The sequence below is a fragment of the Falco cherrug genome, chromosome 5, assembly GCF_023634085.1.
Source record: "Falco cherrug isolate bFalChe1 chromosome 5, bFalChe1.pri, whole genome shotgun sequence".
Taxonomy (NCBI): domain Eukaryota; kingdom Metazoa; phylum Chordata; class Aves; order Falconiformes; family Falconidae; genus Falco; species Falco cherrug.
This window is the reverse complement of record NC_073701.1, coordinates 90442358-90899747: the sequence shown is the minus strand read 5'-3', so window position 1 is coordinate 90899747 and position 457390 is coordinate 90442358. Positions and strand designations below refer to the sequence as shown.

The following is a 457390-nucleotide window of genomic DNA, read 5'->3' as shown; positions in this document are numbered from 1 at the left end:
GTTATGAATGGCAATTGAAAAAGCTGCTGAAAGAAAACACAGTAAAAAAACGATTTGTGATTTTTGTATCGTCAGGGAGCAGATTCTGTCTTTGAAATACCTCTGGCAGAGCTGAGACCCCAGCCAAGAGCCCCAGGGCCCCGCCGCAGAGCTATCGGGGCCTCTGCCTGCCATCCTCCCCTCAGGACATCTTCCAGCGTGGGGGGTCTTCCTTGATGGACATGCTTCTTCCTTCATGCATGCACGCTGATAGATTAAGCAGCTTGGCCCTTGCTGTGCTTCGCAGCTGGCTGAGATTCCCAGATAACTCTGCAAAATGATAAACTGGATTTTTAGGAGGTGGCTGAGACTGGCAGGGCAGGGTGCTGTGAGAGGCACAGGCTTCAATGGCAAGGAGGCAGGGCCGCTTCTCAGCCCCGCACAGCTCCTGAGGGGCGAGGAGTGCTACTGAATTAACACCAAGGACATTCAGAGTCCCCAGAGACAGCAGGTGGTTGCGGGTGTGAGTTTAGGATACTCTTTACTTTTCCATCTCCATAAAAAGAAGTTACTGCTGGAGAAACCAAGGACAGTCAAATGGTACTGCACCCGCTTTTTTGATGAAGCTGTAGAAGCGTGAGGGTTAGGGGAAGGTGATACCAGTTGAATGCCAGTCCCTGCCAGAGCAGCTGGCAGCAGTGCTGGTGCCTGAGCTGATTTGCTCCCTGCGGGGCTGGAGGCAATGAGGCCCAGACCCCAGGCGCATCCCCGGAGCTCTGCACTGGGGAGCGGGGCGGTGACCCCCAAACCTCCCCGCGCTGGTGGCCCCCAAGAGCCTGCACGGGGCCTTTGGCCACTCTTCCCGAGCCCCACTCGCCCCTGCAAACCCCCGGGAAGCCGCCAGCGAGAGGTGGCAGTGGGTTGCTGGTTTCTCCTGGCTTTCGCCTGCTGCTTTTTCCTGCAGGTTCAGGAGGAAAAGGCAAAACAGCAGAGTTGCCCTGCACGAATGGTGCTGGCAGCTGCTCACAGAGGGGAAAGGCCAGGCCCTTTTCTGGCCTTTTAATCAGTAGGAAGGACTTTCTGCGGTAGGCCAGGGTGCAGCTTGGCTGAGCTCTGCACTATATGGGATATACGCATTAGCTGCAGCTCCTTCCCAGCTGACAAACACCAGCCCTGCTCTGATGTCAAGGGAGCCAGATGAGTGTTCACAGGACAGCACAGTGCAGGAGGGATTTTCTTTGGTTCACAGAGGTAGCTGAGGGTAAGTCTACGTATAAAATATGTAAGTGCACCAAGCTCTGCATTCGTGGTTTGCAGGTAAAATTCCCCAGGTATGCAGGTAAAATTGGAGGCAGCGCTCTGCGACACAAGCCAGGACTTCCCAAGGGCAGATGTACGCTTCAGCACTGTGGGATGCTCAGGCTGCTCTGGGCACACACTGGGGTGACCAAGGGCCTGCAGAGAGGCCCAGCCAAGTCCGTAGGAGCTGAAAGACGTGCTGTTGCCTCCAGCAGCCACTAGCTTTTGCTGTGTGCTGGGCTGCTGTGTGCCACGAGAGGTGCCGCCGGGCGGCCGGGGCACTGAGGTGTGGGCTGCAGGGCAGTTCTGTCTCCAGTCGGCACGCTTGGCCAGCGAGGACAGCAAGGCACATTTTATTGCAAGATAGGATGGCAAAGCTATATTCCCAACAGAGCAGGACAGGGCCTGCCTGACTGCCGTGTTGCAGCTCATCAGGCCTGACAAACCAGCAAGCCATTCCGGTTGCCATTCCCTTCTTGCTCTTATTCTATTACAGAGCATCTAAATTGCGATTACTGTACAGAAAACTGAATGATGCTGTCCTCCAGGCGTGTCATTACAGCTTCTATTAGAAACAAGCCAATGACAGGTGGAGGAAGCTCCAGACATCTCAATCGCTTTCTAAAACTTGCATGAATTTCATCAGGAGCCAGAGTGCAGGAGCTGGGGGGATGCACTGCTCTACCTTCCTGCCAGATCGTGCCTGTGCCCACTGTCCTCGGGCAAGTTTCACAGGAGTGGAGGAGGAGGGAAAAGTCCTTGCATGCTCTGAAAACTCTCCCACCTGCTTGTTTAAAGTTTCTGTGCTGTGTTTAACCTCAAATCAGAGCTTCAGTGCAGACTCAGAGCAGTGGCAACTTCCTCTGCTGCCTGCTTCTGTGGTGGTTTTCATCCCTCCACCCTCATGGCTCATCCAGCACCTTCGCCTGTGCCCAGGGCTGGAGCGTGGGGACATCACTGTGACAGCCACTCCTCAGTGCATCACAGTCACCTACCTCAGCCCCACATGCAGATGCCTGAAGGAGCAAGCCCTGGTGGGGGTTCGGTGTGCTCCAGGCAAGGGGAGCAGGGCTGGCGGGGACCCCCTCCTGGACTCCCATCTGGCTGGTACATCCTTCTGCTGCCTCTGCCCTGTCCCAACGGGTTGGTTCAATTCCTCCTCTCCTGGGTTTGGGGATTTTTTTATAGAGATTGAGTCATTATGTACAAAGACTCTCTGTTGTATGGACGGTCATAGAAGTAATAGCCCTCTTTACCCAGAGCAGCCAGCTGTACCTAAAGCTAGACTCAGCAGGAGCGTGAGTGACACATGGCTGTTCAACGCCACAAAGGGAGGCACTATTTTTGGGAAAACGTTTGTTTCCTCCATCATTTCCATCTGGCAGAGGCAGGAAAGCTGATGTCCAAAGACCTGTGGACTGGGTGGGGGAACGGGGCAGGTCTTGCTCTGGCAGCGGTTGCAGACAGCCCAGGATGTAAGGGAGCATGAGCAGTCATCTCCCAGATTTCGGTTTTGAAGCTCCTCTTGAGAGGGGTCTCTGACCTCCCAGCCCCCCTGGCCTCAGCTCTGCCTCCTGGGAGCAAGAAGTCCGCACCAAAGCAGCCGAAAGGAGCTCTCGCCAAATGGGATGAGATATGGAGATTGAATGAATCAGGCACGAAACTATTTCTGATTTACACCTGTGTAGCTGCTGACAAACCTTCCGTTAAACCCAAGTAAAACCTAAATAAAATGAAGGCAGAACCAGAGACCTGATGGTCTTTGGAAAGGCACTTTTCTCTCAAGGAGATCACCATTGTCCCAGTTGTTGGTGGGAGGTGACTGGAGAAGAAGGGATAACCCCCCATCCTGCCACGTCAAAGGGCAGGAGGCAAATTTCACAAGGATCAATCCTATCAAATGGGTAAAATTCAACAAGGTAAGTCTTACCTGCTGCCAGAAATCACCAGTGCTGACATTTTCCCTCACAGGAAAACTGAGGGGAAAAAACCCCGAACACCCCAAAACAAAGGGATTAGCCAAATAAGTGCTTCCCTTAGGAGGCTTCATATAGTAACGATAACCATGAGAAACTGTCTTGTTCTGAGCCACCTTCAGTGGGATCATGCCTGGAAGCCTCTGCTCAGTACAGGCCGTCCTAGGACGTGGCGCTCTGCAGAGCTGGGGGTTGGTGGCTCTGAGGGCAGGAGCACCCACAGTGGCCCCAGGTAGGCAGGGACAGGGCCGACTTGCATTCCTGCCTTTAAAAAGTGTTGGAGCAGAAGGCCCCAACATCAGCACACCACTGCTGTGCAGCTGACAGCCCCAGCACCGCTTGGCAGCATTCCTGGGAGAAGACCATACCCTAGCTTAAAAAAAAAAAAAAAAAGACTATAACATTTTCTCTTCTCTCCACTGTTCATTTTCAAACTGCTATAGGATCACTGCGTTAATATTTGTTGTTTTCTTATGAAAATAGGTGGGCTCGGCCAACTTTGTAACAAAGGCCTATGCCAAAAGGCAGTGAGTTCAAGATGTTACACACACACCTGAGGGAAACTTTCCTTCTGATTTGTACACTCATGGGGCTGCTCCGTGCCTTGTCTCCTCCGGGTATGTGGTGAGACCTTTGGGATCCTGACATTCAGCCAAAGCTGCCTCTGCCCTGATGCCATGTAAGCCCACAGGAGCATGCTCTCTGAGGGGAGTAACGAGACAAATATACGTGGGTGACTCGGGCTCCCCATGAGCCTCAGCTCATCCCTGAGTACCACTCGGCACAGCACCCCTGAGTGACACCTGGCACAGCATCGCTGGGTGACACCTTGCGCAGGTGTCGCATTTAAGTGCCTGGTACTGAGCATTTTACAGTGGATCCTCTGAGCAGAAAGGTCCTACCAATGTGCTTTGCCCCTGTGGTGTACCCCGCTGCGTGGTGTCCAGCGCAAGCAAGGCTCTGCACCGGCTGTGTCCTCCTGGAAGACTGAAGCTGAGGGCTCCTAGACATGCCTTTTACAGGGAAGAAGAGAAACAGGTTTGCATCTCTCTGGGTGGGATTTATGGTGTTCTGGACCTGTACTGCACTGTGTCGTGGGAAACACTGGCAAGCTCTGGGGCTGCCAGAGCAGGGTCTGGGGCCAGTGATGGCACCAGGGCAGGCTGAACCCCTCTCTTGAGAGGACTCTTGGCCAATGAGATTTTTCTCAGTTCTCCACCCAAGCCTGGGAACATGAGTGTGACAGCCATGCCAGGCTGAAGGGAGACCGATGCCCAGGCTGGTCTGTGCAGCAGTTTGGAGGGGACCAGCAGGCTGTTCGGGCTGTTCACAGACTCGGGGGTAGCCCTGGGCTTGAACAGTCTGGGAAGGGTGAATCACAGTACTTCAGGTCTGTCTCAAAGCTGAACTGATGGGATGTGTCAAACTGCCATTGAAGGCTGCATCTGCACCGGCATCTTCAGGAAGGCTCAGCAGAGCCTGCTGTGCATCGTCCCCTGAAAAATTAGGGCCAACAGTGTGCATTGTAGACTGGCTTTTCCACATGGAAGACCAACTGCCCCCTTCACCTGGAAGGGGGTGCAGGTATGGAGTCACATTGCCACTTCCAGTGACACCAACAGCTGGAGGCCACCAGTGTTGTATTTATATTGCCTCTGCCACCCAAAGGCCTTCTGAATCCATACCAGCATGGTACAAAGCCTCCCCTTTATTTCAGTCTTTCAGTTTTGTTCCTCCTTCCCTCCCTGCCTGTGCTCCCTGGGAGCTATATAGCACATGGAAACCCTCACACACCCCCTCAGCATGATAAGGGTAAGTGTTCCCATCAGCAAAGTTTGTTGGCCCAGCCTCAACCCCCAGAGAAGTGAGACGAGGAACCCTATGCCACCTGCAGGTGCTCCCCGCCTTAACCAACTCCCACCTGTCCCCCCTTGGCTAGGAAGGGAACCAGAAGATGCTACGAGCTGAGGAACCTGTATCGGTATGGCTGGCAACCAGGATTTGCACTGGTCCTCCTCCTGCAGAGGACCTCAGCATTTGCATGACCTCACCGCCTTGCATTTGCAACGAGTGGCTGGATGCTCAAGTGCCTCGTGGTGAAGCAGAATGGTGGCTTTTCCCACAAGGCATGAATAGTGATCCCTGTGATCGTGGAGCAAGGAAGGGCCCCTGGGGATGGGGCAGGAAGAGTGAAGGTGGCCTATGCCAAGCGACAGCACCTCAAAGCTGTGCACCCCACGTGAGGCGCTCCGAGGCATTTCAGAAGCAGCAGCAGCGCTGTTCAACTGCCTGTGACAGGAGACTCTGCCTGGAGCCTCGACTGCTGTCCAGTTGTCACTGGAGGGTCCGGGAGTGATTGCACAGAGAGCCCCGGCCTGCAAAGAGCCTCTCCAAGGAAGTCTCCGGGTTTAAATTCAATAGAAGCACTTGGCACTTGAAGTAATGCTGTAATAGCGCTCTGTGAAGCTGATGAAAATTCCTTCTCGTGTTGACCATGATGCAAGTAGATGTTGTCTGGAGGGTTTCAGCTGTTGTCATGGGCTCTAGTGGAAGAAGCAGGACAGAGCAGAGGTGCTTGCACTTATGTGCACACGAGCATCTGTCTTGGGCTTAGAGGAGGGCAAGGGGGTTTTCAAACACAGTCGTGCCTCCAAAGGGACACAAGTACTCCCATCACTTCTTTCCCAGATCAGAATGCAGGGTTGCAACCAGAGGGTGTTGGGTAAGACCGGCTGCCAGAGCGGTGGTGAGCTGGCAGCTGGCTGGGTGCATGGTCAGGGGGTGGTGGCAGTGGGTGCTGCGGCAGGGACGTGGGAGGTGACAGAGGAACAAGCACGGCACGAGGACAGTGGTGCAGCCCGGCCACCGCAGTGGCTGGTGGGCACTGCAACACTGGTGACACCAGATCCCACAGAGGCTAATGCTGGTGATGCCATTGCCCAGTGACCCCAGCCTGCAGGAGAGCAAGCTGCTAAGGGGGGGTCCCTTAGGGGACAGGGGAACCTGTGAAGGTATGAGTGCCTAAGTCTTTGTAGTGCCAGGGAAAGCAATTGAGCACAGCCCCCGTTCCCAAAAGGGATAGCAATGCCACAGAAAGCTGTGAGGGGGGTATTAAAGGGAGAAAACTGATGACTTGTCGCTGATCTAAAACCAGTGGTGGGCAAGCTGCTGTAAAAATGGGTCCTCCTGGTGCTTGCTGTCTGGCCAGGGATGTGTTCCTGCTGCAAGGGCAGGAGACACCCAGCTGAGAAGCAGATGGCTTGGGAAGAGCAGAAAACTGTTCAGGCAGATTTTAAATTTCAATTAACCATGTATTTTATATTTTGGGTTTTTTTCTCTCTTTCAGCATGTTCACGCTTTGCTGAAATCAACACTAGACTCAAAGAAAAGAAGCCTCCATGTATTAATTACATATATCAGTCTATATATTTATCTATAAAAACAAATGAGGATAAGCTGTTCTAATGAGTGCATTTTCAGTTGTCCAAGGTTGGCAGAGGGTTCAGTAAGTCAGCAGCTGGCATTTATCACACTGATCATGTCAGTGCTGCTTATCTTTTATAACCAGATCTGAAAGGAAGATTGTGTACAAGACATTTCCCCTGGCAGCATTGCTTGCTCCTGCCCAGGAGGTAAAAGGCTGCGCTCGTCTTATGCAACAAGTCCAGGCATTTTCTTAATTAAGAATAAATAAAAAAAAAGAGAAAAGAGCCTTCTTTCATCTCATTAAGTAGATAATAAAAATACAGACTGCCCTTAAGCGCAATCACTGATTAAACACTTGGATGCCAAACAAATAGACGGAAGAAAATTTTAACATATAAACAAAAGAGTCATCTACTAAGTAGCCAAAAAACTTTCACTAATTGGGAAGACTCTATACAAGCCAAAAGGGAGACCGAAGGGGAAAGTGCATCGTTTCTGTAAACAGCAGCTTCCCTGAGGGTGAGGGGGCCAGGGTTTGGGCTGAGGACAGGTCCCCAGTGCCACGGGGAGGAAGCATCCCCATGCACCCAGGAGCAAGCCTGGAGGACCTTCCCACTGCTGAGGCAGCTGGCGTGGGTAGGGGTCTGGGGGTACCCCTGGGCCAGCAGCCCAGCTGTTTGAGCAGCAGGACTGGGGAAGGGGGAGCTCAGCACCTTCGCAGCCCTGTGGTGGGACTGCTGGCACCGACATCCTTCTGCTCATCGTTCACAGGGGCGATTTGCCAAAGGCCAAGTCTGGTTTTGCAATATTTGGAGGAGTTTAGGTGGCAGTATTAAAACTCTTCTGGATTTCAGTCAGAAAAGAGACCTCCACCGCTAATTTGTCCCTTAGTGTAGTGCTTGTTTGGGGCAAGTGCGGCGGGATTTCCAGCATGCCGGAGAGGAGCACTAAGCCTTCTGAACCGAAGATCTCTGTAGTATTTATCTGCTCGCAGCACACTGCATTGCCATTCACCCAGAAGGCTGGGATGCACCAGCAAGCCCTTTGCCCTTTCCTTGATAGCACTGTTTCATTGCCGAGCTCTGGTTCCCATTCCTGCCCCCCTTTCAGGTCCTGCTGTTCCACTTTTAAGCACAAGCGGTAGCAGATGTTACTGGCACCAGCAGTCGCCATCCTGATACAGCTGTCAGCAACTGCAGCACCAAGAGGCTCGGGACTGAGAGGCTGGATCCCAGTCTGCACCAGCAATGCCATGAATCATGTGGGCAGTGATGAATTTGAAGGCAGCCATGGCAGCCTCCTGACCAGAAGGGCACAGAACAAAACCTGCAACCAGGGGTACATGACAAGGCTGAGTGTAAGGGCTCTTTCTAAGAACAGGCTTTGTTCGTTGTCTGGGTGCCAGGCTGCAGAGTGATTATGCCTTAAAATGCAGCGAGGAAGCAACTAGCACTAAATTTGGCTCTCTGAGCTCACCTGCAAATCAATCCTGGGCACACCTGTCTGCAATGAGGGGCTGCCCAAAGCCTCCCACAGCTTAAATCCTGATCTGGGAAGCAGAGGCCTCCTCAGATGAGCATGGAGGGAGTAAACAGCTCCGTAGGGTGTGAACTGGCTGCGAAGGTGCTTTGCTGCACGTAGGCACCTTCCAGGGCAGAACTTGGGTGGGTAAGTGATTGTATATGACCAGCAATTATGTAGGTAATAAAGGATCTTACTTGGGGTCTGTGCCTTCATATGCCACAGCTTAGCTCTCACCTAGCTGAATTCAGGATGGCATCCCATGTTTCCAAGTGCTGGGAAAACATTAGCTTTCTGTTCAATTACTAATTGTAGGTTTTGTTCATTCTTTTAATGACTGAGCTTAAATAGGAAATTTGGAGAGTGTGGGATAACTGAGCAGGTACAAACCCAAGCCAGTGACTTTGCTTAGCTTATTCCAAAGCGTATTTGCAAGGACATTAGCCAGGACAGATCAGTTCAGAAAACTTTACCTTTCACCTGGACAACAGCTAATGTACACCAAAGAAAATATTGTCTTGCTCTCCTCTGCATATTGCATCTCTTAATTAGTGTAATCTATTTAATCTGCTCTGATTGATTTTACACTCGTGGAGGCTACAAAGCATCTGCTCTTAAACTTGAACTTGTGATCATCTCCTCTGGGTATTAGCGAGGTCCCTGTGCCACAAGGGCCTCTCTTCAGAGGAGATGGGAGCAGCAAGGGGAGCACCATACCTCACTGCCTGCCTCCTGCTGACCTCACCGTTCAGGAGAAAGGGCAGTGGGGTGATTCTTGCTGCAAGCAGGTCAGTGCTAAGGCAGAGAAGGGCTCAGGCAAGGGGCATGACTGTGAATATGTTACTGATAACGGCCACGTCCCTTACATGTCTGTGGCTGCTCTTTGTGTCTCAAAGTTTTCACTTTATCCTCAGTGAAACACTGGAGGAAGCACTGCTGCAGTTTCCACTTGGTTCTACACCTTTGTGGCACATCCCTCCCTGGTGCAGGAAGGCAGAGCCCTTTCCATTTGGAGGTACAAGGACAAAGACTAGCTCAGGTAACTCTGCAAGAGGTTTCTGTATGAAAGAAGTCTCTTGTCTGCACAACTTCCATTGCTACTAAAATAGTTGTTAGAAGGCAACAAATGTCCTTCGAGTGTCCTCTACCTTCCCTGTTCATGTTGCCTTCACTTCTTGTACTTGTCTCTCTTCTGCTTTGTCTTGCTGTCATGTCCTATTTCAGCTCACAGCTCTGCCATCCCTGATTCCTCTGTCCTTTAGCTGTTCATTCTTAGAAAAAGCAGAGTAAGTATGTCAGGAGAGTGTTTGCTTCAGCGTGATGATGCAGTCCTGCTGAGAGTGGTCCCTAGACTGACATTCAAGAAATAACTGATGTTTCATAGCTTTGGTGTCTCTCTTCTCCCAGCAGTCATCAATGCTTGCGGAGACAGGTAACTATATGGGTACCGTGACTGCTCACACGGGTTTCTCACCTGCATGGGCTGCGTGACAGCCAAAGCAGCTGAGGTCCCATCTCTGCCACAGCATTTCAGGTGCCTTGCCCTCCTGCTGTAGGAGGTAAATTTAGGGTGGAGCAATGGGGGCTGATATGATATGACCATAATCCCTGCACATGCCATAGCAGCAGCATCCCCCTTTTCCAGACTGGGGAATGGATCTGCTCCCAAACTCCCTTCTGGGCTGATGAGAAAATCTGTTTGCTTGACAGTGACTAAGGAAGTGGGGAGGAGCACTGAACAGGGTAATATGTGGAGCTTGCTCTACGTGTATCAGCCAAATTTAAGAAACCCTGGTTGGGTATGCTCATGGGAGCTCCCTCCTCTAGCCAGCTCTTCAAGGGGGAGCTGAGCCCACCATATGCAGCCCTGGCACAACTGTGTTATGCTCAGAGCCGGGGCTGGGGATGTCTTTGAGACAGCAATGTCATGGCCTTCTGAAGCAAGCTCCAGTGATGAACACCTCTTTGCCTGCAGGTGGGAAAGCCAAGTGACTTCAGTGTGTCCCTATATTTGCATCACATCTGGAAATCATGGACATCTGGTGACCCTCAGGTTCTTGCAGGCCCTGTCACAGGGCATACACCAAGCACTGGGTGACTTGAGCACTGCAGTGGGACCAGCTTGCTGGCTTCAAAGGCCACATTCAAATCTCGTGCCTGTCCTCCCTACTACACTGGAACTGTGCATTTCTTCCAGTGAATGCCATAGTTAGAAATCCAGGATCATTATGTATGGCAAAATTCATATATGGTATGTATGCTGTGTAGTTTTAATTGTGATGAAAAACACGTCAAGATAGCAAGCATAAGGTGCACAGATGTTGAAAAGTGCAAGTCCTTGTACACTCAGGCAATGGAGATGAGAGGTAGCAGATGTGCTGGGGCTAGTCACACCTTACCGCCTTGTTCATCAGGTTTCACTGGGCATCCTGAAGCCCTAGAGCGAGCTACGTTATTTCGAACTGTTTTGAGGCTGAATTTCAGATACACTACTCCCCTTTTCTTTTAAAACCTGAATACTTGCCAACAAGCAGCCAAGTGTTTTGACATGGTTACACAGGTGATAGTTGCATTAGTTATTTAGAAAGTGGACTTTGAAAAAAAACTAAGAGGGGGAACTGTTCTAGCAGCAACGCTTCAAATATTTCAGCTGTCTTACTTCAGCGTTGTTGTTTCTTTTTAAAATAATCTATAAAAATGGCCTATTGTTCTTTCATCTTTCTGTTCCTTCTTGCCAGATTTACTCAGATTACAGGTCAATACAAGTTTTTTTTCTTTGGTTCTGTGGAGTAGCTTTGCTGTCAGAGAAGAACAGGCCTTCCTCTCTGTTATAAGTATTGTAATAGACAACAGACAGATGGTAATAAACCATGTTGAATTTCCAGTGACTTACTGGAGGTGCAAGAGCTCACAGCTCTGTCTGGAGAGCCAGAAATTGGCCAGGAGTGGAAAGGTTTCAGGTGAGACTGCACTTTGTTGCTCTGGTTTTGGCCATCACCAAGTATTTTGGTTGACAGAGCTGGTTCTTGGCTCATTTTCTGAGCCTTGTGGGCCAGGCCAGGTTTAATCTCTGTTCTGTTTTCCCGTCTGTGCCTTGCACAGAGCAGGTCCTTCAGCTTGAGGAGGAGTCCTTTGGTGGAGTTCATGAGATGTTCATCAGCCGGACCTGCTATAGGTTCATGTCTTCTCCTCCAAAGCACTTTCCCTGCCAGAAACACTGCCAAGCAAACAGAGCACGGAAAAGAGTTTGGGAGCAGATTCTTTCCCAGTCTGGAAAATGGCAATGCTGCTGCTCTGGCACGTGCAGGGGATGTGGTAGAGCACGTGCCAGACACCACTGTTCCATCCTGAATCTGCCTCCTGCAGATGTGGGGTCTGTCAGCAGTTTGTCCCTGCTTCCACGGGTACAGTACTGGCAGCCTGTGCCAGAGCAGAACAAGCAGGACCAGGAGCTGACTGAGCAAATCTAAAGCTCACCTGCATGTCCTGAGCTGTGTTGGTTTATGGCTGAACTAGGGTGCTTGCAGTCAGGAGGGTAAAAATCTGCACAAACTGGGGAGTGGACAAGGGGATACTGGAAATGTGGGCTCAATCCAGTCCCTGCGTAAGCAGCGTGGGTCTTGGTGGCACACGTGTGACTTAGTGAAATTGCCACTCAGATCACATTGCACTCAAATCTGTGCAGAAAATGGGCTGGAAAGAGCCTCTGGAGGCCACCAGGGTGATGACTCTGTGCCTTTGCTGCAGCCATTCCCAGCAGAGGTTTGTCTAACCCATCAGGAATAACTGAATATTAGTTAAAAGTCCAGATCTGCTCCGTGTGATTTCCTTCAGACTGCAGGCAGAGAAGGACACCAGGCTCGGGCTGTGTCCTCCTTGGCTAGTGTCACAGCAGGCTCTTTTCCCTGTGTTCCTCCTCACTTCTCTGACATGAGTACATCAAATACCAGGTGAGCTCTTCAGGGATGCCGGCAAACACGTATCCTCTGAGCAGGCAGGGCACAAACTGGCTGTAGTTCAGGGCTCTTATCTGCATCTCTGACCAAGGTGTTGGGTGACTCCTGGGCCAGCATTGCTGCAGCTTGGCAGCACACAGGACAATCAGGGTCACATGTCTTTTAGCATCTGGACGTATGGCTGGACCTTCAACAGCAGCTACCTGATTCATGTGTGTCTACAGGCATCGTATATTCCTTAAAGCCCTTTCTGTTACTGAAATACAAGGTACCATCTTAGCTTACCCAGGCCATGAAGTAGTGATTTACTTGGGATCCTCAGAGGTTAAAATGCAAACAGAGCAGTAGGGTAGATGCAAAGAAGAGCACAGACTCAAAATCACCTCTACAAGTCTGGGAGGGAGCCGGTAACCATCTGGTCTTCCCTTTAGCATGGCCCACATCATAGTACTTCCCTGTGCTAATTGCTAGTTTCAACTACAAGAAATAATTTTTAAAGTATGCAAATGTGAAGGGTGTGTGTGTGTGTGTGTGCCAGTAAAGGAGATTTCCTGCATAGATTTAAAGACCAGAAAAGAAATTCAAGCATTTCGCCCCTGTGGAAGGGGGGATAACTGATCTTCAGTAGACACAGAATATTCAAACATGCCAACCCAGCCATTTTACTGATTAATTACTCCGCTGAAAGTCCTGATTTTCCTGCTAGCTTAAAGTTATCCAGGGTCAGCTTCTGGTCACTAAAGCCCCATTTCTATGTCATTGCACAAACTGATAGTACACATCTTCTAGATTATTGTACCTTAGGCCTCCCACTGGACCTCCAAAACTTTAATGCCAAAATATAATTTGTTCTCATTAGCAATATCTTGGGACTGCTGTGTGAAGGGACCAAGAAGGTTGGGCCTATTAGGCTTTAACTAAGACGAACAAGGGGATGCAGCAGTAACCACAAAGCAATAAGTGCTGAAGGGAAGATAAATTGGGTGCTTCTCTGAGCCTTCTCCCCAAAGAAAAGGATGGTACAGTGACAGCACACAATGCAACCACTGTCCAAATTAAAACTGATAACGGAAAACGGGCCTTACAGGCTAGATAATACATCTTTGCGGCTCACTGTTCCCAAAGGGCTATCAAGACTTTGCCTGCAGCCTGGGAGCCCTGCTGTCCCCAGCCGGGTGATGTCTGCTTAACCCCCTCACCACGGCACGTGGCCCCACTGCAGGAGGAGGTAATGGTGTTGTGGGCCCCACCAGCTGCCATTGGCACCAAGCACAGGGGTCTTTTGGTGTGAGGACTCCATTAACTTTGGATTTTTTAAATTATTTTTTTTTTCCCCCGACTGCAACTTTTGGGTCTATATCCCACCAGGCTCTGAGCGTTGAGCTAAATGATCTATTCCAGTCCTACCTACTTTGTGCCATCAGTCAACTGTAAATACAATTTTCATGCTTGTGGTCAGCCATGGACAACATGGCTTTTCCTTCATCTCTCAAGCCTGTCTTTAAATTACTGATTGAATCCGGTCTTAACCCAAAGCCCTGTAAAGTTTCTTTCTGACTGTAATGGACCAAGGAGCACAGACCGCTTCCTCTCAGTGTTAACTGTTAAGCTGTCTTCTTAAAAGCTTGGATCATGTACCACACACTATTCTCTCTCTCAACTTTCAGTCCTATCATGTCAAAGCAGTCTGACCAACAACTCGGCATCCAGAAAGAAAAGAACTCAACTGCTAGAGAGCCACCAAAGTCTTTACCTAACATCCTTCTGGACAAAGACGAAAGCCAACAAACAGCAGAAGAAAATAAAAAAATAGGAAAGCGCTTGTATGAATAGGGTATTCTGCTATATTGGGTCACTGCCTCTTTAAAGAGAAGTTGTTGGCTGGGAAATTCAGAGCATGAACACTTTTAAAAGATCATTAATACCAGCCTGAGTGTTCATTACACTCGAACCTCCAGAGGAAAGGAGCTGCTGGGAGAGCTCTGAACACTGCGACTGGGAGCCTGCTTCAGCTGCTACTTGAGTGGCTTCAATTTTCAGGGCAGTCAACAGGTTTTCTGGACCCTGGCACCCCTCCAAAGATCAATTTATTTGATTGCAAAGCAATTTGCATGTCTGCGGCATGGTAGAAATCAATGGCTGCTAATAACAGGAGCAAGGGGGCACTTCTGGATTCTACAGCAGCAGACAGGCTGCAAATTAGCACAACTGTGCCAAAATTATCCATTTACAAGGCCTTTAAATATTGACAGGTTTTCATCTATTTCATTTCATCCAAGTCTATTTGTTGCACCGAGAGGGTATGGTTCATTTTTGATCAGTTTTGTTTGTTCTTTCCCAAGAAAGCTTATCTTGTAAGTCATACAATACTTCTGAAGACAGGAAAAAAATACACATAGTGGCAGGAGGTGTTGGAACAGAAGCCATCTAAGCTGAGGAATCAAAGAATTCATCTGCCTTAATGTTAGATGTCTGTGGTGCAGATATCTATAGATGAGCCCATCACCCGGAGCTCCCTTTCTAGTGAAGAGCGAGAAATGTGCTTTTACAGAGCAGCTTTGTTAGGATGAAGGGAGTTTTCACACAGGCTGTGCCTGTTTCTTTCTGGGGACTATAAAGGAAGAGCAACTCAGATGTGGGTATTTACACATGCAGACTGCCGTTGGCCTCTGACACTTCTGGGTCTTTCATCCCTGTTGAGACAGCTTGTGTCATTCTCTTTCATCCCCAATTTTGGTTTAGAAATAGTGACTCCTAAACCTGCCATCCCGATAATGCAGGATGTAGGAGGCTTAAACCTTCCCTGCAGGTGCATGAGAATGTGGGCTGTGCTGCAGGGTGAAGGGCCCGGGATGAAGTGAGATGCTGCCTTTGCCTGCAGTGCTGGACCTTTTAGTAGTGCAGCTCACTGGGCTCTGCCTGCAGGCAGTGATACAGGCTCACAGAATCACTGAATCCTTTAGGCTGGAAATGACCTTTAAGATCATCTAGTCCAACCATAAATCTAACACTGCTATTCTACCGCTAAACCATGTCCCTAAGCACCACATCTACCCGTCTTTCAAATACCTCCAGGGATGGTGACTCAACCACTTCCCTGGGCAGCCTGTTAAATGCTTGACAGCCCTTTCAGGGAAGAAGTGTCTCCTAACATCCAACCTAAACCTCTCCTGGTGCAACCTGAGGCCATTTCCTCTTGTTCTATCACTTGTTCCTTGGGAGAAGAGACCGACCCCCCCTGCCTACAGCCCCTGTCAGGGAGTTGCAGAGAGCAGTGAGGTCCCCCCTGAGCCTCCTTTTCTCCAGGCTAAACACCCCCAGCTCCCTCAGCTGCTCCTCACAGGACTTGTGCCCCGGACCCTTCACCAGCTCCGTTGCCCTTCTCTGGACACGCTCCAGCACCTTGATGTCTTTCCTGTAGTGAGGACCTAAAACTGAACACGGGATTCAAGCTGTGGCCTCACCAGTGCCCAGTACGGGGGGACGATCACCGCCCTGGTCCTGCTGGCCTCACAATTGCTGATACAAAGAGGACTGTTGGAAGCTGGAGGTAACATGCACTGAAAACAGTGTCAAAGCTTTTTAAATAGTTTAACTAAAAACTTCTGCCTCTCCAAGTTGTTCAAATGCCATTCTCTTGCAGAAAAATTACTTGCATGATCTGACTATACATGCACACACCTAAAACTACATAAATGCATAAATTGTGCAAATCGATTAGAAATCTCCAAAGGACAATGAAGAACTAAAAATAACAAAAACAACAGGAAGTCTTATACCCTTGTGTGTGACGTTAAAAAAAAGATTGCTTACTTGGTAATGGAGCAGAAGTGGTAGAGCTTCTTTCCCTTTCAGGCCATCATTAAAGATGCCCTAAATTGATTTAGTAGTTTTTAATCACTTGAAATTGAGTGAGATCACAAATTAAAGCAAGGAAATATGTTGCTGAAGACCTTAATAGGAGATAATTGTTTAATACAGGAGGCAGAAGTTTGCAGTATTCCTCCAATGTATTTCCTTTTGGTCCTCGCTGCCTGATAATCCATCTAGAATGTTTCCTCTTTTTCTTCAGAGATTTGTTTTCCTGATATGATACTTTAACTTACCCATTCTTACACGCAGTTTCCTAGTATCTGTACTTTCCTATTTTTCTATGCTTTGACGTTATTTTTCAACCCCCCAAAACCTCTGCTTTTTGATCAGCACATCTCTGTAGAAAATGCTGTATCTTTTTCTGCAGACGGGCCCCAGGGATTTGGCGTTGCTTGGGGGGATCTGCATTTCTGGGCAGGAGAATGTTACTGCTTTCTCTTCTATATCCACTAAGTGAAAACACTGATCTCCTGCCCTGATCATGTAAGCACTGGACTTAAGTCAATACAAAACACACAGCCCAAAAGCCCAAAATCTGCTGAACAGACTGTACAGTTTGACTCCAATACAGCTGTAAGAAAGGGGCCTATGAAAATGTTAATAGACTTAAAAGCACTGGGAGCCAATTTGACATACTTCCAGTAGAAAATAGCAGCGTTACCATGTAAGCATCAGGGAAGATAAAGTAAGATATTTTGCCATGGTTACAAATGCAAGGACAATAACTATGTCTGATCCTTTCCCAAGAAAACAGGAGAAAAATAACTGGCAAGGTGCCTGCTTGTAAAACCAATTTCAATATATAAAGGGGCTTGCAAAAAGGATTCTGGATATTACACTGCCAGGCAGAGAGAAGGAAAAACCACTTCTGGATGCAAGACGCCTTGAAAGAGTAACGAGAAATACAATAACAGTGCCTTTTGAGCTTTTCAGGACTGAGACGAACCCGATAAAACTGATAATGCCCCTCTCCAGCTCTGGCATCCAGCATGCCAGACAGCCTCTGTCCTTGCTGATAGCCAGAAAGGGCACTGAGGATGAAAGAAACGGATTAAGTAGATGAAGCAAGTGAGCGAATTTTTTACTCTGATTTCCAACCTGCATTTCATACCACTGGCAAACTCCCTTAACACCATGCAGGAGCAGCTTCACTGCTGATGTGACCCAGGAATTGTAACTTTGGTCACCTAATTCCCTCCTGCCTGGGAGCAAGAGGATTCACCTGGCGGCAGCGCAGGCACTGCTGGGAGCTCGTTTCTCCTTTCCTCTGAAGAGCTTAGACTTAATCCCTGTCAAGAGATGCTTACAAGAAGGTTATCTGTTGAGGTAGATCATTTCCTTTGCAGTTTCTTTTGGTTACATAGAGAGGAGATTGCTGTAACTGTGTTCTGTGAAGCTGACACGCTTACTAGTATAGAGCTCCTCGCAGGTAGCTGTCATACCTATAGATAAACCCTGCGACCGTGCTCTTTTGAGTCATCTGCTCTCAGTTTAAGTCAAAAATACAGACCGAGAGCGCCTCTTTCTCTGCATGTTCCCTGATTCCTCATGTGTGGTGGGCTGTAATTCTCCGCAGGGCATTCAGTTGTGTCTGCCCCAGCACGTTGGGGACAGTTTAATACTCTTACCTCCAAGGAAGGATCAGGACAGCCACTCCAGGCCTCTCGGCTCAGCTCTTTGTGACAAGGCCAGACCTCGCATTTATCGTCCCATCCAGGTGAATGTGGTAGAGACCACCCCAGGCTGGTGCTTCTGGCTACCTGCAGACTCAGGGGGAAAAGAGTACATCTTTCGGAGAACTCTAAATTTGCCTTGCAGACAAAAAGGTCGAGAAACACCATTTGCCTTACACAAAAGATATGGGAAAGGATTCCCCATGTCACTGATGGCATCTGGGTGCTGACACTCATTTTTAAGAGGGAAAAAAAAAAAAGAAGGCTTTTTCATTCCCAGATTCCCCAGTTGAGCACCATGGGACAGGCACAGCTAACAGGTACTTTAGGCACTCTTGTTGGATTAGTTGCAATGGATAAAGTGATTAAAAATAGCAGCTGTGATGGTAACCTCTAGGTCTGAGCAGCTGAACAGCTGCATCCTTTCAACAGGTAGATGGTGCGGGAGCCTCCTCAGACACCTTCCGTCCCTCGACACTCGTGTCAGGTGTGACAGTGCTGCTGCAATAGCTCCAGCTGAATAGGCCAAACCAGAGCCACATCTGCCCTGACACATTCAGGCGTGCACTGAGGAGTTGCACAAGCACTGGCTCTCCCCGGCCTTGCTGCAGCTGGCAGGCAGCAGGGGTGCAGTCACCAGAGCTGAGGACAGGGTGGATGAGCATCAGTGAGAGCCATCCTGCCAGAGGGCTTGAAATTAGATAAACATGATGGTACTTCCCCACTTCCTGATGTAAAGGCAGAAAAAGATAGATAGGTTCCTAAGAAATCCTTCCTGTTACTAGCTTTCCTTTTAACTCAGCTGGCTGATTTCCACCAGGGGTACTGGGCAGCTCTTCCCCAACAGCACAGGGCAGTTTAGAGAATGAATCCTGAATCCTAATTCAGCAGCCAATTACCACAAATACTAATGTAGTCATACTTAAAAGGTGGGATGAAGTGGGATTTTTTTTTAAAGTATGTCTCCCACTGGAAATGTGCAGTTTGCACAGCAAATCTGGGGTGAGGTTCATCATCTGTCTCATGATACAAAGGCCGTTGCCACAATTTTTTGACTAAGTGCCAGGTACCATTGTGGGTCGGAACATGAGCCTCAGTTGCTTGTGTGCTCTCATTTGCAGTCATAAATAATGCAGTGTTTGGAAGCAGTCCAGAGTACTGCTGCAATCAGATAGCCTCAATATTGGCTGTTCAGTGCCAGAGATACAGTGATTGTGTGAGTGTTTAGAGCAGCAGGGGTGAGAAATGCTGCGAGCTCAGCCTCTGTACAATTTCTCTGCAACGAAAAATGCACATTGTCTCTGATCACTCTACTTTCCTGTTATTATCCACTGATCTTAAATGTCTCACATATTTGACCCCATTTACATAGGCATCTATCCCAGGAATAATTCCCTAACAGTGAGTGCAGGACTGTGTTTTCTGAGATCAAGAGAAGCAAGACAGTAATTACAGAGATAATTGCTTTTAATGGATTTTGCACCTACAGAGTCCCATTAAAATGTTCTTTGCAGAAGAACAGAAAGGAACAATGTTTTAATATCAGCCAAAGAAAGGTTTACAAGAAACACTTTCTTCCTCCTTTATTATATCCAAGTTCCTTGACAGTGATCATTAATTAATTTTCACATTGCACAGTCTGATATTTTGTGGAGCAGGCTTTGCTAGCTGCACCCGAGTAATGAAACTTGGAAAACACTGACAGTGTTTATGGTAATTAAAATCAATGAAGAACACTATTCAGTACTCTCTAGCTAGGGTCAAAATTACTTGTGTCTCTCATAAAAATCATCTGGAAAGAAAAGGCCAAAGTGTGAAGACCTCTTGGAACATGATGCATGTAAAACTTTTCCTCTGTCTTTTTATTGATGGTGTTTGACAGCCCTCTGAACTAATTCCGAGTCAAACGCTGTCGTGGGACATATAGGTGTCACTTACTTGCACATTGAACGGCTCATATTTTGCTTGTCTAAACTCCAAAGTGTCTCCAGGAACAGAACTGCTCAGGTCACCTGCAACCATGATCCCACTCATCCCCATACCAGAGAGGGGAAGGAGCTCTTCCCATGCCTGCTGGAGCAAGGGGTGGGAGAGCTGGTGGCTGCCTGCTGCAGCCAAAACGGGGGCAGGGGGGTGCCCCCTGAGCACCCCTGGGTGCACATGCAGAGGGAATGCAAGCAGGGGATGAGCCGTGACCCCTTTGAAGTCACACTTGCATCAGTTGGTGAAGAGACCAAAGAGTTGCCACCCGCCCTTGCTGATATCTTGGTAATACCCACTCTGCAGGGCAGGAGACATGTCTGGAGCTGAATTGGAGCTACCACAGGCTCCTTAGCCAGGAAACACCTTGCTGGGGCCCAAGCCCTTTCCCATACTCACTCAGGGCAGGCAGCAGGGTGGGATGTGGTCTGATCCATTCCCACTGCCCTCCTCTCCCAGCAGTAGCCTCACTGCCCTGCAGCTTTCCCAGGCAGCACACTATGGCTGGCCCTTGCTTCACTTGGTCCTCTGAACACCGTACAGCCTGTCCTGCATGACTGCCACATACTCAGGATCATGCACCATCTATTCACGCAGTTGGCTGGACATCCCTGGACGTAAGACTTCCATTTTGTTGAATTGAATTAAAAATTTCAGGTCACTTTCACAATCTGCTCAGATAACACTAAGTCCAGCTTCATTCCTTCAGTAACTCCTCCACCTCCGTGGAATTTTGAAAGCCTGTTGCACAAACCCTTTATTCACCCAAGCTGCGGATGAAAATGCAGATGGGTCCCCTGTCCCAGCAAGACTCCTCTGAAACTGTGACTGATGCATACAATCCTTTGGGCAATTGACGTACTGACAGCTGCTGATCTCCACACCAGACTCGATAGAATCATAGAGTATTTTAGGATGGAAGGGACATTAATGATCATCTAGTTCCAACCCCCCTGCCATGGGAAGGAACACCTTCCACTAGATGAGGCTGGTCAAAGCCCCATCCAGCCTGGCCTGGAACACTGCCAGGGATGGGGTATCCACGGCTTCTCTGGGCAACCTGGGCCAGGGGCTCACCACCCTCACAAGAAAGAATTTCTTCCTAATACCTAATCTAAATCTACCCTCTTGCAGTTTAAAGCTGTTGCCCATTGTCTTATCACTACATGCCCTTGTAAAAAGCCCCTCTCCAGCTTTCCTGTAGGCCCCCTTTAGGTACTGGGAGGCTGCTGTAAGGCCTCCCCGGAGCCTTCTCTTCTCCAGGCTGAACAACCCCAACTCTTAGCTTGTCTTCATAGGAGAGGTGCTCCCGCCCTGTGATCATCCTCTGGACTCTCTCCAACAGGTCCATGTCCTCCTCCTGCTGGGGGCCTCAGAGCTGGACACAGTCCTCCAGGTGGGGTCTCACCAGGGTGGAGTAGAGGGGGGGAATCACCTCCTCTGACCTGCTGGCCACTCTCCTTTTGATGCAGCCCAGGATGCAGTTGGCTTTCTGGGCTGCAAGCACACATTGCCGGGTCATGCTGAGCTTCTTGTCAACCAACACCCTGAAGTCCTTCTCAGAGCTGCTTTCAATCCATTCCCTGCCCAGCCTGTATTTATGCTTGGGATTGCCCCGACCCATGTGCAGGACCTCGCACTTGGCCTTATTGAACTGGAATTCCTTTGTGCTGCTCTTCAGGTCCTCTTCTGCTGCCCTGCGATCCCTCTCCAGGCTCTGGGCATCTCTTGCTGGCATTGGCACCAAACTGGTAAGAGTGGGATGGACTGAGGTTCCCCTCCCCTGGCAACTTCAGTTTAAAGCCGTTTTCACCAGCTTGGCAAAGCAAAGTGTGAAGAAAAACTTAGTGAAGAAGCAAAGATGCTCTTCCCCTTCTCTGTCAGGTGGACCCTATTAGCACCCAGTAAACCAGGTTTCTCAGAGCGAGTCCCATGGTCTAAGTAGTGCCCCTGGCTGCGGCACCAGTCCTGTAACCATTTGTTGATTTGCCAGATTCAGCTGGCCCCTTCCCTTTGACCGAGTGGATTGTGCTCACCCTCAGCTTTTTCTAGGCATTATCCAATGAAAATCTCATGTAAGATGGTATCAAAACCAGCAATACACATTGTTAGTGTATGACAGGTCTACAGGGGCTATTACTTATATATTGAAGCTCTTACAAATAGGACATACATTTGTTCCACTACTACTTCTGGGAATCAGAATTGAGCTGAACAATGCATTTACTGGAGCTTCCTTCTGCCCTTTCTTAGCCAGAGATACAATTTCGTTTTATGAAGTTTCTTGGTTCCTCACTGGCTACTGTGAAATTGTACAGCCAGTTCTGAAGTATCCTTGGAGACCGTCCAACTCTCAAATTCAGCTCCAACAATTTCAAAATGTTTTAGGTATTTCTGTACATTCTAACATTTTTCACTTTCCTGGTATTTCCTTTAAGTCTGAATTTGTACCATTTCTCCTCTGTTACGTTAGCTGTTTGATCATTACCAATATGCCACTAGTGAAAACTGAGTCAAAAACGTATTCTGCAGTTCAGCCTCCTCAGTACTGCTTGACATTAGCTTCCCTTCTGCAGTGAGTAGTGGACCAATGTGTCCTCTGATATTTCTCATTCCAATAATGCCTCTATAGACTCTGGTTTGCTGATTTTCCTTTTTTACTTTAATTTGATTTTCTCCCCTCCAGCGCATGCTGTCCTTTGATATTCATCCTTACTCACTTGACCTCATGCCCGTTTTCTATGTACTTCTTCCTTATATGAGTTCACTGAAGAGCTGAAATTTATCCAGACTGGTCTCCTGCTGCAATTTCCAGCCTGCCTGCATGCTGGTAGAGTTTCAATTTGTATTATAGTATCAGTTTCTACAAGGAACTGACAATTCTCCTAAACTATTTCTTCTTTAAATTATTTTCCCGCAAACTGTTATCTATTATCTTTCATTGGTTACTGAAATCTGTTTCTTGAAGCCAATTGACATAATTCTCATTTTAGTTCTCCCACTTTCTTTGTCTAAGAGAATATTCTGTCCCTTAGTAGTTACCATCAGCCTATCAGCTGCACACTCACAATGCTTTAAGCGCTCTAGGAGGGAAACAACAATGAAATGAAAACAGCCATATTTGTTTGAATTATGAAAAGGAAACCTAAAAGATTTCAGAAGTACATGAACTGTTAACTGACCTCCCACACCTACCTTGGGTTTATGTGGCCTTCATGATGCACTTTTTCTCCCTGACATTTCACTGACACAGCAGGAGGTAAATTAAAACTTAACCTACTTGCACAAGATACGTTCAGGTAATTAATGGTAACAACTGCAGCTTTAGCTTCTACTGACATTAAGGGGGGGAAGGCAGTATCTCTAGGCCGTCTCCAAGAGCCGTGCCTCCCAACGGCGGTGCAGAACAGCTTTAGCAATCAAACCCAACAGCAGCTCGCTATTCAAAGCACTGGAGCAAAATCCCTCCGTGGAGTGATCCCCACCTCCCCCCTGGCAGTGGTGCAAGCAGTGGTACCACCTGTTCTGGTGGCAGAGGACACATCAGGCCCCAGAGCCTGACATGTCACCTGTGGTAAGGCCACACTCTCTTCATCAGAACAGCAATGGAGAGGTTGCCCAGGGAGGCAGAGGCAGCACCATCCATGGAGGTCCTCAAGATTCAAGTAGACAAAGAGCTGACAGGCCTGACTTTGTCTTGTCCCGCTTGTTCTTGAGGGTGGGCTGGACATCTCCAGAAGTCCTTTCTGACCAGCACACCTATGAAGCTCCTAAGCCAGTTTCCCACGCTCTCCGAGCCAGCACAAGACTGGGATTTAAGCGGAGAGAGGTGTTATCAGCTTCCTCCCTCCAGAAACACTAGAAGCTAGTAGTGATACGTTTGCCCTTGGGAATAACTCATGCTTCCAAAATTGGCGTGACGCTGTGGTTCTTCTTCCTCCTCCTCCCTGCACAGCCTTGCTTAAGCCCCTTTTTGAAATTTATTCTTCACTGATTAGGTGTGATTTTGTGGCTGAGACTTCTAGAGGTCAAGTCAGCACTGAAGAGAACTTTGTTGAGAAGCTTCTCTGGAAAACGGGGCATGATCTGAGCTGCCATCAATCAGGACTTAGCATAAAGGTGATATATATACATAAGGTGGTCCCAGAAGGTGCAGGGTTGTACCTGGTCACCGAGAAACATCTTTGGGAGGTCACGTACAGCTAAGGCAAAGACAAGCTCTGGGTTTCTCCCTTGCTGTTGCAGGGCATGGGGGATGCTTGAGCCCCTGAGACAACCTCACTGACTGGCATAGCACCCTCTGAGCCCCTTCTTTCTTGACACCTTTCCCTTCCTGCTGCTGTCCCTCTCCTCTTGAGACGCTCTGTCCTTGGCAGGCTGCAACGGTGAGCATGTGTCCCAGGATCTCTGAAAGCAAGGCAAAGCCTGGCCTTTCTCCTTTCCGTACCTCTATAATCACTGTACAAACCCATTCTTCAGCTACCACCAACCCTTTGGACCCAGCCCTTTCCCAGCTAAACCAATTCCCATTTCAAATGGCATCACAACAACGCAGAGGCAGAAACACTGCTAGGAAGAGCTCTGTCATTAACTCACCAAATATTAAATGGCATCAAAGCAGCACAGATAAAATTATTTCAAGGACTAATTACTATACCAACCCTTCTGGCTTTAATTCTAGACCTGAAATATTGCAGTGCTAATAAAATAGGATTCATAGTACATGAGACATGTGAGAGAAGATTCAATTTGTAATATAATTTGAAACATTTTAATAGGATTTCACCAGCAATATGAAGATTGGCAGTTTAATAATTTGTGGAAATTAAGAAGTAAAGCTCTGGCAACATATACAAAGCCTTCCTAAAACACCCAGAAGACAGTGCAGAATAAGCCAAATACCTGGCAAATTCCTGATCTCCCTTTTCAGAGTAAGGCCTACCCCAATTCCAGCATTGTGGCTCTTGCTGCAAGAGCACAGAACCTGAAGTTGACAGGGGAAAGGAACTGTAAGTTTAAACTCTGTAAAGGCTGCCTACAAAAAACCACTCAGCGTTCTGCCGTACCTGCAGCAGGTTTAAGCTGGTGTTTGAAGGAGCTGCTTGGGTACTGGACTGAAAACCTTACAGGAGATGGGCAGTAATTCTCCTTAAAGACATCCTCACTTCAACAGAAGAGCAGCTGAAATTATCACATCAACAACCTGAACTTGCAAGGGAAGTGTCTTGAAAAGCCTTTAGTTTAAGGAAAACTTTACAAATTGCATGTGAGGAATAAGCTGGGCCTGGACATTATTTCCTATCATCTGCAAGAGTCCTGTGTGCCACCGAGCCCCATGCTGGCGCTGCGATCTGCTCGCAGGGTACCTTAAATTTCAAGAGGGACCCTTCTCTACCCCAACCACTTTGCAGATGCAAAGAGGGATGAGGATTTCTCCTTCTATGTTTAGCCAAGTCAGGACACCTGACTGCTGCCTTGCAAACTGGTGCAAGCACCAGCTTCACCCTGACAAGCTGGTCACTCAAACTAGGCAGCTGGGATCAGTGGTACCCCAGGAATCAACAGTGGTAGGAATAATGTAAGCATGATCATAGGCACTGCCAGCCACTCAATTCTAGTTAAATTTTGTTTTCTGATGGCAGCATACACGCCTGTTTACATTCTAATAAGAGGCAGCAAGAAAGAGAGTGCAATCCTACTTTCTGCCATACTTACCAATAAAAAAGCACAGTAGTTTTTTGCCTGTATTGCATTAAAAGATGTAAATGAAAAAGACAGTCTGGATCTATGACAGGTGCAACAAAAGTACAGGGCATGACCTTGCTGCTGTAAAAGGATATTATTCATCAGTGTGCTGGGTTTGGCTGGGACAGCGTTGATTTCCTTCACAGTAGCCAGTGTGGGGCTGTGCTTTGGATTTGTGCTGGAAACTGTTGATAACGCAGGGATGTTTTCGGTGCCGCTGAGCAGCGCTTGCACAGAGCCAAGGGCTTTTCTGCCCCTCACCCCACCCCACCAGCGGGTGGGCTGGGGGGGCACGAGGAGCTGGGAGGGGACACGGCTGGGACAGCTGGTCCCAGCTGACCAAGGGATAGTCCAGACCATATGATGATGCTGTGCCCAGCATATAAAGCTGGGGGCAGAAAAAGGAAGGGGGGGCGGTGGGGGGGTGGGGGGAGGCATTCGGAGTGATGGTGTTTGTCTGCCTGAGTAACTATCACGGGTGATGGAGCCCTGCGTGCCTGGAGGTGGCTGAACCTGCCTGCCCGTTGGAAGCGGTGAATGAGTTCCTTATTTTGCTTTGCTTGCGTCTGCAGCTTTTGCTTTACCTGTTAAATTGTCTTTGTCTCAACCCATGAGTTTTCTCACTTTTCCTCTTCTGATTTTCTCCCCCATCCCACTGGGCAGGGAGTGAGCGAGCAGCTGCATGGGGCTTAGTTGCAGCTGGGGTTAAATGATAACACAGAGGAAAACCAAGCATTTGAAGAAATCCCCTAACTCTGTACACTTTGCCAGCCTAACAGGAAAAAGGTACTGTGTGAGCGAGACTGTAGTTCAGCTGGTGATACGATACAGGCTTTTAGGAAAGAAAAGGGAAGAAATGTCTGGAACTAAAATTGTTAAGAAGTTACACAAGAAGGTTGATAAGAAGCTATGCTACATGCTGCTCATCTGGTACCAGTAGGTTTGGTAAATTTGCTGGGGGGAAGAAAGTTTCCCATCTCTGTTTTGACATTTTCTAAAAGTGAGTGTAACAAAATTATAGCCTTGCTGAAATGCATCCACCACCTTTCAGTTCTGGCTTTTCAAACTATACAACATGAGAGACACCCAGCTTAATTTATGCAAAACGCCCTATGTGAAGCTATCTTTTCATACACAGAAGTTAGAAAATAACCTTACCTAAGAAACTGTATTTTCTGATTAGTTTTTCAGATGTTGTTGGCACTGATTAAGAGCTTATTCCATGCAGCTGGGAGACAAGGAGCACGAAAAAGCCTGCTCCACTTGTGAGAAGCAGGAGGAAAGAGTGGATCAGGCTTGGCTGGGGTTTGCTGGGGTTGTTCGTGCTCAGTACACATTTGCAGCCCATCAGTTGTGTGGTAGAATTAAGAGCTTTGTGTCTGCAGCTAGCAGTAGCCCAGCAGTGGCCACCACCTCCCACAGATGCCCGAACACATTCCTTGTGCTGGAGAACGGATGGAAAGTCCACAGGTACCCCACAGCGAGCTGCTGAGACTTGGCATTCACACCAAAGCTCTTGCGAAGGATGGGACTGTGATTTGATTTGTAAGCCTAATCAGATAGTAAAATAAAACCAGAGAATCAGCATAATTAATTCAAATCTATGTTTGGCATACAGGTTCTCTGTATGAGCCATCTTTCAAGTCAGCATAAATTGAAGGTTAAGCTGGCCTGCCCTGTTGTAATCAAAGCAACCTATGGTCGGCTTAATTTTAATTACAGCTCCTGGGGACCATTTAGGTGCTACTCTGGATGCTGCCTGGGCTTCATAAAGAAGATTATTACAGTTGTCAGTCATAGATCATGAAAGTTCATAAGCACCGAAAGAACTGATTGATACTGGTTTAGTCCCTAACCAGAGTGTAAGGAGGATTAAATAAAAAGCAATGTAAATAGGCATCTTGGATCTGTAAAGCATTTTACACTTCTGCCTGAAAGTTGCTACATAAATGCAAGTGATTATTCTTGATTTGGCTGAATGAAGAGGAAGAATGCTTGAAAATGAGGCACTAAAAATATTGCATTTCAGATGTGGAGGTTAAATGACAAAAGTAAGCTTCCTTCCCCCGCCTTGCCCTGATTTCCAGGCTCAGGGACAGCAAGTGATCTTCTACATACTTACAGAGGCTACCCTGTAGGTGTGAGGGTGGCCTTCCTCTGCACAGCCTAACCTTCATGCTAGATCACTTAGATACCTAAAAAGTTAGACATCTCTCCTGAGCTAGTCAGTGAAGTCGTCTTTGTTATCACCAAGAAAGACTGGAGAGCAGCTCCGCCCTCCATCTAATAGATTAATAAATAATCTATTTACTAACTATTCAGCCAGGCAGGATGGAGGAGGGATGTAGGCAATCAGATTAAGATGTCTAAATTGTAGGTGTCCAAACTTGCCGAGATGAACCCTGCCCCATGTCCCAAGCTACCCGCAAGCCAGGACAGAAATCCCCTGTTGGGGATGGGAGTGGGGCTGCCCCCACAGCGGTGGGGCAAGGGAGCCATTGCACCCCTTCCTGATCCCCGGGCCCACATGCCCAGCCCTATGGAACTGAACGGGGACCTTTTTATTACCTGGTGCCCCTCAAAGCCTGTTCAAACAAAAATCCAAGACTGCTGCATCGTTGATGGAGGGAAACATTTCCACAGGAGCAAGGGCTGTAACACGCGAGAGGGATGCAGCATATGCCTCTCTCTGCAGTCTAAAAATCAATTATTAATGGCAAATCGGAATCAAATAATGTACATGATATGCAATATATATTAAAAGCTGTACACGCATGAGATGGCAAATGGATAACGTTTGTGATTCTTTGAGAAGATGATTGCCTGGCACTCTCATTTGACATTGCCGTGGTTTTGCACAGCCCTCCAACGGGAGGAGGTTGTTTGTTCTTTGTGCTTCAAGGAAAGGAGAGGAATATTTTTCTGATACTTTCTGCTCACTGGGTTTCCTCACAAATTTCAGACACTCAATAATTTCAGGTTAATAGGAAGTGATAACTCAGAGCCCAAGTCATTCCTCTTGAAAATGCTAACGTTAATCTATAAATAAAACATACATTGTAAAGAAACAACTCATGTGTGGTGGAGGGTAGCAGCCAGCCTGCTCTTAAATCTTTGTAGCTGGAATGTGGTGCTGCGTGAAACCCTTAGGGATGATTTGCACAGGAAGGATGCCATACCTCAGTTGTCCCCATGCCAGCATGGGGAAGGGGCTCCATCACCCCATGCCCACATTCCTTTGAAGCACAAGGAGAGATGGCCTTCTTTTCTCACTAGCTTTCTGGGTGCCTACCACTCCCGCAGTACTGGAAGCAGCTGGTTAACCATCGCGGGTAGAGAAGGGTGGCTGAGGGCCTTCTTGTGGCCAGGGTTCAGCCAGGCAGATCACCCCAGGCTCTGAGCCCAGAGCCAGAGGAGCAGCTCACTGTGTCTCCCAAACACCCTGACCCCCTCTCCAGGCAGGAGGTACCACCGCTGGCTCCAGCCCCCATGTGCACAACTGTGTGGCCTCAGCCAATGCTGCCTTGGCTGCCAAGGTGGGCAGAGCAGGCAGGAGAAGATACCCAATGCTGTTTCCCTCTGCCTCCCTGGTGTCTTACTTCAGTGCCTGGTCTGGCTGTCCTGGTGGAGAGGGAGGTTGCTGGCAGTGGGTGAAGACAGGGATGCTGCCATCAGAAGAGAGGAACAAGGGGTTTTAGACACATTTTTCCCAATGCTGAGCAGCAGAGGAGTTCAGACACCCAGACCCCAACTTGCAAAGTGGCTTGGCTGGCATTTTACCTTTTCAGGTTGCCTTTAAAGATTTAGAAAAAGTAATAAAATGTAGGTAGCAAAATGTAAGGTGCATGATAAATTGATGAGAACTAGTTCTGAGAAAGAGCAAAGTGATAAATGTTTAAACAATACATGGGCATTACTAAATGAAGCTTTTTTTCTTTTTTCACCATGAAACAGAAATTTGCATTACTGCCTTTTCCCTAATGGCCACATAAATGCTGCGAGATGAAATAAGCAAGTTCAGCTGCAAAACCAGACCCTAGCTTATATGTAATGCTATTGAGGAGAAAACAGCATCTAAGAGCTTTAGGTGCTCAGGCCATGAATCAACATTATATAAGCATTGTCGCTGGTATAGAGAGGCTAAGAGCTGTCTTTGGACCTGAGCATTACACTGCAGGTGGACATTGTCAAATTAATAAAAAATTCTGACACATGGTCTTGCAGGAAATTTTTTGTCTTTGTGGAAGACTGCTTTTCTTGTTGCTAGTTTAATTGCTTTAGGGAAACATCTGTGAGGTAATAGGTGGTGAACAAAGAAGAAAAGAAGAAGAAAGACGAAGAAGACTACGAGGACAACGATGATTAAGAGGAAAAAGACAAAGGCAAAGACAACAATGAAGATGAAGACAAACTAGAAGAAGAAGAAAAGAAGACGGAGGAGACTAAGGTGAAAAAAAGGCAGAGAATACGAAGAAGAATAATAAGACAAAGAAGATTAAGAATAATAAGATGAAGACAAAGTATAGGATGATGAAGAAGATGACAAAGTCAGAATAATAAGGAGAAGATGGAGATGGAGAAGACAGAAGATTAATAATAATAAGAAGACAACGAAGAAGACAAAGACAAAGTAGAAGAAGAAGATGAAGACGACAAAGAAGACGAAGAAGATTAAGAAGAAAAAGAAGTAAAGAAGATGAAGACGACTAAGAAGAAGACAAAGAAGACAAAGAAGATGATGAAGAAGAAGATAACAAAGATGAAGAAAAAGAAAGAAGAGAAAGAAAAAAAAAGAGAGTCAAACAAGGCGGACATCTCCCCACTAACATGCTCCCACTTCAACCAGTGCTTGAGGTGGCTTATTGTTATTTTCTAAGTCCCATAATGGCCATTCTACAACAATATTAAGATCATCACCTCATATTTCAGTGGGATCTTTCCTACTAAGATCCATTACTCAAATGAACAGATTTTAATTATACTATTATTGCAATCTTTGCCCCTAATGTGGATTAATTAAGGTAAGACACATTTGGAGATCTTGATTCCACAATCATTTGGGCAGCACCTCTATGAGACAAGTAGCATATGTGGGCCAAGGTCTTGAAACAGAACAAGGTCTTAAAACAAAGATAGATTAGTCAGGATGAGTTTGGTACAATATTCTGGGTGATGCTCTGTTCGTGTTGAGGAAGGAATGTACTCTGAATAATTAGAAAAGGTTCCACTGAATGTACTCTGAATAATTAGAAAAGATAAGGTGGGCACATGAAGGAGATAAGGCGACCATCAAGTCAGGAAATTGTTGAACAAAGAAAATTGAAAGGTCTACTCCACCTAGATCCCACCTATTGTGAATGGAATGATTAGGTGTCAGAATCAAATGAGTACGTATGTAAAGATGTTGTGTAACCCCTCATGAAAATTGTATAAAATACCTGACTTTTCACTGAAAACTTTGGAGCTAGTTTGTCCGGTCCGAATTGGCTAGCACCCCAATGTTGCACGAAATAAATACCTTTGCTGCTTAAAGACAAAATTTGTCTCTGAGCAGTTACTCTGTGCCGTTTTGGCATCACTCTGGAGCTTAGTTCTTGCAATGAAATTTTAAAGCAATTCATATTGTTTGTCTGCTCATGCTGTGGAAATTTTTCCCTTCATGACACAGCTGTCTCTAACATGCCAGTGCCTGCCCCAGAAGTGCTGTCAGTCACCTGCGGTAAGTCACAGGAGGGCATCAGAGAACCGTCAATTAAGTAAATGGCTCTCTGGTACCCACAGACATTGGGCACGGGGATGAACCTCTGCAGGAACCATGGCCTGGTACGTCTAAACCAAGAAACATCCTCTGACATGGGAGGCTGACTCGTTTGTGTGACACTTAACAGCTCCATCCCACTCCCCACCTGGGGGTATGTGTCATTTTGTGATTTTTCTACCTTTTGCTGAGATCTGCAGGGACAGGCCATGCGAGTGCTGCAGTCTGAAAGCCCCAGGCAGATGCAGAGTGCTGCAGGCATTGGAGCCAGCAGCCACACGGGTCACGGTGCACGCTTGGCTGAGCCACCTTACTGGGCAATCCCATACTGAACTTTACAGCAGGGAAAGGGCTACCCAGGCCAGTCTCTGCTGCGGGGCACTTAAACCGTGAACTGCAATTTTGCTCTATAATTTGAAGAGGGAGGGCAACACAGCCCATTTTTCTTTCATGTACTTTACAACTTCAGAGCATGTATCTCCTGCAACAGTGCTCCCCACTTTGGCAGCAGCATCCTGAGATCGACACAGCAACTTTCCCAGGGCACAGACAGTATTACAAGTGTAGATACAGCCCCGCTCTGTCACTAATTCTCACTTGTTAATCTAAACCTCAATGTGACCATACAAGCCCCCCAAAAGCCACCAGCTACTCTCACAGGTTGGGAGATTTACACTTACAACAGCTTCTTCATGTCTCATGGACTCCTACAAGAATCCTGCCTAGGCTAGTGTTATGGAATATCTTTATCAATAATCTGGGAAGTGAAAGAAATATTTAAAAATAAAAATATTTTAAAATACCCAAAACATGAGATGCATTCCTGGGAAAGTCTGCATTTAGCCCTAGTCTGGTGAGCAGAGGAGAGTCATACCGAGCTCGCTACACCTTCTGACAGCCCAAATTCACTTGGTAGACTACCACCATGTATACTTAGATGAATTCTGGGTTCAGTGCTTTTAAAAGCCTGCTGGAAAATTACAAATATCTTTCCAAGAACAGCCAAAAATAACCCCAGTGTATTAGTGAGAGCTTAAAATTCAGTTTTAAAAATTATTTGATATAAGTTTAAGGGAGAACATGGTCTTTGTTTACATAGACTTAAAGACTTTTTCTCCTCAGCTCCTTTCTCTTTCCCTTAGGAAAAGCCTATCGGAGAAGCTTCTGAAAACCACGGGAGGAAAACCACAGAACCTCTGACCATGATTGTCCCCTCTAGAGTGGGGAAAGACTGACTTTGGTCAAATCCCTGGAGCAGCCAAGGTTCTCTCTGAGAGGACAGCATAGCTGCCTACTCCCAGAGGAAGCCTTCAAACAGAAGACGTTGGGACATGGGAGGAATTTTCCCCAGCTCAGCAAAAACAATGAGCAGAGTGAAAGGGCCAAGGACCAGTGACATCCCTGGAGCAAAGTGATCAGTCGCAGCTCTGTCAGTACCTTGCTCCTGGCCTCAGCATCAGATATTTCCTCAGGCAAGACACCATGTGTAAATCTTTAGGTGAAAATAATTAGCCACTGGAAATGTATATCTAGGAATACTGCAACATCCCTGTCAGCAGAGATCTTTAAATCAAAAGCGAGTGTCCGTCTACATGATATTTTCTAGTGCAACGAAGGACACGGAGCGGGCGCAGAAACACTTTGCTGAAACCCCATGGCTGCGTGTGAAGAGCACTGCACATGATAAACATGGTCCCTCGTGGTCTTGAAGGATGTCTTTCCCTGAGACCAAGTGATAAAAATTGAGCAGATCAACATGGATAGTGCTGGAGGGAAGGAGCAGAGTTCAGTGTCCAATGAGCTCATTGCATGCCACTTCTCCTATCTGCCACTCCAGCATCAGGTCAGCCTTCGGATAAAAAGGGAGCAAGGAAGTTCTTTGACCTGCTCAGTCCAAAGCCTTAGGTGACAGAGCAGCTGAGATGATGATTGGGAGATTTCAAAGCTTCCAAGACACACAGGAGAAAAAAAATCACAAATTAAAATCCTTTTGTGTGCAGCAACTACACTCTCAAAACCATCACAATGAGAAGAACTAATGTCAGAGGACAGATTTCAAAAAATATTTAAGCATCTGAAGAGACAGCGAGGCTCTTTGTGTTACTTTTTGAAAATCCCATTTAGGTCCCTGCACCCTCACAGGTTCCCCAGCACACCTGCTCATGGACAGCCAAAGCAAGCAAGCCAGTAGACATGGCCAAGCCCGATGCTAAGGGATGCACAGGGTTTGAGCCATGTTACCATATGAACTAACTAGAACTTAAAGTACAACAAATCAGCTGGACGTGGCAAGGTACCGCCAGAAAGGGACTTGACTTGAATCATCGCAGAAGGAAAGCTATGATGCGAGGGATAGATGCACATCAGCGCTGCTACTGCCTGCTAAGGAAAAACAAAGACAGAACCCAGGGTGAACACACAGATAGGTCCAGAAGCTGTAAACAAGACAGCAGCCACAATAAGAACCGAATGTATTCAGCAGAACGGGCAAATTCTCCTATATGCAATCAAAGCAATTCACTTTATGAAAGAGGTGACACTTCTACCACTTTAAAAAAAAAACCACCACCAACAAACAGAAAGATAACAGTAGGAAAAAGCTCTCATGAGAGCTTTTACCTCAATAAACTTGCAAAGCAATGTTCTCCATGAGATTGGTTTGTGACACAGGAAATAAATGAACTAATATCGTGTTTCAGAACAGATACTGGAAATGAGGACAATGTAATCATAACAACCACATATAAAAACAATTAGTGACAGCCTGATGCCAAGGCAGAGAATTCAGCTTGCTCTATACAGTGGGCACATCATAAGCTGATCTAAGAGCCATTACTTTTGAGTGGGATTTTAAACAGCAGAAGAATTCTTCTGTGCTCTGGGGTCGAGAGCAACCTACAAATGATGATACACAAATGGGTGCCTCTTCTGAGCAAAGGCAAAAGACATTCTTACAATATGCGTTAAGGTACTTAATGAGCTGAGATACATTAGGGATATAGAACATCACATTGATATTAATCCCATGGAAACACACATCATGTGAAATCCTGTAGCACTGAGAAATAGAATAAAAAGCATAGCTGGATGGGAAAGTTAGTTGATACTGTGCAACTTTTGCTAAAAAATATAGCCACCAAAACCAAAACAAATGCATTCTTAAGTGGGAAGTTTAAATGTGAGCTGTGCTGCAGAAGGACAACCGTGTCTGTCACAGCACTCTCCAAACTATCGTGCTGCAGCAAGGTCTTTTACCATGACATACCAAGATACTCTTCACACCATTCCATCTGCTGCCTTCTCCTAGTTTCTCCTCATCCAGGGCACGCACTCTCTCTTCTGTCAGCTTCTTCCCCATCTCTTCCTCGGCTGCCCTCTCTTCTTTGGCTGCCCAACCACTTAACAAACCAGCCACAGCTGCACCTTGTCTACATCAGCCAGCCCTCCGCCCCTGAAGCCAGCCCACAGCTGGATATTATCAATAATAATTAACCCAGCTTCATTCCTCTACATATGTCCAGCTTGGGGAAAAAAAAATAATATGCATTTTTGACCCTAAGGTAAAGGTTATGCAAAGTGGAGCATCTTCAGTCCCCTGCTCAGAAGACAGATGCCTGGGACTGCCACCACACTCAGCCTGGCTGTCACAGCCCCTGTCGGGGCGGTCCTAGAGAGAAAGTGGGAGGCAATGGCAGATCTGTTGACTTATGTACTGCAGAAAACATTGGCATATTTCAGGAAAGCACTTTCAGCCTACAATAAAAATTCTGCATAGATGAAATAATTCTGCAAAAGAGAAAATAGGCAGTTATACATAAATACAATTTTTTAGAAATTACAACATGATGTAATTCTGGGCTAGGCACTTTATGCTATATAACAGAGCACAGAAATAGAAGTGTATTTCACAGGCTCACCTTGTTCTGGAGGTTTGTAAAAAGAAATCACAGTTCTAACCAAGATAATTAAGGTTTCAAAAATCAAATGTTCATTAAGTGCTGGAAACAACAGCACAGCATCTTCGAGCACAGCACCAAGAAGCCTTACTTCCAAAGGATGCTCTTTGGTTCAGCTGCAAGTTAGTGACCTGCTGGTGATCAGTTATGGAGTAAGAGGAGCATTTTTATGCGTTGCTGATACTAAGTGAAATTGTGTCAAATAACAATTAGGTCGACTAACATCAGAGTGGTCCCTTCTGTCCCCAGATTTACAGGATTATTGAATCCAGTTGTCAAATTCATTAAATCCCTCTTCGCTTGACAACAGCTGGAACCGGTGGGACGTGTTGGTGTTTTGGCATTTAAAGCCCAGTGATCATACAGGTAACTGAGCAGCACACAGTAAATCACTGCAGATAGTACTCTGGGACAAGGAATGTGGAGCCCACAGTTTGAGTGTGGCTTATCTCTTAGGAACATGTCAAAGCTTCACAACACATTGCCAAATGGGTTTGCAGAAAAATTGGTGCAACACATAGCTTGATTTAAGGAAAAAGTCCATATGATGCATCATTGTTTTTCGTCATTCTGACTCATGTCTTGTGTTTGGGACCAGAGAGAAAAACCACTCTGGGCTTCATGTCATGTCACAAAAGAGAAGGACCTATTCTTGTAAAAGGTACATTCAACTGTGCCTGACGAGTCTGGGCTCCGCTCTTGGCTCACAGGGTGAGCAATAGAGTGTCATTTACTGTGTTCCACTTCAGCTCCCTTGCCTGTAACACAGGTCTCAGGCTCCCTTTGTAAAGCTTTTTGCAACACATTAATGAGCAAACTCCATACAAGTTCATCACAGATCATCTCAACTGCATTATGTGTGATTCTTCTTCAGCAGCTTTTTGGTGCCTTTTTTTTTCCACCGTAGCCTCACCATCATGTTCAGCCTTTGAATCTTGTTTTTCCCTCCATCAGAACAGTGTGTTTAGGCTTTTCTCACTTCTGCATGATGAAATGATTTGCTAGGCAAACCATATATTAAAGTGATTCTGAATGGCGCTCTCTAGTACATTGGTACTATGAAATCACTTATTAAAATTAATATCTATATAAACATTTTTCTATCAGGATGTTTGAATTAAAATGTGTGAATTACTGCTCAGGAAAACAAAATATCAATCTTTTGAAGAAATGACAAAAAGATTGTCCTATTATTTTTGTATTGTATGTAGTCCTCTCATTTTGTCACTTTTTTCATTCCAAATTAGAACAGAGGAATAAATGCATCAGACATTCCCGACAAAATGTTTTCAAATCATCGGGCATTAATCTGACTTTCCCAGTGGACATCATATTAGATATATCATAGTTTGGGATCGCATACTCTTTTTTACTCCCTTTTCACACTAGCATGCCATGGGTTTAACTCTCATGTCCCATTTCAAGATTTTCCCTGTTGCTGGGCCACTGCAGTGGAAGGGAAATGAATCAAGACTATTTCATGTTAACTGACCAAGGGATTTTGGTTTTCAGTGGAATATTACAGGGAAAGAATCATGTGGAAAATGTCCGTTTCTCTGAAACATTTTTGTAACCCCTTTTGTATTATAATGTCATTTTTACATTTTCTCCTTGCTTAAGATTTTTTCATCTATTAACTGTAACTCTCGATAGAAACACATCACAGAAACTGAGCGTTGTGCAGCACGTCTCGGCATCCCACCCGTGCTGTGCAGAGCAGGCTGGTGGAGGCTCCTGCGGTGGTGATGGTGGGCAAGGACAGCCAGAGCTCCGCGGAGCAGCCCCTCTCCTCTGGCACCTGTGCCAGCCTGCCCCTGCCCCTCTCACTGCACAAGAGTGCGGCATTCTTCATACTCAGTTATCTCCACTGTTAGGCATTTTAGTCGCTTCCTCAACTGCTTTGCTATCATATTAATTAACAGTTAAGGCATTAGCACTGCCTACATTTTCATGACAGCCCCCCAGGGCTGGAAGCAATTAGTTCAATGCAGAACTACTACAAATACCACACAGTGAAGGCAGAGGCAGAGCAGCTCCAAGACAGGAAATAATAATAATGCCAAGCAAGTTCCACCCTTCTCCTTTCCTATGGTGTTTACCGAGTGCTCTTTATGTGCACTTTTTCTTTTCTTCCAAATAATGATCTTCCTGAGGGAACACTACTGATTTAAGTTTCATATTCTGCTTCAATTCATATTCAGTTCATATTTTTATATCCTGCTTCATATTCATATTTGCAAGAACAAGAACTTCAAGTCAGCCTTCTCAGCTTTTCCTTCCAAGGCTTGGAAAACAAATTATTTTATTTCCAGAAGTGCTGAGCACCAGCGCTCCAGCTGAAGTCAGCAGAAGATATGAGATGCTTTACAGTTCTGAAATCACATCATTTATTTACTGACATCTTAAAGATTGAAGACACAATGTTAGTTTCCTGGGTTTTCTTGACCTTAAATGATAGAGCTGCAAAACTCTTTGGAGACAGTTCTCTTGGTTATTCGCCTCCAGAGTTCTTGAAAGTTCCCCAAATGTATAAGCACAAAGGGAGCCTCCCTGAACTCACTGCTCAATGCTCTTCCTTAAAATGCGCTTGCAACCTCTTCAGCTGCTGCATTTGGCTGAGGCCTGGTGTGATGCTCTAATCTACTTCCCCTGGGTGTACTCATACCTTGGACACCTGGAGGATTTCTGTAAATTGTGGGGAGCCTCCTTGTGTTTAAAAATCCACAGGAAAACACGTTGGTTTCCTGCAGGTTTTAGATTCCCAAAGGGTCATTTCCATCATTCACCCTTCCATGGCAGGCAACTAATATCTTTGCTCCCTAAGCTGCACATTGATATGAAAAATACTTTTTTTTCACAGGAAAAAATCTCTGTTGTGACTTCTTGGCCCTGGTTCACATTTATGTGGCACATGCAGAAGGCAAGGTCTGTCTCTTGGCTTCTCATCCTCCCTCTGTGGCTGAGGCTCTACCCTTCTGCCTCTGCTCTCCCAGTCCATCACTAGCTTTATCCCCAGCTCCCCCTCCCTTCTGCTTCCCAAAGGCTGGGACAGCAGCAGTGGCACAGCATGGGCAAAGGGGATAGAGGTGCTGTGGGTGGACCAGAGCCCCACAACCCCATCCATCTGTCCTCCTGTGCAAGCCAGCCAGGGTGGCAGCACAGGTCAGCATCTCTGCTCTGGCCTCATTGATGGACAGGTTTCTCTTCCCTTAAGTTCGCATCCTAAATAGGAGGAGACAGATGGGGGGGGGGGGAGTGGAAACAGCTGGAAAAGGCACATGCTGGAAGATGGCTTCTGAGATGCTCATACTGCCTCTGTAACTATGGGGCTTGCCTCACAACCAAGGGCTCAGGCACCTGGTTTTTCATTAGATTAAAAAAATGTCTTATTTCAGTGTGCCACTGAAGATATTTTCTTTCACTGGGAACGTGAAAACTGAGAGGGGGGAGAGCCACTTTTCCTGACAGTGAAGCAGGGAGTGCTGTGCAGCTGACTCACCGGCAGCAGTGCCTCCACCGAAATGAGATGCAGCAGCAGAGGTGTGGAGAGGAGACTGCTGTGAAAGGGAGGCATACTGTGCATGATCCTAAAATTGGGAAAATTATTATCTTGTCAATAATGATTAAAAATCAGATTCCAGCAAAAGTTCAGTTCTACTGCATAGTTCTTATCCTGGGAAATAAATGATAGGGGTGGGCCAAACTTCCAAATTTAATGTAAAGCATGAATAAGTTCTTAGACTTCTGTTACACTGAAGACTTTTTATGCATCCACTTCAGGCTTTCATTCCTCCATCGTTTTGTAAGTCTAGCTATATGTCCAGCTACAAGGGCTAAAATGCAGTTAAACCCATGCTAGTGAACTGCGGTAGCATCTATAACAGCGAGATAAGACAAAACTGGAGTGTTTTTATCCTCACCACTGTTGCAATCCCCAACCCTTTCTATTACCACAGATCTCTTTTTCTTAGCACTGTCATCACCACCTTGTGCAGAGAACAGTGGGAGAACAGGGGAACTGAGCAGGCTGAGTGATAGAAAAGAAAAGAAGGCTTAAGTGCCCGCAATATCCCGCAGTTTCCCTTCAAAGCCTTCTGCTATGTCAGGGCAACATGAATGTGTTAAACAGAGTGGGCAATGAGATACAAATCTGAATGCTCCAGACTAGTGGAAGTGAGAAAATAGAGGAAAAGCATCCACAGCACCTTCTTCAAGTCTTTCCATACTGATTGTTGGAACTATGTCTGCCGATATTTCCTAGCTCCCACTGAGGCCACTGGTTGCATTTACTCTCTACAGAAGGTCTTTTTCAAAAACGCTTTATTTTAATCCAAAATGGCACTTGCTGATCCTTCCTTCAAACCCATAGTGTGCTAGTTTAAGAGCAGTACTGAACCACCACAGATGCAAGTGCTGACATTTGGGTGCTGATGCTGCCTTCCTCATCTAGCATCAGTCAGCTGTTCCCTGGGCAGCACTCCCAGCATGCTGCCAAAATGCCTCTTTATCCTGCAAATTCCATGGTCATCTGCTGATTTTTAACCCCCTTAAATGAGAGCCCGTTATGGCCACGAAATCCCTCCTGTAGGAGATTAACAGCATATAAGTGATTAGCTGGGCTATATGTGCATCCTTGGACAAACACAGACATGAGCAGATGGGGAGGTCACACTCCTGGTCACAGTCACACAGCTGGACTGGAGTGGTGAGAATTTCCCCAGGGGAACCACAGGGACAGAAGAAATACAGCACCCTGGAAGTGGCCAAGCCCACCCTGAGAGCAATCAGCTGAGCATCAGTGCTTGGGGCAGCACCTGCCCCTGCTCTCCTGGCTGTTACAGCATGCAAAAATGGTTTGGATCTGATTCTCCAGCCCTTTCTCTCTTGCCTTCAGTCCATCCTGTTCCTGGTTTGTAGAAACAACAGCATCAGCTTATTTTTCCTCATGGCTAGGTTTCCTGTAAACCTGATGGGCATAATGAGCATGAGAGATCATTTATCTGATGCTGGAATCACAGCTAATGTGCTGTTCTCAAACATTGCAAATTGCTGTATTTGGTACAACTGTTTGGTGTCTGGTGTTGCAGCATACTGAAGATTTATATGCAGACTTTTGAAGCTTAGAATGCTTACAGGTTTATTTATTGTAATAGTATTTGTTAATATTAAAAAACATCGGTGCATAACCTGGATGGAAGAGGATCCAACAGCTAAGAAATGATGGTCCTTTTCAACCTCTGGTCCTGGATCTACCTCCAATTACTCCCTAGCACATCATTAATATACTTACTGTTGTTATCCTCACCATTACTATTAGTGGCCAAGATCCCTTTGCACAGTGTGAAATTTAACCACTGTAGGAGCTGTAAAAGGGGGGGGGGGGGGGGGGGGGGGGGGGAAGAGGATATTCTGTGGGCCACAAGCCCTAAGGTGGATGGCGAGGAGTCACAGACAGAGCCAAGAGGGGATTCCAGGATGTTATCTTGCAGGTCAGTAAGAAAAGGAGTAGTAATAGTATAGGAAAAAACCACACTAACTCGCGCGCTCACTTGCATTAGCCAGTTCTTAAATTGTTAGCAAGAGCTCAGTTGCAAGAAAGTGGAGAAACGTGCAAGCAGCAGTGGCTGCCTGTTCTTGCTTTGCCTTCCCAGAGGAATTTCACTGCTGCCAAGCCCAGGAGATACCTGAAGGCACAGAATAATTGCACCCTGCAAAGTACTGGGTCTATGTTCCAGGTTAGTTGGCCAGAGCACTGGGCTGTAATCTTCTAGTTGGCTGATGAATAATTAAACAATACAGCCCAACTTTACTAATGTTTAATAAAATAAGTAATTCCTCAATGGAGTAAACCTCTGCTTTATTAAAACACTCACTCTTTTCCATTAAGCCATCTGTATATTTTTATGTTTTTCATTTTAAGAGCAATTTTACTGTCAGTAAAAGTATGTATAGAATTTGTTCAGCAAATGAATTGTTCTCTATTTGTTACTGATTAAGATTTTATTTACAATAAATACAGTCTCCCCTAGCAATATTTCCCAGGCAAATTTCTCACTGACAGAACAAGAAAATCTAGAGGGGGTGATCCTGTCTTGAAACAAAAAGAAAATATAAAGTTAATTTCATCAAATTTACAGCTGTTTCACCAGCTACCTTAAGCAGCTCTTTTGCAGCCATCGCACTAGGCAGCATGGCACAACCCAGACCACTGCCCTCGTAGGCACAACGTTCCCAGTGGTTTCAGTACAGGGGACTGGGGACCAGCGATACAAGCAGATCTCACAATTGTTTTACCCCAATCAATAATGTCTTCCTCTGCGGCCAAAACCTGTTCCTGAAAAGGAAGTCAAGGAGTCATCTGAACACAGTTTCATGTACTTAGATGTCGGTGCGGGCTATAGTGCTCCTCCTCTGCATGTCCTGTACCTTTCTCACCGTAACAGGGATGGACTGTTTTGTGTGTTGTTATTATTACAGATTCTGCACTTCAAAACTTCTTCAAAAGCCTCTGTGATAGTGTACTCCAATGTCCCAGAGAGCAAAGCAAACCTCTTGGGAGCAGAAGCCTAAAAACTCCAACTCTGAGGGGTCTTCAAAGTATTTCATACCCACCTGGCAAATGAACTGACACCAAATTTCTGATTATGGCAGTGACCATGTCCAGCTGGGACACCTCCCACCCAGTCCCAGCGCCTGAGGCAAAGCCCATGCACTTTACATCCTGACCTGCTGTTTGTCCCTGAGGGGGAGCCTCTGTGGAAACCTCTCAAGAATGGGGTGGTTTGCTGTGTTATAAAACACCTTTTTAGAGTGGGATTTGAGATCTTGTATGTGCGCACTTATTACTGATGCTGATAGGCTGCCATGTTTTCCAACGAGACATACTGCTTCTTTGGAAAAATGAGTCTGCCACATAACTAGAGCAGGGCTTACAGGCAGCTCAGGAGCAGATGTTGTGCCAAGGAGGAGGTGCAGTACTGAGCAACGATGGCAGGAGAGGTAAATAAGCAACGATGGCAGGAGAGGTAAATGAAAACATGTTGCACCCTTTGGCTTTGACTCCCGGGTGTTGAACCACAAACCTGGGCCTACCTCCCTGTTTTGCCTCAGAGTAACATATAGAAAAGGCACTACATGCTATAAAGGCCCCCATTGCGTGAGTTTGCATGAATGGGCTCTATAGGTACCTGTGAACATTTGTGGAGAAATAGGAACCACAAAACAAGAGGCTGAAGAAAGGACAAGGAGGACAAGTCTGCGGAGGTTTCCCAAGGACCGATGGGCTCTGGAAACCGGCAGACATGCTGAATCCACAAAACCAATGAACTCAGGACACTCAGCATCCACCAGTCCATAGAAGTCCACCAGCACATGCTGGCATCACCAATGGGCTGCATCCCTTGGTCTGTACCCAGAAGGGTGGTGGATCCTTAACGTGGGCAAAATCCACAGGATCACATATATACTTGATGATGAAAAGGGCCTGCTGAGGTGATCCACCAAAAGCAGCCCAGAAGCTGGCAATGCCTCTGTGTGACACCTCGGTCTTGAGGACACGGCTGGGTTGGTGTCCCATCAGACCGCAACTTCCATCACTGCCCATGAGGATGGGCACTTGCTGGGTGAAAGCCAACAGCTGCTAACAGCAGCACCTCCATGGCCAAAGAGGACTCTAAGAAATGCTGGCTGCAGCCTACATCCCCCATCACGTAAGGGGAAAGGGATTATACAATAATTTTTATCTTGTTTGAACATAGAATTCTGAAAATATTGAATTGTTAATGGCATGGCCTACTTGCCCTCCTAAAGGTAATCACATCGTGCAAAAGGCATATGCTGCCTCAGCAAACACATCGGCTAGAAAAAAAAAAAATGGTTCCACTTCAGTGGGGAAGAGGAAAACCATATGTTACTCCTCAAATTAAGAAAACATTGTATTATTTATTAAGGTCAAGCTCAAGAATCCCAAGACAGCTGCGGAATAGCTGCTTGTTGTCTGTCAGTGCAAAAATGAATCTTTTAAAATTAATTACAGGGAAAGCAAGACATTTGTTTAAAAAGTCAACATGTTTCTAATCGGCAAAATGTCCTGAAGTGGTCTGAAATCTGTTAGCATTTTCATTTTTGTAATTACATTTTAAAATGACTGGAAGAAAAAAAAAAATAATTTCAAGAGCACAGATGGGGAGAGAGGCAAGTTTCTGAGAAAACTGGAACGCCCCATGCAGAAAACCCCATAGCAATAGTCTCTCTTGACTCAGTAAAAGCTGACAGCAAGCTGTGCCCTCCTGTTTTAACATATCTTGATGAAGTGTTTAGTACAGTGTTTAGTCTTGGTTCAGATACTGCAGGCCGCTCTCTTTGTTGCTCGATATCAGACTTCCATTTTAAATGCATCCTGACAAGTTTCCTTCAGCTTGTGAGCTATATTTAGCACACAGCTTTATTTTTGGGAATGGACATTTATACTTCTTCAGAAATAAGCATCAACCCTGTGGTATTAAATTTCGACCTTGGGGATTTGGGATGAAAAAGATGGGGAAATTACAAATATTTATATAACTGAGGTTTTAGGAAGCCTTTTGCCAGAATTTTTGCATAAAGAAGGGAAATCTGTTTTTTCACAGATGATATACAAGAGGCCCTCAAGGCAGCTTGGTAATGTGCACTGCTGTGCAGCGTTTTCAGTGAGGATGGGTAGCGCTAGCAGCCGTTTGAATGACGTATTTCCCCTAATGCAAACTAAGCATAGGCATGGATTTTTAACCAAGTGCTCATAATTAACAAAACTGTGGTTTCTAGATAGAAGGATAAAGGGACTAAATCTTATTCTGAACAGAAATAGTAATGAGCAACTGGAGAGTGTCTTCTGGACGTGGAGTATGTCCACCCTGAGCCCATGTCCAAGTGCTGGGCATATACAAGAGTGTTGCAGCCCTGTCCTGGGACTCAGGGGCCCACAGGACGGTGCCAGCCTCTCTGGGTTCAGAACAAAGCGAAGATGAGCTGGTGTTCTCCTCACTCATGTCCCCAGAGAAGGTGTGGCTGTGCTGGCATCACTGTGCTTTGCAACCAGGGGATGGCCATGAGGTGCCATCTCAGCTAGGACCACTACTTATGGGGGGGGGGGGGGGGAGGGCGGGGGCAACAGCAGAAATGCCGTTACTGCTCCAGGTTCTCTCTGTGCCATACCCTTCTGAGAGCAAGGTGAGGTGACCAACATGCTGTCAGTTGCTTGTTCTTCTATCTTCTCCCCAGGAGAGAGGGATGTTTCAGTTTAAGTTGTTCGTTTACCTGGTTGAGTTGTTTATTTTCCAAGTGCTTGTTAATGGTATTTATTACTGTTATTTGTGTATGTGCTGTGCTGAGGAGGACAGGTCAGAGAAGCGTGCTCTGAATTTGTAATGGCAAGCAGTGTGATCAGCATGGTCTTTTCCACTTTCCAGCAGCCCCTGAAAAATTGTGTTTGGTTCTGTGATAAGCTTTATCCTTCCTGCACAGAGCAGGGTTGTCTAAATGACTGATTTTTTAGGTCAATAGTGGAAACTTAATGTTAACAAAAAAATCACTTCAGGACAACTCAAGATTGAAATCTTCCAAGTTTGCATCACATTTAGAAAATTTATTCCAGGGCAGCTTGGAAATTTTTGATTAGTTCCATTTTTCTAAAGAATTCATAAAAGCACGAAGCAGCTTGGCAGGCGGAGCAGAGCCCAGCTTTCCTCCCTTCAGCTCCTGATGATGGCAGCTTTGCAGCGGCATGCTGGGTCCAGGGGTGCACCCCTCTGCCATGGACCTGGGCAGCTGCCCACCATGCACAAACTTGCCACTCAGCAGAGGAGACAGCAATAAATGCCCCTGTAAAACACACAGATCGTGCAACTCCAGGCACAAGTAAAAGTCATTATTAAATATACTTAAATCTGCATTTTAAGATGCTCTTCAGGCTCCACTGAGTCCCATGCTAGGGCCGTCCCCATGGCAGCGGGCTGGCTGCGGGACATGCAGGGCTAATAGCCCCTCCTGGGCAAAGGACCTCCCACCGCAGGGGCTGCTTGGACATGCCCCATCTGCAGGACCCCTGTGCAGCAAAGCGAGCTCGCAGGAGACCACGCTTGGTCGTGGCCATGCTCATTCCTTGTTGCATGCTGACCGTGTTGCAGGAGGTGAGAATCTCCATGCCCTCGGGTCAGCTGGAGAGGGGACTCAGGTGGTCAATGGAGAGGATGCTCCTCCTGCATGCCCAGGTTTCCTCAACAAGGGCACTAGCCAGATCATTGCCAGGTGGAGGTTAGTTAGCAGTCACGTGTGCCATGTGGCTGATCAGGAAGCTGAGGTCCTGATGTAAACCAGGTGTCGGCCAGGCTGGTAGTGTAGGTACCCGTGGGCAGGAGTTGGGGGGCAAGGTGCTGAGCCCACTTTGGCTATGAGCCATGTGCTGAGGCCACAAGGAGTTCAGCAGGACCCAGCAAAGAGACCTTTGCCTTCAATGCAAGCTTGGTGCTTGGGCTTTTGGCACAGCAAGGCCGCCCCGGTCAGCTGTAAGGCATTATAGAAAACACATCTCATTTTGCCAACATGATTTGCTCAGTCAGGACCATTCTCAGATCTCACCCCACCCCCCAGTACACTCATGACTCTTCCTAGCTTTCTGCTATTTGAATATTGAATAAACCTGATTCTTAGATTATCCTCCAAGTCATCAGCAAAAATACCAAGTCACATGGGGCCCAGGAAAGGTGCCCATGGAAACCACAGCTGGTGTGGGAGCACCAGCTACGGAGCTTGGACGAAGGTCCTGCAGCCAGCTTGTGAAACTGTAGAAACAGGTGGCCAGTGTCACAGCCTTTCTGAAACTCAGTGCCTACCTCCTTCCCATGGTCCACGGTGCAATTGGAAATGACCTTTGTTAAAGATCGTATGTTCCCAGGAAATCCCTGCTAGCTGTTACTTACCCTTCATTATCTTCTAGATGTTTACCGATGGTTGGATTATTTTTTCCCATTCTGGGAGGACAAGGTAAGCTGGCAAGTCTGCAGTTCCCCAGTTCACCCTGTTCCCCACTGTAAAGCCTCCTAACCTTACTGATCCTCCTCAGTTTTCAGTGATAAGCTTCTAATTGCTTTCAGATTTGCATCATCTGCTTTTCAAAATTCCCTGTGGAATTTCATTGGTTCCAGAGAAATTTTTTTGGAAAAAACACAGGTTTGTGCTCTCAGCTGATTTTCTCTTCTAATCTGAATTTATACCCTTTCTCACTGGCCTTCCAGGGAATGCTGAAGCAAAAAGAAACAAAATGCTTGAGTCTTCTCAGTATCATTTATAAATAGATTTTTCTCCCTCTGAATAGAAGACCAACAATTCCTTTTGTAATCCTCTCACTATTAATCTAAACATAGGTATTTTCTTGTTACTTTTCATGTCCCTTGCTAGCTGTATGACATTTTATGCATGGGTTTTCTAATTTTCTCCTTGTATGCTTGTGCTATTCTTGTATCCAGCTCCCTAGACATGTGACCTAATATCTAGTTCTGTATACTTTCAATATGCCATCTATATAAGGCCACTGAAAAGCTCACTGTTTAATTGCATTGTCTTTATGATGCTTTCTATTTCTCATCCTTTTTTTTTAATATGCAGATTTATCTGGTGCACTGATTAGTAAGCACATACCCACATTAACTCTTTGCTAAAGTATTGGCTAAAATAGACTTCATAGTCTGAGTGGAGTACAAACTGTTTACACAGTGGTAAATATGTTAACAAGGTCAACAAAGTGGTAAATATGAACATCTGCTGAAAAGGCAAGTAATGGAGAAAATCTTTCTAAGGCTTGCACAGTGCTCGTCTGGTAAGGGTGGAATGTGACCATATAGATAGAAAAGTAATAAGTTGCTTGTTTTGGTCAATGTATTAAAAGGAATTGAAAAACTTCATACATTTGTATTGACCATGAATATGCTGGTTTTTTGGAGACAACGATATCCAGATGATGCTGCATGGCTTCCCCTTGAATCTGGGCTGTGTTGCAGACTCTGTGCCATTGCAGTAAGATTCAGAGGTACAGAGACAACATCACATCCACTCATGTGAATTATGCCCCTCCAGATTCGCAATTAATGATCGTCATGATTGCAAATTAAGCCTTCAGTGCCTCCTGGCCATTCCTCACAAGTTCTGCCTCAGTGGTTCAACAGCTCCAGCACCAGCACCAAGCCTCCTCACGCTTCCTCCTCCCATGAGCTTAGTGAGAGCAAGCCCATGTGTCCCAGTTGATAAACCATTCCTTGGCCCATGCTTGTTCACACCGGCAGCACAGCATCTCTCTGCCCAGCTGAAGGCACAGAAGAAAATGTTAAGGAGAAATAATCTTCCTTAGCTTTTACCCTGTAGTTCTAGCTACTAGTTATAGTTGTTAGTTGTAACTGTTATATATGTGCATATCTTTTATATATATATTAAATATATATATGTATATGAGCCTCTTTTGTCTGGCTGTACATTTCCATCACAACACCACAGGTCTCCCTGGGCAGTGTGCTTGCTGATTTGCACCCATGCTCTACAAACTCATTCCCCAGGTACAGTACAGGGAAACAAGGTGCCCAGCCCAGGGCAGGGCTCCACACCAGGGTCGAGACAGATGCAAATTCACATGGGTTATGTTCAGTAATAAGCCATGATCACCCAGTTAATGGAGGAATAACTGGATTGTTTGACTCATCTTCATTCATCAGTGGGAATAACCCATTAAGGAAAAAACATTTGTCTATACTTCTGATATGAGACATTCATCGCACTACCTAAAATTAGCAAAGTGATTATTTTACTGTCATTTGCCCAGGTAACTGAAATGCATTATTCTTTTACTCTGCTGTAAGCAAAATAAAGCTTTAAAATATCCCACTTCTCCTTATCCATTATTATGCCTTGTCACCATTAAATTGTACTCAATAAAAGGGCCTAACAAGGATAATCTTGATGCTTTCTACTACGCTGAAGATATTTGACCTCCCATTCAGCTCAACAGAAAGTAATCTTGGAAGGAAAGCTCGAGACTGTATTAACTGTATTCATTATTCAGCTTGCTTCCATTACTCCCTAAGTGAAGACCTAAAGTAACAAAAAGAAATGCAGAATAAGAGCACTCAGAAGTTTTCTGTCTGGATTTTTAATGGTGTCCTGTCGTTATGAATCTGCTCATTTAATTAGATGGTGGCTTACACTGACTCAGTGGGTTTTATGTTTCATTTCTAAGGATTTCCCATGCCATCTAGCAGTATATATGGATAATAAAAGCTCTTCTTTTTTGAAGAGCATTTAAAATTATCTTCAGATCTTCTTAGAATCTCTCAGAAGTGTAGGAACAAGCATAGGGGTTAAAATCCAAATCTATTTTCACATCTTCCTTTTAAATATGTATAGTTTTTCTTTATTTCAAGAGTCACAATGGATTCAGAGGTTATAGAGAAAGTGAAAAGGGTTGTAAAGAGGTTTGCCTCAAAACGTACAGAGCATAGTAAAAAACCAGACACTGTCTTTGTAAACATCTCCGAAACTGTGTAAAATGGTTGAAAAAAATGTATAGGGAGTATATATAATCTCCTACATCATATAAAGCTTTTCTGTCAGGTCAATAGATCAAACTGTGATCCCTCTGATCCCATTGCCGGCTGGATATAAGCCAACTGATAGCTGTGCTTCGCTGCATCCACCTGTTAAATTGGCATGTATTCTCCCTCCTCCTTGCACTCTATTTCAGGCCAAAGTCTTCTGTCTCACAGACCTAAAACTCAGATGACTGGAACCTGGTCTGGCATTGTCCCACATGACTGGAACACAAGAGTAAGTCATCTCCTTGGTCCCATCCTCTAGGAACTCAGCTTCTTCAGTCTGGGACACTAAGACTGCAGACAGAACCATGTTTAGCCCTGAAATCAACAGTGTTCTGCTGACCTTACAATAAAGGATCCAAAGGAAGCAGTTCTGCACTTAGTATCAGTCTGATAGTTATTGCAAGATTTATAAAACTCTCAAGAAGACAAGCAGGCAGATTTTAAGGGGAAATGATACCAGGTAATTACATCAGAAGTCAATTAAATTCAATGGAAACAGCACAGCTGTAAGATGTCCTTTGGAAAATCACTTCTACTCCAGCAGCTCACAATATTTAATCTATTTAGTTGCATCCAGGCCTGCCCCTCCACTGATCTGTTTTGTGAGGGTCAAGTAGATTGTGTTGTAAAGCTACAGAAAGACGAGATGCCGTGTGGTAGGGAGCACAAAAGAATGTTCACATTGGTCAGCCTAAACTGAGAACCAGGCAAATCAAATAACACACACAGCACAAGCTGGCCACAGGACCGCTTTTCCAGTCTTTCCAAGGCTGGCTCAACCACAGACATTTGAGCATTTTCATATTCCTTCTCTTCTCTGTGCCCAAAATCTGTGTTTTTCCTAGCACCCCAACAGCCAAATCCATTTTTATTATATGCCCTGCTACCAGTACCAAATGTCTCCTCCCTAGAGTCACAGACACACTTAGTTCCCATATCCTCCAGCACTGACAAAGGGTAGGAGCACAGTGTTACACTTGTTCATAGAAAGGACATGCATTTTCCTACCCTATCATTTAAAAATATTCCAACTGAAATGAAGATTAAGTTTGGTATTAACCTTATTTGCCTAACTGATTTCCCTATTTTTTTATACTAGCCTTAGAAGTCAGCATTATGGCTTCAGTATTTGAATCCAGGAGGTCTACTAATTCAGACCTAAAAGTTCAGGGGATCTGCAGTGCCCACAACTGGTGTGAGAAAACCCAGATTTGCAAGGTGGAGTCAAATTTAAAAAAGCAAAATAGTAAAATGTAAAAAACAATAGAAGAAACAAATTCCAAAACAATAAAGAAAGCCCATATCGCTTGCTGGGAGGCTTTCTAACAAGTTTTGAATCTGGGGAACACACTTGTTTTATCTTTCTGCAGCCTCTCTCCACCTACCCTTCCTGGCAGAGTCCCCCTGGATTGTATCAGGCTGTTGAGAGTTCAGATAGATTTGCATCAGTTGCATCCATATACTCCCTTATACAGACAATTTCCCTTCACTTAGGTGGGAATAACCAGCTGCACAGGATGGGGAAGAAGTGTCGGGGTAACAGCCCTGCAGAGAGAGTCCAGGGTGAATCAGAGCACAGCATGAGTCAGTTGTGCTGACCCACTGCAGAGAAGGACAGACACCCTGTGGGGGTAGACAGATGATTTAGCCTGCAAGGCATAAAGATTAACCCATCCAAGGTCCCCAGTGCTGCCGGTGACTCTGCTGCAGCCCCGTGTTCAGCTGTGAGTAACGTGCCCCCCGGAATACGTGGTGCAGATGAGGGGGAGTTCAGAGGATGGAGATGAAAGGTCTAAGGTCCTGTCCTGTGAAGAAAAATTGAAAAAATTGGAATCGTGTAGCCTGGAGGAGAGGAGCATTAGTAACACGCCTCAAGGACAGAAAAGGCTGTTGTGAAGAAGAACGTAATAAACTGGATTTTGTGTCCTAAAAATATCTGTACTGCATCAGACCGAAAGCTTGCCTCCCAGGATCACATCTCAAACAGCAAAAGTGGATGTCTGGGGAAGTAAGGAAACAGGGTAAGCATATTAAAAATACTTTCCCCGAACACTCCAGCCTTCAGTCATCTTCAGCTTCGAGAGTTCCCAACCGGCACCTTCATGTTTGCTGTGAGTAGAACAAGTAGCCACAGACCTGCCCTGAGGAAGGGCATTTTGGGCTGGTATCAGGAAATCTTTCCAACACAAGGACAGCAAGGCATGGAGGCAGGCTGTCTTGGGGAGAGATATATTTCTTCATCAATGCAAAGCAGAGCTGTATCATATCTTGAAAAGCCAACAAGCCTCCATTTAAAAATTAATGTCACCAAATTAAAAAAAGAAAAAAAAATGACAGCAGAATAACATGGCACTTTCTTTTCCCCTAATAATCTGATTTTTGGCCAGAATGTGGCTTGGCCTCTGAATTTACCGACCTGGCACCCCTGTTCTGGAGGAAAGGAGCACAGCCACAAACACAGAGCAGGCTGTCGGGTGTTTACACACTGCCAGCTGTGCCACAATTTGGGGCAGGAACAAAATTAAACTTGCTGCTGTTTTGGCAAGAGACAGAAGGAATGAAGCTTAGACAATCTGTTTACTGAAAGAAGATGCCATGAAAATAACCACTGAAAAAATATGTACAAGGTGGGTCTGAGTGATATGTCATCATAGTTTAAGCCCAGCTGCAACTAAGCCCCGTGCAGCCGCTCGCTCACTCCCTGCCCAGTGGGATAGGGGAGAGAATCAGAAGAGGAAAAGTGAGAAAACTCATGGGTTGAGATCGTTAAACACGTAAAGCAAAAGCTGCAGACGCAAGCAAAGCAAAATAAGGAACTCATTCACTGCTTCCAACGGGCAGGCAGGTTCAGCCACCTCCAGGCATGCAGGGCTCCATCACCCGTGATAGTTACTCAGGCAGACAAACACCATCACTCCGAATGCCTCCCCCCACCCTTCCTTTTTCTGCCCCCAGCTTTATATGCTGGGCACAGCATCATCATATGGTCTGGGCTATCCCCTTGGTCAGCTGGGACCAGCTGTCCCAGCCGTGTCCCCTCCCAGCTCCTCGTGCCCCCCCAGCCCACCCGCTGGTGGGGTGGGGTGAGGGGCAGAAAAGCCCTTGGCTCTGTGCAAGCGCTGCTCAGCGGCACCGAAAACATCCCTGCGTTATCAACAGTTTCCAGCACAAATCCAAAGCACAGCCCCACACTGGCTACTGTGAAGGAAATCAACGCTGTCCCAGCCAAACCCAGCATATATGTGTAAAATTTTACATGAATTCTTATATAATATGTATAATATTTTAACATGTTTATGTTTTGCATTAATTGTTATTACATTCCAATTTGACCTTACCATAAAAAATAGTATTAGCTATTCATCCTTTTAAAAAACATGATACGTGACAGTATCAGTCACTGAGGTGATGATTCTTGAACAGCTTTGGGAAGCTTTTTTAGTTGCATAGATGAAAACCAATAGTCAAAAATGCATGTATATTATGTGTATGCTATACAGAGTTAAATATCAAAGGGAGCTGCCTGTCCTTTTGATAAATCAGAATTCACAAAGAAACTCAGAAGAAAACATTAAAGCAAGGCTTGAATTCTCAGCTCACTGCTCCCCGTTATTTCCACTAGCAGCGTTTGAGCTGGGCTACCACTTTTCTGTACGGTCCCAAAGTTACATAGTCATTACTGGAGCTGACATTTGCTCTCACTCCATCCATTTCCTTAAGATTATTAACGTCAAACAAAAAGTCGGTTTTACACAGTTGATCCTTGACCTTCGCTCACGTTCCCTTGGAGCAGGCTCCTTTTTCAGCAGCTCCAGCCCCTGCTTCTCTCTGTGAGTCATCCAGCAAAGAAACACTTGCGTTACTGAAGTTATCCTTTGGATCACACTGCGATGATTGTTTCTGTGGCATATTGTTTGCTCCTCTGTGCTTCTAATTATCTCCTGGAATTGCTGTGTCTGAGGTACAGCATTTGATTGCTTGACACTCAAATAATTAAAACACTTTTGGTTTGGGAAAAAACTGGTGAGAAACAACTGAGATCAATTTATTCTCACGGATCTGTAAAATTCACATACTAGCTTCCCATTGCTAGTGATCAAACCTGCTCCCACTCAAACGGAGAGAGATGGGGGGGAGGTTCAGCCCATGCATTGCTGATATTGCTTTGACAGGACCACACATCTGAAATGTACCTGGGAAGGAATTACGTGCATGCTTTTTTTCTAATGGTTTATAAAGACACCTGTAGTAAACAAACACACTTCAAAAAGGAGCCTTGTTCTGATGGTTCAGTTGGTCTGTGGTCCAGTAGCCTTGGGAGCTCAGAGGCAGTTGAGTGAGGCTAAGGGTCCAGCTGAGCTGCTAAAAGCATCAACATTTCCTGTCCCCACCCTGGAATACTTCTTGATTATGATTTTTTTCTCTGCTTAGTCACATAGCCTGAACAGCACAGAAGAGGGACAGAATCATCCTAGTCTTCAGCGTATTTGGACTTTGCTTTGCCACCTACGTGTCAGTTTATTGTGGAAAACATCTTAGGGGGTTTGAAACAATTCACAGAGGACACAGGGGTTTTCACTGCATACCACAGTAAAGAAACAGCTTTCATAGTTGGCAGTGGAATCAGTGGTGAACAGAGTCAGGTAACCGCAACGGCTGAATCTCCCCCTTATCATCTGGTGGCACGACATGATGGAAGAGGCATGTGCTCAGTTCCCACATGCTGAGACCACCTGGGGTCTTGCTTTTTTCTAAGCCTCATAACAAAACCAAAGCATTCAAACAAGAAATCTATGGATTCTTGTTTAGGAAGACAGCAGAGAGGACTCAATCAAAATGAGGCATAGGTACCACAGCACTGTAAGATCGAATCATCTCAAAAGAGATCTGACCCAATGCTGAACCCAGCCACCCTCTTCAAATATTGGACAACAAATTATAGGGACCTGTGATATGTGAAAATGCACCTGAAGAGTCTTTATGTAACTTGTTTGTGTGTCACACCAGTATCAAGGTCAATAGGGCTTATATATATGCCAGAAGAAAAAGAAAGGTGTGTGGCAACAAACGCCAGACATGCTGCTAATGGAATCAAGTGGCCCAGGGGAGAGAGAAGGGCTATCGAGCGATGGAGAGGTACTGACAGCAGCACCGAGGTGCCAGGATATGCCACCACCAACACCTCGTCTTTCATATCCAGCACCTTGGAAGTCCCTCAGGAGGAGCTTTCTGTGAAACAGTGGGGGACACGGTGATGACTGTGCAGACTGTTCCCCCCTGGATAACCACACAGTCCCCAGGTGCTGGGCACTCCTGACCTTCCCCCTCAGGGTTTATTCTGTTATTTTTTCTTACGGAGTCCCAGGGCAGGATCACGCTTTTTTTCCAGTAGCCAGTGTGGATGTGGAAACAGTACTTTTACATTTCCTTTCAGCTCAGGGTGAGACCCTGAGAGGTGTTTTTTCACTTGTATGTTTTCTATAGGTACTAAAGTGTTTTCTCCTTGTAATCACATCTTCTAAGGATCAACTGCTGCCTGCAGAACTCAGAGAAGGAAGAGAGAGTAAATTTTAAAATATCCCAAAAAGTAGATTTGTGAGAAGCCAAACCAGTAGAACATATTTTCCTATTAATACAAATCCTTTGTCCCCTAAATCTCCATTCCTCCCTTTGTCCTCCATGGCATTCCCACTTGGCAGGACACAACACATGCTATGGTTAGTCCAAACTGAAGTGGGTACTGTGGCCTCACACTTACTGCTTGGCTGGCTAGGAGCTGACAAGCTACGGGTGATGCTCGAGCTTTCTGTGCTCTTTCCTTGATGGCAGAACAAAAAGGTGGTGGGTTTTTTTAAAAAAGCAAAGCTCTGTAAAAACCTCCCCACCAGCTCTCACGGAGTCCATAGGGAAGACTGACCTTTGAGGCTTCTACTGTCTGTCTCATGGGGGTTAAACCAGTTGATGGGCTCAGTAGTTCTGAGGAAAGGGAAAGAAAAAGAACATGCTCGGATGGTTTTGTTTCCACAGGAAACTGGGCTAAAGTCACTAAAAGGAACTAAATAAATGCCTTCAGGCGAGGTACATTATGTTGTGTTTTTCTAGGAGAGCTAGGATGGCATGGACCAGGGAACCTGGGCACGGCCCATGGATGGTGATCACACTGAGGGTTGCTGGTAACAAAACCATGGACCCAAATGACTTGGTATTACAAGCAGGTATTTTTAAGGTCCACTTTTTCTGGGATTTCCATGAAATGCATAATCTTATGGCACCAAAATCAATCATTAAATATAAAACTAAAAAAACACCAAACCATTAAATAAATAGAAGATAATTAAGTAAAAAGACAATTAGCTGTGGTAATATAGAAAGTCCTCCCTTCTGGCTATTTATCAGTGCAAAGCTTTTTCAAATAATTTGTACAGTAAGTCAGCTTGTCTCCCCACCAAAACCCCTCTTGCAGTATGAAGTGAAGGGCAAAGTGACTCATGTTGCACCACAGGAGGAGAGAAAGCAGAGAAATTCCAGAGTCACGGGCCTTTCATCAAAAGTTGCGACCTTCCAGGTAAACAAGGTAGCATCATTGCAGATGCAGCAGCTCCTCTTCATTTGCTGCTTGTTGAGAGAAAATATCCCATTTTCCTGACCATTTACTAGACCGGCTCCACTTCAGGCAATGCCTGTGCATGTTTTTTCATACGGGGGCAGTGGGGCATGGCAGGTAATGGTTTACAGGTGGTTCTATTTACCTCTGCAACTCAAGCTCTGAGATCAGAAATAAATCTTTCACTAGTGAACATAAGTGGCTATTTCAGAGTTATTTTCTGCTGTATGCCTCAAAGTGTAGTGGGCAGGTAATTTTTCAGTTTGTTTAGATTCAGTTGGCAGGGCTAAATGAAATGTGGCTGACGATTTCAGCCTCCCTTTCGGGGGGTGTTCCAAAACCCTGCAACGGGATGCAGCAGGCAGCCCTCGTGCAGAGAAGCTGCAGCGATTAAGGCAGCATATTGACTGAATTTCCTATTACCCTTTAGGCAGGTAAAACTGAACATGTACACGGCACAGAGTGTAGAAAAGCTCAGGCTTTGGCACTTACACTGTTTGTCTGGCTGTCTGCTGGAATAGTCTCTTGGCTTTTGTGAAAACAAATATTTTCTCAATTTGTCATTTTCTCCTATGAGCTGTGAACACATGCAAAATTAAGATAAACATCAGAGGGCAAAGCAAATTCTCTTTGCATGTTGCAGCGCAAAGTAAACTGAAAAATGTTGCTGCCAGACTCAGGGGGACTTCTGTTAGTGCAATTCAGTTGCTGCAGCACCGACCATGTCAGGGTTCACTTTACCATACACCAAAAACCTGCAAGCTGAGGTTAACACCCCAGCTACATTAGCAGGACCAACCTTTGGCATGAAGGCTTCTGGTGGGATTGGTATCACTTTTCACTTCCCCGTACAGAAACGTGTAAGTCAGCCGATCTGTCACAGCTCCCTTCAGCTGAAAAGCATTTTATTGACATCGATATATTTGCTTTGGGACACCATAGCGCAGGGCTCGACTGGCTCCTTGGTAGGATGGGATGGTGGTTCGGTCTCCCACGTCCCCAGGATGGCCACGGCTCTTACCTCCCTCTCCCCAGCGTCTCCCCAGAATGCACTACCTGCATTACGGTTATGTCTCAAAGCCTCTTTCTCTCTCTACTTTTTTTTGCTTGTTTAAATTTTCCTGGGCTCCTTAGTTGGGCTGCTCCTTGGAACAACTCGTTCTGATCCGTTTTTCAGCCAATAAGCCAGTATTTCTTCACCTCTACATTTTTAGCCATTTTCCCTACTGAAGCTTCCCTTGTTCAGGAGAGCGACTCATTGCAGATCTTCCATCCTCAGTATAGAAACAGCCTGTGTTTTCCATGCTGAGAAAAGGGAAGATGTTTGCTCTTTTCTCATCTCAGATCTCTCGCTATGGTGCTCCCTCAACCCATCTCCCATGAAGTCTGAGGACATAAGTATTTATTTCAAGTCCTTACTTGGTTCTTCTCATTGCAGTACCTAATCTGCTTCCAGAAAGAGAGGAAACAAAGTGACTGGCACCTGTCACATCTCCACACTTCCCTGCTCTACCCTGGGGAAGAATTGTGTGCAAAGGAGTATCTTGGCTTTGAGCCTGTTTATTTTAAGCTCAGTTTTTGTAACACAGGGCTTATGCATGTCATTTCCCCACCCCAGACTCTACCAGACCATCTGCTCACTTTCAGTCTATCTTGGCAGAAAGTCTTGACAACAAGGTGCTAACTCAAGAGGCAGGCAGAAGAGAGAGACACGAGTGTCTCTTGCCTCTGGTGTCAGGGAGAATCTGCAGCAGGACTTCATCCCTGTTCAGATGGTGGAACCCTGGCTCCAGGATGCCAACTGTTGGTAAAGAAACTTCATAGATCACCTTACCGAGGTCTATAACAGCCCTTATTCCTAGGAAAACCCTGTCTACAGTTTGCCACACAGATGAGTCCTTTTATTGCTGCCATGGACTGCCTCAGCTCAGCGGGGTCACTGTGGTCTTCATCCGGGTCCTCTAGGTCATCTGGTGTCCACATGGACCTCCTCATGGAGCAGCCTGAGGCTTAGATACTAGGAAGCTGATGAGCAATTCCGTGGGAAGGCATGTCAGGGATAATGGTGGCAAGCCATGCCATGGCCTTCCGTGCCAGATGGCCTGCAGGGATTGCTTTAGGCTTCATACCAGGGACGTTGCATTGCTATAGGCGAGCAAAGAGGCCCGAGTTACTGAGGCCAGGTCACTGCTGTGTAAAGTCATTTGCTAATGAAAGAGGAGGGTGTTGCTCCTAGGCACTGCTACAGTGCTGGACAAGGACAGCAAACACAAGAGAAGTGCTACAGCTGAGGCTCATACCATGAGATGTACCTTCAGACAAAAGTACTGTGTGTGGACAGATTTCTTTCAAAATACTGCCCTATGCCTGTCACTTCCATCTTGCTTAGACCTCCAAGAAGATAAATCCAATTGCGTTGGCTACCCGTGTCTCAAGACCTAAGCAACTCACTTGGGAGACTCAAGACCTAATTCCAAGCTTTTCTTCCCAATGCTGAGAAACAGAAACATACTGTTTTATGATAAAGTTGAGGCATGCAGCCAATCGCAGAGGTCTGAGCGCTCCTTCAGGAATGCACCCGGTGCTGGATGGCTCACTCGAAGTAAGGGCATTTGCCACCACCAGCGTTTTGTTTCTGGGTAGCCCTCAAAGCAAAAGTGCTGCAGTGGTAAGTGTGTGCCTTACTGGCAGCATAGGACGCAGCACGGGGACAACTTTCTCATGCCACATTTTTGGCAGCTGGATCACAGCCAATGCACAGCACACAGTGACCAGGAGCACCTCTAAGGCGGCCATAGATCAAGGCAACCGGCACAACTGACAGCTCCTCCGACTGCTCTGTTACCAACCCCAAACATTTTGGCAGCAAGCGGAGGTGGTTGCAGGAATGGGAGCAGCAGGGGGCTGCCTCTGTAACACCCCTCCTTGCCCTGCCGCAGTGGGGAGCAGCTGCGGTTCCTCCCTGGGCTGCTGGGGAAGACCCGTGGGATGTGATTTAGCTAAACGTTTTCTCTCTGATCTGTTCTCCATTCCAAGCATTACTTCTGTCAGGAAGGATTAATGAAGCATTTCATTTATTAAATGGGAGCATTTGGCTTCAGCAAACTCATCTCGTTGTTTACTATTTGCTTTTATGCACATTTTTTTTTGACAAATGTTTCTGGTTTAATCTGTACATTTGCTATAATATCTTCCTTTACCTCAACATTTTTCAAATTAAACAGCATTAATAAACATTTATATACCACATGCTGAACATAAACACCTGCCCACAAACACTATTTGCTTAATTTGCTTAAGCCAGGGAGTTATTTATTTACCTGGCAGACAGCTTTCTAGATTAACGCAGTGCTGGCCTTTTTGCCAGCACTTGACTTAAAACTTACACATAATGCGTTTGATAGGAATGAAAAGAAACTCTCTGAAATAGTTCTGAGCTCCCGAATACACTTATTACCTTATCTCACATTTTCGATCTTTTATTTGCTGGGGGGGTTGTGTCTTGGTTTTTTGGTGTGTAGAGAATGTAGAAAGAGGGAAGGAAGCCTTCTTAAAACTCCAGCTGATTGTAAAGAGCACTTAATATGTGTTTTGGGTGAGGTTTGGTTGGTTTTTTTTTCCTTTGTGGTGTCCCTAAGAGCTATTGACAAGATGGGAAAGTGAATTTATTGGATACACTGGACTGTGAATACTTGCCTATGTTTTATTTAAACAGATATAGCTTGTATTACTGATGTGAGCAGACTAAGGGGGGTTGAGATGATAAACGAGTACCTACGTTTGCACCCACCATTTAGTACTTGCTCTAAGCTTTCCTTTTTTTTTCACTGTCTTTCAAAATAGATGAGTTTTATGAGACCAAAGAGCTAAGATATTTGGGATATCTGCCTGTTGTCTGTTACAAAGAATAATGCTCCCTGAGCATAACTTCTTAAGGAAGCAAAGTGTTGTCATCATATGGATGTACTGGATCTGAATCCCATATTAAATATTTAAGAAAAAATATAAAAAAATATGTAGGAGATATCAAGAAATTAAAAGAAAGGTGGGAGTTGTACAACCAAGATGCTGAGATGTTGGGGACACATGGGGTCCTAGAGGTAAGCCACAGTTAAAAGCTACCTGTTATTCAATACATGGCAACATCTTGCCCACCTGCAAAATATCATTTATCTCCTAAGTTCTGACTGTTTCTGGCCCCAGCCATCAAGACTGTTCATGTAGTTCATACAGCACATTTGAAAAAATGTCAGGAACTGAGAAATCAAGAGCAAAGCTCAGGTCTGCCCTTCCCCAGTGAGAACTCTGCCAATGAGGTTAAAGTTTTACCCCTAACATTTTCCCATTGCACATCCTGTCGCTGGATACATAGTTTGGTCAAGCTCTTCTGAATCCACAATTTTACTTTTGCACTTGTGTCTTTCCACAGAGAGGCACAGGGAGGCCAAGGTCAGCTCTCTGAATTACCTTGCTGTACATTGTTTCATCGTGGAGAATACAAAAATATTGCGATTCATATGCAGTAAAAAAAAGGCCTCTGCATTAAGATGCCTTTTAACTATGTATCTCATGTGGTTTGCCTCTCAGCAACAAGGTAGAAAACACTTCTTTCTTGTCTGTAATATGAAGGTGCTAAAGGTTTCTCATGAAAATCAGAGCAGCTCCGTACTAATCATGGCAGAAAGTCAAAAGACGGCTCTTGCCTGAGGAGCTGGGGGAGCAGAAGGATGGAGCAAGGGAGACCAGACAGGGGAAACGGCAGAAAGAAATAAAAAAAGATGGAGCAAGAGAAAGTTTGTTACCTTTTGTATGAGAACAGAGGGAGGACAGGTCAGAGGCAAGCTTTGCACACACTGTAAGCCAAAAGACGGGAGCTGAACAGAAATGATGCACCAGCAAGTCCTGGGGCAGGCTGGACACCAGACTTTCTCCCACATCGATCACGTTGCTGGCCAACAGCAACGCAACCAACTTCTGCTCCCTTTTTGGAAGCAAAGACATTGTCTGTTACCTTCTCCATTTCTCTGTTGGAGTTGGAGAATCACCTGGAAAGGCTGTGGGAGATGCTGCAGGAATGGGGTTTCAGCCCCCAGCTGAGCGGCTGCTATTACTCTCAAGGAACTCTGTGCAGGCAATGTAGGCAGTCGTGCCTCCCAGCAGAGGTATGGAAAGCCTCAGAGCATGATCCTGGGATCTGGCCATCCTCCCTATGTCTTACAGCCACAAAGATTTAGGCATCCACACCTCTTTAATCTGCCTCAGATTAGTAAAAGAAAAAAAAAAAAAGCAAAGAATTGAATTTAACACTGCAAGTGTGAATCAGACTAACTGCCTATGTCCACCTTTGAATGTCACCTACTTCCGTGACATCCAGAGATCCAGGAACCTTTTTTACATGAAATAGTGAATTCATGAAGACATTCTAATTATTTTTTCAGACAGAAATTGGCCTAACCAGACTAAAACCTTAAAAAATAAGTTTCTTTTCAATTTTTTTGTTCTAGCATGTTCTGAATTTCATTACAGAATGGCATTTCTATTCCAAGGGTGAACTGAAGTTTAAAAACACCCTTAAAAAGTTCAGTCCTCCAAAATGAACCGTTTTGTTTCCCATCAGATTGAATGGTATCTACTCAACTCTGTACCCAAATTTTGCTGATGAATCTGGGGTGCAGACTGTACTGTCACCTGCCAGAGCAAAACTTTCCATAACAATCTGATTCCCTAACACCGACAATGCTTGAAATTCTGGTGTTGAGAATTAGTTTAATTAGCTTATGTTTTCCCACTTTCTATTGCCTTAAACCAGAACTGCCCTTGTCTAATAATGAACTGAAATATTTGTTCTCTGAACTCTTTATGCAAATTTCCCTCCATTTTAAATTAAAATTTGTTTCAAGTGGAAATTAGGACACTCTTTCAGAAATGCATTGGTTTGTTTTAACAAACCGTGCCATCTGGCGAGGTAATATGTCCCTGTCACTGTGCTTTTAGTTTTATTACATCAGAAACTTTTCCAGTACCTAAGACAGAGTCTGGCTTGTATATTAATCCATGCATATTAATTAATTGCAAAGCTTTAAACATTTCTTAATATCATGGTCATAATTTCTGAAGATCTTAAACATGCACTTGGGTGAATAGATTGCTAATGAGTTACTTTATGCTGACATCATGTGGTGCCTCTTCGGTCAAAATACACCGGCACCGCTTCCATGTGCTGTAACCAATTCAGTGCTGGCACAACAGCAAAGTATTTGTGTTCCCAGCGCAGCTGAGGCAGCACTGAAAACTCACCGCGTGCTTCTGTCGGGCCAGAGCTCATCTGCTCAGCAAAGCTGGGACTCCAAAGCTGATGCAGTGCATCTTCCCTTTCCATCACCATACCAGTGTTTCCCAGCATAACCAGGCCCTGTGGTCAGCACCGGTGGTCTGAGCAGGATGTCCCCCATGCTTGTAGGATGCTCTCCTGCACAACTGGCTGACCCTGAGCGAAGCAGGGTGGGAGGGGGCCTGTCGCAGCACTCTCCAGACTATCAAGCTGCAACAAGGTCTTTTACCATCTCATACCAGCACACTCTTCACGCCAGTCCCTCTGCTGCCTTCTCCTCGTCTCGCCTCATCCAGGGCATGTGTCCTCACCCCTCTTGCTTCTTCCTCAGCTGCTCTCTCTTCACTGACTCTCGACCACTTAACAAACCAGCCACAGCTGCACATTATCTACTTTGGCCAACCCGCCAGCCCTGAAGCCAGCCCACGGCTGCATATTATCAATGATAATTAACCTGCCTTCATTCCTCTACAGGGGGCTGATGCCCGTTTACATCCCGGTTAAGACTTCTGCTGCGAAAAAAGTGCTTCACCTGGTGAAGGGAATCAGAGGAAAGGGAAGGATGGGGGTTTGCTACTCTGTGCCCACACCGCCATGTAGCTGTGCAGCGCAGGCAGCTCTGGGGCTTAGGTTTGGGGGATGGGCTCATGCTGAGGTCCAGCCTCTCACTTCAGATCATGATGAAGTTGTCATCGCTTGTTGGATGGAGAAATATGACATGCTTGAATTTTCTGTGTAGGCTTCATTTCATCAGAAGAAACTGGGTCCATTGTACTGTTTTCTAAATGGCTTGTTACATCACTCCACATCACTCTGTCTCTCTTGCAATTTAGAAAGACAGTATTTTCTACTTGCCTGAACTTTTAGACCAGTCTGGAGAAGCAGATCTTTTGCAGCACAACGATGAAAATTGGGAGCAGTGTGGGGTGTCAGCATCAGCTGTGCTGCTCCTGTACTTCGGGCTGTCCCCCCCCAACTCCCACCGCTGCAGTTCCCACCATGGCTGAGGTGGTTCGGTAGCTGTGAGGACAACCTGGCAATAAGAAAGTGACAACTGGTACCTCGTAGAAACATACTCCCTGCTTCCTTTCTTTTTTTTCCCTCGAGATGATTTATCTGTGCCTGGAAAGATTGGGCCAGGGGCAGGGTAGAGGTGGTTAATGAGGATTTCACCCAAGGCTGTGCCACTGGTTGTGAAGCCCTCTCATATCTGGCAGGTTTCCCTGTGCTCAGTTCCAGCTGCAAAGCTGGCACGAGGGCTCAGAGCCCAGTTAAGGCTGAGATGACGTGCTCAGCTGGAGGGAATCAGCTCTCAGAATGCCGTGACTCAGGCAGCCCTCAGCACGCACGGACTCGCTGAGCCACCCTGCATTCATCCAGCCTTGTTATAGCCCAACACAAAAATAAAATCATTCATCATCTGTGATTAAATTAGTGCCCCTATAAAACTTTAATATGCCTTCTGAAAATCAGCCACATTCAGAAAGCACTCTCCTAAATATTTCATCAAAATCTTCCCATGGCAGTGGCCACACAGCAAATCTTTTTTTACTTACAAGGACAATATTTTAGTTTAATTGCAGTGTTTACAGACAATGCGCGTTCTCTGCTGAATTGCCTCTCACGAGGAGGCTCACACCTGCATCCTACCCCTGCTTCCCAACAAACATTTGTGCAGAATGTGCCTCATTGTGTTTTGAAACACACATTTCTTATGTAAAGATTCATAATTTGGGGAAGTTATTTTAAGTAGTCTAAACGACACTGTGGGAGCAGTGCAGGGATGATTAAAGGCATTTGTGCATTGCACAATGCCGTTACCGAGGCACCTCGGGCAGTCACTCGGCAGCTTAGACTTATGTAGGAGGATATAATTCCTCTCTGTGTAATGATTTGGATTCATGGTTTAACACTGGGGTAAGGTCTATGGTGCAACACAATATAAAGAGAAGCATAAAGTTATTAGTGCAGTACACGTGTTACCATTAGCGCTATTTGTTAAGCGTTAATTAGACTCCAGGCTTAATGCAAGTCCTGAAACAACAGCTCCTGCTCTGAGCTGTTCGCAGACTTGGCTAATGCACGGTCTCCAGCGGGCTGGCCGGTGGGTCTTCTGCTGCTACGGGTTCTTCGCCTTCCTCTGGTAGGGTTTGCACCACTTGGCCCTCATGGCCAAGCACTGAGAGCCACACGTGTGCGATGGATCTCATGAGGAAAAAATTGCTGCTTTGGCAAGTATTTGGTAAGGGAGAGCAGGGATTTGGAGCTAGGGGTTTCATGCACTGGCAAATAACATCAGAAGCAAATTACAGGACAATTGTAAAACAGGGATGTCAGTTGTCTTATCAAATTGTAAAGAAACCTAAATTTGCCCTCATGTGGAAAGGAAATTGTGGTATTATTAATTTGTAGTGATCAGTGAGGACTCTGAGTTGGAAAGCAAAGCTTGATGTGTCTTTACACAGGGCACAGCAACAACATTTTAGGACTTGCTCTTTGTTATGCTGATAGCAGCAACCAACACTGTTTTTTCTGAAACCGGGATGTTCCCCAGGGTGCCTTGTGTTCCAGCCTTCTGAAGAACTAGTTATTCCTTTAGAGTGACTTTGAAATCTCAAACACTTTAATGCTTTCTCTTGCCTAAAATTATTAAAAATATGGCTCATTTCCTAAAAAGAAAGCTGTCTCCTGAAAGCTTTGTTATTTGTTATGCTTAGGAAAATACAAGTGATTTCTGATTCATTTTTTCTCTGGGGAACTCAGTTACAGAGCTCCAATAATGAGAGGAACTTTCCAATCTTTTAATATAAATAGATGAGTTTCTTAGGCTCAAGACACCAACCAATCCTTCAACAGACATCCCTACTGCCAGCTTTACAGGGAAGAAAAGCTCTCAGTTAAAAGGCAAAACCACATTAGCAAACATGACACATGCAGCACTTGCATTTTTAAATGAGGTTAATGTGTGCTTGGCAGTAGGATGAAAAAGCCATTTTGCAGCCTCCCATTTTCTTCTAAAAATGCTCTCAGGCTGCCGCAGTTTCTTCTTCTCACCTTCAGAAGGGGCTCCAGGCAAGACATGCCATAGCTAAGAAGAAAGAAACAAAATGCTGCTTTGCTGGTGACAAGCCTGGGCTGCCCCATTAGATGTGGGTTTACCCAGGGGACTTGGGTTTACCCGGAGACACGTCCCAGCTGCGGCAATCAGCCATCCGCATGGGCAATGAGCCCCATGCCCGATCTCTTGTGGGCACAAGCTGCCGGGCCAGATGCCATAGAGCTTTCCAAAAGCAGTGCCACACTGCTGGATGTTGGTGTAACCATGGAGAAGGGTGACGGGCCACCAGTTCACAGGAACTAGAAACATCGCTATGTGCTCATGCAGAAAAAAAAAAAAAAGTTATCGCTTTTGGGTGGTGTTATGTAAAAAAGAGCACAGCAGCAATAACTCTGAGAAGGAAGAAAGCTTTAGGGAGTTACCGAGACAGGCGCTGCAGGGCTTCATAACCCAGGAAACAGAACAGACCTTTCATCAGAAGGAAATACAAAGTGCAAAGGATTTGTGAAGCACTGATAGCACTGCTTAGGGATGATGTGCTGTAGAAAGGCCGTAGCTCCAGAATCTCCTCACCGCTCAAGCTGTTGCCATTTGTGCACCAGAAATGAAGGGGACAAAATTAATGGTGTAAAATACTGCAAAACAGATTGTCCATACTCTGAATATGCTGAAATAGAAAATGCCAAACAAGGAGTAGTTCCTAGTCATCAGAAAGCTTACTAACCCAGAGGCAGAAGGAATGATAGACCTTGCAAGACTAATAGTTGCACCTTTGAAATTACATGAACACAGTGCGATTCAGTCACGAGGGATATCTATCGTAAGGCAGATGCTCAGTTTGGAGGCCTGCTCCCCACCACACATGGATGATGCTAGGAAAAATGTTTCGGGTATGCCAGCCACTTACTATTCCTCTAGCTAACCGGCCAGCCTGCTGTAGATCGCCAGGTGCTGACAGCTGAACCAAGGGCAGCAAACAGCCCAGCCTCCAGGCAGCCCCCGCAGCGGGTGAGGAAACCTCCACGTACGGGATCGCCGTGAGTTAGCGCCTCGGCGCCCAGAGCTGCAGCAAGGTTTGATCAATATGCCTCCTTCAGGCAGACACTTCTGTATGATTTCAGCTGTACAGAAAGAAGACTGAGCTCATTAGCTAGGCTGGAACAACTGATAAACTCCTCTGCCGGGATGTAGTCTTTTCGGTTACACACGTAAGAAAAAAAAAAAAATAATAAATCTGTCCAAGTATGTTCAGGTGCCCTGTGCTTTGAAGTCATGAGCAGTTAGCGTGGATCCCATTCGAATTCTAGAGAAGCTGGGAGACTGCATACTTTGTTCAGTTGCTGAAGAAACTCATAAGGCCCTTTTCCTCCAGAAGTTAAAATGAACCTCAAACCACCATGTTTCCGGCCAGTAAAGATTCACTCCTACACGCACTAGTCTTATTTGGGGAAACATTAACAGACAAGTAGAAAAAGACTTTTTGTTGCATGTGGGTGGTATTACCCACCAGTCTGCTTTCCCTGGATCACAGGGAGATGGCTGGGCATCTACCATGTGTGACATGAAGAAGACTCTGGTGTGGACCCGCCATATTTAAACACCAAAACAAACTCACACAAGATGGGGTTCAATCAAACTCACAGCAGTATCTCGGACGCCCTGTAGACCCGCCTACAATCAAGTCCTCTTAAAAATATCTGCACCCAAAGAGACGACGCAAAGCAGCCATTGCAGGTCATGAAAATACAATACTTCCCAAAGCCCTTTTGAGGCTGACCCAGCTCTTCAGCAGGAAAGGCACAGAAAGATAACGCGTTTCAAAATCTTATTTCCAGGGCACTGGCCAGCTTGAACCAACCCGGTGCTTGACTGCTATCCAGGATTTCCTGCTTCTCTGCCCCACTCCGGTTTGCGCGGCTAAAACTTAGCCCTGCCAAACCCCTGCTAGCTCAAGGCGGCAGATGAGGCTCATGCACCAGCTCAGCCGGGCGAGCAGGGACGGCTGCACACAGAGCCCTGGGGAAGGAGCACAGCCCAGCCCAGCCCGGCAGCCTCCAAGCAGGACCTCAGCATCCTTCTGCCTGCAACTTCCCATGTTGCCAGGGCTGAGGTGTGGGACAGCTATGGGTAGGGTGCTGTGCCCTTGTCCAAGTGCTATCCAACAGATGAGGAAGGAACATCATCATAACTGTTTTGGATTGCTCTACAAGGTTTCTTATGAAGGCCTTCTTGCATTAGCATGAAAAGCATTACTTCTCTGGCTACGGGATAATTACGCTGCCAAGCATCCTATCATCGCTTGCTGGAAGAAGTGTTTAAGTATTTCAGCAAAGTTTGTGACAACATCTGCCAGGCACAATTCAACTCAATCCTTTTTAATGATTCATTTTCATGAATTGTGCATCTATTTTAAGTGCATTGCAGTTACTTCAGAGGCAGTGGTAATGAAAACTTAACATTTTGGATTCCTTACACTGGCATGGTAAACATGAGATGCGGACCATTGCAGGCACCGAGGGTAAGTGCCTTACCAGAGCTCTAATATGCTTTTTTGGGAAATGATCCAGATTATTTATGGTATAATTAAAGGTATGGTATTATTAATTTGTAATTCTTCACTTGCAGTGCATTTATCTCTTTTTTGATTAGTAAACATGTAATGCTTAAGTGCTATTATGTAAAAATATATTTATCATCAGACAGAAGGGGTGTCATCATTAAGTACATAATTAGAAATCTATAATTATAGGAAAAGCTACGTAGGCAATGTCTAGAGACACAGGCATCTTCAAAAACATCATTATAATTTGTGCTCTCAAGGGGCACAGACAGCTGAAACGTGGACCTTTGAGTGCCTGGCAAAGCACTGTGTGCCCGTCAGGAGCAGGGGATGGCCCGTGGCACACGACTGTGGTTCAGCTCCCTGTGACACCCACCTTCTCCACCAGTCCTGCCCCTGATGTAACCCCGAGCAGCTACCCAGCCCCAACCCAGCAGAGCACGGGGAAGCACCCATGAGCCACCTCCCCTTCTGCTCTTCCCAGTGGCACTGGCTGGAAATCACGCTGTGAAATGGGCTTGAAACAGAACAGCAGAAAGTGAGGACAAGTCTGCTTGGAGGGCTCACCTTGCAGGTCATGCGATGATTTACGTTCTACACCGGGGAAACAAAACTGGTGAGAACTGCTTCTTCTCGAGGCAGGTCACATTTCAGAGCAACTTTGCCCTCCTTCTAGAGAGCCATAAATCATTGTAAGGCATAAAAACCAGCATAGAATCAAGCTTTGGCTGTTTTGTTTAGATACTCAGGGTCACATTTTTTCCTCTGTAAGGTGGGTGTTGAAAGTGAGCTGTAGAGTGTGGGACAGATAGTTGAAATAAAAATGTCAGGTGCCAGACAGTCCTTCACTGTATGACACCAAACTGCTTCTCTACTCCCTTTTGCTGCTCGCACATTGGTACTTGTTCGGTGCATGCTGTTAGTACAGCTGTATAGTAACCTACTTCAGCCTTTGAGACCTGAAAACTGGACTTCAGGCACATAAAAAAAAATAATATTCAAATGCTTAAACATAAGCATGAGAGGCTTTCCAGATAAAAGACACTAGCTGCTCTCCTAAACCTTCCAGAGATTTCTGATACTTCTTTTTAACATTTTGTCTGTCCAGCCCTGCTGTTTGCGAGGAAGCAGGGATAAAGACCATAAATAAGGTCCATGGTGCGTGATCTGCATTTTGAGCTGGAAGCTATTACTCTGGCACAAAGGATCATTCGAGCTTCTCTAGCTAATATTGCAGAGCGCCATGTGTTTGACTAATGGTAACAAATGTGCTCACTCCCCTGATTTTGTAGAGCACAGAATGTATGTGAGTGTTCATCTAGAATTGGAAATGATTGATTTCTGTGCAAACTTTTTAACTGGGCTTCTCTAATTGGTCCTGAAGGAGGTATCGAATATTTGTTCTTGCATCACAAGTGTTCACTCCAGATATAAAATTTTCAAATGTTTATTAAGAATAAATTCTCATTTACTGCCTACTTTTCAAGGCTAATTAGTGGAGCTGCCCTGCGGGTTCTGAAGAATAAACCTCACTTACAGTAAAGAACACCACAGAATGTCACTCCGAGGGGAACGCCTGAAGTACAGCTGGAGATGTGTGTTCCCAGCAACAAACAGCCAGAGACTGCTTTTTTGTCGGCCAGCCTCTTATAAAAAACCTGGCCTTTGCTTTTATACCCATCATAGAAGGCATTTTACAAGTAACGGGCCTTAGACCAAATGTCTAATAAATATTTCAAATTAAGTCAAGCAGCCCTGCAAAAGCGTGGGTAGAAGAAGCAGCCGCCACAGGAGCGGCGGCAGCATCTCTATCCCAGCAGAGCCGCAAGGACAGAGGACAACCAGGGGGGTCAAGGGGCTTCCTTCATCTGCAGCAAACCTCCCCCAGCAGAGACTGCAAAGGTGCTGCAACAGATTTCTGTTGCTTGCCTGCATCTCTCCCCAAGGAGAAATCTGTAGTGCACAGTTCCCCATGTTGATGCCAGGAAGGCTTTCACTCACATCCTCTGGCCCTCTGCCAGCCACCGTGGCCGAACACCACTGCACCCAAATGCATGACAAAGGGACCTTGTCGCAGCACTCTCCAGACTATCAAGCTGCAACAAGGTCTTTTACCATCTCATACCAGCACACTCTTCATGCCAGTCCCTCTGCTGCCTTCTCCCCATCTCTCCTCATCCAGGGCACATATTCTCACCCCTCTTGCTTCTTCATCTCTCTGCTTCTTCCTCAGCCGTCTCCATCGGCTCTCAACCACTCAACAGAACCAGCCACAGCTGCACATTACCCACATCAGCCAGCCCGCCGCCCCTGAAGCCAGCCCACAGCTGGATATTATCAATGATGATTAACCCAGCTTCATTCCTCTGCAGGACCCCAGCAGCTCTGGTGAGGGGTTGTGTGATTTGATCGTCCCAGCTACCTGCTGCAACTCCCTGGTGTCTTGCTGGAGTTGGGGAAGAGCATCACTTTCATGTGAAATGCTGAACAAATCTGCTTTAATTCGATTCAGTGTTGACCATAATATTGATTAAAGTTGGAAGATAGCCTGTGCAGGATTCTTCGTGCATACAGCCAAGACATATTTGGATGAAGTGAAGTCATTTACAGCTACCTAGGGGAGAATAATTCTAGCTATAAGTAACGCTTGCCAAAATACATTACCTGGCATTATAGACAAAGGGGATAAATTAATACAATTATTATTTTTTTTTAAAGCTAATAAATTATCCAGGGCTTGTGATAAGGTTTTGTTTATGCACAGTCAGTGCAAATGAGCTCGGAGATATACAGTCCCTGACCCAGTTCTTATAGCAAAGGAACGTCCCTAGTCATAGGATACGGCTTAACATGTTTAGGGTTTTTTCCATTATTTTTCTTTCTAGGGCTATATTTAGGAGTATGTAAGAAGCAGAACTGAATTCTCTTGCTCTCACTTTAACTAAGAACAAATCTGATGCAGTTACTACTGGTATATGATAATACAAGGCTCTGGAAATGATGGGTCGATAAGAAGAGACAGGTTTCTCCCACATAATATCAACAAGCAAAACAAGTGCATTCTCAGTACTGATCTCATGGGAATACAAATTAACTCTGACGCTGCAGCTACAAATTCTGAGGTGGTTTCCACCACACATTTTGACAACTTTTTAAAGGCAGTTCAAGGAAACAGAGAGAAGTTTAAGGGCTATTATATGCTACAAGATGGTAAATGATTAAAGACTCGTGATATTTTTCTAGGTGCAGGAATAGCACTATATACTAGAGGTTATCCATTTTTCCAAGGGAGGATTAAGGTAAAAGTTAAAGCTATTGGTCATTGCCTACCTGTTTTACCAACTAGCAGCCACATTTGGACCTCATCAGTACTGGGGCTGATCCTGATGACTTTAAGTTGATATTAGGTAAGTTAAAATGATGAGTGACAATCAGTCTCAGCATGAAGATTCTTCTGGGTGGGTTCAGACTGGCTGGCAAACGTCTGGGGCTGGGAAGAGAGAAGGTTGTCAATAACATTTAGAGGCATGAGGTGGGATTCATCCCACACCATTCAAGCTTCCAAAGCTGCCAGGGCATGTTTGTATTGCTAAATAGAAGTGGGTCTGGTTCCTGGCTCCAAAGCCAAGCAACACAGATTATCTCAATTAGTTTGCTTTGGGCCAGGTCCTTCTGCTCCACATCAGCTCCACGTCACTCCAAGCCCCAAGTCTCTGCTGGACCCAGTGTCACGCACCTGTGGACCTAAGACATCGTTACTCTTGTGTCTGTGGTTTTTTCAGTTCAAAGGCTCTGAAATAATGTGAGGATTGTACTGCTGCCTGGTACACCCTAGTTGCTCTATTCCAGCACCATCAATACATACTGCATGCTCTGGGGATGCCGTAAGACATGCAGGGTATTTGAGGTTGCAAATTCCACACAGCTAGCACTGGAGAAGAGTGGAGGGTAGTGGGAGTCAGGCCTTCTGCAGTCTTGTTCAGTTTGCCACTAGGAAGCTGCTCCTGCAGGGAATTATCCAGCATCCATGTCTGGCCTGTCCAGGAAAGACCTGACAGAGTAGCCCAAAGCAGAGCCAGGGAGTGAGCCAGAAGGTTAAGGAATGTTCCTGATGGAGAGTCAGTGATCGTCTCTTTATGCCAATCAGTTGGCGTCAAAGGCAGAGGATGATTCTAAGCACATTTCATTTGCTACCACGATTCATTCTCAAGTGAATCAGTCCTTATCAAGCAAGTACCTAACTCCTTGCTAGCCTCCAAAGGAAGACATTCTTCATCAAATTTCAGGCAACTAAATGGCATAAACCTGGCCCTACGCTTATAAATAATAGGAATTCTAAATAATTGTGTTTAATGTCTAATATATTTAAGTTATTAAGTTTAAAATGTTACATTTTTAATAGTTTTTAAGTTTGCAATTCCTTTTGAAGTTGCAAAATGATTAACTATGTATATGTGCATATAGAGAGAGGTACATAATTACAAATATTTTACATTTATATGCACACACACGCAATGTTGTTGTTGCTGTAGGTAAGTAAGTGTCTGAGTAAGCAGTGATAAAGCAGATTGTAGGATACCCAACTGGCAAGCATGTGATCTACCAAAATGTCTGAATGTCTTCCAGGTCCTATTAGATCATACACAAAGAAGAAGACAAAGCAGCTCTATGCGCTGAAAGAAACAACAGATTTTCTTACTTCCAATATGTTGAGTACTGACAGCGTGCTCATCTCTGAAAACAAACATCTTACCAATGAAGGACTGTGACCAGATCTCAGTATAAGAAATAAGTCACAGGGCTAACTAGTAGTAAGACACCACTTTGACTGTGATATTTTTATTTTTTTTTTAATATGGGGAGTGCTAGACATCATTGTTTCTTGTTTTCTGTGTTTCTTGGTTACTATTCACCTGTTCTTCACAGCTAGTTTCTCGGACACGATTTTCCGAACAGTAACTAAGACTTCAAAATGAGTGCCACGCTTTAGAAACAAATAAGCAAAGGGTGTATTCATACAGATTTCATTTGCCTTTCAATATGCAGAATTGTTCAACATGGTCTTTTTACAGGTCACCATGGGGTATGTCTCCTGTTTATTTTATTAATTAGTCTCATGTGTTCTTCTGAAAATCAAGATGAACAGTCGTCAGACAAAGCCTGAAAAAACCCTCAGATATTTCCTTAGTTCAATCTCTTCTTTTAAATGGAATGTAATTTAAATAGCATCTGGAATAAAGGTGTGCAATTGGCGGGGTGTAGGTCATGATTCACAAGCCTCTCATAAACAGCAGGGAAATAACAGCTATTCTGACTGCTATTGTATATATTTTTGGCTTTAAAAATCCATCTACCATGTCAGTTAATAGTAACTATTTGGGCCAAAAATAACTGTCACTTTTTCATTTTTAATTACTGCATATTATCCCACTCAATCTTGGCATAATAAGACAATGGGACATTACCAAAAATAACCCACAAATTATTTCCAGCCTCATGAAGGAACCGCCAGTGCATAGCAAGAAGGCAGACCCACAGAAGGGTTTGTAGTGGTAAACAATGCTTTTTCGTGTGCGTGAATGTTCCTAGTGAATTACCAGATGCTTCTCTAACTAACTATGCCTTTCTGGCATCCCTAATTTGCTGCAGTCACCACCGCTGCTCTGCTTCACGGTGGGAGGTGGGATAGGAGCTGGCAGTGTGCCTGGGCAGCTCATGGTGGCAGACGCACGGTGCTGGCATCCATCGCTAACTAGAGGCACTAATGGCACCGGTGGGATGGCCAAGCCCTTGCCTGGTTCTCCAGGAGGGAATGGTTGCATTTTTGGAATGAGTTCCATCCTGAAGTGCAACAGGCCCATTCAGCTGATGTTGCATTGCATGTACATGGAGATGGGCTGGAAAGGCTGATGGGATGGCAGAAACTGCCAGGAGTCCAACCTGCCCCGAGGTCCAACCAGCCACTGACCATGAAGAGGTGCAGGCAACATCCTCCCTTCTCCGATCGGCTGTGGGAGGGCCCCAGGAGAACTGGCAGAAGCGGGGAGAGAAATGCAAACCCTTGGGCTGGCATTGCAGCTGCATCTAGCAGCCTGTGGTAAGGCAGTGTTGAAATGCTGTACCTAGAAGCACCACAGAAACATGCCTCACCGCAGACAGACTGTGTGCACGGTGTCCTGTCCGTGGGCGAGCTGGCTGAAAACAAATGACACAATTTTAGCACAGGGCTAGGCTGGAGAGAGAAGAACCCATAACAAAAAGCAGTTCAGTGGGTTCCTCCGATTTCTCTACAGTGTTGCTATTGAAGATCTTTCTATTCGAGGAAAATTTAGGAAACCTTTCCCTTTGGTTTTCAGCACATGAAGACATAGCAGAGTGCTTGGGAAGGGTGACGGCTGTCTTTCCTGGCAACTTAAAATTCATTTTGACAGAGCAAATACCAGGAGTATTGTAAAATTTTCTAAGTACAGTTTAGTTTATCAGTATTTGCTGGGCCCTCCTTGGAGTTTTATGTCATTTTAAATGAAAAAAATTCCTAGAATAATTTATGGCACTTTTTGTTTTCATCTGCCTTGGGGTGTTTGGAAGTTAATAAAATCAACCTGCATGTCTCAGTAATTGAGTTTACAGAAAGCTGTAAATTCAGATTTCTAGCTTAATATTTTAAGATTACTGTTTTTGGTTGCTCGTTATCCATCCTAAGCATTTTCTTTTTGCTGGAGACTTTAAGTTCACAGATCGATCCGCATATATCAAATACATTAGTTAAAATGTTTATTTTCCTTCCTTTTAGGATATTAAAGTCTGTGGGGACTACTGGAAGCTGTTTTTTGAGATGCAGCAGAGCAGAAGCAATAGGGGGTAGAGAAAGTAAAACACTGAGAGCACAGGGAGGAAGAGAGACTGAGCTTCATTCAAATAACTGGCTCCCAGTAGCAAAAAAATTACAAAAACCACCCAAAACAGAACACTCTTGCTGACAATTTAGTGGTAAAAGCTGGGAGAGAGTGAGTTGTGCCTTCATGCAGTCTTGATGTAGGTCCCTGGGTGCTGAAACCAGCTGAATTATATGGCCATAATCCCACACGAGCAACACAGCTGTATCTTTTGCTGAGAAGTGAACTGTAATAAGTTGATGTTGCATTTGAATGGGCTGCTGTAAGGTGGCAACATCACAGGAAAATAAAACATCCACTAGCAACCAAGGCTAGTATATCTGACCCAGTCTTGCTTTTATAAATGTTCTCCAAAAATTCTTGTCTTGATTCACAGCGATTTGAAAGCTGCATTTTCTATTCATCAAATAAATTATCAGAAGGAAACTACTTCAGCTAAATACATCACTTCAAATGCTGATGAGTGCATTTCTGGCATTCGGGGAGCATTTCAATCAGGCATGAAAAACATGACCCTTTTGGGTATATTACAGGAGAGATTACAAAACTCCTCTACCATGTCATACCAAGAAGACAACTAATATATATTGGATCATCTTTGAGGGTATTGGCAATGTTATAGACTGGAGAATAAATGGAAAAAAATTATTTGGTAAATACTAGAGGCTGTGTCTGTTTCAAGAGAACAACTTTAAAAAAAATGAGGATGCGTTATGGAAACAAGATGCTCAAAAAACTCATTAGTTTTGAGATAAATTGATCACCTGCTACACCATAGAGTAGCTGACTGGAACTATGCCATGGATCACATCCTGGCACCCTCAAAGCTTAGGGGAGTTTTGCAATTCATTCAGTGAACCGGGACAAGCTCTCATTTTCTTGTTGCAGCAGAGCGGTGGCATGACTGGAGAGCAGCACCCAACAGCATTGCTGGGGCAGGGGCTGGTGGCCCCAGGCTGGGCTGAATAGGGTCCTGAGCCATGGGCAGCGTGTCAGGAGGCCCCAGAGGGATAGGCAAAGACATGAGTGCCCTTGGGACTGTGACGCATACTCAAAGTCCCTGCCTGTCACCACAAGATTATGAAAACAGGATAGAAAGCATGATCTTCTGCCTTTACCATATAAGCAGTGCCTGCCCATACTTCCAGGACAGGAGGAAGCACAGAGGGTTATGGAGGATTTTGCAGTGATGCTACCCTACCTGGTTACCTCTGTTTTCCTTCACCAACTGATCCCTTCGTAAGTTCTTACATTTCATTGATGCATCTTCACAATTCTCTCATGTGTGTCCCACTGTTTCCTTTCTTCCTTCTGGCTCAACTGTTTGATCCATTATTCTGACAGTTCAAACTAGAGGGTCCTTTGTAGCATCCGAGTCAAAAATGTGTCTGCTCACAGAAGAAGTCTTTGCCAGGCTTCATCCATCCCTATAAGCTGGCTGGGGTTTTTCTCTGCTTGCTAGTCTGTGTAAGAACGACTTTCATCTGCATAATAGTTACTAATCCTAACCCATTTCCTACCTGGAAAAACAACAAGACTTAAAAGCCACAAGTTGCTTCCACAGCATTTGCGGGGAGATTAAAGAGCCCAGGCAGGTGGGTCCCTCTGCTACAAGACAGTTTCTCAATAAATTGATGACAACTCTGGGAAAAGCCAAAGCTTAGAAAAGAAAGGCATTAATAAACAGCAGAGAAAGCAGGGGATTCTTGATGTAATGAAATCACTGGTTTCATTAACAGGTATTTTCCTTGGTGACATTTCCCACATTTTGTCCAATGTGACATAAATTAATCTAGAGGAGATGATTTTTTTTACAAAACCAACTAATGGTCTGAGGCATAAGAAAACAATTCATATTACTTTAAAAGGTTTAAAAAAATACTGCACTCAAAAGCTCAAACGTTGATTGAGGGGCCAAACTCCTGTTGTATCCTTACCAAGGACCTACAGTATAAATATTCTAATTACTTAAATGATGGCATTTATTTTGCGGGGAGCAGAGCTATGGAGGACATAAACATACTGCCAATTACTATGTCTATCATAGTGGAAGGACACTGAATGGTGCAAACATAGACATACAGTATATATTTTCTGGTCTTTTCACCTCCTCAGCTTCTACATGGATTCTGTCACAGAAATAATGCCAGCTTACTTTTTGCATTAGGTTTCATTCCACCTGCTTTTTTTTTTTTTTTTTTTTTTTTTGCTTTTCTCTTTTTTTCTATGACTTGTTCAACTGAATGCCATTTTGACTAGCAGCTGTGAAAGCACAGGCATATTTTCCCTCCAAGCCGACGTCACTGCTCACCCACCCAGCCAAGTCAACTGTGGCGCATCGGTGCCATCACACCACAACTGCTTGCACAAGTCACACTGTTCTCACCAGCAGTTACTGTCACAAGAAACACAAAAGGGAGCTTTGAAGTGTCTTGCACAGGCTGAGTTGATGGACAAAGCTGTCAACAAAGTATTTTATTTTCTCAGAAATATGGTGATTTCTCTCAAAATGGTGATTGTTGAAACTTCAAACTTGTTTTTCGTTAAATTGCAGAGAGGTGTTATAGCTCCAGTAAAAATAGTGTATAATACTACTGTTAACATAAAATAATTTAAATGGTAGTATTACCAGATACAGGTGTGACTAGACTGTAGTACTACTAGTACCAAGGGATTTAATTAGGTTTCAGGGGCAGCCAGACTAGAGTGCCCTCGGACTAGATGACTCCGTCAGAGTTCTCAGACACATCTTCCTGGTCATCTGGACACTACCTATTTTAACAAAAGATTGCTTTCAGAGTTTAGGTAGAGGAGAAGGAAATTAAAGGCAATAAAAGCAGAGGAGGAAAGGCAATACAAGGAAAGGGCTGATGAACAAAATGCTGATTTTCAGTCCATGCAAGTGCATCAATATGAGTCCAATTGTTGAATTTTTAGGCCAATGGGTCAAAACAAATTAAATTATTCCACTTTTCTGCATGTCCCAGAACTCAAAGATAATTTTAAGATTTCTTGGACAGACCCTTGGATAGACTTCTTGGATAGTTTTTGAATTTGTTTTAACACAAGGCGCTTACTGTAAGGTCTATGAAATCTTCGCATTGTGTACAAACATGCTTAAAGGAAATCTTCCACAGAAGCATGCTTATAGTCTCAGATGCACACTGGCTTGTCCAAAAAGTACTTGTAAAATCAAAATTCATAAAACCTTGGAGCTAGTCAAGCACAGGATGTGAAAAGTTTGAAAGCCAGTAGCTACTCAGGTTGTCGTGTTAGCCGTCACTGAGAGCCCCAAGTGGCCCAAGCACCTGTGGCTCTTTGGGAGAAAAAGGGACCAGAACACAGTAATCAGGGTGACCTTCTTCTCTTATACACCCAGAGGCAGCCAAATATTTGTACAAATACGCACCATGTGCAGCTATGCAGGGAAAAACGCAAAATGAAGGACACCCAGGTTTTCAAAGCGTTGTGATCAAGGTGAAACAATGAGCACTGCATGGGAAAGAGGAGGCGGGGGCAGCATCTTAGTGTGCTCTGCAGAATACTGGAGTCAGCTTAGAAACCGAATTTTAGTAGGATCTGGTAAACCTAGGAGATACCAGTGACAAATGATGTCCTTTTAGGACAAAACACCCAGCTCCGAGTCACCAACTCAATTACTAAGTGATCTGTCTTAAAGCATTTGTAGTAGAACACGCTCTTAGGAGGAGATGCTGAGCAAGTAGGGAGGGAATATGAGGGAATGAAAGGAGCACACATTCGTGTCAAACACAAAGGCTCAAATTGTTCGTTATAGTTATCTTGAGGTGAGTGATTAAACCATGTTAAAAACTGTGATTTGTAAATGGATGGCTCTACAATCCCGCTGCCACTGCCTGCAAATAAACACCACCAAGTACCAACATCAGCAGGAATAAGTTTGTTTCCCTGGTCATCTTAATGGAGGATCTTCACTAGAACAATAACAAGTGGCCTCTTGGTATATTCAGCCTTCCATCCCCCATATTACTTAGAAATCTGATGCCACTCTTCAATTTGTTTATGTTTTACAAAATTTTGACATGTAGCCTTTGACTCTAACTGGAAGAGATGCCCTTCACTACAGAGAAAAGAAAAGCTGTTTTTGGAGTGCTTATTTTAGATTTGTGACTCCAGGCTCAACTAGCAAAACCCAAAAGCAGGAGGAATGGCTTTTAGCTGGCCTTGAGTAGGTACCTCATCCACAGTATTCAGCTGAGCATCATAATCAGGCAACGCATACCATCCCTAGAATAAAAGCAGCTAGATGTTCAGGGTGACACAGACAGACGGTCTTAGAAACAACATGTGTATGTTTGAAGACACTTTCAAACGTTCAGAATTTTCTGTAGTCACATAAACAAGGGCCACTAGGTTCCTGCCTAAAGCGGATCTGCTTTCCCAGGTTTGCAGAGAGAGATCACCGTTCCCAAATGCAGGTTGCCCTCTCTCTCCCCTTTTCCATCCAACTCTTCACAGTAAAATGCCACTTTCAAACTTTTTAATAATCCAGAAATGCACTCACTGACTCAAGTGTGCTCAATGGCCCCAAGGAAGGATCACCCTGTCCCTGGTGACCACACCAGAGCCCACCAAGACCATTTTTCCATCTCTTTTCCCGATTTGGGACCCTAAAGACAGAAAGCATGAAACCCCGCCTAACTGTGCTGTAGCCTCACACAAGGTATTGACTCATTTTCCCAAAATGAAGGCTATCTGTGCAAGTAGATGTTTTTCCTGATCTATTTCTGCTCTCAGTTCACTATCATCATATTTTCAAGCCAGTGCTCGGGGTCATGGCTGCGTTATTCCTGTCTCAGCCAGCAGAGAACACGAAGCGGCCTTTAGAAATGAAGCCACTAAAGTGCCAACATCAACACAGGCTTATTCCATTAGCCTGTATAAGCTGCATGATGCTATTTCAAGCTAATTTTGGCAAGATGTACAGACAACAGGCACGCTTGCAAGGGGAGGTAATTTAAAAATACACCTTCCCTGCACTCCCTCTTTCACCCAGCAATCCTGCACCAGGAAAGCCCCTGCCTCTCTCCCCTGTCCCTGCGGGGCAAAGCCAAGGTGGTCCTCAGAGCACTGGGATGAAGGCCAGGAGGGACTTTCAGCCCCCATGGCCTGGGGAGAGGACAGTGCCTTCTCCCATCCCAGCCAGGACCTCACAGGAGATACCCCCAGGGCAGGAGCCCTGGTACAGGGGCGACAGGCAGCACCTCCTGGACCGTGAGAGGAACTGGGATGCTCAGCTGGTAAACACATTAGCAAGAATGCTAAAATGAAAAGCAAACTCTTCCCTCCATCCTTATTGCAAAGATTAGGAAACAGAGATATAAAATCAGGTCTCTCTGATACAGCTGCCCACCTTATTCACACATTCCAACCAAACCCAATTCTATTTTCCTCCACTTCATGCTTTGAAAAATAGCTCTGGGAATGTGGCTTTTAAGTGTTGTAGAGTTGGTGACAGGATACAACACAGGGCGCTTTTTCCACTGTTCTGTGGATGATTAAAATAGAAGATACAGAGTGCTACTTACTATAATTTTAATCTCCCACTCGAAGACTATTTGTCTCTCTTCCCCCAAGGTAAATTACAGGCTTTGTTACTAAAATAGTGAATCAATTTGTAGCTATACCAGAGTCACTGATAACTTCACAATCTTCTAACCCAGTTAGGTTTATTTGGTGTGTATATATAGGCTCCTGGTTACTAAGCAGCATTAATACATGAATTCATATTTCTTGCAAATCTTTGTTATTTCATATTAGAATACAATTTTTAGACTTATCCAAGTCTTCCTTTGGGATCCTGATGCTATAGGCAAATTCTTTATTATTTTGGGGAAGGTGTGCCCTGTAGAAAAGGAATACTTTGGCAAAGTTTTGGTAAAAAAAGAAATCTGTTTTTTAGTAAAGAGAAGTTATAGTTTTGAAAGAGAAACAAAAATGAAAATACAATTATTTTTTAATTATAGAACGTAGAGTTTCTCTTTGCACTACGATTGGTACTAGATTTAAGGGTCCCATAAGGACTTGAGATAAAATAGATAAATTAGAATTAGATACAGATTGAGCCAGATACGGCAATATCCTCTGAATCCTTACAGGTGAGCCTTCAGTGAATTGATTCTGATGGATGCTCATAACATAAACAGTGAAACTCTAGGACTTTGTTGATCACTGTGTCACCATCAGCTTAATTTACAACAATTTGTCTCTGTTTGGGTGGATCAAAATCTGAGCAATTTTAGCTATGAAAAATGTGCATACATTCAACCAGCTGTAATTGAAATTCTAATGAAAGCTTGAGTACAAGTATACTCTTTTGTTTTAAATCCCATGGGATCAGAAAGCTCTTTCTCCCAGAGCTGGATAATCACAATTATTTGTGAGAGATGGATATACTTGGAACAGCTTCTGATCCATTGGTATGTCTAATGTATCAAAGGAGGAACCAAATAAACACAGGGAGGAAGGAGAAAGTTAAATTATCCTTTAAGATTAATTTCAAGGAACCTAATATCGATTGAACAACTTATTTAAAAACAAAATCAAAACCAAACCAAAGCTTTTGGAAACCACTTAAGTCATCGGCTGTTATCTCTCCCTGATTCTGACCACAAGAATATGACAGATTTTCCTGTGCATTTTGTTTAATTAACATGTCTTCGGAGGAGCAGTGGCAGTGGCAGTAGGGACCACCCCTGACACTCACTGAATTCTAATAAGCATCTTCTGTCCTCCTGCAGACAGGCTTTATTTGACAAGCTCTTTCTGGCTGACTAATGCGCCTTGGGTCATGTTTATGGTTAGCATAGATACTTGTAGAGCAGATATGACTTATTACAACATGTGCCACTTGTAATGAAAATCCCATACTCTGTAGGAGAGGCAAATAAAGAAGAAACAAGCAACAGCTTTATAAAGGAACATCTTTCAAGATGTTCTGCTTAGGCAATACCTAATTCCAAGCATACCAGCATTTTATTTTCATTCAGACAGGAAATTATTACTTTTTGAGGCACAATTGCTCAATTTGATCTCCACAATTGTTGGAGAAATGCTATAATAAAATGCAGTGTTTCTAATAGTAATATACCATAGAAATGCTGGGTATTTAAGAGCAACACAGCCCCTATTTGCAATGAAGTGAAAAACTGAAATGACAGAGTCACTGCTAAGGTCTCAGCTTTTTCCTTGTTATTTGTGTTGTACAGTAACAGGTGAGGTGAACAATGAAAAATGTCATTGTTTGAATCAGGAGCTCTCAGAGCTGTGGTTTTCATCAGTAGGTCACTACCTGCTTTCAGGTTTTAAATTGTCAGTAATTATTTTACTTTTCCGTGAAGGAAAATTGCCCCAGGTAATTATGGAAAAGGAAAACTTTACGTTTGCTAACACTGCATTGTACGGTTTGGTGAGTTTCTTGTATTCGCTTTGACTCACATCAGATTTAGGTTATCCCTGTATGGCCATTAAAAAAAACAACCGGACGGGAATCCTCTTTTTCACTGGTGGTTGCATTCTGGCCTAAATGAAATCTTCACTTACACATGAAATTTCTCACTGAGGTTTGTACCGCTGCCATATTATCAAGGAACACCACCCCTCTTACTGCCCTGCGCTAGAACTCATTTCCACCCCATGACAGCCTGTTGCCCCTCAGCCTCGGCCACAGCCCTTGTGAGCAGCAGCAGAGCCACCTCCACCCCTCCGTGCCACCTTGCCACATCTCCACGCTGCCTCCCCGAGCTGAAGCAACTGCGGTTGTACCTCGCTGCACAGAGCTGCAGACCCGGCGTGCCTGGCGTGCTCCCAGCTGGCTGCCTGTGGTCTGTGGGGATGATCTCTGCAGTGTATGGAGGTTTCCAGCTGGTTTCCAGCTGGTTTACCAAGTGGGCTGTAAAGCACCTGGAAATCCCATCTCATTCTTCCAAATCCTCTAACCTATGTAAGGCAGACTTTCAACTGAGGAAAGACGACATTCCTAGGAAAATTCAGGCGTGCTCTGTCTCCTCATTCGTCTGGGCTCCTGCATGAACAACAGCCCCTTCTGAAAACATTTTAAATTTCTTATCTACAACTTGACTTGTGTGAGGTGAGCGGTGATAACAGGTAGATGCAGCTACCCATACAGCAGCAACAGGGGTAGCTCCTGTACCCTATGGAGTAGCTATGTGCTTTTATCGGCAGGCAGCTAGTGTGCCATCAAAGCAGCAGCTCGGGAGCTATTGCAGCATTTTTAGGTGACCATTGTAAGAAATCCGTGCCAGAGCTTGTAATAATGATAGGGTTTTAACAGGGAAAGGCTGGGTAACAAGTCCTCCTAGAGAGGAGGAGCACAGGAGGGAGCAGAATACATTCCTCCCCTCAGGCTGCCACCAGCAGCTCCAACATCTAGTTCAAACCACAGCAACTGCCAGGCTCCCATTTCTTCTCCTGTTGTATCTCCCACTTCTACGTATAGTTATTAGCAAACGTCAGTCTAGGTCGGTCTTCTTTTCTTGTGAATATTCGGGGTCTGATGAGTTCTAGTTACCAACTTATTCCCCCAGTCTTTCTAATTGCTGCTACACGGTCCCCTCGCTCTGCAGCAGGCTGGTGTGGTTTGGAACTTGGATCTTCTGCTCCTCCCTGGGCTGCAGGATACTGAAGGCAACACCCGTTTCTGGGATGCTCTGATGTTCTTCAGCAACATCAAAGGTGCAAAGAGCAACTTTACTACCTATGGCAGCCTTTTGCACCTATCTTTTGCCTTATTATAAAAATGCATTGCCTCCAGTTGCAAGGTCTTTCATTCACATGGATATTTACATGGTACATTTTATATTTCATTACAGCGAAGCGTAATGAATTTATAATTCATTACATCATTAGTAAGAATTGTCATTGCTCATTTTTGCCATCATTTCAACAAGTCCAAATCCAAGCCTTGAAAGTGCTGTCCTCCTAGCAATGTTCTTCAGGCGTTTTAACATTTTTTTAACCCTTTTTATAGTTTTTCTTTTAACAAGTCTGGATAGCCTGGGTGCTCATTCGTTACTTTAACTTCTAACAGCCAAATCGTGATTTACTGTCTGCCATCACTGCAATGGGTGTGCCATGTTAGTAAATACAGATCTCATTCTTGAAATTGCTTATTTACTAGAGTACTTTCCAGCAGTTATTTCTGAAAAGTAGGAAAACCAATCCAGAATAACTATTTTTCTGTTAAAAAAATCCATGACAGCTTCATTTCTGATAAATCTGGAATTCCCACCAGAAGCTGCTCCTTTTCAGTAGCTTCATTCACCCATAAATGGGACCAAATACTTGCCTGAACCTTTCCAATGGTTTGCTGCACTCCGTACCATCCTCAGCTGTTGTAGAGCCCTGGTATGAGCCCCAGAGTCATGTATGAGACCCCACCACCAAGTGACTTGTTTCCAGGTGCTGGTTTTGCCCCAGTTCCAGCAGCAGATTATGTTATTGACCAGTGCTTCGCTACAATGGCGCAGCATGCCAGAGCAGAGCAGGGGCTACTATAAAAAAGCCAGATGGGTAACCTTCTGGAATTGGGGTGAGCGGGAAGCAAATTGGGCATATGGCCAGAAAAGCCAAAGTCTGGGCTCAGCTGATGGGAGCTCAGCTCTTCAGGAAACACAGGCAGTATGGAAATGGATGCCTTGACTTCTTGAGCACCATCACGGCACCACCACCACTCTGTGAAGGACCTCTTCAGAGAGAAGGAAGCAACCACCTCACTAATAATTTGGAAACTTAAAGATTGCTGTTGATAAACACTTAGTACCCTGGCTTCTCCATTTCGTTTACCCTCTTTGGGTTTTTCATATTCTAGAAAAGTTACTTTTATTCATGTTTTATTTTCAAATTATTTATTTAAATTGAACAATAAAGGGGAGGTTTAATAGCAGCAGCAGCAGGGATTAGAGGACATTGACTCTTGCTGTCCAAAATGGGAGTAATACCGATCTGTGCTTTGTAAGGGGAGCCAAAATGTAAAGGTTAATTTTTACAACAAAGATTTTACAATTTTTACATCACTAATGATAAAAGATTAATTTTCAGTTTAATGTATTTCCTTCCATGAGGACTTCTATTTTTTTTAAAAACCTGCAAAGAACAAAGACTATCCAACACAATTTCTTCAGGAAACACTGGTTATAATACTTTGTTGGGTTATGTGGATTCAAAATATATTTATCCAAAACAATTTTTAAGTATTGCAAATTATTTGAAGTATAAAATGGGAGAACAAGGCTGTTTCCACATAATTAATTCTTATCATCTCTTCATAAAAATGCTTTTTTGACACAAGATGCAGGGAAAAAATAAAGACAACACACGCAAAATTGGAAAAATATCCTTATTCAACAAGAGGAAAGCCAATGAGACTAGTTTGCCACATACCACAGATTCAGTACAATAAGAAGAAAGCAATTGGAAATGAAAGAAAAAAGCCGCTCACCAGTGCCACTTCATCACTAATGCCAGCTGCACTCATCCATTTTGAAGGACATCATAAGCCACCAGAGAACCTGTCTCACCAGCAGAAACCAGTGTAAGGTCTTGTAATCTTTTACAGGGATACATGTACATGGAAAGCAGCAGAAAGTGAATTTTATTCTGTTGCCACATGTCTAGCAAAGACTATCTATTTGCACATTATCTCAACCAGTCTCCACTACCTTCAGTGGGAAACTACATGACAAAAACAACGGAGCAGAGCAAGAGCGTTACAAGGTCAGCCGGGACACTCTGGTTTTTCCATATCCATTTCACTTCTAACAAAACTACATTTAGTGCACCTCTGAGTACGAGAAATTAGGAAAGCATGACAGAACTTGTCCCTTCCCTTGACTTTAAATCTCAGAACTTCTGGAGCCTGAATCATAATACTTAAGTGCTAGTGACTGGCAGGTCTGTATTTGTGGCTTTGAAAACATCTTCCACAGGTGATTTAGCGACAGATTTTATATTAGCTCGAATAATAGTCAAATAGTTTATAAGTTCAGAAAACATCAAAAAGCAACCTTTGGCTTTTGGGTTGCTAAAGAGCCACCCGTTCCCAGGTTGAGCAGATGCTGATACTGCAACATCTCAGACGAGGAAGCCAGGCTGGGCTAACAACTGACACGTAATTTTAGTGCTCTTTTTAACACTTCTTGAGCGTGGAGCAATAGTCTGCTGAGCTTAGTGGCTTTGTAATCCTGACCTCAGGACAAGGCAAAAAGGTCATTAGCTCATCCTATCCAAAAAGGATCATCATCTGAAGAGGCCCTACTATGGCTATGAAAATCAGGACAAGCAAAAGTCCCCCTCTGCAAATTTTGCATCTGACAGGCAGGGTAGGATTATCACACACTCCTCCTTTCCCCAGGCAAGTCTTTTTGGTGCCATCATACCAAGCTGATGATAAGTACAGCCTACATTTAGAATTCTTAAATCCTTGCCTGAACGAGCACTGAGTTTTGGTTTTCAGCAGCAAGAATGAGGCAAACGACGAGTCTCAGCTTCCCAGGGTAGCCAGGACAAAGGCAGTTACAACTGTAGGTAGTCTGGCATGTGCTTATGTGAAGAAGAGAGGATGGCACCAAAGGAAGAACAGCTAAGCAAGAAGAGGAACAGTCTAGAGTGGGAGGGATGGGTTCATCCACCTTAGAGAGGGATGAAAGGGGAGGCTGAGGGGCCAGGCTGAAGTAGCGTTGCCATCACCAAGGAATTTATTCCTGGCCCAAGCTCTCTGAAAATGCACACAGCATTACTCTTAATCTTTACTCTCCTCCATGCGACCCGTCAGGCACAACCCTCACTTTGTTCTCTTATTTTTTAATCAAAATACAGAAGTCCTACCAAAGGTTCAAACAAAAAGATCAGATTTATAACAGTATTTAGGACCATAAAAATGCAGATGAGCACCTGCACGACGAAATTTTACCTTTTCAGATTTGGTGCATAGCTGCTTTCTACCTTATACAAGCTGGCAACAGAAAATGTGTTACAAAAAAACTTTTTCAGCTTTGTATTTCCCTATATTGTTTCACTGTTGCAAATATGAAATGGTAGCTTGGCAAAAAAGTAGTCACTGGTGTGAGGGGTTTTTGGTGGTTTTTTTATCATTATGAATTCTACTGAATATACCAAATCCAAAAATCTGTAAGGTCTTTGTGTCTGTTCTTTCAGGTTGTAAGATTGAAAGCATGCAGCTGAAGTGTTTCAAGAGGGCATTACTTCTTTAGTGTGTAGTTCCTGTTGATTTAGATCCTCTAGATAGTGTCTTGGAGAATGCAGGATTGAAATGAAAATAGATCCATCTCATGAAGTTGTCCCTACTACATTTTCAATTAACTTAGTGTGTGGGTAATGGAAAAGAGAGATTGTAATTACTTTCTTCAAGTCTGCCTTGGAAGTAGATGTTCAAAGCACCGAAGAAATTGTCAATATCTATATACTTGCAGAGTAACACGAAAGGTTAAATCTGATACCAAATTATCCTGTTTATGCCAGATTTAATGAGAAAATAAAGTATTGAATGTATTCCATCAACACGTACAGTTTTCTGCATTTTGACTGCAGAATATGTCTATTTGGTCCTAGTACCACTCACTACTCATGTAAATGTATACACTTTAACTTAACAAAAAAGATATCCAAATCAATTTTTCATCTCAGAGCCAAGTCCAGAAAAGAGGATCTTGCATTGTGAAAGAAAACACAAAAAGGGCTGAAGAACATGAGATCCATCACAGCAAAAATTACCAAAAAACTTGTAAATCTCTTTTAGTAAAGGAACGGTGTTGACTACAAGCTGATTTTGATATGCTTGTGTTTTGCCAAGTAACTGCAGACTATCAAGATGTTATAACTGACCTTAAAGGCTTTTCTCGTTTGTTTGCTTGTTCTCTGACAAAACGGTGGGCAAGAAAATTCAAGAGCATCATGTACTCTGTTACATGTGACTTAAAGAGCAAGGTGGAACCTTTGCAGGTGCGTAACATCTTTGACTCAGATTCAATCACAACTTACATTAACTGACCATTGTCATAATTGTATGCTAAGGTTTATAGAAGCCTTAATTGCTAGTAGGATTGACATTTGTTTTCCAGAAAGGCTCTTTATTCACAGATTAGTTTTAATTATAAAGCTAGGATTTGAAAATGCAAGAGGAACGCGCCCACCAATTTTTGTGGCGGTGTTGGTGATTCGTTTTTAGCAACTAAAGGCTTCCTGCAAAGTTAGCTGATCTGATAGCTTACTAAAACAAAGTCTAAAGCCTTCCAAGTCCTCAAGCAGATGGATTCCATAGATTAGAGAGTACCTGGAGCCCCATCAGGGCAACTGCAATTTGGCTTAGTCAGTCTGAGGAAAATGAAAGAAGGCCTCCTTGCACAGCCACCCCATTTTCACTATCTGGATACCTCTACTTCAAATTGGACAGAAAAGGAAAATTCTTGTGCTCAAACTCCACAAAGAAATCATGTCTCAAGGCAAACAGTGCCAACCACTCAATACAAAAGCAAGCTACTGAAGGTAGCCCTGACTTTACAGACTAAGACAGTAGTCAATCAACCAAATCTACCTCCATAAGCATTTAACTTCAAGGAGCACTACAGGAAACAGTAAAAATCATAAACTGCTCGGCCAAACTGAAACTTGACATACCTTGAGGCTGCTTGCTTCTCCCTGGTTATTCCTACAAACTGATGTGTGTATCTTTAGCCACTTCACTGACAAAGATGAAAGCAGTTGTTATGGGACTTGTTAACATTTATTTTTGACTGTTTTTTCCAATAGTGTTGCTTCCCTATATAGAATATATATATATAATAGAAGTCAAAAAGTGATGCTTCACCTACAAGGTAGCCAGCATGCTCTTCAAATAAAGGGTATCCATAAAAGGTGCCACAGAGCTTGTTTTGCCACAACAGAGAAAGGCACATAGGTCTCGGTAAATGATACGTCTTCCCTATTAAAAAAAAAAACATAGAAGAGCTGAAAAGTGTTCAGCAGTCTTCAGTGCCGGTGATCATACTACTTTACATGCTGAAAAAAAGGCCAAAGAAAAACTGCAGAGCACAAGAGCCCTCATGTCTCTGTAGGTCGGTAGGTTGAAAGCCTGTTGGGTTCTGATCTGCACATACCAATACAAATGGTGTGTATCTGCACACGTAGAAGAAAATGGGGAGAATCATCTTTGTGCAGATGAAGCGTAAAGCTCATAACAAGAGAAAAAAAAGTTTCCTAAATGTAATTAATCTCTGAAAAAGCTTGTCAAAGAATATGGCAAATTCATCACTACTTGATGGCTTTAAACAGAGTGTATTTTCAGATGATGTGCTCCATTTAACCTACAAAATACTAAAACCTACAGGATTCACTTACATAACGTCAAAACAAATTCCCTCCTCGGTGGAAGTTCCCAGATAAGTTTTGTGGCCTCCCACCAGGCAAACAGCCAGATCAGGACATTGCAATGCTACCCCCTCCTCCACCCCCACCAAAACTTAAGCAGTGTATATTTTATAAGCACTAAAGGAGGGTGGAGGGAAGTTACTAGTCTTGAAGGCAAACTTAAAGCTCCTCTCAGATAACAGATGGATCCAAAATCCCAAAAATATTTTTTTTTCTTAAGAAAAGTGCAAGCACCTAATTTCGTTTTGGTTTTAAGTGAACTATCATTCCTCCCTGTTTCAGAAAAGAATGCAGAAAATTTCATCTTAGTAATAATTAACTGAACAAAACTCACTTTTTTTTTTTTTTTTTTTTTTTTTGAGGCAAACATGCATCGGTACCTTTTTAGCAAGGATGCACACAAGTCATTACTATAGCCAGCAAATAAACTCCTTTTCCTTTGACATGTTCCTGGTTCTTTTCCTGAGGGACTGGACCTGGGCGGGAAAGGTTATTCCACAAGGCTTATTGAGTCTTTAAAGCAGGTTAACACGTTGTATCGGGCTGAAACTTTTCAAATTTAGCTAGCAGAGTGGCTGCCAGGAAAATCAGCTCAAACACTGGTCATTTTGGCCTTAGTTTCAGATGATGCTTCCCCGGCTCACCTGAGTGTCCTGCTCAAACAGGCTGTGCTCCAGCCAGCAGATGACCCTAGAAGGTAGTTTTGACAAAATGTCTGGCAGTTGAATTCCCACCTTCACAACAATCTCAATGGACTCCTAATATTTTAAATAATCCTCTCTCTAATGATAAGTATATAGTGCTACATACAGAGAGAGAGCGTGCACAGGAGCACACAGAACAGCAAGCGAGGAATCCTACACACAACAAAGAAAATACTAGGTATAAAACACCCACACTGCTCTTCACCAAGACTACAGTTATGATGTGCTTACTCCCACCTACTAACAATGTCGTAGCATTTGCTCAGCACTGACACAGAAGGTGAAGCGGTATCTCTGAAATTGGTGATATGTCCTGACTGCACCTCCTTTGTTCTTTTGAAGCTTGTCATTAAAATTACAGTTCAGCCAGGCAACGTTTTGCTTGAGATTTGATGGCAACAGAAAAATGCAGCATGATTTACGTGTATTAGACTTGTAGGTCTGAAGCAGTGCCCTAAAATTAGAGACTCTTGTCAGCGATAATCTCTGTAACTATTCCTTTTGCATTGTACATTCACAAGATTATTTATATGACAATACTTTTAGGAGGGCTGATATGAAAACACGGAAACCTGATCTCATTAGAATAGATCTGAAGGTAGCTAAGGACATGAATTTTTGCAATTACATCTTTGAAAAGGCATACACTGCTACTATTAATACAAGTTCATATCAATTTGAATCAAAATGCATTGGATATTAATTTACATCTACTTAAAACCAGGATATAAAGCGCATTGGAAGACATTGCTTTAAAAGTGTTTATTTTTTAAGATAAGACAATTTTTGATTTATAAAAACACTAGAGTATCTGGGCAACTAACAGTCTGAAAATGAAAGCAACTCCTTCCCTATTACCGACACAGCTGCAATTCAAGTAAGCTCATAACATTTCTTGAACACAGAAGAGTTTTTATTTACAGATCCACAGCTAAGTACTAAAACATCTTTCAATAAACCAATTAGCTCACAAGTATCAGCAAGATCATTCACACAGTGATTGGCCCAGCTCTAGCAACAAGCAGCTTTCTCCTTCCAGCCAAAGACATTCCCACTCAAAAGGAGGCTCTGGGGGGACCTTATCGTTCTCTACAGCCCCCTGACAGGAGGCTGGAGCGAGATGGGTGTCGATCTCTTCTCTCAATGAACAAGCAACAGGACAAAAAGAAGTGGCCAGGCTGTGGCAGTGGAGGTTTAGATTGCATATTATGAAAAAGGTTGGATGTTAGGAAAAAAATTCTTCACCAAAAGGGTTGTCAAGCACCAGAACAGGCTGCTCAGGGAAGTGGTGGGGTCACCATCCCTGGAGGTATTTAGAAGACATGTAGATGCGGTGCTTTAGGGACATGGTTTAGTGGTGGATTTCACAGTGTGGGTTTATGGTTGGACTCTTACGATCTTAAAGGTATTTTCCAAACTTAATGATTCTGTCTATGACAAAGAACTCTCTCACATCACCACATGCTTTAGCAAGCCATGGTGCACTGCTAAATACAGCCATGCCCAAAAAACCCCCCAAAGCACCCCACTCATTTCTGCTCCTGGTAGCATTGCACACTCCTAAATATGGCAGCACTGCAGTATCTGTACAAATATTTTTCCTCTTGCTTCAAGCTCCTCATACCCCAACTATCCCTGAAGCTGAAGGAACAGCATGAGATCCTCAGCATATTCAGATCAAGCACAAAAGACTCGCAAATTATGGGCATTTTAGCTACATGTTGCTAGCTAGGCTAGCATTTCTGTCTCATGCAGAGAGACTTTTTGATTGCAAAATGCTGTTTGTTAGTAAACCGAGTTACCTGCATCCATCTAAAGCATACTTTTAAGAAGGATGTTTTTCTGCAAAAGATGTCTCAGCTGTAATACTAATGTCACCGAATAGAAAATGAAAACATATCCTATCTAACAAGAGAAGCCAGGAAAGCAAAGCTTTTCAGGGGGAAAAAAAAACAAAACATAGGACAATGAATATAGACAATGGATTTGAGATAATTGGAAGCAGTAATTTTCACGGACTCTGGCTTTACACTTTTTCATCACACAAAAACTAGATGATGCATTTAGAGTGCAGTATGTCAACTACTACAGGGCTAACAGCCATCTGAGCATTTAAATTTCATACGTGCATCATCCAACTAAAAAGAGTGACTATTTCAGAAAATCACCATGTGTCAGTCTCAAAAGTATAATTACTTTGGTTTCCTCAGTTTGTCCTTTTTTAATTTCTTTTTAGAGAGCAATGAGTAGAATGAATATGTGAAGAAAATGAGAATTATGTGAAATTTACTAATAAAACAGCAGAAGGGAATCTGCTAACTTACTAAGCAACATTGCTGTTTAAAACAATGACATCATTTCAACAGTAAGCTTTCAAGTTTCATTTTGTTCTCAGACCAGATCTGAGAATTCCACAATACCAAAAAATGTCAAAATGAGACCCTTCAAATATGAGCAAAACTTGCTCTTCTTCTAAAACTTAACATACAATAAAATTACATACAAGGATGTTTTAGCTAAACCAGTTACTAAAACAAGGAATCAGTCATAAGAGAAACTGAAGTTTTCTAATTGTGAAATAGCCTTGCTAAACACCGCATCGAGCAGCTGGCCACCTCAAGAAGATGGCATAAGACTACCACCTTGTGGGGAGGGGTGGGGGAGAAGCAGCAGCAGATCTGCATGAACAGTACAAAAATCAACTGTCAGTGCCCAGAGACTATGGAATACTTTTTTTGTAGGAAAAAGTAACAGATAAAAACATATTTCAGCATGCACATATTGCTTATGGTATAACATTCATCCTAATTTTGAACACGAACATGTGTTGTCAAAGAACTGAAAAGGAATGAAATACAGAATGCTCATGAATAACAGAAAATACAGTTCACAGCATATAGGATTATCAAACTTCCTATCTTCCCAAACAACTTATTTTTAACTAAGAAAAAAAACAAGTGTCAATTATTTGTCTTTCCCCACAACCACCTCAAAACAATTCAGCCATGCTGTGGTTGTTCAGCTCTCTATTTTTATTATTCTGACAGCTATTGAAAAATAATCTTTCTGTCTAAGAGAAACTGAACCTGAGCCTTTTTTTTTTTTTTTTTTAAACAGTGACTATAAATATGCCAGTTACACTATTTTTGTTTTCATCTTGGACATTTCAACAAATTAGTGGGTTTTTTCCTAAATGAATAGCTGATTAATAAAATTTACAATAAATTATCATTTCAATGCTCTTGTAAATAATTTCATTGCCAAATGACACCTGCTGATGAATTAACCTAAAGTAAGCAATTATAGTTCTACTGAAACTAGGTGTTGGCAACATAAACCAGGGTAAATACAGACTTTTCTGCAGGTCTTTAAGACAAATAGGTAATAAATTACTAACAACTACAATGGAAATATTTCAAGAGCAAAATACTAAAATCCACCTACCAAAAGATACTTGAGTTCCAAGATTATAAAGTATGTTTGAATTCTTATATCTAGATTTAAACAATGCAACTACTACTGATATTTGTCAAATTTCTAAGATGTTGATGGAATTTGGAGACCTTTCGTCAAGACTATGATACAATTACAACCACCTTGATTTCTAAGACTGAATCAGGCTAACATTGAATATTACCTGCAAACTCCCTGTGGTTCATCAGCAAAAGTGAAAACATCGCCTTACTCTAAAAATTAATTCTTCTTTCCTGTTTTAGTAATTCATGGACTTTCCTCTTTAAATTAAACTTATATCAACTCAGCCTACTTTTAAATTAGCAAAGTATGTTGAGAATAATTGTACTCAAATTAAAATACATAATTATACTGATAAATCCCATGATAAAATATTATGACATCTTATAATACTGGTTAAAAAAAACCCAACAGTTCACAGACATCTCTCTACATGTAATTGTTCTAGTGTCTTGTGATGTGGAGCTCATTAGAAAGGTACTGTGTTCTAAGTTTGGGTGTTTTTGCACACACCTTTCTTTTTAAGAAAAATGCATTAAAATTGTATATATTTAAACTCTGTTCTTTTCACCTGAAACATGGCTGCTAACTCCGTTAAGAGTAAGTACAAAGCATAAACACTGTCTCTTAACAGCATTGATAACTGAAGGCATTTGGATACCAGTAGCAATAGACATGATGGACAAAATGAAAGTATCTGTGGACTATGTAAGCACAAGTATTCTGGCATCTTGTCAAGCAAGTGAACACCTGCTCCCCTACATAAAGCCAGAAGAAAAAACCAGATCTAGAAGATAATTTGGAATTCTAGCCAGAGACCCATCCCTTCCCATATTATCATTCCAACTCACTCAAGTACTGATGTTTCAGGACACAAATGAAGTTGTGCTAAAACACATATGCTCTTTACCTTGTTTACTTTTTTACAGGCATAGTATACAAAAACAAAATTGGAAGCAGAAGGCATGCAGGACTTCCTCTCCCAAATCTGTCATACTAAAAAAATCACAAAACAAGACAATATCCTGGACTGAGAGAACCATGCTGGACTTTTGAAAAAGCAGCCCTTTTCAGGTTTCTCTTGTCTCTTCAACTTGATAAAGCAAATAGAGAGTGCTCGAAAACGGCTCTCCCTGTGGTACACACATTATTAACAAATTACCATGCTGGCAACAGGCCAAGAAGCAAACAGTGACCTTGCAAACATCTGGAATTCAATACAAATAAACCTGCTCACTGAAGAGTGGCTTTACAATTTCCTTAGAAGAAACAGGGTTGCAAAGACATTGGACAGGAAAATCTGAGTTAACCACACTCTTCATAGTGTTAGTACAGAGAAGGAATCAGAGCCAGGACATTGATCTGCATACTGTAAAAGAAAAAAAATCAACACAGTACCGATGTGAGTAAATAACTTCACAGTACTGACCTTTTGTGAAACAATTCCATTTCAGAGTGACTGGAGTGGCAATCATATGATGTGTTTGCACAGGTTTGGCTGCAGCATTTTCACTACAGAACAAGAAAGAACTTAAAGGTGCTACACAGTATGTGAAGTTTTGGATTCCCACCCCCCACCCCCCCCATAATTTAGTTATATTTATAAAACGGCTTAATGGTTAACTTTAAGCGATCAAATATTTTTGAGTCTAATTAAAGTCATTTACTGACAGGAACCATTACAGTTTTCTTTTATTCTGATAACAACGCACTAGATGCTTTAAAAAAAAATTATATATATACACATTGTATTTTACCTTTGTAAAACAAAATATATACTTCCTAGTTCCATTAGATTTGTAGATATGTGAAAAACATTTTTAAGAACAATTCAGTAATGCCATTTGTATTTCTTTAAGATTACATGTCAAAGATCTTAGAAACACTCAGTGCAACTTGGGAGTGCACTCATATCCTACCTCAATACAAACCTGTGAACACAGAACCCTCAGGACATAAAAGCCTGATTATTTAAAAGGATATTCATCAGACTGCATTCCACTGTGTAACGACACCTTTCAGTCTGACACAGAAAAATTACTCCCTTTCTAATAGGTCACATTATCAACTGCAATTTATCTTTTGTTGTACAGTAACATTTACTCCCTCAAAGAAGGTACATGCACACAGCCCCCACTGTATTTTCTAAATATCAGTTTGAAATAAAATTTTCAAAAGGCTCTAATGGTTTAAGAGCCTACACTCTATTTGCAAAACTAACATAAGCATTTATTGACAAAAAACCCATGAAAATTCGGTGGGATATAGGTGATTTTGAAAACATTGCATGTTAGTAGTGGTTCACACCCTGACCACTAGCAAATCTACATGGAAGTGGCTTGATCTGAGTACTAAATATGTACCCAGAGGTAAAAAAAAAGGTTAAACACTGAAATACTTTGTTTTAAAGAGAAACCCCTTAAACATACTTACAAACTGTCAAACCTTCAAGGGCATTTTATTTGATATTTTATTATAATGAAAAATGACTGTAAACATCTCCCTTATTTCACATCAATTACAGAAAGGTGTTCTCAGAGTTCCCCTCATATTGAATTTGTTAATTCCAGGAGCTCATAAATTCAATATGTGGAGGATCTTCATGTTACAACATATCAGAACTGACATTCAGTTGCAAGAATATAAGCAAACAGCTTACTTCCCCAATCACAGCTGGGGAAAAAAAAAGTCCTTAAATAATGCAAAACATATTGCTTCACTCCAGAGTTTACAGTCCTTAAACGGAACTGGGTTTTCCTAAGGGTATGAAAGATTAAAAAACAAAAAAAAAAACCAACAAAACAAAACAAAAAAACCCACAAAAAACCAAACATCACCACATAAACCTCTGGATTTCATCACTATTTGGCCATTGGAATGTTCTGTTTAGAAAAAGATAAAAAGTTACAGCATTCACAACAATATAAAAAGACAACTCCAGAAGTTGTCTATATAGAGATGGAAATGGAATATTAAGCCTGTATATTAAGAATGGCAAAATAAAGTAACGAAATTCTAGCAATTTTTGAGGAACTGTGACTGCTAATAAACATGTAAAATACATTAAGATCCAGAAGATTGATTTTGATTTTAGCATATCAACAAAACTCCAGCCCGCAAATATGTAGACTGGAACTAGTACATATTTTACAACCTCGTGTCTTTGGAAGACTTTTCTCCAGACGTAAAATGTATAATGTCTGTTATCTGCTAGTAAATACTTATGAACATAGGTAAATTTCCAGATCAGGAATAAAGAGATGACAGCCATTAAACAGTAATGCACAGGGTGCTTTCTTAATGACAGAAAGAATTTCCTGATTTTAGTAGGTGTCAATAAATGAGGGAATGAAAAAAAGACAGTAAAGGACAGAAAATAGAACAGCTGAGGAAAGTGCAAACAGGCTTCGTGGCTACTTCTGTCACCAACAACTATTCCACCATTGATGAAGACAAAACCAAAGAAAACAGTTACTAATATGATGTATGGCCATGTTAAACCAGTAAGTGTAATTAAGTTTTTAGGTGATATGAGATATGCGATAAGAAACTGCAACAGTCTGATAAAATCTGAAAATGATCCTTTCCGGGAAGAAATCTTTTCATCTTTCTTTTTCTGTAACTCCGTCTTCCAGGCTTCATTTAGCTTCTCTGCAACAACGTTTCCAGCACAAAACACTGTCCACACAATATTTGTCTGACGAAACATGAAGCCACAAAATCCAAGGAGAGCTGAAGTTTTATGGTTACCATAAAGGCACATTAAATAGGCAAAGAGAGTAAAAAATACTGATCCTGGGTCCGTATAATAAAGGAACGTAAAGAAGTAAAGGGTGGGAAACATTGCAAGAGTTAATGCAGACAAGATTCTCAGGAAACCAGACACTGCCTAGAGAAGAAGCAGAAAAATGTGGTTAGCAATGTTCAATACAAAATAAATAAAAACTCAAAAAGTATCATTTTGAGAATTCCATTAAGACAATATAACATTTCTTATGTTCTTTGGCTGCATTCTGCACAAGCATGCATGCTATATTTTTGACAACCTCCGGCTACATTAATGCAGAGTGTCCGACTACACAATGTTAAAATGCAAACAAAAGTATGGAACATTATTACAGGCAAGTTAAAAATATGGCAATGAAAATACACCAACTTCTTCCATATGTCAGGTGTTCACATATTTGTGGAATTAAAATCATTGTGGGAGTATAATTGCTTCCGTACCTAGGATGAGAGCTGCACTAATGGGCAAAGAAAAAAAATAAATAAATGTTTTATAGCCCTGCAATCTCATCATCAGATTCTCTTTTATTTGTGAGACAGCAGAACACATCATTCTGTGCTTCTATTCTTGCCTCTTTTGAACACAGTCCACAGAGCAACCAGTTCCAATTTTCTAATCTTTGGTGCAGCTTTTACTCTTTAGTTTATCTACATTATAATTCATGAGTTAGAAAAAAAAACGTTAAAGACTGTAGGAAACAATGCAGTTAGTAACTCCTCCCAATTATCCCACCCACTACACGATACAATGCAATTCACAACATTAAAAAATATTGCATGATGTTTCTGAATGATGTAGCATGGGGTGAAACCTCCAGCCACCAGCTTACAGAAAAAAGGAACAGAGAAAATGCTGAATTCAAAGAAGTACCAACAATACAACTACATTTTCTAATGCTTAGACTATAGTCATGAAACCTTTTGTTTTCTTACATTTTTATTTCCACCTCCAAGCATAAAATTAAGTGTTCCAAAACTGGAAACAATTTATGGAATTCGACCCAATTCTGTATAGTCTTATCATGTGCTTAAACATGAAAATCCTCCTGTAAGAAAACACATCAGAAAAAATTTTCTTTATAGTAAAGGAATCCTTCCGTTATCAGGGAACAGGAAAATACGTTGTTATGGTTAAAAGTAAAAGTAAAGAAATTTACTAAACTGAAAGATTTTGAATAGGCCATTAACCACTGAAACAATTTACCGACCACAGTGGTGGATTCTCCACCGCTTTAAATATACAGTAGTCTTGCATCCAAGTTGAACAGTTAAGGACTGGATAGGTGGAGAGCTAGACAGGTCAAAACTGGCTGGATGGTTAACTTGTCCCACTCTACCCAAATGAAAGTAACAACCAGAGTATCACAGGGATCTATACTGGGACCTGTCCTGTTTAACATCTTCATCAATGACTTGAAGGCAGCGAGAGTACACACTCAAGACTGCAGGTGACACTACACTGCGGGAACCAGGCAATATGCTGAAGAGCAGAGCTGCCATCCAGAGTGACCTAGACAAACTGGAGGAATGGGGCAACAGAAATACTAAGAAATTCAACAGGACAAATGCAAATGCCTGCACCTGGAATGGAAGAATTCCCCACGTTGATACAGGCTGAACATGGGAGTAGATGAGGAGTTGCTGCTCTGTGGAAAAAAGGACCTGGGGATCTTGGCAGATGGCGAGGTGAACATGAGACAGCAGCATGCCCTGTGACTAAGAAACAGCAATGCCCCCCTGGGCTGTATTAACAGCACAGCAGCAGATCAAGGCAAGTTATTATCCCTGTTAACTCTATTTGTTAGGCTGCACCTAGAATAGCACGTCCAATTTTGTGCCCTGTGATACAAAAAAAAGCATTAGTCAACTGGAGCAATGGCAGAGGGCCACCAAGAGAGCTGGGGGCTGAAGCGCATGCCCTGAGAGGCTGAGGGAGCTGGCCTTGTTCCGTCTGGAAAATGGATGGCTTGAGGGGGCCAACCCCCAATAGGTGGCCCCAACCCTGACCAACCTGATCTGACATCCAGGCTGGCCTGGGTTGGAAGGTGGACCTCCTAAGGTCCCTTCCAGCCTGAACCATTCTCCAATTCTTTCCAGCTTGAATTACTCTCCAGTTCTAAATATTGACATCAAACCTGGTACATTTCCAAAGAACAAATTTTAGTTTAAACACTGCTCACAGGGCTTCACTCAGGATTCAGTGGTTGAAATTCTGTGGAGAGTGTTAAGCAATTCCAACAAAATGAGCATTCAGACCTTTGACAGTAAGTCTATATGCGTACTAATTTTCAATGGGACTAGTTATAGCTGTGAACAAGAGTGTTTTTAGATAATTGCACCCTGAGGAAAAAAAAAAAAAAAAGACATAAAAAAAATTTAGAGAAAAGGAATGCGACTCCTTGGACAAACTGGGAGTAGTACTTGCAGTTAAATAAAACTGCGGACAGATCACATATGTAGTGAAGTGAACATACACTGAGCCATCAAAATTGCTTGTACAAGCACATACAATTATTCTCCTTTTATCGTACCTTATTTCTCTGATGGATCTTGAACAGAAGTAAATACAGTAAATAGAAGTTCCCAGCACTGAAAAGGAGGTTAATAAACCTAAGCATCCCCGCAGAGCACACCACGCTTCCCGTCCACCCGAAGAGCCATGCCGCGGGCTTCACTACTCCCACTGAGACCAGGTACAAGCCCGGGAGCGTGGTGATCATGGGGTCCCACTGGAAAACGGAGAGAGAAACAAGGTTATGGAGGTCCTACCACACAAAAAAGGGACCAGCAGTGGGTTACAATACACCATCCCTATCCATGCCCCTTTTTGTTAGCTTGGATGTTTAGCGAATTTCTGGCCTTTGGCGGAAGATTTTGAACACTTTGCAATCTGCCCAGTGCACCCCTGAGCCACCAAGTAATGGAAAGCAGAAACCACTGCTTTCAGTGTACAAGGTGTTTTCAAAGAAAGCACTTTGTACAACAAGAACCACAAACCATAGAATCATTTAGGTTAGAAACGACTTTAAGATTATCAAGTCCAACTGCTAACCCAGGACTGCCAAGTCCAACACTAAACCATATTGCCAAGCACTGCATCTACACATTTTTTAAGCACCTCCAAGGATGGTGATTCCACCACCTCCCCGGGCAGCCTGTTCCAATACCTGACCACCCTTTCAGGGAAGAAATTTTTCCTAATATCCAACATAAACCTCCTGTGGCACAGCTTGAGGCAGTGTCCTCTTGTCCTGTTGCTTGTTATCTGGGAGAAGAGACCGACCCCCCCTGCCTACAGCCCCTGTCAGGGAGTTGCAGAGAGCAGTGAGGTCCCCCCTGAGCCTCCTCCTCTCCAGGCTGAACCACCCCAGCTCCCTCAGCTGCTCCTCACAGGGCTTGTGCCCCAGACCCTTCACCAGCCTTGCTGCCCCTCTCTGGACACACTCCAGTGCCTCAATGTCTGTCTTGCACTGAGGGGCCCAAAACTGAGTTATCTTTCCAAAGCGCCCAGGCCGTTCACAGAAATCGCCGACCCTGACCGGCAAACGCGAGCCGGGCCGGCTCCCGCGCAGCACCTGGAGGAAGCGGCCGTGGCAGTAGGCCTGCGCCTGGGGGACGTGGAAGGCCTCGTCCATGTAGGGCCCGCGCTGGCGGCGGTTGATGGCCGCGAAGAGCAGACACGAAAGCAGGAAGGCGCCGCTCATGGCGGCGGAGAAGCCGTAGGCCTCGGAGCGATCCATGCCGCCGCCGCGCCGGCCGGGAAGGGCCCGCCCTTCCGGGAAAGGCTGGGCGCAGGGAGGCGGGGCCTGGCAGCGCGGGGCCGCGGCGGAGGCGCTCGCCGAGCGGCGGCGGTGAGGGCCGGGGGGGGGCGCGGCGGCGGTGAGGGCCGGCCCGGGCCGGGCCGGGCGGGAGGAGCCAGGCGGCGGCGGTGGCTCCTGGCGGCGCGGAGGGGCGAGCGGCGCGGGCGGAGGGCCGGGCTGCCTGGGGCCGCCGTGTGCGGGTTCCCCCTCAGGAGGCGTTGAAATCCCCCTGTGCAGGGTCACCGCGGTCGTGCCTTGTGCGGGCGAGGGGCGGGTGCGCCTGTGTGAGCGCCGCTGCGGCGGAGGCCGCGGGCCCGGCGCGGCGCCATGGACCTCACGCACCGGCTGGAGCTGTTCCCGGGCTGCAGCGTGACCCTCCTCCTCTTCAACCACGTGAAAAACGCCGCTGCGCTGAGGAAAGGAGCCATGGACGGGTCCATTGAAGGCGCGTTAATAAACCCCGCCATGGTGAGCGAGTGCCTGTGCCGGCCGGTCTGCGGTGCTGCGGTACCGCGGCGGAGGCGGCGTGGAAATCCTCCGCTGAGGGACCCTGCGAAAAACGGGGCGCAGTCCCCTCACAGCAGCTGCCATACACCTGCTTCGCTTTCTCTGCACAAATGCCCCTGCTTCGACTGCATTACGGTGTCCACAAGGCGAGGGCTCCTTCCTCTATGCAAGGGAAGGAGCCTTGGCAAGGTTGGCCAGAACAACTGTCACCTTGATTGCCTTCACGCCCTACTTGGTGGAGCTGTTTGGAGCTTCCACCTGTAAAACGTAGTACTAATTGCTTAATGCTGTCCAAAATATACTATTTGGAGCCTTTGTTCTGGTTTAAACCCGTAACTAGTTTTTGAATGTAGTCTTATTTTGTTAGAATCAGCAAAGCGGTAATGCAGGAAGAGGGGGGAAAATAATCTGATCAGACAGAGGATTCATTAAAATGATTCTTTTTTCAAAGATTTCAGTAACCTGATTGAGAGAGTGTAATCTTTATGTCACGTTTTACCCCATGCAGGAAATAATCACATTGACTTTGGAAGAGCAAGAATTGCTAGAATAGCTAGCAGAATACTGTTTTGCTCACTTCTACGATTGCAGACTTGGGCTATCAAAATTATGGGGTCACAATTTTTTCAGAGTTCAAAATAGTATGTTAAATTTCCATTTAACTTACTTTGTTGTGTTTTACAGGTTGTAGATCCTTTTCAAGTTCTTGTGGCGGCCAACAAAGCAGTTCATCTATACAAGATAGGTAAAATGAAGACCAGAACTCTCTATGCAGAAATTATTTTCAGCCTTTCACCAAACAACAATGTAAGATTTACTGATTAAATGTCTTTTTTTGCCAGAGAAGCTTATTAACATCCATGCAGCCAAACTAAATACATGCATTCACTTTACGTGGCTACTAACAGAAGCTACTGTTAGTTTAATAGCACTAACATGCGGTTCTCTCTTGTAGCTTGTCAGAATTCCATTAATGTAGAACATGTGTCAGTTTATACTCCTGCTTTATTTTGATCCAGTAACTGAAAAGGTTGCTTATATGTAGTGAGAAAGTGTTTTGTAATATTCTGATGTTTTCCATCTTTTATTAGATTTCAGATGCATTTAAAAAGTTTGGCATTTCAGACAGTGACACAGCAGTACTCATTGTTCTGGTTGTGGACAGAGAAAAACCTGTAAATCTGGAAGATATTGCATCTCAGGTAGAAGGCCAACAGGTTTCTCTAGATGAACTCCCCCAGCTAACAGACACTGCCAAAGTTAAAAAGGTATGTAGCCAAAAGAAATGACTGGCGTAGAGAAAACAGATAGTTTATTTAGTTGTCTGATGAAATATCAATGGACATAAGAAACTTAGGGTCTGTATTTCTTTAACACAACCGGAAACTTGTTTTAAGTGAACCTTGATTATTTCTTTCTTAAATATTTTTTTTTACTTGAAAAAAGTTCTAGTTGCCACACCCTGACATCACAAATTTTAAGTCTTCAAATTCTTAACATTGTCAGGAAGTCAGAACATCAAAATAAATTCCAGATTGCTGCCTGCCATTCAGGCACTTCTGCTTCCTGTTTTCTCAAGCGAATATCAATTTAATTAAAAATAACATTTTTAGTCCTGAACAGTTTCATAATCTTAAGCACAGAAATAGTCCCAGCATGGGTGGCTAAAATAAAAATGTGTTGATTAGCTGCTAGGAGTGTGTTAGGGAATGTGTGCTTTTAATAGATTACCATATGCTAGTTAGGTATCTTGAAGCATATGTGTTTCACTTGATAAAGTTCAAGTAACTTCAGTCATCTTGATCATGTCCTTCAAAGTAATGATGGGAGACAATCAAATTGGACAAATCATAGCATATTACATGTGGAGCTAAAAAGGCTGCTTTCATTCAATTTCTTAGCTTTCCTTTATGTCTTGCAGTTTCAGAACTTGCTTCGTTCCTTAGTCCCAATTTTCTCTTGCAGTCATGCCAAGACAGGAATTTCCAATTTAAAAAGTGGGGGAGAGGGGGAAATCTTTTCTTGTGTACACGATTTTGGAAGATACGTGATCACTTTTTTCTTCCTTATATAGCTTTTATTTTTTTCTTGTTCTTTTTTTCTGCAGATGTACAAAATTACTCCACAAGAAGAAAAAATTGGCACCTTATTGGATAGTATTGTTTGCAGAATGTCAACTAAAGATGTTTTATGAAAATGTGGAAATAAATTCTTTTAAAGGAAAAAGAGGGCTTTTTAAGATGTAAAAACACTTCATTGCAGTTCGTCTTGTGTTTCAGAGAAAGTGGTACTGAGTAGTTTGATGACATCTGAGCTTTAACCATAAATGAGCAGGCTTTGATACGGGGGCAATCTGAGCAGTGTTCTAAGCACAAGAGAGCAACTCTGCTGTGCAAAGCAGAATTTGCCATTGGAATTTCTGTCCAATTTCTTAACAAGAACTTTTGCCAGTACCTTAAGTTGACCATAAACAGAAGGCTTGGAAATGTGTACTTATGTTGCTCCTGCATCCGATGTCTTGCTAGTCCCAGATAGGATTCAAACATTGTAAGTCATTTTTACTAACCTTGCCTTGATTTGTTTTGTTTGGCACCCCTGATGAATACTACTGACGATACTACTGCCGAAAAAGGTGTCTCTGTGGCATGAAGTATTGCTGATGGACTACAAAAAGGAAAGTTTCCATAAACTATCAGCAGTGCCTCCCTCTTCCTGCCAATGGGATAGTCACTGCCCACCCTTTGGGAACTGGGAGGGGCGGGAGGGTCACCATGACAGCCAGGTGCAGGCAGAGTGGAGCTGGGACGTGTAGAACAATGAACAAGGTCAGCGTGTATGAGACGATGCTCTGGTGGTGGTAGCACCTGACAGTCCGATATCATCAGTACAGTGTACTGCTGGGGTACTGGTGTTTTGTTGTGGTGCTTCAGTATTGGCATTAAGGGATAATGAGAAGTGCTTTTACTTTGTAACACTGAGTTATGCATGATGATGTTGACTTCCTAGGACCGTGTTCCAGGTACAAAATTCACAGAGAAATTTGCACCATAGATCTGTTCGCTTAAATTGTTGATAAAGCTTACATAGCATTCTGAAAGGATCATTGCAGTCGTTAAAGCAGTGTCAGGAAAGGCCATCAAAGGGAACTAAAAAGAATATTGATTTCTAATAGTCACCAGGTCCAACAGCCCTGCGTGAGTATCATTTAATCACATGCAGGCATCTTGTTTAAGAAAAATTACTGTCCTAATTAGGTAGAAATCCATACTGATTGTTACTGTTATGCGGTATTGTTTTTCTGGTACTTGTGTAAAACTGTGTATCTGTGCCCATTTTTGGTGGTTTTTTCCCTAATGTTCTCTGAGCTATTACGATTTGTGTACTTAAAAGATATTTGGAAGAGTACGCCCCAGATTCTTACACATAGTGTTTGGGAACACAAAATAGATTTTGGGGGAGAGGCAAGTCTGAGTTAGAGTTGAAATGTTCTCCGCTACAGCAAACAGACCAGCAAACTGATACATAGACCTAGTATTGTCTGTGTTTCTGTGTTTAATATGGAAATCCCTAGCTTTTGTTTTGCATTTTGATTTTGGTTGTATTTTCCCTTGATTAAAACACAGTAGTACAAATACCGTCCTTTCCCTTCATTAAAGCATAGTAGTACAAATACCGTCCTTTTCTAACCAACCAAATCAATGGCAAAATACTTGCCAAGTACCAAAGGCATTTACAAGGTTTATCAAAAGAAATTGTTCAGGAGAAATGGCTGTGCTGATTTCTTGTTTTAAAGGTGGTTTTACAGAATGTATCATCCTCTCCGAAGGGAAACATGAAGCAGTAGTAAAAAATGGAGCTTGGAAGGGCGTGAGCCTTTTGAAATATAATGTGTAACATCAACATGTGAGAATGACCATGGAAAATAAAAGACTTGCTTTCCTTTTCTGATAGTCCATTCGGTACATGGAGAATATCATCAGATTTGTTGGCTGAACTGCTGACGTTAGTTTTGGTAGCTTAAAATAACAGCAGACGGGTATGCTTAAACCACAGCCTTTTTTGAACATGAGTAAAACATCAGTCTGTTCTGTTTAATATAGGAGAATAATAAAAAGATCACTGTGTAACAATTGGTACAGAAGTTACAAACAGAAATAGTCTGTTTCATCAGTGTAGAGACAGTAAATAGTTTGTTACTGTTGACAGGAGTTAAATTATGAAATTGTGATTTACTGTGCCACCCAAATGAGCTGTTTTCATGGGTACTGTTACTGGAAATTGTTTCGGGAGCTGAAGCCTCCATAGTATCATTCAGTCAGGCAGATGATTTGGGTCTGTTGACAGTGAAGACTATGCCATTGCCCTGCCAGACCACAGTTTTCCCATAGTCCTAGTTGCATCATCTTAAGTTAAACAAATTATTTACAAAAAAATGGTAATAAATGTAGATTTTTTTGACCCTCCAAAGTTATGCTTGTCTTTCTGAACACATTAAAAAATAGTAAATGTGGACCTACAAGGTTACTGTTAAATCAACCACCATTGTTTCCCAGCAAAGCAAAAGTTTAGGGCAAAAAGACAGGTTTTTCAATAAATTTGTTCTGCTGCTGTCTCCTCTGAGCTTTCATACCTCATCTCCTCTATCACAAGGTGGAAGAGCGGAAGCTGAAGCATTTTCAATACCTTATTTGGATCTCCAGTGCTTCAGAGGCTTGATTATACCTGCAGGATTTATAAATTTAACAACCAAGTCCAAAAGTATGATGTGTGGTCAGTTGTTCTAGCTCTTTTTTGGTTGTTGGGTTTTTTTTTATTTTTAGATGGGGTCATATATTTGGGGGTTTTTTGCCTGTGATGCCTTTTTAACATTGTGTATATGACAAAAATTGAGCAAAACCAGCAGCCTGTGCTTCTGAAAGCCAATGACAAAAACCTCGTCCACCACAGAACTCGCTCTCCTGCTTGAATAGTTTGCAGTACATTAGTTTCTTATGAAAAAAGCCACAAACAAACAAACAAAAAAAACACTCCAAAAAAAAAAGAGACCAGGTCAGCAAGGAAGAGACTGTACAAAGCTATCTTTTACAATGGACTTTGTAATATGGAGTAAAGCCAGCAGGCTGTTGCTGTTTGAGTCAAAGACAGTCTGCAAGCTTTCAGCTCAGGTAGTTCTGATGCATGTCCAAACTGCTGGCCTGTCCATCACAGAACAGGTATCCCTCTGGGCGTGCCGCAGGAATGGGGAAATGTACTCAAGGAAAACTTGCCCACCCTGTCATGACGGAGGCAGTCATCCTTCCCTCGGGGTGGACATCCAGTAGCACACCAGGATTTGCCAGCAGCCCTCAACTGCGGGCTGGTGCGTGTCTCCCGGTTGGGGGAGTATATGTTTGGCACATGGCAAATCTCTACGGTGATGTGAAAGGGACAGTCAGAGGTTCTGCAGGGAAAAAGAGAAGCAGAGGGTAGGCTGCCTGGCATCAGGATGAGTCCTGAGTGCTCTGCTGCCACATCTGCAGGCCACCATGACGAAGGTGGCAGCAGAAGCGATGCAAGTTCACTGATCTGGCAGCTCAATTTATGAGCTGTAGCCTGTGCATCTCTGAGCTGTGTGTTTAGTATTAGTGAAATATGTGTTTCTAAAAGCTATGTACGTTAGAACAAGAGCCAGTCCGATCTACAAAATCTTAAGCAAAGGCAAAGTCCACGTTAGCACCTGTTGCAGGAGTGAATTCCCCTCACTGTTAAGTGTGCCTCCCTCCCCAGCTCTGTTCACTGGCTTCCTTCCTTCTGTCATCCTGAGATGCTTTTACCTGTCTGCTTTTACTTCCAAAGCCCTTCACAGTTCACATTGGTCTCCTATAGCCTCAGCTTACCCTTTTGCCTTGTGTTTTCAGAGCAGCATCTGCAGGCCTCCTTCTGTGCCTACTTCAGCTAGGGCAATCTCCCTTTACCCTTTTCAAAATGAGTGATTATTCAGTACCGCTCTTTGATCCATTGTCAAAATTCCCTCTCTCCTGCAAAAGCTTTGATGACTGTAAGTTTCCAGCATGCTGAGGACATTGCCTATCATGCAGCCCCAATTGCCTGGGGTTTTTCGTACTACTGTCAGAATGTCTAAATCCCTTTCTCTTGTTGTGCACTTCAATGATACGTTACAAGGGAGGGACCATCCTTTTGCTTTCACTTGCAGTATTAGTTCATGCTATATGGTTTATGACTGGGGTCCCTACCTCCTATGACAACGTATTTAATGTGCTAATCATCCATTTTTTAATTATTATTCCTTTGTATGCTGTTCTTCAGAGAGCATCATCAAAGCTTTGCTCCCATGTTAAAGCATGACGAGGAGGTATCTTAGCAAGGGTGTGTGCCCAAGTCAGGTAACACTGGCAGAGTGCTGCACAGATACCGGAACGCTGATTCCAGCACCCACACCTGCCCATGGAGAGCTGACACAGGCATCTCTGGTGCTACCCTGTGCTTTGTAAACACTCCTTGAGGTATGCCACGTAGGTCTTTCCAGAAACATTTCCGTTTATGTAGCCCTCCTGATTATGGATGGATACCAAAATGGGGTACACGACACTTACAAGGATTGTGTTGCCCACAGGTACTTTGTAACTACAAACATATATCTGTCTGTTCCTAAGTGTTCAAAATGTCTTGCAGCTCTTCTCTGTTGGACATTGGGTTTTAGTTTAGGCAATGATGAAATTTGGGTTTAAGCTGAGTTTAAGCTCCAAAGGCTTGGACGACTCTTCCCAATGGCCACTGCCCCTCAAGAGTTGCCAGTCCATTAACCCAAGCTCATCAGGAGTAGACAACCATATAATTAACAAAGAGTTTAACAGAGACTGCCAACTGGCAGTATTTCCAGCAAGTTTGCAGGTTTTCTGATTGGAGTTACTTCCCTGAAAAAGTGAGAGTATGGAATGTCGCCCATCAAGGTTGGGCTGGTGTATGTAGAGGTTGTTACTGCCATGAGGTATTAATGAATTACGGAAAAGCAAGCAGCACTTGAGGATGAATTAAATATATTGGTACAAGATTGAAGACTGAGCCAGGTGGTTCTGCAACAAAGGATGCTTACAAATACAGTTTATTTCATGGTTTTATTCCTGAGTTTATAAAAGCATTACTGTAAGTTAAAAATACACAGATGCCAGTCCCACATAAACTCTCTTCAGCAACAGAGATGAGAATTTGACTTGTTCGGAGGTCTTCCTTTGCCTGAGGGACAGCTGCTTTTATTGACTTTCTTCTTCCTATGTTGTTGTGACATGGCAGATTATTTGCCTGCTTACAGTGTGTGTTTTACCACGGACAGGTGATCTTAGCAGAGGTAGAGACTGGACAACTTCAGTTCAAAAATGGAAAGCTGGGGTGGATATACAAAACACTGACCAATAAAAACATAAGTTGAACTCTTCTTACTAGCATATTGTGCTTAAAGTTTCATATACATGCGAAGGGTAATCTAAACACGTGTACAGTGCAAACAGGTATATTCATGTTCTGTACATTCCCTATTAAATTACTTCACAGATTCAGTTCCACAAGTAGCAATAGTTTAAGCAGTTAAGGACACTGCAATATGCTGAGACCATTATTTTTTTTACCTCCTGAGTATAGATAATCGACACAAATATTCCTTTAAATATTTGACAAAGAAAGCACGTTGCTGCTAGAAGGACGAATCCTTTCTTGACCAGGCTCCCCAAATTGCCGTTAGAAGGATCATGACAATCACTGTGTAAAGGGTATGGACTGTAGCAAGATCATCTCCGTGCTGGTGCTTGAACGCAGAGGTGCTGTGCCAGTTCTCACTTTTGTTCCCATGGGTTTTCTGTCTGTGAGCACGGAGAGAATGTATCCTGCCATAACAACAAGCAAGATCAAGATTAAAATTTATTCTTTTTTATTAACATTTCAATAGTGTTTATAATGAAGTCCTGAGTGTGCCTTGTACCATTGACTAGATTTGGGAAAAAGCTCTTCAAACTGGATGGGGCTAATCAAGTAATTTCCATAATTGGAAATGCAAAACATCTACCAGCCATTTGGTATTTCTCTCCCACTGACAGGCAGAGAGACTGGGTATGGGCTTGTTAGAGGACGCACAGTGCTCTTACTCTTCACTGTTGATACAGATCAGTTGTATGAGAAAAAACATACCCTTTCATTTCACATATTATGAAAGTGGCAGGGTTTTAAAAAAATTAGTAGTTTCCAAAGCTTTAATCCATGGGAATAAGCACAGTATATGCTATATGAACTTCGCATCCTGCTCCGATAATGTGTTTATATCTCTGCTCTTCAGAGGGGACTTCCCTCGGCATTCTGTGTCAAGGTGAAATTCATTATCCAAAGATAACAATCAGGAGTAACTACACAAAGTGTATCTGCAGAATTCTCTGGAGTAACATTTTACATTGCTTTGCCACCTTTCCCAAATGGTTTGAGAGTAGAAGTGTAAGCCTGTGGTAACTGACCTCCAGTTACTGTTAGCTCCACTGAAAATTGCCTCCTAAGCCCCACTGGGCCTGCTGCTTTTTTTTTTGAAGAGAAAAAATTGTTGAATGTCCACATTTTCATCTGGACTGGAATGCCAAAAGGAAATCAATCAGCTTGTGATTTTCATGTAGCTTAGGAAAAGGTCTGAGAAGTATTAGATGTATTACAGCCTGGTTCATACATATTCCTGCTGTTATTATCACAGAAGAGTAAGAGTTACCAAAAATGTTACCACAGATACAGCTTAGAAGTAAAGAGCTTTTAAACACAAATTATATTTATATACTTATGAACATTTGGAATAGAGCTGTCAAAACCAATTCATTAAAAATGAAAGACTACGAAGTGCACTCTGCAAAAGGGAATTAATAAAACACAAGTTCTGCAGCTGAGATTTTACAGAAAGTAGTTGCAGAATTACAAATACACATTTAACATTCGTATCAGGACAAGGGCTACCTTCTATCTAGTGTAACTGCAAATCAAGTAACGCAGTTCATGGTCATCTGGCAGCACCATGTGAAGACCATGACAGGAATATTCTGTCAGTAGTTTCCTTTCCTGTTGCTACCTGAGGGGAATGCAGTATGTGCAGCTTACCTCCTGGAAGCATTCATGGTGTTTTGGTGATTGGGTTCCCAATGCGTCAAATTTCTTCTTGCAGAGAGGAAAAACTCCTTTTTTATCCTCGTTTCTGTGCACAAAAGAGGAAAATCTTCACTCAGTACCAACAAAAATCATCTTTCTTCCAAGCCCACCAACTTGACCAACGCTATCTGGCAGCACTTGATATGTGTCAATCAAAGTTCTCAAATTACTGGTTTTCTAAAGCTGATTTTGACGTAGTTCTTCAAGAAATTCCCTGGAGCAGCTCACAAGGCAAGTAATGAGTAATCCCAATGACTGGCTTCTTTTAGATGCTGGGATCCCTTCTTATAAACAGTAGCTCACTGCTAAAGCGTTGCCAAATTCATAGCAACACAAGTAATGCACAGATGGAGGGTGCTAGTGATGAAAAATGCAGGATGAGCTGTAACTCAGAACTACTTTCTATTAGATCACAGGCTATTTTGGCATAAAACTTAGTTCCTTTCTACAATTGAAATTCGTTTAACTTGCCTGGAGTGAAATTTCAAGCCACCATCACTTAAACGAGCTCTAATGTTCCAACATTTCTATGAAAAAGTAGATGACTTCTGCAATAATATGTTGAATTTTATAACATAAATCATATTCAATAAGCAGTATATCAGCACAAAAGAAAGCATTTGGACATTTAGGGTTAGTAAGAAAGTCACATCTATCCTATTCTTCCCTGACCATCTGGAGCCATTAATTAACAAGAGGTTGTGCCAATGCAGAAGTTCTCTCACAAGTTGGGCATTGCATGATTAGCTGGGTTAATGGTGGTTTTAGTATAATAATTTCAATGGTCCAGTAACTATTTGTAGGGCTCGTAAATAAACATATTTGTAGTTTAGAAAAACAGGCCAAAGCCCTTCTTTCCCAAAACAAAAACATACTTGCATCATCTTTAAACTGTCAAAAAACCTAACCCCAAACCCAACATTATTTCTCATTTAATTGTTACTTTAAAGTTATTGTCACATATAATTGCTGTTAAGATAAACCTGAACTTGTAGTCCTGGTGCATTTTGCCTTTTCTTCACATACCATTATGTTTTTATATAAATACATTTGGTTCCTTTAGTTTAGTAAAACAATTAGCAATTTCCAAATGTGCCTTGGGATATCACTTACACTCCGGAAAATTAAGACTGAAGACTAAGCTTGTTTACTTATACTCTCAGCAGTCTTTTAATTTCATCAACATCATGACTGTTTTACAGAAACTGATTTGAGTCTCCATTTCCATTAAGCAAACTGGTTCTAAGTCTAGTACGTCAGTATGCATTTCAGTAGAACTGCACTTGCTGTTTACTTCTAATGGCTAAGTAAAACTGTGTCAATGAAATCAGTGGAGCTACTGAGGACGTGATACCATTCTTCATTATTAGTAATATATTAAATATAGAAAAATAGAAATATTACAATGACCTGGAGGAAGAAATTTGGACATCAGTAAAGAATTACTGACTTGAATCACTTCTAGCTTTTTCAGACCTAATCCTTAGAATATAGGCAGCTACAACTTTTGGATTCTGTTTTCTTAAATAACATCTACAGAGTGGTAGGTGGTGCAATAAAAGCTGTCCAGTGTCTTTTTCCTGTATTTTTTTAGTTTTCTTTATACAGCTCTTCTGTTTCAGTCCTAGGATCTGTAGCACTTACGGCCTGTTTGCTCCTTTCCCCATTAGTTTCATCTTGTTTTTCTGTTTCTTACAGACACTTTTACTTTTTGACTGAACTAAGCAAAAGGAGGTATGTGCAAGCCTGATCTCAAAAGTATGAGATTGTAGATTTTTGGTCATATAATACACTCTTGAGATCTCCCAACTTTTATTCTTCTAGCATTATTTTCTTTGTGGAATATGATCCTTTATCATGCACATGGACCCTTGCTCATCTTACTGAAAAAAAATTGCTGTTGAGCTATTAGTGGGACATTCTATAGGATAAAGCCATGCTAGAAAAGAGCAGTAAAAGTATAGAATTGAAATTTTTACATCAGTAATAGTAATTGAAGGATCCATGAGAAAAACACAGAAGAGAACAGCTTTAAAATCCTGAGATAAAAAGCTGGAAGATAGACACCCTGTAACAATGACAGTTGGCCTGTTTTTCCAGCAATGAAGTCTGACGCTTCCCCACTGGACTGACCACTTCCAGCCAGGAGGGACACCTGGGGTGATGGTGAGGGAGGAAAGGTGGGAGGTGAGCATGTTAATATTCAGCCTAGTAGCCTATTTGTCCCAGCCATTTACTGTGCATATTAGCCAATAAATGGGATACCTGCTATATACTCAAGTTGCATATATACTGCTTGCATAGCCCCATGACAGGTACCATAATATGTGGCCAAGTAGAGAAAGGGTTACAAAATATTTTGTCTATACGAAAATAGACAGGTCATTTTTAACGATTCTTATCCAGTGGCTAAATTCCAATCCAGTGATTGTTAAATCATCCCAAAATACCCACAATACATCACTCAACTGCAGTTTCTAAGGCCACGCATCAATTAAATGGAAACCTAAGCACTGCCCAGCATTAAATGTCAGAAGAAACGTAGAGGAGTAGTGTTTTCCTGTTGTTGCTTACTGCCATGGGTCTACTTTAATATCTATCAGTCAGTCCTTATTAATTCACAGTAGTGATTTAAAGAACGTAGTCAAAATTTCTTAGTGACTGAGTATCCTTTATTGGCAGCGCTGGATGCACGGGGGATCCTTCCACCTAACGTGCATGTCTAAAGTAACTAATTATCTTATATTTATACAATGAAACAATTAATATTCAATTAATGCCTATACATATTCATTACACAACCCCGCCTACTCTCGCTTCATATGTTAATTAACTTTTCAGTCCTTTGTGCTTGCGCAAATTCCTCCAAGAATTGTGGGCAGGGGTCTTCAGGACGTGGGCAGTGGGGGACACGTGGGCCGTGGTCTCTGGGAGGAAGGCCGTAGGTCTTCCATGTCATGGTGTACTTTTCACCTTTTGTCTGGTATGTGATGATCTTGCAAGTTTGCAGTGTTCTTATCAGTCTGAGCTAATTTATGACCTTGTCGACCATCTGTTTCTTCTGCTTGTTTCTTTTAGTCGCTCCCTCTGGATAACTTATAAACAGGCCCCTTGTTAGAGAAAGTTAAAGAAAGAGAAACAGACTCCTTCTTTCATCAGTTATTTCATTAATTATTTCTTTCAAACTATGGTCACATAACCCAATTACTATACCTACATCCTTTGAGTAAATATAAGTTCCTAGCCTTGGTACAGGGCTGTACGGAGAATTTCATAGTAGCTTTTGTTGTGCAACTACTAGTTTCATTTGAAGATATTTCTTATATTCATTATATTTGAACTATAAGGTTTATTCCATCCAAAAGTGAATTCATACAATATCAGTAGCTGGGACTGACATCCAAGAATCTTGCTATTAAATATGTCAGCTGAGGAACCACTACATACCCCTTTCGGTGCAGCTGAGTTACTATTGACAATCACACCCAGAGAAGGAGTGGAGGAACCAAACGGAGCCGTCTGCACCCTCTGCCGCAGCCAGCACGGCAGCGGTGCCAGCAGTCCCCGCGGGGCCTGCACACTGGCAGGGCCCCGAACCCCAGGGCAATGTCCAGGCGCTCCAGCTGCCGTTCCCTTCCACTGCTGCCCCCACCGCGGCACCCAGGTCTGCCAGGCAATCCCGGCTCCGCGGCGCCAAGCAGCGGGGAATGAAACAGCCAGGCTGGAACCCTCCCTTGAGGCGCGGAAAGCGCCGGAGGAACCCGAGGGCGCGGGAGGGCCGTGACCCCCCCCACGGCCACCGGCAGCCACCCAGGCCGCCTGCGGCAGCCTCTGATGGCCCTGGGTGCTGCGATGCTCCGGAGGCTCAGCTCCTACCAGACCGCGAGTAACCACATATATTTAATATATCAAAAAACCGGCCACGGTTCGCGAGTGAGGCCTCTTGGGGCCGGCGGTCCTTGGGGAGACCCAGCCTCACCCGGCGGCCCTTGGGGAGACCCGGCCCACTACAAGCCCCAGCATGCCCCGGGGCAGGCGCGTGAGGGGTATCGTTCGAACCTGCCAATGAGGGCGTGCGGGGCGCGTCACGTGAGCGGGGCGCGATTTCAAACGTCCCGGCGGCATCACCGCGCGGCTCTGCGCTCTGCGGCCTCGTGCAGGTAATGCAGGTAAGCGGCGTGGGGTGGTGGCTACTGGTCTGGGCCTCTGGTGGTCCCAGCCGCTTCCCCCGCGCTGCGGTGTGGTGTTCGGAGGCCTTCCCTCAAGGTCCGGCTGCAGGGGGGCCGTGGCGGTCGGGGGAGGTCTAGGCGAGCCCGCCTGAGGTGGGTTAGCGGGAGGTCGGCGGGCGGCTGCTCGCGGGGCTCTGGGTGGTTTGTGGGCGGTTCCGCGCACGCCGGGCCGCCTCTCCCCCGGGAGTCTGGGGGGGGGGTGCGGAGCGGCCCTTTTGGCCCCGGTGGGCTCTGCTGAGCTGTCCCGCGAGGGACCAGTTCTGGTGGGCCCGTGCTCCGCATTAATAATCTTTCTAGCCTAGCGGCCCCGCAGGCGCTACTGAGGGTCTGCTGGCAACCTCATGGCAAAGCCTGGGCGGGTCGTGTTAAGGTACAGAAGATCGGGTGTGATGGGTTTCTGTCCGCAAGTGAAAGGCCCTGCCTTTAAGTACGGCACGTATTTGCTCTGCCGGAGGACGCCAGTCTCGAATTAGAGCTGTGAAAAGTTGGGGGTGGCAGTGTTCTGCTGCAAATGGCTAGCTGTGTTGCCCATTGCAGCTATGCTCATATGATGAATTTAGTTGCTGAACACAGAGTTTGTGTTAAGGAATTTAAGAAATCCTAGGCATCACTGTTTTATTTGAAGGCTTTTTACAGAGGTTGTAATGCCTCACATATACATAATCTCAGGTAATTTGATGGCATGTTTCAAGAAAGGATGGTGAGATGCGTGACATCCCATAGACCATGTTTGCATAGCTGTCCCTAAATGTAAGCCTTCAAAGGCAATGTTTACCACCTTGCTAATTTGGCAGTATCTGAAAACTCTGACCTTATTGTTGTATTTTAAACCTACTGCATAGCTAATAATATATTTTCCAGACACTCCAGATGGAGGAAGGGAAAGAAATGGCAACACATTCTCTGAGTCATGTGATTGAAGAAAAAACAGGTATTTGCGTGAGCAATGGTAGGTGGAGAACATGCTGGGATACTCTCTACCTGGTGTATCCCTTATTAAATGTTAAGACAGTTCAGATCAGTAGGCATTCTGTATCTGCTTTATATCTTGTTCTGTGTACTGGTTTCCTTGGATGGGCTGATGTTGCCACTCTCAGACTTACAAGCCTAGCCTCCTCGAGTGCTTGTGGAGCATTGGTGTTAGAGAGCATGCCTAGCAGCATCATGATGTCATCAGCCTCTCTTCTGTATATCTAATCCGAGCTCATCCCTTTTCCTTATTTGTCTGCTGCAGATTTGATTAATATTTGGTGTATACATTGGTTAACAGGAAAACTAACCTTTCTCACTGACTCCTGTTACTGTCCTCTGGTAATCTGAACCAGAAAAGAACTGACTTATAGGACAGCTGCATTGTCATATAGGTCTAGATTATATAGTCTCACTTTTCTTCATTGGAGGCTTTCCCACAGTCAGATCCCATGTTCCTATTACAGATGCACAGAAATTAGCATTAAGATCTTTCATGGTATTTGAGCATCTATCAAAATTATGGTCAGTCATAGTTTACCTTCAATTTGCTTGACCTAAGACATGTTTTTATTGCTTTAATTATTTAAACTAATTAAACTTTTTTTGCCATCTGACGTTAGCTTCACCAAATTGTCAAAGTATAGTGCAGTTGTTTTTATTGCAAATCCCTGCTGTGACAAAATCCTTGTTACAATTTCAGATTTTCCTCTTCTGTCTGATGAAAAGTTTGATTTTGACCTTTCACTGTCTCCAGCAAGGTAAGTGAAGGGTTTACAGGTAAACCTACCTTTAAAATGGACACATGTAAGGTGCTGGGCTGACATGTTTTTCTTTTTAGTGGAAGTGAAGATGAAGTTTTTTTTGGACCTTTGAGACACAAAGAAAAATGTGTTGCTGTCAATATTGAAGCAAATCAAATTGCTAAAAAAGAGAATGTGTCTGCTTCTGATGATAAACTCGCGTGGAGCCCACTTACAGGCGAGAAATTTGTGGAAATTTTCAAAGAAGCTCATTTATTAGCACTGCAAATAGAGACTGGAAGCAAGAATGAACAGACTAAAATAAGCCAGTCAGAAGAACGAGAAAACAAGATTATAGAAAAATTTGTGGAGGACTCAAAGTCAAAATTGAAAATGCTGAGAAATCAAAATATAGCGAAAAGTCCCAGGGCTGTTAAAAGGGAGACATACTGTGTGCAGGATAGCCCAGCATGTCAGCTGCCACCTTGTTTTCAGAAGGAATCAGATAAACTTTTGTCAGGTGACAATACATATGTTCCTTATACTCCTCCAAACAGAAGCCCTGTTAAAAATTGTGTATCTCCTATAAAAATAACTGATTCACCTCTGACAGAAGAACAGAAAACTAAGGAAAGAAATACGAAGACAACTGGTGAACTGTCAATGGCAAAACCTTCATCTACTCTTGACAAAAGCAATTTGACTATTGGAAAGGTAAAGATAGCTTCTGGGCAACAGTGTTTTCTTTAAACATGGCCTTTGTGTGTTTTAAACTGTCTACATGCTTTTATTTTTAAAAGTGAACTTAATCTTCTGATGCTTATCTGTGTCATAAGATCCTTAGGAAGCAAACATTATTGTATATAAAAAAGAAAAGACAGGGTAGATACTATGGTATAGTAGCCAACTTGTTTAACTGTTAAGACAATGAAGAGCATCTGCAGGCAAATTTCTTTTCCACTGCATTCTGGTTTTGCGAATACCATCATTCCGGCTTCAGTTTAAACACTGATTTGTTGCTGCTAAAATTACTGCACTATTCTTAGTGACTTCATGTGCAAAAATGGCTTTGTTTACTGTTAACCCTTGTCAATGGAGGTGGTGGTGGGGGGAAACCCACAATTATTTCAATAGGACAGGAGAATCTTTTAACTCTAGTTCTGTCTGTGACTTGTCTCAATCATGAAAAGCACTGATTAATGGTGTTACATTTAAGATGTGGCTATGTGACCAGCTGGAAATGTTATCCTAGGATAGCAAGGACACGGTTGTTAGTGACCTTGTGTACTCAAATCCCAGTCTCTAGATATCTTCTGGATTTTGTTGCTCTACATCTTATGGCTTAGGGTCCAGTATGTACTGCAGGCGTTACTGGAAATGTGATATTAGCTCCTTGGAAACTTATCACCTACAGAAAATAGAGGACCCTCTGATTCCTGTATGACATAAATCTCCTGATTTTTTGGGTGCTATAAGAAAAGGCAGTCTTAATGTTTTAACTAGACAAATTGTAGCCCACTGTCTAAATAGACAGCTTGGATGATTCAGTCTGCTATTGTAACATCTCATAGTTTGGAAAGCTAAAGTGAAGCAGAAGAATATGAATTAAACTATGATCTCGTAGTTGTAAGGAACAGCGGTTACAGTATGTAGATAAACATGATTGTATGAAATCTGTGCTGATGAATTGTTGCAGTGCTGTCCTTAGGTTGATGCTCAATATCTGGGTTCAAGTATGTTCTAGTACTTCACAAATATACTCGCTAGACTAACCTTAAACTATATTAGTGTAAAGACTAAGGACTTGTCTGGGTTCAAAGGCTTCTTCATTGACTGTTGTTGTTTCTTAACAAAATTAACTTGTGTAAAAAAGCTTTATAGCATTTTCTAGAAACACTAGTAATTTTTAAACTGTTGCGTTGAAATTTGCAGCCCAAACCAGGGAAACATAGTAGTATTTCTACAAAAAGAGACTTGAACAGCATGGGATCATCTGAAGATCTAATTTCTGATAAATCTAGTGCTGCTTCAGATGTCTTTGAGTCTTCATTCAGTGGCAGTTCCTCAGTGCAAGGCAAAAAAGCCCTTCCTGCACCAAGTAAGGTAATGGCAAGCATTATTAATAGGGAAATAATTGTTGTGGTGTTCCAATAAAAAGAAACTGAATATAGTTTACCTTATAATTTAAAGCTATATCTCTGTGTATAATGGTTTTAAGAAAAAGTAGTTTCTGTTCTATAATTGCTGTTCTTGAATGTGTTCCACGTCTATAATAGAATGAACATAATTAAGAGCAACTATAAATGTACTGGATTAATAAGCATTACCTTTGTTTTTAAAGCGCTAGCTGAAGGTCAGTGATCAGCAGTTTTCTGTGGGGAACAAAGCTTTTGATGTGTGTAGGTAACTAAAGCATATGAAAAAGCTGCCATAACTTGTATGAAGGTAGAATACCTGTAGCTGTCAGGAGTTGTTTTGAAGCATTAGAAACCTGCTTCCATGCTGCGTGCCACTTCAGTGAACCACAGGATGGTGACTGGTTGGAAGGGACCTCTTGGTTTGGTCCAACCCTCTGCTCAAGCACAGCCACCTAGTGTTGGTTGCCCAGGATCACGTCCAGACAGACCCTGAATATATCTAAGGATGAGGCGGCTCAACCTCTCTGGGCAACCTGTGCACAGTGCTTGGTGACCCTCACAGTAAAAAGTGTTTCTTGATGTTCAGAGGCAGAACTTTCTGTGTCTCAGTCTGTACCAGTTACCTCTGGTTCTGTCACTGGGTGCCACTGGCACTGCCCTTTCAGATACTTGTTTATATTGATGAGACTCACCTTGAGCCTTCTTTTCTTTAGGCTGAACAGTCCCAGCACTCTAAACCATTTCCTCAAATGGCAGATGCTTTGGTCCCTTAATCATTATCATCTTAGTGGCCCTTTGCTGGACTCTTTCCAGTAGCTCCAAATGGTTCTTATACTGGGGTGCCTGAAAGGTAGACACATCTTCATGTGTGGCCTCCCCAGTGCTGAGCAGAGGGGAAGGGTCACCTCCCTCAGCCTGCTGGCAACACTCTTCCTAATGCAGCCCAGGATACTGTTAGCATTCTTTGCTGCAAGAGCACATTGCTGCCTCAGGTCCAGCTTGTCCGCCAGCACTCTCAAGGGCCTTTTCTGCAAAGCTGGTTTCCAGCTGGTTAGTGCCTAGTGTACACAGGTGCCTGGGGTTACTCCTTTTATTCTTTAATCTCTTTTAAGTCCATACTCAAGTTTGTGGCAAGAATAAAAATAACAGTCTACCTCTTAGATCTGATGTTCCAGTCTGTATAATAACCCAGATGTAATGGAACTAAGAAAATCTACTTTTTAAACTTTAATCTGAGGAGGGAGATTCTCTAAAATTCACAAATAAAAAGCTAAAATATCAAGAAAAAGCATATCAAAGTATTATGTTAAATAGTGCTTTTGCTTTTGAATAAACTATATTCTCTGACTCAGCCTGGCTTGAAGAAGATAACACATATGAAACTTCCTGGTGTTGCCAGTGGTCTCACAACAAAGACTACTTCATCTTCTTCATCATCAGTTTTCAGCATGAACTCAAGTCTGGATTCAAGTTTACCCTTTTCTCCCATAGGAAAAAATGGTAATCACTCTTAATACCGATTTGTGCCACAAATCCATTTTGAATTGCTAAGCATATCTTGGACTGTGGGTTTGGATATGTTTTAATGGTGTCCAGTATATAGAAGCAGTAAGAAATGCTTTGTATGGGGAGTAAGATTTTGTAGGCTAGCCCAATAAACCCCTGTGGACTAAAGATAAATCTTAGAATTCTATGATTTGTAGAAACTAGATTCCTGTAAGCCTGATGCCTGTGTGGGAGGGTCTGACACAACTAGAAAGTAAGCAATGCCTCATGAAACCTGTTCTTCTTGCACATGATCTCTGTTATAGCCAAGCGTGTGAGCTGAGTGCTGCAAACTTGTCTAACTTGAATTAAAAAAAAACCCACAACAAACGACCACCACCAAAACAACTGAAATGGAGAAGGGAGGTGGAAGTCCTAGTTTGAAGTTTCTGTAAGCCTAATAAAATTATGCGACTTACTCAAGCAGACTGGAAAAAACCTCTGGGGAAATAACTGAATACAACCAAGAGGCTTATACTATGAGGAGGACATCAATTTGACCCTCTCAGTAAGCATGAAAGGATCAGAAAAATAGTCTCCTAAAAATACTGAGAGATGTAAGCATCACAGTTCTTGTAGATCTATCAAGATACCAAGTTGATACAAACTTTTATTTTGTGCTTTGTTTCTGGATGGATAATGTATTAGTAAAAGTTAAAGCTTAATAAGAATTATTTTATATGATTAGAAGCATCAGGATTCATCCTATTAATGGAAGTAACATACAGACTAAAAGCAAGAACCATACAGAAAACAGAAAAGCATGCGTGGAGTATTTCAGCCCGTGGTGTTAATCCCCATAACTTGAACTATTACCTTCTTGAATGCCTTTTTAAGGGAACAGAGTGAAACTATGCTGGGGGAAAATGTTGAAAATGTAACTTGAATCTGCAAGCTGTTCTGGCATTCCTTGAAGAATATTCTTTTCACTGATTGCAGTGATTCAGAAATTTGGTGAGGAGGCTTTCTAAAACAGACAAAACTGGTGGGCAATTCAGGGAGTAAGTTTTCAGTAGTTATTTGTGTTCTTAAATTTTTTGTTTGAACAAGAATTTAAATGCTGTAATTTGCTGGGTTTTTTTCCTATGTGAGCATAATTCCTCTAGTCAAAACCTTAGCAATAAGTGATGATTCGGAAATAAAACTTAACTTTCTATTTCAGGAAAATCAAGCACGTCTTCAAAAGCTAGTGTGAATGGTTCTAAGATTTCATCCAGTACAAACAGGCTGGCCCTTGTCAGACCTACCAGCGTGTCATCTCTGCAGGCTGCCAACACTGAGAAATCCAGGAAGCAAGCAAGATCTGTTAGTGCTCCCAGAATATCTAGACCTGTAAGCTTGTCTAAATCTTCAGCTTCTGCAATATCATCTGAGGCTGTAGGCAGTGGAACTCAGAGGCTAAGCTCTGTTCCCAGTCTGCAGAAGTTACGTCTGCAGAATAAAGATGGAAGTGCAGCAAAAGGAAGTCAATGTCCAAAGGCCAAGGCTACAGTTTTGTCCTTTCCTACAAGTCAGACTAAGGTTCCAGTGAAGACTGGAGGTAGGTGCATACTTTGCATGACCTGTGTTCTAGCCTGGCTGTTAAAAGCAAATGTTACTTTGAATGCTTTTTATTTGTTTCATTACACTCTTTTCCATCTCTTGAAAAGAATTAGTATTGTAAGTGCAAGGTATGTTACTAAAAAAAATATAATCTGGCTAGCAATTAACAAAACTCTTCTCTTTAGATACAGCACCAAAAGCAACATCATCTCTTGGATTAACATTTTGTGGCACACTTGGAAGGTAGGGCTTAACTGAAAATTGAACATGGCATACTTCTTTGAATGCAATGTGGTTGGGTGTTGTAACAGTTTTTAGAAGTTCTAACTTCATTATCTAGTCCCTTGAGTCTCTCCAGGTGAGCTGCGTTAATGCTTATTGGAATGGATTTAAAACAAAACCTCAAAAGTAAATGGAACACACAACACCCCAACTCTCTTCAGAAGAAGAGGGGTTTCTTTGCAGTGCTAAATAGACTAGAGCCATTCATAAAAGAATTATTGTGAAATAAAAGCTCTTGCTATGCTGTGTTTAAAACTTTATGATGATTACAGTTCTCTTACTGACCAAAGGGAAACTGATCTCTTTTTTTTAGTAGAATAGTTTGAATAGAACTGTTTCTAGAAGCTTTTGGCTAATGCATGTTCCTTTCTTAGTGCCATGGCAGTTAGCACTCCTGTGAAAGCCTCAGGAGATGACATCTTTCAGAATTCTTGTTTTCTGGAGAGTTCTGCCTCTGTGACTCCTGCCAGTCTGAAACAGTCTGGCTTACCTACACCTGTTCATCGTATCTCAGGATTTCCAGCAGTGACTCCTAAAACTGCACCAAGAATGGTGTTTTCTCCACATACTGTATCTGTTCACCGAAGTAGCAGCTTTTCTACCAAAAAGATGCTTATGGCTGGGTAAGACAGAAACCTTCATATATGAAATTAGTATTGTAGGCCAACTACTTCTAAATGAGTTTTAATGATGGCTTTCAGGTTTCAAGGACCTCTGCTAAATGTTAGAATACAGCATTTGAACATAGATGTTGTATAGGACTAATAAATATTTATATTTTTATGACTAGTAAAATACTGTAAGCCTTACTGAGATAAGTTGATATCTAACATTAAAGAATTATAACCTCTAACGGGATGTTATTTGTATTTATTGAGCTAGCAGACAGCCTAAAACTTGTATCTGTTGCTCTGACTGAAATCAGATTTGGTGTTTGTGTTGTTTTGCTATTGCCTCCTGATGAAGGAAGTAACTGGTTAAAATACGTATTACTGTTAACTTTGTCTTAGACTGTTGCCAATGCTTCTGCAAAATTATGCTTTAAAGCATCAGTCAAAAAGCTAAGGATAGTCAACTGAAGTTTAGTTTCTCAGCAGGCTTACCTACATTTCAATTGAATTAATTGCTTGCAGAATGGGTGAATCCTACACTGTTAGTTACATTTGTTTTCTGTGAAAATAATGTTGCCTTCATATCATCAGCACAACAGCTTCTCACAGGTACCATATATATGTATGCAGGCTTGCTTCATGGTTGGTGAAGAACAACAATATGAAAGTAGGAATGATTCATGGCTAGAAAGCTCTTCCTGTATGTCATGTTACTTAGGCTAAGTATCCAACATAGTGTTTTCTGCCAAGGAAAGACTCAACTTTACAATGATTTATCATATATCACATTACAATGCCTGGTCCTCCAGCCAGCGTCAGTATTTCCTCTCCACAGGGACTCAAGTGGGTTGCTCAGTGATATGCAGTATCAGTACTTGTTTGCTATTTGTTCCTTAAAAGTCTAAAAAAATCCAAAATCCTATGTGTGAACCTTGGGCTGCATGCATATTTCACTTAAGATTAAAATCTTCGTCATCCCGAAATCATTAGCTCTTGGGTTTTTTTGCATGAGTGGGCTATAAATTTATTGCAGCATAAAATATCTTGTATTTTGTAGGTAACTAGTATACTTTGGGATGAAAATATGGGAAGCCTTTTGGTCACTAAAACTTAGGGTAAAAAGGAGAAAATGATGCTAGGGTATTAGCTTGTGTGTCTTCTAACAGAGTTCTTTAATCAGTGTGAACTACCATTGCCAATGCTCTTTTCCCTAGCTCTAAACAGACAAAGGAGAGTAAGACACAGATGTTGTCTTCAGAAGATGATGTATTTCCTCCACCTGTGCTACCTCTTGTGCTTAACTTCTCACCAGACAAAACTGCTACAGAACTAGTAGAAAATGAATTAAAAGAGGTTGAAATACAAAAGCAGCTGGCTGAAGAGAAACAGACTGAGGTAAGAGCTAACATTACTTAGTAGTTCTGTAGAAAAGTGTAAACTGTTTGAAAACAGAATTATTTCAAGATGAGGGGTAAGTAGGAAAACCAGTTCAGTACACCTGAAGTTAAAAATGGATTAAGCATGGGCACCCTCTAGTGTCTTTTTTAGCACTGAACTGTTTCCATTAAGTTTGTTCCTATATCAAAGATGAATGGTCAAGTATTTGCAGATTTCATATTAAATTTCCACTTCTGGGTAAGTGCTGTGGAATCCTTGTGGATTTGATTAGAAAAGTAACATGACATAATAACTGTAGTCATTTAAATATTAAAGGATTTAAAATTTTACTTTAAGTGAAAAATTGTTTTATGCCTCAAGGAGCTTTTTTCTTTGTCTTGCTATATTTTCCCTATTTGTGATGTTCTCCATTGGCAGAGCAAGAGCTGAGGTTTTTACACTGTTTGCAAACAATCCTGCATGAAAAATACCCAACCTATACATTAAGCCTTTCCTGTAGTTATTACAGCTGTATAAGCTAAACTGACTGACTGCCTAAATGTTTATGAAGGAAACATGGAGAACAGGGGGGAAAACCGTAACTATGTTGTTTTTTTTTTTGAGGCCTTACTGGTAGATATTGGAGTAGACAAATCTCTCCCACATGCTCTAGAATGTGAATGTAGACCTCTGATTGACCTTTCCAATACTCCCGAAGTGAATAAGATTACTCCTTTAAAGCCTACACTCTCGGGGCAAGTAAAGGTAAGTTATATTCAAATCTTCTGGTGCAAATAGGCTAGCAGAAAAAGTCAACTGGCTCCACATAACTTGCCTGCAAAGCAGCTCCCAATGCTGTGAGAATTATTTACTATTAGCTCAATATGTTCAGTATGATACTACATACTAAGGTGCTTGTAAGGAACGAGAACATGATGTTTCAACTCAGTGTGTTCTAAACTGGAGCTCAGTGAATCTGCAAATAGGAAGAGGAGGAGGATGAAGAAAGAACCTAATGTTTAAAGCAGTTCTTAAAGAATGAAACTCTTCTGAAGAAGGAAGCGAATGCTGTCTTCGGTAGAGTAGGCATGCTGACTCTTGTTTTTGTTTTCTTGCAAATTTTCAGTTCTATGTTTGACAAGCATTTCTGGGCAAGTGTTTTTTGTACACTAGTGGGTTGAAGGTAGATGCCTTTAGATGTTGTCAGATGAATGGTGCTAATGATGAGGATGTAGCCTTTGATGACATCAGGTGTAGCTGGGATCAATTTAGTATCGGGTCCTTCAAAGTTCCTCAAAAGAGGATCACAGAAGTCTGGCTTGTGGGGGCATGTTCAGAGATGTTCAGAAGTACTCTGCTCTGCCTGGATGACACTGTCACTTGAATATGCATAGTAGTGAAATTTAGAAAAGGCTTTTAGGCTTTTAAGGTGGGTACGGGCAATACCTTGTGAGAAGCTTGCACTTGTCTAAGAATGAGCTACATGTTTAAAAACCTGAAACTAAAAGTTTGAGTGTGGTGCTTGTATCTGTCTTCTGGATACTAATAGGAATCCTAAACAAAAAAGGTACTTGAAGGCTAGCAGTGGTAATATGTTATTATAGTAGTTATGTACAATGGCTGGCTACAATACCTAAATTTTAATGTTTTTCTTTCAGCTGATCGATTTCAGTTCGCCTCTTATCACTCTGAGTCCTGATGTGAACAAAGAAAATCAGGATTCCCCTCTACTCAAGTTCTGAACTAGAGATGAAATGAAGAATGCTTGGCATCTGTGATCTGTAAAGTGTTTAGGTGCTACTCTTCTCGCATACAGTTTTTTTTTTTGAAGATGGCTATTCATTATCTGATGAGCTGCATTAATACAATAGAATTCTAAGTCTTGATATAGTCAAGCAGAGTCTGATTAATGGTTCTGTCTATGGATGTGCTGCAATGGATGTACTTAAACTGTCTTGCTCTAGGGCAGAAAGGTATGTTCTCTGTAATGGAACCTTCCTACCAATTGTGTTTTGATTCTGTATCCCCTGTGTGCAACAAAGATTTAATTTAAAATAAATTAGTTGTTTAACAAACTGTTGTACAAAATAGCAACTTTTTTTTACAGGCTTTGGTTAGCCTACTTTAGCATTTCACTTCCAAATGTTAAGATGCAGGTAAAGGCTGGTAGACTTTTGGGCTAGTTTTGGTATGTAAAAATGTAGCAAGTTTGGAAATAAATGTTTTATTCCATTGTTGGAATAATAACATTCCATTGTTGAATGCTAGTGGAACACACTTAACAGCAAGAGCTGAACATGTGATTCAAAGGAGAAACAGCTTGTTAGTGTTGATATTTGAAGGTTAGATTCATCCTTTCTCACTGTCAAAGAACAGAAAACCACTTTCTTACCTGACTGCCACGCATAGATAATACATGGAAGTTAATGGAAATGAAAAGGCACACAGTAGTAGTCCATAAATGTGGAAGCAACAAGCATGTCTTGGAGAGCAGAGACTTCTAGCATAATATATTTATGAAAGTTTATCAAGAAAGGGAAATGGATTTTCAGCTGTTTAATTCAAAAAGTGGTGGTTGTTGGAGATGCTTGGTTGTTGGTGTTAAGTAGGAAGAAGTGTTCAGATGAGTTTGTCAAACATTTTGATGCTGAACAAGGCTGCTGCCTTGGCTTTATCTGAAGGCACTTGCTTTCTTTGCCAGCACAGTTGCCTTTTCTGTAGTTGACTGCAGTGTCAGACTGTTCTGAATGAAGGCCTTTGGCCAGATGGTGAAGACTCAAACTCAGAGGAAACAGCCATGTCACCTGATCCTGCCAAATGAGCCATAAAGATGTGTAATGTCTATGCTTTCTTTGTTCCTGCTTTCCTTCTGTGAAAAGCAAGAGGGTTGCTTCAACTGAGTGCTGTGCAGTTAAAAGCAATACTCAAACCAGGTCCTCAACTAGTCTTTAAACAGGGGGGAGAAATGAGCTTGGTCATATATTTAATTGAAACAGAGGGAGACACTTAAGAAAAAAGGTCATGTCTTGTGTGATGTATTTGTGATATCTTAAAAAAGAGGTAGATTAATTTATGCCCTAGACTTCAAGGGCTTGCAGAAGCGTCAAGAGTTCTGTGCCCGTTGAACTACCTTTTTTGAATGTATGCTTTTGCAGGCAGCAGATCTAAATCCTGGTTTTGAGTGTGACCATGACAACTTGGGAACCAGCAGGTGTTACCTGCCAGTTGAAACACCTGAATGTGGCAGGTGGGACCTGGCTGGCTCAATGCTTCTGGGATTCACTACTTCTATTGACTGGTCTGACTGGTCTAACTGCTTGCTGGAGTTCAGACACTGGTGGCTTCATGTGTCCTCAGCTAAGAGCCAAATCCCAACCTTCAAGGTATGAGTCAGTTGCTTGCGCAGCTGGAGATGCCTGAAGCGCGTCGGCCTGGGCCACAGGACTGCTCTGTGGTAGCAACTGGGCCAGGGGGACAGCCTTTGGCTTAAGAAGTGATAGCGCCCTTGAAGTGATCAAAGGGAGACGGATGTCTGGGTCTTCCTTTTTCCGTTCAGTTTTTCGAGTCCTGTTGTTCAGGGTCGGTTGCAGGGGTCGTGGCTGGAGGATGTGTTCCAGGGCTCTGGCTGCCCTGAAGCGCAGCGGCCGCTCCGGCGGCGTTAGCAATGCGGCGCTCCCTGCCCCTCCCCTCCTGCGGCCGCGGGCACCGGCCCCGCTTCCCTGCTGCGAGGGGCGAAGGCGGGAGGCGCCCCGGGGCGCTCCCCGGTACGGGCCTTTCCGAGCGGGCAGCGGGTAGGCGCCCCGCTGAGGCCAGGGCCGGGCCCCGCCACCGGAACGCGGGTGCCGCCCCGCGCCGCGGCCGCCGGAAGGGGCGGGGCGTGGCGGGCGGAAGCGGCGGCGATGCTGGCGGCGGGGCGCAGCGTGGCCTGCGCCGTCTCCGGCGGGGTGGACAGCGCCGTGGCCGCCCTGCTGCTGCGCCGCCGGGGTGGGTGGGTGCGGGAGGGCGGAGGGGCCGGGCACCGTCCTCCGCCGGCGCTGCCGGGGCCGCGCCTCCCCTCTCGGCCCTGCTGCCCGGCCGCTCCCCGCTCGCAGCCGCCTCCTGCAGCGGGCAGGGCGCCCCGCGGGGCGGGCGGGGAGGGAGGAAACCGGGGGGCAGGAGCTGCGGGGTGGGGCTGCCGGGGGGCTCGGGGTTGCGGCCGCCCTTAGCTGGCGTGCAGCGCCGCGCTGTGAGGCGAAGCAGGTTGTGGTACCGGGCTGCCTGCACCCTGTGAGGGAGGAGGTTACTCGGGTCTTGGGAAACACGGGCTGTAATAATCCCGCTTTATATTAGTTCTCCCCTTCGTTTCGTAGGCTACCAGGTGACAGGCGTCTTTATGAAGAACTGGGACCCTCTGGACGAACAAGGAGCTTGCTCCGTTGACAGAGATTGCGAAGATGCTTACCGAGTGTGCCAGAAGCTCGATATTCCTTTTCACCAGGTTTCCTACGTGAAAGAGTACTGGAATGAAGTATTCAGGTAGAAACACGTTTAAAACGGGTGGCGTTTCAACATGTTGGTGTGGTACTGTGTTCTTGTGAAAAGTAAGGATGGACAGATCCTGGGCAACAACGATTTATTGCGGTGTTATCAGTGTTAAGAGAAAGTGCTGAAGCCTGAATCGTTTTTTCTTTCACTCATGTTTAAGATCAGAATTTATGTTCGTTTTAATATGTCTGTTATTTTTGAACTTAAGAGACTTCTCCCTAGTTATGAGCATGTAGCAGTTGCTTTGTTGTGGCTCATTTCTTCTGCTTCCCATATACTGGCCCAACCTTATTGTAACTTGAGAAAAAAAAAATGTAACGGGGTGCTGTTGTTGTCTCTGTGTGTAACTTACGCAGTGCATTTTACATTAATATATACTGAATCCAGTTTATCACAAAGCAGTTGTGAACTAGCCTTGCTGCTTTAAACTTGCAACAAATTTGAAAATGTTCTCTGAAGAGGGTGTCCAGATTTTCTGTTCCATTTTGAGGGAAGAAAGTTCTGCATAGAAAAATACGAGAACTTTTCTTGGGAGGTAGGAGAAGGGGGGAAGTAGTGGCATAACAACATAAATGTATCTTTTATGCACTCAAGTACATAAAAGTTTTTCCCTAATATCCGTCGTTCCCCTTTAAGTAATGCTGTTGTTACCTTGTCTTAGAAGAAACTGAGGAATAACCTGGTCATGCTAATTCTGCTTAATGTTGAAATGATACCAGGTTGAGCACTAAATTTTTGTATAGTCAGTGAAGCAAACAGCTCTGTTCTGGGAACATTCACTCAATTTTCCCTTCTGGTGTGACAGAATGAGTGAATGTTATCAAAGCTCCTGAGGAGTGTGGGGTGTCTGATTATAGAAGATCAGCTTTTCTTTTGCTTCTTGTCGTTTAATAGTACAGTCAGTGTTCCCAGACAGTCTGTTGCAAGTGTCTTGGTTTGTTTCAGACTCCCTTTTTCTTAGCTGTCATCACTGACCTTGAATTTACTACTCCTCTGGATCTCTCTTTAAAGGGTTATTAATCAAAACCACCTTTTATCAAGAGAACTGTTCCAGGTCTTGTCTTTCCCATGGTTTGTGCAAAGTCTGTTTCAGATCTTTACGTCAGAGAGAGACTCAGTAGACATCCTTCATTGCCTTTTCTCTGGTTCTGTACTTCACTTGAAGTTCTGAACTGATGTGAACCTGGCTTTATGCTGAGTATTTATTCTAAAGCTTTCAGTGTACCCTTGCAGTATTTACAAAGGAGTACAGTACTGAGCCAGCAACAGGGAGGCAGCTCTCGGTGGTGGAACCAGGTGATCTAATTATTGAGTTGTTGAATTCAGAACTTCTTTTTAAAAGGAGTTAGACAAAATAAAAGATAAGTTGCTTTTAACATGGCAAGCAAGAAGCAATTGATTCTGTTTCAGAAGGTGAAAAGTAAAACCACGTACTAGGGTTGCTGATGTTCTTTTGTATCCAGTCTATGCCCTCAGTTCACTTTGACTTCAGTGACTACTGAGGACAAGCAAAATAATGCAGTCATCAGGCCTTTTGGTATCTCAGTGCATCGCTATATGCTGATTTAATTTCATTAGTTATGATTCCAATGTTTGCAAGCAAATAATGCTAAGCACTTTAATCACACAACAGTGTAAAACTGCAGTATGACTTTGAGAGACTACTTGAGTTTCTTGAAGGAAATAAAAAAGACAGGAAAAATCTATAAAATTAAGCTACATGACTGCTTATGGTGGCATTAAGTTATTGTACATTCAGCTGAGACACTGGTAACTCCTAGTATGTCCTCTGTAACTCCACTGCACTGTCACTTTGAAAAATTAAAAAGGGTTTAATTCTGAAAGTAAGTATTTTGTAACAGATGAGTGAGATGGTCACAGTGGGCGGCCGTGTCTCCCCTGAGGGAGTATTAATTTAATCAAACATGGTTACAAGATTGTGAGTGATCATTTGATCATATCCTCAGTGCACTTTGGAGAAAATCTTCCAAGTGTTATGTTTACAGGTTAAAATTGAATGGGTATTTTATTTCTAACATGGAACACTTATGACTGGGTCTCGGGTTGTCATGTTTAAACAGGTTGTTCAGTCTTGGATAGTATCATGCAGTGTTAGTAATGTTACACATTTGAATCTTTATTTTACAGTGACCTCTTAAAAGAGTATGAATTGGGAAGGACTCCTAATCCTGATATTGTGTGTAACAAGCACATCAAATTCAACTACTTTCTTCATTATGCTATGGATAACCTTGGTAAGGCATTTTCACGTGTGTCAGTACAGACTGTGTGCCATGGAAATGCTTAAAGGATACAAACTCTTGAAAAGGTGGGGAAAAACATGAGTTCATATGCATGCCTAATTCACATGTCTCTGTGGCAGTATTTGCAAAGTACTTGGTTTTAAGTTTGCTTTTCCATATGAAAGATATTCATAGAAATGGTTCAGGTTGGAGAGGACCTTTAAAGGGCATCCAGCCAGTCCAGCTGCCCTGCTGTGGGCAGGGATGTCTTCTGCTAGATTAGGTTGCTCATATGTAGGAACAGATTTAATTCAGGGATGTACATTGACCTGACCATTCACTCTTAGGTGGTCCTTGAAGTACAAAAGCACAAGTGCTGGCATGCTGATGAATAGTTTACATTATTTAAATAGCAGGAGTATGATTATTGTCATTATAAAACTTCTCTCATTGCTTTCTGTTTTTCTTACTGGATGTTTATAATCCTGTTTTAAACTGAATTTCAAGTATGTGCCTTTGTTGTGTTTTCGCTTGATAGGAGCAGATGCAATTGCTACTGGGCATTATGCTAGGACATCACTAGAGGATGAGGAAGTGTTTCAACAGAAGCATATTAAAAGTCCACAAAGGCTTTTCAGAAACCGTTTTGAAGTTAGAAATAGTAAGTGGTTTCTTCACTTAATATTTCAGCCTAGATATGAAAGAGAAATTTAAACTATATTTGGTGTCACAGAGTCAGGGAGGTTTGTGACCTTACACACAAAGATTACCATTTAAACCCCAGCCTTTGTGGAAGCTTGATTGTGCAAAACAGGGGGTTGACATTGCTGAAAATATACCCTGACTAGTCAAGTATTATATTTTCTGTGTTAAAAGAGTTCTAAGCCAGGTGCAGAGGTAAGAATAAGCATTTCAGTAGTAATCAACATGCTGGAGGAGCTGTAATGTGGATTAAGGAGACAGGGCTATTATCTGTACCCTGGAGAAGGTATTTCAAGAAATCTTTATCAAGTATCCCTGTGACTTAAATAAAATTTTCTTTTTTAATATTTCTTTTATTTTAGGGAATGTGTTCTTTGGCTATTCAGTATATAGTGTAGATAACATTCATCATGGGAATTTGCTTAAGTGGAATTTTAGAATTAAGGCTTTGAAACGTTAAAATTAATAACATACTTCTGTACAGTAGTTGGGCTGTATATTATTTTAGTGGAAAAATCAGGTTCTCATTCAGTAATTCAACTGTTCTGCCTTATTTCTCTGTTCTCCTATAGAAGCCTGGTTTTCCCAGGCAGGTCAAGGTTCAGCCTACACTGCAATTGAAAAGTCCAAGTGCATCATGGGCAGATATTTTTAAGGCTATGATTCTCAGGTCAGCAAAGGTACTAGTAGCAGTGCAGGTTTTGCTCGTCACTTTAATAAGCCTGCCCGTAGCTGTACATAATTGGAGGTTGTTCTCAGCACCATAGTGGTTCTCTTGTCACTACCAGAGGCAGCTTGATGAATGCTGTTTTGGATTTCTCTTTTCATGGCACTATCGCAGCTTGGATGGCAATGGAGAGATTTCCCAAATAGCTCTGCAGTGGACCATAATGCAGTAAAGAAACTCAGATGAAGCTCTGATGTATAATGAGAAGTGTGAGGGAAAGAATCTTGCAAACTACTCCTATGCAAAGCTGCTGCTGTGATGTTTTCCTGTTACAGCTTCCCTCTTTCATTTGTTTGTTCTGGACTTAAAGGGATTTATTCATTCCTTTGTTTTAATTTTATTTCTGAAAAGTTGGAATGGCCCCAGCAGGACCAACAGTCTGCCTGTGACGAGCTGTCAGTCAGAGGTTTTGTGATGTTCAAAACAGGCTTCCTGCCCTGTTCCTGAAGTTTCGTATTACTGCTTGTGACTGAACTGTTGGCCTGTGGTTAGTGTTTGTTTGAGTCAAGGAACAGCTAAGTAGAGTCTGTACAACAGCAGAACTATTGGCTCTTTTAAAAGAGTGGGCAAAACATAACTGGAAAATTATACCAATTTTATTTCATCTGGGCAGTCAGGAAACTTAGCTATTTAAAGAAAAATAGGTCAAACTCACTCAGATCATTGATTTATAGCAGTGTGATTTCAGCAAAAACCTGAATGTCTTTTTGAAGAACAGTATACTCTAAGATAATTTGAGTCTTCATTCTCTCTTTCATGTGAAATGTGAAAGTTGTTTTTCATGTGGAAGTTCTTGCCAGTGACACAAGCAGTGTTGTAATAGATGAGGCAGCGTAAGACTTTGTGAGATTCTTCATTGCACGAAGTCAGTATCTTCCTTGATGTTTTTTAGTGGTGAGAAATTACCCAAACATTTTCAATTAGATTTTGAAAAACCTGATGAATACTGTCTTTAAACGTGTATTTGGAAATAATAAAACTAAAATGTTGTTTGTAGGAATTATTAAAGGGGATTATGTTGTGATGCTTTATGTTTTCTGCACTTTGCAGCGGTGAAACTCCTTCAAGGGGCTGACCTCTTTAAGGACCAGACCTTCTTTCTAAGTCAGATCTCGCAGGATGCTTTGAGGAAAACCATTTTCCCTTTAGGGGGTTTAACAAAAAGTTTTGTAAAGAAGATAGCAGCGGAACATGGCCTTCATCATGTGCTAAAGAAAAAAGAGGCATAGTAACACTTACAGTCTTTTGATTTTTATTTTTCTCTGAAGTAGACTTCCCTGAAATTTTTGAACTTTAATCTGTGACAACTTGTCTGTTTCTGAGCAGCATAACAGAATAGGTTGGGAAGCAGTTTTATAGCTACTTGTTTATAAGTACTTTTATGAGCTTGTGGTTAGTTGTGTATTTTAGCTTGCAGATAATTTGTCTACCATTGTATCTCAGAAGAACTAAAGGTGAAGTTGTGAGTGTGTTAGGGTGCTGTGAGCCTTAAGGAAAGCATTTTCTATCACAGCAGGTGAGGAGCCCTTGATCTTTGTTTTCCGTAGCTTTTAAAGGCTTCTTCACTATAATTGGTTTTTGGTATTCTTTGCAGAAATTGGATGTTACTGTTTTTCCACAGTTACTCTTCATTAAAAAAAAAAAAAAAAAAAAAGTTGTTTCTCTGAGAACTAACACTTTGTGAGTTGATCCCAAAAAATGTAATACAGATAGCAATTGTATTGCTTACACTGTTCTGATTGCTTTCAGTGTTTATATTCATCCACTGTAAATGTGTGTTTGAAGAAGGCAGGCAGTAACTGAAAGGAAAGGAAAGCCTGTTTGTTTTTAAAAGTTTTTAAGGGATGATACCGTTACTATATAATTTGTGTTACTTTTGTACTTTAATCTGAAAGTACTTCTGTTTTTAATACACATACAATAGAGTCACCAAGGTTAATGTATTTATTCATTGAACACGTGTTCTATTTCCTGTTATTTCTCTTCTGTGCTTACGACTCACTGTTACTGTATAGAATTAGTTTACCTATGTTTGAGCAGCTGTTGTGGATTTGTTTATGAGATGCCTAGCATAGTTTATGATACATGGAGTAAGGGATCCATCTTGGACAGATTATTACTAGACATTATTTCAGATGTTTTTCTCTGCTTTTATGGATTCAGTGCCATGTTTCCTTTTCAGAGTATGGGAGTCTGTTTCATTGGTGAACGAAACTTTGAAAATTTCCTTCTTGAGGTGAGCAACATTACATCTACAACAATCTTTATGTTCTGTTCTGGTTTTCAGTAGTAATTTATACCACTGTCCACAGAAAAATCTCTAACAGCTTGTGGCCACACTGAGTAGCAATGCCCCATCTGCCTTCACAGTCCCAAGCCTGCCCAGAAGCTGACGCCAGCAGCCCGTGGGAGGTGTCTTGCCCCTCCACCAGCAAACAGTCACTTTCTGTAGCAAAAGGAGTGCGTGACTTTGTACCACTCCTACGCCTGCCGGGCTCTGACAAGCGGTTGGGATGTGAGAGGGACAAATGGCTGAATCCTGCTGTCCCCTGCCATAAGTGAGGATGGGGTGAGTGAAACCCAGAATTACTGCTGACAGGGACTGCCCTTCATACTTTTCTCTCTAAAGCAGCATCAGGGAAGAGGCAGTAAGCTGCTTGGGCGGAGTTTGCTGCTTGAAAAGTTATTTTCCAACTTCAAGAGATTGTAATGACAGAACCTGAAATATACTGAGGTTTTTTTGGGCCATCTTGTGACTTAAACAATCTCTTCCTATTTGGTAGTATTTAGAACCTCAACCAGGTAACTTTGTTTCCATTGAAGATAAGAAGGTGATGGGAACACACAAAGGTAATTGGCTAACCCACCTTAATAACTGCTTTTAGATAAATGGAACAACACTGCTTATATTTGGAGAGACAAATTTAGTGAAATTCCAAACCAGTCTACAGGTTTTTCCCAGTTTGATAACTAATAACCATGAAAAACCTGCTTTATGCAATAGTAGAGCCTTGACCTAGAACTGATTCTCGATTATTTGTTCTGTGTTGCAAGAAAGTAAATTATAATTATTAGGGTTACTTTGTTGATACTAAGTGGCTGTTAATTTAGTACTGAGACACCATTGTTCATTTAATTCTTACGAAATGACTGTGCTTCAGTTCCATATTCTTTAGTACCTAAACTTTGCAGAAAAAAACCACCATGCACCTCAGTGATGCTCAGTAGGACATCACCAAACATGGGCAGCTTACCTTTTCCTTTACTTGTGTGTGTCCTTCCTTTGCTTCCCTCAGTTGTAGCTGCCAGAACTGAGTTCCTCTCCCAAGTAATTCATGGAAGTAGGGTGTTCTACTGGTACATAAAAGTAAGGGAAACTGGTTAAGACTTGAGTGGTAGCAAAACCACAAATTGAAGCTGAAATAAAGAAGTGTTTGTCTTTTATAAACCCTAAGAATACCGTAATTGAAATTAATTATCACAGAATGGTTCGGGTTGGAAGGGACCTTAAAGCTCATCTTAGTCCAACCCCCCTGCCATGGGCAGGGACACCTGCCACCAGACCAGGTTGCTCCAAGCCCCATCCAGCCTGGCCTGGAACACTGCCAGGGATGGGGCAGCCACAGCTGCTCTGGGCAGCCTGTGCCAGGGGCTCACCTCCCTCACAGGAAAGAATTTCTTCCTAATACCCAATCTAAATAATGAAAACTTTGAAGTAGATCTTATTTTGTAATTGACACACCTCTCTAGGATAACTTAGTTCATTATTCTTTTTTAGTGGCAAAGTTTTAGGGAAGTGATGTTAACATTTTTCTGAAAGTAAAAGATGAAAAATTGCTAGCAGCTTTGCATTGTCCTATTTCTTTAGGTTGGTTCCTCTACACAATAGGCCAGAGGGCTAGATTAGCAGGCCTGAAGGATCCTTGGTTCGTTGTAGACAAAGATGTCAGCACTGGAGATGTCTTTGTGGTAAGTTTATTAACACTGGTATTGCAAATAACTAATGCAAGCATTTTGTGACTCCTGCTATACAGAATGTGATTCTAACCTGGGCAGAATTCTTGGCTTTCCTCTTGGGGAAAACAAGACCCAGCTTGTGTAGCATCAGCAGATTTGAAACTTCTTGTCCAGACTGGCTTCTCTTGAGTAGAAAATTGTTCTAGATCTTGGCATAGAACTTTTCCAAACAAAGGGTGAATACTGAAAAGAATCAGCCAATCTACTGAGCTCTCATTTTCTACTCTAAAACATGAGGGTTTTTTATTGTAGTTATTACAACACAGTATATAAAATATGTATATATTACACACAGCATATAAAATGTGTATTATCTTGGTTTACGATGTATTGCTACTTTTTTTTTCTAGAAAAGTAGTAGTAGCCAGTAATAGGTTTATCATTTTGAAAACTGATAATACTGCAAATAATTGATGTGTTAATGACTAATCATATGAGAGGACTGAGAGTTCTGCAGCTTGCTGGCATTGTTAATGTTTCTTGCTGTTCATGCAGCTGTTACTCTTATTTGATATTGATGTGATTATAATGAGGTGTTCTGCTACTTGTTAATGTGCCTGGGGGGGAAAAAGTCATAATCAAATGAGAGTTGAGAGGAAACAGGCAGGACTTCTAAGAAGTGGGGTTTATGCTCTATAGTAAGATTGTGTGTGCAGCGCCTTTGTTGGGGAGGTGCTGAGCTGGGAAACAGGAGAAGAGGGAGGTAGCATCTTGTTGAGGTAGGATGAGGGCAATAGCTGTCTGAACTCAGCCTGAAGAAGGCAGAGATATGATTGGAGGGAAAAGTATACAAGTAACACGATTCTGAGATGTAGAAGACTAACAGATAATTCAGGCTTGTTTTCGCCTATTTTTTCATTAAAGGCTTCCACCTGCAAGCTGAGTAAGTGTTACTAAATGCTTGCTTTCTTACTTATTTTGCCTTTGTTTTGATGTAGCTTGATGCTGCTTCTGTATTTCATGCTTTACAAGTTATACGCTCTCTGGCAAAAACATCAGCATTAAATAAACGTTGTATTTTAAGGCACCGTCAACAGATCACCCTGCTCTGTACAGAGATCTATTGCGGACAAACAGAGTGCACTGGATAGCAGAGGAACCTCCTGCAGAGCTTGTTAGAGATAAAATGATGGAATGTCATTTCAGGTTTCGGCACCAAATGGCACTGGGTAAACAAATCTTGTTTTATTTTTTGTTTTACTCTGTTTGTGAAACTGTAGCAGTGTGTTCAGTGTAGTTTTGCAGGAATGGTTGAAATATTTTGGCTGCCTTTCTGTTTCTGTACTGTCTTTATAAAGCAGTTCTGGGTGGTGGTATCTTAACTTAGATCTGTTTAACCTAGCCATGAAGGTTTTTCTTTTTTAATGCGAACATAAGGATTAACTGGCAGGTGTTTGGCCATTTTCTGGTCTAGTGCCTTGTGTGCTGACTCTAAACCAAGATGGGAGTGTGTGGGTGACACTAGTGAAGCCAGCAAGAGCTATCACACCTGGACAGGTGAGCTACTATAAGTTATTTTCTTTCCTTTTTTGTGTTTTGGCTTATCTGGCTAATAAAATAGCTGGAGCAAAATAGTTAATTTGTTTGCCTGTGAGAGCACTTAGCTCTATTTTGACTAATCATCAGCTGTTTTGAAGGAGAACATTTAAAAGTAGAAACTGTTGTTATTCATATAGTCTGAGAAATTGGCTTAAAAGTTTTAGAAGCACATGAAAACATCTCTGATAATCAATTGTATACGCAGAAATGGAATCTGTTGTTGTCTTCAAGAAATAGATTTTAAAAGACATTAGTTTGGTAACTGGCTGCTTGATACGGTTTTAGTGTTCAAGTTTGTTTAGTGAGGATCTGTGTCCAGTGAATTTCATTGTCCCGGAACAGTACTGAGGGGAGGTACTGTGTAGTGATGTATTTTAACGCTGAGAATATATAGATACTCCATCACGTTGTAAACCAGCGGTCTCAGACATTTTCTGCATGCCTTCTCCCAGCATACATTCTACCCTCGCTCTCCCTCCCCAAGACTTGAGGGCCTGTGGGATACATCAGGAGGGAAATTTTCTGAGAACTATTTGTAACAGAGAGAGGGATACGCTTCAGAGGAGTGAGCTGAGAAGACTCCAGCCAGAGCTGGTGATGGGCATGAGAAGCCCCTGACTGCCAGGAGCTGCTGAGCCTGTAGCCAGGCTCTTTACTGCGAGGTAATGAGACAAAGCCAGGAGGTCTCTGCTCCTGCTCTCCTGCAAGAACCTGCTGAGCACAGCAGGGAGCCTGAGTCGCTTCCTTCCAGATGGTCTGCTCTGGTAGTCCTTGGTCCCTTTCCTATTTTGAGAAGTGCCGCTGTAGCCTGGGCACAATTGTCTGGGGAAGGTCCAGTGAAGATGCAGGTGACGTTACGTATGTCATCCCCTTTGGGAAAGGAAGCTTTCCAGCACAATCCATTCCACCTCAGTAACTGAAGAGCTCTGAGATAATCTTGTAGAAGTTTATGATGGAATTTCCACCGTGTTTATATTTACACTCATGTGAGCAAATGAATCCCCTGCATTTTTGGGGTTTTTTTTGTCTTTTTAAACTTCTAGTCAGAACAAATATAAATTAATACACTTGCTGTCCAGCAGGTCTTGAACAGTGTGCAGTTGCTCACCATGCCATTTGCAGCTGCTGAGAAGACTTCCTGTGCTTATCTTCTAGTTTGCCGTGTTCTACAAGGGTGATGAGTGCCTGGGCAGCGGGAAGATCCTAAGGATAGGCCCATCGGTGTACACCATGCAGCAGGGCAAAAGCCGAGAGGAGGGTCCGAAGAAGGAAGAGGTTGACAAGATAGAACCAGCAACATAACATGTGGGTTTGTTTATTGAAAGACTTCAGAGAGTTTGCTGCCTAAGAATAATGAAAACAATAAACTTTTGGTGGTGTTGTTGTTGATCTGTATGTTCTAAAGGTCAGTTGAGCATTGAGTCACAGCTGTTGACTGTTAAAGCTGGACAGGTTTAAAACTAAAGCCAGTTTGGTACCATTTTATTGGACTGGGTGGTGATATTTATGTTAATACATATGAAGGGATGTCTTAAAGTTGTTCTGTAATAGTAGTTACACATACAAGAATTATAATATAAAAGTCCTGTCTGAAATCTTTTATGTGTAACTGAAATACTTTTTCTTACTTGAAGACACCTGTCCCTAGGTAAAGTACATATGTTGCTTTACAGTAAATGTATGTTTGCGCTTTGAACTCTGGAAGAGGAATGAATGATATTTAAGTTTAGCGTCTTGAGTGAACTCCAAACAACAGATATTTATTTTTCATCTGAAATAGTTTTATAAGAAATGCTTTAGACTCTTAAGCTGTATTAAAGAGTGGGTTTAGATGTTTACGTAATTCAGAATTACAAATCTAGGGGCTTAAAAACAGTCTTGATTGTGAAACTGACCTAATTTTTTCTTAAGTGCTGAGGCCAGAGGCTGTTTGGTTTGTCTCCTGGAGAAGAGAGTGCATTGTTGGGCTTCAGAAAAATGCAAATTCATATGCATTTCCTTACTGTGTAGCTAACTTAATATAGACTTGAGAATAATTGGATCTTGCCAGGTGTCAAAATGGAATGTTATTAGGAAGAGCTGAATAACCTTGTCCAAATTATCTATGTTTATAAGGATTGGATGCATATTGAGGACACCCTAAGGTTGTAATAAAACTTTATGACAGCAAGTCAGCAAAAATTAATTCCTGTCTGTCTCCATGGTAGGAGAAGGTAACTGTCCCTGAAGTACAGCTGTACAAGAGCAGGACTTGCAGATGGATGTAGAATTTTGAGACTTGCATTCAATTTAGGCAGTAGGAAAGCTGTACCATGAACAGGTAGGTCTTTTTAGCAGATCTGAAGGCTTGGATTTTATGTACATCCTTCTCTGTTGTTTTAGTATCTTCTAAGAACTCCTTTTATATATAATCAGGATTCCTGGAAGTGTTTAAAAAACCGCGTAGATGTGGTGCTCAGGGACTTGGTTTAGTGGTGGACTTGACAGTCCTGGGTTAACATTTGGACTTGGTGATCTCAAAGGCCTTTTCCAACCTAAATGATTCTATGATTCTGTTTCTTCTGGTAAGAAAAGTAAAAGTTGGTCTTTTTTCTTCAAAGTGTGGAAGTAAAAGGGGGAGAAGACACTCTTCAGTGTCTACCTGCTAGTCTGGCAAAGCTAAACACACAGTTCAGGGAGCCCTGTGGAAAAAAACCCTAGACTATTAAAATCTTATATATTTATTTGGCATTACAGTAAATGAGCTTGAGAGGGGAAAAAAAGCCATCCTTTTTCACTGGTGCCAAAATCAATTCAGTGTAAAAGTCTGTCTTCAGAGTGTCTATCCACATGCAGGTTAACTGTAAAGACTGTTTGTGCTTCACATAGGCTCCTGATTTGTGTTAGGTTAGTTTGTGTTGCAGGTCCTGGTCATTACTTTTATGTGGTTTTCCTAATATTTTGCTTATCTTTCCTGAAACTTTTGTCTTTGCAAAATGTAGGATTAATTACCAAGGAGTTAATGCTCCATGTTGTCCTCATCTGAGTTTTCCAGTAAATGTCCCAATTAAAATCTTCACAAATGTTTTCTGTTATACTAGTGTGGTATTTATTACTACTTCATCTCTCAATGGTCTCAGGTATGTTTATGTTTGATGTTGTACTGGCAGCGGTAGGCTCAACTGTGAGGAGATGAAAAAGGACATAGCCACTTCTGTGTCTTCAAAATTCACTTTCTTTTTAAAATTGACAGAATTGCAGAGGTTGGCAAGGACCTGTGGAGACCATCTAGTCCAACTCCACTGCTCAAAGCAGGGGCAGCTGAGCAGGTTGCTCAGGGCTGTGTTGTCAGATTTTGAGTATCTTCAAGAACACAGACTCTACAACCTGCATTGATAAGATTCCCATGAGCCTCCTCAAGGCTGAACAGTCCCAGCTCTCCCAGCTTCTCCTTGTATGACAGATGCTCCAATCCTCCCTTATCAGCTCCTCTAGGAAGCTTCCTCCAGGAAGTTATCAGTGCTCCAGAGACCTCCTGGGCTCTTGTGCCTTTCTGTGTTGTCCCCTCCAGCAGGTATCAGAGTGGCAAGTCCTCCATGAAGAGCAGAGCCTGCAAACATGATGCTGCTTCCAGTTGTCTTTCTTCCTGATCACATGGGCTGCAGCAGACACGCGTCATCCATGTAGGTTGTCCTCATCCTAACCCGTGTGCTCTCAGCTGGTCACTACCCACCCCCCGGAGGGCTTCATGCTGTCCTGCTGCTCCCTCGCACCCAGGATGACACCCCTGCCTCCCCTTCCCATCCTGTCTGTCCTGGAGAGCCTGCACCCATCCGTGGCAGCACTTTGGCTGTCCCACCATGTCTTCCTGATCCCAGTGAGGTCCACCCCTGCAGCTGCACACGCTGCATGTGTAGTGTATGAGTGTTTCAGGGGGCATCTAGGGAGGGCTCTCCTAGCTGTTTTGTTTTCAAGGTCTCTCCTGCCCAGATCACTGCTGCCTTAGCTTGCCAGCCCACTGGGTCTCCCCACGATATCCTGGCTCCAAGTGCCCGGTGAGCAGCAAACCTCCCTGGACACCAGGTCGGGTCAGCAGCTGGAGCTTTTGTCCCCCGTGGCAGGGAGTGTGGCACGGCTGGTGCTCTGCCTGTGCCTCCTTTGGTGCAGTGACTCGTGTGGGCTCTCAAGGCTGCAGTGTTTCAGGACTGCACCCTCCCGCAAAGAGCTTGGTCTGAATTGAACGTGCTGTTAGCGTTTCCTCATTCTTCAAAAGAATGAGTTAGCATTTTTTTAAGTCCTGATGTTGCTGAGTAGGTACTGTTGCGGTTGCTACCACCTGGAAATGAAAGTCAGATCCTTAGAGCTGGTAAATGACTGCAGAACCAGCACCCCAGCCGGTAATTTTGTTCAGCTTTAGGCTCTGTTTGACACCGGTAGTTGCCAACCGTTAATACTTCTCTTGTATAAGAAGTCTTTGCTTCCTCATTACTTTCCTGTTTCTACCAGGCAGTGTTTCCTTTGTGCCTCCGAGGATACAGGTCTTCCGGCTGTAAAATTCCGAAATTTAGCTATTGTATAGCCTCCTGTGACCCCCAGACTTTAAAGCGCCCACAGTGTAAGTTCTCAGAGCTGCCTAAAAATGTCTGCTTCTGGGCCTGCCCGAAAACACCAAAATCACATCAGCTTGGGGACACCGAGGTACTGAGCTCTGCTTGGAGCGCAGACTGGAGGAGCTGAGATCCGTGTAACTGCTTCCCCTTGTCCTGGTTTTAAGCTCACTCGCTCTTATGACAGTCTTTGAGCCTGCTTGCAAAAAGTTTTCTAGGGAAAAAACTAGTTGATCAATTTCAATAGGCTTTGAAACACTTTCAGAACAACAAAAAAATCCCGCAATAATTTTGCTAAATTTGCTGGATTTTTTGCAAGAAAATGTTCATCCTGTACTATAGGCTTAGTAGTTACTTGTGCTTTTCTGAGTGTGAGCATTACTTCAGTGATGGATGGAGCTGCTGGGTGGTTTGAGCTCTGCTTTACCCATGAGTAAAGTGCTGCTGGCTACGAGCACAGTGGGAAAGCACCGAACTCCAGGGGATGGCTCATGCCAGCAGGGTGATGTGTTCCCTGCAGCCTGGATGCGTTTCCTTAGCCTTTGAAGGAAAAAAGACTTTTTTCACCCTTCCTCGGCTGCTTTTTTTGGGTTTTTTGTCTGTTATCAGATGGGCTTGCTTTTTATTAATCCCATTCTGAGGACAAATTTTCCCAGTTCATTATCCCAGGAGAGGCTTTGCTGCTGCATTGCTGGTATGATGCCAGGCACATCCCAAGGCCAGGTGACTCGGTGCTCGCTTGTCTGGCTAAGGCACAGTCGGTGCGGAAGTCGTTAGTGCTTTTAACATTGTTACGATGAATTTAGGAGTTCTGGCAATGAGATCCCAGGTTTGCTGAGAGCTGCTGAGTCAGTGCCCCATAGCAGGAAGGTTTAACCAAAGCTGTTTGTAGCATAGCTGCACGGGGCTCAATGAGCGTCTGCTACAGCTCCTCTAGGATGGAGGCTTTTTAACAAATGCTCCGCTTCCCTCTTTTCTTTAAGCATCCCTAAAACTGGATGCAGCAGCAATCCAGGATGGCTAATGCAGAAAATTCATAAGCTAACATGCCGCTCTTCACTGGAAACCTCTCTAGCAATGGTCTCAATTCACTTTTGGGGCACAGGGACTTTGATTTTATCATCAGAGCTGAACCTCATGGTTCTACTGAAGAAACCTCATCTGAGGAAGAGGTGAGTATGGACAATTTCTTAGCAGAGGCTCACTGAGGAAGGATGGAGGCTTCTTGGCGTCAGTGCAGCTCAGCCTCTTGCCATGATGATGAGCAAAGACCTTTGACAAGATAAAGCAATTGCTGCTGTTGTTCCCGGTGAATCTTGCGGTCCTGCTGGGAGCTAGGAATTAGCAGGCATTTGTGAAATTCAACTTGCAAAGAGCTTCTTGCATGGGATGTTTTACCGCAGGTTGCACAGATCTGGCGACATGGAGCTTGCACGTTTAGAACAGCGTTTCCAAATAGTTCTAATGTTCAGAGCAGGTAGTATGTTTCTCTTTCATCCCATGTGTCTCTCCTGGGTAAGGGTCTTAACTACTGACCTGCTGTGTGAGACCCTTGCTCCTCTTGTACGTAGAGCCTTTGGCAAGGGGAGGTTTATTCTGTCCTGCACAGGGACACGGCTTCTCAGGGGAGTCTGGCAGAGCAGCCTATATAGAGGCGCGTTTCTATTGCTGGATCTGGCTGTTACATGCAAGACGAGCAGCCCCACCACCAGTTCCGACTGTGTACGTGAAGAGGACGGTGGTTTCAGTAGCATCAGTCCCACCCAGCCAGCGCGCAGTAGTGTTGAGTTGAGAGCGGTGCCTGAATCCCACGCTGCAGCCTGCCCTGGGGCTTGCAGCCCAGCCCATCACAAATGCTTCTGAAATGTTTGCATTTTGCGCAGGGGCACACCTGTCATAGCCTGGAAACAGGGAGGCAAAGGGGCGAGGTGAGAGCGGAGGTCAGCGCCTGGGGCTGGGCAGTTGGGCTGCCCGCGGGGGACCATCACTGACACCATCTCTCGTGCAGCCTTTGCCAAGGCTGGAATTTGGCCAAGATTGGGCTTGAACTGGGTAGGAGCAGTCTGACTAGCAGGTGAATTTTCTTTTTTTCTTTATTGCAGAAAACTAGCGTCGACATGCTTTTAAAAATTCGTTGGCTTTTCAGTTTGTTGTCCTTTTTCTCCCACTTTGGGCAACAGCTTGCAAGCAGCCGATTTCACTTTCAAGTTGTCATTAAGCTTTTCAGGTCTTGAAATATTTGGTTTCAAAGGCTGAGGTGAACAACTGTTTACAAAAAAGGACTTTTCCCTTCAAAAGTAGAGAACGTGGTAACATGATTTGGATCATGTAAGTGAAAAAGTATGACTCATGTCAGCTAAAGGCTGGGACTGAATTGGCATTTCTGTTGTACCCTGTGAATATGTTTGAAACCTTTGTCGCTGAGTGTATAATGGCTGAAAACTTGCACTCCAAGTACGGTTTTATTGCAGAAGTACTTGTGTAAAACCTGTCTTAATTGCTCTCCTGGTTTAGTTTCTTCTTGGCAGTGTTCCTGCAGCTGGTCTGGCAGAGCTGGAGGACAGGGCTCCCCCCGTGCACGGGGGGGTTGTCGCAGGGTTGTCCTCTGATGCTGTTTGCACTTGGACAGCTGCTTCGGGAGAGGTGAGGTGTTGCACAGGCATTGTGAAGGGCTTCATTCGCACTGCGGCAGGTCGATGTTTATGGTCTGGCAGTAAAAGCATTGGCTCTTAGTGTTCACATCGGCTTGTAGGACTGAAGGAAGTTTTCATCCTCCAGCTTCAAAATTAAGTGTTCATGTGCTTTCTCTCTTTAGCTGCAAACCACGGGCAACAAAGCTGATGTGATTTTATGAAGCTTTCTTTTCTTCCTTTTTAGAATAGATTTATCTTTTCAGCGTAATCATAAATTAGTAAACAACTTTTTTTTTTTTAATGCAACAGTTCATACATATATAAACACACACACATAGATATTGCAGTTCAGCCCCTGTGGACGAGGCTGAGCCCTCCCTGGAAGCTGGGCGAGGGCTGTGTGCAGCCGCCTGTGCTCGCTCGCCCCACAGGTGACGGGATGGGAGCGGAGTGAAGATTCGCAGCACAGAGTTTCACAGCACAGCCTCCCCCACCTGCATTTCAGGGTCACGTCATTTCAGCGGTAAGGGTACAACTTCCCCGTCCACCGTTATTCCCAAACCAGAATTTTCAAACCCCTCTTTGATCAAAAGACCCCTTTCAGCTCGGAGAGTTCAGCAGGGAAGTCTCTGCTGTCCCTTCTTTACCCAGGAGGGTGTTGGGTCCTGCAGCCGGCGGTGGCAGTGAGCTGCAAGGGGCATCTGTTCTGCCACCGAACAGCCTCGGGGTCAGGCCATGGGAGCGTGCAGCACTGTCCGCTCCGTAGCAATGGGGGGTGCACAGCAGGGTCTCCTGGTTGCTCTCCACAAGCATGTGACCCTGTTATCGGTCACATTTATGGTACTGTCAAAAACAACCCCCCAAAAAACAGCAAACAAAAAGAGGCCGAGATTTCATTGCAGCTGTAAACCAATCTTGGTGGGAACTGTCAGCAGAGATGAAGCCCTTCTATCCGCTGCCCACTGCTTCTGTGGTTCGTCAGCTTCTCCAGAGGTCTGGTGAGCTGGAAGGCAGGAGGAAGCTTCTGAAGGCAAGAGGCTGTTCCAGGGAATGGGGCAAATGTGAAAAGTTGATGAGTGAGGCTGCGGTGAAAACATCGTGGGTGGGCTGGGGAGGTTGGAGCCGACTGATCCATCAGTAAGGATGAGCATGGATCAGAAAAGGTCAGGTTGAAACTGCAGATTTCTCGGAAAGCCTTAGGAGCTGGTTTCTTTAAATCGAGGTAGTTTAATTTCTCCAAGCAAAGGAAGACCAGTAGCCCTGACTACTACTAAGGCCAAAAAAAAATAATACCCAAACCCAAACGGGTAAATGAATCAAAAAGATTTGTTTTCTGTGTAAGAAACAGGGAGAAACATGAATGAGGGGATAGGTACTGGCCGCCTGGCCTGGGAAATGGGGGGGTTATGAGCACGGCGGCAGCACGCACAGCTGGGAGATGATGGTGACAGTAGGTGAGGAGGATGTCCCGCTGATGAGGAAAGTACTTGCAACACGCACAGTTTATGAATAGCGTTTCAAAACGGCTTGCTCTGCATTTCTACGTCTTTGCATGCTTTAATGAATTAAACATAATGAAATTATCTGTTAGAAATGCGGTAATCGCCCCAACGTTGATGCAGCCAAGGGACATGCCGTTTCCAGCTTCAGCACCAGGAGGCACCAGGACATCGCGCTCACCCCTTCCAGCGGTGGGCATGGTCGGTGGTTGTGAGAACAGCAATTTACACATCCCTAATTCTGAAGTTTTCCCCTTTTATTTAGATTTTTGCTGAGCCAATGCATCGGAAGAATTGCCACTCAGTGGGTTTGCTCAAGGCAGGGGTAAAGCCACACTGCCACTGCAGCACGCTGATGAGCCAGCGGAGAAGCAGCAGCTTTTTAGAGGCCAGGGCAGCGATGGTGGGATGGTGGTACGTGGTGGGAGCCCAGGCAGCAAGGCAAACACACGCTTTTTATTTAGAGCTCAGGCCCTGCCTATCCTCCATCCCTGCACTGTGCTGCGCTGGTCATTTGCTTTCACTGTCAGTCTTAAACTTCATGTAGTTCTTGAATGGCTGGAGGTAAAAAAAATTGTTGTTTTTTGAGAACTAGCACCATATTCTTACACTTACTTGAGTGTGTGTGGGGTCTGGTGAACACTTAACTCCTGGGTTTGGTTTGCTCGATCTCTAGGATGTTTTTTTTTCTAAAATGTGTTTTACTGAACGTAATGCATCAGTTAGAGAAACTTGAGAATGGAAAAAGTTAACGTACTCCTCATTCTATGCAATTTTACAGCATATAGAATAATTTCTTCAACACAAAAGAGCTTCAAACTCACTCTGAAAGTTTAAGGTCCTAGAAAAAATGAGCTACATGGAGATGTTCCCCTTAATCAGACCCTACCTGCAGAAATGAAATTTTCCCAGGGGACTGCCCCGCTCCAGAGTTTGACAATTCGGTGGCACCATTTCCATTCAGTAGCATCATCTTTTGAAGATGCTCCCAGGAAAACACCAGCCTTGCAATTGCAGCACATCCATTCCTGTGGGGAAAAGCAAGAGGAGGCCTACTTCCAGCAAAAAGTTTTGGCAACTGAAAACTGACCTGACTGCTCTGTCCTGGATTTTTCCAGTGGTGCTGTGGAGGCTCGTGGTGGAAATACCTCTGCTACTTGGTGTCCCTGTGGGGCTCCTGGGTTTGTCTCTGGGGTTGCAGTGAGCTGGACTTGCTCTGCCAGCAAGTGCTGGTGGTGGCTGTTACCCAGCAGTTCTGGCTGGCGGATGGGTCCTGCCAAACTTCAAGTTGGACTCTTGGAGAAATGGTGAATTCTTTTTATTCTTTTTTTTGCTCTGAGAAAACCCCTAGGTAGGAAAGAGGAGACTCAGAGTTATGTAGCGCTGACTTGATGGGAGCCAGCTGTTTCATCCCTCTGTGCATCCAGTTCTCTTCTGATTTTAATGAAATTTGGTCAGAACAGAGAGGAGAGGGTCCCCCACATCCTCTGCAGCAAGGAAGGTTCCCCGGTGTGTTCTTCTTCCCTGGGGCAGGTGCTGTAGAGATTCCCTCTCTCTGTTTCCCAGCCTGCTGCTTTCTGCAGGGCTGATGAATGCCAGCACAGCAGGAAAATCCTGGGCTGTGCCCACTGCTCGTTGCAACCGAGGAGGGGGGACTGAGGAATTAGAACCAGCAGAGGAACGCTTCTTCTCTTATTTGAAAGCCTTCAGGGGAATTTGGATCTAAATAGGAGATGAGTAGTAGCACACATCTCTTTTGCAACCTGTACATCTCAGAGGCTTCGTACCCAGCCCTGCTGCAGCTCCTGCCTGATGGCAAAGCAAACTCAGCTGGTCTGGTACAGCTTCGTTACACTGGACAAGGCTTTGTATAAAATGATAAACATTAAAGAAGGATGGATTGTAAACATAAAAAGGACTGGTATACAAAAATGAGATAACTAGATATGAGGCATCTGGTGGATTTAAGATCTGTAATGGATTAAAGGTAGTTTTTATTTTAATCTAGCTACTTAAGGTGGGGTTTTCTGCTGTTTGTACATTTTTATCTATAGTTCCTCACTAGGAGTACTTGAAAGGCTCCTCTACAGCTTGTGCCACACCAACCAGCTCCATGGCAGGGGAGAACTCTGTTAGCAAATCTGCTATATGTAGTAAAACTGTGTGATGAATTTATTACAAATTTGAAAAGTTTCAGGCATGACTGAAGATCACTCATTTTATGTGCTACTAGTGCTTATTGCTGTTGTAATACCTAGAGAAATAAATCGGAATAGCCTACATGTGTTTTAAGAAGGTGTTTTATGGTATAAGATTTTTACACTGAGCCAATTTTCCACCTAGGTTTTAGGGCGAAGGAGATAGCGCCAGAAGAATATCTGTGAACTGATTAGTAGCCAGGTCTTGAACCTTATTTAAACCACAGGGCCATTTCATGGAGCAGTGACTGTCCTCATCTGGCTCTGCAGTACTACAGCAGTACTTGAACTGCAGAGAAAGCAGAAGGGTTTGCTACTGAAAGGGGTTGAGACTGGTGACTTCTCAGGTAGCTCCCTGCAAGTTACCTCCTTTCTGAGTCCAGAGGGTGAGCATCACTGAAGGATCAGGAGGTAAATACTCTCTAAGTACAAAAGGTTTATCCTGGGAATTGGAGCAGGCAACTCCACTTGTGTGCTGCTTGCCACGACTAACGCCCTGACTGCAATGGGCATCAGCCGTAACTCATCCTGGTAGCTAATGCTGCTGTACTGAGCACCTGCCGTGACAAGCCAGCCCAGTGGAGGCAAGGTTCCTCTCCAGTTAGAAAGAGGCAGGCTTAACGCAGATGGAGCTTGCAGCAAATTCCAAGGGATGCACCGCACGTATCTGCATCGCCCGCAGAGGCAAGCTAAATACTCTGCTAGAAACAGGAGCATCCTGCTGCCGGCGTGCTCCAGCGAGAGGAACCAACATCAACAGAAACCTCTCTGGGGCCACCTCGGTTGCGCTGGCTCTGCTGCAGAGCACAGTGCCGCCGGGAAGCCATGCCCGGGGCAGGTGGCTGCCCGGGAAGCTGGCGTGTCACTCGAGTGAGTGAGAAAGAAAATATAGACGCTGCTTTTGGTTTGTGCTTGGTGTAACCCAGGTGAGATCAGCCAGGAAAGTTGGTCGCTTCCCTTGGACAACCTGGTGGAGAAGAGCCGTGTCAGGCGTGCCTTGTGGGCACGGCAGCTCAGCCCCTCCTGACCGCCCGCTCGCTCCCGTTCGTTTGGCCATTTTGTGCCAGTGGAACAAACCCTAACCCTTACCCCTAAAGCCAGCAGGGCTTTTCCCTGACCCTTTCCATCCCTGAAACCTGTGCCCTGTGCAGCTGGAAGTGAAGAAATTAACCATTCCAGGCTTTCTCATTTGTTTTATCCAGAAAATTGAACCATGTAAGAAAATGTACCGATTTTTCTCAAAGTCAGTGTATGATTTACTGCTTCACCTGGAAGCCTGTTCCCTTCACTAGCTGCCAACCACAGCAGCTGCTGTTCTGCACTTGATTCAGCAGGACGTTCCTAACATGAAGGGAACATGTAGAACAGGTCCAGGTGAAAGGGATGTTTAAGGATATTTATTTACTTTAAAACCAGGTATTCTTTCCCCTCAAAACATCCTGGCCTTTTGGGAGCTGCTTTTATAACTAATGAAGTTTCTGCACAGCTTTTTTATTACAGGTGGGTTAGCTCGTGCCATAAACGTGGGGCTTTGCTTTTCTTTCTGAGTAATGGTTTCATTGCAGATCCTGCCCGTTTGCCTTTCCGCTGCAAACCCTCCAGCTGGCTTTGGTGGGTGCTCACTAGCACTGGGAGTTTTGCTGCTGCTGAGTGATTTTCCAGCAGCACCCAGCAGCTCGGTGCAGGAGCTGTGGGCTGTGGAGGCTTCCTTGGCGTTGCTGTCCCCATGGGAGCCCAGCTGGGACCTGCCTCCTCTCGCCAGTGCCCTGCCTGGCCAAGGATCATCTGGTGCATCGCACGTGGAGCTCATCTCACCACTGTATTTCTCTCATGCTGTTACTCCTGCCAAAGCTGTGCTGTGCCGGCGGGCTCTGGTGGGGGACTCTGTGGCTGGGGTGGAAGCACCGGCGTGGGCTCTCCCTGGTTGCTTTTCTAAGGTCTTCCCTTGCCCTGCCAGTCACATCCATCACTTGCTGATGCAGAGGGAACAGCAACTGGGAAGCATTTGCTTGTGGAGGTTTTGGGGAGACCTGTTCCTTCCTCTGCTGCTCACCCAGCAGAGCTGGTGCTGGAATCACTTGTACTTTATAAATACTTTCACTGCATTTAAAAACATCGCACGCAGGGACCCCCTGTGCCAGTTGCCCTGTATATACACGCACAGGACTTCACATGATCATTATTTCCACAAGCATATGAATATCTAACAAAAACACAGACACGACTCAACATTCTTCACTTGGAAAGTGTCACGTAGGCTTAACATGTGAACGAGGTCATTCGAGATGGACTTCCAAAAAGCTGCCATCAAATGACCAAAAGCTAGAGGTTTTCCTGCACAGTGTGTGCGTGTGTGTGCGTGTGTCCATCTGTCCACCCCGAGCAAACCCCCCATGTGACACAGCTTGGGGCTGGAAGCATCCTGCAGGGAGCAACACTAGCAGCTGATGTTTTACAGCCTCTGCTTCCTCCCGATGGGTACCCATACTCCCCGCTCCTGCTGCTGCTTTCTAAATGCTGGGAAATGCCATTTGGACCCTCAGCATCTGTACTGCCCTTAACATACATGACCAGAGGAAGAACACGAGTTCAAAAAAAAAAATCTTAATTTATTGTAAATTCTCCTTTCATCTGTGCTGCAATTCCAGTGTTCTGCACATTAATAAATATACATTTGTTAAAAAAAAAAACACAAAACCTCCAGTGTCTAATCTGCCATAAAGCTTTTACAAAGTCATAAAAATAGGTTTTAATTTTTTTTGTCATTAATACAACTGACCCTCATTTACTGCAACAATTATGATCAAAATAAAAACTACCTACATCTCACTGGGACAAAATATACATACACAGATGTAAAAACAACTAGCATGGGTTATACACAATGCCTGAGCACACAGCCAAGTGCCAGACCCTTAAAACATTCAAAACATTTTTCCATCAGAAAACGTCACACAGTATGTTGCATAATTTTTAAAGGAACAGCATCCTCCCTCCCGCTCCACTTCTAAAGGCCTCCTTGATACATTTGAAAATGCATAGGAATATAATGAAACCAAGATTACAGTATATATTATCTCATTTTTTCCTCGACTCCTGCCTTTCTTTTAGCTTGATTTTCTGTTTTTTCTCTTTCACACACAGGGTTACACACAGAAAGCCAGTATTTTCCCCAAGGGGCTGCTATGGTGAGCAAGGAACTCCTGAGAGGAGGGGAGGTCACAGCTACACCACTGCCGCCCTTTGAGTTGCGTATTCCCACCCCGGGGAGCCACCAGCAGAGCTCTGCCCCATGCTGTTGGATGCAAACTTTTTCACATCTTGCTTTTCCTTCTCTTGTAAACATCTCAGGAAGGTGAGGACAGCAGACAGGCTATGCTTAACTTTCCTATACTTGTGAAACCAGCACATTTTGTGGGAAATACGAAACCTTAACCCTCCCAGGTGCTTTTTGAAACACCAAGGTCAGGGCTTTGTCAAAGAGCTGGATGTCCTTAAGGACTCGTATTTCTGCTTTGATCGGCAATGTGCTGACTCTAGCTGGAAAGAAATTAACAATAAAATAAAATACTGTGCCTGAGCAGAACTTGCCCCGTGGGAGGAGGACCCTCTTCTTGGGACGTGCAGAGCACTGGTTTGTTGCAGAGCCAGACCAAAGTCAAAACCTATCATGCAATGACACCACTTGTTGGGGTTTTTTTGTTCTTGGTAAGGGAAATATAGATTTGACTTCTTCCAGACAAGGACTGTGTTGAAATCAACTTATTTTTAGTCCTGAAGTTCAGTTGCTGAACATTTCAGTGCACTTGAGAGAAGAGGTCAAAACACCAAGAAATGAAAAAAACAGAACATTTTTTGTGGGTTTTAGAAGAGGTTACAAAAAAACCACCATACTGTGTCCTTAAAGTGTTCCAAGATCTGTCAACAAAGCTTATATAGTCGTGGATTTCGGTGTAATCTTTACTGTATTACTCTGAAAACTGCATTGTGTCTAAGGTGGCTTCCATGCAAACCTCAGTTACTTTATCAAATGCCAAATTCAAGTAAAATTGTGCAATGTTCATATAAAAAATATCAAAACCTCTTTTAATTGATTTCCTATTATCAAATTAAGAAGATCAGTATAAATGTAAAATATACAAAGGAACTTTTTCTTTAGCAACACCATACAAAATATATAAAAGTATCTACACTTTTTATATATATATAAAGTTGCTTTTTTTTCTTAAGACAACAGGTCCATAGGGAGGTGGATAGAGATGCTGGCATAGAAACGAAAGGACACTTGTTGGGATATTGCTCCCTAGAGCCCAGCAAGCCGAAGGGTTCACACTGTAGCCGGACAAAACTCCACAAGAGACGTCTCCTGGTGCTCGTCTTAAAGGCTCCTGGATTGACTTGCTGTAGGTCCGCTGTGATAATAACAGGTTTTTCCTTGGTTCTCCCCAGTAATAAGCAACCCCTGCAGCACTGTCCGCGCTGCGAGCAGGTATCCGTCCCTCACAGTGCGTCCTGTGGCCATTTCCATGCGTTTTGGCATGGGTTCATGTCGTGTGGAGCGTACCGCACAGCAGCCTTATCGCAGGCGCATCTGGGCACTGTGTCTCCACCATGAGCAGTCAGGAGTCTGCCATAACGTGAAACCACGCAGGAATCGATGCCCACCTTGTCCTCCTCGCTACGTGGCCGCTCTGATGAAGTCTGAGGAGGGCAGGCAGCAACCCCGCAGCAAGGAGTCCAGAACCGTGCAGCAGTGATCACAGTTTCCTGATGGTTCAAATTGAAGTTTCATTACTGCCTCTGTTAGTGAGAAGAAGCAATCATGCAGACTCAGGGTTAAACAGGCACAGGCAAACACTCCACTCGAAACCACCTAACCCCTTTTAGTAAGGGCTCATGCTCCCTAAAGTTACCATGCCTTGCCAATCCAACACTTGCAAGGGGGATGCTGCCCTGGAGGGGAAGACCCGCCGAGAGAAAGAATTCCAGGTAGTACACAAGAGATGCACTCTTCAGAGGAAGCCTATGGAGGGCTTGTATTTGGCTAATGCTTAGGTGAAGATGCAAGGTTCACACAAAAATCTTACAGGCTGTTAGAAACCTGGTATTTCAAAGACAGATTCATGTCATCTGCCGTCCAGAGTTTTACATTAAGCAAAAGGCACGGAGATGAAGCAGTTGCCTGGCACAGGTTGGCTAGTTATTCTCCAGTCATGACAGTATCACCTGGTAGCAGCAAGTAGTTAATGCTTGTTAAAGGTATCTCTGTTTCCTAACTAACCAGGATATATTTCATCCACCAGTTCCCAGCTACCCAAAGACGTACTTTTACAGTGAGCTGGGAATGGTCTGTGCATGCAGACAAAATGGGTGTCTAAAGCACCGTGGGACAATGTCAGAGTTAAAACCGGGTGAGAAATTTTCTCAGTTTGGAGAAAGAATGAGGCTATATACATAAAATGTATGCACAGACTTTATGTATGGCTGTTGTCCTCATTTTAAATGCAAGAATTACGATGAGTAACAAGGTTTCTGAGAATACCCTTTGACTGAGAGCTTGCTCAGCCTTTTGTTAATGTTTGATTTAGTTTACAATGGCAAATATGCACATCGATCATCACGCGGCAGGTGGGAATTGTGCACCTGGTAACTTAGGGTCAGTAGCTTGATGTGGCACTTTTCCTGCAGCCTCTGGATCCCCTGCCCCAGCAATGTTTTCCCTCTGCCCAACCGGACACCCACACCATGCTCCCCCCAGGGCTGGAAAGTGGAGGCAGAGGCCAGAGCCATGGGAGGCCTGCCAGGGCATCCTGACGTGGCACTTACTCTGAGTCTGAGGTGTCGGCATGTCCTGTTCCCACGTGGACATTCATGGCCATCCCGTTGAGCTGGTCTCGAGACTGCTCCCTTCGAGCATTTTTTACTGTCACCCCAGAGTCTGAGGGAGAGCGGACCCCATCGTTTGTCCCCAGGGAAGTAGTCCTGGATGAGATCGTAGTCTGGTTGTAATCTGATAGCTTTTCCCGCAGTCGATTCTTCATATTTTTATCCACCAGGGGGGGAGGGTAGGTGACTTTGTTTTTTAAGATGCCTGTTATGGAAAAGAGGGAATAATGAGAATTTTGAAATGTATCAGTAATTTCCTATATGAGGCTGAACACATCCAATAAGTGCCTTTTTATATTCCTTAATTAGACTTCTAGTTTGTCGCTTTATTTCAAAACCAAAAGATTAGGCTTCAGCCACTACCTACTAGCTTCCCATGGCGTATTGAGTTACACGGGCTGGAGCCACTTGGAAAGCGTTCTTTCCTGACAGAGCTACCATATGAACTAATTAATGACCGTTGACCCCCCAGTCCCCCCATCCGGCTGTGAGGCTAGGCTGGCTGTCCTACCTTTCCTCTGCTCTGGCTGCTGGTTATTCTGGTGGGACAGAGGTCTGTTCTCCTTCTGCTGCCCTTCATTCTCATTGTCCTGCGGTACATCATTGCCGTGGTTCACCTGGTTTTCCCTGTGAAGCTCTACGTTGACCTTGGTCTCAACTTTGAGTTTCTGTTTCCCGCTGGCGTCCTCACCATCGCTGGCCGTTACGCACTCTGTGGGCCAATAGGGTTTCACATGATTGGGAAGGGTATCAACTGCAATGCAAAAAAACACTAGCTCGAAAACCACTTTTGATATGTTTTCTCAACCGCTGCCCGGCCAGACCTGTTCTCTTTGGCTGGGGAGGAGCTGTGTGTCAAACCAGAGCAATTCTTCAGATGATCCTTGCTGGACTGCACTGCCCTCGAGGTGCAGCAGCCCCCACAAAGTACACCTGGTAGGATGGAAGGGTGTCCAAACCCTTTCCAGAGCAAGGTCGCTGTGGAGAAATGTGAGGCAAACGACCTCTCAGCTCTCCAGAGCTGGCAATCCCGCTGGCTCCTTGAGGAGGCTGGTTTCTGAAGGGTGAGGGCACCGAAGGCACCTTGTGCTGTGTCTGTGCCAAGCACCAGCACACAGCCTGGACATTTGCCAGTCAGAGCTGACTTATCTTTAGGACAAGATGAACTGTGCCTAGAAATGCCTGCACCCTGCTCATCACCAGTATTAATATTAACGGCCAGTGATCTCCAGCTCTTTAGGACAAGAAACTCCCCAACACCACTAAATCCACATGCCTGTATTGCATGAAGAAAGGTGGGTATGTCTTCCTTCAAAAACATTTCTGCACAATATTTCTGCCTTCAAAACAGCCATCTTCTTCCTCCTCTTCTTCTTCCTTCATATGAGACTTTGCTGGCGGGGTAGCACCATTTCCAAGTGCTGTGGGTACCCACCTGCAAAGGCCACTCTCTGCCTGAGCGCCCTAAGTCGCAGATTTGCTCAAGCATCCTTTTACTTGTGCTCAGTCACCCCTGTGAACAAGCTTTTGGGAAGAAGAAAGGTCTCTAAGCTGGAGACGACAAGGATCTCTGTAGAAGCACAACAGCAAGGATGCTGTCTAGGCTGTATGGTAGTCTGGCAAATTTGTCCCATCTACTCTAAAGATATTTTATAGACAGGAATAAACCCATTGCTCTCCCCTTGCACTGGGAGTACCTTTGGGTGTGCTGTGGACTGGGCCATGTTCATTGGTTTTGGAAGTAGATGTGTTCCATTTTTTCTCTGTCTCGAGTCCATCTTCCTCACTGTCTGATGAATGGGAGGAGGCATAAGAGCTGCTGTGTTCATCAAGGGACAGTTCGCTGTCGGAGTCTGAATCATGCTCTACGAATGCAGAAAAAGCAAGCACAGCAATCACAGTGTGGACAGGAGCTGAACGAATCAATTTCACAAACGCACAAGGAGAAAGAAAAGGCGGGTGTCTGGTTCAGGCCATGCCAGGGATGAGCTCTTACGTCCCTAGGTGTACACAGGGTTAAATCACAAAGCCTGCGGCATCAATCTGAGTAATTTTAGGAAGCACAATCGCTTGGCTCAGCTAGTGGGCAGGACCTTTTATGTGCAGGGAGGGTGCAGAACAGAACGGTGACACTTTTTTCCTTATTCAATGTGCAGAACAGCACGTCGTGCTTCACAGGATCCCAACCAACACGACACACAGGCAAACCAAGGTACCTAGAAATATCAAGAATCTGCAAATGCACTTAGAAGACTTAAAAACTGCTGCAAGGCAACAAAATTTATCAATGTGACCCAAATTAAAGGAAAACAGACAGAAGACGCTTATCATTTTCTTGTACAAAACACAGGGCAGTAAAGGAGGATATTGCCTCAAGGTCTCAAATGTTAAAACATCACCAATTAAAAATGAAGAGCAACAGCACATCATTTGTGAGGAAGAAAGGGGATGCCAGAAACTGTCAACAGCTGTGACAGCTGTCAGATTAAAACTGAACCATCACAAGAAGCAGATACCTGATATCTCCATTTCAGGATTCCCTTGTAAGGCAGCCATTGCATAGCTTGTTATACCAAGAGCATAATGAGAATGAGATACACCAAGTCAGAATAACTATTCTTCCTGTTACAGAAGCCTTTGAAAAAAGTGCTGAGAAGGAGAAGGTGCACAACTGGGCCAAAGCATTTAGAAATCATTCTTACCATTGGATTTTGATGGATTCCTATGAAATATGGAGGAATCTGCTTCAGTCTGACCAGCCCTTGCTTGACTTAAGGATCCACTGAGCTTATGAGCAGCCTCATCCCTTTGGGAATAAAAACAGAGGACGACTTTCTTGGTCACTTTACTGTTCTTAACAACAAGGCAGACAGGCAGATGAGATTCGTCTGGTCAAACGTAGACAGCTGCAGTGGACACTAGCCAGCCTACGCTTGATTGGCAATGTGGTCAAGCAAGACATAGGTTATCCTAACGTCTTTCTACAGCAAGCCATAGGTTATCCTAATGTAGCTTCTGCCTTTGGCCACACGAATCACACTCTGAAAAAGCCTGAAGTTAATAAGCTAAATTGCACTCCTTGAGACATGTCTGAATTTTAACAGGCAAGCAGCACGGCCAATGTAGTTATGTTAACCACTGCACTGTTTGAACTCCCCGCTGAAGACGCATGCAAAAGAAAATGCATGACAAATTACAGTCACATGAAACAGAACTGTTAAGACATAAAAAAAGTAGCATTTGAACCACAACATTTCTGTTTTCCACAAGAGCAATGAAAAAGGGAAAGGCAAGCACCTGAAAGCCATGCACCTGCCACCTGATTACCTGAGAATATAAGCAAGGTAGCTATTGTGGCTCTTGGCTGACCTGACGGTGCTTTCTAGGGAGACAGTGGATTCCCCAATAGTTGTGCGATACATATTTGGCTCTTCTATATATGTGTTGTTACAGTTCAGAGATCGCTGAAGGGAAAAAAAAAAAAAAAAAAAGACACAAAGCAGTAGTGAATGATCCTACCCAAAGCTCATGTTACCCACAAATGTACGTAGTTTTGAAGGGACCAAGCGGGTTTTGATGTTGACAAAAAGAATTCTTTCCTCCCAAAAGTTTTAATTAAAATAGCAATCAAAATTTTTGAGAGAGGCCATCAGTAATCTTTATACAAGTCACTGAAAGCAATCAGACAATTCACTTAATTACAGACAAGCCCCCTGTAAGTTTATTTTAGGTAACTTCTACCAGCAAAAGGATGTGGTTTTTTTTCCCCAATGTTTTTTCCTTACAGTTAATAATGTAGCTCTTGTTGCAGTGGAATCGTCTGGAAGAGGTTTCTTCCCAGTTAAAGTGTTCTTCAAGTGCTTCCTGACTTCTTTGTTAAATACGCAGTGGAAGAAGAAAATGAACAGCCCCTGGATCATTTTAGAAAGAGGAATGATTCATTACTACCAAACTGCAAATACAGATATTAGAGAACAGCCGTTTTGAAACAACCCCTGAATTCTAGTTCGTAGTCCATGATTTCAATAGCAATAACTGCTTTATGTCTTTGACTGAAATGGCATTGACTGATCTTATAAGGACTTCTTTGTAATTTGCTTCCAAGTTCAAATGTGCATAAAAAGCCTGGGAGAATCTACATAACAATGTGTTCCTCTAGGATTTACAGAGCAGAGCTTGTGGTAGGTGCCACCTTCCCTCGTTATTTGGGAAGAAACCCAAATATCAAAAAATCCAACAGGGACCTCAGTGTCCCACTGGAAGACATTGCAGGAAGTTTCAGCGTTGTACTGGCACTAAGGTTTTAGAGCTTTTACACCGATGATGAGACAAAATCAGTAGCAGCACATAAAAAATAGCATAGCCTTTAGTGAAAACCTCTGGAAATGGGGAACTTCTGTGGTAGTTATTCTTACTTCTGTTGGTTAGAGAACTTTAGAAAGCCTTGTGAGATGTGGAGAGGTACTGGAGGCAGAGAGGTCCCAACTTTTGCCCCATACATTCCTTCGTTCAGCAATACCTCCTGGTGGGAAAATCACTAACATTTCCAGAGCCGGGCAGTTGTTGGCTGCCAGGAACACACATTAACAGCTTTCACTAGGGGCAAGGAGCACGCACGTGCGTGCCTTCAGATGTATTTTCTCTGAGGGAACTCACGCAGCTGCCAAATCGTTATCAATTTTGGTTGGAGATACAGCATATAGAAGCCAATCACTCATGAAGTTGCAGCTGTACCAACATCACAAGATGCCTGCATTTCATGATTTCAGCCAAAGCAATTGACTTAGAGTAACTTTAAACTTCAAGCTCACTTTCTGAACATTCAGTCAAACACAATCTTAGCTGGCATTAGCACTTTGGGATTATTCATTAATAAAATTCACATAAATGTCTCTTTAAAAATACAAGTTCAAAGAAAGCAATGATATGAAATGCCACATACCACTGTGCCTCTCTGGACAAGTTTGGAGAATTCCAGCTGCCGACTTTCCTTCCTTTCATAAGGTTTACATTTAATTTAGTTTTATTTTAGGCTTGTGGAAGCCTGGTTTTACAGCCTGCGTAGGTGTATTCATTTCAGAGCACACCAGCTGACGTGGCAAAATGACCTTCTCCAGTCTGGCCTATCTCATGTGCTGCCAGGGCACGGACAGTCATCTCCAGAGGAGACCCATCAGACTTCTTTTTTTCCTTTGGCTGCAATTTGTGGCTGTGGTGCTGCAGTTGACCAGAGTGTCCTGCTAGCAGTAGCTGTTTTAATACTGCAGGCACTTGCCATGACAGTTACGGCCATCCTTGGTCACATTCAGATTGTGACCAGCATGAACCTTCATGCCTACTTCCATGCCAGTCTTCTACAAATAACTATTTTCTGCATCTTTAATCAATAAGTGTATACCAGGACGGGCTACCCAGTAAAACCCTAATGCAATGAGTTGTATTTCAAAATCATTATCTGACTTACTTCCTTAAACAGTAACTTAATTTGTGAAAGCCTTGAATTTGGAGCCGTTCACTCTGGGTGAAATAGAAGTCTCTTGTTTGCGGTAGCAACAGAACAACCGTTAACAACGAGCACACAGAAGATTAACAAAGATTTTGTCTCTAGGAAGATAGAGGTATAATTGCCTGCTGTTATTTAACCGTCACAGGTTACAGTAGTAGAGCACTTATCTTTAGAATGACTACAAGTGAGAAATGCAATTACGCAAAGTTATGGTTTTGGTGAAAAGAACCCTCTCACTGAGAGAAGAGAGCAAAAATTGTGTTTGACGTCTCTGTCCTTCTTACGTTAGCTCATGTTTAGCAGGTTTTTGGAGGTCTGGGTGCAGCAGCACACTGCCATCCAACTTACCTGCAGGCAGCTGAAAACTGCAAAGAGATAGTGAAATGTCATGACATCACTGTTCACTGCCATCAGCCCCAGCAGCCACGTGGCACTGATGAGCACCAAGAGCAGGAATGCTGTTCGCAGCACAGAGCTGTAAAGCAAACACAGACAAGCATTTGCAGTATGACAGGATACAAGATAACAGCCCGACCACGTGCCCAACGATTCAGCAACTGGAAAAGCCCTTTGGGAAAATTAGGGCAGTGTTCACCAGCTCCCAGTTCCCAAGTCTCTTATTGCACTACTCAATGACTTATCATATTCAGGTAAAAAAAAAACGTGATTTCTTTTCAAGTTTGTTCCCAAGGTTTTCTTCAAACACACCAGGCTGTTTGTCAAGCCCATGCTGTTCACCCTTGTTGACTCTGGGGAAGAGATCTGGGCAGCAAATGCCCCTGTCCGTCTCATTTCTGTTTTTCAAGTTCACTCTCACATTCTTTTTCAACATTACAGCCCAAGGTTTTGGATTGAGGGCACTCGGGAATATTTGTTTGCTTAAATACATTGTTTCTACAGACACTTTCAAAAGATGGTCACAATTCTAGTGGCAAAAGTGTTCTACTGTGTGTAAAACAGCTGCCGTTAATTAGCAAATATACCCCATTTGTTTAGGGAGATTTAAAAAATAAACTTAAAAAATTTACCCAACAGCCAGGGCTGAATAAATAGTTAGAAGACGACTTTCAAAATCTCATACAGCTACTTATTTGGGGAAAAAAAAAAAAAAAAAAAAAAAAAAAAAGGCTGTCTCGCCACTAGCTAATCACGTTTCAGTTCACAGATAAATTCTGAGCTTCGGTTAAAAGAGACGTTAATGGGAACAGGCTGCCACAGGAGGCAGAAAGTTGCAGTTTGTGAGGCTTTCTGCTCATCCCAGAGGAAATAGGATGGGAGGAGGCTGGCCCTCAGCACAGGAACCTCAACGAGTCCCTGCCAGGACATGGCTGGCAACCCAGGCATTCAGTGAGGGGAACCCTTCTGAGCCACGGGTGAGAGTGGGGATACCCAGAATTATGCCTACCTGGGCATGCCACAGGCGGAGGTGAAGTGGCAATGTAGTAGGGACTATGATGAAAGACCCGGAAGGACTGTAATGATACCATCTGGAGGCCAGACCTCTCCCTCTCCCCTCCCTTCTCCTGCCTACACTTGGTGGTGGTGCAGAGCACCATGGTGGAGGTTTTACAGAGCCTCCAAGGGAACCCCAGGAGTAGGTGGTGAAGCAATCACCAATCATCTTGGCCAAGGTTTACTGTTTCCTCTAAATATCTCTTTTATTTCCTGCTCCAAGACTTGCTTTTAGGCAATTCTGCCCCTTTATTATTCCTAGCCAGAACTTTTTCTACAGGTTTTTGAATCCAAACTTACACGACTCCAGTTTTTTCAAATGAACGTTGCCTTCGTCTGCACGATGCTTTCATTGCTAATATAAAGATGACAGTGTTTATCTGAAAGGGAAATTGAAATAACAGCATGAATTCTTTCTGTACATTTGTTAGAGCTCAGTTTTCAATTAAAATGTGATTTTTATCCTAAAATGGTTCACGGTGCCAAGAATATTTTTCCTTCAATGTACAGGTCTCCAAGTTCCGAGATCCACCTCGTTTTAAGCTGACATGGTCAAGAACATCCTGGGACTTGACCTGGATAAGACTCAGTAAGATGGCCCTAGGCAAAGAGGCTTGAGTGAAAGACAGGAACGTTTGTCCTTGTCCAAACCAGAGTCCACTCAGCCCAGCATCTTGTTTCAGCTGAGTCAAACCAGAATATAAGAATACAGTAACAGAGCAAGCATACTGAGCAACTGATAAGTCCTGTGAATAAATATACTCCTCCAGCCTCCACCAATTTCCACAGCTGGGATGTACTAGGTGAGGTGGTGCATTTGTACTTAATCACTCATAGTGAATATCGATGCCGAGAAATTGTCTGGTCATTCACTTTCCAAAACTGTGCAGAGCTTTACCACCGCCATCGTCCTGTTTCTGGGAGTTTCTAACTTTGCTCTCTGTGGTGAAATGATGCAGCTTGTCTAGTTTGTTCTGAATCTGCTGCCTCCTGCTACCACTTGTGTTGGAAAAGTCACTGAATGGTTGCCTCCACAGTCATTTTCTCCAGGCCACCACACTGTTACAGGCTCTTCCCTCTCTGGTTCTCTGCAGCTTTCTCTTCTCTAGGCTGAAGGCTGCTAGTCCACTTAGTTGGACCTCCAGCGGGGGTTGTCCCATGCCTTTCATGACTTGTGACCCCAGCCTATACTGCTTCCCAGTTTACTTCATACTTTTTGAGATAGGGAGACCAGAACTACACTTTGGTATTCAAGAAGGAGTCACATCACAAATATTTATCTTCTGGTGCTCTGATACTGAGGGAAGCTTTAAGGCAGAAGTTAAACACCAGCCCATTCTTTTAAATTTCTGAAATTGGAATTATTTAATATTTCTTTAGGACTTCTGGATGAAGTGACTTGTTATGGCTCGTTTTGCTGATTTGTTTAATAAGCTCACTGACCAACCCTTCAAACATGGAACAAAGCAAATGGGAAAAAATAAATAGGTTTCTGGCCATACAGCCATTGTTCCACAAGCAATCTTTACACTGGCAAGCAGCCCTCTGATTTTCAGGAGCTTACCTCATGCCTTATCTGTTTTAAGCAAAAGAGGCAAGTTTGAGTAAATCAGCTTCAAATGCAAAGAATACAGTTGCTTCATATTATGACTACTGTTTGATAAAACAAGAGAAAAAAAGGTAGCAGTAAGGAAGAGACAGCTCCAGACGCCAAGTCCACCATACTTACAACTACAACAATTACAATGGGCCCAGCAAAACTCCAGATAAGGGTGTCATGAACAGAAAGCCAGCAGAAATCAGGGTTCCCGTAGCCTTGTGGATCCAGACCAACAGCAAGCCCTGCGTCAAAAATGTAGAGAAAGTACATCAGAAAGGTGCTTCTGAGATCTTCTGTACAACCAGGCACGTTTTCAAATCACTGTCTGGCAAACAAAATGATTGTGGCAAAATGTGTTCAGCAGCAGAGTCCTGGAAGTCAAAATCAAGGCAAAACCAAAGTCTTTATGCTGGTGACTCCATATCAAATGATACTATGAGTTTTGCCCACCAGAACAAAGTTCAACTGCATGAAAATGACAATAAATTCAAGTCCCAAAATAATTCTGTTTCAGCACAGTTTTATAGTCATGTTCACACAGTATGATGAAGCCTTGAGGCGGAGTGACATGTTGAGGAATTTCAATAAGCCTATACAGCAGAATAACATGAATCATAACTGAGGTGACATCTATATTACAAAAAAAAGTGCATTCTTAACTGCTGTGAGGTTGCTGTTACTATAATAACACCAGAGACAAAGGAACCTGGGAATTCACAGGAGTTAACCGCTTGAGCTCAGGTGGGATTCATTTTAAGCTGCCATCCCAGGTACCTCATCTTGGTTTCAGCACTGTTTGAAATGGAGTTTGCTAACGCCCCCAAGGCAACTGAGTTAAGAACACACATTTTATTGTGTTATTTTTAAAGCTTGGACAATTCCAAGGGAGTCCAACCTCCACCTGCTGATTTACAGAGCTGCCTGGTTTGGTGACCTACACAGTTTGCCCATATGGTGATGGACTGGGATTCCTACCTTTGACCTGAAAAACCATAGAAATGTAGAATTATTTTGCTTGGAAAAACCTTCAAGATCATCGAGTCCAACCGTTAACCTAGCACTGCCAAGCCCACCATAGGCTGTGTCCCTAAGCGCCACATCTACACCTCTTTTAAATACCTCCAGGAACAGTGACTCAACCACTTCCCTGGGCAGCTCATTCCAATGCTTCACCACCCGTTCAGGGAAGAAATTTTTCCTAGTATCCAGTTTAAACCTCCCCTGCAGCAACCTGAGGCCATTTCTTCTTGTTCTATCACTTGTTCCGTGGGAGAAGAGACTGACACCCGCATCGCTACGACATTCGGTCAGGGAGTTGCAGAGACTGATAAGGTCCCCCCTGAGCCTCCTTTTCTCCAGACTAAACAACTCCCGCTCCCTCAGCTGCTTCTCACAGGGCTTGTGCTCCAGACCCTTCACCAGCTCCGTTGCCCTTCTCTGGACACGCTCCAGCGCCTCAATGTCCCTCCTGAAGTGAGGGGCCCAAAACTGAACACGGGATTCAAGCTGTGGCCTCACCAGTGCCCAGTACTGGGGGACGATCACCGCCCTGGTCCTGCTGGCCACGCTGTCCCTGACACAAGCCAGGATGCCGTTGGCCGCCTTGCCCCCCGGGCACCCTGCTGGCTCATGCCCAGGGCTGTCACCCAGCCCCCCCCGGCCCTTTCCCCCCAGGCAGTTCCCAGCCCCCTGCCCCAGCCTGTCGCGCTGCGTGGGGCTGGTGTGACCCAGGGGCAGGACCCGGCACTGAGCCCTGTTGAACCTCCTACAAGTGGCCTCGGCCCATCGGCCCGGCCTGCCCAGACCCCTCTGCAGAGCCTCCTGCCCCCCAGCAGATCAGCGCTGCCCCCAGCTCGGTGCCACCTGCAAACTGGCCGAGGGTGCGCTCGGTGCCCTCGCCCAGGTCATTGATAAAGGCATTAAGCAGGGCTGGCCCCAGCACGGAGCCCTGGGGACACCAGCTGTGACCGGCCGCCAGCGGGATGTAACTCCGCTCACCACCACCCGCCGGGCCCGGCCGGCCAGCCAGCTTTTAGCCCAGGGTACAGTACACCCACCCGGGCCATGAGCTGCCAGTTTCTCCAGGAGAATGCTGTGGGAAATAGTGTCAAAAACTTTACTAAGGTCCAGGTAGACAACATCCATTGAGCCTTTCCCTCATTCACTAGGTGCATCATCTTGTCATAGGAGATCACATTAGTCAAGCAGGACCTGACTTTTATGAACCCATGTTGATTGGGCCTGATCGCCTGGTTGTCCTGTATGAGCTGTGCGATGGCACTCAAGGTGATTGGCTCCACAACCTTCCCAAGCACTGAGGTCAGGCTGACAGGCCTGTAGCTCCCCGGATCCTCCTTCCAGCCCTTCTTGTTCACAGGTGTCACATTTGGTAACCTCCAGTCAACTGGGACCTCCCTGGTTAGCCAGGGCTGCTGAAAAACGATTGAAAGTGGCTCAGCGAGCACTTCTGCCAGCTCCCTCAGTACCCTTGGGTGGATCCCATCTGGCCCATAGACTTCTGTGTGTCTACCTTATGTAGCATGTCGCTAACCATCTTCCCTTGAATTATGGGGGCTTCACTCTGCTCACTGTCGCTGTCTTCTGGCTCAGAGAGAACAACTGGTATTACTATTAAAGACTGAGGCAAAGAAGGCATTAAGTACCTCAGCCTTTTCCTCATCCTTTGTCGCTATGTTCCCCCCCCCCCCCCCATCCAATAAAGGATGGAGATTCTCCTCAGCTCTCCTTTTGTTGCCAATATATTTATAGAAACTTTTAAAATTGTCTGGCAGTAGCCATATTAAGTTCTAGTCGGGCTTTGGCCTGTCTAATTTCTTCCCTGCATAACCTCATGACATCCTTGTAGTCACCCTGAGTTCTCTGCCCCTTCTTCTAAAGGTCATAAATTCTTTTCCCCTGAGTTCCACCCACAGCTCTCTGTTCAGCCAGGCTGGTCTTCCCCACCAGCTCATCTTTTGGTACGTGGGGACAGCCTGCTCCTGCATCTTTAAGATTTCCTTCTTGAAGAATGTCCAGCCTGCCTGGACCCTGTGGCCCTTCAGGGCTGCCTCCCACAGGACTCTGTCCACCAGGATCCTAAACAGGCCAAAGTTGGCCCTCTGGAAGTCCAAGGTGGCAGTTCAGCTGCACCCCCTCCTTACTTCTCCAAGAATCAAAACCTCTATGATTTCATGATTGCTATGCCCAAGACAGGCTCCAACCACCACATCACCCACAAGCCCTTCTCTGTTCACAAAGAACGGGTCCTTCCCTTGTTGGATCACTCACCAGCTGTGTCAGGAAGTTATCTTCCACACATTCCAGAAACCCCCTGGACTGCTTCCCCTCTGCTGTATTGTACCTCCAGCAGACATCTGGTAAGCTGAAATTCTCCAGAAGAACAAGGGCTAGTGATTGTAAGGCTTTTCCCAGCTGCTTATAGAATATTTCATCTGCCTCTTCATCCTGTCTGGGTTGTCTATAATAGACTCTTACTTGCCTTGTTGGCCTTCCCCCTGATTCTTACTTGTAAACACTCAACTCTGTTGTCACCATCACTAAGCTCTAGACAGTCAAAACGCTCCCTAAAGGACAGGGCTACTCCACCACCTCTCCTTCCTTGCCTGTTCTGAAGAGTTTATAGCCATCCCTTGCAGCACTCCAGGCGTGTGAGTCACCCCACCATGTTTCTGTTATTGCAACTATATCATAGTTTTCCCACTGCATGATGGCTTCCAGCTTCCAGCACACTACACCAGTGTGCATTGGTATAGATGCACTTCAGTTAGGTTATTGAACCTGGCACCTTTTTTGGGGGGAGAAACCCCAGTTCCTACATGACCATTCTCAGGTGCTTCTGTGGTTTCTGACACATCAATAACCCTTGCCTTTGCCATCACATGAATCTCCGTTCCCTCCCTCCTCTGAAATGGCAGACTGAAGGACCTCACTAGCACATCGCCTCTCAAACACTGGCATGCTGCCCCAGGGCTTACCTCCAACAAGCCTCATTTTATCCCTTTCCCCCTTCAAATCTGGTTTAAAGCTCTTTCAAAGAGTCCTGCCAACTCCTGTGCAAAGATCGTTTTCCCTCTTTGAGACAGGTGTTCCCTGTCTGCAAAGGTCTTCCTTCTTCAAGACACGGAAATTGATGCCTATGAGGCTTATGGCCAATGACATATGGTAAATGGCTACAGCATGTTGTCTGGGCATCGGGGGCACCTATTGCATTGAGCGTATGTCCTGACTGGAGCAGGAGGCCAAGGCTGACGGCAGTGCTGCTCACCGCGAGAAGAATTCATGTGCATTAATAAATGCCTTGTTTGAATTGAAGCCCATGTGCGTTGGTGAAAAGACACTGAAAAAGGGAAAGGTAGCTGCGTTTCACTCTCGCTGCTTAAATCTGGCCCAGAGCCAATATTCACATCTGGTACAGGCCTACGGTCTATGAAAATTAAACTGGCTATTTGGCAAAGCAGTGGATATTGGATCTGTTTTCTCTGCAATGTGGAATGAGATAGGACTGGTTTCCCTCCCTGCTCTCACTGGCCCTTCCACCACCCCCTTCAGCAGCTGCCATTCAGAAAGAATTAGCCATAAATGATTAAAGGACCATAAAGTATTTTATACAGATGTGATTATATAGACAAGGTCTGTTTCCCAGGACTTGATTTCCCCCATTAGCGGGACTTAAACTACAGTTTGGCCAAACATCTGGCTCTAAAAGTAATTGGCAGACAGCAACATTTTTTCACTCTCAAAATCCTACCCTGAAGTTCTCCATTAAACAAATAGGGCAAATTGCAGTCTTTGGGTACGAGGTTCAGATTTTACTGCAGTCAACAATATGTTCAATAACACTACCCAAAGGCAGAATTAAGCCAATGCAATATAATACAGAGAATCATTTTGGCACATCAGTTGAATGCTGCAACCTGGCTGTCCTGAGCAGACCGAGTGTGTGGGCTGTGTGACAGCTCACTGACGTTTGCAGGAACTGGGGCTGGCCCTGTGGCCAAGTGTCCTGTGGGGACCAGCACCTATCCCAGGAGCGTGCCAAGAGCACGCTGTGGGGAGGTGCTGCCAGAGGCAATGTTTTGACCCTTCTGAGCTCCTGTGGGCTCAGCGGCGCGTCTGACTCAGGCAACTGTGGGTCAGCCTCTGCTCTCTTCTGATTCATCGCCTTGCTTAGTATTCACAGCAAAGAGTAGATTTGGGAAGTGCCATTTTCTGGGGGATATTGGTTTTAGGGCTACGTAAGAACCTGTTTTAACATAAGCACTGCAGTCTCCATGGCAAAGCAGTTGCTGCACACATATGCCAACGGGTTAGTGCGTTGCCATGAAGACATGCAGAACGGGAGGGGTCTTGCTTGGTGCCAAATCCAGCCCTTTGCTCCTGAGGCAAGGAAGGAATTAAAATCCCTCTCCTAGATGGATCAAGCCACATTTTAAAATAAGCAATCTTAAAGCAAATTTAAAATGTTACACTATCACTCCCCATGGAGAAATATTCCAGAATCACACTCTTTTGAGGGCTGTAAGCCTTCTCCCAACTTCCATCCTATTTTTATTCATGGCAATTTGCTTTTCTATGCTGTGACCAAATTCGGCTCTTCCCTGTTGGAGTGTTTGTTATGTAAACATTTTACTAAGTTTCCCCCCATCCCCAAAGGTCAAGGTTCGCTTCTGCCAGTAGCCTGGTCCCATCACAGATACCTTAGGACCACTATGACCGAGCCTGAAATGAATGTCAGTTTGAGCATGGAAAATAGAAAAAAATAAATAAACGAAACAGAATAAGGCCACTGCTACTGTAGGTTCATATATTTTTTTTTTCAGGATAGTTGTAATAAAGATGAAATGGCATAGATATTTATCTTTCAAATGAAACAAAAAAGTCCTTTGCATGTCCAAAACTAAAATTCCTTCCCATATCTAGACTTTTCCACTATTAAGAAACATATACAATCCTTCTTTCATAAAGCAATTTAAAAGAAACTGTGTTTAAGATGCATGTTATGAAGTTCGAACCTTTTTCCTGTTTAGATATTAAAATTTACAATCTATAAAAGAAGCTTATTTAAAAGATGTATAGTAACAAAGTTATCCAGGCATAAGAAATCACACATTGTGTCATTTATGATTAAATAACTTTCTCTTCAGATGATTTCTAAATCTGGAAGGGTGATCTAAATGCTTAGTTTTCTTTATTCATCGTTTCACAAAATCCTCTGACTTGCACAGTAATAGGGATCTGACTTTTCATTTAAATGGATGGCAAATTCAGTAGATTCAGAAATTAAATTACAGCAGACAACCCAGAACCAGAACTTGAAACTTCAGAAGCACAAAATAGTTCCAGAGAACAATATCTAAGTAGAAAAATGTAAAAATGGTGTACATGTAATATTCAGACTGCATAATACTGCTGTTGAGAAGGTCTGAATTAATTTAAAATTCAGGAGAGAAGCTAAACATGAAACAGAAGATCCTTTCAACAAAATTCTTCTAGAGAGTTATGTGTTCTGAAATGCAAATTGTTTACTGCTATTTAATGATAATACTTATTTTCTACCAGAAACGATGCTGCCAATTGTCTGATTGCACTTAAACGTTCCTGAACGTCCTACAGTAGTACTGTTTGTGCTGATAAAAGTTACACAGGTCTGAAATTTTTTAGAAGTTCAAGGACAATTTCTGTTTAAGATGTCAGGAATGTATCTAGAGTGGCAGAGCCTTCTGGGCTGCGCCTTCCATTGTGTTCTAGGTAAATTGATAGAAGTAGAATTTATGCACAAGGTGATATGGAAAAATGAATCAGCTCTCCAGAGAGAGAACTAATCTGTACTAACCTATGCTATGTTTTGGCATTACACTTTTTCCACACAGGAAAAAAAAAGGCATATATTTAAAAGTGTAACTTGTTCCATAATATTTTTCCATGTGTATATCAGTGATAGCTATTTGTTTGATCTGAGAGGCATCTAAATCTCTGCTATTGCTGACAGTATGTTGTTATCTGTAAAAATAAAAGTTATTGGATAAAAGTTAACTGTCTGCCTATGATCTGATTTCCCATATGACAACACATACATGCTCAAATAGCTGAATCAAAAAATCCGGCTCCAACTGTTCGGCAAAGTGTACTTCCCAAGGAGCTGTCTGCCTGAATTAACACAGCACCATGTGCTTAGGGTAGCACTGGAAACATCTGATTACAAAAAAAGACAAGGTGAGGGCAGAGATAGATGTGCCTCTCTGGATCACCTTGGAACAGTTTAAAAGATTACTGTCTCCAGCTTTTCATCACTTTTCCTCAAGTGGCAGTTACTGCCTTTGTATCTGAAACGAAGTAAAAGGATGCTTGAGTATCCTCAGCTTGTTTTTATGCCAAGCAAAACAGAACTGCTGAAATCCTCTTCAGGGAGCATTTACTGCTGGCCGAGGGTAGGCAATGGGGACACGTAGTGAAGGGCAGTAATGTCCTGTGGGCAGCACTGTTTCTGAAGCCGCTGCAGCTACCTCCCTGACAGACTGTGTATCCATACCCCAAGGTACCAGCACATGGAAGGAAAATTTCTGAAGGCTAAGTTGTTAAAACAAAAATACTGTTATTCCTAGGCAATGTTATCAAGTCCTGTTTTAATCTGGGTGCAATTAGGTTTACATTATTGTAAAACTGTAAGTATCTCTTCAGCTGGGGCAACAGGCGTTTGGTACACAGACCTGCCAAATTCAGGCTGACTTCTGCTAGACATGATTCGTTGTTGCCTTTGTTCAGGAAAACACGCAAGTGACAGCAGTAGTTAAGCGCATCCACAGCTGTCTCGGATGGGGTAACTGGACAGCAAAGACGGCAGGGAAAGGAAAAGAAGCTGTTTTGGGGTGGTTGAGTCTCAGTACCTGTTATGATGGCAGGGATGCCCCAGCCAACAACGTAGTAGAACCGCATGTGCCCGAAGTTGATGTTCCTCACTTCAGTCAGCATCCGGTAGATGTGGAGCTGCTCCACGAACATCCATGCAAAGGTGCTCATGTAGAAATAATGCAGGAGGATGGCAATCACAGTACACACGAACTGCAGAAGGGAAAGGGCAGGGAAATTAGAGTTGCATTTCTGAATCACAACCTGGTGAGCCACCAGCTCCCCCGTGCAGCTAAAAGCAAGTGTAATAAAAAGGTTTTGGCAGAACAAATATACTGTCACTAACTAAATTTTTCAGAGTTTCAAAAAAGCTGTTCACATTGTGAAAGCTTGTAGTTTTAGGTTTGGGGTTTTTTTAATTGTGTGGCCTGTTCTGAGTCTGGTTCACCTTTACCCTATTAACCCAACATGCTTTTGGCAACTGACCTTGCCCTCCATGTTCTGTGGCTAACTTCTCTGTGCATATTTGCTGCAAAGGTGAGCATTTTGGCTATTCTGACCAAACTCCTGCTTGTGGGAGAGGCATAGCTGGCAGAGCTCCTGGCTCTTTCTCCTATGAAGGCTGTAGACCCTTTGCCCTGGCTGCTGTATGAGTCTCACATGCACAGTGCCACTACACTGGATTCAGCCACAACATGTTTAACTGCATCAGCTAAAGCAATTTAACTGTAAAGCCAACAGATGGCTCCTGAGAATGGCCACCCTCAGCCCTGCACTGACTCAGTGTATCCCATTTCCATATCAAGGGCCATCCTATGGGTTTTTCTGCTACTTGAGTTTTTCCGGAAAGAGAGATATATCTCTCCAAGGAAGTGTGCCATTTTGGTAGCTTTGTTTTGTTTTAAAGTAGAACATATTTTGTGTCTGATATTAGTAGATACAAAAGTAAAAGAAACTCTCCTTGTGTTTGGCAGAGGTGGAATGGAGGTCTGAGAAGTTCTTAGGCCTTCAATTTAGGACCGGGCCCTGAGAAAGTCCTTTCTGCCTGAAAAAACTTTACTTCTGGGCACAGAAATCCAAAGTTTCAGCACAGGAAAAATGATTGTGCTGAACATGAGCAATGGATGATCTGTAGACTTTGAAATCCAGCCTTTCTTTGAGGAACTTTCTTACCAGTTAAATGAAATGTCTTTCTCACAAACAGGAAAAATTTGACATGATCTTATGATCTAATGTAAGATCAGCAGACCATTTTTCCCCTATGTGTCTGTGTCATAGGTCTGAAAAGGTCTGTTCCATCTACACCTCCTTTCCTGGGACTTTAAAAAAAGCCTGAGAAGCAAAAGCATGGATGCATCCACGGGGTAAGGCAGTGGCCATCTCTTCTGTCCTTGTAGCTCTGCCCCTTCACTGATGAACCCCACAGACCTTGCACATCTATACTTCAACAAGTCACGGAGGATGCCTGGCTGTTACCACTGGACTAAAATGATGCAGCCTGAAGTAGACCACCACCAATTCCACAGATCAACCTTTTACCTGATGTTGAAATCAGAATATTTGACTACAATGTGGGAGAGTGGCTTCTAGGCAGAAGGTGGCTTCTAAGGGTTAACCCTCTTCTTGTCCACTGCAGAAAACCACCCTAACTGCCAGGCTGTAGGACATTCTTGTCCAGAAATGCTTGGCAATACCCTCCCCTCTTGAGGCTGTGCTACTTGCATCAGGCACAGAAGTCATGAGGACAAACAGAAAGCAGGCTAGTGCTGCCCAGGTAGTTCATGTCTCGGGCTAGGAACAAGCAGATCTGGAGCTTCCAGTCCCAGATTTTTATCCTATGTCAGCAGCACAAAGTGGACTATTCAGCTCTGCCAGGCTGAAAGCAGCAAAAATGAGGGCCCTGCTAAAACCAAAGAGACCGGGCCCTTAGGGTGAATAGGAGGAACAGCTACAGTAGGCAAAGTGGTAGCTGAAGTCATATTTGTGACCAAATGGCCACCTTGAAACCTCTGACTTTCACAGACTTGCATTTCTGCAGAACCTGCTAACCAGCCTTCCCTCCCACCTTAAGTCTGATGAGTGAAAACAGTAATGACCACAAGCATCTGACACCTGAATTGAAATCTTGCAATTAACCTTCTTTCAGAAGCAAAGCAAAGATTTTGCCAAGGATCTGTTGATAAGCTTGAATTAAGGGCACTTTCTGTAACCATTTGATTTTTTTTTTTTTCTAAATACTTTACATTGTGTTTTGGAACCTTTTGTTCCCATGCAGAACTGACCCTGCTTTCAGACTTTGGCATGACTTTTTAGTGTTTTTTCATGATATAATGCTCAGAAATGTATATTTCCCTGCTTAACTTTGCTGAGCGAAGGAATCATACAAAGACTGCCAACTTTCTGGATTCACTTACTGCATTGGTGTTGTTATAGCACCAAGTGTTATTGAAAATGTAGCTCACCAAATAAAAGACCTTTCTTTCCTCTATGCAAGCAGGCCTTTTTTTGTTACTGCTTGCACATGCATATGAGTAGGCTGCTGCCCTGAACACTACCTTTTTCAGGTAAGAAAAAAAAGACAGAAAATAAATCACTTTCTATCAATAGTCCACGGAAAGATTAAAACCTCACCCAGAAATGTGACTTAATTTACAGAAACCCATAAAAGCCAGGCTGAGTGCCAAGCAGTGCAGCATTATTTGTGCTCCAGCATTCTTTACCTCTTTATGCTCATCAGTGCGTGACTCGTTAGACAACTCTCATTCCATACAGACAGATGAATAATTGTCTCAAGCAGACATGGCTTACAGCCCCCCTAACTTCTCAAATTGACTGGGTATGGTGTAAGGAGTGGCTTTCTGCTGTATGAAATATATTCTGTTACTTAAAGATCTTTGTAAGTGGGTTAAAGGTTTGGGGTGTTTTACCGAGTCCTGGTAACTACAGGACACGATCACACCATAAGCCCCAAAGCATGACAATGAGAAGGAGCAAAAGAGAACAAACTCATCAAGTACGACTGTTAGTATTTGCGGTATTGCTGTAATGAACTGTTTTACTACTCATAAACTTTTGCTCGGTGCTTCATGATATTATGAAAGGAATCTGGAAATGAGGAGCCGTCATTTATTACATAATTTTTGGTAAGATTCTGCAGGGATGTGGGCTTGGCCCCTTGTTCCTCAGTATTCGTGTCAGAGAACTGAAAGAGTATAAACTCTTTGCTAGTGAAATGCCGTGAAAAATGAGTGGTGTGCTCAAGAAAGCATGGGAACGGTCAAGTTACACAGTGCTGTGGATCAATTGGCAAGATGAGTTAATTTGAGCAAAGTTATTTAAATATGCAAACTTGTATATTATAGAACAAAGACAACATGGGTCACACAAGACATGAGACCTTATCCCAGAGGGAGGTCACTGCAGAAGATCTCACCATAGCAGCAGGTAAGGGACTGGAGTTCCTGGTGCATGGGAATGTAGGAACGCGGGACTGGAAATGACACTGCCAGCTGGAAAGCTTTGTCCAGTTTAGCATTCACAATTTTTCAAAAGGTAAAGTGGGGGAAGAAAGCCCAGAAAAAAAGGCAACAGAGTAACCTGAATCTTAGAAATTGAAGAATTTAAGCAGCTTAATTTTATTTAGTTTTCAAAAAGAATTACTATTGAACAGAGGCTTCCTGGGAAGACAGTTTTTATGAGAGGGCTCTCAAATTTACTAGGAAAAGGTCTTGACAGCACTCAGTTACTGGAAGCTAAAATTATTTAAGGTCAACGCATGTTATAGTTCAAATTGATACAAGAATCCAGGGTGACACTTTGGGCTATACAGCAAGTGAGGCCGTGTGGTTAGGCACCAAGGTGTCATTACCATAACAGTGATGATACTCAGTGAATGTAGGCATATTCTCCAATTTCTGCTGCTTGGACAATGTGGAATCAGCATGGTTATCTCTTTTGTGGTGTGCGTTTTCATGTCAAGATTGTACTTCCCTCTCAAAATTTAGATTGAAACACGTACAGTAATGAATTTCTAGAAGATAAATTTTCTTCAGAGTGTTCAGGTAATCCCTACACCAAAGTTCTGAATATTCTTCGTATCTGTTAAGGACATACTTTTTATTGCATGTCATCCCCATCTGTCTGCTGCCTGTTCGGTACATGCAACTGTGAAGCTTGGCAGTGCTGGAAGCCTTGCCTGCTTGTGTCCTACCTGTCTGCACGGCAACCATGACTTTTGAGATGCGTGCTACTAAGAATCAGCAGCAATACTACATAAAATGCTACACAGTTAAGATAGCAATGATGTCCTAGAACATACACACTTCATGTGTGGCATGTATCTCATATTCAGACCATTCATACCTTGCAGTTCTTCACATGCACAATGCTGGAGATACCTGCACTAAGCTTTGGCAACAGATATGATGGGCTGAAGCCAACAATCACTGTGGCTGGAAAGCACAAAGCAAAGCAACAGGTTTCCTACTGATTCTTGGATGTAGCAAGCTGTCCCATGCCTGGCAAGTGGCTCCTCCAGAACGGCCATGATAGGTGTGCAACATGCATATTAGCACCTGCACAGGAACACATAGTTGACAACCTACCAGTCAACACCAGGAGCTGTTTGGGCTTGTGAGGTACCTGCTGGAGGAGAAACTGGAGAGCCTCCTACTGAACAGACAAAGCAAGACAGAAAACATACTGACGGAAAGGAAGGAAGAAATCAGTATTCAGGGTTCAGTTCCTGGGATAAGCCTTCAACAGGGCTGCTGTTATATATTCTCTGAAAATAAGATATAGTCTTAACTCCTGGCACTGCAATTAATCACATAAAACACATAAGAATATATTAAAAGTCTGATGTTTTTCAAATGACTGTTGAGGCCAAGCAGAATTAAAAAAGAATAGATGGGAACAGGTAAAATTTGCAATACGAACCCCCTGGTTTAAAACTTGACAACTCTAGCAACAAGCACAGAGTAACTCTTACCGGGTTTTCAGTCTGGTTGATGCCAATAAGAAAGACGAGCTCAGAAAAGAAAAGGGCAGCCACCAGGTTTTTGTGGATACTGTGCAGGTTGGAACGTAGTGTACGGATGAGGACCAGCAGTATGAAGGTGACCAGCAAAGCTACCAGCGAGATGGATACGGTTGTGTAAGTGACGATCTTCAGAGGAAGCACCTCCCCATTCTGTAGAAAGACAGATTGACAGAACCTCTGTGAGTTTCTCCTTCGTTTTCCTCCAATCAAATTTACTACTCGGAATGTCAATGTTTTCACTACTACTGAGCCAACATACGGATTTGCTTTAGGACCAACAGCAGCGGATGATGTCGCCTCTTAAGTCACTCAACATGCTGAGTGTGTACGGGCAGCACCCAGAGAGTGCACCAACCAGGTAAGATACCCCTTTCAGCAGACCCGATGGTGGGTGCTGTCAGGCATGGGGCAACACGTTCCTGACACACGGCAACATGGGATCAATCTCCTGCTGATGCTCCGAGTCATGCTCATAGCTTAAGTTCTGAATCAAAGCCCTCGAAAACCATGAGCCTGACATCACACACCTCTCGTTTTGAAATGTCCATCAGGACGGCAAAGCTGGTTATATGGTTGCACTGGCAAGCGATATGGCTCTGGTTTCTGGAAAACAGCTCACATCCTCTGGAGGACCAGGCACCTGTCCCGCCAATCCTGTAGGGAAAAAAAGGCATTTCTGAGAGCCATCCTCTGATCTCCCTTTGCCTCCTGCTGCTGTTGCTCTCTGGGGCTGCTCTTGCTTCGCAACCACAGAGGGCTGTAAGCACCAAGACAGAAATATTTATAGCTGTCACCTGCATCAACTTAAAAAGCCTTCAGCTGAAGTAATTTCTGATTTGACAGCTGGCTTTGCTGGCCAAATTTTGTGGTTTTATAAGAATCTAGTTTTGAGTTTAAAAAAAAAATATAATTAAAACAATTTGCTTTTGGGTCAGTGACCACACAAGCAATATGGGGAAGTGACTGCACAGACCAAACTCGTCATAACAAAGGTAAAAAATACCAAAAACACAGAGAAAGAGATATGTTTTTGAGTCATGTCTATTTTCCTAGATCTAGACACTGCTAGCAGAGCTCTTATGCGGAATATAATATGCAATAATATGATTTCATTATATTTTTCCACTGAAAAGTGAACCCAGTAAAAAATATATCATATCAGCAGATTTCTTGTATTAACATTGGGGAGCAATTGGTCCCTTAGAAATTCTTCTCTGTGCAGCCTTGGTTAACTCCAGTGACTTCAGAAATTATTTTGTAACAATATTAATTACTCTATTCTGAAGTTAATGAGTAATAAAAACAGTCTTGTAGTTACTGAAAGAGTTTTTAATTAGATATGACAGGACGTGTTTTTCACTCAGCAATAAAATATTTGTTGAACAGTTTTAGTATCACTTTCTCTTAAAAAATAATCTCTTTAAAAACTCTTTCATTACATGCAGTTTAAGAGCTACTTTTCAACTGTGGCTCTAGGAAGATGTAACAGACAACAATTGCCATTGAATATGCCAGCAAATAGCTAACAGATGAATCACTTCAGAGCTAATGAGTTATTCAAGCCCACACAATGTTAAAAAATCTATGAAAAAGGACTTGCCATTCCCTTATAATTGGCAGAATCCTCTTTACATACAAGCAAATACACCACTTTAAATGCAGGCAAATGGAGTTTATTATTGCAAACATAACAGATTTCTGTTGCATCTTTGATCCTTTCAATGATATAATCTCCTGAAGCTTTTGATTAGGAGGCAAACATTTCCTAGGTTAGTTTGCTCTTTTACTTCCAGCACAAGATATTGCCTTTTAATGGATTCTTCCAGAGGTTTACTAGAGCTTTTTGGTTATTAGTAAACAAATAACAGCTATTCCTCTTACCCCAGGCAGACAATATCCTCCTCTCACTACGTACCTGGTTTGATGGTTGAAAATTGCATTATATATATTATAGCTAGAATATTGTGAAATCATAACATGCAGAGCACGTAGCTACCTCTCAACACATTTTCTTTTGTTTTATCCACACTCTTGAAATTCATCTCCAACAGGACTGTTCTATTTCCACAGCACATTAAACGCAACAAAATACTTACGAGCATAAACAGTTCTTAAGATTTTTCAAATTTTCAAGAAAAATGTCTGTATCCTTAATTTTACTAAATACAAAAGACCCAAATGAGCCATCTGTAGCAGAAGATCAGGTTTGAGACCATCTAAGGAACCTGAAGGTGCACAAGTCCATGGGACCTGAAGAGATGCATTCGTGGGTCCTGAGGGAACCTGTGGATGAAGTGGCTAAGCCGCTATCCATCATATCTGAGAAGTCATGGCAGGCCAGTGAAGCTCCCATAGACTGGAAAAGGGGAAATATAACCCCCATTTTTAAAAAGGGAAATAAGGAAGCCCTGAAGAACTGCAGTCCGGTCAGTCTCACCTGTGTGCCTGGCAAGACCATGGAGCACATCCTCCTGGAAAATATGCTAAGGCACATGGAAAATAAGGAGGTGACTGGTGACAGCCAATATGGCTTCACTAAGTGCAGAGGAATGAAGCTGGGTTAATTATCATTGATAATATCCAGCTGTGGGCTGGCTTCAGGGGCGGCGGGTTGGCCGATGTAGACAAGGTGCAGCTGTGGCTGGTTTGTTAAGTGGTTGTGAGTCAGTGAAGAGAGAGCAGCTGAGGAAAAAGCGGAGAGAGAAAGAAGCAAGAGAAGAGAAAGTGTGAGTGTGCCCTGGGTGAGGAGACTAGGAGAAGGCAGCAGAGGGACTGGTGTGAAGAGTGTGCTGGTATGAGATGGTAAAAGACCTTGTTGCAGCCTGGTAGTTTGGAGAGTGCTGCGACATCTAAGGGCAAATTATTCCTGACATCTGGTGGCCTTTATACAATGGGGATATAGCATCAGTGGCTGAGGGAAGAGCAACTCGTGCCATCTACCTGGACTTGTGCAAAGCAATGAAAACTGCGACATGTTTGTCTCTAAATTGGAGAGACATGGATTTGACCACTCAGTGGATAAGGAATTGGCTGGGTGGTCACATTCAAAGAGTTGCAGTCAACGGCTTGATGTCCAAGAGGAGACCAGTGTGAGTGGTTTCCCTCAGGGGTCAGTGTTGGGACTGGTGCCGTTTAACACCTGGCCAGCAACATGGACAGTGGGATTGAGTACACCCTCAGCAAGTTTGCCGATGACACCAAGCTGTGTGGTGCGGTTGATATGCTGGAGGGAAGGGATGCCATCCAGGGGAACGCTGACAGGCTTCAGAGGTGGTGGGCCCATGTGAACTTCGTGAAGTTCAACAAGGCCAAGTGCCAGGTCCTGCGTGTGAATTGGGGCAATCCCAAGCATAAATACAGGCTGGGCAGGGAATGGATTGAGAGCAGCCCTGAGGAGAAGGACTTGCGGGTGTTGGTGGATGTCAGTCTCAACATGATGTGGCAATGTGCACTTGCAGCCTAGAAAGCCAGCCATACCCTGGACTGAATCAAAAGAAGCATAACCAGCAGGTTGAGGGAGGTGATTCTCCCCCAGTACTCCACCCTGGTGAGACCCCATCTGGAGGACTGTGTTCAGCTCTGAGGCCCCCAACAGAAGGAGGCCATGGACCTGTTGGAGCGAGTCCAGAGGAGGGCCATAAAGATGATCAGAGGGCTGGAGCACCATTCCTATGGAGAAAGGCTGAGAGAGTTGGGGTTGTTCAGCCTGGAGAAGAGAAGGCTCCGGGGAGGCCTTACAGCAGCCTTCCAGTACCTAAAGGGGGCCTACAGGAAAGCTGGAGAGGGGCTTTTTGCAAGGGCATGTAGTGATAAGGCAACGAGTAACAGCTTTAAACTGCAAGAGGGTGGATTTAGATTAGCTATTAGGAAGAAATTCTTCACTATGAGGGTGGTGAGCCCCTGGCACAGGCTGCCCAGAGCAGCTGTGGCTGCCCCATCCCTGGCAGTGTTCCAGGCCAGGCTGGATGGGGCTTGGAGCAACCTGGTCTGGTGGCAGGAGTCTGCCCATGGCAGGGGCTTGGAACTAATGATCATTAATGTCCCTTCCAACCCAAAAATTTCTATGATTTCTGAAATATTTCTTTTCCCTCACACCTCCCTCCTAGAGTTAATTATACTCTCCCTGTATGTTCTGCTTATGTATTATGATTGCCTCCTAACAACTGCAAGAGGTCTAAGGTTCCAAAGATGGTATTTCCTCTCCCTCCCATTTTTCATTAAAATAAATGAAAGCAAATCCACAAAAGTTGATGGACTGAAAGGTAAGTTGCTTCTTACCACTGCAACTGTCTTTGGGTTGAATTTTGATTTAAAAACTTGAGATTCAAAAATTCATTATCTTTACTCGTGTAATTTTATCTGCAAAATCTCAGTCCTCCTTTTTACCGACATGAAGACTTGGGTTTGTAAATTTTTTGCACTGCCCCTGGCTAAGACGTCAAGGGTGGGAGGCTGCTTGCCATGTACTCTGTCCATAGTCACTGGGGTGTAACAGGAGAAGATTCAGCCCATGTAAGAACTGAATCATCTCCTGAAGATGTCCCTCTTAAAAAGAGGGCACGGGGCATTGAGAGGCCTTCAGACAAATCAAGAATTCAGGCACTGAAGTTAGACTGCCTGTCCAGATACACATCTGTGGGCAAAAAGCATGAGCAAATACAAGAAAATTGTAAGATTTATTATTGCTGGGTGAAAACGAACCCTGCAGAAAGACATGATGACGCTGTGTTTGTTAGAAACCACATGGCTAATCCTTTGTGTGATGAGTTATGACAATTGTTTTAATTTTCCTCAGGCTGGTGGGAAATGACTACATGGCTCTCTTCCACCAGAAATCAGTTGCCATTTGAATAAACTGAGCAAAAAGTGTTTTCCCCCAGAATTATCTTCCTGGGCAGAGCCTCTCTGCTACTGAGACAGTTACCGTGCACAGCTCTAAAGCAAGCAGGAGACTTACGTGATGGAGTGGTTCCAGAAGACACAGACGGGCTTCGTTCTCTCCTCTGTTTCCAACATGGCATACTCCACTATGATGGGCTTTTCCACCAGGTTGGGAGGAAGCTCCCTGTCACTGTGAATGGCTGTGCTTACTACAGGTGTGTTAATAATAGGGCGATTTGGCAACCTGCAGAAGGAGAAAAACTGCACAGTGATCTAAATGCTAAAATGCAAAGCACTGATTTGGTAGGTCCTGCAAATAGAAGATTTCCAGTCGCTCCCACTCAGAAAGCAGAGCAGATGCACCATAAGCCTTCCACACAGCTGTGTTTCCAGAAGCTGCTAGCACTACTGACATGGTTACTCTCCCATGGTGTCCCAGAGAGACAGTACCGTAGTGACAACTGCGGCACAGATGACATTTGGTCAGTATAAAAGCAGTTTTGTCTCCCCCGCACACTCAGAGCAAGTGGAAGAAGGGATCTGCGCAATTCACAAACAAGTCTGAAACTTACCTCAAGCTCCTTCGGTCAGGATCGTAGTTTTCAGGCAGGAGGTGTCCCAGGGATCGGTATATAATGACCATGGCAACAGTATGATGTGTTGAATCATCTGGGTGTCGCTTCTTTCTCTTTGCAAAAGCACTCTCAGGGCTTAGTGCATCACTGCTCACCTTAGAGGATAATTTTTGATTTGAAGGCTTCATTGTAGGCACTGCTACGGAATTAACAGAAATGTTAAATCCTTTCACACAGCTTTGGAGCTACCATTTAAACTGGTAGTTTTGCTTTGCAAAGACAGAGAGATGCTACTGTTGTTATTACTCTAGGCTGACAGCACTGAGCATGCTCCTAATGTGATATTTGATATTATTAATAACATTTTAGCACATTCCATAGTTGTATAGCTGATAATCAAATAACCATTGAACCATGAATGGCCATGTAGTCTAGCTAGAAAATAAGCCATTGCTAGGTTAGAAGATCTGTAAGGATATAAATAATCTGTGCATGATTTAAGGAGAACACTAAAACAATATGCATGGTATTAAATTGCATGTAACTTTATATATGGCAAAACTATTGTTATGCATATACCGATTGGTCATAGGGGACTTCTCCCTGCTAATTCTGTCACATAATGAGCTTTCAATTTTGGCACTATCTCTTAAAATTCACATTCCTTTTTTTCTTACAGAAAAGACACAAGTCATATAAGCAGATGCCCTGTTTCTGAGGAAAAAAGTCATGAAGTTGTATTAGCTTATTGTTATTTTCACAAGTATTACTATTTCCCCGTTCAGAGGATATTCAGCCATGGTATGTGTATAATTATCGCACTTTGAGTTATCCTCTCTCTCTTCATTTGTCCAAGGTAACTTGTGATTCCTCTCAGCGGTCTCAAGGTACTTCAGAGACACTGGGAAGCAGGTACTTCCCCCTGCGTTCTCCCGCATCACCCATCTTCCTGCGCAGCTCAAGACCTTTCCTGTGCTGTCTAGTGTTTGCGTTTCTCCATCTCTCACACTGTCTTCTTCCATCTCTGCAGAGACTGGGGGAAGATGGCTGTGGGGCTGCGGGCTCTGGGTGGCTGTCCCATCCCATCCTGGTGGGAACAGAGGCAGAGCATTTCTCCCGCTTTGACAGGGCTGTTTAAGGGGCTGCAAGTGAGACCTGACAGACAGGTACAGCCAGTTAAGCAGCCCCCCATGCTCCCATTGTTGCCGGCAGGCAAATGCCTCAGAAGTATGCACAGCTGCTCCATCCCTAAATAATGTTCGCTTGTGTAGATGGTCACCCCACTCTCACTCTAGCACCATTCTGCTCCACAAGGATCAATCATGCTTCTTGGGAGCTAGTCAAAATTGCCCTTGTAACGGCAACAGAAGGGTTTTACCTTTCCTCTCTGAAGGTCTGAACAAAGTATCAGGGAAGACAACAGATGACTCCAGATCTTTTGGATAATCTTCTTTAATCTCATGAAATCGTGGTATTCTAGCTCCCGTGAAATTAGACTTGTCAAAGATGTCAACAGCAATAACTGGGGGGAAAAAAAATTTCCCACAAAATTAACTTCAATGCTTTCAAACGTGATATTGCAACACAATGAAACATGATCGAAAGGTTAAAATATCTGCACAATGCAGAGAAGAAATTTAAACTTGAAAACACAAAGTCAAATCTAATTTCTGTCAGTTAATACCTTAAATGGCAGCTAAAAGCTTACGTGTCATCATTATTGTACATTTATCAAATTATAAATTCATTTTGCAGTGGAAAGGAATTCACAAGACAATATCTCATACTAGGAAAACACTACTGCAAACACTGGAAATACAGAAGTGGCATGTTTCAATTGCAGACTTGCTTCTTGTAGGGAAGGCTAAATCTTGCTGCTTCACAAATATACTTCTACATCTGCTAAATTGCAAAGTCAGCTAAGCAGAGAAAATAACCTGGATTTTACCCTGGACTACTCCTCAGTCCTCCAGTTCTCCTTCCTCTACATTAGCAATTCCTCTCTGGCTCACCCCATCAGCTCTGCCTGTTGTACAACTGCCAAAATATTTAAAAGGAGCTGAGTTGGCTTGAGCTTTCCCGTTTAAGAGAAGTCATTGAGTGCCAATTTACATATTCTAATAAAAGTGAAAAGCTGGAAGTCCTGGGGGTAATGCTACAGTTAAAGCTGTGATCCACTGCAAGTTTCTATATGAAGAAAAATCCAAGCTAAGATCTGCAAATTCCTATTTCTTTCCTAGTCTCTAAATAACTCCCAGATGAACCATTAGAAAAGTACATTAACACCATGTTCACCTGGAAAAACTGTTCAAAAGAAAACAGACCCCTTTCAGGCCAGAGCTGCCTCCTCCCTCCCAAGCTCAAGCCTTTATAGTCAGGAAGAGCTGGTCAAAAAAAATCATGATTTACAACCTGCAAGAAATTCTGGGTTTTGTTTTCATCTCGGTTCAGTGGGGTTAAAATGCCGAGTGTGAAGATAAAAATATTTTAATTCTGATAGTCTTGAATCAAAAGAAAATATTTCAGTTTTGGTTTATTAAACAGAAATCAAGGTGTTTCAGTTTGGCTTAGTTAACCATTGTCTGTCCCCTCCCGGAGTTGATGCGGGATGTTATAAAATTTGTAGCTTGACTGTCTCATGCCTTTGCTTTTTATGCCCCTGTGAATGTGGACGTGAAGCACTCTCGGGACGAGGTTTGTATACAAACGTAAATTCACTCCTTATACCCACGGGTGCAGTTGAGAAAATAAGACAAGCTTTTGGGCACGTAAGCCCTCCTTCACGTCTGAAATAAAAGCAGCAGCTTGAAAAGCTAAATACAAGTTCAGGCTGATAATTTAGACCACCTCTGAAGGCAGCAATACTGCTTGGGAGGGACCTCTGATGGTCACCCAACTCAGTCGCACCTCCTGCTCAGAGCAGGACTATCACCAGCACCCGATCAGCTCTGCCTGCTGGTACCTGGGGAGAAAGTGAAATAGAGAGGGCAGGGGAGAAAACGGGGAAGAAGGCTGACCAGGTTGTGGTTGTTGCGCTTCACTTGCACGTGTACTACAGGGACACCTGTGAAGTACATCACGGTCCTGCAAGTGCGGAGGCTGCTATTTGCTTGTCAGAGGAGGCCTTTACTGTGACAGACGGGGAAAGTGTCTTGGTACATCTGATGTTTCCCTCTCGTTTTAGACCCATTCTGGATATGTTGGACCCTAAGGATTTTGCTCTGATGATGGGGTTTGCAAGGCTGGGAGGTTGTTTGAAGGCTTGGATGGGTGATTCTGAGAAAATAGCTCTCAGCACAAGAATTTTTATAGATGATTTTCTGCATAGGTTCCAGGCTGCAAAGCCACGTGCAAGTCAGAAGTGCACGATCAACAGTAGGGTATTTTTTATACTGCAGTAACTCTTCAGGTGGTGGTGGTGTAATTCTTTCAAAACCATGATCTGCTATGTAGGTAGTCTCAAAAGGCATTATCTTTACTTACAAACTTTGTCCTTCCTGCCAGCTGTACGCTACTGTGGCTGCAACAAAATGCCACACAGAGCAGTGGCACAGCTCAGAGGGAAAACAGATCAGACACCTACCTCCCAGGAGGCCACCATGGCAACTGAGAGATACGGATCAAGGCTCAACTGACTTGAAATGAAGGCACCGATTAGATTAGAAAATCCAAGTATGTTGTTTCTCAGTGGGCACTACTAAAACAAATACCTAGCACCCCTGTTCAGCACATTTTGAAAGCACCAATACAAAATGGCAGTTTTCAACACAGATACTCACTCATGTTAGTGGCAACAATGACAAAGGGTCTCATGTAGGTTTTTTTCATGTTCTGGGCCACATTGTTGAAATATTCCTCATAGTGCCTGAGCAGGTGAGCGGTGCCACCCTCTGTTCGCTGAATTTGCTCCCAGTGCTCCTTGTTGCTGGGGTCCAGTAGAGCACTACCCACTTTGATAATATTCTGAGAAACAAAAGTACAAGCCCAAATTATGAAGCAAACAAAGCGTTGGGTTTCAAGTGAGGTATAGTGAAAATGATTGGCATTACTGCCTCAGGTGAGTGTATAATGAAATATTTTAATGCAGGCATGTTCTACTGCAGCCGTATGAAAATATGCACACCAGTTACTCACCCTGAGGTTTTTTGTTACATAAAGCAAATCCCTCCAAACTTTTTATGAGCAAAGTAAGCCAAAATTGGAGTCTGTAAGAGAACTGCCTACTTTCTTTCCCCTTTATGACAGGAAACCTAGCAAGAAAATGCAGAAGGAAAACCTAATCATGTTTTCTTTGTCTTGGAGAGATGAGAGACAAGAAAAGCAGAGCCCTTGGTATGTACACTGAAGAACTCCTCCAGAGAAATCAAAGTAATGTGATATGTTAAAAATCAAAAGAAAGCCATAGATAGTAATACCACTTTCTCTTTTACCTTGATTTTATTTTTTACTTCGTTGATTCCTGGATAACTAGGGCAACTTACACGGTGAAAAATGACAAGACTGAATATTAACTTGCACATACAAACTTGAAAATACGTAAGAAAACTTAAATCATGTTGTTCTCCCCGCATTTTTATGTTGCTTACAAATGCTGTTAAAAAGGAAGTTCTACCTCTCGACCTGCCCCTTCTGCCCCATCTTACAAGAATATGCAAAGGGACCCTCAGGGTGAGTCGAAGATGACCCCAATAGAGAGTGTTCAATGGCTTAAATGGGAACAGTGCTATGAAGTTTTTAATCTTGGTGTACATCTGAACTAACTACATTGTTGTGTCAAAACCTAATTCCTAACCAAGGTAAAATCTGCATTAATGATGATTGGAATTAATCACCTCAAGCTCTAAAATAGCCAAGGTAAATACTTAGGCTTCATTTAGAAGCACATGTGGAAGATGCTATATTCTCTAAGTATTTTCTGAGGCTGCAAGTGTGTATCTGAGATAAGAGGCTGCCAGCATGACTACCTTTATATTGGGTGAGAAGCAAGCACTACATGGTTCCCCAGGAATGCAGGACACATGCTGTACTTGGTACCAGACCTCCTCAGTGTTGGTGAATGTTATTTATGTTTTTTTATTATCTGTTTTTCAGGCTTTACCTGAGACTATAAAAAGAAAAATACTTCCTTCTTCCCTTGTGCTCCCTCACCCCCGGATGTTACCTCCTTTTTTCTCATAAGCTTTACTGATAAGTTTTCAAAGCCCTGACCTATTCAAAAACATTTAGGGAGTTCTAAAAAAAAAAATCGTCTGTATGAGTTTCAGTGCCAAGTGCAGAGAATAATAAATGAAAGCAGAGGTTTCCAAACCATTTTTTCCTTATTGTTCTTGTTTCTACTTAAAGAAAACATGCTAAAAATGAAGTTCCTTCTCAAGATCTTAATGGGGAAATTCATTCACTCCACAGCCTGCAGGAGTTTGAAGTTTCAAGTGAGACACAGTTTGTCAGCAGTCTCTCCTTAGGAAAGGAAAAACTGAATGTCTTAAAATCTGGTCTATTTAAAATGTTAAATGTTTCAAAAGTTCTCTGCTGCTTTCTGTTGACTGAAAAGCACAAGACACTTAGGAATTTTCTCATCCAAATTTCCTCCTGCTCCCACCTCCCCAGGTACATCCTCTCCTGGTGGAGCTTGGCCTTGCACAGGGTCTTCAGGTTTACCCCAAAGTCTGCCTGACCTGGCTGGTCCTCTTGGAGTACTGTGAGCAGTGAACTGGGTGTAGCACACCTTCAAAGGGAGCCAGACCACCTTTGGCCAGCACAGAGGCCAGTCTTGGCCCAAGGAGGGTCGGTCCAGCATCCCTAATGCTGGTGCCTGAGCCCTGGGCTCTGCTAGCAGAGGTACAGAAGGATGTTTTAGCTTAGACTCTGTGCTGTGTCATGGTCTGGATCTTGGAAATAGTATTGGCAAGCATGGACAGCAGTACCCTGCAGCACACATGGCAATGAGGAGAACTCTATGAGCTCATGGCTCATTCAACCTTCATATTTTCAGACACAGAAAACTCTCAACTTTCTCCACATCTCACATTCTTCCACCACAACACGTTTCCCACAGACAAGGAGGGTGCTACAGTTTGTTCTCTAGACCCGGTCAGGTTTTTGGTAATAACTAGGTCTTTCATGGATGCTCTGACTAGCAGAAGCCCTCTGGCACACATTTTCATATGTGCCTGCATCACTTATATCAATATGGTATGGAATGGCTTTCAATGCACCAACTCTTTAATAAAGATGACTCAAGTGTCTCCAAACTGAATTATAAGAAACCTTCAGTCAGTAACTGGCTCAAGAGTTAGTTCACTGCACATTTAAATGAAAATGATCACATTAGGCAGGTTTTCCAACAAAACCGAGTATGGTACACAAAGCTGTTTTATCTGGGAAAAACACATCGGCTTGGTTGGTTTTTTCATTTGGGGAATTTTGCTTTTGGCTGTTCTTATGATGATATTTATAACAGCACTTTCTATGATATTTGTATTACACACACTTATGTGTGCATACACACATGCGTAACCAATTTCCATTCTAAATTGAGAAGACTGACTCATTAGTGAAACAGATAAAGGAATTACATGATATTTGGTCCACCATGGTCAAAGAAAAATTTAATTATCCATTCCCATAAAACTTTTAAGGGGAACTGTAAAGGCTCAGCATAGTATATAGTATCTCTCTTACCTCATTGAATTCCACATCCCTTGTAGCTGCCAAATCAAACCCTTGCTGCTGACTCTCATATTGAAGGACCCGGATCATCATCTGGTAAGCTGTCCTCACATCATTGCCATACAAGCTGTGTGTGTATTTGGTGGCATTCTGCAGCGCTCTCACAATCCGTATGGTTTTGTCTCCATCCAACTTGGTCTCATTGTGGTGCAACTTCTCATTCTGAGTCAGAGACAAGGAGGAAGAAAAACCCCGATGATATATCTTTATTTTTTTCATTCTACTTAGAAAGACAACCATCATTTAGGGATTTCTGGCACAAAGGAGTTGTTCAATCAAAATGGTGTTTGTCTTGAGAAAGAACAGGACAACTCAATGGAAAATGTAACAGAGCCAGAAATGCACAAGGGTCCTGATGGGAAATGAGGAGGTTCAAGGACTCAGTCAAAAAATGGAGTGCAGGGATATCAAACTGAACTGATGATAATTTACAAAATAAAGGCAAACTCGAGAAAACAGAGCTTACCATGATTTTTAGATCCACAAAAGTGCTGGTGGTGCAGTTGAAAAGCTCAGGAGGCAGCCAGCCCTTCTCAATGTTACAATGGCGAACTGCATTTCCTGAAGGAAACAAAGTATTAATGGTAAATAATGTTCTGAATTATGCTGGGTAAATCTTCATAGATTTCAAATATCCTAGACTTTCAGATTGCCTACATTTTCAAGTTTCTTAGAGCTACGCACATATTTCACTTTCCAAACTGCGGATCCCTGTCTGAGAAATGTTGAAGACTACTAATCTTCGTGAATCATTTTCCTCAGGCATTAGAGTAGCCTCACAGCAGAGTTGCTAGGCCAGAAATGAGACAGAGGTTTCATTTCCCATAGAACAGCCTTTGAAAAAGACTCTGTGAACTCTGTTTTCAAAAATCTGATAAATGTTTTCAGGGACATGCATGAAAGCAGGTTATCATTTGCTTGCTGTACAAAACAATACATTTTTCAGCCATCTGACTTACGGGTTAGAGAAAAGGTGTTGGGTGAAAAACACGAGTTCTGTTGTAATGCTTAGCTTTATTAGCCTGCAACACTAGTAAAACAATCATCATGTTAATGATCTTCCTCATTTTATCTTTGCTCAGAGGAGCTGTACCGCTAAAGAACAAGTACAAGTCATTAGAAACTAAGTGTTACATGTACAAGAATTGCCTGATTAAACAGAAAACAGAAAACTGGGCTGTGCTTTTTTGACAATACAGATACAGAATTTCTGTTCTTTATATGTGTTTATCTGGTGCACTTTTGTATTTATTTATTGCTACTCCTCCAAATATATTTTAACAGTTCTTTAGTTTCACCTAGCTAAACTGTTCTGCTGCGATATGCATGAGCTATACTGTAATCTCTGGACCCAAAGAATTAATGCAATTCCCTATGTACACAATCTTTTGCTCTTTCCCACCCCCCCCCCCCCTTCAAACAGGCAGGTAGATAAAGTAGTTAATGTTTTACCCAGGAAACTTACCCACTGATCCCTTAGGGCATGGCACAGCGGCTGGCTGGCCAAACTTGGTCTGTGGCCACCAAATACCAGCCTCAAAAGCTTTGGGACAGCCATTATAAATTACTGAAAGCAGAAAAAGAAATTATGCAATTTTTACGACAAGATAAAAATCACAACAAGGAGATATTGCAACCTGCTTAAAGGACTTTCCTGTAATTCCCAAGCCCTGTCAGGATACCTGTCCTCTGCAGTGCATTCCAAGCTGTAACCCATCAGCTGCTCCTTATCCAGCAGTGTGGGCAGACAGGTACAGGCAGAGGAAAGCTCATGATGATTATGGGGCTCCGGGTTTTGGCTCTGCTTATCTCCGCCTGCTCCTTTATTGTGGTAAAACATTTCTCCGTCATTTCACCCACACACTGTGGTGAGGTGGCTGCTGCAGCAGCTTTGCGCTGATCACAGAAGGAAGGCGGGTGGGTAGGAGGAAAGGCAGGATGGGCAAGACGAGGCCGAGGGCACTGGGTGCAAGGCACAGCCTCTGTGGGCAGAAGTTGTGGGGGATCTCGCCAACCTCTTCAGCACAGCAATACTATGCCGCACTGGCACCTGAACTCAGGTTTCAAGTAAAATTGGGATTATTGTTTTGCTGTCCCCCCTCCAAGCTTGCTAATCTCCATTTGATGACAATTAAAGAAATATCAGCTTTCTTTCTTCTTCCCTGGCCCCCTCGCGTCACACTAGCACAGACTTAGGAGGAGGGGTGCATATTTAGGCTGATACAGCTCCCATTGCTCCTGCTAGAGCCACCCACTGGGCTGACATGTGCCCCAGGATGCAGCTGCATGCCCACTGCTGTGCAGCCCCCATCTGCCCACTGCTATCAGCTCTGATCCTGCAACTACAGCCCGGTTGATCAGCAGCACTTGCTGGACAGGAGGTACCTTCACAGCCCTTCGTGGTAACTTCAGCAAACGGGTTGTCGCAGCGGTTGCACTGCCGCCCTATGACGCCAGGTTTGCAAGGACACTGTCCTGTCTCCATGTCACAGGCGCGTGTGTGGGAGCCGGATGGGAAGCAGTCACAGGGGTAGCAGGTGTCACTGCTCTGGGGCCTGTAGTAATTTGCCTAGAAAAAAAAAAACCGATGAGACACGAGGTACTTGATTTATATTCCAAGTTGCTTGCGTTTCTGAAATGATGCTCTAGCAGCACGTGCATCATAAAAGGGCTAATTTTGCAAAGCGCGGGATAATAATGATACTAACAGAAAATGTAATAGCTATGGGAAGTGTGCTGTGTTAGCCCAGGCAACGCAGAGAGGCAGAGCTGAGTGCTGGGGGCACGGCTGGGCTGCCCTGTGCCACAGAGACCTGAGGTTTGGACCACCATTTACGGTGGGAGCAGAGGGCCCATGTTACTCCTCAAGTACTTGCTGTCAGTGCCCAGCAAACGCATTCTTGGAGGATCTGCAGTTTCTCTGCTTTGCAATTCCACTCTTGTATGGCATGAACAAGCCAGTAAGGAAACTTCTTGCACCATCCATTTGTGTTTCACGTATAGGGTGGAGAGGAACCAATGATCATGTATTCAAATCGCATCTGTAAATGCTTTTGATCTGAGGCGTTACATGATTACACAAGAGCATGGTGCTGGCACCCCACTGACTCGATTTAATGCAACAGTTGCTGTGTGTCCTGCTGGGATTTCGGAAAGGAGCACAGGGCCAGATTCACTGCTGCCGGTCTGCACAGGCCCAGCTCCTCTGATGTCATTCAAGCCTGTTGTAAAACCTACTGTGAGAAGTTCTTTGTAAAACCTTCAGGAGGGAGGTGCCTCCCCTCCCATGTCCCCTGTCTGTCCCTGCCTGTCCACAGCAAATTCTTAAACTCAGCAGAGCCGGCACTGAGGAAAAAGCACTTAGCCTCTCATATTATTTATCTCTCTCCAGCTGCTAGGCCTTTTGCTGGCCTTTGCACAGGGGAGAGCTTCACCCAGCTGGCCCGAACTCTTTCATGGCTATTACTCACTTGTGATGCACAAAACACCACTGGTACTCCTCTGCACCCTGGTCTGATCTCCCCTGATAAACCAGGCTGCACTTCAGAGAGATCAGGGCCAGGCTTTTGTCCTCTAGTTTTGCTTTCCAAAGAAAAATAAGATAAGAGCTGCACAGTATGATTTTGTCAAGGGTGGTGCCAGCAAAACGTTTCAGGTAAAGATTAACTACACTGTGCATATATATATATATATATATATATGAATGATACAAAGCACAACTCTGTGTACTTTGTCTCAGATACTCACTTGTAGTAGTTATCAGTGGTATAGGTACTTTCTCAACTAAAGAAATTTTGACTTAAGAATGGTTTCTTTTGCTTACCTTGCAGTGGCATTCTCCATTGGTCTTATTGCAATCAGAATCAAACCCTTTACTAGTCTCACAATTACAAGGGCCACAGATGGGATTTCCCCACCAGCCTCTAGGGCAAGGCAGGTCGATCCTATAAAAGAAAATAAAATTAAAAGAAAGTATTTTAAAGCTTCCCCTTAAAAAGTGGGATGAAAGAGCTTTGGGCCAAATCTGCACTCAACTCCATAAGCTTATAGAGTGTAACGTATCTTACTGCAGCAGCCAGCAATCAATATGTATATAAATACATATATACATACTGTAATAAAAGAAAATAAAGAATATCAGTGCTATAAAACCCTAGAGGGAATTCTTCCCTAAATGTTTTCAAGACCAGCTCCTCTTTATAAGGAGTATACATCTGTACAAGCAAATAAAGTGCTTTTTCCTCTGGGAGAGGACGATGGGGCCCACACCGCCTAGTAGAAACAGTCGTGCCCCCACCAGCCCCTCATTTTAGGAAAGTTTGCTGTCTGTTCTAAAGACCACGCCAAATTTTGTTTATGGTAACTGCCAGGTTTGTACCTTTATGCTTTATAACACAAAAAACCACAATGCTGCACTTGACATGATGTCAGCAGATAATGACAAGGGGCAATGTCTCTGTGTTGCCAATCCAGAGGAATGAAAGATGAATCTGGCAACAGCACAGCCAACATTTGCAGGCCCACACAACAAAAGGTGGAGGAAGAAGCTTGCAGTTTTCAAAGGGAAGGAAACATCACATGAGCTATTCCTAAATGGGCAGACAAACGCACTTCATTTGCACATCATGAATGGCCCATATTACAGTAAACCAAAGCGCCGTCTCTGGGGTAAGACTGATTGCTGAATGCTTATCTGAGACCAGGCAGCCAGCGACGAGGGAATCGGCACGTTTCTCCTATACAGCAATGGGACATAGGCCTCCCAGACTGTCCAGAAGAGATGGCTTTTTGCCAGCCCAGGGTCTGGACCCAAACTGCAAAGCCATTTGATCTGGCTACAGGCCACCTAACTGGGGGCACTGTTGTGTGTATGGGCTGGGGCAGCTGAAGGAGAGACACAGAGCAAACTCAGGCCAAGCCCACTGCAAGGTACAGGTCAGCTGCAGTGCAGTGTAACACACACAATTGGTTGAGTCCCTGAACTGCTATTGAAGAAAAGCGGCCCCTGAGTATATGGAAGTTTGCCTGGTCTCTGGAAAGAGAGCTCAGGAGTGCCAAAGGGCAGGGAGCCTGCAAATACCATCCACTATGAACACTCAAATCATAGCAGGAAAGCTAACTGAAGCAGAAAAGGGAGTGGGAGGACTGCTGCCTTAGGAGAAGAGCTACCTGGAAGGACCAAGAAGCCAAGAACAGAAAAATTCTCTTACTTGCTCTCGCAGTACTGTCCATAGTAGCTTTGTCCACATTCACAGGTGTAGCCATGGGATGAGCTAGGTTTGTGCACACATGTGGAGACATGCTCACATGGGTTCAAGTTACATACATCAACACAGTCTCTTCCAAAGTACCCTGGGGAGACAAGGTCGTAAAATTACAGCAACCATTGTAATTTATGATTTTCATGTCTCCAAAAGACCATCTATTTTAAGCTTATACACTAATAACACATCTTCAATAACCAGTAGATTCCCCCTGAGATACTGTCAGAAATAAGGTTCTCTTTTTCCCTCTCAGCAAAAAAGATTGTGGGCTGTTCTTTTCAACAGTCTGTTAACATGCTTGGGGCACCCTTGTGCCTTTAGTTCCCAGTTTTATATTCAGGGCATGTGTTAACAAATAGTTTTGTATTCTCTCCCTGCATGTATGGGAGGTGACTGTGCTGGGTGCTGACAGCATGTGCCGGCTACATGCACCAAAACAGAGAAAACATTCTAAGTATCTCAATTAGGATGCAGGGTGTGAGACTGAAATTCAACAGCAGAAAAGGCTGGGAAAGAAGAAGAAAAAAAGAAAAAGAGAACAGACAAAAAAAGAAAAGGGGAGGTGGCCGGAAAAACCCTTTGGACCAGAGACTGTCTTTCTGTTTGGTTGATATGTTGCCTAAAACAAATGATCCTTAGTCCACAATTGCAGTTTCAAGGGTGCTACAGTAAGACTGAGAGACAATACTGATAGGAAAAGGAAGAATCAGAAGATGAGCACTTTGCAAGCAGGCTGCTGCCGCTGCCGCCACTGCTACTCTTCTGATGAGAACATAAAGATGTGATCCAGCTCCTGGATGAGTGGATGGGACGATCACTGAGTTACCTGGGTCACAGACACAGGAATAGCTGTCCCAGTCATCACTGCAGTAGCTGTGTTGGGGACATGGGTTGGAATCACAGGGATTATCCACTTCGCAACCCTCCTTCACATTGATCTTGATAGCCTGCTTCATGTTGAGTGTAGCTGTATTTGTAGATGTCTCTCCCATTCTTACTCCCTGTTGACAAAAGAAAATTATTTTTAAATTAGAGTTTTCATTCAGAATACAGCACTATGTGTTTCACTACTGTTAATCCATGAGTCTGCATTTTAAGGAAACATCACCTGATGGGCCAAATCAGATTATTTTTTTTTAAATGTTGCTCCCCTGTGAGACCAGATTTGTACTTGGGAAAATGGGCTGACTTCAATATTTTGATTCTTAAGATATTTTGACGGAGGTAATGGAAATATCTGGGGATAGATGAAAAAGAAACCCCCACATTTTCACATGTGTATTTTCTTAAAAGTTCAAAGTTTGCTGCTAAACTTTTCATTTCATACCTGCATACAGCCATAAAATCCCTGCTGAACAGAGACTTGGTCTCCAGAGACACCTCCCACAATGATGCTTTTCATTTTCAGTCCAGGCAGTTGATTTCCAATCTGCACAGTGCTCTGTTGAGGAAAAGTCAGTAAGAAGCACCGTCATCCTCTGTGACACAGATAGCCTATTTTCGGTAGTGATGGAGTCAAGCAGTAGCTGACAGTAGATTACAGAAAAAAAATATCAAAGCAGTGAGGAGCTAGACATCTGAATGTAACATTTTTACAGACTTGTTCATAAGAAATCTCATTATTTGGCTTAAAAAATTAATATAACTTCATTAGGCACAAATCACCGCAGAACATGGTTCACAGCTTAAGTATTAGTCCACAATCTTTTATCCTATTTTCTCCTAAAAACATTTCTGTAGTGCCTAACGGCAAAGTTGTGAAGCTGCCTTACCTGGTACATCCCATAGTCCAAGGACATGACAGCAAGGTACTTGATGTCTTTACCATCTTTAGCACTCTTCAGTTCTATTAATAAATGATGCCATTCCCCATCACTGACTCGTGACTGGCTCATCTTCAAACTAGCAACCTGGCTCAGGCCACTGTACACCTCAAATTGCACATAGTTGTTCAGTATCTGTTGAAAAAAATAATTTCTGTTTTTTGCTACACATTTGTATTTGATGTGGAAGGGGGCAGACGGCAAGACAATAATGTTGCAATAACTCCTTGCATAACTTTGGACATTCAGACACTAGCTTATCCTACCGACAAAAACCCCCAAAACAATCAAGAGACACATTTTTTGCATCTATATTAATGCACACTACCTGTTTAAAAAAATAATCTTAAACCAATGAATCTGAATTTTACAATCATCTATATCTTTCTAAAAGGTTGAAGAAATCATTTGTATTTACTGATGTGCATTTAGCTAGGTGGATGAAGCTATGTAGTTCACGTGGCCGTATCCACTGATAGGGCAGAATTTCTCAATTCTTTTCTCACCAAAAGCAGTCACATTTTCACCTGAATGTTGATCTTGGATGCAGTCCCAGCATTGGCTTGCATTAACATGCCATTGACTTTCCGGGTTCTGAACATCAGCCCAATGTACCATGGCACAGAGATGGTAATGTCAAGGTCACTCCAAATGATAATGCTTTCACCACTGAAACGCTGAGGAGAAGGCATTCCTGTAAATCAAAAGACAGGACAGAAACAGTTGATACCCTTCAGGCCAAAGGTTAAGAGGAGAAATGACACTATGTTGCAGTGATGGCACAAGGTAGCTAGTCCCTCTTCCACTGAGCTATTTTTACATCTACATATATCTACTATGGAGTAAGAGCCAGTCTAGTGGAGCTACTATGAAGCAGCTGATAATACCGTAAATTCACAACCTACCCTTGTTGCGGGGTAGGCACTTTGTCTCAGTGTCTGCACTCAAAGGCAGAACCTCCACACTGCTATGGCGTTACACATGTGAAGGATCACAGAATCACAAAATGGTCAGGGTTGGAAGGGACATCTGGAGATCATCTAGTGCAATATCCTGCTAAAACAGGTTCTCCTACAGCAGGTTGCACAGAATTGCATCCAGGTGAGTTTTGCGTGTCTCCAGAGAATGAGTCTCCACAGCCTCTCTGGGAAGCCTGTTCCAGTGCTCTCTCACCCTCACAGTAAAGAAGATGTTCCTAGAAAGGTAAGCTCAGGATCTCTGCTGATACAGTTTTGCTGATGAGTGGGTGGACAGAACAGGAAGTATGAGGGCAAGAGTTGCTGCAGATGTTTTCAACATATCCTTGATTACCTGCTTTAATTAACAGATTAAACACACAGGAGAAGGCTGGGAGGCAACAGGAAATTATTTAATTATAAATACTGCAGGGCCAGACTATTCAGCTGTCTCAGCTACACAGCCTTTTCACAGGGAGAAAACTTGTGTGGAATTGCTTAAATCACCTGCCTTAAATATCTTGAGGTGACAGCTGAAGAGCTGCCCTCCTATCTAACCTTGCACAAACACAGCTCCTACAGGGAGACACTGATGACGGCCTTCAATGGAAAGCAATTTGCTGATGGAAAACAGAGGAATAGCCACCCTTTGGACTTTTAAAGTAGTTACCTCAAGTAACAGAAGCTACAGTACTACGGATTAGTTGATCCCACCGTTTAGAAGCACAGATTAAGCTGTGGGAGCTCTGTGCTGTTTTGCAGCACCTCATACGGCACCTCTACCATGCATGGCACCTTGTAGTGGGATCTGCAAGCAGTCCCTGCCTGATGTCCTCATTCACAGGCATGTCGGTGAAGTTCACGGCAACTTTTGCAAGTGGAAGCAGGCCTTAGAGACTGGGTACAACCACCACAGCCTGGCACCCAGCCTTGTATCTTGTCGTGCTCGTGAACCCATGTGCATGTTCAGTTGAGATGACAGGGCTTAACAGTCTCCTTCCCCTTCTGCTCCACGCTACCATATCTGCTGACTCTTCTGGATTTTCTTGTAGTAGGAGCGATCATGTATATACAAATGCATGTGTGTTACTGTCAAATGACAAGTCCTTAGAAAAAGGTAGAGAGATGACATCATAGCAGAAGATGGAGCCAGGCTGATGTGAAGTTGCATTTTTTTGAGGAAAAAAATCCAAACCTCAAATTCTGATCTGTCTGCCTTGCTGGTGTCTATAAAGGGAAAGGCTGTGGTGGGGGGAGTGCAGGGGTTGGAGGAAAGTGCAAGCCTTTCAGCTGCCTGTTTGTGAGAAATAAGATGTCAGTGACTAGTGGACTACCACTAGTGAAGCCAGAGGTGTAACTTGACTTACCCTTCTCTAAGGTGGGCTACCCAACCACTCCACCCCAGGGTAAGTGCAGGCAGACCCACAGGGCAATGCTTCTCCCTCCTGCTCCAGACTGTGATCTCCCCTTTGCAGTCATACTCAGTCCTCCACGAATGCTAGTGGGGGCATATGGTGGAACAACTGAAGCTTATCCTGCTCTCGAAACCCAGACAGAAATTTAAAATGCTTAGCCACCAGACATAAATGTGCCCAGCCCAGTGCTCAAGCTCTGGCTGTCTGGGCCAGGGCACGATTCATCAGCCTGCACTGCACCACATCAATGTAAAAGTAACCAGGACATTGGTGCTGAGCAGGATCATTTCCTCCTCCTGCTCCAGCTGTGCAAAAGTCAGCCCTTTCCTTCCTCCTCTACCCTGCTGACTATCACCATGACTTCAACTTCCAACATTTTGTTAGTGGTTTTCTAGACTGTTGCCGAGATTTTTAAGTCTGCCTGCCTCTGGAGAGCAGAGTCAGGATGCAAAATTTGTGGGCTTCCCACCTGCTGGAGGCTGGGAATGCTATTTGCAAGCATTTCAGCTCTGCTCCTGGGAGAACTGGACCGGCATGGCAATTACCCAGCTTTTTCCTTTTCTCACCAGTGGTGACTTTCTGTGCTTGCAAATACCATTCCCTTCCCACACCTCCTCCCAGCTCCCCTCCCTTCCCTAGGGCCAGGGTGCACCTTCCCCTGCTAGGATAATAGAAATCCCCATCCATCAGCCCCCTCTGACCTCCCTCCTCCCCCCCAGCCCTTCCCCATGCCGGGGACCAGGAGTCTCCATGGAAGGGCTGGTGGCCACATTCAATGTACCCAGATGGGACCTGACCACCCCTGCCACCACAGAGTTGAGCACACATGCTTCCAATCACAGCAGCTCCCTGTGACTGGTGATGCAGTGATGCAAACTAATTGTCTTCTCAGGGTTTGTCACTTTGAAGTGCTGTCTGTGTATCTACATGCGGTTTTAAGAGACTCATACATTTAAAAGGCCATCAGAAAGACATGAGGGGTATTCACTGTGGAGACAGAAGGCCTGGGGAAACACGCGGCCAACACTGGGATGTCACCTGCAGTTTGGCTGTAGGACATGTGACAGCTTACGTCCTACGAGGATGGTGAAGGCAAAACACTCCATCCTCACTAGTGCAGACTAGTTTCCAGAGTTTCTGAAGAGTGGGCAATTAGAAAAGCTGGATTTTTAACCTGTCAGAGTCTTTGCCTTCTGTGAGCCTGAAGCAGATCCAGCACTGCCAAAGGGATTCAAGAAATGCATCAGCCAATCACCCCTACAAAATAATGCAAATATTCTCACCAAGACCTTTTAAAATATAGCTGCCTAATAACAGCTAATGCTGTCAGGATCATACCTGTGCATGCAAATGAGCAACCTGACAACCAGGAATATTGTACATCACTGATGTCCTCCTGACTTTAACTTCAGGCACCTGAAATCTTTGGTCACATTTCAGAAAAATTCATTTCTTTCTTGGCTTGCAATTTTTCCTTAGGGACACTCTGCCCCACAAATACCATCAAAGCAGCGAACAGCCTGCTACACTCAAACTGTAAAAAACCTCCACATATTGAGGCATCAGCGGGAACACAGGGTTACTGAATGGCAAAGGGGACGTGCAGGAGTGTACAGCACTGGAGGCAGAGGAGACCACTGGGGCTAGGGGGAGACTGATGCTCTGATTGTCTTCATCTGTATTAACTGAACTTGAAATGGGTTTCCAAGTATGGATACAGGGCAGTTCTGAGGTGGTTTTCTAAATCCCAAACTTCACGTTTTGGTCTTGAGTTTGGGATATAAAAATGATGAATAAAACACACATTTGATTGAATGTTGAAATTCCATCTCAAAACTAAGATAGAGGGAAGGACAGCCTTTGCATGTGATAGCACTGCTCCCCATTTACCCCAGTATAGGCAACAGAGTTGGGCCCTGACACTCTCTTTCAGGAGGTATCAGTGTGGGTTTGTACCACAGAGACTCAGCCTATCATGAAGAAATGAACCTCTCCATGACATGAGGCACATGAAAAAATTAGATCTTCATACAAACTTGGGGAGCTCAAAATATTTGAGGAGCTGCTGCCGAAAGCAGGTACATCACTGGAGGCAGTAATAGCAGCTCAGGGTTCTCTGTGAGGTGGAACATAAGAAGAAGCCTCCATCATTCCTCTGTCTCTCACCCTGCAGACCCTTATTTCCAAGCCAGAAACGTGTCGTCTCCTCCCAAGCTGCTGCTTCTCAGGCAAAGGAAGTTGCTACCACCGAGATCTGGCCCAGGCTGAGGCATACTGCGCTGAAGCCATTTGCAAATCACTGCGGTGTGTGCACCTCAGCTGAGAGACCTGCTATTCCAGGGTCCACGCCCTGCTGCAAGTAATCAAGAACATCTGGTTTGAGGTAGATACATCAAAAGAACAACTTCCTTGATCACACTGCAAACTATTCTGGGCTAAGTGTCATGAGGGGATAACGGAAACGAAGACCTACCACACCTGCATCAGAGACCAGAATTTGGCCTCCTGCTTCTAGAAAAGCCATGCCTAGTTTAAACAGGTTTTCTTTTCTGGAAGCCTCCAGGAAGACTCCAAATGAGAAACCCCCCACTAGACGTGGAGGTGGCACCATACAGCAGGCAGCCTGGAGCTGCACTGACCCCACGGGACCCCTCCAAGCCGATGACTCCTTGCTTCCTTGGGAAGAAACTAACTGCAAGTTCTTCACGCCCTATAAAACACACCTGCTGCTCCTTTCTCATCCTTTATTAATAAGGTTTTACACATATACACACATTGTGTTCAATCAAAGAAAAATCCAATAAAACTGAAAGTGCTCGTATTCTGCCGAGACTGCCTTCTTGCCAAGAAAGTAGTGATTAAAACTGCACATTCATCCTGGTTTGAGTCAAAGCCCAATAAAGTCAGCGGGATTCTTTCCACTGATTTAAAGGGGCTTAGGATCAGGCATTTTTACTATACACAAATTACTACATACTGCCAAGTTCTGTGGAACTAGTTTGCTTATGTAAGTAAATCAATGAAAGCTGCTGTTACTCATGGCAGTATGCCAGCTATCACATTTACTATATAGGTGATCTCCAAAATTATTTCAAATATATAATGGGTGACTTCTAGTCTTAATTGCAATCTTCTGTTACCTGTTCCTTAAGAACCACAGTTTGACATATGTGCTATGAGATGTTCACGCTGGGTAATGAAACATGCAACTGTCTGCGAATGAAGAGCTCTTTGCATCCTACCTTGCTCACAGTTTTTCCCTCCATAGCGTACGGGGCACTCGCAGATGTATGTGTTCCACTTGTTGACACATGTGCCTCCATTCTGGCACCAGTTGTTTTCACAATAGTTCCTCTGCGCTGCACAGCCTGAAATTCAGGAAGACAGTTATTTTGCACGGTTTTAACAAGAAAAAGGCTCTGAATGATTGTATCTGAGGTTTTATGTAAAAAGAAGACATGATCAGTATAGGGTTTTTTGTTGTTTTGGGTTTTTTTAGTATTCTTAAAGTCAGTGGAGCACAATGTGGATGGCAAAAGTTTACATGAACTGAGCAAGTGTCAGATTCATAAAGACAAATCTATCAAAGGCTACCAGATACAGTCACTGAGTTGTAAATCTCTGGGGACTAAGCGAAAATTTTGGGCAAGTATCACTGCATGCTCTTCCCCTGGCATCCACCGCTAGAGACAGGCAGATCGACTGGTGCTGTGACTCAGCACCACTGTTTGCAACTTGCTGTCATCTAACCAAGACACTAACCAGGGAAAGCCAATGTGCAGTGTCACACAGTGGAATAACACTACTATACACCATTGTTTTAAACTCTATGGAAACACATTGCCAAATGATGAAAAAAACCATCTATCCTAAAGAAAACACTTCATGGCCTCCTGATGTATGTTACCATAAGATAAAAGCTTGTGTTTAAGTAATATTAGAGACATAACTGTTAAAAAAGGGCTCCAAGGCAAAACAGCAATTTGAAGGGTATGCTATGAGTCCTTTCTTAATCCGTGATGAGTGCAACATACCTAAGAACTGCAATTTAGCTCTCACACAGACCGTCAGCAGCATGGAAGGAAGAGACTTGCCATTCTTGCATGTAAGAGACAGTTTTATGATGATGAGAACATTTTCTACATCAGAACTAATCCTGATCGGGGATCCGAGGACTGGAAACCAAATCAGAACCTCCAACAGGCTGCTTTACGAAGCAGGTTTCAGATTTGGAGGATTGCAGAATTTGATTTACAGAATTGCAAACATTATTTGTGGAAAAATCATTAAAAACATTGCCTTTTTCATGAATGAATCCCACCAGCTTTCAGAGCAAAGTGGCATTTAAAAGGTAGTTTAAAAAACCCCACAAACCAAACCAGGAAAAGTTAATTTAGAACTAAATTCCTGGGTGAAACTCATAGCAATGCAGAAGGTCTAAACATGCCCGGTCCTTTTCTGTGTGCCGGTTAATCCTGTAAGTGTGCACTGTGCCATGGACTATTGTGTGCATCCCTGGCATGGGCATGGGCTGCACCTTGCTCAAACAAACAAGGTCTGGATGCAGCCATGCCGGTGACAGCGATGGTGGCAGCATGGTGCCCAGCAGCACTTTGATCCCCTGCCATGTGGCCTGGGGCAAATGCTTTGTGTTCTGCAGTGCCAAGGGGGGGACGGGGGGGGACGGGGACGGGGGACAACAGGGCCTGTTTCAGACCCCTCTGTCCCCTGCCCCTTCGTGGGGTTCCTCCCAGTGCCAGTCCCTTTGACATCGTAAGCCCTGTTACACACATCACTCATACCTGGCAGAGTGCCATTATTGGCGATGAAACTAGCCATGTCGATGGGCTTGCTGTCGATAGAGAGGTTCCTCATGCAGCCAATAAACTGTCTGTTGTGCACCGGGAAATCTTCAGGCAAGTTTGGGACACCGCCAAGGAGCAGAGGGCCAGTTAGGTCCAAAGATCTGAAGAAATAAAGAAATGCTCATCATTTCTTGCATATAGTTTGTTTTGTTTTGTTCGTTAACTCACTGCTTCCATGTGCACATTTGAGCTGTTCAGTCTACCCGTGTTGCCAAGCACTTCCCTCTGCTAATTCCAGAGCTTGTAATCAAAGGACCTTCCAGAAACACCGTAACTTTTAACTTCGGAGCTGTCATACACATACAGAATCCAATGACCTGTCCCTAACAGTGGCCAGTATGAAGAAGGAAATGAAAATTATGGAAAAAACTGCAGCTGCAGGACACTTCTTTCAGACTCTAGTCACCCAGGGCCTGTCTAATGCTCCTCAGCATAAGGTTGAGATGCTGTATATTTTGATATAATGTTTTAAATATTATACAGTGCCAACCCTTTTAAAATCCTCTGAAGATCTTAGTCTTAATGACATTTAGTGGATGGAGGTTCCGCTGAATGATTCCACTCTGTGAAAGGTATATCATCTGGTCAGTTTGAATTTGCCCTAATTTTTGTGGTGCTCCCTTCTCTTGGGTTTTTAAGAGCAGCATGTGTTTTTGTCAATGGTCTTTCTGCTATCACTCATTATTTTATATCCCTGCTTGCTGTTCCTGGCTGTCCATCTCCTCTTTAAACTCAGAAGTGCTAATCTTTCTTGGTCTTTCCTCACAGGAATTTTTTTTTTCATGCTGAATGATTTTCAATGGCCTTTTCTCCTGTATTTTATTTCTATTTCCTTTTAAGACAAGACTTTTAACTTAAATGATGGAAGTAATAAGCTCTTCAGTCATCCCCTTCACTAATAAAGTCTAACATTTTATTTGCCCTTCTCTCTACATTTTCATACTAAGTAGATGCTTTCTGGGGGCTATCCACACTGACCTCCAAGTCTTTTCTTTTTCCATTTTACAAGCAATTTGGGCACACGTCTGCATTACACAGAATTTGTGCATTCCACTCAGTGTACTGACACTTGCAGTAGCCTCTAACAAATTCCATCTACCAAACTAAGCCTTGTAACGTCTTCTTGTTAAATAGACCTGCTTTTCCAACTTGATTTGCTTAGCAGTTAATCACATACTGTTGACTCTCCCCTGGAAAAAGGGAGTGAGTGGAAAACAGAAATATAGGGAATCCTTACTTCTTTGAGCCAGTCTGAGTCCCCTGGGCAGCGCAGGTGTAGTTTCCAATGAGGCTCCCGAAGCGCACAGCCACTGCTGTGTCACAGTCGTCCACAGTCACCACGGCCACCTTCTCTCCAGAAGGCCCGTGGGGAATTCCTAATCGCCCAATGTTGGGCTTCAAGAAATAAATGGCACATGTCATACAGTGCTACATACACATGGGATTTAAATGCTGGTTCAGCCAGCTCAACAACATACTTTCTACCCCTCAAAGGGGACTAAAATAGGATACATAAACAAAATAGCAGAAGTTAAGTTGACCTATGATATCTAGGTGAGAAAAAACCCCAGTGGATGACTTCAGAGAGTCCACACGTGCCCAGTATGTTACACAGCATGGTCAGAAGTAGATTTGGTCTTTTCTACTGCTGAACCACTTTGGCCTAAATCACTTCAAAGAGGCATTTTCTTACTTCTGCAGAGCAAACTAATAAATTCCGCTCATTTTGCAACTCTTCACCTACAGTGAATGAAGTCACTTGAATTTTAACATTGTTTGTGCCCAAAGACAGAAAACCATAAAATGATGTCATATCACAAATCAGGCTAAAGGCTTAAATCAAATTTTCTCTGATGGGGGTACTCCGCCAGGGCCACCAGAAACTGAGTGCAGGTTCCTATAAAGGCCATAGTGAAAGGTTGTCTGATGAGCAGGAGGGAGCTTAGGTGAAGACTGCGTATTCCAACTACGAGATGGAGGGCATGGAAAACCACCGCCCATTGCTGAGCCAACTGAGAAACCACCAGTTGCTAGTCACAGCAGAATAGAGACCAGGATCTGATCAAACATGCAGTACAACTGAAAGCCAAGAGTTATTTTTATAGGTGCTGATCAACAACAGTTTTAAGTATACGAAAGCAGAAGCTGACTGGGCATCACACTACAGTTTGCTGTACGCTCACTTTAAAAGATATATTGCTCAACTGTGTACTGAATTCCCTTATTTGTACAACAAACAAGGAAGCAGTAGGGGATAAATGCCTATTCTTTCTGTTTCACTTGCACACACATAAATTTGTTAAATTTATTACTAAAGGTAATTATCCCAACGTATAAAAAACATTTTTAAAAGATGTTTCCTGGTGTCAGTTCCAATTGGAAAGTATTTTCCATTTCTGCTACCAAGAACTAATGTGATCACATAGTTTGGCAGTTAACAGTATAAGGTTTTGACCTCTCTTGAGGGATATTAAGGCAGATTTTTTTTTTTTCCAGTACTCCCTGGACTTTGCCACTACGTAGCCTGGAAAGACAGGAAACATACATATTTCCAGTGCTGAAAATGCTATTGCATGCAATGACAGCAATATTAGTGAGCAGCTTTTCAAAGTAAATGAAAAAATACATAGAAAATTAACCAACCAACAAGCAGACCTTCCCTTCCAAAATTAAAATGTTTACATTCTGGGTGCTACTTCTATTCATTTGGAGGCATGGCTCGATTAACATTTATGTTCTTGTGCTCAACTGAAATAACCTATTGTTTCTTACATGGGAGCCTTGACAAAGGCGGGGTATTTATTCTCACAGCAGGGGGGATCTGCCCAATGTTAATCAAGTTTGCAATCTGATGAAACTCAGCAGCTTGCAGCTGCTCCTTCACAGTCAGCTAGCTGCAGCAGCGAAGTGATTTTTTTTCAACTTTTATTTAACATAGAAACTGCAAAGTGTTTCTCTAGATGTTGATTTTCATTGCAGTGCAGTTCTCTGGCACCTCTTTGGCTCTGATGACCACACAGAACCATAAGCCGAGGAGGAAGAAACAGAATATTCTGGCGAATGAAAAGAGACCTATTGGCAGTTCAAATCATACTTAGTTCAAATACATAGTGATTTTCTGACCATGTTAAAAGGCTCATTTGACAGAACAGGCTTTTCCCAAAATGGAAGAATATGTTGCTGGGAAAGGAAAGAGATTTTCTGAGTGATTTAATGTGACCTGGACTCTTTTTTCTTTTATATGTGGCAAGTACTACACTACTCATCTTCTCAGCACCTAGCATGGAGAATGCTTTATAACAGAAATAATGTGAATTTAATAAAAGACTGGAACAGAGGGAGCCCAAGTTAGGATTTCCTTCAGAATTTAATAATGAAACTGATTTTATTAATTTAATATGTTGATTAATACTAAATATAGTTCACTGCTGATGCAAAGGATATTTAGAGCATCATGAATTATAAAAAAAGAATCACTTTGAATAGCTGAGTACTAGAAAGAGAATTAATCACACAACATGAAACTTGGGATCTAATGACAAGAATTCCTGTTGCAGGCCCAGAGACCATCAGCTACGCATGATGAAAAAGGAGAAACATGCCCACACACCCTATTAACTGACTATAAAACAATTATGAACCATGGTGTTACTAAAAGGTAAAAAAGGCAATACGACAGTGGGCTGTTGTGAAGATGGGCATGAGGGAAATTTTATGACACTGAACAGGCTAGAATATTGTGGGCAATTTTGATTTAATTTATGAAAAATAACTTCCAAGTAGAACAGATGCACAGAATCACAGCCAGGGCAATGGAAAGCCTACCTTATCAAACAGACAAAGCAGGCTTGGCCTATTTAGCCTAGCAAAGTATAAGCTGGGGAAGGGGTTTGGAAATGAGAAGATGCTGTCACTGCAACAGACACACTATAAGAACATGGAGTATAAGATGCCCATGAGTAACGTAGTCTGGAAATCACCAGGTGATGCTCAGCCATAGCAGGGATCACCTTTGGGAAAGCAGCACGGGCAAAAGTTACAAAAAGAACTTAATTTGTCTGTGATTATAGAAGCTGGTGTTAGCAGAGGACTGGCCTACATTTGGAAGAAGATAAATAACAGTAACTAGTACTTGGAAAATACACAAGAAAGCAAATGGCCAACACTAAATGATATCACACACATTTACATTTACAGCATGTTCTTTGCTTCAATGGAATCCTCAATAGCGTAAGACTTACCCCTAACAGCAGGAACAGCTAACACTAACCAGCATTAACTCACACTATTATTTTCTGGAAGTATGTTCAAGGAGTGAAAAGCCAGACTTTCATCTGGGTACTCAGCAGTCCTTTCTGCCTGTCAGACTCATCTCTTGAAACACCATGCTACCTGAAAGGCAAGTTTCATTAGCTGTGCCAATTCTGCACTCATTAATAAATGTGCAATGTGGTGTACACGAATTTACCAGCATGACCACCCATTAATGCTAATGCAAGTCACGTAACTGAGTTCCTGTTCACGGGGCTGAAAATTTACCTTGTGCTGCCTAACTCTAAAGGCTGCCTTTTTACTTAAGTGCTTGTCCAGAAAGGGATTTGGATTCAAATTTCAAAGACCACATGCTGTAAAAGTGAGTAACAAGAAGAGGTACCTAACAGCACCAGAGAGAGAACTTGGTCTCTCTTAAACTATGAAAGATGTGGATTCCTCCTGGACTCAAAAAAAAAAAAAAAAAAGGGGGGGGGGGAGCGGAAAAGCAGTCCTGAGTGTCGCAGTGTATTATCACCACCACACAGTGAGTGATTCTTCAAACATTCTGTGCACTCTGTATTAAAGTACATGTGTTTGTTGTACTGACCCTTATGTTTTCTCATTATAATGGCAGAGTCACTTGGAGAAGTCAAAGAACCATCCCTGACTCAGGATCCACACATGAGAGCAGAACCACCTGCCTTCCTCGCTAACTGTAAAACAAGATGAACCACGCCTAGGTTCCTCAAATAATGGCAATTGGTTCCTAAAATTGTACAGAATGTCATTAAACTTAACTTTGCCTCACTGGGCTTTCATGATGGAGATTAGTGGTTCTGATCTATGGGTGGCCATTTTCAAGTCTCATGTCTAGCCCTGTAACCCATGACATTCTCCCTTGCCCAGACACAGTCACAGGCAGACTGCGATTGTAGGAATGAGCCTCCCAAGGCTGTCTTTTGAAAACTGCAGATCCCTTTCTGACCATTGCAGAGTTAACAGTGTGACTCAGCTACTGTCCTCAGTAGTGACCTGCAGGAGTGACCTTCTCAAACTGCAAAGGTTCTAGTAACTCCCTTTGGCCACCTGCAGTGACTTTCTCAGGCTGCAGGGAGAGAACGCCACCGTGAGGGTGTTTTACTAGCAATGCCAAATCTGATTTTCGTGAAACACAAGTCCGGAGCAAGGAACCGAAAGAAATACATGTAGATTATCCCAGGTGTATGTAAAACCCTGAGAAGCTTAATCTGTGAACGTGTTTTAAAAATGGAGACCAGACAGAGGACAGAAGGTCATCAACACACATCTGTTTGTGAATCTACTGCACAAATGTACTTCCATTCCACTTAAAAACATCAGACGTGGATATTCGCATGTATCTCAGTTTCATTTGGTTCCTCTATTATTTTAAAGTAAATATTTAAACTGCGAGAGCCCACACAGTTACTTATTAAAGACACAGATGGTGTAACGATGCAGTGTGAACAGAAGAGACACATGGATTAGCAGACAATGGAAGCCTTGTTTTAAATACTTAACCGTTACATTTTTACATTATAGATACTATTGTTTTCAAAAGCCACGATGCAAAATTGTTAGAGAGGTTTAAGGAAATATTCCAATATTCTGTAGACTTATTTTGCAATAAATCAGACTAGATGCTGTACATGTAACAGGAATACTACAAAGTGCAAATGTTTATTTAGTCAACCAGCAGCAGCGGTGACACTCAAGATTCCTGGACTCACCCTTTTACTAGTTAATCTGCAAGATAATAAGCCTTTTTGAAAGGCCCCACAAACATCTCCTCCACCAGAAACACCTTTTTCCAACTTCCATTCTTAGATAAAAAATTGTCACTTGACTATTTGCACAGATGGAAAGGGAGAGTGGTTCTGACTGGTCAGGGGAGAGTGTTCCAACATGATGGATATTCCCTGAACTCAAACTGAAAGCTGTGCTCTCCAGCCGGAACCCCAGCCACGAGGGCTTCCGCCTGCTTTAGCCACCCCATTGAGTCTTTTGAAGGAGCTGAGGAGACGGTTCAGCAGCAGACTCTAAATATGGCCAAGACTTTGAGAACACAAACTGGGAACCCTTGCAGATGAGTCACAACCTACCTCGCTACGTTTGGCACGAGGAGACCTGTTTTCTCAGGGGACAGATACAACACTGCAGATCATAAACGCTGCATTTGCTCAGATCACTGTACACATTTAAAAATGCATCTATTGTAGAAAGTTGATCTTTTAGCAAAATGCTTTGTATGGCATAGCTTAATATGCAGAGCTTGGCTTGTCTGTCTTTTTAATAAGTGCAAATGTGTAAAAAGCCATCCTGAAGTCAGTGCCAGCCTTTCAGTGCTTCCAAGAGTTTGCTTACTGGACAATAAGTTACCCTTCTGTTTTTGTTAATCAGTAGCTAATGATTTACTGACTGTTTGGAGCGGTTAAAGGTTAAAAAGAATCTGTTTCCTAGTTATTTTTAATACAAAAAAAAGCACTCCCCTGTATTGTTAAAGCACTGGTTCAGCCCCCACCGCCCCCAAAAGCGCTGGGTGGAAAACGCCTCATGTTCATATTCATATTCATACCCTTTGGGGCTCTAAGGCTTCCAGCTACAGTAATAATGGAAAAAAAAAAAAAATGGAGCAACTGGCATTGGCTCCCACTGGAGGCTGCTGCTGGGGCTCTGGCCGCCGCCTGGGTCCCCCCTCACCAGTTCCCTGCTGCTCATTAGGCAGCCTGCCAGCCACCCCGGCTCCTTCATTAACCCGCCGGCCTCTGCTCTGCTATCTGACGCCGTGAGGGGAGAAGCCCCCCCGCCACCCGATTCCCAGGCGATGCTGTGCTGCTTCAGTGGTCAAAAAGCTCATTAAGGGCCCGCGGTGGCGACAATCTCCCTGGGCAAGCGGCCGGAGCCCGCCCCCCTGCAAGGAAAATAAATAAATAAACAGGAAAAAACAAACGAGGAAAGCACGATACTTGCAATCCCAGGGGGAGAGACTAGGAAATGCCAGAGAAGCTTAGTGCCCTGGCATGGACTTGCAGATCATTCTGATCAACTGGGAAACTCCAAATTAGACCAGATTAGAGAAACCATTAACGTTAATCTCTGCTTTTTAAGGTTTCCCCCAACAGTTTTCCAGAGCACCTTTAAAATAAGGCGGTGTGAAGAACTGAGAATCTTTTATACATCCTGATTAGTCACCAGGGAAAAGCAGGACAAATCATTTCACATAAACCCCTTACCCCTTTGATGTATGTATGCCCTTTATTCCCTGAATATTTTAATGGAATTTCTCTACACAAACTTGGCTCCAGTCTGTACAGAAACATGAGAGCCCATGACAGTGAAAAAGAAAACCCAAAAGCTTCCCATCGGTGAGTCAAAAATGCAAATCCTGAAAAGCCACCAGACCAGTTCCTTTTCCTAGACTAATTCCCTGAAACACTGATCCTCAGGATCCAGGCTGGGCCACAAAATCAAGCAAGTTTTACCAGCCTGATTTATTATCTCCTTTACAGCCGCATGCAGAGGCTAAACTTTGATACTCAAAGCAGGAGGTTTTTGGCACGGCTATGAGACCTGGCACACATAAATGGTGCTGCCCGAATTGCTGCTGCTCTTACGGTGGTAGGACAGAGACAGGGAGCAGCCCTCCTGTCCCACCGTGTGGCAATACCACAGCAAGGCTGTGAACAGCCATGGTTACACATCCACAGCACCCAGACGTGCTGCTTCCCTTCACAGAACATGACCTGCATCTTCACAAATACCAGTTCCTGCAAAGGGAATATTCTTGGATTTGACTGATTTTGGCAAAGGCTGCTGTAGTACTGATGGGAAGAATGCCTGCAACGGAAATTTTATCCTCACATTTTTATTTCCAGATGCTTCTCGGTTCTTTGACGCTGAATCTATGACACAGCAAGGAGAACCTGTTTTGGAGGCCGAGAGACCATGCCTGCTGCTCAAGACAACATCCAGCTTTCTGCATGGGAGACACCACTCACCATGGTGCTCTGCTGCTGTGGATCCCCTCAGCTGCCATCTGCAGCGCTCTCCTCCCCTCTGATCTGCCCCTGTGGCTGTTGCACCTTCTCCCTGGCCCTCCCCTGCCCTCTGAACCCTTTTTCTGACTGTTTTGCTGCCTCCCTCCTTTCCACTAACAGGGATGATCTTCCAGCACCCTTGGAGAACTGGGAGAGGAGAGCACATGAAGAAAGATGCTGGAAGAGCATCCCTGTTCTCCTTCATATGTTCCCATCTCCCAGTTCAGCAAACCCTTCCCTCTTTGCCATTTGTCCCTATCTACCTGCCAAAGTACCACTCTCAAATATTTTCAGCTTTATATAAAACTGGTCTGTTTTATGACTTCATTTTGCATCCAGGATGTGAATGTTATTGCTGTCAGAATCCAAGAAATACCTAGAAATAGCACAACGTGACACTCACAGCAACTAACTCCTTCTCCTTGGACTCATCCCTAGTGACACCCTGCCAAGAAAACTGCTGCTTGGTGTGGGTGTTGGGGACACAACCGAGTCTTTAAAATCCAGGAATCCCACACTGCTCTACAGGCTACACCCCCCCACCCCCCCATGGCTTCATCTTTGTGAGGGTCTCCTGGTACACACAGACCCCTGCACGGCCAGGTAATTGCAAAGCACTGTTTCCCCTCACTACACAGACAGATACAAAATACCTGAAAAGTTACTGCAAATCATCAAGCTACTGTAGATTTACTGTGTGATTAAATTGAGATAACAGTGCACTTCAAAGAACTCATACCAAATTCCTGAGGTGCCATTTCAATGACTGCGCTGGCTTTGCAGAAGCCCTCGCCAGGCTGGGCTGCACATCACCGCCTTCAAGCACTGTCCTCAAGGCCTTATGGTGAGCAAACGGCCCGTTCAGACTCTGCCGGCTCTCATGGAGGTCCCTTGCATCTCCTCAGCCTTCAGGAGGAGCTGAAAATCACTGTTTTTGGAGGTGCCATTAAACCTCTGAGCAGTTTTGTGGCACGGAAGTGTTCAAATGAGTTGAGCAAACCTGGGCTCAGGGAGCACTGCTGGGTGCCAGGTTCTCCAGGGTGATCTGAGAGCCCCATGCCATGAGGAAAGCCATGCGGCTGAGACTCAGCTCAGGTGTGGGGTGGGCACAGACTTAGAAGTGGCAGTGCTGTAACTGGGCACACAAGTCAAGCCTTTTAAAACCTGCGAGGAGCAAGAGGACTAAGTGCTGAGCAGCCTTGCCAAGGATGAGGCTTCCAGAAGAGCAAGGGCTTGGGTTAGTTTTGACATGAGATTGTCCCTGCTGTCACCTGCAGATCAAAACCTCTGGGGATGGTTTCTGAAAAAATTACTGTATGCATTTGCATAAAAAATAACCGGCATAACAATGGGTATTTTCAGGTGGGGTTTGCAAACTCTGTGAGAACAACACTTCCTAAAGCAGGTAGGGGACAGAAAGAGCCAGGCACTGGGTATGCACTCGCCCTCCTCTTCCCAAGCCACCCAAAAGACTTCTCAAAGCTGTCACGGAGAGCTGAGCAAGAGCAACTCAGGGCTGGGGAGCCGGTCACACTTTGCATCTCAATGACCTCCAAATGACTTTCACTGCTTTACACTTTCATTTCCTGAGACACAGATTTAGAGGCCAGTTATTTGTTATTTTGTGTCAAGACAATGGAATGTTGCTCCACGGCCAAATCCTCATTTCCTTTCCCAGATATCAATCACTTCGCACTTACCCTCTACCAGACACCCCCCCCCCCCAAAATCAACAAAAGCAATTACTACTAATTGAAATCTGCATGAATAAATACTGGTGAAATTGCAGGGAGGGGCTTTCAAAGTCCAGACTCACGCGCCTGTTCTGCAAGGGCAGATCAGTTGCCCCCCTTTAGACCCACTAACACCTGCAAGGGCTCTGCAACCACATCCAAGCAGGAGCAAGAAAAAGCAAATATTAGCCAGGCAGCCCTTCAGCGCTTTTCAGGAGATTTTAGGAATGTAAACGGTTGCCAATGGCTCAACCAAAGTCCCACTGAGGGAGCAGCAGATGCCATTGGAAGAGCATAAGAAACGCACGGCAACACTTCTCCTGTCCTCCTGGCTCTTGTCTTCCCACCTGCAATACTGCAGGCTGGAGCTCGAGATGGGTTTTCACAGGATTCCGCCACGTTTTATGGATGGAAGGGACTCATGTTAGCATCTACTCAGCCTTTTGCCTTATACAACCACAGAACATCACACAGTGAGTCCTGTCTCAATAACATGGCTTGTACCCAAGTTAAAGTTTTCCTTTAGAACAGGAAATAGTGACTTGATTGAAAGATTTCAAAGGACTGCAAGACCCTCAGAACTGTGGGCAGATTATCATGCAGATCATACACCTTCACTATTAATGGTACTGTGTATTATTTCTAAGCAGAATTTGTCAAGCTTCAATTTCTACATATCAAACCTATGGTCTTATCTAGACTAGGACTTTCATTGATGACCCTCTGTATTTGGCTGGAAGAGGATGAAATTGGCCTCAGCATGGATGGGAGTCTCTGAATCTTCAGCCAGAATGCCAGGAAATGACTCATAAACTGAACTATTTTTGCAGAGATTACCTTTTCTCATGGCATTTTAAGTTGCCACAAGAGTTCTGAGCATGTAGGAAATGACATGTTTTGCACTCAGACATGAGGAACATATTTTATGTGTTTGACTAAAACAACATTTTGAACTTTAAATGTGAAGTGCTGGCATGCATTCAGCAATGGAAAACCTGATTTCTTTCCCTTTCTTTAGCTGCTTGTCATTTTAATTGCTAGTTTTTTTAAATAGCCATGCCCACTAGCACCAAAAATACGAAGTATAGATAAATAACACAGATGCATAGCTACAAAGTCCTCACACCCTCATGTCGTACGTGTGCCTCCAGCACTACCTACCACATGCTTCACAAATGTACAAGCCTGCCCACCAAAAAGCACAACAAACTGCTAATACAGTAACTTTTGTTCTTGTAATAAAGTTGTGAAAAGATTATCATAACCTGCACCTGGCTAACAACATTGCTAATCCAGGAAAAATCCCTCCACCTCTTGAGGTGACAAGGAAACGCAACATGCAAGTCCCTCAGAATACTGGTTAAAATTTTTGATTGTGGCTAGCAAACAAAGTGACTTTTCCACCTGAACTGCTTTTCTTCCTTGTACAACTGAAAAAACCCTGGCAACTTTCCGTGTGAAGAAGCGGCCCTGCACTTATGCAGGTAACCACAGAAAAGTCCTTCTAGAGCTAATGAGTTCACTGCGGTTACGCTCCCTGCATTTTTGGTGTCTTGCAAGCTTTCCTGTGCTTAAGCTATGGCAGAACTTTTGATCCCACGAAAATGCTGTAGAAGGAAGGGTATCCAGCCCAAACCGATGATCTGGTGAAGTATACTACCGGTGCTCTGCTGAAAGCTAGCACTACCCACTGCCTCCTCCTCGCTGTGCCACCACTGACCTCCGCAACCCTGCATTACCTTCTGCTATTTCACAATGTTCACAATGAGATGAGTGATAAGGAAATGATGAAGTTAGAAATGTGGCTAAATATGAAGTAAGAATACATGATTTGTTTTAACGGGAAACACTAAATTTTAGCACGCTTTCTGCCTTGCGCACTTGAGATAGCCTTTAAAAGCTCTATTGGCAATTCTTAGAGATATTATTATTTAGGTTTGGAAATTCAGATCCACAAAATTGTATCTCTTCCTGGAAAAATATGCCCAGAGAAGTTGGTTGTTCCTAACTGAATGACATTTTCCATATTTACAGAACCCTGCTCCCCTAAGATATTTGCGTAACATCACAATTAATGGTCTGCATTTTTCTTTACCAGACAATGCCAAATAATGCTGAAGTGGGCCTGTGTTGATCACGGATGCTGTAAATACAGCAAGTCAATCTGATCCAACAAAATCCAAACTCTGGTGGGGCTCACATCTGATCAACAGTGGCATTATCATAATCTTCAACAACGGCATTGTTTGTTTAGAAAATCTCCCTCAATCCCTTAACAAATTAGTCTGGAAACCACTGGGAGGATTAACTTCAGAAATTCTCCCTCAGATCACAATTACATCTGCTCAGATGTCACCAGTGACAGACATCTGAACAAGTCATACTCAGCCTTTATGACTAATTGCATTTCCAGTGATTTGACTTTTGTTGGGGTCTGTCTTTTCCAACCACATTACAAAATTACAGCACTCGGCTGGGGCAACCATGCCCCAGTGCGAGAGGTGCTCCCCAGCACAGGGTGTAATACCTAATACCTATCTAAGAATTTAATTGCCAACCACTTCTCCTGACCATTCAGATTAAGAAGTAAGTGATACTGGATGGTGTCCTGGATACTTTCAGGGCTAACTCTTTCACCTTGGGTCCAATGACTAGAAGTTATGCCTAGCTGGTGGCAGCTATGTGGCTTTTCTCCAAGGAGCTGGCATTCAGCTGCAGGCATGTGCCTGCCTCACAAATCACCCGCTGCGCTGGCAGCCTCATTGGCAGGCTTGGCAGGGAGACCGGGAGCTGAGCAAACAAGGCTTTCCTGCTGGAATGGGAGCCTCACGCCCAAGGGGCGATGAGACAGCGGGGTGGCACAGGGAAGCCAGTGCTGAGCTGCTGCGTGATGCTCCCATTTGCCTGTTAGTCCTAGGATGACGGGGTGCTGTGAACCCAGAACTTCTAACAACAATTAGTTCCTTTTGTAGGAAAGAAAGCAGTAACCACTGTCATCAATGTCTTTTGGCACAGCTATCACAACCTTGAGTTTCACTAAAATGTTGATATCTGCCTTTTTTATCCCCTATGGCAAAGTCAATTATTGGTCCTGGATAAAAACTATATTTCCATAACAGGTGAATTTGCCATCATCAGAGAGGGTCTGTGTTTTCAGAAGGAAACGAGATAAACTGTCAGCTCCATAGGCACCTGGCATAGGGGCATGTGTGCTGTAGCCAGCAGGGCTTCTGCTTGTCTCCACAGCAGACCATCAGAGGCTGCTGTATTGCAACCCACCCTATTCAAAACAAGGTGCTGCATTAACCTCTCCAGCACCGACCAGCACCACTCCCACTGCTTGCAACTGTCTGTGTGACTTGTACTTATGCAAGGAGTTTGGATTAAAGGGCAGGTCTTGCCTGCCCAGAACAGGGGAATGCAAGTGGCCGCTGAGCTTCCAGGTGCCCGTGAGCACACCAGCGCACAGCCATGTAGGTCTTGACTTTCGGTGTACGGCTATGTCCCCCCTACAGTGACTGGTGGCTGGATGAAATGTGGATGAGCTGACTCTCGGGTGGGAAAGCAGGGGTGGGACATAGTTTTTAAAAGGGAAGTTTTGTGTATGCATCCTCAATTCCTTCAGCAGTGCTCTGCCTCCGGCCACTGCTGGCCAGCTGCACGACACAGGCTCCCAAAATCAAAACAGAGGCTCTAGTGAAACAAAGGTAGTGATGAACGTTACAGATTTGTTATAAAGGTAATCCCAAAGAGAATTCTGCTGCTGAGTGGCAGGCATAATGTGTGTAAGAGCATGAGAAAACGCAGTAGTTGTACAGGACTGAACCCAAGAGCTTACACTAGTCATGCAGTCAGCTGAAGCAGATGCTCTGTATGAGCAAGGCACGCTCCAGCAAGACACATCATGATGCATCTAAGGTAAATTCATACCATCCTTGCTGCCGTGTGCAACTGCCCCTCCGCATCTGCTGGTGGGCCCTGGTGGGCATTGCTCACTCCCTGTTCCCATCACCTCTGCAGCAGCCCCATGAGACTGCTGCTTTCCCGGTCACATCTCCCTTGGGAGCAAAATGGGTTCACTGGGTTTTCTGTCATGGCTGTACATTTACCCACCCTTTTTTCCTTTTGTTAGACCAGAAGCTGCCATTGGATTTGGAAGGCACCTGTGCAGAAAAGTCTTTCGAGCAAAGAAATTGGATTGATTTTTCTGTCTGATTTAGAATAGAGACACCTGCCCCCCGAAAAAACCCAAATCCAACAACCTTCCCTTTACATCTCCAAGTTGGCCAGGTAAATGTTGCAATTTTTATCTCAAGGTCTTTGCTCCTGTCCATTATGGAAAGCCTTTATCCTGAAGTTGCTGAACACCCAGCTTATTTTAAAGTGCTTCTTATTTCTTGCTTAGTGTCATGGTTTAACCCCGACAAGCAGCTAAGCCCAACTCAGCTGCTTGCTCACTCCTCCCACAGCAGGACGGGGGAAAGAATTAGAAGGGTGAAAGGGAGAAAACTTGTGAGTTGAGATAAAGACAGCTTAATAGGCAAAGAGAAAGCTGCACATGCAAACAAAGCAAAATAAGGAATTCATTCACCATTTCCCATTGGCAGGCAGGTGTTTAGCTATCTCCAGGAAAGCAGGGCTCCATCACACATAATGGTGACTTGGGAAGACAAATGCCATAACTCCAAGCATCCCCCCTTCCTCCTTCTGCCCCACAGCTTTTACTGCTGATATGGTCAAATGGTATGGGATACCCCTCTGGTCAGTTGGGGTCAGCTGTCCTGGCTGTGTCCCCTCACAGCTTTTTGTGCACCCCCAGCCTACACCAGTCTGAGGAGCAGAAAAGGCCTTGACTCTGTGTAAGCACTGCTTAGCATTAGCTAAAACATCCCTGTGTTATCAATACTGTTTTGGTCAGAAATCCAAAACATAGCACCATATCAGCTACTATGAAGAAAATTAACGCTATCCCAGCCAAAATCAGTACAGTTGGACATGACAAAAAATGCACACGGAGATGGAGAGCGTGCATGGAGTGAAGGCAGGTGGTTTGGAACAGACCTGCAGATGCTTTTCATTTTATTTTAACAGTAGGAGCATTAACAAGGACTATCATCCAATAGGTATATTTTCAATCTATGCCTCTTCAGACATCTATTTCACAGAGCTCCCATATGACACTCCTCTTTCTGACCAACATATTGCCTGACTTAACTACAGGTACAGCAGCAAATGAAGCCCTGACATGGCCTGGGCTGCTTTTTTCTTCCTGTCTTTTCCTCCATGACCCTGTCCCCCCTTCCACTTCAAGCCCTGAGTCCTGAGCAGGTGTAGATGGGATCTGTTCCTTTGTTGCAAGCAGCTTCATCCCAAGTCCACCTAAGCTGGCAGCAGTCCCGAATCCACATCATCGTCAAGACCCTCAGCTGCCCCCAGCCCTGATCAGAGCCCAGCCGGGTGCACAAGCTCTGCCCAGCAGCACTGGAGAGCTGCCACTCAGATCACAATGAGCAAATGGAGCTCACTGAGATCTCCCCAGAGACGGAGCTGGTTGGTTTTAGCCAGATGTATGCTAACTCCCAGCATCAGCTGTGAGGCACTACTAGCGATCCACAGTATGGAGGATTTGTGGATGCAGACTCCACTGGTAAGCTCTGCTGGTGCTGTAGCACAGCTGTACGGGCACAGTTAAATAACCCTTTGGTATCAGCTTTGGCCAAGGAACCCACGGGCAAAGGAGAAAGCTGCCTTTCCACCCACTCACCTACCAGCAGAGCAACCACAAGGGGAGAGCTGCAGCATGCACCCAAGGTACAGAAAATCAGTTACAGTGCAGGACTTGGCACTGAAACAGAGGGTGTTTTGGCATCTGGAAATGGTTTTCAGCCAATAGGGGAAGGATAGATCCTCCCTGGGAAGGAAAGGTACTGGCAAATTCTAGTGTGTGAGTGGGCTGAGAGCTAAATTTCTACAGCATTAGCTTCAGTGATACTCAAGCTCCAGCTTGCCCCAGATAAAGGCCAGTCAACTCAAGAGAAACCATCACTTACCACAGGCAGGAGATTTTTGAAAGCATATGTGAGTCTGATTTAGAGCAATGCACCTCCTGTGCTTTGAATTCACAACACACTGAAGATCAGCCCTAAGCAGCCCTCATTTCTTTTAAGTTTATCTCTAACTGAAGAAATTTGCCTGTTTTCTCCAGCAGCTGTCTTCAGGCTAAACGCAGGTCTGGGCTCTGCTGGGTGAGAAGCTGACAGGGATGGAAGGCATCAGGTCTCTGCTAACTGTACCACTGTGAAAGGGTGGGCTACTCCCAAGATAATCAAGCATCTGAAACAACTGCCACGGTACTCTTCAGTCTAAAGACATGCAAGGAAGGAGTGAAAGAACGGCAGCTTACTGTGGATTATCAAATATGAGAAGAAACACTAGCTCAGTTATGGAGAAAGGGTAATGTTTGTCCTGAATATCTCATCCTAGGAGCCTGCAGGCTCAAGTGACCAGTAGTGGAGGCACTCTTCGAGGTACCCATCATTTGACACTTCCTGACCACGGAGGAGGATCCCATGCACACACGCTGCCCAGTCTTACAGCCATTACTTTTGTGAGTCATTCTGTGACTCATTCAGGGATTTGTTCATCCCATCCCCCACAATTACTCTACTGCACATCAGACACTCGGTGTTAATACACTTCTGATCTCAGATTTTCTGTCATTTAGGTAAAATTGTCTGTGCTCGCTTAAACAGATGCAGAAGGAGCTTCTGCCTACAGAACAGTAACATCCTTAAGCAACTTTGATGTCACATATGTATAAGTAACACATAAGATACACAGTATATAAATATACATGTACATGCCCTCTATAATTAAAGGAACATGTCCATGCGCAAAACATTTTTATCTTGTGCCAAATGATGCATTCTACCCTGAGGTAATGAGTCAGGTAAAACATTAACATAAATTTGATGGTATATCTCAAATTCTGAACAAAATTGCATTTCTATCAGAAGTTTGGGAGAGTGGCTTGAAGGTTTCACTTAATTAAAAACACCACCCACTACTGGGCTCATTAAAATCTCCTGTCTCAGGCAATGCCTATAATCATACATGAACCTGTATGTGCAATGAATGCCAGATAGTTCATGCGATATCACTGATACCGAGCATCGCTACCATCAAACATCCTGGTGGTTTCTGCTCCTATTCCAAACAAATACCAGCCTGGCTTAACCTACTACCGTCACTCATGCTGGCAGGTGCAGGAAAGCCAAAGGATAAGGACCAAACTCAGAGGCTGACTGCACTCTCATCACATGGAAAGCAAGCACCATCACCAAGGCTCACACTGCTGCTGCCCCTCACACCAGCTATCCTCTGAACAATCAGCAGGTCGTTTCTGCTATTTTTTACCAGTTTTACTTGCCAGGCTGAAATCTTCCCCCTTCTCCCACCTTCTCTTCCAAAAGAATATAAAAAAAAAATCCCATTTCTTCTAAATTTCTTATTCAATATATATAACTCTTGATAAAGCAGGTCACACCTTTAATTTAATACCTCCCACTGACTTTAATGGCTGCAAGGATCCCAGAAGGTAAGGTGTTTAAGCTAACAGAGTCAGTGAGTAGCTTTCCTCCTTGCCTTCCCCCTGCTGTCAGCAAACATCTATAATGGCAAGTAACACTACTAACAGGTAAACTGATACCTTGCTACTGGGTAGCTGACAAGACTTAATATATAACTGAAACTAGAGAATGGTTATAAAACACTTCTAGTTCTCTTATAGCTACTAATTCCTTCCCCTTGGTGTTTTCTTTTTCAGAAATGAAATACAGAGCCAACACTTCCTTAGTACAACCTCAGTACAATCCACGTGCTTCCTTTAGGCACTTCCACTGAAATCAAGTGTGTCAGCTGTTACCAGGGGAGGAAGCATCCATTTCCATCACTACATGGTAAATGAAATGACATTGCTTCCCTTCCTCCTCTGATACAATCTGTTTCATTACTGTAACATTTTACACAGTGCCTGCACATGCCAGGATTTCTAAGAAAGCATCAAATACTTAAGCTGGTGGAGAACTGGTCTCATGCTTTTCTGCAAACATGGTGGCCCAAAGCCAGCTCTGGACTCACCTCTTACCAGTCGAGGCTCCAGTGTCTATCTCCAAGTGGCAGCGGGCCCTCATGATACAGAGTTAATTATAAAGCAACATTTTTCAACAACGCTAAAGATATATATTACTAAGCACATCACTTCTAAGCTGAGTACAGAAAATAATTTACAGGAGTCACTTCTACACTTACTTCTTATTTCATTATCATTATTACCAAAACAATTTTGTGCAGGGTGGCAGCATCACCAGGATGCCACAGAACTGTGTGCTACATTAAGAAAATAGCTGCTGCAGAAGTTTCCCACCAGTTGCCTCCCCCATCCAAGTCACCCGGCCCTGGAGTCCAAATGCCAGTGATGCTCCGCCACATACCAGCCACAGAGCTACAGGTGCCAAAAACCACTCAACCTGTGCTCTTATTCGACCATGACCAACTCAGATTGCAGGGACAGTTTTCAGAGTTGTGAAAACTCATCTATGAAAATGTGCTTTGGACTGAAGTGATTCAGATTATGCATCAAAGCCAGTCAGTTATTCTCCTCAAAAAATAAAGATGAAAAATTAACTTCAGCTATGATGAAATCTAATACTCTGTGTAAATTACAGCATTATCTGAAAGCCCCAAAGAAGACCGAACCATTTTTTTTTCTTGCTAGATGCTGTACTAATGTGGAAAGGAGGAATTAAACTGAACAGTTTCTAGCTTAGTTTTTAAAAAGATACTTTAAAGAAGCTTAACAAAAAAAGCAACTGGGAAAGAAGGATGAATCTAAGAGTGTACCTGACCCCAAACATTTGCTGTGAGCACAACAGCAGATTTTCGGATTGCTGTTTCTTTCAATGGCACCACAACATATCTTAGATTTTTAAAGGCAAGAAAAAAGGGTCCAGCTTGAAGAAGCCTGTCACTGCCCAAAGACACAGTGGTGGGCAGGAAGAGGACAGACACAGCTGTAGTGACCCCAGCAGCAGGACGAGCAGCCTGACAGCACTCAGCTGTAGGAGTGTGAATAATAAGAAAAGTTCAGAATGACTGCATTTTGCTGTGCAAAAAAAGCACAGAAGTGACACAGGAAGGGACAGATGAACAGATAGGCAAAGGCAATCATATTTATTAAATAAAGAAAACCTGCTGATGGAGCAAAAGGCAGATGGAGGGAGATGAAAAGCAACATGAGTGACGGATAAAAAAGAACAGGTATTTATATACCTCTTTAAGGGCTTTTTAATGTGAGACAGACAATGAATAAAATGGATCTCTACGGGTATGTGGGGTGATGGTTTATGCATTTCCCATGGGCAACACTGGGAAGAGATGTCTCAAGAGGAGCAAAGACTAGATCCAGGCAAAAAACAGAACAGAAGAAGGGGCAAGGAGCCCCTGTAGGGATGCTGGTGGAGGTAGCCCCTGCAGCTGCCCCCAGGGATGGGGTGCTGCCACAAAATGCCAGAGTGAGCTGGAGGCAGAGAGGAGGGAGGGGAGTCCAGAAGGGGCTGGAGGTGCGGAGCAAACATGAGCTGGAAGCAGGGAGGAGGGAGACAGCTCAGGGGAGCTGTGCCTGCTCAGGAAGGCTGCAGCATGTCTGAGCAAAGAAAAGGGGCTGAGTAGTGATGGGATGAGGACCTGACACTGTGGTAAAATTTCAGAAAGAGTGGAAGGATGCAGTACTTGCAAAATAACATGAGTACAAAATTTAAGCAAACTCATGAGTTTTGGGTGCTCTGTTATTCAAGCATGTCCTAGCTGCATCAAGTTTAGACACAGCATCCCACCTATCTTGGCACAACTCAAATCCCTAAATTGTCTCTGTCTTTTCAACTGCCTCGTAGGAACTTTACTTCCAGCTTTGTTAAAACATGAAGTAGCGAAGGAACTACTTTCCAAACAAAAACCAGCCGAGGCGAAGGCTTAACCCTGCTGCAGGGCACAGCAAGCAGCCCAGCAGGCAGGCCAGCAGACTGCCTCTGGGTACTACTCTTCTTGTACCACCGGAGAGCTGGTGCAACCTATGTGGTTCTCAGACATGCTGGAAAGTCCTAAGAGCACGCTAAATACACATAGGACAGCATATTCTACTTGTGCTGTTTACTCAATATTATGAGGTCCCCTCTCCCAGACCAAGTTTAACCATTCTGGAATAAATACTACTAAGGAGAAGGTGATGACCTCAGTCTCTAACATGGACAGCAAAGGGCACAGTGCTGCTCTCTACACAGTGACCCTGCTTTTCATCACTTTTATGTCATGTGAGTGACGAAGGCAGTGAAGTCAATGGTGTTTCCTGGCGTGGGCCCTCTGCTCTCCCTCTCTGCCCTGAGCTCCCTCCCATGCAGCGGGGACTGGCTCATTCCTCTTCAAAAAACTGGGGCAAAAGAAGAAATTGATGACAAGGCGCACATGTTAGCGATAGGAAAACAACAGCTGCTAACATGGCTCACCTACCAGTCTGCTGGAACAGCAGCAAGCCCTGAAAATGAAGCAGAGGTTTATTTTTAACATCAGTGTCAGATCTCTTTCCCTTTTAAAGAGAGTCCTGGGACTGCTTGGGCCCCTTATCTGCTTGGCAGCCCTTCAGCGAGCTGCTCCAGCGGCTGTCCCTGCAGCTGTGCCCTCCTGTACTCATCCACCAAGGAGCTCGAAAGCAGGAGTGACCCTCTGTTGCTTCAGCAAGTGCTGTTTACTCTGCTGAAGCGATTCACTAAGAAATATGCAGACCATGGAAACATGGTGTGTTGCAGTTTGTAAGGAAAAGCCTCACAGTGTCCACAGATGCATGCACAGCAACACACCAAGTTTCGCTTCTACTTCTGTGTGTGGTGGACAGTAGAGAGTATATTAAGTATAAAACTTCTAAAACAAGTTTTAATTATTTTAATATAAAATAACGAATAAAAGATGTTTTTATTTTGTCAATAAAATATCCTTAGGCTAGGTGACTCTATCTAGGAGTCCACAGAAAATTTTTTAATCCTCCCATTCAAACTGCCACACAAACTGTGATGAAAGGATGCAGCACTGGGAAATACAGAACTTGCTGATCATATTAATCCTTCATCTTTCATTCAGCTTCCTACACCAGTATCCTGTTTCCTTTTTAATAGACAACAATGCTCCTCTCTTTCCTTACGTGATCCCCATAATGCTATCATGTCAGACTTAAAAGCAACGCTTCTCAGTAACTAAACGAATTCTCGAATTTTTTGTTATAGATTATAGAAGAGCTCTGACATCTGTCTGTAAACAATGACACTATACACCCTAAAAGCTTGCTTTTTGGTTCATCACAAAATGGTTGGTTTGTGCAAAGCCCCTGCCTTTGCTTCTGTCAAAGTGAACCCGTTTTTGACAACTACCAAGGGTGCAGCTGTGGGACAGCGATGCCGGAGCCCGCCCCAGAGTGCCATAAACTGCATGCAACAAGAGTTTTTGCATTTCTTTTGCATACCTTTTTATATAGCAGACAAAAGAAATAGTTTAGTGAGATAGTCCTTGATTACTGAAACATGTCAACCATTTAATAACCAAACTTTCCGAACCAGAGAAGCTTGTAGTAGCTAAACTTGTCATTTTACAGAAGAAAATAGTTTTACCTTGCTTCAGAAAATTCTACACTAGTGGTTTGTACTTACTACACTGAAGGTTCCTGCACTGCACAATTCTTCAAAAAGATCCAAATCACCAAATCATCTGTTTTAGATAGACTGACACTTGTGATGGTTTAAAGAACTGAAAACTAAAATTATTCCAAGTACCTGAAGGTTTCCCTTCTGAGAAGGACATACTAGGCCTGACTTTGCCTTTCTGAGGCAAAACTCAGAGACCTGAGTTGGAATTTTTGTCCCAGCAAGGTAAGCAAAGACCAGTACCATTTGTGCAGAGCTGTAGCAATGTGTCTGGTTAAATAAATAAAATTTAGGTCATCTGCATACATCAGGTCAGAGCCAGATGACCCACACCTCTATTACTCTACATATAACAGGGTTATCACCAACACAGTTAGTCTTACCTTATTGTAGTACTGCACCTGGACTGAGTGCCACTGCCCATCGCTGACCCCTCCAGGCACGAACGGTGCCACCATAGTGGTTGTCTCCCCTGCAAGGGCAGGCAGAAAGGAAAAAAATAAGTCAACATCACTGCAAAGCCTGCACTGCACTAAACTGAAACACAGAAAGACCCTCATTGGGCACAGGATGCAGCCATCTTACTTAATCATGGAGGAATTTGGGTTTTCATCCTGTGAGACAGTAAATATCCCCAGTTTCATGGAATTATTTTGGTACACAAATACAAAAATAGCTTCTGACACATTTGGGTAAGTTATGTTATTTTTTATTATGCTTCTGCTTATTGTGGTAGCAGATGCATTGGGTAGATACAGCTATTGCTGAAGTGGTCAACTGAGGAAAAAAAATGTACATGCATTTTTCTGCATTTCTGCCAAAACCAGCACTTTGAGGGTTTTTTAATATGATGAGTATCGTGCTGGGATATTTTGTCAGGGAAGGGAAGCCTACTCCTCGCCAGAGCTGAGAAATTGAAATCCGAAAGTACTATAGTACAAAATCCATGGTAAACTTGGTACCAGCAAAATTTTACCAGTAATCAACGAAATTATTGGCAGTCTTTCAGTATTTAAATTTGAAAGCAAGTCCTTGCCATTGCAATTGGAAATCTGAAGCTTTCAAGCCAGGTCTGAGTCAGCAGAACCAGCTCAGTAACCAGGCATATCTGTTCCAAGGTAGCAGCAAAATAAATGTTCATGTTGAAAGTACATAAAAGGCCTGGCACAGAGAAGAGATTGCTAGGTTTCAACTTCTTTTTTTTTTTTTCTTTCTTTTTCTCTGGTGGTGTTTTTTTTTTTTTTTAACAGCTGGAAAATTCTACGTAATAAACCACAGGAAAAATAACTCCCTCCCATAAGCTAACAAAGTTCTTAGTATTGTTGAGCTTAAAAAGTACTTTCAGCTCTCTATTTGCCACAACTACTTTACCCTGTGTGAAGTACTATTCCTTGTTAATTCCCATCCTATATAATTCTGTTTTTTAAACAATACAGATTTCAGTTAGCATGTTTGACAACTTGCTGTGATGTTTTTTACCATTTAGTGATAAAAAGTCTGTGACAAAAACTGGGCTTTTTGTTCAGCTAGCAAGTTGCTGCAATAGGAAGATCACTGGCCTCCCAATCCTTTTGCTTTGCTTTCTGTGAAAAAGTTGTTGCAACAGGTAACACTGTCAGATCAGATGTCCAAAACCTGTACTGTTCATTAAAAGCCACTTAAAACTATAAAACATTAACCATTCTCCTCCAAAGAAAATACCATTTGTAATATACAGGACCAGACCTGCTCTCAGGTGCAGCAGTGCAAATCTAAATTTAGTTTCATGTATTTTAAAGTAGTTCCTCCACATTTAAATGCACATAAGTGCAAGCAGAATTTAGGGGTTTTTTTCCCATTCATCCTCAGGGTGCCTTCCAAGCAATTTGATTCAAGTTTAGACAGGTGGAGCAGAGCTACAGAAGAAAGCACATCTCTCTGACTGCAGCATGTTATTTCATTACACTAATCCATTGAAAAACCTGCCTTAAAATTCTAATTTGGACAAGTTTGAGGTAATAAATGGGAAATGAAACCGGATATCTTCAACTCAAAGGGCCCAGATATGCACTTGAGCATTGCTAGTAAATTGATGGGGTCACACGGAATTTATCATGGACTCTGAGGGAAACAACCATCACTGGCGATGAGTGCAACACCGATGTGGGCTCTGCATCTACTGCTTTACTGCTTGCAACATCACACTTTTCACAAACATAAAAGTTGACTAAAGCCTGCATGTCTATTTTGAATACGGATAACATGAAATAACAGGATTATTTCCTGAGTTAGGTACAGAGGTACAAACATCTCACTTGACCTACATTTAACCCCACTTGACCTACAAAACAACAGCGCTTCCCAGATATTTGTTTCTGTCCCCATGGAAAACATCCCCTAAACCTGTGACAACTACAGGTTGTCTGCTCTGCTGAGATGTAGTAAAGTCACCAAAGCTTTCCAACTGAACTCACAAACCTGCTCCGGGGCTGAAGCGGGAATGTAAGCAGTCAACCAAGAGGGACTCCAAGAGCCTCAGCACGCCTGCTGAAGTTCAAGAGGTAATTCCTGGTGGTTCAATGTGCTTCAACCATGCTGTATAGCTGCATGCTAACAGTTCCACCTGCTACCCCCTCATGGCAATTAGCACAGCGAGGCATCAGTTTTTGGATGAAACTTGGGCTTTTTTAACTCATGAAACATCCCTCTGCTGAGGCTGGAATGGTCAGGGTTTGTTCTGATCACGCTTTTGTCAGAAAGAGCTTTGCCACTGCCAAGGCTGATTTTCTGGAGGAAACCTCTGCCCTGGGAGAAGGCCACAGTGGCAGGGGTACATGCCGCCCAGCACGCTGCTTGTCAGCTTTCTCCTCTCTCTGCTCCCAGAAGCACCAAAAGACACTGGTTTTGTCCTAGTGCAGAAAGCAAGCAAACCCCTAAGCCTCCGTTTCTTGTTTCCTAGCCCACGTAGCAATGAGCGGACAGCCAAGTTCTCCTAAATTTGTTCTTGTTTATGGCTTTTTCCAATAACAGGTGCTTCTATAGTGCAAAAGTGCATTCCAGCAACAGCAACAGCATTGCTCGTCACCAATCCCTAATGAACCACAGGCATTTCTCATTTGTCTGCTAGCATTTCCTTCGGCTCGCATGTATTTTTAGATAACATTTATGCACCTCGTTTCAATGATGTGTAGTAAAAATGCATAAACACACAACATTTATCACAGTGTGATAAAATAAAGTCTTATTTAAGCAAACATTGGCTCGGAGGCCAACTTTCAGGCTAGTGCCAATCTTTTATAGTAGTCATAAACTCTGCCTCTTATAACTGATATGTTGACAAGCTCCTGCCTACAACTGCAAGTGTAACCACCACAAACCACTACAATCTGGAGTACTTTACAACACTCGGCATCAGTTGTTCACTGTACAATGTCAGCCAGTTACTCAATTAATGAGGCAGCAAATAGCCATATAAAATCATTAAAATGCATTTCCAAACAGCTTGAGAGGATCTCCTGACCACAAGGAGAAACATTTGACTTAAGCAAGACCTCACCTGCCGAGAACGTGAGCTGGATCTGCTCCTCAATGATCTCCAGGGCAATGAAGTCGTGCTTCTCGTTAAACCGCCCGTTGTAGAGGAGGAGAGCGTTCCTTTCCCTTGTTGCAAACCTAGAACACAGAGCCAAGGGCTTATGAATGCTTAATGGCTTATGAATTAAAGACTGATGGTCAAGTTGCCCAGAAGAAAGACAGCATTGTATTTAGCAGAAAAGCAAGCCTTTGAATCTTTCTTCAGACAGAAAATTATAAAACTGAGGAGTCAGTTGCAGGATAAATCTACTCTTTCACAACGGACAGAAGCAAGCAAGACGGAAATTACAGAAATCTACTCTGCAGAGTTCTGCAGTGGATGCTGACCCCTCACAAGGAGTAAAATCAGGCACATGATGCAGCATGAGTATTTAACACTTGCCAAGCAGTAGCACTTACTACACTTTGCAAACAGTCTGAAAGCTAGAAAGCATTTTCACATCAAAGGAGAGATACTTGCTGCCTGCTTGCTGTCTAAATGCTACAGGGTACACGAACAATCATCTTTAAAAAGACCTGATGAGGAGGCAAGGGGAAAAGAAAGATAAGAGTTACTTTAATAACACCATGTAGACAATCAGGGTTCATCAATCAACAGATCAGTCTATTGGAGGAAGGAAAATAAACACTTAAATGGTCCCACTAATTCAGCACCAATGGGTGTTTTCTGTTTTTTTATTGTGCTCCTAATATGGGATGATTACACCTTTCCCCACTTTAAAAAAAAGCCTGGGTTTTTTTGTCAGCACAGAACCTTTTTTTTCAAATTTCTATATGTTGTATGTATTTTATCATTTTTATCTATTATCTTTGGGGATTTGCATACTGCTTTCATCTACGTAGAAATGCAAAAAAATGTATTACGTTTTACATAAACATATTTACAAAGATTAATATTATATAAAGAGAGTAGGAGAGATAAACCATGGGAATTTCTTGTGTTTCCCAATGGCAGTGTAGTTTGATTTTAGTATCTTGAACTTCAGGAAATATGCCTGATTTAAATTAACCCACTTTTCTTACAAAGGAATCAAATACTGAACACAGCTAACAAAAACTGCCTTCCACGGACAGAAAAAATTATTCTTGTGCCTGTCATGTTACATCTACTAGCAAGACTCTCATGCGATGCAACAAAACCTGCATTCAGAGAATGTGAAAGAAACAGTATTTTAGAACATCAAAGTCTGGTACTTGAAATAGAAAATTTCAAAACCAAAGAATATTTTTTAACAAAAGTTGTTTGTCAGACATGTAAGTTTTAGGTCACACTGAGCAAAGAACTTGCAGAACCAGGAGCCTCAACTTGAGCTACATGGAAATGTGAATTTTAATTCCATACATTTTTTTATATTTTTAAAGGAGAATTAATTGTTCTGGTTCAAAAAACAGAAGTCAAAATTTTGACATTTCCAGTAAAATACAAACTCCAAAGAATATCCATTATAGTCCGTCAAAATATTATATTACTCTTTTGATTACTTTTAACCAGTTTTGAAATGCATCTTTATTTCTAAATTTATTTAACATAATATAAAACAATATTACAGAAGTAAAAGGCAAACTAAATTAAGACAATACTGTTGAAATATTTTAGTATTATCAAAACACTGATTTAGTATTCACTTCTCATCATCAAGCATTTTATCCAAAGAAATACAGTTACTGTAGGATATTTCCCAGTACGGTATTTTTCTGTGGATAACTGCTTCATCAAAACATTTTGATCAGATCTATCCAGAATATATATGAGCAAAACTAATGAGAATAATAACTAGTGATGCTTCTTAGTGGGCAGAAATATTTAGTTTTATTAGCAACAACAGGAACCTTAGTTCTGTTTGAATATATTTTTCCGATATGGTTACAATTCTCTCCCATAATTTTAATTATTAAACTATTAAATTATTAAGCTATTTTTTATATTTCTTTACTCCGTGTGTGCTCAGTTCCATTCTTTAGCACTAGTCAAAAGCATATGTTATATCATACTAACAGTTAAAACACTTACTGCTTTTGAACTTGTTCAGTTATCACAGCTGGGGGAAAAAATACTGGATTTTAACAGAAAGGATATTTTAATCTCAGGACATAGGAAACAAAAGACACTTTCTTAGAGAATTTTGAACAAATAGTGAGAAAATCTCTCCACTGACAGTGTCTTTTGCAGTGAAGGAGTAGCAAGTGTTGGAAGTAAGCAAGGAAGACATACAATGCTGGGAGTAGAAAGACGTGCCTGGTCAGTAACCTAAATGATTTTTTTTTTAAATCGCATTTTAATTTTGAGACCGGACAATGCAAAAGTCCCGCTTTTTGCCAGGAGCAGCTCATGAGTCACTTGATGCTGAGGGAAGCTAGATCCCCTGGGATTTTATGAATGCTCTCAAATCACAATGGCAAACCAATCGTCTAGTTGAACTGCTAATTCTTGCTTACCCTCACATAGTCTTTTCCACCTGCACTGAAGGATAATAAAAGCCAAAGAAATAACAAGTATAAATAAAAGTGAACTTCAGGTAAGAAAAGCTACATCTGTCATTACCGCAGCGTGGGATGAACCCCATGATGGTCTAGACTTCTTACCGTCACACCAAGTGGACTGACCAGTGTTTAGCTCATGACTAAATATGTCATCTTGGTTTGAAAGGCGGTGAAGAAACCCTGGGGTAAGCACTACCTTGCTGCAGTAGTTTGCTGTTTCTCAATAATCCCTACAGAGAGGATTTGAGTCACTTTAACTTGAAGCACCCTACATGTCAAAGATCTCTTCCTGAAAGCCTGAAAAATGACACCAGGTGGCTGAGGGGACAAGCCAAAGGTAGTGCAGGTAATTTATGCTGGCAGGCAGCCCAGACCGCTCCTTTGTTTGCACTCACTGTGGGTCTGACAAGTCCAACAGAGCCTTTTGCTCCTCAGCTTTTCCATGTACTTAGATCTGATGCTCTAAAACAATCTTCACCGTCGCAACTCTTCCTTGCCTCGGCTCGCGTGCAAACTGTGCCTGTGCTTTCTGATTTAACCAAAATCTCAAGATTCCATAGAATTACAGACTTTAGGATTGAGGCAGATGAAAGATAAAAGGGGAAGAAGCTGCCTGGCTCCTGACAGATGTAAAACACCAGGTAACTGCTGGGGGCTGGATGGGACGCATGCCTGGTGGTGTCCTGCCTGACCACTTTCTCTGGACAGACGCACAAACATGTTTGTCATTGTGGCTGTCGTACCTATCAACAAATCCCTGGCCTTGCCCTTTGGGGTCGGGGCTAACACATTTTGTGCTATTTACTCACAGTCAGCCGTGAGGGAGAACTAAAAGTCAATTCTGAGCAGCTAAACCATGGGAAAGCTGCAAACCCACCTCCTCTCCAGGGTAGAGGCATGTGTGCACCTGGAGCTCTGGCTCCACTGCAGACAAGCCCTGTGCCTGACCCAAGAAGTCATCTCCAGAAGAGGGTTTTTCCCTCCGGGATGTGTAAGCCCGGGCAGGAGAGCCCTGCCCCATCACTGCACAGCCCGTGCAGCTGCCATCACTGCTCCCCCTTCCCCCCTGAGTGCCACCACAGGAAAAGTGACAGGCAGCCCAGGAGAACACTGCCCAATATGGGGACACTGGGGCAGACGGGATGGATGTGAGGCTGGTCATGCCTGGCAGCTGGGATGGGACCAGAAGCAGGAGCTGGGTGTGAAGGTCAGGAGGAGCGAGGCAAGGAGCTGGGATGGTTGGGGTTGTCCCAAGCCCAAGGCTGGGAACCGACGGAGAGCAAGGACCTGAGGAGGCCCAGCCTGTGCTCGGCCATGTCCTGGCGAGCCTGGATCCCCTCACAGGCTGGGAAACAGGAGAGGGGAGGAGCACTCCCGGACAAGCGGCATGAATGCTCTGCAGCCAGCCTCGGAGGCAGGAGGGCACAGGCCCAACTAGAAAAAGTGGCAAACCCACCACCCCACCTCGCACCTCTCCAGCTGAGGGCTGCTGAGAGGTGGCCAGAGAGGTCCTGGTGTCCCCTCTCCCCTGCCATCGCCCCACGCTGCAGCGGAGGAAGGTCAGGAGTCAGCAACTCGGCAGCATCCTCATCAGGGCAGAAAATCAAATGCTTTCAAACAACATGACTGCACCCCACTCGCAGGAGACAGTCAGAAATGTGCCAAGTGGCTCCTACACATAGATTGATGTGGTTGGTGACAGTATTTAACAAACACCCCCCAAGCTGAAGCGGAGAGGCCACCAGCCACAGAGCCTTTCCCCACCAGGACTTACATGAGGGAGATGGTGAAGTGGAAGCGCTGCCGCAGCCCCTTGAAGGTGATGAAGGATTGCGGGGGGAAGCTCCTGGTGGTCATCTCGCAGTACGGCCGCTCGTATTCGCCCGGGGGGCACTCGCACTTGAAGCCCCCGATCAGCAGGTTCACGCACGTTCCTCCGTTCTTACACACCCCTGGAGCGCAGCGACCGGAGCGCGCGTTCACCTCACAGTACTCTCCTGCAAGGGGAGAAGCAGACGTCAGGGAAGGCGACACCTCACCCCAGCAGCAAGCTGTGACACTCAGCTGCCCAAGTGTTTCTGCTAAAGGTTAAGCTGCTTCCCAACTTCTGCACCTGACCTCCTCCGCAACTGAGGCACCCGCCTGTAACTGCGGGGGGGTAAGCATGCTGCATCACCTTTCAGGTCTGAATTTTCAGGGGTGTGTGGGACATGATTTGCTGAGCAATCCTCTTGCAAATATCCAACCGTGTTAGCCTGGGTTTTCAGATTCCTTGGCCGCTTCCAGACCCAGTAATAAATATAAAGCTGATGACAGACATCTATATGGAGTATTTTATATATATATATATATATATATGAGAGTAGGCAACACTACCAATTAAAAATTTGTATGCTCCCTGTCCACCAAAATACATGTAAATTGTTCCGGTGTTTCACTATGGGTTGCAGATTGCATGAACAGACAAACAGGTAAGTGTTTGCATTTTGCCTTGGTCAAAATTTGGCTTTGCTGCCCATGGCGGTGGCAGGGCACGGCTGAGCTCACGACAGTACTTGTGAAGTGTTCATAGAATAAGCAAGGTGCTAATGACGTATGTGTTGCTTCCACCTTTTCCCATGGATGCATCCTGCAGGTGACAGCCATTTTCTGAACCTTTCAGAGATGGGTGCAGTAACCCTCCACAGAAGTTATGGATTCTGCGTGCCACTTGCTAAAACTGTTTTTCTCCCTAAATACTTCTTCTTTATCCAACTCTGAAGTCTGTATTAAGATGTGCTAAATGCAACACTAAAGAATCAGGTGTCTTGCTTTGTATGTACACCATATTTTTTCATGCACTTGCCCAAAATCTGAGAGTGAATGACAATTTAAAAAAAGTAATGTACAGAGGATATTCTCCTTTAATAAATCAGCTGCATCTGGGACAAAAGCAGCTGCTGAATTAAACATTGTACAGAAAATTAAACTATTTGAGTTAATTAGTTAACACTTATGTTTCAGCATGTGTCTTCCTAAGTTACAAAGCATGTTCAAATCCTGCAAGTAAAACCGTTCAGAGAAATTGAAGATTGCATATATAGTTGAATTTTACCCAGTAACAATGTCTGACAAATAAATGTAGAGCAAAACTGCTCAACACAGCCAGCTGAAGGAAGACATTTCCAACAGTTTGATATTTGCATGATTACTTGCTACCAGATTACACAATTACATTAATGCAAGCACAGTTAAAACTGTGCAAATGCATTCCTGGAGGAAAGTAAAAGCAGCAGGAGCTGTGGGCAGTGACTCACAAATAAAGGGAAATTAAAACGGAAAGTTTTGCTGCAGTCACTGCCCCTGCAGCCCTGCTCCCCCAGGTTCCCACGCCGAAGTGGCCTGCACTGGGGGGCAGGCTGCAGCCAGCCGTACTGCCACATCCAGACCTGGATCTGCACCTCTTGTCTATGCCAGGCTGTAAACTGCAATGGTTTGCAGCTGGTTTAGCCACTGCCCCAAGGGCAGCCATCTCTGAGACAAGGTGAGGTAGACAATCTGACCATTCTGGCCCTCCAGCTTTGCTGCCTTTTTCCTCTCGCATCACCACCACATGCCTTTCAGGCAGGTATGATGTATGCCAGCAAAACGTAGGCACAAATACAAGGAGTGCCATGATCATGCAGACAGCCAAATGTACACCCCATCAGGTGGGCTCAGCTCTGGAGGACGGACCTCCGGTCCTGCTCCATGCTCCCCACCATGAGCAGAGCCATTGTACAACTGTCTCCTGAGGGGTGCATTTGTGGGTATATCCTGGTAAACAATATACTGGGGTGTTTCAGTATATTTAAAAAGGATGTAAACTCAAAGCCAGGGGAGCTGAACTCATGTCTCTATAATAATAATTCTCAGAGTTTACAAAATAAATCTTTCCCATCATCCTAGAGGGAGTGCAATCCAAAACCTTGGAGGTAATATAGCCATATAGCCAAGAGTTCAGCCTCAAGCCTGTGCTTAAGAGCTTTTGTGATTCAGCACTGATGTTCCTATATTCTCACTTTTGACATATTAAAACGAAACGCTGTGAAAACCGCTTGATGAATATCTTCCTGTTTCCATTTATCATCTGTGAGTATCAGGCAAGACTATGTGAATACATCTTCCTTTAACACTTTAAAATGCTCTACAATGTGCTTCTTTTGGGAGAAATTGTGTATATCATCCAAGACACAAAATTCCCTCAGTGTATTGGATATGCCAAACAAAGTGCACACACACACCAGATGCTCTAAGAGGACGCTACAGAAAGTGCTTCTTAACAGTTCACTGCATGAGCACAGCCAATCCCCCTTAACACACGCATCTTGTGTACTGAAACTCAAAAAAATGGAAAACCACAATCGTATAGAAAGACTAAATACAGGTTTGTTGCTTCAAAAAAGTAGCAGCGTATTTTGTGAAATAACTCTCCAACTCAGAGAGGAATGTAAATCTTCACGGCTTTCTGAAAACAATGATATATTTGGCAAAAGCAAATAACACACAGGCCTGAATACACAGGGAGAAAAAGGAGCAAGGTAAAAGGAGAGATTCCTGGCATTGTAGCGTGCTGTGGAAATGCCATGGCAATATGGAGGCAAAATATAAAAGCCTAAGCTGGAAGTCGTTGATGATTCTGTATTAATTCTGTGCTATAACAAGGATGTACAGACCATTTTAGATACCTATACGGGCATAAAACTATTTAAGAGAAAAGAAAGCTTACAGATAAGTTCTCTTGAATTGTGTTTATTACTGTTTTTCATTATGATGCGTAAAGAAGTAATTTAAAAGAACCCAGTTCAACCTTAAATAAGATCTTTTGTCTTATATCCATTCATCATTGATGTCCCAGTTACCAAAACTACTCTGAATACTCTTTAGTTTGTAATGTAAATGAGAACTGCATTTGATGCATATTCTTTGATGTTGAATTTTCATATTTTATGTATATTATATATATAATAAAATATATTAAAATAGCAGTTTTGAAATCTCTACAGTAACTCCAGGACTTCACTGTGCTTCAAGGTCTACCAAGAAATGTGATAAATTTTTAATTACCCTTTTTTCCAAAAGTGCCTGGATTTATTTAGAAACGGGGAACTTTTGGCTATGTGGAGTAGCCATCTGAGCAAGTATTCGAAGCACTGCTTTGATCAGGATTGGCAACAGAACACACCTTTGTGTCGCTATTGGGTCTGCCACTTCCAAGGGTGGCCACCTCATCCAGAACACACGGGTGTCCCACAGCACTGCCCTGCAGGAGCTTTGAGACACGGTCTGAAAAGCATCCTCAAAACTTGAATCAAATCCCACGTGGACTTGAAGGACAAGCAGGTTGCTGGCTGGAGCCGGAGGCAGAAGGCCCTAAGCTTTTTTTTCTCCTCAGCTTTTTGAGGAGCTGAAAAGGAAGGGATCTGCATTCGACATCTTTTGGGATGAAAAGCCTGTGTGCCTGCTTGCAGCTGAAGGTTGGAGGGCTGGGACGTGCTGTCAGAGCAGATGTCTTGCAGTCCGGTGGGGAAAAAAATAGTACAGAAGGAGGGAGAGCTGCTGTGTAGTAAGGGTCTGGAGGGGCTCGGGTGATAAGCCCAGAGAGCCGCCGCACACAGCCTGGGGCTGGTCTGCGATGCTGGCATGGCTCACCCCCTCACCCAGCCCATGAAACTGCCCTTCGCTCCTCACAGCACATCCTTAGCCAACACGATATAATTTTTCACACTGGCCAACATTTTAGGGATCATTTAAAAACCTACTTGCATATCACAACTCTGTGAAATCCAAGCAGGAGATGTGAAGCTTAGTCCCTCCAGCTGCTAAATCTAAAGCATGCACTGCCAGATAACACGGGCCACGGCTGCCTGCTATCTGTCAGCAGATTGCGGGGCTCTGAAAAAATTCTGGCCCCAGCTCGCAAATAGCTTACTGTTACGGGACAGTAGCTGATCCTACAGGCTTTCAATTAATATTGATGACTCTTAAAGTTATCAGTCCTGTGGCTTTTATGCAGCCCTTTACGTAGTGCTTCCCAGTTTTAAAGCCCTTGAGAACACAATGTGATAGTTGCTTTTGACACTGCCTCCTAGTCGCAGCCATCCTGCCTTTAATACATCTCTTCTTCAATTTTAGGACCAACTTTACAAAGATGTCAGTCACAAAATTTCCCTTATTAACTTTATGTAAGTGAGGACACCACAGTATCAGGTGTAATGTAACAAGAACAGGCAAAGCAAAAGATCTGGTCTTTGACCTATTCCAAGCAAAGTAATGGAAGTAGTTAATGAATAAACAATAAATGATGATAAAAAGTGAAAAGAAATAAAAATAAGCTATCTGAAAAGTGAAAAAATAATCTCACAACTGCAAATACCTCGTCAGCTGAACATTATGGGTTTCAAACAACACACTGGTGTGCGTCAATGAGGCAGTCTTTGCAGAAATCTGCCTGTGATATTGCTGGTGAATTGCTTGACCTTACACCACCACACAGTGTATAATGCTGGAAAGCTTGCTGGAAACATGACGGCATTGGAATAAATACAGAATTACTCTACTTTTCAGTTTATTGCAATGTGTTTCCACAATATTCCTGTTTAGGGACTAGTCCTCAAAAATTTGTACTATTCTCTGATTGTTTTCAACTGATACACTACATTAAATATATATTCACATGAAGCAGAGGACCTGCACTGATGTTCTTGTTTCTTTTTTTTCCAGCTTCCCTAGACACATGTTAATTTTTCACACAGTATCTGTAATTGTTTGAACTGATTCTTCTCCTCTTTCCTCCATCCTGCCATTTGTTCTAGATACATATTAATATTCTCCATGTTTGTTGTTGTTTCAGTGGAATAGAAAGCATTTTGAGAAGCTGATTTGAGCAGTCACCCCAAAATGATGTACTTTAAAGTGGAAGGAAGAAACAACAAATAGGACAACTAAATTCTTCAAAGAATACCTATTGACCTCTTGCCCTAATAAAGAACCAACTATCATTAAAAATTTATTTCACATTATGGGAAAATCAGTCCTTTTCCTCTGATAACTAAACCGCTACAAACCTTAAATGACAATCAGCACTAAAGCAATCAGTGCACTAAGTAATAATGTCGTTAAAAACAAATTAGCTGCAGAATCAGCCTGGAAGTCTCTATGGGGACAAGAGATAAAGAGGTTGGGATCCAACACACCCACTGTAGGGGTGGTTTCACCATAGTTTAGGCTGAGTGGGAGTTACCATAGTCCCCTCCTTTCCCCTAATGTGTTGCATTTTCCTCCCCCTCCCTTGTGTTGGCATTCATGTAATCCTGCAGTTGACTAATTTGTGGAGCTAAGATGGCAAAACACCATTCATTTCTTTATTGTAGGGTTAGTGATCTTCTGATTAGGTCCCTCCTAGGATTGATGGGATGAATAGCACAGCAGGCACAAGGGAAAGAGGCAGGACCATGCACCCAGGAATAAGAATGAGGGAATGGTCTTAGAAAGGTTTAACTGTTATGGAAATACAGCTTTAAGCCATTTTAGATAGCTCAAGTGTGAGTGTAGTGGCTCACGCCTGACTTCAGTGAACTGGATCACCACCTTCAGTAAATATTCACCTCTCTCCACGGACTGTACATGGATATACTGTAGGAAAATTTGCCTGAAACACAGGCTCAAGTGAAGAAATAAAAATGAATACTGGATTTTGCCCATAAAGGAAAGTTCATTACTTCAGTGGCTCTGCGGTGCATGAGCCTATCCTTAGAACCTACTGGGAGAAGCCAGCCTTACCCCCCAGCAAATGCCACTACCAATAAAACACTACACAAACAAGGAAACAAAAACCTGCTAGTTTTGTAAGAGAAGTTAGAGAGCAGTTACCCAGAAAAAGTAACCAAGTCATTCTGAATGAAGGAGAAGCTAGATCAAATAGAAGTTAGAAGCCATTGGTGTACCGGTGAGTATGGTGAGTTAGGGGGTGACTATAGTCATGTACCATTTTATGCAGATGACTCAAAAGCGTTACTTGAAGAGCAGAGGTACAATCTGGGTCCCTTAGAAATCAATGGCCAAACCCCTACCGCCATTTCAGAGGCCACGCAAATGCACTCATTAGACTCAGCACTGACGGTCTTCACTTTGTGAGGTTTCTGTATTACGCTGCTACTAAATGTTCCGATTTGAAAACATACTTTGGTCTTTCCTTTTCCCTACTCATCTATGTTTTTAGAATTGGGGCTGATCTAGGAAAATTAAAATTAGCTCCAACCCTCTCACAGGGAGAAACACACCAGCTTAAAGTTCACTTTGGGGTCTCCCTCCTCCCCTTTGCTTTGTGCTCCCTTTGCTGCTTTCTGCACTATAAAGGCATATTATGACAAACAGGCTAAAGTAAAATAATACATAAATACATACATAAACATAGACAAACACCATGCAATACACTCACACTGTTTTAGGACTAAATCCCACTGAGTCATAATGACAACTGTCCTCTGTAAATTAAGTTGGTAACTGTTCCAGATTAAACAAGATGTATTTGCAAGGGAGAAACCTGAACTTAAACCACTAAGCAAAATAACAGCAAAAACATTCCTTTCACACTACATATATATACATATATATACATATATATATATATAGCTTGCCAAGTAGCTCTCTGAGGTGATAGGTGGAAAATGATGCTATAATAAGATACTCAGGAAATCACTGTTTTATCTCTGATCTGGTTTAATTTTTCTGTGGGCATAAGCACTAAGCTCTGAGCTGGTGGGAAGAGAGGATGCAGAATTACCAGTGCTCTCTCAGCTATATGTATCATCCCTCTACTTCACCGTCACCCTTCTCCCTTCCCTCTGCCTTCCCCCATAAAGTTCCTTCCGGGCATCCCTGATAACTCACAAATAAGATTTCCAAAAAATCATGAGACTGGGCTAAAAAAAAGGACATGAGATCTTTAATCACGAGATGCTGTGAAATAATTTATGTTACTTAGGGTTTTTATTTTATTTGCCTCTGAAGCTGTGGGTGGTATCTGCTGGCCCCAAAGTGTGTGAGAGATCTTAGTGGTCAAATTCCAGCCCAGAACACATGACCGAAAACAGCTGCTCTGAGGGAGCTCCCATTCCCACTCCATCCCCAACAGCAAGATACGACTTGATGCTTGGGTACAGCATCTGCACTTCAGCTGCTCCAGGGTCCTGCAAGCTCCTGGGGGTAGAAGGACCACAATGAAAAACTCCCCTGGCCAAACAGGCAAGTGAGAGGCCAGGACCCCGTCCCACCTCCTGATCTTTCCCCACTAGCAACTAAGCTAAACTGTATTTTACAAAAGCAAGAGCAGGGTGAGCTCAAGTCTCCATCTCTCAAGCTGCTTCGAGCTGTGCTTGCTGATGCACTGCACATGCAGAGCAGCCACTGAAATGGTACCTGGCCCCTCGCCAGTCCAAAATCAGGCCCAGGATCCTATGTGCAGCACCAGCTTGAGCGAAGATGTTCCTCCTCTCCTGGCCTCCTCCCCTTCCCTGGTCACAAAACAAAGCAGAACAAAAGATACCCTGCAGGGATGGATGGGTGGATGGATGGATGGATGGATGGATGATTTGGGATTTGTGTTTTTCTCTGGTTTTGCATTTAAATGAGAAGGAATAATTGGGGAAAAAAAAAAGAAACAATACTGAGGAGGATTAGTGATATTTGGGGCACATCTGTTGGAGAAATTAATTAGTCTGTGGATTCCAGAAATTATGAGCATGTTCTCAAGATGATATATGCTCGATTTGAATGGTCACTGGACCTTGTTCTCCTGTGTAACTTCTACCAGTGCTGGCAGGAGCAGAGCACAGACAAAAGTTGTGACTGAGTCTTCAATATCTGTGCTCTCTTCCTCATATATTTGTTGAGGATTAAAAATTCTCAGTCATTAAGCTTCCACTCTGTCTACACCAGATAACCTGCCCTTCACCTTCCAGCAACGAGGCCAGAAGTAGTGCAAGAGCCAGAGGCACTACCAACACTTATCAAAAGTATTGTGACTTTTTTCCCTATTTCACCCTGATGAGCAAGGAGCCAGACACCACAATACAACATTTTCCACTTAAGAAAACACTCCATTTTAAAGTCCACCTTATGGTTTGGGAGAGAAAAGAGATAATCTGGGATTTTACAGCCCACGGATTACTGCCAATACCTCCAGAAAAGCCCTAGTGTGTTGTTTTGAAGAGCTGGGGTGCGTGCTCAATGGCAAAGGCATGCAGAGCCATCTCTGCATGAAGCTTGGGCACTGCTCTCCTGGCTCAGGCAGGTGGCCAGAGCAGCACACAATGTGCCTGGCTTCTCCCTGCCACCTGCTCACATGCCACCGGTCATAATCGTCCCCAGGCTTCTGAGGAAATGCTGAAGAAAAGCACTTTTCTTGAGTATTTTAGATAGGGGGGGGGGGGAGGGGGAATGAGAAAGAAAGCATTCGTGCCTTCAGCCTGCTGCAGCTATCTAACAACAGGTTTTGCTCTGTGGAGTCCAATACGTAATTTCTTAATGTCTTAGTCTTTACTCTCGGCTGATTTTGCAACTGTCTCTCAGCTCTGTAAATTACTGATCCATTTGTTCTAATGCACAGTGCCCTCACAAGGTGTCATCTCCCTTTGCATTAGACCTGTAAGTAAAGCTTTAGAGACCTTTTTACATTCTGTTTGTCACCCAGGGCTATAGACAGCGCAAACCTACACAAGAGAGAAAAGAAATGCACCAAAATGTCTATTCTATGTTGAGCTCTGTGGCAGATTTACATGTAAGACAATTTACCATAATGCAAATTGCACTGATTTGGGGTAAGATATGGTGATGAAGCAGTGCCTTTCAAAAGCCTAAGCTTTATCTTTGGAAGTATTTAGCAGGGGGAAAACATTACTGTAGATGTCAAAGATAAAACTCAAATTAGATTATGTCATTGTGTCTGCAGTTTGCATTATGTCTTGGAATAAATCTCAAATCCCACCTTAAAACCAATGAGAAAGCTGGAGGTGTAAGAACAAAACACACCTCTGCATAACATATTCATTTACAGAGGAATGTCCCCCCCTCCATTTATTTTGAAGAGAAACAACCATCCTCTGCCTCTACTATATATACATCTGATATTGTATTTTGTTTTCTCTGCTCTCTATGCCCTTCATTTCATCTCCAGGAGCATTACTTGAGGAGGGGCACATGGAGGGAACCGAAGGCTGGAGCAGCCACCAGGGCTTGTAGGACACATTCCCTTTGGGACAGCCTTTGCAGTCTGGTCTGTATTTGCATCCCTGCGCACCTGCAGGTACTTCAGCATGGGAACCAGCTGCCATGCCTAGTTCTCACCACCCTCCATTGGCAGCAGTGAGAAAGCAAAAGGGCACTCAGACTCGGCGTGCCTCGGCTCAGGTGACAAAAAAAGATTATTTCATCACACACAGTTACAGTTTTTACTGGGCACCAAACGCCACCGCTGGCACTGTTAATTCCCCAAGGCTGTTTGTTCCACAGGCCATTTTGACCTCACACTGGGCTTTTCAAAATATATTAAACTATTTACATGAATGGGGAAAGCAAGCAAGGCATGGTGGCTGTGCCAGGGGCGTGTGTGCAATAACATCTTTTATCAACAGGAACTGAGTTGGAAAACCAGACATGCTTTCAGGCACCATCAGGTTTCCCACTCACTTTCAGTCTGGTTTCCCTAAGCTGCTTTCCACAGGGGACACCAAAGGGCTGCAACTCCCAGTTCCCAAACTGGTAGGAAAGGGGAAATATCTAGCACTTATTTTTGAGCAAGTTAGTACCTCAAAGCAGTTGAAAAAGGGAACGTATCTGCAAATAACTGACCTCAGAAAGAGAGGAAGAAAGAAAAGGGCTCAGGAGTATGTGGACAAGGAGATCAGGGTCTCCCTTCCGACGGCAAACATTACTGTTTTCTTTAGCAGAGTCCAACCCCTATTCCGCTAAGATCCGGTTTCATTTTCTCCATGTAGCAGTTACAGGCTTGATGTTTTGGCTCAAAACAAGAGACAAAGCACAGAAGAAACCATCTGCCCTGGTCCCCAGCAGCCTGCTGGGATTAACTGCAGAAGCAGCTAACCCTGCACACCTCTATTAAAGGAAGACTGGGGAGAGCCTGCATTTGTGTTTTCCATAAATTAGAACTTTTCACAGGAAAATCTCTCTCACATCTTCTGTGTAATCCAATGCTACACTAAAAATGATGGCATTTAGAAACAGGCAGACCTCAAATCAAATGATGCCCCTTAATGTCCTAGGTGGTCCCAGAAGCTCTGGTGGAAAGAAGGTAATGGCCAGTTAGTGAGAATAATTGAAGAGCAGCCATAAAATATTAACAAAGCAACTGAAAAACATGCTTAAAGTAAATCTACTATTGTAATTACACCTTAGGAGGCTAGGATTTCAGAGCTTTATATTTTCATTTTATGTGAGAAGTATTAGGTTATAAGAAAGTTAGAAGCACTGTATAACTGTCTTTATTGCAGATTGTAGGAGTTCAGAGATTTTACTTGACAGAGTAGATAGAACTGGCAAAACCAATCCGATGCTCATCAAATTTTTGTTGTTATACACTGAAGGCAAATTTTGAAAAAAATCAGAAATGCCCTTTTGCTTGTCAAATTAAAAGGATTAGGGTTAAAAAGATAATCCCATAATCTTATGTTTTGGTAGCCTCAAAAATATTTCATACAGAGGTCAGGAACACAAACTGAAAACAAAAAGCAACTTAATCAAGGAAGCTGTCTTTTTCTTAATGACTGCTGAAAAGGGCCTTGTAATGTCACACACATCTTGCACAGAAAATCTCTAAATCAACCTACAGAATAGGTAGAAATTCAAAAGTTACTTTACAAAAACATATTTAAATAGACTCATAAAAAATTAATCCAGCCAGCTTCCACAGCTTGTATTTAACTCTTCTTACAACAGTTTAGCCAATTAAAATTCAGCCTTTTTGTAAAATATGTTTTTATTTTAAAGTCACTTTAAATGATGACTGTCTTGTTAAGAGTTAATAATTATAGTGTCATCTAGATTGTGTTTGATTATTAATACAAGACACTCATCTTCATAATAATGTTCCTTACAATATGCACATCAGTGTGCTGACCCCTGGAAGCTGGGTGGTCCCATCTAATTAAAATATGTTATTTAATTATTATATTGAAAAATGCTATGTAATAGCTCTCATATGCTTTGCTATGGAGAATCTGAGAGACAGCCTGCAGTAAACTATCTTCATCTCGATTTTTAGAAACTGAAAATTCAGGCTGACGGCTGCTTGGGAAGCTGTGATTCGGGGGCACCGTACACTGCGGGTCGCAGAACAAAACCTGCCCCAGGAGGAGCAGGGGCTGGGATGCAGGCACTGAACCATGATGCTCTAAACAAAAGAGCATTTGCAACCACAATGAGGTTGTGGTTCCCACCATGCTCTGCACAACTGTATTGCAGAACTATAATTATCTTGATGTTCAAGGCCAAATGCCTCGGTCTGGTGCTAACTGTCGAAACTTTCAATCATCATAACATAAAGAACAGACACACAAGAAACTGCTTTACAATTTTTTCCTCCCTAACAGGACACTATCCTGATACCTTCATCTCTGCATCCAACTATCCTTCCTGCCACTTTCCTGTTGTTTATCTACAGATGAATATAAAAACTTATAACTTGGGAATTACAAATACGTATAGAAGCCCAATATGTTCTTCATAATTCAGACTTACTGAATTGTAAGGGGGCTTCCCAGTTTTGAATTTACAGCCAGGAGAAAAATAGTCCTGTTACCTTGTTCCTTGAAAGTTAGATTTCTTTTTTGTTTTAGAATATTTAATTCCAGCCTTCCTGGAATTTCTTTTTTTTTTTAGCCTTCACCTCTGATCTGCTGTGAACATTGTGAGGGGCTTTCCAGAACAGGAGGCATATTGGAAAAAAACAGTATCTCATTATGATTTTATCTTCCCTACAAAAAACTTCAAGGCAAGCTGCTGGGCTTTTTCTCCTCCTTTCTCTTCTCCTTTTTCTCCATTTGATTTGTTTTCAGTGAGGAAAAAAACAATGAAGACACCTAGTCATTGACAAACCCCCCACTTTATATAGTCTAATATATAGGCTATTTTGACACTTAGCAAGTGTATGTTTGGGTGTATTAGAATGCATTTGTGTGGCTTAAAATTTCATTCAGCTAACCTTTCTGACACTAAACTATGAGAATCCCCCCCCCCAAGTCTTAAGTTACACAAGGCTCAACTTGGCTCAAGTAATAAAAACACAATTGTAAACTATGGTCACAGAGAAGTTGGCTGTTGTTTAATAAACTGCTACTTAAAATATTTTAATTAAAACAAACCTCTGTGTGTAGTTTCTCTCAGATCAATGTTCTACAATGCATATATAAGTTCACAATTATGGTAGTGTGTGGGAATTCAGCTACGTCAGTGAGGAGGTGTTTTACACATACCTGTAAAATTATAATATCAAATAGCTCCACTTTGTATAATTACGCTCCACTTTCAACTTTTTTTAGTTATACCAATGAAGATAAGCAAATGCATTGTAACAAAGGTTTTTAAAAAGCCTGGGAGAATTGCAACTCCCATTTAGGTGTGGTAACAGAAATCCCATCAATATAAAACCAGGAGTACAAGTCAAGAGCCTAAAAACTGCTGAAAGCTGACAGAGCAAGATCATTCAAAAAGAAATATATGTATAGGAGGTTAAAGACACAAGAGATTTCACGTATGCTAGAACAAAGGGAACCCTAAACTTAGACCAGTCCACTGTTAACCAGAATGCCAATAGGAAGGCTGAGGTGCTCGGTACGTGTCTCTCTCCCACTGACCACGGCTAACCGATAAGCTCATCCTCAGAGGATGCTTTCTTGCCAGGAGGTGGGAAGGAGAGGTCAGGTGCCAGAGGCAGGCAGGTACCCACACCAGGTTAGCAATTTGCCTTGCTTATGTAAAGTTAGCTGCCTGACAGCAAACATGAGCTTAGCTTGGCATGGCTTCAGGGTCAAATGTGTTATTTTCACATCAGGGATTTAATGAGATTTGACTTTTCACAAAAGAGACTGAAGCCAATGTTAGCGGTGGCAGGAGGGCTGGACTAGATGATCTCCAACCCCAACCGTATCTGGCCATAAGGGCTTGATGTTAAAACACCTACATTGTAGAAGAGCTGGGGCAGCTGTAACACCGTCATGCCACGGCGTGTGCTTGCAGGCATCTCACGTCTGCGAGCTCCCTGACCTGACACCCACCATAGAGCCTGCAATAAGAACCTACCTCCTCTCCATATTGTGCCGTACTCTAACAGACATCGATGGCATTAATAGCGAGTAGGTGTAAAAATGTAATTGTATGCATGGAACCATCTTCAAACAGGTTATCGGCCAAGTTCTCTGGGTATTGTATTTTAGCTACGTGCTACCTGAAGTTATCAACGATGGGAGAGAAAGTGCAAAATCATCAGTGATAAACTCTGCAGGTGACAAATGAGGGGAGTGGCTAAATGAAGAGAAGAACAGGCCAGCCACACAGCTGTCTTCAGGAGAAACAAAAGAAGGTAAGCTGGAATCAGTATGGAGGATTTCTTAGATCCTGAACTGTTTGGAAGAGCTGAATTCATAAGTATACTGGAGATTAATTACTAAGGTAGCTTCTGAAGCGAGGGCTAAGTGATGACATTCTGTGTGATCTGCGGCTTGCTTTTACAAAGCACTCACCGCACCTCCATTGCGGAAGCACTCGGTAAGAACAGAAGTCTTGTCCAACTGTTCTAAAACTAATTAAAAAGAACAAACACAACATTAAGTCTGTAGCTAGGTTTCCACATGACAGCAAAGGACTTTGATCAGTGTAAGTATTTCCACGGGCAAGGAGGATAAGACGCAAGGCTCCAGAAGAGGCATCTGAACCCCCGGCACTTGCAGCAGTTCAGCTGAATCAAAGATCATCCCACGTGCAGCATCTCGGGGTGGGGGCGAGGGTGGCTTCATACATGACTGGGAAAACTTTCAAACTTTAAACAGTAGCTAGGTTATGCACATCAGGATGAGGGTAATGCAATAAAACTCTTTGCCTGGGTTTAGGAAAAGGCACAGCAGATTGATGTGAAGGCTGCAGGCCATTTACACCATTTGAGAACTGAACTGTCAACAAATACACCGTAGCAATCCAATTAGAAAAGGCTTTTTGCATCCTGACGAGTGAGCATAGGATGAAGACTGGCTGAAGGGCATATCCTCCAGATAAAAATCCACCTATAGAAGTGGCAAACAGCACATCCTGTGAATCTGATATAGACTCCAGATTTGCAACATTCATCTCCTGTGACTTGGTGACATGGACAGGAATATAATCAACAGAAACATCACAATATCTAGAAGTTTAGCAGACTTCAGCTTTTGACTGTGTTATATAAAAATATAACTTTACTTCGGTTTTATTATTTTGGTTATCTTCTGGAGCAAGCAGTCCTGCAGTTCTGCTACCTGGGCCATAGCCTCCGGTCCAACCCAGCATCACTTGGGTCCAGCCATAAGGCTGTGGCGTGCTGGCCCCGTCCCTGCATGCATGAACAGTGAGCCTTGCCACAAAAAGAAGCAAGGACCCATTTCAACATGCACAATAAATCCCCAAGTTAAACACAGCAGGCAAGTGGGCACACGGGCTTCTGCCGGGAGTCTGCATCAGGACAGAAATGTCTTTCATGGGGATCTCCCCTGGGCTTCCAGCCATGGGGCAGCCCAGGAATGGCCCAGGGGAGCTGCATCAGCTGCTCTGGACTTGCCACTAACCGCTTTTATGTGACCTGGAAGAGACAAAGATGCTGTGCCTCAGCTTCCCATACATTTGGTGAGGGGGACAGCACCCTCTTGCTCAAAGGGGTGTCTCAGAGGTTTCCTTTGCTGTTAATAACTTTTGCAGGGTCCATAGACATCCCTAGATGAAAAGTGTTTTGTATAGCTACAGCTTGTAATGATCTGAAGTCATAGTTCTCTGACAATATACACAGACCCAACACCAAGAATTTTGCCAGGTGATACTTCTTAATGTGAACGTCCAAAACTAATACTTATTTTCAGTATTTCATGACACAAAATGGACATCACGCTAAAAGGAGAGAAAGAAAAGTAAATAGCACAACTGACTGCTGTGCTTTTCAAATGCGGTGCACACTGTCCAGTAGCCAATGGAAGACTTACTATCCATGGCTAATTGCAAAGAATAGGTTCTATGGGTTCCTTATATATTTAGATACTAAGTCAGCTCATGAGACGACATCTGGGGTTCATTGCTTTTTGGCATGAGTAAATGCAATGGGGAAACTTCAAAGCACTGAGAGTGAGATTTATGAGACCCTATGTCTCACAGTACATAGCTGAGTGGTGAAGATCATAAAAAGAGAAATGGACAGGCTTTTCCAGCTTTTGCACCAGTCATGCTCTGAAAAATGTTTGGAGGAGTTAAGGTCTGCTTCTGGACCATCCACTGACTGCTGACGGGGCCCTTGCCAGCCACCCCAGCGCTGCAAGGCCCTGGAGGCTTGAAAGGGGCCACAGGCTGAGAGGAAACAGAGGTACCCCTCTATATGCAACTGCTGCCAGCTGCAGGGACACAGCTTGCTACATCTAAACCAGTGGTGATGTCTGCTTATTCAGTAAAAGCAGAAGACGGCTTTCCCCACAAAAATGCCATGCTGATGAGGCTGAGAAAGTTGAAGACTGATAGAAAAGACTGTGCTGGGACATCTGTGCTGAGAACAAAACTAAGGAGTACTAATTGTAAAGAAAGATCTTATAAGTGGATGATCATTAATCTCTCCATCAGATGTGAAAAAGTTATCTCAGCTGCAGAGTGACAGGCCCACAGCAATCAAAGGGAAATTGTGTTGCAGTTATGAAGACCTAGTTTCACTACAAACATCGAAACAATGGCATGGCATAGCACTGCTGAAAAAGAAGAAAAACGTCTAGACCGCCAGCATTATGCAGACCTTGACCAGTGTGCAACCACCCTACACAAGCTTTCTCACAGTATTGCCATACAGAAACTGCAAGGACACACAACCAAGTATGCTTTCCTCTGAGGCACTGAGAAACAACAGAAGTTATTAAAAGGCTGATAGTCAGCACTCTTCCTCGACTTTTCCTGCATCTAAAATCAGCAGAAAAACTTCATAAAAATTGGTACGACTTTTTGCAAATGGGAAAATGTACAGCCTTTAAATTCTGTGCAAATAAAATTTTAAATAGTGTCGAACACCAAGCACCCTAATAACTGTAATTATATTTAAACTCTTGAAACTGAATATACTATTTTTTACAGTATTAGACCTTGCCTAAGCTGTTTTCATCTCTTTATTATATAAATGCACCTGGAATCCAGTAGTAGAACTTTGAAGGGACATTGTTACAGCAGCAACAATACAAAACATCTTAGTACCTTGACTGCGTTGCCTTAACATATGAATAAGGTCTCACAGAGATGACACACAAAGCTGTCTCATACTGTGGACAATGTCCCTAAATTTATGGGAGTGTTTGGGAATGACAGAATTTCTTATTTGGTGTTTTGTACTAAAGATAAACTTGGTCACAGCTGTTTGAAAGTGGTAGCAAAGCCCCACAACCCTGGGAGGATAATCTTTTCAGCCTTGCTGTCAATAAACCGTGGTGGTTTATAAGGTAAACAAGGAGTTAAAGATGCAGTAAGGAACCTGAATGAACCGAACTCAGATTTGCTGTACAAGATTCGGCTGTTAGACACACGTGATCCCCACCACTCCAGTGGAGCTGCGTAAGTGTAACCAAGAGTGGAATTTCAGACCCCCTCGCCCAAGATAAAACAGTCATTATGGCTACCCTGGCTGCCAGATTTGGCTACTTGAAAGCTGAAATTCTCCCAAATAAACCTCTCTGGCCTGAAAAATGAAACTCTGGTATCAGACTGAGCTGAGAAATCACTATCTGAAGAATGGATATAAGTAAAGATAACACAGAAGCAAATCTTCATGTTTACTTTTACTGCTTTACGTTTGCAAAAGCCAAATGCTGAGAACTTACTAAACAATATGAATAGGAACTTCTGGCATGACATTGTGAAAGAGCTATAATTACCTTCTCGTGACACAAAACCAGAATTCACAGTGGCCACATTAGATGTCATGATTCCTCATGGCAATACAGTATCACAAAAATAAATTAGGAGGAAAAAAAGTATAACATGTAAAAGATCTCTAATTGCTGTATTTGATTACTAGAAGATTTACAACCACTTAAGATTTCTCCCCTTTCTGAAGTGAAATCCAAGCAGAGATGCAGATATGGGAAATTCTCCGACGATCTTTTTCTCTAGAAATTGCTCCTTGCCAGGGGTTACATAGCAAAGGAGGCAGAGAGAACGCCATATGCTAAGGAGAACTGTGGGAACATTACAGGGGTGGGTTGCTTTTTTTTTTTTTTTCCTCATCGGAGGGCTTTTGTTCTGTGCCAATTAAACTGTACTTCTTGGGAGCACGACCGTAGAAGAGAATGGTCACAGCAGCTCCTAGGCAGAAGGACAGCAGGCATAAAATTGTGTAGAGAGCTGCCGGAGGACCCAGCAGTGGCAGGAGGCACCTACTCCTGGCAGGGCAGAAATTGTAGGAATTCACACCCTTAAAGGTGGCGACTCATGGCTGCAATGGTATGCTCTATAGGAGGCACCAGGATGGGGCTGGAAGTGCAGCTCATTTGGGAACCCCTGTGGCAACCATGCCTCCGAACATGGTGTTTGCCCCTGGGAAGTACAGACAATTCCACCTCTGTCCAAGCCTTCACCCATAGTTCATCTCAGCTACTACTGAAGCACTCCAAGATCCATGAAATTAAAGCTGGAAAAATTACACAGCCTTTCCTAGTGTTCATTAAATTTGTTTGTTTAACTTAAACTCCACCCTTTAACCCTCTAGCCAGGCACACAGCTCCCTGCTGTCAATGACATGATTGTTAGCGTGTACATTGTTCACTTCTCTACACTAATTTGTACATAAAGAAGAGTTAAAGGGGTCACTATTCTGAAAAAACATGATTAAAAATATATGTCCTCCTTCACTCACCTCCTTACGTCATTCACGCACCTCCTTACTTCGCAGGAAGAGAAGCTAATTCCAAATCACCCCAAACTAGCCAGTAATCAGGTTTCAGAAATATCTTATAGGAGCTCAATTTACCTTCGTGCCCGTAACAGAAGACTCCTGAAGACAGAGAAACTTTCATCATGTATAAATGACTAACAATTACATCCAAACAAATGGAGGGCTTCAAAGCAGGGTGGAAAAACAGGAGGAAATTCCATCCATTTAAGATAGGACGTAATTACCTTCTACAGGAAATAAACCCTGTATTTTTAACAGGTGACCAGTTGCATAGATTCAGTACAGGGTTATGATTGTGTAGTGATTTCTCATCAAGTTGCAGCATATCTCCCCAGAGAGATGACAGATCTTAGTATTTTCTTGTAATTATTTTTCTACGTAGGCTCTTAATTGGGAAATGGAAACATGAGAGCTCCCAGAGCAGGCTGCATTTCATTGACTATTATCATTCATATTTCATCTTTTACAGTTAATTCAAATATTTGTAAGTATTCATAGTGGTATGTTGCTACACTGAGTTAATACTGTGGTAACATTTCACTAATACCAGAACCTCCTGACTTCCAGCCTTAGCAATTCTCTGCTCATTCTGATTTACGATCGCTGCATGCTGTGAGCCAATACACACTGCTACCATTGAAACCAATCTATGCTGTCTAAATATTAAATGGATATAAAATCTGGATACTTGTAAACAATAAATATATATATATACAAGTGGAAACCACAGTATTATGATTAATAGATATAAACTGAACATGCAAATGGATATGAATGTATTTGAAGAAAGGACAAAAATCAGAGGTAACATAACATTTCTTAAAGGAGACTGGAACAAGATTCAATAATGCATCTTCATAGAATATTTCTGATAATAGATTACTTGTTGATAACATTTTCTACCTTGTTCTGTAAAGGGGATGAAAATCAACCAACTAATGACCACTATATGTGGGTGTCTCAGGTCTGATGGAAAAAACACTGTCATGTAACACGAAGTCTAAAGGCACTAATGTAGCATCAACCAACCACAGAGAAGATACTAAATTCCTACTGCATTCATTCAGCAATTAAACAGAAATATTCAATATTTGTATCAATTTAGAGGATAATTCCAGAGCCCTCTTGATCATGGCTGAGTGTGTTTTCCCCTGGCCAACCTGACTGCAATCATGACCTGAACTGTCCTGAAGAATAAAGTATTTCACTGAAGTGTAGTTAACTCTGAAACCTAAAGATGGCAAGACTATAAGCAGCACTGACTCCTTAACTTCTGATTATTTTAATATCCTGGCAGCAGGACAGTTAATTTTTAACTCAAATTATGAACTGCAAATACAGTTACAGATCAAATCCTTCTTTGTGTATGAATAATATGGTGCCTCTCCTCAAAATATGTACCATGTCTCTTCTGACTACAGCGTTAATTATTAAATATGTTTATCAATTATTAATATAAGATTATGCTCTTTAATTTTTAAAGTTTATTTAGCCTTTTTTCCCCCGAAGATTTCTAGCAAAACCCCCTCAAAATGTGATGAAGGACTGCATGTCATTCAAAAACCTAAGACATGGATGAATTAACTCTATTTACATGCGTATCTTTGTTTAATGAAACTTATTACTTCTAGACATTCCTCTTTACAGTGTAACAGTACATAAAATGTTAAATGAAGTTAACTGGTCATAAAACCTATTTTGTGATACCCAGTGCTGCACGTATTTTGCATTAGCCGTGTGTAATGGATAATGGACTTCATAATGTACTACACTGTGGAAGTCGTTCATGAGAAGCCCGGCAGGAAAATTGCTCCTTAACAAAGACCAAATATCCCCATGATCTCACAGCTCTATTCAGGGCTTCACCAGTCAGGCAAAGAGTTTGCATCTCCTTAGGAAGGTCCTGCTGCCCTAAGCCCCACTCTGATCTTGGGGAGCATCTCCTGTCCCCTCTGCTGGGAAAAGCCCAGTTCACCTGCTGTGGCCATGTCCCTGCTCCCTGACTCCTGGCTCGTTCCACCACCACATCTTTAATTACAGCCCTGGGCCAAAAGAAAGAGAAAGGGAAGGAAAACCCTTCCACCTAGAGGGCTGGATCCAGCTCAGTAGGCATACACATCATCCAGATTTTTTTCACATGGAGACTTAAATGATTTATGTTTTGAATTTTTTATAACTTCAGTAGTGAGAGGCAGCATAGGGAAGAGCCCCCTCTGTTTCACCCCTCATTTGCAGGGGTCACAGCAGACATTGCTGAGCCGTCAGCGTAAATTACAGCCAGCAGCAAGTCAGTGCAGAATGCTTAAATGCGTGTGCAATTTCAAACACATAAATAATCCCACTGACTTTACTGAAGCACCAGAAAGCATTCAGCTAATATTCTTTCGTAACTTCTCTGGAGTATTTGAGAAGCAGAACTTTGATCTTTATTAGCTGTCATGTCCACGATGAGGCAAAGTACGTTCCTCAGCAGGCTGCTGGAGACAGGCCTGGAAGCAGCTCCCTTCTGGAGTCTATCTGGACATTTACAAACCGGAGCTGACTTGTAGTATTTCCCATAAGTGTGTATTTTTCCCATAAATGTGCAGTTTCCTGGGACCGTGAACCATCTGCATGCTCAGCACTGGCTGACGACCAAGGGTTCATGATGTCCTACAGAGGCTGGGCACCCCCACTTATGCCCTGGCATGAGGGGACTCCTAAGGGACCAGGAAGGCTTTAACACGCAAAAGCAGGAACCAGGGGTTGTGTCCCACTTTTTACCTTCCAGACAGAAGAAATACACTTGCATAAAGCATCCTGCACAGAAATTCACACGCTGGAAATCACTTCAGCAGCTGTTGGGCCCCCTGCATGACCTGGAGCAAGGCATGGTTCCTACCACCAGGCATGCACAGAGATATGGGACTTACCCTAAGTGATGTGTGACACTCACAAGCCTTCTCCTGGCTAGAAGGCAGCGCCAGGAGTTTTTCTCCCTTTGACTAAGAATGTCAGCAATTTCAGCTTGACACAGAGCTGGCCTGGCTGATGGTCTAACATATAAATCATGGGTCAAAGATAAGATAAACACATACCAGTGAAGTCCTCGTAGCATTCACAAGTGTAGCCCCCTTCTCGGCTTCGACATAGCCCATTGCTCCCACAAGGGTTGGAGTAGCAGAGGTCAATCTCTGTCTCACAGTAGTCGCCTGTGAAGCCTGGGGGGCATCGGCACCGCAACCCGTTGATGGGGTGGATGGGGCGGAACAGGACGGTGTTGGAGCTGATGAACGGTGCCGAGCTGTCAAACTTCAGGACGGAGACGCACTTCATGTAGTTCTCACAGGGCTCACGCAAACAGATATTGTCATCAAAGGGCAGCACCCTCTGTGTGGAAATCATGGTCAGCAGGGTCCTGTTGAGGTAGATCTGCTCCTGCAGGTCCTCAGAGGGGAAGAACTTGTTTCGAATACCACCAGGGAGCAAAGCTGAGAAGGTCACATTCAGGATATTGGAGCTGACGTCTGTGTCATTCTGGATGTTGAAAACAAAGATGCCATCCTTGGCAGTGGAGAGCACTGTTGCCACCCCCTCCACAAACAGGGACAGTAGGGGAGAAAGGAACCTCTCCTGGGACATGTTCTCCAGCCGCACCGTGATGCTGTTGGTGAGCATGTCATCCGTGATGATGGTGACACGCAGGGTGCAGACTGCCGTGACACTGTGGACACCATCTGAAGGGAAGAAAGATAACAGTGATGTCAGAGAGCAGGCTTCTGCCTATGGACAAGGAGGCTCCTGAGTCTCCTGGAAATAAAACGGACCTGTGAGGCATTTTAGGGCACTGGGATGGGAGAGGGAAATATATCCACCTTCTCCAGCGACTACCAATGCCTTTACTCAGGAAAATGAAAATACCTTAAGGATTGCAACTCAAAGGACCAGAGACATCTCAAAGAGTCCAGAACACCTGGAGAACATCCCTGGCAAACAACTGGCAAGGGCTAGTGAGGAAACAGGCAACCTGAGAGTCCCAGGATGGCCAAAGGCAAACCAAGGGCAGGGGGCCTCTCACGATAGCCGCTGAATGGATCTTTATACAAGTCACTGCTAGTCTACAACCAGTGCTGGGAAGCTGTCGCTTTTCACAGCACAACACCAAAATTATCTTCTCCAGATGTGGTCTTAGGCTTAAGGAACCGGATTTATGCACAGAGAAGTGTGACCAGAGTTTTAGATACTAAGTCACCTAAGGAAACAAGTCTTCACATTTGAACACCTGAACTTCTTTATTCTTCTCACCTAACTTCTTCAAAATGCTTTACAAAAATTAGAAAAAAAATAATCATATAAAATACACCTGCAGTGAAAAGCAGACATTTAAAATCTCTTCCATACTATCCTTACTACAAAGCATTTCTGATATTGCTGGGGATGTTCTGCAATAAAACCCATAAATGTATAGCAGTAATTCCTGACAGTGGATTGAGAGATACCACTGTAAAATCTCAGTACACCCTGAGGCTTACAGTAGCGCTGTGAATGTACAAATTCTAGAACATTCTATCATTACGAAATATAATTATGACAGTGAGTACTATAATTAAGCCAAATTCAATGGGAGCATGGAATGGGATGTTGCATCATCACTGAAACCAAACCACTTAGTTTAATTCTGTCTCCTTGCTAACATTAAGGACTCATTAAAATACAGATCGCATTACAGAAAATATGGTTAGTATTAGAGCAGCATCTAGAAATCCCAGGAGAGATCAAAATCGGCTTCTGATAGGAAACGTTCCTTCTTAGATCTCATAGTGTAAAAAACAACCAGAAATGGGGGTGAGTTCATGTCATGAGAGGAAAGAACTGGTTTGAGTGGCCAGTTCCACTAGGTCCCAGCTCAGTGACATAGTCTTGGCTCAAAGGATCCCAGAAATAATAATTTCACAAGTAACCTGCTATTACATTTATATCGGTTAAACCATATAAGGTATGTGTGGAAATGGATTTTGAATCACTTCAATGTAAAATTGTGGCAGAAACTACATTCGAATCAATCTAAACCCAGTGTGAGATCAAAATTCTGAGAGCACCAATTGCTAATGGTCATTTTCCTAAGGTTTATTATCTCAGAGTGTAAGTTTATGACCCATTATGGTCTCTTAAAAAAGATCTTTCAAGAAGAGAAAAATCAGAAATGGCTCCTGTCCTTTTCACTGTCACCACTACACCACAAGTACTGTTTTGTTTTAAAAAGAAATGTATTGTTGGAAGATTTTTCCTCCAATAATATAGTAGCAATACAGTAAATTATGGCAGCATAACTAATCGAATGGCTCTTGACTCCCTCCTCCTGATCAGGTTGCCTGTAAAAGCTCAGCTGTTGACTTTTTTCCACACTGAAGCAGCTTTTAGGCAAACAGAAAAATCTTTTCTCCCGTGTGTTATTTTCCTACTGCCTAGCTAAAACCAAACAGTCAGAAGAGGTCATTATTTGAGGTGATCTGTTTGATGTGCCCCTCACAGAAGCTCACATGCCAGCTTTCACTTTCTCCCAAGTTTGCAGAAATCTTTATCTCCTCTTCCCCAGACTCATTCTAGAAATGTGCATTTCCAGCCTCCATCAAGACCCAAGGCAACCTTTAAAAACGACTGGTAGCCAAAATCCTCACTGCAACCTCCTCCACGGCCTGTGGATTTCTGGCCATCGGACAATACAGGATGCACCGTATTTTCATAAATGACTTCCTCGGACTAGTTTACCCACTTCTGTCAACTGCACAGCTCATTCCCCTGAAAGGCCAGAAGCAGAACAAACTATTCACTTTTTTTTTTTTTTCCCCTAAAGCAATTGACATTTGCCTGCCTGTCCCATAGGGTGCCTGAACTATTTTGCTATTTGTTGCACAATACACTACAGAAGTTCTCTCATACCAGCGAGAAAGCCTGACAATGAGTCCTTTTCTTAAGAAAACACTATGATCTATAGCCCATGGTATGTATAGTAAGAAGACAAAATACGATCCACTGTCTGACAACGCACTGGAGTCTACAAACTGTCATAATCAATATCAACTGTCACAATACGCAAGAGCTTCCCAGCATTCACAACAGCTATTCTGACACAGTTAATAAATCACTGGAAAAAGCCCGGTGTCAGATACCACACAGCCTCCTTGTTCCGCAGGCAGCACAAAAGAAAACCGGACACAGACATATAGCTGCAAAATAAAGTCGTGTTTTAAAAGCCAATTCAGCTTTATGCAGCCCTGTTGCAGAGCGTTAAAATAAAAAGAGAGTAAAAAGGAGCTGAGCATGTGTACTATAGGCGACAAAAGAGCGGCACAGCTATACAGCCGGCTGGACAAGCGCCTCTTTCATATCACCAGCAAGTCTAGAGTAGCATCATGGGATCTGATCAGCTATTCATTCAGAAATTCGTGGAAAGTGGAAACAATCTGTGGTTTTATGGGACCGAATTAGTATCTATTCTACTTTCAACAGACAACATTCACTTTGAGGGCTGGAACAAGTGCAATAAAGAAGGTGGAAATTCTGTCCTCATCTTTAATGGGAATTGAATTAATACTAAATACACAATAGTGTATATGTTTTGAGATTCACAAGTGTAATACTCCATGAAAGTTTCAAATGTTTACTGCCAGAAATGTCAGAAAAATAATATTAGGAAGTATTATTTTATAGAGTGATAATACTTTATGGCCTTTCACTGTCTGACATGCTTACCATATGCAGCTATCCGATATACATACACAACCAGTCTGTTAATTTTGCTAAAAAGGCTCTTAACGACCTGATTTTTCAAAGGTCTTATAATAGGGCTATAAAAAGTCCCATCATGTTTTGGCAGACACAAGATGGCTTCAGTCAGGGGTGTGAAACACCCTTCAAGTGATGCTGCACAGGAGAAACTCTGGCTGCACTTTACTCTTTGGAGGAGATCTTCACACAGATGAATACATGCACATATGCAAGGCTTAGCTGTCACTGGTTCTCACAGCCATCATCTGCTTGGCTTCAGCAAACCGTCTGGATGCCCGAGTCTTTCTGAAGGGGCTCTAAACACACGCAGGCCATGCTGGCAGATGGGACGCATAGGCAATTTGCTAAGAGTCGCTTGAGCAGACAGCCTGGATTGTAGCAGCTCAAGCCACTGCCACTCGGATAGCCTGAGAAAAGGGAAACTCAGGACAGACCAAGGACAAAGACAGGATTTGACTCATCCTTTTGTGGACTTGGCTCCTAAAACCCTTGTACCAATGGCTTCTGCCACTCTGTCCTTGAGTTTCTCTTCTGCAAAATGGGGATAATGGCACTTAGATGTACACTGTGAAGTAGTGGGTGCAGATGATGAAATGCTGAGATACTGGGGTAATGAAGGGAACATAAATATCCCTAATGAATCTTTTAAAAGATGTTGCAGCCCTATTTATAAAAAAACAAGGTAAAAAATTAAAATAAAGACTCTCAGCATCTCACACATCAGTGAATGGACAAAGAGGATTCTGGACAGCCAGGTGGCTGCACAGGAGAAGGTGTTTGTTGCAAATGCAGTCCCTGCACAATGTTTTTATATCCTAGCAATATTGTTTTATGTATACTTTCTACAAGAGGTATCTCTAGAAGGTGGAAAGCAAACCAGACTGTTGTCTTTTGTACCATTGTCATTGCTAAACAGGGTCCTTAAAAACAGAACTACTCATCTTCATCCTCAATCAAACTAACGAAAAGATTTAATAGCAACCATATACCCTGACCCTTTACAAAGAAAAGAGAAGACAGGAAGGCTGACAAAAGCTTGAACCTCTCTAAAATACATTAATAAGAAAAAATTGATTATTTAGTCATTGTTTCATGATTACCTTTATGACAAACCTAATCAAATATGAGACTGTAATCTCAGCTTTCCATCTTCTGGCAGTCCATAAAGGAAAGAATTTTATTATCTAGAAAAGTAAACACAGCAAAGTTTAAATGAAATGCGTATTTGGCAATGGCAGCACCTGGCCAGAAAGGTTCTTTTGTTTGTTTTTAAGGTTGGCAGAAATAAAATAATTAACACTTTTTTGGCTTATTACATACAAAAGTCTTAGGCTAATTATGAAAGCTGCATATTTTATATAAATACTTTAGCATCAGAGCTTTCTTTCATAAATATCTCAACCCAAAGCTATTCTAATGCTGCCTTGTAACGCATCTGGAAATAACAAATATCACAGTTTACGACAGTCATGCAAACTCCTTGGCTAGCAAAACACAGAATAAGGACACTCCATATGTTCAAATAACCTCTTGCTCTTCCCAGATCATAAGTAGCAGGCATGCCCATGAGTAGCAGCCATTGCTTGGTAACGTGCCTTGGAATGCTCAGACCTCCATCCCCCATTGCTTCCAGCCATGTCTTTACATATGAGAATTAATACACACTTAGTCCAGTACTAAGCCTTGAATTACTGATGAGGAGGCCGTACTTTTAGCGTCCTCCCCACTGCTTGGGCAGCAGTAGCACGTAAGTAGCACCAGCTCACAGAAACAGAGACCGCAGGCAATACTTGGCTGCCTGAGCAGAGTGGGAACCCAAACCACAATTCCTGCTGAGCAAACAGCAGTAAAAAATCAGCAGATGTCCATAAAAGTGAGATGCATAGTCCTGCGCTAAGCTTCAGTTCGCCTCAGAAAGTCTGCAAGTGTCACAGGACTGAGTCCCTTTCCTTGCATTGTGCTTCCACCACCATGCATACAGATCCAAAATGCATAAAATACCAGTGTATCAATATCAGCCCTTCCAAACCCTGCTGTAAGCACTACAAAGCATCACTTCTGTGATTAGAAATAAGTCTATGAGCACTCATAAGACAAACTCCCTAAAATATTTTCTACATTATGGAGAAGCTCAGGAACTTATTGTGCAGAGAAAATTACACCCCCCCCCCCCCCCCAAAAAAAAAAAAAAAGTAATCTGTGCAGAAAAATGGCAGGTGGGAACCTATGTAAGATGCTTTGCCAAAAGCAGAAAACATTACCAGAAAGGAAAATGAAAATAGGTGTAGTTGTGAATTTATAGAGACCCTACCGTAGGTGCTACTTAGCGAGTAGCCTCACTGCAGAAGTGTTTCAGGACAGAAACTGTGCAATGACCCCAGTTCGAGCGTGCTTTCAGGGCACCTTGGCAAAGGATGTGAGGGCTGGTATTTGCCTTAGCTCTCAGAAAGTCCAGAGCGATGGACAGTAGCAAGTGTCCCCTGTGCATCCCTATGCAGTCCCTGTTTTGTGGTAGGAACAGATGAAACTACCAATGTCTCTTTTGCTAGAGAAAAGTGGTATTAAATGGTGCAATAACAGAAAAGTAACATCCCTGAGAAATACACTCTATCGTTTCCCTTTAGGAAAACATAAAGGCATTGTGTGTAACAGTGTATCGTTTGTTAGACAGGCACTATTGGATTCTGTCAAAGCCTCCCTTTCCTTGGGATCAGAAATGCCCCTTGTGAGCAATTCCTTCGTTACATCAAGCCGGATGAAACAACATGGAAATCATTACCCTCGGCCACATGATGCTTATGTTATTGCAACTTTCCCTTTGTTTCAGGCTGCCAGTCTCAGCTCCACACATATAGGAGCACTGACTGCCAACACAAGTTGTGCACTTTGGAAAGGATATATAAAAATAATTGGCTATTATTCAGTGCCAAAGGTTCACATTGGAAGCACTCCTCTGAGGAACGTTGAAGCCCAGGTCTGCTCCAAAGCCCATTATGTCAACAGGAAGATTCCCATTGACTTCAGTGGGCTTCACTGCCAGCCAAAACTGGGCCTAGAGACGAATTCCCTGGGTCCTTGCCAGTGCACTCACACTGAGCTTCACTCCCGACCCGGCAGCCCCAAACAAAAGCAACGGTCTGCTCAGGAAAAGGCTCAGGGCTGAAAGTTAAGACAGCAAGAGCAGAAAGCAAAAAGCCAAGGGATGAGCAGGGCAAGCATGCAGACTGTAGAAATATGCAACGTGGACTGCACAGCATGAGTGGTAAAGGTTGTACGGGTTTTCCTAAAATCAGGTGTCTGAATCCATACCTAGACATCTCTGAACTTCCAGGAACGGTAAGCAGCTGCAGCTCCCCTTCTGCAGATGCTCGGTTTTGAAAACACTGGCCAGTGTTCCCTGGCATCCTCTGAAGAGAAAAGGGTTCAGAAGAATCACAGGAAGGGGGAAGAGGAAGACATGTCACCTGGTGTTATGGGGGGGTGTTAGATCACAGGGTGAGGTAAACCAGCAGGCGGCTGAGCCATGTGGCGTATGCAAGCACACCGGCAACGGGGGCTCAGCCCTGACTGAGCTAAAACCAAGGGGAGGTGTCCTGGGTAAAGCATGTCTTCAGGGGCAAAAAAAAAGGGATCTGGGATTAACTAGTCCAAGGCTGGAAGATTGCCAGAAGACAGGCAATGGTCCACACTCCCACAGAGTGACTGCACCAGTGATCAGCATTAACCACGCTGCCTCCAGCACCGTCCTGCTGCCACTGTGGCAGCTCGGAGGACCCAAGGAGTCTGCCCCAGCCCACCCAGGACACGGGGTATGTACCTGGGTTGTGCTATGCCAGCTTGTGCCCTGCTACTGCACTGCCCCAGGCAGTGTCAGTCACATCCACGCTTGAAAAATGATGCAAGCGAAGGAAGACACTTCCAGGGAAAACCACCTCTAACGCTCACAGGCTGCAGACACTCTTAAAAACACTTCAAGACAAACTTTCATGAACTTCTTTTTGCAAGATGAGTCATCTCTTCATCCTGACAGAGATGGATATCTCGGACACCTGGGGAAGGTGGGCAGTGGGACTTGGGGCTTGCAACTCACAGCACCTCTCACTCCACAGTCCCCTTCTGCAGCAGCCATAGCAGCACCAGCTAAATCAGACAGTTTAAAAAAATACAAGCTGTGAAAGGAGGAACTGTGCATAAAGCAATAGTGAATTCCCAACATGTATAAGAGGGAAAAAACCCACACTAATTTTGGCATCACTATCTTTAATATAGCCTGTGCTGTTCAGGGTTATTTACTTTGTACATAACAGTGAAAAGAAAAAAACCAATATATTTCGATTTGCTGCTTGAAGAGGGGAGTAAGAACAAATTGATGCCAACTGGGTTGCTCAACACTGTACAAGATTGCCATTAGTTTTTCTGAAACCAGTACCTGCAAGCTGAGAATTTTGAAATGTTAATTGGCTTGATAACACTAGTCTGGAGGAATATTTCCAGAGGGTGGGAAGTATGGCAAGTTGGATCTGCTGGCAGGAATAAGCACTCCTGAATTCTGACTGCAGCGAGCTGGAAAATACACCGAACTTCCCTGAACACCCTCCCACAGCATCACCTCTTGCTCTTCAGGTACCTGGTGAACGTGGATTATAACTGCTGTGGGGGACAAGATGCAGGCAGGGGAAGCTGGCAGGCACGCAGCAGCGACAAGGCGGTCAAGGAGACAAGTCCCTGTCCTGAGCAGAAAGCACGAGTGGAAAGGATGAGGAATACTTAGAGGGGAAGTAAGATATGTGGGAAGATACGGTGAGCATGCTAACAACCAGATACTTCCAGGCTGTTTTACCAACAAGAATTTCCTGCTAGCTAAAATGCAAAGTGACTTTCTTTCCTGGGCTCTGCACATCTCCCTGTATGTCAGCTGGTTTTCCTTGTTAGCAAAGATGGGCAAGGCTCCTCTGCCCAGCCACGCTCGGCAGCAGGGCTGAACCTGCAGCAGCATCGCGGCTCCGGCCGGCTCGCTGCCTGCCATCACCAGCCGCGCTCCCTGCTCCGCTCCTGGCCACGCAAGCCCTTGGAGGGGGTGCACAGCCCAGGAGCCCACCCCGCTGCTGCTCCATGGGCACAAGAGCTGCCAGGCAGCTTTTCAACTCCATCTGACGAGGCGGCTTTCCATTTCATGCGAATGTCCAATGAAACAGTGCGTTTACAGCACTCATCAGACCTGTTCAGATGAAAACCCCTACTCCAGATCGCTACACCAGATAGATTCACAGACTGACTTGCTGGGGGCTCTGCCAACCCCCATCAAAGCTTGGTCTTGTTTCATATATAATCAAAACAATTGCTTAAATACTGCGATAATTTTTAAGCCTCTCTAAACTTTAAAGAGAGGGGTTTTTAATATCATTTACATTTCAATTCTAATTAAATGCACAGCTAGATGGCCATAGCTAAAAGACAGTTTCCCAGCAGGCTCACACTGCCTGCAGCCACATCTCGCAGTGCACCGCAGTGGTGGCCACGGTGGCTTGGACGGGGCACTGCTGGGCAGGGAGAGATGCTAGGGAGCATTGGGGTGCATGAAGCCCAGGCCTGGGGAGCACAGTCACCTACTCACTCACAGCCAAAGGGCTATTCACGGGCATCTCTACCTTCTCAGTTGTAATCAGCTGTATACAGAAGTCAAAACAGGTTTCTTAAATATCCATGAAAGTATTGGACAAACTAAACTGCAGTCGTGGGATGCTCCAGCATTAATCTCCATTCAGGCCATGGTCTTCAGGTAAATGATGTATTTTGTACTGAGTAAGATACCAGCAGCGTGTTTACCTGAAGACATGCTTTTATGTCACTAACCCCACATCAAAAGAGAAAGCCCCTGCTTGGGGTGCCCTGCTGCACTGCCAGGGGAGCAACTGATGGGTTGTCATAAAGCCTCTCTTCTCCTCATAGCTACACATGCCCTGCAAACATTTTTGCTCCCTTGGTCTGATTACAGCAAGAACTTCCCCAGGCAAGCCAGGGCTCTGCTCAAATCTCTCTTTGCAGTATTAAAGCAGGAGTGGATGAAAGCTACTTTGGGGATGGCAAAAAGGGTGGGAAGAGTTGGGGTGTGGGCCTGGGAGCTTCAAAACTGGGAGCAGTGATAAGCAAATAGCTTCTCTGCCTCAGTGTTTGCACCTTTACTGCCTATTAGTAACCTCAAAGGGATCCTTTCAAAATAAACCAAAACCCATCAGGTTTATTTTTCTAAGTGTCTCCATATTCCCATGTTCCTTTTGCCTGGAGATACACTCTGCTCCTTGCTGTGACCCACAGTGAAACCACGGGGACACTGCCTGCTGGATGGAGTTCAGGTCTGCTATCTTGACTAGAAAACAAAGGAGGGAACAATGAAAAAAGACGACGGTCACATTTTTCTGATGTCATTTCTGTTTACAGACAAGCTTTCAAAAGAGTTATGTATCAGCTGAAAGAGTTATTAATATACTGCGCAACACAGAAATTTGCCCAGCTGCCTGAAACAGGAAAAACACCAGAAAAATGCAGCGTCAGTAGCTCAACAGGTTGTGACTGTGCTCATGTCCTGCTGAAACACAGCTTGGGAAACAGAAAGAGTTCTTAGGCATACTTTTTTTTTTTTTTGTCCAGTTTTCTGTAGATTCAGTCATAATGAGACCATTTTCAAATTAATACAAGACAAAAACAGAGGGTTATCCATCCAGGGAAGGAAAAGCAGTAACGGCTACGTGTCAGCTTCCACATGCACGAGGCATAGGAAGGGTTGGTTCAGCTACTCCTTTCTGCCCCAGGAGATTCAAACATGCTCGATCACAAGGCGCTCACACAAGCAGGGTAATGCTCACAAGATGCTTCAGTTCAGATCAAATTTCTTGATGGAAGCAATGACTGGGGCATGGATGTCCCACCTGTAACAGGCATGTCCTAAAGGAAATGTTTCAGAGCCTTTATAACTCCCTCTTTTCTCTCTTTCTCTCTCAAGTTCAATTAATGTTTAAAAGATTTTAGTAAGTAGTAGATCAAAACTGGGAGAAGTGATGGGGAGCATTACGGTCCATCTGCTGGGATCTGACACAAAATACACCCATCTCCCAGTCTGAAGAATTTAGATTTTCAATGAGCTTGACTCCATTAGAAATCCCCCAAATGAAAATATTTTCTTCAACAAAATATCATGTTTCCCCCCACTTTTTGTTTCAAAGGGAATAGGTTTTCTTTTTTCTTACTAGATCTTCAACTGACCAGTTGTGCTTATCTTTTCTGTTAACCGAGGTCTGCTGAGTTAGGCAGAATAAGAAGCAAATAAGCAAATAAGAAATCTGAAGAAATAAACTTAAGCAAATAAGAAACTGAAATAAAAGAATATTTGCTTGCATCATGTGATTAAAATAAGGAAAAAAGAACAGAAAGATAAACAGGAAAAACCACCCTTACCAAACTTCTGTAGTTTTGGGAAAGGCTCACCAGGCACTGGCAATATTTATAGAAAAAATGCTATGTACTTTGTCCAGACTTTCTGTCGATAGACAACCCACACAATCTTTTAAAAACTCAATGAAAGAAACAAAAAAACCCCTTTGATTAGCTAACCATCTACGTGTTGCTGGCCACTGGCAATGAGATCATCATGTTTTTGGCCGCATGGTCAATTGAGAAGATTATTCTTGGATCCCTGCCATTAAAACTAGTAGGCTGGACAAGAATCAAAAAGGACAAAGCACTTGTTTCCCGTTTCTGCAGTCCTGAACCTGCAGTGGGTATTTTTCTCTCCAAAACTCTCCCAAAGAGAAAAGCAGCCCCACAGACAAAATCGGGAGAACGCAAGAGCTTGGCTCCTATCGCTGTACGTCACCTTGGTAAGCCGATGCAGAGAAAGGGCAGGTCAAGTTATGACAGGTTAAAGTGGGTAACACCAGTGACTCGGAGCCACTGGTGGAATGCAAAAACTACACTGATCTTCAGAAATGATACTGTAATCTGAAATGCCTATCTAATGATTTCTATTCAGCTGAGCTGTAGAAATGGAGTCATAACTACATGATTCACTTCTTTAGAATCAGATAAGATTTTCTACTAGACACTTTGTAAGACACAGATCTTGAGTAAAACAGATATTTTGCATTCTAGGACTAATATAAGCCTATCCAACAATTTCCATAAGCGAAAGCTTCTCTTTAAAGGAATTGGCTATACTGGACAACTGAGGGAAAACTCCACGCTCTCCATACATCCTTGACCTTACCACAGCATCAGCTGGGTATCACCAGGAGCGTGCCAGGCTAGACTCTGCCCAGCAGTCGCATGCTTCTGGCCAAGGGTAAGGTGACTCTGTCTTTCTCTTCTGGGTGATGGCTCTTCCTTCCTACTCTGCCAAGGCTGTGGACAATGCAGAGAAGTGGTATTTGGTGAGCTCAGGGTATCCAACAGCAAGCAGAGGCTCACTACAGGAGAGTGCCAACACCCAGCAGGTATGTGCCCACCACTGAGCAGGGCAGGATGACCACTTGTGCCACCTGCATCACGTGCAGCACAAAGTTCTACCAGTGTAGTGAAAATCTGTCCACATTTCCAGGTGTCTCATTGAAACTATTGCTTGTATCAGATCACTGAACATCCTAACATCCAGTAGCAAAGCCCTCTCTTTCAACTGAAGCAAAATTTCCAGGTGTAAAGAGGACACATCCAGTGAAAGCTGGACATATGATGACCTTAATGCTGCCATAGCAGAAGCACTTTTTGATTCCCTTGGAATAAATCACACACAGAAAAAAGTTTCATTGTACACCAAGTTTTCTCAAGGCTGTTTGTATTTTCTACAAAGACTAATGAATATATATCTCCCCTTCATTATAGTAGCTGTAGATTGAGTAGATTGCTATTATCTTTAAAGGCATTATATTTCATTGTTTTAGTTACATTTTATGGAAAAATACAAGACACTAAGCCTATGCAAAACATCCTCAAAAACAGCCACCATTCATGTTGAGCCTTAATATGTAAATCATTCAGGGAAAACATGAAAATCCTCATTCTAGGAATCCTTAGCCATATAATCCCACTGATATCAGCAGAGCCCGAGTATTACAGGACTGTGGGAGATGAAGCATTCAGCCCGCGTGCCCAGACTGCAGTTTGGTAGGACTCCAAGACAGTGCAGCTTCCCAAGAAACCAGAGTCAGAAGGGCGAGGTTTCACCAAGCATTAGTAGAGTTCCTGTCACCTTTCCGTAAAACATACCAAACTCCCATGTCGGCCACTTGCATGCCTGCTATATGGGATCAATATTGTCGCTGAGCGAGTATAAATACTAATTTTATTTAAAAATCCTTTTTAAAATTTTGTACTACACACTGTGAAAAGCAGTTGTCTGTAAATCAGGATTTTCTTTGCAAAGAGCTTATGTGAATTCCTGCAGGATGCTTCATACGGTGGAGTCATTTCCCAAGAGCTCAGATAATTGCTGAAGTTTAATTAGTAGAAAGGATTTGCTATTTTAGTGTCCCGAGCACACTTTCTTACCACCTGAGCTCTGAGGCCATCTGTATGGACAGGACATCAGTTCTCTGGACCGTTCCCTTGAGTGCAGCCACTTGTTCTCTCTCTCTCTCCTGATAAAATTAGGCTTATGTTATGGCCTCAATCCAGCGATACGGCTCTTGGAAGAAAAGTGTATTTTAGGTATTTTCTAAATTTTCCTCCGTTTTCAAAAACCTCTTTAGCTCTGTTTAGATTTAGGCTGATATTTCTGTACTTGGCTAGTGCGGAGCATCTTCATGAATAAAGGCTGAGAGGGCACCCAGTTACTCCACTGGGTTTATAACTCCTGCAAACATCCTGCATGAGGAGATTGTTCCTTCTCTCCACAGGGCATACCAGCAACCCCTCTCTGCCTCCCAGCCTGCAAGAAGCCCACTGATTTCTGAGGTAGGTTCCCGAGATAGTCAAATCCTGCCCACGGTGGTCCACAGCTGCAGGACCTCACAGCGCTGGCTGGTTGAAGCATTAATTTCCTTGAATGTCTCACAGGTGGACTCTTGCGGAAGGGAAGCAAAGGTTCAGTAGTTGCATGGAAAGAAGTATTCCTCCCTGGACGTGACAGCTGGCAACTGGGAGAAAGGCAAAGCAGCTGCAATCCGGATCAGGACAGGTTTATAGGGCTGCTGGGGTCCCTGAGCAGCACAGGCAGCAGTGGCTCAGCATGGGCCAATGCTAGTGGAAAGGACAGCAAAATTCCCATAAACATGTGCCAGGAAGGGAGAGGGCTTTGGCATGCTCCAGGGCAGAGGCAGCACAGGCAGGAAGGCTGGGGCAGCACGGCGGCCAGCGGTGATACCTGGCTGTCACCGAACCCGGCTCCACAATTCGTCACACAGACATCATGCATGTGAAATAAACACAGAGCAAGACGCGCACGGACGTATCAGGACAGCTGACTGCAATGTCTGCAGAAAGTGTCAAGTAGAGAAAAAACATCTCTACCAGAAATCTTCCAATATCATGTCACTGAATCTAATATAAATTAACAGAACCATATGAATTCCAGTAAGACGTTCACCACTGGGAATGACTTAGGTAATTTCTACCACCCCATATACATACTTTTTTTGATGTCTATATATAACTCAGAATCCTGTACTGGTAAGGATGACCGTACAGAGTCCCTGCTCTTGACCTCCAGTGCAGGCTGTCCCTGTTCCAGCTGACTCCCACGGCTGCTAAGGAGAGGTGGATGTGGCTCTTCCTCCAACATGCCCAGAAGAGCAGAGAACCGCCCCAGAGAAACTGGCTTTTACTCTTTTTTTTTTTTTTTTTTTTCCTCCTTTCTGCCTTCCCAGCTAGAACAAACTGCTGCATTTCTAGCTACCAGGAGGCTGAGGTGCGGCAGGACCGTTCACGTGGCTGAGCTACGCTGAGCAGCGAAGCAGAAGCAAACTCTGACGGTGCACTTCAGCAGGGGGGAACTGTTCACAGACGTGAAGCCTGCGGGGTGGGGTGTGCTTAGCCAGACTCGAGCTTTCATAACCTCTAACTTACTCTAATTTCACTACAGTAAAATTTAAAAGTGCTTCTCCAGTTGCCAAACGTATCTTCTGCTTCAGTTTCACTAAAAGAAACACCCTTCTAATTAAGGATGGATGTATAACTAGAAGTAAAGAAAAGCAGTAACATTACATTTCAAGATGGATGGATGTACGTAAAGGATGGATGTATAATTATAAGTTAAAAAGCAGTAACATTTCAAAGAACATTCGAGCTCAAAATAAAATATTCTAGCCCTGAAAAAATTACCAATTTGTTTTGGCCTCTTTTTCAGAGACCTGTTTGGCAAAGAAGACACTCCAGTCTCCTCTTAGGGAAATCCAACTCCATGTTCTCACTCCAGGACTGCTGCCGGCTCTGTGTTTAATGGCTAAATCCCTTCACATTTCTCTTTGAAAGAGGCTCTTGTGAACAGGAAACTGTGCTGTAATACCAGGCTCCCATGCTCTTCAAAACAGCTCAAGCTCTGTAAAATGACTTCTCTCAACTCGCTTTCTCAGCTGGCTCAAGACATGTCCCGCATGTCATTTCTACATCAGTAACCCAAGGCTTCAGAAAATGCTGTAACAGGTGGTTAAAGTTAAGTCGGCATCCAAAAAGAGGAGACACTTTAATATTACCGACCTAATACACCTTTTTTTCCTTACACCCACACTCATAACTTTGGGGTTTTTTTGTAAAGGTCCACGACTCATATCCAAGTACTACTTAAGGCCAATGGATAGGATATTGCAATTTGTTAACATACAGCACCATTTAGCGCCTGCGGCATTTTACTGACTGAGTTGTCTGAGAAGTACAGGATGCTTTTGAGACCGCAGAAATACAGAGGAGGTCCTTAGGTCTCTGAGTGCACCTTGCACCTCTCTTACACAACTGTTTTAACCTGTAATTACTTTAAAAGTACTGATCTCACTTGCTGCATGCTGTGCAAGTGGTGGGATTTGAATAATTACACCCTCGTAGAAAATACCAAGCAGTAATCCCAAGTTACGAGCAGAAGCTGAGTAATGCAGTAAGAAATAACATGACAACGAGGTCAAAAAATAAAAAAGTTCTCTGTTACCACTTATCACTATAAAATAAATGTGGCGCTTCCCTCTCTCATCTCTGAGCAGAGAGTAATGCACTCAGCAGCACTGAACTCAAAAGAGTCTCTACCCAAAGCAGCACTCCAACCACTCTGCTCTGCAACATCTTTGGTGTGCTGGAGATACTTTAGCTTTGCACACTGGTACCAGAAGGCAGAATCTGGCCAAATCACTTTAAAAAGACTGAACTGCTTGAGATACTAAGACCTGAGAACCCACCTCTTAATACGCCATTGCTCTAATTTCTCTTCTTAAAGCATTTGCACCAGTAATCAGAGGTGATCGCTGAGCTCCATCCCGTACCTTTAATTAAAGTCTGTTTCTAAAAGCCCTGTCTAGAGAGGTTAATCCCTCTACTCAGCTGCTAGATTCGCAAAGGAGGGCAAGGAGGCAGATGCACGTTTGGGGAGGTGAACAGGACCCAGTTTTGGATCCCCAACCGTCACAAAACATCTACTAATACGGGAGGAAACTACTTCAAATGCTGACTGACAACAGTCAGGAAAGAAGCGGAGCAGAGAAGCACAAGCAGGGCAAAACCACAAAGGCAAATATGAAAATTAACCTTTCAAGGGTAACTACATACTATTTTTTGTTCAGGGCTATCAGCGTGGGCTCAGGTCCTGTCAGCCCTTGTCTGGAGCAGATGCTTCTGTCGGAGCAGATGCAGAGAGACCTGCAGAGCTTGCAAAGCCAACTGGGAACTGTAAGAAGTCCTCCCTACAACAGCTCAAAGGAGATGGAAAAGAAAGGAGAACTGGCACACTAACAAAGGCAAATTTAGTCCTCAAAGCAGTAGTGTAGTGGCTCATATGATCCTCATGAGCTGGGGAACCGTGTGGGAGAGTTGATGTTTCGCTGTACACAAAGCGCATTGAGATTTCCACACCATTATGGCCACCCTACTGCCTCTACTCATGATGTGTTGCCACTTACCCTCTGCTCTGCCAGCATGGCAGGGCTCCATCTCCCAGTATCGGACTTCCCCTGTGTCTCCCCTCCTCTCATGAGTCTGCCCCTTCCTCCACCTCCCAGAGTGGCCACAAAGCCCTCCCTCCTACTCTCACGGTAAACATCTGTCTTCTGAGGCACCTATGGGAAGCTACCTGCCTGTGATGGCAGGTGAGAGCAGGTGCAAGTGGCTTCAGTCACTGATGGCTAATGTGGATAAGGAAGGATCCCAACTGCAAATGTAGATGTAAATGTACACGGCTGACTGCTGCCTCGCCCTTCCACCACCCCTCACCCTGGGTGAGCCTGACAAATTTTTACCATCTCTTTCCTCAGCATCAAGGGACGGATGTCTCTTCTGTGTTTGTACGTCTTGCTCTGGGTCTCAGCAGGCTGCTAACACACAAGAAGATAACAGTAACAGAGCAGGGGCATCTCTGCAGAAAAGGATCTGTGGTCCCAGGTTTGTGGAGAATTTACTGTGTGGGCTTAGGGTCTGCTCAGATTGACTGAGCTGCAGCTCCCACAGAGACCAACGTGTGAAAAAGGACACATGTACGCAAAACTCTCCAAACTCACAGCCAAGAAGCAAACATGAGACAAAGCAAGGAGACAGATGAAGTAAGTGACTGTGACTGGTAGCTTCATGGTGAAAAGCCAGACCTGTGGACAGTAACAAAGAAAATGGGATGTGATGTTGCCTTCTGGGAGCTAGGGTGGGATTCATATAATAAGCATACAGAGGGAAGATCACCTCAGGAGTACAGTGGAATTTTCTGAGTTGGTATTTTCAGGTGAAAACTAGTGAGATAAGCAGCAAGCAAGTCAGTGTTTAATAGGATCATGCCAGAAAAGCCAAGGGGCTGCCCTCTCCAAGACTGCTCCGGTACCCACTGCAGAGACACGGCACAGCGGCCGAAGGGTGCAGGAGTGCTGCAGAAACAGACCTGCATTGGCCGGGCTCACGGGTACTTTCTGTGATGAAAGGTTAGTACTAAGATTAAATGGTCTTAAGCAAAGAGGGTGCTAACCTCCCTGTGTTCACAGCTGACAATTCAGAAGAGCTTCAAGATAAGTACAAAAAAACAGGGGAGGTACTTGGCTTACAGGTCTCATCAGTGGCTGCAGTTTAGAGCATAAAAGAAAAGATAAATCAATTATTTTTCTTACTTCTTAAATACGCATTCCCACTCCTCAATTGTACACCGCAATACACGCTACCAGAAGCTAAGCCACACATTGTACGCTGACGGCTGGTGTTTGCTGCTGACAGCCCGCAGTATGTAAACATCTTCCCAACACAGCTGTACCTCCCAAGTCTGTGTAATCTGGGGTTTCTGCAGGCCCGGGGGGAATGGCTGAATATATGACTGCAAATCCAACTCGGGTTCGTGCTTTTTATGGCTTAAAGAAACCCTCAAAGTCAAAATACTAATTAGAAGAGTGAAACATAAGTTATCAGTCACAGCTACATTAATGTAGACACACACAATGTAGAGAAGTATGGGAAAGAAGCAAGCTATGGTAAAAATGTTAATAAATGTTGCCATTTGTGACCTAGGCAACATCACTGAACAGAAAACATCGATTCTTGGACCTGCAGTGGAGAGGGAGAATAAAAATAGAGGTGGGTGGTAACAAAAAAACACAAGATAAGGCAGAAGAATGAGGAGGTGAAACATTATGGGAGTGAGTAAGTGGGACAAACCCCAAAGCAGCTGTAAGAAGAAACTGAAGCTGGGCATCAGGAAGAGATCACAGCACAATATAAACTTGCTTGGCTTTTCACACCATGTAAAGAGGTAGGACATTTTAACACACTATATGCTTTCACACAAGGTAACAACAATACCTTCTGCTAGAAGAGTTCTGTGATACACAAATAGTAGAATATATTTACAAGAAAAGAGGCTTGAGAGTTCTTACAAATTAAAGCAAAAACTAGCTGGTGATGCAACAATGTGGTAGTTTAGTGCTAGCTATGAACACAGCAGCCAGCATATTTAAACGTGATTTGCCAAATGCAACAAGAAAACTCTGTAATTCTAGTGATGCTATGATCTGCATGATTCAAACATGACACAAGCTAATTTAACCCCACACAAACTTCACTGGTTGCACTTTTCTTACGTTACCGATTTTAATGATACATGATAAAAGCCAAGTATCTTTAGCATTTTTGTTTGGATCACAGAAGTAATTTCCAGCCCACCTGGACTCAAGAGATGGCCACAATACCTTGAGTTCGCAATTGCTGCACGTGCCAACCTAACTGGGAGTACTACATCCATTTAATTTAATTGTCACCTCCTCTGATTTAATTTCTCTCTTGCTGCTGGTTGTGGTGCCGTGTGTGGGCTTGGCTCTCGGCACTTCATGAAGTTATCTGGAGAACGCACATTCAACGATTCAAACTGGGACTCCTTGCTGACTGCAGGTTTCACAGCCAACCCAGGCACCCACAGACCAGTGCTGCTCTTCCTCCAGCAGCTTCCCCCATGCCATGCGGCACCACCTCGCCCCCACCCCCACCCCCCAAGTGCCAGTTTGTTCAGCTCAATTAAACACCACCTCATCAGTGTGCCTTGGGAAAGGACAAGCTTTCCCTTCCAGTCAATGACAGAGACTGAAGCTCCTGTATTTATTATATTCTGGCTGATTTCCGCAGGATGTACGCCTATATTTAGCCTGGTGACACCGTGACAGGCACCAAATGATGTTTGAGGATTTTAGAAGTATGAAACAGTTGGTTTCTCTTCTTGATACCTTCATTACAAAAAGATACTAAGTGGTTCACATAGATGAATCCAGAAACACCAGACTTCCTAGTTAATCTCCTTGATATATTGATAAAAGTGAAAAAATCGATGATTTTTAAAAAAGTGAATATTTACGCGACTACTGAATCCTCTCTAAGGTCACCTCTCAAGCCACCTAGTAACACTTTCAGATTTTAAGCTGCATTTTACCAGTGAAGGGTTTTTTAAAATGATGCACCACAATATTTTGCTGTTTCTTGAGCAGATACACCCCACAGTCAGCAGAGTGAAGACATGATCTTTTGCCTTTAACAAATCTCAGCTACTCAAAAGGCTCCAACAGGTGCCTCATGCTCAGCAATAAGGCACACTGTAACCCTCCCGCTGCGGCATGGCAGCTCTGCCCTCATCTATCGTCCTCAACCATGAGAAGCCTCTACCTGACAAGCTCGGAAGCCTGTTCTTCTTGACACTACTGCCCTGCAGGAAAAAAATTACAAACGTCGGCTTACTAGCTGGAAATTGTTTAAGTGTACTCCTCCTCCTCGCAGAGCTGCAAGTGAAGAGCTGGAAGCTGATGAGCGCAAAAGTCCCTTTGATAAGAGGCCAAGAACTGACACCAACAAGATAATCAGGCCTTCAAACCAGGCGTGCACATCTGGGACAACTATCTCCAGCTTCCATCTGACAAGAGAATAATCCTATTAATATGAGTCTTTGACACCCGGCTGAGTGCCGTGGCAAACAGCAAAGATTACATGTGTTTAACTTGGCTTCTCTCTGGCTTTTGTTGGTGTCCCAACCCCCGACTCATGCAGCACAGGGAGGCAGGGAATTTTGTACCAAGGGGTTTTCTCGCGGATAGGTTACATCCCAGCTGGGTCACCCTGGGGCCTTTTGCACCAAAATTCCAACCACACAAACTCTGGGGGCAAAAAAGGCAGCCTCTCAGACATGACCAGGGGACTTCAACACGGACCATTCAAAAAGCCAAGCCCTGCACGCTGATCCCTAGCTGTCCGTTGGGAGGGGGAGCAGGGCTGTCCCCATGCCACACAGGGCAGGACTGCCCTTGACACCTTGTGCAGTGCAGGGTACCTTGTGCACCCAGGTGAGGATGCTACCAAAGGGTGCAACACAACGCCTCTTGGCCAGTGCCATGTCCAGCAATGAGAGCATCCATCTTGGCTTCTCACTGGGCTCCCACAGGGTGGGAAAGAAATGTATGAAACATCTGTCCCCAGCTTGTCTAGGCAGAGAGAGAGGGAGACACCTCTGGAGTGCAGACTGGGTCGGTCGGGAAATGTCCTAACCCTGAAAGAATGAACGACTCGGCTCCTGTGGCTGATGTCAGCTGCTCCAGACTTCTCCTGCCTCAGGTGAGTTGATTCATGCATTTTATAGCCATGAAGTATGAAAGATGCTATTGTTCCTCGAAGATCCTCACAGGATGCAGCTTCCACCCTGCTTGGTCCTGTCCTTGCCTCCTTACCAATGGGGCCGAACCACAACTTTACAAGCCAACGCTGCCAGCTTTCGAGAAGTGCCACTCCAGTTCATTCCTTGGCTAATCCTTCTCCTGAATCCAACTAACCATACCTCTGAGCACGTAAGATCATGAGAGAAAAACTGAATGCAGACAAGGCTTCAGCTCAGCCCCAGGTCTTTTAACTCTTTTCCCGATCCCGTTTTCGCTGCCTCCCCCACCTTCATTGTTTCTCACCAGTCTGGTGTGAGTAATGAAGAAAGAATATGCATTTTGCCTTCAGCAAGAGGGTTTTTTTAGTTCAGATCAGCTGCCTCTGACTGGAGTAGATGATTCTGTTACAAGAATGGGATGCAACCTGCAGCAAACTGAAATAAGAAAAACCTGATGGCTAATTTACTGGCCACTTTACAGACTCTGCCCTGACCCTTCCTTGCCTGCAGGAGCTATGGTGTGCTTTGACGTACTGCTGCTCTCCTGCAAAGAGCAAGACCATACATGCACCTACAGGTGCTCCAGAGGTTCATTCGGAGCTGAGATGCACAAATGTCTGTGCTGCTGCAGACGGCTGGAGACCTCCACACTGACCTGGTGAAGGTGACAGTCCCCCAGGACATTTATTAGCCCTGCAGGACACTCCATGCCTGGCCTGGGACACCCACCCTGCACAGCTCAGCCAACTGCCAGACAACAGCTGAAATATGGATGTGCACTGCAGCCTCCCAGGGGGAAAGCCAGCGTTCAGGTGAAACCCATTAAAACCAGCCCAGCAATTAACAATCCACAGCTCTCAGTACAAGAAAATCAACTACTGCACCACTTGAAGTGTAGCACATGTACATACATGAAAATACTAACAGGGAGCTTCAAAAGATACGCTGAGGAGAGAGGAGGAGCTGGGGAGGCTGAGTGCTGCCCAGAAAAGGAGCCTACAGCAGTTTTTGTCTCGTTGCCTTTGCCAGTTGCCTTTCATAAACAATGTTTGGGGGAAAAAGCCTCCATAAATGTCAACAACTGCAGTTTATTACATGATCCATGACCTATTTGTAAACTGACTCAATTTCTTAATTATATTTGCCTTTAGATGGTAAGAACCATACAAAAAATTGGTATCCTTTATGCAGCTCTAAGTGAGCAAATTACTGGCTTCCGGAGCCTTCCTAACATCTCAGCAACTTCTGGCACAAGCTCATTCAAGGAGGAGTATGGAAAAAATAATACGTCTGTCAGAAGGAATGTATATCATCTGTTATTCCCACATTGCTCCAAACCAGAGCAAACAGCCTAGCTCAGGTAAAGCTCAGACACACAAAGCATGCCTTCCTGTGGCACCGAAGAGGCAGAAAATTCAGCTGGTTAACTTGTATAGACTAGCATGTGGAAGGTTTTAGCAACGTTTTAAAACATGCTGGGAGAACATCGATCTGTCTTCACTAGACTAACGCAGGTTAGCTCAGGGGTCGGCAGCCGTTCAAGCCTGGCACCCAAGGGATGTTCTTCCTTCTTGCATCAGAGACTACTTTTGCCAGGAGAAACTAGGCAAGTTCTTGGAGAAGCTGCTTCTACAAGGGGTACTGTGCTGCAGACCCAGAGATCGACAGTATTTAGGCCTGGGCAAGCCAGTGGCACCCCGCACCTGAAAAAATTTATTGATCATGACCCCGTGTTTCTTATTCCTTATTTCATTCAGTCCACTTCAAGGGTTATTTTGCAGGACACAAGAATTAGCAGAGCTAAGTTGCAAAACGCTGGTCACTGAAAGGTTTCTTAAAAGCAAAGTTAAAATAACTAAAAATTAAAAAAAGATTGGTGAGCTGACCTTTTGGCACCAAATTAAAGTTTACCTTGCAAATTAAAGAATAATAAATTGAGTAAAATAGTTTAAACAATAAAAAGACACGCTGAACGTATTTCAACAGAAGACAGGCGCAGTAATGTAATATCCTTTCTTGTATAACGGTAATTTCATTTGCCACCCCAGCTTATATGGCTGGTCATCATAATTTTACCATTTATAAGAGCACATAAAAAAGGGTTAAAAAAAGAAAACTAAACAGCTTGCAGATTTTTCATCTAGTCTGGAGTACACACTTCATTATTATTAGGAGTTGCAGTCCATTCCTAAAATGCCCCTCAATCCCTGCCTCCTGTGCTCCCAGTTTGGGCTGCTCAGCTCCTCTACACCGCAGCATTACACTTTGCTAAAGTCTCCCACCTAAAAGCATCCCTGGACAGGACATGGGGCCACTGGAGCAGTGGCTCCAACTCCGCTCCCTGTCGCCTGCCGGCTGCTGAGCGCCACCTCAGCCAACACCTCTTACAGCCTCCTCTAGGAAAGATTTGCACAAGAAATGGCCGTGCTGAGCACCAAAACGCAACCTGAAGAGCAAATGTTTTGAATTGAAAACACTACAAAGTTTCCGAAGTGCACCAGAGGGTCTCTCTGTGCTGTTTTGCAGGCCACCAGTTCAAAAACAGGAGCCTAAGAGACTTCAAACAGCCTCGCGTTCTGCAAATGAAGCCTCTACTGCAGACCTTTTTCAGTACAAAGAAGAGGAAGACAACCAACTGTTCCTCTGCTCTGCATGGACATAGAGGGAAAAATGTTCCTTTCTGGTAATTATGTTTGATGAGGGGGAGACCCACAAATAGAGTTGGTGTAGAGCTCAGATATCCTATTTGTTTAAGATCTGAGATACCTCTCAATTCATACCAAGCCTCAAACTGAAGAATAAGAGGCAGACAGAAAGCTAGCCACATTGAAAAAAATAAAAGTAAGCAACTGGAAAAGTCATTACAATGTCTTGTACCCTACTGCACAATTTCAAAAAAACTCCTGGAGAGGAGTCTCATCTTATGTTCCTTCTCAATCTAGAGTTGAATTTATACTTCTGGATCTCCTTAAGTAATCTCTTTTTCCTAGAAACACACACACTAAAAACGTCCATTAAAAATTGAGGGATGAAAGGTTTACAAGACTTTTTTTTCACTGTGCTGAAAATCCTACTTGCTGCCTTCTAACCTTTCAGCGTTTTAAAGGGTGTTGTTGCAACCTGTTTGTGGTTCAGCTCTGGTTACTTGGGAAGCGGTAGCTAACACATACAAAATATAAGACTGGTGACTAACTAGCACGGGAATGGGTATCTTCAGGGCACGAGTGAGGTTTAGCCAAGCATCAGCCTTCAGACACTAAGTTGCCCACCAGCGATCCGTGCTGAGGAGCCCTTAGAGCAGCCAAACGTTATTAGCCTCTTCTCAGGCCTGTTTCAGAAATGCACTGGTTCGGGAGGTGGATGATGTGCAGACTGTTCCTCCAAAGCTTTTCTCTCCCTCCTTCGTGCTCAGCTCTGCAGAGCTCATGGAGTTTGATGTGTTGGCAAACACAGAGGCAAGAATGGCCTGGATTCTCATTTCCATCATTAACAGGGTATTTTTAACCTTTTTTTTCCCCTCTGCTCTACACCTGGCAAACAGCCTTTCCAGTAAAGCCTTTGTTTGTGAAGGGCGGAGAAATTTGTTTTTACAGTCCTTACACAGACTATTTAAAAAACACTGCTTTCTTGCCTTATGTTGCGTAAAAAGAGAGAAAAGATTGGCCTATCACTCCCTCACTTCAGCTGTTAACAAGTAACACACACCTTGATGAAGCCTTTTGTGAAGAAAAGGATAAAAAAAATATTACTACCCAAACAACCACCTGATGGCCACTCGAGTTGTTCTGTTCTGCTAAGCTTGTGTTCGCCCGCCTGAGAGGCCTCGCAGCGAGCATGCAGGACCAGGGGGTTCTTTGGGCAGGGAACACTCCACGCTGGCCACAGAAAGTGTGTCCCTCTCCTTTGAAAGGAGAAAGCAGAAAGCCGCTGGCAATAGCTCTGCCGATGTCCTTGCAGCTGCAGCAGGCCAAATCACACCTTCCTCCCCAGCATCCCTCCCCGGTGAAATCCCCTCGCATAGCCCATAAACCCACCGTGGTGGTCAGGACACAGATTTTTGTATATATGTGCACATAATGATTAAAAAAAAAAATTATTTGAAAGTCTGATAAAGAAATTCAATAATGTTGTTTGGGGCTGGGTGCACGGTACTGGGGCAGTACCACTTGCTGCCCTAAAGGAGTATCAAGAAGGAGCTGCCCCTCCAGCCACAGGTGCAGAAGTCACCCGGGTGCTGCACAGCACCTAAGATTTGTCACCACATAACATTAAGTAATGTAAATTTACTTAAAAGCAGAGCTGAGAGATCCTTCTAAATCTACAGGGAAAGGACAACTTTATCAGCAATTTTTGGGTGGAGCGTTAGAAGACCCTTGAAGAATGAAACCATGCTGGTTCAATGCACATTTCCAGGCAACCCCTCCCACCTGTGAGCATGCAGGGCTGTTGCAAAGCGAGGGAGCACAACAGCTCAAGCACAGCCGCTTCGCGCCGTGCTTCATGCACAATGAATGGAAGACTCGGGCCACCGAAACTCACTCAGATCTTGTTGGAGAAAAGCTGGCTGGATTGTAGCAAGGCAAAAGAAACCAGTCCCTTTTTATCTGTTGTATTTAAAGTCTGGTCGGAAGCTAAAACCTCACTGTCCTTGTCCACAAAAATGCCAACACAGTAACTCAGTCGATCTGGATATGGTGACCATTAGCGAAGACAGAACTTGACATCCCTGATTTCAACAGTAAAGCTAACTTAGCTCTGAGTTTCAACCAAATGCTGAAACAGTAATACGTGTGCCCTGGGAATATGAGAATAACCCGGAAAACCCATCCCAGCTAGACCCATCCTGAAAGTACTTTTACAGTTCAAATTGGGATTTGCATGTGGGCTAGCCTATCTGGTCTGGCACCCTGCAAAGGCTGCACCCCCGTCTCCCAGCCCTCAAGCAGGCTGCAGGCTGCCAAATTCACATTTCGTTGCCCCTTTTGGCAGTCCTCAGTCTGCTTGAAGCGTATGTAGAATAAGATGTTTGAAAAGAAGGGGAAAAACCTAGGTATAAAGTATCTAATATTTCCATTAACTGGGTTTCTGTAACGTACACTTCTTTTCCTGGTGTAACCACACAGGGGAAGTGCATGAGCATGCTTGTGCTCCCTAACAGCCATCCCAGAGCCAGCACTGGGTGAATGTGACAGGCTCCCTAGCCCCACATCAACCCTATTAAAAAACTGCCGTGTCATAAGGACAGCCAAAACTTTTGGAGGCCATACACATCTGTTTAGTAACCAGCATATGTATTGGCCTGAGCATCACAGGGAGCGACAGGCTGCCGGACTGGCTCAAGACTCTGAATCTAGTGCTTGTGTGCTCACACATGCAGAAGAGGGAATGATGCCTCTTATCATACCACTGTTTACTCAGTGTCTGTATGCAGTACCTGAAGACCTTGCTAATGTAGATAAGCGATGGAAATGTCACAAAATGGACTGAGATGCTGGCAGCTCGCAGGGAGTTGGCACTTGCAACACTTCCCCTGCCTCATTCATGCCCTGTTACTTGGTGTAATTATGAAGCAGCATTGCATATTGACTGTGGGCAAGAGGCTGTGAATCTATGCACAACAGCTTTCAAATCTGAAAAATACTGTCATTTTTCAAACTGTCTTTTAATTGTCGGTAGTATTTGCCATATAAAGTGGTAGAACAGTACAGCAATGCTCCTGCTGCTACCCTATGCAAAAGCTGGAGGCAAATGAACTTACATCATGGAGACTCACAACCAAAACGGGAGAAAACTCTTTGGTTCTGCACTGCAAACACTGTAGACACAGTATATCAACTTTCTTCAACCCATATCTTTGTATCGCATCTTCAAATTAATCTCAAAACCATATAAACAAAAATAAATCATAATCAGCCTGAATGACAGCAAATTTGCACACTGAAACCCAACAGCAGCTCCGCTTAACACCTGTTTATTTCTACAGGCAAATTCGAAGCCAATAATCTTTTAAATCAAGTTTATGATTTTTCAGAATTATGTAAATATATAATATGGAAAATTGCCGTACTGAGTTCACCTATGACTAAATTCCCTGCGTTGATACAGACTGTCTAAGGACTCTTTATTTAGATCTACATATGGTCCCAAAATAGAAACCTGTACCTCAGTCTCAGAAAAATGCCAGGGCGAATGAAGAAGCGAAATAGCTGACCTGTCATCCTCTGACACTTGCAGCCTCTGCACCACCCCTGCTCTCAAATCTCTGCTGCAGCAACTGCTGCCGGGGAAAAAAAGGATAGTTCAGTCTTCTTTATTTTTGCTTTCTTGCAGAGACTCACCAATGGTAATTTCAGCTGTTGCCAAAACAGAGAGGCCAGTTCTGGGATCTGGACTGGTCTCCATTGGTTTGGGGCTGAGCGCCGCCAGGCATACTCCACAGAGGCCACTGAATAAAGGTCATTGAATAATAATTAATTGTTTTATTGAAATACAACGTGCATAATCTGTTTCCTTTCTAATTATCCAAGTACTAACTGTAAAACAGCTGAAAGATCAATTATTTTCAATTACTTTGATACTCCAGAGACCCCTGAAATAAAAAAAGAAAAAGACAGTGAACTAAAAATTGATTAGCAAGTGAAAAGAATAAAGTTTAGATTCTATTGTTTGGCATAAAGAGAGAACTGCAGTGATGCGAATGAGTTTAAAATTGTATTCATTTGCATAACAATTTAGATGCATCAAGTTATTTTTTCACTGAGTTTTATTATACTGTATTTTAAATTTGTAATGGAACGGTAATGGAAAAAGTATTGTTAAGATCAAGACTAAAAGAAAGAATTCAAACTGGCATGATATCAATAAAAGTCTTAATCCAGCTCCCAGTGAAAACAATAGGAGTTTTGGCATTAGCTACAATGGAAGCCGTTTTAATCATAAGTATCTGCGTTTGAGGACTTTGCACAATTTCTCTTTAGCTTTCGACTTTAATGATACTGTTCCACGCATTCATTTTTTTCCCTTGTGAATCCACACTTTCACAGGAAAAGATCAGTGTGTTTTACCTGTGGATCTGAGATCTGGTGAGGAGCTAAAACACCAAGACCACAAGCCAAATAATATTCTCTCATTCACAGATGCCAACATGAAGTAATCCCAGTAGTTCTGATAGGTTTATAATACTGAGACTAAAACCAGACACATATGTGTATATATAGGCAAAAAGACAAATGCCTACACCTTTCTTATAGTATTAAAGCTCAAATTTCTAAAATCAGACGTACATTTCTGGGTTTATGATTTTTTTTCTTTTCCCCCAACTCCTTCATTTTAAGGAGTTTTCACTTTCAGGTTGAAGGTGAACCACTTCTAGCTGCAGATGCTGAATATGATAATTTTTCATTTATAGGAACGGGGTGGTGGTGTTTGTTTGGGGTTTTTTGTTCTTGTTTTTAACTCGAAGAAGTGGTTTTGTTCACTATTTTCCATCTAGTTCAAATGCTACTAAGTAATTATATAATGATATAGGCAATTTCTCATTCAGCACTCTCCTGTCAGAACTGGAAGTTGCATTGCCATATATAAAATCCCAGTAGATGACTATAAACCACATAGACAGACAAACACACACACAAATATATACATTTTTTATATACATATCCCCACACACGTATGGATTGAGGACAAACACGTATCAACAGTCATATCTTCCAAGTAGCGAGTTTAAGTCCCGTGCCCTTCGCATGCTGGCAAACCCAAGAAGCTCCCCAAGACCCATCACCTATTCCTCCCCTCCCGCTCTCCCCTTCCACGTATCCCTGCTCTTAATAAAGCTGTAAACAGGAATCTCTACGTCTTCAGAGACAGATGTTTTGCCGGGTCCAGGGTACCAGGTATTTCTCACCCAGGAGGGCTGGGAGGGAACTCTGGGGCAGTCAGGAAAGGAAAACCTTCAGCATTCAGTAAGCGTGTCCAACACCAGCAGCTTCCCACAACAGAGAGCCTCTTCCTTCCCCTCCCATTCCCTCAGTTCTCACCCTCCCACCCTGGAGGGGTAGCCAGCTCCTGGCCCTGCCCGTGGTTCCTGTCTGAAGGAAGTCAGAATTAGGCTGACATCCCTAAAAGAAAATGCACTTTATTTCGTTTGGAATATGAACTCAAAAGCCCTGGGACCTCACCTTCTCGAGGCTCTGTACATGATGCTCTTCCCCCCAGGGCCAGACTGCTGCTTCTCTCCTGATTCACTAAGCAGCAAAAGTTTTCACTCTGTTATTCAATACCACTTTCGTGAACCAGAACAAAATACACTGCTTAATTTCTTTTAAAGCAGCTTTATCGTGACCCAGGGCTGGAAACACTTCATGCATGTGTTTGTACAAAGTAGTCCATCACAAACTTCAAAAGATTATCAGCCAGAAAACTATGTACCTAAAAACAGACAAGTCTTCACAGTAGTGTTATCTGTAAAGCCAAAGTAGCAGCTGTGCTAGTTACTGTTCTGGTTCAGGCCTGAAGGATGCAAAATAAAGCTTTCATCTTTGTAAGCAGCTCCTCTTTTGACATGACAGTCAAACAAACGTGGAAGGTGGGTCATTTTGCATCGGTGTCGTATGGAAATGTCCAGTGACTGCTTAAAGCAAGAGGAAAAACCCAAGCAAATCTAAGAGCTGTACATTACAGGGAGGTTCACCCTTTATAATTACTTCTGGGTTTTTTTTCTTGCTCCTATTTCTTTCTTTCTGTTTATACAGAGAAACAACTTCCATAATATCTTCAGCAAATCTGCCTTAGTGCTTGCTTTTAATTAGCCTAATTACCAAATACCTCCTTAGGCAAAATTTTCATACACTTGAAGTATATATCTAAGGGCGCAACATGCACTTTCATATAGGCAGTCCTGTTTTTCTGCCTGGACAAAACTGCTGGGAAGAGAAGGGAGACTTGTCCAAGGAAACCTAGAAGTGTGATGTCTTTGTAGATAATTCTTACTGAATTCATAAGCAAATTAAAACAATTTACTGCCTATCTGATTTGCAAGAGCTTTCTGAAAGACAGTGAAGTTGAGACAGCACTTGACATATTCCTTTTACGACTACTGTATTTAAATTAGCCAATTTCTACTACACAGTATACGCAGTAGAATAAAAAAGGGGCTTAAACGCGAGGTTTCTGCTATGAATAACTCGGGAACATAAGATCAGATGCCCAGTAACTGATTCTGGATCTAATAAAGGGGAATTTCAGTAAAGGAGGCTGTTCTCTTTCTCTCAGCGTTACAGAAAGGAAGTTCTTCACTCACCAAGACAGCACATCAATGAACTTAAATCCTAGGTTGGAGAAGACCATTGTTCAGAACACATAAATAAGGACCTCCCAGACTGAACAAAGTACCCAACGTTTGGACATATTAAGCCTTCACAGTCTTAATATTTTTTTCCTGAAAGCAAACCTCTCCTTTTTACAATTTTCCCCATTACTGCATTATCAAAATTAACATGCAAATACATAATGCCTGTGGTGTTAAACAGGAGTGCACCCTTCCAGTGTACAAGGCTGTCACTATTCCTCTTCCAGGCTTAAACAACCGTATGTAAAATAACTTGCTGGACTTACAGGGCCAGTGGTTGTTTAAGGTCTTGTGTCCCTTTTCGGGTGGAACAATGACAAATCATCTGACGTTAGCTCACGCCTTTCTGCCTGATCACTTCCCAAAGCTAAGAATGCGTGGAATTACTTTCCCCAAAAAACACCCAACAATGCCAAGAATGCACTCCTGCCCAAAGGTTTATAAAAGCAGCACTAAAAGAAAAAAAAAAAAAGACGGCTAGCATTTCGAGCTGAAGACAATGAGCGGTGACCAAAGGGGATAGTTACATCGCCCCATGCTCCACAGCTGGGAGGTTGATACATGGCTCTGTGTAACACATACCACAGGTGATCAGTTTAGCTCTTAAATATCTATCTCCACATGCGATACAGAAAGTTCATAAATCTCCGTATCAGACACTTTTCTTTACCCTACTCTTTTGATCCTACAAACCTTCACACCTCTGAGGAATCTCACTGCAAGGCTTCAGCTGCAAGGAGCTATGGCTCACGCCAGAGGAGTCAACTCAGGGTCACCCTTGTAAGAGCTACTACCTCCCAGGGAAACGGTCTGCAGTGACCTCTGGTCTTGGTCTAAGCGGACAAACCTGATGAACTAAGGCTTGTAGGACCAAGCTCTTACACAACGTGACATAAGCTGAGCTCTCTTACTGCAGTATTCATCAGAGTGGCATGGCTGCCAGCCGGATGAGAAGCCCAGCAGCGTTTTCCCTCCACGCAGCTCCCGGTGACACCCCAGGAGCAACGGGCACCTACTTGACGAGCTGCCCCGAAGAGGCCTAGGGCCATCCCTCTGCCAGAGCAACGTGCTCTGCCAAAACTTTCATAGCCTTCACTCATCGCCTTCAGATGAAAACACCCGTCAAAACAGCAAAACACAATTAAATGAAAGAGTTCCCTATTAATAACTGAAAGCAGCACATGGCACATGATTAAAATCTTTACGTAACTTCCTGTAAAATGTTGTTCAAATAATCCTGTTTTGATAGATGGGAGCTTTAAAAGGGAATTTATACATCAATTCTTTCTTTCTTTACTTTACTAGAAAGGGATTCCTGCTGTGAAGGGGAACATATTTTTGTCCTTCCATTATCTTCTACTTTTCAACATTTCAGTGCTGCCTGACAGGCAGTCCTCACTCAATACTTTGGAGAGTGCAAAAGTAATGAAATAAGAAATCTGTTCCCCTTGTGTGGGAACAAGAACCACCTGAGATATTTCTGTGGCACAAGCAACAAATCTTCTGCATGACAGCTGCACCATGCAGAAGGTACAGTCAGACTTGGTGTCCACTGTATTCCAGCAACCTTACAGAGATATCTGGTAAAATATACTGCAAAGCAAACGTACTAACACCACGTATGAATCCAACTGCATCTGCAAGTCAGGCAGTAACTCATCTGAGCAGATGTTATATGGTTAATTATGAGTACCATTTTTCTCTGCAATTCTCTGAAGGCCAAGGCAAGACCCTGATGAAAACACTATCCAAGAAGGCGTAGCATCTATAGGCATTTATGGTCTCCAGTATTGCGGATAACTGTTTGCCAAGATAAAGTCAGATAATTTAAATGAAATTACTGAGCTGGTGTTTAGGAATAGACAGACTGCAGATTATGGACTTTCCTAGTCACACCAAATTTTCAGACAATGAACAAAACAATACATTGTGTAACCCCCAGGATGTGTGACTTGGGAAACAAAGGCGACTCCGGTGCTGGACAGCTGTCCGTGCTCTTCATAGGCTCATGTCCAGCCATAGCATTTCCAGGCACCCCTTCTTCACCGTGGCACGTGCTACAACGCTAGCTGCAATACAGTCAAGTGGAAAAGACAAGACAGGCAGCCCACCTTGTCTGAAAGCTAGGAAGGACTCGGTGAGGAAAGGAGGCAGATCCTGATTACTCACCCTATGAAACCAACTCTTTAACTATTAGAAGATAAATTCTTAAACGCTGTTGGCTAATGCTGTTGCTCTAAATCTTTTCAGTGCACCAAATGAGTTAACAGAAGCAAAGCACGTGTATACTCCTGGCTTTTAGATGCAAAGCAGCTTCATTTAGTTTTGCTAAACTTCAGGTATTAGACTTTGGAAAGGTCAATATTTCTTTCTACACTAATGAGAATCTTCCACTGGGTAATTAAACAACTTGTAATTTTATTTTTTTTTTAAGGAGAGAGCACTCTTCCCTCCCAGGCCAAAACCTCCACCCTGTAATCCGCGTTTGCCTCATCTCTCCCAGGTTTGCTTTCTGTGGCTCTCCTGACCTGAGGTCAATGTAACCACCACATCAAGGCTACAGGCAGTGCATCCTGCAGCCATCCTGGTCAGAGCCAGTCTAGGTCTGTGTGAACATATACCAAGGTCTTCGGCTGCCCTAGCTTCCAACTTCAAAATCATCATCTGAGAAGATGCACCTCCAGAGTCAGATAAGCGCTTAGCTGAGGATCCCGCTCAACCGCTTTATAGCGACAAACAGTGGAGAAATCTACAGGGCAGTAAAACATCTCTCAAACAAAACCACTAAGACGCTCAATGAAGAACAACCAAAAACAATCAAGAAAAGCATGTGAGCAACAAGTGGGTTTTCTTTACATTAGTCTGATCAGAATAAACTCTATGGTATGTAACTCCCTCCTCTGAGCTACCTGCAAACACAACACACTAACATGAGTTTTGTCATCAGAGATTCTTGCCATTCCCTCTGAAAGAAAATCTGACGAAAGGCATTACTGTGTTGTATGCAAACAGACTTGAAAGTATAGTTTTGCTAATAAAGCATACACTGCCTAATGCCCAGTTAAGATCCCCCGAAGTAAGAGGTGCTTACAGACTGTTGCTCTCCCTCACTGGAGTGCACACTCTGCTCTTCTGTTACAACCCTTCAGATCCCAACGTGCACACAACACGTGTATGTGCATATGCGTATGGCACACAACACGTATTATTTACAGTAAAGGATTAGGTTAGTTAATTTGTCAGTGTTAATTCAGAGGCATTTAGTTGTTGAAGTAGTTGCACATTTAGTCCATAGGCTTACCATGAGAATGCGACCAACACCAGAGTTGTTTAACTGGTCCCTCAGAGCTCAGCAAACCGATCTTTATCTTGCTCTCTGCCAAGTCAAAGGAAAAATTCCCATCCCTGGGAACGGTGCAGGCTCCAGCCCGTACCGCGCTTAGTCCAGAGCTGCAGCCAACTTTTCCCATCACATTTTCATAAGGAGTTCCTGATGTTCAGTGAATACTCTTGGCTTTTAGATGCAAAGCAGCTTCATCTAGTTTTGCTAAACTTCAGGTATTAGACTTTGGAAAGGCCAATATTTCTTTCCACGCTAATGAGAATCTTCCACCAGGTAATTAAATCACATGCTTACTCATGGTGTGCAGTAACATACTTCTGGTAATTGCCATATGACTGCTCCTGGAACAAAGTGTTGCTTAATGCAAACATGGCAGAATTGGGCCCTAGGACTCTATTAAAATGCAGCACAACTGTCAGAGTACGGCTTTTTCATAATAACACACGATTTTAAAATCAAATTGCAGCAGGTTGGGAAATCTTGTATTAAAGCTATTAAACATTTTCTCATTAAAGTGGTTTATTTTTTTCACCCAAGCTCTCAATCTCACGCAGGTCTGAGTCTTTCTTATAAGGCATCACAACAGCAGTAATGCCCAAGAACAACAGGCAGAGATACTGATGCCAAATCCTCTTTTTTTTGAGAGAGTTCATTAGATGCTTAACATTAGCTTAACACTGGGGCTTTTCTCTCTTTTTTTTAAGTTTAGTCTAAGATGCTCGAAGTGGTCTAAAGGATTAGGATGTGCAAGTCCCATTAGCTGTAACAGCAGTCCTTCCAATTGCCAGAGGAGCTCTACGGCCAGGGTTAACCCAACTTGTGCTGTACGTGGAGAAGAGGCACCGCAGCACAGCACGGTAATGCTCTGGCAATGATCAAAGTTGCTAGTTGCCACCCAGCTTGTCATGCTTAAACCTGGTAAAGTCCCCTGACCTTGTTAAACAGTACTTGCTCTAAGGGGATATACACTGGTAGTGATACCTGCATAAATCATGTAATTCTACTGATTTCCATGAAGAGAAGTGTCAGCTGGACTGGTGTAAACTGAGTGTGATGGCTAGTTAGCAATGGGTCACACATGTAGATCCAGACTTAATGAATCTAGAACCTGACTCTGAAAACACTTCAGCCTATCAATAAAGAAGAAGAAAGGCCTAAGGCACTTCCATGCTAATGTAAGAATATTAGTTCTCCCTGCCTGCAGCCCGAGAGAATTCATTTACAAAAATATCTGCATGTTTATGATCCCAGTGCTGCATATTCAGAAATCTGGAGCTAAGCCTCAGAAAGAACAAGGAGGTTTATTCAAATAAAAATCAATCCTGGTATCTTACTATTTCTGCTACAAAATTAAGCCATTAAATGACACTGGGGACTAAGGGCTCCTGAAGTTTCTCTAGGAAACCACGTTTCTTAAAATGGGAAGCAGATTCTTGTGAAATAGCAGAGCTTCAGGTGTCAGGGCATTAAGAAAACCAGTGAGTGTGCTTGTCTGCAAGAGTTTCATACCAGAAAAAAACTGGTAATGTTGTCTGTCTCCAGTACTCTCCTCTGGCTAAGAAACCTGTTTTTACATCCTCACTGTGCTGTGACTGCTCGAGGAGTAAATAGCAGCTCGGAGGGAGGAGGCGATGCACACTGTGTGCAGGAGGTACCTGTGGCCCTTTGAGGCTGGACAGTGACTTGTGCCAATGCAAGTGTCCTGGAAACCTGAGCATCAATTTTGCCAAGAAAGGACAGGAAAATGCTAACTAGGAGTCTACGGTTACCAAAATGATTTTATAATATGCAATGTCCATACTTGGAATGCAAACAACTTTTTAACTATTAGCAAATTTGACATATTTAAAAAAAGGAAAAAGGAGCTGCTGAAAGGCCAGTAATTCATGTACTTCATGAATTTGCTGGCTGTGCGAAATCCAACAGACTAACTCAGCGAGTCAAAACTTCTTGTGCATGAGTCAGGATTTGATTCACAAACTGATTTTTTAAGACGGCTAATGCACCCATTACATTCTCAAAGCCCTACTAAATCACTCTCCGCTCACTGTAATTTGGGCTAAATACAAGAACAAGGCAACATGTTCTTGTCTTTTATTAACAACACTGTTTATGTCATTGCCTTAATTTTAAAGTTTTTATAAGAGAAATATATCGAGATATTGATACATTCACAAATATATACAGAGAAATAATTTATACAGAAAAATACAAAAAGTGTGCAAGCCTGTACGCTATTTATAACTGGGCAAACTGCATACCATGGAAGGAAGACCGACCTGAAGGTATGATGAAACAACAAAACAAACTCTCCTGTAATACAGCTGCAGTCCTTTGCCTTCTGTATTTGGGCACACATACGGATCCTGCTCCGAGACTGCCGTCCACATTCAGTGGGAAAAAGGAAAGTCCCCACGAGGGTGCACTGGGAATTCAGTCAGCAAGAGCTATGTTAGCACTGGCAATAGCAGCAGAAGCGCAGGAAGGAAGTTTAGAAGGGTATTTGGGAACTGCATTCATGGGAGGGAGGGTTTTGTTTTATTTTAGCTGCAGTTAACCAGTGCATGTCACCTATCCTGAGGGAAATCATAATCAAAATAAGTCACCCATTTTTTCCGTAAGGTCAGCTCACAGGGCTCAGGTAGGAAAACTTTACTGACTTCAGAAAATGTGCAAGAGGGTTATAGAAGTCCCTTACCTTCTTGACCCTGTGACTGGGGTAACTGAAGTGGATGTTCAAGCCAAGTCAGAAAATATAACATACTTTCCATAGTGAAAACCCCAATAAGTAGGTATTTCAGAGAGAGAAACTACACCTGACATTGTGCATGATTTGGAGGCAAAAATATGTAACTTAGCCACTAAAAAAGTCTTTGCATCATTTCTGAAGCACAGGTGACACATATAGATGGAAAAGATCCAGCCCAGATGGGGCAGGTCTTGCTCCTGGTTACCCTCTCTTCACGCCATCCCTGCACTGTGTCTGAGGAGAGAAGCACTAGTAACAGCTATCAGTCACAGATTATTTGAATTATACTCAGCCCAAGGAAGCTGCCCCCCCCAAAAGACAGACCCCACCCCAACAGGGAAAGAGACCTTGTATTTCAGGGCTGCTCTGCCTGATGCGCAGCTCCGGGCATCCTGCTCCACATCCACTCTGCAGCCCAAGCTCCCGTGACCACCACCTTACCCCTCTGCCTTCCTACCCATCTCACCCTCTCCTTGAGGTGTCTCCTGATTAGAAGGCGTATCCCATCCATGCACCTTTTAAAAAGTAATTGTACGCTAAGGAAGGAGCGTGTCTACCACATTTCTTCACTTCTTTTTTCATATGGCTGCCATTGGAAATGTCACTTGAAGCGCATATACCAACAGCAAACTGCACCTCTGATCCGCCCAATGACCTATGATGCAGGTATAAAGTAAAATTAAGAAAAACAATAGAATCATTCATTCCCTCAAGCAGTCACACAAAAAACCCTCCACCTAAATAAACAATTAAAATTACCAGGGCCTCAAATACCTTTCCACCAGTAAACCACAATGCAGAAGAGTACCTGGGAACGTCCTGCAATAACTACAGCCAACAGACAATTGGTAGTTGTTAAAGTAAACAGGACATTCTAGAGATTAAAAGCTTGACATGAAGAAGTCCAAGTTCTCCCTACCGCAATGACCTTTGTGGGACAGGTCGGTTCTTAAACCCTTCAGAATAAGACCGTGAATTTTCTGCTTTTTATGAGTACTCGCACAGTATCCCTGTCATTACTACTCCGAACTGTACCTGGTTAAGCACTGCACTGGCCAAGAGGAAAGTCAGAGACAGCCCCAGCCTCAAGGTGTTTACATGCTTCTGAGATCCTTAATGAAGCTGCCAGACAGTGCAGAAAAGACTGACAGATGTTCCTGGTGGCGTAGCAAGAATGGTTAATCCGACAGGGAGACAAATACACGAGACATGGAAACCTAATGGTATCACTGTACAAGCAACATCAGCATTTTAGGTATGCAAATAGCTGCGAGCGTATGGCTTTTACCAAAATAACAATTCCAATAAGAACAGATCTCAACAGGGGAAAAACACCGCAAAATCCCCAGGCAGGCAAAATCCATACGAAAAGAGGACAAACAACAGGATCTAGACTGCTTACCAAAACCAGTCTGTCCTCTTAAAAATTAATTGAAAATGGCAAAAATCAATTTGTTTTAATAAACTGTAGCACCCTGTGGGAAAGGAAGTCAAACTGTCGATCTGGTCTTGCAAACCTCTTCCTACTAAGGCATTTAAGAGTCATGTTAATGAAATTGCTCAAAAAACAGGACAGCGCACCCAGGGAAGAATTTGCAGTGTTGGTGCCCAGAGAGATGTTCATGAGGGATACGCAGAATTTTTAGATCTGAAAATTATTATAATAAGCTCCTGTGTCTCTATGTGAATTGACCTGTTTATACCTGAAAACTATTTTACTACTTGCAACCAAGTTACACGTATTCTAGTATTTTAGGCAGAAACAGTGAAGCCCACCATTGCTAGCCACATTGAATCATGCCAAATATCCCTGCAAATTTATTCTCATTAGCACTGTTCTAAATTGTCTAATCACAATAGTCTATTTGCCAACAGTTTCTGGAAGCAATTTATTCTTGGAGACCCCATTTTCTGCAAGGATGTGTGATGGCAGGACTAGTTATAAGCCATTGGTATCTACATGGAAACTAGAAGAGCTCCACCAAAAAGTCACATTAAATTACTATTTACCTCTCATAGCAGAAGGACCACTCAAATGTAATTCGGCAAGATTATAAACAGCTTTAAGATACTCCTACACACAGATAAAAGGTTCTTCATGGGGCGGATTTCCGTTAACGCAGACAAAGCTAATAACATAAAAGTAATATTGTCTAATATATACTATATTAATTTTGCTATAAAACTTGGATATTTTGGGTGTTCTTTCAACTCAAGTAATGAATAATTGTTCTCAAACTCTTAGTTTAGAGTGACGTGACATTATAGGAACTAGAGGGTACACATAGTATTAAAACATTTATGGCACAGGAAAATAGTTGCTTTCTCAGTGTATTGAAGGGGAAGAGGTGGAGGATTTCAGTCTTTAAAAATGGTATAGATGTTAAAAAATCACAAGGAAGAGGCAAAATATTTCCTGTAAAGTCAAACACCTCACAAAAATGTTGTCATAGCGCTGCAATTTTGCAGGTTCTAAGGCATCACCCCCCCGAACACTCCAATGTTTTCAATACATGTAATGCCCCAAGTAACGCAGGTTGTGCTGGGCAGGCTGTGGTCACACTAGCAGCCAAATCCTGCTCACCTCCCCGCTGGGAGCAGACCCACGGGGTCAGGCAGGACAGCCTGTGTGACTACGGTCGTTGTGAAGCAACAGACTTCACTGTAATGTGAGCAAACATAGAGATGCATTTTACAGCTAAACCACATAAGATGCGCTATATGATGCTAGGTAACCAAAACGTACTGCCAATGGATAGGAGACAGGCTGTTCAGGAAAAGAAAAGGCTAATGGGATTCTTGGCTGTACTAAAAAGAACCCTTTATGCCACGGTACAAGCCACGGTGAAACTGTATCTGGCCTGTGATCTCTGTTTGGGGCTGTAATCCCGCAGCAGCACGCAGCTCCTGCCTGCTGCACTACCCTGTCTGACTGTACCCCCACATCTGCCTTGGGTCGTCTCTCCTGGCAGCACCCCTCAAGCTCCGCATCTGCAGCTCCCGAAGTGCCGCAAGGAGAGCACCTTCAAAAACCCGTATCATTGGGCCCCACTGAATCATACTGGTTTGGGAGTTTCCCACAGAAGCAAAGAGGAAACTGAGAAAAAACTGGATACAGGTTTAACCGCATTAAACCCTTTGGTTTCGTTCCTGACATCATCCAAAACGGACCGGCTGTTCACCCCTTCCTGGGACCAGGAGCCAACACAGCATGCACTGTCACCCCTTCTCCTCCCGTGACCCAGGGGCAGGACTTCCACTGTTGGCAGCAAGCTGCCACCTTCCCACTGGCAGGGCTGAGCATCTGCTCAGAGCCATCACCCAGATTCTGAACCGAGGCAAGCAATAACTTCTTGTGTGTTGTCATTAATTGCACAGGTGCCAGTGTATTTTCCGTGTAAGCACTGAAAGAATAAAGGCAGCGAAGACCTGAACCCGTACGTACTAGGAGTGATAAGAAGCAAGGACCACTCCCAAAATCCGAAGCAGAGCTTGGAGTGTCTGAAGCACACAGAAGCAGAGGGCAGTTCCAGCACTTACACCGCTTGCGCTTCCCCGTCAGGCAGGGCAGTGCTCGGGAGCACCAGCGCCTTCCCCTGTTAAAGCCATGCCTGGAACTAAACATCGTAAGTAATTCAAGTAAATAATGACGTGATACAGAATAGATACATATGGTCTACGGACACAAACTCCTCTGAAAAATAAAGTCATTCATGTAACAGTGAATGTAAGACAAATGAAGCGCTATTATGTCTCCCGTGCTCCGGCCCCAATGACTATTATCCAGTGACATATCTTTTTGCAGCAGATAAGCAAAAAGTCCCAACTGAGAACACCCTCCCGTGGGCAGGTGACTGCAACCTTTCAGGCTAAAACATGTTTCCTGCGAGATCCCAGCGAAACTTATAGTTCACCAGCGGTTCTGTTGCTGTGACTACACAAAGTCTTGAGCTCCTTTTCTGCAAGTTCAGCCTGTGGCTCAGGGCATTCGACATGTTAATTCTGCTGGGGCCAGATGAGTGATACCCTGGAACAGATACGATCTGGCTACTACCGATGAAAGACTCATTAAAATTTTCTTGCTGCAAACACACAAGCACAAGAACAATTTTGAGCTACCTTATACCTCTGTGAATGGCCAATGACCGAACCCCTACCACCGTGCAGGACCCTTGTACCACAGCTAGAAAAAACAAATTTAACCAGACCATAGTTGCGAGGGAATACACCTGAAACTTAAAAACCTTGCAATGCTTCCGTCATTGTGAGGCAGAGGGATTTGCTTTCCAGCAGAACAAGCCTCTGCTTCATCCGCCTTGTATCAGATAACCTTTTACATCCCGACTCTGGGAGTTTTGTCTTCTCCAGGAGCTGTGAAAATTCCTCCGGAGCGGTGGCTACGGTCAAAGATCGCATTTACAAGCAGAGCGCGATGCAGCCGGTCACCACAGTAACCAGGCGCCCCCCGAGCCCCACCAGCCCCTCCGGTTTATGAGTAACTCGGGGACAATGGCATGCACCCAGCTCTCCCGCAGGTCCCTAACGCCGGCCTGGCCAGGAACCAGGGATGAAAGGCTGCAGCACCAAACAAACCCCAGGGAAGACGGACCAGGAAAGTCGCCAAGCTGAAGCTGCAGCTGGAGAGACACCTGTAGCTGGTGGGAGTCATCGTAAAGGGAATATTAAAGCAAATTTTGCCAAATGCCTTTATTATTCTTCCCAAAGGATTTTTGAATGAGTATTTACAGCACTTTCTCATGTGGAGAATAACATGTAAGAACACTGAATTGGACCCAGATTTTGGTCCTCCTTAACTTTAGGGCTTTCAAGAAGAAAGGGCACACAAAAAAAATTTTCATAGCATTGTTTCATCCACAGTTCACCTGTGGCAACCACTTTGCCAAGTGTAACTCCAAGTCTGACCACGCTGTGCTGGTTTAAAAATTTATTACCAAGCATATTCCAATTAGCCCAGGAATATTTCTTAAGTATTTAAAATCAGATGCTTATGTGAAAGGAAAAAAACTTTCCTATGAAAGCAGTAACCCAGTGCCCGCTGCAGCATCCTAAGGGCAAGAGAACGCAGGCACTGGCTGAGCATGGCTGTGTGCTGAAACAACAAAACCCGCCTCCTGCTATCGGGGGTCTTGTGAGCTCAGTGAGCCTCCCGTGGGTTCTCCTCTCCTGATGAGACCCTGCAGACTTACTCCGGGCTACAACCTGACACCCAGGCAAGGATGGACAACTGGGAAACTCGGGGTCAAGCACATATTCCCCTCCAGGCTGCTGTGGCAGTGCAGGTACATGATGTACATGGCAGTGCAACAGGATCTGTGAGGTGAAAGAGCAGGGGCTGATAACCTCTCTGTACGCATACTAGGGGTCCCTACTCTCACCTGCCCTAGTTCAGTCCCAGGGACTGGCTGACAGTGGTTAGACCGCATCCTCTGGGCTAGTTTCATCCGGGAGGAGCCCAGTTCGTGTGCTCCCAGGCGACTGCGCGATGCACATCAAAGCGAAAGAAGTGGGAACGCTCAGCAGATCTGCTTCAAAAGCACGCTTGTGATCTGAACTAAAATGGTAACATAGATGCACCCACAGTGAGGCAGAAATAAACTACCACTGCAGCTTTGCCCAATTCTCTGGACACCCTAATGCCATATAATAAATCAGCCCTTTCTTGCTCAGATGGATTTTCCCGTACCTACAAACCCTGAAGTCACTATTTTGGAACTGATGAACTCTCAGGCAGGGGATGAAAGTAAAATAAGTGGCTCCCAGGTCCTGCTCCTTTCAAGTCGATTGCCGAAGTCTCTTTGACTTCAGAGAGAACAATAAGAACAATAATAGGTTCTCATTAGGCCTGGTTCCCAGCGGGGCTTTGGGTACTTCCAGAAATAACAAGATCTTCCCAAAGGTCTCTTTCTTTGTCTCCTCCTTTAATCCCAACAGGATTGGAATTTGGGGTTAATTTTGTTGCAGGAGTAGGCATTGAAATCCAGTGCCGCTCACATCAACACCTCTCATTCTGCCACCATCTCCAAATATCTCAGGATTAGACCTTTCTTGTTGGGCAGCCAGGTAAAAAAAGTGGGTTTCTAACCAATGGCTCTGGGCTAGCCGTGATTTTAGTTTTCATCTAATTAATATTCCTTGCGTGTGCATGCATTATTAAAAAATTGAAAGTAGGTGTATGGAATAAGGCACATCCAGAGACTCCAAGCACTGCAAGATATTAACTGCCAGGAGATTTCCACTACTTCACCCCTGCCCCTGTGCACACTTTATTCTTAGTTTAATTCTCTTCCAATCTTTTCCCAGATTATCCAGCGTACAGTTCGCTTCACTTTATATAGTGAAGACCCTATCCTAGAAACATGTGCTGCCCCGTCGGACTTTGGTAAACAGAAATATAACACAGGTGTAACTGATTCAAATGAATAACTAACTCTCTATACAGAAAACATACTGACTAAATGCTGTATTTCTAGATTTAGTATAAAAATTATTTGTTCATATTCTCAATTCTCTTTTTTTTTAATCCACACACAGTTCTGTCCAGACCCAAACACACTGGTTATACATGTGGATCTGCCTGCTCGGGAGATAACTGTGAAGCCCCGACCTTGTTTAGGTCTTTTCAGGCAAAAGACCAAACTTCTCCAAGGAAAGATTTCCCAGGCTGTGCTTTTCAAGCCTGCCTAGAGCTGGTCATTCAGGGCTCAGTTTGAGTGTCTTCCTCGAATCTTTTCCTATTAATTTAGGGAACCGAGCTGTGATCCTGGTTTAGACCTAAAAAACCCTGGTGCCTTGCAATAGCAAGGCATTGGAACTTAATTCCCATTGAGCCATTTCTTGTAGAAAGTAATTAAAAGAAGCATTGATACTCAAACAGCACTCCAGAGTCCTATTGTTTTACAAGTGACAGAAATCTGCATTTAGACAATGAAATAGGCTCTTCAATTTAAAGGGTCCCTTACTTAAAAAAGGGACTACAAAGGTGCATCTTGCAGCCTACTTTTCCTAAGGAATGTCTATGAGGAGGTTTCAATCACTATGACAACCTCTTTTTAATGCCAATGCTTTTCTAGCCCAGACAACTCTTTCCTGAGAAAGGGCATGTTTCAAGGCTCTGCCAAAACTGTGGTTGAAAGCCTTACTGACAAGAAGATAATCTATGAGGTTACCGTTTTGGCAAACATCAGCTTTCGAAAAGAACCGGGAATTTTGCATTATTGCTGGCCAAAAGATTGCTGCTGTAAAGGAAAAAAAAAACCAAACCAACCCAAAACCTAGAGAGAATAGGGAAAAGCCAGCAATCTGCCACAAGCATCATTTGTGTAAAACACAGCCATGCTGCGGTCTAACGGTTTTGGTATCTCGAGAGTCTGCAAACCTATAAAGATGCACTGTATAGGGACAGATAAGGAGAACATGAGGTACCCTGTCCAAATTTGCATTTTATTTCAATCCACAAGAAAGATCCTTTAACATTTTTTAGTCTTATTCTGCTAAGCCTCTGCTACGTCTTCATCGACAAAATCAACTGCAATCGTTCTCCCAACTCATATTTACAGAGCATTTCTTGTACTGTATTGCCATCTCCCTCTAGAATAAGCAAATAAAGGGTTTCCCTTTCATCAGCAATTTGATGGTATTCCGTAAGAATTACCTCAGGGGAATACGATAAAAGAGACTCTTCAATATTCACAGCACAGTTCCAAGCCGGTGTCAATCCAGAGGCACACTAGCGCAGCCCTGCACAGGCTTTGCATTCCCGCAGGCCGGTTTGCAGCCATGTGGCCGCCCGGTTTTCCCTTTCAGTGAGGATTTGCACACACCCAGGTTCCAGGGAGCTCCTTTTCTGCTCTGATTTCTGACCCGTTACTACTTTCACAGGGAAATAAACTAACACCGGTGATGCGGCATAGCTAAAACAGCTCACAGTAAATCAGTGGCAGATGCTGGAGTGCAAAATGAGGATTTTCGAGCCTCATCCTGTACAAAACGTCTCACCACCCAGAGCTTGCACGCAGCCTGCTGCACGGGTGGCGGATCAGCACGGGAAGGAACAGGCAGGGAACGGTTTTGCAATCATAGCCGGCACAAAAGCTCTGGCAGCTGTTGCTATTGAATCTGAGGGACGGAAAGGCTATACGCACACTTAAAGTAACTGCCTGCATCAGTGGCTGGCAGTCGTAACAATCTGTTGCAAGAATTGTTCGCTTTTACCGCAGTAGTGTTCTTCACACGTGTAGGTATGCACACAAAAAAGAGGGTTTCAATGCTATACAATAACAATACAGTGCTTTACAATATACAGTAATTACAAGAAAAGAAGTAACTTTATGTAAGGCATGCCTCGGTAGAATATACTCCTGCAGGGTAGCCTTTGACTTGCTCAGAGTACAACTACTGTACTGAGCCTTCTCCTCTAGCAGCAGCACATACATTATACAAAAAAGAGATATTACAACAAAACCCACAACAAATAAAGAGGTTGGGGAAACACCTCTGGTTTTTTTCTGTTTCTGGAAGAATCCACATAAACCTGCATATCTGTGCCTGTGACTTTCACTAGGATCTGCTGCTTCAGAAAGCCACTGAAAGGGTCAAACTATCACAAGATCCTGACTCATGCTGCTGACACTATTTACGGGCTAAAATATTGGAAAGAATAGTGGGTATCTGTGATATGGTCAGACAGTAAACATGAAAAATGTGGCAATATAAGGATAGTTATAGACCTCTCAGAGTATATAAGCCACCAAGTAACACTTGTGTCTGCCATGCTATCATGGGAGAAAAAGACACTAAGGGCCAAAGTGTTCAGCCAAGGTATCTGAGGAATGTTTTCTAGAAAACATTTATGAGCGCCTATATGCTTGGCTAAAGAAAAGAAACTTTGTCAGAAAATTTACATCTGTAAAGGGACAGGCAACCAGATCTCACTTCAAGACAGGACACCCAGTTAAGGCTGTGTGTCCGCAGCCCAAGCCAAAAGGGCCTTCAGTGAAGACCCCTAGGAGCAGGCAGGACATGCTGACAGCGCAGGACTGGCAATGCTGCTCTCTGCTGAATTACGAGAGTGACAAATTCCTTTCCCCAAATGCAGCCTCTTGCTCCGAGGGCAGCAGAGCTATGTGAGCATACATTTAGCTCTGGGCTATCTATAGCTTCCGTACATAAATGACACTGTCTCGCAGCTAAGACAAAGGCTGGTCCTTGTCTAGTCCTCCAGGACGGATGCTGGCCAAGCTAGGAGGAGCTTGAACAGTGACAAACTTGTGCATCTGTCAAAGTCACGGGAGGCACAGGTGCAGAAAGTCAGGCACAGCCTCACGGATCCACTGACAGTGATGGAAAAAAATCAGCCCAGAAGGCAACGCCTCCCGGGCTACTGGGGAAGACACAGGTCAGTCAATCTAGAAAAGTGGCAAAAAGGCAAGAGAAGCCAAAAGTCACAAATTTCACTGGCGTAGTGCCACAGACAATGTTACTTCAACAAAATGTATTCATGTTTGGAGACTTGTGTCAGGATACTCTACCCACAGAGCACCAAGCTCCACCGGCAACAAGGGTGTGCAGCTCTTCAGCTGGTCCTCTCAGCGTCCTCCAGGAACACCTGGGAAATCTGTGGTCACATCCTCGGGGCAGCCGCTGGCAACGTACGGCTGTGGTAGAAGTGACCAGTTGGCCAATGGACAGAAACCTATCCAGCTCCTGCTGCTCTGCCTGTAACTGGCCTCTTGCTGGCACCACTTAAGACACTTCCTGTCGCAAGGTACAACAGTACAACAGATTTCAACATCCTCTCAATTTTCTGGAGGATGATCTCGACCTCTTCAGGAGAGGACAGTGAAGAACAGTTCCTGGTTCTGCTCATATCACCACTTTCTCTGTCTCCAGGTGTTTGGCAATCTAGAAAAGTTTCTCCTGAAATGATCTAAAATCCAGATGTTGCAGATATTGGCATCAAGGACATAATTTCTACAGTGGAGGATGCCTTAAATGACAATACGAGAAACAGGGGTTGTCCAGCATCCCAAATCCAGTTCAATATGACAAGAAAGTGTTTGGCCACAGTGCACTGAAGACCCCGTTCCTCAATGCAACTGATGACATTTCAGGCTCTTCTGGTCCACAAGAACTATGGTGGGACAATGTCTGAGATCCCCCAAGGCAACACGGGCTGTACGGAGGAGGAACATGCAATGGAGAGGGCAGCTCTCAGCAACAGTGAGGAGTGGACTACTGGCCATGGAAACCTGTTTCCCACACCTCAACCACACAAGGGGCCCTGCAGATGCCTCCATCTCCAAAGCTCTGCATTGCTTAAGAGAAGATGCAGAGCCTCATCCAGACTGTCCACGGTCCAGAGTATTGCTTTATTTCAATAACGTATCAATCTGGCAGATGGATCAATCATACATCAATCAGCACAGGTGTCCAATTCAGCACCGATGACGCAGGTGCCAGTGTTTGTTATGGTTCAGGTGAAGACGGAAGCAGTCCATCGGACTACAGGAGCTTTAGGGTGAATTCCCATTAAAGCTGGGAAGACCTGAGTCACACCACTGCCAGGTTGCCTCCTGGAGGTTTTAATATCCCAGACACTGATGTAGGGGAAGGTAGCTAGGCTGTAACTCTGGAGCACAGAGCTAGCACTGCTCAGTTTAAACAAAATAGGCTCTCTTTGTGAGCCCTGCCTGAGGTGGTCAGCATCTAACAAAAGACCGCTGACAGTCCTTTGGCATGATCTCAAGCAATTTGAACTTTCCACAGCTTTTGCAGTAATACAGTTCACTTAAAGCTGACACAGGCAGGAACTTTCCAGTAATCCTCATGTTAGCTCTTATGCTGGGTTAATAATTCCCTGCTCAATCATCTGTGACTGAGATACCACCAGTAAGATTCCAGTTAAGCCTCGCCTACTAGAAGTGGAGTCAAAAACATACATGGAAAACTTTTAAAAATTAAAGAAAGCAACTGCTGTATCATACTTGCATGCAAGGCAAAGCAGAGTCGCTGGATTTCTACTGTTATTATAGTGATTTATAATACAAAATGGGACCAAGACCAAGATCCTATGCTCTACAAACATAAACACAAGAAAAACAACAAACGCTTTCCTTTTGATGTCCTTTGAACAATGTTGCTTAAGATTTTCTGGTTTTCACTTTCTGTCATTTTTTAAACCAGTAAATAGAGACAAATGTAAACCTAACACCTAGAAACAATACGTATCCAACATTGTTAGCCTTGAGGCAAGCTCTGACCTTCCATTTTGGGTAAAGCTGTTCTCCAGTGGGCTGGTGACAGGACCCTGTGAAGACCCTCTCCCCCAGCACCATGAGGCTCCCAAACCCTGAACTCCATTACTTTCACTGCTTTGGCCTTTTTTGAAGCCTACGGAAATCTTCTTCCCTGAACTGGTTTTGGCTTAGTAAAAAAATTCAACGCGTTCTGATTTTAGTGGAAAGAGCTCTTGTAAAAAAATCTGGCCACATACACTCACCTTGGTCTTCAACAACTTCTCGGTCTATCACAAAGGGCTCAGCAAGGGGTCTAAGAAACTAGGCAGCTGCACCTATCCCACCTCAAAGCAAAATCCTGACCAGGGAAGCAGCACTAATTGTTAAAAGGAAAATATAGGGATTTTCCTTAGCAATTCAAAGGCAATTCATATAGCAATTAAGGTATCAAGTTCAGATGCACTCACAATTAATGTGGTTATAATAGCAAAAATATTGATATATATAAGCGCAAATAAATAACCGGCAAACGGTGTGATATGATTAGCTTGAGTCAAGGTCTTTCCCAAAAGATGACAGCGCTTTGGTGGTCCCTGCTCCCAGCGTGGGCGCCAGCACAGGGGTCAGCTCGGCAGGTGTGATACGCACACACTGCCTTAAGGCAAGCAGAGACCCTGAAGTCATGGATATCTCCCACCCTCCTCTTGTCCTGGTTGTTTCCACAACCAGCAATTACCTGGAAATGGGCCCAAATGGAATCAAAAGTCAAATGGGGACAATTTTGACAAGAAACCAAGCCCAGGTCACAACTACCCTGTATCACCTGCAGCGTGGAGAGGAGAGCAAACCCTGCTCAGCACAGCCCTCCTGCCCGCGTTTGTGTTGGCAACCTGCAGGCTAAAAGGCTGCCAACAAATACAAATCAAAAAGTAAAAATACATTCACTGCACCTGGTTCTTTATTCTTCTCTGAAATATATGACCAAGGTTTGCTCTAACATGAGTGGGCAGACAATACAGATACTATTTGTGTATTGAAATGGGTATTAGCTGTATCCAAAACACCCCAGTTAGAGAGATGAGCAAAGAGAATAACAAAAACCGAGATGGGCACCCTGCTGCTCTTCAGACAGCAGCCAGCAGCCACCAGCAGCAGCCATCCCGGGATGGGGGTTTCTATGGCTGAAGTTTTGCAAATTTTGCAAAGGAGTTTTAAAGAAGGATATAAAAACAGTAACAATTTTGCAGAAAAAAAGCAAAGCTCAAAGCATCCGAGAACACTACAGATAGTTACCACCTCTGTAATTTGCCCTTTCCCTGGAAATGGTTTGGGCATATATACACCCACTTACAGTGGGATGCCCTCATTTATACCCTCCTGGGCAAGTCAGGCACATCTGGAGAAATCATCTTCACAGTGCATTATGAGACTTGCAGGACAGGAAGACAGATGGCTAAGGGAAGGCATGAGAAGAAAACATAAAATCACAACAAGAAGGGGAACAAAGAACCAATAATCCCTGTTCCTCAAAATATAAAAAATAAAAACCACCCAGTGAAATGATCAGGCAACAAGTTTTAACAAAACAAAATTTTCAAGTGCGTGCATCTGAACGGTGGGGACTGTGATCAGTCCCTGGGGAAAGCAGAACCCTCAGAGAGGGATTAGACAAATTGAGAGATGAGGGGGCCATGGATTGTGACACTGACTTACCCCATAGTAAGTCAACACCATGATCTGGGGAGGGGGGGTCCAAATCCCAAAATTCCCAAAGGTAGTCCCAAAAGCCCTTAAACATCTGCCTGCCGGGAGCTGGGACAGTGCAAGAAAGGAAGGACCAGTGTGTACTTGTCCTGTTTCTCATACTCTTCCCTTAATGTTTGTTACTAGACAGAGCTAGATGTTAGATATTAATTTAGCAGCTCCGAGAGGTGATGCTATCTATGGTAGTAACTAAAGCAAGGTGCTGCTGCATACAATCACCTGCCACAGCGTCCGTGCTGGACCTGGTGCAGTGTTTGGCCAGTGTGGTAGTGCCCTGCCAAGCTGGCTTGCTTGCAGGGATGGATCCCAGCTGGGATGGGGTGGGACAGACGAGCAGAGGGAGCCGGGCTGGACCAGCCAGGCTCTGCCATTTAGCCTCTGGGGCAGGCAAGCATCCCTGCCTTGCCTAATGAGCCTCTGTAAACATTAGCAGGGCAGGTCTTTTCTAACTTTACATTACTTAAACATGCAAAACAGTGGTTAAAATCATCCAGACTGTTTTCTGCTGTCTGTATGGCAGTTGGGCTCATTGATCTCACACATCAATAAAAGAGCCACTTAGGCTAATTGGAGAGTATACCTTAATTACCTACACATGGCCCTAGCTAAATCCCAGCCCCCGTGCAGCCTCTCAGCCCTGTGATGAGCTGTGCCAGGAGATCCTCTTTCACTGTTTACCTGCCTCTCCTTCAGACTCCCTTCTCCTGAAACAGAAGGAAGTCAGCGTGCTTTTTGACTAACACACACATCCAAAAAGGGTGTGCTGCAGCTCGCAGAAATTGTAACTTACTCACAGAGCAGGATACACCCAAAAAAAACTTCTCTGGCAAGCACCAGCTTTTCCCAGAGGCTGGTTTTGTGCATATTATAGTCAAGACAACATTTCTGTGAGAGACTGTTCCTGTCTGCAGAGACGGGTGCGAGGGAGCCGCAGGGCTCCTGCCCGCTGAGCGCAGCCCTCGGCCCCGCAGCAGCTCCGGGCCACCACGCCGGCTCCGTGCCTGCCAGAGCTTTCACCTGTAGACCAAACCAGGTTCTCCTCCCAGGGCCCCCCAGCTGCACCCACCTTCCAGTTCACCTCTTAAGGAAGGTTTCTCAGGCAGGAGAAAAGCGTCCCTGACTGGATTTCTTCTGATAGATCCGGGGGCAAGGGGCAGGGTAATCCTGGTGTCCATCTGGCCATGCTCTCCCTGCCTCCACCTGGCTCTTCCAAGTCCATTAAGACAAAGATCCGTGACTTTGTGCCACAAGGGAGGTGGAGATCTCGGCATGCGGTGAATATATTTAACACAAGGGTGCCCGAGAGAAAAGTAAGAGGGAGGATGGTGTCAAATCAGAACACAGCTCACGAGACATGAAAGCAGCTTTCCTCGTCCTGTTACACAAGCCTGGCTTTGGGGAAGCAAATGCCACACTTTCTAAACCAAAACACCAAATAACTACAGGCTGCTCAGCCCAACGCTACCTATTGTGCAAAGTCCCCCATATAGGTTTCCACAAAAGTGAGTGGTTTGAGCTTTTTTGTCACCTTTGGTGATGAAGACAGTAAAAAGGGAACCCAGGTACAAAGTCACAAGTTTAGCCTCGGCAGCTGCCTTGCAGTAAGGTGAGGGTCCCTGCCCGGAGCCCCTGGGCAACCACGTATCAGCCAAGCACAGTCGCCTTTTGCTCTGACTGTGGCCGACATGGACGTTGTAGGTCTTCTTCAACGGCTCTGAAGAGCGGCAGACCAAAGAGAGAATGATTTCATGACCGTGACAGCCCATTTCCCAACCCTGAGCGTTTCTATACACACAAACCATCTCAGGAGCCCGATTCTGATGAGTCACACCATTTACTTTGACTCCTCTCCTCTGCTCCTCACCAAACGCAAGCCAGTACAGGCCAAATCCTACCCAGTTGATACTGTCTCGTGAAAGCAATTACAGCAAGCTGCTGCTCCGACTGCAGGGCCTTTGGGTGCAGCTGCTGAATGCAGTGAGACAACATATGTGGACGCATCCTGCACACATGGTTTGCCTCTATCCAGTTTTTTTCCCACCCTCCGTCTTTTCCAAAACCACTGATTTCCAGCCCCATGCTTCTGAGGAAAAAAAAAAGCAGAGGGAAAAGAGAAAAAGAGAACAAGCATGGACAAGGCTCAAGGCAGCTCTAGATGAGATGGTGCCCGGAATCCCAGCAGCCTCCATGGAGCCACCTCCTTCTTCCTTCTTCTAGCAACATGCCTACTGGTGGGGCTGCACCTGTCTTTGCAAAGGTAGAAGCTTGAAGCTTTTTGAAGCGTAGCCAGAGTTATGAGTACAATCGTCTGAAGCCAGCAAGGCTTCCTAAAGTGAGAGTGGCCAAAGACCAGCCTTTTCTATTCCTCCTCTTTGTTCAGATCATGAATTTGCAATCCAAATCCCAGCCATACCAGTGCAGGCAACGATCCCAGCCACCATGAGTAAGAAGCACCTTTAAAGAGTTCATGAGGCTGCATGCCAAGAAGCTGCTGCGAGACAAGGTGAACCATGCTCGAATAAACCCGTATGTATATAACATCATTAAGATAGCAAATAAAAACCTGTCCTGCAATGCAAAGGAATGTGATAGTCACAGACTGCTCCCCTATAGTTGCAAAGAGTCCTTGAAATATTAACAGGGTTATCAGTATTCACTTATCAGTTACAGTAGTGCCTAGATAATTCAAAGGACTGAGCCAGAGCTCATAAAACACATACACTTTCTCAATGCAAAATCCTTACTATCAAGAAATTTCTTACTTTATTTAACAAACTTTTTGTAAAAATTTATGTAACAAACTTAGAAAGGCAGCAATCTGCAGAGAATGAAGAACTAAAATTATATAGTTGTTTTATTTTTGCATTCATGTATTACACCATTTTCTTGCATTCTGTGTATTTCCAAGTGTTTTTAAATGTGTTTACTGAATCTCCTGTGGTCTTGATCTTAGCACAATAGAGCTGCATTTTGCAATCACAAAATCTGTGGTAGGCTCAAGCTGTAGAATGTCCAGGTGGCAGAACTTCATACAAATGAAAGCTGGGAGTTTTGTACCCGCAGAAGAAAGTGGTGAGTGCTGACACACATGGGTTAGGTGCTAAGCACTGCACACAGAGCACTGAAACAAATTCTCCCTTTAGTTTGAGTCAATGTGGTCACAAAAGCCTAGGGGAGGGGCAGCACAAACTTTTTGTATGTTGAAAGGATTGTCTAGAGACTTTCTGCCTTCCAAAAGGGACAGAAGGCAAGCATGGGCAAACTTACATAATCTCCTCCAAGAAGAAACAGCAGAGAATCCACCAAGCCAAGGGCACAGCCTAAACCCACCTAATCACCACCTCCTCTTTCACACCATCCCTGGTGCCTGTCCAACCATGTGCTGAACTGTTCCAGCAGAAGGTAATAAAAATCCTACTCAAAAAAAAACACAACAACCAAACAAACAAAAACCCCAAAACAAACAACAAAAATGAGTATTTTTCTTTAGGCTTTGGTTGCAAATTCACAACAGCCCTAAACTAATCCAAGGGCTGGCTGCCACAGTCCCTATCCTCCCCTGCACTGGCACTCCTACTGCATTGAGCTTTTTCTTCACCCTAAGTCAAAACTTGTTTGCTTGTTTTTTACTGGTAGTCTGGCCTTTTACCAAGTTTCATCCTCCCTTGCACTGTCTCTGATACTTGTTTGATGGACCAAGCTGTTTCTTCCTGCTAAGTCATAAGTCTGGGTTTTTTATAATGGCAGGTTGGCTTTTTAGCAACTTGGTGCATGGAAACAGCCCAGTATAAGGTCATACAGGTGCTGGGAAGGTAAAGACTGTAACAGCCAGAAGCAAGATTGGCTCAGATTTGCTGCAACTTGCAGCCTGTGACATTTGTGAATAAATTCCAGCCCCATTCATTTATCTGTTGAACCATGATGCCTTGTGGATTCTTTATCTTCTTTTGGTACCAAGTTTAGAAGAAGATAGCAATGCTGTTATCAACACACAACTTACACAAGCTCAGGCAGTTCAAAGGGCTAACTGCATTTACAATTTGTTAATACACGTGTTTAATTTCTGCAGCAAAAATAGAACAGGAAATAATTTTCCCACCAACAAGTTCCCTTTTCTATTCAAGGAAGCTTCTCAAGGAAGTGTGTTGTATATACATAATACTACTTATAAACTATCAAGTGTTCATTAATTTATCCAGCTTCATCTTAAACCTAGCTACAGTTCTTTGAATCCCTTCATAGAGAGACAGAGAGGCTGTTCCAGAAATTTGCTTCCCTAAAGGTTTCAAACTGTCTTCTAACATCCCACCTAAATTTATTGAGTTGGTTTACTTAAGATTTTTTCCGTTGAATTGTCGTGCTCTTGTCTTCCCTAAGTACTTCGGAGAGGTAGGCAGCAATCGTAGTTGTCTTTGGTTTTCATTTTACAATATGAAAGATGCAACCTTCTATCATAATGATACCCCCAGTGAAACAAATTATTTGTTGCCCAACTTGTCCTCCTTACAATACATATTAACTTTTCTTGACAAAGAACTATCAGAATAGCACAGAGATAAAATAGTCACAGTGCCTTGTACAGCAGCATGTAATACCTCTCTTTTTTGAACAAACCCATCCCACTTAACAAACCCCTGCAATAAAAGCCCCATGCTCCAATGCATTTTTCAGCTGGTGTGTTGCTTCCGTCTTTCCAAACCCCAACTTACACACATAGACAGTGGTTGGACAAGAAAAGTCAGTCACCCAAATGGTGTAATTTCAGAAAATGCAGTAACTTCCTACCCCAATATTTGATAAGCACTTTAAATACTACATAAGTAAGTGGAGGGCCCCTCTCCAAAGAGCAGACAGTGTGGTCCTGGCACATCACACCCTGGTAACAATATATTGCCTTCCTCGGGGAAGCAGCAGTGTTGCCTCTAAACAAGGAGCAACATATGATCCAACCAAAGGAAATGCAAGAAGTTCTGATATGCCATCACACAGAGGCTAATTTGTTCCAGGAGATTTCATGACTTGTAAACTATCATAGAGAAAATTAAATGCCACAAAATGCCTAAGTACAGAAATGGAAAAGAAATTAATTAAGATGTCTAATAAGGAACAGAAGCAGCGGTGGTTTCTTAGTGTGGGATTATTAACTATTGTGCTTTTCAAAAGTGATTAAATTACCCTGAGGCTCTAATGGATCAGCATCTCATTTGCTAGAGGACCAGCTCTCAGCTATGAGCTCAAGCCCCTGCCCCAGGACCTGAGCATCTCCACAAGGCACACCTGTCAGCCTCTTCCACCACACCATGAGGATGGAGCGGGTGTTCAACAGCAAAAACACCCACCCCCAGGACAGACCACCAGCAAATTAGCCGCTGACTGCCAGACGTAGGAAGCAGGGAAGGGTGATGCTGGTCACAAAACCTCCTTTTAATGATCACCATATTGTAAAAGGGAAAACTACTGCAAAAATGAAAGAGCACTGGAAATGCAAATACAGATGCATGGCTGTAAAATCATCAGGCTGAGCTCTCTCCTGAGTACATGGAGGGATTCAATGACCCTGAGGGAGCCTTACCTGCTGAATGAGCCAAGAATATGCCTTGCTGGGTATTGGGCAATGTCATGTAATATGACTACAGCAGCAAGCACAAAGGCTTTACAGTGCAAAGAACAACACTGCAAATTTCACAACTGCTGAAATCTCAGACTGATTTCTTTCAGATTCAGTTTCAGCACAGGAATAAAATTTAATTAGACTTTTCTGACCATAAGTCATTTATATAAGTTAATTTAAATACCTGAAAATGCAGAATATCCCAACTTTTTGCAGCACTAAGTCAGTAAAATGCAATCCTGCATGATCAGTATGGGACGTGTAGAGTGTGACTGAAGTTGTTTACCCCATGCAACACTTTCCAGTCTGAGAAAGCTTTCAAATTGGCCATCAAAGTTGTCACTTTACTTTCCCTTTAGGCCTTGAAAAGAGCAATGGAATCTTTTGACAGCTGAAGTCTGATCAAGGAGATGCAGAGCAAAAACCCAGAGAATCACTGACACTGCCTCAGGGCAGGCAAAACAACCTCTCCTGGAGGACTTTCCCCTAGGAAAAAAAAAAAAGGAATGGATGCTCAACTGCCACCAGCATGAAGAATTTTATCTGATCATCTCAGCACCTCAGCTTCAGCCCAGTCTGATGCAAGCTGGCTGAGCCAAGGAGTGAATCAGTCATCTCAGCTTAAGAAATCCCCAATGACTTGGCAAGGGACATATTTTAAAAGCAGATTGTACAAAAGTTTGTAAAACTCATTCACACAAAACAAGTTCACTGCATAGAACAGAAAAAGCGTCTCTCAGTTCTCACCTGAGTTATTGCCATTAATCGGTCATGTCCATCAGTTGGTAGTAAATAGGCATTTCTTAGTTTAAAGCCTCTTTAAGCTGAGTAAAGCCCTAGACACCACTATTAGCTGAGCCATAAGGGAGCTGAGGCACGAAAGAACCACCAGTAAAGGTGACTGCAACTTGTCACTAGGGACAGGAAAGAAATGCAGTCACCATCTATATCCAAACTGGGCCATATTCCCAGTTCACAGGTACAGGTGTTGCTCCCATGGACTGCAAAGGCAACAGGCACCAACATTCAGTGTGCAGCATGCCCTGCAACCTGGGGCTGGCCACAGATGTCCTGTGACTGCCTGTGCCGGGCAGCAAGACCTCTGTGGAACTGTGACCACCTCGTGCTGTGGCCCCCGAGACCCTGTGCAGGGAGAGGGGCAAAGGATCATGGCTGCAAAACCTGTGCAAGCTGCACCCGGCAGCCAGCACCACTGAGGTCCCAGCCCTGAAACAGCCACTGGGAGTGCAAGGGCTGCGTGGACGATGCAACGGCTCTCACCCACCAGGAGCATATCATGGGGCATCCCTGGAAGGGATGGACGTTGCTTCTCACCTTGGGCCAACACACGCACCTAACAGCAAGTAACAGCACAGTGGTCAGACGAGATGAGAAACCTGCCTTGCCTCCCCCAAAGGCAAGAGAAGGCAGTTAGAAGGGATGCTACCACCCCACCAGCAAGCACTGTGCCTGGTGGGCAGCTGCCAGCCAGCTCCCAGCACTTGCCACACACACCACTGGCTGGGCCTGGGGCAGTCCCCAGTGCCGCCATCTGTATCTGGCCATCTCACCGGGCAGTCAGGCAGTCGATGTCTGGTGGTTATCCTAATTATTTACAGCAGTTATTACAAAGGCAGCCCCCACAAGGCCTCTGCTGCACACAGCCCTGTACAAACTTGCAGCAGGCAAACTCAGCAGACGCAGCACCTTGTTGCAGAACAGCACAGGGAAAACAGATCCAATGAACGTGAAGGGGGAGAGGAGAAGATAAACAAGAAGAGGAATAGCAGCAAGTTCTGGGCAACAAGCTTTCACCACCTTCCAGATCCTAAAACGTACCGAGGGCTCCCACTTTGCATAACTAGCACAAACAACCAGTGTCTGCTGTCAGCAGCATGGTCAACAAACCCAAGCGTTAGACTGCTAAGCTCAATGCAGAACAATGTCAGGTAGCTTAGTAAGCAGGACCTAAAAGTTAAACTGTCTTACCTAACATTCCAAAAACTCACAGAAATTTGCCCATATCACTTTAGCTCATAACAAATCCTTTTGCCACCAGCCTGCAAAACCAACCAGAAGGCACCAGCAGGTTCTGTGATCTTGAGAAACTGAAGCTAAGACGGGATTTAAACTAGCAGGCAATTATCTGCCAGATGGAGAGCTCATCATGCAGAGCACACATTGCTAAATTACACTGTGTCAGTAAAAGGAGGCCAACATCAGAAATACACCCCGTGAGAAGGGAAACCGAGTCAACCGACAGGATAGTTCAACCCAGCCATTGCTGCCAAGAGACCTTTACCGTATGTGTCAGGACAATGTCGGCTAGCTGTAACGTCAGCGAGCACATTGCGGGAAAAGCCACAGGATCCAAGCAACGAGCAGCAACATGTTGATAATTACTAGCAAGTCTATCATCATGGCAAACTGCAGTGAGAAAGAGGATTAAACAGTAGGCGAAGATGAGTTGAACTCTGGATATTTAGCAGCGTAATTTAAGTCTGAGCCCATGAATCATCCCGTAACTGACCCTTCAGCCTATCTGGGGGGCCACTCCACATGAAAGCATAATACTAAAAGTTAAATCCAGAAGACAAATAAATCAGCTCTGATCAATATAAAAGTACTCCCTGGAAAGCCCCAGAGTTCTTGTTTGTGTTACTTTTGAGTTCCCAGGTGGGAAGAGCTGAGTACCTGGCTACAGCCAGAACTGACCCAGTCCCGACATGGCCAGAATGGTTCACAATCCAGCTTTTACTATGCCCTACACAAAATCCAGCAGCTGAGGGTCAAAGCCAGACTGCCCACACCGCTGCTCGACTGAAATGGAAGTGCCCACCTACATGAACGTGAGCCAAAAAGCCTCCTCTCCAGCGCCCTGCAAGTGTGAGCATGACTCTGTAGCTTATGGCACTTACCAAAGAGAGGGGAAACGTCAGTCCCACAACAGCTTCTGTACCTTATTCGGCTCCTCTTTAATGTACAGCACAGTAAGAGCTCTGAGACCAAGGGCTGGAGCCCAGCCCATCTTTGCCCTCGCTAAGTGTCCTGATCGCTACGCTGAGTGAAGTGCCCAAGCTGCAGTGGGATGGTATTTCAAGTACTCCCACTTTATAGGACACTTAGCTGCCTAAAACAGGATACCGCTGCCGGGAACCAGCACCTAGAAGTGAAGCGTTGTGGCATTTGATGGTTAGATATAAGTCCTCTCCTGGACCTAAGCTCTGAAAGGTGCCAAATGCCTCTTCCTAGCCATGTTGAGCTATGCCTGCAGCGTCTGGCAATCACGCACTGCTAAAACAAGTAATGCACTAGTGTGGGACAGCTTGTAAATGATTTAAACAAAATTCAGGCAGATAAATAAATAAATAAGTTTAAAAAATAAAAATCACAGCTTGGTTGTTAAAGGGTCTCCTTTAGAAATAGACTCAGCACAGACATCTCTGCAAGCACACAAGTAAATGAGGGGCTGGGATGGGCTGGTTCCTGGGAAGTCCAAAAGTGCTATGGCAAGGATGCAATCCAATAAACTTAATGACTTGCTAACGTCCGTTTTGAATAGAGTCAAGGAGTCTGATCTGGAGCTAGTGAAAGGAAAGCACACCAACCTGACTCCTTGTACCCACGATGCATGGCGGGGGTGCATGGCAGCTACAGAGAATCACCTTCAGTACATTTGCTTCCAAACCTAATAGCCCCTTGGGATTTAACAGCAAAGACAGACTGCTAGGTGCTGGCCATCGTGTCTGTGAAACTCAGATCTGCTCATACACTCCCTGCTTCACCCCTTTTGGTGGGGTCCTGCTATTTTTGCTTCTCCCTGAACCTGGAGCTACCCACAGACTCCACAGCAGGCAGGAGATGCTGTGCTGACAATGGCTGTTACCAGTGGCCTCTCCTTCTACCCGCTTCAAAAAGCACTAAAATACTTTGACCAGATGCGTCATTTCCAAAAGTGCTACAGGCTTGACAGAATGTAGCATCTATCATGCATTCGGCAATGGTGTTGAAAACAGATTACTTTCCTTTGTATTTGATAAGCTTAACATGTCTATGTTTATTATGTGGTCCCCTGAGGATTTATTACAGGTTTACCGTTTCATTTATTTGCTTTTTTTGTGCTTGGCAAGTGTAAACACTGGAATAAATACAAAGGTGGTTACAGCTTAGCAGCATTAACGACTTGTTGAAACAAAGTCCGAAAGTCTTCCTTTCTCTCCAGCAAATCCTACTTTTCTGTCCAACTGTGGGTTTTTTTTTTCAAGTGCGAAGATCATCTTTCTGAAGCATTTTAAAATTTTATTTCTTTGTTGAATGCCAAATCCCCATAAAAGCTAACCTTCCCCCTTCATTCACTCAAACTCTTGACAATATTTAAACTCCCTCCTAACATTATTCATGGCAAAACATTTTCCTGTTTGCAAAGTATAGCCTCCCCTATCCTTTCTATCTAGTCCGCTAAGCCTGTTACTACAGATAGTTTGCTGTAACAGAATTAAGTACAATCATTGCTACAGAAGAAAACAAACCCTTCTGTCCTGGCACACATATTCAGGGTGGGTTCACCCCACTGAACCTCAGCCACCTAACAACAAGGCAACTACCCCAAGTCAGTCACCCTCTTAAACTGCTGGGGTGAGATGGGCATCTCCAGCCAGCAGCCCTCCTGCATCAACCAATCATGGCTGCAACCTACATGACCACCTCTGAAGAGATACCTGATTTCTTGGGCAGATTGTGGTAGGTGATGCAAATCTAACCATAAAAGCCAGGCTGTACCTTTGAAAACACTGTTTGAATCCAACAGAATCAATGCATTGCAATGAAAGCTTAAGCAAAGTGTATGCACGTGGGTCTTACAAAAAAAGGTGTTAGGCAGATCTTGCCAAACAAACAAACAAAAGATCACTCAATGGCACATTTCAAAAATTTCCATGAAGATTACATCCTGCCCCTTTTGGAAACTTGTGTTACATCTATAAATAGTTCAGTGTTTTTCATCACTGGAAAAAGAGCTGCACTGGGAGGAAAAATAATAAAACTGTCACTTGTTACAGAAACACAAATTGGCAAAACTGAATTTAATCAGGTCTCAGATGTTCTTTCTTTCAAGTGGGCAACCACTATGAACAAGGCTTTGAAGAACCAAGCCCCTCGGCAACTTGTTCTGTACTCTGATTTATGAAATATTTTGGCCAAATAGTGTCTAAAAAAGGAGCAGACAACAAAAAAAGCCTATCATTCAGAATAGACAGCACCGCCATACTTGTTTCTTAAATGGCGAAGTAGATGTCAGAGTAGTTGGGGTACTATTTTGCCTGAGAACATCATAATTCCTACAGAAACCAGCACAGAAAAAGTGTAACATGGAAGACTGCCAAAAAGGGTCATCAGATCTGATCTGAGTATCTTCAGCTCCTCTAACCCTCATACATTTCCCAAAGACTCTCCACAGACATTTTTGGAAACACAGGTCAGTATGCCAAAGGAAGCCAAGAGAGACGGTTGTCCAAATCCTGTAAATTAGACAATAGTGAGGTAAGCAGATAAGTTGTGTTATCTCAAGAACTTAAATGTAGCAAGTCTGTCCCCACCAACTGGCTCTCAAAATCCTGAGGGGTGACAAAAGGGAGGGAGCTGGGACGCAGCGTGCAGATCTTGTGCCTGACATCTGATCCTGCACATACTCATCCTTCATGCATGAGCACTACAGCTAGAGTTGCCTACGCTGCTAAATATTGAAAAGGTACTTGCAGCACAGAGGTTTAGAATAGGTTTCTGCTTCACATTTGCTTGTTCCCTGCCCCAAAAGTAATTCTGCTCCCAACTTCTAGAGCGGTCACGCTCCCAGAGTCTTTGTATCAGTCTCCCCCGACCCACGAGGGAACGGAGGGGCCTGGTGAAATCGCAAGCCAAACCCACGCTACAGTGCAGTCATTGCTGTCTGTACCCAAAATAACCAGATGAAAGTGAGCTCAGCTGTGCCAGTGTACGCAGCACCAACACATCTGGCTGAACTGTAAACACCATCATAGGTGTTGCGTGCTATCACATGCCCCTGAATCCATGAACCCTGAGCACCTAGCCAGCCAAAACGCTGGAGACAACCCGTCAGCTGCAGGGGTGTCTGGCAGACCTGCAGCACAGCCCAAGGAGGAGGCAGGAAACCACGGATGAGTCTCCCCAACCCTTCCTTGAAGATGCAGGGAGACACCAGAGCCATGCTCTGACCAGACTGGTGGAAATGTGAGGGCACTTGGCTTCCCATCCAAGCATCTGTGAAGGGTCACAAACACCCTACCAGAAGAGTGGTGAGCATTCTACCTACCTTCCCCTAATGTCAAACTTTAAAACCCAGCATTACATTCCTGAGTCATGGGATATTTGAGAAAATCCATTCAGCTCAAAGATGGGAGTCAACAATGAAATGGAGTTTCACGATATTAGCTATATACAATGAAGGAAAACAGACTATTCAATAGGCAAATGTAAAATTATATTGCCTTAGCAGCAGCCAGCCACATCCTTGGGTAGCACTTGGGAAGTTGGAGGTAACAAAATATAAAATACCACTGCTTCACATCATCTACTTTGCCCACCACCTACTGCAGTTTACTATTAACCTAATATCCAAAATTGGAAAACTGTTCCTGTATTCTATTCGCCATTACCCTTGACAGCAATTCAATGTTTATTCTGCAGTTGGCAGTTCGCAGCAGGCTCCACATCCTCAGCCTAAACCAATTCCGAACTGCAAGGGAACATGTGACCAGAACAAAAGAGGGTTCTTCCCAACCCACAAGCGCAAGTCAGAAGTAGGAGCACTTCAGTGACTTCTAAGAGGGAAGCAAATCACAACAAGGGAATACGTCACGGAAACCAATTCATTAATATACCCTGAAGCTTAAAAAGTAATCAAAAAATATAAAACAATTACTAATCCAATTAAAAAGTGGTTGTTACAACAACCTCCCCATTTGCAAATAATTTTAAAATAGGGGAAAAAAGAAGTTTTCCAGGTAATCCCACCCTCATACTACTCCAAACCTAATTTGCTTCCCTTGAGACTTGTTATCAAGAAAAGCCTAGCAGATCTTTCTCTCTCTCTGGTCTTCAGTCTCATTCTTCTTACACCTTCTCTTTGTCGTCCCAAAGTCTCCCCCTTTCCCAGAAATCACTGAGAAAAGCATCAACATTCAGAAAATAAAAAAAAAATACTGGAACACAGTGTGTATAAAATCAGCCAAAACCCCCTGCAACCTCAATAAGCCATTTCTCATACCATCCCAATCAAGAGAACCCAAACAGCTTGTACAGAAGTCTTAGTAAGAAGATGCTGCAAATACAAACATCCCCTTGGCTTTTTTAACGGCATTGCTGAGTCTGGTTTATGCAGGGTCTGCAGGGCTTTGATACACACTTTTTTTTCCCTCCCCCCTCCAGGAACTGATTGTGACCTCTAGTATTTATGGTTCAAACTTTCACTTTGTGGGATAAGGTTAAGTAGGCCCAACTGCATACGCTTCAACCACCAAGACGTATTAAGGTAGAAATATCTTGAAAAGCTGTGTAAAAAAAAAAAAGGGAATATACAGCCTGCACTGTACAGAAACAGGGAGAAACAAACATTTTTAGCTATAGCTATGTTGCATAGTAGCATTTTATGAAAGAAGTTGACTGGCAAAAGAGCTTTTATCTAAGATAAAACATCTTGTTTACTTTTTTAAGTGTGCTGTGGTAAATATTTTTTATTTATTTATTTATTTTAGCAGAGATCACCATTTTAGCAAAGGAATTGCTTATTTACAGTAGTTTGAGCTGCAGGTAACTCCCTATTTTATTTATTTACATGACGAAGATACCTTTTATCTCAGTAAAAAGTTAAGCCAGTCAGCCTTCCAATAAATATTTTCCTCTCATAGCCATAAACGTTTTCCTGTCTTTTGAAAGAAAAATACACCACTCCTATGAAATCCTGGGATGAAGTGGAAGGAAGCCCATAGGAAAGCAACAAGGCAGCCACAGCTTTTTATCGGCTGGAACAGATCGTACAGCTGAAGCGGGAAAGTCACACTCCCGCAGGCTGGAGGGACTCACATCTAAACTGCATCTCACCTACAGAACAGATTAGACTATAAAACCCAAACAGACACAATAAAAGATCCAGCAGCTACCCTAACTTTAAAATGACGGTTGCTGCTCTTAATTTGCTATTTTAAGAAAATGAATGTAAATGTTCAAAACCACGGTTAATATCAGTCATCCTTCGCTTCAGCCCCACTTAATATACCAAGTAAGGCCTGCGGGTGCAGTCCCGCAGCTTGCAGTATCACACAGCCGTTCTAAAAGAGGTCACTCATCCCTGCCTCCCTGGTCTCTGCAGCCTTCGATCTGCTGCTTTCTCTCCCCTCGCCTTAGGGTGGGATGCATGCATGAAGTGCAAGCGCCCAAGGTCCCTGCAGCCATGCAACACACCGACACACCTCCTCCCACCCCGAGCCTCCACCCGTCTGTTCCCATCACCACCCCAGTGTATAACCCACAGGGATCCCACAGAAGCCACCTGCAGGAAGGTGTTTCCCTGGGAGGGGAGCCATGGAGAGCAGTTCAGGCGCTAACTGCCCCTCACCGAGCCTCAAAGCAAGTCCTCACAGGCAGCCAGAAGCATCACTCCTAAAAGAATGAGTCACCCTGCCCCCCCCCCCCCCCGAAACTCACAAGACCCCAGCAGGCCAATCTGTCCCGCTCCCCAAAGGCAGGGGCATGAGGCCAGGGCACACGCCAGCGCCCCCAGCCCACATCCCGTGTGGCCACCCAGTGCTTGCCCTCTGTGCCCAAAGGTGCCCTTGTGCTTACAGACGTCTTCTCCCTCGAGTTTCATTTTTCCCTTTAATCTCAAATCTTCACATACACGAATGACCCCCCAATGCCTTGCATCTCAGGCACAGCTGTGGTCTTATCTTTATCAGAAGGGCTGAACCAAATTATTGCATCTTCTCTTACATTTGTATGGAGAAGGCAGGGAGCCGGGGGTCCAAGATCATTAGCATAATGACTTTTAAATTATAATAATAATGAAGATCCTTTACCAAGGCTTGAGCAAATATCCCAGAAGTTCACTGCAACACAAAGGAGCTCTGCCTTAATTTGTATTTGCTGATGGTCAATAACCTCACTGAATGCCACTGGAGATTAAAAGCCAAAGAAATGTAAAAGGCGATACTTGAGCTTGCATGCCCTCAAAAACGCATGGGTGTCTATCGCTCACTGCGTGAGGAGCACTGCCTTCCCAAAATTGTATATCGTTTGTTGTATAATGATATTTTACATTTATCTAGACCACTTGAAAGCTGTAGCATCCAGTCAGGTTGGGTTTTGTCTGCACTGATGAATTAGGCTGGGCTCCCAGAGGAGTTTGTGCACACATCCATTGTGTGCCATCGAGCTGTCATTGATGATAAGTGGGACTACTTGTGGCAGCCACAGCCAAGCAGGTGCCAGCAGTTTGCAATGTGATACCCAGGCAAACTTGTGCAACATTTGTGCAAAGCTGAGGCTAGCACCAGCCTTCCCCCCTAGCACCAGCAGGGACCGCAGTAAAATGTTTAACATGGGCAAATGCAATGTGACCTGAGCAACATTTAACCCACTTTTTGACCAAACAAATCCCAATGTAATGATATCATGCACACTACTGTGGATAAAAAGTAATGGTTTTTAATGATCCTGTCAATGTAAGCCATACATTTATTTAGCAACACTAAGAAATCACAGACTGATCAATTCTTGACCAGCTGTTTCAGAAGCCCCAAGTAAAATCCTGCCCCCCTGGAAAGCAAGTGCAGGATTTCAGCAGGGTCCAGACTTCACCCCAGTTGTTAAAACAACAAAACCTAACGTGATGCAGTGTGCGGGCATGGGAACATAAGGCCAAGCTCTGCCTTTCTGTAGGAAAGCCTCAAAGGTACAATGGAAAAAAGAGAATGTGTCTTTTTGAGGGACCCCTGGAGCACTGCATCTGCATTAGTTTCATCCAAAAGGGGTCCGGTTTGTCCATCCAGACAGCCCTGCACGACAGGCACGGGCAGAAGAGCACCACGAGAGATTCACTTCAAAAGAGACTGACTTCAAAAGCTCCCTTCACGATCCAAAGCAAAATGCTAATATCCACACCACCCACATTCCTCCCTCCTTGGCTTGGGTCGGTTCCTGACCGGCTGCGGGGGCACAGCCGAGCAGGTACCGCAGAACCAGGGCAAAGGCAGAGCCACGCACACACCGGGGCTGATGCTGAGCATGCCGTTCTCAGGCTTTACAAAACTGATTAGCTCAATTTGCTTGGTTTTCACGACTCTTAAAATTTGTTTATACGCAGAAGGCCAATATTGCCATGCTTATTTGAATAATCCCCAAGTCAAATGAAGGAATGCTGCTTTTAGCCAAGTATCGGTGTCTCAAAGCAGTTCAACTGAGTAGTGCGGCTCCTCACTAGCATCACACACACGCATATGCCTCTGCAGCACAACACCTCGTTAGGTGGAAATAAGATTTTTATAGCAGCAGTGTTACTTCCGACTCGTATATAGATTGAATTCCCCAGGTTCATAAAGAGCTTCAATCCTTCCCCGACCTGAAGAGCAGCTGTGAGTAGGGCAGGACTTTGTCTGTCTGGGTTGAGAGGTTAATGGCTACTCCAATAGACACGTTTTTCAGTTAACTGCCAGGTCATTTTAGCAGATGATTTGCAGGTATTTTGCAACACTTGGAGATAACCCTGTGGAGTACTTCTGTCTGAGCTTTTTCTCTGTGTTTCTTTTTATTTTTTTTTTTAAACATTGCATCAGATAAACCAGAGAAAGCAGGCAGGTGAGACCTCCCTGGACTGATTCACACACTGCCAGACTCCACCATTTCAATTTCCAAACACAAACTTCTCCAAAATAACATCAAATGGATTTCCGTGCTTGTCAAAATTATTTCAAAATCCTACCCGTAAAAAGCTTTAATCTCTCAAATATCTCAAGACATGCAGCAGCCAGCCAGTTTTGATCATCACAGCAGAGTTTCAGAGTTCACACCTTCAGCAAACATGAAAATGATGCTGGAATGATCAAGCTCCTGTGTTACTTAAGAAAACAGAGGTCTTCATTCCTACCTGAGATTTCATCCACTTAAACTACAGAAATCATTAGACTGAGAAAGGAATAGTTCGTGTCACCTATTTTTCTGTTCTGAACACACTCTTTATCTAGTCTAACAAAACAACTTTGTCAAGCTTTGTGCTCCAAGACGAGTTCTTATCTTCTGCTACCAGATAAAGAGCTAAAGAGCTACCGGTTCAGACAGTGACCATGCAACCACCTGCACCTTAATCCAAATGTTTTTCTTTAAGGTCACAAACCAACTGCCTGTTTTTTCTGCAAGTCCTCACAGGACATGGAAACAGCATTTATGAGCTACCTTACCACACTAGCTGCCCCCCAGCATTTTGGAAGAACCAGGAGCGGCTGGCTTGTCAGGTGACACACCGCAGTAAATTCAGTCGGCTCAGTTAATATCACTTTCATTTTCCTGAAGCAAAAAGGACCTCAAGCCTGCAAACGCAAGGGAGAGCACGGCTCGCTCCCCTGAGGCCCTGCTGCACGCTATGACAACTTATAGTAAAACAAGCGCTGCCAGGATTATGCCACTATTTGACTGTTATCTTTTTTTAATACAACCATCCAAAAAGAAGCATCTCCCAAAGTGTCATTTTACATACCTAATACTTTAAACTATTTTTTTCACAGAAGGAATACAAATATTCATTTTAGGTTGCAGAGAGAGGCAGCAAGGAATGCATCTGGTTAAACCTTTCAAAGTCAACAGAAGTATGGGATCAGGTCCACAGTAAACTTTACAGAGTGGCACCTGCAGAGGAAATTACTCATTGCATGATTGATGCCACAATTAGAGGGATAAAATGTAATTCCACGATAAAAAGGCAACTGAGCAGAAAAAGAATAATATCCTAAGAGCATGTATGCACTCATATAGAAGTATACATCGGATGATAGCGAACAGCCTTCACACACACACAGAGACGCAAATTCTCTGAGGAAGTTAGTGGGGTACAGTACCTCTTCCTCTCCAGTCCTCTCCTCCCCTGCAACACCACTGATTCTGGGGCTGCATTTGGCCAGCGTCTGCCCCTAGCACTACTAAAGCAACTTCAGTGCAATTAGCCACGTTACACAGCTATTACACAGCCATAACTCATTGCTTTCAGAGTTGCCGTTTCCCACAGGAACACACGCCAGCAATGCAAACCAGCGCAGCTCTGCCAGCGTCTCATCCACCCGGGCCACACCAGCAGAGAACTGGTCCGAGGCCTAAGGATCTACCAGCCAAACCTCCCAGTATGCAGAAAGGAATAAACAATTTTTGTTGCTAAAAACCCCACAGATACCAAATCTCAACTGTTCTTTTTTTTTTTCTTCTTCTTTTTTTAGGAGGGAAAAAAAGAAACCAAAACCAAGAGGGAGGGGAGATGGCATTTTGGATGCATGTGCATTCCCTACATCTTTGCAAGTTACATCATTTATTACCTCTATGCAACCACATCAGAAAAGCTTCAGCCAAGCACCACCTCAACTGAGGGCGCATACTACCCTTCCACGCACACTCATATTTATTTACCCTTGTGATCCACGTTTACTAAACAACTTCATTGCACCACTTCAATCCACAGCACATGGGCTTGATACATTTTTGTGGTCCCTCCCAAAAAATTTCACGGGTAAACCGCTGCTTCAGGAAACTGAAAGCTGTGCACTGAACTGCAAGTGGGATATTTCTGCCCGTGCCCCCATACTGGTCTGACAAGCAGGTTTACACGCTTTAAGATCCTCAAACACTTGCTTACCTGAGACTGACACTTTCATAAGGGCTTCCAAGGGTCTGTTGTTGTCCAGATCACGACTGAGTTTGAGCTCCCCAGTGGCAGAGTCCAAAAGGAGCAAGTTTAATTCATTGCCTTGCACAAAGGTGTAGGCCAGGCTGTCAGACACATCGGGATCATGAGCTGGGATCTTGCCAATCACGCCGGAGGGGAAGCTGTTGGACTTGTTGGTCACGTAGTTATTGAAGAGGATCTGGAAGTCCTGCAGCACCGGTGGGTTATCATTCTGGTCCAGGAGGCGGATGTGCACTGTCGCTCGGCTCACAAGAGGGGCTGAAGTGGCCTGCACCACGATCACATACTCCGTCCGGCTCTCGTAATCCAGATCCATCAGGGCTGTGAGGTCTCCGTTGAGCAAGTCTAGTTGGAAGACCTCGGGGATGTTCCCCTCTACAATCTGGTACATGATCTGTGCATTGGTCCCCTCATCAGGGTCAGCTGCACTGATTCGTGCCACAATAGAGCCCACGGGGCTGTTCTCCTCCACAAAGATGTCAAATTCGTCCTTCTCAAAGACAGGGGGATTGTCGTTGATGTCCAGCACAGTCACCTGGATATCCACAGAGGCTTTCAGTGGTGGGCTGCCCCTGTCCACAGCAAAGGCTCGCAGGCTGTAGACAGCCACGTTCTCGCGGTCCAGCTTGCGCAGTGTGCGTATCACTCCAGAAGTGGGTTCGATGTAGAAGTCTCCATCTCCATCGTCACCACCCTGGAATGTGTAGAGGAGACGGCCGTTGAGGCCCGAGTCACGGTCAGTGGCAGACAGCTGCAGGACACTGGTGGACAGCAGCACATCCTCAAAAACCGAGCCCTGGTAGCGGTCACGCAGGAAGCGGGGTGCGTTGTCATTGGCATCCAGGATGAGGATCTCGACGTAGGTGGTATCCGATTTCTGGGGGATGCCGTTGTCATGGGCTGTAATGGCCAACGTGTAGGAGGCCTGGTCCTCGTAGTCCAGCTCCATCAGGGTGGTGATGGTGCCTGTGTCAGGGTCGATGCGGAACTGGGGGATGTTATCGTCCAAAATGTACGTGATTCTCGCATTCTCCCCCGTGTCTTCATCGGTGGCACTGATGGTGACAATGGAGGTGCCAATAGGCTTGTCCTCGCTGACACTCACTGTATAGTGGGAGCTCTGGAAGACTGGGCGGTGTGTGTTAGCATCCGTGACGTTGATGAAGACCTGGACGGTGTCAAAGCGAGTGCCATCAGAGGCAGTGACTGTGAGCACATACTGCCTTTCCTGCTTGTAATCCAGGGGCAAGGCCAGCGTGATCAGCCCCCCTCCGCTCTGACTGGTGATGGCAAAACGGTTCCTGGTGTTGCCACTGGTGATCTGGTAAGTCACAACGCTGTTAACGTCCCTATCCACTGCTGTCAGGGTCAGGACACTGCTGCCCACAGCCGCGTCCTCATTCAGTCTGAGGTGATATACCTTCTCCGTGAAGGTGGGGTTGTTGTCATTCACATCCAAGACAGTGATGGACACGCTGGCTGAGGAGGTCATGACAGGCACGCCATGGTCCCTGGCCTCCACCCCAAAGTGATAGTTCTCCACAGTCTCTCGGTCCAGCTCTGCAGCCACCGTGATCCACCCTGTGCTGTTGTTGATCTGAAAAGGGAAGCCAGAGTCACCTGCTACAGGGGCACCTCCGGTGGACGATGCCATCTCTATGAGTTTGTACTCCAGGCGGGCATTCTCCCCAGAGTCAGCATCCACTGCCTGGATGTGCAGCACCGAGTAGCCCAGAGGAACGTTCTCCAGCACCGTGGCCTGGAAGGGAGTGCTCACAAAGATGGGGGCATTGTCATTCACGTCCACCACCTGTACCGACACCATGCCAGTGGAGTTGATCAAGGGAGGCCTGCCCCCATCCTGGGCTTTGATCCGGAGCGTGTACTCCCGAATAGTCTCATAATCCAGAGGGTTGATCAAGTCAATGGCGCCAGAGAAAGAGTGGATGTAGAACTGGCCTTTCAGGTTGCCGCTCACAATGCTGTAGTGCACCTGGGCATTGCTGCCCCGGTCCCTATCTGTGGCCTGTACCTGCAGTATCTGGCTGTTCACCGGGGCATCCTCTGGCACCTGGACCAGGTAGCGCTTCTCGCTGAACTGGGGGTAGTTGTCGTTCTCGTCCTCTACAGTGATGTGCACCATAGCGGTGGCGCTGCGTGGTCCTGGATCCTTGCCCTGGTCGTTGGCCTCCACCACCAGGTGGTACTCGGAGACCTCCTCACGGTCCACCGGGGCTCGGGTCCTCACAACCCCAGAGCGCGGATCGATCTCAAAGACCCCGTCACCGGCTCCCGGCTCCAGCAGGCGGTAAAGCATGTTGGCGTTGGCTGGGGCGTCGCCGTCGGTGGCACGGATGGTCAGCACCTCGTAACCCACCTCCAGGTTCTCCCGGATGCTCTCCCGGTACTCAGGCTGCTCGAACACCGGCTCATGGTCGTTGGTGTCGCTCACGGTCACCGTCAGATAGGTGGTGGCCGAGCGGCGGCGCGGGGAGCCGTGGTCGGAGGCCGTCACCTTCAGCACGTGGGTGTCCTTCGTCTCCCGATCAAGGCTGCGGGTGGTGACCACGCTGCCCGTCTGGGCGTCGATGGAGAAGTAGTCGTTGGAGCGCTCATCGAAGAGTGCCTCCATGGAGTACGCCAGCCGGCCGGCCTCCCCCTCGTCGGGGTCCTGGGCCCGCAGCACGATGACGGCCGTGCCGGCCGGCTCGTTCTCGGGGATGGAGACCTGGTAGCTGGGCAGCTGGAACTGCGGGGGGCTGTTGAGGCTCCGCGCCCGCCGCGCCCCGCGCCGCCCGCCGCTCCCCTCCCGCGGCGGCGGGGCGCAGCCGGCGGCGGCTCCGCGGGGCTCGGGGGCCGCCCGCTGCCGGGCGCGCCGCGGCCAGGGCCCTCCGCCGCGGGGCCCGCGGGGCTCACCGGGCGACGCGCGGCGCAGCGCGGCCCCCGCCGCCCTCAGGCGCCCGGCGGGCGGCAGCGCCGGTGGCTCGGCGGCGGCAGCGGCGGCGCGGCAACCCGCGGCCCCCGGGGGCAGGTGGAGGAGCGGGGCGGCGCGGGGCGGCCGCAGCTCCCCGCCGCCCGCCGGCGCCAGGGCGCAGAGCAGCGCGGCCCAGGACACGCAGGCGGCGGCGGACAGCCGCAGCATCTCCGGAGCTCAGCGGGCAGCGATGCCGGGCAGAGGGCTGCCGCACAATCCATCCACCCGCCGGGCTGCCCGCCCGCCCTCATCCATCAGCCGCCGGCTCGGCTCCCCCGCCCCCGCCGCCCGGGCGCCGCCGGCCCTGAGCCCCGCGCCCCGTCCCCGGGCAGCGGGCTGGAGAGCTCCAACTTTTCCACCTTAAACTTTGAAGTGAGTTCAAAATGGCTCCTCTCCTCCTCCTCCTCCTCCTCCGCCCGCAGCCGCTCCCGAGAGGGCGATTAGCATAAACCTGCTGCTCGTCTCCTTCGCCAAATAGAAAAAAAAAAAGAAAAAAAAAGAAATACCGAAGCCCCCCCGCCCCCCCCGCGACGGGCCCGGCCCACGGGCGGCGCGGTCCCGCGTGGCTGCGACGCGGCGGAGCCGCCCCGCCCCGTCCCGTCCCGTCCCGTCCCGTCCCCGCCGCCCCGCTCCGCTCCGCTCGGTTCCGCGGCGGCGCTGAGCGGCTCGGGCTGCGCGGAGCGCGGCGGGCGCTGCCCGGGGCGGGGTTTCCCGCCGGCCCCGCCCGGCCCCTCCCGGGCGGCGGCGGCGGGGGCCGGGCCGCGAACGGCCCCGCGGGGCTCCCGCCCCGCCACCCGGCGCCTCTCGGCGGCCGGCCCCGGCCCCGCGCCCCGGCAGAGCTGCCCGCCGCGGCGGGGGGCTGCGGGGGCCGCCGGCGGAGCAGGTCCCGGCTGGCGGAGCAGGTCCCGCCGCCGCGGCCCCGCCACCCCGCCGGCCCCGGCGCTCCGCGGGGCGGGCGGGCAGCGGGCAGGCGCCGCGGCTCCCGGCCGCTTCCCCGCGCAGCAGCCACCTGTCGTCTCAGATCCGCCGGCCGGAGCAAAGTTAAACTGGGTTTATTTATTTATTTGACTTCTTCCTGTGAAGGGGGAAAAAAATCCAGTAAAATTCGTTTTCCGGGCAAAATCAGCGTCGTCTGCCTGGCCGGGGGGCGGTGGGTGCTGCGGCCGTGCTCGGGCCGTGCTGCGGGCGGTGCGAGGCGGCAGGTAGGAGCTGGAGCCTCGAGTTAAGAGTCGTCTTGGGGGTAATTGCGAATCGCGACGTACAACACGCAAACCGAGGTAGTTTGTGGGAAGAAGCAAAGCCGAACCCCGCGTGTAAACGTTGCATTGGGGATTATAACGTCGATTGTACGACTTTATGCTAAATCCTGTATATCGGCTGACTTTTTTTTTTTTTTTTTTTTTTTTCCCTTTGTAACGTGAGCGCCGAAGCGGAGCGCCCCGGCGGAGCCTCCATCCCTGCGGCTGCAGTGGCCTCTGGCGGGCACAGCGCGGAGCAGCCGCGGGAGCTGCGCGCCTGGCGCAGGAGGTGCGGGCCGCCTGCCGCTGCTGACCCGCGGGGGGCTCCGCGGGCGCGGGCGATAAGGCGCCGGGGGCTGCCGGCTGGGCTTGTGCAAAACGTTTGTGCCCTGCAGGAGCTGGAAGGCAAACTGTCAGCGCGCTCCGGTGCTGTCACCGCGGGCTGCCCGGCACTTGCAAGGAGACTGAAAAAAACAGATTCAGTTGCTTTTTATCCCCGAGACTGCATTATTGCAAAGGGGGAGGGGACAGGGTGGGGGGACAGGGGACACCCACCCACCTGGATTATTGCCAGTAAGTCTGTCATGGAAAAAAACAAAACCACAAAAACCTGTATAAATTGCAGGTTTGGAAGATGTTTAGCTGATTCAGCTTTACTCAATTACATTATTTATTTTTTAAAAAAATGGAATTTGGAAGCTGAGTTGGCTTTTCAGATCCTCCGATGAAAATGATAGTTCATGAAAAGGAAGAGGAAAGAAATAGGTTAAAAATATTAACGTTAACCTCCCCTTTATCAAGTTTAAGCAAACGTAGTGATCTGGTTTATACTCCAGAAGTCAAGCAACTCACTCTATAGCTGCTTTAAATCACATCAATATTAACTTGAGATCTGCATAATAAAACCCTGGTTGAAGTTCATACTTTTCTCTACATTTTCCTGCTATGATGCTAATGCCCATGCTTTGAAAAATAAGCTTTTGTTACAAAATAATCCTTTTCTATGGCTTTTCAAAAGTGAGTTCCCAGTACATGTTTCCAGAGTTTTTATTAGATAAAATAGATCCACAAGAAAAGACAGTTTAAACTTTTTTTCTTCCCATTTTATTTGAACAAGAGGCAACATCCATGAGTCAGGAATCAGGAAAGGGAAGAAAAAGCATCTGTATGAAACCAGTTATGTGCATATTCCCGTTTGTATGTCTTGCCCTCTATTTTCCGTTATTTTTGTCATGTTTATCTGACATGTTTCACCGTTTTCTCATTAGTGGTATAATCCTTATTGTTCCTTTCATGCATTACACCACTTGTCATATACTATTACTGTAAAAATAGATTTCAAATGAAAAACGGTTAGTGTAGTATTGAAGGCTGACTCGTTGCCTTAGTGAAAAGAGGAGGTTATTTAACATATTGGCAATTCAAATCACTTTTCAGACGGAGGCAGCGGTAAGATGCCTCACACCTGTCCCTGTATCACTCCATCCAGGAACAGGGATTGCTGCTGGGTCAGAGGTCGGGGCCCGTGTGATCCATTTCTGCCACTGCTTCAGTGGGTCCAGAAGAGCTGGAGAAGACACCGGCAAAATCAAATGATTGGTAAAGGCAACTCAAGGTGGGGAGGAAAATCAGAATTACATCTCGTGTTTTAACTGGCAAGTTTGCAGTGAAGACTGATCCTTCTAAGAAAATCAGACACTCCCTTTGGGCCTGATTCTGCAGATTTTCAGGTGTAAGCTGCCCTTTTCTATAGAAGGAATCACAGTGACACCACCGTGATGAGTGTTGTCCATAAAAATATGCAAGTGGGCGAGGTTTTGCCTGACCCTTTGTTTCCTTGGTACCAATCGATGACATATTCATTTCACAGTTCAAAAAATGCTCTGTTTCAACTTGTCTGGGAGTGAAGTATTTCAAGTTTCTTTCCAAAGTGAATTTGAAACAAAACTGAGAAGCTAAAAAACCCCAACAAACCAGGATAGCATTGTTACCCAGCCCCGTTCAGTGTTCAGCTCTAAAAAAAAAATAATTAAACTTCAAGGTGTTTTCTTAAAACATGAAGTTTACAAGACCAGGGAAGAGACCAAGAATCATTCCTTAGTTGAAACTGTGCTGTGAGATTTGTAGCCCACAGGAAGAGTAATAATAGATCAGATAATGTTTTTAAGGTTGGGAATAAAATCATTCTGTGTAACATCCATCTCTGCAGAGGATGGATCTCTGGAAGGAGATGGAGCTTTTCTCATCTTGGCCCACTAGTACCTTGAGGAAAGACTTAAAAATTCATATGCAGAAGTGCAGTGTTACAAATAGTTCACTTTATTTTTTAGGAATGAGAGTGGTGAAAAGGTTTTTGTCATGGGGTTTGTGAAGTACATTGCAAAAAGGTGATATGCAGCGTGTCCCCCATCCCACAAACCAGTGGTTTTATCTTCTAAACTCTTTCTTAGGGGGAGGTTATGCATGAGAAGAAAAATTATCCTCAAATGTAGGCATCCATGCAACACTAACTATATCTTGTAGGGGATCTCAATATACATAGTTTTAACATAAATTGATATGTGTAACAAGTATTCATAACTGCATTTATTTACTTCCCAAATGCACCAGTGATCTATTCCCGCTAAAGCAATGCTTTGAGAAAATAATCTGAGAAACCACAACAGGCAGCAATAAAGCAGTCTTTAACCACACTATATTCTTCAACCTTCCAATTCTCCAGTGTCTGGAAAGAAACCAGAAGTTTTGTGCCACACATTAGAAGTGAACAAACTAGGTTCTGGAGGGGAATGTTATTTATCATCCATTATTTTAAATAGACTGACAACAAATTAGACATAAAAAATCCCAACACCCGTATAACAAATAACTTGCTAGTTTTTAGGCTGCCTGTGCTGGTTGCCGTTACATCCTACCCTTAAGGCTGGGTCTTTTCGTTGTCTGGCACCGCACATCAGCAGAGATCAGTCCTCTGTGATAAAGCCTAATAAAAAAAAGAGAGGGGCAAGCTAAGAGGAATTCCTTGATTTTGAAAGTGAGTCTTGCTGTGGTGGTGTTCCCTCCACCCGTGGCGTGAGGCAGGTGGGAGCCCTGGGCTGCTGCCGTGACTTGCCCCTGGTTCTCTGGGGCTGGGCACTGTGGGGGCCGGGGGGGCTCCATCTGCCCAAAGCACCCGCAGGAGACCTCGTCCCAGTGCAGTGTGCAGACTGGTCCAAGGACTTGAGCGAGTCCCACTGACACTCTAGCAAATTTAAATAGGATAAAACCAGGATTTTGGACAATTTCTCCAATCACTGCAGAAAGCAAGCACGATAGAGGCATTTGGACTTCCAGTCCCCATACGAATCTGCTCCACATCCAGCCCAAGAAAGTCAAATGAGCAAAAGTAATTTATTTTTTCATGTTTCATCTGAGTTTATTTTGAGAATAGAAGAATTAGTTCGAGCGCCATAAGCTGAAACTTGAACCTTCACCTATTGCAGGAACCACACGGGTCTGGAAACATTCCAGAAAATACTTTTATTGCTAACATTCATTACTCTTAAAGCCAAGAATGGATTCCAAAATGCTGGGATCCTTATTGCAGGAATGGTGTTCGAGGCTTCTCAGCTGTGTGTAACTTACCTTTTGTAGAAAGAGAAGGAACAGTTCAGAGCTCTTAGACAGCCAGTTTGTTGTAGCCAATTGTACTGTTGCTTCTTTTAAAATCCTCAGTGGAGATAGCAGCAGTTCAGTGTTGGAACTTGTTTATTTCCTCAGACTTAATACCATCCATTTATAATTTACCCTAAGGAGCTCAGCTCCACCCTTCTCAAACACTGCCTGTGAATTTCCTCACTTTAAATTGGTTTAGGTATTTTTTTCCCCTCCTCACTTACAATAGCTAAAGGCTCCACTAGTTACAACAGGCAAGTAGACAAACAAACCAGCAGAAGAGCAAATTTCATGCCCAAAAATTACACAGTGGCCAAGAGCAAATAAAAGCTGAATATGGTTTGACTTTTATTTATGGGAAAAGTGATACAAAGGCTAATGCATCAGAAATGTAGTTCTACAAACTAACAAGCTCTGCAGCAAATTCTGTAACAAACTAGTTTATAAAACCCCAGACTAATGATCCGGTTCAAGTAAGCAGAGTAGAAAGGCCAGGTCTATAGATTCATGTGATTTTCTTTTTAGATCTGTCCTATACATTAACAGGGGTACTGAGTGAAAAACAAACCCCTGGAAATTACCTTTTACTGCTTGTTTTGCAGGACTTGTCCTTTCTCTCTCACAGGGTTTCACCCTATGTCACACCAAGATTTAAAAAATCAGCTCTCATGGCTTTGCTCAAGAGATTCAGGTGAGTTTGCTGCCAGTCTGTTGTCAGCCCATCAAAACAAAGGGGAAGCAGGACAGGTTTCCTTGCTTTGCCAGCTTCTGGTACTTAATCAGGGGATTAGGGACTAATTAATAAGAAAAGAGTGCAAAAGGTAGACACATCTAGCTTGGCTAAGAGACAGGTTAGGGACTGGAGCGGGCTGGAGTCCAACCACACATTACAAATTTGTAAGGTGTATCAACCAAGGAGCAGTTACTGATGGTGGTACGAGAACATGAGGAACAAGGAGATGACACAGAAGATGAGTAAACTGAGTAGTTCAGATACTGATGGAGGTGTTGCTGGCTGTGGAGCAGCCTTCTGCAGGACTGCATGGCATGCTTACGGGGTAGGCGTGCTCTGCATTTACATGGGAGTATGGGGATGATGTTCTTGTACCGCTGTCTGTAACTGCTCCTTGGTCACTACACTTGGATGTTGTTGTTGTTACACTCCAGCCTGCTCTGGTTTCACCGCTAGTAATTCCTTAAGCTCTCTCTACTCTTTTGACATCCATTTAGTACTGAAACATTTCCCATAGATTTTAATGCCTCCAAAATGTTGTGGGGTTTTTGTTGGGTTTTTTTTTTCCCCTGGATTGCACTAGTATTTTTCTGAACTTGTTATGGTTTACACAGAGACAGGGTTAGTCTTTTTCCTCAAGTCTCCATTACTTTGTGCCTACCAGCACTAAGCACCATCTGCAATTATATTGCTTACTCGCTCAGCACCACAAGATTCTTCTTCACCTCTCCAGAAGCTGGTTAGATTTGATGTCATTAGAGTCAACAATCCTAGTTAGTTTTGTAACACCTGCACACTCAGTCACCTTTCTGTTCAGCTCTTCCCTGGCAGTGGGGCTTTGTAGCCTATTTTCCATGAGCTTGCTGTGGGCTCCTCGGACACAGCAACCTTTGCGCAGGAAAACCATTAAGGGAAACTCTTTCAACTGCTTATAAAAGAGTGTTCAAACACCTTCTAGTGGATGGACATGAAGGCAGAATGAAAGCAAGGAAAGCGTGACTTTGGTCTAGACCGTTCCTTTTCCAGAAGTTCAATTACATTCAAAGACAAGGTATTTCAGACTCTTAGGGAAGGAAGCACACCGCTGTAATGAAACACTTGCATGCAGGGGATTAGTTGACCTGCTGGAAAAATAAAAACATGCTGAAATGCTTAACTTGGGAATATGAAGTCAGTGTAAAAGGTCGCTCAGATAACGGTGGGGTTTGAGGCTTTTTGGCTGTCTCAGCAAAAACACCAAGAAGGTGATGTAGGTGTTTAGCATCTCTCTTAATCACTGTATTTTTTGCAGATGAGGTGTTACAGCTATCGCTGTTTCCTCCCTTTTCTTAGTGTTATTTCATATCTAGAGTTCAATGGAAAGATACAGTCTTGGTTTCTAGTCCTGGTCTGGAAGCACTCTGTGCACCACAATCACTTTTCAATTTTTCCCAAGAAGCCTAGGAATAATCATCTTTTTCTGTAGATGCCTTTTGTAACATATTTCTGAGCATTTGTCATCATTCCTGAGGCTTGGAACCTCTGAATATGAAAAAATAGAAAGTGTTTGAAAAAACAGTATACTAAATCACTTTAAAAAGCATCAGTGAGACTGCGATGGACCCCAGTTTAGGCTCTCCTGGGCTCTGGGACAGGTACAGAGAGACATCATGTCCTGCTGACATCCAGAGGGGTCTGGCCCAGAATGGTGGTGCAGGACCGGTGTGTTGCAGCAGTGCCACGCTCTCAGGCTGAGCTTTGCCCTGTGCCAGCTCACCCCCTTGGCCAGCTCGTGTCATGGACCATGCCCAGTGAGGAATTTGGATGGGGTTACCATCTGTATATCAGGAAAGGTAAAAGAGCTTTTCTCTGGATGCAAGCCATGCCATGCCAGATGGTGTCCATACCATACAGTACAGACCCTGCCTTGATTTGCTTCCCAGTCTAGATAAAGTGAAAAGGTAGGTTTCACTCAAAATGCTTGAAGCATACTGCATTTTCAAATGTTTTAACTGTCCACTTTTCTGCTCCTTTACTAGCTATATAGCACCAGTGCTCTTCCTTGGGGGGACTGGTTGTCCTGCCTCTCCAGCAGCCTTCACCGGGCTCACGTGACACTTATTAGCAGATCATGTCTCTGGTTGCTGGATTTCTTCAGGGATCACTCAGTATTGTTTCATAAAAGAGAGGAAGAGCACTTGCACTCTTAATGAATTTAATTGTCATCACTTGTCAGCTTTGTGCTCTGAGGTCTCGGTTAGGTAGCATAATTATCATTGTATTTATATATAGGTAATTATAATCTGGGAAACGGTCCAAATCCTGCTTTTTAAGTAAAATTGGTCAAACCTATTTGCAGCAACTGGAGCCCCTCTGTAGGCAGCAGTCTCACTGGCAGCACCGCAACGGCTGTGGGAGGCTGTGCCACATGGAAACAGGGGGAGCCACTTTCTTGCTCAGGTACAGCCAGGGGTCATTTCTTGTTCTGCCTGACATTCCCTGGAACACCCTTATCTTCAGATATTCTAGCCTGGAAGCTGTAGTCAGGAAACAGGACAAAAACAATCACCGGTGAGACAGGCTGGGGAGTGGGAAGGTCATTAGGCTCTCAGGCTTGTACTCCATCCCTAATGCCGCTGCCAGCCTGATTTTCCCTATACCAACAGGCACGGGTCCCAACATCCTCAAAGAAACGAGAGTCATACAAGGTGGTTTCTCATGCAGTGGCTTTGGTTTCAAATCCCACTGTCTCTCTTGCTGCAGGAATGGTTCCTGGACAAGCAGCACAGGCCTCTGCAGAGCCGAAGCGGCACCGGCACCATCAGTACCCTGCCTGTTTCTCCAGACCTGACCTACAACTATAAATGCTGTATTGGCGATTTCTTTGTCCTTAGGGGCAAAAAATACATTTTCCAGTGAAAAAAAATCCTCTGGGAATATCTCTAACCGTTCCCACTGGAGCGTGCAGCATCACCCCTAGCTGCTGTGCACCTTGTGCCATGTCATGTTAGGGCAATGCAGGGTGCCCTTGAGTTTTGCAGGCCATGGGCAAAGCATCAGGACTCCCACCATCATCTCCACTACTCCTCCAGGGAGCATTGCTGTAACATTAGAAAGTGCTAATCTCCATTTCCACCCACAGTGCAAAAAATGAAATATTTTCCGAACTACGAGGAGGCTGAGAGACTCAAAACTAAAAATATTCCTGCAGCTGCCACTGTCACTGATGAAATAGGTTCTCAAAATTGGCTTGTTCTGAAAATTTTAACCAGCAAACCATCCTGTCATCACAGGCAGGAGCAGAGAAGGGTCCTGGGTTAGTCACAGGGCATCATGGTGGGATGCTGGACTTCTCATGGGTGGATATCACAGGGAGCTAGTGGGCTGCTTCTTGGGAAAGGGGATGAAGGGAAGCCTTTGCTCTTTTTGTTTGGAAGAGGGAATTATCCTATTCTCCCTTTGCTTTCTCACCCATCTGTATGTTGCATATACCCTGCAGATGCCAAAGCATCTGGGAATAGTAGGGCTGCTGAAGGCATATTGCCCTGTACCTGCACCTTGCTCCAATACAACCAAGATCGCTCCCTGTCCTAATCCATGATCTCCATCTGTTGCATGGCCATATGACTCCCTTGGAAAGGCCTTGCCTTTCTCGTATGCTGTAACTGATCAGATGGTTTGTTCACCCCTAAGGCAGCATTTTTCTAAAATACAGAAGGGGTCAGCCTTGCTAATCCATTAGGTAGGAGCTTGGTGGCTGTTAGAGTACGTTCAGCTCTGCAGCATTTTTCTCCTGGTCCCGGGCAGTGGAGGGATGTGCTCTTTATTAGGTTTTCTGCTCACTACTTTGCGGAGTGTTTCTCTGCCTCACTTTCTTTGCTACTTCTGGTGAGCAACTGTGTGTTTTGATGAAGTTGCGCAAGTCTTCTCAGCCAAACTGCAGTACTGAATGCGTCTACCGCGAATGAGCTCAGAGCAAAATCTCTGCTTCTCTACCTTCCCTGTTATACTGACCTAGCTAATGGAGCCAAATTCATTCTGACCCAGGAAATCCTCTTAAATCATGGGAACAGCTGAAAGCTGAATTTGGCCTGCTGTGCACAGGGCCTGGGTCAGGGCCAGGACTACCGAGCCAGTGATGTGCCCTCACTGCAAAACAAGCTAACAGTATCCTGGGCTGCATTAGGCAAAGTACCGGCACCAGGGAGGTGATCCTTCTCCTCTGCTCAGCACTGCTAAGGCCACACCTGGAGTGTTGTGCCCAGTTTTGGGCTCCCCAGTACAAGAGAGACATGGACACACTGGAGAGAGTCCAGTGAAGGGCCACAAAGATGATGAAGGGGCTGGAGCGTTTCTCCTGGGAGGAAAGTCTGAAAGAGCTGGGACTGTTCAGCCTGGAGAAGAGAAGGCTCAGGGGGATCTTTACAGTATACAGAAATACCTGAAGGGAGGGTGCAGAGAGGATGGAGCCGGGCTCTTCTCAGTGGTGCCCAGTGACAGGACCAGAAACAATGGGCACAAAACGAAACGGAGGAGGTTCCCTCTGAACATCAAGGAAGCAGCTTTTCACTGTGAGCGTGACCAAGCACTGGCACAGGTTGCCCGGGGACGTTGTGGAGTCTCCATCCTTAAAGATATTCAAAAGTCATCTGGCCATGGGCCTGGGCAATCGGCACTAGGAGGTCCTACTGGAGCAGGGGATTGGACCAGATGACCTCCAGAGGTCCCTTCCAACCTCAGCCTTTCTGTGATTTTGTGTTTCAAAACAGAACAGTGAACAGCAGAGAAGGGAGACGATAAAACAGGGCAAGAAAGATGGAGCGAGGTGAACTACTGATTTACGGAGGCAGAACAGAAGAGAGGGATGAGACTGCCAAGAGGGATCACCAGTTAGCGTTTCCTGACTCTGGCCCTGTCTGAAACCAGTGCCTCTGAGGACTCACTGAGATACAATGCTGCAGTAGAAAGTGGCTGAAAACTGAAAAATGGCAATAATCTCATAGCTTGGCAGGATTCCTACCTGGTACTAAGCTTCTCAGGATGGTTGTCGGTAGTTTGTAGTCAGCCTGTGCCAAGCCAGCCCATCCTCCTGCAATACCAAGCCAGTGAAACCTGGAAGTACCAGGAGAGCTGCCCAGCATCTGCCCTGTCCCTGTGCTTCATCACCTGGGCATGGGCACAGAGGCTTCCTGTGCAGAGGTGATGGCGGGGTGACCCAAGAGATGTGCCTCTGAATTGGGCATTTTTCAGAGGTGTTTCCTCTCCCTTTAGCGTCTGAGTCCCAGCAACTGGAACTGCTTCAGGGCACAAGCTTGCAGCACCGCGGTGCTTGATCAGAAGCAGCTGGCACGTCGAACACACACAGCGCCGGGCGGACCAGCCCGGCAGGCCTCACTGGCAGTGTTCATTTAGGTTGCTGAACTATCCGCTGACAGTTTTGCTATGTGAGATATGCTGGGATGTGACGATCAGCTGACACGTCTGCTGGCAGGTCTGAGCCCAGCCTCCTTGCTTGGGCTGGATTGCCACCCTATTACTGTTAACAGCACTGTCATTGCAAGAGTTTGTCTGGCACCCATCAGCATATCCGAGAGCCATATAGACCTGTCTTCTTGCTGTTGGTACTGCCAGAGGCTGGCCATGCGGTGAGGACCGTGCCTGCAGGTTGGGTGGCCGTGGCAGCGGCTGCCCGGCATCTCTCATGCTGAGCCCAGCGAGCACTGGTGCTCACCATGGACCACGTTCAGGGTTTCAGTGCTGTGGGAGCGTTGACTGCCCTCGGACACAGCCTGACCGAGGGATGCAGGCAGACAGGACCCTCCAACGGGTCAGTGTCTGCAGCCGGCATGGGCTTTGCCTGCATTTGCGGGAACAGAGCGGGCAGCCTGAGTCACACTGAGTCTGATAAAGGAAAGTCATCTCAAAATGAGTACAAATGTAAAGTGTTGCTGATTTTATAAATGGTTCCTACTAATTATTCACAGGAAACCACACAGACAGACGAAATTAAATGAACATTAGTGCCTTTGCAAAGTCAAGCTCTCAAGAGTATGCCAGAATTAAGGTGACCTATGCAGTCACCTTAAGTACATGTGTTATGGGAATATGTTGCACTTTCCTCATGTAGCACTTGTTGTACACTATGGACTTATAATGGAAAAGATTTTAGCCCTTTTTCACATTTAGTTGAGGCTTTTCTGGCTATCTTCCTCTTTTCCTACCTTACAGATAAACAGCTCCTGCCGAGGTGTGAAATGTGATCTAGTGGGAGATGAGATGTGCTCCAGCAAATGCTTAGTAGCCTTTGCAGTTTTTCCTCAAATTTGGAAGGTACTGGATGTGAGGATACATAAAAATCAAGAATAAGCAGCCCAAAGGGCTTCTTGGCTTGTTACCCTGTCTCGTGTCCTGCAGGCAGAGCAGTAAATTCTGCAAATTCCACCTGCCATTTTACTGTCCAGTTTGGGGCTATTCTGAAACTCTTTTGAACTGCTGAAGTAGTTCTCATCCGTATTACTTTGGACAGCTGTGCATAGTTGACCAATTTTACCCATATCCCCAAAGGCCTATTATTCACCTTCCTTTGCAGATTTTTTTAGAAATTGGTTGCTCAGAGCAGTCACAGCACATGTCAGTGTAGGACTCCAGCTGAGAGTCCCCTTCCTTGTGAATATTGCTGGTATGTTCCTGTTCTTGCCAGTTGCTTCACCACATGAAGACACCCTCCCTTAATCCATGGCAGCTACTTTATGAGCTGCTGTTGAAGGATTTCCCCAACACCTTTTGAAAATCAAGCTGACTGTATCTGTTGGATTTTGCTTGTCTGTTGACACTTGCTTGCTGATGCTTTCAAGGAAATCTTAGATATGTGAGTCATGACTGCTGACGCTAACTGTGATTAATATATCATATTTATTCACATACCCACACCACTAATCCCTTCCAATAGTTTCTTGACCCGACTGTGGAATGGGGAAAAAACCTGGAGTCCCTAGGTGATAGTAATAGCTTAAAGAATTTTTCTTGTTTCTGTATATATTCTTATTGAAAAAGACTGCCTGCCTCCCACCAAAGAAAAACTGGGAATCATGCAATTCATCCTTCAGCCACCAGGTAGAGGCAAAACCCATTGAAAAATAGCTACCCAGGTGATAATGTAACAGTATTTCCAAAATACTGGTCTGATTGACATCAAATGAAAGCTTCTGGCCAATCTGTCTTCATGGTTCTTAAAATAGGTCTGGCCAAATTCAAATATAATAATTAATTTTGAATCTCATTAGTTCTGTAGCCAATTAGTTAATTAGAAAGCAGTTGCAGACAATCGGTATGAAGCATACTCTAATTATCTCTTCCAACCCAACGCATGAAAAATTAATCATGGTTGAATTGCTCTGCCTTTTAAGACAATGATAAAAACACTGGAGCAAGAGTTAGATCTCTCAAAGAGCATCCAGTGAAGTTCTTTAGAAGGAAGTTTTTTCTTTTTGTAGGAAGACTTCATATTTGCCAGTTAAGAGTTTTCTGAATCACAGACACTTCAAGTCTGGCCTTATGAAAAGAGGCATTAAAATAAAAGGGCCAAATCTTAGCACCAAAATTCAAAGGTATTAAACGCTAAATATGCACAACAGTATATTATATTCATGGTCTTTTCATGTGTTTTTGGGGGTTACTTACAACAAGGAGAAACATAAACAAATCTAAGTTATTGGGCTACCAAGAATAAAATTTACATCTATCATTTATTCTCTGTACAGGAGCAGCATCAGTCCTGATCTTTCAAACACATAAATCTTTTCTTGACCTTATGTTTCAGCTGTACCTATTATTATTTGCATTGCAGCAGCTCAATGAAGCCCTTCCTGTGGATCAGGACCCTATTATGCCACAGACTGCACGTATAAGTTGGAATGGGACTACTCATAACCCATGTCTGCCTTGGAGGAGCAGAGTTGTAGATTTTCAGCTCTCCATCATAATTACAATGTACAGAACTGCTTAATCACCAGTCAAAAAAACCCGAACACAAACCCCAAAACCTTTGAATGCACTTTCAAGTAGAAGTGTTTGAAAACCTTGAGAGTCTATTAAAACTGCAGTTAAAGTACATCAATATTTCAATTTGGCAAAGCTGGTAGATGTTTTAAGATCTTTTTCAGATGTCATCAGTTTTTGAGCTTAGAAATACTGTATGAAGAAAAATGAAGTGATACGCTTGATGGTTTCCTAAAATCTACCAGAGGAGCAGGATTTGATACATGAAAAATAATGTCTCAGATGATTTATTTTATATGAATATAACTGAATACAAATGACTGGCATTTTATTATAAATAAGTAATATAAGATGACACCTTTTGGATAGTCTCAAGGGCCCTGGGCAGAGGGTGCTGTCAAGGGGGAGCAGTAGAATGCATCTCCCACTGTCCCCTGGCACTGAGGAGGCAAATTTCCCTGCCTCCCCTTGCAGCACTGCTGAGGCTCAGGAGGGGAGGGCACCGCTCAGCTGGCTGCTGGTGGTACGGAATGTCTCCCTGCTGACAGGGCTTTATTGTAAAGATTTCATGTCACCCAACCTATTTGCTGGTTTTACCATGCAAAAAACTCAAAAGACATCCAACTACATCAGGATGGGTTTTGGCTATACGTGCCAGGAAACTTCTTTCAGCAACTCAAAATCCATAGCCTAGACACTCCTTGGGTCACTCCTTCCCTTTTCCCAGAATCAGTCCAGAAAAAAAAAAATCATTAGTTGGCAAGCTTTTGCCTGAAAATGTCATCTCTCAACCCTGCAGAGCAGAGGGTGTAAATGCTGAGCCCAGTCCCACATCTGGACAGTGCTGTAGGATACCCTGGGGATGGGGACATGGGACATGGAGATGTGGCTATACCAGCCAGGTGCTGCTGTGGGAGGTCCCAGTGTGGCCACACAACACCCTCTCTGCCATCCAAGCATGGCAGGCAGCACTGGGAGAGCTGTGGTGTGGCAGCACGCTGGTGGCACTCAGCAGGCTGACACTCCTATTGAAAAGCAGCCTCTGGCTTTTTCGCCATGCCATCCTCCTGCTGCCAGAGATCCCTGAAAGCCTGGCGTCTGGCACTTACTGAGGTCTGGACACTTTTCCGCAGCGCAGTGTGGTGTTTTGGTCTGAAGCCCCAGGGCTGGGCCTTTAAATGCATTTTATTCCATTTGCTGGTGGTCACTCTGACATCCAGCCGTGCCTTGCAGGGCGAGACCAGCCTGTGGGTCAGCCCTGCCAGTATCCTCACTGTGACATCTTTACAGCAGTCATTTCATGTGTTGCAGCTATTTTTCCATCGTCTGAGAGCTACAAAAGAAAAGTGTAAACTTCTTTTTTGTCTGATTCCTTAACAGGAATAAAGCAGAGGGCCCTGTGAGCCAGCAGCGAGCCAGCAATGCCAGGTGGAGCGGGAGGACCACGGGGCAGGAGTCGAGTGTTAGCCAGCATGAGGAGCAGAGCTGGTAGGGCACTGGTCTGCCCAGACCAGCTCTGAAGAGCATGCTTCTTTAATTTCAGCTTTTATTGAATATTTAGTAATGAAAAAATAATATCTGGCATCTAACAATATCCCCAGGATAAGGATGCTGCTTCAGACATGGCATAGTGGTGCAGGCCAAGGCTTGAGTGAAGATCAGCGTGGGGGATCCCAGGTCTTGGAGCGATGTGATTGTATCTGGTGTTGAGCTCTCTTCTGTGCAAGTTTCATTACGTCTCAGAGGAAACCCCTTCCTTCTCAAACTGGAAGAGGGACCACTAGCACTTGCTTCTCCTGACAAGAGCAGGGAGCTCTGCTTTTCGAGGGAGACAGCTGAAAGACCCTTTTTGTCTGATAGAGTCAGCGATGAGATGATGTGATTTACCACTAACAGCTGAAATTCGATTAGATCCAGTAGCAGTATGATCCAGCACTTTGAGGCTTTGATCAAAGCACAGGGAGGCTTAATCCGTCTTCCCCGATGAAGGAGAGGGGTGAACACATGATGATGATGAGGAGGACAAGGAAGAAAATAGTTCTTGGGGAGTAGGAGCCATTTTTGGGAGAGCTTGGGAGTTGGAGGGAACACTCAAGGTCCTTGACAGGCAAGGAGCAAGGTGAACAGTGAGGCTGGTCCTGGCTCCCTGGGGAATTTCAGCAATGAGGCTTCTGAGGGGTGGTGGGCCTGGAGGAAGGGTGATAGAATAATAACAGCGGTGTAAAGGAAAGGCAGCTCAGAGGAAAGACCAGTAGGATATATTTTTCCTTCCATTTTTCTGGACTGACAAGATGAACTGAGCCTCAGGAAAAGATGTGATCAGCCTGAGTACTTGCTGTCTGAAGCGGACACAGCCCAGAACAGGAGCTGTGACACAAAGTGCCAGCTGTGGTACCCTGTGCGTGGGGAGGCCCAGCATGGCCCGGGGGCCAGGCTGGGTAAGTCCCAGCTATGCAGCTTCATGTAAAAACCCTCTTTTTAAGCCCCTGAGTACGACAGCTAGGGGTGAGGCTCCTGTTGCTGGCAGCTGCCAGGTTAACGACGTGGGTAAGAGATGACAACTGCCTTCACTCCCTTAGAATCACAGAATGGTTTGCATTGGAAGGGACCTGCAAAGGTCGCTTAGTTCAAACAACCTGCCACAGACAGGAGCATCTATCATTAGATCAGGTTGTGCTCAAAGTCCTGTCCGACCTGACCTTGAACACTTCAATGATGGTGAACTACCCTTGCTCTGCTAAGATGAGCTTTGCATGCCCAGAGGGCATGTGGGTCACAACAGGCCATCCTGCTTCATAAAAATGGGTGGCTGTCCATCTGCTCACTGTAGGTAAGTTTTTTCATGTGTAGCTAAATCAGGATTCTTACCATAGATGCCCAAATGAGCCGGATAGATGGACCAGGTAGTTACTGTGCAGCTGTCAAGTACGGCTTGTGGAGTGTTTCACAACTTACAGCGGCTGCAGCCCCGCTCCTTTCCTTTCTGTCTGACTTCGAAAGAACTGTGGTGATGCTTCTGAGCTCCACAACATCCAGCAATCCTTCAGTGACCAGAAATAACACATTATTTCCCTGCTTCACCTGAACTGTTTGCTAGGGGTGGACCTTCTAAAAGGCAAGTGAAAGTAAGAAGGCAAGAAAAGTTACTTGGCTGAGTAAAAAAACAGGCTGGATGACAGACCCCAAAGAGTGGTGAGCGGAGTTACATCCCGCTGGCGGCCGGTCACAGCTGGTGTCCCCAGGGCTCCGTGCTGGGGCCAGCCCTGCTTAATGCCTTTATCAATGACCTGGGCGAGGGCACCGAGCGCACCCTCGGCCAGTTTGCAGGTGGCACCGAGCTGGGGGCAGCGCTGATCTGCTGGGGGGCAGGAGGCTCTGCAGAGGGGTCTGGGCAGGCCGGGCCGATGGGCCGAGGCCACTTGTAGGAGGTTCAACAGGGCTCAGTGCCGGGTCCTGCCCCTGGGTCACACCAGCCCCACGCAGCGCGACAGGCTGGGGCAGAGCGGCTGGAAAGGTGCCCAGCGGAAAATGACCTGGGGATGTTCGTCAACAGCCAGCTGAACGTAAGCCAGCAGCGTGCCCAGGGGCCCAAGAAAGCCAATAGCATCCTGGCTTGTGCCAGCAATCATGTGGCCAGCAGGACCAGGGCGGTGATCGTCCCCCTGCACTGGGCACTGGTGAGGCCACAGCTTGAATCCCGTGTTCAGTTTTGGGCCCCTCACTTCAGGAGGGACATTGAGGTGCTGCAGCGTGTCCAGAGAAGGGCAACGGAGCTGGTGAAGGGTCTGGGGCACAAGCCCTGTGAGGAGCAGCCGAGGGAGCTGGGGTGGTTCAGCCTGGAGAGGAGGCGGCTGAGGGGGGACCTCACTGCTCTCTGCAACTCCCTGACCGAATGTCGTAGCGATGTGGGTGTCGGTCTCATTCCTCAAGGAACAAGTTATAGAACAAAAAGAAATGGCCTCAGGTAGCTGCAGAGGAGGTTCAGGTTGGATATTAGGAAAAGTTTCTTCCCTGAAAATGTTGTCAGGCATTGGAACAGGCTGCCCAGGGAAGTGGTTGAGTCACCGTCCCTGCAGATATTTGAAAGAGGGGTAGACATGGTGCTTAGGGGCATGGTTTAGTGTTGGACTTAGCAGTGTTAGGTTAATGGTTGGACTCGATGATCCTGAAGTTCTTTTTGAACCTAAATGATTCTATGATTCTATGATCAAGAAGGTCAGTGATGTCTTAGGTGTGCCCAAGTTCCTTACTAGTACTTATAAATAAATATAAGTTTAATAAAGTGCACGCTCTCACATTACAAGTCTGTGATGTCTGGTCCAAAAATCAGCGTGGATTTTATTTCTGTGCCTGCTTTGCTCTACGAGCAGGTTGGTGTTGAAGCTGTCAGAGAGATGGAGGAGGAAAGCTGGAGGGCTGTCCTCCCTTGCTACACATAATTAAAGAGAACAAATATTTGTCATTAGCTTGTGACTCTTCCAACCTGTGTACGAGGAAGATTCATACTACTCAAAGAACTGTGTAATTAAGTGCGACTAATCCCCCAAACTCCCACTGCAGTAGAATCATGTTAGTTTTAGGGAGAGATGCAGCGTGTCAGATTTTGTTCCCACCAGTACCTTATGAAGTAAGTTGCAAAGTATGGGATATGACTTGCAAGAAGAATCAAAGGAATGCAAATCTCCAGGATCTAAACACAGAAGTAGGAGCACAGCCTGCTGTGCTGCCTAAGGAAAGCACTGTGCTCTCCTAGCTAAGGGAGGCATATTCTGCCCCTGCCACACTGGTGCCACGGGGAGTAAGCCCTTCAGCATCAGGAGAAGTGACGCAGGCTTCAGATAACTGTTCCTAATCCTCCTGCTGCCTCTGTGCAAATGCAGAGATTTGCCTGCCTCAGGGCTTTTTCAAGACCTTGGTAGAGGAGAGGACCTGTGTTCCCACCTTCCAAATGATGCTGCTGGGTGAAGCTAGCATCCACCTTGCAACAGAATCAAACCCCTGCTGTAGAATGTGCCCGTGGGAGCATGCCCACCTTGGCACTGTGGGTTTGACCAGTGCCGTTAGGCAGAAGAAACTGGAGGGAGAGTAAGGATGGCTGAATACAATGTTGATTCAGAGAGGATGCCAGTCTGTGATGATATTTAACCACCCTCCATAAACTTCAGGGATGTGTGCTTTTCTTATCTCTTTCCTTATGAGAGGCAAGGTGACAGGAAGGATAATGTCCCAGGTTTATTTCTAACCAGAAAAGGAAAGGCTGTGCGTAGGCCACTCCGTGACCACTGGCCCTAGGCATGAGCTGGGTCCCTGAGACCCAGGCTGGCTGAAGCTGCCCGGATTCATGCCGCTTCTGCCATGGCTCAGTGCAAGAGGAGCACAGCCAGGTGCCTTAGGGGTTTCCTTTTGCTGTCAGCCCTATGCTGTAGGCAGGTAAAGCGGAAGCTCCTGAAGTCCAGGGCTGTTCTCAAGCTCCTACCTGTGCCCATGATCTCCAAACAGCAGAGAGACAGCCTCTTCCAGGACAGATTTGGGAAGGGCAGAAAACTTCTGGCAGTGGCTGCAGGCAGGACAGAAGTGCACAGCTAGTGCCAGGTGTCTGTGAAAGCTGCCTGCAAAACCTGCACACTCTGCTGCTTTTTTTTTTCCCACAGGTGGGTTTGTCTTGCTCTCTGTGGGATTCAGAAACAAGTGCTGAATTTTTCCTTTCAGTGGGAAGGCTTCCTGCAGGGAAGGCAAGGCAGCTCTGCTGGTTGAGTGGGTGAGTAAGAGCAGAACCACAGGCATAATCTTCTCAAGTGGCTCTCCACTGCCCAAGAGGACGTGACCCAAGTTCCTGACATGCTGATTTCAGATAAACCCTGCTAAGAGGTGGCTCAGGCAGAGTTTATGTGTTTTAAAGATGATAAAGAGAAGCTCAGAAGAGCTGTAGCTCTGGCAGGGCTTTTGGCTGGGGTATGTCCCTGGTTCTGGCGAGTGTTGGGTCTGTGAAGCTTCTTGCATGCTGAGCTGGACCAGACATGGTTCAGCATCTCACAGCACAGCAGCTTGCCATGGTGAACAGTTAATAGCCTACATAATGACTGCTGGTGGGATGGTCAGGGATGTGACATCCTAGGGGTTGCACAGCCACCAGGCACTACTAGATGGGCCCTTTCTGGGTCTGTGTTCCCCCTCGGCCACATCCTACCTACTACAGACTTGCCTAATTTCAGATATTGGTCTTCGAGGAAGGTTTTCAGACTCCCTCTGTTGTAAAATGAGAGAAATGTGCACGCCTGGGGTGTAGGTCACTTCATCCGCATGCAGCTCAGCTGGCTCGCAGCACAGAAATTGCTCTTCAGTGATGAGAGATACAAGCACCTGCACTCGTCATCCAGGCAGAGCAAAGCAAAGTGATGTTACTTCATCAGTGCTGGGTTTTTGCAGCTGCCAACGTGTGTGGGGACTGCAACTCCCCTTTCAACTGCACCATAAGCGCACAGCCTCCCCCATTGCCGTGGCATGATGAGCAATTCTTTGAGGCCTTTTCACCTGTGCCTTGTAGTGAGAAGCTGAGACAGATAAAAATCTAATTTCTTCAAGTTTAATCTACTTCTGGAGACAAGAACTCAGAGAGAGAGGGAAATGGTACCTCCTTGCCTGTTAGGGAAGAGCAACCAAAGCCACCTGCAGCGAGGAGGAGAAGAAAGAGGGGGAGGCTTGAGGAAATTTTGCAGAAGGGGTTTTGAGTCTGACAGAAACCCAATGAGGCCAGTGCTTGGCTGGAGAAGCTGGAAAGCTGTGGGGGGACAAGGTAGGATATAAGCAGATATTGGCACTGTGGGTTTATGTTGACCAAGCAATAAGGGGTGTCTTGTTTGGAAACAATTAGAGACCTGCAGAAAATGAAATGGAGGTAGTCTTTGGGATCTTCTCTGAAAACTTCCTCATCATGCTGGGACTGCCAGGGCTAAATCAGAGAGGAGCATCTGTAAAGTGTAAGCTAGAGGTGAGCAGGTTTAGTCGCATGCTCCCTTTGTCTTTACTGTTGAACTGAAAGAGCCACCACCCCCTGCCTGCTGGGTTCTGCCCACAGCCTGCTGCTATTACAGATTGTGAAATATGGAAGTAGAGGTCCTGGCCAACACTCTATAGGGTTATTTTTGCCTATAAACCAACTATTTTCTATGCTGAGCAGACCAAAGCATCAGCCATAAATCTCCACTCTCCAAAGTCACCTACAAAGGGCTGCACATGGTGGTGTCACAGCCTCTTGCCATGAGCCTGGTGCACAGGTAGGCTGTACCTCGTCAGCCAGGCACCGCCGGGACCTGCTGAAGGTCGAGCAGATTGCAAAGTGTCAGCAAGGGCAGGGCAGGGCAGTGGAGCCAGGGGCAGGCACTTGCCTCCTGCTTCCTTGGTGCCTGGCAGGGTCCCTTGGCACACTCCTCCTCACTGTGCCCTTGCCGTCCTGCCAGCCTGTCCCTGTGCCTGTGAGCAGGCTCTCTGGCACAAAAGCTGTTTTCTTTGCTGTCGAGACCTGCTTTCATTTGAATTATTTTAGCACTGCTGAAATAAAAATAAAATAATTGGGATGGGTGACTTATTCTTTTTGGTTTTATTTCAGCCCTGACACAAGCTGGCTGAGTTTCAATGAACTGATTTATACCAAATACTGCTCTGCCATATCCACAGCTTATCTTTATCTATAAGAATGAAAATAACCGTCAGCAGCAGGTTTAACCCAGCTCCCACAGGAGCTGCTGGAAGGAGCTGTGTGTGTGTTGTCCTTCAGGGTCAGGGCTTTGGACTGGACTGCAAGTAGATGTATTTGCTGTGCTCAAGGCCTCTCTCGCTGCAGCTGTCTCCGTGACTCAGCTTGGCAGTAGGGCACGGGCACTGTTTCAGCTCAGGGTTCAAAACCCAGATGTTATCACACCCATTTCTGTAAGGACAAGGTGCTACCATCTTAGGTTGTGTGACTCAGCACCCTGGTGGAGGTGTCCTAGCTGGCTGACTCGAAGGAGAGAACTGAGTCTCAGAAGATGAAAAAGGACTTTTCCCACCTTGTTAAAAATAAGTTCAATTCTTAGTGAAATCTCATTTAGTTATAACCTGAGAATATAAGTAGGATCTCATACTGGAACTTACTGAGAATAGTGACCTGGCCTCTAGCAAGACACACAGGACATAACACGTGGTATGGTTTAGATTATGCACATCCACATCTTAAATCTCAGTTGTGAATGCTCAGTGACGACGCCAGGGAGATGCCAGTACAGGAGAACACCAGCCCTGCACAGTGAAACACAACCTGATGTGTTGTGCCATGAAATCCCACAAGTGATCAGGGATCTCAGCTCAGCCACGTCTTCCAATAAATCTTCTGCAATGCCCAGTCAAACCTTATCCCTGGCTGACTCTAGGGCGCTGAGAAGACTGATGTGGCTTTTACCTCTTCTGGGTCATCATCTGACAAGTGTAGGAACACAACATAACCAAGATGTGGAGAGGACGCTATTTTCAGTGCTCAAATAATACTGAATATTTCACTGTTAAACTGCCTTCAGGGACAGACAAAAGATCTTTTATGAAGGTTGATAACAACAACAACAGTGCTCGGACTTTCAGACCCAGCTAAGAAGAGTTCTGTTTTGAAGTTAGAACGAGAAGTGGAGGTTGGATTTCCACCCATGTGCAGGCACCTAGCTGTGTTAGAGATGTGTGCAAGATTTAAGTAATAATACTGTTGTGCTTAATTTCCAAGGAGTCCTCACCCTTGGCCTCCTCCTAAATTGGCCTTTTGTCCGAAAATATTAGAAAGTGAAAATGCACCTGATGCTAGGCCTGGAGGAGATGGCGCTCACTGGGGAATGGACTCCTGCTCCAAGTTACGTGCATTTCTCTCATGAATCATTTAAGGGATAAAACCAGTGTCTAGGGTGCTGATCAGTTATCCTTTACTTCAGAAACACTTGCTTCTTCCTTCATGTATTTTCCCTGATTTTTTTTTTTTTCCAAATAGTGGCCCAGTCTCATCAGGAGGGTTAAAAAGGCATGCCCCAGGTTAGGAATAGGAATTGCAGGGCTAGGGGTTCTGAGCTGGGAGGCAGGTGGCTACAGCCAGCAGTTCCCATGCTCCTCCTGATAGCCAGGGCTCTTATTTCAAGTCCCCTTTCCCACTCATCCAAACAGAGGGAGGAAAGAAATCAGGGCATATTTTTTTTTCCCTGAGCTATAGCAGTAAGTGAGCAAGCAGTGGCTCTGTGCTCTTGCTCTTCCCAACAGCTTGTAAGAGAGTCACTAAGAACGTCAGGGTTAAGTATCAGTACAAAGTTGTTCAGCCTTGTATAGGCATGGATGCTTTGGCATCTTTGTGCCCAGAAGCAAAACTGCAGATATTTAGGTTTACTTCGCATTTTTCCAGGTCACTTCCAGAGCTGTTGCCTGGTCAGGCCTTGGCAGGTGTGTAGCTGAGTGTCAAAGTTATCCCCAGCCAGGATAAGTCCTGAAAAAAACAGCAAAAATGTGATCCAAATGGTAAATTACAAACAAAAAAACCCAAAACCAAAACAAGAGAGAGAGAAAACTTCCAAAGATTGAATATTCCTTTCTGAACAGTCTGAACTGACTATTCATTCACATGAATAGGGCACTTAGGGCATGAATTTCTGTTCTGCCTCTACCTAGTGGAGGCTCCTTGCCAGAGCCAGCAGATACTGGCTGTTTCTGAGGATGCTGCACCCCCACAGCAGCTGGCAGGGTGGGATAAGACCTCTTCCTGGTGTTCCTTTGTATCTAGTGTAACTTTCCTATAAAGCAGAGAGTTACTGTCGCTTGCAAACTTGCATCTATTTAGTCTTTTGTTATGAAAATTCTTCTTGCCATTTATGCACTTCTAATCCCTTTAAAATATGGCTGAGATCTTGGCTGCTGTGATACCCTTTGGCATGGAGGACCTCCCGTTCATCCTTCATGGCGCACAGCTGCTTGCATCGAACTTTCTGCTGCTGCTGTTCAGTGTTGTTCAGTATCCTGCCCTACAAATGCACATATCACAAGTGGTTATTAGCTTATGCCAGGGAAGATGCTGGCTCTGAAAGAAGGATGGTGCACGCGGTGTCCTGTGATAGTTAAGAGCTCTATCCTTTCCATTTAAAGATACTTAAATGCCAGAAACAGCCTTACAGGCATATGTTCAGGGAATTGACAGAATCAGAGGTTTGTAAGAACTTTTGTCCCCTTGTATTTAGAACTTGAGAAGAGGCGTGATGAGAAGATGTGCGAGATGCCTGCTGCTGAGCTATAAAGGCTTCTTTGTGCTGAATCATCTGGGCTAAAAAGAGCTCTGGCTCTCTCCTGCTAAGTGGCCAGGGGCTGCTGCTAGACCCCACTGAGACAGCTTTTGTTAGCCCTGATCAGCTGTAGTGAGAGATGTCTGGGTCCTTTCACTACTACACGAGCCGCAAAAAGGGGCTGGGAGATGAATTTGAATTTTCTTCTTTTGCTCTTCCACTGAGGTTTCCACTTGAAGCTGCAATTTCCTTGCTCTAGACCTGGGCCAGAGTCCAAGTCAGTGTGGAAGCAGTATGGACTTAGTGTGAGTTCATGCGGACGTGGCACTTCAGGGTCTGTGTGGGAGACAGGGGAGGATGCTGCATCTCTAAAGTCAGCACTGAGATGTGACTTTCTACCACGCTGATGACAGGAGGAAGTAGCTGTGGGATAAATGTTCATTCCCAAAAATTAACCTCTCAACAAAAGCAACCGTCTACCTTTCAATGTGTTCAGGCAGCCCTTGCTATTGCAGGCCTCCCACTTTGCTAGAACCGAGCCATGCCTCAGAAAGCTTCCTGCAAGGGCCAGTTTTATTGAGATGGAGCAGTCAATAGCCTGTCTCCACAAGACCAGGCTTCCTGGGAGACCTTGAATCCTGCAGCACTCCACAGAAACTGGAAACCTGCAAAAAGAAGACGGTAAATGGCAACAGCACACTCACGTTTCCTTTACTTCAGTGATACTGGATGTGGTGCACTCCTTTTGTTGGTCTTCCCGACAGCACTCATGGCTCTCCTGTCTGGAGATCTGTTTTTCAGAGGCAGGCCGGTGTTCACCAGGATGTGCCCTAGCCTGTGGGGTGGGGCAGGGCAGATGCATCCCCTGGTTTATTTAAAAAGTTTTGCCGGATACTTTTGCCAGTGTAGGCAAATATGGATGTACTTTATGTAAAGAATATTCTCCACACCTGCACAGGAGGAGGTTACATGATCAGTAAGTTGGAGAGGTGCATGGAAGACGAGATACCCTTCCTGCCCAGGGGCTGGATGTACAGGAATAATCAGTGAGCAGCCACAATGTAGCAAAGTCAGTGCAAGTCCCTACAGAAGGGTGACTTTTATCACTTTTTAGGCAGGTGAAGTTATTTTAAAGCAGTACTGATTTGACTCAGTCACACTCATATTCTCATAACCGCATGCTCACAAGGTGGGTGTATCCAAGGCATCTGGCCAGCATGCAGGCACCAGGAGGTCTGTGCCCATCTTTGTGATAACTTTGAAGATGAGGAATGGTGCCATCATGTCCTCATCAAATTTGCTGGGTTCCTCTTAGATCGGTGACCATGTGCTGGTTCTGGAGGTGCCTCTAGTTCCCTTTAGCTGCTGGTAGCAACTACACTGTCCATCCTGCTCCACCTCTGGGAGTTACCAGGATTTACTCCTGGCCCTTTGTTTCCTGACTGTGTTCTGAGCAGCTGCACGCTGTGTGTGTGCCAATTTTTTGGTGGGCTCCTCATTGAGGTCCCGTCAGCACGTGCCATTCTTGCAGCATTCACTTATAGTCTCCTGCCTTTGGTCCTTTCTGGTGCCTCACACCCAGCCATTGCCATTCCTTCCGCATTCTTACCCATCTTCCCATTTCTCTTACTATTAAAATCTTCTTCTGTCTTCTGAAGACAGTTAAATCTAAGATATTTTTTTTTTTTTCTGAATGAACTCTGTAAAAGATCTTTTTGTGGGGGGAATTAGCATTATGGACATTAAAAGGCAGGAAATTGTGTATATTTTTTTTTTTTAAATCAACTGCTTCAAGGGAGAAAATGAGAAATGTTTTTGAGAACAGCTTTCCTTTACATAAGAAAGCAGAAGCTCCATTCCTCTCTTTTTCTCACACCATCTGTGTTTATTAACTCTATTTTAGAAACAAAACATCTCTTACATTTTTCATGTAAGCCAGGCTAACACAATCCACATTACCATCTATGCAAATGCAGGAGACACGTAGGAAAGGAAGATGAAAAGCTTTCTTTTATGCTTTCTTTTAAGTTTCAGAGGCTGAAGAAAACTGCCTGAAACTCTTCACATTTCATGCGTAGTACAAGGCAGATGTTACATGTATGCAGGCAACGCAGATCAGCCCTTTGGTGCACCAAACCCAAAATCTTGTTTCCAGCAGTGCCCGTGACAGAATAGGCAAGAAAGACTGTAGGAATCTTCCTATTTTCCCAGTCTCTAACAATTCCCAGCATAGTCTGTAAGTGTTTGGCAACTCTCAATGGATTTCACTCCCATTAATTTGTCCTCAAACCAAATTCTAGCATCTCCAGCATCTGTTGGCCAAGGGCTCGATAGGTGGACTGCTTGTTGCATGAAGCGCTGCTTCTCCTAACTTACTTTAAAACTCAATTCTTTCATTGTTTTTTTTGATGCTCCTGAGTTCTCTATCTGGTTCTGCCAATAGCCTTAGCCAGGTGGCACCTGAATCCAACTAATGGTCTTTGAATAACCAGTCAATAGTGACTAAATAATAACTGAATAACTACAAAGAAATTAGTTATGTCCAAACATCCTGGAGGAGCATAAACATAGGTTATGCTCTACCTTTTCTTGTCTGGTTTGGGTCTTCCTGAGACCCAGGTGTCAGCTCTGTTATGAAAGTGTACTGTGGGTGCTGCTCTGCAAAGGGGTATCCAAGTGAAAATCAGCATTAGAAGTAGCATCATTTATTTCTTTGGAAAGAAATACTTCAGATCAGTTAGTCATAAGGGTTTTTTTTTTCTCCAAATACTGCTTTTCCCCAATTATGTTAAGTTTATGAGTCTGTCTTTACAGAGACTCTAAATCTTTCTAGTTCTGATTTCTGTTATATGCCATATCTGAAGTCTCAGCTTGTTTCTCCAGCACATGGTGTCTAGCACAGCACATTCATTTCCCACTCCAATGAGTGCATTACAATACTGAGGTCCAGCAGGTACGTGTTTCATTTGAGTGCATTTACCAATCATTGTTTCAAAGGAAGGTCTCTTTCCTTCTGGGGTTTTCAGATGCTACATCTTATTCCGTGTTTGTTGCCTATAAACTTTCTTATAGTCCAAGGAAAGATGTTTCTAGTGGCAGCAATTGTTAATTCAGATAAACAAAAATTCTGAATATGCACAAAACACTTTTCCAACCACAGAATCTCACAGTGCTCAGTCTGTGCAAGTCAAAAGTGCTGCCCCTTGGGGGTTACATGATGGGTGCCAGGCAGTGCACACCCCAAGCAGGAGTGTGGCAAGAACAGGTCACAGGCTCAGCTCTGCCTGGGGTTAAGCTCACTGGAAGGGCTTGAAAACACACACATGCTTATGTTGCACCCATTTGGAGTGAGCGACACCCCACAAGGACTCACAGTGGCAGCCTGACACTCTCCCAAGTGCAGAGCTGCTCTGGTTTTTGACTAACCCTCTGCCGGGACCAGCCAGGATCCATCTCTGCTGGAAGGGTGGCTGCTGTCCCCCTGGGTCTGCAGGGAATATGATGGAGAAAGAGAAATGTAGGGCTTGGGTTGGGGGAGGTAGTGATACAGCAGAAACGAGACATTCTGACTACTGGGTCTCATGTGACTTTAAACAGGTTGTCATTTACATTTTATTTATACATTTAACAGAAAACAGATAATTAGCAGTAAGATAGGTCATAAAACAGCAGTATTGTAACATAGATCATACTTGATGTTAACACTTACTGTCAGAAAAACCCCGTGTACATAAGCCCACAAGGTATCACGCATGCAGAGTAAGCATGAGAGATTGGTCCCCAGGTGCTGGTCCTGGGGAACTCTTGAAATTCTGGCAGCAAGTGATTTTTATGATTTAGTTCCCATTCTTCCTTTTCCTGCAAACAATTTGGTCTGGATATAAACCATCAGGAAGCGCTACCATGGGACAAATGCTCAGGGCTGTGCAGAGGCCGTGCCAAGCTTGGCTCCAGGGGTGGGCAGGACTTGGGGCTACCTCTGCGTTGCTGCCTGTCACCAGGGCAGAAGGGCGCTCAGCCACACGGCTCCTCTGGGCAGGGCTCCTCAGCAGCCTCAGCTCAGGCACCCCTTGAGGACATGCCGCAGTGCCCAGGACAGGCACTCATCCTCCACACTTGTTTTTACTGTTGTTTTCCCTGTGCCTGACTAAAGACCTGTCTATCCGGAGCAGGAGCAAAACTCCATGAACATGGCCACTTGGTTCTTCTGTAGATTGAGCTCTGCTGTGAAGGGCAGATGGACTTTAAGCCCTTCTAGGGAAGCAGGGTGGAAAATCAGGAGTAGATCTATAGCAGCTAATTTTATCTTAAATTGTACATGAAAACAAATAACTCGATGCAGCGATGTGCACGGGGTTAACATGGGGTTAGTATCAAGGCTGTATTACTCTTTTTCAGCTTCCTTTTCCAACTTTCAATCTGCAGTTGATTTTTTTTTCTTTTAATTGGCAAAACACAGCAAAAAAAATAAAGGTGCTTCTGGAGTTGGGAGTAGGAATCAGATAGAGACAGATAGAGACAATGGAGCTTGGTATATTATCTTCAATTTTGAAATGTTTTATGAATTCCAGAGCTGGAAATAAGTATTTTTTACAAGCACGGATTCTGAAGTGCACAATTCCTCTTCTGCAGCAAATCTCCTTACCAAAGAACTGTCATACCTCAGATTACTGAGCGGACAATTGATGTTTGAACTTCTATTGCCTCTAATATTAAGGCTTAGTCCAAGCTCATCGCAGTCAAAATAACTCCCGTGTAACTTGTGAGCACGCTCCCGTACAGCAGCAGGCAGCCGTGGGGAGGGCAGGCTGCCTCGCGTGCCGTTTGCCTGCTGACCAAGGAGCCTCCCAACGCTACAGCTGGGCGGCTGCATGGGAGCACAGTCCCCTTCCCAATCTGCTCCCTTTTCCCTTGTGTGACATTCGAGTCCTCTGGGATCTGCAGAAATGGGATGTGTCGGATTTCCAGCATCAGGACTGTTGGAGAAACTGCTTGTGGGACACTGCAAGGGTAAAACACCCATAGCTGTGTATTTAAAAGCCAAGACTCTGCTGCTAACTGGACCACCGCAGGAGACACAAATTTCCTTCCTTCATTTTTCCTTGACACTAAGGCCTTTAATTTCCCAACTGCTTTCTGCAGCAGTCCTAGCTTATGCCAGCCCTGCCTTTCCTGGATCAGCCCTTCCCTTCCCTAGCACAAGTGTCTGTACAACAGTGACAGAGCAGAGCAGCCCCCAGAACTGGGTTAAAACAAAGCTTGCAAAAGAAAAAAAAAGAAAAAAAAGGCTCATTTTAAGCTCGATCGCTCCCCAGTCCTGTGCTTCACACTGCCAGGCGCAAGTAAAGAAGCAATACAAGGGGAGAGTGAAGAGCAAATGATGTGTGAAACCACAGCCTAAACTATAAATGGAAGGACATGACTAGTCTCAGTCACTTGGCTTTAGACAATATAAAAATCCTCTTTAAGTCTTCAAGCATTTTTATAGCCTTAAATCAAAGTTTCTCCTTTCTCTGAAAAAATTTTCAAAACCAGAGTGTGGCAATAGCGGCAGAAGAAAATGAGACCAGTGCTGTATGTGTATGGGGCCAGCAGCTCTTGTCCCAGTGCCCAGCCTTGCCCCAGCTCCCCGAGCCACCCAGGAGACCCTAAAACACCCTAAACCCACCTCATTTTATTTTCCTGACTTCTTGCAGCCTGCAGAGACTGGAGCAGGACTCTGCTCTGCTCAGAAGAGTGAGGATTGGGAGGCTGTGCCGGGTAATCCTGGGAGAGGTGTGTCCTACCTTGCACACACCACTTGGACTGGAGCAGATCTATCCCACTCTGAATTCCTATCTTCAGGACTTCCCGAGGGGATGAAAGCTGACCCGCAGCTCATAGGAACAGGAGAGAGGTCCAGCATTGCCAGCCAGCCCTTCACTCTCTACATTCCCTTTCTGCATCATACACTGCCCGATTTCTTGTGGGAGAGGGGCCGAGGAGAGCAGATCTAGGCCCACTGCAGGTACATTTTCATCTTTGGTGTCTGATTTTGACTATTTGATTGGAAACAAAAGGAAGTGCCAATCTGTCACCTCCAAAGTGCCCTGGCCAAGTGGTCCAGGTTACCAATGCTACCGAGTACAGACACTGCTGCTGGGAGCTGCTCGCTGTGGGTGCTGACACCGGGGGAGACGGCTCTTGCTCTTCCTCAAAGATATCGCTCGGGATTCCTGCTGGCATTAGGGTATCAAACGTGGCTGTGTGCTATCACTGAGCAAAAGTATGGGAGGAAAGCCCCTTTTCGGGTGCGTGGTGTTCAAACCCAAAGCAGGGGAACGGGAGCAGCCCATAAGGAACTTGATCTTCACTCTTGCACAGAGACCACACAAGACCCCATGTTGCTCTCAGGTTCTTGAGGTGCTCTTGGTTGAGTAGGTCTGCATGGTCCTTTCCTCAGACCAACTGGAAAATGACTGTAATGCTGTTATAAAAGCAAGAAACAACTGAATCTTCTGCAGCTGCAGAGTTCTACAGCTCCAAAAGCAACGTAAATTTGTCAAGGACCCCCATCACTCTCAAAGTGTAAAGAAACAGGATAAATGTAAGGGAAAGTGCAGATGTATTGCAAGGTTGCTATTTCAGGGTATTAATTTATCTTTCAATTAAAAGCAAGGTCTTGAGTTTGGGGAGAACCTGCACTTAGTTCTGGATCCTGTATGTTTGCTGCCCTTTTTATTTACAGGATAAGCTGCAGAAAGCAGTTGTTATTTTAGACACAAATATTTTTTATCTGAGCGCTACTGCCTACCAGATATTTTGATTTTTTTAAAAAATACTGGCTAATTTTATGTTTTGAGTAGGAAGCTTCAACTTCACACCAGTTCCACACGTGCTCTTCTGCTATCCAGCAGTTCAGGCAAGATAAATCTCTCACCAAGATGTTCCTCCACTGATTTCTATGGCTTTTATCAGGATTTTATTATTGCTCACCTTACTATGGACTTGGAGAAGACGTGGGGAGTATCTGAAGTAGTTTAAAATTATTTAATATTTAAAGTATCACTGGGATGCAGGCAAATGTCCCTATATATCCACCCAGCCCCAGTTTTTGCTTTTTCTTTCTAACCAGTGAATAAAGCAGGGAAGGCAGGGCCAGGTGAGCTGCCCGGAGATGTGGGGAGCCTCTCCCCCAGACTGCATTAACCACCTCTGTTCCCGCTCCAGAGGCCTTCCCAAATCTTCAGTCCCCTCCCGACACTCCTGTGCTGTTTGTCCTGCACCACCCTTGCGCTCACAGGAGAGGGGAACCCCCATGGGCACCACCCCATCTCGTCCATGCGTATGGTGGAAAGGAGAGCCCAGGCAGCGTCAAGGCAGGAAAAGTCTCTGAAAAGCAGCAGAATTAGCAGCATCTTGCACACCAAAGCAAGTCCTACAGCAGCCAAAGCAGCAGCCAGGGAGGGCAGCAACCCAGCCCCAACATCCCCCCTTGTCTATCCATCTTCCTTGGCACAACGTGGGAGGCAGCAGGCAGCTCCACGGCAGCACCCCCAGCCTGCTGGACGGTTCATCCATTGGGAGCAACGAGGAGGAGCAGCGCTTGGTATCATCCCGGGCACCTGCCTGCCTGCCAGGCTTGCTCTTTAAAACAGGCGGTCAAGCACAGATCGTTGTTGAATCAGTATCAATTTCATTCTACAGCCCTTGCCCTGCAGCTGTCAATGCCACTTCTGCTGGCACAGGGTAGGCTGTGCCACTGTACACCAGGATGGATCTGGGCTACAAGGGAGAGGATACCAGCACTGACTCCTTGGTGCCCATCTTGGATGACTGTAAGAAAGCAGCCGAACAGGAAGACTTCAGGGACGGCATCTCTGTGTTGCTGCTGCCAGTCTCCCCTGCCAGCGCCAAGCATGCATGTTTGCCAAGCACAGAGGAGAGTTTGGATATACTGCAGTCGATCAGTCCTTCAGATGAGATGTGAAAGCAGGGGCCTCCTCCACCAGCCTCGTCGAACCCACTGCATGTCCCAAACAGACTATGAAAATCAGTTGACATCCAGATCACTGTCTCCTCTTCCACATGGCAGCTTCTCATGCCCATCCCAAGGCTGTAAATTGCTGTGGATAATAGCTGTGACGTTTATCCGGACCGTGGCTGCCTACCCGTGCTTGCGCGGAGGGTCCGGTGCTCGATGGTCCCACTAGAGAGGTGACGTCCCGCTACTTGGAGCTCGTGTACTTGGTGACGGCCTTGGTGCCCTCCGAGACGGCGTGCTTGGCCAGCTCTCCTGGGAGCAGCAGACGCACAGCTGTCTGAATCTCCCGGGAGGTGATGGTGGAGCGCTTGTTGTAATGGGCCAGGCGGGAGGCTTCTCCAGCAATGCGCTCAAAGATGTCGTTGACGAAGGAGTTCATGATGCCCATGGCCTTGGAGGAGATGCCGGTGTCGGGGTGGACCTGCTTCAGCACCTTGTAGACATAGATGGAGTAGCTCTCTTTCCTGCTCTTGTGCCGCTTCTTATCGCCCTTCTTTTGGGTCTTCGTCACCGCTTTCTTGGAGCCCTTTTTGGGCGCAGAGGTGGACTTTGCTGGCTCTGGCATCCTGAGAGCTTTCTTTGGGTCTTGGAGCTGCTTGGAAAGAACACCAAAACAATTAAATTCTTTTTTGTTCTTCTACAGTATAGTTTTACTGAAAGGTGAGAGAGTCTGAGTCAGAGACAAGTGACGTCTCTGAATCTGACACAAACACCCCATGGCCCCGTGCAAGCACTTTTGAACTGCCAGTGAGAACTGCTCTGGTTCGTGTATGGTTTTTTGTTGTTTTCTGTCCAAATCCCCGTAACACTAGCCTTGTAAACAGCACTGAACCCAGGCCTAGTTGGCATCTACTTAGTAAACATCGGCTGGAGGGTGAACGTATTTCTGATAACATTGCAGTTCCAAAGAAAACACTAACTGCAGCAAGGATTAAATTAAATCTTGCTGGAATGGGCGGGAGACTGTTGCAAGGCATCACTGAAGCCACCTTATCTCCAATAGACCCTTTTTTCTTTGTAGGTAAAAGTTTATTTTGAGGGTGCTTGCATTTCTGTGGCTATTGTTTTACACCATGCATTGCACTGGAATATAAAAAACATATAGTTTTAAGCTAGCCAGCTGAGCTATGGGAATCTCTCAGTATTCACGTTAGCTAGCAAAAATACCAGAGAGCAGAAAAGCTCAGAGGAGGTGGCAGGAATCACTTGGCAGAGAAACAGGAGTGTGGATATGAGGAAAACAATGAAAGTGCTTTTGGGCTATGTGTCGATGGAGAGAAGCTACATGGACTGAAATTGTCTCCTGCTATTTGTGCTTTCTGTTTCCGAGACAGCAAGCCTCCGCTGGCCGGTTTACATCAAAGATGCCCAGTCCCCTCTCTGACTTACTCTTCGTTAGGCCACAGCCTGCAGAGCCCAGACCGGCAGCTGACTGCTGTCATCTGGAACCGCAGTAACAAAGAGACAGTGTGTAAACCTGCCATAAAACCGGGTGCCTCCCCCGTGCTACACATTTGCATGTGCTCCACTACGTGGGTCAAGGGAGTAACTGTGTCGTAACCTGGTAAATGGTTTTGTGTCTCAGAGGACACTTTGATTGCTCCCTTGAAAGGCAAGGCTTCTGCAGGCTTTGCTGGAGGATTGGCTTCCAGCATCACTCTGGGGCTTGGGCTTTTACTACTCTGTGCCTCCTTTTGAAGATGACCTAGGACTTACAGTCTGCTGGCCAAGAGAGACTGGAAAAGCAAAAAAAGAGAGTTTCAGGGCTGATGGCACATGAGAAAATGGACAGATAAAAACACGAGAGAAAGCTGGAATCTAACATGTGGTCTGTAGACACAGAGCATTAGAGAGAGACCTAAACAGTACCTCTGCCAAAGCAACACCTACATGCTCAGCCCTGCCTCTCCTCCTTGGGGAGGACCAGATGATGCCTTCCACCCTGGCCTGGTTTCTCCACCGTTGCCCCCATCTGCAATCAAAGCCAGACACAGCAGCTGTGTTGCACCCAAGTCTAGAAGAAGTTCCCAGTTGCTCCCTGTGGGAGCAGATGTCTTTGACCCTGAGGCTGAATTTATGTGCCCACATCTTGGTGGATACCAGCTCCTGCTTCCAAACCATGCAAGAAGCCTCTGTGGCTCCAAAGCCTCAATATGTGAGACACTGCCTTCTGCCTGCAGCAAGCACCAGGGCCGCTGCTGGCTGCTTTACCCTAGGAGGCACCGACACTGGGCTCTGGCAGCTGCATGGTCTGGTAGGTGCTGGGCAAAGGGCAGCGCTGAGGGTTTCAAGTGGGGGTATGCCCAGCTGCAAGGGCAGGCTGGTGCTGCTTGGGATGTAGGGGGCATGGAGACAACATCTCCACCACAGCTCTCCAAAACACCCACCTAGCTAGAAGCAAAAGTTGGCACCAGTGTCCTTAGCACTGAGATTTTGTGCAAGCAAAGCAGTTTCTTCCTTGCCACTAATGGGAGTTTTGCTTCTGTGAGGCCCGAGAGACCCATTCAAGCTTCTTTTGCTTCATCTTGCAAAAATAAGTATTTTGTCACACCACAATGGAACATTGTCTAACTAGTTGGAAAAGGCCAGCGTACAGGAAAACTTCATGTAATAGGCTGCAAGCATACCATCAACAACTCGCTGCAACAGAACCCCAAACTGCTCATGACTAAAGCACACAAATATTTAAAAAAAAAAACCATCAAAATGGGGTAAAGACACATAAATCCCTCTCAAATCCCTGGAATAACTAGCAACCTAACATCAGGTATGGAGGATAGGAAGAAAAAGAAAAGAAAAAACCAAACAAATGTATGGAAAGCTGTTGATGCTTTCTTCTAGTTGGCTTTGGTTTATGAACATTAGTATCTTTTCCTAGTTTCAGGACACCTGTAGTTGTAACATACATGGTTATATGCCCTGGCAATCATAAACTAACAATTTTCTGACTCACTGATGTTAAAGGAAAAGCAGTTTCAGGAGATGGGACGTTGTGAGAGTAGTTCTCCTTCAGGTGAACTCAACCCCTGGCAAAGCTTCATGGCCAAGTGAGCTGAGCTAGGTGGAAAACCGCAGACAAAGACCGTGCCCAGAGACAGGCAGGATGGTTCTGACCAAAGTGGCCTCTGAGACTTGCACGCCAAAATGCTCAGTTTGAGCATATGAATAAACAGTGTCACCGAAATGCCAGAAATGTGCAGCTGGAAGGAGCCTCCAGAGCTCCATGCTTTGCTTTGAGGATGGGGTAACTTGCTATGCCCTCCTAGACTAATTTCTTACCTCTTCCTGAAAATCTCCAAAGACATGATTTTCATGTGCTATGAGCTTGACTCTGCCACCTCACCCCCTTCTCAGTTCTCTGTGTGTTCTACTCACTGGAGGCATTTGGAAGGGCAAGTCCTGCGCACTCCTCAAAACTCTGACAGCTGCCCCATTAAACACCACATCATCTTCCTCTGGTGCAACCACAATTTTTCTTCCTTTTTATTCCTCTACTTGAGAAGCAATATTGGGAAAAGAAATCCCCTACCACTCTTGTTTGCAGACTCAAAAATACATCTTTTCAATGGAAAGGCGTTTCTCCAAGGGAAGAAATAACTGTGCACCTCCTTCTTTTTCTCTTGAGCTGATTTCCTGACTGAAAAACACCACAACTGAGAAATGTAAATGATGATTTCTTAGGCTTTTTTAAAAAGTGCGTCCTTCTAGAATATGTATTAATTGTTAAGTGCACTTGTACCGCAGCTTTTAAAAAATGAATATGGCGCCCAACAGGCACCAGAGTGGTTCCATGTCTCCAGAAAAGGTCACACCTACAGGACAGCTCTGTCCATTTGACTCAGCTAACCCCCTCGGGTAGCGTGGCCAGGATCTTGCTCTTCTTCCACATATAGCTGCGATGAGGGAAGCAATGACGCTAAAGTTCAGAGAGTAGCACAAAAGCTTCGGTGTCCTCGCTTCCCTCCACCCATTTCCTTGCAGCCTGCTGTTTAACAGGGAAATAGCGCCTGCCTTGGGAACAGGTTGCCTGCCTTCCAGTTTGTTTGGGCAGTGCCTAGCATAAAGAACCTGACTGCTTTTGCCAGGTGCTAAATAAATAATGTTAATAATGGTTGACGGTATCACCAACCCTTCTGTCAACAGTGCAACGCAATCCACAGGGAGGTGCTGTGCTGGTACGAAGACAGAAGTAGTGGGATTATTCCCAAAGTGTCCGCGTGGAGAGTTTGTTGAAGGAAAACTAGCTGACCTTTTAAAAAAATGGCTTCTTTTTATGGCTCTTTAAAAATAACAAGAGAAAAATCCTGAAGAAGTTAATAATTATTGGGTTTCGTGTTTGGAAGTGTTGCTGTCATGATTGACTTCTCTGCTGTGAGGGTGACCCATCCCTGGCACATGTTGCTCAGAGAGGTTGCAGGGTCTCCGTACTTGGAGATACTCAAAATGCGACAGGACACGGCTCTGTACAGCCCACAGCGGCTGACACCGCTCTGAGCACGGGCTGGACTGAACGTTCTCCAGCTTCAGCCATTCTGTGACTCCTGGAGGCTGAAGCTGGAGGTGCTCTCACCTAGAACGTGCTTTACAAGCTGTGTTCCCCTGATGGACATCTCCCACAGGACACTGCAGCCAGAGACTCCCACAGGAACCCCTGAGAAGGGGAGATGGTCCAAGCCACCAAGGTCCCGGGGACACAGGGTACAGCCATGCAAGAGGAGGCACTCTGAAGCATCACAGTGACATTTGGAAGAATTCAGGTTTTTGAGGAAAATCTTTGGGCACATTTTTTTCTTTATGGCTTTGTATGCTCCGAGTCAATCAATTTTCAGCGCTGGCATTTTTTTCCTTCCTCATAAAACCAACAACAAAACCAACCACAGCATTATTTCCTAGCCAGCTCCAAGCAGCAGCCTGCCTGCTGCTAGGAACCAGAGCGGTGCAGAGTGACAGATACATCTTCCTTTGTGTTGACACCCCTTTCTTCAGCATCATTAAAAGGAAAATGAACTGAAAACATATTCAAAGATACAAATCACCGCAGTCTTTCAGATCTGAGATGGGAGAGGAGCCCTGCTGAGAAATCCCATGTGAAGCCTGATGCTGTCTCTTGTTTTCCCCAGGCCTTGATATATTGACAGAGAGAGAGACAGGCGGGGAAGCTCTCACAGCATTTTTGTTCATTTTCGGCCTTGCTGTTTGCTGTTAAGTCTGTAGGACCAGTGCCAAGCTGGTGGCAGCGGTGTGCATGGGTGACCACGAGTGGACCATTAGCTGCTGGCCTTTTGGGCCTCTCCTCATACAGAGGTGGAAACAGCACTTCCATTTTTTCCTTCTTTTTCCTATTAAAAGCTGTCCTTGCTGTGATGAGCTCTGTAGCATCTACTGTAAATCCCCATGCCCACTGGGCTGCTTCCTTGCTGTGATTTCCTAATCAAGCATAACAGTTACATTTCTAGAATTGGCATTTATTTCTTGGGAGGTTTTGGTGCAAAATTAAACATTTGTAGGAAAAACTCAAGCACTCATCTTTTGGATATCTGATATTCTGATATTTGCTAATCTTCTGATGATCTATTTTAATCCTTGCCAGTATAAATGAGAGCCAACGGGCACTTGCTGTTTAGTCTACCCCTTAAATAGGAATGTCCTGTTAGTTCTGTCCAATCATCGTCCCTTTCCCCAGCTTCTCTTGCTGCATAAAATAAACTTGGCTTTAATCCTACACATCAAGAAACGTAAAATGAAATCTGCTGCTGCTTCTTGTTTTACCCTCTCTGAAACACAAAGAAGAGCAACAACTTAGGGAATGTTTCCACCGAAAGGAAAAGGCTTTCTAATGGCTTCATCTACTCTGAAATGCTTGTAAGAGCACAGACAGCAGATCTGGTAAATACAGTTTACAAATTACCAGATGTCAGCAGATTACTCTTGTTGGAACAGCATTATTTCTGCAGACTGCAGATCCCCTCCCTTTTATAACATATGGACATCTACCTGGAAGTTATTAAACAAGAATTTTCTCATCCACCAGGTGCCATTAAATAGTACTAGCTGAGAAAACAAGCAGGTATTTTATGGTTATTTGGTAGCAAGCTCTGCCTTGGGTTGCAAAGCAGATCAGAAGCGTGATGAGTCACTGTGAGACATTGGTGATGCTGTGTCATGTGCAAAAACTGATAGTCATATTTTGGACTGGAGAGAATTTTTCTCTTGGTATGTTGTCTAGCATGTGATGATGAGGTAATATTTGCTTTGAAGTAATGTCGAGAATTTCCTAGAATAAGGTAAACTAATCTGAAATGCCTGATTTCTTCCAGTGGTGGAGGGGTACAGAGGTTACTTTTGGGATCCCAGGTCTCCTCCCAGGCAATCCAGTATCAATAATAAGGCCCTATCTTCAATCCCACATACTCTGCTGCATTTTATATGATTGCTCCTGTAAAATTACCATTTAGAGGGCTGAATTTGAACCTTGGATACACATACAATTCCTCTAGTGAGCTGATTTGTGCCTGTGTATGGGACCATGAAAATATTTTTAAAAACCTGAAGATGCTCCCTCCTCCTTAACACAGAAAGAAATGCTACAAACTCATTCCCAGACACAGACACACTATGTTCAAAGTGATTTTTAGATTTCTTTAGAAGAAATACAAGCAGAATAGTGCAATGAGATACAGTGGCATCCTAGCTCTTTAACTGATTGCTATCATTGCTTGTGTTAACACATTGCTTGGTAGTTCGGTACAGGATACTCCATACAGTAATCTTTTATTCTCTCCTTTTTCACCCCAGCATTTCTGTTTATAATTTTAGAAAACGTATTTTCTATCACCAGCAACAACTGTAATTTCTTGTGCTACTTTTGCCCAAGCTGCAAGTCCTTCTCAGGGTTGCAGATGTATCAATCGGAGATGCTTATGTACAAAGTAAGGAGCAGGACCCTAGATCAGAGCTCTCTGCAGAGAAGATACGTTGAATTTTTAAATAAAATCATATCCATGAGTCAACCAGAACAAGAGAGACACAGTGCTGCAAGAAGAATGATTGTCAGGAGGCTGAACACTGCTGTCCTTACTCTTACTAGAGGAGTGCCTGAAGTCAATGGGGGTATAATCTGGGTCTGAAACCACAAATACAGTGTTTAGAGATGCTTAGCACCAACAGCCAACATTGATTTCCACTGGAATCCAGGAGGCTCAGTACTTTATAAAAATCAGACTCCGCATTTTAGCAAGGTTTTGTTACTGCCAATAACTCGCTCATGACTTTTATCTGCTGTTATAAGAGTGCTCATTATCTACCTGTTCTGGAATATCTCTGATCCACAGGCTTGATCAACAGGATCTAATAAATGAAAGAGGAGAAATTATGTTTTCTATAGATCAATACCTGTTAAATGTTTACAAGAGTACACCCAGTACCAGCATCTGCCATAATTACACTCCAGTCAGCTTTCCCACAGAGTGCTGGGGTTTAAGAGAAGCCTGTATCACCACAGCCATCCTCGGAAAGCCCTCAGTACTAACACAGTCTGACAGAGCACACAACCCACTCCCTTCCTGGGGTTTTATCAGTAAGTCAAAACCTCAACACAACATAAAACTTCAGCACAGGCTTTCTCTTAAGTTTCAGTCATCGGGGTTTGCTGCTTCTGTCACAAATCCTCTCCTCAACCAACAGACTTCTGCTCCCTTCATACCCCTTCATACTTCAACTCAAGGGGACCCACTGGGGGTCAGCCTGTCAGCAGCAACTCCGTGTCTCGGTGCAGGGTTTAGCTCCTGCCCTTGGGTTAGCTCAGCAAAGCTGCTCTGAAGGCAGGGAGAGGTCTGAGCCTGCTCACCACGTACAGCCAGAGGATCTCCAGCTGACCTGGAGCAATCCTGCTGGGCGGGAGCAGCACGCAAGACATCACAGCAGCACAGCTACCCAGCACCATCCCAAGCCCTATGTATCTTCCTGGTGATTTGCAATGTACAGACTATTGGAGACAGGTGTGAGAACAAAAATCATAGGTGACTGGGGTCTGTCATGCTGATGACCCTGTTACACATCAGAAAGGTGCTTTAGTTATTCCATGACGCCCTATGCTACTGAAAAGAAAAAGTGCAGATTCAAAATGAATTGCTCTGTGCCGTATCAAAGATGAAAATCGCTTGATCTTTGACCTCATCATTTCAATTTCTCTGGAAAAGCAGAAGACCATAAAGTCACTGAGTTTGCTATATCTAAATAACTCCTACAATGGAGCCATGGTCTCCTAACTAGTAATGATAATAAGCATAAAGAACTGCTGTGGCATTTAAGCAAGCTATTTTTATGAGTTTTGTGGAGTAACAGAGAATTATCAAAATTCTAGACTATTTTCATCGGTGCTGAAAAAGGCATCCATTAAAAATGTGCCAATTCAGCCATGGCCAAAAATATGAGATAAGCTACAGCCCAACACCTGCAGGCCATAAGGGGAGAGTGGGTGGGAGAGGGAGAGGCAGCAGCCCCAGGAGGTGAGAGCTGCTTCTGAGTTAAGGCAGGAGTTACGTGGGAACCAAGACAAACACATGTGACACCTCTTCCTCCCACACGCCCCATCCCCAGGTTTCAGTAGGTTTCTGTGACCTTTTCCAGTGCTACAGATAATTTGTGTAGCAAAAAGAAACAGAAGCAGGGATCGTACCCAAAAACATTTCCTCTGGCCATACCACATTGACTGGGAATAATACGTATGGATACAAAACCATGCCAAAGTGGAAAGCTATGTTCCCAAATTACACTGAAGATCAGACCAAGGCCATTAAGGCTTGTAAGAGTGACGTGATGGGTACATCACAATGTAAGTATTAGCACATATCCTCAACAGCATGGGTGAAATAAGCCCAGCAAAACTTTGTAACAACCTTCACGCAATGTATATGGGTCTAATCCATGTATGCTCAACAGACCTGCACAGTACCACCAACTCCCCCTACATAGGGAGAAAAAGCCAGGCAAGGGCATGACGCGTGCAGTTGTAATCAATCATGACCGACATTCCTTCTAAATAAGTCTCTAACTTCAATCATCGTTTCCCAGTCACATTTCAGCAAGTCCTGAAAATAATTTAAAAAACATTAGTGAAAAGCATGCAATTAATGAAAATGTCAGGAATATGCGAAAGCTGCTTTATCATGGCTGCAAAGCATGGGTACTTGGGAACAGAAGAGTAAATGCAGGAGCCATGGGTACCACACCAGTACATCCAAAAAGACTGCACGCCACGCCACAAGCTAAAGGGCAGTGAGTGGCACAGAGCCAGATTTCATTGCTACAGGATACTGACAATATTGTAATGTGTGTATTAATAATTAATTTGGCATGGTAATAGCAATTTTACTGTAAAATGAAGATGCACGACTATTACTGGAGCCTGCAGGGAAACAAAGCTAAATGTCCTTCCCCAGATCTCACATCATCCAAACACCGGATGGGGAACACAATCCAGGACTGCTGACACCTTTCTCTGCTGCAGCCACTAGATCACATTACCACAGGCAGAGAGTCCTCTGAGCATTAGAGGTCATCTTCTATACAAAGCAGGAAAACGGAGAGCCTGATAGATGGAAGGAGAAGGAAAAGCACGTCTGGGACAGCATGGCAAAGCTCTATCAAAGATGGGTGCTGGCTACTCTCCCAAAATAGACAGGGGTAAGCACTAAGGACACAAGAGTTATTGAAGGAAAAGGTAAACCTTGGTACAAGAACTGTCAAGAAACCGTTTTAAAATGATCATGGATAAATTTAAGCTGGAGATGAGAAGGAACCTCACATCCTTACTGGGAAGCAGGAGGGTGAGGGCAACAGAGGAGGGGAGAAAGAGGAAGAAACCCATACCTTCCATAGTTCAAAGACAAAACCTGTTTTTAAAAAAAAAAAAAATCTAGTGAAGAATTGTTATCAAAATGCGCAGAGGTCCTTCATTTTGCACTTTTCTTTATTGTTCCTTCTTTCTCTCACACCCATTACAAGGGCCTGGAGGTTCAAAATGCCAGCAGGTTTGCTGCCACTCGGTCCCGTCCAACACGTGATATTTGTACAGAGACTAGCACGTTGCTTCAAACAGTCACGGGGCTGAAAAGCTTGCAGTTCACCAGGACCATTGAAAAAAATGGCTTTCAGGCCAGGTTAGCCCATGCTTAAATTCCAGATCGTACAAACCGCCTGTGAATGATGTTTTAACTTAGCTCTAACCTGTGATAGCACCATTATCACACAGACTTTGTGCGCTAGTCACTATACTGATACAAGCTAAAAAAGGCCATCTCCCTTCCAGAGAAATCAAAGCATAATTAGGGATACATCAATATTTACGTCAGGCAGGGGTGCAAAGAGCTCTCTGCTGAACAGTCGGTTGCAATCAGGAGACCAGCAGTGAAGAAAATGGGGGCTGCAGGACAAAATGCCAGCCCCAAAATGCCAGCGGTCCTGGCTGGTCAGCAGCAATTAGAAGAATTAAACGTGAGGGTTGCTTTTCAAAACATGGAAGGGTTTTCAAAGGCAGCAGGTTTAAAATGCCAGTGGAGTGCCACATTATCCATGCCAGACCATTATTTTCAACCATCCATGGCTCCATCCTCCTACACTCACTTTCCTCCTGAGGCTTCCACACCTTTAGTCTCCCCACGGCTACGTTTCTTCCTCAGATGAAGTGCTCACCCTTTGCTCTTCTTCCTCCCTGTGGTTCCTCTCTCAGCACGCACCCTCTGCAGAGCTCATTAGTGTCTCTGCTTCGAGAAGCACATCTTTGTGCATGACTCCAGGGTCCTCACCTGGAATTGTGCTCCAGTTATCAGGCAGGTGCAATCGATAAGAATGATCATTGGGGCTGGGCTGAGGACCCATAGCGCAGGAAAGGAGAGAATACAGGATTAATTCTGACGTGGGAGAAAGAGGAAGGTGTGACAGGATGAGCGAGACAGCTGCAGCATCTGTATCTTCAGGGCAGTGCTGCTGTATCTGCAATGCATTTTAAGGCTTATACACATCAAGACTGGAAATAACCCGTATTTATATTGGGAATGGTCAGACAGTTCATTCCTGATGGGGTGCTCCCTGCCTCCTGTCTTATAGCACCCCACTTGTTATTCAGTCATCTTCCAGGTCCCACAGCAGACTCAAAGAGGACTTCTCTCTCTCTGTCAACATGGCAGCAGCTCCCTTCATCCCTGCCCCTCCTTCATCCACATTTGTCAGCAGTTCACTTCGGTTCTTTTTGTTTTCCCCTTTCCTTCCCGTTCTGTGATTCTGCCTGCTCTTGTGACACAGAAATGAGGAGACTCATATGAAATGCTTGCCCTGGCTCTTCTTCACACTAAGATTTCTCTTTAAGTGCTGAGCTCCAGAGTGGTCTCAGCTGTTCTTTCCTCTCTGCCCTCCCTGTACCTCATTTCAAGAATTTCTTCTGCAAATATGTCACACTTTTTTCTGCTCAAGTTTCCTCTCACTTTCCAGGGTAACTCATATGCTCTTTGTAACTCCCAATAACCTTCCTAGAAGTGCATTTTCAGCTCCTCCTACCCCTTCTGCCATTGCCTCCTGCTTGCACTGCACTTATTGTATTGCCACCTTGATGTTTTGTTCTCATGCCCATTTTCCTTCCTTCTTTCATGTAGTATGTTCTGCTTAACAAGTATCAGTCTACTACACACAATCGCATCTCTTGTGGGAAGAGAGGTCACACAGGTTATACAAACAGGTTATAATGAGAGATTTTATGTGCCCAAGAGCATGTTCGTTTTTCCTGTCTCCATCCATTGGTCTAATACAAACATCACCTCTGCTGGCAAAACTTTGCGCTCTTAAATCCTTGATCATCATAGCTACAACCCCACAGTTTCTTCCTCAGTGCAAACCTCCTGCAGTGATTACCTTGGAGATGGTCCTCAACCTTCAGCTGCTGCATCTCAGCTCTCCAGGTGGCACTTCTCATGTCAGAGGTGAGTCCTCTGTAAACAGAAACTCTCTTCCCTGATCCTGGGGTAAATGCCAGTTTTTAACAAATAACACAGAAAACCTTACTACAATGGACCACCTGTGTATTTTGACCAAATTCAGAAAAACCCACCCGATTCTATAAGCAGTTCTAAGGGTGGTTTGGAGGATAAACAATCCCCCCTGACAGATCGTGCCTTTAGGAAGGTCGGTGAAATAATATGACAAGGGTGGTGATTAACTCTCACCACAAAGGAAAATGTTGAGTTGATGTAGGTGGCATGTAAAATCCCCCACTCTCTTTATGAGTCAGGTAAGCTGCCAGAAAGCAGAGGTGGAATCTGTGGGATGGAGCTGTTTTCATTCCAGCCAGTCAGTACTATGATTTTTGGAAGAAAAAAAAAAAAAGTTTAATTATTAAATCAGATTTTTTTTTTTAACCTAAGAGTCTTATTTAAATAGTGAAATCTAACATTTGCCCTTGATCCCCAGTGATTCTGTCTGCAGTCAGTGATAGTCAAGGGGAAATATTATTAAACAACTCCACCCCTCACCCCCTGAGGTTAATGTAGCATTTTTGGGTTGTGCATCTATTTTTCCACCTCCCACCCAATGCATGCATTCCTGCAGTCACAGCTCTCTCCTCTCTCTCTGGCTCCAGAAAAAAAGGGAATCTGACGAGCCAAGATCCCAGTTTTACCCCACACAGAGCCCTTCTCAGAGGCAGAGCTTAGCTCTGATGAGAAGAAAAGCATTTCTCTGCTAAAAGCTGCACAAAAGTGGCTTAACGAACGTGTAAAACTGAGCAATTGGGAAAAAAGAAAAGCATTTTGTGGGGTCCTCTTTTGGCTTAGTTTGGGATTCAAGGGATAATTCAGATGGCAGCGTCCCTTACCTAAAATTATTGTTACCAAAAATCAGAAATTTAGGAGTGTGAAGGAAATGCCATTGGGTCCTTGAGTTCAGGATGCTTACAGTCCTCCTCTGGTACGGTCAGTGGGAGCACAGTAACTGCTCTGTTCACAGTGCAGCCTAAGCGAGCTGTTTTTTCAAGTCAGATTCTGAATTTAGGAACATTTTCCACATACTTAATTCTTCAGTCTACCCAATGCACGGGTCTGAGGGTGGGCAGGAGCAGCGTACTTCAGGTGCTGAGAAAGGGATGCAATAGGATCAGACCATCAGCATGAGTCATGTCTTTGTTTCAGCTGGAGAATGGAAGATCTGGAGTAGAGATATACACACACATACACACACACCTCTCTCTATGTAAATTTAAGCCAGGAGAAAGGACGGAGGAGGACAATGACCAAAAGGAACAGTGTGAAGAAAAAACGCCAAGAGGCACGTAAAGTAAGGCAGTGGAATGAAGTGAGATGTCAGAAGCCAGGACAGAAAAAGAAGGGAGCGTGTAGAGATGGAAGAAGGAAAATATATATGAAAGCGGACAAAAATGAGAGAAAAGGCATAAGTGGAGAAAAAGCGGAGAGAAAGGGAAGGTAAAGTAACCAGCACAATGTCTGGCAAGACAGCAACACTGAAGCATAGATAAGGCACAGAGGAGAGAGACTCAGAGGGTCCTTGCACAACAGAGATGTGAAATAGTTGGATTAAAAAAAATCACCTGCCAGAACAGCACTTCTGAGAGCCATGGGTGAGAGGTACCGCGGCCCCAGTGAGGGACAGAGTCAGGCCCTAGGAAGTGACAGGCTAAACCCAGTGGAACAAAGGATGAGGCCAGAAGAAGACAAACGACCCTTGTACTGGGTTGCTGCCTTTTGTCTAAAGCAGAAATCATGAAGGTCATTAAAATTGCCACTTACATCCCACAACTGAAACTTTCGAAAAAAACTCTCATTTTTTTCCAATTCAATCATTCTTTCTCCTTCTCTCCCAGCACTGGATTCAATTAATTTTTGCATTCTCCACAGCTATACCTCCCTGCCAGGGAAGAAACCCCCAGACACTATTATGCCTAAAGCAGACCTTGCTCTCTGGCTCCCTTTGCCTATAGAGGCTTCCATAGAAATCTTTCAGTAGACAAAGCCAGCCTTCCTGCAGCTCCAACATTGCCGTGGTGGGCTTGGGTATCATTAGCAGGATGAGGAAAGCAAGAGGAAGCAAACAGGGGTGTACACCCAGAGAAAAAGCTTTTTTATTTTTTTTTTGGTTGTTGTTTTGTTTTTATAATTAGAAGATCTTACCAGTAGAGAGGGAAAAAATTGCTGCTGGTAAATAGTCTGTCATTCCTTTGCACATCGAATAACAGGAACAAGAGAGGAGAGTATGGGAAGTAGATTCATATTGTCAAATTCTTTCTCTTATTAACATACGTTCAAATGCGATAAAAACATAATCGGGAAAATAATGTGCTATAATGCAAATACTAGGGAGGCTACAGAGTAAAACCCCCCAGGAAGAACAAACAGTGTTCTCAGGGTAGCACCAGTCTGAGAAACCAGAGCTTTATTACTAGTAACAGGAACAACATATGGAGATGAATGAAACCGTGTTTGTAAATGCGATATGCAATTGCACACTCTCGCTCGGCTTTCCTTTTTTACAACCTGACTCAGCCTCCACATGGCTCCACTCCCCCATCTTTTGATTCATAAATCCTTGATCTCAAAAAATAAGAGAGTTATAAAGCCAGCACGCAAAGGGCACGCGATGACGTGAAATACGAGGATGCCATGCCATCAGTCACCACCTTGCAAACGGGCAAACCTGCGGGAAAACCGCAGCGGAGCGCGGCCCGCCGTCCCCGGGGCCCGCCGGAGGATGCCGCACCGCAGCCGCGGCCCGTCCCCGCTGCGCAGCGCGCACGCTGGGGCAGGTCGGTCCCAGCACTGCGCGATATCGCTCACGCTGCGCGGCAGCCGGGCGGTCCCTGCATCCCCCAACCCAGAGGACGGGACGTGAGAGGAAGGAGAAATAAAAGGGCACGTACTCCCTACGAAAGCGAGAGGAGGGTTAAGCACGAGCAGCGCAAACGGCAGTGCGGGGCCCTGGATGCTGCCCAAGCGGTTACCCGGCGTGCGGAGCGTCAGCACCGCGGTGCCCGCAGGCGGGACGCCCCCCCCCCCCCCCGGCGGGCCCGGGCTCCCCCCGGTGTGTGTGGTGAGGCTGCAGGACGGCAGCAGCCGGCGCCCCGGGGCGGCGCAGGGGGCCAGGCGGCGCTACGGGCCCGGCCCAGCGCTGGGGCACGTGCTCGGCCGGCAGCCCCCGGTTAACCGGAGCGCAGCTGGCCCCGGCGGCGCGGTCCCTGCGGTTAGAGCAAAGCACAGCCGAGGCGGCCGCCGTGTCCGTATCTGGCGAGCCCGGAGCACAGCGAAGCCCTGATCCTGCCGGGCTCAGGATCCGGCCGCAACGCACGCCACCCGCACACGGCGTTACGGTACCGGCGCTATAACAAATCGCATACGCGGCCAGCGCAAGCCCCGCTGCGGGCTGCTCCGGTGTGCAATGCGTATAGCAGAGGGCTGCACAGACTGCACCACCACCAGCAGCCAGCACGCTATGGAGGATCTTGCCTGCTAGGCGTCGGGACTCCTTCGCAGGCGAGCTCCAGGCGCCGGCGCGGCGCAGGGCAGGTGCGCGGCGGCGGGGCTGGGGGGCCGCTCGCTGCCGCTCCGCGCACGCCGGGAGGACGGCGGGACCCGCCGCCGGCGGGAGCTGGGGCCGGGCTGCGGCCGCCGGGGCGCCTCGCTCTGCGCCGCCGCCGCGCTCCTGCGGGCCGGGCCGCGCCGCCCGTGCGGCCGCCCATAGGCCGCCCCGCCGGCCCCGCCCGCCCCCGCCTCTGCGGGCTCCCGCCGCGGGGGCCGCCGGGGGCGGGGCGGGCGCGCAGCGCGGCCCCGGCGAGCGGCTCGGGCGCTGCTGCGGCTGCGGCGGCGGCGGCTGCGCAGGGCGCTCGGCACGGCCTCGGCGGCGGCGGACGAGCACCTGCTGCCGCCCTCGCCCGCAGCGGGCAGGGGCGCCGCGCTTTGTGCGGGGCTGAGCGGGCGCGCCCGGCCCCGGCGGCGCCCGGCCCGGCGCGGCCCGGCGCGGCTCAGCGACCGGCGGCTCTCGGGGCGGCGCCTGGCTCCGGCGGCCTGGGCACCGAATGAGAGTTTGCTCCGATTTACGAGCAGGGTGAGTGCCCCGCCGGGCCGCCTTCGGGGGAAGACATAATAGCAACAACGCGTTTTCTTCCTTTTTTTTTTTTTTTTTTTTTTTTTCCGTCCGAGCCCTCCCACACCCAGCCCGGCACCGACCTCCCCGGGCCGCGGCGGCGGGGACTCGCTGGCCCCGCGGGCGGGGGGGACAGGCGCGCCCCCACGGCGCGGGGCAGCGCTGCGTGCGGGGCCGCCCACCGGGCCGGGCCGGGGATCCCCGGGCGGGGGTCGCTGCCCCCGTCCTTTCCGTCGCCTTTTGTTCAGCTCTCCCGGGGCTGGTGGGGAAGGGGGCGGACCGACGGGCTGCGGCGGGAGCCACCGGGGAGCTCGGCCGGTGCCTCAGCTTTCAGGGCCCGAAACGGGAGACCAGCGGGCGCTGGGGGTGCCCGGCCGCCCCCCTCCGGGGCGGCGGGGCCGCGCTCTGCCCCCCGCGCCCCGCCAGCGCGGAGCGGCCGTCCCGGGCTGCGGGCACGGGCGGCACCGCCGCCGCCGTCCAGCTGAGGCGCGGAGCCGGGAGTCCCGGGCTGTAGTAAACACGGCGTATGGCGGGTGGCGGCGAGCCTGCTAGAGGTCACATCTTTATGTGCAAACGCAGCTCGCCTTAGCAGGTCCCCCGAGTTGTTGTCGTCGTCGTCTTGGGGACCGTGTCGCGGCCGCTGGCACGGCGTCCCTGCCAGACCTGCTCGCTCCTCACGCTGCCGCGCCGCAGGCTTTGGTCACGGTGAGCTGCTTGCAGGGATCTCCCTTGGGGCCGGGGGCGGGGGGGGCGCAGTGCCCGCTGCATCGCGCCCCCCCTTCACCTCTTCCCGCCCCCCGGCCGGGGTGGCATCGCGGTGGCAGCCGATTTGGAAATAAAGACCTGGGAGCGCAGTTTGTGTTGCGAGCTTTGCTTCCTGGGAGCTTCAGCGGAGCCTGGCAGAATTAGGGGCTAGCCACACGTTCGTATTAAATAGCCAGCAGCGCATCATGATGTGAAGTGATGAGGCGCGGGAGTGTTGGAGGAGTAGGAGCAGAGAAGCGCTGCTGAAGAGCTTACTTTCAGGAAGAAGGAGAGGATGGCAGAGCCGTGATGCTGGGTAAATGGCTGTTCTGCAGTCCAAGGTGTCAACCCAGACTCCTCCAGAAAAGGTCCCATAGGTGCACACGCATTTTGTGGGCCGCCTGCGTGCTTCTGTGGGTTGTCACTGAGCTTAAATGCACGTGTGGAGCAAGTGGGAAAATGACAGCTTTCTGACATGTTTTCATGTCATGCTTCACTACTGCAGCTGCAGAGTTTTAGACTGTGTAGATGTGGTACTGTTAAGCTTGGGCGAATGTAGAATGAAGGATGGGCGAGTTCTCGGGTATCACGTTTCCAGTGGCGGTTGAGATGCGGGTGGGAAGGGGAAATACTTAACAAAGTAGGGATCCCAGGTGTCTGTGCTCTGTGTTATCACGTGCTAGAAACTAAGGGAGGACGCTGTCAGATCAGTAGTTTCATTCCTCAGAATTACGTGTGAGCTGTCTTAAACCTTTGTTGTTTTTTTTTTTTTTTAAAGTGCCATAACTAGTGATTTAGTTAATTCAAAAAGGGGAGATTTTTTTTTTTTTTTTTGGTCCCAGCCTGTGTTCTTCTGAAGCTGACATTTAAGCTACTAGCTGTGAAACTGATAGAATACAAAAGTAATCGACGGTGTTACGATACCAAATTGCGCAAAAATTCCTGAAAGCTTGAGTTATGTTTCGCTGTTTTTCATACAGTGGCCACAAGTATGTTTGGCTTGTCCCTCTGCCATAATAAAGGTGGCTGAGATGCCAGACTGAGCTGAGGATGAGCCATGTCGCGCTTCCAGCTCTGCAGGTGAGCTTTCGGAAATGGTTTTGGCCGGTGGCAGATGGGACTGACCTGAGCTAAAGTGTCAGACTGATGGGTTTGGTGTTTTTTTCTCTTTTAACTGTGGCACTAGCGAGACCTGGTCTGCTCAGCACATCCTGGGTCAGGGGGTGACTGTCGAGCAGTGTGGGGGAGGCTGCTGTTGCTTGAACATACGTGTGCTGCTCCTTGGTGCGGTACGGCTTCTGCTGTGGGTGAAGGCATCACCCAGGCTTTGACCTCTTTCCTGGCCCGCCTTGCCAGCATGGCTGTGGCCTGGTGACCTGACGTCAGTGCCTGTGGGGGAGGGAGGAATTAAGGACAGCAGCTGGGAAAGCCTGTCCTGGCCCCACTCTTCTGTGGGACCCGGTTTTGGAGAGACTGGCAGAGGGGAGACCCCAGCTGAGGAGACAGAATGAGGGGGCTGACATACAACCCTGCTGTTGTCTTGGCTGGAAACAAATTCCCGGTGATTTACTGGGCTGGTAGCCAGTGTAGAAGCTGTTTGCTGGCCCTGCCCCTTCTCCTCCTCCCGGTGTGTGATATTCAAAGATTGTAGGAACTGAGGATCATTCTAAGAGAGAATGGCTGGGGCGATATTGAATGCGGAAGAGATTCAATATTGTTTGAGACCTGGGTGGGGGGAAACCAACTTCAATATTTTGTTTTGGTAGGGGAACTTTTGCAGTGTCTAAGCAGTGATTAATGCTGCTGTTAAAGGTCAGATATACTTCTGGGGTAGTGGAACATTGTCTGGATACATACAGTGTACATACATGTGATACTACATATATGTAGTGTCTTCAGCATCATTCCGATAAGTGAGTATTTACTCATTAATACAGAGACTTCAAAGCTAAGGAGGAAATTAACTGTTTAATCCCCAAAGCGATGACAGATCTGTTCTAAAATTAACAGAGACCCCGTTTCACTTCATTTTGTCTGCTGAAAAGTCATGCTTTGTTTTTTGAGTCGGTCACTGCCAAATCCGTAGGGATTCTTGAAGATATGAGTCCGTGTTTTGTGTGACATGATCCTATTAACAGTTCTATGGTTTAATGTATTTTTATTTAAGGAGTAATAGGTCACATTTCCTGATGTTTTGTTTCTGACAGTTGTGGCAAATAAGTGCTATTCAGGAATGCCTGAGTCAAGGGCAACATGTAACCTTGCCGAATTTTTTGGGTTAAAGCTATTCAGTGGCTTGTCCCAGTCTCTTCTTCCCGCTCCTTACCCCCACTATTTATCAGGATTAGTAGTGATACCCTCTTTAAAGCCCTGGCTATTGCCAAAACACTCCAGTATTATGTGCAGAATTGGAGGCCGTCTTGTCTAAACCTGACTGTCCCCTGCCCAAATAAAGTACACAATTTTCTGTCTTTATCCTGTAACACTGTTTCCTTTTCTTTCCTACGTAGATTTTTCTCAGCTAAACAATATCTGCATGGCAGCATCCATACTAGGAGAAGGGATGACTTCCTCTAATGTGTTATTTTTATGACACTGAGTTTGATCAGAGGGAAAGCTTTTGACAGTAAGTGCTTAATCAGGGTCTTCCAGAAGAGATTCTCCCTCTGCCCTCTGTCCTGGCCTTGCATGGTGGCAGGTCAGTCCATGGAATAATCTGTGCACAGGAATACAGCCATCAAATGTAGCTTTTGGGCCATACTATTGGGCGCTTCCAGAGTTTATGTGTTTTGATCTTCCAAGTTTCTGAACAACTGCAAGTTTTATCTTTCCATCTTCTGGTCATTGTCATTGATATGGGACACAGACACAGACACACACACACACACAAAGAAGTCAGGCCTTTTCCTAGGAGGTTGAAATTTATTAAAACAGTTATAGTTTAGTGGTGAACTTTCCTTAAAATTTAATGAGTTAGTGCTGCTTTTTGTTGTGACATAAGAAAATGAAGGGTCTTTGAAGCTACTTCAGACTTCATAAATATTAACAGGCTCTGCAGTCTTCACAGAGAGTAAGCTCTGGATGTTTTTTCTTCGCCTTAATAGTACAGTTTCTTTTGCACAGTAAATCTTCCTGCCTTGACTAAACTGAAAGAGCAGTTATTGGATGCAAACCAAAAAATATTATATTTGTGGTTAGGAGTGCTTTTGCTGTTTTTCCCCTCCTCTCTTTAATACCCAGTCCTTTCTCCTGGTGCAGGCTCTGGTAGCAGTAAATTTAATTCCATCCATTTACAAGACCAGATCTTCACAGGTACTTAAATGATTGAAGATGCAGTGTTTTGCTTCTGAGAGTAGTGGAAGGTAAAGATTCCCATGTTCAGTTGCATTTGAAAAATTCTATTTTCATCTTGAGTTGCCGTATGTGTTTAATACTTGGTCTTGTTAATGAGGAAAAAAACCACTAGCAGTATTTTCTAAGCTTGCCTTGAGAATACTTGAAGTTGTCTCTTTTTAGTTTAAAAGCTACGTCTACATCGTAATGGAAACTGGAATCCTGTTTAGTTGCAGGTTCTTACAAATCCCAAGTGAATGCAGCAAGTTCTTTCTCTTGGTCTGTGAAGAACATATCACCTGGTTCTAGATACACATGCCATCAAGAATGCGTGAATCTTACTGTAAAATTTGTTTTAGGTGGCTCGTCCGTGACTAAAGGGAACTAGTCTTTTTATTTCATGGCATCACAGAGTGGTTGAGGTTGAAGGGGACCTCTGGAGGTCATATGGTCCAATCCCCTGCTCCAGCACGACCGCCTAAAGCAGTTTGCGCAGGCCAAGTCCATATTCCTTTTGACTTTCTCCAAGGATGGAGACTCTGCAACCTCCCTGGGCAACCTGTGCCAGGGCTCAGTCACCCTCACAGTGAAAAAGTGTTTCCTGGTGTTCAGAGGGAACCTCATGTTTTCAGCTTGTGCCTGTTGCCTCTAGTCCTGTCACTGGGCACCACTGAGAAGAGCCCGGCTCCATCTTCTTTGCACCCTCCCTTCAGGTATTTATGTACGTTGTAAAGGTCCCCTGAGCCTTCTCTTCTCCAGGCTGACAGTCCCAGCTCTCTCAGCCTTTTGTCACAGGAGCGATGCTCCAGCCCCTTAGTTGGACTCTCTCCAGTGTGTCCATGTCTGTCTTGTACTGGGGAGCCCGGAACTGGACACAGTACTCCAGCTGTGGCCTTGCATTTCCCAGCGTGCTGTAAAAATAAGAAAAATGTAAATTTTGAGTGTTTTTTTTTTTAGGATACAGGTCTGAGAGGTTACTCTGATGCTATAAGACACTGATGCAGCTTCTCTGAGTACTTTTACTTTTCCACAGGAGCTGATGTTCCTTGTTAAAAAACCGCAAATGCTTCAGCTTTTTCCTGATCCCATCTGTGCAGGCTTTGACGACTTCTGGCCTGTGAGTAAGGGATTTATGACTAGATTTGCTGGCTACACATGCCTAGTAAGTATAATCATTAGATGCTGAGTCACATGGGTGCGTGTGCTTCTTGGGGTGTGTTCATACGGACTGCTGTCTGAAACAGAGCTTGTTTCAGTCTTGAGTGAATGCTTGCTCACGTTGGTGAGGGCACATCCTTGCGGTGGGCTGGTTTGGGTCTCCAGCAGCCATCCCATGCTGCATGCTACTCTGTCAGGGCTGACCTGCCTGCTCTGTGGGCACTTCCTACATTACTCTTTCCTTTATGACATGCCTGAAGGCGAGCATCTGTGTATCAGCTAAACTGAGTGAAGTTCAGGTACTTCTTTACCACATCTGTTTTGTATGCTTATAAGGGTAGTTCTGTAGTTGATGTTAAATACAGAATTTGTAAACGGGTTTTATTTTTAGGTCAGCACTTTAGGTGCAGAATAAAATCGTTGTATAATGCTGGTCATGGAGAGGAGGGGGAGAGGAGAACAAGAAAAAGGCATCAAACACAAATACCACTTAATACTTGGGGTCTTCGTCAAACTCTGTGGGAGGGGACACTCATTTCTTGACCATTGTGTGTAGTTAGTATGACCATTAAGTATATGTGGTTGGTTAAGAAGTTTTTTTTAGTGTTCATAAAGAATGTGGCAAAATTATGTGGGAAAAGAAGGTTACAGTTGCTTGCCTTCTCTGTGTCATAGAATCGTATGGTTTAGGTTGGAAGGGACCTTAAAAATCATCTAGTTCCAACCCCCCTGCCATGGACAGGGACAACTACTAGACCACATTGCTCGAAGACCCATCCAGCCTGGCCTTGAACACTGCCAGGGATGGGGCATCCACGGCTGCTCTGGGCAGCCTGTGCCAGGGGCTCACCACCCTCATAGTGAAGAATTTCTTCCTAATATCTAATAATCTAAATCTACCCTCTTTCAGTTTAAAGCTGTTGCCCATTGTCTTATCACTACATGCCCTTGCAAAAAGCCCCTCTCCAGCTTTCCTGTAGGCCCCCTTTAGGTACTGGGAGGCTGCTGTAAGGCCTCCCCGGAGCCTTCTCTTCTCCAGGCTGAACAACCCCAACTCTTAGCTTGTCTTCATAGGAGAGGTGCTCCCGCCCTGTGATCATCCTCTGGACTCTCTCCAACAGGTCCATGTCCTCCTCCTGCTGGGGGCCTCAGAGCTGGACACAGTCCTCCAGGTGGGGTCTCACCAGGGTGGAGTAGAGGGGGGGAATCACCTCCTCTGACCTGCTGGCCACTCTCCTTTTGATGCAGCCCAGGATGCAGTTGGCTTTCTGGGCTGCAAGCACACATTGCCGGGTCATGCTGAGCTTCTTGTCAACCAATACCCAAAAATGTCTAAATGCAATGGTTAATAGACGCATTTGAAATTTCCATAGTACTCCCCCGAAAGTAACTGTAAAACATGAGAGGTCTATACTTATCTTAATTAAAGAGAACAAAGCCATGCACTCCATGCTGGCCTGTTGTATGCAATTAGTGACTGAGTGCAATTAGTTTCCAACTGCTAAAACTGTCTTATCAGAGCTCTTGATAGGACTGTTAGCAGTTTGTATTAGTATCTGGCATTACTGATGCTTGGCATTTTTTACCATGTTGTAAAAGCCACTTGTTCCTTCAGTATTCATTTCAGGTTATCAGGTTACTTACATACAGAGCACTTCAAATTCACTGGTTTGGAAGCTAACCAGTTCTCGGAGACTGAAAATTAGTACCAGGTTTTTCAATGAGGGATACACAAGCATCTTTAGATGCTCAAAGCAGGGCTTATTGCATAACCTGAAGTTCATCATTAGCTTAAATTTTAAAACATGAGTTCTTCAAGTTAGAAATGTGTATGCAAAAGAGATCTTCTTAAAAGAGTTCTAGTTCTAGAACTGTCTTCAGAAAAAAAGTCCTGCAGCCTCTCACTGTAAATTTTACTACTTGAGACTCCACGTTCCTTCTACATTCAGGAAATGGTTTGTGTGTTTTTCCTTCCCTCTCTGGATCTCATCTCTGCATTCCCAGGTGTGCACACTAACTGCATTGTAAAATAACTTGCTGTACTTTTCAAGGTTAGCAGCATGTTGTAATTCCTGGGGCAGTGTAGCCGGGCTACGGAGAGGTGTGTGGATTTATAACAGTCAGTGGTATTTAAGCAGTGTCACAGCTGGCTAAATGTGAATCCTGTAGAGGAGGATCGCTTAATAGTTAGTTTGAAGGCCACACATTGTCCATGATGCTGCCTTAAGAGCCTGACAAGGGGTATCTTTTTCTCCGTCTTGCTTTTGGTAGAGCCAGGTGATGCCTGTAGCTGTACAGCTTCGGGGTCCCTCCTAGTAATGTTAGGACTGATGTGGGTGTCTAAACCCTGTAATTTACTCCACATAGGAGTCTAGGGAGCTGTGTAGTTGTGTGCTTCAGGCACAAACTGCTTCCCCAGACACTCCTGTAGTAGTGGGACCACTACCAGTAGTAGGTTTTGTTCCAGAGGCAACATGTTGCCAGAAACTGGGTGAGTTTACACTTACTGGGTTGGCTGGTGAGGGTGGCGTGCCCAGTTCAAGCCTTGGAGATCTGAGCAGCAGAGAAGAGACTAGTCTGAAAATATCCATAATCTCCTTCTGGGAGTGAAGGGGACAGTAGCCTGGGCACTGAGTGTTTTGTAAGATGCACAACCATTGCAACAAGATACCATATTGCACCAGGAGAAAAAGCCATGTTCAGCCCCCAGAGACAAAGTGCTGTGTACCTTTGGTGTGATGTTCCTTGCACTGAGGTGGTGCTTGGTGAAGATGACTTTGGCTACCTGATTCAGAATCAAGCTTCTGATTCAGAATCTGTAGTCTGGGATTCTATCTCTGAACTCACTCTTGGGTTTGGGGCTTTCTTCGTCTTTCCTTCTGCTCACCTTTTCCCTTGAGAGGCAGGGAGTAATGTGGAGGGAGCTGCCTGCACGTACCATCCTTGAAAATCCTGGCTGCTTCCTCTTGCCGTCTGCAGCCAAGAGGTTTGATTCCCAGCAGCTGTCATCCTGTTTGTGTGGGGCAAAGGTAGCTGTGAAGCGTGGGTCCTGAGAGCAGCATAACATCCAAAGCATCCTTGTGTGACTAATGTTAGGGCCACTTTGGACTGTGGTCATCAGATAGTAGTCTACAAAGCTGGTTTTTACTGTTAAGTTTTGCATTAGCGTGCAAGGATCATGTCTTCGGAAAGAGTAGGAGTTAAGTGGAGTCTGTGTGGCTATGTCCTTTATGTAGTTTGACTTTTCAAAGCATTAAACTACTTCTAGGCGTTAGTCCACTTTGATTCATTTTGTAATTCTTTGCACTTTTGCAGTGCTTTTATCCAAGATCTTCACACTCCTTTTAAAGGCTAATCTACAAAGCAACACAAAAGATATTGCCAAGTGTCTGAGATCACGCTTTGTATGAAAATGTAGCGCAGCTTGGTTTTCTGTAAAACCCTGCATGGTCTCAGCAGCTCTGTGGGATCACCTGGGATCATGCAATGCGGAATGACCTTCCCAGCAAGCTGTGGAGCATCTGGCTGGACACGTTGATCCTTTGAGAGAACTGCCAGCTGCTACAGGGCGCTGTGCTCCCAAGATTTTCTTCAGATGTAAGAGCTTCCTGAAAACTTAGTGTAATTAAAAGTAACATCAAGAGTTTGCAAAACGCTGCAGAAAAGAGGAGCGTGGTCTCCTCCAGGTTATGTGGCGCTAGTCCTGTTTTATTTCAGAGAAACATTCTGAATATAAAGCGCTTGATGCCTGTAAAAGGGTCTGGGCCTGTTTTGAAGGGTTTTGTCTTCCCTCCCCAGCAAGGGTGCTTGTAGGACTGGTGAACGCACACACATTTAACAGCTCTTATTTTTACTTTCCGTTATGGGAATAACCAAACAAAGTGGGATAGTTCTGACTTGCCCAGAAGACTGTATTAGGAAATGTTTTTGCAGCAAATACACCTTTTCTAAAGCTACCTCTGCTGCTTTCCTGTTTCTTCCAGTAGCAACCTTTCCCCAGTTTGAGGGCTTTGCCAACAACGATTTCCTCTAATGCTGGATCACTTATCCCTCTACAACAGCACAATGAAAACAAGTGAGGCACAAATACCATTTCTTGGAATATTTTGCAAGAGGAATGTGGAGCTCACTTGGTTTAGCAGTTTCAATTTGCCTGGTGAAGCTCTCTGGCCCTTGGCAACCCTCTGTTAAAGCAGAGCGGGGACAGCATATGCTTTTTGAAGAAGAAACAATGACCAGAATTTTCAGTCCAGTTTTCCTAGTGGAATTAAAGCCTGGCTGTGTGCAGTGTCTGCTTTGGATTTCACTTGGATGCATACGGCTATCCTGGCTGGAGACTATGGGATCTATTCAAAACTCGTTTTCTGTTTTATTGTTAATACTTTGAAAGTGCATAAATATTTATTTCTTTAGAGATAAGCGTTAAGTATTAAGCTGTTGTCTGTGACTCATTAATCTATTGTTGGTGACAGTTTATTTTCTTTGTTAAATCATGGAAAACCTTTCGCTGCAGTTTGTATTCCTTATTGTCTGAAGCAAACTACATCTGTTTATTTTACCCTGGAGGTGGCTTTCTTCTCAGCTGGCTAAAAGTTCATCATAACAGCTGAGAGCTAATATGAAAGTACAGCAGACCTCACTCATTGCACAAAAAATTTCATGTGTGTATTTAACTGTTGAACAATTGCGTTAGATGAGTTTTGGAAACAGTACATGGACTGATACAAAAAAAGAGGGTCAGTTTGATTTAAAGGCGGTGATTTGCTTTTTTTACTTTCTCCTCCCTTTTGAAAAGCTCAAGCTGAGTGTTGGTAGTTACATAGACTGGCATTTTCTAGAGCTTTTTTAAATTCAGTGATTTAGTTGCTGTGAAGGTAATACTGCATTCTTGTAAAAGTCAGAAAAGTGAAGAGACACATACTTACTGGAAACTGTAAGAAGGGGTTGGACCTTGAAGATGACTGTCTGACCACAGATTGCTCGTTATCTGAAATGGAAGATGAGAAACCGTGTTTAGGAAGCAGATGCATCACTGGTGTTTCAGAATTGTGGAGGAAGTGTCAGACACCAACTCCTGAAGTAGATGAGCTACAAGCATGCAGATTTTCTTTCTTACAGGTTGATAATAATTTGAAATAACTTCTTAAGATTCAACTCTTAAGTTTTTTGCAAAATACAGACATAACTAGTAATGCAAGGATTGTCACTGGGATGAGGGGGGAGAGCAAAGTGCTCTGCCTGGCAAGGTGGAAAGGAAAGCTCGCCTGGTGGCTAGTCTGCTAAAGGAAACACCTTTATTTAAAGGTACTTCATTGCGTGAAGTTTAGTAGTGCTGTCATTCCTGAAGGGAGACAGCTCCTTCTGTCCCCCCATGTGCTGTTGTAGGCACCCTCATGTAGAAAGACCAAGATGAGATGGTCTGACCTCTTCTGTAGCCTCGTTGACTTAGATACCAAATACAGACCTTTTTCTGTGCATGTGTGAGCTCTTAGTCAAAGGTTTTAGAGCTGGTTATGCACAAATCTGATCCAGCTTTCCGATCTTCCTGTCTGTTGTGATTCCTGGGCACCCAGAATCCTTTCCACTTAATGCAAACCAGTCTTCTAGCTCAGAAGAACTTGCTTTCATGTCTTGTGGGTTCTGTGGCTGCCTCCTCTGAAGGAGAGGTGGTAGCAAGGTGTGGTTTTTATTCTGGTTGTGCAGTACAGCTGTTGGAGGCCGGAGGCCTGATGCCTCTGCTGTGCTGTGGGGCATCAAAGCTGAGTGCTGTAGTGCAAACCCACAACAGTCCTTGATTAAAACCGCTGTTCAGTTGCTGAATAATTTGTACAATCCAATAAATAGAAGGGTCTGGCAGGAATGTCACTAAGGTATGAGCTATCCCTTTGTTGTGTATTTACAGCTTTTCACCCTAAGGACAGCCTGTCCTTTTTAAATTTTTTATTATTATTTTTTAAACATTGGTGGCAATCATATAAGTAAATCAGAGGTTAGTGGGCCTTCAGTGCTAGCTGGTGGTTCAGTCATGTCCTGCAGTCTTCAGCGTGCTTCTGTGATTAACACAAAAAATATTGGGACTTCCAAGTTCCCATGACTTAGAGAAACTGTGGCTGTTAGAACATTTGTGCATTATAAACAAAAGTGTTGATATCCCCAAACCAGAGTTTGAGCCTGATTGGTAATTAAAGCTTTCAGGATCCTTCTTGAAAAGTGAAATCCATAGTTTGGTTTTTAAAATTCCAAGATTTAAATATGTGAATATTAATGAAGTAATTGGGAATAAGAGCTGGAAGAAGTCCTGGTTCAGAGACTGACAGGAGCATCAAAACTGTTGTGCTCTGCTGTAGTTTCTACTTCTCCCCCCAGATTTTTTAAGGAGTTTTGGGAGGTCTTTTGGAGGTCTGTGAGTGGTCTCTGGGCTTCAGCTTCTGGCTTTGACTTGGAAAAACAAACCATTTCTTAGGAGTGGCTGGCCAGAAAGGTGGGGTCTCTACAGAAACCTCCTTTTTGGACTTAGGAGGCTTTGAAACGGGCACAGCTGAAGTGGTTTTACGGTGGCTTGTGGGGCAGGTGTGTGTGAGCAAGGAATAAATATCCCTACCCTTCCCTTTCCCACCCCAACCATAACTGCTCAGGATGATATACTGTGTGTATGTGGCTCTTTTTCTTAAAGTACTTTGACCTTTGGACCTTAGCATTGCTAACTGAAGTGTCATCATGGCATAAATAAACCCGTCAGCTCAAGTAGTGTAATTCTGGCCCTTGTCCCAGTCTTAGAGACAGACGTAAATGCCATCCTGTAGCTGGCTTTTAAGTTGCTTGGTCTGGTTGAAATGATGACTGAAATAATCTCATTTCTTCTCCCTTGGTTTCTTCACTTCGTTACTAAACTCTCCATCCTGCTATCTTTGTGCTAATTTAAATCTATTTCAAGTCTGAAGGCTCAGCAGTGTGCCAGGTTGCTATTTACTGTCGCTGGATTTTATCATCTTAGCAGCCTGACAGGCTTTGTGGTGTATTTGTGACATTTTGAAGCAAGAAAATACTTTGTCTTGAAACAGACCATGCAAAAGGTATGGTAGATCAGTGTGCTTGTACAGGCTTGGTTAATAAACTGAAGAGCTGATCCATTCACAGTGCAAACAACATTGGATTCATAAGTTACCTCATGTTTGGGATCAAAAAGCCAAACTGGCAGAGATTTTTTTTTTTTTTTTCTGCCTCTTCCTTCTGTCCAGTACATCTTGTGTTGAAACATGGTGGAAACGTTAATAATGCCTTTGGGAGAAATGCCACTTAACACATAGCTACACTTTGGTGATGCTGCCAACAGTGGGCCCTCCCTCGGTAGAGGAGGGGAGCTGGGCCGTGGTGCTGTGCCCTGGTTTATTTAAAGACTTGCTGTAAGTTACCTTGTTCCATTTGTTTCAAGCAGCTTCCAAAACGTAGTTGTTGACTCCTGTGTATAATTCTTTTTGGCCATCTGCAGTTTAGAAGGCAACACGCTATAACAAGCACCATTCAAATGTTGATTTCCTACACATATGGCCAAAAAACTGGGCTAGTTTATGGTATTAGCCTCAGCTGGCTGGTTTACTAGTTGGGAGGAGGCTTTGTTTACCTTCCTTACAGACTTACGTAATGCCTTGTTTCTGTGTTTTCTTGAAATTATGGAATTTTTTGTTTAGTTGCATGCAACTCTATGCATGCTTTAAGGAGGGTTCAAAACTGCTCATAGCCTGCATACCTCCATCCTTCCTCCCTATTCCTCTGTCAGCTGTGCATGCAGCCGTGCATGCCGGGCTGCTGAAGGTAGAGAGCCGGGCTGCTCTGCGTGTGTCTGGAGATGAGTGGGTTATGATTGCTGGCCAGAGTTCATTTGCGACAGTGCTGAGTGTCTTGAGTGATGAGTTATTTTGGGTTTGTTTGCAAAATGAAATTGGTTTCATGAACTAATATCATTTGGTAGAAAAGACAAGAATACATGGGAAACTCAACAGGAGCAGTGTATTTTTTTTTTAATTCCCTTTTTGTTTTTTTCTCCCTTTTCTTTCCCTCCTGTGTGTTTCCCTATGACTGTCTAACTCACAGGCTCTGTCATTCTTTCTGAGGTTATTCCACTTCCCAGCATAGACCCGTGCTGTCATCCTGTCTGTAACTGCGGCTGGGGGTGAGGGGATACCCTCTGCTCAGCCTCAGCTCGCTTCTCCACCAGTTGCCTGTTTTAACTGTCACAACTGCTAAGCACGTGTGGCAGCCTTTTCCTGGGCTGGACTGGTGTCTGTCTTCCATCCTCTAGCTGGAGCAGTCAGCGGTATCACCAAAATCGGCTTTTTTAACAGCAATTGATCCTGTGTACAGAGGTTATTGGGAGAGTATGGAGGAGATGCCCAGACTACATGAGCTTCTTGGAAGAATCAGTTTTAATAAGACTTTCGCTTATTTTTGCTGTCCAAAGCACGTGAAAATTAACATGTGAAATGAAAGATCTGTAGTTATGGCAGAATATCCAAGCGGTTTAGTATGCAAAAGAGTTAACTTACAGGATTGTGATTATATTCCTTACAGCCCTTCTAGTTTCTCACAGGACTGGATACTCAGCTGCCTGGTATGGCTATACCAGCTTGGGGTTTGTGGGTTTTGTGTTTGGTTTGTTTTGGTTTTTTTTAAACTCGGGATTACTATTGTAAACGTGGGGACAAAGAACAGATATTCTGCTTACTGAGGGAATGGTGCAGTTGGAAATGTGAGGGAATTGAGGTTTGCTCTGTAAGAGAGATTACCTTGACCAGCAGGGCCTTGGCCTTTCAGCCTAAGCCTACTATTTCACGATGTTAAGAGAAGGCAGTTAAATAGCCAGATTATTTAAACCAGTAATTGCAGTTCAGAAATCAAAACAGTTTTTTGGGTACAGTGATTCAGTTCTGTTTATAGCAAATATCGGAACGGGACTTACATAAAGGGCGGCACTCTGAAGAAATGGAGGGGTCTGCAATACCTAGAGGAAAAGTTCGGTGCTTTCCCGTGTCACGCAACTTCCTCGGCTATTTTCAAGCTCTGCTATGTGGAGAAAAATATCCCTCTCATCTTTTGACAAGCTGTCTGGGTGGGATGAAGGAGGGAGGCTCTTTTCCAGAGTGCCGCTTTCCAGCAGAGCTGCTGTTCACATTTCTGTTGGTCCAGTGGAGGCTTGACCTTGAGGTTTTCACTCTGTGATAAGATTTCAAGGAGTAGTTTACATGACTTTTACAAGCGGCTGTGTGGTTCAGACAGTGCCAGAAATGAAGCTGATGCCCGAAGCCAGACTTACTGTACAAAACTTGCTGTTTCTGTTGTTGTTACTCCTTCATTTCACTTCCTTGGGTAAATTCCTCTTTCATGTGTTATGCAGCATAGCAGTCTTCCACACAGTGTCCTTTTACTTGTTATTTATGCAAGTTTTTACGCAGTACTTCATGCCCCTTCATTTAGAAGTTGACATGATGATGAATTACGACTCTCCAAACTCGTATAATCCATATAGTGTTTTTATTTTTTTTTTTCTTGCCCTGTCTCTGCTGTGCCTGTAGCACCAACTTCAGGACCATTTTCAGATTTTTGTTGGGAAGAAGGGATAAGGTACAGAATGAGCAACAGCACTGCTTCTTGCATGGAAATATGTGGGACTTGGATTATACACATTCCTTGTAAGCTCAAGGCCAGTATATACGAAGGAAATAAAAGTTTCGTAATTATAGTGGTAGTTGTAATTGGTATGTGCTAGCTATATCTTGGTAGTTCCTCACGTACCAGCAATGTTGAATTTATTTACCCATGAGGGGAAAAGTTAAAAAACTGTAATACATTACAGTTGTTTTTATGACGGTACAGTGGTTGGAGAGCTAGCTACTGGGGTTTGGTAAAATACTCAATTCCTTCCCTCGGCTGTGTCTGTCATGGCTTTCTGTAGTCAGCACATCTGAAACACTTGGCTTTTGATGTGTTTTATTTTTGCAACATAGGTATTTCAGAGGCTTAACGAATTCTTAGATCAGCATTAGAATAGTTAAAGCTTGCAGGAGCAAGTTGCAAAGTGTTATACACAAAATCACTTCATCCTTGGGAATCTTCTGCTGAAAACTTGCATCTAGATGGTTTCATGATAACTTGTTACTCAGTTACAAAGATGTTCATGTTGGCTTATGCTGAATCGTCTCCTGAAATTGAGGGATGCCCCTCAAAAGAGACCATCTTGCTGTACTCTAGCCCTTAGCCTTGTTCTTAGAGAGGTGCCCCGATAGCTGAACGATGTGGGGAGTATGAACGTGGCCTTGCAGTTGCTTTGTGAGCAGAAAGGTAGGAGAGTTCATTTTATCATTGCACACGTAGCACTGCAGTTGCAGGTCTGTGGTCTTTTGCCTGATAGCTTCAGTAACTCCTTCTGTACGGTCTTGCCACGAGTGAAGCCATAATGTGTGGGGAGCTCGGCACCGTGGCGAGGGTGACACGCTCCTCAAACGTGCGAGTTGCCCGCGCGCAGTGCGGTGGGCGCTGGTCAGTGAGGCTGCTCGTCACCTGCGCGCGCCCTGCTCTGCACCATGGAGCACAGGCGCTGCGTGGAGGTCGGCGATTAGTCAGGCTACAGTTGTTAGCTGTGAGCTTTGTCCCGCTTCAGACGCGTGCCTCTTTGTTCTCTTCTTTTTAAGTGAATAGCAAGGTGACATCTTTGTTTCATCAAAACCAAAAGTTAAGTCATTCTTCAAAACTAGACCATGTTATATGCCCTTGTTCTGTTTCTGAAGGTTGTGGGGTGAGCTACCAGCAGTCACCCTGAGCAGATGAAATATGTGGCCTCCACTGAGAGTCCTCTCAAGGAGAAACCTGCGAGGTCCAAGCCATTCTGCGCACACCTTGGAAGGCTTTTCTCAGTGTGTCTTTCTCTAAGTCTGGATTATGGGTCATTTCCACAGCGTGGTTTGTTTCTGGGTTTTTTTGGGTTTTTTTGTGGTTTTTTTTCCTTAGCAGCACCCCCATTCTGTGATCTATCTGTTTATTTGCAGATGATGAACACGTAGTTGAGGTTATGAGTCAGCATCGAACAAGTATAACTGCATTGGTCTCAATAACTTGCCCTTTTTTTACTCGAAGGGGTAAAATTAAACTTCTGCAGGGCTGGCAAGGCTCACACTTTCTAAACAGTTAGCGATCGCCTTCCATAATAAACTTGTTAGTCTGAATAAGATGTTCCATGCTAGTGTGTGTATTTCTGACTTTAAATGTTTATTTTAAAGCAGAGTGTGAAAGGCCAACTGTATTCTGAGTGCTGTGTCAACTTAGGCTTCTTACGCTTCCATTTGAACAGTTCAAGAGGAGATGTATGCAGCGACAGCCTCATCTTACCCTGTGTTAGTGGTGCCCCGTCCGTCACCCCCATGCCTCTTTGTTTTTATAGACAGAAGTTCTGGTGCTGGCTTATGGCAGTCGCTTCGCCTGTGCCCCAGTGTCTTATTTGGTTGAAGCCCCACTAGATCTGAGCTGCCTGAGCCCTCTTGTATGGGGAAGCTCTTGCTGAGCTGGTGATGTTCATCTTCCCATCTTCGCCCTCAGCTCGGCTGACTAGTAGACAATATTGAGAGCAAGGAAGCAGATAAAAGCCTCTTGTCAGTGCCAAACTGTGACAAGCTCCTCCCGTATCCCTCAGGGAAGGGACTGAAATTCTGGCGTGGGACTGATCTCTGAAATGTGCCTCATGGCAGCTTCATATACTCTGTCTTTAGGGTGAGGCTTTGCAGTCGTTTAACCTGATTTAAGTGTGGGTGGCTGCTGTAACAGGATGCTTTCTCCCCCAGCCCATGACCAGAACCATTTTCTGTGCAGGGCGCACGACAGCTCTAATGGCCTGTGCAGCCACAAGCGAGGCTGCGTAGCTGTCTGCTCTGATCAGACTGACCTTGCCAGAAAACAAACACAAAAATTAGTTGCATCAGCAACAAGCTGATAAACTGCATGAGTGGTCAAGTGACGTAAAGGCCATGGCAGAAATGGATGGGTTTGCTGCCTTTGGTGTCGACCTGTGATCGAGTGGGCTTGAGGCTTGGCTGGGCTCAGGATGGGTGCGCAGCAGGGGGACGGTGGCGGTGAGGGGGACCCGGTGGGTAGCTGGAAGGGAGAGGTTCACGTGGAGCGCAGTAGGCTTTTAGTACTATCACGACATCCTACCTCTTATGGCAGGATGTCGGCCAGGCAGAGCAGCTGGCAAACACCAGAGCTGAGGAGCTGCTTGCTGCCCTGTGGCTTGGGCTGGTGGCTGCTCCTGCCCGTGCCGGCCGCCGGGCCGCCTCTGCCGGCACAGCCATTTTTGTGCAGGATTTTTGGTGCTGCTCTTATGCCGGCACAGTAAATGTTTCAATTTTTTTCCTCACACGGGTGTCTAGAGGGAAAGATGAGCTTTATCTTCCTGGTTTGGGAGTTAATATTCCCAGTTTTCCGGTTTACAGAGGAGTTAATTTAACAAAGCTTGCTAATTTTCGGTGTCATGATGAAAAAGAGGCGGAGGTATGCAGGGTGTCGCGTGTTTGCAGCATGGATGTGTTTTTGGAGGTGTGCTGTTTCCAGCGTGATGTTAAGAGTGGGGGATTAAGTACAAACTACAACTCCCACAGCTACTCAGCTGAAATGCTCATGGCCCTCAGTTTCTTTCTTGACACACTGGTATGACACCAGTATAGGTACATGTGTGTGGTTTGGGTTTGGTGGGTTTTTTTGTGAACCCCTCCACCCACCGTTTTCCAGTGATGATGAAGCCAAGGCCCCACCGTTTCAGCTGTGAGGGGTCTGTCCCTAGCAGTGGGAGCAGCAGGTCCCCTTTCTCAGTCCCTCTGTGGTGGGTCACTTGGAGGTGCCACCTCCTCGGGCTTGCCGAGGGGCCTGTCCCCACATGGTTAAGAGATTCAGACCTGTGCAAGGCATCAGCCTAAAACCGCAGGGACTGAGCAGCTCATTGTGGAAACCTCTGCCTTACAACGTCTGCCAAATACGTCCGAAGTGCCCTCTGGCTGAGGCAGGTACAGGAGGAGTCCGGCAGCCCCGTGCTACCCCTGTTCGGTGTCTCCCCTCTTGCCCCAGCCCCTGCTGTCTGCACAGCCGAGCTGACGGTTTTGAGGACAAGTCACTTCTATTGTACAGCCCCGATTTGCCTCCCAGGCAGCTTCATGTTGTGAGCTGGATGACACGTTAGTCTCTTTGGGGGAAAAACATGGTTTTTTAGTGTGATGCACACTCATGAAGCTGCATTATGGTTGCTGTGACAACCTCACCACTGGCAGTCAAGATCGGTGCATCGAACTTCTGTCTCCAGTCCCTGCGGTGTACCGTAGCACATGTTACACTGCTTTCCACTTTCTTTTTTTTTCCCCTCCCCTCCTCCCCCCATTCAGTGGACAATTAAAAATTGTTTCAGACTTGGTGCTTAGTTAATAGCTCCATCTAATCCAGCCTGCAACACTGAAGTACAACTTCCTGCTGGCTCCCAACCCCTGTCAACTGAGTGTTGCTTCTGCCAGCAGTCCATAACGCAGAGGAGGTGATTCTGGTGGGATTATCTTTGTTCATCTCCCTTTAAACTCAAGGGGAAAATAAACCTGAGTTACTAAGCATAATGGTTCTTCATAAGATAGGTATCCCGATAACTTCATCTCGCTTGCAAAAAAACCCAGCAAAGTCTATCACCCTAGTCTATCCCTACCTAGTTTAGTCAATCCCTAGAGTCTTAGGGACTCCTGACCCTGAAAGGGTCGGGAGCTTTTTGTACGTGTTACTCAGAGCCAAAAAGCAGTTTGCTCTGTATATGCATTGCATCATATTATGACCCTGAGGCCAAGGGTGATGTAATTGGAGGAAGGCTTTACCGGGCTGTGATGCTGAGGTGGTGACTGATTTCAGGATGAACCCGTGATGGGTTGAGCATTTTTTGGTTGAGCGTGTTTGCTGATGTCAGAAATCAAGGGCACTTGCACAACGCATGTAACTTTCTTGCTGTTGAGAGTGGTTGTAAGCTGTTCTTGGCCAGTCCAGCTGGATGTTTGGCCCAAAGTATTGTCGTTTCTTAGTGTCCAATGAGAAATGATGACATTCTTAGTACAAGGAACTCAATACATTTTGTAGTCCTGGGTGATACAAGGCTCACGTGGGTGCTGTCCATGGAAGGACTGCATCGGGTGAGGTTTGTGTCCCTTCTGTGTGCTTAAGCGTCTTGTGGAATTGAACTTAATGTAAAGTTTTCTTGAAAGGTGCCAACTTCATCTATGGAGAACCACTCCCTCATGCCTAAGAGGAGACACTATGGGTAAGGTTTGGCTTTCCTCACAGATACGAGCCTTCTGGAGAGCGATTTGGGAGATGTGTGCGCAGGGGAAAGAAAAGCTGAGCAGACAAGGAGCTCTCAAGTGGAATCAGCTGATCTTTCTCTGGTTAGTTTCTTAAATATTAATAACTACAAAATGTTCAGACAGTGACTTGAGATTCTGTCCATTAAAATGAGAAATTGGTGTGTGTGTGGGGGAATTATGTGGCAAGAGGGAACTTTTTGCACAGAGCGGTTTCTAGAGCTGGGCTGCGACTCTGCTTTAGGCTTAGATGTACTCACTGAGGTTTCCCATTTTAATGAGCATGTCCACGAAAGAAACCACACCAGGCTTTGTTTTCAGCATCAGTTGATATATGAACGGCCTGAGTGTATCTTCTTGTGTTCCTGGTCTCCTGTCAGCTCTCTTAGGATAATATGTAGGAGCATCTCAGTGAAGAAGTAATGAAAACCTAACGTTATCCTCATACTTTCCACTCAGTTTGCACATCCCTTGCTCACAATAATACTGAAACATCCTGGTGTTGACACCATGTCTGTACTTGTTCATTCACACACAGCCTGGCTTTTCTTGGATACCAGAGCTCTTACTCTGGCCTTCTGCAGAAAGATGTTTTGAGACTGAAAGGAGAATGTGAAGGAGGTGTGGTATAAAGATGAGAATTAAGGTTATGCTAGATTTGCTTCAACTGCTATGTAGTCTTCATCTTCCTGAAACACTGTTTTTCTAGCACAAGGAACACAGGTGCTTTGAAGATTACTTTGCTGTGTCATAGTCTTCTGTGGCCTTTTTGACCTGAGATGGAATTAATCCATGATGTTTTAGTGGGGTGGGTTGGTTGGTTGGTTGTTTTTTTTTCCCACCCAGGCTCTGAATGAACGCTTGCTGAGGTGATGCTGTTTGACTTTGTGTAGCAGACTTGCCTTTTGTTAACAGCTAAGGAAAACTGAATTGCTGTGTTGTGAAGCAAAGTCCTTTCTCTGGCAAAGTGCACATGAAGATTTAGATCTTCAATCTCTGCCTGGTCTACCAGGCCTTGCACTCTCATTATTGAGTATGTATTACTGTGTAAAAACTAACTGCAACAGAAAACCAAAACCTATAAGCCACTTGTAGGAGACTCTGGGGCTAGTCAAGGTGGATTTTCAGACAGCAGCGGTGCACTGAGTGCTGCCCTTCCCCGAGTTCCCTCCTCCCTCCTGCATCTCAGCCTCTTCCATGTTCATGCATGAAGAACAGAGCATGGAGGGGGCAGTGGCATGAAGGGTTGGGGGGGATGTCCATAGGAGCAAGCCCCACAACTGAGTCCCTCCAGAACGCACCAGGCAGGCTGCCTCTTGTTCCCTAGAAGCTGGTGGTCTCCTTGCTGAAGGCTTTCTGTAAATGTAGGCAGAAAAAACTCTGCTGGATCTCCTTATGTTTTTTATGTGAAAGTTTGGGACAACTTGATTTTTCTCTACTTGGTGGAAGTTTGGAATGCATGCGTATGTTGGTTTGGGGTTTGGGTCTTGCTATATTAATTTAAACTGAAGTTATTTGGGGATTAATTGAGCATTTTCATATTGGGTCCAAATAAGGTCACCTCTTCTTTGGCCGTCTGTAAAAGGAATAAAACCTCAGCCTTGAAGGATTTGCTTTAGCAACTAGATATGAATGGCAATTACACCCCCACCCCCCCCCCACCCCCGCCTTTAAAGATTATTTTAGCTTTGGGGTTTTTTTTAAGTGTGGGAAGTACAGACCTTTTTCACTAACCAAGCCCTGCATACATAAACTGCTGCCTAGTTTTTTGCTAGATGGTTTGGGACTTCATGATAATTTTTACAGGCTGCTGTTTAGTTTTGCTGGTTTGACCTCTGCTACTGCAACAAGAGAAACAAAAGTCATCTTAAAAACCTGGGTGCTTGAATGGTCGGGTATGAAAGCATGTTAATGTAAGGTATCCTTACTGTATTACTACAGAGGACCTGCTAGTATTATTAGTTCTGGCTGAGGTGCACCAAAGTTGGACCTAAATCAGTCTTGCGGAGTCGGCATCTGCCTTACTGTGCTCTGCAGCTCTTCCTGTTTCAGCGCTGAATGTGGGAAAGATGTTCTGTTGCTTACATTAATGGCAGGGTGTTTGTATGCAGAAATAAACCTGATCCGAGAGGATGGATTTGATTTTATTTTCTCAAGGTAATAATTTGCAGGCGTGATAACAGTCTTATTTATAGCTTGTTTATTGTGTGGTAGTGAGAACAATTACTGTCACATGTATGACTGTTCAGAAATGAGAATGTTTACAATGCACGGAGTTAAAATATTTGCATTTTTATTATAACTTCATAGCATTTATTTATGGTTAGTTTGATAGCAGGGGGAAGATGCGGGTATGCATTCCCACTCTGGGCACAGCATGTTGAGGTTGCTGGTATGGGGAGTTACTAGAAACAGAAACTAGAAACATAGCTGAACCAGCTGAGTCCTGGATGTGGATGAGTAGTTGGGAAAGGATGAGAGGATTAATGTCTATGATGGTGAAGCAAGTGTTTTGATACTTAGTTACCCTATTTTACAATAAATCTAATTCTAGATCAGATTCTGGTCTTATATTTTACAAAAGCATCCTCAGGCTTACCTAATTTTTACCCAAGTCACTTGGAATACAAAATCTCTGAGAAGCATTTTTCTGTCAGCCTGAAAGTGCTGAAATGTCACCATATTTATTGATCTTTATCTAAAAAAAGAGTTGCTAGTTTGAAGAGCAGGCTGCTGACATAAAAAGCCTGTCTTAGATCGTGCATTTGGCTGCAGGCCAGATAATGAGTTTCTATAGGAGCTTGTTGGCAAGCTTAGGTTTTTGCTTAGGTTAATCTAATGTAGATGTAAGTAATCTGGGAGCCTGGTACATGCGAAACAATTTTTAGAAAATATGATCTTATTATTTTTAAATTATAACTGAGCAGATACTTTTATATAACGGCTTCTTGTACTTTGAGCACTTAAGAAAAGGCCTGGGAACATGATCTTTACTATTTCCTCTTTCAATGGTCAACTGACTGAATAATACTTTAAAAATATTTATGCTGATGACATCTCTTTTTGCTAGCCTCTGTGTTACAGAATTTAAGCTGACTCTTCAGTGGATTGATCTGTTAGTGCTTTAAAGAAAGGTTTGCATTTTTAAAAGACCAGGTGGTAACACTCTTAAGGGTAAGTACATCAGTTTTACTAGTAAAAAATACCATAAATGTATTCATGGATACATCTGTTGGTGAGGTTATTCTGTGACCTAGGGCTGACATACATGAACCGTCCGTCCTAGGAGGAGGCTGGAGTTTAGGACTTCATGTTCCCAAACGGTGTCCATCCCCCAAGCAGTTACACCGCTGGGTCTTTTCGCTGGCCTTGTGGGTCTTGCATTCTTTGTTGCCTGAAAGCAAAGCTTGAAGAGTTGGAGATTGCTCTGTCTCAAGATGTTTTTGTTGCCTCTCACTTGCTTTGTGTGGTAAGTGAATGTGAATTCACTCTAAGGATAAAACTGAATTGGGATCTTGAAATGTCCATTGAAATGCTATATATGCCAGGCAATAAGAAGAGGTCCAGATCCAGCCCTGGTTTTTGGGGAATGTTGGGTAAATGTGGCTATGACGGGAGAATGCTGAGGACTCCCTGATTCAGCCCAGGACAGCAGAGCTCGTCTGCAGCCTTGAGTTCGCTGCTCCATCCGTAAGAGGGATGGAGAAGGCTTGGAATGAGTGCTTGTCCTTCGTTGGCATGGGCTGATGAGTGCCGACCAGAAAAGGGATAGCACTCTACTATTCTTATTATTTCTTCGCATAGCTGTATCATTAGCAGTGACAGCACAAACGGGGTTTGGTTTACAGCTGCTTCGCCGTAGGTCTGACTTGCATGGTATGTAAAACTGGCTGAACACAGATGGAGATCTTTGAGATGGGAGGGAGCAGGAGACAATTGTGCTGGTGCTTATCGGAGGTTTAAACTTGCCTGATAGCATTTGTTCTTCCGTTGCTATTAATAGTAGAGCCTACAGATATTTCTGGATGTGATAGCTGACAAGTTTCTTCATCAAATAGTCAATGAATGAGCAAGAAGTGTTTCTATTTTAAACTTAACTTTGACGAGTAATAGAACTTCAAAGAAAAGCTCTTCATAGAAAATAACCTTGGGTGTGAGTTACTGCAAGTGATTCTCTTTCAGTGGAAGATTAAACATGGGGCTGCAACTTTAAGCATCTCTGATAAAGGAACAGTTTTGCGGGAGTTTTTGCCAGCTGCACTATAGGGAATTTGTATTAGTTTCAAACTTCTGTGTTTAAGTGAAGGTGCTAATAAATCTTGGCAGAGTTGCAAACTAACGCAGATTTTGAAGGGAGTGATTTGGTTTGAACTTGGTGTCAACAGTCACTGCCAAAGTGTTAGGGTAAGTGGAGAATCCTCAGGGAAAGTTGAAGAGCTCTGTTGGAAGGAGGTTTGTGTTAGGAGGTGAGAGTTGCCTCAAGTGCAAAGGCTGTGGGAGCAAAAGCCTCTTCTTTGTTGCTCTTTATTTACACTCCTGAAGTGACGGATGTCTAAATCTTTTCCTTTTTCATTTCACACCAGAGTCTGGGGTGCTGTGCCATGACTCTAAGTGTATTTTTTAATGAAGAGGAGGACAGTGCTGACCATAGGGGAAAAAAAAGATACAAATAGGAACAGGTGCCTCAAAATGTGGACTGCAAAAATCCATTTGGGAGAGCATTGTGGCACCTTCCAAATGACTGCTCTGAGCTGAGGAACAGACTTTGTAAGAGAGAAAATTGTGGCAGGTTTGTTACAAACTGCTAGAGCGCTGGCTTGCTGGAGTGGCAGGATCAAGGAACGAACTTCTTTAAAAAATGATGGAGCTTGGTTGGGAACTTCGGTGCAGGGTGTGTTACATAGCACTGAATCAGACTGATCTGGCAGTTCTGGTTTAAATCAGAAATCGTACAGTGCAGTGACTTGGAAAGCTACCATTACAGCGAGTTTACATATATTAATTAAGCGTTTTTCTGTTGTCTTAAAGCAAAATGCTTCTCCCAGTATGATTTAAGGTATAGAATTCAAGTATTGCTCATGTCAAATACTGCCTGTGGAAGTGAAGTGTCCTGGACATTTCTCATTCCTCTGGATGCTGTGGCACCTGCACAGTCTGCAAAAGTACTGGCTGTGCTGTTTCTCTTACAGTAAAGTTTTGGTTGTACTAGTTTTAAAAAATTGTGAAAACATCACTGATAAAGTGATTCTCCTTTCTGTCTCAAAGGGAGTAATAGAAATCCAGTGAAGGGCATACAAAATTGTCAATAGTGGTGATTTTAAGGATTTTGGCAGTGCATTTGAATGTGTGTTATGATCAATTTCAACAATCTCTAGTTTTTGGTGGCGTCTTCTGCATGGCGTCTGTCTGGCGGCTTTCTTCAATAAACCTTTGGTACTTTCTGTTTTCTTAGCCCAAAGCAGTAGAGAGATATGAGAGCCTCCTTACTTTCTTGCTGCAGTTTTTCTGGGAATTTAAAGATCGGTTGTGAGGCTTAGTGGATTTTCATGTCTTTGATTAGAAATATCAGTGAGCTGAAGAATGAGGACTTTTCAGCCAGACTTTTTTTTGTTTCAAGTAACCTGTTAGGAACTGACTTCCTAATCTTTCTTTGGAGTCCAGGTTGTTAGCTTGTGCCCATTCTGACTTGCTTTAAAAATAGCCATGAGAAAGAGGCCATAATAGTGTGGGAAGGCGGTAAATCATCAACTACTGAAAAACAAACCATGCATCTGTTACACTGTGGAAAAAAATGTCTGTTAAAAAGCTGCAGCATGTTTTTCCTCCAGTGGCAGAAGGCCCTTGAAAGATGGTTAGAAGTAGTTAGCGATTAGAATGTGTGCATTTAGGTTTATTGTAAGCTTTCTAAAGCTCTCTTGATGTCTTGTTTCTTGCAGAGACTCCAACCGTCATGTTAAGGTAAAGCAGAAAAGTGCAGTGCTGAACATGCTAAAGAAGTTGGACAAAATAAGGTTCAGAGGTCACAAGAGAGATGAGTTCCTTGATTTAGCAGAGTCTCCAAATGCTTCAGACACTGAATGTGGAGATGAAATCCCGGTGAAAATACCTCGAACGTCAACTCGAGACAATGAAGAGCTGAGAGACCCTGTAAGTGCTTGATTTAAGTATCATTATATTATGCTACATAGTTGTCAGGCAGAACATTAACAGGAATTAACAATTCTTTGTCCCTATGTTTTGGATTTAACACAAGGCTTCCATTTTGTGGAAAGATCAATTTATTTCTTAGTATTAGGGTCCCCTGTCCCTGCTATTAATTTTAGATGTTGTGGGTTGACAGGTTGTTAACCTAGGCTGTGCTTCTGAATGCTGTCTGGTTTTTATTTGTTGAATTACTAATGAACACATCTGAAGGAAAGACTTCTATTCAGTCTGAGGAGCTCAGATCTGCTCAAATGAAGGGAGAAGAAACAGGACTTCTGGTGACTTCATTAGAGTTAGAGGGTCACACCACCCTGTTCTTGGCTGCAGTGTTGTATCCAGTAGTGCTTCCATGCTATAGAGTGAAACTAAACCTATGCAGGAGGTGCTAAAAATTTTTGGTGCTTGTAAGCCGGAGCACCCATATGTTTTTAAAAGACACTGTTGCAGGAAAAGTTAAGTAGTGGTTAAGAAGAAAAAATCCTGCTTTAACTGTTCAAAAATGGCTGTGGATCCTTGAGCTTGGCGTGCTACAATCTAAATTAAGATTTATCCATTTAAGTGTATTCTAGAATGTGACTTGGAAGTCAGAATTTGTACAACTCTCTATATAGAAACTCACCGTGCAGGTTTTATCCCCAAAATGTGGTCACGCTGTTGTCTGAAAGCTCATTTCTAGAAGCACAAGGCTTGCTCACTGCAAGTTTTAAACTAAAAGACTTCAAACCGCATATGCTTAAGTGTCTCGTTTGGGATTGGCATCTTGTATCCTGTTCTGTAGCTATTAGGTTTTTTAAATTTAAATGGGTTTGTATGGTATCACATACAGTCCTGCTTATATGGAGCTCTTTTGCCCATTGTTTTTGTTTTTGTTTTTCCCTATGATCATGGAACAAATGAGGAGTAGTCACAGAGCATTTTTCAGTAACAAAAATATTTTTGGTCTATTGTATGCAAATCCTCAACTTGCTCAGACAAGGAAGTCTGTTGAATGCCTTTCCTTTGCTATTAGTCTACTGAAGACATCTGTCATTTGTTAAGATGCACATATTGTGTATACTGGGACAAATCTGTGCTGCTGCCTTTCCAACATGGTATTTTTTGAGTTTTTTGTAGGTAAATACTGCTTTATTTTCATTAAACTCAAGGCATTGTATTTATGTGTAGAGAGCAGGGAATACCTTTTGTATCTAATCAGAAGAATCTGGATGGCAGAGCTGGAAGCTACAGAAAAATTTTTCTTAAACCCTCGATACTATTTTCTGTATTTCTTTAGGGTAGTAGCTCCAGAGTGGTATGGCTGAGGCAATAGCAAGGTAAACCTACAGTTTTGACTAGTTATAAAGCCTTATGGCTACACATCTGCGGTGATGGTCTCCGTTTTCTCAAGTCGGTGAGCTCTCTGCTGAGAAAGTAACTTGAAGAGAAACACTTTTCTTTCTGGTTGATTGCATACCGTTAAGTAGGCTGTTGTGATCCAAGTCCTTGGGATACACTTGAGTGTTGTTCTTTAAAAACGGAGAAAGGGAGAGAGGAAAGCAGCAACAGCATCAGACTTACTGTTGTGCCCTGCTTCTGATGTTCGGGAGCTCCAAACCCAGTGTGATGCTGGGACAACCTAAGAGCAGCAGCTGTGTTACAGACATGTTACAGGCACAAGCAAAATAAGCAAACGTGTATGAGATCTGATGTATAAAGGCTATGTTTCAGATATGTATAAGTTTGGGGGATTAGCACTTGTCCCTCACAGACATCTGCCCACTAAGTGCTGCTGCCCATCCATAAAATGAAGGGAGAAGAAATAATCCCCTGTGCTGCAGAGGTGCCAGGACTAGAGAAAGTAATGTTTGTGTGTTTAAGTCAATATTAAAATAGTGGCTGAGATCGTGTGAACAGGATGATTCTGAATTATGTCTCTGTTTCTTACTGAGATCATATGGTTAAATTGGCCTGAGCTGTTTTTAATTCAGTGACTCAAACTCAAATCTTGTGTTGCTTATATAGGGTGGTTTTCTTTTATAGGCTCTGTAAGCAATTTAGAATTATACTTTTATTACAATGATCATGAGAAGACCAAGTCTTACTGGATTCTTCCTGTTTAATACCTTTGGGGACTGTTGAAAGCATATAAAAGTCAATGCAAGTCTTGTGTGTAAATTGAAGTTAGGCTGCATGTCTGTTCAGATAGATGGGATCTGTGTTGCTGCACAGTTTCTATTAAAATCTGAGTACAGAACTCCTCATGGGCTTGAAAGAGTAAGATTGGTGGCTTGGAACTGAGCATAGGCATGCAGAATTTGAGTCCTGGTCCCCTTATCTGCGTCTTCGATACACAGATGTCTCTGACTCCACTGTCAGCCATTCCCTTCATAAAGGCTTCGTCTCAGCCCCTCTCTACTTATCCTGCCTCCCCACCCCCCCACCCCCTTTTTTTTTTTTTTTTTTACTTTTTTTCTCAGTCTGGTGTATTAAATCATTACAGAGCCATTAAAGATAGATCTCAGTCTATTAGAAGAACAGTACAGCACAGTCACATGAATGAAAGGCCCTTCTGTACTGTGCCTCAGGGGCACATAGTGCACTTAGAAATGCGCACATTAGGTGCCTCTGCTTTATGCATGTGTCTGAACTTGACAAGCGTATGCAAAAACTTGCCACAAATGGAGGTTTCAGAGTAAAAAGCCTTGTTGTAAAAGCTTGTGATTGCAGACCCCTGACCATCTGCAAAGAGGAGCATCCTCTGTTGCACACCTCCAACAAGTGAACATTCAGTCCCCCGCCACAGATACAGCAGTGGGGCTTAGTCCCAACACTTCACGTCTACTGAAGTAGCATGTGCAAAATTTATGCCCCGCAGAAGGACAGAAGGGGTGGGCAGATGAGGTCATTTGATATTTTTTTATCTTAGAACTGTGAGCTCTACCTATTTAGTTGAAAAATAAACATCCTAACTCATATTGGGTAAAGCACACAGCTAGCTCCTGGTAGGAGGGCCCTGGGATTGGAAGGATTTGTTGTTCTCCTTTGAATTCTCCTTGGTGGTTTCTGAGAGTTTTGTTCAAATGTGTCTTATTCTTAATCTGAACTACTTTGGTCTCAGTTTACAGGCTGGCTGTTTGCTCATGGGGGTACTTTTCCCCCTCTCATTTATGTGCTCTGACTACCAGGTATGTCTGAGGTCTCTGTGGGTACCTGGAGGCTGTGATCAGACCATAGCCAAAACAGCCGTGTTGGTTAACAAATTAACCCTTTGCGAAGCATCTCTTTTGGTTCCTGCATGACTTCCCAGATTTCTTCCTCCCTTCCCTCTTTACCATAGGTGTTTGGTTGCTTTTTTTGTCAAAGCAAAGAGATTCAGCGCTGTATGCAGCACTGTTATTTCTGCACTGTATGATGTTTTGTAAAAACATCACCGTTGTGAAATAGGTAGAGGGGGGTAACATGGTCCGTTCCTGCTTCCTAATAATGAATGTATTAGCATTTGTCTTGTTGAGACATTGGAAATTCAGGTCGTGTTGCTTGCTCAGTAATTAAAGTCCCCTTTATTCGGTGCCATCGTGGTTTCCTATTCTGTAGATACAACATGGATTTCTTCTGGCTAGATGATGATTCTGCACCTAAAAAAGGTTGAAAACATTGCTCTGGCAATTTGATCTGCTGAGATGCAAATGTTCACTGAGGGAGACTGTGGCCTGAAAATCACAGCCTGTCCTTGTATTTGCTGGTTCTGGTTTGATTTACCTCTTGTTAACTTATGTCTTGTCCTTTTGTGCTGTAGATGAATTTATGTACTCTTAATGTGACAAGTGTTCCGTTTTTATAAAAGGGGACAAAACGTTCAGTACAGTGTACAGGCATATGAATGAACTCAGTGCAGAGGAGGATCATGTCCCCTTTGGCAAAGGGGGGGAAAGAACAAATTTGTGTCTAAACCCAGGGAGGTTCTGCACTGACCTGGCAGTGAAAATTGCGAGTCGAAGTGCTCTCGTACCTGGCATATTGTACTGAAAGCAGTCTACATATGCAAGTTCCGTGCCAGTGTGCTAGGATTAAATCTGAATTATTGTGGTACAGAAAACATTATTTTAATTGCTGTGCCAGTACAGTTCGGCTTTTCCTGAAACATGTCAATTAAAACCTTAAATGCTTCTGTATCAGTCACCTCATTTACAGTGATTAGAAGGTATAAAGCGTGATGTTTGGAAGGTACAAAGTGGGATGCAAACATTAGTTAAGATATTAAAGTCTCTAAACCTGGCTAACACTAGATTTTTTTTAAAATTTATGTAAAATGCAGCTGTGTTTTAGGACCTTGCCGACACGCGTATGCTTCCAAGAATAGCTACTAAGGATTAACTATTCATGCAGATGCTTTTGTTCTTGAGCAGCACGGTTGGGTTTTCCCTTTCCTTACAGCAGGTAAATGCAACAGCCACAGGGAACCCTTTTGTAATTTGAAGTAAGAAAATGCACATGAAGTATCAGTTGAGAAACTCGAGAGGGTACAACCTCTCTAGACAAGCTCTGTAGTTTGTTGTATTAGTGAAGACTTTTTTTTTTTGGTGCTCAGATGAATGCAAGTTAAAGTTTTGTATTTTAAACTACCTCTTCTGTGTCGTGAACTGGCCGCTGTCAGGCCCTGAGGAGTGACTTGGGTGGATGGTTATACCCTTGGGTTTGCCATGCCGTGTTCTTGTTGCTCATCGTCCTCTGTGTTTGTGAACTGCTTCTCTCTAAGTTAATGACAAACTTGGAAATTAGACCAGCATTTTGTTAGGTATTCCTAGAGAAAAGTCGCCCACGTAGGATGTCCTGCAGGTAGAATAACAGGAGAGAGTTGGCCAGTTATGTTTCTGTGTGATGCTGAAGCTGTGCGGAGAGGACAGATCCACATCTGCTCGGTTAAGAAGTGACTTTAGACCTTTTCTGTGGCTGTGCGGTGACAGTGGTGTTGGCACTCGGTGCACAGAACAAAATCCCAGGGCTTGCAGGATGATGGGGGTTTGGGAAGGGAAGTCAGAGAACTCCCAGGTTGGGAGGTGCTGTCAGTAAAAGCCGGAGGTGCAGGTGGCTTGAAAGAGACATTTGTGGGGACATGTGGTTTCTCAGATCTGGAGCTGGATGTGGCTTGAAGCAGCAACTCTGAACTCTGATAGTGGATTAGAGGCAGTCTGTCTTTAGACAGAATTCTTCCTTTAACCCCTCTGCCTCTGCGCTCAACTCTGCATTTTGCTGGTTTCCTAGACAGTGCCAAGCCTTGTGTGTAGTCTTCACTAAGTAATAGTGATTGCCAACATTTTAAGAGGGCTCCTGTGTGAAATAATGTTGGAGAGAGGCAGAAGGAAAAGCAGAAATCTGTGGAAGCCTTCAAGGCTTTTACTGTGAGTCAGAAGAAGAAAGGACATCTGTACAGTACAGTGTAGTTTAATCCAGCTGAGTCCCAGCACTAGCCTACAGAGGCAGCAAAAAGGAGAAACTTTTACCCAACTAACACAACACAATTTTTGTTAACTTGAGAGTTGAATCAGGTATGCTAACTTCAGACAGAGGTACTTTTTGAAATCAGAGGCGAACAGCTGACCTCCGGCAAATGTATAGACCTTATTTCTTACCTTTTTAGCCTGTTAACACCTCTTGACAGAGCAAGGTTTGTTGGTGTGGGGAAAAAACTTCCAGGACAAAAGAATCATCTGCTTAGATGTCTCCCTTATCACTGTCCTGGGCATGCCAAGTTTTCTGTTGAGTTGTATGTAATTGTATGTCATTGAATTGTAATGAATACAATAATGGATCGTATTCATTAATATGTCATGGTGTCACTAATTTTGGAAATTGGGTGCTTTATTTTCCACCAAACTTGTATCACTGTGTGTCTTACTACTATGGTTAAGCCATTTTATTATTAAACAATAATTACATGATCTTGCTCCTAGTGTTCTTAGCAAGCACCCTTATGTTTTACCTTACTGGATATTTTTTTTCTTCTTTTTTTTTTTCTAACTTAGGAAGTCATTGTAAATTTTTTTTTTTTGTTAGTTTAATGGTGTACCTCCTGATATCTAACACATCAACTGATGTCAGACTTCTTGGGTCCAATGCCTTCGCAGATATACACATTTGGAAACTGTCAGAATGAGTCCTGGTAACTCGTATCACTGTCCCCAGTGCTACGCACCTCTTGCTTTTTCCTTCACCCTGAGAGGCACAGTCAAGGTATCCCGGGCTTTAATTAATGACTTAACATCTCTGAAGAAGCAAAAGTGGAGCTGGTTCTCTAGATGGATTTCTGAAGTGTAGGTTGTCTCTGAATGAAATATCTTGAGTATCTTCAGTAAGCATATTCAAGTTTTCATTCTCAGGTATTTGCTAGCTCCTTTCTTCTCCCTCTCCTCAGCCTTTTGCTTGTGTCCTTGCCGCAGTGCATGGGGTTGGGGACCGGAGACTGGCTGGGCAGGATCCAGCTGCTGTCTAAGCAGTGGGCTGATGCTCAGAGCCTGGGCGCATTCCTGATGAGCACAGCATCTTGCTCTTTGACCTGTACGTGGTTTTATTTATTTATTTATTCATTCATTTTTAAGCAGTGGCACTGTTTCTTTAGACAGCTTCATACGAATTCCTGTGTACTGGGAGCAAAGATGGTCCCATTGTATCAGATGTGGATTATACAATGTAGAGAGCCATGCTTTAATGCTTGGGCAGCAATCTGGATTTCAGTAACACTTTCCTTGTGCCTGCCTGTGGAGTGTGGTGTAAGGGTACTGCTGTTTGACTTCATGCACACCATCCTCCTTGGGGCTCTCCCAAGTGTTTGGCAAGTGATAACACTAAATCTTGCAGCCTAAAATATATATGACCCAGCTGTATAGGTAAGAAATCAACACAGGTGAGTTGCCGTGCCATGCTCTTCTGAAAAGGGGAAGCTGTTACTCTTCAGCCGTGGCTGGAGTGGTTGTAAATGGCATGTCTTACTGCACCTCTCTGGCTAAAGACAGGTGTGGATGGGAAATGTGGAGCACAGGGAGGAGGACGCTGTGCTGCAGTTCCCGGTGTGGGGACTGCCCTGGGGTCTGTCAGTCTCTGCTGTGGCACGGTTTGTGCCGGCTCCAAAATAGGAAGCAGCAGAGGGCTGCTGCAAAGCTAACGGCTTCTGCTCCTCCTTGGGGCCAGCAGCCTTGGCAGAGTGCTGTGTGGGTGTGCACTGCATTTAGGACTGGAGAAGGCATCTCTGCTTGGCACTGTATCGAGCAAGCCCAGGTGGGGAGTTGGTGCCAGGTAAATGCTGTGCAGTAAATGCCTACAGAGTGCTTGCTAATTTGCCTGTATAGAAAAATTCTGAGGCTTAAATTCAGCATCTGTTCAGCTCAAGCAAGGAAACAGATGCTTAATAGGTGTCTCCACACTGTTTTATCTTAAAAGTGTAAAATATTCCCAACAGTGAAAGTACTTTGCTGTCAGAGAGCTCTCGGCAGTTCTTTCCTAAAGCATAAAAAAAGGTTTTTTTAATTAACACTCCTGTAAATTAGTCGAGTTCATGTATATATATGATCTAAGCTGTCATGGTTAAATGTATGCAAGCTGACTTTTGAAAGCAATACAATTCCTGTATGTTTTCAGGGCTCAAATGAGGGATAGGGGAATGCATAAGAGAGGTAAATAAATCCCCTTTTGTCTTGAGATCATTTCTTAGATGTAGGCTTCTGTAATCTAGCGCTTTGATTTTGAGTTTAAGCTGTTGGAGAAGCTCCTGTAATTCTTGTCGACAGTCTTTTTGTACCGGCTGGGGACAGCGCGCAGTGCCTGAACAACCATTACCCAAGAGATGCCCTCACCCACCCTTTCCCCTGCTGTCTGAAAACGCCTGCTTTATGAGAGAAAGATAGCATCACCTGCCTTCTGCTGTGTGGGCTTGGGGTTTTTCTGTGCTCACTTTGTGGAGGTGGTGGTTGTCACTGCTTTTCCTAACTAATCAAATTGCTCTTTAATTCCTGCATTCTGCAGTGTTTCCAGTTCTGAGTTCGTTCAAGGGATGCTGGTAAATCTGTCAAGACACACAGTCTCCTTACTCCCTCTTCTCCTGGTCTGCCAGGAGGAGCTTCTGGGCACCATCCTTCAGCAGTAACTGGGCAGTACTGGAGGTGAGGGAGTGGGGGACCCCTTCCTTGTAGAGAGTTGTCTTCAGAATTACACGTTACATGAATGGATATTAAAATATACAATATATGTTTTTTAATGATTTAGTAAATATCTAGAAAAGTATTACTTTTGCTAGCCTCACAGTTTTATATGTAAAGTGTGTTGCATTGACCATTCATTTAATGGGAAGAGGAGAGGGATGGTATAAATACACCTTTTAAATCAGCAGAAGAAGGGCTAAATGATGATGCAGCACAACTGGTAAGGAGGGGGAAATATCTTTCTTTTCTGTAACTCCCTGAGGTTTCCAGAAGTGCGTTCTGTAAACCCACATGGGAGAGATGCTGTTTGATTAGCTTTCACTCATTTGTTTTGGTAATTTAATGCTGAATAAGAGGCATGCAGAGTTGTTGATACTTGCATGTTTCTCACATGGGTTCTTTACTGCCCAGAAGTCAGGTGATGTATTTAAATGACTCCCCCCAAAAAATGTGCCTCTGAGCTGTGAGTGTGTTTTGCCTTTCTTATAGGCTGGTCCAGGGACCGTCATCATGGCTTCAGGAGTCCAGGATTTTAACAGAACGGAGTCTGACAGACTGAATGAGATTAAAGGTCACCTGGAAATAGCCTTACTGGAAAAACACTTTTTACGTAAGTATAACATTAATGCTCTGTGGAAAGGAATGGCTTAAGGCTGCTGAAATAAGGCTTCTCTAAACTGCAAAAGCTGGCATCAGAATTTTGAGGTGTGCTGATCTGTGGATAGCGTGTGGGCTGATGCTTCCCTAGGAGGAACCTGAAAGCATTCACAGGGTTTCTGGGTCACTTGGATATTTTTTCCCCATTGCATTCGTCACAACATACTTCGCTACATGACAGAAGCTGCTTAGTTGAAGTCTTGATGTTGACATCTGCAGGTTAACTTACAATTAACTCAGCCTTTCATACGGTTGCAATAGGTGTGTTGTTGTCTAGTAGTAATCATAAGAAGAGATTTCTGAAGGGTGACCAATGCATTTCCTTGGCAGCTGTTTCAACAAGTCAGTCTTAAAACACTTCTCTTAACAGTATATAAATTACTAGTAAGTGGTGTAAGAAATAAAAATTTCAAGTGTTACTTGTTTGGGTTTATGCATATGTATATGTGTGTGTGTGTGTGTATACCAGAGAAGATTGTCATTCATGGCTAGAGATACCCGTAAGATCTTTGGGTTTTTATCTCAGCAGTTCTGAACTGCGGACTTGTAAGACAGGATGATTAAAGCCAGAAAAATGGAAGGCAAGCATTCCTTTAACTTGATAAAGTAGTCATCTCTGTAATAAATCAATGAGACTTCTTGCTCAGTAGCTTCCCAAAATGGTCATTTTAATAGATTATTTTTGAACTTCTGAATATGAGGGTTGTTCTTATATATTGGAAGCTTGTCAGATACTTTCTAAGGGGTAGAGGTAACAAGGCTATGGAGTCTATTCAATTTCTAGGTTATTATCTTCAGTGTATTCCTAGGGATTTGGAATTAATTTTCTGTGACTTGTTTATCATTTGACAATATTTCTTTGATATTTTTCCCTCATGTGTATGAGAGGGAGGCTTGATAAAAGAGACAGGGCAAGAATTCATAGCAAGCTGCTATCAACTTCCACTGATAATCTGGAAGAGGTATCATGAGTGGAATATCAAGCCAGAGCTGAAAGCTCTATAACTTGCCTTGTTGGTTTCAGTGATTTATCTGAATTCTTATTTAGCAGTGCAGTCCAGAGTTACCACGTACTCCTTCCATCCCCAAAGACTTATTGCTTAAGCTCCTGTTATGCAGTTGTTTTTTAAACTAGATGGTACATTTGTGATTTCCTGATGTCATCTGATGTGTAACAGAAACAGCAGGACTTCGAGGAACTGATTTCTGATTTGAAATAGGACATACTTTTAGCTATAAAAATATGATACGGTTCCCAAACACTTCTGTGGCTGGTGAATCCATTCTCAGTCCTTAGTATATGCTTACAATAACTACGTGGAGCACACATTTTTGTAAATATTGGTGAATATTTTTAGTCTTCAGGTTCTTGCTGTAGTTGGAAAACCTTCAGGTCAACTATGTTACTATTCTTAGCTGAAACTTTCTCCTTTGCACAGACCTTTGTAGCAAATTCCAAGGTAACGGGTAATGAGACTCACCCTTTCATGTAAACTTTGAGCAGATGGTTGGAGGTTCAATGGGGTAGTTCAGCTGGGTGACATGAGTCAGTCCTGGGCATCTCCAGCCCTGACCGCTAGGTCAAGAGCTCATCACCAAAGCCTGAGGTTTGCTGTAGCTGCAGTTATGGAGTTGTCCTGACAAGCTAGTTGTAACTCTGTACATGAAAACAAAAGAATAAGAAACTGTTAGAGAAATAAGTGCAGTAAAGCTTATCCCTTATTCCCCTACACCCCATTAAAAATTTTGGGCTGAATTATGTAGCTATCTGTCAGTTGGATTAATGTAGGAGCTCAGTTTTTGGGTGTGGTTCCTGCATTCTTCTATTTTCTTCCTCTGAGTTAATGTTTTCTTTTTTTTTTTTTTAATACTAGAAATGCTTTGTTATTTATTTTCTTCCCAAAAGTGAACTGATGGTGAGCCGAAAAACATTCTTGAAAGGTGCAGTTTGTTTACTTTAAATTGCCCTTGGAAGAAAGACTGATAATTTTTTTTTTTTTTTTTTTTTTTTTTTACATCCTATTGCTGCAGCAGGTGTTTTTTAAGGAGGCTAGTCACTCAGCTGTATTTGCATACTATTTTAAATTATGGAATTCCTTAAGGACACCTTGCTATAATTGTACTTTTACATAAACCTTTTGCCACTTCCTTTTACTCCATTCTCTCCAGCGAGGTGTGCCAAAATCAAAGCAACTGCTAGTACGTAGGGGAAATATTTAAAGTTCCACGGATTTTCTTTTTAATGTGTTGAGTTTCTAATCATCAGCCTGACCCTGAGTTTATTTTTGCCTCTTCTATACCTCTCACTTGTATTGGTGTGTTACTAGCCAGGAGGTTTAAAGAGGAGAGGTGTCCTCCCAGCTATACATTATGTATAATGTACACATCTACTGACTTGTGTTGTGTGGGTCTGTAGTTACAGGTGCTTGGCTGAAGGAAGAGTGAACTGCTAGTCTTTAAACTCCATTCAGCCATTAGCAGGCACAGGTAAAATACGCAGTTTGGCCGAGTAGTATTTTCAGTGAAACACATCCCAACCCTAACTGTAACCTCTACGAGCTGCAGAGGAAATTCGGAGCAAATAGTTACTAGAGGCCAGCAGTTGTCTGTAAAGGGAAAATATCCTCATCTAAGATGCCAGATGAATCTCTTCCTTAGCAGAGATAATCTAAACATCTAGAGAAGCGACGGCGGAGAGGAATTGCTTAGTGTGTTGCATAGCTGTAAATGCAAATAAAATGTGACTGGAAGTGCGAGGGGTTTAAGCTGCAGACTGACGGGAGGATGAGGCACACAGAGGAAGGAATCCTGGATAATGACATCTTAAGCAAGGAGGGGGATCATCTGACTCTTCCAGCAAAAGGGCTAAAGCTGCTTTTCCTGCCTATGCAGGAATGGTCTTAATCTCTGTGATCTAATGGCTCCTTCTGAGCCTTATGACAGGAATGCTGAAAACGTGTGCGTTGGGTCTGGTGTGACTGTGCGATCAAGTGGGTTCCTGCAGAACAAGGTTTGAACGGCTGCTGAACGAAGAGTGCAAAGAGCTTGGTCTGCTGGACCTCCAAATGTGAGTGGTTGGAAAAGGCTTTGTCTTGAAGCTCTCGCCACCAGAATCGTCCATGTCTCAAGGACTTTGTGTATTACTTAGCCTTGGTTTTAAAACGTGTGAACACTGCCTTGGTGCTAGCTGAGGGCTCAGGCTGGGAAGGCAACTGCTGGACTGGGGCAGCTAGGTTGATAAGCTAAGGTTAGTAGTTAAGTAAGTAGATAAGTAAGGTTAGTGCTTCCATTTCAAAACCTAGTTGTATCTAAACAAGAAATAAAAGCATGCTTGCTGCTTTTGCATTTGAAAGGCAAAACAATAGGCAGTATCTTTCTGAGTTTGCACCTCACTGAGGTAAACGTTCTGCTTTTCTTCCTGTTATTTCTCCTGCTTATGGGAGGGCAATTCTGCAGATGCCAGCACTCTGGTTCTGGCGCTACAAAGTGTTTTGTAAGCACACGTGCACCCTGTGGTTTACATGAAGTATTAGGTAGTTCTCATTCAAGGAAGTTCAAGCCTCTTGCAATACTAATTATAGCAGCTCAGGGAAGGAGATGATGGTAGCAGCAGCTAAGAGTAAACAAAACAGGTGACTGTTAGAGAAGAGGGTTAGTCATGAACTGGTAAATTGAAGAAACGCCACATGAGGAAATACAGACCTCTCCCAGAAGGATTTTGCATTCCACTCTGTACAGCAGGCTGTGGCAAGAGTCTAGGGACTTACAAAACTGCTAGTTTCAGTTATGATTTTTATACCAGCATTACAAAAGAAGACGGGATTATGCTTCTTTCCCATTGAAGCTTCTACTCCTGCACACTCTTCATTCTCATGTGCCTTTTTAAACCATTTATATAACTAATTCCACAGTGTTTTCCCTGGCTTCCACTTTTTGGTATAAATGACCTCATGACTCTTTGTAAGAAGTGACCTAGCAGAATACCGACCTCATAAAAACAGAGCTCTAGAAAACCACGTGTGGTCCTTGGGCAGATGTGGGATGTTAGAAAGTGGCAAACCTTAGAGGCAAATGGTGGTGGTTGTGACCAGCAAAAAATGTGTGCTACAAAGTCCTGTCCTGTTCAGAAATGCTGATACCTCTTCGAACAGCCACAGTAATAGTCAATTTGTTGCATACAATGAAGCTGCATCGGAGTCCAATTACCAACTGTTTCAGAACATCCTTGGTGTAATTTTTCCTGACGTGAAGGTCAAACACCTGCTGCAGTAGTAGAGCTAGAAGAGGGTGAAGGAATAGATTCACTGATTCACTGCACTGGTTTTGCTGTCTTTTTACTGACCTGGCAGCCTATAGTCACCTTTGGTTCAGAAATGTTGAAGCAGAATAAAGAGCTGATTTACGTAGCAGATGAAGTCCCCGATAAGACACTAAGTGGCTGCTGAGTATATTTAAGGCACCCAAATACCATCTGTGGGCCATGGTAGCCATTCCTTACTGGCCAAGGATGCTGCAGCATGGGCTCCTAAATAAAGTATGCTGGTGCTGGTGAGCACTGAGACTGCTGTGGCAGTAGAGCTTACTCTGGGTTTCTCACACCCTTTACACTTCCCCCTAAGCCTCCTTTCATTCATCTTAAAATCCTGCAATCACGAGTGCTTACAGTGTCCCTGGGAGATCTGCATGTGTCCCTTGAGCTTGTGGAGTTCCTCTGATGAGGGCTGTGGTTTATGTATGGTGACTGGTGGGGAGTCTTCTTGAATGTTTTCCTGGCAGTAAAAAGATGTGAGTCCAGGCTTTGCTGCAGAGCTGTCTGTTCACCAGAGCCACTCCTGCTTGCTTTGTACTAGTACTGACAGGGTTTTAAAGTTTTTCTAGGTGTGAATTCTGACTGGGAGATTTCTCAGATACTATGGAAAGTTTCTTGAGAGGTGTAGGAGCGGTTTTGCTTATACCCAGAGATGTTCACATGATGCACCATGTGTATTGAGTTCATGTCTAGCCTTCCTGGGCAAAAAATGCTCCAAAACTCTGGCTTCATTTTCCTAGAAAGTTGGAAGAGGCAATTGCGAGCAGGTTCAGGCACTTGTCTGGGGCTTAAGAGACCTCAGTACAGACTAAGGAGGATTCAGACCTCCATTTCTCATCTGTGAGGACTCTACTCTGACTGGTGGAGGAGACAGGTTATGCCCTTGCTCACTTCTAGCTTGGCTTCTGAGAGCACGAGGTTCTTGAGACCAGGGAAGAGGGAAAGGACGCGACTCCAGCCCAGTGCAGCAGCAGGTTGGAGTCCTGGGCTGGTCCATGTTCTGGGCCCAGCTTGTGCAGTCTGCCTTCATCATGGGACAAAGCATGTAAATGGTGGTGGCATGAAGATGCCAGAACACTGGAGGCCCCAACCTGGGAGGATCACATGCTGTCACACCACCTTTTCATGGGACTGATTAACCAAAGTGCAGCACTGAGATGTATTGTTTTAGCTCCTCCGCCAGCTCCAAGAGGTGCCACCCATGCATTGCATCATGTACGTGGGGTGTGCTCTGCCTTCTGCCTTTTTTGCACGCCCGGCTTGGCTTTATGAATTGCAGAGTCAGTGTGAAAGCTCAGGCAGGGCAGTGGTCAGCACTGCTGTGACTGTCCCTTTTGTGTAACTGGGCTGGAGATTTTGGGAGCCCCATGTGGAACGTGCCCTTCCCTGCTTGGCTTAGTTACACAAAAGCCGTGGAAGAGCCTCCTGCTATTCCCAAGCCAGACGTTATTTCAATGCTTATAGCCTGTTTCACTTCTGCCAAAACCAGAGAGTGAAAACAGTTCCTGCAATAACGACACATTTTTTGCAGCTCCCTTCATTTTAGATGGATTCTGCAACTCTTCTGGCATTTTTAGTCTCTGGAATTTCTGAAAAATTCATAGAGCAGCAGTACTTTTCATGATTTTTAAGCTGACAAAAGTGTATCTAGCAATAGAAAACTTCCCACTTGATGTTTTGAGAAGGGTATCTATCTCAGTAAGCTATTGATTTTTATGATACTTTGCATATTTTCAGGAAGCTTACTTTAAAATCCTTCCGTAGTGAAGGGGAAAAGATCCTGTGTCTGTTATAACACAATAAAGTTCTACTGAAAACACTATATGTAAATATAAAGTTACTAGTTGGTTGTTAGCATAACTGTTTTGTACATTACCATAGTAATGACATCTTAATTCTAACCTCAGCTGCCTGAAGTGGGACATAACAGGAATAGTGAGAGGACGCTACACCATTTTGCACAGAGGAAGAAGACTGTGTCAAATATGATGTGCTTTGTAAGTCAGTCTCCCTCATTACATGAAATAAAAGCACACTTCACCCAAGACTGCTTATTGAGGTGAAGAAAAATAGCGCCAGGGGAACATTAATTGCATGGAGAGGCAGGATGATGGTTCAAACTCAGCCTTCCCTCCACTGCTTCTGGATCAGAGTCGGCTTATTTTCTATCAGTGTGGAGAGAGCCCACGCTGCTCCCCACTCTGTAGGTGTATGCAAAGAGACTCAAAAACTGGTCCTCTGAAGCTATGCTTATTGTAAGTACTGGAGCAGGAGCTCTGCCTTTGAAGAAGCAAAGAGAGGCACAACGGAATGATGGTAACAAAACAACAACAACAAAAAAAGCAAAAAGAGGAATTGTTTAACTGCCAAACCTGTGTTAAGTTTCTTTTATGGCAAATTGTCGTGACTCTTTCAGAATATGGCAGGTCACTTCTTTGTTTTGGCGTGTGCAGGTAAACCATACTGAGCAGGAGAAAGGTTATAGTGATAATGTGGGTTTTATATTTAACGTTCGTTTCTCCACTTGACCAAAATGCCTATATAAAATGGGGTAGGGAGGAGGAAAACATACGCACTCAATAAATATAGCTCATCTTTAAAGTTTCTGTCTGATTTTTTGGCTTTTTATGACACAAAAATTCCTTTTAGAAAAATCTTTTTTCATTTTTTTTTCTTATATGAAAGACAATTGTAAACAAGCAAGAGGCCTGACCACAAGGGAAAACCATTACATTGACAAAGCAAGGTGTTCTCAAATGCACAAAAGAAACCCCAAATAGTTCTTCCTTCAGTTTTCCTCTTTTGCTGACTTTTTTGGGGTTTGTTTTTGTGTCATCCCCCCCGCCCCCCCCCAATCTGATTAGCATTTGGATGCCTTACGTTTTGTTCCCATCCATAGACTGGTTGAGTTAAAAAAAAAAACCAACAAAAAACCAACAAAAAAACCTTTTTATGTTTTTTGCATTATTTTCTTTGCATTATTTTCTTTTACACAGTGTAGCTGAGCAAAGATGCACTGAAGATAAAGTAGTTCAGGATGAGTCTTCTGGAACAATATGAAAAGAAGTTTTTGAGAAAGGAGGAATGAGAATTCAGAATTCCGGATTAATTGTGTAGCTGAATGTGTGGACAATGCATTTTGATCCCTGTGTACCAGTAGATCATGTGAGGTGTTGGATTTGGGGTGGTTTGTTGGGTTTGTTTGCACTCAGTCTGGATTTTCCTTCTTCCGTACAGGGGTTTCTTTGCTTACCTAGAACTTCTCACCAGTGAATAAATTAAATTGTTGCATGATGCAAAAAAATATGACAAATTCACTCATGCTGTGGGGAATTTCAGTATGACACCAACTGCTAGAGGTTCTGGACGTGAATCAGGACTTGTAGATGGCTCTGTTCCTTCGAAGTAGCTAATGGTTTCACTGATACCTTAGACTGTGCTCTTAGAAAGGGGAAGCTGTAATTGTAATGTGTTGGGAATAGTTTTTGTGTAGTATTCTCTGTGGTGCTGTAACATCGGCTGCCATTCCACTCCTTAGCACTGTGCAGCATGCCTGACAGGTCCCTGCAGTGCAAGTAGGTGGTGGTTCAGAGGGTACTCCCGCAAGTCCTCCTCCTCGTGCTGGTGGGAGAGTACCTCTTCCTGACCATGGCCAGATGGGATGCTGGGCTCAGTAACTCTTTCGCCTCACTTGATGTAGCTGCTAAATGTTTGTATATGGCACTTCGCCATCTCAGTGTTGTTTTGCAAAATACCTGTGGCAAGATAAAGAGGAACAAAAATAAATTGTTCTCACCTTTGTGTCTGAGCTGTCATAAAGAACCACCTCTGAATTAGGCAGTCTGAGAGCTTCTGCCTTCAGTTTAACAGGACCTTTACTACTTTTTTTAATAACTAAATGGTACAATATAAATATAATAATATATACATTATATTTTAGATATATATATCAGTATACGTACAGTTATTTATCTATAATACAAATATAACATAAAATATAGTTACCAGAATGAATTTTGAAGAAGCACTTGGCAAAAGAGGGGTCAGTGATGCTGAAACTCACCATTATGCCTCACCAGGTTCACTCATGGCTTTTCTGAATTAAAAGCCATACAAAAATAATAATACAGGATAGGAACACAGGTTGGCTGCAGTCTGTTGGTGTGAAAGGGTTGCTGGACGTTGTCAAAATAATATAGATTCCTGCTTTTCCAGCAAAGAATATGAGGACAATGTCCAGAAAAAAACAGTGTGGAGAACTTCCGCTTAAAATGTGGTCAGTTTACAGTGTTGTACTGAATGGTAATAGATCTGGTATTTTTTACGGTAGGAAGGAATTTCTAAAATTGTGATCAGGTAATGCCACAGTAGGGCTGCATCCCCCACCCTCTGCCCACTGTTGCTGCTCTCCATCTGCTGACATGATTCTCCAGGCCATCATTCAGCTCTGGAAGAGCTGTGAAGAACAAGAAGGCTGGTGTCTGTTTTGGAAGTGACCACCCAAGCACACAAGACAAAGGAAGGGTTAGACAGTCAGCCTGGAGTTTGGGGCTTCAGAAGAGGGGTGTTTAGGTTCTTCCTTCTTAAAACACTGAGTAGTCTTCCTAAGCAGGTGAGCTTCATGCTCCCCAAGTGAAGTGTAGAAGTCCAAACATGAAAGAAGACATGAAGAAGTGAGTTAAAGAAGAAAGGACAGCTAATGAAGTGGAGCTGCTAAAGTGATGGCTTAGGCAAGGCCTCGTCTTACGCAAGCATCTGGTGTGCAAAGAAGTAGAATATCTTGCAGTGTCTGGGATCAAAGACTAATGTCTTATCTGAAGTCTTTTACATAGAGTTGTGGTAAGTCTTCGGCAGTCTCCGTGGTTCTCAGGTCAGTGGTGGAAAGGACATAAGCCCTGGGGAAGGAGGTTAGAAGAATAACAGGTAACAAATAGGACACAAAAGCTGTATCCAGTTGTAGCCATGAATTGTGAACTTGTCTCCAGAGGAGTGTATGAATTACAAAGTAATTGTAAACAGGAAAAAAACAGGTTAGGGATTTCTGTTGTGGGTCCTTCCTCCATCACTGCCTGTTAGTCAGCGTTGTTTTTGCTTTATCAAAAGTGGTGGGCTGTTCCATGTCTTTCACAGCGCTGCCATTTGCTGCTGGTGTTTAAGATAAAGACTAAAAGCTCTTCAATGCCTGTGATGATGAAAATAGACGTTTTTCCAGACTCTTTAATATTTTGTTAGTAATGTGATATAGTTGGTTTACTTGGGACAAAGTTAAAATACTAGCTTTCTGTAGAAGGTGGGAGTCTGGCAAGACAAGAAGTTGTCTGTGCTGGAGAAAAATCCCCGTGTCTGGTTCAGTCAGCATGGCTGGCGAGATCCAGTTTGATGGTGTGTGGTTGGGATTTAGTGTGTTTAGAACCAATTAAACAACATACTTGAACTCTGGTGATGTTTGAAGGATTGCAGGGAGATTTGCCATAATCAATATAGACGTGGAAGGGTTATTTCTGTCTTGTTAAGTACTGGTGTTTCCCCGTGTAAATATGACGGGAATGCTTTTTGGCATTTCTAGTTTTTAACTTGGTCTCCTTAGATTTGATGCTAAACTGGTTTGGTAGCTAGAAACAGTGGTCTGCAATCTGTAGCTATGCTCTGAAAGAAATTTTTGATCACTTTGTCCCAGAGGTGGATTTTGCAACATACCTGTGGGCCTGTGAAGGAATGCTATTATGTAAAACGGCTCCTAGGAGACTCCCTAATCCACCTCCAATCCCCGCATTAAGGGGGACATCCGCTTTACTGCACATGCGGTACTGAATTAGAAATCCAACCTGCTGCCGCGCCTTACCATCATCCTTCTTTTCTAAATACTACTCAGATTCTCCTCAGTCTCACCTGAACTAAATACTTCAGTATTCCAGAGCTTTTTATCAAAACATTTCTTACAAGCTTTCTCAGAGGAGAAAACTGAAATTTTTCAGCTGCTTTAGTGGCTGGTGTCATACGATGATGCAGTGAAACACTCGGTAGCTTGTCTTTTAGCAATTACATGATACCAGCCAAACTTTTTGAAATGTTCAATCTTTGAATTTCAGTGGTCAAATCTTTATAGAGTTTCAGGTGTGACAGTTGTGTTACACCTAACAGAGAATAAAAAGATGTAGAAAACCTGAAGTGGATGAATTTTTTTGGAAATGTGTGAGATGCATTGCTGATGGTGGTCTTTCCTATGGGGTCAAATCTCCTAGGGCTTACGGTGCAGTAATATACAGGTTAATGTAGCTGAAATGCTGTTGTTGCCTTGTCTTACAGACTTCTAAAGTTCATTTTAAAAAATGCAATAGCATCCAGATATTTTCCTGCTTTTCTACACAAGCTGACTTTGCTAGAGAGATTTTAAAGCATTTTTTTCAGGGTCACAACCTAAGGGGTTACCCAGCCTGCAGGTATATAGAGATTGTGACTGTGGGTTGGTAGAATTCAGTAATACACAAGGACACTGAGTCTTTTCCCTCTTAAGTTTCTCTGCTTTATTACGGACTGCCACAAATACCACAAAAAACACCACTAGCAACTATACTTACGATTGATAAAGTGAATATATATACAAGTGAAAAAATTATATACATGTGTGTGTGTGTGTATCCAAAAAAAGCTGTTATAAACCAGTGGCAGCAACCAAGTAGGTGTATGCTATTACAGGTTGCTACAAACTTATCACTAGTGACGCAACCATCAATAATGTAGTAGCAGATGTAATTTGTGATAGATTACGTATGTGCACATATGCGTATGTTTAGAATAATACCACTATCAAGCTTATTGGACAGATCTCAGAATGGGCCAAAGTGTCCCAGAGGAGAGGACAAACTGATCCCAGAGGGGGACCCAACTATCCCAGAAGTGGGAGGACAAACCAAACCCTCCCCAGCGGGGATCCAAGATCTTTTAGAAAGTTTGTGCGGAGAGTTCAGCCTGTTTAGGAAGAGAGAAGTGCATGCAGCACAGAAAGTTGTCAGAGAGAGAAGCTTCATTTTGGATAAAAATTAAGTCGTTCTTGTATCATAGGGAAATGAGGAGGTGTATGACACCACCACTTCAGCAGCTGATAGGTGCTGTTAGTTTCTGTTTTTTACCTGGAATAGCAAATAGATGTTTTCTGTTCTGTCTGGCCAATTTTTGTTTTTCCAGACAGTTTTCCTGTTCTTGGAGATAGAACAGCCAATGGCAGTTATGAAATCTTACTTTCTCAGAATGTTTTCCCCTTTTTCCAGGCTATTTTTCACCTTTTCAGATGATAAGTTGCTGTTACAGTTTCTTGTTTTTGTGCTTATCAATGGTATCTCAGGATGTCTCTGGTTTCTAGGTAGGTACCCAGCTGTATACTTTAAAGAGGCCAGCTGCACTTCTCAAGGATGCTGCTTCTTCCCAGGCCCACTTCCCAGGCTGTAAGGCATTTTCTCTGTCAATATTTCCACAGACATTTTCTGTTAGTAATTTCCCCCTTCTAACCAGATGAGCTTTATGGCTGCTCACATCACCTGCATGTCCAGTTAAGATGTGCACTTGGCCTCTTGTAATATTTTAATGTTTCTTGCCCAGCAGGAGGTCGGGAGCTGTGGTTGATATGCCTGGGAGGGAAATTATGGAAGCTGATTAGTCTTGGAGCTGAAGCTTGACCTTTTATGTTTTACCCTTTTGTGTGTGTGTGTGCAGGGGGGAGGATGTCTAAATTTTTATTGTCTGAAGATGAAGTCCAAGGAGCACTCCATTCCCATCGTCAAGGAGGATACTCATCTGTAAAGCTCAGCAGATAGATACCATGGTGAAATGTTCTTACAGGTTCTTTTCAGGGGTCTGTGACCTCTGCTTTTTGTAGCCAACTTCACTCATTCTGCAGGAGGACCCCTCACGGCCAGAGAAGTATACTCTGAAAGTTCAGTTCAGCGTGGCCAAATCGTAGGTTTTGTCAGGAAGAGAGCAAGAAAGAGCTCTACATGTGCCCTGCCCCCACTCCACCTCCCCTCCCCCCCACCCCCACCCCTCAGCCCTCACATGGTTTCGGTTACCTAGCAAACTTTAGTGTGTTTAATTAACAAAAAGAGTGTTGGTTTTGTTGCTGTTGGTTTTGGGGTTTTTTGCAATGCCAGACCACAGACCAGACTGCTGCCAAAGCAGCAACAAATACTACTTTAAAGAGTTGGAGGGGCCAGAGCAGTCACAGTGGGGTGGATTTGAACTGCAGTCGTGGATGTGAAAGTTAGGAAATGCTATGAAATGTGAAGCTGTGACATCCTTAATGATGGGATGCTGTTTTTTTCAGTTTCGTTTTATAGTTCTGCCTCATTTTGTGCCCTTTAACTCTGCCTCTTTCCATAAAGCATCTCTGGCACTGCTTGTCCTTCTAGTGGTCAAGTTTCTGGGGTTTTTGTTTTTAGTAGAGTAAGATGTAGTGCAATCAGAACAACTGGAATTAAGGGAGCTGGAAGATCTCAGTACATTTTCAAGGGCATTGAGGTTAATTTATACGACTTGTGGTTTTCTTATGTACGCATAACGCATAGTCACTTCCTCCCTTAAAAAAGAAAAAGTGCCTAATGAAGAAATTTTTTCCATTAATGTTCTTGAGTAAATAACATCCCTATCAAGCTTTGGAACTCTTTGTGATATCTTCACGGTATTGCACAAGCTCCAGTGCATCTGAAGTGCAACAGATGTTTCCGCTCAGCTTGGTGCGTGCTCTTGTTCTGTAACCAGGCAAACCCTTGAAAGTAGGGTGAGCTAATTATAAACTTAGTTTTCTTGTTGGATTTAAAATTCCTTGTGGACACGTAATTGGGAACAGCTCCATGTATATGTATGCCCTTATGTCCGTATCTTTCCGTTTATTTACAGGAGAGACAATACCTGCTGTAACAGTAAAAGTCCCCAACCCTACCCTCGGGAATAAATTTCAGTTTTAGTTGCTGGAGGATAACTTGGTTTCAGTGCTCCAACTCTTCTTTCCATTGTCACTAACAAAGCATCAGTGGGGAGATGACAGCACTCCTTTCTGCGTGGTGGAGTTCAACCTCTAGCCTCATGGTGGAAGCCATCATGTTGTCTTCTCAATTCATGTATCTTTCTCCTGTGTCTCCTCATTCAGTGCTCTAAACCTCTTAGTGCTCCAGGAATACAGATAATCTACCACCACCTAACTTGCATAGCAGATAAAATGATCAGAGATACTGCACAAGGGCCTCCTGCAGAGGAGGGAGAGTTTTTCAGTTCCTCTGAACATTTGCACAAGGGCTTCAGACCTTCTCGAGATGCATAATGATTGAAGTCAGAGAGGCTCAGATACCAAAATTATCTTGAGTATCAGTGATTTACAGGGCAACATCTGAAAAGAGACAGAAGAGGTTGCTGTAGGGTATAACATAATATAGGAATCTTGTTAAATGACACAAGACCTGAACCCCTGTGTCCGTGTTGATAGTAGAATTAGCAAGTGTTTTCTGTTCTGGCTTCCTGCAAGCTTGAAACACACTTGCTGTTCTACTATTTATTATTGAGATTGAGCCTAAAAATTAGGCAAGAGACCAAAATGTAATGCTTTCATTTAAAAAAATAACCAGACAACAGAACCCCCACAACATTCTCAGTCTTCTTTTTGTCATGTCTCTTGTATTCCTGTCTGGGAAAAGTGATCAGTGATAGTGACCCCATTGTAGCTCTACAGTAAAATAAGGTCAAGAACAAGGATATTGCCAGTGACAACAAAGCAAGGTTAATTAGCCACAAAAAAGCCTTATACGTAGTTGATACTAACTTCTCATGGAAAAAGTTGAGAGAGTGTGTATGTGTGCTTGTGTAAGTAAATATATGTGTGTATGTATATTTGTATGTAAATTATTACATGGAAGTTAGTAGGGCACGCTGTAACCTCAGAAAAGGGTAAAAATCTAGACCTAATTCCTCATCTCACAACCCCTTCTTAAAACTGTATGATACTAATGGGGCCAGCTGACTTATATAAAAATTGAAATTGATGGATGGAGGCTATAACTTTACGTGAGGATATGGTTTTGGTTTTTTCCTATTCATGGACATCGGGGAAGAAAACAGATACTTTTTTTTTTATTATTTATTGTTATGACCATTGGATTTAGCAATAGACAACCTTTGCTGCTGCTTATTTCTTTGGTGAATGAGATGTATGTCATGTTGTATTTAGATAAAGGTAACTTGTGCCAAGGGCTTACTTTTGATACGTTGCATCTTGAAAAGAAAAATTTGAAGTTGTTTTCTCCTTGCTTTAACAGTTGTAACTGAACACTTTGTACGTGATAGAGCTGTGTGCTTTTTTATGAAGTTTTTCTGGCCCTTGACTGCTTGTTTTTTCTGGTGAACGTATTTGGTATAGCACAGATAAACCCCCATGCACCTAATCTGTCATAATTAGATTTTAATTTTCTTATAGAAATACTTCAGGGTAACTAAATCTTTTTCTCCTTTAATTAACAGAGGAGGAGCTCAGGAAGCTGAGAGAAGAAACAAATGCTGAAACGTTAAGGCAGGAGCTAGAAAAGGAGCGGCAGAGGAGATTAGAACTAGAACAAAAAGTCAATGAAGTACTTAAAGCAAGGTAAGAGAAATATCTTCACTGTAAGGCTGAAAGCCACTCGATATCTCTTGTCTGTCTCTGAGACATTCTGGTGAAAGCATCTGTTTCCAGCCTGGGCTGTCTTAAAATAAATCAGTAGCTCACAGAGAGAGAAGCTGTCTATGTTTTCCTGTAGAAGTACATCTTGCACACCCGTGTACACCCGAGTTACTTGACCACACATACTGCCCTAGCTGCAGAAGTGTCTTGGCACTTCTCTAATTGCAATACTCTTCATTTCACCTTTTCTGATGGCCTCCCTCTGGGATCTCACATACCTGGAGCTATCAGCATGCATTGTGTGCTACTGAACATCAGAGCCTTTGCCATGCCATTGCATGTGTTTTGCCTCTTCAAAACCTGTGTCATGTCCAGACTGCCCTGTCCTTGTTATTCTTGTTCTAGCAGCAGCAAGGACATCCCAGTACCACAGTGCAACCTGAAATGTGTGGGAGTGGCTGGCGTTTGAGCCTTCCTTGCCACTGCAATGAAAAATGGAAACATGCCTCCCCATACCCCTAAGTCCTTTCAGCCTTGAGAACACCCACCTTGATGATGCAAAGCATCACATTTGATGTTGTCTCTCCTTAGTGTGCCTAGCTGCATGGACTTTAGATCTTAAGACCACAGCAGCTGCTTGTTCATCCAGACGACTTGCATATGTAGCTGCCTGTGTCATCTTCCTCAGCCGTAGCTAAGATTGCTTGGCTGAGCAGTAGGATCTGTGGATCACCATCAACTGCTGTCATCAGGAGATAGTGCAGGAAAAGTTTGTAATTGTGTGTGATAAGCACTGCCAGTTACTTAGAGGTGACAAGTAAGAACAAACAGGCAAAACTTTGTGCTTGGACATGAGGTTTCCCAATGCCATACAAACTATTCCTGGCCTACTGCTTCCTTCCATACTCATCCTGAGTGTAAAGATGCCTTTCTGGTCAGGCCAGCAGGCTGCATCAACTGGTATTCTGTGGCAGTGGAAGTAGGAGCCTTTTATAGGAAGCATGAACCTAGTTGCTTTCTGTGGCCTGTTGACCTCCTACTCCTATACAATCATAGAATCATTTAGGTTGGAAAAGGCCTTTAGGATCATCAGGCCCAACCGTTAACCCAGCACTGCCAAGTCCATCATTAAACCATGCCCCTAAGCACCACATCTACAGATCTTTCAAATACCTGCAGGGACGGTGACTCAACCACGTCCCTGGGCAGCCTGTTCCAGTGCCTGACAGCCCTTTCAGGGAAGCAATGTTTTGTAGTATCCAATCTAAACCTCCCCTGGAGCAACCTGAGGCCGTTTCCTCTTGTCCTATTGCTTGCTCCTTGGGAGAAGACTGATACCCTCCTTGCTACAGCCTCCTTTCAGGGAGTTGTAGAGAACGATAAGGTCTCCCCTTTTCTCCAGGCTGAACAACCCCAGTTCCTTCAACCTGCTCCTCATAAGCATCCACAAACACCTGTTTTTAGGCGTATCAGGAGGTACATTGTTACCTTTTCACCTCCGTATCTGTTTGCGGATGTGTTATCCATGAATTTATTTAACTCCCCCCTTGACAGTGCTGGAGCTATCTAGCACTGGAAGCTGTGGAGGCAATATATCACAGAAGTCCACTCTTGACTCTAAAGAAGCCATTTCTTTTCTTTCTTTTTTAAGAGATTCTTAGTGGTTTGAAGAAGTGCCCCGTAGTTACGGAATTGTGAGATCTGGTGAATAACTTTTCAGCATTCAGCTTGTTTGCCACCCTTGATCAGTCCTTTTCCTCTCTTACTCTTCTCCTGTCCAAATTTAAGGGTTCCAGCTTTTCCAGTGTCTCCTTAAGATTACTCCATCCCTTTCATCAATTCATTTGCTGTTCTTTAACTGTTCCGTCTTAAGATGAAGAGGCTGAGTTCATGCGGTATTCAGAGTGTGAGGTCACCAAGGCTTTAGACAGAAGATGCGTTAGGCCTTCCCTCTTATCCTTGGTACCCAGTATGGTGGGGTTTTTTTAGCTAATGTTTCACACTGATGGTTTTTCAAAATCACTGGTTCCATGCAAGATCGGTCCACGTGCAGACTTGACCTGAGCTGCCAAGTTGCATGCTTAGAAGGGGCTCTGCAAGGTCCTCATGGAAGAGTCTTGTTCCCAAGCCAGCCCTGTGACCATGCCCTGGGAAGGTGGACTGCTCTGATCTCGTGGGGTTTTTGATGACATTTTACTGCTGCTCTTACAGCTGAGACACGGGAGTGCATTTTCATTGCCTGTGCTGGTTGGCCTGGCTGTGTGCATGTATAACTTCCATTTTGTGTCTGGACTGGTGTTGCCTGGTTGAGTGGGCTGCTGGGCATAGTGGAAGGGGACAGACTCGGACCCATCCCCGTGCTGAGAGTATCTGTTCACTCAATAACAGCAATACAAAGAATAAGGATTTTTTTTCTACTGTTGGTAGATAAAAGTGATGCTTCAGGATACCTTCTTGCTCGTGACTGACTGCCTTGAAGGAAGTTGCTTGAGATACAAATTCCACATGCTACTCCTCAGCTCTGGCATTGAACTTTAGGCATTTTCCCAAGAGCAAGTATGCTTAGGCTCTAGGTCTTGCACAGGGAAGGGGCAGAGTGGTCCTGTCATTGCTGGTAGTCCTGTAGAAGGATGAGGAGTTATCTTCCTCTGCAGGAAGGTACCCATCATCCTGCCCTATTTTAGAGTAACGAGGATGGTCCAGGGTCTGATATGGCCCACTGCAGCTTGTGAGTGCACGCGTTTTACAGAGAAAATAGTTCAAAGGTCTTTGTATATCAACATTAGTTTCACCATCTGTGCCTTGTTGGATTGTGGACAACAGCGAATCTCTAGCAGGTGGGCCATTGCCAAATTAAGGTAGGATGGCTTGACCGCCTCAGTGTTCACGTTCAGATATCCTAAGGATTAAACGAGCCCTATTAGCATGGGTATTGCACTTGGGGATTATGTCCCGCCAATTATCCCCTTTACATGAGTTGTTTTCTAACTACTTTTCTTAAAATTCCAACCTTTTTGAGACAGGCGGGTATATGTAAGATAACATAATAAGACTTTGAAAAATTTCTAGTTTCTACCCAGAAGAAGAGAAATCAGATTGTCTATGGCTTTTCCTTAACTTGTGCTCCATTGTGTGAAATTCTTCACTGCTTTTTATCTTTTTGCACTTTACTGTAGACATTGTAAAATACTTTTATTAGGACTACAGGCAAAATGTTGGTTGGCACAATTAAATATGTAACAGGCCAAATTTATGCCTGATGGAAACTTAATTTTATTAAGCAAAGTAACTGCAGGAAGTTGTCTCTGCTAATGTCAACAAAACCAAATTCACCCTGCTTCGCAGTTAGGTAATTTTTCATACAATCTTTAAATAGACATTAATATAAACATGTTTGCGTGTACTCTGCTTTTTGATTACAGAAGTAAACTATAAATGAAAACCAAACCATGCTGTGGTGTAAGAAGGAAGAAATTATTTTAACAGTTGCAGTATTCAAAAGTATTTGTGAATTAGATCAATATATGTAGCTATAGAAATACATGCTGCAAAGTGTTCAGCAAGGAGAAAACAAGGAGCTAAAGATCTCCATTTTTTAAAAAATTTTATTTTTTTTAGTGAAGAACATGGGCTTCTTTCATTGAGTTGTGCACAGGGAGGAGGGAGGAGTGGAAGAAGAGGATTTTCAGTGGTTTTGTTTGTCATGGTGTTTGTTGTCTCTGTGTCTGAGTATTCAGAAACATCGTGGCCTCAGCTGAAGTTTCCCATAGATGCACTTCAGGACATCCCAGCATTTGGTACGACAGCTGAAGCTTACTGACATTTTGCTAGTGGAACAATGCATAAATAATTTGGAATAGTCTGAGCGAGCAATGTGTTTAGTGTAAATTGTGGGCTGTTGCTGCCTTACTTTGCAAATTGTGAGCTAGCTCCATCACACAGGAAAACAAAAAAATTACCAAAAAAGTTTTGCAACAACACCTACCAGCAATCTGTGACTTAAGCAAACCTTTTTATTTATATCATTGTAAACTATTTTTAAGAGGACCAAATAGACAATGCTTCTGCATAAGGCACTATTCTTTCTGTGCCGCTTATCTTGGTTAACTCTTCCTGGCTTCTTGTTAAATGACGACAGCTTCCACATGTGCAATGTTTTGAGTATGCCTTTATTTTTCACTTGGTAGATATGGTGACAAACTGCTGGTAAAGTAGCTCCTGTCAAGACTTGATTTTTTTTTTATGCCCGTGAACATTTAGATCTTGTACAACTTTGGATTGATGGCATTTCATTGGGAAGCTTTTCTTTTGTTTCAGAAACTACAGATTGGGACAGTAGCCATGTAAAATGTGGATGAGAAGGGCAAAAGCTTCTGAAGTGTTTGGCGTATTTTAGTGGGAAGGAGATACAAAACATATGAAAATGGTTTAACTCAGTTTTGTGTCAGCTCTTTGGGTTAAGAAGCCATGCATACCTGCATGATATCTCTTCAAACTAGGCTGTGAAAATACCTCCTTTATGCTTATTTTTGCATTTCTGAGGTGGGAACATGCTTTTGATGGAAGTGCTGATGATGTTTATGTTGCTTTGAGCAGTAGGAAGAATGTAACAGCTTTGACCGGCTTCCACAACAGCTGTCAAAAGAAGATGATGGGTTGTGAACTTGGAGTTAGCCTGTAGGAAAATTGCTTTTAGTAAGTCTTGAGAACATCCTGGCAGAGACTGGATCTGTTGTGTGCAGCAAGCCTGGTCTTCACAGAGTTGTTGGGTAGAGTCTGTTTAATTCACACACCTCAACTGCAACTGTATTCGATGCCTAATACGCACAAGCCAGAAATGTTTATTTAAAGTAAATGGCCCTCAGTATCAAGGGTTGCTTTTGTGTCGTACCTGCACTTACAAAAATAATGTTGTGGTGCTGTTCAGTGGGGCAGCATTGAGTGGATGCTGCATCAGTATGTGCTGATCATTTCCGAATAGTAAATGTGCACTGGTCAGGAACAGTTCTCACATTTCCCTGATTTTAATATATATAAAAAAAGGGGGTGGGGAGTGGTGGGGGAAGGCACATTTGTGGTTGTCTTCTTCATTGGCTAAGATTACTCTTACCTGATTTAATGAGCCTGTGCTATTAAATGGCTGCAACCTCTAGTTGTGTAAACATGACCTAACCTTAGGTTGGGGATCTGTTTGCGTTGCCAATCACACCCTTTTTCTGGTTGGAAAGTGTGATCCCAGAGGAATTCTTGCAGCTTGTTTTCTTTGGTGCAGGCTGCAGTTAGGAAACCTGCATAGGAACACAGCCTTTTGCATTGTTCTGGCGATCTTTTATGTTTTCCAGCCTTTTAACTGATCTCTGGCATGAATAGTGGTTCAGAAACTGTAGGAAAGATAATTCTTCCCCCCGTCAATGGTCTTGATGTACTGACTGGTTGAACATGACCTGGTTTTAGGACTGAGCTTCCCAGTGGGTGTGCAAGCCTAAACAATGAATTCTGAGCTTTCTGGCCCAAATCTGTCTGAAGTGGCTAATTATAACCTGATTCACAGGTGCAGTAATGAGGTGTCATTAACCTGATGATTCGTAAAGGGCAGGTTCTTCACAGGGAAGGAGTAAAAGGCAGATGGCAAGTAAGACAATGCCAAAAACATGAAACAAAAAAGCACCAAGAAGGGCTAAAGCCAAACTGTCACATGCTCCTGATGGAGCACAGCGAGGCTGCTGTCCAGAACTGCGTCTTGGTGAGAGTTTTTTTGATATTTTTTTTCCCCAAGAAACATGGGGAGTAATGACGTGCTGCTTCTGAAAATATATCCCAGCATGTCAAAGGAAGACCCAGCCTGAAGGTTCTGATGGCTGGCGCTGCTGGGATCCTGTCTTGGCTCTTTCACTGGAGCCGTTCGGGTGTGACACTGCCCCAATGCCTTTGCGTGACTGGAGTGGGTTGAGTAACTGCCTCCTGCCTGTGTGAACCTGCTTGTGAATGACTGCCACCTTTCTACCCAAGTGTGTCTTCAGCTTCAGTGGAACACTGTGACAGTGACAGATTGTGGATGAAGATGCCCGCCTATATGGTGTAACCATCTGATGTGCTGATAGAGGAAAACGACACTGCTGTATAATAGTTTGTGCAAATTTGATCATATTAATTGCTGTCTGTCTTTAGAGAGACAGAGCTGGAAACGGAGAAGATGCAGGAGAATGGGAGAAAGAGCAAGGAGAAGGGGGAGTTTTTAGGGGAGGAACCCATCATTTGTATTGAAACTGGTGGGAAATGGCACAGAAGCCAAAGTTAAAGTTTAGCTAGAAAAAAGAAACGGGTGGAATTTCAGGTGGCTTTTGAAAAGAGTTGCTGCAAATACAGAGGCTGTGTGGAGAAGTCCTGAAGAGACATGAAAGTAAGTGGCTTTGAAAGTAGAAACCATTGAATTCAACTTCTCCGCACTGATAAATGTCCAGTTATAATTTATAAATCAGTAAATTATTTCTGAATGTTCCTTTCAGAAATGAAAAAGGATGTGTAAAGCTCATTAAATATAGGGAGTGCTTAGGAAGGAAGGAAGGTAATTAGTTCTGTAGTTTCTCCATCATACTCGTTGATGTGTGCTGTTGAGATGGCACACGTTAGTAATGGCCTTCTCCATGTGCAGACAGTACAGCAAGATCTTTTGCTGATGTAATTTCTAGAGGAACAGCAGGAGAGAGAACTATATATATTGTCTATATTGCTGCAGTCTGTCCAGCACAGTAGGATCCCTCTTCTCGCTCTCCGTTTGCTGACCAGCATCCCACTTGGTTCCCTTCCTGAGCGTGGTAGAGAAGGGCTGCGGTGGTTTGACCCTGGCTGGATGCCAGGTGCCCCCCACAGCCGCTCTGTCACTGCCCCCTCAGCTGGGCAGGGGAGAGAAAATAGAACAAAAGGCTTGTGGGTTGAGGTAAGGACAGGGAGATCACTCAGCAATTACCGTAACAGGGAAAACGACTTGACTTGCAGAAATTAGTTTATTACCATTCAAATTGGAAAAAAAGCACACCTTCCCCGCAGCCCTTCCTTCTTCCTGGGCTTAATTCCCAGTTTCTCTACCCCTGCCCCGCAAGCAGCACAGGGGAAGGGGGAAGGGGGGTTGTGGCCTGTTCATCACACATTGTTTCTGCCGCTCCTTCCTCCTCACACTCTTTCCCCGCTCCAGCCCGGGCCCTCCGGCGGGAGCCGCTCCTGCAGGCCCTTCTCCAGCGGGAGCCCTTCCCGCGGGGGGCTGCGGCTCTGCCCGGGCCGCTCCTGCATGGGTCCCCCGCAGGGTCACAAGCGCTGCCAGCAGCTGTGCTCTAGCATGGCCTTCCCCCAGGTCACAGCCTCTTTCACGCATCCACCTGCCCCGACATGGGGTCCTCCGTGGGCTGCAGGGGCGCAGCCTGCCTCACCAGGGTCTCCACTGCAGGCTGCAGGGGAATCTCTGCTCTGGTGCCCGGAGAACCTCCTGCCCTCCTTCTGCACTGACCTGGGGGTCTGCAGGGCTGCCGCTCTCAGTCTCACTCCTCTTTTCTGCTGGCACAGATTTTCCACATCATACCCCTCTCCCCTTCTTCATATGCTATCCCAGAGGGGCTACCACCATCGCTGATGGGCTCGGCCTTGGCCAGCGGCCGATCTGTCTTGGAGCCGGCTGGCGTGGGCTTCACTGGACATGGGGAAAGCTTCTAGCAGCTTCTCACAGAAGCCACCCCTGTAGCCCCTCCCTGCTACTAAAACTTTGCCATGCAAACCCGATACAGTGAGGAGCAAAAGATGAAGGGGACATTTGAAAGCACCTGTTTTCTGATAAATGAGTGATAATGAAATTGCCTGAACAACACATTCTTGTTTCAAACAGTAATCTTTTCAATCATACAACTCCCTGTCAAACAGAGCTTGCTGCGGCTGGTGTTATGTTGTCAAAGCTTCTGCTTCGTTGGAAAAAATCTTAGTAGTATGTCTACATGGATGGCTGAGGGCTTTTGGACTGAAGCCTGAAGTAGTCTCAAGACAGGCTGGCTGTGCAGGCTGTGGATAGTGCAAATGTAATTTGAAGCCTTGCACATGTGCAGAATGGAAAAAGCATTTGTGTTTTCCAAAATGTGTTTACTTTTAATGAATAAGAGTATTATTCTTGACTCATTTTGAAAGATGAGACTAGGGATGCCTGCTACTTGCCATATATTTTTAGAACATTTTTGTCTCAGTTTTTCAGACTGTTATTTCTATTTTGCGAGTTTTTTAAAAGATATTTTTAAAAGTGGTTGGTATCTGTGCTTTTCAAGAGCTTACAACGTAACCTTTTAAATAATTCTTGACACCTGTTCCTCTCATTGTGAAGATGAGTGGCAGAATTCAAGGTTCAAGCATTAAACTGTGGTTTTGTTCTAGTACTGTGATTATCAACTTGTGATATGGAATCCCTTTTCATTTAATAATGTGGGAGGAGTCAGGGCTCTGAGAGTTTTCCTGGCATGCATTGCATTCAATATACAACACAAAGGCATAACTAATGCAGCAAACTTGATACTAAATTATTTAGTAGTTGTAAGATGAAATTGAGCTGTCGGTGACAGGAAATGGCCAAACCACACCTTCCAGTGGATGGTATTTCCCTGGATCTTAAGTGCGATGTGCAATGAATATTTTAGATCTTGTGAAAGGGCGTAAGTTTGGTTTTCTCTTGTCACGTTTGGATTATCTCCACTGGGGAAACCGTGGAGGTTCTGGTGCTCCCTTTACCTAAAAGGGATAAAATTCTTCATTTGGAGCATTTCACAATGTTTCTGTTTTCTTTGTAGGACAGAAGAGGCGCCTGCAGCTCAGCAACCTGCAAAGCCACAAACGCAAGCCAACGGAACAGGTAATCTTGGTCAGAGCTCTACTAGCAATTTGGTTCCGTCAGGGCTTTTTCACCCCTTTCTTCTGATCCTTAGAAGATCAAATCTTGCTGAAAAACCTGGTGGGTCCTTAAACAGGCTTCTGAAGAAGCCCAATATGAAAGACCATTCGAGAAGCTTCTTACCTCTCTGGATGTGATTCTGCATTTACTTTTTGTATTTGACTTTGCACGTCTGAGCAAGGAATTTATTGTGTATTGTAAAGCCTTTAGGAATGTAATGAAACCTGTTGCCTGACTTCATCATCCTTGCATGCCTTGCTGAACCTTGACTTACCCGAAAACAGGTGTAATACATAGAAAAAAATGTTCTCTTTTGTTCTCAAGTGCAAAAGCTCTTTTCTGCCATTAACCATATTACTTCTTCCTTTTTCTAAAAGAAAAGACATTCTGAAGAAAGAGTAAGCTTAGGAGTTACTCATTTTTTGGACACCTACACTGTTGTCTACATTTCTTAAGCTGCTGCTTATTACAAATTCAATAATACAGTGATTTCTGGAAGAACTAAGGCAACGGGCAGATTCTCAATCTTTCAGTACACTTAAGCTTCCCCCCACCCCCCATCTCTTAATTGAGACTTAGGCTTTTAAATCTGCAGATTAAGTTGGAAGTTGCTCCTCCTGTACTCCCGTAATGTCAACACTTTGTGTTATGTGAACTGCAGCCTACAATTTTTTTCTGTCTTGTGCACTCAAAATTTCTTTCTCAGTACTTGCAGTATTAGCATGTGGGAAGCTACTTCATTTTATTTTTTTTATTTTCAAATGGAAGTGTTGTCTCAGCTGTAAACTGTTACTAAATTCCTTGTTTTTCTGGATATCACTGTCATTCATTAATAGTTTGATTCTATTTTTCAAGCACCGATTGCTTTTTCTCTCATGCTTGAAAGCATCATTTTGTTGTAGATGTCTGATTATTCTTTCATGCCTTTGTTTAATCATATCTTAATTTTATGGAGTTCTGTACAACGTTTGGTCCTGGCATAGTTGTGACCAGTGTCCTCTGTGACATCGCTGTATTAGTCTGTTCTGAATAGTCTGTTCCTTCTAGACAGTGATTTTCTGAGTTACAGGTAAACCAAAAGGTGATTGTTTTGTTCTCACTTGTGCTGCCGTAAGGCTTTTACCCTTGTATTATTTCCATATGCCGGTATATTTTTCCAGTGAAACGGACATACAGAAAGTGTACATCATGCCATTACTTTACGATGTAAGACGTTCCAGGCAGTTTTATGACTATATATTCAATATCTAGAAAATGGAATATACAGCATAAATGCTGTAGCCTGGCTTTAGAAAAAAGAAAGTGTACATTATATATATATTAAAACTGTGTATATATATAAATATATATATACACATACACAATCTTTACAACCTATAAATGGTTGGAAAGTGGTGTAGTAAAAATGCCTCTTGCAGAATCTTGCTTAAGATTCCACCTCCCTTTCCTGTCAGATTTCTGCGGCTGCAAGGTGGTTGTCCTGCTCTTTGCTCAGGAGTGTTTTGCTTTACACTTGCTTTTCTCAAGGTGACCCTTCAGCATAACAGGAGCGCTGAGGTTTACATCAGTCTTTTGTTTGCAGGAACCTCTTAACCAGAAAATGTTTTTAAAGTGTTTACTAAAAATTTTTGTTTGTTAGGATGTTTAATCTCTGTACTTCTGGTAATAAGGTGCTTCCATGTGCTGTACTTAGGGCAAAGCAGGAGTCACTTTTAGTCTTATTTTACCAGCTTTAGTGTGATCAGGGTTTCTGTGCGATGGCAGAGGTAAATTGCCTAGTGAGTTTCCATGAAAAGTGTAGAAGGGCAGGAAAGCTGTACAAAAATTGCTTCCCCACGAAGCATGGTGTGCGGGAACAGGGGCAGGCTTTGGATGTAGTCGTCTTCTAGTATTATCCTGATACTTAATGCTTTTTTTTTAATATATATATAGATAAGCGTAGTCACACAGTCTGTTCGAGACTCCAGAAGTGGTTTTGTGACAAATTTGGGGAGTATGTTGAGGACTTCAGATTTCAGCCAGAAGAGAATACGGTGGAAACAGAAGAGCCACTTAGTGCTAGAAGGTAAACCTCAAACATGATGGTGAGAAATTGTTAGCTTCTTTACGAGTTGCCTTTTTTCACTTTTTTTTTCTCTATTCTTTTTCTTTTTCTTTTTTTTTTCCCAACCTTTTACATGGTTTGAGCAAGTGTTTGCGTAACAAGTAATAAAACTGAAAGTACAGAACCATCTAAATGGTTTGTGAATGCTTTGGCTAAAACATGCAATTTGAAGTTTATTTGCTGTCTGAGGTAGAGTAAGAGTTATATTGTTTACCGGGTTCCATCATACATGTCTGAAAATCTGCGGGCAGTCTTAGACTGGAGAGCTTTTACATTTCAATTTTTGGTCTGACACAAGGTAGGCTGTATTAGTTACTAGAAAAACCTTTCATAACAGGCAAGAATGATGGGGCTTTTTCACAAACATTTGTAACCATGAGTAGTATTTCAGGGACCAAATGTACACAGTTGTGCACTACTTGCCTATTTAACAAATTGCTTTTATCCATTATTTTTCAGGTTGACTGAAAATATGAGAAGATTAAGTAAGTACTTAGCAGTATTTTATTTTCTGGAAGTAAAAATAGTTCTTAGTAACACTATTGGGAGGATTGCTGCATTTTAAAACACAATGTTTTGAAATACTTCTGCCAGTTCATAAGCAGAAATGATATTGAAATAATGAATTAGTGTTTGGAGTGCAGAGTAACTTAGAGGAGCAGTGATAGAAGCTTGCCTTGAATTTTGAATTACATAGGGTATCTTTGAACTAAAAGTGTAATGTTAATTAAAACATAAACATGTAATGAATGAGAACTGGATATTTGTCCAATGGCAAAAGTAATAGCATTCATACGCTTATGCCTAAGCTGTTTGTAGTTCAGTTGTTGGTCTATTATCTTATGCTTTCAAAGAAGGAGGGGTTGAACAATGCATACCTTCAGTGTTTCTTGCATTTCTTTCTCTTGGATAGCTGATACATTATTTTGAAAGGTGAAGGATACAGGATGGCAGGCCCTCCAAAAGTCCTGTGCAGCAAAGAATTGCTAGCCTGGAAAATAAAAAAAGCAACTGCTTTGTACTCCAAATCGTTAAATTATTGTTGTAGGGAAGGTGAAGTTGAAATAAGGGTCTGCAATCTCCATGTAATGACTGTTTTGTTCTTATTCTAATACTGGTATTAATTCTAGTTTCGTTTGGGAGAATACTTGTGACCTGCTCTGTGGTGGATACGCATTGCCTTCAGATTAGCTTTAAAAAAAAGTAGTAGTAAGCTTAAGCTTTGAGTGGTTCTTAACTTCTACTGGATGAGCTACAAAATCTAGATCCCAGTTGTCCAAGGCTGCCTGCCGACCACCTGGAGGTCTCAAGAACCTTGTTGTTGCCAATGTTTTCCAAGTGTTGACCTTCCCTGTTGTTGTGAGGTGGTGGAGCAGAGCAAATGGAAGCACTGCTTGAGTCCATGACCCCCTCCAGTACATTGCGTGTGCCCTTCCACTTACTACATCCGCTGCTTTAGTTGTGCTGATACTCAAGGAAATCTACTTCTAGTTGTTCGATTACTTCCCACAGGAAGTGTACTGAGGATAGCTGAATTTCAAGTCAGACTAGGACAGCAAGTTGTGGGCTTTCTTGAGGAAAGCCTTTCAACATTGTGAGCTGTACTGCAAATGAGGGTGGGTGCTTCTGGGTCCCCCTGTGCAAGAGGAGTCTTCACTCTATTCAGCAGGGAAGGCAAAAACAGTGTGCTCCAACAGGCAAAGTAAAGGTCGTCTTGCAGCAACCCTTTCCTTTTCTTGTGTCCCCTAGCTAATTTGCCCAAGGTGGTAAAAGAGCTTAAAAGAATAGGGTAAAGGACAAGTGATTTTTAGTAAGCTGATGAAGAGCTCCTTTTGCTGTTGCTGGATGGCTGTGTGCATCTCCATGTGGGAGCAATGCCTCTGCCAGCACAGGTTAGTCTCCCATGCAGTGACAGAGCAAAGGTCTTCAGAAGCGGGAGACGAATTTATTTAGGCAGCGAGAACATGTGTCTCTTAGCGTAGGTAGAGTGAGCAGCGAAGTGCTACAAATGAATAGACTCCAGCAGAAATGTAGGCAAGAGAGATCTAATCTGGTCTTCAGCTAGCGTGGTCAAGCAAGGGAGAGAAAGGCTGTGGATGTTGTCTACCTAGACTTAAGTACAGCCTTTGACACCATCTCCCCAGCATTCTCCTGGAGAAACTGGCAGCTCATGGCCCGGGTGGGTGTACTGTACCCTGGGCTAAAAGCTGGATGGTCGGGCCCGGCGGGTGGTGGTGAGCGGAGTTACATCCCGCTGGCGGCCGGTCACAGCTGGTGTCCCCAGGGCTCCGTGCTGGGGCCAGCCCTGCTTAATGCCTTTATCAATGACCTGGGCGAGGGCACCGAGCGCACCCTCGGCCAGTTTGCAGGTGACACCGAGCTGGGGGCAGCGCTGATCTGCTGGGGGGCAGGAGGCTCTGCAGAGGGGTCTGGGCAGGCCGGGCCGATGGGCCGAGGCCACTTGTAGGAGGTTCAACAGGGCTCAGTGCCGGGTCCTGCCCCTGGGTCACACCAGCCCCACGCAGCGCGACAGGCTGGGGCAGGGGGCTGGGAACTGCCTGGGGGGAAAGGGCCTGGGGGGGCTGGGTGACAGCCCTGGGCATGAGCCAGCAGGGTGCCCGGGGGGCAAGGCGGCCAACGGCATCCTGGCTTGTGTCAGGGACAGCGCGGCCAGCAGGACCAGGGCGGTGATCGTCCCCCGGTACTGGGCACTGGTGAGGCCACACCTTGAACACGGGGTTCAGTTTTGGGCCCCTCAGTGCAAGACAGACATCGAGGTGGGGGAGCGTGTCCAGAGAAGGGCAACGGAGCTGGTGAAGGGTCTGGGGCACAAGCCCTGTGAGGAGCAGCTGAGGGAGCTGGGGGTGTTTAGCCGGTAGAGAAGGAGGCTCAGGGGGGACCTTATCACTCAATCTCTGTAACTCCCTGACAGGGGCTGTAGGCAGGGGGGGTCGGTCTCTTCTCCCAAGGAACAAGTGATAGAACAAGAAGAAATGGCCTCAGGTTGCTGCAGGGGAGGTTCAGGTTGGATGTTAGGAAACATTGCTTCCCTGAAAGGGCTGTCAGGCACTGGAACAGGCTGCCCGGGGACGTGGTTGAGTCACCGTCCCTGCAGGTATTTGAATGACGGGTAGGTGTGGCACTGAGGGCATTGGGTTAGTGTTGGACTTGGCAGTGCTAGGGTAATGGTTGGACTTAATCTTAAAGGTCTTTTCCAACCTAAGAGATTCTAAGTTATAATTAACTTGTTCCTTGGTGGCTTGGAGTCCAGTCAGGCTGATATAAGGTTTTCTATAGTAGGATGATCTGACCTGTGTGGAAGTCTCTGGGGTAGTATGAACAGGGCCCAGTCTGCTGTTAGAATCCAGGTTACCTTGTAGAGGATATTGATTTTTTTGGTTTATCTTTTTGGCTATACTAAAGAGTTCAGATGTAGTCTTTGTTTTGAATAACACTTCAGGTTTTGGAAATGCATTCCTTAACTAATTGTATAGTTACATTGATGTGTTTCATTTTTCTTAATATGGATAATCTTTTTTGTCATTACATGTCTTGAATATTCCTATTAGTTTTCTAATTTGGTTGTTTGTCATTTACAAGTGATTTAAGCACTGCCAGCTGAGTCTAACAGTTGTGGTTTTTCTCTGCTTCTACTTAGAGAGAGGTGCCAAACCTGTTACTAATTTTGTGAAGAATCTTTCTGCCTTATCAGACTGGTATTCTATCTACACTTCTGCTATTGCCTTTATTGTAAGTTATCCTTTTCCTCCAGGAGTAGTAAGAACTTTTAAAATGTGTTATTTACTAAAATTCTTTGAAACTGCGATAGCTGAATATGGGTTGTGCTACAGTTTAAGTCCAATCAAATAGTGTAATTTCATTTAACGCGAAGTGCCAGCAGTTGTCACTTCAGTCACATTTCAAAGCCACTTATATTGTGTATTCTGGGTTTATTGTAGCATAATTTTGTAACTTTTAAAATAACTTAGAACGATCTGGGCATTGTCCTCTCATTTCTTGTTTCCTGTCTCCCAGTGCTGGTGCCCTGTTGTCTATCCCTTCTCCTAACGTACAGATTTTTCTCTCACCGCTGCCGACAAACCCATTCTTCAGATAAAAGCTGAAAAAATGAACTTCAGCTGTTGATCAGAAAGCTCTGGAACCTCGGATCTGGAGCATTGCTTCATTTTGGGGTTATCAGTGAAAACCCTAATGTCTCTTGGCAGGGAGGCTGTAGTCTGTGCTTTGAGAAGCTGGGAAGGGAACAGAATACTTTTTGAAGCACTTTGTGTTTGTACTTCTTAGGTAAAATAAAACCTGCTTTCCTGCCATCTTTTTAAGCTTGGTAAAAATTTGGGATTTAATTGACCTGAAATAATAGAGCAAGAGTTTATCCTGTGGCCCTGTGTAAGACTAACTGTTACAACTCTGCTACCATGCCATTACTTCAGCTGCCATAGGGGAGGTTAGACCATATCATGGTCATGTAGCAGATTCACAGACTTTAGGGTTTGCTTTTCTTCCCCTCCTACCCCTTCATGTGCTGGAAATACTCCGCACTCTCTGAAGCAGCTGAGAACTAGTTAAGTGTCTTCTGAATATTTGGTTGTCTTAGTTTCAACTTTACATTCATGAATGCAGAGCTGTTTTCAGTCATGAGGTGGCTAAAACTTACTAATTTTTGTGATCTGAATTACATGATTCTGAACCTAATGGTACAGTGGGAAATGATGTTTCATGCAACTCACTGTACTCCAGTTTGTAATCCACATCTCTCTTTCTTTTCTTTTTTTTTTTTTCTTCTTAATCTGCAGATTTACATGAATGCTGTATGGCATGGCTGGGCCATTCCTATGTTCTTATTTTTAGCAATTCTGAGGTTGTCCCTAAATTACCTCATAGCCAGGTACTTACTTAAATACTAGATTATTCTTTTGTAATGCTTTACTTGAAAGATGTTTTATTATTCTTGTGTTGAGTTGTAAACTGTTACCTTTTCTAACATTGTGAGTTAAGTCTAACAAAGTGAAATTCAGAATCTTAATATCCTTAATTCCATTCCTCAATTTCCATAATTTTTCACTATTCTAAGGATTTATCTTTCTATCCTGTGACTTCGGTCATTGTAAAGGATGCTGCATGCTCTCAGACAAAATCCATCAGCATGCAAAAATTCTGCAGCATTCAGAGAACATCACCTTAAATATTGAAGCCTGCTGCTTTTCCCTGGAGATAATTTTTACCTAGGCCTAAAATTGCAATTTTGCATTTTTCAGTAGCTCTTGTCATACTTTATTCAAAGTATATTCCATTTTTAAATTCAGTCTCTATTAAAAATTAAGACTTTTTTTGAAATGTACTTAAGTACGGTTTCTGTACTGAGGGGATCTTTTTAAAATGCTATTTTAGACTGATGATGTTTTCCCCCTTAAAATGGCGGAAAGGACCTTAATGTGCATATTTTAAAATATTTTTTCTGATTTCTGAATTGAAACTTACTGTTCTGACACTCTATTCTCTGAAAATTGCTGGTGGCAGATAGGCTCCTGAATAAGTTGATGTGATTTTGTTCGCCTGAAAAGCCAAGAAAAAATGTTCCCAACTATTAACTCTGTGCACAGAGTTCACTTCTGTTGTAAAACCCACAAGCAGTGATTCTGTGTAGTATCTAACTATTTACATTGTGTGATTTTTAAAATGTATATACCTTTAAAGCTGTCTATGGTTGTCCAGTTCTGCTTTTGTTATGTTGTGGGTTATTTGTTAATTTTGAGATTATTTTATTATTTCTTTAAGCTATAAAAGTTTATTGCGGAAAACTTCTTTTTTACCTCTTAAAAATAATCCGTGTTGGCAGGTAGAGAAGTAGTACTTGCTCTCTTTAACTATTTCTTAATTTCTAGGGGTTGGAGAATACAGTGGAGCATTGTGCCTGAAGTTTCTGAACCCATGGTAGGTCTTTCATTGGCTTGGCCTGTACATTTACATTAAAAATTGCACCTTTAAAACTTCCTCTGCATTGATGTGGGTAATTGTGAAAGGAAGGAGGTGCAAATAGAGACACTACAGGTTTTTTCTTTCCCTTGCCATTTAAACATCTTCACTAAAGTACTCTTAGGTTTTGAGTGTTTAACCCTAAAATACTCCAAACTTGAATCGTATTTCTGAAATCAATGCTAATGTGCCAGCTTGGGACAAGTTAGATCCTGTGGAATCTTCAGGAAGCCTTGCATTCTGTTTCCTTTATAACATTTTGAAATTAATGTTTGCGTACTCAGCTTTAAGCAGGAAGAATTTTAAATGCTAATGTAAGACAGAGCTCTTTGAATTTCAAACCTTTCAGTAAGGCTTAGTGAGGCCTTGCTTGCAGGATTGTTTTGGTACTCTTCAGGGGCCAATAATCTATTTAAACAAATAAATTTAAAAGTTCTAGATGTAAAACTTCTAACAAAAATGACATTTCTGTGCTAGACCAGAAATAGATCAGTTTAATCATAGAATTACTTAGGCTGCAAAAGTCCTTTAGGCCCAACCGTTAACCTAACACTGCCAAGTCCATCACTAAACCATGTCTACCTGTCTTTCAAATACCTGCGGGGATGGTGACTCAACCACGTCCCTGGGCAGCCTGTTCCAGTGCCTGACCACCCTTTCAGGGAAGCAATGTTTCCTAACATCCAACCTAAACCTCCCTTGGAGCAACCTGAGGCCATTTCTTCATGTTCTATCACTTGTTCCTTGGGAGAAGAGACCGACATCCACATCGCTACGACATTCAGTCAGGGAGTTGCAGAGAGCAGTGAGGTCCCCCCTGAGCCTCCTTTTCTCCAGGCTGAACCATCCCCAGCTCCCTCAGCTGCTCCTCACAGGGCTTGTGCCCCAGACCCTTCACCAGCTCCGTTGCCCTTCTCTGGACACGCTCCCCCACCTCGATGTCTGTCTTGCACTGAGGGGCCCAAAACTGAACCCCGTGTTCGAGGTGCGGCCTCACCAGTGCCCAGTACCGGGGGATGATCACTGCCCTGGTCCTGCTGGCCACACTGTCCCTGACACAAGCCAGGATGCCGTTGGCCGCCTTGCCCCCCGGGCACCCTGCTGGCTCATGCCCAGGGCTGTCACCCAGCCCCCCCTGGCCCTTTCCCCCCAGGCAGTTCCCAGCCCCCTGCCCCAGCCTGTCGCGCTGCGTGGGGCTGGTGTGACCCAGGGGCAGGACCCGGCACTGAGCCCTGTTGAACCTCCTACAAGTGGCCTCGGCCCATCGGCCCGGCCTGCCCAGACCCCTCTGCAGAGCCTCCTGCCCCCCAGCAGATCAGCGCTGCCCCCAGCTCGGTGCCACCTGCAAACTGGCCGAGGGTGCGCTCGGTGCCCTCGCCCAGGTCATTGATAAAGGCATTAAGCAGGGCTGGCCCCAGCACGGAGCCCTGGGGACACCAGCTGTGACCGGCCGCCAGCGGGATGTAACTCCGCTCACCACCACCCGCCGGGCCCGGCCGGCCAGCCAGTGTTTAAGAAGAGTGCAGCCATTCAAGCTATGAGCTGCCAGTTTCTCCAGGAGAATGCTGTGAGAGATGGTTTCAAAGGCTTTACTTAAGTCTAGGTAGACAAAATCCACAGCCTTTCCCTTGTCCACTTGGCAGGTCATCTTGTCGTGGAAGGAGATCAGGTTTGTCACGCAGAACCTGCCTTTCGTAAAGCCATACTTTCGTAAAGGCGTGATCACCCAGTTGTCCTGCACGTGGTGTGTGATGGCACTCAGGTTGATCAGCTCCGTAACCTTCCCTGGCACTGAGGTCTGACTGACAGCCATTGCAACTTTGCTTTCTCAAAAGATTTACTGCGTCTTTCACAGCCTCATATTAATATGTTTGCATATACTGTGGAGGAAAAGCATTGAAAACTAAAGACATCCAGCAATGAAAGACATAAACAGTATATCTGAAACAAGGCAGGAACTTGGTAAATTTAGAGACTGTTTAAAGTGGGAGAGCACTATTGCCAAGAATGTTGAGGGACATTTTTTCATGAGGAATTTTGGAAAATACCTCATTCAGCTGAACTGAAAAGTAATGCATTGTCTCATTCTTGCCCTAGGAACCCCCAAAAGAGGACCTGACCGTGTCTGAAAAGTTTCAGCTTGTTCTTGACGTGGCTCAGAAGGCGCAGGTACTGTGCTGCTCTCAGACCTCTCCAGCTGCTTCCTTACAAACAAGGAGGTTCATAGTCCAAGTACTCAAAGGATGTTGTTAGGCAGCACATGATAACAGACACTCAAAGCAATACTTCCCTTGCATAGGGATCTTTTCCTACGAGCAATAGAGATCTCAGTAAGATTCCTGGAGCTTCTGAAATGGAACAATGCTTCAGAGAACTGGTTGAGGTTCTCTAGTCATGGCTCTGAGCGAGGTCTGGAGGGGAACAGAAGCAGGTTCTGACAGTTTTTCCCCTAATATGTACATACGAACTTTTGATAATATAGATCAGGTGGCAAATCTTACCACCAGTGTGGATCTATATCCCAGATCTCCTAGTCACAAAACTGGTGTAGGAGACCCTATTCCTTCAAGATTTCACTGAAGGCTACTGTCTATCTGTGTTAATTCAAGAGTTTGTACAGCATCTCTGAACTAGTCTGTTTTAAACACCACCACTACCACCCCCAAGACCTGAAATCTGCTGCTTGTGTGGGAGAGGGTGAAGGAAGGTTTTCTGCCAGCGCCATCCATTTGATGAGCTCCCCTAGCATCTGAGTGACTCCACCATGCAGTTGAACTGCAGCCTTGTCCCACAAGTAACAACGTGCTGCTGCTGCTGCAAGTAGCTTAGCTTTCTCTTGCCGACTGTGTATGTCTGTCTCCTTCCTTCTGCTGGTGGCGGTGCATATGTTTATCTGAATACCTTTGGAAATTTATTGGGAGGATGAAATTTACAGGTGTTCTGACAGCAAGGATTGGTCAGAGATGATGGCTGAATAACCCTCTTGGTTCTGAACAGGCATCAGTTTGCATCAACAGTTGTTGGAATTATGTGGAACCTAGTACCTCCAAGGCTGTATTACAAAAACCTGGTAGTGGTGTGTTTCCCAAGAAGGTAGCAGTCCAACATTTGGTGAACTCAGTAACCACTTTCTGAAATTTCAGTGCTCAAATGCGTGAAGAAACTTCCCATTTTGTTATCTACTGACAGAAGCTTTTAACTCTTTAAATATTTGCAGTGATGTAAACACTTTCCAGTCATGACGGTGGGGTCAAATAGCTGCTTCATTTCTAACAGTCAGTCATGAGTTACAGAACAGGTGTTAAATGAGATGGAAGTCATCAAGAATTGCTGTTCTGTTCTGTATTTGCTCAGTTGTGAAGTATATAAATGGCTAAAAATGAGTTTAAAAAAAATGACTTCTGGGAGTTGCTTGTTACCAACAGAGTAAGATAACTGTTGGTTTCTGTTACGTGGGCAAAAAAACCCAAAATAATGCAGGACTTGGTTTTAATTCTCTTTGCTTTTTATGCAGAATCTTTTTGGCAAGATGGCAGACATACTGGAAAAAATTAAGAAGTAAGTTATCTGATGAGTCTTTTTTTCCTCTTAAACCAAGATTTGACCAATGTCCAGAACACTAGTAATAAAATTTTGTTTCTTTTTTGTTTTCAGCTTGTTCATGTGGGTCCAGCCAGAAATAACACAGAAGCTCTACATTACTCTTTGGGCAGCTTTTATTGCATCCTGCTTTTTGCCCTACAGGATTATTGGGCTTGCAATGGGTAAACACAATAAATAATTGACCTGTTACAGTCTAGACTTACTGCATTGAAACTTAACATGATCTTTTGAGGAAGCATTTTAGAGTTTAAGAAAGAAAAATCTGCATTAATAAATAATGCAGTGTTTTAAAGTATTTCATTTTGCTTGTCATTTTTTATCATAAGCATTTCAAAAACCATCTCTGGGTACATAATATGATAGAATAAGCCTGGATAATGCATTCGCTTCTTGAAGAGGGGAAATTGATGATGAGCTGTTAGTGGAGCTCTTCAGACTGCCAGCTATAGGGCTTCCAGGAAGTCCTATATTTGGGGTTTTTTTCTGCTCATGCATCCTTGCGGTGTATGTGGGACCACATAGAAGGCACGAAGATGACCCGACTGTAAAAAAATGAAAGAGTTAATGGGAGTACTTGTAGAACTTGGAGGATAGGCTGGATAAAATGAACAGATTACTGTGGGTGAAGTTATAGATACTTAAAGTCTCAACTGGGAATTGGGAAAACAGGGCTCTCACTACAGCATGAGACACTTCCCCCCCCCCCCCAAAGGTATGAAGCCATGTCCTGTGAACCAAGAATTCATTTCTTTTTTTCATTAAAGTAATGATATAATCATATCAGTATTACTCTTAGTGGCACCAGATTTCAAATTGGGTTAGCTTGAACATAAATGTAGTTTGCTTGACATGGCAATTTAATTAGATGTGTGAGGAGTTATTTTTTTACTCTGACTCTTAGGAGATGTGAACGGCATTCAGTAAAGTTTTGAGAGTATTTCAACCCCTTTTTAATCTGGCAGAATGCAAGGAAATTATTTGTATGAGATAAGAGGACATACTGGACTGGAAGACAGAGTTTAATGTAGTACATGAGAGCCCTCTGTTGCCATTTAGATTCATGCAAGGAGCTGCAGAGTTGAATGCTCAGGCATTTGTTTTCTGTTTCAGAAGTAGATCATGTTTTCAGAATGCTTCTGCTAAAAAGGAATGTATGTTTGAATTATTTTAACGTTCTGCATAAACACGAGTGGTTTGAAAGAACTGGGGTTGGGGAACAAGGAATCTGGACAGGGGAGGAAAAGAAAAATAATTTTCTGTCTTTGGAAGAAGAATCAGAATATTAAAACCGAGAGAGTAGTTTAGCACTATGACTGAAGATACAGAATTAGAAGAATCAGATTTCATTCATGAACTTGTTAAAACATGATCAAAAAATTGATGTTCTTAATGCCCCTTCAATGTGCATACTGAAGTGACCTTTTTTCAGGACTCTATGCTGGAATCAAGTTTTTCCTTATTGATTTTATCTTCAAACGATGCCCCAGACTAAGAGCCAAGTATGATACTCCTTATATCATCTGGACAAGTCTCCCGACAGATCCTCAGCTCAAAGAAAGATCTAATGCTACAGTGTCTAGACGGGTAAGGGTAATAAATCTTTTTGTCTCTCTGTTCCCAGCATCTGACAATCAGATCCCTTTCTCCCTTTCCCTTTTCCCCAGTGACTAGAGCACATTAAAGGGAAGGTTAATTAAATCCTAACAGTCAGTGTTAGTTCTACTTTTTTTATTATTTTCAAGATCTACGGACTTTTTTATATGGATTCTGTTTCTTGTATGAAAGGAGTCTATTACCAAAGTGTGTATATAAATATACATATATATATATATATGGGAAATCATATTAAGCTAAACACACAAAAATAACACCATCCATACTCATATCAATTTCAGTAACATACATCCTGTGTGATTTTATTGTCAAAGTTTAGTCTTTGTATTCCCCTCCTCTGTTCTCAGACATTCTTTTACAGTGAAAATTCAGAATCTTGTGTAAATTGAAAAAAAAAGTTGCTTATAAAAGCTAAATTAAAAAAGGCTTGAATATAATATGCATCTTACTAATGGGATAAGCATTAACAGAGGTAATAAAGTAGTTTACAGATTTAGGCATTATGTCTTACGGTTATTTGTATTAGGTGACCTTTTAGCATAGTAGTGATAAGTGACTTTCCACCGTGTTGGTCCTCCAACAGTAGATTTTTCTGTTAAAATCTTGTAGTTAAGTCTTTGTGTTGTGTTTTGTGCATCTCTGCAAATTGTTTTGGGGCTTGGCATAACGGAAAAGAAAGTCATGCTTTTCCATATCCCTGAATTTGTCAATGTTTAGTAGTTTAAAAATAAAAGGAGTTGTAATAAAACTTCAGTCTAATCCCATATTAGCATTTACTTAATGCCTTTTATCACAATATCTGATTGCATTCATGGAGTATCTGAGTACTGTCATAAGCTCCCTGACTAAAATGTGCAGCACTTAGCAGTAATTCAGCCTGAGTACCCAGCTGGAGAGCAAAGGGGATAAACACATGAACCCTTGGTTGTTAACCTATGAAGCAGTATGGTGTTCTGGGGGTGATGGAGCACTTGGTGGTGAGGTAGCTGTAGCATAAGCTGAGTATTTCAGAAGGAAGTAGTAGAGAAAGCAGTCCCTGAAGAAATTGATTCTTTTGCTCTTATTTTCCAAGGGGCAAGAGGTGAATGAGTGCTTGGACAGAGCCATCCATAGCCTGTATTTCTCTTGCTTGCAGAAGATGGGCTTAGAAGTTTCTGTGCCTCTCGAGTTTACAGGCTGTCTTTCACACTGTGGTGGCTGTGGCAGCTTCTCGCTGGGTCTCTCCAATCTGCCTTAGAGATGAAAAGGCTCTGAATTGCTGAACTTAAATCAATAAACTTAGAGAGTAATTATCCCTTCTGATTTTTCTGTATGGCTTGAAGCAGACACAGTAGTTTTAATACTACTGTGTCTGACTTGGGCTTGGCTTGTCCGCCTGGAAAGGACGTGCAGGGCTGCATTCTCCGCTTCCAGATGTCTTTGAAAACATTAACTTGGTCTCAATAATTTTAGGCAAACTTTCTTACCCCTTGCCACATTTCTGGGAACCTCACAGTATAAAAAATAGATTTTTGTACAAAAAGGTATAATGTAAATAGGATTTTCATTTTTTTTCATGCAAGATGCAGACCCTAAAAGCATATAAGGCCAGCATACGTGCATTTGCTTTGGCTTCTCATTAAACAGCTTGTCAGACACCACAAACCTCGACACAACGCAGTATTCATTGCCTATGCCACCACTCTGACCCTGTGTCGTTAGAGAACAGTCCTGCCAACAGGGTCTGATGGGTAACGGTGGTGTGTCAAAAGGTGATGATGGATCAAGTGAAAAGGAATACCTCCAGGTATTCCTACCTCCAGACCATTGGTGACATTTTTAGACAGTCGGGACCCTTGCAGCATTACAAATCCAATCACTTCCAGTTAGATTTAAGGCTTATCAAAATTGGGCACAATGCTTTTCTTCTAGTAATCGACCATAGGTTCTCTCAAGCCTGGGTGGATATGGATAAATTAGCTGCTTCTTTCAAGGGTAGAGGAAACGTTTGCCTGTGTTAGGAAGGACTAAAAGTAAGGGCAGGACTCTCCCACATCTTCAGCCACCAAGTGGGATGTGGTACTGAAGTTTAAACACCTTTCTTAATTTCTTTATGTACGGGTAGGTAGGAAGCAGCGTAGCAGAGAGCATGAATAATCCTCATCCCAGCGCATAAAACATTAGACCTCTTACCCTGACCTTTTTTATGTTTTGGGCCATGGAGTTTTGCCTAGTTACGTGCATATGGAGCCAAATAACTTATCCAAGAAAGCCTTCAAAAATTCATCTGGTCTTTACTTGCACACAAACTGTTGGAGAAGCAATAATTTGCCTTGATTCCAGGGGCTCAGTCATTGCTAAGGACATGGCAGAAGGGCAGCAACTGGAGCAATAGTACAGTTATCATCAACCATTTGCTTTCCATGTCAACTTTCTTTATTCTTTTCTCCCAAGGCATCGTTGTATTACAGTTACCCTAAAAGCTGGATGGTAAATACCCTCTGCTGTGCCTGTTTTGTCAGTCTGGTTTCTAGTCAGCAAATGCAGCACGTATTTTTTTGTTTGCTTTGGATTTCTTTTGTTAGCACTAAACCCTGCGAAGTGTTGAGTGCTGCCAACTTATGTGCAAAAAAAAAAGCAGCAGAGGCTGGCTGGCCTCTGACAGTATCAGGCCTTTACAGAAGAAGGGCTTAGTCCTGAGCTTGCATGTTGTCAGCTTGCCAGTTGTTTAACTGCATGTGTATGGTAGGGCTAAGAACAGAGCTGTTAATGCTTCGATGACAAAAGCCAGCCTTTGGAACCGTGTGGTGCCTCACCAAGACAAAAAAGCAAACGTAGGCATGCTTTCCGAAAGAAATTTCCTGCCATCCTTCCAGAAGCAAGGCTTGTTTGCTAGGGCAGTCTCCAGTGGTTCAGGTGCTCTGTTTGAAAGTAGACTTTACTCAAGTACTTCAGTTTTGAGAACTCCGTGCTACCTTTTTTATCCCCCAAAAGGATGCTGACAGCCATTCCAATTTTATTTCATGTGTCAACACTCTCAACATTCAGTGCAACTTCAAAGCAAAGGAAAGATCAATGGCTCTAATGCAACCTGAATAAATTGGTGTGCTCTAACCACTGATAACTCTTCTTTTTTTAATTGCATTCATTGTGTGTAGTCTCTTGGTTTGTGAGCAAGATCTTGCAGTCAGTGTCACTCAGTTCATGTTTTATTCTATGTATTATACTGTTAAATAGACTTCACTTTTTTTCTTTTGTCACTGTCACATTTGTGTTGTTTGTTTCTTTTCCTGCTAGCTGTCAGGGCATGAAAAGGTATGGATCGTAGCGTGGAAAACTTCCTTTCAATTTCAGCATATGTATTCATAATGAGCTTGTGCAGTTTTGTGTGGCTTTTTCTTTGTTTGCTCTTTTTTTTTTTTTCTGAACTTATTTTGTGCGATAATATTTTGTACTTGGCCTGACTGTTGCAGACAAGCCAAGTACTGATAATGTGTTAGCTGTTAGTAATCTCACTAGTATAATAATTGGAGCTGTGTGCAGTAACTTAGCAGTATCTTATCAAATATACCCCTTCCTGTAGATAAATGGTATTTTAATATCGGTGCGTTTAGCACCATCTGCTTTCACCCCAGCAAAGGGTGTCCATCAAAGGGCAGCACTTTGAAAGGTTATGTTCAGATAGCACACTGGTTTTGTGCTATAGCAATGGAATAGTGCCATAGTATAGTGCCATCGTCCAAAGTTAATTTTAGGGAAGTCGTTAATGAAAATTGTTGTATTACAGATTTTTATTTCTTTTTCTTTTTTTAGGAAGAGTAGTTAGCCAAGTTTAGGTTGGGTTTTGGTTTTTTAAGAGCACAGCTTAAATGTTGGTGTTGAAATTTTGGAATCATGTTTATTTTCCTGCAGCTTCAAACAGCAGCATCCAGAAGTTACGTGGGCTCAAGTGCCCCAACTGGAATAAGCAAAGATGAAGACACAAGTCGTTTTCATACCACCAAGAGAGGGAATTTCCATGAAGTTTTTAACCTGTCAGAAAATGAGCGTCCTTTGGCAGGTATTACGCAACAGGAAGGCTACGTTGGTAGAGTATTTACTAAAAAGCTAAGGATAGTTTAAAATTGAATTCCCGTTCTGTGCAATGTACAGGTATAAGCTTTTGGTTAAAAAGGCTTGCTTTAAATTAGGATGAACAGAGACAGTCTCTTTCATTCCACATCCTTGCAGTTCTTTGAAAGAATGCACAGCCTGGTGTGCCTTTTGTGGTAATGCAAATGGAATAATCAAGTTAAAAGGAATAATTGTGTGGGTGCGTTTTGGTTTAGGGTTTTTTAAAACCAGTGTTAAAACAGGTGTTACGATGCCTAAAAACACATTTAGGCTTTTCTTTGTAAACACTTCTAGTTTTAGGTATCTAAAGTTTAATTTTCAGTGTTTTCTGCTGTTTTATAAGGAAACTTGGGGGTAATGCCTGTCTTTTTCTTGAAGTAAGATTTCTTGTTATGACTTTTTCAGTGTGTGAAAATGGCTGGCGCTGTTGCTTGATTAACAGAGATCGGAAGATGCCTACAGACTACATCAGGAATGGAGTTCTTTATGTCACAGAAAAGTGAGTCATTGCACTCCACACATTTCTCAGGAGGGAAATAAAACAGGCATCGAAAAATTTGAATCTAAAAGTAATCCTTTAACAGTGTTTTGAAACAAAAATGCCTCTTCCTGGTGCTTTAAGTCCTCAAAACACCATAGGGGAGGGGAGGGTGAGCTGAATCTGGAGTGTGGTAGCACTTGACAAATGTGATTTTGCCTTGGAAGGGCTTGCATAGGAATGAAGGGTGCTCTGTATAGTCATTTGTTAGTTGGTGCAGTTCTTGATGTGGATAACATACTAACTAACTATATATACTAAAAAAAAACCCACCATAAAAGTTAAGCGTACTTTGAGAGTGGTGATCAATGGTTATTTGGCAAATACTCTTAGGTGGGTTTTTTTAAAGCAAATTGAGTGTATGGCTTCCTTGAAACAATGTGCAACAAAAAGAAAACAGATACTCAAACCTTGGTGGCAGATCTAGTACTTGATTTTTATTTTTTTTAATCCTTACTTACCCCCTAGCCTCCCAGGGCTGAATAACTTATCTTCACTACTGTTTGGGTCTTGCCCTGACATTCCATTGGAGTGTAATGAATGGGAGTAAAGCTCATCTGTATGCTGTGTCACCTAGTGATGGTGAGCACTCTCCAGCATTTAGAAATCGGAGCTTTTGTTTGCATCACAATAACATGAAACTAATGCAGTGTTTTTCATTACTCTTTTAGGATGGTAAAGGATTTATAAGCCTTTTGAAATTTGGTATTTCAACTGTTTAAGGGTATATCTGCTTCCTCTGTCTTTAAAATGCTTGTCAGGTTTAACCATTCAGTGCAGGAATATAAATACAAGATTTTCGTGTGTATGTGCATACAGTATGTTCTGGGCTTTCAGTCACATTAGCCAGTTGCTGGAATTTACAAATGTTTGCTCTGAATTAGAAGCCATAACTGAATTACTGAATTGTGTGCTGTGTGCCTCTTTTTTGTTTTTTTGGGGGTTTTGGGTTTTTTTTTTTGAAACTGATCTTAACCTGTGAAACTTCAAACTTCAGAAGTGACAGAAGGGATACTGAGAACATTGTGTTAGAATACTGTATTAAAATGAGCATTTTCTTTCTTTTTCTTCAGTTACTTGTGCTTTGAAAGCTCCAAATCTGGCTCATCTAAAAGAAATAAAGTTATAAAGCTAATGGATATAACAGATATTCAGAAGGTATGTCTGTTTTGTTTTGCAAATAGGGGAGAAAGCTGGTTTTCTGTTCAGCTGGTAATGTTTTGCCCTTCTGCTTATGTCACTTTGAAAAAGCACGCCATTCATAATTTTTACTAGTAAAATGTAATTCTGTGATAAATAATATTTCCCAGAACTGCTTCTTTAGCCATTTGGACTCACCACAAGGCAAAGTAGTTTACTAAACCCTTATACTCCTGACTTATTTTAAAATTAAAGTTGCGTTGTTTCTTAACTCCTGCATTGACTATAGCTGTGTCGGTTTTAAGAAGATTTTGTGGTAGTGGGGATTGTGTAATACTGACTTCAGTTTGGATGTTGATATCGGTAGATGCACCATCTTAAAAGTTATCCCTTAGATATCCCTTAAAATATACCTTCGAGGGAAGAGGGATTTTTCAGTGGAGGCAGGTAAATCATTACAATAGCCAGACTGGATCAGGCTGTGCCATCTAGTTTTGTCTAGCTGGCATCCCGTCACTAACAGGAAACAAGTGGATGGTTGGAAGCATAGCAAGTAGGATACCATCCTTCCTCTGGTTGAATTTATCAGCCTGCAGTCACCAATGGCTTTACTGGTGCCTTGTGTCACTCTGATATTTAATGTCACTTTTTGTTACCCTCTCTGAACTGGTCCTCCCCCTTAAACGCAGACACCCCTGCTTTCTACTACATCCTCTGGCCGTGAGTGCCACAGGTGAAATCATGCTGGTCAAAGAAACACCTCAGCCCGGTGTCTACTGCTTAAGTACCTCCAGGTTTTCAAATGAATGCCTTCTTATTTATATCACGTGTCTATAAAGCAGGCAACTTACGCTCAACTTGGACGTTCCTGTTGGAATTAATAATGCATATTGGTGGATTTTAAACATCATGCTTGAACTAATACTGACCCGTTGTTTAGTAGGCCTTTACTGCCATAAAGGTCCTTTTGCATCTGTCTAACGTTTTTAATGAAGGTGAGACAGGGAGCGTGCACCCAGACATAAAAATGTACCGCACCTGGTTTTATTTGCGAGTAGGAAACACAGGTCAGACTTGGGCTGTCTTCCCGCTGGGGATGTGCCCCAGTTCAGGTAACTGTATTCTTTCTTATCCTTGGGGACTTTCTTTAAGAAGAAAAAAACCTCAAAACCCAATGCCCTGTACATAGCCTGTTTGTCTATTTAATTTTGAAAAAGGAGCTTTTTCTGGTCTGCTTGCTGCTGCTTTAAACAGTGGATGAACGTTACTTCTAGGGAAACCTCTAGGCGATGCTCCCAGGCACGCTCTCAGGTGCATAGGTGCGCGTGGGGCTGGGCTGTGCTGCCTGCCTGCCCCATCCAGCTGCTGGCGTGGTCCCTGGCATCGCGGCTGGGCCAGCTCCCACGTGCTGTAGCGGTACCAGGGCGCTCAGCTGGGGCCGGGGCTGGTTCTGGCAGGCAGGCTGGCTGTGCCGCGGCACACGGGAGGAGGAGGAGGAGGAGGAGAGGCAGGTTCTTGTTGTACAGGCAATGCTGTACCCATTGACTCTGGGGTTAGGGAACAGCTTCTGGCCGCCTCTTGTTTTTAACGGAGGTCTGTTAGTTGTGGCTGGGAGGACATACCAGTGATGAGTTGTGTAACCTCCTCAGCACCTTTTGCAGTTGTTCAGTATATAAGATATCTTTCATCTGTGTGTTTTTTCTTTTTAGTATAAAGTGCTCTCTGTTCTCCCGGGATCAGGCATGGGTATTGCTGTATCAACACCATCGACACAAAAAGTAAGCAGCTGGCTGTATCTGTATTGCTGTGTTTGACTTCATGCCCTTTTTTTCTTCCTTCTCTGGCTAGCACCAGAATATAGGCTTTTTTTGTTATTGTTGTTTCCTTATGCCAGTGTTTGTTTGCTGTTGTTTTTTATTTAAATTCACTTGTCTAATATTCAGTATATTTGTCTTCAGAATTTTAGTGAACTAAACGTTCAGCTTGTTCTCCTGCATCTGGACTATTTTACTATAACACTTCAGAAAAATTTTCTCCGTCCTTTCTGCTCCATTATTTCATTAATTCCATTGACCGTTCACCAGCGTCCTTCATCAGGAGCATGGGTGCTGCTCTGCTGTGTAGTCTGAAGTGAAAAGCTGATGGCTTGGGAGTATCCATGGGTGAGGAGGCTTTGGGGTGGAAGGGCCTGACCCTCGGATTAAATTTTCCTGTTTCAGTCTTATGGTGCTAAAGATTTAATTTTCTCTAAGCCTCAAATACCTTTTGGACAACTGAAACTTTCTTTAACATACGACTAAACCTTATTTTAAACCAATCGATTATTTATAACATTTTGCCAAGTCACACAACTTGTACCAGGTTTCCTGATTGCTGTTTGCTATTGAGAAATGCTTTTAATTATGAGGTTAATAATGTTAATTACCTAGATAAATATTCTATGAGCCAAAATTAAGAGGCACCGATACAGATTTTTTTAAAGTCTTTAATGAAGGCAGAGGTCGGTCAGGAAAACGTCATGCCCTGAGCAGATGGAAAGTGAGTTACAGTGTTCTCGGTTGCTAATACTCTGTGCAGACACATTTAATGCCGCGGTTGGTTTAGGAAGAAGGGAAACATACTAGAAACTCTGCCATATATCCACAGATTTAGCAGAGAAAAGGATTCGTATATCTTTATTAATGCACTTTGAGTACAGTTACTCTCTTGTTTCTATTGACTTGTCCAGAACTATACCTAGAGGAAGTTTTTTTTCTTCTGTGGACTGACATGATCTGGTTTTTTTTCTGTCATTTAGCCTTTGGTGTTTGGTGCCATGGTACACAGAGATGAAGCTTTTGAGACAATTTTCAACCAGTATGTGAAAATAACCTCTGCATCGTCAAGCAGTGAGAGCTAGTATCTTGTCTTAGAAGATCTAAAGGAAACTTTCTTATTTTACAACTTGGTAGTGAAAAAAATGAACATCCTCATCTATTTTGCAATAATTTTTCTTGTCTGGTGGTTTATATTCTCTCTGTTACATAAATCAAGTGTATTTTATATATGCCTTCATGTTTGTTTTTAAGGTTTTTGTAAAAAAAAAAACAAACAAAAAACAAAATGAAACAAAACAGTGAAAGTGCTATCATCACTATTAGCCTTGCACATTAAGCACTTTTAATGTTTATTTACTGACATTAAAAGCTGGGAAGATAACTTGGAGAACTGACTAAATAACAAAGTGAAACAGATTGATTCTTTTTATTCCACTGATACCACTAGGGATACATTTGTCCCTTTTTCTTGGATATTTTTCCCCAAGATGTGAGAATGATGACTGCAGCACCTGAAGTCTCTTTCTTCTGCTCAGAATTTTTAATTGGGTTCTTTATTAAAACTGATAGCAACACCAAGGAAGTATTAGCATCTTAGCGTTTCCATATTTATAACTGCATTCAAAAGAACTTCTTGCTGATTGTTGTATCGCAGAAGGGTATTTTACCAGTTTGGTTAGGTTCAATTTTTCCTGCGTGCAAATGTTTAAATTGCTTGTACAGTGAATTGGAGGAGAAAGTTTGTAATTATATCTTCCTTTCCTAATTAACCAAAGTAAGAGGAAGGAAGGCAGGCAAATACTTTTTATAAAAGAGGGCACCAAAATGTTGTTCCTAAAATGTTAGGCATCATATATTTGTATTTCTGTAGATATTTGTCACGGAAGGGCTCAACTATTGTACATGTTGTATGTACAAGGTGTTTGTATGTTAATGCATTAAAGACCTGCAGGCTTTTCGTGCTGGGGGAGGTGGATAATTAAACTAAACTGAGACATGAATTTTTTTTAATTTGACTTTTGTCTTGAGTTACCTTGTAGTGAAATAACACTATAATACAGCAAGTGAAAGCAATAGTTCCTTTTCAAAGCATCGTTTGAGGGGCATTGGTATGTTGCTGTCTTGCCCCTTGCAAAATTAAATTTTAGTAACAATTAAACCCAACTGCCAGGTAAAGCAGGAAGGCTGTGCTCCTTTAAACTCTCTCAGGCCTGTCTAGCAGCAAAGCACATATTGACTTCTCTCTTTAATATTAGAAAGCTTTTATACTCTATATAATAGCACCCATCTGAGAGGTTTAGAATTTTATTTGCATTTTCATGAAAGCACAGTAGGAGTTATGCCAAGCCTTCCAGTATGTCTTTTCCTTTGCTGTGTCTTTTGAGTTGAGTGGGATGGATGTTTCCAGACATTATGTGAATGTCCCCAAAAAAACCAATGGAGATGTAAATTCTTATGTGAAAATGGGACTAAATTTCATGAATTTTTTGTCTCCTTTTTTAAACAGGAATTTTCTTTCTTTATAGGGAAAGGGGTAAAAACGAAGGAGGGAGAGGGAGACAAACACCAAAGGGTATTTAACTCTTAGCACATTTTTTAATTAAAGTCTCTCAGCAAATACAGCAGTAATGGAGAAGGTGGCAGTCAAACTGTACAAACCTTATTTCAGTCTGGCCATGAAGAGGCATGATAATGAAGAGCTTCATATGAACTTGATAGTGAAGAAATACTGTTGAATACTGTGATCTGGTTGGGTACTGTAAAGTGAAACACTGATGGGATAAAACTCCTTGCCCTGGGTGGAAATGTAAACAAGCATGGGGAAGAATCCACCGTAACAGCTAAAACGCGGTCATCGAGTTCTCCCTTTAGAGTAGCACGTGAACATGTCTTTACATGACCTGAAAAAGGGGTGCATTTCTGACACCTCCTTTGGTATGGTATAACTTAAGGCCTGAAAACTTAAAATGTAAGTGAAGCTGGTGGGAAATCCATTTTGCCAAGTTCTAATATGGATGTGGCTTGACACTTTATGGTTTCTTCACTTTACACATTCAGGTTTCATTTAAGTAAAAATTCTTGATCTTAAATTTTTCTCATCAAACCTACTTTGAAAATCAATTAATCGGTTTTTGTAATTGTTGTCTATTATCATTTGGCTTCCTTTTCTAAACGCTTCCTTGAATAGTTAGTGTGGATAACAAATAGGCATTAAAATCGCTTAATGTTATATAAATCGTAATCAGATTCATTCATTTTGTCTTAAGAAGAAAAATCCCTTGGGTGTGTTCAAGGTTATCCTTTTTTTTGGAGAAACAGAAAACTATATTTTTTACAGAGAGCATGCTCTTTTTCTTATTTTTGTATCATTTTTCAAGTGTAATTTATACCTTCACTCTGATCATAACAGCAGTTTCAGTAGGAAATCAGTCGACTTGCACTTATTACCTCCTCCCCCTCCCACCCTTCACTGGTTGACCCTAGTATGTGGGGTTGGCCTAGATTCTGGTTACTGGAGGAGCTATAGGTCCTGTGCTGACGGTGCCAGGACAGTTAACCATACCTAGGCTTTGGAGAGGGAGAAAAGAAATCATTATCCTTTTCCCAGACTGAAATGCCTCATGTACAATATGCTTTTAAATTTTCTTTTTTTTTCTGGATAAAGAAATTAGAAACTTGTAAAATCTAATGTGTTGACATTTGAAATTAATCCGCACTTTAACAGTGTGAACTTAAAAGTTAGAGGTTAAGCCTAGTAGAGATACAGTAAACCTAGTGCAAACTGCAATGCAACATTGTTTCACTCTAATATATAGAAAACAGACTGGTTTTTTTTTAAAAAAATAGAGTTGTAATATAATTGACAAATATCTGTGTACGTATTTTGCAAAGTTTGCTTTACATTGGGTCGTCCAGGTTCCTGCTACATAACTGCTCCGGTGGCGTATGTGACTTCAGAGACACTAGAAGGTAACCTCGGTGTGTTTACTTCTGCTTTTCCTCCTGCTACACCCTCCCAGGTTTGGTGGGCAAGAGGGGACGGACAGTGAGTAAATATATACTTGACTTGTATAATTACATTGAAGCTCTCGCCTGAAATTCCAATCTTCCTGTGTAGTTTTGCAGTGTAACCTGGTGCACTTCAGTAACAGGCTGGGTTGTACCACTTAACTGTAAAGTGCTTCAAATAGCAGAAAGTGATGTTCTTGTCATTCTGTCTGTTTGCTGTTTATATTTGCAATTCTGTTGATGTCCGTGGTTCATTGCTGGATCATTCACGCGTAATTGGATATAACTTCTTTAAAAGTGCATTGGTTAGTTTGAGTCCCTTTTAAAGAGGAAAAAAAAAAAAAAAAAGGGTGATGAAAACTGACTGCTTTAATTCTTTATCAGTGACCATTTGAATTCAAAAGGCAAAAAAAAAAGCTGAAATATGAAATCATGCCTTTCCGTGCTCTGTAGCTTTTGTGAGGCAAGATTGAATAAAACGAGCTATTAGTAGCAACATCACACAGGATGCCAGCAGCAAACCCCTACCCTTGTTCCTGCAGACAAAGAGAAAAGAGGTTTTACTCAATCATGAAGAGATGAAAGGATGTACTTTTTTTGGCTACTTAAACTTGTATTAAAAACACTGGTAGTTTTTATTGAATTCTGTACATTTTGGCAGATGTTTAATTTCTACTAATCATTGAAATATAATGGATGTTAAAATTTTTATGTCTGAAGTTTGAGTCTATATTTTGAAGTTGTAAATAATTCATTATCAGTGTAACTTTTGTTTGACAAAAGACTTATACTGTATGAAGAATTGAAATAATGAAATTATTTGCCCTGTACATTTTTTAAGAAAATCTTGTTTGTTTAAAAAGTCTTGTATAAATTATAATTTTTATTTAAATAAACCTAAAAATGCTTTGTGCTAATGCTTTTTACAAACTTTAATAACTTGTCTGTCAAAACTACACGAGATTTCTTGAAACGAGGTGAGCTGTGGTGGCTATGAATCTGCCAAAAAGCACTATCACTGCAGGGGAGGCGGTGGGTTTTGTTTCTCACTGCTTTTGAAGCCCAAGGAATGTACTTTTATTTTAGCTAATCCTGTTGATATATATTGGGTTTCAGATCTTGGTAAGTACATCTGTCCCCTTGTAACTGTACGGTTAATTTAAGGGATGAAAAAGCAACCGGTGATTTCTAAGGTGCTGCCATTGCAGGAGGGCATGGGTGGCACGAGGGGTACCAACTCCTGTCTGCCAGAGCTCCTCCACGCAAAGATAGCGGCAGGCTGTGCTACAGGCGGGCGCTGCAGGCAAGGGTGAGCCCTTTCCCACCCCAGAGGTGTGCAGGAGGTGTGCTCGGCAGAGGCATCCCACATCCAGAGAGGGCTGTTCTGCAGCATCTGCCTCACTTCAGCTCATCGGTCACACTGAGGGGTACCTAACAGCTGCGCCTTTGGCTGTGCCGCCCTGTAACCTGCTGGGGTTAAATGTCGGGGGGGCTGCTTTAGTCACGCTGTGTGCCGGGGGGGTCACTGCCCAGCGCTGGCGCTCAGCGGCTGCACCGGCCTTTGTCTGCGGGTAGGAGTGTAACAGCCAGGAGTGGGCTGCCTGGCCATCTAATCCAGACCTCTTTGTTTGCCTCTACAATGCTCGTTTCTGTGTTTTGCTCAGCTGAAATAGATCACTCTGGGACAGATCCTCCAGTCGTGAATGTGTGCGGCTCCATTTTTTTCAGTGCTCCATTTTCTCATGATGGCAGCGCTGCATCTGGTGATACAATGGTGCTTTTAAGCTGGTATTTTATGTGTTCTGACAGTACCTAACTTGTCCTGACAAT

At 44.1% G+C, this 457390-nt stretch overlaps 7 protein-coding genes and 1 long non-coding RNA gene across 21 annotated transcripts; 5 read left to right on the top strand and 3 right to left on the bottom strand.

Annotated features, from left to right (window-relative positions):
• Positions 1 to 95034: 95034 nt before the first annotated feature.
• ALG10 (ALG10 alpha-1,2-glucosyltransferase) lies at positions 95035 to 100410 on the bottom strand. 2 transcript variants are annotated; one of them, XM_055711839.1, is made up of 4 exons: positions 100189 to 100410; positions 99145 to 99342; positions 97547 to 97659; positions 96614 to 96716 (listed from the first exon to the last, which is right to left on the bottom strand). In XM_055711839.1, the coding sequence occupies exons 1-3, from the start codon at positions 100351 to 100353 to the stop codon at positions 97642 to 97644; spliced, it is 381 nt and encodes a 126-aa protein (XP_055567814.1). In that variant the 5' UTR covers positions 100354 to 100410; the 3' UTR covers positions 96614 to 96716; positions 97547 to 97641. The 2 variants fall into 2 exon arrangements, with proteins under 2 accessions (XP_027671238.2, XP_055567814.1); XM_027815437.2 differs by lacking the exon at positions 97547 to 97659 and having other exon boundaries at positions 95035 to 96716; positions 100189 to 100394.
• TPRKB (TP53RK binding protein) lies at positions 100353 to 103171 on the top strand. The gene is made up of 5 exons (XM_055711840.1): positions 100353 to 100464; positions 100651 to 100881; positions 101605 to 101727; positions 102012 to 102188; positions 103028 to 103171. The coding sequence occupies exons 2-5, from the start codon at positions 100741 to 100743 to the stop codon at positions 103112 to 103114; spliced, it is 528 nt and encodes a 175-aa protein (XP_055567815.1). The 5' UTR covers positions 100353 to 100464; positions 100651 to 100740; the 3' UTR covers positions 103115 to 103171.
• Positions 103172 to 114373: 11202 nt separating this feature from the next.
• Positions 114374 to 125596, top strand: GTSE1 (G2 and S-phase expressed 1). 2 transcript variants are annotated; one of them, XM_027815440.2, is made up of 12 exons: positions 114374 to 114407; positions 115176 to 115245; positions 115987 to 116044; positions 116125 to 116740; positions 117959 to 118129; positions 119517 to 119664; positions 120872 to 121249; positions 121437 to 121494; positions 121908 to 122156; positions 123359 to 123539; positions 124146 to 124286; positions 125180 to 125596. In XM_027815440.2, the coding sequence occupies exons 2-12, from the start codon at positions 115185 to 115187 to the stop codon at positions 125261 to 125263; spliced, it is 2145 nt and encodes a 714-aa protein (XP_027671241.2). In that variant the 5' UTR covers positions 114374 to 114407; positions 115176 to 115184; the 3' UTR covers positions 125264 to 125596. The 2 variants fall into 2 exon arrangements, with proteins under 2 accessions (XP_027671241.2, XP_027671240.2); XM_027815439.2 differs by having other exon boundaries at positions 114389 to 114407; positions 115176 to 115263.
• A 1774-nt stretch (positions 125597 to 127370) lies between these two features.
• On the top strand, positions 127371 to 140347 carry TRMU (tRNA mitochondrial 2-thiouridylase). 5 transcript variants are annotated; one of them, XR_008732371.1, is made up of 12 exons: positions 127371 to 127505; positions 127871 to 128036; positions 130194 to 130300; positions 130827 to 130949; positions 132768 to 132940; positions 133900 to 133953; positions 134501 to 134567; positions 135586 to 135686; positions 136759 to 136903; positions 137149 to 137231; positions 138356 to 138578; positions 139481 to 140347. XR_008732371.1 is itself a non-coding variant. In XM_055711232.1 (12 exons), the coding sequence occupies exons 1-11, from the start codon at positions 127421 to 127423 to the stop codon at positions 138573 to 138575; spliced, it is 1251 nt and encodes a 416-aa protein (XP_055567207.1). In that variant the 5' UTR covers positions 127372 to 127420; the 3' UTR covers positions 138576 to 138578; positions 139481 to 140347. The 5 variants fall into 5 exon arrangements, 4 of the variants coding, with proteins under 4 accessions (XP_055567208.1, XP_055567209.1, XP_055567207.1 ...); XM_055711232.1 differs by having other exon boundaries at positions 127372 to 127505; positions 138429 to 138578; XM_055711233.1 differs by having other exon boundaries at positions 138356 to 140347.
• A 6956-nt stretch (positions 140348 to 147303) lies between these two features.
• CELSR1 (cadherin EGF LAG seven-pass G-type receptor 1) lies at positions 147304 to 323935 on the bottom strand. Of its 6 annotated transcripts, none has more exons than XM_055711224.1 (35): positions 321095 to 323935; positions 253154 to 253792; positions 231663 to 231885; positions 227370 to 227485; positions 224218 to 224306; positions 203286 to 203443; positions 201986 to 202149; positions 200426 to 200551; positions 195340 to 195506; positions 194762 to 194947; positions 194317 to 194430; positions 193816 to 193990; positions 192936 to 193077; positions 191549 to 191669; positions 190111 to 190294; positions 189191 to 189292; positions 188192 to 188286; positions 187678 to 187887; positions 184776 to 184959; positions 182375 to 182518; positions 180994 to 181195; positions 180498 to 180665; positions 176068 to 176194; positions 175490 to 175690; positions 170538 to 170712; positions 162763 to 162875; positions 161334 to 161413; positions 159930 to 160056; positions 157861 to 157986; positions 157403 to 157539; positions 156778 to 156881; positions 155773 to 155940; positions 154587 to 154829; positions 154016 to 154280; positions 147304 to 152989 (listed from the first exon to the last, which is right to left on the bottom strand). In XM_055711224.1, the coding sequence occupies exons 1-35, from the start codon at positions 323775 to 323777 to the stop codon at positions 152965 to 152967; spliced, it is 8283 nt and encodes a 2760-aa protein (XP_055567199.1). In that variant the 5' UTR covers positions 323778 to 323935; the 3' UTR covers positions 147304 to 152964. The 6 variants fall into 6 exon arrangements, with proteins under 6 accessions (XP_055567199.1, XP_055567202.1, XP_055567204.1 ...); XM_055711227.1 differs by having other exon boundaries at positions 147304 to 152956; XM_055711229.1 differs by having other exon boundaries at positions 154587 to 154787.
• A 1201-nt stretch (positions 323936 to 325136) lies between these two features.
• On the top strand, positions 325137 to 332697 carry LOC114017857 (uncharacterized). Its single transcript, XR_003563142.2, has 4 exons — positions 325137 to 325321; positions 326847 to 326956; positions 329614 to 329702; positions 332487 to 332697. It is a non-coding gene; the product is annotated as an uncharacterized LOC114017857 (long non-coding RNA).
• Positions 332698 to 351572: 18875 nt separating this feature from the next.
• On the bottom strand, positions 351573 to 371657 carry LOC114017864 (histone H2B 5-like). 2 transcript variants are annotated; one of them, XM_055711519.1, is made up of 2 exons: positions 371519 to 371657; positions 351573 to 356610 (listed from the first exon to the last, which is right to left on the bottom strand). In XM_055711519.1, exon 2 carries the CDS (start codon positions 356581 to 356583, stop codon positions 356203 to 356205), a length of 381 nt encoding a protein of 126 aa, XP_055567494.1. In that variant the 5' UTR covers positions 356584 to 356610; positions 371519 to 371657; the 3' UTR covers positions 351573 to 356202. The 2 variants fall into 2 exon arrangements, with proteins under 2 accessions (XP_055567494.1, XP_055567496.1); XM_055711521.1 differs by lacking the exon at positions 371519 to 371657 and adding an exon at positions 367923 to 368349.
• On the top strand, positions 371560 to 456477 carry GRAMD4 (GRAM domain containing 4). Of its 2 annotated transcripts, none has more exons than XM_055711518.1 (19): positions 371560 to 371578; positions 397690 to 397900; positions 406618 to 406738; positions 421595 to 421715; positions 430550 to 430611; positions 432583 to 432715; positions 433214 to 433239; positions 436413 to 436504; positions 437569 to 437660; positions 438658 to 438706; positions 440846 to 440917; positions 442263 to 442306; positions 442403 to 442512; positions 443781 to 443935; positions 447857 to 448004; positions 448463 to 448556; positions 449669 to 449753; positions 451445 to 451513; positions 452533 to 456477. In XM_055711518.1, the coding sequence occupies exons 2-19, from the start codon at positions 397739 to 397741 to the stop codon at positions 452632 to 452634; spliced, it is 1737 nt and encodes a 578-aa protein (XP_055567493.1). In that variant the 5' UTR covers positions 371560 to 371578; positions 397690 to 397738; the 3' UTR covers positions 452635 to 456477. The 2 variants fall into 2 exon arrangements, with proteins under 2 accessions (XP_055567493.1, XP_055567492.1); XM_055711517.1 differs by lacking the exon at positions 371560 to 371578 and adding an exon at positions 371828 to 372116.
• The last annotated feature ends 913 nt before the right edge of the window (positions 456478 to 457390 follow it).

Bases quoted from the DNA above. Each gene is read 5' to 3' on its own strand.
- ALG10 (XM_027815437.2), bottom strand. From the start codon at position 100,353: ATGGATCGCTCCGAGGCCTACGGCTTCTCCGCCGCCATGAGCGGCGCC. The intron at 99,343-100,188 runs GTGCTGCGCGGG...TCCGTTTTCCAG, and splicing joins GCCACGGCCGCTTCCTCCAG to TGGGACCCCATGATCACCAC. The intron at 96,717-99,144 runs GTACGATAAAAG...CTTCTTCTCTAG, and splicing joins AGATCCATCAGAGAAATAAG to GCAGTGTCTGGTTTCCTGAG.
- TPRKB (XM_055711840.1), top strand. From the start codon at position 100,741: ATGGACCTCACGCACCGGCTGGAGCTGTTCCCGGGCTGCAGCGTGACC. The intron at 101,728-102,011 runs GTAAGATTTACT...ATCTTTTATTAG, and splicing joins GCCTTTCACCAAACAACAAT to ATTTCAGATGCATTTAAAAA. The intron at 102,189-103,027 runs GTATGTAGCCAA...TTTTTTCTGCAG, and splicing joins ACACTGCCAAAGTTAAAAAG to ATGTACAAAATTACTCCACA.
- LOC114017864 (XM_055711519.1), bottom strand. From the start codon at position 356,583: ATGCCAGAGCCAGCAAAGTCCACCTCTGCGCCCAAAAAGGGCTCCAAG.
- GTSE1 (XM_027815439.2), top strand. From the start codon at position 115,185: ATGGAGGAAGGGAAAGAAATGGCAACACATTCTCTGAGTCATGTGATT. The intron at 119,665-120,871 runs GTAATCACTCTT...TTTCTATTTCAG, and splicing joins TTCTCCCATAGGAAAAAATG to GAAAATCAAGCACGTCTTCA. The intron at 121,250-121,436 runs GTAGGTGCATAC...TCTTCTCTTTAG, and splicing joins GGTTCCAGTGAAGACTGGAG to ATACAGCACCAAAAGCAACA.
- CELSR1 (XM_055711224.1), bottom strand. From the start codon at position 323,777: ATGGAGGCACTCTTCGATGAGCGCTCCAACGACTACTTCTCCATCGAC. The intron at 203,444-224,217 runs GTAAGACTAACT...TATTTCTTGAAG, and splicing joins AGGTGCAGTACTACAATAAG to CCCAACATTGGGCGATTAGG. The intron at 194,431-194,761 runs GTAAGGCAGCTT...TTTCCTCAACAG, and splicing joins TGGACTATGGGATGTACCAG to AGCACTGTGCAGATTGGAAA.
- TRMU (XM_055711232.1), top strand. From the start codon at position 127,421: ATGCTGGCGGCGGGGCGCAGCGTGGCCTGCGCCGTCTCCGGCGGGGTG. The intron at 130,950-132,767 runs GTAAGTGGTTTC...TGCACTTTGCAG, and splicing joins CCGTTTTGAAGTTAGAAATA to CGGTGAAACTCCTTCAAGGG. The intron at 135,687-136,758 runs GTAAGTTTATTA...TTGTATTTTAAG, and splicing joins GCACTGGAGATGTCTTTGTG to GCACCGTCAACAGATCACCC.
- GRAMD4 (XM_055711517.1), top strand. From the start codon at position 372,088: ATGAGAGTTTGCTCCGATTTACGAGCAGG. The intron at 433,240-436,412 runs GTAAGTACTTAG...GCTTCTACTTAG, and splicing joins TGAAAATATGAGAAGATTAA to AGAGAGGTGCCAAACCTGTT. The intron at 438,707-440,845 runs GTAGGTCTTTCA...TTCTTGCCCTAG, and splicing joins CTGAAGTTTCTGAACCCATG to GAACCCCCAAAAGAGGACCT.